Source organism: Zalophus californianus, chromosome 13, assembly GCF_009762305.2.
Source record: "Zalophus californianus isolate mZalCal1 chromosome 13, mZalCal1.pri.v2, whole genome shotgun sequence".
NCBI classification, from domain to species: Eukaryota; Metazoa; Chordata; class Mammalia; order Carnivora; family Otariidae; genus Zalophus; species Zalophus californianus.
In genome coordinates, this window is record NC_045607.1 from 66,580,883 (window position 1) to 67,157,598 (window position 576,716).

Genomic DNA, 576,716 nt, shown 5'->3' on the forward strand with positions numbered 1-576,716 from the left:
GGGCCTGTCAGGAATCAAACTCCTATTGTCAGTGTGCTTCCGCTGGAAATTCATTCTCAGCAAGACTGTTACCCACCTCAGATTGTTGAAGCTGCATTTCTGATAGGTTCCTTCCTGTCCTGACCTTACCTCAGCCTGTTTGTAGTATCTCCAATTCCTGTACAATGCCTCGAAATTCTCCCAAGCCTTGGGTGTTTGAGTCAGCACCTGACCAGACTCTGATCGGCAGAGCTTTAGTCTTCACCCCGGTGAACTCCTGGCAGCCAAGCAGTTCTTGTGTCTGGAGCAGGCACTGGTTTGTTTACTGATTTTACTTTCTCCCCTTGCCCTTCCCTCCTTGAGAAAGTCATTGACAAGGGGAGAAGTACTCCATAGGGGGAAACAAAGGGAAGCAGAACTGTTCCCCAGACTGGAGGGGCAGCCGGGAAGCCTCACTGGCAGGCCCTGGTCTTCAGTGGCGCATATGCCAGCCGCTTTAGAAGGGTTACTGCGTCATCCCGTTCGCTTCTCTGAGGAGGAGGGAGTCTCCCTAAGTGCAGATGGAGAGGGGGTGCGCTGTGGATGGGAGGAAGCGATGCTATCCCCTTGACGGCCCAGGAAGACAGGTACCTTGTGCTCCTTCTGCTCCTGAGCAAGCCCGCCCCCAGCCACCTCAGAAGAGACCCAGTCCAGGCAGAGGAACTCAGGAGCAGGCTGAGAAATATCTAGTAAATTCCACTTCCTCATCCCGTTGCCTTGGAGTGGGGAAAGTCTGAACATGTGGGTTCTTTCGGTTTTTTGAAGTTCAAAGAAGTAGGGTTCAAGCTAGGAATGGGCTCTGGTGAGGATGCATGTGTAGGCCCCACAGAGGGCCCCTGTTGGAGAGCTTGGAGTGCTGAGGCCTAAGGCAACATCAGCAGTGAGGCTGAGACCCAGAGGCTGTGTGGGGGGTTTACTGGACTGGGTTTCTTTCCACCATAGTGTCTATGCCAGGCAGATGCTTCCAGCTTCTACCAGCAGAAAAGCCAATGACGAGTGGCTTCAACAAGGACGACACCTGATGGTCTCAGACACAGAAAACCCAGAAAGGTGGTTAACAGTGGGGTTGGCTTCAGTGGAATTCTGGGTTTTCTCTCCAAGTTCAAGAAAGCTGCCAAGTTGAGACTTTCCTGACAGCCTCCAAGAAGGAAAAGGACGTCAGCTTCTCCTGTCTCTCCCACCAGCCCGCACCGGACCTGCCCTTAGGTCATTGGCAGGCCCAGCTACGGCGGACTGGGGTTCCTAAGACCATGGGCAGATTTATCAGGACACTAAGGAGCCTTGAGCTTCAGGGCCTTCCACTGCCTGGACCCTCAGAGGCCCTGGGAGAGAGAGTCCCCAGCACCGTGCTCCCATGATCATCTGTTTTTGTAAAATACGTAAAGAGAATTTAACTGCCACTGGCAAAGGTGTCTCTGTGCACTCCTGCTGTCCCCCTTCCCACTGGGCAGTGCAGGGTGGCCTTGTGCACTGGAATCCGGCTGAGAGGACTCGGAGTTGGTTCAGCATCACTTCAGGGTCTAGTGAAGTTACTTCAGAGGGCGAGCTTCCAAGAACGCTAGCGCTCCCCTCAGGGGCCAGGGCCCAGCAGCAGTGTGGCCTGCCCCTCTCCAGAGGAGCAACCCCGAGGGGAGTTGGGGGAGTCCTTCCAAGACCTTGAGCTTGGGTCTGGGATGAACCTGATAGAGGTTTTCAGAGATCTGACAATAATAGCTCTAAAATGATCTGTTACCAGTAGCAAGCTGTGAAGTGGAGAGAAACATTAAGTCCTAATAATGAAATTTTTGATAAAGCGTGCTGGAGAAGCTGTGGGAATAGGTAAAATCACTGTCCCGACAAGAGGTGATCAGAGGACAGAGCTGCCAAAAACGGGGAAGAAAAGGCATTTCACCTGTTAATGCAAAGCCTGTCACCTGCACTTTGTGTTGTGTGCAATCTGTTAGCGTTTTTAAATTTGTAATTTATTTTTTATTGTAAATAGGTACATTACACCTAATTTTGTATTCATAACTATGACAACCTTTCTCAGAAGAAGCGTGCCTTCGCTCCCCAATTAGGAAGCCGCGTGTCTGAAGGAGCCCCTGTGAGCTGTCCTATTCTGTTACACTTGCGTCATTAGCCCTTCCCCACTCGGCCCCGTTCTTCACAGGTGGGCATGGGGTCCTCCCTCTGCGTGACCCCACTGTTCACAGGGACCCCACAGACTCTCAAACACTGGTCCGGTACTACTTGTCACCAAGCCAGTTTACTCCTAAAGAACCAACATTAAGGCAAGATAAAGATGTGTGTATTGAAGGCTTCTTCTAAAATCCAGTTCCACAGTCTATCCCATGAGTCCACATCCTACGCCTCAGTGTAGGCCTTCCCTTTCCCCAGTCCTGACATAATCATGATCCCTTATTGTACTTGGGGTTTGGGGAGGAAACTTGGATACTTTGATATGGAAAGTTCCACACAACTTTTCTGTAGAAAAGCTGAGTTCAATCACTGTTGAACATCTCGTTGGACTCCACTGTTTCTCACGGTATGATGAATCCATGTGTACCAGCCCGGATTCTTGGTGGCAAGCAATAGAATCAGACGCGATGTTGAAAGTAAAAAGGAATTGATCGAAAGGGTATTTAAAAGCCCACAGAATTGTGGGGCAGACAAGGCTGCGTGTCAGGCAGTCAAAAGCAGTGCCCAAACATACTGCCACCACCGAATCCTGCCACTTGGAGCCTTTGTAGCTTGATCCTGCAAGGCCCACCACCTCCAGCAGGGAGACAGGCCCTATGCCCTGGTCCCTGCTGGGGCACCTGACAGGGGGTGCAGGTTCCCGACCTGTACTTCAGCTGGAAGCAAACTGGAAAAGCAGGTGTCTGGCTTGTTTCACCTCCATGACAGTATTACTGGAAACTTGGACCCCGCCAGTGGTGTCCTGCATGCAGGAAGGGGTCAGAGCCCGGGCCGCTGAAGAGAATAAAAAAATCTCCACAACACTATGTATCATCAATCCTTAAAGCTCTTCTAGAGCAGTTGAGAAGGTTGAGTCCCATGAAACCATCCAACCACTCAGCAGGAAAAGGTAGAGGAGGGCCCTTGGCAAGAAGCGTGTGGGCACGTGAGGCTGAGTTTCTCCACCACTAGAACAGCGTGGAGCAGGTGAGTCTCTGTGATGGGGTGTCGTGTGTGCTCTAGGGGGGTGAGCAGCATCCCTGGCCTCTCCCCACTACATACCGGCCCAGAAGTGACAAGACTTTCCAGAATGTCTCGGGGACTTCCCCCCCAACTCCCCAATTGAGAACCATTGCTCTAGTTGGTGGTCCGTTATTTCTGGAAAGATGTCCTGGATAGAAACATGGTTACAGAGATATAAATTAGCCTTAAGAGGATCTTAATAAGAAAACTAGATAATTGATTCCAAAATTCGTATGGAAAAATAACCATTGAGGAGCTGCCAGGAAAAGTCTGAAAGTGCAGGGATGAAGTATAACGAAGTGGGGCATGCACTGGCACGCGCTCTAAGGCTCGAGCATGACAGCAGGGTGATGGGACCGAGGGGGGCACACGGAGACTGCATCTGGGTTGCAACCCCTCCTTGTGGATCCAGCAGGCAGTTCTCAGGCCCCCTCACAGGTCTGGGCAGCCCCTAATCCCATCAGTCCCTTCCTCCCTGACGCTTTCCCTTGACTGGCAGAACATTCCAGGGCTTCCCCTCAGCTGGAGAGCTGGTCCCTTTTTGACCCCTGACCTTTTTCCTGGATGGAGCCCCTAGGCTCCATCCTTGGGCCTCTGCCCTGCAGACCCTCCCTGCACTGGGCTCTCACATGCCATATCTGTGCAGAGGGGCCACACCCCTTCCTGAACCACAGGCCTGAGTGTCCCACCGCCTAGTAAGCATCTCGCCGAGAGGTCAGATGACCATCTCGTGTGCAAAGCTGATTCCACCAGCTCTACCCCATCCCCCCAAACCCACTATCTTCCCACGTCAGTTGGTAATTCCATCTTCCCAGCAACTTGCACCCAATTCCGGACCCTTGATTCTTCTCTCTCTCACTGCCACATCCAGTCCATTAGAATACTCTGACCATTTCTTACCCTCCACTCTTAGACACCATCGTCCGTCTGGTCTCCCTGCTCCCGCTCCACCCCACTGCAAGCAGTGTGGGCGATCTCTCTCCACTGCAATCGTGGTGTGCCACTGTTGAAGGCACTCCAAATGCTCCGCGCCTCCCCTCAAGTAAAACCCAACATTCTAAAATGGCTTTCAAGGCCCTACGTGATCTAGGCCCTCCTTTTACTCTGACTTCATCTCCTAATTTTCTCTGCAACCCTTTCACCCACCCACCACCACCAGGTCCACCAGATGGTCCCCCCGCAGTGACTCCAACACATGGTACACTCCAACCCCAGGGCCTTTGAACGGGCTATCCTGACCTCCCAGACATGCAGGCCAGTTCCCCTGCCTGCTCACAGGTCACTGCCTCCATGAGACCTCCCTGACATTGACATTGGCACCCCACTCTCTTCCACCCCTCCTCCTGTACTACCTCAGCTTTTGTCCGCCCCCCACCCCACAACTCCTAGACACCAAGTAATCTACTTACGTATTCTGTTTACTCTTCATTGACTGTCTCCACCACAGGTGCCTGGAATAGTTGCAGGCATATAAAAGAATGCCAGTAAGTGTTTGTGGAATTGATTTGTAAAGGGATTTAGTATATGGTAAAAGCATTTTGATCAACAGGGAAAAGATGGTGTTGGGAAATCAAGTTGGATCTCCACTTCTTTGATGAAAAGAAACATTACAAAATAAAATGTCCAACCCTCTTTACCAAATGTCAGCATCTTGAGGTTGGGCTGGGGTTTTCTCCAGAGAAGGCTCTGGCAATTCTGTTTGGAAAGGCCCGGGGTGGGGGGGGGGGGGGACGGGGAGAGCCTATTACTCAGATACATAAAAAGCTAGTTTATAAAAAACAACTTCCCTGATGTAGAAAGAATGTTCTTCTATTTCATTTAGCCTTCCTTGCTCACACACACCCAAGTCCCTGCCTGGGGTCTGCGAGTCCAAGCCCCTGGCCACTGCTTCAGAGAAGGCGTCTCAGTCCTTTGTGGGGAGCATGGGAGGGGTCTTCCCTGCTCGAGGATCTGGGGAGGGCCTGAGGCTCTGCTCACATCACGTGGAAACGTCCATGAATTCTCCAATTCAGCCAAATGGGAGCACTTTCTTTGTAAGACAGAAAACCCAGAAGCCTCAGAAGACGAATAAAATTGCCCATACAGAAGCATTAAAATAACCAAAAATCGAAATACAAATAACACCCTGGGAAAAAATATTTACAACACATGACAACTGATTTTCCAAACTGTTAAAGCTCTTCTCCAGATCAATAGAAGGCCTTCAGCCCAGAGACTTACAGGCCGCGATACAAACATTGCACACAGTTAACAGAAGGAGAGATACAAAGGACTAATGAGACTTTTAAAAAATATTTAATACAGCTTATGAAAAACTCAAATTAATAAAAATATTTTCCCATATCAAGATGCCAAAGTGAAAGAGACTGATTTGGCCACGCGGGGCGGAGGCAAAGGCACCGTCCTTCACAGAAGGGAGAGATTGTAACGTTTAAAAGGCATACATCCCAGAAACAGTGGTGACAGAATCACCAGGTGACCCAGCAATCACACTGCTCTGTGTCCCCCGTGTCCCTGGGGCAACGGAAAGGGGAACCGGGAGAGGTGTCCGTCCACGGTGTTCCCAGCAGCAACCCCCAGCAGTCAGAGATGCAAACAGGCCCGGGGCCGTGACACATCAGGGGATCCACAAAATGGGGTCTGTCCATCCCACGGAATGTTATTCAGCCATAGAAGGAATAAAGATCTGACACCTGCTACAACATGGACAAAACTTGAGGTTATTCTGCTGAGGGAACTAAGCCAGAGCAAAAAAGCAAATATTGTGTGATTCCACTAGACAAATTTGTAGAGACAGAAAACAGAACGGTGGTAGCCAGGGGCTGGGGGACAGGGAATGGAAGGTTAGTGTTGAATAGGGACCGGTTCACTTTGGGAAGATGAGAAAGTTCTGGAGACAGATGGTGGCCACGATTGCACAACACTGTGAATGCACTTAATGCCACTGCCCTGTACCTGTGAAAATGGTGAAAATGGCCAATTTTGTTATGGAAGGTTTCCCAAAATAACATTAAATAAAACATGTAAAATTTACATATCCTATTCTCCATGAAGGAAAATCCAATTCTTCAGAGCCATCTCCTCCCATTTCGGGTTGCACGGCTCCCACCACCAGGAGCAAACCCGGGAGCCGTCCCACGGACACGCCCCCTCCCCCCCCCCCCCCCGCCCCGTGCACCTGCAGAATGCCCGCGGCGGCGGCGCTGCCTCCAACAGGTGCTCCCTGGAAACACCTCGAAGGCGCAATGGTCAAGGGCTGGTTTAATACATTGTCAACCCACACACCCTTAGAGCTGCTGCCAGGCCCCGGTCCCAGGGTTGTACAAACATTCATTCGGGGGTGCCTGGGTGGCTCAGTCTTTAAGCGTCTGCCTTCAGCTCAGGTCATGATCCCAGGGTCCTGGGATCGAGCCCCGCATCGGGCTCCCTGCTCAGCGGGAAGCCTGCTTCTCCCTCTCCCACTCCCCCTGTGTTCCCTCTCTCGCTGTGTCTCTCTCTGTCAAATAAATGAATAAAATCTTTAAAATCAACAACAACAACAAAAAACAGCATAGAAAGACAGCAGAAAAGACCAATAAAATGAAGAGTTTAAAAAAAAAAAAAATTCATTCGTCCTCAGTTTACAGACGAGGACTCCCTGCCAGGAAGGTTGCGCGGGGAACCCAGAGCGGAGCCCCTGCGCCACCGGGGCCTCCTGCCTCTTGAAGTCCGCAACGTTCGGACCCAGAGCCGTCCAAACAGAAGTCAGGTCCCTCCTGCGGGCCGCCGGAGACCCAGTCTGTCCCGTGGGAAGAGGAGTGTGTGCCGGGCTCCCGTCGGGGCGTCGAGCCGGGGGGCGTGCGCGCGCTGTACTCAGCGGCTGGGCGGGGCCGGGGGCCCCCGTCGAGCCCTCACACTGGAGGCTTGGGACAAGGGACCAGGTGAACAGGCGGAGGAAAACGTCCTTTTTGCCTCACGTATAGTTTGTATTTGCCTGCTTGATGTAGGCCCCCCAGATTGTACTCAGTGTTTGCCTGTTCCCGGAGAGGCTAAGCGGAGCCGGGGCAGCGCCGACACCATGCCCTGCATTTCCACCAGCACCGCGGCGCTTCACAGGACCGACGCTCTAGCCTCGAACAGAGCTTTCTAGAAAAAGACAACCTGGTTGCATCCAGGTCCCCTACATAGGGTAAGATGCCCTGGGCAGCCCCGTCAGAGCAGTTCGTGGTCTGTCCGGGCGCCCAGCTGCCGCGGTCACTAATACGCGCGTAGCCGCTCTACACGACAGCCTCCGCCTCCAGGGCACTGAAGCCAGAATTTCTGCCCTTCTCTCTTCTGCGGCAAATCTTTTAATTTATTAAATAAAATAAAACAATCCCGTTCCCTTAAGTGATCTGTCTTCTCTTTACAACCCAACATAAACGCACGCGGGGCCCATCTTTTGGGCAAACACTAAACCTGGCTCGCGCCTCTTCCTGATCCCCGCACTTGGGTTTATTTTGAGCGCCTCTCCTTACGCAGAACTGAGTCTCGGGAGACTGCAGTCATGCGGTGGGGACGCGCAAGCCCGAAGCGGCAGGGTGAGGAGGGCCGGGATCTGGCCCCGGGGGTGGGGGGTGGGGGGTGGGGGGGGGGCTTCCTCCACTCCTGCCTTTCTCATCCACAGTATACTTCTCCGGTGCCAGGACACTCACTTCTGCCGCCGCGGCCCATTCTGCCAGGCCTAGTGCAACAAGAGAAGACTATTAGAGCGGGAAAGAACTTTCTGGAACACCGGACTCTTGGCGGTTCAGTTAGAGCCCACCCTCAGGCGGTTTCGGCACCTCCCGCGCCACTGGGGCCGGGCCTCACAGTGGTGGAACCACGGCGAAGGGCCGCAGGAGGAGCGCCAAGAAGGCTTAAGGTAACCGCACGGCGTGCACCCGGCGTATCTGCTTCCCCGCCAAGCCCAAGGGAGCCGCCCGGTCAGGAGCCCCGCACCCCCCTCGGCTGTGCCAGCTTAAGTGGCAGCGCAGCCGCAAGAGGCGGGGGGCACCCCCGGCAGTCCTTGTCGCCGCGAAGCCAGGGGCCTGAACCATATTCTCTCCCACACTCCGCGGGGAGGTTAGTTTTCCGAGCGCTGCTGGAGTAGCTGGAAATACGTGGTGGGAGAGGCCTTGATCTGCATTTCTGCATTCTGCTTTGCATTCCATGCACGCGCACGCGCACGCACGCACGGCTGTTTGGTGCTGTCACCAGCCCTTCCGGGCCCAGCTGTCGAGAGTAGGCAGCTCTGGCCGGTCCTGTCCCGAGGGCCGTGTTTGCCTCTGCGGCCTGCTCTGGCCCCGGGGCCGTCCGACGCCCACCCACCATCCCGGCAGAAGGGTCTTCGCGGTAGGGGCTGGTCCTGGGAACTTCGGCTTTCCTTCTGCCCCCAGGCTGGGCCGATGGCCTCCTCCCTCTTTTTTCACACCCTCTGGACTGGAACAGAAATGCCTTATTGGCCGATCAATCTCCCAGACAGCCCCAAAGGGTGGGAAAAGATCTATAAAACCCCGCCTGTGAATAGCCCCGATCGGCTTCTCCTCCCTTCCACCTTGTAAACCCCCAAGGCCCAGCCAGGGAAGGCCGAGGTCATTGTCCTCAGGACTGTGGCCTGGGGCGGGGGGCGGGGGGGGGGGTGCTGAGAGTTCATGCCCGCCCCCTCCCCCTCCCCCCCCCCCCCCCGCACTGCCCTGGGAGGTCCAGACCGCCCTTGTAAGCCCCCACCTCCCTGAGGCTTCCGACGCCCGGGCCCTCTCTGCCCCCCCAGCCCCGATCCGGGGCTGAAGGAGTCTAGGCTCCCGTCTGTAGGCACGGAGGGTCCCCGCCCCACTCTCTGCAGTTGGAGGCCGTTCAGCCCCAGGCGCCCTGGGGAGAGGACCCTCCAAGGGACCATCCAACCCCAAAGCGGCTGCATGCTGTCACCTGCCGGTGGCACCCGTAGCAGCCCCTTCCTGACTTCTCAGGAATGGGAATGTTCCAGGCAGGCCGGCCGGCAGAGGCAACAGGCCCGGGATGCCCAGAGATCTGTCCAGCAGGGCGGACAGTGCGGGTCGGCCCTGCTGACCGGGGCGGGCAGAGCCCCCCTCACGCCCCTCATCCTGCCACCGCGCCGCTCAGCTGCAGAACCGGGAAGTGGGTGGCCCAGAACGGAAAGCTCTGAAAACATTGGCGCAGCCCGTGTTTGGGTTTAGCCAAGTGTCCACGCTGAATCAGCCGGGTCAGGGACGAAAGCCAGGTTGCTCTGGAAACATCTGTCTGAGGCCTTTCTTTTGGAGCTCTGTTCATTTTAAATGGATGGTTGAAGGTTAGGGACACAGTTTACTATTTCTAGTTCCTGTACTTGGGACATGGGTTCTGCCTGCTTTTGTGACATGTCTGTACCTCGTTTGGGAGGGAGACTTGTTATTTCTATGTTTTGATTTGAAATTCCAATAAAAATAAATGCTTTCAAACCCTGTCATCCTAAAATAGAGGCCAAGAGGGAGAACTGAAACATCTTCCCTTGTATTTCTTCCCCTGCCCCACCTGCATTTCCTGTCCTGGTACAGCCTGGGCGCCCAGCACTTCTGCCCCTGCCACTGCCCAAAGCCCAGGGCCAGGTGATGGGAGCCAGGCGGGCAGCAAGAGCTCCTCGGGATGTCCCTTCACCCCCTTCCTGAAGCTCAGCCCCTCAGCCCAACCGGGCAGGAGAGGAACGGGGGCTGCCTCAGGCTGGCCAGGGGCTGCCAGCCAGGCCCAGCACAGTGGGGAGCACCCCGGGGACATTGGAGGCCTGGCCCCTCAGTCCAACCATGGATTGACCCAGCCTGTTTCCAAACATGCTGGAAGCCAAGGTGACCTGGGGAGATGTGCTCCTGTCCCCACCCGACTTGCTCTTCAAAGACACATGGTCTGCTCCCTAAGGGACGGAGGAGCGCTTCCATTCCTAGAGCCCTTGGTTCTGGGGAGGACAGCTGACTGGCAGGTAACCGATGAACTCGCTCAGAGGACAAGGCTTTGCTTCTTGCTTTTTAAATAAACCTGTTAAAACACCGCCAGTTCTGTGCTTGACTGCCTGGCTGGGTGGGGGCGGGGCGGGCTTGCTCAGTGGCCCCCACGTCCCAGGCGTGGGCTCGGCGGGCCAAGGGTGCCTCACAAAGGAGCGAGCCTGCTAACGGACTACTGCTGGCGGGGAGCCCCCAAACCGCCCCTGGGAAATGCCGGGTTCCTGGCAGCCAGTAAAGGCCGAGTGTGATTCAGGGTCAAACTGACGCACCACGTAAGGAAGCCGCTCTCACTGGACCAGGGGACCGACGGTGACTGGTGGGCCCCTCCTGTCCCGGGCGCTCTGCTGGGGGTACACCGTCGTGTTGGGAAACGGGCTTGTTCTCTATTTCTTCCACTCCTCCTGGGGGGCAGCTCAGCCCCCCGTGTCTGCTTAACGAGAGAACTACAGCAGGGGTCGGGGGTACCGCCTAGGCCAGAAAGGAGTTCTGGGGGAGCAGAGACCAGGACCCGTGCCGCCCAGAAAGTGTACGAGACAGCCACGCGGACGGGTCTTTGTGCCGTCTCCATGGGGACTCAAGATGCCATTTTCCCAAAGCTTGTGTCACCTGACCCCGCCCTCACCCAGGCCCATCGCTACAGCAAATCAGATAAGGAGTGCAGGCCTCGGTGACAGGTGGGCTGTCCCTGGGGAGCGTGTGACAGTCCAGGCCATGAGGAGCTGTCACAGGGAGGGAAATCCTGAGCCACGTGGACCCACATTCATATCCTGTCACTTACTAGGTGGGGATCTGCCCAGTTAAACCTGTCTGGGGGGAGGGCGGGCCCCGCTGGGGGAAGCTGGGCCCGGCAGCCTCCCTCCTTCACCGGCACACCCACACCCTTGTCTCCACAACGGCCCATCTTCTGTCCCCAGGGCTCCTGGGCCCCCTGCAAATTCTCCCGCCTGCCCGGAGGCCGCCCTTGGAAAAGGTGCTATGTGCACCTGTGGAGAACAGCAACCCAGGGAGGGCAGTGGGCTTTCTAACCTCAAGCCCCTTGCACGCCCCGGGCGGTCCGCCATGGCTGCTTTTCTGCAATCAGGGGACATGTGCAGAAAACAGCACGCTAGTCCGAGCTGTCTGTCCCCTCACTGCAGGGCAGCCACGGGCATCCCGCCGTGTGGGCGGGAATTCGGGGCATCCACTCACCCCTCCTCCCTCACCGTCCCCATGGGGGACAACACCCGGCACAGGCAAGGCCCCCAGTGTCACAGGCCGAGAAGGCAGACACGGCACAGGCCTCAGCCAGGGCAGTGACGGGGCAGGGGACTGCGGGCGGGGGGTGCCGGTTCAGGTGACACCTCAGGGACGGGCCGAAACTGGTTGCAAGACTCAGGGGATCATGGGAGCAAGGGAATTAGCTGTCTTTGTGTAAAATCCCATGCGTGGGGTGGCTCAGCCCTGCCTCAGTGGCTTTTAGAGACAAAGGGGGGTTTTAACTTTCTGGAAGAACAAGAGTCAGCTAACCACTGGGCCGACCGGTTGCTCCCGGCCACAGGGAGGTACGGAGCAGCTGTGTGCACGTGGACAGGCGCAGTCTGCGCCCCCCGGTCCCTTCCTGCTCCACGTGGTAGGCCCAACACGCTCACGCAGACCATCTATTCCAAGTCGGCACAGGGAGCAGCGTTCTTACATTTATTAAAATTCAAAAATCAAAAGGATTCTTGTACCACCGTGGTATACAAGGCACATATCCTCATATGCAGAACATGTGTAACAGTGAAGAGCAAAGCCCCGGGAAACCTTCTAGAATAACAGGCCCCATTAAAGAATTCTGAAGACCAAGAGCTTCTGATGAAGGAAGGTGTTAACGCCACGCTTCCTCCCACAGGCCAGATGTAGAGCGGGGTGCACTTGGTTCTGGAGCCGGGCTCGGGCTCGCACAGAGCAGCGGCCTGGTGGCTGCACGCCGTCCCCCCTCCACACGGCGCCTGCAGCCTGGTCTCCAAGTGCAGGGAGAGCCATAAGGGGGGGGGGCCGGTGGGCGGGAGAGGGGCGGGGCCAGCTTGCAGAGAATACCCCTTGGGTAACACCATTTTTTTTTTTAATTATTAAATTCAGAAGCACACAGGAATGCAAAAATAGTAATCCACTGTTTTATTATGAATACGTCTTGGATTCTTACCCTGCCTTTTTACCAAGGGTATTAACGTTTGGACAAATTTGAACAACACACCCAACAATCAAAATAATCCTGCAGAATCTTTCTGAAATGATCTAGAGAAGAATTCCACTGGTCCCAGGATACAGAAGCTGACTTCCTGGAATTCTAGAAATCTCCAGTGCAGCCATATGCTGAGGGGATCAATGCAAAATGTTCAGCAGCTTTTCCAATGCATCTCAGGCAGCTTTCATCATTTGTGTGAAAGAAGCACCTTCGCCTCACAGAAGAGATCCAATGCAGACTGAATATCTCGAGGTGGCAAGTTCAGGGCAGGGGACAAAGGCACCACGCGGTCCATGAGCTCCAGGGAGAGCAGCCTCGGGAAAGAGAAGCACCAAGGCGTGGATGCTGCTGGCTGCTGGCTTTAGCAGCCCCGTTACCCTTCCTGCGATGTCCAGGGCTAGGCGTAGATGCATAAGAATCTCGCTGTGACCTTCCCTGAAAAGGAAAGAGCAGTAAAATTTACTGCCTGGTAACAACAGAGGAATGCTTATAACCTGTACCTCTGCTCGCCTCCGCTCCGGCTTCGGAGAGAGGACCTGAGCAGAGGATGGGAGGAGACCGGCTGCACCTCACGACCCCGCCAGTGGGGTTCACAGCTGCGTCGCTTGCACACGGCCGTGAGAGCCGGGGGCCGCAGCCCGGCCTTCCTTGCCCCACGCAGCTCCGGCCCCCTTCACTGCACCTGCTCCCACAGTCTCAAGGTGCCCCACGCAGCGCTACCTGCGGTCCGCCTCTAGGATGGAAGCTCACGCCCTCCAGGCGCCAGGGCGCAAGGGCTCTATGGACAGCCACACCCCAGGGCCACATACAGATGGGCACCGCCACCGACGCGTGGTTCTCACGTGGGCGCAGTCCCAGCTCCGGAGCCTCTGGGCACTTGCAAACAGGAAGGCTTTTTGCTCGAGGGCTCGACTCCTGTTCCTGCTGAACTGAGCCAGTGTGTAAAATGAGAACTGATATCAGCTCAGTAGGCACCGGAGGGCGGGTCCAATCGACAGCCCGGAAGCAGTGCCTCAGCTGGGAGCTCGGTGCCGTCCTGCGGGGGCTGCGAACACAAAACAGAGGTTACCGTGCTCGGCAAACTGCGAGCAGGGCTCGCCTGGAAAGCACCAGCCCTACTCACATGCAACCCACTGCTGACATAGTTTTCACTTGATTTTTCTGGTGATGCCTTTAGCTTTAGTTCTTAGAGAAGAAGTAGTTTTGTAGCTTTCAATACATTTGACCTTTCAGACAGATGTCTAATTAGTGAGTTTATATTTCCGCAGACTTTTGATACATTCATGTATTCACGACAGGAGGGAGGCGCATCCTCGGAGCCGAGCGGGTCTCGTAGCCTCCAGAAATCGCGCCCGGCACCGAGCGGACCGCTCAGCGGCGGCCTCTGCCCCAGCAGCTTAACTGTCCCCATCTCACCTTCTCTTCAGGTGCAGAACTTAGCCACTGTGAACAAAGCGGAAACCAGTCACTGTTCACCAATCAGCTAAGCTCTGCACCTCGGCAGAGAGGTCGTCGGCTGGGCGTAAGGAGCGGGCCGCCGAGCGTCTTCCACGGCTGTTGCTTCTTCTGTTTCCGGAGAAGAGCTACAAGATGCGTCTGTTCTCCGAACTGCAGAGAGAGAGAACTACGGCTTCTGAAGGAGCAGCCAAGGTCATGGCTGCGTGGTAATCCCTGGCAATGTGATTTTAATCTTAAGTCACAAATCAGCATGCCAGGAACCCAAGCAGCCAGAGCACCGGAGCAGCGCCAGGCGCCGCCGTCCACCCGCTGGCCACCGCGCAGCCTCGACTTCGGCTCGCTGGGCATTTTACCTGGCGTCCTGGAGGCCCAGCCCACAGCCAGAGGACTCAGCGGCGACCACGCGCGCCTGTGCAGCTTTGGCACACGGAATGAAAAATGCAACCAGCAGCTGCCCCTACGTGGTTCGCCGCTTCCACCTTGGGGGCCCGGGGTTCTCAGTGAACAGGGCCGGGGCGTCCCCCGCTGGAAGGTGCCACTGTCACTGAGCAGGAGCTACGGGGAAGGGGTGTGCATGTGGCCCTGCGTTGATCCCCAAGGGGCAGGGACAGGAGGGGAGCAGACTCGTGACCGGGGCTCCCCCGAAAACTCCAGATGGAGAAGCGAAAGCCGTGGAGCCCACTGTGGCTCCCCACAAGCTGCAAGGGGGCGGGGGGAATGCCCCACTGTATGCAGTCTTCAGGAAACCCCAACTCTCCACGAAATAAAACATGTCAGAGAAGTAGGGTTTATCCCGCAGCTACACAGGGTGGCAGCAGGAGAGGCTCGCGGTCTTTCCTGCCGGCCCGGCTCTGCCCAGGACGCGCCACCGCTGCCACGGGGACGGTGGGGGAAGGACCATGCACGGCTGTTGCACTACAAGACGTACAATCGTGGCAAATACCCCCACTATTTCCTTTTCCTGGCAAACACGTTTCCTGGACTTTTCTGGAAGAACGGGATCATACTTTAGAAAACCCTCTCCTTAGTATTAAGAGTTCTTTCAAATAAATAAGATATTTAAACACGTTAGAAATGGTTTTGTTAACAGCAAAACAGAAGCACACTGAAAGTCTGACAACAGATTAAGAATATCTACATAAAATATTAAATAACCATGAAGAATTCTACATGTAGAGAAGCTGTATAAACATCAAAAATGCTTCAGATTTGATGTGAAGTTAAAAAAAAAAAAATGATACAAAATTAGGCCCCATTATATCACATAAAGGCTCGAAGAACAACGAGAAGAGACAGAAGCCGTGGTGGCTGTCACGGGCCATGCTCACAGCCCCACAGTTCTACCTAAAGCTTCCCAGACCATTGGGATGTGACTTTTAAAATGCAGAAACCCAGTTAAAAACAAACTGCTAGGATGTAAATCTAACAGGTCAATTCCAAGCACAATTAACCGGAGCAGTTTAAATAATTTAGGGCTCGCACTCCTGCAGACCAGGGAGAAATTCTGCTCCAATGCAAGGTGAGAAATAAGCCGGGCACGGGGTTGTCGAGAAGTGCATGGTGCACTCTGGCAGGTGGCCCCGCAAGTTCTCCTGAAGATGGGGGTCCAGGGGACCAGGGATGCACACAGACATCTGCACGGAGCTCAGGGTTCAGGGCAACCTGGCCACGTGCTCCCATATGAGCCCTCACCTGGACGACTGGATCAGTGCTCCAGCGGCCTCCCCAGGCCACTGTCTAAATACTCCAAGTGCTCTCCCATGTTTCTGTCCCTACAAGTAACAGAACCTCAAGTGGACAGTGCCAGGAGAGCTACTCTGGCCAGAGCGGGCCACATGCTGCAAGCAGGTGCCTAACCTGCCTGCCCTCCCAGGCCACAGGCCACTGGCCACTGGCCACGGAGCAGGAGCAGAGAACCGTGGCTCAGCATCTCATTATCAGCTCACGTGGCTCCAACGAGGAATCTCTGGTTAGAGCTGAACAGCGGAGAAAGGGAAGGGAGAGAATCACCTCTTCAGAATAACATCTCGGCCACCACCTCGGCTGAGGATCTCTCCATCTGCTCCTTGGTCAGCTCAAAGCACCGGTGGGCGACCTGCTGCTGCCTGGAGTCTTCGCTCAGCATCAGCTCCCCGTACAGGTACACACCCATGGCCTGCAGGGCACAGGGGCAGAGCAAGGGAGGGACAGGAATGAGGCGTCCGCATGCACACAGTCCATGCTGCTTGCACACAAACTTGCCCATCTGGGAATGACAAGAGACCCGAGAAAGACAGATGGTTGACCAGCTGTACTTCTGCAACCTACAGTTTTCCATTCCTTCTCTCTCGTTCACACTGACCCCCCCCCCCCCCCCCCCCCCAGAATTCTTAGCTATCCATTCCATCAACAGAACCTTGACAACCTGTTTCTCCAGGGATGACTGTGTCAGGAATGCCAGGTACAGGCAGGTAGGTCCCCACAATGCCCGCCATGGAAACCCGCACGGCTGCAAGCAGGCCTTCCTCGCAGGACAGTGCCCCCAGCACATCCCATGGTGCCTCAAGAGGGAGAACCGTCCTGCTGCCCTGGAACAGCTGCCCACTGCTTCTGCCCGGCCCAGCCGAGCCCCCCAGCCTTGCCCACCCGGGCAGCAAACACCACCTCTGCAGTTTGCTACAGTTTGAAAAATAGCCGATTATATCCTGGAAGACCAAAAGACCCCTTTGGTTCTGCCTTTTCTCTTGCTCCAAGCACAGTTATGCATTACATTCTGCTGGAACAAATTAAAATAAGGATCTCAAAGACAGCACAAAGATAAAAACTTGGTAGTCTGGGGCTCAAAAACGTCTTCCCTGAGAAAGCTGACTTGTAATCCTTATTTGGCAAAGGTCTTGGCTCTAAAAAAGCAGTTACTTTTGGTTTTCAAAAGAAACCTTAAGTTGCTTCTTACATTCTGTCCCTGTTTCCAAACACCTCTGCTCCAACTGTGCAAATGTGACATTTCTTCTGCTACAAAGTCATGTATTTTTCTTTGTGGGAAGAACGAGCCCTTCCTTGCTGGCTGCCCCCCATACTTGGGCTCTCTCAAAAGTCCCTTTGTTCGCCCCACCCCCACGGAAGCATGGCTCCATTCTGCCAGCCCACGGTGCCCAGTGCAAAGCTCGCTCAGCGGCACACAACGGTCATGCTAACAGCAATGAGCTGCAGGCTGCCTTCCAGAAGCTGACAGAACCCGTGGCACACGCACCACCCCCCACAGCCATGCTGGGCAGACGTGGGTGTGCAGAGGCGGCAAGGAGGGCACCCCCGAACATGTTCACGCTCCTTCGTGCTTCCTGCGGGCTCTGGGGAAGGCAACCGCCTTCCCCCGTGAATAGTGAGGAAAGTTCTGGCAGGACGGGAACTGGAGGGGGGTGGGGGAGACGGGATGACACACAGGGGCGTGGCGGGGCGTGGCTGGTGTGGGCACAGACCAGGCTGTCCTAGGCAGTCGGGGCTCTCCATGACTACTCAGAGCCGCTGAAGACATGGGCGCACACTGGGACAGCTAAGCCAAGGCCTGGCCCAAGACCTGGTGACGCCGTGAGGTCTGCATGTGCATCATGTGGTAATGACAGTGGTCCACAGCCACGTCAAACCAACATTTTGGTTTGCTTTAGGGACACCGAGAGAGGGGAAAATCAGCTCCAGAATGTGTTAGGGAAGCTCCTTCCTACTTCTTAAAAATCTTTGCAAAGGGCGCCTGGGTGGCTCAGTTGGTTAAGCGACTGCCTTCGGCTCAGGTCATGATCCTGGAGTCCCGGGATCGAGTCCCACATCGGGCTCCCTGCTCAGCGGGGAGTCTGCTTCTCCCTCTGGCCCTCTTCCCTCTCTCGTGCTATCTCTCATTCTCTCTCTCAAATAAATAAAATCTTTAAAAAAAAGAAAAAAGAAAAAATCTTTGCAAAATGTTTAAATATTTGTTATGAAAGAGAAGTTCACAACCTGGGTCCCTGTGTTAGTAAGTGCACTGGAAGTCAGGGGACGGAATGAAAGAATTCCCATCTGCTGAAAAAGGAAACTTACCTGATCCTCCTGGAGGAATCTCTCCACGTCTTTGTAGGCTTTTGTGTATTTGTGCTTAACAATGAGTTCACACCATCGATGGCGAACCTTAAGGAAGGAGGGAAAATCCAGTAAGCAACAAACCGGGGGGGTTTCCTCAGCCTGTCTTAACGACAGAATTTGTATCAGCAAAAGTCACTCTCTCAACTGTTACTAATGTTGCTGACACCTTGTTGTAAATTTTGTTTTAGTTTAATTTCGTGTGCAAAGAAAGGAACCATGTTCCTCACTGGACTGCGGTGTGTCAACTTTAGAGGAAGACAGGACATGGTTCAGTTAGGTGTTCTGATGTTTTTAAATGCAATTCTGCAAGACACCAGATAAATGCAAAACATAACCGGGCAATGAAGCACACTGCCCAGCCAGCCCAGCTCTGCCCCGCAGCATGCGGTCAATGGACATGCCCTTCGAAACCACGGCTGCTTAATCTCCAGCGATGACCAATTCAGTTCAACGCTGTTGATCATAACAATAAAGACAGCGAGAGCAGGAAGACACGGTCCTCCACATTGCCGAGAAGATGCACAGCACGCCTCTGCAGCACGTGGGGAGGGCGCCTGAGGCCAGGAAGGAGGGCAGAGCCCTTGCCACAAGCAGCCTCCCGCCCCCATGTGCCCGTGGGGTGCCACACGTCTACACAGCCTGCCGCAAACAGCCCAGCTGACTGCGGGGGCCGTTCAGTCCAGATCCACTTGACTCAAGGTTTCCCAGAATGAATTTGCTAGAACCCCAGCCCCTCCAGACAATACGGGAGTCTGGGCCCAGGACTAGTGGTCTCTGCTGGTGGAGGCAGAGCCCCAGCATCTCCTGGCACATTCCTTAGGTGGAGAATCTACCTGAATTCGGTTTTCAGAATCCAGTCGCAGGCCCATGCCTACTGCCCCAAGTCCTCTCAATTATACGCAGCAAGCAGTCCACCACTTTCTGTTCCTTTACTGGCTCAACATCAGCCCTCCACGGAAGTGATTACAAGCACCTAAAAAGCTTCCTTCCTTCCCTCTTTTGTTTTTATTGCCTTTGAAAGAGGGAGACCCTGCACAGTAATCCATTTGTGGCAATGGGATAATATAAGCAATTTCAACATTTTGGCTGGGGCCCCTGTAAATTATATCATTACCCACTGCTGGCCGGATCTTTCCTTTAATCTACTATAAATAGATTTACACACAAACAAGCAGAAATGAAACAAATCCAGGAAGAATCCTTCCCCTGGGCTACAGTGCACTCCCAAGACTGGGTGTTAACTCAGGGGTTCTGCCCTTTGCTTGTGGGCAGCAAGCCCTTTGAACTTCTAAGGACAGGATGCCAACGAACTTTACATCCACGAAGGAATTTCAGAGGCGCATGGAAATGAGCTAATGGCCTCGGAGCATCACAACAAACGGGAAGAGACTGGACTGGATGGGTCTTGGCAATCTTTCCATCTTCCAAAGGATGTTCTTTCCTCATAGCGAACAGAAATGAACAGACCATAAAAGGGAAAGGGCAGCCCCTACAATATTCTCACAGAAAAGGACAAGCAGACTGAGCTCTGAGAAGCCAGCTTGTCATACTACACCAATCAGAAGCCACTGGAACCACCAGACACCCCGCTCCCGGGCCCTGGAAAGCACCCGACCAGGCCCCACTGGATGCCCTTTCACTGTTTTCTCCCAGTCATGCTCATCTCAACACCTCAGACAGCCCCAGCGGCACCTTGCGAGCTTGCAGAAAACAGGGGCCAGCTCGGCAAGGTCAGGAGAAGGCCCCTGGCGAGCAGGGGGTGCCCTGGTGGGAGGCCCACCCTGCGGGGCTGACGACTGCTCTGTGCCCCGCCCGGGGCCCTCATGAAAGAGCGCCCCTTTCCACCCTGCCCACGGGGTGCTCTCCTCTCCCTGATGCACAGAGACGGCAATAACAAGGCCCACCTGGGGGCCTACTTCGTGGCAGAAGAGGGCCTCCAGGCAGGCGGAGGCAGGGTGGTCCCACCACAAGGGGGCGAAAGTCCAGGAGGCCCAAGCGAAAGGCTCTTTGACACCAACATGAAGTCAGCACAGCCATCTCTCTTACTGTTAGAAAGAGATTACTGTCACAAGAAGAGATCTAGTCTTCTGACCCCTGAAGGCCAACATGGCATCCAGGAAGCACAGCCCAGCGTCCCTTCCCCTGGAAGAGCAGAACAAACAAGAAGCCTTTTCTTTACAAAAGAGCTCAGTGCATTACAGCACTTCAGGGGCAGGATGTTTACAAGACACCACAGAGATGCTTCGTGAGGCTGAGGGCCTGACAGATGTTTCTTGCTCCCGCACAGGGCTTTTACCTCTCTTCTTATTTCTTTCACAAAGAAAACGCTCATTTTTTATCCCCTAAACTCCAGGAGCTAACCCGCATGGCCACTTGTCACCACACATAATGGGGGGTCTTTCCGAAAAACTGGCAGCAAAATGATGTTTGTCTCAATTTTTCCCAGCAATATTTCCAAAGTAGGTACTGACAGAATATTCCCCTTCCAGATGACTGAGAAACTGGAGAATCCTTGACAGGGGCCATCACATACGTGCATCACGCTCCTTCCCCCACTGGAACTGGAGAAAGTGAGGTTCCTGTGCTGGGGGGCCAGAGCCAGAGAATTTGGAGCAGGCCTCTGAGCAGAGGACTATCCATCCCGTAGATCTGCCCTTCCTCATTTTCTATTTAACTAAACAATGGGGTAGTGGCCGCCTTGTCTGTCACTCCGTCAGTGAGCTCCCCGGCAAATACCGCGCATGCACAGGACTGCGCCCGCGCCTGGCGCGCCTCCCCCCACAGGCTCCCGGGCTCCTGGGTTCTGCTCATCGAGTTTCCCTGTTGCAGGCGCTCACACAGGCCCACACGGATCAAATCCCACTTTAAAGATCCGCGTTTTACTGTACTTCAGTTATGTCAATAGAGCTGAAGACATTTAATGACCTTCTAAACGAGGACTCAGATTCTCCTCACTCCAACCTCGTGCCGGGCAGCACCTGAAAGCGCCCCAGCAGCCAACATCCCAGTCCCCAAGGCCGTCAACGTGGTCGGCCGGCCAGAGAAAGGGTGAGGAGGCACGGGGGGGGGGGGGGGGGGGGGGGGGGGGGGGGGGGCAGAAGAACCAGAACCTGAGGAGGATGAGAAAAGGGGCATTTCAGAAGTGAAGAGAGGCAGAGCTGCCCCAGGTGACGAAGGGCAGGGTCCCAGGGACCCCGAGGGCCGGCGCCCTCTGTCCCGCTGCTCTGCGACAGTGTGCGTGGCAGGGTGCTGGAGGCCTTCCTCCCGCCGCGCCTTCCCTGCGGGTCCCGTCCCCCTGCCATGGCCACATGGGGGGCTCCTCGCACACACGAACCATTCAGCACAGCGGGTGGCCCACGACTGAGGAAGAATGATAAAGAAAAAGAGAACGTAGGTCCCTGGTTCTTCCCACAAGGTCACAAGGAAGGCTGATACACAGACATGCATATACAGGTGTGCGCCCATAAATCCTCCAGTCCAACGAAAGCTAGTCTGAAACTCTGCTCTTCAGAGTTCTGCTTAAGGGATATACTGAACAGAAAAATGATGTGGGTGCTGCCCTCGGTGCACAGGTGAGTTTTAATACAGCAGTGCTAATCTGCACCACTGGAAATGGATTCCAAAAGTTTCCAGGTTTCCAAAGCCTCCATGAACAAAGGGTGGTAAGTACACAGACATTAATGTTCTCCCTGGGGATGGCCAACAACGGGACTGGTTCTTTGGGGTTGGGTGCCAGAACTGAGGTGGGAACAACGAAGGGGAGGTGTGCAGAAGCAGATTCATGTCGGACCCACTTTTGGTGACAGAGAATAAAAACCCTCCAATAATCCACATAACTGCTCCAGACTGGTGGATCCCTGACCCGTAGCAGGCACTCCTCCAGGAGGAACTCCGCCAGGAAGATGCGCTGTGTGTGTGGCAACAGGCCTGAGCCCCTGGGAGGCCTGGCAGACGTGTGGCCTGGCTATCCAAAAGGTATCCTGCATTTGACACGTATAGCTGTGTATACATGTGCACACACACGGAATCCTTTCCCTCAACTCTGGTATTTTCTTTCTTTTTTTTTTTTAAAGATTTTATTTGCGAGAGAGTGCATGAGACGGGGTGGGGCAAAGAGAGAAGCAGACGCTCCACTGAGCAGGGAGCCCGACTCAGGACTCGATCCCGGGACTCCAAGATCATGACCTGAGCCGAAGGCAGTCACTCAACCAACTGAGCCACCCAGGTGCCCCTCACTCTGGTATTTTCTGTCCTTTTCTTTCTGCTGGTCAGTGAGCTACTCAATTGATTTCATGACCCACCGTGCCCTGAGCCACAGAGCCCGAGGCCCCAGGCTAGAGACCTGGGTCTGCCACTCAGCCCCGTCAGCGCAGCCCAGCTCCCCTGGGTGGGCTAAGACGAGGGTGGTCCCTGTCTGGCTGCTGTGGAAACTGACTTGAGGGTGCCCATGGCGAGTGTACCTAAGGGTCCCATATACTGAGTGCCTGTCACCTTAGCAGGAGTGGCATGTTTCTGGCTTTCTTTTCTATTTCAGAAGTTCTGTTATTTATTGAATTTATAAAAACTTGGGAGTATCATGTCAAGAAAGTGCTGTTAACTGGCGAAATGACAGAGCAAGGTGCCCGTCGGATGGCTGCTGGGCGAGGGGGTGGCCTGGAAGGTGTGTGAGGCAGAACAGCCCGAGATGGAAGGTGCAGATGGGGCTGGGCTCCCGGTTGGGGGTAGGGGGGTTGGGGCACGAGGTCCCCAGGCCTCTCTGGGCCCCTGCTTTGCCTGCAGTGACTGGATTCAGGAGTCTGAGATTCCCTGCGGGAGAAGAACAGGGGTGCCACCAGGGAGGGGCTGAGAGGCCTGGGGAAGCTGGCACGTCTCCTGTCATCCAGTACACCCAGGGGCCGGGCACTGGGAATTTCCCAAACCACCTGTGGAGACAGAACGCCCAGCTCAGCCCTGCCTCAGCCCCAGCCCCATGGCATTTCTGCCATTTCAAGGAAGTTCTTACTCAAAGGCTGAGCCGAACTACTTCCGGCCTGCTCCCCTGACTTTCGGCGTTGCTCAAAAAAATGGGACCTGCCTCGCAGGGGTCATTTGTATTCCCACTCCACATCTCAGACTCAAGGGGACAAGTCCCATGACCCAATGGGGCCTGTGATATAACTGTGACCTTCATTAGGACATGCTGGGGGTTCCCCTCATTTGGTCGTTCTCTCCCAGAAACAGGAGACAAAGACTGCTGAAGAACAAGCCCACTCCCCACCCCAATGTCTTTTCAACCTGAGAATTTTCATGTATCCAGAACCGGTTTCCTGCCAAACTGTGGAATAAGAGTTGGGAAATTTTCTCTATCAAGGGCCAGTGAGCGTTTTTGGCTTTTTGCAGCCCATTTGCCACTGTACTGCCAAAGCAACCTAGATGGTACGTAAATAAGTGAGCACAGCTGTCTTCAGATAAAACTTTATTTACAAAAACGGGGTGGGCGGGGCTGGCCTGGCTACACTTTGCTGACCTCTGCTTAGGATGGAAGCCCACACCCCAGGTCCTGGAGTGAGGTAAGGTGAAGTGGTGCTAGTAAACATTCAACCCCCAAAGCTACCTGCATGATGTCTTAGAACACAGAGCTGGGAGGTCCTCATGAGCTGGCTCAGGCCTACTTCAGCCTGGTCCTGCCAGAACATCTAGCATGTTCCTGGACGTGGGGCCTCTTGAGTCCTTTTCTCCCTAGGGGTTAAATTCCTTCTGAAACAGAGTGACTCTCGAGCTGGTGGGCCCAGCACAAATGCAGATGTAAGGCATCACGCATGGGTGGGTGACCTGACATCAAGGAAACACAATCTTTGGGAAGATTGCTCCTAGTCTCCCCACATTGTCGGAGCTTCCCTCTGTGAATCACTACACACCCCAGTCTCATGCTTAGTAACACTTCACAATTCTCAAAGTTCTTTTATAGCTTTTACCTCAAGTTTCCTTTTTTTCCTTCAATTTTTGTGTTTTCCATGAAGCTATTTCAAAGAAATAAAATATTCTTTGTGGGAATGCACCCCATAAGCCTGCTTATTAACTAATAGACTAATTTTCCAAAGTGGTTTTCAAACTTCTCTTGAACATAATTCTTCTAACTTCTGGTAAAAGTGTACTCTGGAACCTTCTAAAGATAAATTAAAGAATGTAAGTGGTTCTTCAAGCAGTTTAAACCTCCATGTCAGGTAGGAAACACCTTTAAGGTAAACAGTAAACTTGTGGGGCCCTGGGTTCCTCGGAGGCGGAGTTTGAAAACCAGTGTCTCAGAATTACTGTGCCTGAAGAATAAATGGAATCACAGAGGCTGTGCAGATACTGCTACAGATGTAAACCAAGAGCTTAGTTCTGCTAACTCGGCTAATACCCCTGGCCTTGGTTCTCCAAGCCACCAAGCCAACACAGGCACATGCACGTCAGAGAGAGGAAATCAGGCACATTGCTCCTGTTACTGTGGTCCTGGAGCCAGGGTTTGGCTTGGTGCACATCACTGTCCAAGCCTGAAAAAGCACCTATGGCTCCTGGAGGTGGCTGCTTCTCTGCTTTATCTTCAAATGTTTAAAAATTATAAACACATAACTTTATACAAACAAACAACCCAGTGAACATGAAATTCTAGCCATTCAGCCAAATTTGTTTCTGATCTTCACAGCAACATTCAACATGGATATATTATTTTGCGTTTTTCCTTTTCTCCACTTGCCGCTGTTGGGCTTACTAGTTTAGTGGAGCCCACATACCTTCGCTCAAAAGGACAGGGGACGCCCTTCTGTTAACGCACCACAGCTCCATTAAAGTCTCAGTGTGTCCCACAAAGTCCCAAAGTGTGTTAATAGCCTTTGGCTTTTTAACAAGGAGGTTGGGAGGGGCCAGCAGACAGGAGGGGACGAGGACGTCGCCTGTGACCCCAGCAACACCCGCACTGGCACGCACACATCCCCCCAGCCCATCAGCACTCCGCCGCCACCAGCCACACTCTTCGAGTTGTGTCTGCGATCTGCTCCGCCCCCAGTGCTCGTGGGGCAGCCTGTGTTTCCTTGTTTGCCCGCGTACGTACCTGCCCTGAAACACCAGCTCAAGGAGAGCAGGGGCTGGGCACCTGCAGGTCATCTCCAAGCTCCGTCTCGATGCCTGGCACACAGTACATGCTTGACAAATGTTTCTGAATGAATGAAGCCCTTTTAAAGACTCAGAATGCTTTCCAGCTACTTGGAAATTATAAGGCACAGTCGGAAGCTGTAAAACGCTTTGAAGAATGCCACCCATCCTATTTATGACAGGAAGTACTCCCCTTTCTTTTCAGTCCTTTTGATTTCAAAATTTACTGTTAAAGGGAAAAAAAAATCTGTCTAGGGAACATGATCTGGGAAGCCCATTAAGCCTCATTTAGAGTTCCATTTTATATCTGTAAACAGAAAGACCAAGGCTCATGGCTTTTGGGAGTTAATAAGTCTAACACTGCAATAAATGAACCCGCTTTTTCAATTTGTGTCTGAAATTAGATTTAACTTTGCTTTAAAGTGGCTTTCCTGCTGGTGAGGGCAGGAAGGCCTTTGCAGAGTGTGGCTCCAGGACAGACAGCATCTCCAGCCAGTGTTTTCTTCGGCAGCATGTGTAACGGTCTGGTGTGCCTCATGAGAAAAGATGAAAGACCCCTCAGCTGTGTGGCTGTCACGTCAAGACTCCCAACATCTGTACTGTGACTCTAGCACTTCTCCTTTGCGCTCCACATTCACTGCTCCTTTCTCTGAAGAGCTGCGATCTTCACGCTCTTTTCGAAACAAAAAAGACCTAGAAGTTACTGCATTTGCTGTCACAAAGTTGGGCGGGTGCGGTAGGGACAACAAATGAGGCATCAGAGGCTGGCTGCTCTTTCTCAGGGCTCTTACCACCCATGCCTGAGTCAGCCCCTAAAGTTCCGGTGATGGACAACTGGTTATAACTGGTTATAGCCAAATATATAGCCAGAGCTGTGGCAACATGCAGAACAGGGCTTCTTCGGGACTGCCTCACACTTGACACATCCACCCAGAGCGACCGGGAGGATAAATGGGATGACAAAGGTCAAGGATCAGAAGAGGCAGTCTTCCATAGTTCACAAGGGCAAGTTCTAACCTCTCTTCCTTCTCCTGTGGATATATTTTCATCTAATGACATTAATGCTGTTAAGGGCAACTGGCTTCAAAAAGTAGAACTTGGGAGCCCATGTTGGGTCCACCTTGAAATATGGCACAATTTGCCTTCCTTTCCCATCAAAACTCGATGGCAGTCTGTTCCTACGTGTAAGTCTGTAATTAGGAAGGAACACATTCCACCTTTTTTCTTCCTTGCATTACGTTTACGGAAAAGAGGACTTTTACTGTTGGCAGAAAACGGGACCATGGGTTACCTCCTCTGATAAGCTCAGAAGGGACACTGGTGCTTTCTCTCTCTCTCCTCAGAGGCAGACTCGAGGACGGAGGGCCTCCCTGTCTCTACCAAAAAGGACTGTTCCCCCAGGAAGGCGTTTCCCTACTCCAATCACCCTGTCACGTCAGATGCTAGTAGCTACTATTCCAGAACACCTGGAGACTCAGGAAAAGTCATTCTCCAAAAAATAAGTATTAGATGCTGAGGATAAAGTGGTGAATAAAACAGACAAGCCCCCGTCTTCTTGGAACTTGTAGTTCAATAGAAGGTCTAAGAAAAATCCAGGAAACCAGCAATACCTTTGTGACAAATGCCGTGACAGAACGTAACACGGTGCCACGGGGGAAGCTGGGGTGGTGCAGAAGATTCTGAGAAGGAGCTGCACAAACAGGAGTGCAGAAGGAAGACAAGACACCAGTTCCTGAACGAGGAGGCATCCCGAGCCCAATTTCTAGCCATACCACACATGCCGCGAAAATTTCAGCCTTCCCTTCCCCTCTGTTTTTAATGGCTATTTCTTTCAATACCCTCCCTACAAAACCACTATTCACAGCAGCCGAGATGTGGAAACAGCCCCAAGTCCATCAGCTGATGGATGGATCACGGTTGTAATCCATACGATCGAAAATATTTGGCAATACAAAAGGAATGAAGTGCTGATATACGCTGAAACACGGACAATTCCTGAAAACAGGAGGCGAAGTGAAAAGAAGCCAGTCACAAAAGGTCGCATACTGTGTACGGCTCTGTTTGTAAGAACGCCCAGAACGGGCAAATTTAGACAGAGAGAGAGATGATGGCGTTGCCAGGACTGGGAGTGGGGGCGACGGGAACGACAGCTACAGGCCATGGGGGCCTCTTTAAGGGAGGATGACATCTACAATCTGACAACTCTGGTGCACTCCTGGAATCATCCCCTTCTACAATCATCTGTGGTGCTGGTTGCACAACTCTGCGAATACACTAAACCACTGAAATGTGCACTTGAAATGGTGAATTGTGTGGCCTGTGAATTATTACTCAAAGCTGTTATTAAAAACAACCTAAGAGTCAAGCTGGGGAAGGCTGTTTCAGCAAAGGGCACTGTTCTACAGTCTACTCTTGAGGAAACTACCTGGTGTCCCAACAGCAGAGCCAGGGGACTTCCTGAGCTCAGCCCGGTTGGCTTCTTCTACCCACATATGGGCAAGACCGCTCAGTCTATGGAACATGGTTCCATGTGGTTCAAGGCTGCACTGCAACATGCAGACCAAGTAGCTTTAAAAAAAAAAAAAAAAATCAGTGTCAGTGCCACCCCATAAAGTTTAACTGATCCCTAAATTTCACACACTGACACACACACAAAATGCCACGATTTGCATATAAGTGGGTGCTCTTTAATTTTTTAAACAGTTTAAATCCAATTTTCCCTTTGCTCTCCGGGACCAGCACAGACATTCACACCTAAGAGCGTATGCTGCCACGACATGGAGTGGGGGCCACAGAGCCTGCCCACTGCCCTGGGGAAGGCTCCCTGCACGACTCAGGCAGAACCTGCATCCTACGTGTGGTACATGGCTTCCACAGCGCGAAGGCCAGACTCCCCCAATGCCCAAATCCTGGTGTGCCGGGGAACTAGAGAGCAGGGAATGTGTCCAGGTAAGGCACTGGAGGGGAGAAAAGCAATCTGGAAAGACGGAGCATTTTGGAAAAAGTGAGTCCTCTATTTTAGGGCACTTATGGGACACTTTACATGTGAATATGGCTCAGTTTACAGCTGTGGGAAAAAGATGGCAGTGTTCATGGACAACAGTGTGCTTTTTTGCTGTCGATTTCAGCACAGAAATAGAATATGAAGTATGTAAACTACTGATGGAGGAATAAAGAACCCAGAAGCACCCACAAAACCCCACAATGATTTCACTCGTGAGCCCTTTAAAGATAAAATGGACATGTGATGTAACTGGGTTTTGGGCTCTACCAAAAGAGCATTAAGGCAATGTTATCTGTAACCCCAGAAAATGTGTTGATCTCTGCATCTTTCTGAGAAAATCTGTATAGATGGGGGTGTGGGGGGCGTATAAAGCTTCTGTACCACAGGACCTGCTGCTGAGCGCCAAATGGCAAAGAACAAAGAACAGTAAGAGACTAGAAACTTTTCTAATCAAGTCTGGCTGAACCTGTGGCTAAATGCCCCTCTATTAAATGTTCTTTTCCTTTTTCTTCTATTTACAGATAAATTGTAAATATTATCAACGGATTTTAAGTGTTTATTTAAATGGTCCTAAGAAGAATTGAGATTATGCAATTAGTGGCTCATTTTTTCTTTATCTTCATCACTTAACACACATTTGAGCAGCCCCAACATACTGGAACAATTCAGGTAAATAAAGCACAATCCCTGGCTTCAGGAACAAGAAAGGAATATTAATCTAAAAAAGTTAGTTTTTTAACTGTCATTTTAGACCAATTTTTTAAAAAATTCCTTTATCATAGTATAGTAGGGGACACTTTGCTGCAAGATTTCCACAGGAAAAAACCTAGGGGCACTGAACTGAGTAACAAAGAAAGAAAACTCCAAGAAAGACCTAGAGATACCTTCCTGACTTGAAAGGAAATGTTCTAAAAACAGGTTCATAAACCAAATACAACAAAGGAAAAATACACAAATATAACTAAAGAATTATATAAGAGCTCTGTTCTTTCCCACATCATAAAAGGCACAAGGTTTAAAAAGACAGGTATGTCTAAAGCAACTACAGAAAATTAACCCGATCTCTTTTTTCAATCTGTACCCCACCCAAGCTTTCAAAACTCTAGAAAAGGAATTACAATACTGTGTCAAAGAGACAGCTGAGCGCCCCCCCTTCCACTCCAAAGCACTGTCTTGGCCTTTTTAAAAATGGGTATTAAAATTCACACTATAGCTCACATCCAGAAGTTGGGTTTCAACAGCATCTGACCTCTTGATTTGTAACCTGAGCTTAGACATGTCAGCAGGCCACCAAGCTGGACCCCTTGTTCCTGCAAAGAAACTGTGACAAACAGCCCAATGCTGGATATGGCAGGTGTTTGGGAAACTCCCAGCTCATAACTCACCCTGAAAAACCACCTCGCTAATTGCCACACACCATTCTGACTCTCCACAATGGTCTCTTTTTTATGCTTAATCCCAAAACTGCCTCGTGGGGCTCTAGGCCAGGCTGGTGCCTCCAGACAATGTTGGTTGAGGACATGGGGAGGTCCTGGGGTGTGTGTGCAGCCTCTGGGGGGAGGGAGGAAGAGGTGTCCCTGCACTAGGCCGCCCTCCCACAGCCCCGGGATCACGGGCCACAGCATCTGTCACTATACTGCGTAGATTGCAGGGAGGGGGACCAGAGTGGAAGGAGGCTCAGAGTTTGGGACCCCACATTTTAATAAATGTAACTAATTGAGCATCCTGAAGTGGCAACAGAGCCTAAAGAGATTACAACTAACCTCTCCTCTAAACTGCTCTGTGAGGAAAACAAAACAGAAGTGCTTTATTTAATTCTGTAGCTGGAATGCTGCAGAAAAGCAACCAGAGGAGTGAAGGGGGACAGGGAGCTCCGCGTGACCGGGACCAGACCTGAACACTCTGTGGAAGACTGTGACCTTGAACGGAAGGAGTGTTAGCATTAAAAGGAATGGGCAGAATCACAGCGATGGATCAATTTTAGAATTCAGAGACGTAGCAACTGACTAAGCTTTTATTCTCTGCCCTTTTAACATGCCAAGGTCTGTGAATCATGAAATTCTCTCAATTCACAGAAACTATGCTTTGGGCCCAAATGAAATCAGAAATGAGCGCCACAGTTGTCAGACCACTGCACTCCTGGAATCATCCCCCTCAGACTTCAAAGACATGCTGTGGTGTTTTTTGTTCCAGCAAACAATGAGTTCTCTTAGTAACAACGTACTCAAATACACGCCCTCCCCACGTATGTGAAGCCCACCATGGGAGGGGGCCATTTATTGGGTTTTCAAGGGCTCTTCAGCAGGAACCAGAGGAAAGGCAGTGATGTGGGAAAGGCCTGCAAGGTTGGATGTTTTTCCATTTGCAATCAACCTTGAATGTGTCCTTTTCAAAGCGAAGTAGAGCGGTCGGATGCTGGCATGGCTTCTTCTGTGTTCTAGTGGTAAAACAGGTTTGTCCCTCTTTGCTAATCTGCTTCCTCAGATGTGCTTGCTACTACTACTTTAGTTGTACGTTCCTTCTTTTTCTCCTTGTGAGAGATTTTGTTTTCACCTTTCCCAAGGTTACATTCTTTGGAACCTCAGAAGTACAGCACTTTATTAGATGAGAGGGAAAAATTGCCTTTTGTGAATCAGCTGGTGGTGTCGAGCTGGGGTTCTTAAATGGGGGTGACTCTAACCCCTTGGAGACATTTGGTTAGGTCTGGAGACACTTTTGATTGCCAAACCGGGGGTGGGTGGGTCGCGCTCCTGCTGGCATCTCATGGGTAAAGGCCGGCAATGCTAACCTTCCTACAAGGCCCAGGCCACCCCACAACAGAGGATTACACAGTCCAAAATGTCCGAAGTGCCAAAGCTAGGAAATCGTGATTGACAGCAAGTTCTCCCCTGCACCCTACCCCTCCGGCTCACCATGCCCCCAGATCAAGAACTCTGTGACCTGATGCTTACAGGCTCCTAACAGGTAGCTTATGCTTCTTTTCTCTCTCCCTGACAGATTAAAGGAAGGAGAGAATATAAAGGTTGTTTCAGATAAATAACAAAACCTGACCATTTCACAACAAATGAGAGACTGTGAATCTTACATGAACAGAAATTACATGAAAGCCATGGACGCTCGCAGACATTTTCTCACATCGTGTTATCACATGCACATTTTTAAAGAAAATGAACTAGGAAATGATAGTAAATGTAAGAGTAAAACTGGTTTTGTGAAACTCATTTTGCCACTTGGCTGTGGTCATTTAAAAAGCCGGAAATCTGCAGTCCCGTCCAGGCAACCGCTGTGCAGACAGGAAGATGGCACCCGGGAAGGGGATGACTTGGCTGTGGTCACCAGCCATTTGGGGGCCCGGGACTTGAGTGGAGCTCATTACCAAGGCAGTGCCTTGGCCAGGACCAGATGCTCGGCCGGGGTGTTAAGAAGAGATCAAGGCGTGGAAGAGACACTCCCACGGCCAGGAGCAGGCACCATCCCTTCCCTTCTCATGGCCGGCCACGAGGACGTGTCCCTTGACAGGAGACTAGAGGGCCGGCGCCCAGATGTCCCACTCCAACCCAACCCCCGAGACCTGTCTTTTCAGTCCTCAGTACTTCCCCAAACACAATGAGGGGAGGAGCTGACGCTGGTCATGGCCTCTCCCAGAGACTTAATTTTCTGGCTCAATCTACCAACTGAAGCACCAGAGCAGAGCATGACACCTTGGGGAACTTCCTGACCAATGTCTTCCGTTCCCATCTAGGCCAGATAAGATGCCGAGTTGCTGATTCTAAATTTCTGAAAACTCACTTGAGGTGTGCCCCTAATTTTGAAGTGCTCATTTGTAGTCTATAGAAAGAAATTAACTTCAAGGTCACTTGAGGAGCTCTTGGGAAAAAAGGTCCCAGAGCCAAGCTGCGTGGATCCTCACCTCCCCCCAACCACAGCAGCTACTGCTACAGTTCAAGAGACCTGCTGAAAGAGGGCAGGAAAGTCATCATTTAGAAAGGGATCTTAGAAAATACCCTTTGTTCCAAGAATCAGTTAAACTTCTGTTTTTTAACTTCCATGGCTCTTTAGTTGAGCCAATATGCTCAAAAACTGTAGACAATACATTTCTGTGAACTGAGGTTCCCCTCAGCTCATTTTCCATCCTGGTTAAAAGCAGCCCCATATACGGTTAGTAGTTTCATTAGCTCAGGAGTAAAAGATGGCTGACTCCTGTGCTTAGGGTTACTTTCCAGGCTAAGAAAGGCAAACATCCCCCCACCAGTACCCCATGTTTCATGTGGTGGCAATGAGAAGGGGCAGGCAAGGCACGAAGTGGCCTACGATGACACGTGTGACTGCCCAGCTTCTAATGCCATTTGTCCTCCAGTGCTCTTCCCGTAAGCCTGGGAGCACGTGGCAGCCCTCTCCTGAAGAGCAGGCCTGCGTATTCATGCCACGGGTGATACAGGCACCTGGAAGCCAGGGACTGGCATTCAGAAGGCTGACACCCACTGACCTGACATGCAACACCCTGGTGAGCAACATCAGCCTGGGCGCCATGCTCAGAAATCCTGACCCACGGATCAGATGTTCTAGGAACACAGCTAAAACCCAGAAGCAACACAGCTGATACTGGTACTGAGCTACCTAGAGAGAATAACTAAAACTAAAACTCCCAGTGGGACCACACAAGCCCGCCCACACACAGAGAAGGGAGGAGGAAAGGGCCCAGGGGGGTGACAGCAAAGAAGGTGAAGCAGCTACTGGATGGAGGGCCCCAATTCATGGCAGGACAGGCGTCTCACACAGCTGAGCATACACTCTGGTGGGATGCATCGAGAACATACTGCTCTGACAACAAAAGAGTGCTGCAGCGCACTGGATGAGCAGGGCGGAAGCAGCCGGAGCCTCCGCTTCAATGAGCTGTGGAAACGCTGTGGCAACAAGACAAGGTGCAGCAGGCCCCCGTCAAAAGGGACATTACGTATGGGCTTTCAGCGGACAGGTCCGTCCAAGGCAAGGGGAGCCTTTCCGTACACCTTGGAAACGTGGGGGAACTACACCCCCTGCTCTTGCTGGAGAGCCCCGTCGTCCCTGTGGCTGAAGTCTCGGTCCCAGGTCCCAGCACCCTGAACAAAGAGCAGCAGGGCCATAACTCACACTGCTCCTTGCCAGTAAAGTCACTCCAGAGCCCTTTCCCACCGGCATGCCACAGAAACGGCCTGCCACACTCCAGTAGATTCGGCCAACTTTCCAACGACTGCTATTTAGGACATATTTAAAAGCTCTGATAATGACTGAAAGGGACGGTCCTTACTTGTTTAGGTCAAGGAGAAGCACCGAGAATAAAGTCAGAATCCTCAAGACCTTACCATCAAATAATTCTTTCTCCCATGAAATGTTCTGTCACTTAAAATAAAGGCAGATGGTTATTCAACTAAGTCCCTGCTAATCAATGTCACAAGAAATCACACTGAACTAATAAAGTTTCTAGAAAACAGCCTAGTTGGTCAAAACGCTGTTGCTTTTCCGGTTCTGAGTCACATTTCAAGGAAACTTCACAGTGAGACAAGCTGTCAGGGTAACTAACTTCACACCAGGACCTCAGAAAACTTGGGGATGGGGCAGGAGGCACACTGTTAGGAAAAATCCCAACTGCACACCACAGCCTCAAGGCCCTCCTCCATCTGGCCCCCGCCCACCCCTGAGCTCAACCCGGCAGGCCCCAGGGCAGGGGTTGACAAACTCCAGAGAAAGCAGGCCAGATCAGCCTGCAGCAAGGAGTGCTGTGTAATTTTTTTTTTTTTTTTTGAGAGTTTGGCGGGGGGGGGGGGGGGGGACGGACAGGGTCCTGCGCCTCACAACTTCTGGGCACAGAGTGACAGGTGCCCGGCGCCTGCTCTGATCCGCAGCCTGTCACAGGGGCCTGGCATTCCAGAAGAATTCAGCTCTGATTAAAACATAACCTCATGCCTATAAATAAAAACGTCTTTTAAACACTAATTAAAAATAACAGGCTGGCATTTGGAAACTCCCATAAACAGAAATATAAGAGTTGAACTAAAGAGCAACAGTTGCCTGTTTGATCTATGCTCAGGTGGGTAAAAAGCCACATGTGTCTTCTCTGAAGTTTTTCCATTAACTCCTGAATTTATGGGGCTTTAAAATGCATAACAATGTCCATCTTACCTTTTAATCTAATAATGTCATAGTGAGCTTTTCCCAATTTACTCCATTTTAGTGACTGTGTAATTAGTTTTCATATTTTAGTTAACCCAACATATCCAAAATATCATTTTGACACTGTAATCCATAAGAAGAAATTATGAGATAATTATGAGATAATGATAACCATGTCATCAATGTCCACGGTGCTGTTCACACTCCCGGCGCATCTCAGCTCACCACAGCCACAGATCAAGCACTCAACGGCCCGTGTGCATACAGGCTGCCGCTGGGCGCTGGACAGGTCTCAAATGCTCAGTTATTTCAACTGAACACAAACCGAACTCACTTGCATTTTAGGAGTTTTATATAAAAGAGTTTTTCTCGTTTTGACTGTGTGCTTGTTTTTTTACTACAGATGACTTAATACAATAAATATTTACTATTTTAGGTATATAAAAACTCCTGGAATTCATCTTAGGATTCACACCACATTCTTCACAATAAGCTAAAAGATATTACGAACCACATCATATTGCTTTCCCACAAGCATCCAGTTTTGCTTTTCAAACCACGGCTGTTAGATTTAGTTTTCATTTCCTTTACACATGGCTCCTTTCCTGTCTTTAACTGAATGCAACCAAGAAGTTCTGGCACATCTGAGCCAAGTTTCCTTAATGTGCAGCAGGATGGCGCCACCATCGTGCACAAAATGACCCGCCTGAATTTCTAATTCAAAAACCATCCTGTCTGCTCACTCCTTTAGGAGACTTATGTCCGTCTTTATGACTTAAGAAGTAAAAGGGAAAAACTCGGGACCTCAAGATAGCGAGGTGATAACCAGAATCAGAGGCCACCTACTGGAGCAAGCACAACCAGGGGAGCAGTTTACACTCTGCTTAAAGTACCTGCTCTTCATTCAGAAGCACACTGCATGATTAAAGGAAATAGCAGTTTCAACAGCTTAGGATGCAATGGGACCCTCACTCTTCACCAACAGCAGGGCCCCACCGTCTAAACTCCCAAGAGCATTCCTGGTTACCTCTGCATCCTGTTGGGGGAGGTGGTATGTCCTCTCGAGGCTTTGCAGAGTTCGGGGGTTCAGAGTCTTCTGCTCCAAGAGATGCTCCAGAAGCAAGACAAGCTGGTCTGGAAGGAGCTAAAGGCAAAACCAAAAAGTCTATGAAAAGGCTAGAGACTTGATCTTGCTAAAACCTCAGAGCTTACACCATATCCCCAAAGACACTGCATTCTGGGGTGTGATTAAGCCATATTCTCCATGGCTTTTCATGTCAGTTCTATAGTTAGAGCAGATCAAAAGATCAGGTATTTAACTTTTTTTTTTTTAAGCTTTTATTTATTTATTTGACAGAGAGAGACACAGAGAGAGAGGGAACACAAGCAGGGGGAGCTGCAGGCAGAGGGAGAGGGAGAAACAGACTCCCCGCTGAGCAGGATTCCCAATGCAGGGCTCGATCCCAGGACCCTGGGACCATGACCCGAGCCCAAGGCAGATGCTTCAACGACTGAGCCACCCAGACGCCCCCAGGTATTTATCTTTTTATTTTTAGGTTGTACAGTGTGATTTTTTTAAGGTGTGCAACATGATGATTTAATATACATATGCACTGTGAAATGATAAAACCTGTCCTTATCTTTATAAAACATTATCATGGTTCATTAGATTTCTTTCTTTGCGACATGTAAATGTCAAAGAAAGTCATTTAACCCAGATAAAGATTCAAGAAACCATCTGATCTTAAGTGAACACATGGAAAAGAAATAAGAAGTTTTCAGATTTCCCGTAGCACCTAAACCTTGCAAATGTACAACCAAGAAATAAAAGGCTCATAATGAAACAAGAACCGTGTCTTACAATCCCTCCATTATAAAAATTGTAAGTTTACTATTCCATTAAAATGACTGTACATGTGATTTTATACGTGTATGTATAATCTCTCTCTCTCATACACACAACACAATGCACAAGGTCACTCTTATTCCTGAGTTTTCATACAGTCAAAAAATGGTGTTTATCATTTAAAGGCAAAGAGAGGAAGATGTTTTCATAGGACATAAAAACAATGAAAATTTATGAGCAAACAATATTTGTGAAATCCAAGAACTTAAAATGTCTTATTCACTACAGTACTGCACGCAATGCCTGGATCAGCCCCAACCACAGGGCAGTGCTCAAATAAACTATAAATGGAGGAAAAACTAAATATAAGATCCATCTTGTAGGAACTGTAGGAACTGAAAAATATTTATTCTGAAATCAAGGTTTTAACATTATGACTCTGAATTTCACTATTCTCTACATTTAGCTTCTCTCCATCCCTGCTTATGACCAGATAATCCCTGTCAGCTAACTCGATTTTACAAGTCTAGAAGTCAATGCTCAATCAAAAGAATATTCATACTACCCACCTGGATTTTAATCCCCACTCTGTTACTTTAAAAGAAAATTTAAAAATCATTGGCTTCTCTTGCTACCTCTCTACCTTTTTGCCCCTTAGTGCGCACTCTGCCCCCCCCCACTCCCCAAAACACACTTGGAGGAAAAAAACTGAGTGGACAGCATGCACAATATTCACCAGGCAATTTCATAGTAAAAGCATTTCTTGTATTTTCTCACATCGCCCTTCTAAGTGATAAAACCTCCACTTTCCTACAAACATGGATGTACATCACTTGATTCCTGGGCATTTTTATTTTATAACATCACTTCGTTCCACCTTAAGAATCAATGCTGTGGATCCTCTCTCAGGCTGACAGGATTGAAACAAGGTGCCTTCAGCAAAAATAGAGGGTTACAACCAGCACTGACCCGTGAGGTCCTATGGAAGGACTCAAAGGATAGCTAACACTTCATTCACTTTCATTATAAGTCATGTGCCTTTAAGATGTTTGAAGATATCAAATCACTACATAACAACCAATAACAAAAATGACAGTTTTTCATTTCTTAATAGTTTCAGACACATGAGGCTTTTATATTTTCAAAAATTTGCTGTTTATAAAACAGCCCAAATCCAGGGCCAGCAGCCTCTAGGGAGCCTCCTCACCAGTTCATACCACGAGCAATGTGCTCAGGCCCTGCCTGGCACCCAGGCTTCCTCAGCCCTCCTTCCTACCCACAGCATCCTGCAGCCTCCCTCTCTGGATCTTTCTTTCTTGCCTTCCAAGAGGGGACTTTCCCTGGTGGAGGCTAATCCTTCAGCTCTGGCTTTGAGTACACCCCTCAGGTCCCCTTAGGTCACTCCCCAATTGTCCTCCTGCACTTGAACCCTCTTCACAGGGCTGGCCTTCCTCCCCCATCGCAGTCTCTCACTCCCCCCACCCCCACTACTGCCCTTTACAAAGTGTGTCCCAACGGCCCTCACCAGATGGTGGCCTGGCTTGGCTTCTGCCTCTGCAGGGGCTGTGGAGGGGAGAGCCCCAGACTGAGTCAGGGGTCCATCCAGCCCTACACCCTGACGGGCACTCTCAAAACTGGTCTCCAGCATTTCTATAGCTAACCACCCCTAGGAGCAACAGCTTGATGTCGAGGCCACTCTGGATGCAGGAAGACAGCTTCTGGGGAAGGGCCCACCTGACAGAGCACAGAACACCTACCAGCTGGGGGTGTGGGCCCTGCTGGCTAAACACAGCAGGAACCAGCCCTGCCAATTTGCAGAGTTACAGGAAAGGAAGGAGCAGGAAGGAAAGCATCTCCCTATTATGCATATGCACTTACAAAGAGGCCTATTGTTACAACTCAAGTTTGGGATTTAGTTTAAACTAGAGAGACCCATGGAGGAAAGAAGACCTTGAGTAAAATGTTTCGCTTGGTCCTTAACTCACCCCAACTGGGTTTAACCAACAAACACAACTCCAGCTTGAAACTGAAGAATTACTAGCTTGTGAACCGATCAAGATATCTGGATTCATACTTTTATATCCTGAAGTTTTCTTGTGAACAGAAAGGTCACACATCCTCACAGAGAAACAAAACCAAAGGATCACTGAAGGCCTTTGTCCTCTTCAAATTTTCCACGATGCAAAAATACTTAAAGCCAAGCCCCCTGCCTGAAGATGGACAGGGGAGATGGATGGGAGGGGGTCAAACCTTAGGGCTCTCTAACATGTTTCAGGTCCTCTCAATGGAGACAGGCAGAGAGAGCAGGCCGCACGCCTCGCCAGGGAGCCCCCCCACCCAGACAGCGCTGCTGGAGAGTCGGCCTGTTGAGAGTGGGCAGAAGGCAACGAGGGCCCACACAGAGACCTGAGACCATTTCTCTGGAACGAACGCCAGGAGTTCTGCTAGTCCTGGCCTTCAGAGCGGACTGGTAGAAATGACTCTCCCTTAGTAAACAACCTGTAGCCATCTTGGCTTCCAACTGCGGCTCTTCTAATTCACCAGGAAAAATGCAGTTTCTAAACAATGAGGAAAGTAGAGAAAATCAGCGATCAAATGCTATTTTAGTATACAGACAAGAAAATTGATTATCTTTCATTCACAAATAAGTAAACATTACATAATTTTTTACATGATATTACAGACCCCCCGAAAGGAGGATATGAAAGCAAAAATGCGGTAAGTAGCTCACTTTAATACAGTACATTTCTCTTCATAAAATAAACATTTACTCCATGTAAAGCCACCCTACAATGAAAAAGAAGTACTATGTAATAAACCAAAATGTTTGCACAGCAGTGGAGCGAGATCATACACTGGCAAATGTGCTCAAAACGCGGTGCTAGGCACCACCCGCCCTGGCGGCTGGCGCGGCAGCAGTGGGAAACGCTTTGCGGGTCATTCTACTCCCACCCACGGAGAAATCACATTAAATTTCACATGACTTCTAGGCCAAGTGTGTTTTAATGCAGCAGTACTGAGAGCTTCCGTCACACTGTGGGGTGATTAAGAAAAATAAAGTGCGTGTTTCAGAGCGTTATCTCCTGAGAAAACAGCTCCTCTAAACATTACAAAAGAACCTGCCTTTATTTCTGAGGGTCTAATGGTGCTCACGCTCACAGTTTAACAGTGACAGGAATAGAAGGTCCCTTCCTTTGCACACACAAGGACTTCATGACGGGGTGACTATTTTTCCGCAGGGAAACCACCTCAGTATTTTAAATATTCATCTGCCTCAGAAACTTAGACAAAATAAGACAATGGGGGTGCCAAAGTCATGTGCTTTGTATATAAAAGAGAACTTCACGACACTGTAAAACTTATTTGAATATAAAACATAAAATGCTAAAGGGGGTCCAGTCAATACAAATGCTATTTGTTAAGGATTTCGAAGTCTGTATTCTTGCTTTAAAGAGGGAGGATTCCGTAGTTGCTAATTACCCAGAAGTGTACAAAGAAAAAAGAAGTCTACCTGGTATTTTTCCCAGTCTACTTAAAGAGCTGAGGGAAGCCACACAACTCTGAATGGTTTTGAAGAGTTTCCACACAGGCTCTTGGAAAGAAGATATGAATTTTCCAAACCCACCCTCTTCATCCACAAGCAGCATAAAGCAAACAAACCCTGACTCTTCCAGAAGCCCCTTACCGCCGTCAGAGGGGCACCACTCACTCCCCGCTCCCAGAGGACCACCCACGCAACTGAGCCCCTCCACCATTTCTGCCATTAGCAGGACGCAGAAAAGACCAGCTCACCGCCTAGATCAGAAAATGTCACCAACGCATCCCACCACTGACCTTGCAAAGGCAGGAACCGACACAAGGAACCCGGCGCCGCCACTGCCTGCACCCCTTCAAAAGGAAGGCACCTCCCCTCGTGGCCCAGCTGGCCCGCTGCAGCGGCACACACACGGAGGAAGTCTCCCCGAGAGGCTCCCAGACAGGGAGTGAGCCTGGGACTAAGGCAGCCACCGACTGACAGTGGCGTGAGTTCTATTATTACCCCATTATCACTCTGGATCTGTGCCTAAATGAAGCATGCTTCCTCCCTGCTGCCATTTCCTTTTATCCTGGCTGGAGACTAAAAGCGGATCAATGGGGGCAATACATATGATGTCACTTCAATTTACAGCAACAGCCTCCCTCCTTCAGTCTGTCTGAAATACACAGAAAGATCAATTCTTCCCAAAAATGGTTAAAAAATGCTTAGGGAGCATTCTTCTTCCAGAAAAGCATTCTCTGCTATATTTGTCTATGTTACTACGGCAGGAACTGTTTACACTGAACAAAAACAGAAGAAATGGGGGAGGGAGAAAAATCTCAAATTCTCCTGTATGCTGGAGACTTGCTGGCTGAAATTCAACAGAAGCAGGGTCCAAACCAGAATCGAAGCAGCTGACCTTTCAAAGTCACAGGCTTTCAGGCGCAGAGGCACAAGAGAGACAGCAGTTCTTTGCCCCTTGGATTAAAAAGGTAATCCCATAGATATAAAAAGTCTTTTTTATAAGATTTCCCCAAAGTCCAATAAATTCCTTTCTACCTTTCCCAGAAAACGTACCACACGATAGAGCCTCAGGTGCCCCCACAGTCCACAGCGTGAGGACAGTGCCCCCTCTTGTACTTTCCTCACTACAGGCAACAGGAACGGACTACAGGATACTAGGTGAAGCCTTAACAAATCATCTTTCAGACGGCGGTTGACCAAAAATAAAACAAAAGAAGTAAAAATCTCTAAGTTATATAAATTTTTGTATCATGACTTTTGAAAATGGGGTATAATTAAGATATAATTTTAAGAAATCCTCAAAACATAAGAATTCTCCTTCCTTACAACCCCAAAAGACACACAAAATCCTCAGAGTATCAGAATCCTGGTGAAGCTGACCTTCCAGACCCCAAACACCAGCCAAGACTATGGTCTTCACATAGATGTTAGAATATGATTTTCTGTCATCTGTCACTTTCCTAACGATAAATGTTTTTAAGCAACAAAAATGAATTATTTAATAATATGTACACAGACAATTATCTGCCTAAGAGCTGTTGTCAACTAAGGTATCATGACATAATTAAAATATTCCTAGTTTAAACTAGTAACTTGTATAGAGGAAAAACAATTGGTTTGAATTGCTACTGAAAACAAACTAAAAACAAAACCTACAAAAGAACCAAACTCTACATGCTAAAACAAAAACTTAATACATTTTAAAGAACTGCCAACCTTAAGAAAAGCAGTCACAGTTCCTATTATTTTGGGGATACAAACTTGATTTACCAACAAATGAAAGTCACCAAATAAAATAATTAAAAGTGAAAATAACTTCCTTCAAAATACCAAGAAAGCAATCAACAGACCTATTTACCCAGCACAGTCCCTTTTGAATATCAAGTATTTTTAGGGAGTATCTCTGTAGTCAAATTTTAGTAGGAAAATTCAAGCAGAAGCAAATATTCATATAATTCATTTCATAGGGAAAAAAACTGGGAAACAAAAATACAGTAAACTCCCCTCACACACTCTTCTTGCCATTTTACCATACTACACAAACAGTTTCACCTCATTCTTTTTTAATAGTTGAGTAGTATTCCATTAAGTGGTTTCATACCTTGGTTACAATCTGACATACAAAACTAGCTGACAGTTTTCACAACAAAGGTATTCACACGCTGGACTTTAGGGGGTCGTAAATTAGTATGCAACTAGAATTTTGGGTTAGAAAATATTACTACTTATAAGTTAGGAACTCCAGCTCATAAAACACACACTCTTATTCAAGATAAATGCATCAGCATTAATACAATATTATTAATTTAGGTAAGAGCATTAATTCTAAGGAAACAAAAAGAAGATTCCTGTTTAAAAAAAAAACCTGCAAATGCAAGTTAGAAGTATTCTCTGATACTTTCAAGTGTTCCAAATTCTTTAGAAAGCTTTAAACCAGGCCAACATTAAGCATGCCATTGTTCTCATGGCAGAGTGAACGGACTGATCACTTAGGAATTTATAGTTTTCATGAGTGATGATTTTCTTGAGAAGCACAAAATTCAGATCAGGAATTGTCTCCCTTTGGCCCTTTTGGTTATTGATCTGGCAGGTTGCTGGGTAGGGGAAGCAGACATGAAGATCCTAAGTACTCTGGTAAAATTCTGGGAATTTCCAATGTGAGTGTTTACAAAGATTTATTTTCCATAAACCATTAATGTACACATGGTCATAAAAGTTGACAAGAGGACTGCATTTTACATACTTTAAATAACATGCTTTGTATCAGACAGCATATAGTTTGGGTAATACTTTCACAAAAGTTGGGAAAATTAAGTTAGCACAGGAAAATGTCACCCTTCTATAACGTGAAAACATGAGAATTATAGATGCCAGTCAATTACATCAGATCCTACCTGCTAATGATGGTGTGTTTTAGTCTCTGTGGTGTCACTTTTGGAAGTACCACAACCAACCGATGGCTCAAAAGTATAGGACATGAGCTGCCTGGTTTTTTCCTTTTTTCCTGCCTCCAGCTGACGTAAACTATTTTTCTTAAATCATGTCAAAAACATTTCCCAATAATTTACTTAATGGAGAGAAGATCTACTTTATGAAGAAATTCAATACTGCAATCTAATTTAAGCACTGAAATGCGTAAATGATTAAAGCACACGCTCTAACGAAGTGCTGAGACAGCACCTAGAAACGGGGGGGGGGGGGGGGGGGGCTTCTATAAAGAGGTCCAGTTAGTACAGGCAGAGTCCCTAGGGTCAGAAGAAACCTGTCGACATCTCTCTAGTCTTAGAAAAACAATATTTGAAAATAACACAGATCTCAAAAGTTCAGATTTCCATGCTTCTCCATAAAGAGGAATGCTAACACCATCAGATAGAAGACATTAGTTCTGTGCACACAACACTCAAATATTGCTAGAATCTTACATTTTCTGAATGCTTCGCATATACAAAGCATTGCATCAAACAGCTGCATGCTCAGATTTTTATGTTGTCATTTACAACATAAATGAACTATCAAATATTTTCAGTTTTTTCCAAGAGATAAAAACCAGTAATTTCATTCAAATTCAGAATTTTTCTATCTTTCTCTAACTTCCTATATTACCTTCAAAATGTCAAAATCATAGTCTGTGTGGCATTATTTATTACAAATTAAATACCTGAGTAAATAACTACATCAACTTTAGATTTCCCCTTTGTAACATTTGGTTGAATATATTTCATGTAGCCCTACGCTCCTGGTAAAGAGTGGTCTACAGAACATACACAAAAGGTGTTCATAAGCACAAATATGTAACTCTTAGGAACATTCAGTCTAAAAACATACTTTTCCCTCTAAACAAGTAGTGAACAAATGGGGGGGGGGAGAACCAAAACCTAAGCTTTTATTGAAAATATACTCTTCAGTATCTTATGGACAAAAACAGGATCCTCTTAAGTGTAAACAAACAACAGTGAGTTCAAACAAAACTATATTTCAACTTCTGTAAAAAGTTTAAGGCAACTCCTTATAGACTATAACCCGACAGTGCTCATTTCTTGTGCCATCTACCCCGGCCTGACATTCACATGTTTATCAAATTTAAACAAAGGAATTAATGTCCACTATAGTAGGTGGAGTAATAAAGTAAGATGACTGCAAGAATAGTTGGAAATCAACGATTTGGCAACTTAAATCTATTACAAGAAAACTTTTAGCTACAAATGAAAATTCAAGCCAGAAGTGATTCTCACTTCTAAACTAAAACAAATCCAAAAAGTACACACATTCAAATACATCAATTTAAAAAGTTTTATAAGCATTCTAATAATAGATGCGGTAGAGGATTCTTATTTTAAAAGCTAATGAATGGTAAAATAACGGAAATGCCTCTGCAATTGTAATCAACTGTATTCAACAAAATGATGGCTCTGGAATGTTTTTAAAGAGCTAATAAATAAGTTAGGTTGTACAAGGAGTGGCAACAACCCATTCTGCTCTAAGTGCAAAAAATGGATAGTACCTGTAAGAGAGACCTGCCTTTTGTCTTCCAAAGTCTCCTTGTTAAAACTTGCTATTCAAGATGAAATTTTTCCAAATTATCAAAATCACCCGCTAAAAAGAAAGTAAGCCACAAAAGCATTTTAGAGACAATGGTACTAACAAGACTGTAAGGTGAGAAAAAGACCAGAAACAGGAGGAGGGGGAAACCAAGTCAATCACTGGCCTCAGCTTGGACACGGACGGACACACACACAGTCAACGTGTTTTTAAACGCAGAACATAATTTATAAACAAATTTCATTCCTGGGTGTTTATTCTGGTCTAGAATGCTAACATTCCATCACTCCTGGTTCCTGCCCTTTCTTCTTCACAGGGACATAGTCAAAATACAGAAACATCTTTTGGTTAGGCTTTATTTTCTAATATTCTTTCTGTGTTTTCTACCAAATCCAAAGCATGACTTTAGCCACATGTCTACAATGTGTTGTGGTTTCTGTCATAAAGCTGACAAGGAGACATATCCCTAAATACATGTATAGCCAGCCACAACTAAGGAGGCACTGTGGGGGTGGGGCAGACGAGGGTGAGGAGTCAAGCTACATGAGTGTGGGCAATAAAACAATAAAGTTGTATTTACTTAATAAAAATACGTTGAGAGTATGCTTCCACTGACTGTCCAACGGCTGAGGGTTATCTCACAGAATAACTCAACGTATATAAAGCACATGAGTCACATTTCACTCAAATTCTGTACACTTCTGGATTTGAGTCCAGACATTTTATATCCAGGATTAACTCTGGAAAGTTTCATGAGGAACAGAGCAAAGGATTAACTTGGGAAGGGTCACTCTGACACAGCAATTCGTATTATTGAAAAAGATACGGACTTAAGAACTTCAGGAGAAAGAAAAGTAGAGAACAAGTTACACGTACTTTCAAGAAATGTTTGCTCCATTTTCAACTTCTTGTCTCTCTCTTTCACCTCAACACCAGCTCACCTGAAGGGAATGAAAGCTCCTACTGGGTCAGCATTCTGTATGAAGAGAAGTGGCTGCCTTGTGGATGCACATCATGTGAGAAGGTTAACGGGAAACAGAACAATACCACACGGACATGTTCGAGGCCAGATCTGTTTACCCCCAAGTTGCATGCTATGTACAAATGGCTGAATAATTCACAAATTAATGTACTTCCCATCACAACAGACTCTATTCCCAACTAAACAAGTAAACTAAAAGAGTAAGTTTTATAAAATGTTCTTTGGGGGCGAAACGTCCACATTATTGCTAGGAGAGTCCATACATTATAATCTTATGTCTACTGTGAGCTCCAGCTGGGACTCACGGCCCGGAGCAGCCTGAAGCTGATACGGGAATAGGAATCTAAAATGCGGCCTTGTTTGCTGCCATGGAAATATTTTCTCACAGGAATTCAAGTACTTGAAAGTCAATCCAACAGAAGTCTTCAAAGATGCAAATAGATAATTACTAACCACAGATCTAAAAAAATTCATGCATCTAGAAATTTATGTATGCATCTAAAATCCTAAAATTGCTAACCACGGATCTAAAATCCTGGTAGGTCAGAGACCTACTAACACCCTTCTAATAGGTGTTGGCACAAACATGATTAAACCTACGATGTGCTTTCTAGTGGCAATCTAAAATCTCAAGGATGTGCATGTTATTCCTAACAGATTCCTAATGAAATTTCATAAAAATTGTAGTTAAGTTTTGGCAATTAAGTTTTATATCCTCCTTTATGTGTGTATAATGTGCTCATGTAAAAAAAAAAACAAAAACAGTATTATTTTACTGGAATAATACATTTTAACAGCACAGAACAACTTCTGAAAGTTATAGGAAACATTAAGACATTTCTATCTGTTTATTCAATTTTAATGGAAAATAGTCCATTAGAAAAGCAAACTTTCCCTTCCCTTAGCATCCCAAATTATCTGTATAAATTAACTTGGAATTTATCTTTACAAAAAAAGAGACAGCAATGAAACATAGTTTTCATCATATAGGTTTTTAAATTTTTTCTTAAATTAAAACTAAAAACCACTTTTAAAAATGGGATTTACTTTCCACATTCTAACAAAATTTTTGCTACTTCGCTTTTACTATATATCCGAAGTTACAGCAAACCAATTATAATCTACACATTCTATGCCAAGGTGAAGCTTGATTTATTTAAAATAAATTAACGTGAAAAACCAGTGATCATGGATTCCCCCCAAAATGAAAAATGGATACACAGACTTTAAAATGACTAAAGTCAACCTCACAGGTTGAGAACCACTTTTCCACTGATTTCACAATGCAGGGTCTCAACTCATCTCGGAACTTTGTAAGTAACAGCTGAGACAAATAAAAAATGAACAGGCTGCTCCACCCTGGGAAACCCAAACAAACTTCTTTTTAGAGTCAAAGTTTAAAATGCAGCTTTTTTTTCTTTTTTAAAAATTGTCTGGGTTAGCCGTCCGGCAGTAAGTCTACATTTCCATCCAAGAATGTTTTTGCTAGGAATTAAGACCAAAGACCAGAACCCCTCTAGATCAGCACACACCCTCTCCAGCAGTAATTTTTGTTATTCTTTTCCTGCTGGATTTGTACTTTAAACGAGCTTTCCTGTGCGAATCAGAATGCACTTGTTTACCTGGTCTTTTTTTCCCTGAAGCCTTGGTAAATACAACACACCAAAAATTACAGTAACATCGACGCCCAGGCCCTCAAACACACTCTGCAAGTTAAACTGTTTACAACTACAAAAACGTGAAAACAAAGCCAACAGCCCGTCAGAAGCACCCTATAGTATTTCTGAAGGCAACGAGAGCTCCCATTCACATCAACTGGTATCACCATGGTAGTGGGAATGCAAACTCCAGAGAATGGGCTGTTAGCTGCGAGCAAATGACAGGATTATGAAGCAAAACGAGTAATAGTGACCCAAACTTGGCTTTCTTTCCCGCTAAAGCTCATTTGGTGGAAAGACAGAGGTTAAAAGGAGGAAAACAAGAAGGGATTTGGTAGACGGAGAAGAAACCACTCTAATTCTCCTAACGAACACCAGCTGATGGCCCCGGGTCCCCGCAGCTGTCAGACGCGGCGGGCTGCGGCGGGCGGAGCCGCCAACCCGGATGGGGAGAACGTCTTACTTACTGAGGTTCCCGTCTGGGCGCGGCACGGAGCCTGGAGTCCGCTCGCACTCGCCGCGGCGCCGGCTGATATCTCCCGCTGCCGCCCCGCGCCCCGCCTCCTCCTCCCCGGCCAATCCCCGGAGAGGCCGCCCGCCGCGCCCCGCCCCGCCCCGCGCGGCCAGTCGGGGCCGGGTTCCCAGCGCGCGGCGCCCCGGCCCGGCCACACCCCTGGCCCCCACCCGCCCCGCTAGTCAGCTCCCACCCGGTAATTACTCTAATTAGAAGTCTTAGTCTCTGCAGTTAAACAATGTACGAACCAGTCCCAACACAGCCTGCAATTCAAGTGGCTTTGAGAACAAAGGCAATCATAGCTGTAGCAATTTTTCCTCTAATTTACAGAATGTGAAGACTTTCTCTCACTGCACGTTGTACTTTAAAAAAAAAAAAGGTTTAACCTCTGGTATACATGACCTTTCACAAGGATATCAGCATTTCTGTGGAAAAACACCAGCACACACCGGCTACATGTAACAAAGAAAAAACAGTTTCAAGAAAAAAAAAGCATATTAAACTTCTAAGTTTGGTCCCTCCTGCAGAACCAGTGTTCCTTGGATCCCTTGGCGGAAAGATGTAAGATGTACAGAGATGTGGGAGGACTGTTTTCCTACAGTTTATAGACCATGTGAATAAAAGGGAAACACACTACCCGGGGCATTTTTCTAGTAAGCAATCTGCACAATTCTTAACTAGTATGGGTGGAGGTTGCAAACTGTTCACACTAACATCAGCTGAATGGCTACCTGCCGGTCCGAGGAGGAAAACACCACATGCGAGCAGTTTCCTGGGTACAAGAACAGCTTTAATGCCTACTGACTTGCATCTTTCCCCCAAACTTCACCAGAATATTTCGAAAGCACACAAGAGGCCAGTCTTGTTTCCAAGACTCTTACAGCAACCCCAGTAGATAAAGGTCACAATAGATTCCAACAAGAAAAATCAAAAATTGCAACCACCATCACCCAGAATAGCTATTTCAAAGATTTGGGGAAACGTACTTATCAGGAATAAGGCATTTCTTGAAGACAGATGTACTTCACAATAAAACCAGAAAGATAAATATGGCCCCAAACCCAAGGAACCCTCAAGAAGGGATGTGATCAGGCCTGTTTTCCCTAGAAAATTATAATAGCCCATTCACAGCTCTTCTGGGTTTTAAACTCTTTGTTCTAATTTTAAATGTACAGTGGAATTTTCAGGATGAGTAAAATTATAACCGTAAAATATGTGTTAGAAAAATAAAACATCAAAAACAAAAAAGTCCTTTCTTACTTTGTTGTCCAGTGCTGGCTTGATCTTTAAAGCAATCTGCATCCATTTTTGAATAATTACTCAAAACTCAGAAGTTTATGTGAAAGATTGAAAAAAAAAAGGCAATGAACTACGAAGTAGAGAAATAATAAAAACAACCACTACAAAAATGTTGCACAAAATAGGTTACATGTCTTATACATCTCTTCCCCTTTCAATATATTTTTCCCCAAAGATCCTAAATTTTTCAAAATTTCAGGTGGTTTTCAGTCTCACTCCATGCATTTACTAGAATATGCTTGAAAATTTCTCTATTTTTAATTGAATGAAATCTTTATTATGAAAATTATTATGAAAAATTATGAAACATTATGAAAAACGAGTTTAGCAACTTTGTTACAAGATGCGATTTTTGCTTAGCAGCTGTTTCCCTTTCTAGATGTTAACAGGACAAATATCTGAACACAATTTAGTTTCACTGTAGTAACAACTTAAAAAGTTAATCTCTTAACAAAAAAAATCAACTAATTTCAAGTTAAAACAAGGAGAAAGAAACAACTAAAACCAAATGGAACACTTTCAAATGCTAATGTACCTAACTCTTTAAAAAGTTAAAGCCCTGAAAATAAGATGGTATTCTTAAATGCTTAAACCAAGAAGACCAGGTGCCTGGGACATAAAAATAGAGAGAGGACTTCCAAACACTTGTTCTGCAGATAAAATAAACATAGTAAGCAATTGAGAACACAGGGAAAAAACTCCTCCAGAGAAAATATATTTCCCCCAAACTTATCCTTCAAAAATTCCCCACTAAGTCAACATCTAAATCTTTAAATGGCTTTAAAGTCTTTCTTAGCTAAGTTAATCTCCTTGTGTACAAGACAGGACAGCTCCCTTTAAATATTAAGAACATTAATAAGCTTTATGCATGTTTTCAAATGTATAAGAACATAAAAATCATTCAATATAACTCTCAAAAAAGTTTCAGTATGAAAAATCCATGTTATGTTCCTTCAGATAATAAACATAAATATTCTGCAATGAGAAACAGACAAGAATAAAGAAATTTTACAAAATATACCAAAATGCCTTGTAAAAGTAAACATCTAACAGCCAAGCACCCATGCTGCTATCAGCCTCATCGCTGACACAAACTTATTTTAACATTTACTTTTAAAAGCAAAAAGCCATTGTCAATTTAGCTGTTGGTCAAACCTGCAATTTTGTTTTAAATTGAAAGGTAAAGACCAAGAGTTAAGATAAAATACCACATACTGTCCTGAAAGCATCTTCATGTAAGATCGAGTTCTCATCATCAGAGATTCCATTTCTCGTTGATTCCAATACTATTTGCTCAAGCTATTATTATAATTACCATTTCCCCTTTTGGAAGTCAAATTAATAGGCCTACCCCATGAAATCGTTATGATTATTATTTTTTGAAAGAAGCCGTATCTAGGGTGACCCCTCCCCCCACCCTTTTCCCAAGCAGAGCGCAGTCCCCCGCTGGCCAGCGCTACAGCGCCACTGGCGCAGCACGCTGCGTCCCCACCTCTCTTCAAAGCAGGGGCGGTGACACCTTTCCAAGGCTTTTCAAAAGCAAATCCCCAAACGCCACTATCAATTCCACAGGGCCCGCCGGGCGATGCTGCCCTAAATCTACACGTCTCGCTCCATGCTCTCATCCAACTTCACCTAAGTTTTAAAGGCGGGTAGAACTACACTGACATCTGTCCCAGGAGCACGTTTGTCTCTGAAAAGCAAAGAATGACCTAATTAGAAGCACAAGGACAACAGATTATGAAAGGCGCGGGGGTCGGGTGGGAGAACAAACTTAAAGTACCTAGCTCTTAGGAGACTACGGCTGTTGTGCAGCAATCAATGACGCGAATGACGCGAACGACGCGAACGACGCGAACGACGCTCTCCGGTTCCAAAGCTAAGACCCTGGGAGAGTGAGCGGGATCCCGCCACAAGACTCACAGAAGCCCTCCGCCGGGAGGGCCAAGCACCCAGCGTCCACCAGGAAGGCGCAGGCAGTCCCCAAAGGGGAGACTAAGAACAAGAGGGATTTAGGGAATTCCAGGTGTGCCCAAATGCTTGGATCTAAAGCCCGGAGCACACCTAATATAAGAAAGTTTCAACCAAAGCAAATCGTTTTGGCCCTGGGGCCCCACAGGCCGCGCGCTTCCTCCTCCCTGCCCCGGACCCTCACCCGACACCAGTCGCCACGCCCCAGATAAAGGTCGGCTCGCGCCAGTGTTCCGGCGGCCTCGCAGTCCGAGAGTGGGATACGGGGCGCAGGGGTCACCCTGCAGAGGGAGCGGGCGGTGGGCGGGACGCGGGGGCTCCCACGGAGGGGGCGGTGTCCTGGCCCCGCCCTGGCCCCGCCCCCCCAGCCCGATAGGTGTCAACAGAGCCGCGCCACGCCGCGCCGCAGCGCGTGGGACCAGGGTCTTGCCAGGTGCGGGGGATAAGACTGCCTCTCTTTAAAAAGAGCGTCCTTTCCTCTGAACACAAATGGGGGGCCTTCAGCTGGCAAGTCACCCAGAACCCGGGTCTACTCACCTAGTGACCTTGGGCAGAAACACCGCGACTTCCGTTCTCTCCATCTAAAAAAACTCGATCCAACTCTCAAGGGTGTCAGGAAACCGTCGGCGCCCTTTCGGGCTAGGGACCGACTTTGGTCCTGGGCATGAATTTACACGGCCCACCCTCCTCCTGCATGCTCCTCAAGACCAACAGTGCTGACAAGGAGTGGAGCGCGGACTGAAACCGGACTGAAACCGGTGAGCCTACTAAAGTAACGGCCAAATGTCAACCAGTTGTCAAAGCAGCTCTCCATTCTCCCACCCTCCCTGATCTGCAGTGCCTTCCTCCCTTTGTGAGGGCCCTAGGGCCTCGTCAGGCCTGCAGGGTGGCCCGGACCTGGATTATAAACCCACGTTTTCCACGCCCACCAGCACAGGTGAGTTTTGCTTACGCACGGCTCTGATTCTGGCCTTCTCTCCGCTCGTTCTCTGACACAGTGACCTGTAAACTCCAATGTGTGTCATTCAATACACTCAGTTCCAGTTCCAATCCTCTCAACCATTCAAACTTATTGTTGCAGTTAAACTGATAGGGATTGCTAATACCAGGCCCTCCACCTGGAATGCCTTCTGACTCTCCTAATCACTTTTCAGGGGCTACCTTTTCCAAGAATCCTTCCAGCAACATTTTGCGCCTTCTGGGTTTTGTCCTCTCATCCATCCCCATGCAGGTAGTCCCACGCCGCCATGCAAAAGAACTAGCGGAGTGATGCTGTGCACAACACACCGGTTGTCTGAGCTCCTGGAAGGCCACACTGTCTTTTCTTTCAATCTCCCCACCCAAGCCTGAGCACAGCCAATTTGGAATTAATGTCACCTGTCTTGTGGCAAGATCAAAGTTTCAATCTTGTGCCCATTAGCACTAATTTTAGCAACTAAAAGGATGAAAATTTGTTAAAATAGGATCAACTTTAAAAGAGAAAGTCAAAGATAATACACCTTTTTTTTTTTTTTAAGCCTTATACCATTAATTTCACAGGCAAAGAAAGCCATTACAGGTAAATGTCATATCTACTTCAGGGACATTTTCTACTCGGAAGCTGTTGACAGCTTAACCAGTGTAGCTCTGCTTTATGCAAATGCAGATGGTGCTTTTCTCCCAGAGCACTTCACACATTTGTGATCTCAGCTGACTTTGCCATGGCATTGCAGACATGGGCACACACCACCCAGAGCCTTAAAAGAGATGGCTGGGGAAAGGGGACAGAGAAAAGTCAAGCCACTTAAGACACAAGAAATGCACACAGTGCTTGAAACTATGTAAAAATTTTACAGATGTGAGTACCAAAAAGGATGTTCAGAGTGTTAAAACTAGAGTATCATGTTATTGGAGGTTTTTGTATGAAGTTAGATGTTAATAACAAATGAAAGTAAAAAAATTCAGAAGACAAAAAATGATTAATTCAATTATTAATAAAACTATAATTGGATCATTCTTTTGAACAGAGAAATGCCATTTTCCCCCAAACTAAAATTATAAATATTTGTATTTAAGACTTAAGACTTCTCTTTATATTCAGTAGTTGACATTAGACATTACAGTAAAATGGAAGCCCATTTAAGCTAGAAATACAAATGACCTTTTCTACTGTTATACCATGTATGTACATGTACATACATACGTATTTTTTCCAGGCAGTAGTTATAAGAAACCTTAGTGAGAAGCTATGAAAACCCACTTTTTTTTTTTTTAAGATTTATTTATTTAGGGCGCCTGGGTGGCTCTGTTGGTTAAGCAACTGCCTTCAGCTCAGGTCATGATCCTGGAGTCCTGGGATTGAGTCCCACATGGGGCTCCCTGCTCAGCTGGGAGTCTGCTTCTTCCTCTGACCCTCTTCCCTCTCATGCTCTCTTTCTCAAATAAATAAAATCTTTAAAAAAAAAAGATTTATTTATTTATTTGAGAGAAAAAGAAAAAGAGAGAGCATGTGTGCACGGGGGAAGGGGCAGAGGGAGAGAATCCTGAAGCAGACTCCCTGCTGAGCTCAGAGCCCCAGGACCCTGAGATCGCAACCTGAGGTGAAATCAAGAGTTAGATGCCTAACCGACTGAGCCACCCAGGCGCCCCGAAAACCCACTTCTAATACCACACAGCCTGTATCTGTCTATTGTCCAACCCTATGAACTTCCAAGTCACTAACCTTTACATTATCAACACTTTAGTGAGGGAAGCAGGATAATGTCCACGTTCTAATCCCTAGAACCTGTGAGTACGTTAGGTTACCTGGCAAAGGAGAATTAAGGTTGTTAATCAGCCGACTTAGAGATGGGATGATCCTGGATTAACCAAGTGAGCCCAAGGTAATCATAAGGTCCTTGTCAGTGAAGAAAGCAGGCAGGGAAGAGCCAGAGAGACAGCAGTATGAGAAGGACAGGACCCAGCCTTGCTCGTTTTGAAGGTGGAGGTAGGGGCCATGAGCCAAGGACAGCAGGGATCTGTGGAAGCTGGAGCAGGCAAGGAGGTGGATTCTCCCCACAGAGCCTCCAGAAAGGAACAAAGGCCTACTGACACCTTGAGGTTAGCCCGTGAGATGGATTTTGGACATCTTATCTCCAGATACTGTAGATAATAAATGTGTCATTTTAAGTCCCCGAATTTGTGGCAATTTGTTACAGCAGCAATAGGAAACTAATACTAATACATCTGCGTTCCAAGTTCCTCTTATAATCAACGTCACTGCTGCTCAACATGTGAGGAAAATAAAAACATCCGTTAAAAGCTCTCAGCTACACCTGCACTCTGATCCGTTTCCTCCTAAGAGGGGAGAATTTCTTCCAGGGCCCTCCCCTCATCCCCAAGCACACAGCTTCATAGGGAATTTCAGGCTCGATTCTAGGGTCCAAGAAGTTTGCTGGGGTCGGCAGGCTGAGCTGAGTAGAAAACTGGATAGGAGGTCTAAAAGCCCTTTCAGGTCTGGTTCCTAACTGCCTCGCTGCTTTTATAGTGCCACCGAGGCCAGGGCAGAGCATGTCAATGAAACAAAGGACAAACATGAAACAAAACGCCATGGGCAACCACGTCTTGATCAAATCTAAGAGCGATTCAAGTTAATAAGTAACATAACCCCACCACCTTTTTCATGGCTTTAATTATTACAGCCAGTAAAAAATATTCAGGCCATCCCTGTTCAGTGATGTTTTATTTACCCCTAAAGGCTAAAGTCTTCATTAAAAGCAGAAGAGCTGTGTTCAATTCAACACATATGGTGAGATCACAGCCCAGTTTATTGTAGTTTTTTGAAGTGCCACCCCCCCAACATACACACACAACCGAGGACTCTGGATACACAGCACTGCAATTACAATTGGGCCATATCAGGTTTTATATTACTACATAATTGACTTAAAACACAAAAACTTATTTTTGAATAGTTCCCCGCATTTTCTATTTTTCTAACACAAATCAATCTTTTCCTGGGGCCATTTCCTCCACTGTTCAAAGGGCACAATGCTGCTGTTGGAAGGGGTCTTCCTTTGCCCCCAGATGTTTCACTTGGTTGTGCTAAACCTGGCCAAGTTCCTGAAGAGCACAGGGCCTTGTGGATGGAGAAGCCAGACAAAATGTCTAAGTGGTAAAAGGAATGGGTAAGAGGTTGGAGCAATCCACATGTCCACAAGATCAGTGCCATTGCTTTCTTTTTTTCATGATGCACAGACTTTATCATGGAACCGCCCGATTTTGATGTTTTCCAAAGTCCACGCTATTGTATTTTCCAAAGAGAAACAATTAACCAGCCATATCTTTCCAGGCAAACTCTTCACTGAGGGAGGAAGGGCAATTCTCTGTCATGCCCTATATTAAAAAAAGCAATTTTTTCCAAGTGTACCTCACTCAGATCAGTGTTTTTTATACCTTTGGCTCTCCTTTGGCATTACTGTCTGTGGAGCTGAACCGGCATGAGAGGCACAAGGGTCATATCCAAATTAAGACCCTGCCCCCCACAAGAGAGGAAGGCTGAGGTGGAGGTGATTCTGTCACCAATGGCCTCACCTCCAGGATCACACAACTGGAAGGGAATGAGGGAACAGGAATGTGGCCTCACCAGAAGATGTCTCTTGGAGCACCTGGTCAGAAATAACTGAAGGAGAGTTCTATGCTCTTCTCTTTAATCCCAAGGATGGAGATAGATTCTGGAGAAGCCCTGGAAAATGTGGAGGAGCCTCAGGCAGTGGGAAGCAACCCAAGATGAAACACACAGCCCAGGGCTGTGACATTTTTCCTTTAGAAAAAAGTACTCATCATGTTGCTGTATAATGGTCTAAGTTTGGAAACTAGGCTTTGTATTTGACCATCTTTTTTTTTTTTAAGATTTTATTTTTATTTATTTTAGAGAAAGAGAGAGCACGTGTGTGCACACGCAAGCAGGGGGAGGGGCAGAGGCAGAGAGAGAGAGAGAGAGAATCTCAGGCAGACGCAATGCTGAGTGCGGAGCCTGACGCAGGGCTCAATCCCAGAACCCTGAGATCATGACCTGAGCCAAAATCAAGAGTCGGACGCTTAACCGACTGAGTCACCCAGGTGCCCTGACCATCCATTTTTATTAGCTGACTTGCACACCGTGAAATACAGCCCTCCTTCATCTCTAGTTCTCAGAAAACCACTCCTGATAGCAATGTAATTCTAAAGGGGGAAAAAAAAAACCAGAAAAAAGAGGCTGGGCATTAAATTTTACAAAGCACGGGAAAAAAATTCCCTATCACTGCAGGCACAAGCCTGTGGGAAGGGCTTGGGGAAGCAGAGCCCACTGGTGAAGCTGTGGCCTCCAAGTTGCCTGACCTTGTGCTCCTCTCCCCTCCTGCGGTCCTCTGGGACTCAGGAGAAACCATCCTCCACCTGCCGCTGCTTCTGTATGAGGAGGGCTAACAAGGCCTCTTCCAGTCCCTCCTACATGTCCCTAATGCTATTCTTATTGTATTCCCAGAATTAAATTAAAATAGCATCCTTCACATGCCTTAGTTCTGTGGGAAAAGGAAATACATCAATCATATAATAACTATAAAAATTTAACATCCTGAAAACTGTTTTCACAAACTCTGAGAAAAAAAATAACATCAGCAATCTTATTTAGTCTGCTGTTATAAATCATATAAATCATTCTTCTTGATGGTAATGTAACACCAGTGACTATTATAAAGATTTTTAAAAAGTAGTAACATAAAAAATGAATGAATAACAACAGACAAACACGATGTCCGTAGCAGGTAAATTAGTAAACTCCTAAGTTGTTTCTGTTGTATAGCCTGCCCTAAAAGCCTTTAGGAGAAGTATTCTTAAAGTAAAATGTGTGTTGATTGTAGGACAGGACTTACTTGAAATGTGACCCAGCTTTTAGCAAGGCCAAAAATAATTAGCACTGAAGACACAGCCATGTAAAAATATATGGATTTATTAACTGTTGCTATTAGTAGCACAAAATACTGATTTGTTATTTGCAAAAATACGATTCTTAACCCCACCAGTGTAATTTAAGTCACTTCATTGTGTGCTGTGAAAATAGAGTATCTTGTGAACAGCTCCTCTGAATTCAGGAAAAAACCTAAAGATGGCAGGATGTCTGGCTTCCTCATTAGAGGGGAATTTTAAGTTGAGAGGCACTCAGTGACTTGTCTGTCTAGGGGCACAAAGGTTAGAACCTTACTGTCAGCTCATCCCCAAAGTCCCGAACGAACGTCGTCGCTACTAGACAGAACAAATCCAATTTTTAAAAAATTTGCTCAGAGACTTTACTTTTTAACCTCTAACATTACCTTTACTTGGACCTTTCCCAACTGATTCACACTTCTCAAGATGCAGGACTCCCAAAGCGCATAAAGCAGCCTGGCTGACCCCCTGCCATTACACTAGGAAATACTGAAAGGCACGGCACAAATTCCCGCCGGTGTCCCATTCGACTTCTGTCTGTCCAGTGGATCCACAATAACCCTGCTTTCAAACCTAGAGCTGGTAGATCCCCCCATGAATCTAAACAGTGCCTGGTCTAACAAGATCACTTAGAATGCCAAATTTACTGGCAACCTTATTAAACCCGCCTCATCCATAACCTCCCCATGGTTATCTTCAAGTCCAAATCCCTAATAGCATCAGTAAGCCACACTGCCTCTGGGGCTGCTCTATCATCTCCCTCCTGGTGGCAGTGGAGGCACTGACCCATCCAAACAGGAGTCTATGAGTCCTGCAAGCCGCTACAGGAAAAGGGGAGATAAGCCAGTATTCAAGACACCATCCAGTACCCTTTCATGGATAGAAACCTGCTGCTGTCAGTAAGGAGATCCACGACTTCTAACAATCTGAATGCAGAACTAATTAAAAATACAGGAAAAGAAATCTCCCTTAACAAGAGAAACCATTTCCATGAGAAGATCCTTTCTCTTGCAGGTTACCGTGCAGGAAAAATACCTACAAGCTTGTTTGTACTGTAGAAATATTAATCATTTTGCAGGGCACCTGGGTGGCTCAGTTGGTTAAGCGTATGCCTTCAGCTCAGGTCATGATCCCGGAGTCCTGGGATTGAGTCCCACATCGGGCTCCCGGCTCGGTGGGGAGCCTGCTTCTTCCTCTGACCCTCCCCCTCTCATGCTGTTTCTTTCTCTCAAATAAATAAATAAGTAAAATCTTTAAAAAAAAAAGAAATATTAATCATTTTGCAACAAAAGAGGTCCTCGTTTCCTAGATTTAACCACCACAATCTCTAAATAGCCAGGTAGTGGCCTGGATTTATTTGCTGTAGTTACCAAGAGTTGTGGCAAGCAGGGGTTATGTCATTAGGCTTTCTATCATTTTATTTAGAGTTTTTTTTGATTGGGGAGGAGAGGGAGGAAGTGTGTGTATATGTTTATATTCAGATTTAAAATTTGTGCAAGTTGCCTAGAAACCAAAGCACAGAAGAATCCACAGCCTTAATGCATGCTAAATTGCAGCTGCTGGAAACAGCATGTTCTCCCAAGCACACTCCGGGCTGGGCTCATTCCTATCTATCCCTGTCATTCAAGGTTGATGGTATCTAGTTTTCTAGGGAGTTTGGTTTAGTTATACCATTACATTTGGTATAATGAGAGAAGTCAGCGTTTTCTTCACCCTGATTAAATGCACTTAATTCTTTAGGAAACTTAGAAGGAAGTCCCTTCTCCTGTGTCAGGACAGCACATGTGTGTAACGCTTTACATTTGAGAGAGATATAGGCCTAAGGTGGATGGATGGATGGGTGGATGGATGGATGGATGGATGGATGGATGGAAGGAAGGAAGGTAAGTAGGTTTCTCACACTGAAAGCATTCCCCACACTGAGCAACTTTCACCTAGAGAACTGTATGTAATTTCGTACACATCTTAGGTGCCAACACTCCCCACCATGTCACCACACTCTTGGGTCACATTTTGTAAGGGGGCTCAGTCAGAACACTGGTCAGGCTCACTATAAATCACCAAGGGAAGCTAGATAACCGTTAGGACATTTATGACTTTGTTCTGCCAGGTGATGGGCTACAGTATGCAGATAAATCAATTATAGTGTTGCCACAGTTTTCAGGACTAAGCACTTCCTTCTCCAAGTGTGTCTGAAGGCTTACAGAGAGCAGCTGAAGAGAAAAGAACAGCGCTTGCGGGCTTTCCTTTTCAGTTTAGCAAACTGGACCTTTTACCATCTTAAAATGCTCTGTCCCAGTCCTTCAGCAATCTCCTAGAGGCACTGTGCTCAGAACAAAGATGATACCTTACTTACCAGAAACTGAAGGGTAGAGAAGAAATGTGAATATCGCAGGGAAAAATGCAAGTTAAATTTCTGTGGAACACCTGAATTCATTGAGCTTTGGTGCCCAAGATGCTGTTTTTTATACCATAATCTCAAACAATGAAACCCTGCACACCCTTTACAACCGAATGTAGCAATGCTTCTGATGACTTTTAGGTGCCAAGGACAAAAATATCTTCGATAGTTATTTGTACAGCCTATCATTTCTATCAATGAACTCTAATCCGCTTTCTGGTAAAATAAACAAAGGATGACTTCAGAAAGAATTCCTAAAATAAAATGGTTAGAGACTGATAAAGGAAAATTCTTTTTTTTTTTTTTAGTCACAATAAAGGCTTAAAGGTGGATGAAAAAGTACATTATTTCTGAAACTTCGTAAAACAGTTCTTCATAATCAAACTACCAACACCATTCTGAGGTCATGTCGGTGAAACACTCTGAAAGCCTCTATGGGTGCTCTACGATTTTTATGCCCGCAATTAGACTGGAGATATCGCACACATCTGTGATGTTCAAACTGCACAGCAGCATACCGGCTTCGAATGCAAAGCTAAATAGATGCTACCACTTTCTGCAAGTGGCACATTCAGAATGCATGACCTGCCAAACTGCAGTGAGCATCTGATCCCCTCACAGTTGAACTGTGGCAAGAGATGACACTCAGGGCCCTGACTGCTAAGGCAAAATTGAGGCCAGGCTGGAAGAAGATCAAAGGGCTCTCAGAGCCACAACCCCCCACCCCCACCCACCAGCTGACTTCCAGCCCCGTGTCTCCAGGTCAGACACGGAGTTCACGGGACAGCTTTCCTCCCTATCTCAGTTATGTCATGCCTGGTGACATCTGAAACAAACTAACAAAAACAAAAAAATCCTCACCATTCTGATATCTGCTGAAAGGCATACAACGCCACACCTTTTTTTGGTGTGTGTGGCCAATAACGTATTTAAGATAATTAGGGAGCAAGGAAAGCTTTTTACAAAAAGATTAAATATATTTATGAGGACTGAAGGACATTCCCCCATCCTCCACTATGATTGCTGTCATTTCATGGGTTGCTACTCTTAGAAATTTATTTAAAACTTAGGATTTTTTTTGCCATAGGTGAGGACTGAAAGCAAGTAGGGCCTACCAGATAAATTCCATCTTCATGAATTGCAACTTCAAATAATAAAATCAAAAGACATATTTTCAGACTTTCAAATAACTAAATTAAAATGTCCTTCTGAGAAACCAGTGTTAAGATCTTGAAAAACCAAGCAAGCTCACTGGAAGACTCCCAACTGCCTTCAAGCTTAGAGAAGCTTAGGCTTAAAGGAAATGTGCTTGCACACAGAATCACAGGTACGTCCTCATAAAGGAACCCTTGAACACAGCAGGAATTCTTAAAGACATCTCAATTACTAGACAGCAAAAATCTGGGGAGATTTAAGACATGAATATTTGTACAATCCTTTGTATTCAAGAAAACTCAGTGACCAATGTCACAAGAGCTTCTCCCTCCCTGGAGTCTGCAATCTCTCATGTTCATTTTCTGGATGAAACATCTGAAAGCGTGTGGTAGGAGCTGAGTCTGGGCGAATGAACGATGAAGGGGCAGTGCCTGCTCTTACTGACAGACAAGCTATGCTACGTAGCAATTTCTTTAAAAAAATATTATATGAATCCGGTGTCAAAGGGATTAATTTTAAAAAACAGCAAAGCACCAGTACAAAGGAAATTCCTTAGAGAGTTACTACTGCTTAGATCTTCAAGATGTTCATACTGGTCCTCAACTTGAGTCAAACTGTTAGCTCTGGTTACTGACAGCTCCCACAGGATGCATAATTGGGGCAGATTTTTCAAATATGCCAACAATTAATGTCCAGTCTTGGGAAAAAATGATGTGTGATTTACTGTTAGAAATGTTTTTCTTCCAAATTATTAAATGAAATGCTAGGTGTATAGGATGTCTTCCCACTTCTCTCCCAGGTTCAGAACGAAACCAGAAACATATCAACCAGTCCAATCCAGCCATTAGCCAGAATCACAGCAAGGCCTGCTTGTCAAGCTTCTCTTTCTAGAGAGCCATATTACATCACCGAAACAGTATGTGCTTTCTCTCAGTGTAGCTCATGTCAAATCAAGGACTGTCAGTTGATCAGAATTGAAAGCATAATTGTTCCAACCTTTCTCCATTAAAAAAACATGAGGATATTTACATCTTCCAAACAAGTTCCTTTAGCTCACATAAGAACTGATGAGCCAAAGGAGGCCTCACAGGCCACAGTGTGTGGATTAAGCGGAAAATTATTAATTCCCACGCAGAGTTTCAATACCAGCTCATCTTTACTTTTAAATTGCTTCACCCTCAGCCTTCATGCCATTTCTGCCCCATTTATCATCTCAACTTATAAGGAGCATGGTCTCAAATTCTCTCATCTCTGTGATCTGTAAGAGAACTCAATTTGTATTTACCAGTTTTGTCCTTTCGTATCCTGATGCTATTCTATCAAATCGACCTTTATTGCAAGGAAGGAGAAAATGGGGCTGAAAAAGAATGATTTAGTGGGTGTCTAGACCTATTTTCCTTTATTAAGGATCCACTTTATGAAGATACCGGTCTAAACTGTTACTCAGAAGGACAGTAAGAATATAAAGTTGAAGTAATCGCTACTTACATCTTGGCTTTGAGCAAGAAATAAAAATATGATTAAGTTTCAAATATAACTGAAAACCCAAGTTTTCATGAACGATGCATATCTTAAGAACAAAACAACATGAATGTCAGGACTCAGAACAAAATCTCAGAAGACAAAGCAGGGACATGTCATCATCAGGTCATTTAGAAAGCAATTCTCTCATTTTCAGTAGAACTGCACTAACATAGGTGACAGCAAAACAGGGACAGAGAACATAGAACATCTTTTTTTTTTTTTTTAGATTTTATTTATTTACTTGACAGAGAGAGACAGCAAGAGAGGAACACAAACAGGGGAAGTGGGAGAGGGAGAGGCAGGCTTCCTGCTGAGCAGGGAGCCCGATGCGGGGCTCGATCCCAGGACCCTGGGACCATGACCTGAGCCGAAGGCAGACGCTTAACGACTGAGCCACCCGCAGCCACCACTGCACCCCGAGAGAACATACAACATCTTATAATCACAATTTGGTTAAGCAAATGAGGATTATAAATTTCTATGTAGAACATACCAAATTAATGGATGATGCATAGAATTTCGGGCATTTAACTTTTGGCCATACAATATGATTTTTACTATGTCCATGTGTAGAATCATTATGTAATTCATACTCAATTCCCATTTCTGAAATGGCACAAAGTAAACACAAAAAACATCTTTGTGATTTGCTGAATCACATAAAGCTCCTATTTCTAAATGTCAAATATTTCCAACGTGACTTTTTGGGGAGAGGCTTATTAAGTAGACTTACTGTATTATTAATTACAGTGTCATATAATTAACCTAGTATTTCATTTCCAAAGATGGGGAAACTTTGAGTTATGGACTCCGTACCTTCAGTAAGCCTCTCTTAACATGAAGAATCGCTGACCAAAGGAGAGACGACCACACACACGTAAGCCCATCAATTCTACTAGTTTAACACATCACCTACGATAGAAAGCTGGGTGGGGGAACATGACTGAGTGGAAGGAGAGGGAAACTGGACAAGTACATTCTGCAGGAGTGTAGGAGTCACCATGTGGGGTGAGGGGGGTGGATAAGAGATGAGAACGAAGAGACGTGCTGGGCACTTGGAGGCATGAGGCACTCGATTCAACAGGTTGGGGGAGAGACCAGCACCAGCAAGAGGAACAAAGGTACCAAAAGAAGAGGTGAAATGAGGACGCATGAGAGTGACACCTCGAATGTGCCAACCTCTACCCCTCCGTGACCCTGGGGTAGAGAACGGCCTCAGATTAACAGCACACGGCTGTGGGGCTATTCTTAGCTGTGTCTGCTGACTGAAGTTGCAGGCACCTTCCCTCCAACCATGTAAGGTGTGCTCCAACTCCACTATTTCTAACTGAAATCTCCTCAGAAGTTACACTGGTATTCTAAAAACAGCCATTCTAAAGATCTTATTTATTTATTTGGGAGAGACAAAGAGCATGTGCAAGAGTGGGGGAGGGGCAGAGGGGCCCAACACGGGGCTCAATCTCATGATCCCAAAATCATGACCTGACGCCTAACTGACTGAGCCACCTAGGCTTCCCTAAAAACAGTCATCCTAAAATGAACTCGGGTTGGGTGTTCTAGCACTTGGCATGGTATCAGGCAAATCCTTATCCCCATTACACACACATGTCCCCGGTTGGTAAAGAACTCTGGGCATGTTTCAGGGCAGCACAACCTATAAAATCAGTGATAAGGCTATTTTCTCATAGAATAAAGGCTATTTCACCATAGACCAGAAGTGGGGACAACTACAGATCACCCTGCCCTAACTTTATGCAGTCATGTATTTACCAGTTTGTTTCAGGGAACGTGTATGTATTCCTCGGTAATGCCTACCGTGTACTAGTTACAGATCCCAGTCCCCGGTGCTGCTGAAAGGTGCCGCCACGGGATCTTGTGCCTCTGAGAGACCCACAGAGCAGAGTGGATGCTGGCGGGACACCAGCTCTTCTGACTAGTTCCACTGGACACCCAAGTAAGGGTGAACATTGCTGTCTTTAGAAGGGCAGAGAAAAACATCTCCAGAGTTCGCCCTGTGGCTTCTGTGTCAACAGAAATACCTTTGAATGGCAGAACTTAACTGAAAACATACCCAAGAGGCATGTTTTAAAAACAGTGCTATAGAACTTGCTTGTTTCCCTGGAGGCAAAAGCCTGCTCTGGTCCAGAAGGGAAGGGCCTTCTGCTGAGCCACAAGGCCCCACAGATGGTAGGGTGTGGAAGGGCTCCCCCTGCACCTGGGGCATGCCTGGCCAACCCCAGGGCCCCAGGAGGGCCAGCACGTGCACCTAAAGCACCAAGAGGTGACCCAAAAAGGAAAGGCACACCACCAGAAGCAGCTGGCCCCGGCTGGTCAGGACCAACGGGGCTTTCTCAGACATACAAGATAAAGGGTGTTTTCAGGCCCACTCACCATCACACCGGAGGGTTTCTGGGCCACCACACATTAGTCTGATAACCTTGGACATGTACCTTCTGATCAGGCTCCTTTCCATGTTATGGTTAACACCACAGGATGAGAGAAACCACAAAGTACAAAAAACGACAGGGGACTGAGCAACTTATTCATGCCCCCTGTAAGCACTGGAAAAAGACATCTTTAGCAGAAACACATGTAACCAAAAGAAAGGGTGGGGGCTGCGGAACATCAAAGCCCCTCAGTGTGGCACAAGGTCCACAAACAGGATAGTCCTCCAAATACCTGGGACAAGTTGAAAGACAGAGGAGCACATAGTGTCCGTTTGTCAGAACTGAGATACGTCCAAAAATGACCCTAAATGACGTGATCCAGTAACAGTTTAGGATGCTCATGTTTTAATTCTCCCACCCTCTGGGAGCCAGGCTGGGAAGAGGATTCAAGATGCACAGGGAAGCTTCACTAATTCTTTGGTTCCTCATGGGAGTGAAATCCAATGGCCCCCTTTTGTCATGCCAAGCGTGCAGCTCTGACCTCATGCTCCACCAGCTGCCTGATGTCAGCGCACGGGCCACGAGCTGTGCTCCTGGCCTTTGATGGAGGGCAAGGTCTCAGTCAGGTATCAGCTGCTATAAAGAATTTCTGAGGGACTTACTTTCTTCTCACATGAAAACGAGGACCCACATGACATCATGTTCTGGCACTCTGGGGACGTGTACAGCATGCCTAACCAGAATGGGTCCTGCTATTGGATGTTTGTGACAAAAGAGAGCCTACCTACGATTCATGATGCTGTTTAAACTAAAAAGAGCAGATGCATGAAGAGCCAAAGGAGACAGATGCACTGACTCCATTTCATTTAAGTCAATACTGGTAAATGCAGAGAAATCTATTAATTGACAAAACAATTCACGCTATTCACCCGCATAAATCTGTATACGACATTCACTTTGTGTGGTAGTGTTACCAGGCTCATGACAGGTGCATGCGTGCATGGGTGTGTATGTGTGTGTATGCCTGCACACCCCAGGGATGAACTGAGCACTCCAAGTGCCAGACTTTCCACTAGCCTGGGACAAAGCCTCTCTGGGAGGGGTTTTCCCCCATGTAGACAGCAAGATAGCCAGAAAAGCTAGCCCGGCCGCACAAAAACGCAAAAATACCAAAGAGGCCAGGCATCAGTTATAACCCCTTTCAGGACTCAATTATACTACTCTGAAGACTATCTGCATTTTAATAAAAACCAGAAAAGACAGGCCGGCTGTGTAACTGCATATTCCTTAGAAACAAGTTGGGAATATCAATTTCAGCATAACTCTTGAAGGAGAACAGAAATAGCCCCACAGTTAATTGCTAAACAGAGGCTCATTTTCCGTAATTCGCATATTGTGACTGCAAGCTCAATCCACAAGTTACGAAGTGAGCTGGTAGCACACCCTCAAATGGATGTCCCTTTGATTCCCGCTGAGAGAGGAAGAGGAAACACAGCATGGCTGTTGCCACTTTTTACACCAATGGTCACACCCAGAAAGTCAAAGGTAAAAGGAGTCATCCCCCAGCCCTGAGCTCACTCCTGCCATCATCCATTTGTGAGATTGTGACATCAGATCACAGTCTGCATTTATAAAAGTTTACTCTGGTACACACAAGATCGTTGCCACGTGGATTAAGTTAAGGTACACAAGTCCCTGGGAAAGCCGGGATTCCAGTACTCACTGTCCATCAAGTACATTTTCATGAAAGGTATAAAACAGATCTTTCCAAAAGGCCAAATCTCAAAATCAGTGAATTCAGCTAATTAGAAAAAATAAAAAGTAGCTGAATGAACCACCTTTTATGAAGTCACAAATACAAAACATACTCCCATTCTTTTTCAAGAGTTTTTTTCACTAAGAGACTTAAAAGACAAACACTGGAATAGTAAGAGTCTACAGCTCTCCAGATGACTGGATTACAGGGAGTCTTCAATTCTCTTCTTTATACTTCCCTATATTTTCTAAATTTTCTCTACTAGACAATATATCGCTTTTAAAAAAAAAGACTGTATTTATTTTAGAGAGAGAGAGAAAAGAGAGAGCGTGCGCACACACGCTTAAGCGTGCGTGCAGGAGCAGAGGGAGATAATCTCCAGCAGACTTGGCACTGAGTGCAGAGCCTGACGCGGGGCTCAATCCCAGGGCCCTGAGATCATGACCTGAGCCAAAACCAAGAGTAGGTTGTGTGTGACTGAACCACCCAGGCGCCCCGACGGTATATCACTTTTACAACAACAAAAAAAATGTTAATTTTCTTGGCTCAAGTTGGTTTGAAACTAGAAAGGGAGCTAAATATGCTGAACTGAAGTAAATATACAGGAAAAGTGCCGCACAGGAAAACAAACTTATTCTATGCAGAAACTGGGAACATAGCACCCTGCACCAGTCAACTCAGCATTCACTGTAGTTTCAACAATCTGAGCAACATAAACCAGGATCCCCAGCGAGCCCACCCAATCAGCCCTATGGGGCGGGCATATTGCAGCCTATGTGTCACTCCGATCTGACCAAGAAACCCTCAAAGACCTATGCAAGGCTTAGTAGAAACTCGAGTTGTTACATTAACAGTGGACTTGGTTATTAAATGAAACTGAGTTAAAATTAATTCCAACTCCCTGCCCCTGAGTAAACCTTTCTTAGGAGCTTCCTTCCATGAGAAGGCTGAATTAACTTTTTTCCTCCTGGTGTCCCTGATTAGCTGCTGGAGAAGATGCTTATAAGCACCGAAATGTCCAAAATATCAGTAACAAATGGAAGAAGAATAATTACTGTTGGAAAATCTGCAAACTGGAATCAGTGCTAAAATCGTAAGGAGCTGGTAGAATGCCATGTCTGTCAAACCCAGGGATGAAGAGTGACTGGCATGGCACCAAAGTAGCCTGGAGTCATGACAAGATGGTGGGTGTCTGAGGGCCCAGGAGGGGGAAATGCTGCACGCAGGGAGGACACTTACACGTGCGAGCTCTGAGGAACTGCTATGCCGAGAAAGCACGGGCTAGAAGGGGCTGCTCCTGGGTGGATCAGGGGCACGGCTCCTCATGAGGAACACACCGCAGACAAAAGGGCAGAGGCCAGGAAAACTGAGACTGATAAGATCATTTAATGTGTGCATCTAGGCAACATCCCTAAGGAATTCAGTAATGTCAGCATGAGGCCCGATAGCTTGGTTCTTCACTCTCCACTCTGCCCTAGGCCTCCCTACCACATCTCTTCTCAGAAATATGTGACTAGCCCCGTGATGCCCCCCATGCCCCACTGATGGGGTGCACAGTGACGGGCAGGGTTCTGCACTGATGAAGGCAGCAAGCAGTCCTAGGGAGTACTGCAGAGCCCACAGGACAGTCAATTTACAGCAAAGGAACACAGCTCAGTGACCTGCAGCACCCCACCCTCCACAGGTCCCTGCAAGCTTTGCCTCCCCGCCACGCACCCTCTGAGAGCTGCTACTACCCCCATTAGCTCTGCCACTCCCTTCCACACATACCTGTAACATGGACCGAAAGCCTGTTGGAACGTGGAGCCAATGGCTCTCACAGTATCAGAAATAATGCCTCACTTGAACTACCTTGAAAAGAAATTCTTAGATATCCTAACACATGTAATACATATAATGAGAAGGAGACCTTAATAGAAAGCCCCATCTGTAATACAAAGGAGAATTAAAAGGAAAGTGGGTCCGGATGCATTAATGTGGATTTCGGTATTTACAAGCCTGTGAACCCTAGAAGACATAATGAAGCAATAAGAGGCCTAAAGAATCCCCATAAACACACAGCTATTAATGCAAACTGAATCAAACATGCTGTGTAAGTTACTCAGACACAAAAGCAGTCTCACTGAGGACAAGGTTTTCTGAAATGGCAAGCATTTGGGGGAAAACTCAGCAAAATACAATCCTCCCAGATTTACCTGGCAGTCACATTCCTAGAGAAGTCAGAAAATATTAAAACCGTGCCTGTAAGAGTCAGGTCTAAGCTCCGATATTGGTCCCAGGATTCTCAGCTGTCTAACTCTCCAGCGGGCACCTAAAGACTGCAGGAAGCAGCATATTCCTCACCACGCTGGGAAGTGCTACGCACTGCAGGCACACTATTCCCAGACTCAGCCCACTGAAGGCCAAGAGCACCCCCAATCACTGTGACACGACATCATCCCCATGGGAGTGGTTCTGCCCCATGAGAGCGGCTCCTTGATACTAAACTACTCCCACACATCAGAGTGCTAGAGCAGAAACAGGCCAGGCTAGGTGCCACAGCCCAGCGTCAGCTGCGGTCGTCTCCTTAGCTATCAGAACGTACAAGAACATCTCTGCCACGGTTTCTCTCCTGTGCATTTCTGTCACTTGGCACTTGGGTACCCCTCATCCTTTCCTCTTGGGAGGTGAGGTGCTCCTGCATTATTGTAAAAGAACATTATCTTTACCCACTCACTGCTAAAACCAACCCTCAACAAGCACAAATTGTTCAAAAAACCAGCAGGCCTGCAGCAGGTGTCCTGGGGCACCTATGGAGGGGCCACAGACCTCACCCAGGAGGCTCGGTCATGACTAACCAGGACTTGGTTAGAAAAATGTTTATTTGATAAGCTCACTCCCAGAATAAAACATATCTGCAAATCCAAGAATAAACAAAAATAATAAGCAACTTTTATCACTTGGTCTTAAAGGTGCACAGTAATCCAGGCCATGTCGAATGATGGGATAAATTCTTCTCGTACAACTTTTGTGAGGCCTTTGGAAATAGCCCAGGTTCATACAAATACCCCTACCTGCATTTTTAATAAAAAACCCTTAAAACCTACCTAATTCTATAAACTAGAAAACTTACCATTTGATTATTTAAAGCACCACAAAACAGGGTTCTACATACACATGTGTCTACTCTATATTAAGACAATGTGTATAATTAGAAATATAAACTTACAACCTTTGGCATGAGCAAAAGAGAAAGTAACAAAAGGAAAAGCACAAAAAATAAAATCCCCTCTCCAAGTAAAGTAATTTAATGTTGAAACAATTAACATCACAAACGCCCTCCATACTTCTTATCAAGTCTATAAAAAAACCCACATAATTAGAGATTAGAGAGGACAGAGTACCAAGGACTACAATTTTGGTTAACATGCATTAACAATGCTTGAAAAAATGCAAAAAAAACCTAAAACAGTTTCTACCTTTCTTTGGTGTGAAGAGTATCAAATAAAAGTCAAAGGTTAAGGTTATTCCTTAAATATAGCCTGTGGTTAGGGTGTAGAGAAACTAGAACCCTCATGCATCACTGGTGGGAATATAATAGGGTACGGTTTTTTGGAAAACAATCTGGTAGTTTCTTAGTAAGTTACACATAAGTTTACTGTTAAGACTCCTAGGTGCCTACCCCAAAGAACTGAAAACACACGTCCACACAAAAACTTGTCTTTATAGCAGCAGCATCCACAACAGCCCCAAACTGGAAACAACCCAAATGTTTATCCATTGGTGAACAGACAAAACGTGGTATATCCATACAATGGAATATTACTCAGGAAAAAAAAAAAGAACAAATTACTGATACATACTACAACATGGATGAAACCCCAAAACGGTATGCTAAGTGAAGGAAGGCAAACGCACAAAACCACATATTGTACAATTCCACTGATATGAAATGTCCAGAAAAGGCCTATCTATAGAAAGAGAAAAAAGGTTACGGGTTGCCCACAGCTGCAGGGCGGGGGAAAACAGGGAGTCACTGCTAATGGGTGCCAGGGATCTTTCAGGGATGATAGAAATGTTCCAAAACTGGATTCTGGTGATGACTGCACAACTTGGCAAATTTATTAGAAACCAATGAATTGTACACTAAATTTTATACTCTAGCTATTACACCTGACAAAAGCTGTTAAAAACATACATAACACACACATACATAGAGCCTCCAGCTGAAGTCCTGGGCAGCTACGAAATGTTAAATCTGTGTTTCGGTTGTCCCTCTTTCTTGACTCCAGACTGGAAAAGATGACATCAGGCCATTAACATTATGAGAATGCAGAATTTTGCTATTCAATTTCCTCTTAAAGATAATAAAGGAGCATGGGGGGGGGGAGGGAGGGAGGCACGCAGGGGGAGCAAATAAATCTGCTCTTTCCTCATTATGGAGTTCAAGCCGGGTCACGGCCCTATTAGCCGGTAACCACGAGTAGCTTACTTATTACTGCACACTGCCGGCGGGGGCAGTGCTGGGGCCTGGGAATGCTGAGTCCCCTGCCCTATGAACATAGGACCTTTGTCATGGGCAAACCTAGGCCAGGCACGAGGCTAAGCATGCTAATGGACATTCCGAACAATCAAGAAATGAGAAACCAGGGAAATGTTTATATTCAGTTCATGCGCTGAAAATCTAACACAAGCCACTTACCTCCCAAACCTCAAAGTTAGGCTTTATTTGTTACAATCGGTATCAACTGAATAATTTTACATAGTGAGAAACCTCAGTCTGGTAAGCAGGCACAGCGTGGACAATGCCGTAAGACGACCTATCCTGCCTTCCCCTCCCATCTCCTACTGAGTCAACTGCTGCCAAGCACCTACTAAACAGCTGGGCAGGGCCTTACGGCCAGCGTGCTAGCTCTGCCTTGCAGACTCAATGACGGACCCCTTCCCAGCAGGACAGCAGACTGGATGGCATCTGGCACTGTTCCTGGGTACAAAGACCAGGCTCCGGGGCCATGTCTGAGCGCTGGGGGCTGACGGTGCCCACTGATGGAACGGCCCTCTAGGACATGGGTCGTGGAAGAAATAAGAGCAAGGACAAGCTAGTCCATATCTGGAATTTCCTGACCACCATAGCCAAGACCGCCCCTGCCATGTACTCATAGGAGGTCCTGCTGAAAGCCGCGGCACACGTGCCATGTCGAGAAGACAAGCATCTTAGGACCACCTTATACGTCCCTGTACAAAAGTTTCTGAACAGGAAAAAAAAAAAGTAAGTGATAAGAGGGCCAATCTGACAGAAATGGTATGCAATTATTTTCTGTTGAAGTTGGCAGGATAAAAATCCATCTTATGAAAAATGAAATGCTGTGGAAAACAGTAAAATTGGGCAAGAAAACGGAAATGCTGTATCTATCCTCCTCTCTCCCAGCACTCTCGAGTATTTCCTCTATTTTCAGAAGCAATAAAACTGTTCTCCCTCCCAGCATTCTCCCTGCACTCCAAGACACACTGGCCGACAAACTGGCACGGCGGCCCCCGCCCAGCCCAGAGTGTAGAAACACACCATCTCTGGGGCAGCCGGCACTCACACGGGGTCACACAGATGCAGGTCTGCACACTGTTGCAGCTATCCGCTGAGGGGCGCCCCCCTGGGCCTATGAAATCCTTCCAATGGCCCTCACCACTTATGGAGAGGTATGGCACTGCCTGGGAGAAAATGGGGACTTCCTCCCCAGGGGGGCCCACAATGCCCCTTACCGTGAGCAAGCCTGACGCTGAACTCAACAGAGGTAAGAATATTCCAAGAATGTCAAGGACGAATGGAAAGGACCAGCAGTGTTTTCTCATGATTCATTCCCCTCATTCCAAACCTACTTTCTCTCTCATTCTCTTATCTCTATTTAAAATAAACTTCACAGAGAAAAAGTAGAGATCAGGTGAGTTAAAGTGGCAACCCGTATAATCTGATACAGCTAGCTGGCTAATAGAACGTTTGACATGAAAATTATCCTACATAAAAAAATAATTTCTTTCCCATAAAAAATTCAAGCCTGTTCATAATTTACAGGGCATGTGGAGTCTTAAGCCTTAGCAATTAGGGAGCAAAGTCAGTCCACTGGGTTTTGTCCAATGACCCTTTTAACTACTTGAAAATGATGTCTGATTATCAAATAATGTGATGGCTTATCTATAAAAACTTTCCTAAAAAATATTGATTCTTGATTTACATAAGCAAGGACATTCTGAGAAGCCTTTTTAAATCATGCATAATACATTACTCACAGTTGAGACAAACACTGGGCCCATTTCTTCAGGGTCTAAGTGGGTTTCTATTAGTAAGTCCATGCCTGGGGATACTCACTATTCGGAGCCAGCTCTACATAAGAATAATAGTTATTGTAAACTCAGACCTCTATAGCTGCTGGGGGGGGGTGGGCGGTGGCGGGCAGGGATATCTCAACACTTGTTTTTGACAACTTCCTGGAATTCTATAGTACTCAGATACCAGCAAGCGCTGTATTTCTGCCTGGCCAGAACTTTTGCCAATTGAAATGACTGATGACTTATAATTAAGACCTCAACCCAAATCAATAAAACTACTACTGAGGACTTCAACTAAAACTTTCTTGGAGGAGCCTAGTGGAAACTTCCAAAAGAACCCCAGGCAGTATTTGCCTGGGACAGAGTGGCCTCACGGAGCAGATTCCGGGGGTCAGCTTAGCAGAGAGGTGCACCTCTAGGTGTAGCTGAGACCTGCCAGAGAAGTAACTGGGCTGCCTCCCTGGTCTTCACGCTGGGGACACTCCAGCTGGCCAGGAGACGCAGGGGGCTGATGTTCCAAACATGGTCATCCTTCTCTGGCTACATTTCTGATCTATCCTATTGCTTGTCAGGGCTCCTTCCGTTCTCTTAATACACCGCAGATGATGAATGACTTTAACCCCTGACGACAGTACTGGAGAAGCCCATCACCAGTAACACTAATTACTGTCACTGAGCAACAATCCAGGGGCAGCTCTTTGTTAAATGCTTTACAGTAATTGTTTTACAGATGAGGAAACTGAGGCTTCCACAGACTAGTTTGTCCAAGGTAAAAAACTAGTAAGGGATAAAGATAGGATTTCCATCTACCTGTCTATAATTTCCAGGTTGTGAAGGACAACAGCGGAGGGGGGAAATGTACAGCATGATTTCAGTTCAATTCTAGGAGCACAGATGACCCACAGGCATCAGCTGTGGCCATCTCCACAGTTCGGTGGAGAAAGAAGTTAATGGAAACCACACACGTTCTGGGAAAAAGAAGAAAAAGTGTCCATCCACGACAGATTAACATTTTTCTTGCTAAGAAAACTAGAGTAAAAAAACTGCTTAGGAAATAAATGCTCTTGACACATGAACTCTTTCTACTGAGCTATTGTTACAATGGCTACTTTATGTTACTTTTCAATTCTTTTTAAGATTTATTTATTTATTGGGGGGGGAATGAGTGGGAGGGGCAGAGGGAGAGGAAGAATCCCAAACAGACTTCCCGCTGAATGTGGAGCCCAACGTGGGGCTCGATATCATGACCCTGAGATCATGACCGGAGCCAAAACCAAGAGTCAGACGTTTAACTGACTGAGCCACCCAGGTGCCCCAATTTTCAATTATTTCTGATAGTAAGATTTACTATATTGAACGGTCTTTAAAAAATGAGGAAGTGTTTCCAGATACACTGGTTAACAGTTTTTCACAGGAAAAAGTCCCACCAAGAATAGCATAGAGATAACTTCTTTATTCTTAACCCTCACGTAAATGATGTGCCTTGCCCTCCCGATTATTAAAAGTTCATTTTGAAGACAGGTAATTAGAATACCAAAGTTTATATGTATGTATAACACATCCCCATCTCTTCTCTGTAACACTGCAAGATCACAAAATAGGTTTGACACAAACAATTAAAAACTGAGAAATTGTACTTCTAAAACAAATAATGCAATATATGTTAAGGAAAAAAAAAAAAGAAGACAGCAGAAGGGGAAGAATGAAGGGGGGGAAATCGGAGGGGGAAAAGAACCATGAGAGACAATGGACTCTGAAAAACAAACTGAGGGTTCTAGAGGGGAGGGGGTGGGAGGATGGGTTAGCCTGGTGATGGGTATTAAAGAGGGCACGTTCTGCGTGGAGCACTGGGTGTTATGCACAAACAATGCATCATGGAACACTACATCAAAAACTAATGATATTATGTATGGTGATTAACAATAAAAAATTTTTAAAAAACTGAGAAATTATGAATGTGTTCAAAATCGACAACAATCACAGGATTATTCACTCTCCTCTCCTCCTGTTTTAAGAATCTGAACACAAGAGGAGTCCTGCAGCAAAAAGTCAGATTTCCTCTCTTCTGTTATCCCGAACTCCATCAGGATTACCGCAGTTTTCAAAAAAGTGACTGTGAAGTTCAGCAAAACCAAACAAAAACCGTATCTTTCGCCTCCTGTTCCAGAGCCTGGTTTGCTCCACCTTCACTTTTTCCACTGAACCTCTCCCTACAATGGCTCATGATGACGATGACTTTGCATTATGCACAGGGCAGTTCTCTGGGAGCGTGAGTCAGAGGCAAACAGCGCCAGCTCTGGAAATAGCGCCTGCAGCTTTCCTCTGAGCTGGGAGACAGTGGTCACGACAGCAGGTCTCGCCCCTCACCTCCCCTGCTTGCAGGTCAAAGGCTGATGGGACAGGTAAATGTGTGTGCGTACATTTGCACGCACACCACCCAAGTTATACGTGCATGCTGGTACGACAGGAATCCTTTGTTGGAAGGCCATTCAGCATCATTTAGATTTGTCTTAATGATAATCTGGTGCTCTAAGGTTGGGTAATGCTACTGGTGACCAAGTCAGTGACTTAATCTCTAATGAAGACTCAAAGTTTGCCACAGCAGCAAAACAGGAGTATCATCCTGTGCCTGCTCTTCAGCCCCTTTCATTCTGCCAGGGCAGGGGGGCGCCTTCTGCAAGTCTGAAGGAGCTCAGTACCTACGTTCCCTTTTCAACTGCTCATTTGGGGGCACTATCCTTTTGTATCTACCAGTCTGCTGCAGATAAAATACAAGCAGAAACCAGAATATTCCTACTCACTTTGCCCTGCCAACAGTTCAGCAAGTTCTGAGAACTAAACCTTTCATAATCCAAGTTCAGCATTAGATTTATCAATACTGCTTTTGAGGGTGGAGGTGGTTTGATTTGGCCTGTAAGCTATGAGCCAAGTGAGAGAGACTGAAGAAAAATGTAACTCTAAATTTGCAATACAGCAAGGTAGGAATATGTGTAAACATGGAAAGCAGCCTTACATTTTAGAATAAATAACATCACCATAAAAGAGACCTGCACAGACTAAAGAAAAGGCATTTGTGGGTGTACCCCTGCTGAAATACAAAGTAAAATGACTAGTTATCTGGTCACACTCATATTTGATTGAAAAACTACCACAACATTTTCATGTTGCAGTTGCTCGGACTATGGTAAGAATCACAAAAATTCAAATAATCTGTGCCTTGTAAAAGTCACTAATTTAACATGAAAAGCAAAATTTCAGACCAATCCCTGCAGACACCCAGCTGCCTCACCATGAAGTCTTTCTCCATGCTCGGAAATGACTGAGCCCTCAAAATCTGACGCAGTCCCTGCCTCACCAAGCCTCCGCCCACTAGGAAAAGGCCCTCACTCTGCACGTGTTTCTACATGACAAAGGATGACCTTGTAGGGACATCCCAAGCCTCTCAGACCTTCTTTCTGGGCCTCCCTCAGGTGTCCATGCCCTACAACATAACAAAGACCAGTGTGACCCATTTCTCCTCACCTGGAACCCACAGCTACTCTGCCTCCACACCCTGCTTTGGAAAACTGCCCAGCTGAAAAGAGCCAAAAAGGGGGGGGGGGAACCTGGGCTCTGGTCCCAGGGCAGCAATCCAGCCTGGGACCTGAAGCTTTTCGGGGCGTCCATGTTCTCACATGTAAGTAAAAGACTGGCCTTCAAGAAGCTATAAGGTCTTCCTTGAGTCTAACAGCTTGGTCCCATACAACCCCCCAAATAAAGTGCTAAAGTGAAACCTGAGTTGTCAACTTTCCATGTGACATTTCCCCCCTCATTTCCTCTCTTGCGGTCCAGCACACTCAAGTGTTTAGGACCTCAAGCGGCTTTAACATTACAGCCACTAGCACACTCCTTCCAGGTGCTTGACTTAGAACTTTAGCAGTTATTTTAGACAGCTCCTTGGTGGTGGTGGTTATATGTTCTGCAGTTCTCAGCCTTTTAGCTCCTCCCCACGTTCTGTGTGACAGCATAAGACCAAAAGGAGATTTTCAGAGATCTAAAAGCCATGTTCCCTTTATTATTTATTTATTTTTGAGAGGGAAGGAGAGAGCAAGCACGGGGAGGTAGGCGGGGGTGGGGGGTGGAATCCTAAGCAGGCTCCACGCTCAGTGCAGAGCCCGACACGGGGCTCAATCTCACAACCCTGAGATCACGACCTGAGCCTAAATCAAGAGTTGGGACACTTAACTGACTGAGCCACCCAGGCCCCTCTCCAGGTTCCCTTTAACATTTAGAAACTCAACATGACCAATTATCACTTCAGAGAAAATAGTTATTTCACAAACTACCTGTACTAGAATTCATTTTGTCCTGAAATAAATGAAACACTGCAACCCTGTCTAGTGAAAGCTAACAGAGGTAACTGGAAGCTTCCCTTCAACCAGGCATACCCTGCAAAGTGACCATGGAGGGCGAGATGTGCCCCATATTAAGTGCCTTTCATTAGCTGGGCATTTGTATAAGCTCAGCCAGCCTTCAAAGAAACTTCGCATCAAAATAGTTTGGCCTCAAGATGCAAAAGCAATGACATACTGAGAGCAAGAAATGATTATAAATTGATCTAAAACGGAGCTTTTGCTAGACTACAGATCTTACAGTCACAAGAGCACTCTGAGAGCTTCCGGTCTGGAAAAAATGGAGAGGGCCGATGAAATGCTACAGTAGCTCCGAGAAACAGGGTGAGTCTTCTAGAGTAAAGCCAGAAGACGGGGTGCAATAGAGAAACTTGTGAAAGTACTACTGCTACATTTGCTGCCCACCAAAGAACAGTAAGAAACCACGGCTGAATTTTTTTTTCTTACTTAGTAAATAAATTTAAGAACACTTTCCTGTCTCAGGATCGCTGAGAAGAAAAACCCAAATGACAGGTGTTACTATCCACGTCAGAAGGTAGTCAGACTTTCACAGGCATTGGACGAAGTGCTGTAAAACTATTAGCTATTTAGTCCGTGCCAGCTGTCTCAGTAAGTCACCTCACCTACTCCCCCAGTGCTCCGGTGAGGTGAGGGGCTACCCCCTTTGACAGGATGACACGTGCTGGCATAGCCCCCCAAGACCTGTGTACCTCTGCTGAGGAGCACCTCTCCAAGACACTAGCACATCTCCGCAGAAAACAACGGGATTTCATCAGACCAAATTCCAGAGAGGATAAGAATGGCTCATTTAACAAAGATCAAAAGAAAGCCACACCCGACAAGGCTATGAGGACAAAGAGGAGCCTTTGTCACAGGGAGCCAGGAGCTGGAACAAAAAACAGGCTGCTCCGTCTCCAACGGATGCAGGAGGACTCTAGGCTCAGTGACTCATTTGGGAATCTTGGGTGAGACATTTAGATTTTCCAGTGACTACTCCACCGCCTTCTGATCTATAAAATGGAGGACGAAAGCACATTCGGCTATACAGATACTTTCAGATCCTCACAAGAAATAAAAGCATTAAGTGAAGAAAGCACGGTTCAACTCCCATGAAAATGGCTAAAATAAAGAAGTCTGGCAATTCTAAGTGCCGATGAGGAGACACAGGAACTGGGAACCGTAAGCACCACTGGTAGAACATGCTGCAGCCACTCTGGAAAACAGCTGAGCAGTTTCTTGGAAAGTTAAACACACCTCTACCCTATGGCCAAGCCATGCCAGGCCTGGGTATCTACCCAAAATAGGTCCACATGTAGGCAGTTAAACACTATTCATAGTAAGCCAAACCTGCAAAAACTCCAAACATCTGTCAACCAGTAAACGAATAAACAAAACGTAGCACATCCACACAATGGAATACCACCTTGTTATAAAAAGGAGCAAACACCAAAATGTGCAATACTGCTCAACCTCAAAACGGGGTGATAAATGAAAAGAAGCCAAGTCTAAAAGACTGAAGTGTGTATGATTCCATTTACAGGAAATTTCCAGAGAAGGCAAAACGCTAAAGACAGAAAGCGCATCAGTAGTTGCCTGGGGCTAGGGGGTGAGGATGGGGACTGAGCGCAAATGGACACAAGGGAACTTCCTGGTGAGGGAAATGTTCCAAAACTGGACTGTGGCGACGGCTGCACAAACTGTGTGTCTTAAAACTCAAGAAACTGGCTATCGGTGCATTTTATGGCATATAAAAGATATGGGATATAAAACTCAGTAAAGCTGCTGCAAGACAGAATCAGAACCAACATCTTCCGCTGTCTGTGGGAGCGCTCAGCAACCTTTACCATCACTGTTAGCAATCACTGTTAAAGCTGTGCCTTCAACACTGAAAAGTAAAGCTCCTGTAGCTGATAGTTAGGGAGAAAAACTCAGAAACCAAACTGTGCATGAACACAACCCAGAGCTATTTCTCTTCCAGATTCTTCCCACTGTTCTCCTTGACTTCTCCTGCTCCTCACGGAGATCACGAATTTTTCTTGGACACCAAATGAAAACTGCCACAGAAAATTAACTCTATGGTTTTCAGTTATAAATGAGACCACATAAAATGACAACTGTTGCCTTTTCTATGAAAAGATCTTTCCCCACTTTACATAGTCTCCCCACTTTACATAGTTTCCTTGATATTAATTACTGCAAATCAGTTTGTTTTCTTGCTTCATATATATGAAGTCTGAACCTTCACATACCTATGATTTAGAATTTAACACCCTGAAAAACAAACATTTCTTGATTTATAGAGATGTAAAATGTTAAAGGATTTGGATACGCACTTAATGGCATTTTGTGGCCCACTTGATGAGTCTATTTGTGCTCATCATCAGAAAAAAGGGCATACAATTATTTAATAATTTTTTTTAAAGGAGGTCATGCTAAATCTGTGGTGCTGAAAACAAGTGGGATGCTTTTTGATGACAGAATACAACATTCAAAAATCACAAGAGGAAACTGAAGGGCTCCAGAACTTGCAGTCACCACCTTTAATTCTGAAACATTCTCATTTCTCATTTTGCCTCAACCAAATGTTTAGGGAAGGGAAAAACCCCAAAACTTAACAATGCAAACAAAAGGGAAAAAAAGAGTGAAAGAGATTGAAAACTTTATACATCCGCAAGTCCAGATGTAGCCTGAACTCAGTGCAGGCCTCCAACTGCACGTGAGCCAAAGGGAAATACTAATTTCCCAGTTTCAGTATGTTCTCATGAAGACAATCAGAATTTTGAGAACTGAACTGATGGTATCCTCAATTCTACAAAAGCACAAAAATTGAATAAACTGGAATATTTGCATCCTGGACTCATCCTGGAAAAGCCTTATGGAGAATGCAAAAAGCCCAGAGAGAGAGGACCCCCTTTCCTTAGATATCCAAACTGCTCTGTAGACATACTTGTACCACTGATAGAGGATGGATTCAATTCTGTTTCCTACTTTATACAATTTTTTACATTCAACTGTAAACTCGTTTGGGACTGTTTTCCATTCATTTCTGTACTCTGTACTCCTTATTCAGGGCTTTGTATGTTGTGGATATGTGGTGAAGTTAGTAAATAAAATGTTCAAATAAATATAGAATTTAATAAGGAATGTGTTAACACGGAATTACAGGCAGTATTATATTTCTAGCATTGGGTTTTCAAATCACCCTGATTTGTAAGTGTCAGCAGAATTTCTATGATAGGTTCCAGCCTTACTTGCAAAACATGGATGAATTTATTTTTAAAAATCACATATTCAAGTAAAGACACCAACATTATTTACATGTATGTCGATCAAAACCCTATCTGTGCTTACAAATCAGGTAAAAGCATTAAAATGGATTCAGTTAATTCAGTTACCCAATTTCCCACCATAACTTCCAGGCTGCATGTGTAAAGGGTTGCTTTATCCAAACAAGGCCCAGGCGTGGAAACTCGAGTCCAGGGTAGCCTCAGGTAAAATGCATCATATACTCATGTCCTTAGTTTATGCCACACTGGTTTGAATTTACTTATCCACATGCTGCTTTGTAAATGATCTTTGATGTGTGTGTTTTATCTCCTATGGCCAGAAATGACATCTCCTGTTTCTCTGGTATTTTCCAGCAGCTTCTTACACAGGTCTTATGTACAACAAATCCAAGAAAACATGCTGGCTGATTAGAACTGACTTGGGTTTTCGGCTTTCATTATCTGAAAAAGAGTCCTTTAATTTTTTTCCCCTATGTATTGTACTGTGCACAAACCACGATCATGTAAACCCAGTTCTGTGTGGGAAACTAACCTATTTCAGGCAAGAGTGTATGAAAAATAAAACAGAGGAGTTTTCTCCATGAGAGGCTTTCAGAAAGCACCATTGGTTTTAGGCCAGTAGTTCTCATGCATGGGCACAGAGAGCCTGTTGACCACATGCAATCGGCGAGCATTTATATACTGCTAAGATGGAGACAAAAGACTTCAGAGGATCCACTTTAGATTTCTCACAAATATAAAGCCAACTCCATTCCGACTGCCATAAAATGAAGTACTCTAAATTTTAAAGTTCCTAACAACACGGGACTTTGAAGAGTAACAAGAAAGTAAAATGAATTTAAAGTACTTTATATACAGTATCCTAGCTGGTCTTCAAATCCACTCTCTTGAGCAGCAAAAAAGGTTACCATTATTCTCATTTTACAAATGAGGAAAATAAAGGTCAAAAGCCATTTGACAACTGGGAAAAGTAACCCACAATGAGACATATTCAAGTAACATTTTTGGAATTTAAAGAAAAAAAAAAAATCTGGGAGAAAAGACCAGGTCACTCTGAGGGAAAGAAATGAGACCAGCGCCAAGACAATGGAGTAACATACTCAAGATACTCAAAGAAAACGTGAATCAAGAATTTTATATCTAGTTGGACTGACCTTCACGTGGAAAGAGCACAAACTTACAAACATGCAAGAACTCAAAAAATATAGTTGTCCCACGCTCTTCCAGAGAAAGCCACTCTAGAACTAGCTTCAAAAAACCAAAATCCCCGAAGATCAGTTGTATGAGGGCAGCTGATGAACAGTATAGATTTACTTGCAGAATTAAAGTTATGTGATTTTATAAAGCATATGGTATTAAGTATATAAGGTCTACATGCTCTGACATCATAAATCTAATACAACTATCAAAAAAAGGGAGGAAATGGGAAGACTATATAAACGATAGCATCAGCCTGTTGACCATGTTAAAAGTATTTATCTGGAAGCAAAAAGACAATACTTCATATCACATGATAGAAAATAAAGAGAGGAGGGACAAGAAAAGGTTAATATCTAATTTCACTACTGCTCACAGTAGGAAATCAATAGACAAGAGGGGGAAAAAAAGTGAAGAGAGATCAAAATGTATTATTATGTCAAAGTAACCATTAGAACAAAAATCCAAGCCTTCTAAATAACAAAAAAGGACAAAAGAAAAAAATATATCATAAAACTGTATGAAAGAATCAAGGCTAAACATACTCATTAATTTTATAATTAATATACACTGGCTTCACTGGCCTATTAAATGAAAGGATTTTCAGATGAAAGCAAAAGTCAAGTGACAAACCCAAGGAGCACACAATTTGGTGGCAGAGTTGGGACCAGGCCTGGCTCTGAGCTCTCTGTAGAGAATGGATGAACGAGATGACCCACAACAACCAGGAAAGCTCTACCAAATGTGCTCCAATGAAAACTGCTGTCATTAAAGAACAAAATAATTAAATAAAAACTGGGACGTTACAATTTCTTAAAAACCTAACAGCCAGGTATGACTTAATAAGGTCTCAGCGCCATGAGCCGGATTCATTCATCTAATTCATTCGACAGATATTTTTCGAGGCTGCGTGTGATCAGGCCCTCCTAAGTGCTGGAGATAGGAGGCGTGAGTGTCATCTTTGCTGTGTGCAGACACCCAGAAATACAAATGTAGTACAGGTTGGCTGTACTTAAAGGTATAGTGTCTGCCTCCTAAAAGAGAAAATGAATGGAAACCGTAACAGGCCCTAAACTACGCTGACACCGGTAGGTGCTACTACAATAACGCATCTTATCAGTGCCAGATGATACCAGGCACAAAGCAGCGGTCATTAAAATGCCTCAGACGCGAATAACTGCCAAGTAAAGCATTCTATCACAGGAACGTAACGAATGCTTCCTATAAAAGTAACTAAAAAGTCATGAAATTGTTCTCTGCCCGCCTCCCCTTTCCAGCCAAAACTCATGGTTTATATTAAAATGGCTTTCATCTTTCATGGCACAGAAAAGCTGATGCCTGCTGGCATCGAATCTGCTAAAATCAACAACAGTGTAATTATCTGCACACTTTCAAGTGTTTTCAAAATACTCGCTGGTTGGGATTTTCCTCATTTAGAAATGTATGCTTTATGCTGGTGGTCTAAGGCTGTCAATGGCTTGGGTTAAAAAAAATTTCTTTAAGTCTTGCCCGAAGCATTCTTTTCTGCAGCAATTATTTGATTTGTTTGGACCTCACCCACTTTCAGAGCGTCCGCCCCAGTCTACGACACCCTCCCAGCATACTGCTGGTCTGTGGTACTACTTTAACGGTGCATTTACATGAGCGGATACATGCAAAGCACTCAGAACACTGCTTGACACATGACAAGTGTCAGCTATTATTATATTAATAGTTCCATTCACAGATTCTTTTGAAAACACGTGAATAAGTGCGTGAGGGTAAGCGGATGACTATACTTTAATTTTCTCTGTTGTGCTAGTCGAAAATGGAAGGGGTATTCTCAGAATATTTTTTATCAACTGCGGATTCTTAAAAAAATAAATCTACAGAACAGATGAAAATTTAATGGTATAAAATCATACAGATCAGACTTCCTTCCTGAGGCTACCAAAAATACATTTTATCAGCAATTCTTCCTTGGTCCAGCTTTAAAAAAAAAAAGTGGGGGGGGGGCAGAAAAAGCCAAGATCTTGTGAAACCAGATCTAACTTGAGACCTGGGTACAGAGAATTTAATAAATTATGTATTTGTTAGAGATTTACAAGGAAAAAAGGGTGACCCACAAATAAGACCCAGTTCTAAATATTGCAGCAATAAAATAACGAATTGCATATTAACAGCGCTGTAATTACTTTTTGTTTGGTTTCTTTGTAATTACTTTTAATAAATTACGCTGCCTCTCCCCATCACTCAAGTAAGTTGTCATCCAAAGGCACAATCAGTACAACACAGGACACAAAGCCACTCACAGATAGGGAGGGCGGCTGGTGCCTCAAGAGCAGTGACTCATTAGAACCCATAAAGCTTTTCTATGGAGATCAAGTATCAATGAAGCTATTGTCAGAGATTACAGCTATATAAATGTAGACTAGTTATGAATTCTCACAGGGCAAGAGCATTTTCGAAAAGAAGCAAGGGCACCAATGCCTGGGAAACCACTCAACACCAATGCCGCTTCAGTTGCGTAAGAGTGGCTGCCTGAAGCCTACCACTTTGCTGAATGTGGCGTAGTTCCTATGAAGTGAAGGGACCCTTGGTTCAGCCCTCTCTAAATTCATCTTGTGCCATTTTGTCAAGCTTTGTATCCTGACGGCTCCAGACTCAAGCCTAACACCGTCACCGTCTGCTGTTACAGGTCCAACTGAGAGCCAGATAATTTTTATTAGTCTTAAATAGTTTTCCAGAAATCATAAACTTAATATAAAACAGACCTCTGTCACAGAAGACAAACAGCAGTAAAGCACTTTGTTAAATAGTTTAAAATTTGTACCTACCTTTAGCATGTTGAATATTTCAATATTAGAATTGTAATAAAAGCATTTTCTTAGAACATATAAAAATTTTAAAAGGAACAATAAATGGGGCAAAATTCATAAACCAAATTGGGTTTTATTCACAATTTTTTAAATGTGTAAATTATTACTCATACCAAGATTATCACTGCAGTTCAGAATCAAACGAATGGAAAGGGCAAATGAAATAAAAGTGAGAAAAAATGCTCCAGAATCTAAGAAGCATATTATCACAAAGAAAATAGTGCCCGTGTTTGTTTTCTCAAAGACTCAGAAAACAGAATTTATCATTTGGCTTCAACTAAAATGGCCATTAAATACAATATAAAGTTCACATTTCACAACCATCTTTCTAAATCTTTGTATGTTTCACTCCATAGTTCAAGGAAAACTTCATAAAATTTTTCACAATTTCATGCTATAGAATATTGTTTTTTAGGTTCCGGCAGAAAAGAACAATTAGGTTACCTTAAAGGGTGCTTTTGTTAGAAACCGTTTGTACCTACTGTTGCTTATGACTCATCGTAACACAGGCCGAGACACTCACTCTCGCCAAGACCACTAGCTTGGAAACTATCACACGTAAAGGATGGGTTATTAATAATAATAGCCAACCCTAGTATTCCTGATTTTTCAGTGTTTGAAAGTTTGCCAATGCATAGTTGTGACATCATCATATATACTTGTTGATGACCAGAAATGAGTATCTTAAAATTTATTCTCTGTACATTATCACATATGCATAAAATAGGACTTCAGGTATCTCTTTTGAATCTGAAAACTGGCATTTTCTTCTTCTAAAGGAATCCTACCTCATTCATATCCCCAATATACTATTTATTGTTCTATACTATAGTATTACTAACCCTTAAAAAAACTATTTAAGAACTCTGTATTTCATATATATTTATAAAAGTATATTATCCCTTCATCTTTGAAAGTGATGGGTAATTTGCATTTATCTTTGAATCGGTTAGAGATAAAAGCAGAAAAAAAATTATGTTCCTCTTCCAAAACCAACAGCCATTCAGCAACATCTATTAACATTATTTTTAAAAATAGACACCATACAGTTGGCTGCTGCCACCACCACTGTCTCACCACCCCTCAAAGAGCAGGCCGATCCATTCCCCCCGGCTGTTTGTGTGGTTGTTCATGTTCTCCTTGCCTTTCTGTTGCACAAGTTATTCAAACTAAAGGAAAGGAATGTGAAATAACTGAAGAAGAAAGACTATCAGAATGGAAGAAGAAAACACCTGAGGACCAGAGGCAAAAGAGAGGTGAGTTTTGTCATTTGAAATGAAGGAAACAGAAACCAGTAGGAAGGAATTGAGTTGCACCAGTGGAAGGGGGGTGAAGATGTGAAGAGAAAAATAAAATGAAAGTAAATGTCAGAGAAGACAAAAGATGTGTCAGGCAGACCGATGTAACTTCAGGAAGAGGAGAGCTAAAACCTGTAAGACCACACAGCTACCTGGTGGGGCGGGAGGACTTGAACAGTAAGCAGAAGAGCCAGGAAAAGGCCAGGAGAACATTTTAAATCACTTCTCCGGGTGGTACCTCTCACTCACCCCAGTTTACTTTATTTCATTATTCGTTATTTTAACCCACAGCTGAGAATGGGGTAAGTTTTGTTTTGCTTCCCCTTCTGAGTTCACTGAAAAACTCAACCCATAGATCAGGCTGTGCCGACCACTTAGCACCTTCGAGATTTTCTTTAAGGGGGAAAATAAATATCTCCTGTAAGATCACATTCACTACCTATAATTCCTCGCCCGTTGCCCACTTCCAGACTCTGGCCTTGCACTGCTGCTGTTTTCCTTCCTCAGGCAGGTCAGACGACTCTGCTTTCCACAAGTCAGTAAATACTGGAGAAAAAATGTCCCGACCCTCCCACAGTTAAACACAGACTAGTTAACCAAGTTCAGTCATCTGGGCTGAATCCTGCGTGAGCCTGAAAGATATAAACAGAGACTGGGGGGATGGAGGAAGGGCAGCGTGCGGGAGAAGTGGGGCAAATAAAACAAAGTAGGCAAATAAAGGCAATGGGCAGACTTAAAATTATGCCTACCAGAAATGACTAAAACTCATTTTCTTACGTTACAGTAACAGAAAATGAATAAAAGCTGAAAATACCATAGTTTTATTTCAATGTTGTAAAAAAAAAAGATAGTGGATGCGTTAAAAAGGAAAAATTAGGTTCATTTGCTTCTACTTATGGCATGGTAGACATTTAAGAACATTTATGAAACTCAACAGCGAGTTAACTACTGAGGTTCCTACTAATAACAGGTCAAATCATAGCAAAAGGTTAACACATGACCTGGGTTTAAATACTCATTACCACACAGAATTCACTCTGTATTTCGGACAGACACTCGGGCAATCGGGGTATGGCACCTTGGCTACCCGCTGCAGGGTGGCTTCTGAGCCTTTCAGAACTTGTTCTAATACCCTTGGTCACTGATTACACTCCCTCTCACCCTGCCCTTGAAAATACTGCATGCTTTGCCTCAGCGAGCTCCAAACCCTTTCCTGGGTGCAACAGAGGCAAAACAGTGGGCAAAGGGCTTGGCTGCCATGCAGAGCCAGGAAGAAAGATTAGACACACTGATAATTAATATTCTCTGATCCAATTCTGAAATGTCCCATCTTCTGGCCCTCTCCACCTCCCCCTCAAAGCTAGTCAGCTTTGAGCGTCAGTCCTTGAAAGGAAGTTCAGCTTGTTGGTCCCAACCTACTTTATTTGTGTCCTCTTTAAAACTGCTGCCCACATTTTCTAAGAAAAGTCAAACGTGCGCCCTGCTCATAAGCTCTAATACCTCTAAGCCTCTATCGAGGAGAAAGGCTCAGTGAAGAACCCCATTTTCTTGGGAGGTGAAATCCTCAGTTCCCTCCTTCTCATTCTCAGAAGGCAGTGGTCAGATCATGGGTGTCACACATGTGGTTACTTCAAGTTCAGATTTTGGGGGTGATGGTAGCTAGTAATCCACAAAGGTAAGGGCTTCTCTTCATTCATGCCTGACATACTGTGCATTTGGGTCATCATCTTTTGGCTTAAAAAATAATAGCCAGAAAATATTTTTTTGAAATGCTAAACAAGCCATAAAACTTCTTCCTTCTTTGGACATTTTATGATCTCATTCATCACCTCACAGACATTTTTTAAAACACCTGGAGCATGAAAGTTAAACAAACACAACCTACCATAGCATGCCGAGGTATGGTCAGAAAACTCAAGTCTATTCAAAATGAAACCTTTTTCTATTACTGTTTAACTCAAGTGACAGACATGACTTTAAAAAGGTAAGGGCTGGAGTACCACTCCTCACTGACTGACTGTCTCCCTACAAATGACCAGGATCGTAGGCCAGTTCTTTCCCCAATTCTCTTAGAAGCTGTCCTTGGTATCCTTACATGCACTCTGAAACTTTGGAATCACCTTCATTATGATGTGCTTTGTGCACATTCTCGGACGCTGCAATGCCCATACTAAGGCAACACATCAGAGAAGTTGGCAGCAATGCTATCAGCAAGAATTTGGCTTCAGAAACAGGAGTGATTCATCATACATTCTAGCAGCAGAAAAACAACACACATCTATTTTAATCCCTTGGTGCTATCAAGAATCAAGAAACAGTACAGTAATTAAGTAAACGCAACAAAAATCCTATCTGCTGTAACACTGGTAAAACATTACTCAGAAACAACATACTACTTACCTTATTTCATAATTATTTATTACAATGACAAATCAAGTTTTAATTTAACACAATTTCAGGAGAAAATAGGTAGTCCAAACTTCTGCAAAGTAACATACTGAAATTCTAAATTTAGAAAAACAAATTTCTCATTTGGCTTTACAGTAAATAAAATGCCTCCTAGTGTTTCAAAAGAAATCCACTTCTTTCAACTCCCACCATTTTTAAGATTACTCTAGTTTAAAGTCTAAAGGCTAAACGAGCGAGCGTGCTACTGTATCTATCACAACCAAACAGAGAAACCTGATATTGTGGGCAATTTCAGAACACCCCCCCTTTTTAGAGGTACCTTAACAACTGCATAACTACTACTAACGGGTCTAATACAATAATGGAACCCGCTTATGTCCTATTGCTCTATTTAATGAGCATGAAACATATCTCCATCGCGAGCCATTCTCTTACTTCCTGAGAATATATTATGTCCATGATTATCAGAGATTATCAACCAATATTTCTGTACAACCATCCACATCATTTTACGACTTACTGTACATTTAATTAAAACTTAAAAACTACTACTCTATTGTTATGACCAAGTCCTCAGGGGCGTAGGGGGAGATTTCTCAAGAACTCCACCCAGTGCTCTTTCGGGGACCCTACCTTTTCAAACACTTCTTCAGCCTCCCTTCGTTTCCGTTTTCGGGGTCTCCGGTTCACTCGAATCCATTTCTCGACCTGAAGTTCAAAAACCACAGAGCGATTTAAACACGACGACGGGTCGTGAGGGCCATCCCTCTGCGTGAGAAAGAAACGACCGACGGCCTGGCGACGCAGCCTTCCAGGGCTTCACCTGGGGAAGCCCCAGGCACCTCCGGGCCCGCCGGGCGGCCTCAGCGCCGGGGACCCAAGAGACGCGCGGGTGTGCGGCGTGCTGAAGCCCTGACCTTCGCCCGGGCCGCTCCCTCCGGTCACCGGCCCGGTCGGCCACCCGCGCGCCAGTGCGCGCCGGAGCCCCCGAACGGGGCCATCTTACCCACCGCTGTCGCGCGTCGGCGCGCGGGGAGCCCGCAGCACCCGACCCACCGCCCGGAGGGAAGGAGGAGGGGGAGGGAGGGGAGCGCGGGGAGCGCGCCTCCCGCACTCACCTCGGCGCTCACTTGCCGCGCGAGCCCGCACTCAGCCCCGGCCTGGCGCTCCCTCTGCAGCGGCTGCGGGGGAAGGGGAAAGAGTCAAGTTTACCCCGGGAGCCGCCCCAGCCTCCCTCCCCGGCGCCCCACCAACTCGGCGCGCTGACCCACTACCTCGCCCGCGGAAGGTGAGGGTGGGAGCGAGGGCCCCGCCGCCCACGCCCAGCGCCCGCCGCCCTCCGCCGGCCCGCCGGAGAGCGGCGGGCGCGCGGGGCCCGCAACACCTAAGGCGCAGCGCGGGCGGCGGGGCGGCGGCGCGGGCGGAGGGCGGGCACTGAGGCGGGGGCGGGGCCAGCCTTAAAGGTATAGGCGGCCGCGCCGTCCTCCCTGCAGGTCGCCCCCGCCACAGCCCCCGCCGGCGCGCCGGCTATTTTATTGTTCTTTTTCCGAACGTTTTTCTTCGTCTCCCCGCGCCCCGCCCGCGTTCCCGCGCCCTCCCACGCGCGGACCGACCTGAGCGCACATGCCTTACCTTTCCAGCCCCCATCCCCTGCGGACCCGTCGGGACCCGCGAAAGGGTTTCTCGGCCGCGGTGCGAGCAGGAGCGCTGCCCGGCCGCAAGCGAAAGGGCTTAGCTCGAGAAGCTCCCCCACCCCTACCCCCGCGGCCAGCCGAACTCGCTCCTCGGGTCAGAAACCTAAGTGTCCAGATGGCCTTCGCGGAGCGGAAAGGAACTTTCCTAGTGGGCTTTTTTCCGGGAATGGATTAGACGCCATTAAGGAGATGTTTTTCAGTGGCCCCTCCGGACTCTGGGGCGGTGGCAGGTGACCTCCCGGGGGAGAAGCCCGGAGCGCGCAAAAGGCGAGCCTCGCGCACCGCCCGCGCCTCGACGGAGCCCGTGCGCTCTCAGTAAGCGCGGTCGGCGCCGCACGCGCCCTGCCCGCGGACTCCCACAGCGACTGGGGAGAATTTAAAAGGAGACATTCTGTCTTCATAATTAGGGGGATAGTTTCCACTTAGTTTGTAAAAGTCTGCGATGCTCCAGATTTTTCCGCCGACACCCAAAAGCCTTTCTTCCCATCCGTATCAGAAGTTGGCTGAACCAGAAAGGGGGTGAACGCTTGGGGAGAACAGTTGGGTCGCACTCGTATTTGTTGATCTTGACCATCCCTTTAACTTTATCGCATTTCTTTAAAGAAAATCTGTCTTGCCCTCTCTTTATTGCTACTCCATCCTTCTTTCAAGATCAAAAGCTTTAGATCAAAGCCAAGATCAAACTCACTACTTTAAATAGGAGCAACTTTGCCACGGAGTATTTTACACAAAGAGGAGCTTCTTAATGGAGACATCAGAGTGGAAAACTTTATTTTATCCCTTCATCCCATATTCATAACTGGACTACTTAAAATAACATTGATGATGCACTTATATGTCCTAAAATAAACAACAGGTCTGCTCAAATGGGGGATTAAGTGTTTGTGTTTCCATGAATACCAAAAAAATAAATAACTGTAACTCTAGTTAGATAGGCATATTTGCCATTTTTTTATCATTATTAGATAAGTACTATGAAATGCATGCTCGTTTGCTAAAGATTTTTCGAAGTGGTATCGAATCTCCTTATATATAACGTACAACTATAATATACAATTTCTCCGCTGTAAAACAAATGTATAAAAATAGTTAATGCCTTGCACATCTCCAGTGCACATACAGAGGCAGGTAAAGGTTACAAATGATGAAATGGATTATGTAATTGCAGAGCTGCTTACTTTCAAATGGAAATAAGACCTCAAACTATTTGAGCTTCCACGCTACTAATAACAGTTCCAGTATCAATAGAAATCTATCACTGGTAGACACTTCCCTTTACCCACTAGAATTTTTTTCCTTCGGAATTCACCACCCCTAAGAACTCTGATAAAAAAAACCTTTCAATACTGATGTACTAAAACAGCACCCCAAATAGACCTTCCTTAAGTATCCTTTTTGTTGACTGATCAACAGTTTTTTTAACATGTAGCCTTAAAAGAAACAAAAAATAAAATTAATTCCAACAATCCAGTAGTGGGAATAGAAAACTATTGAAAATTAAATCATATATAGACTTCTTTGAAAATCTGTTATTACAGATGGATAGTTAGTACTTGAAGGCTTGTTTTCCATTGTAATTCTCATCTGACTGTAGTCTCAAATACACACACACACACACACACACACACAGACGATTGTTCCTCACGCTAAAAATCCCATTAAGTCACTAGAAAGATCTTAGGAATTGAGACCTGGGAACCCTGTCTTGCTGCCAGTGACAGTCTCCTTTCTTCCTAGTCTGCAGCTCATGGAGAACCTAATGGTTTCTGGCATAAGCTGAGCAAAGGAAAGAATCCTACTGTCACTGCTCCTCTGAGTAGGTAATTAAAGCTATGGTCCACTCTAAGTTCCTCCTAACTCCTTTCCTTTGTACTCTTAAACCCTCATGCGCACTACCACAATCCATCCTACACCAAGAAGCCAGAATAATATTTTGAAAGGTAGTTCAAATGATACCACTTTGCTTTACCAAGAATGCACTTCTTTCTCTTCTCTGCCTGGCTGGCTCCTACTTATTCTCTAGCTTTGGCCTTAACTCTAGAAAGGTCTTTCCTTACTCCCCACTCCAAATTATGTCACCCCCACTATTCCTTCTAATAGCATCCTGTTTATTTCTTTTAAATTGCTTATCTTTTAGAGCTATTAAAAATTATTTTTAATTAAGAGACTATTTTTTAGAGCAGATAACAAAAAATTATGCAAAATACACAGAGTTCCCATATGCCAACATAACACAGTTTCCTCCTCTATTACTAATATCTTCCATTAGGGTGGTGTGTTTGTTACAATTCAGGAACCAGTATTTGATACATCATTATTAAATAAAGCTCATGGTTTATGTAGGGTTCACTATGTGTTGTACAGTTCTATTATAGCTTTTTTTAATTATTATTAATTTGTTGAATGTCTATCTTCCCAGCTGGACTTTAAACTCCAGGAAGAAAGAGATCCTGTCTCTTTTGTTCTTGATTTTTGTCCAGTCAGTTAAAATACTGCTGGCACATAGTAGATGCTAAATAAATACGTTAAGTAAGCAAATGGAAGATATGGGAACAAATGACTGAATGAACAGCATATGAAATTTCAAGGGGGAGAGTCTCAAGATAAAGATCTTTCTAATTAACTCCTGTTTGTTTCTCCACTAAAATGCCTTATTTTGTAAAAAGCACAAAATTGTGCTTTTTTTTTTTTTAAAGAAAGAGACCATGGGACATCAGTTACATTGCGGGGTGCTTTTAAAGTGACCTTTTAAAAAAATAAAAAGAGAAATGAGAAATAAAGATTCTTAATTCCCTCTTCTATTAATCATGAAAACTGTATTCCAAAAATAGGGCAGTGCTAGGAGCTGAATTTGATATAGAATGAAATAGTAACACATTTCAAAATTATTGAAAAAAATATTTTTTAAAGATTTTATTTATTTGAGAGAGAGATTGAAAGAGCACACAAGCAGGGGGAGCAGCAGAGGGAGAGAGAGGAGCAGGCTCCCCGCTGAGCAGGGAGCCCCATGCAGGGCTGGATCCTAGGAGCCAGGCTTATGACCTGAGCCGAAGGCAGACACTTAACCGACTGAGCCACCCAGGCGCCCCATTTTATTGGAAAAATATTAATTCTTTTTTACTGTGTTCAATATAACCTCAACACATTTCTCCTTTTGCCTATCTAAATCTCCCTTTCTTCATGGGCTGACCCCAATAAAGGTAGGGTATGGAAAAACTGGAGGAAGGGTACTTTTTTAAAAATTGGAATTCTGGGGATGCCTGGACGGCTCAGTCGGTTAAACGTCTGACTCTTGATTTAGGCTCAGGCCATGACCTCAGGGTCGTGAGATCCAACCTCTGCCCCCACTCTGCTGGGCTCTGTGCTGGGTGTGGAGCCTGCTTGAGATTCTCAAACTCTTCTTCTCCCACTGCCCCTCCCACCCTTCCCTGCACACACGCTCACTTTCTCTGTCCCGCTGTCTCTTTAAAAATAAATAAATAAATAAAATTGGAATTCTGTAGACAGGGATGGATACTCTAATAACTATCTTTAAGAAAGTGGTGAAAGCACTTTAAAGCTATCTTTTAAAAACAGATGTTTTCTATTTGAAGTATGTTTTAAAAAATGTTTCGTCTAGTAGAGATGCAAGTTTTGAAAGGAAGTTGTTTTAAGAAACTTTGTCAATGCAGTTTGTAATAGCTGAAGACAATTTCAGAGGCTAAGGAAAATGCCATTGCTTTAGAATAAAAGCGTTCCTTAATCTAGTGGCTGCAGATTACTTTTAGAGAGAAAACCTTTTTCTGTCCCTCCTCCTCCCCCTCCTCCCCCTTCTCCTCCGGAAATGACTCCTTTCATTGGAATACAGTAGTGATATCAATTTCATATTGTTAATATGGATGTGTGCTTCTGCTTCATGATGAGCTACAATCCAGAGGAATGAGAAGCAGCAGCAGGCCTTCCTAGTCACCTAGAAGGCCAAAAGGGCGGACAAGGGGAGCCCTTTAATTAGTCCAAACAGCCTCAGATGGCAAAGTACACTCACTTGGGCTCAGGAGAGGAAAAAGTATCCGCTATAAGAAGTCGAAAGATCTTTTAATACCAAACAATGTAGAGAGGTTTCAGAAGAGCTCTATAGCCAACATATATTGAGTGTAAATGAAAAAGTTACGCACCTACACAAAACTGGAAATAAAATCAAGATTAGTTTAAGTTGCAAATAATAACAAGGAAGTAATCTTGATTAGGGTCAAAGTTGTCAAATGTCTAGGTCTTTAAATTTTGCTCTACCCTTTTAGAACGTAACATTCCTTTAATGATATCTTTGATTTTAGAAAAATTACCATTTCTATTATTGCCCATTTTGTGTCTGTGTTAGAATGAATGCCTAATTCTTCTTTCTCAAGAGGATTTTGGCCCTGCTAAATGGACCTCTTAGTGGAATCCTTATAAAGCATGGTTTTCAAAAAAGGAAATCCTTCCCACATTTGTGCTGCAGTGAGCTGGCTAAGAGAACCTCTTCCTGTCAGTCATCATAACCCTGGACTCACTGTTCTTCAGAAACTTGTACAGAGCTTGCCTGAGGGAACATGCTCAGCTCTGCCATTTCTAGATCCCCTCTGTGAATCTGATAAAGCATTAGCTATCAGCTTTTGGCTCCCTAGAAAAAAATACACCTACAATCATGCACAGTCCCCTACTCCCTTCCCACACACACATCAACTGTCAGGAGGTTTACAGATTTTTCTGATTGCCCGAACCTCTACCCTAGATGCACTAAGATCCTCTTGGATTAGAGCAGACCACCATACAGCTGGCCCAGGACGACGTCTTACTGGTGCTCTGTGAAAGTCCTTTTATCGCATTATGTTCTGGTAAGAAGCCATCAACCTTTATTGAGGTGCATTATAAGAAACAGCCCCATAAAACCCATCCCTGTGTTTACCGTAAGGATACTTTCAGAGGATTGTTTATTACATTAAATAGTAATTTTCTGAGAGGACCCACAGGGAGCCTGGTATCAACATCAGGAATAGCTGGACTCAGGCACCTGGTTTGTTTTACCTCATGAACACTGCAAATTGATTCCTTTTCCCTCTTCTAGAAAATTCTGTGCCCCTACATTAAACCAAGCATAAGAACTTCAAGGGGTGCATATTGTATGATAATTTAATTCCTGGCCCCATCTTATTTTGCTACTATTATTTTCACATTTCTTTGCTTTTTATATTTTAATTTATTTTTATCATGCTCTATTTTGCTTTAGAAGCTGTCTTAACTCCATTTTGGGCAAAGAAGAGTATGAATAAATAAAATATTCTGAGTTTATTTTTTCTTTCTTTAACTTTCTTTTTCTTTTTTGGGGAGAGGAAGAGGTTCTGGTAAAATGTGACGGTTCTAATATTTCTCTCCATTTAAAAACACTTAGAAGTGAAGCACGGAAGGTAAGGACGTACTATTACACTCTACTTATAAAATTCAAGGATAAGAACTGTTAAAAAACAAAATAAAAGTAAATATACTATTATACAAACATGGTGCTGAACTACTATAAAAATGTTAACCAACCGAGTATTTTACCTCTTTTGATATCGAAACCAGAGGAAATAGGTTTTGACCTCGGGAAGAAGAATGTAAACTGGATATAGAGACAGGTTAGTCACTTAACAAGCATATTGAGAGCCTACTGCAAAACAGAGCACTAGACTTTGTGAACACAGAGCTGAATAGACACCATCCCTGTCTTCAGGACACTCATGTGACCAGGCAGTAACCTGGTGTAGTATAAGGAGCACACAGATAGCCTGTTGGGTTGGAATCCAGGGTCTGCCATATATTATTAGTTGTGTGACCTCTCTAAGCCTCCTTTCTTAGAGCCTTGTGAAGATCAAGGGACACATGTGATGTGCTTATAAGGGGAGGCAGTTGTTACTTACCAAATTCTAGAAGCAATGCAACATCACTAGAAGCTGGAGGGAAGTGACCTTAAGACACAAAGCACCCAACTGCTACATGTACCAGAGACCATGGAACCTCAGAACTGGAAGAAAGAACCAGAGCAGCCAATTCTGTAAGGACTGAATGGTTTGCCAAGTGCTTCCACATACAGACTGCACTGTTTGTTTCTCACATAGTCCCATTTTCAGGATGAAGAAACTGAGTCTCAGGGAATTTTCGTATCTCTTTTATATATATATATTATTTTTAAGTAATCTCTACACCCACCATGGGGCTCGAACCCAAGATCAAAAGTCACACGCTCTACTGACTCAGTCAGCCAGGTGCCCCAAATTTTTATATCTTTAGGATTTAATATTGGGTAGCCCTTAGATCTCCAGGCTGGAAATGTAGTACTCTTTCTACTCCAGCATGAGAGCTTAGGGAACATCTAGCATGACTGTCTCACTTTAAAATAGTTGCTTATGATGTGGATCAGATCAACCTCAGATCAAAACACAGCCCATAAAATATTATCCCATACCATAAAAGTCTATTGCAACAGCCATTTCAGAAAACAGACATTGTACACCCCCTTCAACATCTGTATGACTGCAATTCTTTACAGGAGCTTAACATTCACGGATATTCTGACCTTAAAGAGTTTCACAGGTGAAATACAAAGTTATGTAGGGGTGGCGTTAAATCAGAGGGACCCCTGACTGCTTATTAGAATCACCAGGAGGGTTTATAGATCCCAATGCCCAAGTGGCATGTCACATCACTGAAATTCACAACTTGAGAGTGGGACCCTGCATCAGTCCTTTTTAAAGCCTTCCCCAACCCCACATCTCCCCCAGTGATTCCACTGTGCTGCCAGTGTTGAGAACCACTGGTTTAGATCATTTTAATGATGACCTATCTCTAACAAGTTACTATTAAGAAATTCCAGATGTTTAGGAGACATCTAAATTTCAAGGTCAATGCCACAGAGGACAGCCATCTATTAAGTTCTATTTCATTAAGTCTCTGGGTAAACAGCAGACAATGCTGGGCAGGATGGGCTGCTGGCCTGACCCAGGGTAGCAATTCCTACTGCTTATACTTAAGGATAAACTTCTGGGCAAGATTAGTTAAGTACACACACAAACACACACACACACACACACGAATTAAAAAGAAGTGGATCATCTCAACACTAACCAGAAGGTAGGCAAGAATGAATGGATATTTGACTTTTTAGAGTTTTTTTCCAGGTTCATGGGTAATACAATTCTGGATCCGGAATGAAAAGAGCATAGATTCTTGTCTTTCGGGGAACCCGGAACCCCACATATATATGAGGTGCTATTTCCCACTCATCCCCTGTACACAGTGTTCTAATCATGTCAATGGCTGCCATCTATTCCCTGGAAACAAATATTTTGCATTTGGAAGACTGCTGGCTACAATTAGGGGACAGTGTGTACCAATGGAAAAGACCTTTTGTTATATGCAAAAGCTACTATTCCACACAGGTTGATGTTCCTTAGTGTTGGGCACCATGCTCTAACCAAATGGGCTTCCTTATTTAGAAAAACACACTACAAGGATGCTATAGGAAAACTACTCTGGCAAAATGCCTTACAAAAGACATTAGTTACTAATTATTTAAAAGCGCAAACATATATGTTAACATTTCAGTAGCTTGAAAAGCAAACACTCATGTCTAGGTCCCTTTAGTTATTCCCTAAGGTGGATGGATATGCTATCTGTAAGTATATGCACAAGGAGTGCCTTGTGCTTCATGGTGCCTTCAAGGGAAGCTATGCATTGGGAGTCTGGGGCCCCAGCATGTCTCTTTTTCTTTTTCCAGCATGTCTATTTTTAAAAACATTGGCACTCAGACTGGCTTGCCTGTCATCTGGCCTTCCAAGAGAACCCAATGAAGTCACAATTTGCAAACAAGTACAATGGGCCTAAATCATCCCACCTCTACTCAGAAGTAAAATCCATCACAATTTCGGGGGGGGGGGGCAGAGGAGGGCTGTCCCAAATATAAATACTATATGGGAAAGAGCTATTTTCCAGAATGTTTGTTCACCAAACGTTTAGATCCACATAAGAGGTATTCCAGGACAACAACGAGAAGGGCCAGAATTAATTGGTTGCTAATCTCTTTACTTTTTGTAGGATGTTTCCTCCAGCAGTGGATTAAATCAATGTTTAATGCTACACAGTCCCAGCTGTGTCCATATTAGGAAAGCCCAAGCTCACATCTCTTTCTCGGTGAAAAAAGGATCCGTCCTCCCTCCTTTTGCTCTGCTTCCACCCCCTGCGTGTGTAGGTGGGAGAGTAGGAGCTGGGGAATGTGAACTTGATCCAGCATTGATCAGCCAAGCAGCAAACTCTCATTGTTCTTTAGATACCAAACATAACTTCTCTCTACTAGGGATAAACCCAGCCATTCTGCATACAACACGGCTTTTGTGCTCAGTAGTATGAGAGATGAAAAAGAACCACCAAGAAGAACATTAAAGCTTTATTAGACTCATCATAAACACCTAATATATAAACTTTGAGAATCTACCCAGTGAATTTATATTCTTATTAATATTAGGTATGTTAGACTCTCTTAAACCTACCAATCTTCTGGTCATTTCTGTTTTATGATTATGGATTTCAATTTATAGCATAAATACTGCCGTCTACTTTAGCTTTACTTTCTATTTGAGCCTTTCTTATCTCACTGCCTTGCTCTCTGAGGTTCAAGGGCATTGGAAATCATGCTAATGCACAACTAAATACGCTGCTGTTGTTGTTTTTAAGTGCTGTCCTATGAATGTGGTTTAACCATCTCTGTACAAAGCCGTATGTAATGAGAAATACACAGTTAAGAACCTAGACCTAGGCACCCTCCGTCCTTACCAGCTAGAAGCTGTGTAACCTTGGGCATGTCACACAACATTTCTGGGCCTATAAAAAGGAGATGATGCTATCTGTTTCGCAGAGCGGTGCTGAAGATGAAATGAGACAGCACATAAACCAAGAGGCACAAAGTAGACCAGTAGATGCTAATTCCCTGCCTCTTTGCCCCCAGAAACAAAAGCCTGTCTGGTATTTTGAACCTAAGTAAACTTCCAAAGGTCTCAAATAACTGAGTTGTGACATCATAATAAAAAGCCTCACCTGACCACCACACCGCCGTGTCGCCTCTGATAGAGCCCATAGTGACAGTGGCATGGCTGAGCTACTATAGGCAAATGCCTGTCTCTTTCCAAAGGACTGGTGGCCATAAGGAAAAAGTTCTCTTTCTCATATGCCTTATGATAAAGGAGATCATTCTGTTTCCAGTCCCATCGCACTCAAAACAATAAGCCCGCTGTTCTAAGAATATCAGAAATGAAATTTGGTATTTCTACATTGTTCTCTGAAGGTACCAACATGACAGGTGCTAGATACAAAAACATCTGAAATCCTAATAGTAGCTACATGCATTTAACAACAATGTAATAATTAAGAAGAGAGAAAGATTAAATTCACAAATACAATTCTATACAGAGCCACCCGATCTACATGTTCTTAGATTTACCCATTTACAGTTTAATTCACTAGAAGCATTTATGCAAAACCCAGGCAGACACCCCTCAGTTACAAAATCAATGACAGTGACAAAGAAACATAATTTGAGGAGAGACTCAGTGAGAGCTCCGGAGAAGCCAACCTTGTAATAAGTATAATCAAGAAGAGTCTCAAAGAGAATGTATCTTTGGTTGGCCACATGGAATATGAAAAGTGACAGCACACACAACTGAGGGAAAAGGAAGAGAATATAGAGAAGGGAAGATGGAGCCCCTGGAGGGAAGGCCAGAGGAGCCGCCGGACATGGAAGGAGACCTCTCTCCATGGAAATAGGCCATGGGGGTGAAGGCATTCTCTCCAGCCCATCCCTAGTATTACTTGTTGCCCCGGAGTTTCAGCCCCCAAGTCTGATGCATTGACTCTGGCCTCCCTTCCATGCATTTTCATGCCAATAAAATTGCTGAAATAAAGAAGTGAATTGTGGAGCTGTGGGGCATAAATAATGTCATATTGGAAGGTCAGGGCTAATAACAACCAGGATGCCCTTAATGCTCTTTAAGAAAAACCATCTGATCTATACAGCCCTCGATGTGGTTTGAAATTCCCTTAGCCTACAAAAGAAAATATTTTTAGCATGTAGCACACTTTGTAACAGACATATAAATGCACTGAAAATATAATTTTAGGAAAGCATCTGGGTTTGATCATTTCTTGTTATACCTCCATGCCAAATAGGTTCTACTTTCTCAATATAAGGAACATGGCAACATTCGGCCACAAGCTCTACAGCGATCACTGTAGCAAGTTCTCATAAACATTTCACTACTGGCTCTGCTTGGTTTTATTTTTTAAAGTGGCAAATAATCTACAGATTTAAATATAAAAGCAGCATAAAAAATATGAATTTTTTTGGCCCCAATGTCTTCCCCTCCTAGAACTCACTGGATCATCTGGACAAGAATTTGGCCCCAATGTCTTCCCCTCCTAGAACTCACTGGATCATCTGGACAAGAATTTGGCCCCAATGTCTTCCCCTCCTAGAACTCACTGGGTCATCTGGACAAGAGACATAAATGAGTATTTACTTTTATGTCCCAAAATGTAGCCTAGAAATAATAGTTGCCACTGTCAGAGGTAAAACTAGCCTGCAGCTTTTATTGATCTGCAGGCATTTCAAGACATTGGCAACCTGAGCAAAAAATTTTTTTCACCTCCTGCTAGTCAAACAGGTTACTATCTGTGAATAATTGATTTGCAATAGAAGCAAATGCCTATTCTTCAATGATCAACCAGCCTAAATGCTCTTGCAGATTGATTATTACCTGTGATTTCTCCCAAGAATCTTTCGTATAGCAATTTTCCAGCTGAAGAGAAAAGAAATGCACAGACAAGGTTTCTTGATAGCTACCTTTGTAAAACACCACTCAGGAGGAAACATATGAAAATTCTCCCAATACCAGGGCACCTGGGTGGCTCAGTCATTAAGCGTCTGCCTTAGGTTCAGGTCATGATCCCAGGGTCCTGGAATGGAGCCCTGCGTCGGGCTCCCTGCTCGGCCGGAAACCTGCTTCTCCCTCTCCCATTCCCCCTGCTTGTGTTCCCTCTCTCTTTCTGTGTCTCTCTCTGTCGAATAAATAAATAAAATCTTTAAAAGAAAAAAAAAGAAAAAAGAAAATTCTCCCAGTACCACTCCAAATTAAGGGCAAGTTTCCAGTCTGCGGGCAATTCAACAGATTCCCAGGTTGGAGAGGGAGACACTTGGAGGAAAAGTCAATCCAGACTTCTCTCCTCTCAGAGCGACCAGGCTCATCTCGAAGGAGCTCACACTTCAGCCAGCTACTGGCATAGCATACAGTAACATGAGGCAAAAAAGCAGCTCTGGCCTTCACCCAGGCCAGCCCTCTTCATTCCCCAAAGAATCAGTGAGGCTTCAGAGAAGGCAAGTGGCTCACCCAAGGCCACACAGCTTAGTGGCACAGGGCTGCTTCCAAAGCCGCATTTGATGTATCAGTTGCTTCCTTCGTCCAATATAGGATTAAGTTCGCAGAACAGAAGTTCATTACAGCATCCTCTGTGAAAACAGCAAATTGGATACAACACAACTGACTCTCCTTTCCCACCCAGCCTCTACTCCCGCTCTTTGACCTCAAAATAATGCGGCTGTGCATTTTATGCATCAAATTGTCTGGACCGTACTTAGATATGGTGGTGGCAGTTATAAGTAGACAGGATCAGAAGCAGAAACACTGAGCTTGCAAAGGCCCAAGCTGGAGGACTGGCCTGGAAGGAGAGGGTCTTCTGTTGAATGAGCTGAACACACCCACTACCAACCACCATCACAGACAACTGCCATACAAAGAAATGCGTGTGCCATGCACGCTACCCTTCTTAAAAACACATACGGATTTGGGCAGTTTGACAATCACTGACGGTTATCCTGACCCGTGTGATTACACTTGCTGCTGGACCACCTCTGGGCTGTGCCCTCAAAGCTCTCCTGCTCCGGGTCAGGGGAGAGGACAAAATGAGGGCAAAAGCCAGGGACTCCAGCTGGTATTGGCTTTTGAATGCAAATAAGAAAATAAAGGATGCATCCCTTAAATGCTTTAGATGGTACATAAAGACACTTCTTTGTTTGACCAATTGCTTTTTCTCACTTGTTGTTTTGGTGACCTGATATTTATTACCTAATTTAGTTTCCAACTCAAGGGAGGAATAGCTCTGTCTTTCTAAAAGCAAAGACCTCAACTAATCTCTACACACACTCATATTCATTCACACCAAAAAAGATACCGACTCTTCAATGCAGTAAAGCCCAGAATTTCCTATGTAAAATAGTCAGATACACAGGGCTACTACCATTTAGATAGCCACATGGAAAAAGGATGTACACACCACGACACATATTTATGGAAAAGCCCTGGAAGGTGGGTTTCATATTACTGCATGCACAAAGCACAGTTTTGCCCACTAAAGAATAGTAAAGAACAGATTCAGGAAGAAGAGCAGTCATTAATTACATTAAAAATCATCAGTGCTCAGAGCTCCCTGCTGTATTCATTTATTATGTCTTCATAGGTCTTGTAAAAATGAAGGCAAGGATGGGTTCCAGCTGATTTGGATTAAAAGCAACCTTGCTAAAAACACAAAATACCTTAGTTGAATGGACAGAGGGCTGAGGGTCCCAGATCTGAGCTGGGGCTCTGCCGCTAACTGGGGCTACCAGCTTGGGCAGATCAGGCCACCACTCCTGGGGAGAGAAAATGAGCTCCTCACCACGACTTGCTCCTGCCTATGATTCTAAAGCAGATTGAAAGTCATGCAACACCAAAAAACACTAATATTTAACCATGAAGCAATAGGGGCCACACCCAAGAATTCTATACCATGCACATAGTAAATATACACCTATTTTGTACGACATAATGGCTCTCCATAAAAGAGAAGGAAAAAAAGCCCCATGTTCTAAAATCAGCCAAGTGTTCCTAATAGCTTTCCTTGTCAGCAGGTGGCTCTGGCGGCAGGTGCTCTGGCGAAAGACCCCGCGAGCATGGTGGAGGGCCACCGTCAGAGCGGCTGCCCAGAGGCATGGGATGCAGCTGACAATGCTGTGCAATGTCAAAGCGCCAAGGGGCCCTATGTGTGTGTGCACCCATGTGCACAACTCGCTGCACTGCTGGGTCTCAGGGCTTGCCCCAGGCGTGGCAAGAGCATAATGCAAGCGTTAAATAATCTGCCTTTGATGAAGAGTCTACCAGAATGTCTTCAGGCTAATAAAACAGAGAATAGGGGCAGTTCTTAAAAAGTAGAATCAGATGTTTTTCTATTGATGTATACGTTTACCAGCTGATGCTGATATCTTTGTCCTGATTCTTTGAGTTTACGTTGCTCCTTCTTTCCAAAGATCTCTCTATGAAAAAGCTAAAGCACCACTACAATGAAGTCCTTTTAAATGGTATCACTCTTTATGATCGCTGCAATGTCCTTACTTAAGTGAATCCCTCTTGTGGGTGCACAACTGTATGAACCTGAAAACCAGGTAATGTCCACATGTCCAAACATGGCCCGCCAGACTTTGCACCTTGAGGACAATTAAACTGGCTCCCGTGCACATGAGCTGGCTGACTTGTGACCCAGTGGGGCACAGCCAAGTCTCCTGCCTCCAGGCATGCTGTCTTCCAATGGACTTGGTCTCCCAACTGAATGTGGCAAACAGAGAAGTCAACTTCTATGGCTCCTCTCAGGTCTCAAACTCAGGGCAGAGGCCCCTTGAGCACACCTTGAATAATGGCTGGTTGCAGATGCCCTCACGGCCATGGGCTCATGGGCGGGGCGGTGTCCTGTCAGCTTGTAAGCCCACTGCCAGCACAGTGCTTGGCATAAGGGTTGAACAAATAAACCAAACCATAAAGCCAAATATTTGGATTGCTTGGGAGGAATATAAAACTAAAAGATTCTAAGAGTTTAGATTATACTTAAGGAATAAGAAAACTTCTATTGATTCAATATATTGCAGAATATAACAAGATTATGGAGTCTTTCAGTTGGTCCCAGTCCTATTTACGGAGATCCTTGTTCACCGGGTATGGCCTGAGTCCAGGATCTGTAGAATTTTTGTCTTTTAAGTAGGCTCCACACTCAATGTGGAGCCCAACGTGGGGCTTGAACTCATGACCCTGAGATCAAGACCTAAGCTGAGATCAAGAGTCAGATGCTTAACTGACTGAGCCACCCAGGTGCCCCTGAACCTGTGGTTTCAAACAGCTTCCTGGATGATTCTGATAATCAGGTCTCCACATAACTGGGCTAGGTGGCCTCTAATCTGAGTCTGCAAAGCTATGCTTCCAGAAAATACCTACACCTATCTCTTTATTAAAAACCATGTGTGGGGCACCTGGGTGGCTCAGTCAGTTAAGCGTCTGACTCTTGGTTTTGGCTCAGGTCCTGGTCTCGGGCTCTGTGCTCAGTACTGAGCCTGCTTGTGATTCTCTTCCTCTCCCTCTGCCCCTCCTCCTTTCCCTCTCTCTCTCTCTCAAATAAATAAATAAAATCTTAAAAAAAGAATGAAAACTATGTGTGCACAGGCCACTACCAACTATCTCTTATCAATTGGATGGAACCAAGGAGACTTTTCAAAGCTAGTGGCTTATGCTTCCTTTTCCTTCTGGTTCAAAAGGCAAGCAAATATTGTTTTTCTCTCCACGGTGCCACACCCTGACCATGTCTGTGTCCATCTGGGCTGGTTCAGAATTTTTATTCTTTTTAAAGAAACAAGTTCTCAAATGCTCTTTATCCACCCGAGAGAGCCATTCCCATATGCCCTCCTCTGAGCTCACTTTAAAAACAGATGTCCAATCTGAGATCCTGAAGGGTCTCAGACCTCAGTCTAGGTCAATATCCTGAGTTCTCCCTCATCACTTAGGATTCAGGCATGTCACCTGTATTACATGAATCTGTGCTTGTTTCACATGGCTGCCTACGTATTTCTCTGAGGGCACCTGTAGATATTCCTTAGCCCATTACATGTGCTTTCTAGGGAGACACCACTGGCCATCTAGGTACTTAATGATGCTTTTTAAAAGCATCCATGTAAGTGAACAGCTCCGGGACCTGAAAGTTCAAAGTTGAAAACCAAGGGGCAAAGGTCTCTCTCACTCTTCTTCTCACTCCCCGAGAATCCCTAGTACCTGAATGGAGGGGAGAGGCTTGGCCTTTCATCCAGGAGTCTTCCTTCTAGCTAGGCTGCTGGCCCACCTGCCGAGGGATCTAATTGCCGTTCAAGTATTAGCACCCTTTTACATGCCTCTGGTGGTCCTCTGTGGCTCTTGAATCTTGTGGGAACCCTTCAGCATCACATCCAAGTTCCTGTGTAGTCTGGCAGTGTCCTACCTTACTAATCAATGCCCTTTGCAGATCCTGCTCTCTGTGCAAAGTAGGCAACAATAAGCCTGTTCCTAACAAGCCTGTCCCTAACAAGGGGAAAGATGACTACTCCAAGTTGTGGTCACAATGCATTCACCTGATGTATTTTATCGCTACAAAAAAAAAATGCACTGATCCTTCTACTATTCGGGGGGACAGATGACCTTGGTTAGAATGTGGCAGAGGCTGGGGACAGAGAGGGGGGTGACAGTGAGGCTGGCTGGGAGGGTGCTTTCCCCCAGCCCTCCCACCGGGAAGCTGTCTCCATTCCTCTCCTCCTGGGGCATTACCCACTGAGCCTTAATCATGCTTACGACAAACTGGTTCATCAGCCCCCTCCCATTATTGAGATCTGATTCTCCCCAGTGCTGCTCAAACATGTATACTCAGTTTTCCACCCCTAGATGCTGGTTCTGACTCTCCACCTGCCTGAAATGGCCTTCTCCCCTATGTATCCTTCAAGATTGGCTTCAAATGGTACTTCAACCCTCCCTGTTTCAACAAATGGGAAACGACCTCTTTCTTCCGAATGCTAAAAGTTAGCATTTTTCACAAGTTATTGCTTTCTGCCTTAGGTCGGTTACTTGTGTGTCTATTTTCCCTACTGAATTATTAAGCATCTTGAGGGCAAAGCCTGTGTTCTCTCATCTTTGAGTCATCCACAGTCCCTCAGAAAGGATAGATGTACCAGCTATATTCATGGGAAGAAGGGAAGGGATGGGGTAAGGGGTAGGCACTGGAGTAGGAGGTAAGATTTCAGACCCTGGAAGTTTCCTCTTGCAAATCTCATCCATCTGGTCTGGGATGCTTGGCAGTTCTGTAGAAACCTAAGCTCTGACACAGTTACAAAGGAAATCTTCAAGGGAGAGGAGACAGTTTTAATCCTTATTATTCACTTAGAGTCTCATCTTAGATTATTGTGAATGAGATTCAAATTCTTTCTGTAAATTGCGTTTTGAAAGAGAGAGAAAAGGAAGGAAGGACACAGAACTTTCATTTGGGGCACCAAAGGAAAATGTCTCCTGGTTCATCGTGGTGCCTTAGGCTTTGAAGAGGTCAGTGCATTTAGACAGTGTCAGATCAGATATCCCCAATAATACACAATGCCCAGCACAGACCTTCAGTTACCTCGTACTCTCCAGGAGAATTGACCCTTCCTTCCCACATTTCTTTCTCTCTCATTCCACAAGACAGGATGTCATTTGGGACCCCAAAAATCTATAGACCCCAAAAATATTCATCCATAGGGGAAAAAAATATATAGTGAAGTTGACTTGAGTGATTTTTATTGGCCATTTTGAAGGGATTCACAAGAAATGTAGAACTAATCAGGGAAGTATTGGGAATAAGCATTGTTATGCACCGCATTTCCCCCCCAAATTTACATGTTTAACTCCTAACCCCTTATACCTCAGAATGTGATTGCATTGGAGATAGGGCCTTTAAAAAGGTGATTAAGGTAAAATGAGATCACATAGTGGGCTCTAATCTAATTGACTGGTGTCCTTAGGAGAGAAGATGAGGACAGAGATCTCTACACACACAGGGGAGAGACCATGTGAGGACAGAGGGAGAAGGTGGCCGTATGTGAGCCAAGGAGAGAGGCCTCAGGAGAAACCGACCTTACCCATACCTTGATCTTGGACTTCCAGCCTCCAGAGCCGTGAGATCATAAATGTCTGTTGCAAGGGATTTTGCTATGGCAGCCTGAGCTAACTAATATGAGCACGAAGGCACAGATGCCAAGAATGAAAGAAATCAGTCTACAGATGAAAGGACTTTAATAAACTCTCTCCCTGTCTCTTGCGACTGCAGAGCAGTATATCACTTTGAGGGATTTGTGGGCTCTTCGATGAACTGTGGTGACTCATCGACATTATGGGCCCTGCCCCAACTGAGGCCAGAGAATCTAGTCAGTGTATCTCTAAGGCCCCCGGACAAGGTATTTAGTCACTTAGAAAATGTAAGCCGAACCACTGGACTAAAAAGACAGCAAAATTATTAGGAACCCAGAAAACACACCACATTATAGCAACTGCTACTACTGATTAAAAAAGCAAGGATCTCATAGCACATATAATTTGAAAAATATCATTTCTCTGGAGTTTGCAAAATAACCAGTCTCAGTTTTCTTGAATGACCATTAAATGTAGAATTCTTACAGACATCACTGAGACTGAGTATCCCAATAGGCCTTAAACTTATGTTGATGTGATTACATAAAGTGTGCAAAGAATAAGCTTACAAGTTATTCCCCTAATAAACCACAGGCTTTCTCTGTGCTAAAAGCACCACATCTTATCAAATTTCCTCAGTTCTGTGACCTCAGCATTTTCCCTATGAGACTTAAGTTGTCCATCATTTGCTTGTGTGGCCTTTGGCAACTTGTAGATGTTTGCTTAAAAAGGAGGGGCATTTTCCAAGATGACACAAGAACCTGCTGTTCTAAGAGGGGATGCAGGAGCGAGTCTGGGAGCTTGAGGTGCTTCCTGCCTATTTGAGACACCCGATGTGACCGGCTATTACCCATCTTCCCTATTCTCCTCAGTGCCCTTGGTGCCCATGGCTTTGCCATTTCACATCTGCTCAGCACTTCCCCCAAACAGCAGACAGAGCCACAGAAGGGCCGTGAGGTTCACTGGCATCAATGAGCTACTTGTTAGTACCTCGGGAAACAGGCTGCCTGGGAGTCGAAATTAAGAGCTGAAGTGAGGCTGGTAATTAGTTCATGCCCTTCTGGATGCCCACAGTGAACAAGCACTCCCATCCGTGGACTATAATCATCTGTGCTGTCACAGCACATTGAAGGGTGTCTATGGACTGGCCGAGCTCTATCTTTATCCATACATTTGACAAAAATACAGATGATTTCAGTTACATTTATTTGGTGGGGGATTTTAAGGCATCATGCACTCAGATTTTAATTCATCTAATAGTTTTAGAGCAGTACTGGTCACTAGGAATATATGCGAGCTGCATTTGTCATTTATGATTTCCTAGTTGCCTCATTTAAAAAGATGTAACAGCTAAAATTAATTTTAATAATATATTTTACTGGGTATATATACATTGGGTTATGACGTAGCCAAAACAGTATCATTTTGACATGTAACCAATATTTTAAAAACCATTAAAGAGACATTTTACCTTCCTTTTTTTGTAATAAATCTAAATCTGATGTGTTTTCACAGTCCACCTCACCTGCTAAATTTTAACCAGAAATGCTTGGTCTGTATTTAGATTTCATAAAATTTACGGTTAAAAAAAAGTAGATTCGTTCACATACCCAAACAAAAACTGAATTAATAGATCTTAAATTTAGATCTGGATTAGATGAAAAATTCAGCTCTTCAGGCACACCAGATATTTTTCAAGTGCGGAATAATTACATGTGGCTAGGGGCTGCCATATTGTACAGAGAGACCCCAAGCACCTACTGTGCGCATCACAGCAGGTCAGACAAGGATGAGTTGGACAGAGCCCTTGTTTCCTCTGGGTGGGGAAGCCTATGTATGAGACACATACAAATAGCAACAATGTAAGGCAGGTCATGACACTTGCTAAGTACACAGAAAGGAAAGCATTCCAAGGAGAAAAGGGAATGCACAAAGGAAGGCCTGTGGCAAAGAAACAAACATTTAGAGATTGGTAATTGTGGTTGGGCATATACCTGGGAGGGTAGAAATTAAAGTTTAAAAAGACAGCCTGGGGCAGTTCTGCTGATAGCCTCAAAGAGCAAGTCAAAGAGTCTGTTCTCAATCCACAGTTAATGGGGGATAAGTTTCTGGTGAAGAGGAATCTTTTAGAAAGATCCACTTAGTATTGATGCGGAACGGCTTGGTGGCTAAAAAACCAATTAGCTACCAAACCAGTCCAAGCAAAATATAATGAAAAAAATGGGGGAGGCGGTAGGAAAGGAAAGAAAATTCGAAATGTAATAAATATGTATATAAGGATACCAGGACTTGGCAATGTGGCCAGGAGCTCAAGGAAAAAGCGGAGTCAGAGAATTCTGTAGCAACTGAAATACGGAAGTACAGATAAAAGGCTGGATGGGAAAAGTTATTTCTAACGTATCTGCACATAAATGTTTTAAAAGGAGTTGGAATATATGTGCGTACAGGCTGGTGGGGGGGGTTTGGAAGAGACATTTGGGCAGACATTAAAAGAAGTCAATATCTATTTATAGAACAGTCAAATTAGCAGAATGGGCGACTTTCTTAGAAATAATGTATACTATTTGGGGCGAGGAGGGAATCTGAGTAAATTAAATTACAGTACTATTCGTTAGAAAGCTAGGCAGCTGTTGAAAATTACTGCTCTTAAATTATATCAAAGGATAAGGAAAGCTGCTTAAGATATACTTTTAAATGAGAACTTTCAGCTTGGATAATAAGATTCCAATTTTGTTTAAAAAGGATAGGCACTGGGGCGCCTGGGTGGCTCAGTCGTTAAGCGTCTGCCTTCGGCTCAGGTCATGATCCCGGGGTCCTGGGATCGAGCCCCCCATCGGGCTCCCTGCTCAGTGGGAAGCCTGCTTTTCCCTCTCCCACTCCCCCTGCTTGTGTTCCCTCTCTCACTCTGTCTCTGTTAAATAGATAAATAAAATCTTTAAAAAAAAAAAAAGGATATGCACCTACGTTCTGTATAGCACAGAAAATGTGTGGAAGGACCCACACCATGCTGTTAGCCAGCATGGATTATCTCTGCGGAGAAAGATCGAAGGGGGCAAGGGCTTTTCCTTTTTATATCTTGCTATTGCTTCAACTTGCTTACAGAGAACACATTATTTGAGTTTTAAAAAGGGAGACAAAGGAAAGGGTAAACCATGTATTCAAACCTCCAGAAAAATGACTGAAAGGACTTATATCAAAAAAATTATCTCTGGGCCATTTTAATTTTCTTATTTTGAACTTTTTATATTCTAAAATAAATACATAATACTTCTATAACCAGAAAAAAACAAGTCATAAAAGGAAATAATCTATAATACTGATGGTACAATCAATTTTAAATCTGTTTGCAAAGCCAAAGGTTACAGGGTTGGGTGTTCTTTAAAGAGGTTTGGATCCAATTTCTTTTACTTCTTTGGGGCTCATGCTTACTTTTATTGCTGCTGAAGTGATTTCCACATTTTTTTTAATGATTTCCATTCAGTGTGGCCAAAAAGGAAAATCGAGGCCAACCACAAGGCAAGCCTTCCTGAGAGGAGACAAAAAGCCTCTGTAACCTGTGGAATGAAAACTTTACCAGGAGAACGTGACTCTTTTGTCATGAATGACTTCAGTTGCTGGTGGACAGAAATTTTTAACGAGAACAAAGAGCATCGAAGCGATTTCAGTGCTCTGGTTGTCAATCCCGGCCAAGCACACTCGTAACTTTATATTATAATGATGGGGACAAAGAACAAGGTGTCCCATTCACTGCCAGCTGGCTGCACCCAGAGGGTCCAGGGCCTTTGCAGAGCCTTTCACTGAAGTGGAACTGAGAAGGAACTCTCAAGGAGTGCAAAAGGGACCGTGAGCGAGTAAATCATCATCAACCATGTAAATAATGGCAGAGAATGGGTACGGAGATGAAAAGGTGCCTTTCTGATCATTCACCAATGGAAAGATGTGCACTAAATCAGGGTCCTTTCTGTCTGACGCTGTTGTTTTTACTGAACAGTTAAGCACCCAAGGAAATACCAGTTGGGTCTTAAAGACAATTTATAGCTAGGCTGGCCTCATTGCACCTGGCTGTGTTTTGACAGCAGGTTTCGTCAGTTTATAGCAGAAATTCTTGTCTACACTATAAGCTGTCACAAATGCAACTAGACCTTGGAAAAAATGCACCGCTCAGAGGCAAATCTCTCCCTTCGCCACGCCCCTCCCCCTTTTAATGAAAAGCAAAAGCCTCCTGCTGGTGGCAAAGCCTCCTTCTCTTCAGGGGAAATTAGGGAGCCTCCTGGGACTGAGAGGGTCAGCCCCAGTGTTACAGCCCAAGTGGGGTGCGCCTGCTTCTGGGCACTCGATTAAGGACTCTTTCTTTTCTCTTCCCTCGGGGCTAACTGTTGAACACAGTGGCCTTGTTGTTTGGAGCCAGGAAATTTCGGGATCCTGCTCTCTGAGCTCCCCACTCTTCCCAGCTTCCAGGCCATGGAAAGAATGTCTGGGCGCCTTGCAACAGCCTGGCCTCGGAACACAAGGCCCACAGCTTTGGCGAATGCCCTCTGCCCCCATCTCAGACAAGAAGGCAATGCTTGGCTATTTGGGATCAGACAAACCTTAACTTTGTTTTTGAGATTTTTCTCCTCAGTAAACGGCTGGATTTGGAAGCCCCCGTCTTAGAAATCACAGGACCTCACTATAATACATACAAGTTGAAAGTGCTGCCTCCCAGGACCAGGTGCTGCCTTACCCACCCCTGTTTGGTTTTGCTTTTTTAGACCTCAGGTTTTTATTTATTTATTTATTTATTTTTATTTATTTATTTATGCATGCATGCATGCATGCATGCTCCCAGAAGGGGCCAAATAAATAACTTTTTAACAGGTGACACGCATCCCCAAACAGAAGGCACTGCATCCTTTTTAGGAACGAGTTCATGGCGGCTGGTGGCCGACATTTTCCCCTGTGTGATAGGACGGACAAAGATGTGAAGAGAGGGATGAAAAGGTAATGGAGAGCAGCCCCTCCTGTTCCTTAATTTCATGGTTCACAGACATTCATTGACATTCAGACACTCCCAAGGGGAAGCTCATATAACCAGCCATGAAACTAGAAACGAGCAGGCTAAGGAGGCTGCTTGCCTGGGCCCAGGGCAGAGTTTCTCACAGCCATGGGGGTCCACTCCCAGACACTAGGGCTCACTCTGATGGGTCTGCAGCTGCTCGGGGGGCGGGGGTGCAGCCCAGACTGGGAAACTCCGGGCCTGCAGCATCCCTTGATTAGCTCCACACGGGATGCCACCCTCAACTTCCCAGGGCCTATGCTCTGGCAAGGGTCGGCCCTCGGGGGCTGCCCGTCAGGCTCCAGGAAGCACAGGACCTGGGGAGAGTGGAGGGAGGGGAGGCTTCAAGCTAGGCAGTTCCCACGGAGCTGGGACTGGTCGGGAATGTCTCTCCCTCAGAGGTGCCCATGGGCTGAAAGGGAGGGAGACAACAGAACAACCATTCAGCTGGGATAGGTCCCAGTCCATAAGACGGAGAAATGAATCTACATGGCTCATTCGGATCACACCAGCTTGAGGCAGGGATGCAGAACCAGGCAAGGAAGTTGAGGGGCAGCTGCAGCGGGGAAATGATGGAGAACTAAGGGCATGATAGGTCAGAGGAAAGCTGTAGGCAAGCCAGCTCACTCACTCACCTGGCTGTACCCAAAAAGCAGAGCTGGAGACCACCTGCTCAACCGACCAGTGGTGTTGAAGTGTTGCCTGGTGACACCACCCAAAATATACACCACACTTTGCAAGATCTCATGTAACACACAGTTGAAGGTCAACCAGTACGCCCACCTACAGCACCACAGTCCCTTAAGTCAGAGGCCGGAGGCACACACCATGATCGCAGGCGGAAAAGAGTGGGAGACCATCATTTTCCTGACTTACAGATACTCCACCTCAGTAAGATGGTTACTTTTATAACTACACATACAAACAAATCATTGTCAAAATTGATAACGCTAAGCAGCAAGCTTCATTATCCTCTACAGACCCTCCTGAGCAGTCATGTTGAGCACACCTGTGGTATTCCAGAACTCTCAAGCCAGTCTCGGAAGATGTTTTCCACAGACAACTTGAGCCTTTAAAAATAAAACAAAAAGTCAAGGATTAAAACGTTACAGAGCACTTACTACATACATAGCACCTTTTTCTCTAACTATTCGGGTAGATCACAGCATCGATCTTCCAGAGAAGTACCTGTTCCCTGGAGAAAAGCAACGCTGTGCCAGGTTCAAGTGCAGAAGGCACTCAGTCACACTCAGCGCAGCTTCAGTCAACAGGAACGTGCACGATGGAATCTAAAAATCAGAGGCACATTATAATAGGTGCTCTTAAAGCCTCGAGAGGAACTATTGGGTTGGGAGCCCCAATTCAGGGAGGACAGGACACATCAGGCACGACTGCTTCCTCCACAGTTGGCAGCAAAGTGAAATCGGAACACTCCGGCACTTAGTACATCAAAATGAAATTTGAACTTTATCGTGACGGGGGGCTGCAACAGGCACAAATGGCCCAATCCACTGTCAGAGCGCAGAGGGGCCCGGCTGCGGGGAGCACGCGTGGATTCCACGCCTCTGAAGCAGGCCCACGGGCTGCTTTATTTGAAATAAAAGTTGCTCGTTAAGTCTGACCCAAAGTCAGCTCAAATTCTTTTGGTTTCATGTCCTGCTGATTTGAATACTCCTTCAATTCGTGAAGTATCCAGTATATTTAGGGTCAACAGACCTTAGGTTGTGTCTTCCTGTGTTCCTGGGCTAATGATGTTTAAAGCAACCGCAGTCCCTGTCTAGATACCCCCGGCCCCTGCTCCATCTCCCCGCTCGCAGAGGCCTTTCCCGAGCCCTCTCCCAGGCTGTGTGTATGGCATCCGTCACACTTCCTGCCCTCTGCGCCATGGCATTCCGCACTGCGTGCCTGCCGTCTATTTCATTACTTGCCCTTTAACTGTCCCCTCACTGGATCGAAGTTCTCTGAGATCAGGGTCTATGGCTGTTTGACTCACTTCTCGAAATCCAGAATGGAGACCAGTTCCTGGTATAAATGATGCTTCCCATAGATATTTTTTGTTTGAATGAATGAAAACACATTTCACTTTTGTTTCAATAAAAAGTATTCCCTTTTATTTATTTATTTGAAAGATTTTATTTATTTATTTGACAGAGAGAGAGAGAGCACAAGTAGGCAGAATGACAGGCAGAAGGAGAGGGAGAAGCAGGCTCTCCGCCAAGCAGGGAGCCCGATGCGGGGCTCAATCCGAGGACCTCAGGATCATGACCTGAGCCAAAGGCAGCCGCTTAACTGACTGAGCCACCCAGGCACCCCTCCCTTCTAATTTAAAAACCACCTTTCCCAGTAAGAGATTCCCAATGTGTTAAACTCCAAACCTATAAGAATTTTATATATTATATTCTACATCCTACATAAATATATATACATATAGATACATACCTATATATACACAGACATACACATAGATATATATAAATAATATTCCTTCCCTCCCTTTAGGGATTGCAGAGAAGTTGTGGGAAGATACAATGCCATCCGTGATGTTAAGGTGCTGAAGCCAGTGCTCCCTCACCTCCTGGGCTATGCTCCTGGCTGGGCAGTAGTGAGAAAGGGAGGAGGGAGAAGCGGGCCTGGATGGGATTGGGGAAGAAGGGGCTGACTGATATTTTTGCGACCTTCTCTTCCCTAGTGAGAAGCAAGTCACTGGTGTGCCCTGGTCTTCCCGGGCCAGGGCAAAAGCAAACGTTGCAGAAGGGCTGCAGAAGGGCGCAACTGTTAGTATTTCCAAAGAAAATGGGGGGGCAGAAGGGACTATGCAGAGTAAGTGGTTTGGATTCATTTCAAGATGATGCCCATCTGTGGGATGACCAGCAGGGGAAGGGGAGAGGCCAGAAGTGGAGAAGGGGAGAACAATGACCTCCCCAGGATGCTTGTGCTGGGCTCCTCCAGGTTCCCGGGCTCAGTGCAATTATTGGGCGTGCCTTGTATGCAGATGCCCACAGGGGCCACCGTCCCCGAGCCCTGCCCCACTACTTCTTCGTGGTCATTCAACAGCCTCAATCCAGGTGCGAGCGGCCAAGTTCCTGCTGTGACGCAGAGCGTGGAGGCGTGTGTGTGCATGCACGTGTGCACTCGTGTGCCTGTGTGAGTACATGTGCAGCACATGGGGCAGGGGTGGGTGGGCGACTGGAAGGGAGGAGGTGGCTCTCAGAGCACCTAAGATCCAGATCACTGTTCTTCTTTGGGCTCGGTCGGCCGCACTGAGAGGTGCTGGCAATGCCCTTCACAGGCCTGACTGATCTGCTGGGAGGAGGAGGAGAGCAGGGCTGAAGGGGTCCCTTAGAGAAGTGTCTGGGGAACTCAAAGCTGATTTACTTTCTAACAAAACGTGCAAGGCTGCAAGGACAGACAGACTGTATAATTTCCGCTGAAGGTAAGAGGCTCCGTGGAAGGCCTGCTCTTGTGGGGAAGGAACGCAGACCATCCCCACCTTGTCTGGCACCCAGGAGGGGGGTTCACTTGGTGGTGCTGGGTTCCTGCCCTGGGGCCTCGACAGCTGGGGATCTGCTGGTGTTCTAAGTTGTCTATCCTGATTGAGAGGCAGGCCTGCTTTCTTCCGGGTCCTTACTTCCCTGAAGCTTTTCCTAAGCCGCCCATTCATCTGCTTCCTTTCCAGCCAGAGAGGGGCACTGGGATGTCCGGAGCCCTCCGGAGCCCTGGGGCCAAGAGCTCCCGTCACCCTCCTTCCAGCGATCTCAGGAAAGCCAAAGGAAGAGGCTGACTCTGACCCAAGCTTTGTTGAGCTGTGGCATTCTAGGAAAATGGGCAATCTTAAACCTTGCCCAACTCGAGAGGAAGAAAGGGGATTTAGAAAGGATTTAGACAAGAAGGGTAGTGAGGATCAAAGGGGCGAGTACACTGGGTCCACAAGGGGGGTCGAGGGAACTGGGGTTCAATGTCCTGAAGAAAAGAAGTCTGGGAGTGACTTCATGGCCATTTTTGAGTGATTTTACAAAAGAGGGCGAACAGCTGTTGTGCATAGCCTTGGAGGAGTGAGTAAGAGGACATGGACATAAATTTCCTTCAGGGAATTTTAGCTGAAACACAGTTTTTTGTTTTGTTTTGTTTTTTAAAGATTTTATTTATTTACTTGACAGAGAGACAGCGAGAGAGGGAACACAAGCAGGGGGAGTGGGAGAGGGAGAAGCAGGCTTCCTGCTGAGCAGGGAGCCTGATGCGGGGCTCAATCCCAGGACCCCGGGATCATGACCTGAGCCAAACAGCCTAACAACTGAGCCACCCAGGTGCCCCAAACGCACAGTTTTAAGGGTGGCATGGGGAGGGGCCGGGGAGCTGAGCCCTGGAATGTCACTGAGCAAGGCCCAAGTCTTCACCAGAGAAAACTGAAGAATGGGCAAGGCTTCTCCCTGCAGCATTGGTTCGGTGGATGCCTACAGGGCACAAGGGTCTGTGGAGGGGCTGAGTTGGGAACGCCCAGGGCTGGACTGTCTGACAGGGACACGTAACAGGCACAACCACAGTGCCACCAGTGCTAATGCAGAGATGTGGGACTACGTGTGTAAGAGGCACCGGCTGCCTCAGATGGCTCAGCTAGGAGGACGGTGGGAGGCGTGTCAGGGGAGTCTTCTTCAAGGAAGCAAAGCTTGAACCATGTCATGGAGGAAGGCTGTGCTGTCCCCAACGATGGGGCAGGGCCAGCAAAATGGAAGGAAAGTGCATGCAGGGCAAAGGGGGCAGAAGCAGGAAAGTCCAAAGCCATGGTCAACTTGGCAGGCACACAGAATGAGGTGAGGGAAAAAAGGGGTGTTCTGTGAGAACCCTGACATCCTGCCATTGAGCCTTGGCCTCATCGAGGAGGCTTGCAGCATGTCCACAGAATGGCACAAACAAAAGGGAGTCGAGGAGGAGTAACAGAGGGGAAAGAGGCCAGAGGCAGGGAGACCAAAGTGGAGACTGTGAACGATTTGTACTACAGTCTATGACCTGAAGAGCTGGCCGGGCCAACTGTGTGGTTATTCCACTGGAAAGTAATAAGGTAAATTTTGCGTTGCCATATTTAGTATTTGCATACACAGGTACTATTATGGAGTGGCACCAAAAACAAAGCAAACAAAAACCCCTCTGCCCACTACCAAGTAAAGGCATAAAAGTAGTGGCTATTGCTTACTGAATACCTACTGTGTACCAGGCACTAGAGAGAAAATCTCATTTAAACTTGACGATATTTGCACAAGACCAGTATTAGTATCCCCATTTCAGAGATGAGCAAATGCAGGTTCTGGGAAGTTAAGGGACTTAACCAAGGCCACACAGATCCAAGTCTATGCTGCCTGGCTGTGAAGCCCTCACTTTTCTTTCTCTGCTGAACTTAGGTATCATGATACATCAGTTGTGATTTTTGGGGGCAGGCAAGCTTGTGGAAAAAGGCCTGTGCTTGCCCCAAACAGCCCTGCCTTCTCCTTCTTGCTCACATCTCTCCTGCCAAAGGCGGTCTGGCCCCTGCTGTGGTCACCCTGTTTGTCTGCCCTTCAATTACAGTTCTGAAGAGATGGGGAGACCCTTGGGAGGGGCAAAAGTGTAAGGGCAGGAGAGTTCATCGTTCAGCTGCATCCAGGAGCAAAAGACACTCTCCCGTGAATGAAAAGAACATGTGTTTTCAGATCACTTTCCTTTGGAAAGGTTCATAGCATCTTATAACCATTATCACTTCATTCCTCATAATATCCTTGTGAAGTGGGTGTCAATTATTGTGTGGCTTTGAGCAGATGGAGAAACTGCAGCATAAGAAGACTGGCCAAAGTCAGGCCAGACAAAGAGCTAAAGAAAAGACCCAGGTTTCTAGACTCCCAGTACCAGTGTAGACATTGAACTGCACTGACACCTATCTGGTGATTGCTAACAGGGAATGAGACTTTAAACTATGAGAGAATGATAAAAGCAATAACTTCAGCTGCTAAAAAAAAAAAAAAAAAAAAAAAAAAAGAAGGTACTATAAGTGGCCTTACTTCCCAAGGAAATTATGAGAGATGTGTGACAATGCTGAATTTTTTTTAAGTAGGCTCCATGCCCAACACGGGCCTCAAACCCACAACCTCAAGATCAAGAGTCATATGTTCTACCAACTGAGCCAGCCAGGCACCCCAATAATGCTTAATCTGCAAGGAAGAAACGAACTGCAGACTGTTTGGAGGGAAAAAGTAACAATTCCATAGTTTTTGCTGTTTTGATCGTAGTAATTGAGATGACGGTGCAGGTGAATTTTTAGGTCTGGACTGGGATAGATAACCATGGTAAAGCAAAAGTTGACTTTTTCAAATCAAGACACTCAGGGTCTAAGCTTAATGGTGAATGTTTCCCCTCTGAGATCATGTGGCTTAAATAATCACAACAACAAGCAGAAGCATTTCCACTTCGCTGGGACCCTGGACTTACAGGAAATTACTCTTCTGCATGTCTGATCACTATGGAAATTGATTTTATACAGATAGCTAAAAGTACACAGACCCACGACTGCATGCTCCCATATTTGTACTGGTGAGCGGTACTTGCGCCTCATTACCCAAGCCTCCTGGGTATCTGGAACAGCAGGTTGTTTTACCTCCTGGCTGGAGAGTACCCTCTCTGCACTCCTACATCCTGTAAGGCCACTCTTGAGTTCAGGTACCTGACTCCAGGCCCTCTGAGCTATAAATGTGGTCACACATAGTTAGCACAGCAGGGGAGAGAACATGTTGGACACCGTGGCATAATGCGGGTGAGAGAAATAGCTGTGTTTCAAGTGGAGAAAGTTGAAAGGCAGGGGCTCTTCCCTTTGTGATATTAACATGCCTAGAAATAGACCCAGGCTTGTGTGAAAATGGTATTGCACGTGCTGTATGCTTGTCCGGTTGATTTCTGAGGGCCGACGGATGCGGATGGCTGGTTTGGCCAGCAGCTCTATCTGCCACTTGTGCCTATCACCTGCAGCCGATCAGAAGAGAGGTCCTCACTGCTCTCGGCTCCCACCTGCAGCCCTTGAGAGTCTAATGATCGCGTTCTATCCGTGCCTCTGAAGGAAAGCACAACTTTCTAAAGCCCCCCACAACTGTCACGTGAACTAAACCACAGATGGAAGGAACTCTGGAAGTGCAGGTACTGGATGAACGCAAGTATTGGGGTCCTCGGTGCTCAGGGTCTGAAATGGAAAAGCCCTCGTTCTGCAGTGCCACCGACATTCTTCACGGATTTTTAAATTTTCATAGTTTAGGTTTTTAAGTTCCCTCTCTACATGTGGATACAAATAGTGTGCATCTCAGAACTCTGCACATGGTTATTTGTTTCTCGATCAAAAGGAGTCATTTGTGCTCAGGCAGATAATGAGGATGGCTGAGGTCACATCCACAAGCGAACACTCCCTAGCTCCACGGGGGAGGGAGGGCAGTGAATGAAACCAAACACAGGGACGTGCACACAGACACATAATAACTGATGAGCAAAGAAAAAGCCACTTTTGGGGCGCCTGGGTAGCACAGTTGGTTAAGCGTCCAACTCTTGGTTTTGGCTCAGGTCGTGATCTTAGGGTCATGAGACTGATCCCCACGTCGGGCTCCACGCTCAGTGCAGAGTTTGCTTAAGACTCTCTCTCCCTCTGCTCCTCCCCTTGCGCTCTCCCCCACTCTCAAATAAATAAATCTTAAAAAGAAAAAAAAAAAAAAGGAAGAGCAAGCCACTGTTGATAGGGTTGATGTATTAGTTGGGCAGGAAGCTCTTGCATCAGGGCTAGCTGGTGCCCAGGGTCTGTTTGGATTTCCTTCTAAGCACTTTCAGCTTTTTCTTCCCTTGGTCTCATAAAACATCAACATTTGAACAGAAACCTCACATTGAAGATGTCTAAAACACAACTCCTCACTCCCTCCCCTCCACCTCCAAATGCTCTCCCTCCCACTCCCTGCCCCACATGGATTCCCGAGACAAATTCCCAGCCCCCTCTGCTTCCAGCACTACTCCAGAGGATCACTGAGTAGCCCAGAAAGAAAGGTCAGGTCGCGCTGGACTCCTCCACGTAACTTTCAAAACCAACCAACCAAGTCTTAACCCGTGGCCCCTCTGGAATATCCCTCAGATCTGTTCATTATTCCCAAACCCTCCTGCCACCGCCACATCCGTGCCCGGGTTCCAGCTCTAGATCTCTTGAGTGAACAGCTGTCTAGGTTTCTCATTGGTCTCGTGACTTCTAGTCCTCCCTGCCCACATCGATCTTCCACATTGCCCCCCCCGGAGTATCCTTCTAATCTGCTGATGGCACTCTCCTACTTGGAAACTTCGGTGTACTTCTCTGCCTGAAGGCTCGAGGCTAGGTCTCATGGGCCTTTCCCTGTGCACCGAGGACTCTGAAACTCCCAAAAGCACTCCCTACACTGAATCATAACAATCTGTTTTCATGCATATCTTCATGTTGATTAGGAGCTCCCTGCAAGCTGGACCTGGAATCTATTCCTTTCTGTCCCCCAGTGTCCAGGCTAAAGCCTGCTAGTGGAGGCGCTCAATAGATAATGTTAAATTAATTGAAGCAAGAGAACAACGCAAAACAGTGTGACACAGAGGAGACTGGCCCCTGAACACTAAGTGGCTGGTCTAATCTGAAGAACCTTGCCCCGCTCACAATGGCTCACGTGCCTGACAGATGTGCCCAAGGATCAGTTTGCAGCCGGGCTACAGATTAGAGGCTCCAGGGGTAGGTGTGGGGCCTTTGGAGACCCAGATAAAATTGGTACAATATGCTCCATAGGTAAAAGGGCAAACGGTCTGTTTTAATAGCTGAATTAGATTCTGACATTGGTTAGCAGGAAAGATGTTCAAGGTTCAGAAAATATTCTGGTATACTTGCTGAAATAGATTCATTGCAGGAAGGAAATCGCCTTACCTTTTAAGGGGAATTTTAAAAGGAAGCTTAAACCTGCTAGCCAAAACATGACCCTAACTGGGAAAGGCGTCCTCTCGGGGGGTGAAAGTTGGTGGTCGGTGGCCACCCTTAAACAGAGACCATCCCAACAAAAGTCTCTTTGTGGACCCAACAGTGTGTCCCTCGACAAATATTCACAATGATAAGATCCCAGTCCCGTGGAGCCAGCGGGCTTGGGGCCATCTCCATGAACTTCACAACCTTATTAGGAAGAGGATGGAAAGAAAGAAGCCCTTCCCAACTAAAAACGCACTTTGTTGCTTCCATGAAATTTGCCATATTTGTGCCCTAAGTTCTTCCAAAAGAATGTATAGTACAGACTGGTAATAGGAATACACCATTTCTAGTAATTGTCTTGTCTTTCTTTTCTTGCATTGGTTTCTAAGGAAACTGCTCCCTCTTATCAGGGAATCTGAGAAGTTATTCCAGGGCAGGTACAGAAGAAAAGGGGGGAAAAAATGTCTTGCAGGTAAACTGTTGTTCCTGACCTTAGGAATAATGGCCACATCTGATGTGATTTTGCATGAAGAAAGTCCGTATGTCTGCTTAAAAAGGATGGTAAACCTGAAACACTTCAGATTTTCCAAAACAAGCCACACTTCCTTCAAGCAGCATCCTGAAGAGCTAATAATCTTGGCCGATTACTAAAGCCCCACGCAATCTCCCTGTGTAAGACTTCCTTCAGCATCAAAAAGCATGAACACAAAGAGGTAGAAATGAAGGAATTTATCAAATAATATGGGTATGTTCATTTTGTATGATGCTCTGGCTTGCTCTATGGGCGTGTGTTCACATCTAATTTAAAAAAACAAGCGGCTAACTATAACACTTCTAAGAGTTGAAGCCAGAATTGGAAGTAGAAGGTGGAAGATGGGGAGTTTAAACAAAAGGTCAGGCAAAAGTCTAACACTTAGAAAAAAAATCTTCATGTCTTCATGGCCCCTGGATACCCCCGTGAATTTGCATGTCATCTCCTGGCAGCTCAAACCCTGCCACCTTCCCTTTAAGACACTCCATTTGGACTGCCTATAAAGCTGGCCCACCTACATGGAGGATGGCCTTGCCTGGGTCCAAGTCAGTGTCTGCGTGAAAGAATTCATTTCCACATTTGGAAACCTATTATGAGCATAAAAACATAGTTAAATCTGTGGATCAGAAAGGAGAAGAACATTGGCTCTTCTTCAAAGGAATGTTTAATTTCTCAAGATGCCCCCCTTTAACGTTAAATACCAATTTTGCTACTGGGAATTATGTTTCAGGGTATTCACTTCTAGTGTCTAAATTAAGATAGGAAATTAGAAGGAGAGGGTTGGAATGAACCCACTGTAAACTTTGATGTAGGTCCTAAGCCTCCTCCTCCTGTACGTGGTCAGCCCCTCAGTACCTCAGTGCTCTTACCGGGAAAATAGGGATAGACATGTCATGCACTAAATAGTGTTGGTTGAAGGATTAACTGAGGGCCTGCATATAGGAAGTGCTGCCCTCCAATACCCACTATGATGATGGTGTTGCAGGGGGATGTACTGTAACAAGGATTAAATGATTTACTATAGGTAGATCCTGTATACAGGGCCTGAGGCACAGAAGATGACTATTGATATAACTGTTATCAATCATTGTTGAACACCTACTTTTCACAGATATTATCTTTTATTCCTCCCAAGGGTGAAAAACTGAAATTTGGAGGGATGAAGTAACTTGCTCCGAATCTCTGAGCTGGGAAGGAGCCATGCTGGGGTAAGAACCTAGGAGAGCCTGACTTCAAATCCCAGGCTCTTATTACTATGCTACACTTTTACCTTCAATTAAACAGCATTTCCTTATATTAAACCGTGTTAACTAGAGAACCCTAACTTAGAACTTTCCTCTCCTCCCTTCTTTTTCACAGCAGCTGAGGCCATGAAGTGTCCCTGGCTTGTCTCTCATACTACTTTCAGGGCTTTTGACTCTGGGCCCTCCCAACGCTGCACGCCCTTGCTCCCAATATCCACACAGACCTAGCTCTAGGGCTGGTTGATTGTCCTGGGCTAGGTCCCTACTTCTGTTAAGAGATGAAGATTGAACTTTCTAGATTGCAACAAGCCAAACAATGGCAGAGTCATTTTTAACATTAAAAGTAAAACCGGGCTCCTAATTCCTAAATCGGTCCTCACCTTTTTTCTTCTGGGATATTCTCCAACAGCATTTGAAGGAAATCCTGGAAGAAGAAAAAAGCAAACCATTAAAGATGTCCATCAATAAATAACACTGTCCAGAATCATGCCAGAGCCCGAGTGCTCCCAGCTGCTGACAGCTCACCTGCTAGGGAAGCTAGGCCTGTGTTGACTTATTAGACTATATACTCTATTTATTAATTTACCAGGGCTTCAAGCCAATCAGTTAAAGAGATTTATTTTGTAAAAACCACAAATTAAAAAATGTACTGTTTGTTATTTTGACCCAACCCAACAGTTTATTTCATGTTTAACTATTTTCAAAAGGCTGACCATAGCATAAAGCAGTATCCCCTCTCTACTTAACCACTTTCCCTAGAGATCCTGTGACACCTGAACACTCTCGACTCCAAGAGGCTAGGAACTAACTTGCAACATTCTTACACTGTTCACTGGAAAGATAAAGACGGGGCGCCTAGAGGCTCAGTCAGTAGAGCATGAGACCCTTGATCTCAGGGTTGTGAGTTTGAGGCCCACAGTGGGTATAGAGATTACTTAAAAAAAATCTAAAACAAAAACAACAACAAAAAGATGAAGACAAAAATCAAGACAATTAATATCCCAGTGGAGGAACAAAGATGTCACAATTACAAAATGGCTGGTGGGCCCCTGCCTCAGTCTGAAGCTACTTCTAGTGACACTGTGCAATCTCCTATTGCTTCACATTTAGGATCTTTCAACAATAGATTTTTTTCAACCTAAACACATAACTTAGACACATCTATTTTTTCCTACACTGTGGAAAATTTCAAACACATTCAAAAGTAGAGAAGAGTATAATTAACCTTTATGTACCCATCAACCCACAGCCAATCCATCCTAACCTCTTAGCTGCCTCCTATATCATTCAGAAGTGAATCCCAAATGTTATATAATACCATCAATCAATGTTTCAGTAAATATCTCTAAAAGATAAAGACTCTTTAAAAATATAACCACAATACCATAGGCCTAAAAAAAATTCACATATGAATGCTCAAGATTACATTTATATTTAATTTACACCTTGGGTATCATGACCAATCTTTTCAGCCCATAAATTCTAGAATCTTGATTTGGTCTCAACCAGATTTGTCAGATAAAATACAGGACGCCCAGTTAAATTGGGGGCATACTTACACTAAAAAATTATTTGTTGTTTATCTGAAATTTGAATTTAAGTGGGAGTTGTGCATTTTTATTTGCTAAGTGACCCAAGGCTAGTGGTAACCTAAGTTGTCTGAAGGGTTTAAGAAGATACATTTTGGATAAATACAGAACATGAGACAGAGAAGAACAATATTCAACTTTCTGGACTTGATATTGAACAATCAATAAGATCTACACTTGAAGTTTTTATTTTAATAAGTTGAAAATAATCTTTTAAAACGGGTCCTTTAAAGAGGGGCCTCTGTGTAAGCCCAGATGACCAAACAGGATGCTACCAAACCAGAATTCCTGCAGAAAGAAGCCACACACTCTGCCCCACCCCGCAAGAATCAAGTCTGCAGATCCAGGGTCAGCACAGGGCTCTGATGAGATCCATTTAAGACACAGTGCGAGATGGAAGCAGCACCGACCTCCATATTACAAACAGATGGAATTAGAGAGGAATGGAAATCTGCAAACAATTTGTATGATGAGGTGTTCTCTCTCCATCATGGCACTGAGCAAAGCCACCGTCCCTGTGTGCTTACAGGTGGCTAGGGCCATTTCTTCCAGAGGCAAAGTCTCCCTATTAGGAGTACTAATGAAAGATTTATTTCTCCTAACCTCTGTTCTTCTTCCAAGTCATTATTTGTCTACTGCTGCTTCACCTACAATAAATGATACAAAGAGTAACAAAACTAATATGAAAAACATGGATCATGTAGTCATAATGGAAAGGGACAACTCCAAATAGAATGTCTCACATCTGGACCTGCAGTGGGAATACGGAGAAAAAAAGGAAATGAGTAATATCTAGAATGTGAAGAATTATTTTTGTTTGAGGTTCTTAAAGTCATTATTTTTATAATTTTAACAATCATTTTGTAAAAAGGTTAAATTAGAAATTGATTTATCACAATCTGATATATTGATTACTTTGCAAATATTTCATTGGCTTACTGACAGTATTTTTGCTTCTTAAAAATCTGAGTGCTGTACTGATAATTTCTTACTAAATTTTTCATTATCTCCTTAGAGTCCATATCAACTTATTCCATATTTGGCCAGTAATTTATGCTCAATTATGGGGGGGGGATGACATTAACTCAATGACAAGGGGGAGAATTGAATTGCAGGAGAAGCAGGAAATTCAGAGTTAACCTTAATTCTGCCCTTTTGCATTTTCCAATTACAATTGGATCTTTCTTTACAGGAATGCAGAGCACAATGTTCCAGAATTTTGTGTCAATATAGGATAAGTACAGGAGGTCCCCAAGAAACCTTGCTTCATTTTTACGAAACCTTGTTCCGCCTCCTGGTAGGTGGCCATCTGCCTCTCCTGCCTTAGGGCTGAGACCTGGAGGCCACCCAGCAGCTCGCTGGAGCTCAACCAATGCTGGGGACAACAGGTCTAGAAGATCACAATGGATCACAAAACCCCACCACCTCAAGCATCTCTAAGGCATGGTGCCCATATTCCCATGGGCTATGTGAATGCCCATTCACAGTTCTAGATGTTCTGTCTAGACTCCATCCAATCCAAAGAGATTCTTGGCCCCAGTGCTATACCAGCTATTAGTGGATTCAACCCTACTGGCTGGCCCTTCTTATTCCTTTCATGATCTAATCATTAACCATGACATGCTAGTTTTCCTGGTTCTTTTTGTAAACTGGCATACACCCCTGGAGTGGACTCATGATAGACGCTTTTCCCCAATCTCCACAACAGGAGAACATAAAAAGAAAAATGCTTCCTAAGATTATTCCTTCCCTCACCACCTCTTTTCAATTCTTTCATCCATCTTTCCTCTTCGCTTCAGCATGTTGGCAATTTTGTAAAGGCAATTTACAAATCTTAACTGGACAAGGAGGGCTTTCCTTCAAGGCTGATTCTAGGATCATAGACAAAGTTGTCTAGCATCAGATGCCAGAGTCCCAGTTTGTCACCTCTACAGTATGTCTGAAAAAAGATTAAAACCAAAGGGAAACAAGACAATAAAACCCCCCCAAAACAAAACAAAAACAAAAACAAATACAAAAAAGGCCTCCTGCTGTTTTGACAGCAGGCTAGGATAAAATTTTATCTGGGTCCTTGGAAATTATTACAAGCCCTCACCCCAATCAAAAAATTTTTTCTTTTCCTTGAGAAAATTTTTTCATTTCCTCCTCTCTAACATTCTATATGCGAATCAGGTCAGTCCCAGAGAGCTTATTTTCATCAACACCTAAGAACATTAAATTAAGCATGATTAAAAAAAAAAAAAACTATGCTGATTTTTGGCACATGGCTAATTTGGTAATTATTTTTTTAGTCCTGGTAAAAATATTCAATAAAAAGCAGGTACACATAGATTCTATGGGATAAACTGGCAATGGCTTGATAATTGCACAGGTTTAGTGATTTCTTTCAGATGTTTTATGAATAATTACCATGGTCATGGGGGGTGGGTAGGAGAGGCAAAATAAATAACCAAATAATTTAAGCAAGGACCACGTCGGCAAGATAAGGACTGAGACATGAATTGTCTGGGCAGAAGTCATTGTTAACCTGCAGTGGGGCCTGGGATGGTGATAAACCAAAATGTTGCGTGGGTGGGGTGTTCACAAGGGAAAAGATTAAGAAGCAAACTGGAAAAAGAAGAAATTGAAGGACTTCTGAGCAAAGAAACTGGATCACAGCCTTTGTCATCACTAACAAGCAATATAAACAAAAACCCAATCCACTAAAAAAAAAGGGGGGGGAGGCAGAAATGTCACCAGAGGCATCCAAACAAGGAAAGAAGGACAGCCTCGTGGCATAAACTTCAAAAGGAGACAACTAAGGAAAGATACATAAGATTCCAACAGAGCCTCCAGCCCTCACTCTGCACCACCCCCAACCTCATGCTTAGCAGTAGTGGGACTGGTGAATTGCCCAAACCCTGCAAATTCTCACAAATACCCACACATTTGGAAAGAAACAGGAATATCTTTATCTTTCCTCCTTTCTTTCTTTTTCTTTTTTTTTACCGTTAAGGGACTAGAAATGTTTACTGGAGAGAGATGAGCAAAAGCTGGGAAATAAACAACTAAGATGCTCTTTAGGGCTGTAGAGCTTCTAGAGCTCCACGCTGAACTGCAGGAACAATGTGAATTGAGAGAGTACCTGCAGTGGGGAAAAAGCTGCATCCAAATCAGGTGAAAAGAATCTTGGCTGGAACATTTAACAGAATTTCAAGAGTTCATGGAGCCAAATTCTTGCAACAAAAGCTGTATGCAGCCCCAGTGGAGCTCTTCCCCTCCAGCTCCACCATGCAGAACATCCAAGCTTCAAACTGTAGCTCAGAGGGAAAGAAAACATGTCTCCGACGAGTTGGGAAAGAAATCAAGAATAATGTTCCCATACATATGAGAATAAATAAAAGGTCAGGACAGGGCTACACATGCTGAGAATGAGCAAGAAGAAAAGTATGGCGACTATGCAAATTAATGTAACAAAACCCACATAAAGAGAGAGCAGAACTAAGAAACATAGGATAAAAGACAGACTCCAGTCTTGAAGAAAACATAGTGCAAGGAACAGAAGAAAATTCTCTATGAATGTTTTACACTATAAAATAAATTAACAAAAGATCATAATAAGAACATAAAGTCAGTAAAATGAAAGCTCAGAGACAAGATGACAAAACAACAAAATGAGATGAAAAGAAGATTTCAAAGCAAAGGAAATAAATTAAGGACCAAAATAGGGGCACCTGGGTGGCTCAGCCGTTAAGCGTCTGAGAGAGACCTAAGCTGAAGGCTCAGGTCATGATCCCAGGGTCCTGGGATCGAGCCCCGCATCAGGCTCCCTGCTCAGTGGGAAGCCTGCTTCTCCCTCTCCCACTCCCCCTGCTTGTGTTCCCTCTCTCGCTGTGTCTCTCTCTCTCTGTCAAATAAATAAAATTTTAAAAAATAAATAAATAATTAAAAATTAAAAATAAATTAAGGACCAAAATAATACCAGCACAGGACAATAACACAAAAAAGTAAGAAAAATATAGACATTAAAGAAAAAGTTAATAATAATGTTATAATAACATTAATAATAAAAATAATGTCACTTGAGATAAACACATGCCATTTAAGAAGAAAAAGATGAAAGCAATTAGAAAATGAAAGGTATGGAAGACAAAGATGATATAACACAAGGATAACTGGCAACCTTGAAATCCAGAACCCTGCAAGGGAGAAAAACCTGAATGTGTTCAAACATACAATTAAGACAATTTTGCTGAAAGAAGGAAGAACAGAAGGTAAGACTGGAAGTGCACACTCCTTTCGCAGGAAAAATAAAACTGATGCAGACTCAGAACACCAAGCTATTTTCTGAGTCAATTACTAAATGTCAAAGATAAAGAAAGAATTCTTCTGTCATCTGAGTGGCATAAAGAGGAAAAAGTAGGCTGACTTCAAAAGTTTCCACAGCAGGGCACCTGGGTGGCTGAGTCGCTTAAGCAGCTGACTCTTGATTTCGGCTCAGGTCATGATCTCAGGGTCTTGAGATCGAGCCCCAAGTTGGGCTCCATGCTGGGCATGGAGTCTGCTTGCCCCTCTACCTCTGATCCTCCCTCCCCCACCCTCTCTCCCTCTTTTTCTCTCTCCCTCCCTCAAATAAATATATACAATCTTAAAAAAAAAAAAGTTTCTACATTATTAATCAGAAGGCAGTTAAGCAAATAGCCACAAAGTTCTGAGAAAATGAAAATGTGACCGGAGAATACTATACCCAGCCAGTTTGTGATTCAAATATAAAGGCAACAGACAAACATTCTCAAGCACACAAGAACTCAAAAATCACAGAAGCAGTGAGTCTGCAACTTAAACATCAATTTGATAACAAAATTCAGCCAACAAAAAATGGAATCAAAATAAGGCATTCATGAATACAGAAGCATGGCAAAGTGACTGGTGGTGAAACTGAAGTCCTTTAAATCTAGAGCCAAGACTATACAATTATGAAAAGTATGGTTACAGCACATATAACAAATGATATAAACCTTAACTCTATAAAGAGATTTAATTATGAAAAATTTTGAACTGGGGGAAAAGTAGTAGAAGTACATAACTGCTAATTTCCTCAGCTTTTACAGAAGTGAATAAACTGTTGCTTTCTAAAAATGTAATAAATAGCTAAAGAGGAAAAAATAACAATTTCAACCTCAAAGATTTTTTTTGTAATCATCCTTCTTGACTATGGAAGAATCTTTTAGGAAACGATTTCTCTTACATTTATAGGAAGTTCAGGAAAGTTCTTTGCATTCACTTTAGTTTCTTTTTCATTTGTTAAATTCAAGTAAAATAAAATTGAAAACACTTAATTAAAAAGCACATATAATATAATCCTACCTTTATAAAATTACTTCTACATATACCTTTGTATCTTTATATGTGTGTACACATATACATACAGATGAATGTATACATATCATGTAACATACAAAAAGAGAGAGAATAGTGTAATTTCTGGAATGAAGTTCACCTAATATTAATTATGGGTATTTATAGGTGGCGGGATTTTAAATAGTATTTCACATTCTTCTTTGTACTTTTACGTAGTGCTTGAATTTTTTTTTTTTTATAATGAGTATGTCTCAGTTGAAAAGCAATAATTTCTAAACTTACTGTGGTACTTGCAGAAATAGAGATTGATGGAATAGAATTAATAGTCCAGAAATAAACTCTTACATTTAAGGTCAACTGATTTTCAACAAGGATGCCAAGACAATTCAATGGAGGGAAAGAATAATCTTTCAACAAATGGTCATGAGACAACTAAATATTCACATGCAAAAGAATGGAGTTAGATCCCTACCTCACACCATATAAAAAATATTAACTCAAATGGATAAGAGACCTAAATGTAAGAGCTAAAGCTATAAAACACTTAGAAGAAAGGAGGAGTAAATCTTCATAACTTTCAATTAGGCAATGGTTTCTTACATATGATAGCTAATATATAAGTAACCAAAGATAAAAAAAGATAAATTGAACTTTATCAAAAACTTTTGTGCTACAAAGGACATTAGCAAGAAAGTGAAAAGATAACCCACAAAATGAGAAAAAATATTTGCAAATCATATATTTGATAAGGGACCTGAATCTGGAATATATAAAGTACTCTTACAACTCAAAAATAAAAGACAACCCAAATAAAAAATTGGCAAAGAATCTAAATGGACATTTTTCCAAAGAAGATATAAAAAAGCAAAAAGCCAATAAGCACATGAAGAGATGCTCAACATCCGGGCACCCGACTGGCTCGGTAGGTCGTTAGAACATGCATCTCTTTGATCTCAGGGTCATGAGTTCAAGAGTTGGGTGTGGAGCGTACTTAAAAAAAATGCTCCACATCATTAACTATCAGAGAAATGCAAATTAAAACCACACTGAGATACCACTTCACACCCACTAGGATGGTCATTATTTAAAAAACAGAACAACTGTTGGTAGGGATGTGAAAAATAGGAACACTTGTGCACTGCTGGTGAGAATGTGAAATGGTACAGCCACTGTGGAAAACAGTATGGCAGTTCCTCAAATATAATTAAAAGACAGGAAGGCAGGAACTCATTCATAGCAGCATTATTGACAAGAGCCAGAATGTGCAAATAACCCAAGCATCCATCAACGGATGAATGGATAGACAAAATATGGCATATACAGACAATGGAATATTCAGTCTTTCTTTTCTTATTAATACGGTATTTATTTATCTTCCCTCTGTCAAACCCTGAGCCAACCACTTTCCCCAGGCTGCCTGGGGAGGTACAGGAAAAGGAACATACAGGGCAGACAAGACATGGGAGAAAGACCTATGGGAGGTGGAGATGGCTACTTCACATGGCCAAGAGGATGAGAAAGGCCACCATCAGGCAAAAGAACCCCATGGCTTCCGAGAGGGCAAAGCCCAGAATGGTGTAGGAGAAGAACTGTTGCTTCAGAGAGGGATTCCTGGCATAACCAATGATGAGGCTCCCAAATGCAGTCCCAATTCCAGCCCCAGAGCCAGCCACCCCTACCGTGGCTGCCCCAGCCCCAATGAACTTGGCCCCTGTGCGGATGTCCCTTGAAATGGCGCTGGTTCGGAAGCTGTGGCTGGAAATAAGTGAGGTCAGGGGACGCGGGGCTGCCAGGCTGCTGAGGCTCTCATCTGTCCATGTCCCCAGTGGTTTTAGCACCATTGCAGACAGTGATCAGCTCAACAGCTGAGAGGTGCTCCTGAGCAAGAACTTTGCACAAGCGGACATTTTCAGGGGATGAGGGCCTGTGGCTGGACAGCTGTTCCCAGTGCAGAGAAGACCAGAATATTCAGTCTTAAAAATGAAGGCAATTCTGACATGTGCTGCCTCATGGATGAACCTTGAAGACATTACGTTCGGTGAAATAAGCCAGTCACAAAAGGACAAATATTGTACGATTCCACTTATATGAGGTATCTAGAGCAGTCAAACTCCTAGAGACAGAAACTGGAGTGACAGTTGCCAGGGGCCAGGGGAGAAGGAAATAAGGTGGAGTTATTGTTTAATGGATCCAAGTCTCAATTTGGGAAGATTAAAACATGCTAGAGATGCCTGGTGCTGACAGTTGCACAACAATGTGAATATACTTAATGTGCTGACCTATACATTTTACAGTGGTTAAAAAGGTAAATTTTGTTATGTTTTACCAAAGTTTAAAAAGTAAAACTTGACATAAAGAAAGGAATGAAGTGCTGCTCCGTGCTACCACATGAACCTAGAACACACTGTGCTACATGAGGGAGTCCGGCACGGAAGGCCACATATTCTATGACTCCGTTTATGTGGAACACCCAGAAGAGGCAAATCTACAGAGACAGACGGTAGGTTAGTGGTTGCCTGGCGCTGGAGTGGGGAGGGGGGGAGTGGGGCGGTGATGGCTAATGGGTATGAGGCTTCTTGTGAGGCTGATGAAAATATTCTGAAAACGGCAGAGTGGTGAGGGTTGCACAACCTCACGCATATACTGAAACCACTGATTTGTACCCTTTAAAAGGGTGAAATTTATGGTATATGAATATACATATGGTATATGGTATATGAATATATATGGTATATCTCAATAAAGCTGTCATGAAAAACCAATAAAGCTGTTGTTCAGAAAAGATAAAAGAAAACCTGAGTGACCTGGTAGAGGAGGCACTAAGCGTTCCACGGGAAGTTGACATCAGCACCTCAGAAGTCACGGGACGGGCAACACGCTCATTTAACGCTACGGTATCTCAGTGTGCAGTGGTTTTAGGCAGTGGGAGTTTGGGTTAATCGGTCCACCAAGCATATAAGATTTCTGAGCCTATTTTTAAGATGTCTTTCCAAATAGATGTTTAGGAAGACCCTCCTTTCCCCCCAACCAAGAGAAAAAAAGAATGTAGGAGCAAGGAACAGTCATCTCGTGTTGTTACGCTCACGCTACTCCCACTGTACGTGTTTTGGTTGTACACTCACACACATCACAGCTAACACTGTGGACAATGTGACTTCAAAACTGTGTATGAGCATCACTGTCAAATATCAAGAATACCCATCGGACCAACTGGTGTTAAGGCCGTATCCTCTATTCTCTGTCATTTACGAGCACTATTTTCAGAGCCGCTCCCTCTTTGCTATCTTTCTTGCTATGTGCATCTTGGCCCGACACCAGTATAAGCTGAGAGTGTCTCTCTCTGATAGTTTGGTGGCCAGGCTGTCTGAATATTTCAGTGTGTCTTGTTATTAATTGATTTGTTGATATATAGGCTGCCTGTACAGTGTGCAGATTGTGTATTAGGTACTGGTGAGATAAAGAACATGGTCTGGCCTTGTTGAGCTTATGCACAGAATGGAGGAGATAGAAAAAAAACAAATGGATCCACCAATGACAATATAATTATGAATAATGGCAATGACAATGAAGGCAATGACAAGGGCAAAGGGCAAAGAATAACACGGTGGGTACACAGATGTTCAGCGGGGGTGACTCTGAGATTGTGGTATTCAAGCCAAGACAAAAGGATAAGAAAGAGCCAACCCTGCAAAGATCATTCCAGGTAAAGGGAAGAGCAGGATTGTGTTGTTTTTGTTTTTAAGGTCATGTAAGGTGCAACTATCCACATCCCTGTGCATAGGACAGCTTTGGGTTACAGTCTGTCCCAAAGCTAGAGGGAGATCACCCTCCCCAAAACAACACCTCCCTGTGTTCACTTCATTAACTCCCTACTTTTCCTATTGCATTAAATCGTAAATCTTTTCCCTACTTTTTGATACTCACATAACCTAGTCCCCACATGCCACACTCCCTCCAATTATATATCATGGACTCATGACAACTCATAAATTACCTGGGAAAGAATCAACTGCCCATGAAATGTGTACACAAATTTTCTTAAAAATGCAAAATAGGTATCATCTCCAAGTCTTTGGGCAAGGAACCGGAGCAGGAAATAGCCCTAGAAGAAAGGAAGAAAAAAAAAGATGTCTATCATGGGTTCATGAGAAAGTTGCTTACGACGCAGCCAACTCTAACTTCCCACCAGTGCTTTCTGCACATAGAGAATGTTCTGTCTGACCTGTCCTGGGCTGCACGTTCAGATCCTTACCAGTAAGGCTGGACCTGGAATTAGGGAATTGCTACTTTGCTTTCAACCCTTCTGTTAATGGTATCACCATCTGGTTTTTCCTCGGTTTACATGAAGCCTAATGTCCATCGTGGACTGAAAGCGAGGAGGGGCCCAGCTCCTGTCTCCCTCAGCTAGCAGGAAAAGCCTTCACGACGTAAAATACTTCCTTATTCCTCCTGTCTTCTCCTTGGAACCTAACAGCAGTTTTAAGATTCAGCTCTTCAAAACCGACATGAAGCAGAGAGAAGGGAAGTACAGGGCAGGGAAACTGATTCATGTCTCATTTTTGGGATATGAAGCGTTTTAAATATCAGACCCTCAGGTACCTGCCCAGTCATATGACATTACAATGTGGATAGTCTCTTTCTTTTGCCCCAGCCATGTTTAAATGTTTACATGTATAACCTAAAGAGTGTTGCCCCGTAACAACTGACTTCTGTCGCTTACATGCACTTACCTTTAAATAATGAACCTGCATGAAGACCTTCTCGGGATTGAGCCCATGTTTGATGACAGATGATCCTGAGTCACTCACATGGCCAGTTTTCTCTTTATTGGGTCTAAAATGATGCAGTAAAATTTTGTTTAAGTATGCACATTTCTCAATAATTAGACCATAATATCATCTTATTCCTTATTTTCAAAGTTGCTCAACAGTGTCTGAGGTCTATTCAATTGTACCAGGTATAATTTAAAACAGTTTATATTATAAATTCATATATTAAACAAGGAGGGATTTATATTTGGGTTGGCAACCAGAGGTTGGCTATTGGCAATATTTTACATCATTTTATCCAAGATTAAAGCTTGCCAGACCCTCAAGGAATCTGAGCTGCAGTATGAATTATTTAAGAACCTACGGGCTTTTCTTTTGGTGGGAGTGATGGACTGGGAAATGCAATGGAAAATGCAGCTTTACTCGGAAGGGCAAAGAACTAATATCTTTTAAAAAAAAAATCCTGAAAGCCCCAATGTTATCCACTTCTCTTAAATTGCATTTAAGCAGTTAAGGTCTAAGAAATATTTGTACTCTGAAGCCACTTTAAAATATCAAAAGCAAAAACAGAAGTCATAGCAGCCCATGTTTTTAGAACAGGTAGAGGCATTAACAGTGTACACTTTAACCTGTTCATTTCACAAATGAGGGAAACTGAGGCACATAGAAATTAAGACTACATCCCAGTCTCATAGCTTGTTTTGAGTCGTGGTGACATCAGCATTGAAACCAATGTCTCCTTATTATCTATCAGGGTGCTTTCCATTTTGCTCTATAGCTTTAAGTATTTTTTTTTAAGATTTATCTATTTAATTGAGAGAGAGAGAGAGAGAGAGAGAGAAGAGCTGGGGGGGGCAAAGGGATAGGAAGAGAGTCTTAAGCATACTCCCCACTAAGCACAGAGCCCGATGCGGGGCTCCATCTCACGACCCTAAGATCATGACCTCAGCCGAAACCCAAGAGTCGAATGCTTAAGCAGCTGCACCACCCAGGTGCCCCTATAGCTTTAAGTATTTTTAAAAATTCCTTTAAAAAATATAATTGGGTAATAATGAAGCTTCAACAACTAGCTAAAATCAAAATGAGTGGCAACGTACTTACAACTTTCAGCTATTCTAAAACCAGTCACTTACTGGCTCAACAGTCTGAAGAGCATCACTTGGGGTGAGGGGAGGCAAGGGTTGACCATCGGGTTGGCACATCAGAAAGGGGGGGATCTTATTTTTCCAAAGTAGTGTGGTGTTACAAGGTACATGGCCTTTGGAATCCGAGAGACCTGGTGTTGAATCTCAACCCCACTTCTTACTACTTGCTACCTACTGGCAGATTACTTAAATTCTCTTACCCTCAATTTACTCACTTGCAAACTGGAAATAATCCCACCCAACTCCCCAGTTCCTGTGGGGAATAATTGAGATAATACATGCAAAGCCCCTAGCAAGAGCCAGAGCTACAAAAATTACTCAATAAACTTAATAAAATATTCTGAAGTTGTTAGCAATAAATAGGGCTAAATTCAAGGTTGGTCATCTGATGTTAGAGGCGATGAATCTCAGTGGTTCACCCATTTAATCCCATATGCTCACGGACACAAATGTGTCAGGATGCTGGACCCGAATGGAAGTGCCTGAGGATGGCCCACCTTGCCAGTCAGGACCTTTACAGTGTGTTCTAGCTGCCAAGCAAGAACCCCTGATTAAGTATCTGCAGAGTATTCCAGTACATTATCTCAGCAGACAGAAGGCACGGGACCAGCAGATTCCTAAAGTAGAGACAACAACCGGCCACCAGAGCTAACTGCATAGTTTCAATTTTTGTGCTTGATCCCTGACTTATCCATGACCATACTTGCAGCAATAACTAGTCTCTTTCATCTTCATTTAAGACTCCATTGAAAAGCACCGGCTTTATTCCTGCTCTCAAGTTTGTCCTGGGACTGAGCGTTTTTATAAAGGAAAGCACCCTGGCTTTGATAGGCAAAGCCCACCACCCTCAGCCTTGGCAGGAGGATGGCTTCTCAGAGTTGGCCTAAATTCAAACCAGCTTTCCCAGCCCCAAGAGGGACAGACTTGCTGTGAGCTTCTTACGCCTTAAGCTTTGTACTGAGACTATTAGAAGGGGAGGGACACAGAGGACCGACGTAAATCTTGGCTCCGAAAGCTGGCTTCTAGCTCAAGTTCCTAGTGACGCCTGTAGTTGGTACTTTTTCCCCCTTTGCCTAAATATGTCCTTCCAGAAAGCATCCCTCTCTTACTTTCTTCTTTCACCTTCTCCAAATGAAGAAGTGTTCGAGAAAATTCTTTTATGCTGACAGCATCCAAGGCAAATCTACAAGTCCCCAAGAGATTCCTTTTAAAGTAGACATCGTGCTGGAGAGAGCAGGGCGCAGGCAAGCTTTATGAGAAATCAGAGAAAGTGGTTTTTACGAGGAAAAGATACTCCATGAGTGCGGAAAAGGTGACTTCCATTTCTGTGCTACTCCAGCTCTCATGATGCAACTTATCCCAGGTCTAGGCAGAGAGACAAAGCACGGAGAGAAAGCAGGAAACAAATCAACTCCCCCATCATGCAAAAACAGATGAGTCTCACAGGTGAGTGACAGAAGACACACCCAAAAGTTGACTACATGCCAATGTATGATTCCATTTAAATAATTATGGCCAAGGAACAGGCAAAAGAGACCAATGGGGATACAGACCAGAGTAACCAGAATAATGGTTACCCTTGGGGGCGAGTATTGACAGAGCAAGGAAAAGGAGGAAGGTTTCTGAGATGCTGGGAATGTTCTATATATTGATCTGAGTGGTGCTTTCTTTTTTTTTTTTTTTTAAGATTTTATTTATTTATTTATTTGACAGAGAGAGACAGCGAGAGAGGGAACATAAGCAGGAGGAGTGGGAGAGGGAGAAGCAGGCTTCCCGCTGAGCAGGGAGCCCGATGTAGGGCTCGATCCCAGGACCCCGGGATCATGACCTGAGCTGAAGGCAGACACTTAACAACTGAGCCACCCAGGCGCCCCATGAGTGGTGCTTTCACAAGGATACATAGTAAAAATCTACTGAGCCATCCAGAAATACCTATGTATGTTACATTTCAATCAGAAAGTTAAGAAAAAATAGATGCACGCAAAGCAGTACACGTTTTGTGAGAATAAAAGGGAATCAGCCTAGGAAAGGAGCTTTGCTGTTCACGTGCCCTGAACACAAGATGAGGATTAATGAAGCCCTCTGCACAATGAAGTATGTTTTTTAAATGATGCTGGGAGAGGCAGAAAGAACTGTGGCAGATACCACTGGGTCAGTCGCATTCTCATCTACCTTCTTTCCTGCCTCATATACTATTAAATCTGAAAAGTGAAATGCTCACTTTCCAAGTGTCCTGGCAGCTATGAATAGTCAGAAGACATGGTCCAGGCCAATGAGACAAAAGCAGACGTCTACTGTGGTTGAGGCGGGGTTCTGGGAAAGCTTTTGCTTTCCTTACGATAGACGGAAGTATGATTGGTAGATGGAGGTACAGAGGCCACCTTGCAACCAGGAGACAGTAAGTCAATATGCTATGGGGACCAGAATCCATCAAATGGAAGAACGTAGTCTTTAATGGGATCATTTAGCTGCTGGCCAGCCCAAGACTGCCTGCCTTCAAACTTTTTATTGTCTGAGAAAAGGAACTCTCATCGTTTGTTTAAGTCAAGATTGCTTTACTAGTCTATTAATTATGGCCAGATTCATTCCTAACGGATGGAGAATTGAACTAATACTATCAGCTACCATTTCCTGTTATCCCCCCTGTGCCAGGTACTCTGCCAAGCTCTTCTTATGTACCTGGGGCAGGTACTATGAGTACGCCCATTTAAAGCACTGGAAAGTGAGGCCTGGAAAAGACCACAAAGCTAGTTAGTGGCAGAGTTGAGGCTGGAACCCGGGTCCATGGAACACTGGAGCCCTTGCTGAATGCTGAGGCCTCCCCAAGATCCGGAACCCCACAGTGGCTGTGCCGAATATAAGTGGAGAAACTGAGACAAGTTGCTTACCCTCCCCAAAGCTCAGTTTCCTCACGTACAGAGAGTGTGATGAGGCTCAGATAATTTGGAAGCACTTTGTAAATGTAAAAGTGTTAAGCATCTCTTGAACATTACACACCAGTGTTTATTTCCTTGGCTGGAATACATGGAATGTGAGAGATCAAGTTACCAAGGTCGTTTGAGCTTAAATGCCCTTGGTTTCTGTTGTACCTGGCACCGAATGTAACAACCAAGATTAGCATGACCTTTCCCTTCCTGCCTCCTGGCTTTCCGCCGCACTCAGAAGCAATATGGACATTTAAAGAGCTGTCAGATAGCAGTGGTATTTGATACACAGTGATTTGACTTAGAATCAACCCTCCTGAAGAAAGGACTGATCCTGCAGGAGTGTCACTAAAGGTGGGATTTGGGAAAATGCCTCTGAAATGTGCCCAGGTGTGTCCGCTTGGGTCCGAACACCCACTGCCCCGCCACAGCCCAGATGGGCCGTCTGCCAGCATTCTGCATCTCATACCCCTTGGCCATAGAAGTGAGAGCCACGAGATATCTTCATCTGTAAATTCACTACAACTGTGGTGCCTGAGCCAGAGACTAAGCACCCCAGAGATGAGACAGAAAGACGAGACAACATCCCTTCAGCATTTCAACCTGCTTGTCTATCAGTCACAGGCAAATCACAAGGTGTGAAGGGCAGGGAGCAGGACCTCACTCACCCACCATAACGGAGGAAGTGCAGAAACCGGTCTCATGGTACTTTGCTGAGCCCCAAGTACACATGTGAAACCTATGGGGGGAAGCAACCTAACACACTGGTTAAGAGTTTGGGGTGAATCTTGACTCTGCCACTTAAGTGCCACTTGAGACACCCAACCCCATGAAGCCCGATCCTTCATCTGTGGAAAGAGGACAGACAGTGATCGTGACCATGACACCTCATTAGGCTGCTGTAGTAGCATCTAACAGCACTTAGCCTGAGTTCCTGTTGGCATCTGGTAAGCACAGCATGAATGCTGCTTTCTGGTCATCATGCATTCCGACTGGACTTCAGGGAACACCGCCGGCCCTGCCTCTGACAGGCGAAGTCCTACATGTTCTCATCAGGCGAAGCTGGGCTAAGAGTACACAGGACCTCGTTTTAGTAACCGCTTATTAGTCTAAAATCATTCCAAAATAAAAAGTATTTTAAAGAAGACATGGCACATATATGAGCCCTTCCACCTTTTCCTTTGCGAAACAGAATTTTGAGTGTAAACCCTTCAGAGGTTGGTGTTTCAAGCTGCTCCTTGAAGAATCATCAGAAAACAAACAGAAAGAAACAACAGATTTCAGGTGTTGCCTAAAGTTGCAGCAAGCTAGGGCTGGGCAAATCCCTGACACACAAGCCCACAGTCTACACCACTTTTACATTTCTGGGTAAAAAAGGAAGGTGGAATGATTTGAAGTACAGGAATGTTAGATCCTCCATTTGTTTTTGCAACAATGTTCCCATCTATAAAACGTGCATCCTTGCCACCCACTCGACTAGCAGAGAAAAGCAGACAGAAAGTGGTGCACACCTTTAACTAATGATGTATCGTGTCAGAGCTACTGTTTAGCAAGTTTGATTATCTGTGTGCTTTTCACAATGGATTTAACAGTTATCCAGCCCGAAGGTTCTTCCCTGTCAGGGACCATTATCCTGGAGCCGACGTAGCAGGATATTGCTCTGGTGCTAAAAAAGGCAATTGCTAAGATGATTTGAGACAGAAGGAGGCTTCCCTCCAAGGAGCCAGAGAAAGGCGAGGACGGTATATCCTGTCCCCCTGATGGTGAAAGGGGCCAGCGGTCGGAGCCTATAGCAGGAGAGGTCAGCTGCTGAAAAAGGTGACAAGGAAAGATTCGGTAGTTAGCAGAACTGTAGAAAACACAAACAGAGTCCACAAATTTTGATAATCAGGGTAGGGACATGAAAGATGAAATTTAGAAAAGCAGGAGGTAATGAGAAGCAATACAAAACCAAAACAGTCCTCAGGTTTTGAGTGGCCATAAATCAGAAATACCTAAGAAACAAAATCCCAGAGAAAAAAACAAAGAACAGATGAATACAACGGTCTGAGCTGTATATTACCACATTCAACACAGCAAGAGAGAATCTGGACCTGTTTTCAAAGGAGACGAGGAGAAAATGGAGGGCACAGACGCCACTCTGACTGCACAGGACGTTTCCGGAAGGTGAATTCTCAGAGGACATGTTCAAAAGATGGAAGGGGGGGGAGGGGATGCTGGACAAAGAAAACAAAACAAAAACAAAAACAAAAAGCAAAGCTCAATACAAGAGCCCGAAGCTGGAAAATCCTTGCTGGGATGGCAAAAAGTCAGAATGAACCGATGCTAATGGAGAATGTCCAGGACAACGAGAGGGTCTTTAGAAGTCATGTTCAGAGCATAAGGAAGACCAGCTGGTAAGAGGTGACAGAACCAACAGAACTACTTGACTCCCACTTCGCTCCAACCTTCCCGCTCAGGAGAACGATGTACACGGCAGAAGGAGCATATTGTTCTGTGGGAACTGACGTCTGGGACAGGGGAAGGGGACTCCCTTCAAGAGTCCTGACCTGCCTCAGCTCTGAAAGCTTCCACCGGCAATCACAGACCTCTGGAGGGATCATCATGGAGACAACGGGGAAGGGACTGGTGGGGACAGACAAATGCTCTTCTGATTTGCTAAGGAAGAGGGGCTAAGAGGAGGGAAGGCAAAATTTGTGACTGGGTTATTGAACAGAGAGCTCGTGAGCGCTTAGAACAGAAAATGATGAACTACAGGAGTTAGAGTATCGAGAGGACCACTTCCAGAAATTCACTGTGGGCATCAGGCATCCTGACTTCTAGAGGGCAGCCGGCAGAATGGATGTAGAAGCGGTGAGTGTATGGTGGTTGTTTCATGGCTTGTCAGTTAAAAAACAGAACTCGAGGCTGTTGATTAATTACTTGCTAGAACCAGGAGGGAGCAGTACTTAGGGCTGAGCCCAAAGAATGATGATGTACCGGTGTAACAGATTTGCATTTCAGTCCAAGCTGGGAGTCTAGCTGGTTGACTGGCAGCACCCATGGTCAAGAACAGCAAGGACATGCTGAAATGAAGATCCAAAATTAATATGACAATAGTTAAGGACAGAGGTTTTAAAAATTAAACCTTGGCCTATGAAAGAGATTTAGTATATTAAATTGTCTGTAAACTCAACATGCAGCAAGAGGTGATTGATGTGGCTTCCAAAATAATAACCACAATGGGCCCAACAGGAGCAATGAGAATGTAGCAGGAAGGACTGCTGGGGAGGGGGTCAGACAGCATGGGGAGCAGGGGTCAAGACTGGGCTCTGGAGCCAGACTTTACTTCCATCCCGGCTTGCCACTTAGTAGCTGTGGAAACATGGCCCAATGCTTAACACCTCTATACATCGGTCTCCTCATCTATCACATGGGAAGGAAGATGGCCAGTACCAATCTCATAGGGCCATTTTGAGGACTAAATGAGATAACATATGTAGAGTGCTTAGAACAGTGTTTGGCACATTGGAAGCACTCAGTGAATGTTACTAAGGAGAGAAAAATGCGAGGGGATTAGAGTAGTAAGACTGCCATGAGAAGGTTTATCATAGTGGTTTAAAAATGAAATATGGTGTATGTGTGAGTGCATCTGACTTGACCCATGCCGGTCCGTTCTTCTCTGGCCCAGCCAGACAAGAGAAGCAGTAACAGTTCCACTGCATTCTTTACAAGCAGAACCTCAGAGTGCTGTGTTCAGTTCAGGTGTCACATTTGAAGAAGGCCACTGTCAACGAAGACAACAGCAATGGACCAAGCCCAAGGATGCAAGGGTTCTCCCAACCTTGTATTATGTATGACAAATTTCCAAAACATGTGACCTAGTGACCAGGAAAGACCGTGGTCTTCAAATATGTGGATGTGTTTGGGGCAGAACAAGGCAAATCCAGTGCAACTCTGGCAGTGAATGAGATGACCTGGCGGGCCTTACAGGGAGGCAGGTTCAGGGCCAGTCAGAGGAAGGCCACTGTAAGATGGGTGTACTTAACAGGGAAACTGCTGCTTTCCAGAACAGGGAGAACCAGGTCCTGGAAATCTTCCACAGAACCTGGGTGGTGTCTGTCAGGGATGTGGGAGGTTAGGGGAAATCACTTTTTTTTTTTTTAAGATTTTATTTTTATTTATTTATTTGAGAGAGAGAGAGAGAGAGAGAGAATGAGAGATAGAGAGCACGAGAGGGAAGAGGGTCAGAGGGAGAAGCAGACTCCCCACTGAGCGGGGAGCCCGATGCGGGACGCAATCCCGGGACTCCAGGATCATGACCTGAGCCGAAGGCAGTCGCTTAACCAACTGAGCCACCCAGGCGCCCTAGGGGAAATCACTTTTAAGGTCCTTTCTGATCCTAATATTCTATGATTTTCAGAGATAAAATGGCCCAGAATAATTTCAGCTGCAGCATTTAGATGTAAACCAGTATTCATCCCTGCAGTGTAGTCAGTAGGTTTGCTCTGCAGCCTTGGTCATGCCAAATCAGCATCAAGGGTGATTCTGATTAAAATCAACCAACCAACAAATACCTAAATGAATTAGAGGAACTTAACTGAACTTTACCCAACCGCATGTATCTGGGGATAGATTTAGCCCAAGAATATAGGATTCAAGCAGTAAGAGGCTTTCATTATCCTGTTTCCAGTGTTGTAGTCTGGGGGAGAGGGTAAAGGAGAGACAGGTGCATATGCGGTAAACCTGAGCTGGAATCCTCATAAGCCAGGTTAAAAGGAGCCCCACATCCTATGTAGGGCTAGGGTGATCATAATGAAACGTGAGCTGTCAGTTGGCCACACACATTCAGAACACAGGAATACAGAGAACCTGGAAATTACGGGAGGCAAAAGGAGAAAAGGTAGCAAGGGAAAACCTTTCTTGTACTTCATCAAACAAAACCTATGACTCTATCCTGAAAAGAGGCAAATGAGACAAGCACTGACTTCATTTTGTAAGGAGAGGCTAGAAGCACTTTTTGAACACCAACAGCACATTGTGGTGCTATGTGCCGAGATAGTGGAAGGGTTCGTCTCATGACTCAAGGAGGAGCAGATGGTCTGTGGGAGCTGAGGAAGGACTTTTCCCTGCTGGGCGGAGGATAGCACAGCGCTGGGGACTGGGAGCCACAGGGGTGGAGCCTTGCCTGGGTTTGCAGCCCAGTACCTACCAGGATATAAAACAGGGTAAGTAGTTGGGAGAACAGCTCTCTTCCCAGTCTCGCAGGCAACCGTGTACGATTTAGGTCTTACATTTAACAGGCTGTGCATTAACAGTAAGACCATTCACCACAGCATTGTTTGTAAAAGCAAAAACCTAGAAATCGCCAAAATGTCCAGTGATTAACAGGTAGTTACACAGTTGTGGAACATTCAAAAAAACCTACATGTGTTGCAAATAGAACAATTAGGATTATATTATCAAGAGAAAAATGGAAGGTAGAGCATATAGTGGAAACAAATTCACGCATACACACACACTCATGCATATGTACTTGTGCTTGAGGGATGCTTTCTAGGTGGGGTGGTGATACCACAGACACTATGGAGATGTCTTCTAGGCATCCAACGCTAGAAATGGCTCCTTGGGTCCCCTCCAGTGCCCCGAGGACACCAGCTGCCTCCTGCCATAATTTCATCTGCCATCTCTCCTTCAGACATTGCTAGTCAACCCTGCTAAGGCTGAGATGATGTTATGAGATGTTATAAAATATCCAGTGATTTCCATCAATCCCTCTTTCTTTAAAAAAAATTGAGATATAATTCACATATCATAAAATTCACCATTTTAAAAAAAGTACAATTCACTGTTTTCAGTATATTTATAAGGTTGTGTAACTATCACCAGTACCTAACTGCAGAACATTTTCATCACCCCAGAAAGATGCCACACCCACTGGCAGTCACTTTCCATTCTCCCTTCACCCCAGTCCCTGACAACCATTCATCTGCTTCTTGTCTCTATGGTTTTGCCTATTCTGAATATTTCAGATAAATGGAATCATACAGCATGTGGCCTTTTGTGACTGGCTTCTTTCACTTAGCCTAATGTTTTCAAGGTGCATCCATTTTTGTAGCACATAACAGTACTTCATTCCCTTTTATGGCTGCATGATACTCCATTGTATGAATAGAACACGTTTTATTGATCCATTCATCTGCTGATGGACATTAGGGTTGTTCCCACCATTGGCTGTTAAGAATAATGTTTCTAGGGCGCCTGGGTGGCTCAGATGGTTAAGCGTCTGCCTTCGGCTCAGGTCATGATCCCAGGGTCCTGGGATCGAGTCCCGCATCGGGCTCCCTGCTCAGAAGGGAGCCTGCTTCTCCCTCTGCTTCTCTCTCTTTCTCTCTCATGAATAAATAAATAAAATCTTAAAAAAAAAAAGAATAATGCTTCTATGAACATTTGTGTACATGTTTTTGGATGAACTTATGTTTTCATTTCTCTTGGGTAAATACCTAGGAGTAGAGTTGCGGGGTTGAATGATAACTACACATAGAACCTTCTGAGGATCTGTCAGACTGCTTTCCAAAGGAGCTGCACCAGTTCACTCCCACCAACAGTGTAGGAGGGTTCTAATTTCTCCAAAACCTTCCTAGCCCTTGTTCTTATCTTTTCAGGATACTGTCCTAGTAGGTATGAAGTGATACCTCACTGAAGTTTGGATTTGCATTTCCCTGATGGCAAGTAGTGTCACACATCTTTTTATGTGCTTATTGGCCATTTGTGTATCTTCTTTGGAGAAATGTCTATTTAGATCCTTTGCCCATTTTTTTTCCCCTTTGCCCATTTTTCAATTGAGTTATTTGTCTTTTTATTGTTGAACTGTAAGAGTTCTTTATATATCCTGGATACAAGTCCCCTCAGATATATGATTTGCAAATATTTTCTCTCATTCTGTGGGTTGTCTTTTCACTTTCTTGATGGACCCCTTTGAAACACAAAAGATTTTAATTTCGATGAAGTCCAATTTATTGATTGTTTTCCCCTTTTGGTTACTTGTACTTTAGTTTAAGAAACTGGTACCTAGGAGTGCCTGGGTGGCTCAGTCGTTGGGCGTCTGCCTTCGGCTCAGGTCATGATGCCAGAGTCCTGGGATCGAGCCCTGCGTCAGACTCTCTGCTCAGCGGAAAGCTTGCTTCTCCCTCTCCCACTCCCTCTGCTTGTGTTCCCTCTCTCGCTGTGTCTCTTTCTGTCAAATAAATAAATAAAATCTTAAAAAAAAAAAAGAAACTGGTGCCTAATCCAAAGGCCATGAAGACTTATACCTATGTTTTTTTTTTTCTCTAATAGTTTTATAGTTTCCGCTCTTACATTTAAGTCTTTGATCCATGTTAATTTTTGTTTGTGGTATGAAGCAGAAGGTCTAACTTCATTCTTCTGCATGTGGATATCCAGTTGTCCCATGGCCATCTGTTGAAAAGACTATTCTTTCTCTCATTGAATGGCCTTGGCACCCTCATCAAAAACCAACCAACCATAAAAGAAAGAAGAGTTTGTTTCTAGACTCCCAATTTTATTCCATTGGTCTATATGTCTGTATCACATTATGTTGATTATTGTAGCTCTGTGGTAAGTATTGGAATTGAAAAGTGTGAGTCCTCAACCTCTGCTATTCTTCAAGATCGTTTTGGCTATTCATTCTGGGTCCCTTGAATTTTCATATGAACTTTAGGATCAGCTTGTCCATGTCTGCAAAAAAAAATAGGCAGCTGAAATTTTGACACTGGTTCCATAGATCAGCATAGGGAGTATTGCCATTTTAACAATCTTAAGTCTTCCAACTCATGAACATAAGACTTTTTCCATTTATTTGGTTCTTCTTTAATTTCTTTCAACAATGTTTTGTAGTTTCCAGTATATGTGTTGTACTTCTGTTAAATTTATTACTAATATTTAATTATTTTGTATGTTATTGTAAATGAGTTTATTTTCTTAATTTCATTTTCAGATTACTTATAGCTAGGTATAGAAACACAATGGACTTTTACATATTGATCTTGCATCCTGTAACGTTGCTGAACTTGTTGATTAGTTCTAACAGTTTTTTGCAGGGAGGATTCTTAAGATTTCCTAAGATAACATAATGTTATCGGCAAAAAGAGATAGTTTTGCTTCTTCCTTTCCAACCTGGATGCCTTCTATTTCACTTTCTTGCCTAACTGCCTTGGCTAGAACCTCCAGCGCAATCTTGAGCAGAAACATAATCCCTCTTTTTAGTTTTTTCTCTCCTCAACCATTAACATGAAAGAGGAAGAAGCCCCTATAAAACTGCATTTTTTAAAAGATTTTATTTATTTATCAGAGAGAGAGAGAGCACAAGCAGGGAGAGCAGCAGAGGGAGAAGCAGGCTCCCTGCTGAGCAAGGAGCCCAATGCGGGACTCAATCCCAGGACCCTGGGATCATGACCTGAGCCGAAGGTAGACGCTTAATTGACTGAGCCACCCAGGTGTCCCTACAAAACTGCATTTTAACGTGTAGTAGAATATTCTTCTTTTGTGTCTTTGCAGCAGGTCCACGCGAATACCTGCATTGTTTTTTTTTGTCAGCCATTCTGGGTCAAAACTATTGGCCAAAACACAAACGAAATGGCAGTGTCAGGGGGAAGGGTACAGGGAGGACCAGAGTATTTTTGAATGGGAAACTAACACTCATTAGCCAAGAATGTAATGTATATCATGCTAGGACTGGCTGCGTGAATGAAATGTCCTCAGAGGATGGGCAAAATAAGAGTGAATTATTACAGATCGGCTTATGTATATGAATTATTTTTTAAGGAAACTATTTCACAGGCAAATAGGGTTATAATGAATCAGTGCCACACAGGGCAAGACAGAAGTATGCATATATACTTACAAAATTTATTTTCAGAAGAATTCACAAGGAAACGCTAGCAGTGATTATCTTAGGGTGAAGACTACAATGATGGGGATGAAATTTTGTACCTTTCTAAACTGTTTGGGTTTTCCTGTTATGTACTTTTAACTAAGCAGTGATTATGAACTGCTTTATTTCTTCTTTATGTTTTTCTAGATTTACAAAACCCTACCAAATGTAATTGCAAAAATGAAACACCGTGTACAGTAAATATGTAATTAGAGGCCTATCAAGGAGAATTCCATCCCTCCCTTAGAAATACCTGAGTGATGAGTAACCAGGCAATGGTCTAGAAAAATGAACAGGGAGTGTTATTTGAGTTCAAATATTCAGGACATGTCTGTCATCTTTGTCGGGTAGAAGAAGTGAGAACTGAGGGAGTCCCTCCAACAGGAAACAGGAACTGAGTGGGCAGTTCAGGGGGACAGAGCTGGCCTTCGGGACAGGAAAGTGCAGAGTCTGTTTCTGGCTAGCTGAGAGTCTTCAAGTTTTTCAGAAAATGCTGGCACAGGTAGAGCCCCGTCCTGTCACAGAAGGGTAGACGCTGTCTATACAGCTAGCTTGCTAGTGAGTGTGGCTCCAAAAAAGAGAATTAGACAGAAAAAATGGGGGCGAAGGGGTTCCCGAGCCTGAGAGATGGAGAATGAAGGGTAAGAATCGCTGGATACACATGAAGAGACCTCAGGAACTCCACAGGCCAGTGTCAGTGGTTGGAACCCAGGTAAGAACTCTCAAAGCCATAGAGGCAAGAACTGCTTTCTTCTCAGGGCTGAGGTCAGATTCTGCACAGAATGCTGGGGAAACTGTACCGAGTGGAGCCAGAGGGGACACAAGCCCGGCCCTAATGTAGAGATTAGACCAGAAGTAGGTTCCAGGAAGGTATGAAGATTCCATTTGTCTCAGAAGCATTGCCAAGTTAATTCTTACCTCAAGCTATTGGTTTGAGCATCTTTGTTTAATATTCAAACTTTTTTTTTTTTGGTTTGTTTTTGCTTTTAATCCCATCTTTTCATTTGTAACCAGGCATTCTTGTCTCCCCCATGCCCCTCCCTTTTTAAACATCCTCTTAACTTCTTAATAAAATTAACTTTTTGAGCATTCTAGCCAATTGCAAGTTTGTCAAGAGGAAAGGTAGGTGTTTCCAGGCTCTGGTGGGTAAAGAGACAGGAGCAGGGTGCCCGTATGGTCACCAGGGAAGGGTGGCAGCAGTGAAAGAAGAGACAGAAACCAGAATAAACCAGAAGAGAGAGTGGGGCTAGCTGCAGGGGCTGCATCCTTGTGCCCTCTGTCACTTGTTGGGCAAACATTGACCAGGTGTCAGAGGGTCGAGATGACAGCCCCTAATATGTGTTGAGTATTTACTATAGGATGAACCATTGGAAATTGACATCACTGAGCCTTTTAGATCCACCAAAATGGCAATTCTCTGTGATTCAACCCATTACATGTATTCTAACTGATTTATATATATTCATCACATTACCCCCCTCCACTCACCTATAAAGTAGAAACTATTGTGTGTATATTCCCATGTTATAGTGAGGAGACCAAAGCTCATTGTACTTGTGTAACTCTCTAAAGGTCACACAGCAAGTTGAGGAGTCAGGATGGGACTCAAATCCAGCCACTCTGGCTTCCAAGCTTACTCCCTAAACCCTACACTACTCTCCTGGCTTGAGACCTGAAGACCAACAAGCTCGGGAGAGAGCCCGGGCCTGCATTCTCAGATGGTTTTTCTCTAAAATGAGGCAGGACACACCAGGCTTTGGCCAAGCAGGAACTGGGACTGTTGCCTTTCACTCTGTTAAAGTCATAACAAACTTCACAAAGCCCACATATTCAACCACTTCCTTTACTGGGTCAATCCTTATCTGCGATTAGAGAAAGCTCTACATCATATTATTAGAAGCCTTCTTTGAAGCTGTATTGACACTTCAACCAGTTTTGAATAGCGCCAAATGAGCAACTTAGAGCCTCAGGCCAATCAGGAAGAGCATCCCAAACTCTTCTAAACCCAGGTGTGGGTTCCTGAAATGGCCACCCAATTCCATCTGGCTTCTAGATAGACTCTGTCTCTCTGGTCATGTGTGATCTCACAGGCTGGGTAATCTTCCCAGAACTCCCATTTTCATTACGTCATTCCTGGAACTGAAAACAGCTCCCCAGTGCCTGGATGGTCACGTGCAAACTCTTGAATCTGACCTCTAAGGAGCTCCATTACTTAGCCTCTCCTTCCCTGGCCCCCTTCGGTCTCACAGGTTCCTGATGTCTGTCCTCCCCAGGAAGCTCATTCTCACTTAATGCCCATTTCCACAATTAATCTTCTGTTTATGCCTGCCAGGCTTTGCTCCTTGAATTCCCTTCCTTCCAGCCCTTTTCCAGTCTCAATGCCAACCCTTCTTAACCATCCCAGCTCAAACCTCACACCTTCCCAGCAGCCCTTTCTAGCTAAGCCTACCAGTAGTAACCTCTCAGGATGCAGCCTAGGGTTTTTCTATCTACTGTGTTGAGACCAGTATTTCAACTCTATGTAAATAAGATAGAAAGAACCTCAGGGACAGAGATGTGTCATCTATGACATTCGTTTCTTCAACATTTATCAAGTACCCATTCAGTGCCCAATCCTATGGTATACAGAGGTAAAAAAAAAAAAAGACACAGTCGCTGGGTTCAAAAGGCTTATGACCCAGAAGAAAGATGCATTAGGTTAGACCATGTGAAACTGCTGTTAAAAATAGTCAAATATTGGCAATATAACGTGGCTCATTCTAAATATAATTATCAAATAACATAGTAAGATCAGGGATGGAGATACAACCGGAGCATTTAGGGGGTACAAAGGAGGGTCATGCACTTATCTTGTCAGGGGAGAGCCTGAGACTTCTGGAACACAGTGATATCTGTGCTGAATCGTGACGATTTGGAGTCTTGTGACAAAGGGAGGCTATTCTAATAGAGACAACATGAAGACAAGGCAAGGAGGTAAGAAAGAACAGCTAGATTGTAGATGTTATGGGCTGCATTCTATTTCTCCAAAATTTTTATGTTGAAGCCCTAACCCTCAGTACCTCAGAAGGTGACTCGATTTAGAGACAGGGCCTTTAAAGGGCTAGGTCAGTTAAAATGAGGCATTTGGTTGGTTCCCTTTACCAGACGAGGCGATTCGGGTGTACAAAGAGACACCAGGAGTGCAAACACGCAGAGGAGGGACTGTGCGAGGACTCAGCGAGAAGGGGTTACCTGCAAGCCAAGGAGAGATGCTGCAGAAGAAGCCAAACCTGTTGACACCTCGATCTTGGACTTTCACCCTCCAGGAGTGGAGGAAGTACATTTGCACATACTGGTCTGTGGTAGTCTGTTATGGCAGCCCCAGCAAACTGATGCCGTAGGGTTGGGTATGAACCAAGTGAGGCGGCTGGAGGGTGAAACAAAGGATGGAAAGAGAAGAGACTGTTCCAACAGGCAGGACAGCTGGTGTGTGGCACTGTGCCTGCTATGTTAAGGACCCTGAGCTTTTTCCCAGAGGTGAAGGGAAGCTTTGGGAGTTTTAAGCAAGGAGGTGGCAGAATCAGAAGGTGTTTCAAGGACAGCTCCCCAGCGGCGACGAGGAAGGTGGATTTGATGAGAGAGAAAGATCAAGTCGGAGGCTGTTGGATTGGTACCAGCGAGTTATTAATGGGACTCAAATCCAGGGAGACAGCAGTACCAGGAATGGAGAAGGACCCAGCTGAGAATACTTATGAGGAAAGTTCACAGTGCCGGCTGAAACCCTCCCAGGGCAAGGAGTGGAGAGGAGGAGGAATTGGAAGACCCCCACTTTTGGCCTGGGATGAGCATGGGAATGTGAGCCACCATGGAGGAGCTCACTGCCATAGGAGGCGAGCAGATGGGGCCCAGGGAGTGGGGTTACCAGTGTGAGAGGCCTGTAGGGCCACCAGGAAGACAGGATGTCAAATGGGTAGCTAAGCAGTCACATCTATCTTTGAAGGAGAGTGGAGCCAGCCTGTAGATGTGGGAGCCTCCAGCAAAGAGGGGAGGTATGGCCAACAACGCCCACGCCCCTCTCACAATCCATGGGGCCCTTTTATCACCTGTGTGCACATCAACTCCCAGCATGCTCTCTCTGACTCTTGGTCAGATGTGGCTCTCGGGTGGCCCGAGCCTGTTTTGCCTGCAAACACAAGAGTCGGAAGTACCTGGGAACAGACATCTGTCGAAGCAATGGGTACAGGTGCAGGGGTGTGTCCACAGTCTGGGCCGTACCCCTGTGGGGACAACTCTGACACTGACCCACACCACCTTCCAGGGCCATCCTATGGGACTTGACTTGATATCATAGCACCCTGCCTTGGCCTTCTCCCCTTCTCCTTGCTTCTACTTCCTGTCCTGGGCATACTTCCTAATAAATCTCTTCCACATGAATCTTGTCTCAGGGTCTGCTTTTGGAGAATCCTACCCGTGACAGGGGGTGTAGACGGGACCACTCCAGGAGGATGTGCCAAAGAGCAGAGCCCCCAAAGCAACACCAGCTCTGAAGAGGCAGGCGAAGAGAAGAGCCTGAAGAAGATGGAGGAGGGACAGCAAAGGGGCACCGGAGAGCCAGAAAAAAGAGAGCCAGAGGGGCTCCCAGGAAAGGCAGGTGACAGAGATTCCCAGAACGGAAGACTTGTCAATAGTACCAAACAAAGCAGAGGAGTTCCAATAATATAAAGACTGGAATATGTTTACAGAATCTGATGATCAGAAGGGCAAAATGACCTCAGGAAAAAAATAGTTTCCCTAGATTCATGACCCTGGCCCACAGTCCCAAGTGATGGGAACTTCATTCTCCCTTCATAAATGGATCCTCCCTTCCCTTCTTCCTCATGGGAAGAAAAGCTCACTTAGATATACGTAAGTTCTAGATTTACGTCAATGCACACGCATTTTCACTGCCACCTCTGGAACTAGAAATGTGTCTTTAGTTGTACTGAGACTGACAGGTTGGCTCTTGGGTCTCTGAGAGATCAGAGAGATGTGGATGTTGATGCGTTGATAGAAGTGAAGGAAGAACATGGCTGATGGTGCCGGTTTTCCCTGAGGGACAGGAGGCAAGAGAAGGAAGGGAGAGTGGGGAAGGGGGGAAGGTCTGGACTAGATACTGAAGGCCACGGGAAGGGAGCTGCCTAGGGGAGAGGGAAAGGATTTGTTCCCAGCCTGTGGGGCCGCTGGAACCCGAAGCGGGCACGCTGGGAGTCTCAGGCCCCAGCATGGAGGAGCAGCGGAGGCTGAGCCTCTGGGTGGAGGTGGGTGTGTGGCAGAGACAAGGGACTCTCAAAGGAGGGGCACTTTTCCATGAGGCAGGTTTGGGTGGCTGCGAGTGGATGAGTTCCCACATGTGGGTGGGAAAAGACCGCTGTGTTCTTCAAGGATCAGAAATAAAAATTTTGAGAAAAACTTCAGAGGTGAAAGCTTTATGCATACTAGAGGTGCACACGTAGACTCATTTCAAAAGTTCAATTTTTTAAAGATTTTATTTATTTATTTGAGAGAGCAGGGGGGTGGAAGGAGTATGGGGGGGCAGGGAGAGGGAGAAGCAGGTTCCCCACCGAGCAGGGAGCCTGACTTGGGGCTCGATCCCCAGACCCTGGGATCATGACCTGAGCTGAAGGCAGACACCTAACCATCTGAGCCACCCCTAAAAGGCTTATTGTTTTAAATGGAACACACAGTGTTAGACATCGTGCAGACTCATTGAGCCCGTGGCATGCACATCTCCTTGTGGCTATGGAGAGTTGCATACTTGGGACTTCTCCCTATTAGTATGGGCTGTCTTTGTGACCAGGGAATGAGGCACTTATGAGGAAGGTAGGAGAAGATATCTGCGTTTCTCTGGAATTCTACCGTCTGTGGAGGCAGCAGCTAGGAGAAAGAGCCACATCAGATTCTGCGCCTGTCAGCGCCTCCTCAACATGATATATTTTCACGTTTTTCTCAGCACGAGCTTGACTTTAACAATGAATCCAGAAAAGAGGGGAAGTGATAATAAATCACAAACAATAAAAACCAACAGAGATTTCTTCTGACCCCGCCATGGTAGTTCTTCCATCCCGTAGGCCTGTCAGAGGAAAGCTAACTAACACTGAGTAAAGCACTTTAGAGAGAGAACGCAGGAATCCAGCAGCGCCCTGGGGACCAGAGGCACCGGAGCCTTGCAGAAGGCCCTTCGAATCTTCCTTGGCAAGAGTCAGGACTGCTGCAAGGTCAAGGGTGGGGTGGGGGTGGAAACAACAGGAGAGCGGAGTGGTGGCAGCCAGGCAGAGTAGGACAGCAGTAAGATCAGCTTCGTCTGGTGCACAGTTGTGCCCAGAGTCGGTGGGCAGGTGAGGGAGAGTCTGAGGAGAGCCACTGGGGTCTGGTCTATGGGAAAAGCATCTTTAATAATTAACATGAGAAAAGGCGTGGAGTCAGTAATGTGACCCCTAATCTTCTGAGCAAATTGCCATGCCTCAAGAGCCTGCAGCCGCATTACAAGCTTCCTAGCCAAGGAAGACTGAGAAGGAAAACACAGGAACCGTTGTAACCAAATGAATCTCACAACCAAGTCAATCCAGGACACATCTGATGAGAGCCATGTTCAACACTGAATATATGGAAGACACGACTGAAAAACAGTTCTTGTAAATGACTAAAATTAGCAAGCCAGAGCCAAACACAATTTTAGTTTTTCTCTTCTCACTTTGTTAATACTCCAATACCTATAATCAACACAATGTTGAGTTTTCTTTTTTCCCCGATAGCCACCAAAATAATCAGACACATTCACCCATGTGTAAGAAGACAAAGATACTTGGTCCAAGGATACTTTTTTTTTTAACCCTGACCTTCATATTCTTCCACAGTTCAAGATACCTGCAGTGGTTTTTTCGTTTGGTTTAGTCTGGTTTGGTTTTAATGCAACTAAATGCCATATGGAGTTCCTTGAAGGCAGAGAGAAAGTGTATAGGGAAAAGAAGGTCGTTTCCATCCCTGGATTCCAATCTCTGTTCTGCTCTGTATCAGCTGTATGCTGCTGGACCCCTTAATCCCTCTTTCTGAGCTATGAGTCATCTAAGTGAAGATGCTGAATAGCCAGCAGGAGGGGTGGGGACTGGCAGCAGAGCACCAGGAAATCCAGGAGAGTGTGACACAGAAGCCAAGAGAAGAAAGTGTTTTTAGAAGGAGGGAGTGGTCAACCACGGTGAAAGCGGCTGCAAAGATGAGCGAGAGAAGTTTCCATTTCATCTGTCACCACCAAGGAACGTGGAACATATCAAGACACAAACCAAAACTTCTAAATTGTTCTTGGTCCATCATTTCAAGGCCATGGGCTATCTTGAAAGGGAGGGGCAAAAAAAGAGCATCTTTGATTACTGTCTTGTTTTAAGCGACTTCTTTCCCAAAGTCTTATTTAAATCCGAGAATAAATTTTTATAACTCTGATTTTTTTTTCTTTCACTTTCAGCAATTTCTAGGCTCTCTGTGCCCATCTGAGGGAGAATTCTAAAGGATGGGAGTAAACTAAACCTTCACTATATAATTCGGGGCAGGTTCAGAAACATTTCCTTTTCATTGTAAGCGCATCTGATAACAGATTCCATACTGATGTGCAACAAATCTTTCGAATGCAGTCATTTCATGGTTAGCCTAAATTTAGGCAAACACAATTTCTGAATACTAAGAAAAAGAAAAACAAATTTCCAGCACAAGGGTCTAAAAATAGTGTATTTCTTCTCCCAGCTCTACACACACAGGAAAAGCTCTTGGTCATCAGAGGCTGGGTTGATCACAGCTCCACCGAGTCCAGAGGGAAGGCTCTCCTTACATGCGTACTGACTTCCCTGTGTGAGGCTGGCCTGCTTATGAACTGGGAGCACATTTCATCAACTAATGTTCATTATGACGCCCCACACCCTCGCCACACTGACTTCCCAAGCTCCTCCGCTGGCCCCCCACCTTCCTCCAACCTCTTCCCTCACTTTCCTCTCTCCCTGGTGATTTCAGTGTGCTCAGACTTGTAAGTATTTATAGACTGAATGTTCCAATCTTTCCAGTGACCTGCTGACTTGTAGACCCCACTAAGTTCTCGATATCAAGTATCTGTTTGGCATCCCAAACTTAACATAAACAAGACTGGGATTTTTTACTTTTCCTTCCAATGTCTTGGCTGTCTCACCAAATGGCCTCACCATCTACCCAGCAGCTCAAGTCAAAAGCCTGGAATTATTCTGGACACTCACATCTCCCTCTTCTCCACACTCGATGACCAAAGATCCACCAGCCCCACCACCAGGACATGTCTCAGATGGGTCTGCCACAGCCGCCACCAGGACCTCTTGCATATGGACGACTGCAAGGTTCTAACCCTCCCCTTCCCATCCCTCAGCAGCCTGCAGTCCATCCCCCAGAGGCCCGAGCAGCCCTGAAAACACAAGACAGATCAGGAGCCTTCCCTGCTACAAGCCCTGGGGCGCCTTCAGTTGCACTTCGGCCTAAGGCTCACTGGCCAGACTCCTGCCTGCCTCCCTCTGCCCAGCTGGCCACACCGCCCTCCCTTCTGTTCCTCAAGTACCAGCCTGCCAAGCCCTTTCCTGCTTCAGGGCCTTTGTAGTCCTCAGAGACACCTTCCGTTCGCGCCACTGCTCACCATCTGGAACTCTGTGAAGGCAACAGGGTCCCGCTACGTGGAAGCTCCGCAAGAGCGGGGACCCTGTCCACTCCGTCGTGGGTACAGCCATCCCACTGGCTGAGGGCAGAGGGGTGCAGAGAGCGGGGCTGGGTGGGGAATGCGGGGCTCCTGGCTCTGGCTCTCCTACACAACCCATGAGTTAGCGGATGGAGAGGTTTTGTATGCAAAAGCGAGGAACTTCTTCGTGGGAAGAGTGCCACACCCCAGGCGGCCATGCTGCACAAAAGCACCAACCAGCCTCCCTGGGGGGTGGGTTATTTAAAAACAAATAACCAAACCGGGTCAGACTGGCTTCTGCCCAAAGGTTGACTGGCCCTGTCGTCAAACTGGGGGGCCACTGCTGGATGGCTGTCTTCCCACCTGCCTGACGGCGGATTCCACACCCTTGGCTGTAGCGGAGAGGGGGCAGCATTAAAGCTTCTGTGGTCATAGCAATCGCAGTATTCCTGGGGCCTAGGCTTGGGCTTGCCGATAAACAACTATTTAGAGAAATGAAGAAAACAAGCAAAGCAGAGAGGGGCAAAAACGGAAAAATGGCAAGAAGTAAATCTACAAGTAAGCGCTGCAAGACACACGTGGACACCACCCTGCAGGAGCCCGGAGTAGAATCTCCCCCAGGCAATGGCGTGGCCTCCTGCTGGGAGGACCCCAAACAAAAGGCCCCGCTGACACCAACATCTGTTCTTACTAAACACTTAGGAAGCAATATTTTCCTGAAGGTTTGTTGTTTTTTTAATTTTGGCTTTAAAGGGTTACGGTCTATCAAGCTACCAAACCCCCACCTTGTCCAAGTTCTCAGCCACCACACAAAGTGACTATTAGAACTTCAAAGAATTTGGTCCTGGAAATGGCCTTGTGTTCGTTTTTTCCTGAACAGAGACACCAGGAAAACGTCAGAAGGCAAATCTAAGCCCACGCCCTGAAAGACTTCAAACATAACAATCACATCCCTGGGAGGATGAGTGACCTAACCCAGTTTGATTTAAAAAGGAAACACAGCAGATTTAATAGTCGGCCAGGAGGCGTCTTGAAGGAAAGGAGGGGGAGGCAGAGGGTGAAGAGGGAAAGAGATCTCAGGGCGCTTTACCTCAACACCTGCATCTCCTCCGGGGAGTTCCGCACCTCGTCCTGGAGGCGACACCAGCGCAGACAAGCCTTCAGCTCCTGCTGCTCCTGGGCCTCGTGGGGGGCCAGCTGCTTGGGCCACAGACACACAAACACATGTGCACAAAACAGTTACTGTTGTCCTCACACGGGGTCACAGTGGCCCGATGGGGCAGCTTGCTCAGTTTCAGGGTGACTGCACAGATGGCCTCCCCACGGTGCCTGGCACCCCATCAGAAAAGCCAGAGGGCCAAAGGGGTCTGGTAGGTCCTCACACGAAGACCTAGCTGCTCACTCTCCTGCTGGTGATGGAGCTGGGCCTGGCTGTCTGGAACCCACCCCTCACACACCCCGGGGCCCAGAAAGAGCAGGCTTCCCTAGAGGGCTGTTTCCACTCGGATTCCATCCAGCCCTTTCCTGCTTTGTCTTTCGGCACCGGGTGGGGAAGATTCCCTCCATTTACCTCCTACTTTTCCCAGCCCTCAGTTTGGTTAAGGGCTGTTTACAGTGGAGCCTGCTAATGCAGCCCAGATGATTCTGTTTGCATATAAGCAGGAAGAGTGTACTGCCTGGATTCACTCTGGGGGAGGGGGACGCCATCACACCCTGCCCTGCTGGTGAGAATGGGCTACTGCCACTGGGCTCAGGAGGCCCCACGACTCAAGTCTCTGTAAGGGAGGGCAGCAGAACATCGGCCTGGGAGGGAAATGTCAGTATCAACAGGCACTTCTGGACATGAAAGATCCTTAAGAGTGGATTCAACAGGTATTTACTGAGTCTCCGCCAGACCCTGGGTACACTATGGACACAGCCTATAAGAACACTAGCCATCAGAGTGCAGTGATGGTAGAGGTTAAGGAAGAACCTAGATGCCCTCTGGCCATCCAGGCAAGTCAGAAGGCTTCCCTGAGGAGGTGGTGGGGCCTGCACTGGTCCCCAGGGAAAGGAGTCAGCCTGGGGAGGAGGAATTTCAGGAAGAGGGAAAGCATGTGTAAGGTTCAAGGGGCCTGGAAAGAGCATGGTGTGTTCATAGAATGGTGAGGGATGTAGTCGGGCGGGGAGCATGCTATTACCTGGGGAGAGACAGAGGCACCAAGTAGCCAGCAAAGGCCAGAGGAGCCACAGGTTCTGTGTGCCCTCTTGCTAAGGACTGAATCATGAGTGGAAAATTCATATGTTGAAGCCCTAACCCCCAATGTGACTGTATTTGGAGATGGGACCTTTAAGGTAGTAATTAAGATTGATGAGGTTATTAGGGTGGGCCCTGGTCCAATAGGCCGGGTGTCCTTAACAAGAAAAGGGAGAGACACCAGGGCTCTCTCTACATGTGCACAGAGGAAAGGCCACGGGAGAACACAGAGAGGAGGTGGCCGCCACCAAGCCAGGGAAGAAAGGTGTCACCGGACTCCAAGCCTGTCAGCACCTTGATCTTGGACTTCCAGCCTTCAGAACTATGAGAAAACAAGTGTTTAAGCCCCCCGGGCTGTGGTATTGTGTTATGGCAGCCTGAGCTAAGACACCTGTGAAGGAGGTTAGACTTTATCCAGATTGATGACAAGTTACATGATGCAATCTTGCAACTAACTGAATTCCCTTCTCCCTGCGGAACGCCACTCCAAGTGGAATGCCCCTCTCTGTCTCCTCGTTCAGTGGTCTCCCACTCCCTCACTTTGCCGTGCTCGCTAACGTTCAGTGCTGCAGAGCACAGTCTGTCTGGGCTGCCAAGTGGCCGATGTGCGTCACCCCCTCTTCCCTGGCAGCATCTGCCGCTGACCAGGAGAGTCCTGTGAGCCGGCCCACACCCTCCTGCCCTGAAAAACCCCCCACTCCTGCTCGGAAGGTCTGCCATCAGGGACCGACAGCAGCTCAGTCTCACCCTTTAAGGAAGGGGCTAGAGGGATCGACATGCTCTGGAAAGGTTTCCGAGCTTTGTGCTGGTATCCAGAATGGCCACTTTGCTTCAGACCAAAGGGCTTTCACCTACTGAAGAGATCCTGCCCCCTTTAGGGTCTAAAGGCCCTAAAGGATAGTGAGGTGGGTTGTCCCCTATGCCAGGTTAAGGGAAAAGCAAGGACAGAGAAACCTCAACTCCTACTTTACCTTTGAGGCCCATGTCAGAAGTCACCTTCTCCAAGAAGACTCTCTGGATCTGCTCAGGCCTGACCTCTCCCACCTCTGAACTCACACAATTTGGTATTTACCCCTCTCTTCTAACTTATTTTCTTCTTCCTTCTACTGTGTGCTTTTCTTATCTTCACAGTTAAACTATGACCTCTTGCAGAGCAGGGCTGGGTCTCACTCATCCTTCTCCCTACAGGTCTAGCACAGGACGGACACACCGAAGGTATGTCAGCTGTGGAATGAGGCCACATCGGCTTCATCCCTCTATTAGTGGAGATGGACATATGCAGGGCAGTAAGAGGCAGGACCTAAGCAATGAGACTCAGGACTGACACTCTGGAAATACGGGCAGGGGCCAAGGCGACGGAGGAGTGCTTTTTGGGGATATGGGAGGTAAAGGACAGAGAGATCATCGTTAGATGCCTGAAATGCACTCACGATTACCAAGAACAGCACAAATCTGTCTCAGACAGAAGCACCCCAGAGAAGGGATGATGACAGAGGCTCATTTATACTGGCCTATTTAACCCCTGCTGAATGCCTACTGTGCATCCGTCAGGTGGAGGAAAATACAAAGAGAAAAAGAGAACTGGCATTTCCTGCATAAGCTCCATGTGTCATTCATAATTATCCCATTCACCGTGCCGGTTTGCACATTCTTATATGTATTTTCAAATGAGGAAACTGAGGGTCAGGGAGGCTATGCAACTTACCTACACTTACAGAGCTGGTCAACAGCAGGGCTGGGATTCCCTGCCTGGTCCAACTCCAAAACCCGCCACCTTGCCCAAATCTGCCACATGGCCTCTCTTCACTGTGTGGCAGGGGACACAGATGTGCACGCTGCTGGCCAAGGTGCAGAGGGGGTGGGAGGGTGAATAGGCTGCAGCTCCTCTTTGAAAGAGACCACAGTCTAGTTGTGAGGATAGGAGGAAGAAGAAAGGAGTGAGGAAAAAGAGGCAAGTACCAAATACTGTGGGAGTTCAAAGCTTCTAGAAGAGTAAGTACTGTGAGTGGAACGATCAGCCTGGGCTCTCCAGAGAAGGTGACCTTGAGCTGGTTAGTGAAAAATAAACAGGATTTCAACAGGCAGAAGGAGCTCGAATAAAAGCATATAGGAATGCACAAACTTGGAAGATTTCAGAAAATGTTAACTAGTCCAGTGTGTAAGGGATGCGGAGGGCAGGGAAAAGAGTGACCGAATATCAGGGGATGAAAAATAAGCAGGAGGCAGTTTAGCTGCCATATCCTCATTAGAACCGGCAGTCAGTGCTTTAAAGTAGAGGTTGTAAGCTGGGAGCGTGCTGCCCATACCTCTGGGTATGTTTAGTTGGCATAGGATTTTTTTAAATTACTAAATTTCATATAAAAATCCAGATTTAGAACTTCCTTTTAAACTACCAGGAGTCCAGGCTCCACTGAGCCCTCCCGCCGACCCCACCATGCTTGGTCTGAGCTGAGGGGAGGTTGGCAGCTTGTCTTAGCCCTCAGCACACCCTAACCTATGACACCAACCACTTTATTCATTACTTGCCAGCAGACATCTGAGATTATGCCTCCTGATGTAAATTTTCATCTTATTAGAAAAAAAAAACCCAACCCAAACCAAACACAAGTCAGTGTCACCACAACCATAACCACAGGGGAATGCTTGAGCATGCCACGGCATGACCTTCTCTTCTAGTCTTTGCCCAAATGTCCACCATCAGAGAGGCCTTCTCATGGTGCCTTCTAAAACTGAGCTTCCCTGCCACTCTCTGGCCTCCCCTGCCTTCACAGTGCTCACCACCTGACATGGTAGGGATGTGTTTGTCTGCTTCACTGTCCTCTCTCCTATCCCCACAGGGAGAACCCCCCCGGGGCTCAGGGCCTCTCCCCTCTCCCCAGCATCCAGCACAGTCCTAGCATGCAAGAAGCCCTCTCCGGATCTGTGGAATGAACAGATGAATAGAATCTGACTGCGGGTCGGGAAATGCTTAGGGTCACTGTAAACCTACCTGCTGCGCTTCAGCCCAGAACACGTCTTCCAAGTGAGTGGCAAACCCTTCACTCAGCCACTCCTCCGTCCAGTCCCGGGCCCCGATGGCTAGGCCAAACCAGGCGTGAGCGATTTCATGGCAGAGCCGGGTCCCACAGAGATGGCTCGCTCCTGTCAAGACGCTCTGAGAGAGGAAGATGATGTGTGGGCTGTGGATAATGGGGGAGAAAACACACGGGAGTCTTGTTAGAGCCTGCCCTCGCGGCTGCCCCATGGGGCGGCTTTCTTAGCCTGGCGAGCCTGTTATTATCATGTGCATGCTAGATCATGACCGATAGGCTTGCAGCTTAGATGCTTTCAGAAATAAATAAAGTGGCAGTTTACGTTTCTGGCAGTGGTTCAGGTGGCCGTTTGTGCCAAGCAGTTGTCTCTGTCATCCAACGGCTATTACCTGTAATGAGTAACCTGCACCAAAGTTTTATACCGAAGAAACGACAAGGCAATGGAAGCATTTACTCTGAAATCTGGACTGTAAAAGAAGAGCAGGTGTGAGAATGTGAAGCCCATGCTGTCAAGAGAGTGATCAAAGAAGCCCCTTCAGCCAAAAATCCGAGCAGCTTACACACAAATTGAGAAGTCATGCAGAAGGACAGGAAAAGCCAAAAAGAATGGGACCAAAATTTTCCATTGCAGTCTGGGGCTGGCTACAGAGTGAACACACTAACAGGTGTCGTGGATGGGCGAGGTTTCCCAGAGACTCAGAGAAAGGCCGAGTCTCCGTTAAGACAAAGCTTTTCAAAGGTCTCATCTCCTCCCTGTAGATGCTTATACACTCACATGACATAACAAAATTGGGCAGGGGGCGGGGGAGGGGGTGGGGTGGAGGTAACCACCCAGGTGTGCAAACGGCCCCAGGGCTGGCACCAGCTGGGGAGATTTATCTAATCTCATTTTCCATACCTTGTTTTAAAGCCCCAAATACCGTGATTAGAATTGCTTAGAAGAAGTGGGAGAAAGGGAGGCTGAAAACAAGAGGCGGAGAGCAAACCTCCCATGCGTCCCCCTTCCACATCGCTCATTGATCCAGGACTTGTTTAGTTTTATTAAAGGAAGAATTTGCTCTTAAAAAACAAAAACAAAAAACCCCCAAACCCTCTCCTCCATCAACTGAACGCGAACAGTCGTGAAAGCTCCCAGATTAAGAAATCGTCCACACTGGTTCCTTCCTTCAGAAGCCATTTGTTCACTCTCGCGTGGGCTCAGCACAAGCCAGGGCCGCGCGCAGATCTGTCCTCCGCCCCCACGGCCACCAGGAGAGAAAGCCCCACCTGTACTTCCCTTGCACAACATCGCCCATTCAGCCCAGAGAGCTCAACTGAAATCGCGGGAGCCACGTGTGCCAAAATAAGACAGCTTTCATGTGAAATAATAACAGGGCAGGCACGCAAATGAAAAGCGTCTGCCAGGCCCTCGGCAGAGTCCACCAGAAACCCCAGGAATTAAAAGTGCACTTGGGGCATTTAGGACACGGGGGTGCTTGCGGGGGCGGGGGTGGTGTGGGCAGGCACCAACAGTAGCTCAGAGCGCTCAAAACAAAAAAAGGAGGCAGGAAAGAGGGGAGGACAGGAGGAAGGACGGATGGAAGGAAGGAAGAGAGGAAGGCGGGGAGGAAGGAACGGAGAAGCACAGGAGCTAACCTTCTTACTGAGAAAGTAAAGCCCCGTGGAGAAGACAAACTGCGAAACCTGGCATTTTCAAGTCAATGACCCCTGGCTCTGGCATGTGTAGCGCTACAAAGAAAAGCCACAGAAATGTACCAAGTAAATAACATTCCAGACATACTGCTGGCAGCACTTCACCCTTTTGGCTAAAACAAAACAGAAGTAACTGCAGGCCTTGTAAACAGGCTCCAAGACGCGCCTGCGTCGGAAGGGTCTGCGGGCCAGAGACACAGACGGTGTGCACACAGCGACAGGAACGGGACGGCTGACCCGTCCGCTCAACCCAGGGAGGTTACACAAGCTGATGACTGAAATCACAGCCAGACTGGTCACGAAGAAAAAGCCTGCCTTGTCCACGGTGACCGCTTGCTGTTCCGTCCCAGTGTGGAAGCCTAGCCAAGGCCCATTTATGCAAATATCAAAGTCTAGAGAGCCTGAAGGAATGCACGAAAGCAGCTGCGTGGGGGGCAGGGGGTGGCTGTGCGTTTTCCTGCCCTTTAATCTCTTCCCTCCAACGGCCTTTGTTGTCTCCACCAGAACTTCTTCCCCACCTGCCAGGACGCCACCAGGCCAGGCCCCAGTGAATCTTGGCTGGGCTCAGGAGGGACCGGCATTGTTGGAATCCTACACTCCCACTACCCATCCCCAGTCCCTTCTTCCTAGCCGGGAATAAATGTACTTCCTACTGTCCTCTGAGAAAGATCAAAGCTTAAATGTCCTCCTGGGTCGGAAGGAAGGGCGTTTCACTTGATATAAGGGACCCTATTATCAGTGGAAAACATGACCTTCTCCCTGAAAAGCAATTTTCCAGTTGAGAACCAGACCCTAAATCCTTCTCCAGTGGAGTCCGCCCTCTGAGGTTGGGTTTTACCTGTGGGCTACTCTGGGGTCGTATTTCCCTACGAAGGAAATGGCTTCCTTCTTAAAACTAAATGAAAAACATGGAGTCAGGTTTTGATAACCTTTCTTGAGAGTTGTTAAAATTCTGACATAAAAGAACCAATAGAATTTACTTTTAAGGAGAATTTCCTCCTCTCCTTTCGACCCTAAAAGTCAGGATTTCTCCTGTCAAGTAGGATTTTTTACACTGCTGTTTTTCAACAGTGAGTGGGGAAAAGTATAATGCTCTTAAGCTCACTTCAAGGAGTAATATTAAATACTCCTTTACCAACAGATAATCTACTTCCTGCCCACCTTCAAGATAGAATGGATGTTTAGAATTTTCTACTTCTACCTTAACCTTGATTTATAAGTTTCACCCCTGGGTTCCTCACACATTCCCGCGTTCTCAGAGCCTTATTCATGGTCCCAATCAGCCAGCAGGTCATCCGTCTTCACTCTGACAAGGCCCATTGGAAAACAGGTTTTCTTGTTTTCCCCTGAAAGGGCCTGTGTCAGCTGCCTCTACAAATGCCAAATTGTCGATTCATCATTGCAGAGGATGGAAGATAATCACTTCAATGATATCTTCATCCTAAAAACAGTTTTTTGTTTTTTGTTTTTAAATTCACAGAGTTTATCACTTTTCCCAAGTAAGAGATGGATGGGAAAGTAATACTTTCAACTCTCAGAAAGCACCAGTCCCCTGGTCCGTATTCTTCATCATAAATTCCCTTTCGCTATAAGTGGTTGAGGAGAACAGTGGGGCAGAGCAGGGGGGCGGCACAGAGCGACAGCGGGACACGTGTTCTCATTCTCTCCCAGGAGACCACCAGCGGGGCTGCTCCCTCCAGAGGAGGCCACGTCGTGTTGGATGTCTGCTGCCTTTGCCCCTCGAGATTAAAAATATCATTTCTGGCCTGAAAACAGCTTCTCAAGACTGTTCCTAAAAGCTACCTCCCCACCCAGATTAGAAGGCTGTGTCTGTTAATTTAAAACATGCTTCTCGCAGAGGAGGAAGGAGCGCCTTCATTACTCTCAAGAGCCGCTCCAAGCCTTCGGGAGGAATTCAATTTGGAGCGGAAATGGAGAATTTCATCAGATCTTAAGCAGGGGCTGTTCTGTGATTTATTTCAGCTTTGTCCAGGGAGACGTGACCAGCGCGGCCCATCCTGCTGCCCCGGGAGAGGTCCAGCACTTCCCGGTTCCTGCTCCGTGCTCCTGCCTCAGCAGACTGCGGGTGCAACCAGGAGGACAGGAAATGGTTTTTGGTTCAGGACAAGAAGAGCCCCAGGCCACCCCTCCCATGATACTGGAGCTGATCCCAATTCCCCTAGGGGGAGCAGATTCACTTTTTATACAGATCCTTGGGAAGTGCATCCGGGAAACCGACTTACACTCCTCAAGCTTGGACTTCTTAGTGATTCAAAGTTTTTCACAATCTCAACAACACATGGACCCCAATATCCCATTATGGAGAGGAAGGATGAACCAGGAAAAGAGGGAAACAGAAGCTCCCTTCCCTCCAAAGTCAAACTGGATAGCTTTAAGGGTCTTCTAATCACGTGAAAGCAACTTTTGCCTGCGTGATTTAATTACTTGCTAATTTAATTTGGGCAACTAAAAGTAGACTCATAGGAGCCTGGGGCAATTTGCAAGGGAGGACAAATCTTAGCTACCACTCCCTAAGATTCAGAATATGTTTTCTCTTTCATTCTTAAGGTGTGATGTGATACATGCCAAGCACTTCAACGAATGTGTTTACAAATCAAAATGCTCAACTTAAGGCCCCTCTTCTCTGCAATGAATTCCTGTACTCCCCCTCTCCTGCATGCAGTCTAATGTAGGGGATGCATCTGTGGTCCCAAAGGCAAAGAGATGGCCCAGATGACCTGGAGAGCCCCTGCTCCCATCTGGCTCTGAGATTGCTCAGTAGGGACTAGTTACGTTCCTTTTGCCCCATCTGGCATCCCACTGTGGCCACACAGGGTAGTCCTTAGGTAGGAGCTTGAGGTAGAAACCAGTTTCTAAAAACTTGAAGAAAACTTACTACATCTGATCAACACTGGGATCTAGGTTTGAGAGAAAGGGTAACGTTAAGTTTTCCTTTCAAAATTTTGAATAGCAAATAGGCAGTAAAACATCTACTCATTTACCTAAATGAATTTTGGCTGAAACTGCCAACATAACCAGAGGAGAGAGAGAGAATGTCCAGGGCCACACTCCAGAGATTTCTACCAAAAACGTATCTTCCTTCTAAAGACTCCTATTGCTTGAGCGCTTGCTGTGTGCTTGGCACTGTATGTTATATACATCATCTCATTTGACCTACCTCATGACCTCAGGAGATGGATTATATTATTATCTCCATTTTACAGATTATAAAAGTGAGGTAGAGAAAGGTAAAGTGACTAGCTCAAGGTCACATCGCTGGCAAGTAATGGAGTATTTCTACTCATGCAGTCTTGACCCTGAAGCCTTACTCTGATTCACTGGCCCAGGGTCATTGGGTTAGGCCTGTAACTTCTGGGCTCCCATCCCCCTGTGCCAGCTCAAGCCCAGTGGTGCAATGCTGCCCTTGTTGGAACTCCATCTTCAGAGCCCACCCAAGGGAAGCCACCAGCCATGCCCTCTGTTCCCGAAATCTATGTCACAGCCAGACCGGCCCAGGGTTACCAGACCTTTTGATCACAGAGCTTCGGCCTCTTCCTTGTGGGAAGGAGGGTGAGGATGGAAGGGACAGGGGACAAAGCAAGGACAACATCACTACTCCACTGCTGATGTCCCCAAAGGACCTAGATTCCTGAACGTAACACCTTATTCTTCCTAACCCTGTCTTAAGCCAGGAGTCCCTCGTGGACCACCTCAAGGGGATGCTTAGATAGACAAGCAGGTGCAAAGGTGCTCAGGCCAGTCCCTAGGAGCCCAGGAAGAGCAACAGGCCAGACTCTCCCTGACCTCTATCTCCCACCCATTTTTGCTAAAGCCTGACATTTCTTTTTCCTAAAAAGACATTATTTTTTAGAGCAGTGTTAGGTTTACAGCAAAACTAGCAAAGGATACAGAGAGTTCCTATACACCCCCTCTACCCACACATTTCTAATCTCCCCTACTATCAACATGCCCCACCAAAATGGTCCATTTGTTATTGCAATTGATGAACCTACACTGATGCACCATTATCAGTCTATAGTTTACACTGGGGTTCACTGTTGGTGTGGTACCTTCTATTGGTTTGGACAAATGTATGAATGTAACCACCATTACGGTATCACATAGTACATGGAGTAGTTTCACTGCCCTGAACAATCCTCTGATTTTTTTTTTTTTTCCAAGAAGAGATGGTTTAAAGCAGATCACAAACTCAAAGGGTTACAGGAGCCGAGAACATAATAAAATGAGGGATGTGGGAGATGGGGGAAGTGGATAAAAAGATGAGAGAAGTAGACACGGAGATGAGGAAATAGAGAAGGAGAGGGGGAAATAGAGAAGGAGAGGGAAAGAGACAAGGAGAGGGGGAAACAGACAAGGGGAGGGGGAAATAGACAAGGGGAGGGGGAAATAGACAAGGGGAGGGAAAAGAAGTCAAGGAGATGGGGGAAGGAGACAAGGAGATGGGGAAGGAGACAGGAGATGGTGGGGAAGTAGACAAGGAGAGGAGGGAAGGGGACAAGGAGATGGGGAAGGGGACATGGAGAGGTGGGAAACAGATAAAATGAGGAAAGCAGATAACAAAAGGAAGGAGGAAGTAGACAACAAGATGGGAAGTGAATAACAAGATGAAGGAAGTAGATTAGGGAGTGATAAGGATATAGGGCAACAGGTAACTACAACGGGAAAGTAGAAAACAATAGGGGGAAATAGGCAGCAATTTTTAAAAACACCGTGTCAAAACAAACTAACCTATGGACAGGGGCTACAGTTTTCTCATCTCTTGTTTAAAGCAGTTATCTTAGGGGAAGAAGCTTATACTTTCATTGCACAGGGAGGTTATAATGACTGATATCTGCATCCTACCAGGGTTCAGGATGGATGCTCATGGAATACGGGAAAGGCTCAAAAGTCGTGCACAGATGACAGCTGGGAGGACAGAGGGGGCTCCTAGTGAGGCACAAGGAGGGAAGAAGGGGTTGTGCTGGGGACACCAAAACATTTTTGCCTGCTTCATAATTTGGTTTAGTGTTGGCCTTAGGCCTATTGCTAATGGGCAAAATAACAGCATGGCGGTGACAAAACAGAGACCATCTCTGGCTCTAGCAAGCACAGAGACCACTTCCGACTCGAGAAAACAGAGACTGTCTTTGGAAGAGTGCTTAGCTATGGAAAAGCAGAGCAGTGGACACTGCCCTTCAGGCCCGCCGGGCAAATCATCCATTGGGAAGGCTGTCTAGACCTCAGCCCTGCATGCTAAGTGCAGGCAGTGCTAGTGCCCAACTCTTAGGAGTTGGCTACCTCTCACTTGGGCTACCCTGCCTGAGGAAGGTGGTAGTGGTTGGCATCTAGTGGTTAAGCTCACCTAAAAAGTGAAATAAAGCTACAAGTGGATGTCTCAGGTTTTAAAACTAAAGAATCAGAGGCTCGTATTTGAATGCTCCAACTAGATTTGGACTTCTTTCCTTCTGAATCGTAGCATGCACATTTAACCTAAGGAGTCTTTGTTTTCTCACAGATGAGAACAAAGAGACAACTTTTTTTGAAGTTACTGAACACCCCGGTGTTTTGGACACCAGGGACCCACCCATACCAAAACTAGACGAACCATATTTATCGCAGCCGAGCCTGTCTTTTGAATCATGAAATTACTTATGAACTGAGAGCTGTGCATTTTCCGCAGGATCTGGAGAACTCTTCTGGTAAGTAATTACCAATTAAAACATGTTGGCAGCCTCCACTGGAGCACAGGGATGACAAAATGTGATTCTCTCCACTCCCTCACCCCCGGCCTGCTCCCATCCTCCCCACCAGGGTGATGATGTTTGTTCCCATAAAAAGAGCTAATAAAATTAGCTTCCCCGGTGATACAGGGGAAATCTTTATTTAATAAAATAATGCATTTTGCTTCATTCCCAGAACAGCAACAAAATGGCGCAACTGAGAACCATAATAGCTCATCCGGTTGGTTTTCGCTGTGCATACAAGTCTGTCATTTGTGGCCATGTGGAAGCTTGGAAAGCTGCTTCATGAAGGAACACGTTCAGGTAGCTTGCACAACCCTCAGTAAGAAGTGTGTGGTTACGGGTTTCCTTTGAAATACGGCGTGAACAATCTTTGGGTCCACAAATCATGTCTTCCCATGTTCCTTGTCTAGAAAAAGAAATTGTGGGGATTTCCCAGAGAGTACTCAGAAATGTAACTGGTGGGTGGTGGTGGGGGGGAGGTCATCTGTTGCTTCCACAACTGAGAGGCACTCTGGGAATCTGAAATCTCAAGATGTAGTCGGGAAGATGTGTAAGTGCTGCGAAGGGGGCTGGTGAGAGCACACACGAGGAAGAAAGGCGGGCCCGGACAACGACAGGCCTGAGCACAGCAGGGCACTGTAGGTGGACAGAATGAGTCCTGGAAGCAGACATCCATGCAGAGGACAGCGTCCTCCTGCCAGACAGCCATGCTGTCAGCTGGCTTTCAAAGCACTAGGTTATTCTGCATTAGAACAAGCAGTGGGGACGCCCTGGGTGGCTCAGTCGGTTAAGCATCTGCCTTCGCCTCAGGGCATGATCCCAGGGTCCTGGGATCGAGACCTGCATCAGGCTCCGCTTCTCCCTCTCCTCCCCGCTCATGCTCTCTTCTATCCCTGTCTCTCTCTCAAATAAATAAATAAAATCTTAAAAAAAAAAAAAAAAAGAACAAGCTGCAGAGCTGCCTTAGGGCATGGCCTAACAGAATCAGATCTCTGAACCAAAGGTAGATCCAGGAAGACAGAATTAAAGGAAGCGGAGTTCAAGTATTCTCTAATGGTTTGTCTGATGGTGGAGGAGAAGGAGAGGAAAAACAAAATAATGATGATGGTAAACTCTTAAGACATGCTTACTCTCTCCCAGGCACTGTCTGCATACTTCACCTTCACTAACCGATTCAATTCTAACAACAATCCCGCGAGGGAGATATTATTATTATTATCACCCCCATTTTACACACAAGTAAACTAAGCCACGGAGAAGTCACATCGCTTGTCCAAAGATCCCATAGTTGGTATGTGTTGAAGCAGATTTAAACACAGGCAGCCTGGCTCATCTACGTTTTGCTTGATCAACGTCAGCATGCTTCAGAATCACCCAGAGGTAGGATTGCTAGATAAATACAAGACACCCAGTTAAATCCGGATTCAGCTAAACAATAATTTTTTAGTGTATGTCATGTCCCATGCAATATTCGCTAAACCTGGCAACCCTACCTGGAAGGCTCGTTAGAACAAATCACTGGGCCCCCACCACCAGAGTCTGATTCAGAGGCCTGGGCAGGGCCTGAGATTCTGCATTTCTATGGGTTCCCGGGTGATGCTGGTCCAGGGACCATGCTCTGAGAGCCAGTGATTTATACTGTGGGGGCTGCATGGCACTAACTTAAAAAAAAAAAAAAAAAATCCACTGCCGAAGTCTGTAAGTGGGACTATTTCACCCTGAGATCCAGATTTTCTAATTATATTGAAAATGTGAAAGACTGGGCTACACTAGGCCCACATTCCCAGGTAGCAGCTGTAGCAGAACAGCAGCTGACCCTTTTAGATGGGGCTCCATGCCCTCAGACCCCGGCTCCCCACCACTCCTTTCTGTCTCCCCACCACTGGCTGAGTCCACTTATTTATAACCGTGTGTGTTTTTTTCTCCTCCTTTCTTATAGCAGGACTAAGAGAAAAGCAAAATATTTCTTCTGCCCGTGTCTCCATTAAAAGTGGGCAGAGAAGACCAAGTGTTCTAGGGGATGCTCTGCCATGCACTCATTTATATTTGCTGCCTGAGTCCTTATAAGCATGTGGATTTAATCTCTTACTTAGTTTTTCTTATGAAAAATTCTATCAACCTTGTTCGTGTCTAGAAAACAGTTCAGCAAACTCTTGCTTCACGGAGAGGCCAAAGGCACAAACAAACTTCAGCCTCACTCAAGTCACTCACTACAAATTCCATATTACTAAGCGTGGAATTAATTAGGTTTATTGTATTTTTGAAATCCAAACACAGTTTCAATTATTACTAGTCACTAATGGCTTATAATGAAGGCAGAGCTTGTTAGCTAAGCAAACAACTGGCATGTTTGTTGAAAGTGTAAATAGAAGGGAAATTCATGAATTAAATGAATGAATTCGCTGATTGTTCTCGCTGGGCTGTAAAGGAGCATTCAGCTGCCACAATATATATCACCACCTTTGCTGAAAGGATTAGCCTGCTCGAGTTATCTTTATCCCCGTCAGAGATCTTTTTAGTGGTCGCTTACAAAATAAATGTCTCTCTGAATTTTTGAAAGTACTCATCTGCATCAGTAAATGCCATTAAGAATAAGGAATCACCTGGCTATGGGGGGGTTCATAAATAACTTTGCTTTTACGAACAATAGCCATATCCCCTAATCTTTATTTGACTCCACAAATAGACTAAAACAGCATGCCCGAGGACATAAAGGGACAATATACCTCGTATTTTCCAGGGTGGTCCTAAAAAGTATGGGGCAGATGGTCATTCTCAGAGGTATTGAACTTAACAGCATTTCCCTTTAAAAGGTAATAAATCGCACCAGAAACAAAAAACAAATAAAAGGTTTCGCTCTCCAGTCTCCTGGTTTTTAACTATGATTTTCGTTTAAAATTCCTAGTCTTTGCCTTTCTTCTCTCCAAATGGAAGTTCTGTGTTTATTGGATATCTATAGTTAATTCCCATTTCTCTTGGATGTGTTCACCATGCCGGAAGTGTCGGGGAGGGTCATAGGAGTTCCTCTCCTAAATAATTCTTAGTGCCCATGTGCCCATTCCTGGGCGGTTGCCTTCTGGTCTTGTGAAAGACACCTGGATCTGTTTGCAATATGTTTAGCTGCAAGTAACAGAAAAGGCAACTCAGGCTGGCATCCATGAGGAGAGGTTCTTGTCCTTCCTGTAACAAGACCCCCCGAAGAGGGTGGTTGTTGGGGTTGGTTCAGTGACTCAGCAATGGCAGCAGAGCTCTGGGTCTTTCTATCATCCCACTCTGCTAGCCATTCTTACTGTGTTCACTCTCATCCTCAGGCCTGCCACCTCATGGTCCCAAGTTGGCTACCACAGCTCCAGGCACCACATTCATGTTCAACATAGAACAAAAAGGTGGGAGAAAAGGGGTGCTGTGCCAGCAATATCTACCCCTTTCATCAAGAAAGCAAAACGTGCCCTAGAAATCCCATAGCAGATTCCCTCTCACTGGCTACCCCAAGGCTCTTTGGCTTTATCTGATTCCATGACAGATGTGGGCAGGTAGACGGGGTTTGCTTATGGGTGTAGGCCCGGCTACAGCACCCTAGTGCAACCCTCCTTCTCGTAGATGTTAGAGTGCCATTCCTTGGATCTCTTAGAATGCAAATACTTTCAGAAGAAATAATGCACTAAAAAGAATTCACACTGAAGGGTTAGGAATGTATCTCAGATTTTTCTAGCCAGGAGGCAATCCCCTACATGGGGACTGTAGGATGGGCAAGTAGATATCCTTCAAGGACATAGTCTACCTACTTCCCAACTTAACCTGATGCTGGCTGACATTTGGACTTTTATTTTACCTTCTTACCCTCCAGGGAAGACTGAAAACCCATTAAAGCTAAAGGCAATGCTATATATTATGGTGGTTTTTAAGAACTCAGGCTTTGGGGCCAGAGCCCTGGGGTTGACTCATGGTTCTCCCATTTACCAGCTTCATCACTGTATCAGTTTCCTAGTGCTACTGTAACAAATGACCACAAATCCAGTGCCTTAAAACAATACAAATCTATCATTTCACAGTTCTGCAGGTCAGAAGTCTGACATCGGTTTCACTGCTTTTAGAAGTCAGGACACTGGGCCTTGTGTGTGTTGGGTGGGAGGTGACTGGAAGGGGGCTGAGAGGGGTCTTCTGGGGCATGGGTCACATTCTGTTTCTTGATCAGGGTGCTAGTTACAAAGGTATATTCAGTGTGTGAACGTTCAACAAAGCTGTACACTTAAGTTGCACACTCTCTACAATGTAGTGTACTTCAGTGAAAAAAACAGACAGACAAACCAGTATGTTGGGAGGTGGCCATTTTCTTCTTGGAAAAATGAAGGCAAAGATTAAGCCAGAGTCCTGTTGGTAGGGACAGGAAGGAGACCAGAGATTGGGTAGCCTTCCTCTAGTCCTTCAAGCTGAGTGTACTCCAGGCCCATTCCCAACACTCATTATGTGTGTATTTTAAATCTCTTGAGGAAAAGGGTTTTTGGTTTTTTTTTTTAATTTCTTTTGCCTTAGAGTCACATTTCTAGTGCAAGTGAAAGGTACCTTGTATTCTTCAGACGCACCTGTAAAAACAGAACTGATACTGCCATATATCCATGCCTGCTTCATTTTCTTTCAGACACAGTGGAAAACATGCCACTATAATAAACCCCTTTTCCATCCCAGCCAGCTGGAAAATTACGTTATGACTGAAATGACATCATACAGCTATGACACCAAGCGAGTGGCTGCTCTGAGAAATCCGAGTGAGGCAGTGACAGCATGGATGCGAATGCCACTCGGCCATGAATCCCACCTTTTATTAGCAAATGGCTTTTTTATTGCCATGACATTTAGAAAATGAAACTGTGGCAGCCACACAGTCAGAGGCCATTGATCACCTAACGTCCCTTAGCGCTGAAACTAACCACATTGGTCAAACAAGATGAGACCGGGAGGAGGTGAAAGCTCGTTTTAAAGACCTAGTTCCAAAGGCGGAAGACCAGGGACTGGGGCCAGGGCGGCGGTGCCTCCCAGGGGGTGGGTTGGCCGTCCCTCTCCTGCTATCAACTGTTTCTAAAGTGGCCTCAATAGCAGTAGTCATAATAATAGCATAAGCAGTAGTAGTAATAATAGCACCTACAATAATATTCTTTGATGTAGAATACTGATGTGCTACGACATCACACTCTAAGCAAAACCCAGCATGCTGATTAGGCAAATATAACAGGACAGGCCCTGACTCTCCTCCATCGTTTCAACTTTTGGGATGAATATTATGAAACTGCTGATGTTTGAGCATGTTCAACACCCCAAAATGGGCAATCTCATATGGCTCGTCCTATAGACTGTCCCTCCCCGACCCAAGATCCTTTTCTGCAGAGATGTCAGGAGATGCCACAAGATCTGGGAAAATTCCCACACTTCTCAAGCAGCAGAGAATTAGAAACACTATTGCATTCCATGGTGGAAGTGCAGAAGACAGGTCCCGGGCAAATGACACTGTGCTGTCCTCAGAAAGCGGCAGACCCTACCTAGGTCAGTGCCCCAGATCAGTGCCCCACCCTGGCCTGGGCCAGCTCAGTGTGAAGGCAAGTGTCTCAGGTCAGGAACAGGTCCAGAGGTCAAAAGCAACAGCAGGAGTGGCCAGAGCAGGGAGACCGGAGGGAGGCCGAGGGGATCTGCAGCTGAAGTGCTGCATGGCTTGTGACCACCTAAGACCCATGTCCGCACGTGCAAGCCAGCGGGAATGAGCCTGGACATGACGGCAGAGAAGCTGGAATCCCACCCGGGTGGTATGATTTCAGCGACCCAGTCTCGCACAGATGCCTGACCGTTCCATAACGGAGTCAACCTCCATTAGATTCAGGTATTATATGGTCCCAGGGCCCAGAGGGAGACAGACAGCATACTATTTCATAGCCACTGCCCACAAGATGAACATGCAAGCCACATTCGTTTAGCCAGCTGCCAGGAAGGGCTCTGGGAAAGAGAACAGTTTCATTCTGATGGAGGACTAGAGGTGAGGAGGAAAGATGAGTGTGGGGAGCACTGTCAAGGAAAAGAACTTAGCCCATGAGGGTTGGGGGCAGGTGGGTAAGAAGAGCAGACCTTAGGCAGGAACACGGGATTCAAAGGCCTGTGTAGAATCTGGTTCACAGGTGGGAGATGGGCTGGGCCAGGGAGATAAGCTAACACTGAAGCTGGGTAAGGTAAGAGACTGGTTCTGGAATCCCTGGACAGTCCATCCAAAAGGGATCTTACCCAAAAGGGATGCACCCCTCCTCAGCCTACACATGAGAAAACAGACCCAGAGAGCTAGCTTGTTCATTCCACATGATGGGAGCTGCCTCTGTGCCACAGCTAATTCATGTCAGACCCAAGTCTGAAAGACATTTCACTCAGAACTGTTTCACAAAATCCCAGTCACAGCAGAACCAGCAGAGGCCCCTTGCCTAAAACTGGTGGCTCCCTCAAAGCTAGGAGCTCGTGGCAACTGAGGGCAGAAATCCTCTGTAGCCATGGCCACAAAATGCTTCTCAGATGAACATCATACCGCGTAACAGCAGCTGCTTACTGGGAGGCTCCCTCCGGTAAGATCTGGCCTTCTCTCCTGCTGACAGAGGGCTACCCTGAAGGAAAGCTTCAACCACACTGCCTTTTTTTTTTCTTTTGCTGTTTTTTGTTTTGTCACTCAGCAGTTTCACATGGGAGGAAAATAACAACAAAAGCAGAAAAACACTCCATACTATTTTCTAAGTATAAAAAGTGTCATATCTTCACTGTGTAACTCTAATGGTGTACCTGATTGTTTTTGAATTTTCCTCTCTTGTTCTTTCATTCATTTTTTTTTTTTTTTTAAGGCTCTGCAAATTGACCTTTGGGTTGAACACATCTCTGGAAAGAAAGCCTGGCATAAAGAAAAACTGGGTTATGCTGGAGCATCAATGCAGGTAACCTTAACTACAGTGTTTGCAAAAGCAAACCGTGTAATGTATGAAATAAAATATTAATAGCCATTACCTCAGTTCTTCTGAGAACAGACCTGACTCACAGTTCTCGGGTGGCGTGATCTCTACACATGCGCCTCACCGTGAACACTGCTCACGTTACCAGGTGATAGAAGCCTCAAAGCAGGCAAGACCAAGCCGAGTATGTGTTTTTATTCCATAATGTCATGGGCAACGTTGCTTATTTTGGCGACTAAGTTCAGCTCTCCTGAATTTACCACCTAGTCATTTAAGACTAATCACCTAAACACATACCAGGAGGGTTGGCAAAATTATTTTTAACTTAAAAAGGAAAATACTGGAATAAGATTAACATCTCTAGGTTATTTATCAGCGGTTAGAGATGCAATCACTCAGCTGAACTCTCTGACATTTGAAAGCACCAAAAGGGGCAAAATATTTGTGTTAACAGATGTACTTCCAAGGCCTCATAGTTGCGAGCTGCAAATGAACATAATTAGATTTTTAAATTCCACGTTGCACAGTGCTAAGTATGACAAAGACCTTTAGCTTCTCGTGGGCTTATGGTTAAGTCTGGTTTCTCCTTTTCTCCCTCTGTCCACTGTCTTCTTGATAAGCTTTAGGTTCTTAGTGGCCTAAAAAGCATCTAGTTGACAGTTTTGCACATGAGGATTACCTAGCGGAGTTAAATAAAGAATACAAGTCAAGTGCCTACCCTACTACCTGGCACACAGTAAAAATGCCACAAATGCGAGTCTCTCCTTTTAAGGAGCACTGCTAAGTGCTTTCAAGTCCGTGTTTAGAATTGATTCTTCAAGTCCCCCATGAGATAGTGTAAAGTGAACAGTCCGCTTTTATTGGCGGGGGGCCCAGAGGGAGAGGCTAATTTACTCCTCCAGACGGGATGCTGGCACAGTCTGTGGCTGGACCGAAACTAGCACTCTCGGCCACAGCTTAGCGGCAGGGCTCCTGAGCTAAACTGCTTCTTTAGGTGGCCTGCCACACCGAGGTGTGTTTTTTAAATCTGTGCAATAAAATTTGGTGTGGTTGGAGAGGTGGCGGCGGACGGGAACCCACCCACAGGCAAATGACGTCAAAAAGCTAGGGGGAAACATTGGGCTTCTCTGTTCTCCAGAAGCTTCTGCTATGTTAAGCAACCTGAGAAGGAAGCTGACTTTCCATTAAAAACCAGCCGCTTTGGCAGTCGTCAGAGACAGCCTGGGGTCTTATACTTCCCCTCTCAGGAAAAGTGGGGAAAATAATTTCCATAAGTTGGAAAGGAAGAGACCTGGAGTTCAAAGAGTTTCAGAGCTGGAAAGGCACTTAATGGTCATTTGGTGTAACCACCACTTCCAAACAGCAAGGAAGGAAACTGAGGCTCAGAGCAGGCTGTGGACTGCATCTTGGCCCCTGGCTGTCCAGGGTAGCTCACTCCCTAGACCTTTACAGATCCTGCACCTTTGTCAGTGGCTCAAAGGAGAAAATACCTTGCATTCCAGTTTGCAGAGGGGTTGTTTCAATGGAGGTTCATGGTTGGCCAAAAGGAGAAATGTCCTGTCCACTGATACTCTGAGGCCCAAGATCTTGCTTGGGAAGAAGCTCTAGAGAGGCTGAGATATGTGTGTATGTATGTGTGTGCATGTGGTGTGTGTGTGTGTGTGTGTGTGTGTGTGTGTGTGTGTGTAAGGGGCACACAACAGGCCCTTCCCCCATACACCTTTGCCCATAACAACCTGATGTGTGAGGTCGAGAGCACTTTGCAGCAGACCCTGCACCCTGGGACTCTGGGAAACCACACTGCACGGGGACTGGGGCCAACCACTAGATCTCTCAGATCGTCAGCTTTCTCTTTTGCAGAGAGGACCCTGAGGTGAGAGCTAAGAGATAATTGAGAAGCAGCATGCAGAAGTCACTAAGCAGGGTTGTCCACACGTGGCTGCAGGTGCAGCTCTTCCCCGTGTCTTTGGGAAACCAATAAGCCTGATTTGAAAATACCATTATGTCACTCACAAATGTGTTGGTATTTTCTTCAGTAAATTAACTCTCCCATCGGTGACCTCCCAAAAGAGAAATTCTTCAATTAATAAATAGTAATACCCTTATAACTTTAAAAGGCCCTTCACATTCATCTGTTCTTTCCCTTTTTAATTGAACCTCAACAGCTTTGTGAGGGTTGTGGATTTTTTCCTGTTCGGGTAAGAAAATGAAGGCTCAGAAAGAGGAAAAGACCAACCTGGAACAGCAAGCTCGTGTGTAGCCAGCTTGCGTTCCAGCTCCTCTTCAAACTGGACTCTGGACACGTGCACAGCGGGGCCAGCTTCCGTTCCATGGTTCACAAAGTGAATTCATTCAGGGAACATAAGTTCTTGGTCCAAGACTGCGTTGGACAAACAGGACACAGAGGGCGAACACCGGTGCTGAACCATCCATTCATTCAGCAGACGTTTACTGAGAGCCTGCTAAGTGCCAGGCTTCTGTGCTTGGTGCTTAGGATACATTCATGAACAAAAGGGGCAGCGACTGGGGTGGTCAAAGAGATCACAGTCTAGCAGGAGGTGACATGCAGGAAGTGCAGCTCTACTTCTGTACTGAGTCATTCACTTCTTTCCCTCTCTTGGTTCCTGTGTTTTTGTGGTACGAATTCAGATCTGCACCACCCCCCCACACACCTGCTTTATGTTCTGCTCACTCAAGAGCCTCTGCAGCCCTCCCCTCCCAGGCCCTGATCTCCACTCCCTGCTGAAATGAGAGGGGTGATGGATGGTTCTGCACAGTGTCTGACTGCTTTAGTCTGAGTGTTGGCACTTGTTAGTGATGGGCGTTATTATCTGATCATTGATAGATTTCATTGTGTGTAGTTTTCTATCATGGAGTTTACTGGAAGTGTGTGTGTGTGTGTGTGTGTGTGTGTGTGTGTTTCCCAGAATATATTTTATGATAGGTTTTAAGATGGTTGGGGCAAAAGTGTGAGGTGAGCAACTTTCCAATAAGTGCTCAATGACATGTAGAGGGAAGGTACATTTGAATGACGAGGCTATCCCCGTAAATATAATGATAGGAAAGAAATGACAGAAGAACATATATTTTTACTGTTTTGATTAAACTAGACCTTTAAATTAAATTTTTATCTTTTTTTCTTTTCTATATGTAACTCTTAGTTTCTTGACCCACAAAGGCTGGCTCCTTCATCTTACCTCTCTGCTATCTGAGGGCCTGGGACCATTATTTAATGCAATCCTTACACAATAATTGCTTTTATAACATTTTACAACCACTTTTCCTAAACAAAATGTAAGTGGAGCATAAAGAAACCAATATTTTAAATTTACCGAAAGATCACTGACTGCTCTTGAGCTTATTACTGAGATGAATGAAATGCCTTCTTTAATCAGGAAAAAAAAGGACGAAAGGGGGAAAAAAATCACATAAAAGCATAAGTAGCAACTCAAAAATTATTTTCTTGGTTTATTTTATGTTGCAGCTACACAAGCCATCCCTTTTTGTGTATCCATCAATAAGATATCTGTTGTGCTTTTGTACAAAGAACAAAGATGCTTTTATCAATTCTCAAAAGTCTGTAGGACAAACCATTCATGCTGTCAAACCCCCTGAAACCCTTTCAGCAAATAATGAAATCCATCAGTGACAAATGTCAACATACTAATTTGTTAAATGCAAAACAAAAGCAACATTCAGACAAGGCGCTTCATTTCATGTTATATCAGCACTCCAATTTGTACCAAGTTTATGGCAACCCACGGATCATGCAATATTAAACAGGACTGTATTATAATGACTAAAACTGGAACAATAAACTCTCCTTAGCGAGAATGCTAATGGTGCAGCTGAAATACGTGCTATGATTCTAGTACATTCAACTCTTTCCAAACTACCAGAATTTCTGTGAAGACACCTATTTCTAATAAAGAGTGGTGGCCTAAATGACCCAAATACATGGATTTCAGGTAGATAAAAAAAGAAAATTGGAAAATAAAATTGAAGTCCTTGGGAAGACTAAGAACTCAGTTTAAAAAGACCACTTAGAATGAAATGAAACTCTTCAAGGTATGAAATGCATAATGAAAGGATCTTCCTGATTTTCACTGTTGATCATGATAAAAAGGATATTTTAACTGAGGCTGTCATATTCCACATTATGGCAGACTTTAAAAAGAAAAGCCTAAAGGAAACAGGAGGATGGGTGATGCTGAGGGGCAGGGCTCTATCTGCAGTGTGAGAGGGAGAGCCATGGACGTTTCCCGTGATTTTTTTAAAAAAATATTTTATTTATTTATTTGACAGAGAGACAGAGAGGTAGAGAGAGAAAGAGAAGGCACAAGCAGGGGGAGCAGCAGAGGGAGAAGCAGGCTTCCAGCTGAGCAGGGAGCCCAATACGGGGCTTGATCCCAGGACCCTGGGATCATGACCTGAGCTGAAGGCAGACGCCTAACCGACTGAGCCACCCAGGTGTCCCTCCTGTGATTTTCTTAAACACAGCTTCTGATGACGCTCATTGGCCCTAGAGGATTTGCAGTACAACAGTCAGAGAGCTAACAGGTCTGCTAGGCTTCAAGGCCAGACATAACTTGAGTACAAACCCTGGCTCAAGTGCATGAAAACTGTGTGACTTCAAGCCAAGTTCTTTACCTCTCTGGGCTGCAGTTTCTTCTCTCTAAAATGGACATGACACCCACTCTGTCAGGGAAGCTGTTAAGGATTTCCAATGTCATGTACAATTTTGATAACATGAATGTCTGGGCCAGACTTCCCTCAAATCATTCGATTTCACCCTCTTTACTTTCAGAGAGATTAATTTAGTCAGGCTTGTGGGCACTCAACTGAAGATGTAGCAAAGAGCACCATTTCAGACAAGAAGAAGACCAAATTGTGTAGTTGTGGTGCACAAATAGCATCAAATGGCAATCAAATGGTAATCGCAAGTGTTTTAGTGATATTTTTTAAAGTGTATCTAGTTTGGATTTCCATGTATCTTCAATCAATTCAATTACCATAAAGAGAGGGTGAGGATGACACCTGCTGTGTCTGACCACAGATCCATTTGCTACCATTTTCCCCCAGCACAGGGGCCTGCTGCCCTGTTATAATCTTTACAACAGAAGCAAACAAGCAGAACTACTTCAAGGAACAGAAATGCAAAAAGTTATCACAGAAAGATAAAAATAAGCTTCCAGTTTTCTTCTTTAAATGGTGTGTGCGTGCACACACACACATTAAGAAATAGTAGGAGACTGAGGGCCAGAAAATGTACCTATATTGTGATGAAAGAGGTAGATAAACACATCTTTGTAGAAGATAAGTCACACAAATCACACCACTGATATCTTGGGTAAATTCCCAATCGGACAATTGCCACCTACCTGTCTAAAATGCGATTCCTCGTCATTTCTTTTGGACACAATACCTGCCTATGCTTCCAGTCCTAAAAGGGGGCATGAAGGTGGGTAAAACATTGAGCAGCTGCTGAGTTTCATCCACACAGTAACCTGTGTTTTAGCATTTGACCTGCTCACCCTACTCTGGATTCATTTGCTGAGTTGAAGCACAGCACACCAAGTAAGATCCAGCCAGCTTCATTATTTTCCCTTCTCACTTCTGAACATCATTCACAGTAAACCCTATTCACTCTTTTCCATATATATGTGTGTAAGAAACACTAAATGACATATTCACTGGAAACATGACTTTCTTCCCTACTTAAACAGTTAACAGCACACATAAGTCAACTGTAAGTTCTTGATACTCAAAATATGGTCTGGGACCAGGACCATCGACATCTCCTGGGAGCTTACTAGAAATGAAGACTCTTGGACTCATCTAGCACTGCCAAATCAGAATCTGAATTTGAAACAAGATCCCCAGGTGATTGATATGCACGTTAAAGTTTCAGAAGCACTTTCTTAAGTGAAAAGTATGTGTGTTTTAAGTGAAAGTGACTGAAGAAGTCAGAATTTTTTTTTTTATCCTCTTGTGGACAGCAAAATGTGTGTGGGACACTGAGAAGCAGGGGGTAGTCCCAAGAACTCAGGGTTCATCCCACATTCAAAAGATAAAACCCACAGTTAACAACTATCAGATGAACACTGGCCATATGTGGAATATCGGGCCCAGTGGAGGGGGTTCAAGGATAAGCACAGAGCCATTCTTCCATTTAAAACACTCACTATTCCCTCAACATAATAAAGGACATATATGACAAGCCCATAGCTAAATCATACTCGACAGTGAAAAGCTGAAGGCTTTACCTCTGAGGTCAGGAAAAAGACAAAGATGCCCACTCTCACAACTTTTAGTCAACATAATATTAGAAGTCCTAGCCAAAGCAATCAGGTAAGAAAAGGACATAAAAAGCATCCAAATTGGACAGGAAGAATCCCATCCACACACACATACACTTCCCCTCTGGTAACCATCAGTTTATTCTCTATAGTTAAGAGTCTGTTTCTTGGTTTATCTCTCTCTCTCTTTCTTTTTTTCCTTTGCTTGTTTGTTTTGGTTTTTAAATTTCATGTATGAGTGAGATCATATGGTATTTCTCTTTCTCTGCCTGAGTTATTTCGCTTAGCATTATACTGTCTAGTTCTATCCATGTTGTTGAAAATGGCAATTATCCATTCACTTACTAATGCACACTTGGGCTGCTTTCATAGTTTAACTATTGTAAGTAATGCTGCAATAAACATAGGGTGCATGGATCCTTTTGAATTAGTGTATTTGTATTTTTGGGATAAATACCCAGTAGTGTGATTACTGGATCATAGGGCAGTTCTGTTTTTAATTTTTTGAGGAAGCTCCACACTGTTTTCCACAATAGCTGCACCAATTTGCAGTCCCATCAACAGTGCATGATGGTTCTTTTTTCTCCACATCCTCGCCAACACTTGCTGTTTCTTCTGCTTTTGATTTTAGCTATTCTGACAGGTAGTATCTCACTGTAGTTTTGATTTGCACTTCCTTGATGATGAGCATCTTTTCATGCATCTGTTGCCTATCTGGATGTCTTCTTTGGAGAAATGTCTGTTCATGTCTTCTGCCCATTTTTAAATTGGATTATTTGGTTTTTGGGTGTTGAGTTGTAGAAGTTCTTTATATATTTTGGATACTAACCCTTACCTGGGTATGTCATTCACAAATATCTTCTCCCATTCCAGTGGTTGCCTTTAGTTTTATTGATTATTTTCTTTGCTGTGCAGAAATGTTTTATTTTGATGTAGTCCCAATAGTTTATTTTTGTTTTTATTTCCCTTGCCTCAGGAGAAATGTCTAGAAAAATGTTGCTATGGCCAATATCAGAGAAATTACTGCTTGTGCTCTCTTCAAGGATTTTTATGATTCCAGGTCTCACATTTAGGTCCTTAAGCCATTTTGAGTTTATTTTGTGTATGGTGAAAGAAAGTGGTCCAGTTACATTCTTTTGCATGTAGTTGTCCAGGTTTCATAACACCATTTGTTAAAGAGACTGTCTTTTCCCATTGTATATTCATTCTTCCTTTGAAGATTAATTGGCCATATAATCATGGGTGTATTTCAGGGTTTTCTGTTCTATTCCACTGATCTATGTATCTATTTTATGACAGTATCATACTTTTTAATTACTACTGCTTTGTAATATAACTTGAAGTCTGGAATTGTTATACCTCCAGTTTTGTTTTTCTTTTTCAAGATTCCTTTGGGCCTATGAATAAATTTAATCATGGAGGTGAAATATCTATATACTGAAAACTCCAAGACATTGATGAAAGAAACTGAAGACACAAATGGAAAGATAGTCCATGATCATGGATTGTAAGACCTAATATTGTTAAAATGTCTGAAGTACCAAAGTGATATCAGATACAATGCAATCCCTACTTAAAATTCTAATGGCATTTTTCACAGAAATAGAACAAATAATCCTAAAATTTGAATGAAACCATAAAACACCCCAAATAGCCAATCTTGAGAAAGTAGAGCTTTCTTCTTTCTTCTTTTAAGGCTGGAGGAATCACAAAGCTCTGGTAATCAAAACATGGTATCAATTTAAAAACAGACATTTAGACCAATGGAAGAGAACAGACAGCCCAGAAATAAACACATGCATATATGGTCAGTTAATTTATGATGAAGGAGGCAAGAATATAGAATGGGGAAAGGATAGTTTCTTCTATAAATGGTGCTGAAGAAACTGGACAGCCACATGCAAAAAAATGAAAGTGGACCATTATCTTATACCATACACAATAATTGTCTCAAAATGGGTTAAAGACTTGAATCTAAGACCTGAAACCATAAAGCTCCTAGAATAAAACATAGGTGGTAAGCTCCTCGACATTGGTCTTGGCAATTACTTTTTGAATTTGACACCAAAAGCAAAGGAAATAAAAGCAAAAATAAACAAGTAGGACCACATCAAACTAAAAAGCTACTGCACAGAAAAGGCATGATCAAAAAATGAAAAGGTAACCTAATGAATGAGAAAATATTTGCATATTATATATCTGATAAGTGGTTACTATCCAAAGTATATAAAGAACCCTTCCAACTCAAGAGCAAAAAAAACCCCAAGCCAAACCAAAACAAACAATGGGCAGAGTATTTGAATAGACATTTTTCCAAAGAAGACATACGGATGGCCAACAGGTATATGAAAATGTGCTTAAACATCATTAATCATCAGGAAAGTGCAAGTCAAAAATCACAATAAGATATCACATCACACCTGTTTAGAATGGCTAGTATAAAAAAAAAACCAAGAAATAACAAGTATTGGCAAGAATGTAGAGAAAAGAGAACCCTTGTCTACTTCTGAAAGAAATGTTAATTGGTTTGGCTACTATGGAAGTTCTTCAAAAAATTAAAAATAGATACCATATTAAAATTGATTAAAAAAAAGAAAGAGATATCATATGATCCAGTAATACCACTTGTGGGTATTTATCCAAAGGAAATGAAAACACTAACTTGAAATGATATATGAACCTCCACGTTCACTGCCGCGTTATTTACGATAGTCAAGACATGGAAATAACCTAAGATAACCTAACATTCATTGAAAGATGAATGGATAAAGAAAATGTGGCATATATACACAATGGAATATTATTCAGCCATTAAAAAAAGTTAATCCTGCCATTAGTGACAACGTGGATGGACCTTGACAGCATTATGCTAAGTGAAATAAATCAGACAGAGAAAGACAAATTCTTTATGATCTCACTTATATGTGGAATCAAAAAGAAAAAACTGAACTCAAGATACAGAGAACAGATTGGTGGTTGCCAGAAGCAGGGCCTGGGGGGTGGGTGAAATGGGTGAAGATGGTCAAAAGAAAAGTTCTGGGGATGTAATGTACAGCATGAGACTATAGTTAATAATACTGTATTATATATTTGAAAGCTGCTGTAAGAGTAGATCTTAAAAGTTCTCACCACAAGAAAAAAAATTCTAAAGTATGTATGGTGATGGTCATTAACTAGACTTACCGTGGTGATCATTTCACAATATATACAAATATGGAATCATTAGATTGCACACTCAAAACTAATAAAATGTTATATGTCAATTATATCTCAGTTAAAAATTTAATATAAAAATAAAAATAAACATTACACTTTACTATACTAGGTTAGTTTATTAAAATTGCTACAATGAAAGAATGTATTGGGAGGTATGGGGGCACAGAGAAGAAAGCAATCAATTATTTTTTGAGTAAATCCAAATACTCTATTCTTTGTCATTCCCCATTAAAAGGCAGAAGTTGCCATAAATGTAAGTCAACTCCACACGAGTCAGGGAAGATTATGAACATTTGATTTCCTGGTTATTGACAGTGGGTACCACATTCTACTTAATTGTTTTGGTAAATCTCCCATCTAACCACTTCCTGCCGTGAGGTTTCATACTATTTACTCAACTTTGCATGGATTAAAAATAGGAACCCAAATGGTAACCACCGCTTGACATTAGGGAATATGGAAAGGTCAGTTTTGCCAAGATCTGAGAGAAAGTGAGCTAATCCAAGCATGGAGTTATTGTAGGAAAGACTTAAGCAAGGTCTAAGAAATGGGGCACCTGGGAAGCATCCCACTTAACTTGTGAGTCAGATGTATCCTCACTGCAAAGCTTCGTGATTTTGTTTAAAGTCAGCTCTCAGAATCTCAGATATAACCAGAACTGAAAGCTAAGTAGAAAACACGCTGAAGCCAAATATAGATGACATTTGGATTATCAACACTCCCCATTCTCCTCTCTCAGGGAGAAACCTGAAAGTTGACGAAGATACAGATATGCAGAGAAAAATGTTTCAAAGAGAATTATTATATTGAATACTATTCCAGAAGGGATAGCTTGTGTCCCATGATATCTTCTATCCAAGTACCATAAAACATTTTCCTAGTGCAGTCTGGGGCAGGAGCAGTGAGAAATGGGGAAGAAGATGATGATAATGCAAGAGATTCTCTAGACAGAGAGGGAAACACAGGGAAGATCTGAGGCTCAGAAATGGTGAAAAAAAGCAGCTCTGCACTCACCTCCGTAAGGGGTGAAGAACCACCATCCTGCAATAAGATATCAGCAGGACCTAGGGATAATATGGTTTTGGTCATTAAAGGTGCATTTTGAAGAATAATGTTTACGTTAGCTAGCTACTGTGGTCATCGCAATTGCTTTGGTGACATTGGAAGTTTACAGAGTAGAATGTTCATAAATCACAGAATTTGATAACAAGAAGGGACTGTTGCCACCACCTTTTACCCAGTAGTTTCATTTAACAAAGGAGAAAAGAGGCTCAGAGAGGGTAAGGGAAAGTCCCACAGTGAACAAGTTAGTGGTGGCATTCATGCCCTGACTCCTTGTCTAGTGCTCTTCGTATTATAATAGCAATCCTGGGTACCCTGGACCCCTCTGAGTCCTGTAAGTCCACGGGAATGAACGATGTTCAGTATTTGCTTTCTTTTTTTAAGATTTTATTTCTTAAGACAGAGAGAGAGAGAGAGAGAGAGACAGAGAGCACGTGCACATGAACAGGGGGGAGGGGCAGAAGCCAGGGAGCCCTGTGTGGGGCTTGATCTCAGGACCCTGGGATCATGACCTGAGCCCAAGGCAGCTGCTCAGTATTTCAGAAAGTTAAAATGAATCTACATATTTGCTGGGGCAACACAGATTCAAGCACCAAGTCGCTGCTTTTGGTTAAATTTATTGTAATTCTGTGTTAATTCTAGTTGGATAGTAATTTGGGACTCAAGCAATGTAAGTTCTAAAATCTTGTGATGCTTATCGAAAAAGGTTGTCTGTACTTTGTTCCTGTTTTTTGTTTTTATAACTTTAATAATTAAAAACATGTGCATAGTAAAAAGATCTCAGGGTAAAAACGAGCAAATGACGAGGAAAATGCTCATCAGTCCTCCACTTTGAGTCTTTCTTCTCCAAGATGAAGCGTTACAAATCTTTCCAGAAAATATTTTCAAGTATAGAGTATAAAGGCCTGATGTCCACTGCATCTTGTTTCTTAAGATGATACTGTATCTCAGAACTTCTCCCACATGTAGTTCTTCTACCTTATTTCTTTTGAAGGCCAGAGAGAAATCCACTGACTGGTGCCGCAGACTGCACCCACCTGGCCCTAGATGGTTTCTAGAGTTTTGTTTTCACCGGCAATACTAAACTGAACATTCTTGCCCATTTATCCACCCATACTTTGGTGACATTCCTAGCAGTGGAAGTGCTGAGTCAAAGAGAATATGCTTTTGAAAGTTTGGTAAATATTGCCAAATTGCCTTAAAAGCAATTAACAGCAATTTCTCCTCCCAAAAAAAAAAGAAAAGAAAAAGTGAGAATGCCAGGTTCATTTGCCCAGTTTTCTTTTGGGTTATATTATATTTTCATTCTGAGGAGAGAGACTTTTTAAAAAATACTTGTTAGAACACTTTATAAAATAAGGAATCAAGCCCCTTATTTGTCATGTGTTACGAATATTCCCCTCCCCCATTTATTGCTTCTGGTCTTGTTTATGGCATTTCGTTCAATAAAGAAGTTTAAAATTTTAATGTAAACGTATTTATCACCATTTCTCTTTATGGTTTCTGGGTTTTATCGTCTATGAAAGAATCCCCACATCTTAAGAGTATAAATATTGATATTTGTTTACTGCTGTGGTTTGTTTGTTTACATTTAATGTTTGATCTGGACTTTTGTGAAAGAAATATGGTATGCAGCTAAATTTTCAAATTGCTTGTAAGTTCTGTGTGTGTGTGTGTGTGTGTGTGTGTGTGTGTGTGTGTGTGTTTTAAGATTTTATTTAGGGGCGCCTGGGTGGCTCAGTCAGTTAAGCATCTGCCTTTGGCTCAGGTTATGATCCCAGGGTCCTGGGATGGAGTCCCACATTGGGCTCCCTGCTGAGCAGGAAGCCTGCTTCTCCCTCTCCCTCTCCCCCCGCTCCTGCTTGCTCTAGCTCTCTCTAGTGCTACTTATTTATTTTAGAGAGACAGAGAGCGAACCTGGGAGGGGCAAGGGGAGAAGGAGAGAGAATCTCAAGCAGACTCCCCACTGAGTGTAGAGCCTGACACGGGGCTCAATCCCACAACCCTGAGATCATGACCCGAGCTGAAACCAGAGTCAGACACTTAACCGACTGAGCCACCGGGCGCCCCCCAAATTGCTTGTAAGTTATTTCAATAACAATTACTTATCAATCCATCTTTTCCTCGCTGATTTGACGCACTACCTTTCTCATATAAAAAATTTCTCATTGTATTTGAATCTAGTTCCTAGTGCTATTCTATCCCATTTCAAGGGCTTCATTCCTTCCCAGTAACAGACTGCTCTAATTAATGTATCTTTGTAACATGTTTTCATGTGTGATAGAACTAGAACCCATTACCCATTATTAATCTCTAAAAAATATTTTTCCGTTCATTCTCACGTCTATTTTTTTCAGATGATTTTTAGTCTTTTTTCTTTTACTTTTTAAAAATATATATTTATATGGGAAATTTATGGAGGCTGAGTTCTATACCTTACATAGTTTACATTCAATTTGTATTTTCTTACTTATGCTTTTTACTTTAGAATTGTTTAATTTATGGAAAAATTGTGAAGACAGTATAACCCACATCCAGGTTCCCATATTGTTAACATCTTACATCAGTATGATACATCTGTCAAAATGTCTATGAAGAGGTAAATGTATTTGTCCAAATGTATACCAGTATGATGAACCAATCTTAACACATCATTATTAAAGTCCACAGTTTATTCAGTCTGACCAAATGTCCCTTTTTTGTCCCAGGATCCTATTCAAGACCATATTACATTAAGACGTCGTGTCTCCTAGTCCTCCTTTGTCGTGACAGTTTTTCAGACTTTCCTTGGTTTTGATGAACTTGACAATTTTGAGGAGTACTGGTCAGGTTATGTTATAGAATGTCCTTCAATTTGGATTTGTGTAATATTTTCCTCATAGTTAGAAAGGTGTTACAGGTTTTGGGGAGGAAGACCACAGCTGTAAAGTGCTATGCTCATCACATCGAAGGAAATGCTATCAACATGACTTACACTGTTGACACTGACCTTGATCATGGGGTTAAAGTGGTAGGAGTATTTGTCAGGTTTCTCAACTGTAAAGTTACTTCTGCCCCTTTCCATACCGTATCCTTTGGAAGGAAGTCACTATGCACAACCCAAACCTAAAAGGTGGGGCGTTATGATCCAGCTACTTAAGCGGGGAGTTTCCACATACAGTATTTGGAATTCTGCACAGGAGATTTGTATCTTCTCCCTCATTTATTTCTTTATTCAATCACTTATTTAATGCAGACTCATATAGACATTTATTTTGTACTTTGGGTTACAATCTAATACTGCATTATTTGTTTATTGCTCAAATTGTTCCAGGTTTGGCCAGTGAGAATTCTTTTAATTGGCTCCTGTATCCCACTGACATAACCATATCATTGTCGAGGGTTTTGTTGTTTTCAGAACTTCCTTACTTTCTGGCATTAGAGGATTCTATAGGTTTATCTTGTATATTCCCTGCCCCAGTCCTAGAATCAGCCATGTCCTCCAAGAATCTGGTTCCTTTTACTGGAAAATATTATTACTAATACCAAACTCTGGGTGCTGGGTATGATCTTTGCGGCTGGGGTTTCTTGGCTTCTAGGTCCTGTGAGCTGACAGAACAATGAAATAGAAGTGTGTATACTAACCCATGTATATACACATATTTATACATATTGTTATATGCATCCATCTGTATTTATATTACTTAATACTATTTTTAAGTCTCTCTTCCCGCACCAGTTCAACCCATATCCTACTGATACTTTAACTGGTATCAAACTGAATTTACAGATTACTTGGGGCTGGTTAGTTTTTCTGCAAAAGCTCAATGTAAAATAAGTGATAATGAGAAATATTTTTGTAAGCCTTTCTATCATTTTTCTTCTGTTATGATCCTCAAGAAAGTTCAGGTTTTCCTTCAGATGTTTCCAAAATTCAAGAAAAATATTTTTTCTGTGATCTTTTTTTTTTTTTAAAGATTTTATTTATTTACTTGTCAGAGAGAGAGGGTGCACAAGCAGGGGCAGCGGCAGAGGGAGAGGGAGAAGCAGGCTCCCCGCTGAGCAGGGGGCCCAACGCGGGTCTCAATCCCAGGACTCTGGGATCACGACCCGAGCTGAAGGCAGCTGCTTAACCAACTGAGCCACCCAGGTGTCCCTCTTCTTCTTCTTCTTTTTTTTAATAAAGATTTTATCTATTTACCTGAGAGAGAGATTGAAAGCAGGAGCAGGAGGGAAGGACAGAGGGAGAAGCAGACTCCCTGCTGAGAAGGTAGCTCAATGCGGGACTCAATCCCAGGACCCTGGGATCATGACCTGAGCCGAAGGCAGACACAACCAGCTGAGCCACCCAGGCACCCCTTTTTCTAAATTTTCTAAAGCTCTTTTTCCACTATAACTTTTTATGGTTTCTAAAGTAGAAGATTAATGATTTTTAAGAAATTTATTTTGTAACCATCCATACTGTTCAATTTTCCTATTATTTTTATTTTTTATTTTCTGTTCAGTTCATTGTCTTGGGTTTCCTATGTATATTTTGCAAATAATGATAATTTTGCTCCCTCCTTTCAATAAATATAGATCTCATTTCTTTGTCTTGTCTATTTGTATTATTTAGAACAGAGATGAACAAATTTTTTCTATAAAGAGCCAAATATAGGAAATATTATGGGCTTTATCACATACAGCCTCTGTCACAACTACTCAATTCTACGATTATAGTGGGAAGGCAGCCAGAGACACAATGAAAATGAATGGGAGATACTGTTTACCAACAAAACTTTATTTACAAAAACAGGCAGTTGGCCCACAGGCAGTATAGTTTATTGACCACTGTTCTGGAATCGAAATTATGTTACATAATGATGGTGCTGGTGGGTACCTTGCCTTGTTTTAATCTTCATTTTAAACAGAATTCTGTTTCACTATTAAGCATAATGCCAGCATTTGATCACACACACACAAACACACACACACACACACAGTTTAAATAATGTTAAAAAAATCCACCTTGCCCTATTTTCTCTAGGAGTATTTATTAGGAATATTGTTGAATTTTGTTAACTGCCTTTTTTTGCAACTACTGAGCTTTGATGTCTTTGACCTATAAATATAGTAAGTTATGTTAATACATTTTTTAAAACGTAACCATTCTTTTGGTATAAAACTCACCTAGTTTTAGTTTATCATGCTTGTGATATGTTAAGTATTTCCATTATTTTTGTTAACAGTCTGTGTATGATTTTTATATTGATATTCACAAATAATAGTTTGTAATATGTTATTATTTTAAATTGTCAGATTATGGAATTAGTATTTTGTTGGCTTCATATATATAATTTGAAAGACTTCCTTTCTATGGAAATATTTTTATGGCTAGGACTTACCTGTTTATTGAAAATCTGAGCAAATTCATCTATAATACCCACGAGGACATGGTGTTTTTCCCAGGGGAATCTCAAATAACTTTTCTTCTGTGAGTATTGTTTATTTCAGTTGTCTAGCAATAGTTCTTCTGGTATCAATTTTTGTTGACTCATTTGTTCTTAGAAAATCATTTATTTCACCCAGATTGTCAAAATTATTTGCTGAAAAGTTCACAAAGTACTATTTATGATTTTTAAAAAAATTTTCCTTGCCATCTGTTGTTGTTTGCCACTTTTCATTTCTAATCTTCTGTATTAGTTCTTCCCTTTCTCCTCTTAATTAAGCTATCTCTGTTTTATTGGTGTTGGCAAAAAATCAACTTTTGGATGCATTTATCAATTCTGGTTTTCTTTTTCATGCTTTCTAATTAATTCATGTCTGCTTTGATCTCTACCTCTTCTGTGTTTTTTAGGTTGATTTTATCATTGTTTTCCAACCTCTCAAGAACTGATTTGGGCTATGACTTTTTCATCAAGAACAATTTTAGTGGCACCCCATAGACTGGGCTAGATGGTGTTTTATGTTTTTTCTAGATATTCTCCCAGTTTAGGTTTAATTTCTTCTTTGATGTAAAGGTGAAGAGAGAAGATTTTGGGGGAGAGGGGTATTGGTCCTCTTTTCTTATTTCCTAATTTATTATTTTACTGCATTGGAGTCAGAGATAATCTTATTTCTCTTGAGGAATTGAATAACATTTTTAGTAAGTCCCAATGTGATTAATTTGTATAAACGATCCATTCACTAGAAATATTTTTTAAAGCAATTATACACTTCACTTTGTTTCTACACAATTAGTTTCTTCAGAGCAAGAGAACTATGTGATTCCTGTTTGTATCTCTAACACCTTGTAGTACTACGCTTGGTACACAGTTGTTCAGTAAGTGGCTGCTGAATGAATGAATTGATGAATGAATGCCACCTGTATTCAGTGGGTTTATTTTTCTGGGTTTAACAGGCCCTAGGCAGTTTCTCCTCATACTGACACAAGACTGACTGATAGTAAGTCATTCACTTCATAATGATCCATGATAAAATGATTCAATAAAAAGGTTAAAACAGGATTTGTTATGTAGGTTGTTAAAAATCTAGTTGTATACTCTTTTTTCAAAAATTTTATTTATTTATTTATTTATTTTTATTTTAGAGAGAGAGAGCGTGTGAGCAGGGAAAGCAATGGAGGGGGAGAGAAAGTGGGAAAGAATCTCAAGCAGACTCCGTGCCAAGCATGGAGCCCAACTCGGGGCTAAATCCCACGACCTTGAGACCATGACCTGAGCTTAGACTAAGAGCCCGACACTCAACGGACTGAACCACCCAGGCACCCCCCCCCCCTTCTTTTTTCTTAAATATCTTCTCTTTTGCTCATTTTATACTCATCTTTTAAGGCTCAAGTCTTGACACATATAATATCAGGCTAAGTTCACTGAATGTCTCTACTCTTGTGACCTTCATTGACTAGATGCATTTTGGCATGTGATCTAAAGGTCCTTGTACTGTTATCCAGCTGTTTAATATATCTCTTGTCTTCCTGGTAAAACAATAAGCTCCTTGAGAATCTTACATTACTTTCTATCCTAAAGTGTACCAGGAAGAATGTTCAGTGAACACCTGCTGTATCAACAAGAGAAAAGTTAAGAAAAGCTAGTACTTTGGTTGACATTCTACCTCATCATGGTCTTGTGATCTTAGCTATATAATTTTACATCTCTGGAGCTCAGTTTTCTAAGAGGGCACACCAAAGAAAGCCCTTTCAAAGATTAAGAAATGCAATAGTTTTTATAATATATTTGATTCTATGAAGGAGAAAGGGAGGCAACCACATTAAGGAAACAGCATGAAATATACATCCAGTTGGTCAAGTGCCAATAGCACTGTCGTTATACACAGACGTCAACAACCATCCCGCTCCATAGTTTGTTTCTCCCCTGCTCTTCAACTGCTGCCATCCTCAGCTCTCACTCCTCCTTGCTCGGTTCACTCAGGGAATGTCAACTGTCACTAACATGTGTCTCTCGGATCTGCTCCCTCTGGGCACACTTCTCCAGAGCAGTTAGACATCCAACTCTCTATCAGACATCGTGCTGACAGACACACGATGTATCTTTTGGGTGTTGTGCTGGTCGCTCACATTCATTTCACTTAAGCTCATACCTTGACTCCCCTACCCCTGACCCCATAACCAATTCCTTCCCCTGATGTTCCTACTTGTTTTCATGGCCCTACCATTCTTCTCAGAGTCATCTTCAGTTCCATCTTATCACTCAATGCCCACATTCAGTCAGTTGTCATGTCATCAAGAATCCACCTATCCACCATCTACAATCCACTCTTTCATTTCTATTCCCATTGTTACTACCCTACTGAGGCTTGCATCACCCACTTCTCAGGACAACTCTAACTGCTTCGTAACTAACCAGTTTCTGTATGACCCAATCAATCCTATAAAACACTGACAGATTAATCTTCCTACACTACGGTTCAATACTACAAGATTGATTAGCTGCCTATCATGTTTCTGTGTTGGCTTAATTAACCAATCAACCAACCAAAGACTCAATCAATCACAAGTAATTCCCCATGTCCTTCTAAAACAATCTGATATACAAATTTCACTCTGGAGTGAGACTGTTTGGATTAATTTTCCGCCTCTATAATATACTACCAGGGTCCCTGGGCAAAGTAGTGAACCATTCTGTTTTTCCAATTGAAACAAACAAAAAGGACAATAAAAATAATGGTTAACACTTGATGAATATTTTTTATATGCCAGGCACAGTGCTAAGTGATTCATATGTATTAAACCACTTTAAACCTCAAACATCCCTATAGGGTAGATACTGCTTTGATGCTCACTTTTCAGATGAGGACACAAATCTCAAAAAGGTTAAACAGCTCGCTGAAGGTGCAACTACTAGTAAATGGTAGAGTAGAGGCCTAGAACTCAGGTCTCTCTAAGATATTTGGTGACCTTTTTTTTTTTAATTGAATCAAATTTTATATACAATAGAATGAATGGATCTTAAACAGTTTGATGGGTTTTGATAATTGAATACACAAAGTAACCACCACCCAAATCAAGATACAGAAATTTTCCCAAACAGTTCCTTCATGCCTTGTTCCAGTCAATCCCACCCAACCCCAAAGACAACCACTGAGTTCCAGTACATAGATTAATTTTCCATGTTCTTGAATTTCACACAAATGGAATCATATAATATGTATTCTTTAGTACCTGAATTTTGCTCAACATAGTGTTTTTGACATCCGTGTTGTCTTGAGGAGTACTTCATTGTACTAATATATCACAATTTCTTTATTCCTTCTCCTATTAGGAGGCATTCAGGTTGCTTCAGTTTGGGGCTATTAAGTATTACAGGTTGCTATAAATATTTTTGTACAAGTCTTTTTGTAAATATATTTTTATTTCTTTTAGATAAGTTCTTCAGAGCAGGATTGCTAGGTCATATGGTAGATGTATTTTTAACTTTATAAGAAAGTACCAAAAAGTTTTTCAAAGTGGCTGTCCCATTTTACAATTCCATAGACAATGCATGAGAATTACAGATGCTCCACATACTTGCTAACATAATCCTATCCACCCATTAACCATTCTTGTGGGTATAAATGCTACCTCAGAATGGTTTGTATTTGCATTTTCTTTTTTTTTTTCCTTTGTCACACAGGGATTTTTTTTAAATTTTTAATTGTTATGTTAATCACCATATATTACATCATTAGTTTTTGATGCAGTGTTCCATGATTCCTTGTTTGTTCATAACACCCAGTGCTCCATGCAGAACGTACCCTCCTCAATACCCATCACCAGGCTAATCCATCCCCCTACCCTCCTCCCCTCTAGAACCCTCAGTTTGTTTTTCAGAGTCCATCATCTCTCATGGTTCGTCTCCCCCTCTGACTTACTCCCCTTCATCCTTCCTTTCCTGTTATCTTCTTCTTTTTCTTTTTTCTTAAAATATGTTGCGTTATTTGTTTCAGAAGTACAGATCTGTGATTCAACAGTCTTGCACAATTCACAGCGCTCACCGTAGCACATACCCTTCCCAATGTCTATCACCCAGCCACCCCATCCCTCCCACCCCCAACCACTCCAGTAACACTCAGTTTGTTCCTGAGATTAAGAATTCCTCATATCAGTGAGGTAATATGATACATGTCTTTCTCTGATTGACTTATTTCACTAAGCATAACACCCTCCAGTTCCATCCACGTCGTTGCAAATGGCAAGATCTCATTCCTTTTGATGGCTGCATAATATTCCATTGTGTGTATATACCACAGCTTCTTTATCCATTCATCTGTCGATGGACATCTTGGCTCTTTCCACAGTTTGGCTATTGTGGACATTACTGCTATAAACATTGGGGTGCACGTACCCCTTCGGGTCCCTACATTTGTATCTTTGGGGTAAATACCCAGTAGTGCAATTGCTGGATCGAATGGAAGCTCTAATTTCAACTGTTTGAGGAACCTCCATACTGTTTTCCAGAGGGGTTGCACCAGCTTGCATTCCCACCAACAGTGTAGGAGGGTTCCCCTTTCTCCACATCCCCGCCAACATCTGTCGTTCCCTGACTTGTTAATTTTAGCCATTCTGACTGGTGTGAGGTGGTATCTCATTGAGGTTTTGATTTGGATTTCCCTGATGCCGAGCGATGTGGAGCACTTTTTCATGTGCCTGTTGGCCGTTTGGATGTCTTCCTTGGAAAAATGTCTGTTCATGTCTTCTGCCCATTTCTTGATTGGATTATTTGTTCTTTGGGTGTTGAGTTTGATAAGTTCTTTATAGATTTTGGATACTAGCCCTTTATCTGATATGTCATTTGCAAATATTTTCTCCCATTCTGTCGGTTGTCTTTTGGTTTTGTGGACTGTTTCTTTTGCTGTGCAAAAGCTTTTTATCTTGATGAAATCCCAATAGTTCATTTCTGCCCTGGCTTCCCGTGCCTTTGGCAATGTTTCTAGGAAGAAGTTGCTGCGGCTGAGGTCGAAGAGGTTGCTACCTGTGTTCTCCTTTAGGATTTTGATGGATTCCTGTCTCACGTTTAGGTCTTTCAACCATTTGGAGACTATTTTGTGTGTGGCGTAAGGAAATGGTCCAGTTTCATTCTTCTGCATGTGGCTGTCCAATTTTCCCAACACCATTTGTTGAAGAGACTGTCTTTTTTCCACTGGACATTCTTTCCTGCTTTGTCAAAGATAAGTTGACCATAGAGTTGAGGGTCCATTTCTGGGCTCTCGATTCTGTTCCATTGATCTAGGTGTCTGTTCTTGTGCCAGTACCATACTGTCTTGATGATGACAGCTTTGTAATAGAGCTGGAAGTCCGGAATTGTGATGCTGCCAGCTTTCCTTTCCTTTTTCAATATTCCTCTGGCTATTCGGGGTCTCTTCTGGTTCCATACAAATTTTAGGATTATTTGTTCTATTTCTTTGAAAAAAGTGGATGGTATTTTGATGGGGATTGCATTGAATGTGTAGATTGCTCTAGGTAGCATTGACATCTTCACAATGTTGGTTCTCCCAATCCATGAGCATGGAACGTTTTTCCATTTCTTTGTGTCTTCTTCAATTTCTTTCATGAGTATTTCATAGTTTTCTGAGTACAGATCCTTTGCCTCTTTGGTTAAATTTATTCCTAGGTATCTTATGGTTTTGGGTGCAATTGTAAATGGGATCGACTCCTTGATTTGTCTCTCTTCTGTCTTGTTGTTGGTGTATAGGAATGCCACTGATTTCTGTGCATTGATTTTATAGCCTGCTACTTGACTGAATTACTGTATGAGTTCTAGCAGTTTTGGGGTGGAGTCTTTTGGGTTTTCCACATACAATATCATATCATCTGCAAAGAGTGAGAGTTTGACTTCCTCTTTGTCGATTTGGATGCCTTTGATTTCTTTTTGTTGTCTGATTGCTGTGGCTAGGACTTCTAATACTATGTTGAATAGTAGTGGTGAGAGTGGACATCCCTGCCGCGTTCCTGACCTTAGGGGAAAAGCTCTCAGCCTTTCCCCATTGAGAATGATATTCGCTGTAGGTTTTTTGTAGATGGCTTTTATGATATTGAGGTATGTACCCTCTATCCCTATACTCTGAAGAGTTTTGACCAAGAAAGGATGTTGTACTTTCTCAAATGCTTTTTCTGCATCTATTGAGAGGATCATATGATTCTTGTTCTTTCTTTTGTTAATGTATTGTATCACGTTGATTGATTTGCGGATGTTGAACCAGCCTTGCAGCCCAGGGATAAATCCCACTTGGTCGTGGTGAAAAATCCTTTTAATGTACTGTTGGGTTCTATTGGCTAGTATTTTGGTGAGAATTTTTGCATCCATGTTCATCAAGGATATTGGTCTGTAATTCTCCTTTTTGATGGGGTCTTTGTCTGGTTTTGGGATCAAGGTAATGGTGGCCTCATAAAATGAATTTGGAAGTTTTCCTTCCATTTCTATTTCTTGGAACAGTTTCAGGAGAATAGGTATTAATTCTTCTTTAAATGTCTGATAGAATTCCCCTGGGAAGCCATCTGGCCCTGGGCTTTTGTTTCTTGGGAGATGTTTGATGACTGCTTCAATTTCCTTAGTGGTTATAGGTCTGTTTAGCTTTTCTATTTCTTCCTGGTTCAATTTTGGTAGTTGATACATCTCTAGGAATGCACCCATTTCTTCCAGGTTATCTAATTTGCTGGCATAGAGTTGCTCATAATATGTCCTTATAATTGTTTGTATTTCTTTGGTGTTGGTTGTGATCTCTCCTCTTTCATTCATGATTTTGTTGATTTGGGTCATTTCTCTTTTCTTTTTGATCAGTCTGGCCAGGGCTTTATCCATCTTGTTAATTCTTTCAAAGAACCAGCTCCTAGTTTCGTTGATCTGTTCTACTGTTCTTTTGGTTTCTAGTTCATTGATTTCTGCTCTGATCTTTATGATTTCTCTTCTCCTGCTGGGTTTAGGCTTTATTTGCTGTTCTTTCTCCAGCTCCTTTAGGTGTAGGGTTAGGTTGTGTATTTGAGACCTTTCTTGTTTCTTGAGAAAGGCTTGTATTGCTATATACTTTCCTCTCAGGACTGCCTTTGCTGTATCCCAAAGATTTTGGACAGTTGTGTTTTCATTTTCATTGGTTTCCATGAATTTTTTTAATTCTTCTTTAATTTCCTGGTTGACCCATTCATTCTTTAGTAGGATGCTCTTTAGCCTCCACGTATTTGAGTTCTTTCCGACTTTCCTCTTGTGATTGAGTTCTAGTTTCAAAGCATTGTGGTCTGAAAATATGCAGGGAATGATCCCAATCTTTTGGTACCGGTTGAGACCTGATTTGTGACCTAGGATGTGATCAATTCTGGAGAATGTTCCATGGGCACTAGAGAAGAATGTGTATTCCGTTGCTTTGGGATGGAATGTTCTGAATATGTCTGTGAAGTCCATTTGGTCCAGTGTGTCATTTAAAGTCTTTATTTCCTTGTTGATCTTTTGCTTAGATGATCTGTCCATTTCAGTCAGGGGGGTGTTAAAGTCCCCCACTATTATTGTATTGTTGTCAATGTGTTTCTTTGCTTTTGTTATTAATTGCCTTATATAATTGGCTGCTCCCACGTTAGGGGCATAGATATTTATAATTGTTAGATCTTCTTGTTGGATAGACCCTTTAAGTAGGATATGGTGTCCTTCCTCATCTCTTATTACAGTCTTTGTTTTAAAATCTAGTGTCTGATATAAGGATTGCCACCCCAGCTTTCTTTTGGTGTCCATTAGCATGGCAAATGGTTTTCCACCCCCTCACTTTCAATCTGGGAGTGTCTTTGGGTCTAAAATGAGTCTCTTGCAGACAACATATTGATGAGTCTTGTTTTTGAATCCAATCTGATAGCCTGTGTCTTTTGATTGGGGCATTTAGCCCATTTACATTCAGGGTAACTATTGAAAGGTATGAATTTAGTGCCATTGTATTGCCTGTAAGGTGACTGTTACTGTATGTTCTCTGTGTTCCTTTCTGATCTTTGCTGCTTTTAGGCTCTCTGTTTGCTTAGAGGACCCCTTTCAATATTTCTTGGAGGGCTGGTTTCGTATTTGCAAATTCCTTTAGTTTTTGTTTGTTCTGGAAGCTTTTTATCTCTCCTTCTATTTTCAATGACAGCCTAGCTGGATATAGTATTCTTGGCTGCATATTTTTCTCGTTTAGTGCTCTGAAGATATCTTGCCAGTCCTTTCTGGCCTGCCAGGTCTCTGTGGATAGGTCTGTTGCCAATCTAATGTTCCTACCATTGTAGGTTACGTATCTCTTCTCCCGAGCTGCTTTCAGGATTTTCTCTTTGTCTCTGAGACTCATAAGTTTTACTATTAGATGTCGGGGTGTTGATCTATTCTTATTGATTTTGAGAGGGGTTCTCTGTGCCTCCTGGATTTTGATGCCTGTTTCCTTCCTCACCTTAGGGAAGTTCTCTGCTAGTATTTGCTCCAATATACCTTCTGCCCCTCTCTCTCTCTCTCTCTTCTTCTTCTGGGATCCCAATTATTCTAATGTTGTTTCGTCTTATCGTATCGCTTATCTCTCAAATTCTGCCCTCGTGATCCTGTAGTTGTTTATCTCTCTTTTTCTCAGCCTCTTTATTTTCCATCATTTGGTCTTCTATATCGCTGATTCTCTCTTCTGCCTCATTTATCCTAGCATTTAGTGCCCCCATTTTTGATTGCACCTCATCAATAGCCTTTTTAATTTCGACTTGGTTAGATTTTAGTTCTTTTATTTCTCCAGAAAGGGTTTCTCTAATAACTTCCACGCTTTTTTCAATCCCAGCTAGTATCTTTAAAGTCATGATTCTGAACTCTAGGTCCGACATCGTACTAATGTCCGTATTGAGTAGGTCCCTGGCTGACGGTACTACCTCTTGTTCTTTTTGCTGAGGTGATTTTTTTCGTCTTGTCATTTTGTCCAGAGGAGAATAGATGAATGAGAGAACAAAATGCTAACAGGTTTACAACGTCCCCAGCAAATATACTGTATACAAATCAGAAAAGACCTGAAACCAGGGGAAAAGAAAGGGAAAGAAAGAAAAAAAAAAAGAGAGAAAAAAAAAGATAAAAACAAAAACAGAACAATACAGAAAAAGCAGAATATGATCAAATATGATCAGGCTAGTGCATAGATCAGTGCCACACACTAGATTTTGGGCGTATTTTGGTCTGTTAGAAAAAAGTGCCTCCTAAAATTTTAAAGGAAGAAAGACATATATGTACAAAATAAGGGTTGATACAATGAAGGGATGGAAGATGACTGTAAAGATGAAAATTATAAAAGATTTTATAAAAGGACTTGATAAGATAAGAAGTTGTTTGAAAAAAGAAAGAAGATTTAGGGAAAAAAAAGGAAAAAGGGAGAGAATGTGATCAGGCAGGATACTAGAACAAAGCCATACACTAGTGATTTAGGGTATATTTTGATCTGTTAGAAGAAACTGTATCTCAAAATTTTAAAGAGAGAACAACTTATATATATATGCTAAAAATAAGGGTAACTACTATGAAGGGATAAAATATATGACTCTAAAAATGAAAAATAAAAAATATTTTTTTTTTTTTTAAAAAGTGATTGATAAGATGTTGGTTGAAAAAGGGAAAAAGAAAAATAAAATAAGAAAAAAAAACAGTCAACAAAAATTAACTTTGATGAACTAATGAATCATGGTAAAAAAAAAAAGCCATGAATTCTATGTGCAGTATTCCCCTAGCGCTGGAGTTCTCCCGTTCTCCTTGATCGGTAGACTTGGTCTTGGCTTGCTCGGTGTTCGTGCTGATCTTCTGGGGGAGGGGCCTGTTGCTGTGGTTTCCAAATGTCTTTGCTGGAGGCGGAATTGCCCCGCCCTTGTCGGTCCGGGCTAAGGAAGCTGCTCCGGTTTGCTCTCAGGAGCTTTTGTTCCCTGCAAGCTCTCGGTACAGCTTTGGAGGACCAGGGTGAAAATGGTGGCCTCCCAATCTCCACCCGGAGGAGCCGAGAACTCGGGGCCCCGCTCCTCAGTGCGCCCCCAGAGAAAAGCAGTCACTCCCGTGTCCCCGGTCTCCGGCCGCACTCCGTGCTCACCCGGCCTGTGACCGAGCGTTTCTATCTCTGGCACCCGACCCCGTGTGGAGTCTCCAAACCCAGCAGATCCCTGCCGTGCGCTCCCGCGCCGCTCCTCCCCGGGGGAGGGAGGGGAGTCTCCCCGGCTCTGCCGCTTGTTGGGTCCCTGCTGGAGGAGCAGTGGCCCGACTGGGCCGCGTATCACAGTTTATGGCAACCCCGAGCTGAGAGCCCACGCCTCGGCTCCGTCTCTGCAGCCGGCTTCCCCGCTCCGATACCTGGGAGCTCTGCCGCACTCAGGCACCCCCGGTCTTTCTGTGACCCCAAGGGTCCTGAGACCACACTGTCCCGGGAGGATTCCACCCCCCGCTTAGCCACTACAGCGACGTCCCTCCGCGGAGCTGACTTCTAAAAGTTCTGATTTTGTGCTCCGCGGCTCTAGCACTTGCCAGAAGCGGCCGACGGAGGCCCCCTCCCCCGCCGTCTATCCTCCCGAATATCTCCTCGGATTCACTTCTCCACACGTCCTACCTTCCAGTAAGTGGTCACTTCTCTGTTCAGAGAGTTGTTGCTACTCTCCTCTTCGATCTCCTGTTGAGTTCGTAGGTGTTCAGAATGGTTTGATCCCTATTCAGCTGAATTCCCCCGACCAGACGAAATCTAGGTCTCCTACTCCTCCGCCATCTTGCTCCGCCCGTGTGTATTTGCATTTTCTTGATGACTGATGATTTTTTTATATCTTTACATGTTCTTATTGACCATTTCTAATTTGTGTGTGTGTGTGTGTGTGTGTGTGTGTGTGTGTGTGTGTGTGTGTGTGGTGACTACTCAAGCCTTTTATCATATTTTAAAGTGAACTATTTGTCTTCCTTATATATATGAATATAAGCCCCTTATAATGTGAATAATTTTTGTCTTAGTCTATGGCTAAACTGTTCATTTCCAAAAATTCATAATCAGAATTTTTAAGTTTATTAATTTTATCATTGATGATTAGTGCTTTATACGTCCTAAGAAATCTGTTTGCACTAAAAGGTCAAGAGAATAGTCTATATTTTCTTCTAGAAGAGTTAAGACTCTTGTTTTCATATCTAGTTCTATGATCCACCTCAAATTAATATTTGTTTATGGAGAGAGGTAGGGGGTTAGGTTCATTTATTTCTATAGTGTTATCTTGTTTTTTCAGTCCCATTTCCCCACTGATTTCCCTTGGCATCTTTGTGAAAAACAATTTGACTGTATGTGTATGGGTCAGTTTCTAGATTCTGTATTTTCTGCTCTGCTGATCTGTCATCCTTATGGCAAAACTACCCTGTGCTCAGCTTCCATTGTTTCTAAGACAAGGTCTGTCATTTTTTTTTTTTTTTTTTTACTTGAGACAGAGAGAGAGAGAGAAAGCACAAGTAGGGAGGAGGGTCAGAGGGAGAGGGAGAAGCAGACTCTGCTGAGCAGGGAGCCCAATGAGGGGCTCGATCCCAGGACGCTGAGATCATGACCTGAGCCAAAGGCAGATGCTTAACCAACTGAGCCACCCAGGTGCCCCTGTCATCATTTTTTTTTTTAAGATTTTTAATTTTTTATTTGACAGAGAGAGAGAGAGCATAAGCAGGGGGAGCGGCAGGCAGAGGGAAAGGGAGAAGCAGGTTCCCTGCTCAGCAGGGAGCCTGATGTGGGACTCGATCCCAGGACTCTGGGATCATAACCTGAGCCAAAGGCAGACGCTTAACCATCTGAGCCACCCAGGCGCCCCCCCCAACCCGTCATCATTTTTAATGTTGTTCTTCTGAATGTAATGATTCTTTTTAATCTGGCTGCATTTTAGATTTTCTATTGATCTTTGATATTTAGCATTTTGACATGATATGCTTAGATGTAGTTTTGTTTGTAGTTTGTTATCCTGCTTGGGATTTGCTGAGCATCTTTGATCTGTGGGTTGATTTCTTAGATAAGTTTTGTAAAATTTTTAGACCTTATCACTTCAAATATTTTGTTTCTGCATTCTCTCTTTTCTCATTCTGCGACTCCAACTATTTATGTGTCAGATCATTTGATAATGTTCTACAGTTCTAAGATGCCCTGTTCATAAAATGAAAAAAATGCTTCATTTTATTTCAGATAAAATCTATTGATTTGTTTCATGTTCACTGATCCTTTTTTCCCTGTGTCTATTCTATTCTTTATCCCATTATATAAATGTGTCATTTATGATCTTTTTCATTTTGGGAGTTTCCATTTAGTTATTTCTTAAAATGTCCTTTGTTGTTGTTGTCGTTACACATCATCTACCTTTTTTATGAGAACCTTTAACATATTTATCATAGTTATTTTAACATCCTTGTCTGCTAATCCAGCATCTGGCTGTTCTGTGGTCTGCTCCTAATGACTGATTTTTTTCTTGATTTTGGGTCACATATTCCACTTTCTTCAGGTGTCTTCCTTTCTTTTTCTTTCTTTCTTTCTCTTTTTTTCTCTCTTTCTTTCTTTCCTTCCTTCCTCCCCCACTTCCTTCTGTCCTTCCTTCAATTTTGTTTTTTACTGTATATTCAACTGAGAGTATAAGAAAAGTAAAGACTTAAGTAGATAATATTTATTCTAGGAAAAGATATGCCTTTTCCTTTGTCACGCCAAATCAATACAACCTGTAGTCTAACTGTGGCTTTCTTTTGTTGCTGTTTTAGTTTGATTCAGTTCACCACTGACTTTAAAATGTTTTGAGGTTGGGATCATTAATTTCCCTTCAGTAGGAGCCAATTCCAAGAAAAACCAGATGCTGGAATTATCTCACGAGGATTTTAAAGCAGCTGTCATAAAACAATGCTTCAACAATCAATTAGAAATTCTCTTGAAATAAGTGGAAAAAAATAGAAAATCTGAGCAAAGAAAGGGGAGTTATAAAAAAGAAACAAATGGAAATTATAGAGCTGAAAAACACAATAACTAAAATGCGAAACACAATAACACAATAACTTACTGGATGGACTTGACAGTAGTTGGAGATAATGGAGGACAGAATCAGTGAACTTGAAGGCAGATCAATAAAATTTACTCAATTTGAACAATAGTAAGAAAACAGATTTAAAAAATAAACAGAACTTTAGGGCTCTGTGGGAAAATAAAAGATCTAACATTCATATCATCAAAGTCTCAGAAGGAGAGAGTGTGGGACTGACAAAATATTTTTAAAAAAGTATTCAAAGAAATAATGATTGAAGTCTTCCCAAATTTGGCAAAAGACACAGCGTACAGTTTCAAGAAACTAAGTAAATTCCAAATAAGACAAAGCCAAAGAAATCCACACCCAGACACGTCATAATTAAACTTCTGAAGAGCAAAAAGAAAGAAAAAATCTTGACAACAGTTCAAGAGAAATGGCAGTTTATCTATAAAAAAACGCCAACAGAGCCTCGTGGTAATGGTATACTTAAGTATCTTGATTGTGGTGGTGGTTATACACGGTGGAAGCTACATACAGAATATAATTGCAGAGAGCTATACACACACACACATAAATGCTGAGAAAAATAAATGTTATGTACAGCTGACCCTCGAACAACAGGTTTGAACTGTGTGGGTCCACTTATATATGGAATTTTTTCAATAAATACAGTACAGTACTGTAAATGTATTTTTCTCTTCTTTATGATTTTCTTAATAACACTTTCTCTAGCTTCCTTTATTGTAAGAATATAGTATATAATACATATAACATACAACATATGTGTCAATCATCAATTTATGTTATTATTGGTAAGGCTGCCAGTCAACCCAAGACTATTACTAAAGTTTTTGGGGAGTCAAAAGTTATATGTGGATTTTTGACTGTGCAGGGTCGGTGCCCTCAACTCCCACATTGTTCAACGGTCAACTGTAAAACAGGTGAAATCTGAATAAACGCTGTATATTGTACCAATGTCAATGTCCTGGTTTTGATATCATACTACAGTTAGGCAAGATGTTAACATTGGGGAAGGCTGAGTGATAAGTACATGGGACCTCCCTGTACATTTCTTTGCAACTTTCTGTGACTCCATAATTATTACAAAATAAAAAATAAACACACACACACATGCACACATGCTCACACATGCATGGTCTCAATTTATTCCATGATGGATTAATGTTATATGAGCACTGTTGCTGAAAATGCTTAAAGTCTCATTTTTACGGAGAAGGGAATAAAATTCTAATTGGTTGACATGGTCACCTCAGCTGTTAAGAATGGATTTTTTGTTCACTTTCACTTTTACTCCTTTCCTTGTCACTAAATTAGTTATATGCTACTGTAATTAAAATAATCCTCTTTTTAAGTTGTAATATTGGAGAAAAGGTGAAAGTCTGGTGAACGGACATATTTTCGATAGTCAAAGCAAAAATTGGCCTTATAATTAGAAAACTTTCAGCATGACAAATCCGTTCCCAATAAAAGTCATTGCTCACTGCCTAATGAGGGAAACTTCTAGTGTTTATACTGGATTTCTCTATGGGCTTATTTCACTTAAACATGAATAGCACTAGCTTCTCTTTATACAGGCTGAAGTTTAAGAAAAGAGCCAATTTGCCTTCATTACTTCAGATATGTTAACACTGCTCTGTGCATAAGTCCATCTGAGTGTGTCTGCCTCTGGGCAGAAAAAAAAGGACTGAACTTCTTCCCTGGTTTGGTCATCCAACAGAACTTCCAACAGAGACTCATGAAAATTCACTAGCAATAACACTTATATGGTGCCTGCCCTCTTGATACTCTCAATCTAGTGGTAACCTCTTGGTATGTATAGCACGTTAGAGTTTACACATCATTTCATTTGATCTTGAATACGACTTATGAAATAAGTAGTAGCTTTATCTTATGGGCAACAGAGGTAAGGCTTGGAAAGATCAAATGACTTGCCCAAAGTCATAAAATGCCAGGACTTCCAACTCAAGTCCAATGTTTGTTCCTCTATATCAGGGAATTCCATCGTCTATGGATTTAACTTACATGGACTAAACCATAGCCACCCATAAGAAAAAACAGAGACTAATAATTTAAATAGTGCCATAAGACAATACTTGCATGTATATTTCGTCACTGACTGTACACTAATCTCTATTATACATTCATATTACATAATAGGTTATATGAACAAATCCACATATAGTATGTTTTGTGAATGCTTTAAGGCATTTTGAAGATAATTTCAACTATTGGGACTTACGAACTTCAAGGTTGTATTAACCCTGTATAAAACTGAATGCACTGTCCCACATTTCAACAATACTAAGAACAAAGAGCAATCCCACTGTAGGAAATCAGTCTAAACCCCTTTTCTAAAAAAACCTTGCATGATATCATTTTTTTTTTTACTTTTCTCTTAAAAGTAATTTATTTGAAAAGAAAAAAGCATAAAGGTAGCCCATTTCTATTCTGGATTTTTTTAAAAAGATTTTTTTGGTTATTTATTTTTTAGAGAGAGAGAGAGAGAGAGCACAAGCAGGGGGAGCAGCAGGCAGAGGGAGAAGCAGACTCCCCACTGAGCAGGGAGCCCGATGCGGGACTGGATCACAGGACCCTAAGATCATGACCCAAGCCAAAGGCAGACGCCTAACCAACTAAGCCACCCAGGCATCCCTCTATTCTGGATTTTTAAAATTATCACAAGTTTGCTACATATATAACGTGACCTGGTAGGATGATCTACTTCAAAAGAAAATGAGTAACTACTTAGGCTTACAGGCCACATAAACAAAAGGGGAGTTTAAGCCTTTTCTATAGGGCTGGATTACATAGGTATCTTTTTTAAAGCATTAAAATTGGATTTCTACAGGCTCAGTTTATGGACATCTTCTCAAGAGTGTTTATACATCCAGCAAAGCACATCTGACCCTTGGCTATATTTTATTTGTATACTTTAAAAAATGCCAAGGAAATTCCAGTGCCCACCACCTGTCAGATGCACATTACTTTTGCTTTTCCTTTGGGTTAGTTTTTTCATCAGACAATTTTCTATTGTTCTGACCCTTCTATTGCATCCAAACCTCTCATTTTTCCACAATGCTTTGTGGTTTTAATTTTCACCAATGCTTTTTGGTTTCATCTGTACTAACCTCGGATTATATTGGCACTGACCACTGAGCCAATGGAGTAAATGTAGATTTTATAATGATGGGTCAGTTGTTAGTCACTGAACAGGGACTATGTTTCAGACCTTCTGGCACTGCTTTGATTTCACACAGTGATATCCTTTTCAATTAAGATAACTCTTTAAATATACAACCAAACTAATTTAATTCTGATGATTTTGTAAGACTTCTCAAATAAAAAGCTTTCACAAGTCAGAAAAAAAATTTCAGGCCACATATTTTATTGTTCAGTTAGCAAAATATGTATTTTATTACATGTATCACATGTGTTTTACCCACTTGATCTCTTGAAAGAGCGAAAAAGCTAGGGGATTATTGATGGGTTCAGGGTTGTGGCAAAAGATTCTCTTCACCAAAATCCACATTCTCCTCTTGTTACTGGACTCCCAATGTTAGGCTGTATTTTCTATCTTCCAGGGCAGTTAGATGTGGCCATGTGACTGAGTTCTAGCCAATGGAATGTAGATAGGAGTGATATTAGCCATGACCAGGCCCAGCTCATAAAAAACTTCCTGTGTATACTCCTCCATGCTTTTTCCCCTTCAACCAACTGAATGTCAGATAGTATAAGCTATTTTTACATGTTTTAGTACAAAATGATGACAACAATAATAGCAGCAAATATTACTATAATGTCTACTTTGTGCCAGTCCCTGATTATAGAGATACTCACGCATTAATTTATTTCATCTTCACAACCCTGTGAGATACTATAATAATACTGTCCCCACTTTTCAGATGAGGAAACTGAGGTGCAGGGAGGTTAGGAAACTTGCCCAAGATCACGACTGGCAGGGCCAGGGTCAGTACCCTGCAGTCCCAGCTCCAGCGTGTGTGCTCTGTGTGATACTGTTGCCACCACAGCCTGATTCTTTTGGGATTGGTGACACGTGTTTCACATTTTGTGCTAATTCAAGGTTAGCCTAAATATGTGTCCAGTCAGAAAGTCCTAACTGCCTAACAGAATCTCATCTTCAGCTTTCTTAGCAGTCAGGTTGGGGTACCACAGCCAATTCCTTATGAATTCATTCTTTGGCTGGTAGAACAGCTATCATGGGTTTGGGTTTCAAAGCCTCACTGAGCCATCTTTAATTGTTCTTCATTAACAATTTACCTGCTAACATATGGTGGGAAATCTGAGACAAAGGAAGAAGTAAATAGCAGCAGTAAAAGGTATTTCATGGTTTCTTTGGTTTCTTCCTTTCTCCACCTCTCTCCAGACCAAGAGGGGCAGGGATTCTCCCTGGGCTTATGGCCTGCTTGCGGCTGCTGAAGACAGAGGTTCCCCAGGGAAGATCCAGACAGCAATTTGCATCCCAAAGCACATAAGCATGAGTTAGGGATGCTCCTCATGAAATTCTAAAATGGAGGCACTCAAGGAAGTGACTCCATCTTGGGGTGTAGTTATGAGAAATAAAGTGGTGGCCAGAGGTCTCCCCTAGGTCCCAGCTTTCAGAAACTCTGCCTGGGCTGGAGGTCCCAAATACCCATCATTCTGTGGGGTCTCCTCTCTCACTTTCTATATACAGTCTCTAGTATCTCTATCTCAACCCTCAATGTGAACCCAATTCACATTTAAAAGTTTTAACTAATATCTCTGCCATCAACCCAAATTGTTTCATAGGAGTATAGTTATGCTAGATACATACATGAGAGAGAGAAACGTATTTTTCCGATACATAGAACTACCTTCTTCCCATAACTTTATTATTCTCATACATAATGATCCATACTCATAAAGAGTATTTTCATAGCATTCTTGAACTGGAGGAGTTAAAAAGCATGTGGGTGAGAAAATACGGCCCTCGAGTTGAAAAAAAGTCCCCAACACAGTCATCTATTTTAACAACCCAAAGGTAGGTAGAAAGGCCATTGAACTCTACCTACCACAGGAAATCGGTAAGACAATTAAAGGTTAAATCTTGAGACCGTTAATCAACAAAATCTTAATGGATACTTCATAAAATTTTAATTACTGGCAGCCTACTTTCCTATCCTTGGCCTGAGAGATTTTTATACACGAATTCTTCGGGCAAGATCAATCCATCCTTGATCATCTTTCCCCACACAGGTGAAAGGCATAACTTCATGTTTGGCAAGGACATTAGAAATAACATAGTTACCTGTTAAAAAAAATAAATAAGAAAAATACAGATTAGGGGCACCTGGGTGGCTCAGATGGTTAAGTATCTGCCTTCGGCTCAGGTCATGATCCCAGGGTCCTGGGATTGAGCCCCACATCGGGCTCCTGGCTCAGCGAGGAGCCTGCTTCTCCCTCTCCCTCTGCCTCTCTCCCTGGTCATGCTCTCTCTGTCTCTCTCTCTGTATCTCTGTGTCTCAAATGAATAAATAAAATCTTAAAAAAAAAAAGAAAGAAAAATACGATTAAAACGTCAATTCAGCCAAGTAAGTCTGCCTTCTGTATCTTGGAATAATTTAGGGCTCGAAGTCTTCTGCATGCCTTTCTGGACCTTCAAAAATATGTAGAGATTTCCGTCTCTGGTTTTTAAGTTGTAGCATGTGTTACTGAGAATTTGAAGAGCTTTCCCATAACTCCTTCCTTCATCACACTGAGTTCCTAGTGGGTTGGGATAAAGCCACATTTCTTCTGGCCTTTAACAAAAAGAAGGAAGGAAGGAAGGAAAGAAGGGAGGAAGGGAGGGAGAGAGGGAGGGAGGGAAGGAAGGAAAAAAGGAAGGAAGGAAGGAAGGAAGGAAGGAAGGAAGAAAGAAAGAAAGAAAGAAAGAAAGAAAGAAAGAAAGAAAGAAAGAAAGAAGGAAGGAAAGGGAAAGAAAGAAAGAAAGAGAAAGAAGGAGAAAGAGAGAAGGAAGGAAGGAAAGAAGGAAAGGAAGGAAGGAAGGAAGGAAGATGGAAGGAGGGAGAAAAAAGTAAAAAGAGAGTCCACATGTCTTAGGACACAGTGAGTTCTCTGAAATAAAATGGAAGCGGAATTACTGCCCAATCTTCTAAGTGTGTCATGGATTGATGAGTCAACATTTGAAAAGTGCTTGAAAGTTCTGAGATGAAAGACCACAGATCTGTATAAAGTATTATCATTATAAAAATAACTCTATTTTCCTGTGGTTATTTTTTTTAAAAAGGGAATGTTCTTTTGGTTGCTGTTCGTAACCAATTACAAAAAATAATAAAAACCATCAAAAGGAGGATATTCTTGCAGAAGAACATTAAATCATCAGTACTTTTCTAGGATTAAAAAAAGGGAGTAGGTGGTTGAGTGGTACCTTTGAGAATGCTCAAGGTTCTGGCTGGATGGTAACACAGGGGAACTGCATAATACACTTACAATTTTTTAAATAATCATATTAATGACCTGTAACAAGCAATTTTCTAATCATAGTTTTCCACCTTTTTTCTATTTAGTTTTAAAGGGAACCCATATTTCTCCATGATCACAAAATCAAACATAATTCTCTCATATTCTTTACATGCTCTGGCTCATTCCCTCTTTAAGGAGAAGCTGTGTCCCACATCCAGGCTGCACACAAGATGGAATGTACGCAGTCTCCTACCAAGAGTTGATTCAGCCCCCACTGAGGGCAGGACATGTCAATCTTCGCACTTCACAGAGCACAGTGGCTGTAACTCTACTGAATTATGTCGGGAATTTATCATTTATTACCTACAAGTTTTTAAAGCCCTGCTGATGAAACCGAGAAGTTATTTACAGTTTCAAAGAAGCTGTTTGAAAGAAATTATATGAAGCATCTTCTCACCCTTTATTAAATCAGGGTGTATTAAACATGGAAGTAAAACAAGTAGAATGAAGAAAACAAAACAAATTTTATGGTCCCCATATAATGGCTTGGATTCTGCAAGTTGATGAATTCTGTGAACAAACCAAATATGGGAGAGAAAGGTGAAATGAAGAGCAGCAATTTCCCCTCCTCTTTGTTCCTTCTTCCAACTTGGCCAAAGTCCCTAGCTCCTTCTCAGAGTTACCTCCTAACCACCCAGGCAACTGTAATTTATTAAGTTATGCTTTGGCTCCAAAGATGTCAGGTGCTTCCCAAAGTGATGCGATGAAGACCACACCACACGTATGTTAATTGCAAAGAATTCTAGAATCAGGACTTTAAAATCATATTCTGGGGCAAATAGTATAACGCCTTCTTTCAAATAAGAGAAATAAAAGTCGAGGTTTGGGGAAGGCATTCAAGTATTTTAGCAGGGAGTTTTCGCCTCGGTTTCCTTTGGCCACAAAGCCAAAGCATTTTTGACAGATAATTGGCCTGGAAACAGTGCCCCTGGAAACCATCAGCCGGCATTCCCACCCATTAATTAGGTGATTCATTTTCATCTTTTTTTCCCTCCCCATTTTTTTCCTGTTTCTTTTTCCCACCCTTTCCTTGTTGGTTTTTCTTTGGATCATCCATACCTCTGCTATCCTTCTTGATCTATTTATTTGTGGTATAACTCACTGCCCCTGGATATATTTTCTGTTCTTGTTGCCTCTCCTGACCTCTGGGTTCCTCTTTGACAAATCCTCCTGTCTTGCTACTTAACTTCCCTATGGAAAGCTTAACTATGTTGCAAGTCAGAAACCTCTCCGGAAGCCACCTCTGACTGCTCCAACTTCCAGCGATTTTCATTTCCCTTAAAGTTCCATGGCACTAATGATCAGTACCACACAATTAGCACTTTATGACTGTGAGATAATCTTTTGTGTCTTTTTTTCCAGTTGAGCAGGCAGCTACTCAAGCACAGGGAATATTACAGCTAAGCCTCAGAAAACATACAGGATAACTTCAACAAATAGTTACTGATTGAGTTCAGGTGGTGGACATATCTCATGGAAATAAGGTATAGCCTCTTGGGGTAAAAGGATTTGAGGTTAAACGAATTTTAGATATTTAAGTTGTTTGACTCGCGAGTATAGCAAACACATGGCTTTAAGAGGCTAAGTAATAGAATATAGAACTTTGGCCTAAAAGAGGCCTTTCTATTGCTTCATCAGTTAGAGACCTAATATTATGTGGAAGTGAAGTTTCAAATCCCTGCTAGAGATTCTGACTATGTGAACTCCTGAGCCCTGGGCCTGAGCCCACTTCTGCCATGAGTTCTATGAAAAACCATGAGTAGGTCAACCTTTCTTGGCTCTGGTTTCCTCCTCTGTAAAATGAGGGAGTTGGATAGATGACTTTTGAAAACTAAACAAGCCAAACAAAAACAAGACTAAAGAATCAGTACCCACATAATGTAATCTATCTAAACACATGCCCCACTTGGAGGATCACTTTTTCAGATATGCCAAGAACTGCCATCCAATAAGACCTGGAGAAGAAAAGAAGAAAAATGATACGAAAATTCTAGGTCCTACTTTTCCTGTCGCAGAGCCATTCACTTCCTATAGATATCTTGTTGGACTATAAAAAACTAGTAAAAAAAAAAATCTTCAAATCATCGTATTTCTTATTATCCTATGAGATACAAGACAGGAAAACAAAACAAAACAAAACAAAACCTGATTGCTATCCACACCAGCAAATACCAGATAGGCAAAATACTTTTAAGTCTGGAAGGATAAGGTTGGTAAGGGGTTGCAGAAAGTCAAGGCCGACTTGACACTTCAATGTTAGTAAAAACAGTACATGCCAGAGCTACTTTCTTAAATCAAGCAATCACTGTGGTAAAGGAAAAAGGATCAAAATATCAAGACAAGCATGCCATTGGCTTGAGGTATGTGTCAGATTTATTGTGGCCGAGAAGATTAAAATCAGCCAACATTAAGGAGGGTGTGTATGTGTTGCATTCAGATGTCAGGAAGTCTGAAAATTATGCCATCAACCCAGAGAGGTTCCTGGGTGGATGATAAATAAAAGACACATTTAAAACAGAAAAGCTGAAAAGCAACCAAGGTGCAGAGAAAATGTGATCACTTGGGTCGGAGCATTACCTGTCCCTATGGTGAAGAGAGAAAAGCTAAAGATAGCAAGATGAATCAAGGTCATCTGAAAGGGCTATAATGAGAGTGAGTAGAAAAGTTGCTGACAAAGGCTCAAAAATATGGTGTCAGGGTGGGGCATCAGAATGCACTCCAGGGTACAGACCTTTTTAGAGAATGGAATTCGGAGTTACGCCCATGTTTCAGAAGAGCTGGGGCAGAAGGCCGAGAGAGTGATGGAGAGAAAGAGGAACAGGCAGCCACGTGCACTGAGGAAGGACATTACTTCTGCTGGAGCAGGGCTTCTGGCCTAACCCAATCTGTGCAGAGAGAGGGGGGTGATGGCCCGACCACCCCTCAGAAGGCAGCCAGCCACAGACAGACCTCAAGTAGGGCAGGGATCCTTCGAGGCCAAAGGCGGGTCTGTAAAAACCCAAATCATGGTGACTTTTTAGTTTTTCTGGCTCTTCCTTAGAAACCACATAACCACTAACATTCTATTTCTTTTCCCACTGTGCAGACCCACATCCAACTTATATATTCCCTATCCACAAGAGCCACAGCATCCATGCAGTCATCATGCTGGGCCAAGCACCAGGGCTGATTCTTGCCCATGGCATGGCTGGCTTGTTGCTCAACTGTGGCATCAGCAAGCTGGGTCTACCGGACTGTGTAAAGAGCCCTGCCTCCGTGGACACAGCCGGGTCCAAGCCCGGCCTTCCCCTTACCAATTCTGGGGCTTCGAGGGAACTGTCTTAATGGCTTTGAACTTTTTTCATTTATAAAACGAGAAAACAGACAACTGTTCCACAGGGTCCTCGTGAGGACTGAGCGGGATTTGAATGTATGTAAAGCACTTAGTGTGTGCTGGGCATGTAAATGGTTATTATTATTATTAATTCTTATTAATTCTCTGGTTATTATTAATTCTCTGTACTCTTCTCCTTTAAGAAAAAAATAATCATGTTTTGACCATTTCCTCTCCCTTTAAAAAAAAAAAAATCATGGCTTTCCCCTGCCCAAGTGCAAAGGTATTAACATACCCCAACTTTCTTGTCAAGAGAGAAATCAATTTGATAATGTCACTCGTATCAAAGGGCGATGCTTAATACTACAGACTCTAAAAAGCAATGAGTATAATGGTATTGGGCAATGATTACATAAAGGAGTAATCTGTGGAGAGATATTCACAGCAGATAGGCTGTCCCCAAATGGCATTCTATAGATGAGTAATCATTCATTCCTGCTTCTAGGTAAGATGAGTCTTATCTGGCTTGGATTCTGTATCTCTACATTCTTCCTTTTATACTAATTCAGTCTAATTTAAAGGTAAATGGTGTAATCAAAAAAACATTACCCAACTCATTCTGCATGGCTGTGCCCATCCCACAGCAAATGATTGCCAAGAAACACTAGTAAACTTTTCCAACACATATTTTGCCCAGACAATGGGCTGAATGGAAACTCAGTGAAACAGATAAGGGTTGATGACTCAAGTCTCCAAACAAAATTTTGGTTAAATAAAGCCTCAAAGGCTAATCACTAGATGCAACCCACCCAAGCTAGAAATGGGGCATTCACTAACAATCAACAAGATCAAAAACCTGGAACTTCGGAAACATAAAATTAAACTGGACACAAAGGCTCCTGCCTCAGCAACATGGACAAATTTCAGAAACATACTGTGGAGACTAAAAAAACAAGCTGACGGGTATGAACTGAATTCACATTCACATTCACGTTAAGCTTTAAAACACGACAAGAAATACTAAATAGGCGTTTTGAAAGTATATACATACAAAATAAAATTATAAAGAAATGCAGAAGAATGAAAAATAATAGTGGTTGCTGGAGGGAGGGGCAGGGAGAGAAATGAAATTGGAGAAGGTAACACAGGGAACTGCCATTGTATCTGTAATGTTTTAGGTCTCATTTGGGTGATGGGTACCTAGATACTTATGTACTTCTCTAAACCTTCTTATATTTCTGAAATATTTCACACTAAGAAAATATATAAGTTAAAAATAATTCCATGATGGGGGGCCTGGGTGGCTCAGTTGGTTAAGCATCTGACTTTTGATTTTGGCTAGATCATGTTTTCAGGGTTGTGAGATAGAGCCCTGTGTTGGCCTCTGCACAGGGCATGGAGCCTGCTTGGGATTCTCTCTCTCTCACTCTCCCTCTGCCCCTCCCCCTGACTCTCTCTCTCTCTCTAAAAAACAATAAAATAATAATAATAATAATAATAATAATAATAATTCCATGATGGAAAACTATTGATTTATGGGAGAAATAAAGTCTGATGATATTTGTGAGCTCTTAGTGATAATGAAATGGACCCCAGCAACTCTTATTTCCATTTCACTGGGTGGGTTGGGGGGGAAAGACCGGATGAGGGTTTGATAAGAGGGAGCCGAGCTAAATGGAGGAAGACCCACTCCTCCCCACCCCCCAACACGCCCTTTGGACCACTTGTTGATAGGGACAGAAGGACTTAGCAAAGGCAACCTGGGTCAGGGAGAAGCATCAGTCCATCTGGCTCATTCCTGCTCTCAAGACCTTCCCAGCAGGCAAAAGGAGATGTGACTGGTGAAGCATGAAGCCCTACACCTTTTAGGATCTTAGTCTACACTGCAAGTCAGCTAAAGCCCAGGAGTTTTCAGGGCCAACTTCATGGGCATGTGACCCATGCAGTTACACAGGGCCTGTGTTCCCTGTGCTTCGGTTTAACGTCTCAGTCTTGAAATTCTTAATGTTATCTTTGAACTTGTGTTTTGTAAGCAAAGATGGATGGGACAATGGAGCACACACATGAGCAGAGAAGCTATTATGTGCATCACATGTGTCTACCAATGGTCCTTGCCACCCTACCCACACATAGCAGTCACAATGCCCATGAACAAAGAATTCTGGTGGACCCACACTGCATGGGAGTTCAGGAAGACTCAAAGTGAGCACAAGATAGCTGTGTTATGTCTGAAACTGAGTAAGTGGGCTTGCTGACAGCCCAAGAGGCTCTGCTTTCCATTTGAACCAGAATTTTCTTCAAACGCAGAAAGAAGGCAAAAGAGTTCTAAGAAACACTAACAATTATTTCTTACTGCTGTTACTTCTCTGTATTAGCCATCCACATATACTGAAAGTGATGGGACAGAAGGAAAGGAAAGGATAGGCTGATCTATAGTTCATTTTCTTTTTAGTTCTCCCTCAGTCATCAGGAAGTCAAAAGTAGGGAATGTTGGTAGAATGTGCATGTATCAAGAAGTGAAATAAAAACAGTGAGCTAGTTTTCTGCAGCCTTCCTACTTCCAGCAAGAAAAAAAAAGCCAGGTATGTATGCGCTACAAAGAACGGTGTAATTTCAATGACTCTGGATGTGAGTTAAATGTTCTTATATTTGCATTTAAAATCACCTTTGCATAATATAAAGATGAGTTGTAAAATTCACACTAATAATTTAATTTTTAAAATTTTTCTTTACTTAAAAATAACATTAAATAGTAAATAAAACATATCATAACAAGTTGAGAGAGACTGAGGAATAAAAGGAAAAGCCCTCTATATTAATACATTTTTCCTTGCCTTTGAATAAGGGGCCCTGAATTTTGATTCTGTATTGAGCCCCGCCAGTTATGTAGCCAGTCCAGGGATTAGTTAGCTACCAAGTTCTCTCCCAAAGAAGTATGGTTTCTAATAGTCTGAAATGAGTGTTCAATTAATTAATAGTATGTGTATTTAGGTGCATCTCCTGAATAGCATCTTAGATTTTATAAGTTTTGAATACAAGCTTTGAAAGAAAGCAAGATTGAAAAGTCTGCCATTTTATTACTTTTGTTTCCATTTTTTCCATCTTATTACTTTTTTTAAGATTTTTTATTTTAATTTTTTAAGTAATCTCTACACCCAACGTGGGGCTTGAACCTACAACCCTGTGATCGTGAGTCACATGCTCCACCAACTGAACCAGGCAGGCCCATCGAGTCTGCCATTTTAAAGAGATGGTGAGAATCTAGTTGGAATATATACTTCCTTTCCTAATGTATTGGGTAATGTTAATCACATTCTCTTCTGGAACCACCTTTTCCCCAAATATCATTAGGTAGATATGGTCATACTTTTTGGTGAAGGTACCCTGAATACCTGTGTGTGTGTATGTGTGACAGAGAGAGAGAAGGAGGGAGAGAGAGAGAAGAGAAGAAAGCTCAGCAGTACACACTCAACAGACGGGAGCTTAGAGGCCTCGTTCTGGGCTACTGGTAACTTCTTAGGGCTCCCCCTGGGTTTCCCAGTTAGGAATCAGGGCCTCTAGTTTTACCTTTTTTTATCCTACTTAAAGCACGTCATGAGCATTCCTCAAATGGCTCAAAAGCCTAGGAGACATGTGATGTGTAACTGCAATGACTGGAAAAATCAATGTTTTTCAAACAGATTTTCTCCAAGGTCAGAAAGCACAGTCCTGAGACCAAGGGACTGGCAGGTATTCTCACTTGCAGCGGACTGGCCTCCCCACTTGGAGAAGGGGATCTGGGTCTGGGGTATCTGGGTCTGGAAAGAAGAGACCACCTGTGGCCTCCAAACTGCTTTCCTGGGGACTGACACAAAGGCCTGCCCAACCTAGTGGTGAGGGTCATTAATGCTAATGAATCTTGGGAATTGCTAATTTTGGTCAACAGTTTTACCCAGCACTGGGTTTGCTTATCTGAGCTTTGTAATTTTCCTTAATAAATAATCAACAAATCCTTAAATTGGTGGCCACTGTCTGTAGGCAAATCTCCAGAGTCTTCTGTCAGAATGGAAAACAGCCAGGGAAGCAAGGGTTGAGAAAACAGGAAGGATTTATACAAACATGTTACTTTATATTTATGTATTATATTATATTATATTATAAACATGTTACTCTCATTTTCCTAGCTATCCTGATGTTACACCTTTATCTGATACTTTGACATGGTTGAAATGAAAGGCAACTGGCTTAAGTTACTCAGCGCCAGGGAAGTCAATGTGCTAGTGCCTAAGAAGCTTCATTCACCAAGGGAATACTCCTTGATGTTCTGAGTCCGATGGCATCCTATCAGAGCCGGGAGGACTCTGGTGAGAGTATTAAGGGGTACTGACCCAGTGTCATTCCTAACTTCAGGCCAAGGTGTTTGGAAAGGGAGCAGTCAGCTGTCGCAGCCAATTAGGCCAGGTGCCTCTCAGGCAGGAAGAGAGTCAGACAGGATAGGAAGTCAGACAGAAAAATGAACCTATTCTTCAGAATAGGAGGTGAATTTTATCACTCTTTCAATGTATATTCAAATAATTTTGGCTAAGCAAACAAAGTGGGGGGGAATGCTTGGATAGAATATTTTCTTTTCCTTGGCCAACTGCATGGAACAGGCAGACTTATGTGTGTGCTGCTGAGGTTGACATTGACGTGACCTCTGAAAGCAAACACCCCAGTGAAACTGTTATGTAAACCAAAATGCCTAGACATTCCAGGCCACCACAGCATAGGGCAGGCTGCACTAATGACAGTCTGCCACCTGTAAATAGCAAGTATTTCTGAACAGAAATGGGACGGAGGGAAATAGCCTCTCTGATTTTACATTAGCGATAACATTTTACATTGGCTACAATTTTGTAAGTAATGGAGATCTGAAATAGTTCAGAATTTTAGAGAAAGGCTTTGTAAAGGGGATAGGTGGTAATAGGAAGACTTTGCGGTTTCAAATCTGAATGGCAGGAACCAAATTTAATCAAAACAGCAGGCCGCAGGCTGAAAAGGGTATAATATAATATGGACTAATGTGTTATTAGCTCATGTTCACTACAATGAGATTAACTCCCAACAACATCATAATCAGATCTTGGTATTTCGCTGGGTTAGCTCTATGTCCAAAGGACATACAGCCAGAAATAAGTGTGATGCATTTCACACCAAAATTTTGACCTACTTAAGTTGCTTTTTAAAAAAATCCTCGATTTTATAAACTGATGGTGAACCATCAAACCCTTCAAAACCCCTTAGGTAAACAGTCTAAAAAAAAATTCTTTTGAACAGCGGTTACATTGATGCTGCTTATATTTTTAATCAACCAATGAGCTTTGTTCGTAAAACCAGAGATTTGGTTTAAAAAAGCCACATATTCGATGTGCTTCATACCAAAAATCTGCATATCCAAGTGAGCCGCTTTAAAAAAAAAAAATCCTCAAAATCTATACACTGATTGAAGTCATCAATCCCTTGTAAGGGCTTTCCTTAAAGTAAATAATCTAAAATATTCTTTTTGAAAGGTGGCTTCACTGATGCTTGTTATATTTTTGGTCAACCAAGAAGCTTTATTTGTAAAATTCAAGACTTGGTTTACAAATGCCATGAGGCCTGGGCAGAGAGGAGCCCTGCATTTCCTTTGTGCATGAGAGTTAATCGGATTAAAGCTTGAAGAATTGAATCAAACCCTGAGCTGGTTAAGATGGATGTATCACATTTCAGGCTTCCCATTTCATAACCGGCCCGCCCCACGTTTTATAAAATAAAACATGCTGGTGAGCTTATTTAAATGGTTCTTCAGGAATACGTTGATTTCAGAACCTTGAAAAGGGAACACGTGGCCATTTCCTCTCGTGAGCCATATGGCTTTTTGTGGACTCAGCCTGCCCGGTTTTCGGCCGCTTCGCTGTCAGCAGTTCGCTGCTCTGGGCCCGTTACACGGAGAAGAGTCTACGCCTTTGTGCCCGGAGAATTTTTGTGTATGAATTAACAGTTTCTAACTTTCACAACGATGCAATTTGCACGGGCCTTAATCATCTGTAAATATAGCAAAGCTGAGCTGAAATGCCAAAGACCTGTTATCTTCCTCCAGATCATGTAATGGAACTGGGGGTCTGCTGCTTTCTGTTATCAAGGTGGTTATTATCAAGTATAATTTGTGGTTGGGAATGTTTGGCATTCCTGTCTAGCAGTAGTCCAGAATGTTTAGAATAGATTTTTACATAGGAGTTCAAACATCTGTCCGTTTTAGGTCAGATTTCTGTGAGAACTTATGCATTACAGTCTCTAAACATCTGCAGCTGTCCCAGATTAAATGGGAATGGTTTCTTGCATTACGATGACAACAAAGGGTCAAGTTTAAAATTAAGAGTATAAGAATAAGGCTAAGAATGGTAAGCAAAACATAAGCCCATTCTTCCAAATGCCAGATAATGTCACCATTTGTAAGTTGGGCTGGAAGGCTGTTTAAGCACCATCCTAGCAAAAGACCCCGTTAATCAGCAGTCTCTAACACCCATTTGCCTATGAACGAATACGCAGCATCACAATTTCATTATGGAGTCCTCTCGTTTGCAATTCCACTTATAGGAACGTGGCTGGTCTGAAGGGAAGAGTGCTTTATTAAATGAAAGTTGTATATAAAACTGCAAAGAAACACAATGTCAAATTTTGGAAAGGAAGTTAAAGAATAATTAAAACAAGCTGTGATGATCTTAACAAAGACACACAAAACCTGTTACTAGGAAGAGTTGTTTGGTCAAATTTCCTGTTTTTCCCTAAGCTCTGGTTTGTTTTCAACACGTCTTCAGCGCACAGTTCACTGCTGCTGAGTAACATTCCTGCATGGCCAGTCCAGAACTGCTCTCCAGGACTTCTTACTTAAACATACTCTAAACAACGCGGATGTTCTCTTTCTTCTCCAGATTGTGGTCTCCACCATAATTGAGAGACGATAAGCCATCGCCTGAAATAACTGAAAATTAATACTAGAAAGTAGAAAGTTATTCAGGTATGGGTAAATAAGAGTCACAAAATGAAAGTTTCATGAACTGTCTCTTTAACCCTCAGCATAAGTTTTACTCCAGGGGTCCAGAAATCAGCTTGAACTGCGACAAAGCACATCGTATCAAAGCCATACAAGTGTTGCTGATGACTCTTTGTTTGGTTTTATTCACTTAAAAAAAAAAATGTCCTTTGCAAAAACATATCTGACTCTAATGGCAACCTATTATAAAATTTAAATAACTGAATCATACCATTGTGTCTGGAACGTAGGGAAATAAAAATTCCTCCCTTGGGAAAAAAGTATAAAACATTAACATTTTTCTAAGTATTTTATAAATTACACAGCTTTATTAAACACATACCATTAGAAGTCTCTTCTGTAACTGACAACACTTTTCTTAATGGTCTTTACATGTTTAAATAAATGGCTCCTGAAAATGTGCATTTACATTATATAAATAAAACCTTAATTAATATAAACATACTCAGATATAAACTTTTTAGAAATGTCAGCTTAAAACTATCCAGTCTAAATGAATCCTCTTAGGACTGGTCTAGGAAAGCAATTTTTAACGCATTTCTTCACCTAAAAAGCTCACAGAGATTTAGAAGCGCAATCCAAGAGAGAAACTAAAATAGCCTTAGAGAAGACTGAATGTTTCATTCATGTAGTAAACAACTCTAAGCATACACAATAGATGGACAGTTTTTGAAACCAACTAAGGCTATGTGATTTTATTTTCTTTTTAGTACTTAACTATTATCTCATACTATCTTGCTCACTTACTTGTTCTCATGTTTATTATTGTCTTCCCAACCTGAATTGTAAACTTCCTGAAAGTAAAGACCACATCTGTCTTGTTCTCTGCTCCATTGTTAACATATAGCATAGTACCAGGTGCACAGTAGACGCAAAGAGTGGCTTACTGGAGAATTCATGAATGGTCTGATGAGACAAAGCTAAAAAGACTCAGTTACTCCAGTATACCTCACTTTATCCAATTGATCCCATGTGTCTGAATCTTTAGCTGTTTTCCCCCTTCATCCTCAATACCCCCAAGTTTCCACTGAATACATGGCCCCCTGGAATAAAGACTACATTTTGCAGCCTCCTCGCAGCACCTACATTGCAGGTAGGTGTCACGAGGTATGAACTAATAAGATGCAAACAAAAGCATTTTGCAGCAGTTTCTGAAAAAGCTCCTTGAGAGATAGCTGATGCAAGCCCTTTGCCCCTTCTTCCTCTCCCTCCCTCTCTCCTTCTTGCTGCCTAAACTGTGCATATAATGGCTGGAGCTCAAACAGCCACTGTAGAATATGTGTTGATCTTGAGAATGAACATCACCTGTTAGGATGGCAGAGCAGCAAGACAGAAAGAAGGCTAAAGCTAGGTGCTTGCCGTGTGGAGTCCCACCCACTCTGAACTCTTTCCGTCTGCCCTTCAGTCCCATGGAGAAAGAAAGAAAGTCCTATCTCCCCGCCCCCCTGCCACCCCGGTCCCCCGCCCTGGAGGGGGGCGGAGAGGGGGAGGAGGGGCAGAGAGAATCCCTAGCAGGTTCCACGCCTGGCACAGAGCTTGACGCAAGGCTTGAGCTCACTACCCTGAAATCATGACCTGAGCTGAAACCAAGAGTTGGACACTCAACCAACTGAGCCACCCAGGTGCCCCAAGAAAGCCCAATCATAATTAAGTCATTATACTTTGAGTTTTCTGTCTTGTGCAGCCACATTAAATCTTAGCAATACAATTTTGAAAATAATCTGAAAAACAGGCACAGGTAGACTTAATGTGTGTCTTTAAAAAATCCACTGTTTGACAAACACACTGAGAACTCTTTCCAACAAGCAGACAAGTATTCGTGAGCACATATTTTGTCCTCAGAATTAAGTCTGATACTATGAGAGAATATAGAGAAATTCAAGACTGAGTTCTTATCCTTAAGAAGTTAGTGATTTAGTCAGTGAAAAAGAACACGCACAAACTGCCCATCCTCCCTCCCCAACACACCCACCCAGAGGAAATAACACACAGCAGCAAAGAACAAAGAGTGAGACTGTGCAATGAGATTGCAATTGTGGAAGGAATGCAGAAACCAAAGGGCCAGTGAGGACTAGGGTTCTTGGGGAAGGTTCCAGGGAGAAGCTGGTCCTTGAGGTGAGCCTCACATGAGGGGCTGAACCCGCAGAGGCAGTAGAAACCAGCTGGGTGTCCCCAGGGTGGGGACGGACAGCAGGGAAACCTCTGTTTCAGTAATGAGCACAGCATGTTCAAGGAGACTGGAAGGAGGTCAACCAGATGTGTGGCCTCTGGAAACCAAGCCCTCCCTTTTCTCAGAATGCAGTCTCTCCACCTTGAAGAGAGTCTTATAAAGGATGGCTCACCTCACCATTCACCCCCTCATTCAGGAGAGGAATCTCTGCTCCAGATTGTCCCTGCCTTACACACAGCACATGCCTGATACTGGGCTTACTCTACGATACGCCTCAGGCCCAGGGTCCCACTTTTCTTTAGGGGTCCTGCTCCGAGCTCAGCCCGATAGTGACTTCTAGAGAACTGTGCTTCTTACTGGGCAATGGGCACATCTGAAATCTTGCTCAACTCCCCTGAAGAGGTGTTTGAAATTCAACTGTTAGGCAGAGGTAGGGTGCTCTGCGCCTTATGTTGTGAAACAACAGTAAAGCCACAGACTGACCAGTCATTGCTTCCAAAGAAGAGGCCAGGGAATTCGATTACTCACAAGCTAACCACAATCACAGGATGAAGCAGCAATTTTCCTAATAAGTTCCCTTTCAGCTGTTCCTCATAAACAAAGCCATTGTTCAGTTTTTAAAAATCGACCAACCAACACCTGAGGAAAACGACGGCACTGTCTAAGCTAATGAAAGACTTGGGCACAGGTAGGATGTGTTTTGGAAGAGCAAGTGCCGTTATGACCACTGAGGAGCCCAGATGAGGTCAGGTGAACAGAAGGATCCCGATGGAATCAGGGTCCAGACAGGTTTACTTCGATTAATAAAGCACTGACTGAGGAGAGGGCCCAAAGTGGAACAAATTACCTACGGTATTTTTTGTCTGGAGGTGAGGAGGAGTGAACAGTCTCTCTGGGGTCTGCCCTTAGGCAAATGAAACCAAACTTGACTCTTTTTCCAAAACGGGGCCTACAAGTGGCTCCCGGGAACCCTCCCTGGCGACCTGGTGGGGCAGGAAAGCACAGGCCATGTGTGAAAAGACTGGAGGGCTAGCATAGCTCTGCTGCTGTGGAACCTGTCGTTGACCTTGGTTTCTTCATCTGTCAGTGATGAGGAGTTGGACTGGAGATGATCTATCCCTGAAACCCACTCGGGCTCCAACTATGACTCTGCCAGTAACAGATGAGGGCCCAGAAAAGAAGGAAATAAGATTTTCTGACTTTGTCTTCTTTTCTGCCTGTCGCCATTTCTCCATATGCCCCAAATCACATTAATTGGTCAATTAATAAACAGCCATCCCCGGCTGCAATCTCCTCTGCAGCTCAGCGAACTTCATGCTTGTCTGGTGAGAGCAGCAGCTGCTGTCCTCAAACCACATCCTTCCCCTTCGTCATGAGGCCTCCTCACTAGCCGCAGTTTGCCTTGGCCAGAGCTCCCTCTGCGTCAGCTTCCACCAGAAACTGCCACCCATATGCAGAGTTCGAGTTCATCAGCTTCTCTGAAGCAGATCCAGCTGGCCAGAGGAGCATTCCAGGTGGTCAAGACCAAAGAATTTCATAGCATCATAGGCATATTAAACCTGAAAGGGACCACAAAACGCATCCAGTTCGACTGCCTCCAATTTATAGATGAGGACACTAATGCCCAGAGAGGTTTATTTATCTAAAGTGGCCTAGCCTAAATGTACGGACTCAAAGGCCAGTTGTGATTTGGGAATGACTAAAACAGAAGCTGCTGTTCACGGTGTGCTCTGTGCCAGGCACTGTGCCAACTGACTTCTTAAAGGTTAGCATGTACACACTTGGATTCAGCATCTTTTCTTCAAATCTGCTCCTCCCGTCCTCCTACTTTTATCAAATGGCACCCCCCATCCATCTAGCTGCTTATGCCAGGAACTTGGGACTCATCCTTGACACCTCCCTCTTCCTCATGACTCCCTCATATAAAATTCTTGATTTCTGAGACCTTCCTGTCATTTCTCCAGAGCATATCTTGCATCTGTCCAATTTTCTCCACCAGCGGTATCTCCAACCCTGGTCCAAACCAACTTTGCCTCTTGTCTGAACTATGGTCACACCTTGGACGCCACTGTTACCATTCTGTTCCTGTCAACCCATCCTCCAACCAGAAGCCAGAGTAATTCTGTATAGACATAAACCAGATGTCAAACTCACCTCTGTTCCCATCCTGCCACTGCTTAAACCCCCTGTCTTCCCAGTATACTTCGGATGAAGCTCACATTTCTAGAAGGCCCTGCCTTATTTGACCCCTAATGACATCTCCAGTCTCGTTTCATCCCAGTCTTCCCACAGCTCTGTAAGTTCTACCAACACTTCTTTCAGTTCCTCCAAAGCTCCACGTTCCTTCCAGCCATAGGCTGGCCCTCTGCATGACATGCTCTCCTTTTTGTTCCTAGCCTGGCTCACTTCTCCTTGTCTTTCAAATCTCGACTTAAACATTACTTCTCCAGATGGACCTTCCTCAAGACCCTGCTGGAAGCCACCTCTTCTGTGTAGCATTTACTAATCTGTGGTATATTTTTTCGAGTATTTGTTTAATGATCATCTCCCCAACCATGAGGACAAGGGACTACGTCTACTTGTTCATCACTGTAGCCACAGAATTTAATGACAGACACATAGTAAATCCTAAATAAATATGTGTTGAATTAACATATTAATATATGTATGTTCTTAACACTTACCAGATTATATCAGAAGAGAGAGAAGATATAGGAGGCTTGATGGTTAGTTGATTCATTTGGGACAAATGGAGTCTGGGATAGGTTAAAAACTGTCCTCTAGGACAGATATCCATGTCCTAATTCCTGAAGCCTGTGAATGTTACCCTATATGGCAAAAAAAGAAAGAAGGAAGGAAATGAAATGAAAGAAAAGAAAAAAGAAAGAAAAGGAAAGGATAGCAAAAAAAAAGAAAGGAAGGAAGGAAAGAAAGAAAGAAAGAAAGAAAGAAAGAAAGAAAGAAAGAAAGAAAGAAAGAAAGAAAGAAAGAAAGAAAGAAAAAGAAAGAAAGAAAGAAAGAAAGAAAGAAAGAAAGAAAGAAAGAAAGAAAGAAAGAAAGAAAGAAAGAAAGAAAGAAAGAAAGAAATGGGGAAGATCTTTTGGGAAGTGATTAAGCTAAGAACCTTGAGAGGGGGAAATGATCTTGGATTAACCAGACAGGTCCTAGATGCAGTGACAAGCGTCCTTAGAAGAGAGAGGCAGAAGGAGATTTGGCACACAGAAGAAATGGGGACATGAAAGGGTAGCAGAGAGGGAGGTGAAGATGTTGGAGTGATGCAGCCACAAGTCAAGGAATGTTGGCGGCCAACAGAATAGATTCAACCTACAACCTTGGGAGACGGTCTAACCCTGCCAGCACCTTGATTTCAGCCCAGTCATACCAATTTCAGACTTCTGGCTTCCAAAACCGTGAGAGAATCAATTTCCATTGTTTCAAGCCACCAAGTTTGGGATAATTTGTTACAGCAGACATAGGAAACTAATATAGAGTCCATAACATTATTTTGCTAAAACACAGTGGTTTACATCTGGAAAAGTTTTATTCCTGCCCAACATCCCCCCATCTGTACTCTGCCATACACTGTTCAGCCACAGGTAAACATCACATCTTCACTCTTGGCACCACCTCTGCCATGCATTCCCCAAGTCAAGAATTAGCAATGAGGAATGAGAAAATTATAAGGCAAGACAAAAGAAATGACTGACCACTAGGGGTAAAAATGCTTCAAAGCTCAGGACTTATATAAAAACCAAAGTAAACAGTGTCTTCACCTTGCTTCCAAAATGTTTTTGGATCCAGGAAGGTCTTCTGTTTTCACTTCTATAATAAAGGAAATAACTTATAATAGGTAAACAACTGCTTTAGAATAGCTAAGGAATCATATTCCATGAAATTAAAGGCATTGTACTTTCATCTTTCAGCCTACCTCTTGGTCATAGTTCTGCCTCATATATTAAGGTCTGGATTTGGCAGATTGATAATGCACTCTGCTTTAACACAATCTATAATTTTATAAGACAAGGTGCCTAGAAATATAAATTTCCAATGACTCATTTTAACATCATAAGAAGTCAAATAATATTTATGAGGTGAGACACACTGTGAAGAAATACATTTTAACATACTCTCAATATTCCCACCCAGAGGATAGGGATAATAGCCCTCTTGCTGGAGCAGCCATCTTGCTATTATTCCATTCAGAGCTTCCAGATGGGAAAAGGATATTAAGTTGCTGGAAATTAATCCTGCCAAAGGAAATCGGAAAATTTCAAAGCTGTTGTCAATATGGCTCTGCAGTTTAAGATGAACATACATGAGGTGGATTCACAGCAGTTAAAATCTGTTGAAGAAATGACGATCATAAGAACCGCTGTAAGAGAGCATAAAGAAAGCTCCAGATGAGAGGGAGCGAGAAAATATGGTTAAAGCAATTAGGTGCAGTGATTCAAGTTTGCTGAGTCTTGACAGAGGGCAAGGCAGGAAGGTGAGGACGTTTCAATGTAAGAAAATTTCCTGAGCAAAGATGCTTCTCACAGAGCCCAGAGCATATTTGGGGAGCAGTCAGAAATATTAAAAAAGCACTTCACTTGTCATGATATATTTTTTGTAAGATTTTATTTATCTATTTGACAGAGAGAGACACAGTGAGAGAGGGAACACAAGCAGGGGGACTGGGAGGGGAGAAGCAGGCTTTCCGCTATGCAGGGAGCCCGATGCAGGGCTCGATCCCAGGACCCTGGGACCATGACCTGAGCTGAAGGCAGACGCTTAACGACTGAGCCACCCAGGCACCCCTTGTCATAATATTTTGAAAATAGAAAAGAACTCTGGAGATCATTTAGCTCAACTGCCCCATTTTATACATGAGAAACTGAGGCCGGCAGGGGTGAGGTCATTTTCCCAAGGACAGTCAGCCATCAAGTGGCCAAGCTGGGACTCAAACTCAGGTCTGTTAGACCCTCCTCTGGCGCTGGGTGCTCTGCCTCTCCACACTGATTTCAGACGGGAGAGGTGTATCCGCTAGCTTAAATAATAACAAATTGCCTTGTATTTCTTAGAGGCAAATTAATTTTTAAGCACTGTAAACCTATTCCATGATGAGCTACTTCAAGCTGATTTTTTTTATCAGTTCTTTTCGATATGACATTCAAACAGATGTAGCACCCCATCATCTTCCTGCCTCTTCCTTTACCCTTGGACTCCCCTTAATGTCCTTGATGGTAAACAGCTATTTGGCCAAATAATTTGTTTTCACTGAGACTATCCCGTTTTTACACCTGAATCATTATCAGCCACGCTGAAGACAATAACCCGTGTTGACGCTGTACCTTTGCTGAGAGCAGGTGCTGGGTGGGTGTGCTTGTGCATGCTCATCTCTGAGCACATGGCCTGAGTCAAATGCACTAGATGTGGTGTGTGCCCAGCCATGGTGCTCAGGGGTACTCACCTCTCTGCTGCTCTGCCCCCCCACCCCAGCGCTGATGCCCAGAGTGTTGGCCTCCCCTGCAAGAGCTTGCTTCTTGGCCTTTGGTAGAGAGAACTCAGGATGTGAGTAAGCCTAAGGTATGAACCCCATGTACCTGTATGTCCCTTTGCCAGGTTTATATTCTAATGTTTCCTTAGTGGTGACTTGTAAACATCTGATGACAGGAGCATGCCTCTCCTTTGTCATATATTCTTTGAGTCTCACCCCAGAGTCCAAAAAAAGGACGCCTGTGACTGTGTATAATGTAATTTTTTAACGATAATTTGCAAATACATTTTGTCTATCTCTAGGCCATTATTTAGCAAACATAATGGGCATTTGACCCACATGTCAACCAACAGTTCTAGGCATATTAAAAATAAGATTCCTCACAATTTTTAAAGGATAAACTAAAACATATTACAAAACTACTATTTTAAATAAGTTTGTATCAGTGAGAAGGACGATATGGTATATAGTATTTAGCTAATTATATCTGTAACAACAAACTCATTTGTCATACATATAATGACAAATAGTTTGAGCTGTCTTCTAGGTAATTTCTTACTCTTCATTTCCACTACCTTACATGCAGAGATTGTCAGAAAGGGCTGTAAGCGTTCGGTAGCTCTGTTAGATACATTTGGATCTTCAGACAGCACAGTCCTAAAAATTATGGGGTGATTTCTCACCAAGGAGACATAAATTGGGCTTGGTAAACATAAATTCATGAGCACCTTAGATCCAAGAGCTGGAAGACTGGGCTGAATGTTCCATCAGGGAAGAAAGCAACCAATAGATACCAAATCTATTTTTTGGTTGCATTTGTCAAGCATGTAACAGCATTTGGATATGATTTTAAAACATAACTTATGGGGCGCCTGGTGGCTCAGTTGGTTAAGTGTCTGACTCTTGGTTTCAAAATCAGGTCATGATCTCAGGGTTGTGGGATCGAGCCCCACGTCGGGCTCCACACCTAGCAGAGTCTGCTTGAAATTCTCTTTCTCCCTCTCCCTCTGCTCCCCACTCCCGCTTATGCACGCTCTCTATCTTTAAAAAAATAATAAAACATAACTTATAATACATCATCAGTTCTTTCTCTAAGGAATGAAGATCCATTCATTCAGCAAATATTTACTGAGTAACTGTGGACACAGCTGGGTACTAGGGATATGGAAGGAAACACGACAGGGTCTCTGTCCTCACACACACACAAAGTAACAGGATTTCTTGTACTTAACCATACATATCTAAATATTTAGCCCCCAAATAGCATATCATTCGAGAAAGCCACCTAAACAATAGAAATGGACTTTAGAGTCACTAATCAGTGTCATGAAGATATGTGTATAACTCATACCATGTTCCAAAATCTTTTGTGAGACACCTTTGCCACCACTATGCTATGTGCTGCCCATTTTCTTCATTTATGAGAAACTGTCATACTTTTTACTCTTTCAACTACAATCAGGATCAAGAGGCACATGACAGACCACAAACCATTCTCTGAGAATAAAATAATGTTGTTACTCACATTCTAGTGTCACTTCTTTTATTCATATAGTGATGTTCTTTCTCCTTATCTGTCACTACTGGTCCCACCTTACCTTTTGCATTCTCCTTCATGGCTCACAACATAATCATTAACCAAACCAAACCAAACCAAACTTTTTCTGATGACACGGGTTTTCGTGAACAAAAACTCTTCAAGCAATTCCTTTTCATAGAAGTACTGCATATATGCCAAGAGTCGATTCTTTTTTTTTTTTTAAGATTTTATTTATTTATTTGACAGGGAGAGAGAGAGAGAGAGCGTAGAGAGAACACAAGCAGGGGGAGCAGCAGAGGGAGAGGAGAAGCAGGCTTCCTGTGGAGCAGGGAGCAGGGAGCAGGATGCGGGGCTCGATCCCAGGACCCTGGGGCCATGACCTGAGCTGAAGGCAGACGCTTAACGACTGAGCCACCCTGGCACCCCCAAGAGTTGATTCTTAATCCGCACATCACTGATTTTGCCCAAATGCAAAGTAAAAGATATGCTAGCATATACAACCAATAGTAAGTGCTTTTCCATACTTATACCATGGATACTATGCAATTTCCATTTCATGAGAGAATTTTGCCAAACCCCCTAGCCTGCCTTCTCTGAGAATTATGCTTGTCACTAACTGGAAACAGTCTTACGAACCCTTCAACAGTAGTGTGACTTGTGCCTGGTTATCTCTATGCGGAGTATACCACTTAATAGTGTCTCATTTTGACTTGTTCTCTGATTTCACTGTAGAATCCATCAATCTCATTTTGAAAAGCACAATTTTGGATTTGTTCTGGAGAAACGTAATAGGTTTACCTCTGTTGTGTTTGTAAAAGTGACAGAGGGGCACCTGGGTGGCTCAGTCGGTTAAGCATTTGCCTTCGGCTCAGGTCATGATCCCAGGGTCCTGGGATGGAGTCCTGCATTGGGCTCCCTGCTCAGCGGGGAGTCAGCTTCTCCCTCTCCCTCTGCTGTTCCCCCTGCTTGTGTTCTCTGTCAAATAAATAAATAAAATCTTTTCAAAAAAAGTGACAGGAAAAAAAAGTGACAGAAAAGCTTCAATGACTTCAATGCCACTATCTGATAAAAGGACAGTACCAAGTGAGGTGGGCTTGAGGATTGCTGATTCAATAAAATCTAATTTTAGATATTCATCACCATTCTTCCTTCCTTATTTGGCCACTTATGTTAAATCATCCTACCAAGGAATCATTTGTCCCATCAGCTACAGATACATATTCTATATTTTCACTGGTGTCCTGCTTACTGTTTATACTTCTAACATTACTCTGAGTGCTAATTTCTACCTGATTCATTCCATTCTACTTTTTCTCTTCACCATTGAGCTATTTTTTCAAACTGGCATATAGCTATGATACATGAAAATTTATGTGAACAATAATGGCAGATGATGTAAAAACATGTCAGCTGAGATGAACTTCATTCAGCTGACCAAGTATTATCCAAGACAAAGTGACTGACAGTCTTTCTAGCACATACACTATCTTTAAGAGGATAAAGATTATTAAGAACAGGATTCCTGTGAAAATATTATTTCTAATAAGTAAAATGTGTATGAAGAAAATGACTTCATTGATTTATCCCCCAAAACTGCCAAAGCACCTGCAGACCACCTGACAGAATGGAATGGGGGTGGGGAGATCCATATGAGCCACACTGAGAAACTGCTCCCAGCCTTCCAGCTTGACTTAGGTCTGTGTAACACTCAGCCAAAAACTGTCATTCATTTTGGGCCCCACTGTCCACTCAAGCTGGACCTCATGAAAAAGTTACCTTCTTATCTTTTGCCCTCATCTTCCCCTCAACTTCCAGCCAGCCTCTCAAACTCTCTGGTCTATGCAAACTTACCCTCAACGTCTCAAGTCAAGAGCCTTGGGATAACCTCTGCTCAATTTCTCATATCCAAGTAGGGTCAAGTTCTACTGCTATTCTTATAAGGCTATAGTTCTCAATCTTGGCAACTCATTAGAATCATCTGGAGAGCTTTGAAAAAATTAAAAAGTACGATTGCTCCATTCCACAACAGTTTAACCAAAATCTTTGGGATGGGGTCCAAGTACTTACGTTTTTACAAAGGTTCCCCAATGATTCTAACATGTAGGCAGGATGAGAATCACTGCCATAAGGTGGCACTGCTAGAAGGCATCTCCCATAGTAGTTCCTCCATTGTTATGTGCACGGATTCTCCCCCACCTGCTGGGATCACCCTCTCACGTCAGGGCTACTGTGACAAGCTCCCTGCTGGATTCTCTGGATCCTAGAGGATCTACTGATGCCAGTGCCTTTTCCATCTACTGTCGTCACAGCTCTCAAAATGATCTCCATCAACCTTCCCTCTGGCTCTGTTCTTCTCTCCCTCCAGGAAAGTGGTTCTCAACTTGACTGCACTTTGGGATCACAAGGGCCTTTAAAGTAACAGCATCCGGGCCGCAACCCACCCCCAATAAATCATCACCTCTGGAGATGGGAACGAGGCGGGAATGTTGCTAAAAAGCAGCCAAGATTGAGAATCAATACTCTGGGACCTATCTTTCTATGACCACCACATCTAGCTTCATTTAGCTACCACTATTGAGCTCGGTTCCGGCCATTCTCAATAGGGAACTTTTTTCACTCAAGAGCTTATATAGTCCACTGACAGAGACAGACTTGAAAAACCAAACTTTAAATCACAGTGATGTAAGTACTGTAATGGAAATATGAAAAATCTTGTATAGGACACAGGGGGTGGGAGCAATTAACGACCTGTGAAGTTGGGGAAGGCTTCTCAGAGGAAATTATACTTGAACAGGGTCATGAGGGTCATCAGACTGAAAGAGTAACGGGAAAAAGGATGCTTTCTTAGAAACATACACTTCCCTTTTAAAATATTATTATTGACACACACTGACACATAATGTCTCTATTATATACTTTTGATCACTTAGGAAAGTGTTTCCCAGCCTTTTTTCCCAGCCAATATAGCTAATTGTTACAGCCGTGGGTATGTTTTCATCTCACTCATAAGGCTTTTTGTGTATTTTGACTATTTAAAATAGACTTTTTTAGAGCAGTGTTAGGTCCACAGCAAAATTAAACAAAAGGCAGAGATTTCCCTATCCTTCTTGCCCCTACACATGCACAGCCTCCCCCTCTATCAGCATCCCCCACCAGAGTGGGACAGTTGTTGTAAGTGATGACTGTGAACATCGCATTATTGTGATGCCAGTGATACACTACTATAACCCAGAGTCTACAGTTTATATTAGGGATCACTCTAGGTGTTATACTCTATGCGTTTGGACAAATGTAAAATGATATGTACCCACCACCGTAGTACCATACAGGGCAGTTTCACTGCCCTAAAAAATCCTCTGTGCTTTTCCTGTTCATCCCTCCCCACCCTCAATCCCTGGTAACCACAGATCTTTCTACTATCTTCATAGTTCTTTTCAGAATGTCATGGAGTTGAAATCATACAGTATGTAGATTGGCTTCTTTCACTTAGTAATATGCATTTAAGGTTGCTCCGTGTCTTTTCAGGGCTTGATAGCTCATTGCTTTTTGGTGACGAATGGCATTCCGCTGTCTGGATAGACCACAGTTTATTTATCCATTCACCCACTGAAGGACATCTTGGTTGCTTCCAACTTTTGACAATTACGAATAAAGCCTTTATAAACATCAGTGTGCGGGTTTTTGTGTGGACCTAAGTTTTCAACTTTGGATAAATACCAAGGAGCATGATTGCCAGATCATATGGTAAGAGTGTGTTTAGTTTTGGAAGAAAACTGCCAAACTATCTTCCAAAATGGCTGCAACCCTTTTGCATTCCCACCAGCAGTGAATGAGAGTTCCTGTTGCTCCATATTCTCACCAGCATGTGGTGTTAGCATCCTGGATTCTGGCCATCGTAATTGGGATGCATAGTGGTAAATTTAATACGCATTTCCCTGGTAACATATGATGTGGATCATCTTTTCATCTTCCCAACCTTCTTAATGTCATGACACACATAGAAAATATCTGCAAATTCTCTGGACTAAACATGAAGGCTGCCTGTGACTAAAGGTAACAGGCCTGGGACTCTGGCTATCCCTGGTCCCTCCCAGCCACCTGAAGGCAGAGGGCATCTATATCTCAGCATACCTGTGACACATCTGCAGAACACCAGCATGCCAAGGCACCCCTGTGGGGATGCTCCAAATGAAGATACCATTAGATATCAGTAGCAGAAAGCCCAACTCAAGCTAGCTTAAATAATGAGGAGCCGTATTCTCTCATATAACAAGACATGCAGGAGCTAAGTGCCTCCAGGCATAGAATGTCAGGTCCTATTCTGCTTCTCTGCCACTGTCTCTGCAGTGTCTTATTCTGAATATTGGCTTCCTTTTTAGGTCAGTGTCAAAATGGTTGCCACATTGCTAGGCATCATATCCAAATGTGATCAGGGAAGATCAAGAGAATAGAGAGGTGTTCTTCCTTATGAGCCTATTTCTCTCGGTGAAGAAACCCACTTCTCTTTCTCAGAAGTCTGCAAAAAGTTACCCCTCATATTTCCTTGGCCAAAATCTTGTCAAATGCCCTTGCCTACCCAGATTCTTGGCAAGGGGAAATGGGACACCATGACTGGCTCAGACAAACCAGGATTTACTAAGGGAAATGTGGACAGGATTCACCTTCTCTGAGAAACATAGGGAGGGGTAAACAACCAAACAAAATCAAGGCTCTTCCAGCAAGCAAGAGAGTGGGACTGGATTTTAGGCAGACAATCAATGGGGTCTGCTGCAGTTTACTTCATATTAGAAACAGGCTGTAGAGCATAGTGGTTAAGGGAGCCAGAAGTGGGCTCGAATCACATTGTACCATCGACTAACTGGGTGTGCAGCCTTCAATTTTCTTCTCTCTGAAAAAGGAATGACCAGAGTCCCTAACTAAGGAGGACTGCTGGGAAGAATAAATGTATAGTGCTTAGAATAGACTCTGGCACACAGTAAGGCTTAATCAACATTAGTGATCATCTTCATCTCCATGGAGTCTGTTATAGGTCATAAACAGCTAATGGGCAGGGACCAGATCTGTGGGGGAGAAGGGTTCTCTCTGATTAGCACTGAGCACAGTGCCATGCTCAATTAGGCATTCACTAAGTTCATTTGTGGGGTTTTTGCATATTAATAACTTAATTAAAAGGTCCATTTCTTCTTATTGCTAGCAAAAAGATGGTGTTGACTAAAAGTAACATTTTACCATCAGAAATACTTCAAAAAATCTATTGCTCCCTGGAAAATGCACTCAGAGAAATACAATAACAATTATTACTACTTGAATTGAATATTTACTGAGCCTTTACTACGTGCTGGAGACCGCCATCAACGCCATACATGCACTGTCTCCTTTAATCCTAAAACCAGTTTATGGAGTCAGGCTTACCAGCGAAACACTCTTAAAGCTAATTTCAAACAAAATACAGGTCTGTCTTCAACGTGTAAATGTTTCCACAATACCATGTCAAATGAAAATTTGACCTACCTCATTTCTAGTTCTAACACACGTTTTCTCCTCTGCTATCTTCCCTACCCCTACCCCTGCTGAAATCAGGATGCATCTTACATTGGATGTTCATGTTTACTATAATAACGTGTGTGTGTGTCCCCAGTCACGAACTTGGAAATGCATTTGCAGAAGGGAGGAAGCACAGCAGTTATAGCCATCACGGAGTCAGGCTCCATGTTTTACTCATTAACCCTCATTAACCAAATGTATGCTGATGAGACGCTCTCTTCCACAGAGGGCCTTAAATTGGGAACTAAACAACTAATTGCAGTATTACGTTTCCCCTGAAGCCGGTAGCCAAATAATTCCCACTTTAATGGCAGAAATTACTAGAAGCAGCAAGGGCCTGAACATTAAAGACTAAAGATATGTCCCCAATCCTGCAGGTGGTTTACAGTCAAGATTTCACACTTTGCTTCAGTCCGAGGACCAAATGAAGAACTAAAAACTCAAGGAAACCATTTAAATCCTGGATCTACCATTAATTTGCTGGGTGCTATGAGCAGTTACTGAAATGCCCTGTGCTCTCATTCTTCATCTGCTAAAAGATATCAACTGTCCCTACAGAATGTTTAAGGATATTAAGAGTAACTAATGAGATTGTTTCGGTTTCAACATAACTCAAATTTTCTCCCACTCATATCTGTTTCCTCTTTTACCACACAGAAGGGCCCAATCTCCCACCCCATTAATGATTCAACCTATTAAGGAAATCAGCTACTCGCCTGGCACCTAATAACAGAGTTCTGCTTCATTACTTCTTGAATGAATTTCATTTTCTTCAATCCTAAAAAAGTAGGTGTTAGTAAGAAACCACCAGCATAAAGAACCAGAGGGATGTCACCTGTTCCAGGCAATAGCCCCTGAATGTCCTGCTACTCCCAGGCTTTCTCCACCTAGTCCAGTGTGGGGAAACAGAAGCAATCAACACGGAGGTACCTAGCTCTTCCACACCCAAACATACCACCCTACCTGCACCCACCTCCATGTGTGCCTCCCCTGCTCTGACAGCGGGGTGAACCTTTCCTGCTCCCATCAAAGACCCACTCTGCTCTTACTCTAGATCCCCAACCCTCTTGCCATGACGACACATGCGCCATCATCACCTGTCCTTTCTCATCACTTCTGCCTCTTTACTGAGATCATTCTCATCGGCATACACATGTGCTTTGATATAGTCTGGCCTTAAAACATGCTCACTTGACTTCACAGCTTGTCCAGCAACTTCCCTATTCCCCTCCTCTCCTTTACAATAGAACTCCTTGAAAGAGCTTCCTGTACTTGATGTCCCAACTGCCTGTCCCCATTTTTTCCTTAATTCCCTCCAAGTAAGCTTCCTTTTCAACCATTCCACCACCACTGCTCTTTTCAAGGTCACCAGTGACCTCCACTGGACCGACTCCCACAGTCCATTATCAGTCCTCAGACGATACACTTCTCAGTGGCTCACACTCTTGCCCACCATGTCTCAGTCCTCACACCTCTTATCTTCTCTTTCTATCTCCCTCCACAATGTGCTCTTTCAGTTCCATGACTTCAAATACCATCTGTATCCTAAAGACTCTCCAAATTTATATCTCCAGCCATGGGTTTCCCTTTGAATTCCAGCTACAGTTCCACTGAGATGTTTCAAAATCAACTAACTTAAAACCTATCTTGATTTTCCCCTATAATCTTTTCTTTCCCTACTGTTTCCACCTCAATAAAATGGCACCAACATTTTGTTCAGGCCACAAATCTTGAAGTGGTTCCTGACTCCTCTTTCCCATGTTATACACAGTCTGCTCTAAAATCTCGTCAGCTCTATTTTCAAAATATCCCAAATGTGAACAGTTCTTACCTCATTCACTACTACTACCCCACTACTACTAGTCCAAGCTACCATTTTTTCTCACATGGATTTCCCCATTTGCTTTCTAATTTGTATGCCTATTTCTGCTCTTACCTGTCCCTATCCCCCAAACCAAAATATCAGGCATCCTTCCAGAATGACCATTTGAAGATATAAATCAAGTCATGTTACTAACTACACAAAACCTTCAGGTGGCTTCCCATACCACTCAAAATAAAAAACCTAGAAGGCCTTACACAACTGGGTCCTTAGCAACTTCTCCATGTACACTTCCTACCACTCTTCCTCTTGTTCATTCAACGTAAGCAGCCTAGCCTTCTTGCAGTTCCTCCAACTTGCTAAATATATTCCTACTTCAGTGGCCCTGCCTCATCTGGCCCACTCCCCCGATTCATTCAGGTCTGTGCTCAAATATCACATTATTATAAAGTCCCACCTGAATTGCCCATACCAAATACCAAGTTTCCCCCACAGCTAACATCATACTCAATGGTGAAAAGCTAAAAGTTCTTCGAAGCTCAGAAACAAGACAAAAATAAGGATGCCCCCTCACAGCACCATATTCATCACAGTACTGGAAGTCCTATCCAGAGCAATTAGGGAAGAAAAAGAAATAAAAGGTATCAAAACAGTAAAGGAAGATGTCAAACCATCACTATCTGCATAATAGCAAGCTTCTATACTCTTAGTTCCCTTACCCTGCTCTATAATGGAATGGACCTTGTCTGTTTTGAATATCTAGAATAGTACTTGGTACATAGGAAGAGTTCAAGAAATATTTGTTAATTGACAGACTACATGAATGATTAAATTCTTGGGCTTCTTCACTTTTTCCTGAAATGGACACTTTTTTTTTTTTAAGATTCATTTATTTATTTCAGAGAGGGAGACAGAGAGAGAACAGGGGGTAGGGGCAGAGGGAGAGAGAGAGTCTCAATCAGACTCCCCCGCTGAGCGTGGAGCCCAAGGCAGGGCTCAATGCAGCTTGATCTCACGACCCTGAGATCATGACGTGAGCCAAAACCAAGAGTCAGACGTTTAACCGACTACACACCCAGGAGCCCCCTAAAATGGACATTTTTTTTTTATTTCCACATGGTATTCACTGACTAGCTCGGGTAACTTATGCCTTGGCCTAACTTCACATGAACTCCACTCCAGTAGGCAGCCCCCACCTGGGCTGCTCTGACCTCATGGCAGCCCTCAGAGCAGGCTCATCTGCTCTCTGAGATCATGAGTTCTTCCAGGACACATTTTCTGGATTAACTTGCATCCCCCGTGTTAAGGGCTTCTGGCACAAGGTGGCTTATGGATGTTAAAGAATATGCCAGGTATGACTGAGCAACTCTGGGGAGGAAGAATAAACAGCCCAGCTACAGTTAGATAAAGCAATAACTATACCTAGATTTATCAAACATTATTTTCCATAGCATAGACCTTACCAACACTGAGATAGCAATAATTGAAAAAAATAACACTGAGACATATATAAAAAAAGATGGGAAGGCATATTAGAGGGAAACTAAAAGCCAAGTGCAAAATCTACAGTTTGGCTTGTGTAAATATAATCTTTTCTGTTCTGAAAAGTCATACAGAGTATTCAAAAGCCAGAGTCATTACAGTAATACTAGACAAGACAAAAAGAGAGTCCTGGTTAAACCGAATGAATTTTACCTGTAATTTCCATTACAAAACGTGGTTTCAAAGGCTCGCAGGCATTCTATGTCTGGTATTCAACTTACCCAGGAGGCTGAAGGAGCAAGAATGGTAATAATAACAAACTAGCCACTCGTGTTTGAACCTCTTCTAGAGGCCAGACACTGTGCGCTGGGGACATAAGTATGAATAAGACACAGTAGACCATGAGCTCCTTGAGAACTGGGGCCAAGAGAAGGAAACGTGCACACAGACCATCACAAGGGAGAATGGAAAGTACAAGATAGAAACATATGGAATGTACCATGGGAAAAGAGGAGGCTGGGAAGAACTCACGCTAGGGGATCAAAGATGGACCACCCAGGAGGACACACCTGAAGTGAGTTTTCAGAGATGAGTACAAGCTGGCCAGGCAGCAGAGGAGGGGCGGCGCGGGGGAACAGGGAGGACAAGGGTGGCAAAAGGAACAAGATGTGAAAAGGTGCAGAGGCACAAAAAAACTCGGATGGTGGAAGAATCTGAACTGAGAAGAAATCTGTGTTGCTGTGGGGCGCCGTGTTGAGACACGGGCAGGCAGGAAAGGGCCCTGTATGCTGTGCTAAGGTGATAAGCAGCCAATTCCAGCCACTTTGCAGGCAGGTTGGATTATCAGGTTTGCATTTTAGGAGGCTGGTTCTGACAGTAGTGCAGAAAACAAATTTGAGGGGAGCAGGGCCAGAGGTAGGCGTACCCAGGAGGAGGCTTCCTCAAAAGCCCACTGAAATGACAGGGACTCTAAGCAGGACAAACCCTCGGAAGGGAGAAGAGAGGGCTCAGAGATACTTTGGCTAAAAAACAGGCAGTGCCTGGTGGCGGATGGAGTGAATGGGAAGTCAGCAAGAGTGCAGACTGCTGCGGAGCTTTGCGTCTTAAGTCACTCGATGGAGAGCAGTGCCACTAGCCCAGAGAAAAGAGGGAAGGTGGGGAGGGAGGAGGGTGACAACTAGTAAGGAACTGGCTGCATCCGTGCACTCTACCTGGGCCAGAATGTGACAGTGGGGCTTGCATTACATTAAGGTGGTTCTCCGGAGCTTCCAGAGCCAGCCTGAGGAGAAAGCAGGCCTGAGAGCCTCTCGTGCCTGCTTGCTGGCCCTTCTGGAGAGACCTGGTATCACAAGGGCAAGGGCATTGCTTCCCTGGCACTGTGGGCCTATACTTGTTGCACCACACAAAGGCCACAGTAAATAAAGCAGAGGTGACACAGCTGACCTCACCTGCCGACAGAAAGTGAAAAACCACAGGACTTGGCTCCCCACAGCCTTCAAACAATACAGTAAGTTTACTGGCACATGAATAAGTTTTGGGGAGGCAAGCATGAAAATTTTTGAAGACTTTAATATTTTCTTACTACTTCTGTTTATTTTTTCTTATTATTACTTCCATGCAAGATAAGCATTCCAGTTACCGTATGAAAATCTTTTTGAACTTTATCCAGTTTTGGTGAATAAAAAAGAATTGATGAATTTTTAATCTTTTAAACTACCACTATAAAAAATTTCAGTAAGCTCTTATTAGTGTCATTAGAATGCAGGCTACAAGCAAAAATTAAGAATACCATAAAGTCCTTTGAGGAAAACTCTTGGTCCATGCAAGGGCGCCAAATGTCAATAAAAGAATATAGGCCCAGGGAAGTTCTGGCTGCAAGTAAGACAAAATAAGCCCACTTCACCCTCTCTCTCCCAGTGAAGGCAAACCTGAAACATTGGCAGATATATGGAACAAGTATTTGAAGACTCTGGAAAATAAATAGTGGCAAAAAAGTTGTAGATAAAGACTAGAACTCAAAATACTATGGAATCAGTGAAATCCCCATTTTCCCTGCAATATTCCCCAGACTGGACTCAAAACAATGACAGGCACTAAGGCAAGGAAAGAGCAAACTCCAGAAGAAACCCTCTAATTCAAAAGGGTAATGGGATGCAGAAGGAGAATACCTAAAGCTCTGGGAAAGGGGGCAGGGGAGGAGAAAAAAGGGGAAGGGAGGGAGGGAGGGAGGGAGGGAGAGAGAGAGAGAGAAATCCCTACTTCCTCTTTTCTTTTCTGTTTGCTCACACCCCAGCCCCAGGCAATCCTGAGTGGCTGTGGTGACAGGCAGAGGAGACAGTGGGATGGAAAGCACCTAAAACTGAGGAAGGGAAACTTCCTTTACATTTGAAGCTGTGGTCCCAAGAGGATGGAGTAAATAACACATGCTTTTTTTTTCTCTGTCAGTACTTCTGCTGCTTGGCCCTGGACAAGGACATGGATGTGGGCAGTGTATGACAGAAGGGGGCAACTAAAGCCCCAGCTTTCTGGCCAGAAGACCAAAAAAAAGGAGGCCAAGGGAACCAGGCAGTAGCAGGGAGACTGCAGTGAGGGAGGGGCTCAGGACCCAATAACATTGTTTATAAATTCCTGAACTGACTCCCAAGCCATGCATGTGGGGATCTGACCATAAACAGCCTACTGAAGAGTTTGAGAACTGCACTAAGGGAAAGACCACAAGGCTTCCCATAGGGTGGTACACAGGAGGGACAAATCCACACAGCAGTACAAAGACTTTTAAAACAAAGCAGACACTGAAACGATAGTCTACAGAAGATTGGTCAGAATTTCTAGCCCAAACCCAACTGCACTGATTACCTGCTTTAAAAAAAAAAAAAAAAAATCAACAATTATTCATAGATTTAAATACGATGCAAATCTCATAAAATTTAAAATGTCCCAAATATAATCCAAATTAGTTGACACAAGAAGAATCAAGAAAATGTCAGTCACATGGGAAAAGACTGTCAATGGATGACAACGAAGAGATGACAGAGATGTTGAAATTATCCGAGAAAGACTTTAAAGTAGTTATAAAAATGCTCAAGGAAGTAAGGGTGCACACTCTTGAAATAAATAAAATAGAAAGTTTCAGCAAAGAAGTAGAAGATACAAAGCAGAACCAAAGGAAAATTTTAAAACTGAAAAATATAAGAACCAATATAAAAAGAAAACCCCTCACTGGATAGGCTCAATAGCAGATTAAAAGTGACAAAGACTCAATAAACTTGAAGATATAGTGGCAGAATCTAGGCTGAACAACAGAGAGAAAAAATTTTTTTTAAATGCTTAAAGCTTCAGGTTCTTATGTAATAACACTAAAAAAGGAAACATTGTGTCATTTAAAGTCCCAGAGAAATGTAAATTGGTGCAGCCACTCTGGAGAACAGTATGGAGGGTCCTCAAAAAGTAAAAAATAGAACTGCCCTATGATCCAGCAATTGCACAACTAGGTATTTACCCAAAGGATACAAAAATACAGATTTGAAAGGGTACACACACCCCGATGTTTATAGCAGCACTATCAACAATAGCCAAACTATGGAAAGAGACCAAATGTCCATGGACTAATGAAAGGATAAAGAATACGTGGTATAACAATGCTTTGAAACTAGAACTCAATCACAAGAGGAAAGTTGGAAAGAACTCAAATACATGGAGGCTAAAGAGCATCCTACTAAAGAATGAATGGGTCAACCAGGAAATTAAAGAAGAATTAACAAAATTCATGGAAACCAATGAAAATGAAAACACAACTGTTCAAAATCTTTGGGATGCAACAAAGGCAGTCCTGAGAGGAAAGTATATAGCAATACAAGCCTTTCTCAAGAAACAAGAAAGGTCTCAAATACACAACCTAACCCTACACCTAAAGGAGCTAGAGAAAAAACAGCAAATAAAGCCTAAACCCAGCAGGAGAAGAGAAATCATAAAGATTAGAGCAGAAATCAATGAAATAGAAACCAAAAGAACAGTAGAACAGATCAACGAAACTAGGAGCTGGTTCTTTGAAAGAATTAACAAGATGGATAAACCCCTGGCCAGACTGATCAAAAAGAAAAGAGAAATGACCCAAATAAATAAAATCATGAATGAAAGAGGAGAGATCACAACCAACACCAAAGAAATACAAACAATTATAAGAATATATTCTGAGCAACTATATGCCAGCAAATTAGATAATCTGGAAGAAATGGATGCATTCCTAGAGATGTATAAACTACCAAAACTGAACCAGGAAGAAAGAGAAAACCTGAACAGACCCATAAACACTAAGGAAATTTAAGCAGTAATAAAAAATTTCCCAACAAACAAAAGCCCAGGGCCAGATGGCTTCCCAGGGGAATTCTACCAAACATTTAAAGAAGAATTAATAGCTATTCTTCTGAAACTGTTCCAAAAAATAGAACTGGAAGGAAAACTTTCAAACTTATTTTATGAGGCCAGCATTACCTTGATCCCAAAATAAGACAAAGACCCCATCAAAAAGGAGAATTATAGACCAATATCCCTGATGAACATGGATGCAAAAATTCTCACCAAAATACTAGCCAATAGGATCCAACAGTACATTAAAAGGATTATTCACCACGACCAAGTGGGCTTTATTCCTGGGCTGCAAGGTTGGTTCAACATCTGCAAATCAATCAATGTGATACAATACATTAATAAAAGAAAGAACAAGAGGGTGCCTGGGTGGCTCGGATGGTTGGGCGTCTGCCTTTGGCTCGGGTCGTGATCCCGGGGTCCTGGGATCGAGTCCCGCATCGGGCTCCCTGCTCCTTGGGAGCCTGCTTCTCCCTCTGCCTCTCTCTCTCTCTGTGTCTCATGAATAGGTGAATAAAATCTTAAAAAAAAAAAAAAGAAAGAAAGAACAAGAACCATATAATCCTCTCAATAGATGCAGAAAAAGCATTTGACAAAGTACAGCATCGTTTCTTGATTAAAACTCTTCAGAGTGTAGGGATAGAGGGTACATACCTCAATACCATAAAAGCCATCTATGAAAAACCCACAGCGAATATCATTCTCAATGCCGAGAAACTAAGAGCTTTTCCCCTAAGGTCAGGAACATGGCAAGGAAGTCCACTATCACCACTGCTATTCAACATAGTATTAGAAGTCCTAGCCACAGCACTCACACAACAAAAAGAAATAAAAGGCATCCAAATTGGCAAAGAAGAAGTCAAACTCTCACTCTTTGTAGATGATGTGATACTTTATGTGGAAAACCCAAAAGATTCCACCCCAAAACTGCTAGAACTCATACAGGAATTCAGTAAAGTGGCAGTATATAAAACCAATGCACAGAAATCAGTTGCATTTCTATTAAGGAGTTGATCCCATTTACAATTGCACCCAAAACCATAAGATACCTAGGAATAAATCTAACCAAAGAGGCAAAGAATCTGTACTCAGAAAACTATGAAATACTCATGAAAGAAATTGAGGAAGACACAAAGAAATGGAAAAACGTTCCATGCTCATGGACTGGAAGAACAAATATGGTGAAAATGTCAATGCTACCTAGAGCAATCTACACATTTAATGCAATCCCTATCAAAATACCACCCACTTTTTTCACAGAAATGGAACAAATAATCCTAAAATTTGTATGGAACCAGAAAAGACCCCGAATAGCCAAAGGAATACTGAAAAAGAAAAGCAAAGCTGATGGCATCACAATTCCAGACTTCAAGCTCTATTACAAAGTTGTCATCATCAAGACAGTATGGTACTGGCACAAAAACAGACACCTAGATCAATGGAACAGAATAGAGAGCCCAGATATGGACCCTCAACTCTATGGTCAACTCATCTTCGACAAAGCAGGAAAGAATGTCCAATGGAAAAAAGACAGTCTCTTCAACAAATGGTGCGGGGTCAACTGGACAGCCACATGCAGAAGAATGAAACTGGACCATTTCCTTACACCACACACAAAAATAGACTCAAAATGGATGAAAGACCTAAATGTGAGACAGGAATCCATCAAAATCCTAAAGGAGAATACAGGCAGCAACCTCTTCGACCTCAGCTGCAGCAACTTCTTCCTAGAAACATCGCCAAAGGCAAGGGAAGCAAGGGCAAAAATGAACTATTGGGACTTCAACAAGATAAAAAGCTTTTGCACAGCAAAAGAAACAGTCAACAAAACCAAAAGACAACCGACAGAATGGGAGAAGATATTTGCAAATGACATATCAGATAAAGGGCAAGTATCCAAAACCTATAAAGAACTTATCAAACTCAACACCCAAAGAACAAATAATCCAGTCAAGAAATGGGCAGAAAACATGAATAGACATTTTTCCAAAGAAGACATCCAAATGGCCAACAGACATGAAAAAGTGCTCAACATCACTCGGCATCAGGGAAATCCAAATCAAAACCTCAATGAGATACCACCTCACACCAGTCAGAATAGCTAAAATTAACAAGTTAGGAAACGACAGATGTTGGCGAGGATGCAGAGAAAGGGGAACCCTCCTACACTGTTGGTAGGAATGCAAGCTGGTGCAGCCACTCTGGAAAACAGTATGGAGGTTCCTCAAAAAGTTGAAAATAGAGCTACCTTATGACCCAGCAATTGCACTACTGGATATTTACCCCAAAATACAAATGCAGTGATCTGTAGGGGTATGTGCACCCCAATGTTTATAGCAACAATGTCCACAATAGCCAAACTATGGAAAGAACCAAGATGTCCATCAACAGATGAATGGATAAAGAAGATGTGGTATATATATATATACAATGGAATATTATACAGCCATCACAAAAACGAAATCTTGCCATTTGCAACGACATGGATGGAACTAGAGGGTATTATGCTAAGCGAAATAAGTCAATCAGAGAAAGACAAGTATCATATGATCTCACTGATATGAGGAATTCTTAATCTCACAGAACAAACTAAGGGCTGCTGGAGTGGTGGGGGGTGAGAGGGATGGGGTGGCTGGGTGATGGACATTGGGGAGGGTGTGTGCTATGGTGAACGCTGTGAATTGTGTGGGACTGATGAATCACAGACCTATACCTCTGAAACAAATAATGCAGTATATGTTTAAAAAAAAAAAGAAGATAGTAGGAAGGGAAAAATGAAGGGGGGGAAATCAGAGGGGGAGACGAACCATGAGAGACTATGGACTCTGAGAAACAAACTGAGGGTTTTAGGGGGTAGGGGGGCAGAGGGATGGGTTAGCCCAGTGATTGGGTATTAAGAAGGACACGTAATGCATGGAGCACTGGGTGTTATAAGCAAACAATGAATCATGGAACACTACATTAAAAAAATTAATTAATTAATTAAAGAAAAAAATCACTGGAAAAAAATAAAAAAATAAAGAGTCCTAAACATTTGTCTAAAAAAATATATATATATATATTTTTTTAGAACTGTTTAGAACTATAGTAACATTTCATGTGTACAAAAAAAAACAAAACCTTTCTTATCTAAATAAATGGCAACAAGTTTCCAACTAAAAAAAAAGAAAAAAAGAATATGTGGTCTGTGTGTATATATATATACATGTATGATGTGTGTATATAAATGTGTGTGTGTACTATTCCATCATATATATATATGAAAGAATGAAAATCTTGCCATTTACAACAGTGTGGATGGAGCTAGAGAGTATTATGCTAAATGAAATAAGTCAGTCAGAGAAAGACAAATACCATATGACTTCACACATATGTGGAATTTAAGAAACAAAACAGATGAACATAGGGGAAGGGAAAAAAAAGAGAGAGGAAGGCAAACCATAATAGACTTAACAATAGAGAACAAACAGGGTTGATGGAGGGAGGTGGGTGGGGTTGGCTAAATGGATGATGGGTAATAAGAAAGGCACTTGTTATGACGAGCACTGTGTGTTATATGTAAGTGATGAATCACTAAATAAAAAAATAAAGTTATATATTTTATCTATTAAAAATAAAAAAAAGAAGTTTCAGAGAAAAAAAATAAAAATAAAACATTTCTCAGATAATCTAGCAAAAAAATAAAAAAATAAAAAGGAAAATTCTCCAGGCCCAGATGGTTTCACTGGTGGTTTCTACCAAATGCATAAAAAATAAATAACACCAATTCTACACAATTTCTTACAGAAAACAGAAGAGACAAAAACCAGAAAAACAAAAAAACACTTCCCAACTCAGTTTAATAAGGCCAGAATAACCCTGATATCAAAACCAGTCAAAGATAATACAAGAAAAGAAAACTATAGGCCAATATACCTCATAAACAGATACAAAAATCCTCAAAAAATATTAGTAAATTGAATCCAGAAATATAGAAAAAGAATCATACACCACAATCAAGTTTGGTTTATCCTGGAAATGCAAAGGTGGTTCAATATTTGAAAATCAATGTAATCCACTGTATTGACAATCTAAAGAACAAAGTCCACATAATCATATTGGCTAATACAGAAAAAGCCTCTGACAAAGTTCAACATCCACTCATGTTAAAATTTCTCATCAAACTAAGAAGAGGAGAGAGTATACTCAACCTGGGGAGGACATTTACAAAAACCTACAAATAACATTATACCTAATGGTGAAAGACAAAATGCATTTTCCTTAAGACTGGGAACACGGCAAGGATGTTTACTCATACCAGTCCTATTCAACAACATATTGGAAGTCCTAAACGTGCACATAAGGCAAGAAAAGGAAGTCAAACAAATTACAAAAGAAGAAATAAAACTGTCCTTTTTTTCTGACTCCTAGAACTAATAAGTGAGAAATAAGATCTCAAATAGAAGGTCAACCCACAAAAACAAATCATATGTATATATACTAGCTATGCAAACTGAAAACCAAAATTTAAAAAGAATACCAGTTACAGTAACTCTAAAAAAAATGAAATATGTAGCTTTTGATCTAATAAAACAAGTATAGGATCTGTATGCTGTAAACTACAAGACACTGATGAAAGAAATGAAAGACCTAAATAAATGGAGAGATAAGCCATGTTCATGAATTGAAAGACTCAGAGTAAGGACTCACAGTAAAGATGTCAACTTTCCAAGTTTATCTCTAGATTTAATGCAAATCTGATCTAAATCCCAGGGGGTTTTTTGTTTTGTTTTGTTTTGTTTTGTAGATAATTCTAAAATTTATATGGAAAGCTGAAAGAATTAGACTAGTCAAAACAATTTTTAAAAAGAGGAAAGTTGGAGGAATCATAGTACCCAAATTTAAGATTATAAAGTCTTCAGTAATCAAAACAGGTATGCTATTGGAGAAGGGAAAATCACACAGGTCAATGGAAGAGATGAGAAAGTCCAGAAATACACCCACAAAAATATGGTCACTGATTTTTTGACAAAGGCGCAAAGGCAATTCAATGGAAAAAGGGTAGGGTTTCAACAAATGATGTCAAAACATCATTGGGCATACATAGACAAAAAAATGAACCTTGACCTAAATCTTACATATTACCAAAATTTTTTCTCAAATTGATCATAGATCTAAATATAAAGCATAAAACAATTAACTTAAAAAAAAATAATAGAAAATCTCCATGACCTGGAGTTAGGCAAAGAATTCCTATACATAATACAAAAACACAATCTATAAAGAAAAGACTGACAAATTGGACTCCATCAAAATTAAAATCACTTGGTCTTTGAGACTTTAACAGTATCTTGAATAATATCAGGGAACAAAAAGACAAGCTACAGGCTGGAGAAAATATTAGCACATCACATAGCTGACAAAGGACTTACATCTAAAATAAATAATGAACTCTCAAAACTCAATAGTAGGAAAACAAACAACCCAATTTATAATAGGCAAAATATGTGAACACATACTACACCAAAGAAAATAAGCATATGAAAAAATGTTTAACGTCATTAACTATAGGGAAATGCAATGAGAATCCACAATAAGATACCACTACATACTTAATAGAATGACTAATCTTTTTTAAACTGATAATACCAAGTGTTGACCAGGATGTGGAGCAAGGGGAACTCCTTTCATTGCTGATGGGAATGTAATATTGTAAAGCCACTTTGCAAGAATAGTTAGGTTTCTTATAACGTTAAACATACTCTTAACATATGACACAGCAACCCTTTTAGATATTTACCCTAGAGAAATGAAAACTTAACGTTCACACCAAAACCTGTATATGAATGTTTGTAGGAGTTCTATACATGTCTAAAGTTATGTGGCAATTACATTTTCCCTGGAAAAGGTGCATGCACACACTTGCAAATATGGGTGTGCACACGCACACAAACTAGCAGGGAAAAAAAGAAAAAAAGTCATCCAAATGTATGCGATCTTATAAGGCGCTTTCTCCTGTGGATAAACACGCCCAGCTACACACCTCTATCTACTCTGCACCCTGCATCTCTGACCTCAAAATCTCCTCATCTGGGATTGACTGATTTTGGGGTGAAAAGAGAACAAAGACAAAACAAAGAACGACAAAAGAATCCAGAAAATCCCACTAAAACATCAAACAATCAAAGGAGCCTTTGAACTCATTGCTTGGAGGAGACACTAGGACTAGCCATAAATACAGAACTGCCTTGGTCCTCTACTCCCCCCCACTCACCTGCTCTTTGGATTTTTACACAGATACAGTTTCAACTGAAGCAGAAAGAAAAAAAATTCAAGCACTGTGTTAATGTCTTTGCTCGTGTCTGGTTAATAGAGCAAAATTTAAAAATAAACAGGAGTCTCAATGCAATTCTTAGGAGGCTTTACACCTCTAATTTAAGTCATTGGGGAATGCAGGAAAGCAAGTTAGAGACCACGAGAGTAGTAAGGCTTCCTTATTTTAAAGGAGAAAAAAAGAGGCTAATTGGATGGTTGAATATTTTCTGTGCCCTCTTCCATCAATCAGTAAATTCTCTCCAATGTCCTCGCCATTTCTAGTGATGTAGAGACTAAAGGAAAATACTGGCCAAAGTTAGGAAGGCACACACCAGGGATGACCCCAGAGCAGACAACAGTTGAGCCAAAGCAAAACCTGGATTACATCAGCCCTGTTGGAGGGAAAATCAGTCTTGTATGTCCTGTGGTGGCCTTCCCCTAGCTAGACTACTGTCCATCTATTCTATTCTGCTTATTCATTTACATATAATAAAATGCACTTGTTTAAAGGGTCTATTTTGATGAGTTTCAACAAATCTGCAAGCCCACTTAACCACCACGGATGGTCAAGATATAGAATATTTTCCATCTTGCCAAAAAGTTCACTTGTGCCCCAACTCAGTTAATCTCATCTGCTCTCTGTCACCAAAGATTTATCTTTTCTAGAGTTTCATATGAATGGAATTATATCATATATACTCTTTCATGTCTGGCTTCTTTCAGCACAATGCTTTTGAGATTCAACTATGCTGCTAGATGTATCATTTATTTTTATTGTTGAGTAGGATTCCATTATATGGATAGCACCGATATACCTCAATTTGTTTATCCATGTACATAATGGCGTACATTTGGCTGTTTCTAGTTTAAGCAGCAATGAATATTTGTGTATAAGTTATTGTGTGGACATACACACATTTTTAGTTTCTCTTGGGGGACTAACTAGGAGTGGAATGGTTGAGTCATTTGGGAAATGTATATTTAACTTATAAACTGCCAAACTGTTTTCCAGAATTATTGTACAATTTTGCATCCCTGCCAGCAATGTATGATGGTTCAGTTTTTCTATATACTTGCCAAACTTGATATTGCCAGCCAGTCTTTTTAACTGTATCCATTCTAATGTGTAGAGGTCAACTGAGATGTCACTGAGGGTCAGTTTGCATTTCCCTAATGACCAATGATGTTGATCACTTTTCAATTATTTGTTGGAAATCTGCATATTTATTTTTCTAAAGTATCTGTTAAAAAATCTTTGTTGCTTATTTATTGGATTGTCTTCTTACTGAGTTGTAAGAATTATTTATTTATTACAAATAAAAGTCCTTTGTCAGACATATATATTATGAATATTTTTTCCCAATCTGTTGGCTTGCCTTTTTAATTTTTTTCACTATGTCTTTCAAATAGGAAAGATTTTTATTTTTTTTAAAGATTTTATTTATTTATTTGAGAGAGAGCTTGAGCCAGGAGAGGGGCAGAGGGAGGGAGACAAGCAGACTCCCCAGGGGGCAGGGCGCCCGACAGAGGGCTCAATCCTAGGACCCTGAGATCATGACCTGAGCCGAAGGTAGACACTTAACTGAGCCACACAGGTGCCCAAAATATTAATTTTTTTTAAAAAAAGGCTATCTAGTTGTTCCAGAACTATTTGTTGAAAAGACTGTCCTTTCCCCCCATGAACTAACCTGGCATCTCTGTCAAAAATGAATTGACCATATATTTGTGGATCTTCTTATAGAATCCCTATCCTTTCTCATGCCTCTTCTTTTTTTTAAGAATCTATAATGGCTCCTCACTGTCCATCAAAACAAGTATAAAATTCCCATTCTAACATTCAAACTACTTCAACAACTTTCTGGTTTAGCTGGACCTGCCTCAACTTTCCCCCTCCCCATACTCACCCCATTGCCCGAATACACCATTATCAGTGCTGCCCTATCATCCTGGGGACTCCTGCCATTCTTCCTGTCATCCTAAGATGCTCTTCCTACCATCCTTAAAACATCGCCTATCCTTCTCTTCATCCATGAAGCATTCCTTGGTAATTGTATATGTCAAAGATCTCTTCTCTCACTCCCTGTAGTTCTCATTATACTTATAATACATGCCAATATCATACCCTTTAATCCTTAAATGTGATTCAATATTCATTCAGCAAAGAGCTACCGAGGCTCTACCACAGCAAGGCATGGCAGTAGGCACTGAGGATAGAGAAATGAAAATAAAGGGTCATTGCCCAGAGACTTACAGACTACTGAGGAAAGAATCAAGTAAATTGACAAAAATAATTCAGTATATGTTTTCTTATACCATTCCCTATACCATGTTATAACTGTTCCATGATGTACATCTTGTATCCCTCATATAAGTATTTCAGTATAGTTCCAAAAGGACTCTTTTTTAAACAAAACCACAATACTATTATTATACCTTAAATATTGTAATAATTCCTCAATATAATCAACTATCTAGTGTTAAAATTTCCTTGATTATCTCATAAATGCTTATTTATAGTTGGTTTGTCCACATTGCAATCCAAATAAGGCCCATAATTAGAATAGAATAGGATGGTATTCCTCTACATTTCTTTTAGATTCCAATGCCCTTCTTCCTTGCAATTTATTTGGAAAAAAAACAGATTTTTGGTCTATAAGATTGCCCGGATTTTGCTCATTATATGCCTGTAGAGTCATTTAATTTGTTTCTCTGTCCTCTATATTTCCTGTAAACTGATAATCAGATCTAGAGGCTTGATCAGATTCAGGTTGTTTGGTTTTAGTTGGGCAAGAAAATTTCAACAGAGATGAGCTGTGTAACCAACCCCCCCAACACACCCCTGGTAGGCACAAATGATCATTGCCTAGATCCATTAATTAACTAGGGGTTGCAAAATACTAACACTCCATTCTATCATCACTTCTTAATTTATTAGCCAGAATTCTTCTATAAAGAGAAACTCCCCTTCTTAACAATTTGATTATGCTGCAATACAGCGTATGCAGGAAAGACAAGATAAATGCTTGATTCTTTCTCTTCATCTGTTTTCAAAATAATGAATTCATTCTCTGGCACCATTAGAACGTGAGCAATTATGTGAGTTTATTTTTATTATTATTAACTCATGGATTTAAACATGTTTGATGTATTTTAAACCACTGCGGTTACTATTCTATTGATGCTCAAACTGCCCCGTTGGGAACCTCTTTAGTTTGGTTCCTGAGTCCCTTGGTTGTGGCTCCTGTAGTCTTTGACAGTTTCTTTGTTTTCTGGCATGACCAAAAAAAAAACCGCTCCAGGCACAAGTGGTACATTTCCTGCCCCAAATTTTGAAACAATCATTTCTCCAAGGAGTCCTACTTCCTTTTAGTCAGAAATGGTACTTAGAAACCACAAACTATGCTAGAGATGCTCATTGCTATACTATCCTCAGCCTTCCAGTTGACACAGATAGGAGATATTTCTTCTCAAGATGAACTACACGATGTCAAATTCATGACTGCAGAGTTTTTACTTAACTTCATCAGTTTTACATCCCGATCTTCTCTCTCCCATGGCTTAAATCTCAGTCCCCTAAAACACCAACATAATTACTCATTTGCTTTATCTTAAAATAGACAACAACCTCATATTAATAATATCATCACTACCACTCACGATAGACCAGAGTAATTCCACTAGAAGTATACAATCAAATTACTGTACTTTAAAGTCCTTGGAATAGTACTCTGCATAGTTATGCTGCCAATCTTAAACACAGTTAAGTTCATTTGCTTCATTTTGCTTTTAATTTTTAGGGATTGCTTAAAAAATACTTAGGTTTATAATTATGTACAATATTGTCTTGGTTCCAAACTCAAATCTATTAACACAAGGTGTAGTTAAAAGAAGGGTAGCTCCTATCTCTGTCTCTGTCATCCTATTCCCTTCCACTATAGGTAGTCATCTTAAGAAGTTTTATCATTTATATTTCCACTGTTTTTGTTAAATACCAAAGGAACTGATGTTTAGTACCAATTTAACAATTCATACTACACACACTTTCTCCACCTTGCTTTTTTCATGTAACAATACATCTTAAAGAACACACAGCCTTAGAGACAGTCTGCATTTCTTTTTACAGCTACCTAGTGCTCCATTATGTGAATGTACGATAATTTCTCTAAATCAGTCCAAACTGATGGGCATTTGGGCTATTTCCAGCCTCTTGCTGTACCAACAAATAACCTTATACATGAGTATTTTCCTGTTTTTGCCAATGTTTCTTTAGGATAATATCTTAGAAGCTGGACTGTTGAATAAAAGAACTACCTAATTTTGTTAGATATGTAAATTCCCCTCCATGGACGTTAAACTGTTTTGCATTTCTACCAGCAATGTAAAGTGCCTGTTTCCCTGCAGCTCCACCAACAAAGTATGTTGTCAGACTCTTGGATCTTTGCCATTCTGATAGGTAAGAAATGATAGTGGTTTTAATTTGCATTTCTCCTATGATGAGCAAAACTGAGCATCTTCTTATAGGTTTAAGAGATATTTGCATTTCTTTCTGTGAACTGTTTATATCTGTAGCTCATTTTTCTATATGGTTATTGGGGTTTTTTTTTCCTCTTTCATTTTTAGAAGCTCATTATTTATTTGTCTATGGCATAAAGTGCAGATATTTTTTCCCAGTGAGTCATTTGCTTTGCTTATTTTTCTTTTACATGCAAAAAGTATTTTGTTTTCATGTGCTCTAATTTATCAATCTTTCATTTTATTGGTCCTGGATTTTGAATCCAGAAGTTTTCTTCAGTTGGAGGCTAAAAAAGGAATTCACTCATGTTTTCTTCTAGAACTTAACACAATATGTTTAATGATCTTCACCTTTTCCCCTTCAGTCCCTTTGAGTACATAGAAAAAGTCCTTATGTCCAGGCAATTCACGTGTTGAAAGCAGCTCATTTCCCATTTTCAAAATCAAACATCAGATGGTGTTCATGTAGTCACTCTGCTAATGCTGTTCTTTCACACACTTGAACCCTTGGATTGTACAGGCAAAGCAAAGGGATGGGGCACAGTTTCTACCGTCCCATTCCAGTGCCCTGGCATCCGTCATGGGCGTGGCCCGTTTTGTCAAGTGCATCCAATTTCGGGATGGGGCACAGTTTCTACCGGCCCGTTCCAGACATATATCATGTTTCCCATCTAAAACACTTCTTCATCAATAGGCTTTTAGGAGAATGACTTCCACAACTGCAGTCCGGTATGTGGTTAGACAATGGCCTCACTTCTTTGGATTTCAAAATGAGGCCACAGAAAAGTTCTGATTTTTTTAATGTTAAAAAACATAAATCAGTGTTGTTCAGATATTTGATAATAATCTAAGAGGAAATAATAACCAGGCCTACCTGGCTTTCAATATAAAGCAGTGTATCTTATACTTAGTTATATAAGAATCACATACATAGAAAATCAACTCTGTTTGCTCTCCTCATGCAGGTTTCCTCATTTCCCAGGTTTCCCTGGGGAAAACAAAATAAAACAAAACAAAAACAAATGGTGCTCAAGAGTCTAAATCCTCTGAAAGTCTATCGTATCCCCAAATTTCTTAAATTGCTTTTTTTGTCCCCAGGTTCTGAAACACTCTGAAACCGATGACTATTTTGTTGACAGTTGTATCCCTGGGTATATCACACGTTTGTTGAATTAAGGAATAAAAATCTGGGGCAAATGGGTATCTATATGCAAAGGATGACGTTCTCATGCCACACACAAAACTCAACTCAAAATGGATTAAAGACCTAAACGTAAGAGCTAAAGCCATAAAACTATTAGAAAACATAGGTGCGTATCTTCATGACCTTGGATTAGGCAATAGTTTCTTAGATATGACACCAAAGGCGCAAGCAACAAAAGGAGAAACAGATAAACTGGGCTTCATCAAAACTAAATTTTTATGCTTCAAAGGACACTATCAAGAAAATTGAGAAAGCGACCCACACAATAAGAGGCATACATATCTATCATCTGCTTCCATGCTTCTTATAAAGAGATTCCCCAGCATCAACCCCAAAACCACAGTTCTCCATCCCCTTCTTTGCTTGTTTTCTGTCTCTGGTCGTCTCCATTTCTTCTCCTCTTCTTTTTCCTCTTTTAGTTCCCACTCTGTTTCTCCTTTTTCTTATTCTGTGTCTAGGGAATGCAATTTATATTTTTATTTTTATTCTGGATTCTGGGGGTTTTCTTTTGCTTTTTTTTTTTTTTTAAGAAACACCACGAGGGAATTTGTTTGAGCGTTAAAGAGCCTGGGTACCACAGAGTCTTTGCTATATACTACAGGTCGCCTGCTTCTTGTATACTTATCCAAGGCTTACGAACAGACACACACACAAAGTAGGCCTTTGATCCTGAAAACGTAGGGATCCCACTGGGATGAGGATAAATATTTATCTCTATTTGCTTTTTTCTGTTGGGGCCTGGTTTCTGGCTTGCTCAATGTCCTATTTGGCCAAAAACCAGCCAGGTCAGGAAAAGATCACTCCACAGTTCCAGCCTTGAAAACATGCGGGAAGAGCCTCCACACAGTTCCCATATGAATTTTAACAGGGTCATCCGAGTACACTATGAGTATAAGGAAGTATGTAGGGAGAAAAGACATTCTCTGCACTCACGCTAAGTTAGAGCAGAAAACCAAATATAGAATATTCTCTTATGAATTTCTTCCCATACCCTTACCTAAGTAAGGACAAGAAACATTCCAGGAATGTTCTAGGAGGACTGAAAAGCTATCTCGTGGCCACAGTAGAGGAAGAAGTAAAAAGCGTTTGAGGTCACAAAGACCATGATTTTCAAACCCTAGTTTTGCTACCTATGAAGCAAGTCTCACTTTCCTAAACTGCAAAACAAAGATAATAAAAACCTGCCTTACAGAGTTGTTGAAAGGATTTATAGACATCATGTATGTAAAGCACAGGGCACAGTTTCTGGGACATACCAGCAATTCAATTTTGGTAGAAATATTAGATACGTCCCACTGTGTCTCTAGAGCTTCAGGTCGTCACCACGTTCCTTGGTCCTAAACTGGAAGCCATAGAAAAGAAGACAGGTTGTTCTCTGGCTCTCAAATGGAGACCGGCTTCTTAAAAAGGGCATGTACCCACCTCTCCTGCAAACCATACTAGTTCAGTGGAAGGCAAGATCTATCAAAAGCCAATTGTTAGCTCCACTGGGCATACACCGTGTAGGGAAGGCACAACAAGCAGATTCCCTAAGCCACTGCTTCTGCAAAGATGAAGAATGGCTTTTGCACAGAGCTTGGGCAGGCAGACGTTTGTAACCCCCCAGTGCTGCCATCACCCGCCTCACCACCCAGCACCACTGTGACTTCCCCTGCTTGCACTGTTGGTGCTGCCAGGCCTACCACTGTGGCTACCGCCACCTCCACCAGTTACATCAACACCATCCCCAGGACCAATAATACTTTCTCTTCTTCCCCCATCACAACCACCACTACCATCAGTATCACCACATGGCATCAATCAAAACCCCAGCTGCTAAAGAAGGAATAGTTGAAGGTAAACCTGCTTTACCTGAAGCCTTAAAGAAGGTTCTATTTGGAGAACTTTTGAATCACGTGTGCAAACAGTGTCACACCCATCTCTCAGCAGGTACAAATATGGCCCCACCTAAAGCTACTTGCTGCAGTAACTGCCATGGAGCCGAAGAGAGACTCCCAGAGAGGCAAACTCCCTCCTCTCCTTTCCTACCCTTGTGAGACACAGAGCAAGGGCTAGGACAAGGTTGTCAGGATCCCAAGTGGGTTTCTAACATGGCTTTGTCCCTGGGCTGCTCACTGTGTCCCAACAGGCATGGCCCAGAAGGCTAGGGCTGGGTGGGATAAGTGAGTAGCCATGGCCTCATAACCGAAGGGCTGGCCATATTTCCATCTGCCGGGAAGAGGCTGTTGTGTACTCCTTGGCCAGGGGTTTTGTTACAATGACTTGAAGCCCACTGACAAAGGAGGCTCACGTCTTGGAAGAACAAGGTGGGCGTTTACTAGTGCCCTGCCTGTCGCCATGAGGAACACTGAAACAATATGCTTTTTAAAAATATCTCTCACAGAGATTTTGCTCTATTTTCCTTTGAAGGCATAACAAATATCTAAAAACCCTGCCCACATTTAAAAAAAATGGGTCACACATTTTTGCTTAAAAAAAAAAAAGCTATTTTTATTTCCTTGTATCCTTGTAACAGTTATAAGCAGCTAAACTGAATTTTTAATTATCCTTTTTAAAAAGATTTTTTAAGAAGTAAAAGTTATTCCTAGGCTGACACTGAATATGCCAGGTCTGTAGCTAGAAGCAAATTTTTATAGCTGGTTATAAACCCCTGAAATATGAGTTTATACTGGAAAAGCTGAAGCAACCTTAACTCTAAGTACGCCGATGGGCGCCACTTTAATTACAGTCCCAGAATCGAATAAAACACAGTCTCTCTTCTACAGTAGCATCACAAAGAACCCCATTAACTCTCCAATTACTAAATGAGGAAACAACATTCTCTAGAACCCAAGCCAAGGAAAAAAGAACAGTGCGTGTTCCAACGTAAAACCTTACAACTGGGCTTCAAAGTTAGTCTAAAATAAGGAGGCGCTCCCCTGCATGGGTAATGTTTACTTCGCTTATTTAAAATAAGTTAGTGTGTTTGCCAAGGCTCACATAAGACTATTTGTTTAACAAATAAAGATGTGTGTTTCCTGGAGTGTTTCTAATTGGGTTTGAGATCCCACCTCCTAAGAAATTCTGGGCTTGGATACCTCCCACAGGCCCGGTGCCTTTGACCATGTGGGTATCCCGTATCGAGGGGAGTGGAGGGTCTGGTGCTCATAAGGGAGCATGCACATGGCAAAATCTACAGAACAAATGGTTTGCGTCCCACCAACGCATCCATCACGCTTTCAACAGGAAAGAAAACTGGGGAAGGTCAAAACGATATCCAGTAGGATTTGTAAATTGAGCTATTCAGTAGGCAAGCAAACTTTAAAAATAGCAACGTGGGGGAGGCAAATTTCCCCTCTTCTCCTCCCTTCTTCCTCTCACTCCTGCCTCCCCAATCTGCCCTGCCGCCCCTGCTGTCTTTGCAACAGCAGTGAAGCAACCCTGTTTTCAAAGCCATGCTAACATCTTGGGAAATGCCAGGGCAAAATCAAAGATTCTTTGGCTGGGCGTGTAATATAAAACTTGAAGTTGTTCCTGTTAAATAAAAACAGCCATGTTAATTTTGGTGCCATTGAAAACACAGGAAAATGCTGTTGCCAAATGGAAAGGGGGAAAAAAAGAGCTTACCAAATGGGAAGCAGTTGTATTTTCAAGACTTGAGAAGGGTACATTACAAAAACTTGAGAGCAAAATCGAAAGAGGAAAAAGAAATGTAAAAGAACGGTTGTTTCTCTATTTAATTCTTTTCCTCCATCAAGGTAAAGGAATGCATCCCCAATTCCCTTTAGGAGACAGGGAACTCAAGTCTCCAGGGTTCACTGCCTTGCTCTGTAAATAACAAAACATTTTCTTGCTGGGGGCCCCCAAAGCTCCCCGTCCCACCCTTCCGCAAATGCTCTCAATAACACTCCCATGGTTTACAGATTCATTGAGCTATGTGGCAACCAGAAAAAATATTCTGTACTCAAGACCCTGTTTTGAGCTGAATTTGACAAACGCTTGGAGGAGCATCATTGTAGAGGCAGAAATTATTTATTTTCTGGTTCCACCTGAAAGTTAGCGACTATTCCCAGCAGTGTTTCCAAGTACTTCTGAGTTTTCAAATGCTGTAGATGCCAAACTGCACTTGTAATGATGGGTATAATTGCAAGCGATTCGCAGGAGATGATCCTTGGCTGGTTTTAACATCTTTGAGCAAGAACCAGAAAAGGAGAGAAGGAAAGGAAAGCTAAAGACCAAAGACTCTTGAAATCCTCATTTTAGGTGCATGAGATTCTGGAACGTTGATTTGCTGGGCTTTGGGGTTTTTTTTTTTTTTTTTTTTAATTCATTTGAGAGAGAGAGAGAGAGAGAGCAGGAGCTCGAGCAGGGGGGGAGGGCAGAGGGTGAGGGAGAGAAACAGACTCCCCGATGAGCCAGAGCCCCACCCAGGGCTCAGTCTCACGACCTTGAGATCATGACCTGAGCGGAAATCAAGAGTCGGATGCTCAACGGACTGAGCCACCCAGGCGCCCCTGCTGTTGTTGTTGCTGTTATTCCTAAAAAATGTGTTATGAGAACTTTTTTACTTTAACTGTAATTTGGAGGACAACTGGAATGGTGATTCCTTTCTTACCGTCTCTTGCTTAAACTGGTGTCCAGACACTGGGGAAATCAAACTAGCTATCTTTGCCAAAATTAAAATTACCTTTATCACTATAGCTGTTCCTACATGCATTCTTTCCCTCACTTTACAAATAATAAGGAAATAAGCTGAATGCCATCTATATGCCTGGTACTTTATAACATGCTGGCTGTGTTACAATCGCGCGTCAGGTGAATTCTTTTCATAGGCAGTATTTTTTTCATTCCAAAGGCATGGCTTCCACAAACTGACATCTTGGCAGTTTCCCAGATTCTCGGTGAGAGCCATGACTGCACAATAACCCTGGCCCTGAAACGAAATCCAAGTTAGATTTCCCCAGTTCTGAAGTTATTATGAAATTCTCCAAACTTGAATAAATAGATAGTACCTAAAAATTCACTGCCACTGGGCAGCCAACATTATGGCTCACTCTACACCTCCTTCCATTCTGTCTGCCATGGAAACCCAGGGAAGGACCAAGAGAAGTGTGGGGGATGACATCAGAATGGGCACTGAACACCCAAGATTCCCATGGCGGGGGGCTAGCCAGGTAAGAGACCTCATTAGGCCCTCCAGGGCATCAAGCTAAGAGGAGTTAACAGCTTCTTGAAGGGCTTGAATTCGAATTCAAGGAGAATCAAAGAACTTAGAAAAGTAATTAGATAAAATGAATTTCCAGGAACATATGCAGACCAGTCTGCAGTAAGGAATGACTAACCATGTGTTAATAAGTAGTAAAAGGGAGCCATAACAGTCCTTAAATGAAAAGCTGCCCAGCACAGTTATTAAATACAAGATCTTGGAATTGGTGAATGAAATCATGGCACCAGGGAGACATGGTTCAGACTGCAGGCTCCACAGTCAGACCCGGGTTGAGTTTCAGCTGTGTCACTTGGGAGGTTGAGCAAGATACTACTACTCTTTTCTGTTTCCTCATCTACAAAATACCAGTAATACTCGCCTCCACCCTATAGCAGCTGTAAGGCTTACATGGGACAACCCATGAAATGTCCCCAGCCCAGTGCTGGGCCTAGAATTAAGTGTTTCATAAACGGATCCTCTATTCACCAAGGAGATACACCTTCACAGCTTCCTGTGCCTGGTTTGGACTTTTCAATTTCTGGACAATGAAGAGAATTAGAAAGTGATCCAGAAGAACACAAGTGAGATGATTAAAGAAAAGGCAAACAAACCATAAAAACGAGCTCAAAACTGTCAGGACTATCTAGCCTGGAAAAGCCAAAGTTGGAAGGCTTAGCAACAAACCAAATAAGCAATAAAGCACCCCATTATTCAGCATGAGGTGACCAGCTATTCTGCTGCTGGAGTGGGGCCACGGGAGAAGGTATGTTGCTGCAGCAAGAGGAGCAAGGGTTAGCTATAAAAAAGGACTTTCTTATTGAAGAGTCATTTCCCTCAGCCTTAGAGTCAGACAAGCACAAGTCTATTTTCCATCACATCAGGCATCCATTTGAAAGCACAGGAAAAACCATCTTCCATCTGCCGTTTCAGTTTCTAACAAGATCACCACATCCTTAAAGGGGTTCAAGGGTCCTGCCAGGTAGGGGAAGTGACAAATGACCAGCAGCTCCCCTCACAGGACTCTCTGAGCCTCTGAGCCTTCTGCAATGGCTCTCTTTGTCTGTTCCCCCTAAGTGATGACTGTCCTGCCAAACCAGGATCACTGTATTTTGTGTGTGTATCTCTGGTGAGTATGTACCAGGGAGGTCAACAGGCTGAATGCTTGTGTGTGTGTGTGTGTGTGTGTGTGTGTGGTGTGCGTGTGTGTGTGTTTGCACACACACAGTGCAAAGGCCTACAGCTTATATTAATTTTGTATACACTAAAATGGTTACCCTTTAAAGATTAAAAAAAATTATTTGCTATGCTGATAAAGAACATTTTCCAAATTTGTTCTTTAGTGTCATGCCTTATTAAAACTGAGATAAATCATGTCCCTTGCTTACCTCCCATTGATGTCACCGAAAAAAATTAGATTATTGTAGCCAACATGAAACCATAATGGGATAGCAGCCTAGGCTCTGCTTACTGTTTAAAATTGAGTTTTGGGTGATATGCTCTACAATTAGGTGGGGGGTGGCATATGGACATTCATCTGAACTCAAAAAAAAAAATGTTTCAGCAACTCTGCCACAATCCAACCCATTCCTTGAGAAGCCTGGAAATTCGGTCACGTTTGGTTGTTTCCATATCCCACGACTTTCCACTTCCCTTTCTGGCATTTCATTCCACTTTTTCTGTTTTCAGATCATGCTTGGCCTTCTGCCCAAGTCTGAGGATTAAAACCATTAAAAATCTGTCTTCTCAACATCCTCCTATTTTTTTTAAAAAAGAGACAGCATTAGCTCTCCCCCCTTCATTTTTTTCTCTACAGAGGTTAAAGAATATTTTCCCTTTTCCTCTTTCAAGCTTTCTGATTTGAAACCTGCACAGCGGCATTATTTTGGAAGACCGGTTGCTGACCTTTTGGCCTGGGCTCAGCCCAGCCTCTTGCCTGCCCACCTCCAAGTCTCTGGAGTAAACACTCGGCTGCTGAAAGCCCAGCTGCGGGTCCCTCGACCAGCTACAACCACTCACTCAACGCCACGGCGCAACCCAAATAAATAAAACCAACAGCTTAAACTGTATCAGTAATATTTAGTTCTCTTAACCAGAAAAATAAATGGTATTTCTTAATGCTATTTAAAAACGTCAAATATGTACGTTCATTTTGAAAAAAAAGAGGCTCTCTCTAAATTTCCAAAGTTACTGAGAACAGGATGAATACAACTTCACAATTGCTGAAATTAAGAAATCTGAAGAACAACATCAGTACCAAACACTGAGAAGAAGATCACCCATCGTGTGACTTTGACAAGACTTGGATCTAAGTGAGCAAGAGCCTCACAGTGAAATGTTAGGTTTTGGGTGAAGACTGACTATTCTTATTTCCATCCCTGCTTTTGTGCACGTAGGTTCCTCCACGTGTTGGTGAGCCACACAAAAGTGCAGATATTCGACCGCTTTTGAAATTTCCCCCAACAGAAATGTCCTATGACTCCACCTGTAGTTACAGCACTAGTGGGGGATAAATAAGAGGCAGGCACCTCCCTAACTGCCATGACCTGGCAGGTATATTAACGGAAACTTTGTGCATTTACGAACTCCTCAAAATGCTCCAAGTCCTCCATGCAGCATTGTTGACAACAGTAAAATACTGGGGAAAAAACTCAAAGATTCATATTTTGGAAAAATAAACGGAGAACATCCTCAGAATAGAACACCATGCCACTAAATAAAAAAAAGAGAGAAAACTCACTAGGACTTAACAGTAAAAAGAAGCCCAGGATGTAATGTGAAGTGGTAAAAGGCACAGAGTAAACAGGGTGTGTGCTCTGCCTCATGTAAGAAAAGGGAGGAGGAGTAAAATCTGTATGGTTTTATTGGGTGTTTATTATTGCATTTGCACGAAGAGACACAGGAAGTTGTATAAAAAGCTAATAAAAGTACCTAAGGAATGAAGACTAAGGTAGCTGGGAACAGAGGTAAGGAATAAGAATGGAAAACAATTTCACTAAAGAAACTTACAATTCAAAGGCCCTTTAAGGTTGACTGCTCCGCAAAAGTGTCTTGAGCCATTCCCATCCTGGACTATGCTCCTGGTTGGAGCATCTCAACCAACCCAGGTGGGGACTATTTACCAAATGCTGTGTGTGCTTCTGTGAGAGGGGCCTTGGGAAGGCAGTCAGAGCAGAGCAGGACGTCACCCCGCCCCACTGCTCCTCGCCCCCCTGCATCCTGGCCTTCTTCCTGACTCAGGGCCTCTCTTGCTCCATTCAGAAGCGGCAGGTTTGGTGATGCAGGGTTTTTTTGGAAACTTCCATCACCCAGTCCTTTTAAGCACAGATCAGATAATGCCTCTGACACCACCAAGAACGGACCAGACACAGCTGCCTCAGGAGTGGACAGGGCTCCATCTCTGATCCATAAATGACAGGAAAAGAGGTCAAGATCACAGAGCTTTCTCCAAGTGGTGGACCCAGAGCCCCAGGGGGCTTGGACAGTCCAGTTGAGTTCAGGTGGTATCCCAAATCCCCAGATGACCAGGATTTCTTTTAGATGTGGAAAAGAACTAAGAAATGAATTTGACCTGAACCAAAGATGTCCAGTAGTTTTATTCTGCTGCCTTCTTCAACTTTTGGGGGGGGGGCGGGGGTAAGAAAAGTTAGTATGTAAACTACTAAAGTTCAGGCTACATCCTTGAAGGAAGACCTAATAAGAATGTAGGCGCTACTCTAAAATGCTCCTTCATTGAATTGAGAAATTCCATTTGTACAGTCTGAGTAATCTGGACTCAATGACTTTTCGTAACAAACCGTTCATGTTTTCATGCTACCATGGTAACTTGTCACACCTATTTTTATTTTCTCCCTGGAGCTATTATTTCAGAGAATCTTGGACATCCTGGGTTGGTAGGGACCTTAGAGTTTGTGATTCACGCTAATAAGCAGCCAATCTGAGGTGCTTTTTGATCCACAAAACTACCACATTTCTCCAAGCCTACTGAAGCAAGAGACCAATATTTGCCAAGAGCCTACTACTTGGCAGGTATGTTTCACATGATCGTATCTAATGCAAACAGGAGTCCCGGAGGTGAGCAGTCCTAGGGATTTTTACAAATGAGTAACTGGGCTGAGTTTCACAAGTCCATGGCACAGCTGCATAACATCCAGTCTTTCTCCCTCCGAAACCTGTGTCTCTTTCCATCATCTCGCACGGCGTCCCAAGGGGTGGAAGGACCCATAACAGGCTCGGAAAAAGCACGCAGTAACAGCACAATGGTTCAAAAGGCTAACGGAGAAATAAACCAAAGGAAAGGATATTAAGTGCACTCGGTTGCCTGGGGCTTGCCTTTGCTTCACTCACAACTCATGCATGCATGGGTCTACAGGTTTCTACTCCTCAGCTCCAGCAAACAACCCATTATTAGAATCCACTTGCCCTACGCCTCAGAGGCCAAGAGTCACAGAAGCCTAGGCCCTGATCCTGGCTGTCAGCACCTGCTGAGACTCATCACCCCACAAGATAAACTACTGGGCTAAACAGAAAGCAGAGCTTGCCCTGCCTGGGGGATGGAAAATTGCGGCAGGGGCTAGGCAGAGCACCTCTCTGAGTAGGAGGGATTCCATGGGAAGAGCCATGGCAGGGGTGGTCCTGAAGGAGGCTGGGCCATGGCAGGGCTGAGAGCTTGTCTGGGGGGTTCAAAAGAGGGAGAATATATATGAAGACCCTCTGCAAGCTGTAAAGAGTTGCTCAGGTGGTATCGCCACTAAAGAACCGGGAGGAAAAGGATCAAAGCCACTGACTCCTCTTTCCTTTTTTTTTTTTTTTAAGATTTTATTTATTTATTTGACAGAGAGAGGGAACACAAGCAGGGGGAGTGGGAGAGGGAGAAGCAGGCTTCCCGCTGGGCAGGGAGCCAGATGCGGGGCTCGATCCCAGGACCCTGGGATCATGACCCGAGCCAAAGGCAGATGCTTAACGACTAAGCCACCCAGGGGCCCCCTGACTCCTGTTTCCAATCCTAAGGTCTAATGCTGCTTTTGTTTGTACAGGTAAAAAAGAAGGAGCCCTTGTACATTAGTCAGGAACCCGGGTATTAACGACAGAAACCCAACTCAAACAGCTTGGACCAAACAGAGCCCTGTGTGAGGACTCACAGACCCATGGGAAGAGCAGGGGATGTGAAAGCCATTTCTCACCCATATTTCTGCTTCTCTTCCATTCTCAGAGACCCGGTCCAGTCACTCCCAAACCACACACTCCTCAACCTCCTCTACCCCTCATTCCCAACTGGGAAATCCCAGGGAGGAACTTGTACCAATCTTAAGTAACAAGGTTCTAGTACAGAAGTGCCCCAGCGGCAGTGTGCATGAAGTACGTGTGGTGTGCGTCCCCAGGAGGGAGACAGTGTGCTGCACTGCCACAGCCTGGGAAGCTTCCCTGGGTCTGAGGAGGACAGGCTGACAAGCACTGGTCTCCTCTTGGATCCTCAGTCAGATCTCTGTTGAGACCTCCCCCACCCCCTTCCTCCGGCCACCTCTGTGAACACAGTTGGTGGTGTCAATGTCAGTTAGGTGGCTAGATCTGGGCCTGTTTCTTTCAGACCTTGAAGGACATACTACAAGAGTGATAAGATATACATTTGGTCACAAGAACAGGCACCTTCTTTGTCATCTCTTCTTTTAGAAATATAGAACAGACTTCAACAACTTGGGGCCTTAGACATGGATGCCAAGGAAGAGGCATTTCCTGTAAATCCCTCATCTGTATCCTCAAATAACTTGAAACTATCCTGGCACTGGCAGGCACGAGGCTGAATCCAACGGGCTCCTTGCGTTTGTCCATTCACTCTGCTCACCCCAACTTCCAGCACCACCATGTATATGGCTCAGAAAGCAGAGGGGAGACTCAAAGTTGAAAAAGATAAATTTCAAACAGCTGCAACAGAGGTGACCCCGGACCACATAGGTAAGGTCAAAATCATTCCCAAACGTGTCTCCCCAGACAGCACTGAAGCTGAGGAGGTGTCCCCGCCCCCTACCCCAGGGAAGCTGGTTACCAGAATGGGCAAGGGGCTGGGCTGGAGGGTCCTGGAGGGTCCTGGAGGCTGGCAGGCTTTCTGGGCCCAATTTTCTGCAGTGGCCTGGGGCCTGAGCCCCCTACCAGGCAGTGTGCCCTGCTGAGCTCTGGGGCCCATAATTTCCTGATTGCTTGCAGCTCTGCAAGAAGATATCAAAGCCAGAAAGAAACGGTTTGAAGCCAAACAGAGGGGTGAGAGAGCAGGGAAGGCTGATTGGGGGTGGAGGGAGTCTGGAGGGGATGGGGGTGGGAAGGGCCTGAGGGCGGGGAGGGTTAAGCCAAGGGAGAAGAGAAATCAGAATTAAATGAAAACAGCGTTTGTAGCTGGGCCCCTCTCGGTAAAGTCCTGCCATGCAAGCATTAACCCTCCATCGATGAAAACAAAATCCAGGGACGTGGTGCCTGCCTGCTGGGGCACATAAAGCTTAGGGGATATAATATCTTCCAGGTGGATGTGCCCAGGAGCACACAAAGGTGCTTGACAGGTCGTTTAAAACTGACTGTCAAGGTCAAAACAACACCACCTGCAGGTACAACTAAAATGTCTTCATCCATTCCCCTCCTTTGGGTTCTGTGTTGTTGTTTGTTTTAAACCAAAGCACAGTTTGAGTGGCAGACAAGCCTGACAACTGTTCAAACATATGTACGTGCAACTTATTAGCTTGCAAATGGAGGTATCTGGAGGCTAAAAACGGAGTGGGGGGAAAAAGTTAGCTGCCATCTCAGAGGGGGTGAGGGGAGTGGGTGTCGGCTGTAAATGGCTGGGCTGGAGGATGAAGGCCTTCATCCATGGAGCATGCTCCTGATGTGGTATTTGGAAATGCTGTTTTGCACGGATGGGGCACTGAGCAGAGGCGGTTGTTATGAAAGGAAGGGGCCCTTGCCCTTGAGATCTGTTTATTTTGCAATTAACCAGGAGTAAGAGAGGCCCCTTCTGAAGCTTCTGCTTGCGGCCCTAAAATTTAAACGCCCACTGCTGCCTAGGTGCCCACACTGCCCAAGGAGTACAAGAAAATCCCAGGCTTATGATCTAGCTCCTACATCAAAAAGAAAATACATGTGGATGTAAATTGCCGAATGAAACTGAATCACCTCCACCCCTGTTCAACATAAAAACTCAAACCTAAATAAATCAAAGAATGTTAAGGCTCTAAGACACTCTGCAGGTGATTCCAAACCAACCCCTTACTTTTTCAAAGACGAAAACTGGGCCAGGGAGGCCCAGTGAATTGCCTGGGACCCCAGCCTGTCGCTGGGCCCAGCTCCTTGGGAACACACCTTCCTTAGGAGTAACAGACAAGCAGGGAGCATCACCACGGAGATTCTCCTAGATCCTCTTTCCTCTGTCTGACATTCTCACCTGAGAGAAGAGGGCAGTGTACGGAGTCTGAGAGTTCCCGGGAGATAACCTGTTCAGAGATGCACACCCCGCCCCCAAAGTCCCCACCAAACACACTGCTCTCTAACACCGGAGCAGAAGCACTTGCACGGATGTATTAACATTCCAGATGCCAAGCCCCTGCTGCTGACTCACTGAATCAGAGTCTCCGTGGTGGGACCCAGATTCAAGGGATCCCAGGGTTCTTAGCCTATCCACTGGGGTGCATGAAGAGGTAGAAATTCTTAAATTTTTTTTCCTCTGGGTACCTGAGTGGTGCAGTAGGTTAAGCATCTGACTCTTGGTTTTGGCTCAGGTTGTGATCTTGGGGTCATGGGATTGAGCCCGGGGTCGTGGGATCGAGGTCTGTGTCAGGCTTTGGGCTAGGTGAGGCGTCTGCTTGAGATTCTCTCTCTCCCTCTGCCCCTTCTGTTCGTGCTCTCTCTCTCTCTCTCTAAGAAATGACTACGTCTTTAAAAATATTTTTTTCTCATCCTTCTAAATTTCTATTTTTGTATTTTTTAGTATACCCAGTATATTAACACTGTACTAAATGTATATAACTTATAAATGCATATAAATATACAGAGGGGTGACTGTTCAAAAAGAGATGTATAATCAGAAAAGTGTGGGGCCTCCTGCACTGAGCTGTGGGCCCATCTTCCTCACCGTGATAAAGCAAGGCCCTTACCAGGGCCTGACACATGGCAGGCTTTCAAGTGACCCTGATACAATGAAAGGTGGACTCCACAGCTGGCTACATAATGGACTCCAGGATATTTTGGAATAGAATCACTTCTCAAAGGTTTTTTTTTTTTAATATTTTATTTATTTATTTTACAGAGAGAGAGAGAGAGAGAGAGAGAGTGAGAGCAGGAACACAAGCAAGGGGAGTGGGAAAGGGAGAAGCAGGCTTCCCGCGGAACAGGGAGCCCGATGTGGGACTCGATCCCAGGACCCTGGGATCACGACCCAAGCCAAAGGCAGATGCTCAACTACTGAGCCACCCAGGTGCCCCTCAAAGGTTTGTTTTGAGGAGGTGGTTTCTTCGAGACCATGATGGTCCCATGGAATGCACACTATCAAGGGGGATCTCTGGGCACGGCATACGGAGGAATACTGCACCTTTTGGCCCTGTCTTCAATAGGCACATACACACAAGGATAAATCAGGATAATAAGGATATTAAAGGCTTTCTTAGAAGTCTTCCAGCAAAGACTCCATTTTAACTCTGTTTAATCCATTCATTTCCTCAATTAATTAAGCCACAGTTCCTTTTCCCACATTATTAACATTATACAAAACTAGTCCCTGGAATCTGCTGTAGAAAACCCTAATTCAGACTATAGGTCTCCTCTCTCCTTGCAGCCACAGAATCATCAGCATTCATCACACCTGCCCACTGATACACGTCTACCGAACAAATTCTTGGCTTTGCCCATCCAGGCCTTTCCAAATGCCAGCTTTCCATAGGATGTTCACAAATGGCACATGTGTGGTAAAAGCCAGAACCTACAGCTGGCTCACTCTCAGAGTAGGTCCTCAGGGTCTCTTCTTGGAGGAGACCAACTCAGAAATGAGGATCTGCCAACCACAGTGCCCACAGCTCAGCAAACTGGCCTCCAGGGAGCAAAGGCCCCGGGTGGGTCCGCAGGATCACAGGGGCACCCTCTCCTCCTTGCCCATCCCAAGCCCTGGCCGGGGAGCCCAAGTATCATTCACACTCTCCTGAAATGGAATTCTAAGATTTCCATTTTATGGTGAGAAGGGGAGGTGGTTATTTTCAGCAAGCTAACTGGGAAAGTGAAGGGCAGATTTGGCATTCTGTCTTCCCGGAACAATGTCTAGACTTTCTGAGGAGTCACCTCTATAAATAGCATGGTTAGTTAACCAAGAAATATAACATGTTCTCCTCGGAGCTCCACTCAGGTTAAGTCAGGGTGAACTTTTGCATTATACCTGCAAATCCTACAAAGTAATCAATTTCTTAAAAAGTAATCCATTTTTTAAAGGAGCGCCTCCTTACATCTTTGGCCTTTTAACGTGAACACTACTTTTTAACAAAAGGTAGCTGCTACCCTCTTCCAGTTACATTTCAGGGGTGGGGTAAAGCGACAAGGCAATTTCTTACCCACTTTATGCACACAGACCTCTGTGGCTCAGATGTCGGTGGGTTCTAGGTGCATATTGGCTATAATACAACAGAGGCTATGTTCCCACTGAGCAGAGCTATTCATACATCGTACCTTGCTTGAGGACTGTTTCCAGGCTTGGTGTTTTCCCCCAAAGGAGTCTAGCCTTCAAAGAGATACGGACACAGCTCCGTGCCCACGTATATATGTAACACGGTCCAGAAGCTGGTAGCATTTTGCTCTCTCTGTGTAGTGGTCTGAGGAGTGAGAACCTGCAAGACTGGGAATATTCCAACTCAGGCAACTTTGCACATTGAATTCCATTGTTCTTTTTCACCCAGGGAGTGGATGTTCTACTCAGTAATGATGCTTCTGTGGGGAAATAAGTGCGAGGGGGGAAAAATAAAAGGCTTTTCTTTGCAATGGAAAAAAGGGAAGGTAGTGCCGACTGGCCATCTCAGGCTCAAGGGCTGGAAGAGATTAGGGGCCTATGGAGAGAAGATTACAAATGTAGGCAGAGGGATGATTGCTTCAGGAAGGCCTTTCAAAGGCCTGACAACTTCTCTTGAAGGATGGCCCAGCAGTGTTCTGTGAAGGTAGGACTGTCAGTCTATGTGTGTGGAGAACAGTTCAAAGAAAACAAAACACTTAGGCGTAATCTTTCAGAGGGTGAGGAATCGTGGCGTAATGATGATAAAATGCTACTTCTGGGTCTGACAAGCAGCACAGCTGTTTGATGGCAAGAAGAAGATTCTGGCTAAGCCAAAAGCTGTGAGTTCACTCTGCTATTGTTCCAAGAGAAGAGAGAAAGAGAGAGAGAGAGAGAGCCTAGCCCCAGCATACTCATGTGATCCAGGAATTTGCCTGGTACCCAGATTCTGTGGCTGCCTCAAAATGAGCCCACAGTGAATGCTGATCTTCAGGTAGACTCCATGACACTATGATTTCCATGGACAGACCCTGAAGCAAATACATATACCTCACAGAGGGTTATAGAAAACACTTGCTTAAGTCTGAACCCCAGAATCCAAGAGCCATCCCAGGATGAGGGCCTTCTACATCTCTCTCCGACTTGCTGGCTCTACATGATGTGGGGACATCATAGATCCTCCTGCACCTGTGCCATGAAGAATGGAGCATACGTACACCTTTGCGCCACCTGCCTCACTCAGTATAAACTGGTATTGTCAAAACTAAAGCCAAGGGCTTTCAGAGTCCCAGAAGAACGTGACCTTAGGAATACCAGTTTCTGTTTCAAGAAAGAAAAACACAAGAACTACAACACAGGAGAACCTTCTCTATAAGATAAGAGGGAAACAAAGTCATAATTTTCTCAAGAAGAAAAATAGAGATCGGAAATGAAATGGAGACATGAACATAAAGAAAGTGACAAAGCAGATGTTTGGGAGTTCAGCCTCCTGGCGTGGCCCTCACTACTCACCCACGTGTTCATCACTACAGCAGTGGCAGGGGGTGCCAGTAAACAAAGGATGAAAATCTTGCAGGAAAAAGACAAGGCTGGTATGAACTGCTTTCTATCATTCACACCTACCTACTTGAAAAAACAGAATTACGCTCAAAAACGGGAAAGAAATGCCCCTTCAAAATATTTTTAAAAACAATACATTCAGAAAGAAATTAGAGAATTTCAGAGTTTGGGAGACAAAGAACAATAACCAAGAAACAAAACCCACACATAGACACCCCCCTCCAAATCCTCAGCACATCAGAGAGAGGTGTACTCTTTTACAGCTCAAATCAGAATCCCAAAGGAAAGAATCACTATGGTTGCATCCCGCATTGAAACCATGGGGTCACAGCCCTCCAAATGTAAAGGACTGTTTAAAAATATGGCAGTTTCGGTTTGGGGCGGGGGGGGAGGGGAGGAGATCAAAAAATTCAAGTAGAAGCTAACAAAGAACAAGCACAGAAAAATTCCCAAAGCTGTGAAACCTTACTACTTAAGATAATGACAGAAATTTATGACTGCTTCCTTCCCCGGCAGAAAGGAGCACAATTAGAAGGCTGAAAACAACAGGCCCTTTGTACCAGCATGTTATGTTTTGCTTATTCTATTACACATTGGCTGGGAGATAAGAATAAACAGGACAACACCCTGTCTAACCCCAGGAGGAGGGAGCGGAGGGAAAGCTGGTGACGTTCATTCTTGGGCATGTATGTGCACACCGTTCATTCCCCCAAATTGAGGTACTTGAGAAAATTGTGCCTGCAATAGTCAGGAACTAGTGTAAGCACCCAGAAGCCCTTTATTGCACAATCACATCTTTTAGAACAAGCCATGTGTAATAGGGAGCTTTACAGTCTTTCTCCGGCTGCAAAGCACACTGAAGATATTTAAGTAATTGATGATTATTTCTCTCTGCTCTCTATCAATCCTATTTTTGTTCAGTCTTTGAGAAACTTAAAAATTGGGATGAGCAAACATAAAGACACTGCCTCCCTCCCTGTGACCTCACGTGTCAAAAAAGCTGGGAAGGAATCCACCAGCAGCCAGCGGGGAAGGGAAACGTGGTGCCCTGGGACTGCTTTCTCCCTGCTCCACAAAGGGAGAGTTGCCCGGTCTTGCGCCAGGAGCTCTGATGCCCCCACAGTGGCGAATTCTGCTCAAGGACAGCAGTTGCTAAGCCAAGTCAGATTCTAACTAGCCAATCCCAAGACGGTAGGGCACTGCTGGTTCTCATAAAACCAAGAAAAGATGACCTCTCTTGCAACTCTCTCCCTATAACTCCTGATGGCCCAGAACCACCAATCCCCACTCAACCTCTGCCATTTCTTGGTGGCTCTTCCTAGCTCTCCTCATACTGGTGCACAGGTGGCTCGGTGACCCAAGACCTGAGGGACCATGGGACCTCCTGGCACCCAAAATGAGTGTAAGGAGGGAACTAAGAAAAGCCACTCTAAAAGCTCACTGCCCTCCAACCACACGCCTTCTTTCTGCTCCTCCAGCCCATCTCAGTGGTTCCCACCTTGGGGCCTTTGGACCTGAACTCCCTCAGCCTGGGTTGCTTTTCTCCCAGACTGTTCACGAGGCTGGCTCCTTTCTGTTCTTCAGTCTCATGGCACCTGCCTCTCTTTAAAGAAGACTTTGCCAGGGCGCCTGGGTGGCTCAGTCATTAAGCATCTGCCTTCAGCTCAGGTCATGATCCCAGGGTCCTGGGATCGAGCCCCGCATCGGGCTCCCTGCTCTGCAGGAAGCCTGCTTCTCCTTTTACCACTCCCCCTGCTTGTGTTCCCTCTCTCACTGTCTCTCTCTCTCTGTCAAATAAATAAATAAAATCTTAAAAAAAAAAAAAAGAAGAAGAAAACTTTGCCACCCCCCCCCCCACCTCAGACCCTAACGATCATTCTGTCACTGAGTTGGTTTTTATTGTTCATAGCATACATCTTAGTCCTGGTTTTTAAGTACACAGTTCTCTCCCCTGACTAGAATGTAAGTTCCGTGATGACAGAGATCGCATCAATCTTGTTCACCCCTGTAGACTCAGCATCTTAAATCCTACCTGGCACACAGTATGTGCTTAATAGAAATTTACTGGAAAGATGAATAGATGAATAAATAAACAAACAATGTACAGACAAACAAAACAATCTGGGACAAAACCAGTGGAAAAACAAGTGAAAGCAGAATTGTCACCTAATGTCAACCACACTGCCACTTTTTTTTTTTTTTTCCAATTTTCCAAGTGGAACCAGGGGTGAAGCTACCTGTGAATGGTAGAGCTGGGCAGTAGAGTCACAGAAAACACAGCTTTTTTTATTCTGTGCTCTAGACTATAAAACCACTCTGAAATGATTTGCAGGAGATTCTTGAAATTCAAATAGAGGAGAAAAAAAAAAGAATGTATTTGGATGTCAGCAAGGTAGTTCTGCCAACCTAATTATGCCCCGTGACATGTAATTGTGAGCTGCTGAAAGACAAATGGTGAAGCAAAGCATTTATTATAAACACCGACAGAGGTAAGACTGAGGTGTTAATTTTTAAGCAACTGTCATAAATCTGGTTCCAGGATATTATTTCATTAACATTATTATTATTATAACAAAGAGTGTAAGCATGATGATGAGCTCCTTTCATGTATTTCTCAATACCTGGGAAATGAGGCTTACTAGTCCAACCCTAGCTGAGACACCTGAGAAAATATGAGAACACAATGAAAATGGCAGAATGCTAATTATGCCAACATGAAGAGAGTGTGTCTATACGTTGGAGATTCACTTAAAATGCATTCATATCTTTGGCTAGACACCATATTACTCAATCCAAGAAAGGTACACTTCACAGTTCCTTATATGGCAGACTCGGCCTCTATGGAAGGACAAGCAAAATGAAACAAAAACAGAAAGCCTACACGCACTGAATGAGAAAGTTATGGACTAGAACTAGTCAATAGTGTCTTAAAGGCAAACTAGGGATTTTTCTCAGAATCGGAACAGAATGAAAGCATCTCTCCCCTGGAACAGTGATTGAGAAAAGGACAGGGGGTTCCTCTTATACAAAAGGTGACCAAAAACCATGATGTGCAGTCTTGATAGATGGTCTAGTTATTGCTATGTTGGAAAAGCATTCCAAGTACTAAAACGTTGTCTTTGTGTCATTTACCTTCTGATAAGCTGATCTGTAATTATCATACATTCAAATTATACAAGTGTGTTTCTCCCCACTTCATTGAAATAGCAGAATCGGGCTCCAAAGAGAGAGGAGAGTTTTAAGATTATCCATACAAACTATGATATGTAGTATTTCAAATACAGTGAAATCTTTACGGATGTCAACCAAAAATTTTTTAAAACTCTTCAAAATGGTTACTAACAATTTACCCACTTTAGTTCATGTGGGAATGTTTAATGCCATTCACCAAAAAAAGAATACTACAATGGTATAAAATGGTATTCATTATGATTAGGACCTAATCACTAAAGAAGTCCAGAGGTATGGAATTTATGATCTCGCATACATGTTTATAAAATGTAGACTCAGCAAAGAACCATTTAATCTACCAAGAAATCCTTTGATCTTTAGTGCATTACAATGAACAAGACAATGACAAGTTTCAGTACAGAGGTCTTTTGGGATGGTTCCTACTAGACTTAGGATTTCTCTGTTCCCGTTTAGGGTACAGAGCTGACCTACAAGACTGTCATTTTTTGTTCCAGCTTTGCTTTTACAGAGCCCCAAGCAAAGCCCTGACCATAAATAAGGCAGCAGGGCCCCGGGAGCCAGCTGAGTCATAAACCCCACTCAGTCGCATGTGGCTCAAGGTGTTGGGATCCCACGAGAGTCAAGCCAAGCAAGTGGAATCAATTTAGGTCAGAGTTAGGAAAAACACAGTGCTCCCCCCAACCCCCAACTGGCAGTGGAAGATACCATAATCCCCCCTCTGCATCTCAAATACGGGGAACAGTTAACTAAGCTCAGGAAAACATCTAGACCAGGGCAGACTACTTCACCGTCTAAAAAGAAAGAAAAAAAATGGGGAAAAATGGTATTTGACAACCAACCACAAATTTTTAAATGTATGGTTCTTCTGTTTTTAAGCATAAAAGCAGTCTTGTTGCTGCTGAGTTATCATCACCACATTTTCTGACATTTGTGCCCAGTACCATTTGGTCTTAGGGTTCTTAGGCTTCTTACTTTCAAAATACAGAGTTAAGCATGTTTAAGTCACTTTAAATATCTCAAAAAGCAGCAAACCCACTGCCTACCTGCTTGGGCATGCAAACTTGCAAAGAGAGGCTTCACAGAATGGCCTGCAGGTCAACAAATTCTGGTTTTGGCAGACTGCTGTCAGGAAGGAGCTACAGAAAATGAGGTCCTCTGTATGAAAAATACTCAGCCTCTGGTTCCCTCAGGTCAGAACTTGGAACTGTTAGCAAACATGCCCTGAAAAACTGCAACTCTCATAAAGTGCTAAAGACTCCCAAATAAATACAGCCCCTCAAAACTGGGTACAAATGAGAAACATTTAATGAACAACCCTTTCTTCGCCAACAATTCTGCTTAAATTAAGTCCAGCAGACTCTTCAAAGGGACCGAAGAAACCCCCTTGTTAAGACTAATTCTATATATAGACATCCCAAACAATATTGATGCATATTACCAAATATAGACAATTACCCTAGTTTATACATTCCCATTATCTTCATAAATACAGGATAAAAAATCAGCCTAAATGACTTTCTCAGACCTCCTCAAGGATTAAGAATAGCCAGCCAGCTTTAAAAAGTGTACGTATGTAGTAAAGATCAAAAGCAAATGTTCTGGTCAGTTCTTTTCGACTCAGAATGTATGCAGTTTTCAGGGAAAACACCACAAACAACAGCTGCTCCAAAGCATGGAAATTAACTGGCAGCAGGAATTTCCTTGACTAATAGGGAAAAACTTAAAGTCACGTGTTTTGATGAGCTTATTCTTCCTATCCTTAGTCAAGCATATTCACTGTTAATGATTAAGATTTTCAAACAGAAATATAACCAAGTAAAATCCGGAGTGCATAACAAGTAAAATGCTGAGGGAAACTCAGGTACCTATTACTGAATGAACGATAGCATCAAGGAATGAGTTTTAGATGAAAATAACAGAAAGGGAAAGGTTCAACTTGTGTGTCTTGATTTTCCATAAGAACAAAACTGAGAAAACAGTAAGAATAATGCATTTATTATATTTAAAAATAGTAGCAAGACAAGTGACTCCCCCCCACCCCCGCCCCAGTAAGCCATCTGCTTTGAGCTGTTTTTCCAGCAGCGGTGATGGATTTACACTGATCCATCCACAGTCTCTCTGACACAGGGGCTCTCGAGTCGTTTGCCCTTGTGACCAATGTCGAGAATGGATGAGACAGCTGGTCAGGATTAGGTGAGCAGCCTGTGGCCCTGGAACTAAGTTGTGTTACTCTGCCCAGAGCTATGACCTTGGGCTCATTAGCATTGTGCTCTCACCACCTAAGCTAACCAGCCACTCATCAGCCACGATCCAACATACATCACTCTGGGGGCACAATGTGTTTTCAATCCGAGCAACAACGTGAGCTTTTTATTTTCAAGGCAGTTGATTGAGTCCACGACACCTAAAGGCTCCCTCCCGCGTGGTGGAATCTACATGCGAACTCTCCCTCAAGGCAGCAATGAGAGGTCCAAGCATGACCATCCTAATCAAATGGCAGCTCTGACAGTGCTCAGGAAAAGCAAGAAATCGTCAAAGTCATTCCAAAGCATGTAATCCAAGTGCCACCATGGCACAACATACCTGGCCATCCCCAGACTCGGGAAGTTGGCAGGAACGATGAGGATGTCCAGCCTGGCGAATGGGTGTGTTCCCAGGATGGAGTGTGCTGCTGAGAGGCACGGGGGGACCAGCTGCAGAAGGGTCTCTTGACAAGCACCCTGGAGGCACACTGGGGCAAAGACCCGATGAGGAATAATTTCCTGGGTGGTAGCAGAAGGATTCTGGAAGCGGCAGGGGTATTCCGTGTGACCACAAATGCCAACATACCTGGGAACAACATAAAATAAACAGATGCGCTTTATGGTAAATCAGGTTTATTCTTGTTGCCATGGAGGTGAGCAACTCTCGCAGACGTGCACAACTTCTAAGAGACAGTGGTTCACATGGGCTCACAATCAAGACAGTTCAACTGAATTCTTGGCCTGTATGTTTCTGTGCAGCAGTGAAAACTTACTGGTCAAAATACTTATTGACGCGCTGAATTGACTGAATAGCTTCAATCAAAGCTAAGTGAAAGTAGATTTTACTACTTATTTTAGAATAACAGGGGGAAACCCTCCAAGACACAAAACAACGAAACAACCCCCTTCTGAAAGTAAAAAGCAAAATTTCTGCCCTCAGAAATGTGCTTTTCAAATATCACCATGGAAAAAAATCTCCAAACCAGAAACAATTCATAACTCAGAACGTTAAGGATGGTGCAAAGCCAATTTTGGGATCCCATTCTGGAATTTCCTAGAATAAAAGATGTGAACTCAGAATAATGAACCCAACGATAGGACAGGTTTCAACTTTTCAAAAGAACACAATCCATTTTACTCAAAAGTTATCTAGGTGCTCTTATTAAAGGCCATCAGAAGTTGTGTTCTTATGAAATACAGAGGCATTTTGAAATGATACCTTCCCCAGTGCTCTTTCGATACAAACTGAACTGAATCAACCTTTTAAGGAAACAGATCAGAGCCCAGCCGGTACCATCTGATCACTGCCAGTTCTTCTGTCAAAGGTGGAGCCGAGCAAGAATTCCTAGAACCTGACTCATAGGCCTCAAGAGAACTTATCTACCCAAAGAAACCCACATCAAAGGGAACTCAATTTTTTTTGCCTTGTTCACACATCCTTTATTCAAACACAATGGAAAGCCCCTCTAATTTTAATTTACAAATTATAATTCTAACTATGGGTTTTTGTTGGAGTCACGGTGAATAATAAGAAATCTTAAAATGCTGGAACGTACCAAAAGGGGCACGCCACAACAATAATTCCTCTCCAGATTTCTAAAGTGCCTTTCCCTCATCCAAAGCCAGCTCCGCCCAAAGAGATCCACACAGCTCTGGAGATAAGCCTCGCCCTCCCCCAGCATGGTGTAGAGAACACAGCTTCCAGCACTGGGGACATTTCACCATTGGTGAGGGTAAGAAAAATGGTTGGAGACCCCTCAACACTTCTGCCAGGATAAGGTGACAGCAAGAATATAATGACTGACATCGAATGCTAGCCAACGCCCCTGGATTGATACCCTTGCTTTATGGAGAAAGTGAGGAAAGGAGCCTGGTGGTAAACATTTAACATGAAAATGTTGCAAATGTCTACCCAATGACAAGTACTCAAAAGGTCTCATGAAGCCATTTATTGAGTTAACCACCTAATATATTTACAGAGATGTATAATGGGCGATAATAATTTAAGCTTACACTCTACTAAAAAACTTTCAGAGCACATTAAATAATGGAGAGACTAGAGGTGTGGAGGCATCTTCAGTACAAAGTTAGAGCATAAGTTTAAATTCTACCTATCAAAGCATAATTTCACAGAGGTATTTCACCAGCCTATCTAGAAAACTATCATGGGGCCAGACTATTTCTTGCAGCCAAGAAAGGTGAGAGAATAGTTTGGAGGTATTAAAAAAAAAAAAAAAAAGAGCCAATTTGTAGGGGCACCTGGGTGGCTCAGTCTGTTGAGCATCTGGCTCTTGATTTCAGCTCAGGTCATGATCTCATGGTCACACTGGGCATGGAGCCTGTTTGGGATTTTCTCTCTCTCCCTCTGCCTCCCTCTCCCTCTGCCCCTCTCCCCTCCCCAGCTCGCATGCTCAAAAAAAACAAAACAAAACAAAAAAACACAATTTGTTGAAGAGAAGAGGTGAGTTAAATTCTCTCTGGACATGAATGGCTCTAGCCAGGGGGATGAAGGTTATTCCAGCTGTGTGTATTAGCACCGTTTTTCATAATCAAAGCCTGGAAGAAAATGCAGGACTTTAAGGCAATCAAGCGATGGGTAAGTGAGACCATTAAGGCTCCCAATAAAAATGGAAGTGGCTGGGGCACCTGGGTGGCTCAGTCAGTTAAGCGTCAGACTCCTGGTTTAGGCTCAGGTCATGATCTCAGGGTCATGAGATGGAGCCCAGCATCAGGCATCAGTGGGGAGTCCGCTTGAGATCTCTCTCTCCCTCTGCCCCTCCCCCTGCTCACGTGCATGTGATCTCCATCTCTCTCTCAAATAAACAAGTAAATAAAATTTTTTTAAAAATGGAAGTGGCATTAGGGAAGATGACACAAAGGTTCTGACATCGGGATCAGGAAAGCTGGGCTTCAGTGGCTGTTCTCAGACGGGCTGTGACGTGAGGCAAGCCCCTCAGTACCTGGGGGCTCCTTCCCGTTGTCTCTAACATGGTCTCACAAAAATGGCTGCAGGGGGAGGGGAGGAATTGATTAGAGGGAACTTACTGGGTGTGGGAATGTTCTCTATATCAGTTTAGGGTGTAAACAATGGTCAAAAACTCATCAAGCCAAACACTTAAGATCTGTGCATTTTATTGTATGTTAATTATACTTTAATTAAAAACAAACCAAAAAATGGTTTCTAAGGTTTCTTCTGGCACTGTGATTCTATGGCAACTCTCCACATGAGGCCCCCGCCTCTCTTCATGCCAACAGCCTTGTTCCTGAAATGGTGAGGGAATATTGTACGTTTATAATGTCATGAATAGTCCTCCATGAAGCCAAAATTAACTCAAACATGCTTCCTTTCCCACTAACCTTCAGCTGTTCATTTCTGTATCTGTGCCTGCTCCCACCTACTCTCAGTATCATCAGCGAATCAAGCATTTGCAAATCACTATTCCCTGTGCCCACACTTGTAATCAGGGTAAATATTTTAATAGTTAAGATTAATAATAATGCTTGATTGTTATTTATAAATAATCTGCACTGATGATATGAAGAATAATAAACAATAACTCCTCCCACAACTGCTACTGAATATTTACTATGTGCCAAGAACTGTTCTGAACACTTCATGTGCATTATCCTAATTAATCCACACAACATTCCTAATAAGAACTATTCTTTTCATCACATCGTGAGTCATCATAAGCTCCTCCCTCTCGACCTTCCTTCCCCATGTACTGCATTAATCTTCTTGAGTAAATTTGGGTCCTGGATTTTTCTAGAAGCTGAGCTCAGCTGCTCTGTGGTTCTCTGGTTTCCTGCTCCTCCTTGTCAATGTTGCCCATTAATATTGCCAAGAGTGGGAAGAACTGGTGAAATAAATATTAGGCTGGTAAATGATGGGAACCAGACCATTGGTTCCCTCTCCTACGATTGCTGGGCTGAAATTTTACAAGAGGTTTCTCCATGGAAGAAGGGTGACCACGTTTTACTCAGAATCACAAGATTGGAAATTGCCTAAAGAGGTTCTCTCCTTCAGCCCTCCTCTTGTTTCAAGAACGAGATGTATTGAAAGTAGCTGACACAGACATTTCCCTGTCATAGGCTCAAAAGGAATCACTGGAAGTTTCCCCTGGGAATGCATGTCCTTTTTTCACAGTTCAACCCGACAATTTAGTAATTATTTCCTGCATTCTTGCTCTACTCAAGGCACCCCAAAGGTATGCCGCATACAGACATATGAATAAATTTCCAACCCTACCTTTGAGGAGTTTACAGTTTTGCTGGAAGAAAAAATTTAAAATTCTGATGAGTACAGTGACACAGTAAGATGTTTAGACAATTTATTAACATATTTTAGCAAGCAGAGTAGATGCTTGGATACCGTAAAAATCACAAGTTTTCAAAATGCCAGCACCGGCCCCCAATGAGTTGTTGACAATGATGTCAATATATACGATGATGTGGTTGTGCCTGAAAGCTGGATGGGTTTCCTTAGGGCATTGTAGGATTTTACGAAGCAAAATGCAGTATGTGCTATAAAAACCAGAAGGCTGAACTACACCAGGGAGCCAGGGCTGGAGAAATCACACCAAGCCAGGAAGATTTGGAAAGGCTTCTCTTATAGCAAAGGGTGTACTGGAAATTGGTATTTTTTCCCCCATGACTATCACTCCTTTTTTCCTAGCCTTTCAAAGGTACAGAAATAGGGCCTCATCCTGCAAGGTCCACAGGCCACTTTCCATAGACTTCACAACTCTTAAAAAGACCGCTTCTCCCACCAAGCCATCCCTTCTTTAGGATGAACAACCTCAATGCCTTTTCTTCTTCGTGGTACGTATTTTCCATGCTTTTAATCATTTTTGCTGAGTTCCTCTGGACTTTATCCAAGTTTCCATGTCGTGCCTAAACTGTATGGGCCCAAAGTGAAGACAGTGCTTTAACAAAGGCCTCCAGAGGTTAAACATAATACAAAGATTCCTCTGTGGCTAGAGACAGTTATGCTGCAGCCGAGGAAAATTAATAAACTTACAATGGTTTACCTAAGTGCCTTCTAATTAATGTATTTACCAAAATGCTCACCCAGAGTGGGCCGGAGCACGTGTGGAATTGGAGCTGGAAGAGGGAATGTTCTTCCTATAATTTAGCCCACATGAATAGTGATCAAAAGTTCAGTGACCAATACTTTGGCCAAATTTCTGGGACCCAGATGAACACTTTAGGCAAATGAAAGCCTGTGGTATATAAGGCCCCCTATAAAAGTTACATTTACATGAATTGAACTGGTGGTCTCAGGAAGGTTTGAAGTAGAAAAGGGGGGCAGGGAAGGCAAGGGGACCAGATGTGAACATAACCAAAAACACGACTGCAGTTGGCACTTCAGAGTACCTTTGTTGGCAAACCGAGCACGGAGCCAGAGATTTAATGGATAAAAACACAAAGCTACCCTCTGATGACTAAAGACAGCACACATGAAGCACGCAGCCAGGGAAGGATTAAGCAAATGCAAGCTATTATTTTATCAGCAGTACATTTCTGATGGACAAGCATGGTGATAAATAAAGGGGAAACTTCGTCATAGCATGTCAGACATGGAAGGGAGTGTGGGAAGAACTCCGTTCCCCAGGCCTCACGTTCCCATGTGAGGATGTGCCTCCCTGGAGTGGCACTTTTGACCTGGCTCCAGCCGCTCCGATTGGCTTGGCCACTCTTGGCCTTCCTCTTTTCCAATCTGCTTGCCCACAGTCGGGGTACTTTCTGGCCATGAGGCGGGCTGCGTGGACCTGTGCTGTGGAGGCCAGCAGCAGTCCAGCTGCGCAGGTAACTGGATGGGTCAGTCTGTCTGGCTTGGAAACGGAGTATTAGAAAGCCCACTGAGGTCGTGCACCCGAGTAGTCCTGAGTTCAGGCCAATTATGAAAACCTTTCCTGTGCTCTCCTTCTGCTGTTTCACAGCTGGTTGTAAACTTGAAAAGACAAGAAAAGAGTCATACTGACCCCCTTCCCCTAAACCCCACTGGAATTTCAGATGCCGTCTCTTCCCAGAATGCCCACATGAAGTGGCCACGGCTGCCTCCTTCACAATTATGGATGCAAACAAAGTGAAAACCACCTCAGTGGCCACTGGGCAACACAGGGAACACATAAGAAATGGTTGCTGCCCGCTCCCCAACCTCATATCCCTGGGAATATGGCTAGAAGGACAAAATAACACATTTCTTTCTTTGCCTTCCCTTAAGGCACACGGATTTCAACTGCACATCTCCTCTGACAGTCAAGCAGCCCCGAGGCTGCTTCTTCACCATGAAGAATTGGAAAACCCCAAGCAAACTCTTTATTCCACAGAGCAGGAAAGAATGGCTTTGCCCCGAGAACCATACCCAAGCAGTACGGACAGCACCTTCACACTCAAAGGCAGAACTCTCAACTTCTGTCGTCTGTACCAGCATGACACATTCCAATCAGTAACAGTTACTCAATCATGGTACTGACTCTCCAGGTAGGAAGGTGGATCAGACTCCAGGTGAGGCATGGACATTATACACAGTTTTTAAAAGTCTCCATGTAGGGTGCCTGGGTGGCTCAGTTGGTTAAGCGATTGCCTTCAGCTCAGGTCATGATCCTGGAGTCCCGGGATCAAGTCCCGCATTGGGCTCCCTGCTCAGCAGGGAGTCTGCTTCTCCCTCTGACCCTCCCCCCTCTCATGTGCTCTCTCTCTCACACTCTCTCTCTCAAATAAATAAATGAAATCTAAAAATAAAATAAAATAAAATAAAAGTCCCCAGGTAGGGGCACCTGGGTGGCACAGTCAGTTAAGTGTCCGACTCTTGGTTTTGGCTCAGGCCATGATCTCGGGGTCCTGGGATTGAGCCCCACATCAGACTCCACGTGGAGTCTGCTTGAGATTCTCTCTCCTTCTCCCTCTGCCCCTCCCGCTTGTGCTCTCTCTCTCTCTCTCTCTCTCTCTAAAATAAATAAATAAATCTTAAAAAATAAAAAACAAAAAAACAAAAAGAACCCAATGTCCCCAGGTAAGATTCTGAATCACCTCCGTAAGGAGTCAAGCCCAGATAGGAATCCAGGTGTTGTAACTCAGTAGAGATATGAACACGGACACATTGCTGTCTAAAGCCTCAGTATCTTTATCTATAAAATTGTGATAATAAAGCCTATCTATCTTATAGGCTTACTCTCAGGACTAACCAAGATGACATTTAGATCAAGACTTTCCCTGACTTCAAACATCCAGTGACCTCTGTATCAATTCAGGATAGGCTAGGATATGTTGCAGTAACAAACATCCCCAGTGTTTCAGTGGCTTAACAACAACAACAACAAAAAGTTTATTTCTTGCTCATAACAAGTCCACTGAGGATCCAAGTAACTCTCCAGGGCACCTGTCCTCCCCACGCAGAAATCTGGGCTACCCGAAATGGCAAAATGAGGCCTGTTCTGAGCTCAGTGGCAGGGGAAGGGATCACTTGAGGGTCTCACATACAATTAAATATTCCCACATGAAAGTAACACGTGTCACTTCTGTCCACAACTCTCCTCTTCCCTCAAGTGTGCATAAATAAAATCCAAGAAGCAACCTCGGATACTCTGTATAGCTCAGGGGAGATAGTCCAAAATAGGCAAGTTACTAAGCAGGAAGTGGAAACTACCTCCCTTCCTCCAAAAAGCAAAACGCAAGCAATAAGACATGCCTGTCATAGGAGAGGGCTCGGTGGCTTTCTGTCCTCACAGAACCAACCGCCACTGCAGCAAGAGTGAAAGCAACATGGCAAAATATAATCGGCACAAAAGGAATTTGTGCTAAAAGCATATCTTAGTTGGTTTTCAAGGATGAACTAGCCATCTGTACCATTACTCTGGGCTTTTTCCACCAGAAGGTACTGGACCTAGTGACTCTGTGTAAACAGGAAAAGTGATTAAACTGAACTGGGTGTAAAAGTCCTAGGAATGAACATGATGCAACGATGCACAATTTGGACACTTCGTACCTCCTATGGAGGTTCCCCTCCTCCCTTTTGGCTCTCGAAGTTAGAAACAGTTGGACGTGTGGGGAGGCTGTGAGTGAATATCCAATGGTCTGTGCTGCTTTTTAAAAACTTTAAACAGATTTTTCTCTGATCACTCTGAAAAAAGAAGAAATCGCTACCAAAGTTTAATGGAGTCCTCACCCAGTAGGTTACTCGTAGCCCCATGACCTTGCAACAGCTACCTTGCGTCCTGCGCTCTGGAGCAGGCTGACTAGCCCCACTGAAGGAGGGCTGTCCCTACAAATGTACTGCTAACACCAGTCCCGGGGACCTAAACAGCAGAGTGGCCTACAAAGTAATCCAACAGACAAGCAACTCCTTTTAATTAAGTTGTGTTTTTGACCAAATAAGCACTGAAAACCAAAGTTAAAAAGTATAGGAGGGAAAGTGTTGAATCTGAGGATTCTGCTGACGTACCCAAACACATAAAAATATTTCACCTGACTTCACAGAGGACTTCATATATCCTTCTTTTCTCTTTCTTTCTGCATAAACAATATGCCCACATCTCTGCCTCTCAACTCTCTTTCCCTCCCAGTAGGGTTTTTCCTGCTTTGATTAATCATATTTTGGTTTAGCTTCTCAGCAGGGATGACTCACATTCCCAGTGCTAGGAATAAATGCATCATACTGCTCCCTTAAGTGTTTGTTTTTCAGCAAGCTCCCAAATACCAACCTGAAGTCAGCCTCGGAAGGTGAGAGGGCTCTCTCTGCTGCCAGATCCTTGAACAAGCAGGGCTCTGGCTTCATTTCTGTCCAGGAGCCCACTGCAATCGTGAAGGTGGAGGCTGGCATCGGCATGGTTACATAGTAATGCCAGCTTGCGCACCCTAGAAACAGAAGGAGAGAAACAACCATAATGAGACCAGTGCAGGGTTCTGGACCTCACTCTGTAGTTTTTCTCTTTAGGCGCTTGAAGAACTTGTGTGCTAAGATGGTATGAGCTATTCTTGGGGGTGGGACATATCTACCGCGGGGGCATCACTGTAGGTCTCGGGGAGAGCACAGAGCGCTGACGGTTTCAGGGCAGCCAAGGAGGTCTGTATCTCCTTGAAGACCTGGGATCAGTTTGAAGAGCTTCAAGTGAGGCTATAAGTAAAGGGTTGTACTTGAGGTGGTCACATAAGGGCTGCAAACACGTAAGGACACAGGCTGCATGCTGTTATAGAGACAAGAATGTGTTTTCTCTTTTTTAAGATTTTATTTATTTATTTATTTGAGAGAGAGAGAGAGAGCACAAGCAGGGGGAGCTGCAGGCAGAGGGAGAGGGAGAAGGAGGCTCCTCGCTGAGCCTGATGTGGGACTTGATCCCAGGATTCTGGGATCATGACCTGAGCCAAAGGCAGACGCTTAACCGACTGAGCCACCCAGGTGCCCCAAGAACATGTTTTCTTCATACTTATTGCCTAGCACAGTATTTGGCACAAAAAAATATGCTCTGTTGAATGAATAAATAAATGAATGAATGAACAAATGAATGATCGCTTCTGTGGTGCTGAACTGTTTTGTATGCATTCAATTTAAGAATCAGTCTGAACTGGATATGCTAGAGAACAATGAGACTAGGGAAGGAAGATACTTGGGTTTTAGTTCCAACTCTGAAACTAATTAGCTGTGGAAGCTTAGGTTTATCCCTCATCCTTTTTATCTGTTCATGTATTGGGCTGGTCCCCCATTCCTCACTGAGCAGATGAAAACCAGGCCTAGAGAGGTTCAGGGGAGTCAAGGACTCCCAGCTAGTTTGTAACAGGCCTGGAATTTCAGCAGGGGCTCCCTGCCCCAGCTGAGGGTGTGCACACCACTCAGGCCAAACGTAGTGAAGGTGTTTACCGAAAGAACAAATGATTGATAGCTTATAACACCATCCTTCCTGACTTCTAAGATGGCAAAATGCTTTTAATGTTTATGAAATCTGATGTGTCATACAACCTGATCTAATACAGTATTTTTTTTTCCTGAGCATCTGCTATAAATTGATGGTGTGCCTTCAGGGAAATTGATATCACCCCATGTATGGAACACACTTCTCCTCTCCTCATGTTCCATGGAGGGAACTTCCATTACACGAATACCTCTAGCCTCTCTTTCAGCCCCTTACTAACTCCTTTGCAGGAGCTAGTCCTATCAGTCTTGTTAAAGATTTTAGATGGTCAGATACTCATGGAGTGGCCTATGATTGTCCAATTTGGTCAGTGAGTGGATAAGATGTCAAACACAGGGTCGAAATAGTAACATGCCCATACTGGTCAGCAGACCTAACATGGCCTTTTTCAATTTGTTTTACTGGTAAAAATCAATAATAAAGGTTAGATTTTTATCGCCCTATGCTTGTCTTCTTTGTCTCTCAACTAATTTTGAACTCAGGAAGGTGGAGGGGTCATTATTTATTATCCCCTGAAATTCTACCAACTTAGATCCAAAGAAATACATTACAGAACTCCTCCAAGAAAAAACAAAATTTTAATGGCTACATTGACTCAGCAGGGAGACGTCAACCCTCTTCCCTGGAAAGGGCATGACTGAGATTCGGGCCACGGCCCCTCACATCCCCAGGCCTCTTTGCCCAAAACGAGGAAAGCATCTGTCGCCCTTTGCACCTCCCACTGCCCCATCCCACCAGCCCAAGGCTCTCCACTGGGCCTCTGCCAGGACCTAAGCCCATGAGGACAGGGACTGTGTTGATCCCAGGACGCGGCAGATATGGCTACTCAATAAATACTTGTTGAAAGATTAAAAAAAAAAGAGAGAGAAACAAAATTTTAAATAGGAAACAAAGATTTAAACATAAGGGGAAAACATATGATATCAAGTTTGAATACATATGACATGACATCAAGTTTTGAAGTCACTAGAGGAGATATTTAAAGAAGGAATATAGAAGGGCAGGCTCAAAACTACCGTAAACCATGCTCTCCAGCTTGCTTGTAAGGTCATCCTGTTTCTGGAGTCACAGCGGCCACGCTTCACATCACTCTCTCCACAGCTAAGAAGCTGAAGGCACGCTCCTCTTTAAAGAGATAACCAAATCCAGTGATGTTTGAGCCAGTCCAGTGATGTGTGTAGTTTTACTGAGCTTAAAAGAAGCATGGCTTTAAAGAGCACTGTGGCTCTGACCCCCAGCCAGTAAGAAGGGGGCAGAGACAGTCACAGCAGTCTGGATAAAAGCATGACATGGATCCCACACGACGTGCTGCCCTGAGCCCACCTCCCTCGTTTTTTTCACCTTCCCTTCACTACCTCATCCTCTGCAACCTGATGCTTCCCCAAGGTCACCCCACAGGAAGTTCAATTTGGACTGGGCAACACAATGAGAGGCTGGTGGGGAGGGTGCAGATGAAAGAAGAGGAAAGGAGTTGTGGGTGAGGAACTAAATCTTCTGAACAGCCTCGGTTTAAAAGAAAAATGTTGACTAACCGAATTCTCTTAATCAAAGGGCTGTGGTCTGGTCATTCTTTCTCTGAAGGATACTTTGTAGCATTTACCACGAGCCACTGAATATCACTTTTAAAAGCTTCAATCACTTGGGCATCAGTAAATAAACAGCAATGGTGAGGCTTTTAGGTACAAATGGAAGGCTGCACACAGGAGGCTACGTTTGTTTCCTCCCCAAACCCAAATGAAGGATAGTAAAGGGATTTTTTTTTAATGTATTTTTATTTTTAAGTAACTCTACCCCTAACGTGGGCTATTTCCCCATCCCCCAAAGCCCCAATAAATAACTGGAGATTCATTTTATACAGACAGTAAGAGAGAAGGCCTCTAGACTGGGGGCGGTGTGAGGGGGAGGAGGGGGAAAACAGCACAGTTGAGGGCAAATGAATGGGATTAAATGAACATATGCATATCAGATGCTGAGACCACCAGCCATCTTCTCTTAGTTGGTTCTCAGAATGCAGGCAATCAGGCTTTTACCCTCCAGGCAGACGAATGAAAAAAACGCTAAACAGCCCAAGAGCAGACAACTAACGAGACTCACGTGGGAGGTGTCCTGTGATTAGCCTATGGTGAAGCTCATGGTTGAGAGGCCCTACACAGGCACTCAGAGCTTCCAATCGGCATTTTAGTCCCCGTTCCTAAATGCCTGCAAACAAATCAAGTACCTCCAGGACCTCTAGAAAGCCCCTGCTGTGACACTGAGAGACCAAAACAAACAGAAACAAGCAAGTTGAAGGTCAATGGTCATACAAGGAGAAAAGAACTTCAAAGAACACCAAACATACCCACTAAGAACTGAGTATTGCCTACTGAAATAAGAATAGTATAATATAAAAAAGGAGCATTCCAAAGTAAAGAGAATGAAACACATGATAGAAGAAAAAGAAAAACTCAATAAAGGTGTGAGATGGAATATAAAGCTGGAGAAGTCTCTCAGGAAGTGGAGCAAAAGGGAAAAAAAGAGGGAAAAATAGAAACCCTCTCAGCAGGTCCAATATCCAAGTAATAGAAGTTTCAGAAAAAGACAACAGAGAAAACAGAAGGGGAAAAAGCATCAGTTAAAAAAATTGAGGAAATTTCCCCAAATTTAAGGGGCCATGAGCTTCCAACTTCAGAGGGCACATAACACCCAGGACACTGGATACAAACCAGTCCACATCAAGATATATCGTTATGAAATTTAGAACCCTAGGGACAAAGACAAGATTCCACAAGCTTCCAAAAAGAGGGGGGAAAAAATCACATATAATAAGGACATTTTCTGACATGCAGTTTCACAAAAAATTCACCTCCCACGTATTCTATTCTCTGGAAGCTACTTAAGTATGTAAAATATGCTTCAAAAAGATATAGTAAACCAAGAGGAAGGCAGACAAGCCAATACAAGAGAGAAGCAAAGGGAACCTGTAGAATAATGGAGAAGGGCGATCCCCAGAGCCAGCTATATGCCCGGAGAGAGAGCAACGTCGCTTTTCAGAGCACCTTCCAGAGCCGGGAGAGAGACTGCTTCAGGAGGAGAAAACTGATAGAAAACTTGATGTATTTGAGCATTTTAGCAGATTTAAACAACTTTCAAAGCCTCTGGGGTTGGTAAATACTTAGAAAAACCAAGCAAGTAGGAAAAACAAACAATAACACAATGATTAACCCCATGAAAAACAAACACGTTGTACAGAATAATGTAATCAAAGTTGTACAAGACTCAGCTTTTAATAGCATAGATATAATAATATAAATAAAGAATACTGTTCTAATCAAGGTTATGATATTAATTATATCAGGAAGATAGGATTTGGGGCAGGGGGTATGTGTGTGATGGTAGGGTGGAGAGAGCTAAATCCTTATCTGCCGTAGTGGGAAGATCAACCCTGAACAATCATGCATCTTACTGAACAACATGGACATATATATATCAGATAATTAGCTACATAAAACAGGTGAAAGTGGTTACTTCTGAAACAGAAGAAATATAGTAAGAGGTACTAAGGACTGTTATTTCGGGGAGGAGTATAATAAACCCAATAGAACTATTTCACTCTTTGAATATGTGCCTTTCTAGTATAAAAAAATAAAAATAATCAGTCAATTAATTAAAAGTTCATCTTAAGAAAAAAATAATAGTATTTTTGGTCCTGAGGTAATATTAAAATGATAAAATATACCTCAGAAGGAAGAGACAATTTAGAGATAAGGAAGAGGCATCAGCCTGTTAGAAAATCCTTTTAAGAATAAAACACTGGCAATGATTTTTTTGGATATGACATGAAAAGCACAAGGAACAAAAGCAAAAATAAACAAGCGGGACTCAATCAAACCAAACTAAAAAGCTTCTGCACGGCAAAACAAAAACCATCAACAAAATGAAAGGGCAACCTACGGAATGGGAGAAAATATTTGCAAACCACATATCTGATACGGAATTAATATCCAAAATATATAAAGAACTCATACAACTCAATAGCAAAAAATATTATTAAAAAGAGTAAAGAACCTGAATAGACATTTTACCAAAGGAGATATTCAAATTGCCAACAGGTACATGAAAGGTGCTCATTATCACTCATCATCAGGGAAATGCAAATCAAAACCACACTGAGCTATCACCTCCCACCTGTCGGAATGGCTGATATCAAAAACGCAAGAAACAAGAAGTGCTAGTGAGAATGTGGAGCAAAGGAACCCTTCTGCACCATTGTTGGCAATGTAACCTGGTGCACCAACTATGGAAAACGGTATAGAAGTTCCGCAAAAAATTAAAAATAAAAACTACCATAGGATCCAGCAATGCCTCTTCTGGGTATACACCTGAAAGATATGAAATCACTGTCTCAAAGCGATTTTGACATTCCTATGTTCACTGCAACATTATTCACATGGCCAAGACACGGAAACAAACCTAAGTGTCCATCAACAGAAGAATGGATAAAGTACAGTATATATGCACAATGGAATACTACTCAGCCATAAAGAAAGGAAATCCTGCCACTTGGACAACATGGATGGACACTGAAGGCATTATTCTAAGTGAAATATGTCAGACAGAGAGAGACAAATAGTGAATGATCCCACATATTTGTGGAATCTAAAAAACCCATCAATCTCATAGAAACCAGTAATCTTACTGGTGGCTGCCAGCGGTTGGGAGGCAGGGGAGGTGGCAGAGAAGTGGGTGAAGGGGGTCAAAGGGTACAAACTTCCAGTTATGTGATAAATAAGTTCTGGGGATGTAATGTACGGCAAGGTGACTCTAGTTAACAATACTGTACCGTATTGTAGATTTGCAAGTTGCTAAAAGGGTAGATCTTAAAAGTTTTCAAAACAAAAAAATTATAATTACATGAGGTGATGGATGTGTTGACTAATTTTATTGTGGTAATCATTTCGCAACATATACACATATCAAATCATGACACTGTATCCCCTAAACAACGTTATATGTCCATTAAAGCTGGGAGGGACAAGAATGAATAGGCTTTCTCTCTACAGTCTGCATCGAAGTGTTGACCCGATTTTTGCCGTCCCTCCGGTTCTTGCACCATACATCTGGCACATGGGCAAGACGAGACTTATGGAAACAGAAGGCACTAGAACTGCTTTCTAGAGAGAACAGTGCTAATGGAATAAGGGGTATCTGTTAGATGGCTGCACAAGGTCACAGAGAGTGCCCAAATCACATCCTGTCCCAGGGCCTTTACCAGAATGTCTGTATCCTAGAGGGTACGTGGGGAGGGCGTTAGAAGCCCTAGAGAGCTGTGACAGGGGAGAGGAATGACATTAATGGTTTTTTTCTTTTCTTTTCTTTTAAGGCAGAAACCTGAAATGACCTGAGGTTTGGGAGTAAGACAGCAAAAGTGGTAGCAGAATCTCAGTTAAGTCCAGCACAAATATTTCAGAACTGCTATTGCTCCCTTGTAGTCTTCTCTGAAGTTCAACAATGGAAAGAAAAGGATGGGGGTGTGCATGTATTGAAAACATCACCCAAACCCGTATTTTAAATGTTCAAGATGATTTTCTTCTATACTACCCTCAAGAGTTTTCATCTTTTAAGATTCTTAAAGTCCCTCTACTTACTAGAGCTCATTTGGAATAAACTATTTCATACTTCAAGATTTCACAGCAAAAAAAAAAAAAAAAAAGTTTTCTAGGTTACCAAGTGACAGTTAAACAGGGGCGGATCAATGGTGGAGGGGGGGGCGCCGAATAGGAACTGGCTAGGAACACACTTCCCAGAGACCCTGGTTGGACCCTTCACAGAAGCTCCCCAAAGCTGTCCAGCCCTGGGATTCTCGCCCAACCCTGGGTGAACACTAGAGCCGCTGCTGTGACAACTGAATGCTTCCATTTCTCTGGGGGAGGTTTTTACTAGTTTCTTACTATGAGGGCATGTCTGGTAGGAAAGCCTCATTTGGGTTGTCTGTTAATGGATTATTCCACTGAGCCCAGTCTTGTATGAAGACTGCCCACTGCCACAGGGACCTAGGTGCTCAAGGAATACCCGATCTCATCCTCAAACCCGACTGCGGAAAAATGCAAGTAACAAGGTGGAATTCCTGCCCCCAGAAAGCAGAGCATGCATTCCAAAGACAAAGAGAAATCATTTCTGGATTATCTATTGTTTGGGGTAAACCTACCTTGCAAAGAGAATTGATGAGAGCTTAGTTCTTCTGAATATATCCATTGACTGAGCTCCAGCTCTGGAATCTGACTGCTGGGGTTCAATTCCCGGAGCCACACTTACCAGCGTGGGCACATTGCTTAATCTCTCTATGCATCAATCTCCTCGTCTGTAACAAGGGAATAACCATACTATCTGCCCCCTCGGATTAAATTAGATAATATATAGAGAAATCACTAGACATAGTAATTGGCACATAATAAGTGTTGAAGAAATGTTAACTGCTGTTGTCTTTACAACTCCCTCCCCCTGTTGCTGGGGCTGACTGTCTGGAGGCAGAGACAAAGAATGTTGAAGGTATGGCTGCCACATGTGCACCGAAGCCTGTGGCCTGATGAGGCCCACATATGGGGTTTAAGGTTGAATGGCATTAAAACGCAATGCACACAAAGCGATCCATTTAAAGGAGAATGACAGCCCAAAGGGGGCATCCTGTATGACTTCATATAGAATGGGCCATTTGGAGACTATTTAAATGGTGTTTACTTTAAATGAGCCATCCTTGATGAAATAGACAGTGAATGCCTTCATTTTCCTTTTTGATTCAATCCACTTGCCCTAGACTCCCTTGCTACACCAGCTGCAAAACAAAGAGAACACGCTGTACTTGAATTAACCCAGAGTTTTTCCTCTGCAAAGGCCAGAAGCCCATCACACCACTGGATGATTTCACGGCCAGGCCGGATTCATTAGCAAGACTAACAGGGAGGGGGGAGATAGGAAGAGGCCCAGAGGAAGTGGCACTCCCTAACTGAGCAGGCTTGAGCAGCCACCCATCTCGCCTCCCTTCTGGGCCTCCTCAGAAAGTTCCTGAATACCCCTACACCACCTTCTCAAACTGGAACTTATTTAGGGTAGAAAATTCTTACACTCTGATTGTCTCACTAGTAAGACAGATACAACATATCAAGTATTGTTCTTATACTCACAATAGCAGCTGCTACAAGATCCAAATAGACATGTTCATGTCCAAAAATGGGTCTGAAATTTTCTTCAGAAAAAATATGAGATAATTGTATTTTTTGTAGGTAGGTAAAGGATTTGAAATGGGTCACTTTTCAAATCATAAGAGGCAATTTAAAATTTAGTTTTGAAAATTCTTCTAACCAGGCAATGTTAAAACAATTGCCTTAATTATTTTCTTATTTATCACATTAAAAAAAAAACGGTCCTATGAATAGTTTTGAAGATTCTATTTTCTAAGGGAGGACGACTGAAGAGGAAAAAGGAAGAACATTATGGAATCAGTCCACGGGGGGAGAGAGAACTTTTTCTGCCAAACCTGTGAAAAACTTTGCTAATTATTCGGGAATATCATTCTTATAAAAAGAAAAAAAATTAATGTTTTTTTAACTATTTCACGAATAGTAAATTAAGTATGTAAATGTATGGAAAGTCACTGTCCTGTTCCTAGAGGAGTCTCGGAAATACTCACAAAACACATTGCAAAAATACAGCCACACCATCCACAACCATCCTGCTTCTACAGGGGCAAAAGCAGATTATTTATCTTTGCAAAGTTAAACATCTCACAGAATTTTCTGTATGTAAAGAGTTATTGTTTTCACTGAAAATTAAAACAAGCACTTAAATTCTTCCTATTAAAAGCATTCACTCTATCTTTTAAACTCTTGCACTGTAGGTTAGACAAATAACATGAAGCATTTGGAAACATTGGACTGATACATGCTTTTACTTAACATATCAGATTTCTTTCCTCAATTCTTCTGTAGTCCTTGCTTATTTCCTACCTCACCACTGACTCGCCACTCTTCTTAATTTCAGAGTTTCCGGCCCAAACCATTCCATACATCAAACTATTTCATGATTTTGGAATATCCTTTTATCACAAATTCAAGATGCTTAATATGTACAGGGACATGTGTAAATAGGGAAATGTGCATTTCTAAGTGTATGTATATAGTCGCACCGTACACAATGTGCATGTTTTCTACATTTTGTGTATTTTTTTTAAAGATTTTATTTACTTATTTGACAGAGACAGTGAGAGCAGGAACACAAGCAGGGGGAGTGGGAGAGGGAGAAGCAGGCTTCCCGCTGAGCAGGGAGCCTGATGTGGGACTCGATCCCCGGACCCTGGGATCACGACCTGAGCCGAAGGGAGACGCTTAACAACTGAGCCACCCAGGCGCCCTACATTTTGTGTATTTCTTATAATAATGGATATACAAAAAGGAGGGAAAGGTCCCAGTTTGGGTTGCTCTTCCTTCCTTGCCCTCCTTGCCCAGTGCTTGGGTCTTTCAGCAAACCCCAGCCCTTTCTCTTTCACTGCTTTTTAGTTGCTGAGTCTACACGTTCTGGTTTTATGAGTTAGTGCCACCCTCTTGAATACCCATGGAGTGACTGTCTTTCGTTAGTTCTCTGCTGTTGCTCAAGGGCAGGAACTGGCACCAGAACAAAGGAGACACTAAGAATGCTCTGGGCTGGTATGCGCCGGCACTGCCTGACTGGGGCCATGTGCCAGGTCATGCCACCGTTTCTCAAGCACCGATGCCACCCAGCAGGGCTTCGGCTTTCCTTCCCTGCAACATGGTACTGCCTGCGGCACAGGAGACCCAGAAGAGGATGACCTTCAAGATCATTCTTGTGAACCAGGTAAAAGAGCGCCACCTACCGAACTGAGAACACAAGCGCCTCCATAGGTTTTGAGGTTTTCCCTCGCGGCTAAATGAATCCCTAAAGGAATACCCTGCGCCAGGCTTGTTCTTCCAAATCTCACGCACCGTTCTGACCTGTGACACAGATTACCTGCTTCCCCATAGACTTAAATACCAAGTGGGTCAGTAAACCAGACACCAAATCCTACTGCTCCAGATGGTCACAGATACACTTTCAAACTTTACTCACAGGAGAAAATCCATAAATATCAAGCCTAAGACAAAATTCCACAGCAAAAAGAATTGGAACACGCCTGCCGGAGTCATCATTATCCAAAAGAAATCATGATGACTCTCCCGGATGCCAAATATGGTTAAGTTCAGCATGAGGAGGGCAAGCAAGAACTAGTCAAAAGCAAATCACAAACTGACAAAGATTTGGAAAGTGCCAGGGCCTGATGTGAGACTTTATGAGGGGGGTAACAGAGCAGAACACTATCTCAATCACCAGTAGCTTTCTAACGAGAAAAGATGAATGCATTCACTCTGTACTCCTACCCCTTGAAACATAATGTATGTGCCCAGAATAACGTTTCCTCAGTTCTAGAAACAAGGAGCTTTCTCTACTTTGCATTCTCTCTTTGTGGTGAAAACTCTTAATCATAACCATTCCTAAGTGTCTTTTACGTTACCATTTCCTTATACGTAATTCCTGCTTGCATACTGTGGGAGCAGTCTAAATAGTATTGCTCATTTTGAGCCATCAAGAGGGAAGAAAGTTGGCTTTCAATTGCACACAGGAGGGTCTGGACCCTGAAATCTTGGCTTTTTCCTGGAATTTCCCACACAAAGTCAAGAGAGAGAATGTCAGAGAGTTGGTCTATTGGGCAGGCCAGAGTAGCGTTTTGCCCAGGATGAAGTAATGTCTACAGTCTCTTACTTTTGCACAGAAAAATGAAATCAGATACTATGTGAGGGCACATAGAGTTTTTAACACCTTTCACTTAGTTCATATGCTTCTTCTCTTACATTTGTAAGGAGCTTAAGTTAGTTTTGTTCATTTACTTGAGGCTTTCCATGAAAAATAAGTGAAATGTTTTATTTTTCTAGGAAGTAGGAATACACTAAATTAGACCCTGCAAAAATAAAATAACATTAACAAAAGAATTGCCAAACAGAAAAACAGACTGTAGTATGCCAGTTTTTTCTTTTAAAATCTATTGAGCCTAGAGAAAAGGCATAAACTTTAAGCAGAAGCGTAACTGCAGAAATGACCCGGAAATCATTTTTACTATTCAGTACTGCTTTTAAATGCTCCCTCCATGAACATATTACTTCTATCTGATTACACAGAACACATTTATTCAACCAAGTATCGAGCACCTATTACATACAAAGCACTTTTTTGGGTGTGGGGTCTCTGTGCTTAATAGTCGAGCTACATTTCAGTGGGGAATATAGGCCGACGATAGCCTGTGTGTACAGGCTAACATTTCTGCCCACCCGAATGAAATTATGCTAAGGAAGTTAAATAATAAAGGAGCCAAACAAGTCAATCTAAATCTATAGCTTTGACGTAGCCTTCTTGAAAAAAAGGTTGGTGACTTCTGAGCTAATAAAATTCTTATGATGGTCATCAAGCTACAATCTAAACCATTTAGCCTTCTTTTTATAAACAGCTAGGAGGAATGATTTCCCCCATGTAGCAAGAACTCAGAGGTCCGTCTTCTGATTTCCGTCCCCTGCCCAAGGGCTGCTGTCATTTCTGTCGCTGGTATCTGCCTCATTACATTATGCTGCTCCCAGGTGCTTTGCTTCTTTGGGGAAATCAGCTGGTGCCCGGCAAATGTGCTAATCACGTTGATGTGTTATTGGGATGGAAACTGACTTGTGGGTTGGGTTTTCTGCTAGTGTTTTCAGGGAGAGCTCATCGTTTTAAAACGGCACTGTGCACAACAGAGTGGAGGTCCTAGGAGACCAATCTACGATCTAGAAAACATAACTTGGAAAGGAAGTAGTATCATCTTGTAGCCACATACCCTTTTTCTCTAAGGAGTGCAGAGATATTTGGAGACATTATTCCATCCTCAGGGTCTGGCAAAGAGCTCTGTTAGTACTCGTTCCTGGTTGTCCTTTGAAAAAGCCCAGCTGTAGACTGCAGGGGAACTGCAGTATTAGGCATAGAGTTTTTTCCTAGTCTAGCTCAATCCTCCCTCCATTTAAATTGGTAAAGTCTGCTCCGTGATACCACATAAGTGTAAGTAGTATGAATGGAAGCCCATGCTATTGCGTAAGTATAAATGGTATGAACGTAAGCAAATCGCAATTAGCATCTGCTTCGTTACAACTCTGCCCTGAATTGGTAATTCTGAAAAAAAGATTCACAGATATATTCCTATAAGTATGAACATGTTCCATGGAAATTTTAATGTCAATTCTTGTGTTAATTTTTTTATAATCTTCAACTAGACAGAAAATGAGAGACAGATACCAAAGGGGTCAGAAGGCTTTTTTTCTGTAAAGGGCTAGTCAGTAAATATTTTAGGCTTTGCAGGCCATATAATCTTTATTGCAACAGTTCAGCTCTGCCACTGCAGCATGAAAGCAGCCATAGGCAATGGCCATGTTCCAATAAAACTTTATTTACAAAAACAGGCAGTGGGCCGGATTTCGCAAGCAGGCTGGATCATCCAGATATAACTGAGTACTACCAAACAACTTCAGAGTTCACATCTGAATTAGTGTATAGGACTGCACAGGGACATGCAGCGCTGCTTTAATTATTGAGAGATAATGAGAAAAGAACATAAGGTTGTTGTTTTTGGTGAGTAAAGGCTAGATGACATCACAGTATGCTGTGTAAACAAAAGCTTTATAACACATGAAAGAAAAGTGGTGGAGAACAAGATCATCACGTGGCTCAGTGTAGAAGAGATACAATAAGCTCAAAAGAACCTTCAGGAAGCTGTCAGCACTACATTCATATTGTGAGGGACAATTTCATTTCAGCAAAATATTAATCTTTACATTAAAATTGAGTTGCTTATTTGAATTTTATTGATTAATAGTTTGGTCTATGTTTAATTTATATTTTATCTTGGCTTTATAGATGTGTAAGAGTTATTATATTATAATATGTAATATTACACATATATGAGCTTATGCCTAGTTTACATTTATACTTTCTAAAATGTCATTCTAATACAAATAATTTAAGTGAACTCCAGTGAATCAGATTTTTTTTTCCCCTTTGAAAAGATAAATAATGCTCAACTTTGAGAAACACTGCTAAACACAAGCCTTTACATGGGAACTGCAGGGCCAAATCATAAATGAGGAAGAATATAGCCTCGGTGAAGCGGGGCTAGGGAGAGCCACACAGTATTGTGGGAGGTGCAGGCAACACAAGTAAACCACAATAGATAGCAATGGAGTCTGGAGGAGTCCAGTTATCAGTGCCTGCTTGAGATTGTCGTGTTCATGTACTCAGTCAATTCAGCATGTCACAGAACCAAGTAGGGAGGGTAGAAAAAGATCCTGTGTGAGTCCAGCAGAACTTCATTAGACAACAGGCAAGGAGACACCGGAGCCTGGATACAGGAGCTCTGTGCTTCAGTAACTTCTCATGTGATGAACAGAGGGTTTCAGGCAGCACACAAGCGGACAGTGAATGGAATGAAGGGAAATCCACAGACTTTCTCCTCTCTGTTGGTACATACCAGAGAGGGAAGCCATGAGCACTATAAGAAAAAATACTCAAAATAAAGGTCAAAGAAAACATTGTTCTAAGGACTCAGAGGAAGAACAAAGCCTCAGAAATCAATTTACTACAGAAAGGAAAACAAGCTTAGGAAATTGGCATTCCCATTATGATACACGACATAACTTCTATGAAAAAGTAGTAAAAAGCCATGAGGAGACAACAGGCTGAGACAGTGTAACAGAGTAAGACCAAAAGACAACAAAGTAACAAGATAAAAAATATGAGGAAGGATTGCAAGATACTGTTATAGTAACAACTTAAATCTGTAATGTAATTACTAAAGAACAAAATGTCTCTATAGAAAATCAGTGTTACAGAGTATAAGTAAAACATGAAAAGGCAAGGGGCGCCTGCGAGGCTCTGTTGATTGGGCATCTGCCTTCAGCTCAGGTCATGACCCCCGAGTCCTGGGAACAAGCCCCGCGAACCCCACATCAGGCTCCCTGCTCAGCAGGGAGTCTGCTTCTCCCTCTCCCTCTGCCTCTCCCCACTGCTCCTGCTCTCTCACTCACTCGCTCTCTCAAATAAATAAAAATCTTAAAAAAAAAAAAAAAGAAAATTAAAGAAAAGAAAAGGCAAGCCATACAGACTGGAATATATTTGCAATATACACATCTGACAAAGGGCTTTTATCTGGAGTATATAAAGTAGTCCTACAATCTAATAATAAAACAACCTAAAAACCCATATTAAGTAAATGAGTAAGTGGCTTGAAGAGATGTTTTTTAAAGGAAGATATAAGAATGTACAGTAAGTACATGAAAAGTTGCTCACCATCACTAGTCATCAGAGAAATGTAAACTAAAACCACAAGGAGATAGTATTTTACACCCAGCTGGAGGGCCAAAATTAAAAGGACTGACAACACCAAGTGTTTGCAAGGATGCACAGCAGGTAGACTCTCCTACATTGCTAGTGGAATATAAAATGATTCAGTCACTTTGGAACCAGTTTGGCAGATACTTACAAAGTTAAAATATACATATATGATCCAGCAATTGCACTCGTGGGTATTTACCCAAGAGAAATGAAAATCTATATCCACAAAAAGGCTTATACATGAATATCCACCGCATATTTTTTTTGTGATGGCCAAAAACAATTCAAATGTCTCTCAGGAGGTGAGCAAATTAAAAAAACAAAACAAAACAAAAAACCTGCAGTTTACTCATATAACTGGTGACTATTCATCAATTTCTTTATTAAAAAAAAAAATTTAAGTAAACTCTACCCCAACATGGGGCTCAAACTTAAAACCCTGAAATCAGAGCCACATGCTGATCCAGCTAGATGCCCCCATCAATTTCTTTAAAAGAGAATAAACTATTGCCACCTATAACAATATGGATGCATGTCACAAACATATAGAGCCAAAGAAGCCTGACACAAAAAAGTACACACAGAATAACTCCATTTATATGAATCCACAGGAGAGGTATAAGTAAACTACAGATACAGAATTCAGATCAGTGGTTGACTAGTATGGGGTTAGGAACAGATGGCAGAGGCACAGGGAATTTCCAGGGTACCAAACATAGTCTACATCTTCATAGGGATGCTGATTAATTACATATGTATATATATTTGTTAAACCTCATGAACAAGACTTAAACTGTGTGCATTTTATTATATGTAAGTTATACTTTAATAAAGTTGATTTTTAAAAAATGGTACCCACAACTAGCTACATTCTAGGAAGTTTTGAATTACATAAATAAAAAAAAATTCTATGAGTCTCTAGGCAGACTACTTTCAAAGAATAAAAAAAAAAAAAAATGATATCATGGGGTGCCTAGGTGGCTCAGTTGGTTAAGGGACTGCCTTTGGCTCAGGTCATGATCCTGGAGTCCCGGGACCAAGTCCTGCATCGGACTCCCTGCTCGGCAGGGTGTCTGCTTCTCCCTCTGACCCTCCCCCCTCTCATGTGCTCTCTCTCCATCTCTCATTGTTGCTCTCTCAAATAAATAAATAAAATCTTTAAAAAAAATGATATCAGATTTCTCCTCAGAAATTCTAAGGGATGATAATGAAAATGTTTAATTTAAGAGGGAAAAAAAAGTCTTAAGAATTTTATACCTAGCCAAGGATTGTTCATAACTGAATACAACAAAAAGCCAACCTAAATATGGGAGGGCTCAGAAAATATACCACATATCCACCCTTCCAGAAAAAAAATATTGGGGCACCTTGATGGCTCAGTCAGTTGAGCATCTAACTCTTGATATTGGCTCAGGTCATGATTTCAGAGTTGTGAGATCAAACCCCATGTTGGGCTCTGCCCCTTCCCCCCCCTAAAAATACATATATATAATAATATATATATATATATATATATATGCCATTTCCCAGCTGAGAGATGATTCAAACTTAAGGGCTCAAAAGTAAAGAAAGTCTAAATACTTACTACAAATATGTTTTGAAACTGAACAAAAATATAAAACAGGAATTGTAATTCCTAGAAGAGAAGATATAAGACAAAAACAAAGTATAAAGATAATATCAGTTATTACAAGCTACAAACTGTATTAATTAAAACCGGGGAATGTGAGTGAGGGAAGATGAGAGAAGTAAATGCCCATTAAGTTTATTATTTGATTTAGACCCAAGTCAAGAGCTATTGGTTAACTAAATTGTGAAACAGCCATTTATGGAATACTCTGTAGTCATAAAAATAATGAGGAAGCTCTTTATTATGTTCAGATATGAAATTAGCTATAAGATAAATTTATTCTAAAGGAAAAAGCAAAATACAAAAACAATGAGTATAGCATGTTATGATTTGTGCAACAAAAAAGGAAAAATTATACCATACACAAAAGAAATTGGTCACCTTGATTGCCTTAGGGGGCAGTTCCTGCGTAGCTGGAAATTAGGAGCAAAAAGAAGACTTTATTACAATTTTCTTGTCCTTTGCTCATTTGTAAAGAAGCCATGTATTTGTGACCCATTTTTTAAAAAATAACATTTTTAAATGTATTATTTGTTTTGTTTTGTCTTGACTTGGAGAATCAAGTTAACACTTACTGAAGACTCCAGTACATGCATAAATCTACTTTCTAATAAAGGAGATATCACAAATCAAAAGAGTATACTTATCATGATGAGCGCTGAATAATGTATAGAATTGCTGAATCACTAGATTGTACGCCTGAAACTAATGTAACAGTGTATGTTAACCATACTGGAATTAAAATAAAAAACTTAATTTAAAAAAAGGAGATTTTACAAGTTAGCAAAGATCTAATAAATGATCTTGGAGCAAATGGTTTCCTATTTGGGAAAAAAAAATTTAATTCTCATTTCACAACCCTGACCAAATAAACTGCCAAGAGATTAGAGAGTTATATTACAAGAATTAAACTAAAACTTAAAAATATTAGAACAAAACAGGTGAATCTCAGAACAGCAAAAGACTTTCTAAGAGAAACTTGACAGGTTTCACTACATAAAAATTAAAATCTCCTATAAATCAAAAACATTATATGAAATTAAAAGGCATACTATAAACTGGGAACAATACTTTCCACAAACATCATAAGAGATTAATATCTTTATTTTATTTTATTCTTTTATATAGGAGACTAGCTTACAGATTTACTTAATGTAAGTCTGTGACAAGAGGAGCCCCCGGAAGGAAATGAAGACCAAAAGAAACCATCTGCCAGTGCACTTTTCTGCTGACTTTGAGGAAGAGTGGACAGTCAACTCAGGAACAGCGAGAGGGAAGAGATGCAGAGGAGAAGGTATGTGGGGAGGTGCTTGGAGCTTCCATGCTTTCTCCCAGCATCTTCACATTTAGCAACCTGGAAGCTCCAATATCTTTATTTTTTTTAAGAGCCATTCAAATTAAAAGATGAAACAAACTTCTGAAAGCCTCACTAAGGCCTCAGAATAAAAACGGGCAAAATAAGTAAAGAGTTAATGACAATGGTTAAGAAACGTCAGAGGACAAGTGGAACCTCACTGATCATTGAAATAATCCAATTAAAGAGAGAACTTCTCTTGCTGAACAGACAGGTGATGCTCTCGGTAACTGGGACCCTTATAACTACTCATGGGAGTGTAAATTGGTACCTTTCTGGAAAAGAACTTGAAAAATGTACCAACAACCTTAAACATGTTCAAAACCTTTGATTCAATAATTCTCATTTTATACAAACTATCTCCTCAGGGGTTTAATGCAATATAATAAGAAAAAAAAACCTGGAAACAATAAGAATGTCTAATAATATGGAAACATTACATAAAATCTGATATGCTCATACAAGAAAATTAGAAAAATTTTACCTGGAGTTAACACGCTCTGGATCGCAACTGAAAAAGTTAATTACTGCAATAAGCAAGTGATTCGCAGACAAAACCTTGATGCATTAGCACTTGCCTTCCATCTTTCTTACACACCTTTGGTTCAGAGCCAAATGGGCAAACAGTGTGCAGAGCAGATGCCTTAGCAGGACAACTCCAGGGGGCCAGCCAACAGGAAGGAGCTCTTTCGCCTGGGATAATGAATAACCTTACTGAACTACAGGCAAGTTAACTGTAATGAATGGTGTTTCCATGACACACTTGCCTGCCCCAAAGTCTTCAACCAGGACCACCCACTTAAGGCCCACAAACCACCAGGTGAAAGCAACTACTAAAATAATCTAGGAATTGATAACTCTGGCATGAAGAGCCCCCAGTCCCATGTCCCAACTCCCAAGTGCCCCTCCCCATCCCCTGCTATTTTCTCTGGCAAAATGTTTTTAGTATGTTCATTCCAACCCAACTCATAAAGGAGCTCTTTAAAGTTGAGAAAAACATTGCATACTGGATCCCTGGGTCCAGCATGTGTGCACTACAGAAAGAAGCACAGAACACATGTACAGTACCTTCCCGAAGCTGTGTTGGCTTGGCAGCATTTTCCCCACTCATTAAAACAACAAAAGATGCAGCTGTTCGAACTGTAGCCTGCCATGTTGACATGGCAACGGGTGGCTCCTGGCATGGAAAAAGGGCCCTGTTGTTTATGGGAGATCCCATAGTATAAACACATGGCCTGCATAAGAAAGACAAAGAAACAAAAGGGGGGAATCTTTAAATGAGTTGTCACTTTTCTCACCACCATGGTAGTGAAGGTTAAGTTGAGCTTTCAAAGAGAAAACATTTGAGGCTTTGTAGTTGACTGGTTTCAAAGCATTTTGAACTGAAACTGCCAAGGGCTGGCTATGTGAATAGCCGAGTAGTAATTTCTCCCAAATGAATTACTTAAATATGTAAAGACGGGTTTTTTTTTTAAAGGGAAAATATTTTTTTGGATAAAGCTTTAAATTTAATACTTATACTACCCTTGCCCCTCCCCTTAGGCCCTTGTACCTTCAAAAGAAAAGACGTTTGAGAGACATTCTTACAAACCTTTTGGAAAGCATTCTGGAAAAGAAAATATGTTTGGAGATCACCGACATATTAATGCTTGGAAAAACAAGCTGGTGGTCTCAAATCCAGTTGCTGGCGGGCAGATACCCCCAATCTTGGAAACCACCATCTCAAATGGAACCCTTGTGGGAAACCTTGTGTGGAGGCCAAGAACAGGGGTCGGGCATATAAACAGGACTGTAGGTCACAACAACCGGGCTTGTGATGGGAAGGCCAAGTGTAGAGTCATTACAAACCGAGTGTAGGAAACCAAATGGTACGATGTTAGGGCTCATTCTGCTACAATTAAAAACTACAAACCCACCCATACCGAGAATGATCCTTTCCGTGATTAAGTCAGAGGACAGCAACGGCAAAGATCTATGAGATCAAAAGAACCCATTCTTTTGACACCATAGAGTTGAAAGCACAAGGGTGACCCTCAGGAAAATGTCTTAAGAAAACGTCTCCACTTTTTGCTTTTCAGGAATTATGACAAATATGATGTAGTTTTAATCAGCTTGATTTATAGAGTAAATGAATAGAGCACAGCACTACCTCTCCTGGGTAAAGTGGTTTTCCTTTTTCATTAGCATCGTTATGACTGAACATTTACTCTGTTCCTAAAACGTGCAGGAACACACAGAATGCTGGTCCTATTCCGTCAGGGCCCAGTAAGGAAAAGACACACCAGTCTGGATCTTAACAAACAGAGGTGATTTAGGGGGCTGGCGATCCAAGTGATAGAAGAGCTGAGAAGCCAAACGGGGGAAAGTGAGGCAACCCAGGGATCAGCCCAGTGGTAAGTAGCTGCTATGAGTCCTCTGGCAGAAGCCAGAGTCACGGTGGGAACTGTCCAATGGGTGCTGGGACCAGAGAAGACTAAGTCACTGCTGGAGATGCCAAAGGAAATAGGGAGGGGGAAAGAAATACCTTGTTTCTCACCAACTCTTGCTCTCAAATTTTCCCCCACTGCCCTACATGGGCCAAACTTAGTAGGAAGCAGAAGACAGGGGAGCTTGGGAAATGAGGTTCCTTGTCATCCAGAGATCACAACAAGAGCAGAAATTGGACCTCAGAGCAAACAGGCTGTTGCAGTCTACCTATCCTAGCACTGTACATGCTATGATAACTCGCAGGTCTAATACAGGGCAGGGAAAGATTAGAGATTCAGGAGACTGTAGTCCTGGCCAACTTTTTAAATGACTTGACCTCTATGAGTCACATGTCAAATGCGGATGGGAGGCAGAGAGCTGACCACTATTCTGGGCCATAAACCTATCATTCTGATCCCAAGACTATAAATCTAAGAACAAAAGTAAATTTTCATAGAAGACCCAGAATCTCCCACCAATGAGTTCTCAACTCCCACCTTAGTCCCCTTGGGCCCTTGGTCAATTGACTTAATCTTGGTTAAACGTGCAGCCTCAGGCTGTTGAAGAACCCAATGAGGAAGCCTACTAGGGTTGATTCCTCCCAGGTGGGGCTGCTAGTGGTGGGTGCATGATGGGAGGGGTGCTGTCGCAGCGCAAGTAATTAAGGTACGCCTACTTCTGAAAATTCTAACTATTAAGTGTTTTGCTTTATCCCCAAAAGCCCATCTTAGAGAAGGATCTCAAGGAGGAAAAGTATCATCAGTGGAAACAGGGTGTATTCCTACTGGCCAAATGGCAGGTGTAACTCCTGCTTCCTCTGACAATGGCAGATACTGAGAATCGAGGCTTTCTTTCTCACTGAAGCAGGATGGATCCCCCAACTTTTCTCAGTTAAAGGCTCTACTTCCAATCTAAGTAGCCACTTCCTATCTAAGTAGACTCGTGGAGTTAAACTATTTGTGAGACTTACAAGGAAGTTGCAGACGCTTGCCTAGATAGAGATTTCCTAAGACTTTCTCTACCTTAGGCAAAAAGGGGAGCTGACCTCATATCATGGTCTTAAGTCCCAGTGATGTGGGGAACAAAGACAGAAGGAAATGTAAATAAAATTAAATGTCCTTATAACCTGCAGCCCATTGACAAATACTTGAGACAGGCAGAGAATGACATTCCTCCAGAAACTCCCAAGGGTCTTAATGCTTTGCTAGAGGGAAAATCAACCTTAGCTTGACAACAGCTAGGCCTCCAGGATCCTGTGAGTCTTCTCTAGCATAAGAAAGTCCTTTTGGAAACTTCTCTTTGTCTTTAATTACCCCAACTCCAAGTATATAATCAGCCGTTCCTTACTACCCAAGTGCAGCGCTTTCTGCCCAGGGTCTTGTCTCTGTGCTTTATTTATTTTTTAAATTAATTTATTTATTTGAGGGTGGGGCGAGGGAGAGGGAGAGAAACTCAAACAGACTCCACACTGAGCTCTGACGCAGGGCTTGATCCCACGACCCTGAAATCAGACCTGGGCTAAACCAAGAGCCGGACACTTAACCAACTGCTCCACGCAGATGCTCCCTGTACCATTTTTATTAATTAGACCACCTTTTTGCACCAAAGACGTCTCCAGAATTCTTTCTTGGCCATTGGCTCTGAACCCCAACATTTCCACATTAGGTCAAGTCTGAAAGCACCTGTGCTCTCTTGCTGTTGTGCTCAGCACCTGGTTTCTGTAAGGTGACTGGTGTTACAGATATTCCCCTTCCCTGCAGAGGGAATGAATCCTCCCTGAAAGGATGGCTTGCCAACAGGTTTGCTCTCCTTCTCCCTGTATATAAAGTTTCATTCAGCCTGTGTCCTTAGGTATGTGGTCCCCAAGGCTTCCCCCATCAGCCTCCACACCTCCACAATCAGACTTAAGATAGAGGTCATATCTGAGAAACACAGCAGAGGAAGAATCAGATGGACTTAGTGCATTGCTGAAGGAGAGGGAGAAGGAAAGCCTCTCTGAGGCAGCTGGCCTCTAAGTTGGCCCCCAATGCCCCCTGCCTCCTGGTATCCATATCCTTATGGAGTATGCTCGCACACTGTACCAGGGATGGTCTGTGTGACCAATAGGATATGGCAGAAGAGAAGTCGCTTCTGAGAACAGAGAATTTAAAAATCTGTGCCTTTCACTTTAGGGGTTCTTCTATCACTTGCTCTGGGGTGAATCCAGCTGCCATGTCAAGACAGTACTCAAACAGGCTACGAAGGGGCCCATGTGCTAGAAAGAGAGGCCTCTGGCCCACAGTCAGTGAGGACCTGAGGCCTGTCGACAACCACGCAAATGGATTTGGAAGAGAATCTTCCAGCTGCAGTCAAGCCTTGAGATGCCTGTGGCCCTGAGAGATAGCTGACTGCAACCTTATAGGAGATCCTGAGCCAGAACCACCCAGTTAAACTGTTCCTGGATTCTTAACCCTCAGAAACCGTGTGAGATAATAAATGTTTGTTCTTTTAAGCTATTAAGTTTGGGGTGATTTGTATGCAGCAATAGATAACATAATTTTCTCAGGTTTCTGGCTCTGGTGATAAGATGGATTGGGAAGCAATTAAATAGGGAAGTCAAGAGGACAAGCAAGATCACAGGAAGGGACAAGGGAGGAGAGTCCCTATTTAATTTGCACATACAGGGTTTTGCACACCCTATGGCAGAGGACATTGTATGGACACAGAGATCCTGCTTTTCTAAAGCACAAGTAGTATAGTGTTCAGCAATGGGACTGAGTGTCAGAAATTGGACCGATCACAGAAAATTGAGGAATGATGGGTTTATGAACTAAGTATTGATGCTGCCCGCAGATTTGAGTCTGGGTACCACCCACAAATCAGGGAGTGTGTGTGGGAGGAAATCCTCCCATTGGCTGTATATTTAAAAAAGCATGTTATCACCATCCTTTCCTTTCCCATTCTGGATTTTTTCCCCTCTGAGTGGTCTAGTTCTAGATATTTCGTTCTAGAGCTCTGCCCTGACACCCTGGCATCTGCTCTTTCTACCAGACTGTCACCTGGACACCTGAATTCTCTCACTGTGGGGATTAGTTACCTGGCCAGGCCCCCAAAAAGCTGTTGCCTCTCACCCGCCTACTGTCCTCACAATTCTCTTCTGCTACCTCCTCTTTACGCCGCTGGGGCATCCTTACTGCTAAAATCTATGTGTGTTCTTTCTCGCTTTCTGTAGAGGCTGGAGCAATGGAATGTAGAACAAGGCAAAAGAGCCTACAGTGACCACCTGGCTGAATACAAACGGGCCCATCAGGCCACCCACCTCAAAATATCCATAAGCCCTAACAAACCAATGGGCTACTTACAAGCAGGCACAGGTGCCAAAAAATGGAAAACTCCATACTCCCCATACCTCCTCAGCTTCCCCCTTTAAGTCCAGCCCCACCCACCACCTCCTGGCAGTCTCTCCCTTGCGGTCCTGCCTGCCTCACCCTTGTAGTGTATTCAATAAACTTCTTGCTCCTTTGTTCTGCCTCCAGAGAATTCTGCACCCCCTGTCTGCACCCCCTGTGCCACCAGTCCCCACCTGATAGGGCCACCCCACATCTGGGGGCCCCCATCGGAATGGGAGAGACACCACACTTCCCTCTGGTCTCCAGAGCTGTAACTCTGAAAGTGTAACAGCCCCATCTATAAATATAGCCACATCTGATAAAAGACTCAATCGCTTTCTCATTGGAATGTTTTCACAAATAGGAAAATAATCACCTAGGCAAAATTTCTTGAAAACGCAGATTATCTTCGTGCTCCCAGCCTACTCCTTTCTTCGCCTTTTCCCCTTTCTCAGTTGCAGCCTAGCCTCCCTCCTTCCTTCCCAACAAGCCCACACCAAGCACCAATGACTTCATAAGCAATGGCCTTTGGAGCTTTTAAAACCTGATATCCTTATGCATGTCACACATCCTAGTATAAAGTTAAGTGACTATACATATTTCATTTATTTGTGAGAGAGAGCAAGCACAAGCGGGGGAACAGCAGGCAGAGGGAGAAGCAGACTCTTCGCTGAGCAAGGAGCCTGATACGGGACTCGATCCCAGGACCCCAGGATCATGACCTGAGCCGAAGGCAGACGCTCGACCAACTGAGCCACCCAGGCATCCCAAGTGACTATATTTTTAACAGAGATGAAAACTTAACCTCTGGATAAAACTCTAGTGGTGGAATTTGGGGTATCTGACAAAAAAGTGGGGAATGGGTGAACATAGGGATTTCACTGAGTCATAAAAATCATACTCCCCACATGGTGATTCAAGAATCGAGATGGCTCCCATCATACACACCTACAAATGAGAACTACAGAGAGCTGATTTCCTGTCCCCACACCCTGTGCCCCAAGAGGGGAGGAAAATCTACGCATATTTATAAGTACGCTCTGCAGCTATCTGGATGTGTAATCACTGAAGTAAATGCAGCTGTGTTTATTCAACATGCACAGCCTTGCACCTCGGCCACGTTGCTAAAACGCTCATGGGACAGATGTGCAGGCGCCAGCCTCCAATGCTCATAACTTCATTATTTCCAGACTCAATAATTCCTTCCAGCACACAGAGGAAAACTCTCTCACACCAGGGCTCATCCCACATGCCCTAGGATAGCCACCCAGTGAAAGGCTCCCTGGGGAGCTCAGTTAAACTACATAGGAGTTGTGGGGGGTGGGGAGGAGGACCCTGAAAAATCGGAAAGAAAATGGAAAGAGCGTAAAAGCAGACCCATGACTTGCTGCCATTAAAGAACTTCTAAATTGAGGAAGAACTTGTCAGAACAGCTACTACCTCAGCTTGATACATGTTTGTGTGTTCGTGCAGTGATTAAGCAAGGACGAGACACACTACGCTGCTATGGTCTGAATGTGTCCCCCTCAAATTCCTATGTTGAAATCCTAATGCCTATGTGACTGTTGGGGTTAGGAGGTAGGCCCTCTGGGAGGTGCTTAGGTCACATGAGGATGAGGATCTTATGAATGAAATTGATGCCCTTATAAAAGAAGCCCAACAGAGCTCCTTAGCCCCTTCCCCCATGTGAGGACACAGTCAAACGTCAGCAGCAGTCTGCAACCCAGAAGAGGGCTTTCATCAGAGCCGGCACCCTGATCTTGGACTTCCAGCCTCCAGGAACAGTAAGAAATAAATTTGTGGTATTTTGTCATCATAGCCCAAATGGACTAAGACATACACCTTCCAATGTAAGAGGTCGGTGAACACTCACATGCTTGCTCATTTTCTTGAGGAGCCATCCATAAAGGAAAACTTGTAGGGGATTGATTCAAAAATATATTTTATTTCTCTTCAATTGACAACTACATGCATTTGTCTTTTTGCAGTCAGTGTGAAAAGGGGGTTGTTCTTAATTTAAAAAATGTTTGATGTTCCACCACTTTCCATAAAATTGCCCATTTTCAGAGACTTGGTACCACCATTCAGTGACTGGGGAGAGGGCTGCCTTAGGAGAAGCAGGCAGGAGGTGATAAGATGAGCCCAGAGTTGCCATGGGTGTGGCTTGTTGGGATGTTTTCCCACAATGAAGTACTGATCTGGTCACTGGAGGCCAGGAGGCCACAGATGTGACATTACTGTGAGTCCGATTCTTTTAGAGAACTTGCCTGGGTTATAAAGTCTTCAGGCCTCCTCCAATTCCTTAACATCTCTTCTCCTTCCCGCACCTGATCTTTTGTAAGACTCCATGTTCTCATTCGACCCAACTGACAAGCAAACAACCCTCTTGCTTTCTTTGCCACAAAAACCAAGAGGCAGACTACTAAAGTAGGAAATGTCAACTATGACTCACTCTCTCCCCGCAACTCTACACATAGACCTTCCTTATTATATTCTCCTTCATGGCACAATTACCAAAACTGGGATCCCCCAATCATACTGGACATATGGCAGCTGCAAGGAGAATGCTGCTTGGACTCAGATGGTGTGTACAAAGTGAACTGGACTGAATGGAAGTGGTTTTGAGTCAGAAATTCACCACTTTTTTCAGCACAAGTGTTTTGGGTGCAAAACAGGCAAGCTGTTTATAAAGGCAAAGACAGTATTTCTCATTTGGAAGTCTCATCTGGAGATCCTAAGATGAAATCTCTTTTTAACACACGAGAAAATTAAGCCTCAGGTATGTAAAAGGCCTTATCTGAAGTCACACAGCTCAGCTAAGGGGCAGCACAGCTCAGCCCAGTCTTCTGGTCTCTGGCTCTCACTTTCCAGGTTCTTTCCAACACACTATCCTCTCTGGTTATGTCATTGTGATTTGTCATTTTCTACTGATGTTTGGTTATTCAGGGTTTTTCTATTTGGTTGGTTAGTCATTTGGGTTACTTGTGTAAATTAAGACAGTCCATCATTGCCTTTTCTCCTGTGACTTAGCGGGGATTCTGGTAAATAGAGGTAGATCTAGAATCAAGAGGAGAAAGAGGCTAAAACAGAACCCTTCTAAACATTTCCAAGTTTGGGATTATCAGTTCCTCCTGTAATCTTACAATGATATGATAGCATTAATATGTACTTCCACTTCAGTTCTCATGAATTTCATATTGGTTTCTTGAAGCAGGAAGGAAAAAAATGGATTAACTGTAGAAATGTTCCTTTTAGACCTGAAATCTTCCCAAAGATCTTCTGCTCATTCTTTTCAAACTTTCCTTTATAGTGAGATATTAAATAATGAAACTATTTTCATGGGGGAAGGAAAAAAACATGTTTTAACATCTGGTTTTGATGTCAAACTAAAAATACTCCAAAAGTCTACATCTTCCTTGGTCCAACAGCTAAGTAATAAACATAATAGAGAAAAATCATTCTCTTTAGTATTTTGCCAACCTCATCCTGGTCTTGTCTAAAACAACATCATACTGATTTAAGGAATTGAAAATTTTTAATATTACTTTAAATTATAATGCATTTTCCTAGTCAGTTTCCTTATCTTTAACGATGATCCAAGTAAGTGGAGTTTTAAAAATGAATTTCCCATATTTAACTGAATTTCCACTCCATTCAACTCATGTTCGGTGACGTCATTAGCTTAAGCCCAGGTTCCCTAGACCACTTGGCCAGTTCCACAACTATTATAATGATCCTAAGGGAAAAGGGAACGGGTTACCAGAGAGAATGCTTTTGGTTTTAAATAACATTTTATTCAGTGGAATAGAAAAGTACATAAATTTTGAATTAAAGATTTCCATTTCTAAAAGTCTTTTTAAGTATACTGAAGATCTAGAACCAAAAAGATACCAAGTCCCCTTTCTTCCTAGCTCAGCAACAACCCCTTAATACATTCTTGACTCTGTTCCTGTTCTCAAATAGTTCTTCAAAATATTTTTAGAGGGCAGAAAAAATCACACTACACGAAGTAAACAGGCTTTCCAAGGAGCATGTTGTATCAGACTATCATATATGTGTCTGTTTAGGTGGTCCTTTGTAAATGTCACCTGTAATCCAGTATCTACATGAGAGGCCAGAAAGAACATTTCAGTTCAAGAACTTCCATAATCCCACAATGACTAAGCGCCAGTAGGAAAATGTAGCTTTTGTAACGATCAGGCACTTCATTTTAGAACTAGAATTACAATGGAGGGAAAAGAAATTACTGACAATTATTGGAAGAAATACCCTTTTATAACTTCAAATACATTTTCAGTTCTCCAGAAAATACTGCCACGTGATAAAAATGGGAAGGCAGTCCTTACTTTTGTAAGAGATTTCAAGGTAGAAAGATGGTGACTGCTTTCCAGATTTGAAGTTTATTTTTTTAATAAACATTACTTTTGGTCAGGTTTAAATTTATTTTTTAATTAACATATAATGTATTATTTGTTTCAGTTAGATTTACTCTTAAGTGCAAAGATAATACACAGATTTCCCATTTACCCCATACGCACTGTTATTAACATCTTATATTAGTATATTTGTCACAACTGATAAACCAGTATTGATACATTATTAAAGTCTGTATTTTATTCAGATTTCCTTGGTTCTCCCTAATGTCCTTTTTCTGCTCCAGGATACTACATTCCTTTTAATCATCATGTCTCCTTAGGCTTCTCTTGACTGTGACCATTTCTTAATACTTTCTTTGTTTATGTCGACCTTGAGAGGTTTTTTTTTTAAGATTTTATTTATTTATGTGAGAGAGAGCACATGAGCGAGGGAAGGGGCAGAGAGAGAAGCAGACTCCCCAGTGAGCAGAGAGCCCGACGCCGTGCGGTGCTCAATCCGAGAACTCTGGGATCACTACCTGAGCCCAATGCAGAGGGTTTAACCCTCTGAGCCACCCGGGTGCCCCAACCTTGAGAGTTTTGAGGAGTACTGGTCAGGTATGTTGCTGAATGTCCCTCAACTGGGATTTATCTGATATTTTTCTCTTGGTTAGATTGGGGTTATGGGTTTGGGGGAGGACAATCACAAAGATGTCATTTCATCACATCATACCAAGGATACACACTATCAACATGACTCCTCACTTTGATGTTAACCTTGATCTCCTCACTGAGGTCATGTTTGTCAGGTTTCTACGATGTAAAGTTACTCTTATTTCTTAGCCCATACTTAATAAGGGGCAGAGTTATGTTCCACCTCCTTGAGGATGAAGTATCTACATAACTTGGACAACTTCTGTACCTTAGATATGTCTATTCTCTATTTGTTTATTTATTCAAATATTTATTTATATTAATGCAAACTCATGAATATTTCTTTTATACTTTAGGTCATCATCCAAAACAATTTTATACTGTTGCTCAGTTTTGGTCATTAGGAATTCTTTCCAATGGCTCCTTGGACCTTGGGCATATACCCTCAATTGTGGGCTACTACTGCTGCTGTTTGAGCACTTCCTTATTTTCTGGCACTACAAGATGCTCCAGGCTCATCTTGTATATTTCCTACAGTCTTAGCCATTCCTCCAAGAAGCCCTGGTTTCATTATTGGAGAGTGGTATTAGAAACCAAGACCCAGGCACTGTGCTTCTAGACCCTCCCAGATGGCAAGCGAGGAAATTTATGTGTGTGTGCTAATCCTTGGAAAACACCTATTTATAATTATTTCTATATGCAACCATCTGTATCCATCTTAAACTAAACATTAAACATGAGTTTATAGTGATATCTCCCATTCTAATCTATTACACCACAGGGATCATTCTAGCCTATTCCTCTTGCTCATCTGTAACCTCCCACTTCAACAGTGAGAAACCTGGCTCCCAGATTTACTTAATTTACTTAATTGCTCAATTCCAGTATACACGTATAGTGGTACTAGAATTGTTAACTGGTACGCCCATAGGAAATAACTTTATCAACTACAGCACAGTATTTAGGCACAGTTCCTTTTGCCTTTAGTCTTACAAACTCCACTCATTTCCAAAGAGACTTAGGTCAGCACCTTTGTCCCCAAGCCCCTTCAGTGAGGTTGCTTCATACATTTTTTAATATAATTTGATTGTTTTGTCATAATTTGCATTCCATCCTGGAATCCTTTGATCTCTTATTTATATATTATCAAACTAAATAATTTAAGTTTTATTTTCAACATGGGGTAGGTGAGGGTGACAAGGGGAGAAGACACTGACGGAACTCGAAAGGGAAGGTGCCAATTTAGAGATTTTCTTAAGTTTCTGTCTAATAACTGCTTAAAAATAGAAATTCACTGAAAGCTAATATATTTTTTAAATGTACTGAAATCTTTGCATACAATAAGGGACATGGTAAAGATCAAAAGTAAGAAATGTAGCTCCCTTTCACAACTGAAACATGGATTTTTTTCAAGGCGCTTTCAGTAACTTTATTCAATTCTCCTAGTTGTAAAATGAGAATAAAACATTTTGTATCCAGGACTAAGAAGGTAGGTATGCTGATAGTATTCTGCCACTCAAGGATAAAATGTTAGTTTCAGTAAATATAGACTCTATGCCTTGGAGAAAATAAGCTCTACCCAATTTTACTTTTCACACAATTGTAAAATTTTATGTATTTTCACACAATTGTATTCATAAGGCTTTGTAACCCTGATGATTATTATCTGCTCTTATCACTAAGGAATTTTTTCTGTCTAGCAACCTGGGATCCTTAGGCATTTTAAAGTCCTTAAAGTATCCAAACAGGGCGCCTGGGTGGCTCAGTTGGTTAAGCGACTGCCTTCGGCTCAGGTCATGATCCTGGAGTCCCTGGATCGAGTCCCGCATCGGGCTCCCTGCTCGGCAGGGAGTCTGCTTCTCCCTCTGACCCTCCCCCCATCTCATGTGCTCTCTCTCTCTCTCATTCTCTCTCTCTCAAATAAATAAATAAAAATATTTAAAGTATCCAAACAGTTACCAATATACACCTAGATTTATTTGTAAGCATGTGGAAGAGTTTAGAAAGATTTGGTGGCCATTCATGGACGATTATCTTGATTGTAATAAAATTACCCCCAAAAAAGACAAAAGGGAGAGAAAACATCATTTGAGGATTTCTTCTGTGAAACAAAATTTATTATTCTTGTAAGGCTGCATATGTGCCATTTATTTACTAACATATAATCACGAACTCCCAAGGATACAGTTTAAACTCCTGCTATGGTCATGCATTTTACTGAATTATCAGAAAAGGAGACATCACGAGTAAATCTGCCAAGTCAATCTTCGCAGGAAAAAGATATGCCCAAGCACCTCTTCGGTTTCTTTATGGAAATCAGCATTTATCTGTAACTCATTCCTACTCAACACCTGACATGTAATAATGTAATTCACAAGTCTAATCTCTTTCTGGGTAGTGAGCACTGAGAAGAAAGCCATGTTTGAAGCCATTAATGAGTATTTCTTCCAACTACTGTCAATAGATTCTTCTTCCCCATTATTCTAATTCAGAAATGAAGTATCTGGGAGTGTTAAAAACTATGATTTCCTAAATTAAGTATTCAGAAGCCATATTTTATTAAATCTTACTGAGAACCCTACCCTTAATAATTTCAAAAAACTCTAAAGATACAATAAGAACACCTGTTTCTTTCCCTCATGGTCTCACAAGAATATCCAATAAGTTATTCTATATATAAATCAGTATGCTTTTGTACTGGTGTAAGTTTGCACCAACCCTGCAATTTCTCAAAGGCTGCCTCAGACTCCAACAGAAATAAGACAAGAGGTGAACTCATTCTCAGTGGGGCGGGAGACCAGAGCAGAGAGGTAAGACTAGAGGTGAGGAGAAGGATAATTAGAGCTCAAAGTCAAAGTGATGCTTAAAAAAAAAAAAAAAAAAATCTAAAAGGTTTTTGGGGGTGGGTTGGGGAAGAGATCTAAGCAATTTCCCAAGACCACTGCTTCTGTCAAGGGAGTCATGCTCTAAAAGAAAGAGCTCAAAACAAGTTCATTGAGATCAGCATTCCTCCAGCCAAACTCTGCAATAATTACTGTATTGATCTGCAGTACATTAGCACAAACAGGTAAAATAATGAGGAATCAATGAAGTTTGATTTTAAAACTCTCAAATTCTAAGAACCCTGAACAACTGTTGGAGGAAGGGCAAGAAGAAAAGCACAAACGGCTGCCTGAACAGCTCAATACCTCACCAATCCCTTCTCTCCACACTAAAAACCCGGAGTCTCCTGGGGTCAAATGGGAAGAACCGCGGCCAAAGGAGCAAGTGTGCAGTCTTGGCAGGGCTGTGTCATGCGCCTCAGAAACAGACTTTTTCCAGTGTTTGGGGGTTCGCACTATATGACAAGTGACAGAGTCCAGAGAGGCACGGCTGCCAAAAGACAGGTTCAGTAAGAAAGTCACAAAGCAGAGCTGGCTTTATTTGGAAGCCCTTGGCCAGGCTTCAGACTGACCCAACTTGGTGGCAGTTTATTCCCTCGGGGGGAATATGATGGAACTTTGAGAAAGGATTTGCTCAGAGACATGTATCACTCCCATCTATAGCACTGAGGTCGCCAGCAGAGATCCCAACGGAGAGCTAGGCTCGGGATTTAATCATTAGGCTTGCCTTTCAATCTCCTAACTCTGAAACATAGGGGCTGAAAATAAAGTAATCTTTTCATCATGACTTAAGGAAATAATCCTATTGAGAGTTGAGCATGCCTGGGAATTCACCTGCTTCACTGTGGGCCTAGGGATTTGAGGATAGATGGGTAATGCCACAGAATAGAGAGAAGCATCCTTGCCGAGACCGTCCCCTGTCAAAGAGCATCCGTGCAAAGGCTCATCTCCCAGTGTGTGAGATTAACAGGCAGGGGGCTGTGGAGCACCCGGATAACCTACCTGCCGCTCTGGTCTGAGGTCCATGTAACGGATCGCCCCTGGGGTTTGGTGCTGTACCATATCCTTATGGCATGAGGAAAGTCAGTAGCTGTCTGAGCCCCTGTCTTCCTGATCTGTAAGCTCCAAGTGTCAGTGTCAAACAGGAGCTCCCCACAGCCAGGAGCCTGGCTGCAGCCAGCATAATAGTCTAACTGCTCCCGCCAACGCCCTGCAGGCAGAGTGACAAGTTCATGTACAATCTGATTCCTGAGCTCCTCGGAAACAACTGTGAGCTTGGGAGACCTTGTAAATTTGTCAATACCTGGCACAGCAGCAACATCCACCTCCTCTACCTTCAACACGGATAAATCACAGCAGTCCAACACTAGCAAAAAATCCTCACTCCCATGATTCCCTGTGTCACAGCGGTACTTTGAGCTAGAAATCCCAGAAGCCTGTTCCTGGTTGTCATGGTTACCATCTTTACCAGAAGTATCTTTTTCACCTTTACCACAGATTGCAAAATCATTATATCCTGTTTTAGATGAGAAGGTCCTTGTATCTGTCACAGGACTATGGCAGGGTGCAGGCATCCTAAAACTGCAGGCTTCGTTTGACTCTGATCGGCAGGTGTCCTTGGTGGAACCACTCTGTTTCTCGAATCTGTCCCCAGACTCAAAGAAAAGCACTATGGTGCCCTCAATGATTTGACTTTCGAAATCCACATCTAAATCCAGTACATAGTGCTTCACAAGTATGTGGCTGGTGTTGGCCATGAGAGGCAGGTCATCCCGGGAAGGGTCCAGCTTTATGTCCATGGTGTCGGTTGTTGTTCGAGAGCTTTGTTACAATCTCAGAAGGGGCTTCCTATCTGCCTTAATCTTCCGGAATCATAAATGGCTGCTTACCAAAAAAACACCTGGTGTCACAAATTGTGGTTCCACAACTTTCAGTCCCCTGGCAAAGAAGAAAAACACAATTAGACAAAATTCCAAACAAGACCCTAAGTGTTCCTACAACCACTGCTGCAGCAAACTGACTACCTCCTTAAATAATCCCCCAATGTGGTAGAAGCTCAGGGCTAGAAGGCAGACTAATCTTTCTGGCTGACATCAAAGAAAGCTGCATTATGGGTTTCTAAAAATATTTCAATTACCAATGGAACGAAAGGGGCCTCCACAAAGCCCGAAGAATGGTGCTCTTAACTAGAACAGTCCTTGTTTTGGGAAAGAGCAATTGTTATGCAAAAGCATAACAGAGCGTCACTGTGCCTCTTGTTTTAAAAGATATTAAATGCATCGTTTCTAATTTTGTGCATCAAAGATAAGTGATTGTTTCTCTACTGTGATTCTAAGTAACAAATGTGAATGAAGGCTAAATGGCCTCATACGTTTTATTCTTTGAGAATAATAATTTAATACATAAAATGTAACTCCAGGGATTAATGTACTTTTCACATTAGGACTGCTCTCATATCAGCACTTCCAGTAAATTACAGGAAAATGAGCCAATTTACCAGGAGTGCATTCTAAGTATTCCTTTGAGATTGTTCATGGAGATTTTTCAAATTTATAGTTAAATACTCAAGGTATATCATTACATCTTAATAGCTGAAAACCCATTAACATTCTGGATAATAGCCTTCTTGTGGCAAAAAAAAAAAGTCTTCTCATTTGGAAAAAAAAAAGTATGCATATATCTATAAAAGGAAAAAGAAATTAAAATGTAGAAACAGATGTTGTAATAAAATGCCCAAGTTCTTCATAAAAGTTCTGAATCAAAATGTATTCTTATTTCATAATAGCAATCCACCTAGAAGAAAAATTATTACAAATTATTTCAGTCCCTGTTGTGTACCTGATTTCTTTCAGCGTATGCTGTTCTTTATTTTTTATTCTTTTACCAAAAATGAAAAAGGGGGGGGGGGATAACAACTCTGATGGAGTAGATATATTTAAAATAGTTTTTGTATTTCTAAATATCAGGAGGTATTCTTGTATCAACTACAAAACAGTATCACCAGCTTTTCAAGTAAAACTGAGCCCTCCCTTTTCATTCTGTTTAACTGCTCCTCACCTCCCCTCAGATTTTATGTGCCTGTCTACTAGACTCTTTAATTCTCTTCCTTCTAGAATCTCATTCCAGAAATCAAACCTACTTAATTTTCACCTTCTACATCTCCACAGCCTATTTCCTCAGGAAAATCTTACCCACCCTAAGGGGTAAAAAAATCTGACTTCATGCTACTTTCCCAGTCGTAGAGACCATACACCCTTTGCATCCTTGTCCTCTAGCCAAAGGGCCTGCTCAACACTCTGCTCCCTAAAGATGACCGGACACCAGGCCTCCATGCTCTTTGGACTAAGCCATGTGCCATACCTGGAGTGCACCCACAGCCACCTGCCAAATTCTGTCCTTTCTCCACACCCAGTTTAAATACAATCACCTCCTGAAATCCTTCCTTACTCCCTATTCTCCCACCCTTCACCAAACTGCATGTGGGAATATACAATCTGATTTTTTTAAAGTAATGGGAATTGAGAGAAATCAGGGATGCAAAGAATACTTTGAGATTACTTTATAAAGAAGCTGGCACTCCCCTTGGTTCTAGAAGAATCAATGGGCAAAAGGAAGAAGGCAGAATATTTCCTTTTCTGCAGGAAAGCAATTGAACTTGTCGTGTAAGGAATAACAACCTTCAATAAAGCCCTTGGGTATATCTATGTAATGAAAAACAAGATGTTAAAACGTCATCCTGTTGGTGTTTGGGGCTGCTAATATGCAGTCTTTTGTTGATTGGGCTCTTTAAAAAACCTTACTTAATATTTTTTTAAAAACCTGAGTATATACACACACACAGACAAGAAGAAAATCTGAATCAGCTGAGACAAGGGTTAACTTAGTGGCTGTGTACACCATGTCTGAAGAACTGTCTAACTTGTGTAACAATATAAATATAACCATTCATTGTCTAACCCTAATAGATCCTTTCATTTATTTGTGAAATTTAATATAATTTAAGACTCAAACATATACTACAGAGCAGTTTTCACCACTGCTTTGTGACTGGTGGCAGATAACAAGGCAGCCTTCGAGCCCCAACCACAACCAAGCCTGTTAATATCACCTTGTCACCCTAACTGGCAACAGTTTGCTCTTGGGTGGATTCTTGAGTACACTCCCCATAGTTGCAGTTCTAACTCTTTTCTTCTTTTAACTTTCTAGTTCCATGCCTGCTGACTCATTCTCAGTTGATTATTTGGCCTCCTACTTTACTGAGATGATTTCAAATCTCTGAAACTCCATCATGGCTCAAGTATCTGTAGTTCTTCACAACTACTGCCTTCTCCTTTCTGATTCAGAGGAGACAATATCCCTTCTCACCAAAGCTAATTCCTTTCCCCTTGAATCCTAGCTTTTGGGGTCTGAAAGGGCCAAATGAATGGCACTCTTCTTGCCCATCCAAATTCTGAACATACCAAAAAGTAAGATGAGGATATGGCAGAGGGATACCAAAATATCACCATTATTACTGATGAAGGCTAAACTGAACAATATGATTTAGTGTGGGAGCCAAAGGTACTTGAAAATTGAATCCCCAAATTCAAAAGATTTACCCACAGGGTCACAGGAAACACTGGATCAGGTCAAAGCTCCCAGAGGAGAGGGTACCCTCCCCAGGAAAGAATTAGGGCCTGGGGAAGTAAGGAGAAAAGCTCTCCAAGTTCAGGATTGCTGCCCAAAAGCAAAAGGGAAGACCTGAAAAGAGCAGAACATGCTCAATTTCGTCTTCTCACTCCACCTCCCTTAAGGTAGAAGAACTAAAGTGATCAGCAACGTTACAGTAATTAAGCTCCCCTCACAAGACAGGAAACATCAGAAAGAAGAAAGAGCTCCCCCCGCCCCCCGCACCCCGGAACACTATCTCCTTCCATTAATTTGGAATCTTGTTCCATTTGACAAAAAAATGTTTCTCTTGCCAACATTTTCTTCCTCTCAATGTTTCCATCCTGTTCCTAATGTTTCCAACACCCCCCAGGGCTACCATCTTCAAAAACAAACACTGCAATACATCCATCAAAGCATCATGTTGTACACCTTAAAAACTAATACAATGTTATATGTCAATTATATCTCAATTAAACCAGGAAAAAAACAAACAAACCAAACATTTAACCCTGTTGCCTATGTTAGCTAAGTCTTTACTTCTTTGCGTTTTGGAGCTGACAAATTCCTTAGGGCTCACTTAGTCGAACTCTCCAGTTTTACAAATGATGACACTGAGGCCCAGAGAGATAAAGCAATTCGGTCACTCAATTCTGATGCTTTTCTCCTTGCTGATTCTTTCCCTTGGAATTCTCATCCTCCAGCTCTTGTGGCCATTTCCTTCATACTGTCCAAGTCATAAATCAAATGTCACCTCATAAGACTGTCTTCTATATTCTCATTCTATCTTGTCTACCATCTTCAAGTTGTGTGGACTAGACTCAATTCATATTCTAATAGCTTTGGGGGTAAAAGGAGAAGTTTCGGGCCAGCCCCAGAAGATTCAGATCACGGTCACCTCTGTCTGGTTTCCAACCTAAGTTATGTATAATGTGTGAATCTGTTAGAATTCACTGCTTATTACACCTATTTCCTCCTTGCCTCGGCTTCTTAGATGACCTGAATCTCCTTTCTCTGCAACTATACAACTCTCACTGATGTCAATCAGGGTCACAGTCCCATGTTTGGGGAAGAACTGAACTTACTGTGGTTGCAAATGCTTGTACATGGCCACCTTGTAAGGCCTCTCTCAGCAAATAATAACCATATTTCTAAGCAGTCTGTTGACTTCAGCACTTCTTGCCATTATTGTGCTCCAATTTAAAATGCCAGCCCGTCTCACTGAAGCATTTTTCCATTCTCTGTCATAAGCCATAACATATAAAATTCCCCCCTTTATCAAACCCAATGGTTAGTTTCCAGTGGCTAACCACTGCTGCCTCTAAAATAAGTGTACTACGTGCTATGTATTTTAAATGCTTAAATGATTGTCTCAGCAACACCATTAAAGGCTTTAAAAGAATTAATGTACAGCAATATTTTTCTTGAGAAAGGTGGGAGGAGGGGGGAGGAAGGGAGGATCAAATACTAAACAGAGTTATGGCACGGGGAAGAAACTGCCTTGCCACTTTCAATCACCCAAACAGAAATGCACACATCTACAAATGTGTAAAATAGCCTCTGTAGAGCCATTCCAGATCCCTCTAAAGAGAGTAATTTCATTCTCCTTTCAAGCTACAGGCCATGTGTATCATTCTCATGACCCTCAACTTACCCTGCTTCATTTTGCAGCTACCTCTACCTTCCAATGGTCTATAAGCAACTAGGGATTCCTGATTCATCTCTCTGTGCATGACCACGTTAAGTAGAATGCCCTACACATAGTAGGTTCTGAGTAAATATCTGTGGAAGTGACATCTGAGGGCATTTATAATTTCTCGTTATCCACAGAATAGGGGTTCTGGCTTGCATAGGTCTAGTAGAAAGTTATGCTTAACCACCATCTTCCTCCAAATAACTCTCAATTTTTCTTTTTTTTTTTTTTAATATTTTATTTTTTGACACACAGAGAGACACAGCGTAGAGAGAACACTGCAGGGGAAGTAGGAGAAGTAGAAGCAGGCTTCCCACTGAGCAGGGAGCCTGATGTGGGGCTCGATCTCAGGACTCTGGGATTATGACCTGAGCTGAAGGCAGATGCTTAATGACTGAGCCTTCACCGGTCCCTCTATGCCACATCTCTTTTCCTATAAGCAACTCAAGAGAAAGGGAGAAATTGCAAAAATGCTTACTATATAGTACTGAGCACACTATGAGTAGTTACAAAATATTTAATTCTACAGACTACTTGTTCAGAGGAAGACAGCTTTCTGCTATTCCAAGTGTGTTCATTCTGTAGGATACAATGATTGCTCTTAATGACAGCTAGTTTATATACCTTTATATACCGAAAAGTATACTGTTTCTGAGCATAGTTCCTCAGACATTCAAATGCATATAATCATAGGAACATACCTTATTACTGTGAAATTTAATAAAATAATTTCAGAATTAGAAGGACTCTTAGAAGTACAAATGTATTATTTTGTATTTAAAAGTGTCACACTGACATATTATTCTGTAACTTATTTCTTTCACACAATGGTTTTGAAATACAGCCACACAGATGCACATAAATCTAGCTCGTTTCCTTTAACTGCTGCTTAGTATCCCTATATGAATATTCTATAATTTGTCTTTACATTTCTCAGCTAATACTTAAATTCTTTTAAATTTTTCATTATTACAAACCATGCTGCAATGAACATCCTTATATATGTCTGCTGGTGCACATGTGCAAGTGTTTCCTGGATAAAACACCTAGAAATTCCATTTGGCCTGAGATTGGTATTGTCATACCTGCTTTCTTTTGGTTTGTTTTTTCCTGATGTATCTTTTCTATCCCTTTATTTTTATTGTTAACTGCTCTGGGTTGTTTTGCCTTTTCCCTTGGATATCTTTTTAAAGCAACACTTGGCTGCATTTAAAAAATATAATTATGGGGATGCCTGGGTGGCTCAGTCAGTTAAGCATCTGCCTTCAGCTCAGGTCATGATCCCAGGGTCCTGGGATCGAGTCCCACATCAGGCTCCTTGCTTGGCAGGGAGCCTGCTTCTCCCTCTACCTGCTCTGCCTGCTGCTCCCCCTGCTTGTGCTCTCTCTCTCTGACAAAAAAATAAAATCTTTAAAAATATATATATATCATTTTTAATAACTGAAGTAAATTTATTTACATTTATCATGATTACTGTTATAACAGCACTGATCTCTCAGCCAATTATTTTGTGTTTTCCATCTACTATGATTTTCTTTGCTACTCAGCTTTTACTTTTTCTACTTTTTGTTGCATTTTTTCCGAGTTTTTTTCCCTCTACTGCTTCATCAGTTATACAGTCTATTTATTTTCTTTAACATGCCTACTTCAGGTCAATCTCTAGTAGTCTTCTGAATAATACAAAGACCCTAGGAAGTTTTATCATCATTTTCTCCTTTTCCCCATTCTCTATCAGCTTCCAGATTATTGTTGCCAGTGTCTCAGTATCACATTGTTTTTAACAACCCTCACCCAACTTAGAAAAATTGAAGTCAATACTTATTTGTATTTGTTTACCAGCTTTCTTTCTCATGACTGATTCATACAGTCCATTCCTTCTCTCAGGGTTCAATTTTGTTCTAGTTAACTACTGCCTCCTGACAAATTAACCCAAAACTTTGTGGCTTCAAACAGCAACCCTTTGATTATATTCCGTGGGTCAGGAATTTGGGTAACACTCAGCTGGGCCATCTTATGAATATGACTATAGCACTCAGTGGTACTCAGTTAGATGATGGGCTTATCTGGGGGTTCTGATGACCAGAGTAGCTACACAAAGCCTCTTTAATATGGAGGTCTCAGAATAGTTGGGACATTTTATATGGCAACTGGTGGCCCCCAAAGCAAGTGTCCCAAAGGACTTCTGACCTAGCCTCAAAAGTCAACTACATTCTATGTGGTTATGTACAGCTAGCTAGTCCAGATTCAAGGACAGGGAACTCAACTTCACATCTTAATGGGGGGGTCCCTGGGTCGCACTGGAGAGTAGCCTGTGAGATGGTAGATACTGTTATAGTCATTTGGGGAAAATACAATTTCCTTTTTACTTAAGTAGATTTTTAGGCTGATAGTTATTTTCACTTAGCACCTTGAGTACATTACTATATTCTGACATCTCTTTTTTTGGATAGGAAGTTTGGTATCAATCTTCATTTCTTGATATTTATGGTTTTCCCCCCGGTAGCTTTTATATTTTTTTTTATTATCTTTGATGTTCTATTGTTTCACTCAATGTATCTAAATATGGATTTATTTTTATTTCGCTTGCTCAAGATCCAGTGTGCTCCTTCAGCCTGAGGAATTCTTTCCATGTATAACCCTGAGGAGACAGCAAATCTCCTTGGCTCCCTACTGAAACAGTGTGATGGAATTTTCCTTACTCCAGTCACCGCTTCACGGCTTCTAGCTTTACACAGATAACTCAGTTTCAGTTCTCCACATGTACTAGGTCTATAGTCAGGTACCTCTTCCTTGAGAGGTATCAGGGCCCCCACCCCTTCCCGCCCCCCTGCCCCCCTACAGCTATTAAGCCTATTCTCATTCCTCTGTCAGAACTTCTCAGGTTAGGCTCCTATTCATCATCCTGACTTTATAATCCCCCTCCATTTTGGTCAAGTAGGATAACTCCTTCTTGGTTGTGAATTTGCGTGTATGGGTGTGTGTGTGTGTGTGTGTGTGTGTGTGTGTTCATAGGTGTGTGTACGTTGTTGCACTTTACCCAGCATTTCTAAATACTTGAAGTGGGAAGGGGAATTTCCTTATAATTCAGTTAATCATACTGACCAGAAGCCCACAAAGCCTGCTTTACCAATTAAATGGTCCACACCCACAAGTCCCCCGGCTTAAAAAGTTTTCATGCAGGACATGCTTTGCTGTATAACTTTATAGGCACCATAGCTATAGATTCCCTTTCATCATCACAAAAGCCTCGAGAGATGCTTAAAGACTGAGAGCGGGCGCCTGGGTGGCTCAGTCAGTTAAGCGACTGCCTTCGGCTCAGGTCATGACCCTGGGGCCCCAGGATCAAGTCTGGCATCGGGCTCCCTGCTCAGTGGGGGGGTCTGCTTCTCCCTCTATCCCTGCCCCCTGCTCATGAGCTCTCTAATAAAATAAATAAAATCTTAAAAAAAAAGAGAGAGGATAAGAATACGTGCAAAGAAAGAAGCCAAGATGCAGAGAAAGCTGGACCATATTACTCATTCATTCAATATGTGGAATCTTCTTCTATTCTCTTTACTAACTCCCTCTCTCTCTCCCCCGACCATGTCCTTGAGGAAATCTTTCCTGACCTCACTGATTAAGTCAATTTCCCAATTATTAGATCTCATAGCACTGAGTACTTCTTCACAGTTCAATAGTTTTAGTCTTACATTTTTTGTTTGATCATTTAATATTCTTCTTCCTCTTAAATGAAGGAAAATACCACTTCTGGTAATAGCAGAGTAGCTTTTATCAGACCAATCCTCCTACTGGCAGCACTTATAAACTCTAGACAACAACAAAAATCTGAAGGCAGGTGAGAGTGAGCAAAAAGCTGACAAAAGCTATAGGGAGTTGACACTTAGGAGAAGGAATGGCACTGAGTTTCCTTGTCATAGTTTTTCACCTGAGGGCATGTCCTAGTTGGCCATATGCAGCTAAAATTCAGACTGAAACCTGCAATATTACCGGCTAAAAAATCAGAGAACAGAATTCAGGAGTGACTCAGCACCTGGATAGTAAAGAAGGAAAACTTCAGAAAAGGTATGAGTCCCATATTCTGCATATATACTGCCCAATTTTCTAACAAATCCCTGAACCATCCATGTTAGGGGCAGACCAAATAGTTCAAGTACGGCTAAACGTACTGAACTAAGATTTCTGTTTCTGCCTACTGCGGGGAAGGCAAATATGGAAGTTTGAGTTCACCTATGTAACTGTCTGCTAATACAAGACATTAATACTCTTCAGAGGAGCATAAATCCAGTTTCTATTAAAGTAGCAATCACAGGGCGCCTGGGTGGCTCAGTTGGTTAAGCGACTGCCTTCGGCTCAGGTCATGATCCTGGAGTCCTGGGATCAAGTCCCACATCGGGCTCCCTGCTCAGCGGGGAGTCTGCTTCTCCCTCTGACCCTCTTCCCTCTCGTGCTCTCTATCTCTCATTCTCTCTCTCTCAAATAAACAAATAAAATCTTAAAAAAAAAGTAGCAATCACAATATCCAAGATAAAATAAAAAATTATTAGATATAAAAAGAAACAAGAAAATATGACCCATACTTAAAGAAAAAGCAATCAATGGAAACTGACTTGAGTGGACCCAAATATCAGAATTAGTACAAGCAAAAAATTTAATATAGTATATTAGTATTATAATTAGGGACATAAATGCTATAATCAATGAACTAAAGAAAACTCAGCTGAGAAAAAGAAATTGCCAAAAAAAAGGAAATTCTAAGAACTGAAAACTACTATATCTGAAATTAAAAATTCACTGAAGTTTAAGAGCAAACTAGAGATTACAGAAGAAAGAATAAGTGATCTCGAAAATATTTATATAGCAATTATACAATCTGAAGAACAGAGAGAAAAAATGTGAATCAATGAACAGAACCACAGGTACCTATAGGACAAAGGTTCAACATATATAGAATTTAAGTCCAAGAAGGAGAGATGAATAAGAATGCTGCAGCAAAAAATATGTTAAAAAATAATGAGCAGTGAGAACAACCAGCACCCAGATTATGGTTCCTAAATACCTTTTCCAATGAAAGGAACCAGGCCTCCTTGGAGAAGGGGCCGATTCTAGGACTGGGGCAGGAAAAATGCAAGATCATATAGACGCTCTGGGCTCATCTTCTACTCAAAGGTTTGAGCGATTACTAATCTGTCTGCCCCAAAAGGAAGAAAGTTAAAAAAAAAAAGAAAAGGTGTGGTGCGGGGATTGGGCATCTCAAAAAACAAAAGAACTGCAGGAGCTTTCAATGGCCAAAGGTAGAACAATCTGAACAGGAAAATAATGATGGTATTGGATTAGAACCCAAAGAATAAAATAAATAACCTATAACTCTACTCTGATAAAAACAAATGATTGATAAATGGGAAGGGAGGGTACACCTCCCTTAAAGAAGAATTCCAAAGAATAGAAGTAGATCCGACCTCTTCCAGAAGGCAGGGGGAGGGCTTAATTTCCTTCCTTTTGAGTATGAGCTGCACTTAGTAACTTGCTTCCAAAGAATAGAGAATGGGAAAGAAAAAATACTAAGTTTAGAGTAGTGAAATCTGGCAGACAAAAACTTAACCACATTATCAAGGTTAGTAACACCATTGATAAATATGTTGGTATCATTATCCCCTGATAGGATTCAATTGATGAGAAGGGCACCTTACCTCTGTAGTATTCTTCCCCAAATCCATAACCTCAGTCTAAGCTTTAGAAAACATCTGACAAACACACATTGAAGGACATTCTAAAAAATATTTGGCCAGTACTCTTCAAAAATGTCAAGGCAATGAAAAGCAAGTAAAATCTGAAAAACTGTAATAGATTGAAGGAGACTTGGGGGTATGATAAAATGTATGTGGTATCCTAGACTGGATCCTAAAACAGGGAAAAAAAAAAAAAAAAAGGACCCTAGTGGAAAAACTGTTCTTAGCAGCACTGTGCCAATTTACTTCTATAATTTAACAAATATACCATAATTATGTAACATGTTAACATCAGGGGAAGCTGTGTCATACACATATGGGAGCTCTATACCATCTTTGCAAATCTTTTGGTAAATCTAAAAGTATTGCAAAAGAAACCATTTATTTTTAGAATAGTTAAGATTTTCCAAATTTGGTGAGAGATATAAATTTAAAGATTCAAGAATCTGAGAACAAACCCAAGCAAGATAAACACAAAGGAAACCACACGTAGGTACGACATAGTCAAACTGCTAAAAACCAAAAATAAGGAAAAAATCTTGAAAGTAGCCAGTACAAAATGATATTACATGCAGGAGGAAAAAGATACAAATGACAAGTGGTCTCTCATCAGAATAACACTTAATTTCTCATCAGAAATAATGGAGGCCCAGAAAATAATGGAATGGTATCTTTTAAGTGTTAAATGAATTTGGGGGAGCACACTTGCCTCACATATATTAGTCCTAAAATATTATTTATTTTATAATAATTTGCTATGAAGTCCTTATTTTTGTACTTACCAAAACAGCAGCCTATTTCTGCTTAAGTTACCCAAATTTCTGAATGAGCGGGGTCTGAACTAATTTCCACTTTATTCAAAATTGGTATTTCCTCTTATTTATTTTTAAATTTTTAATTCTATTTCAAAACAAATACATACTCTATATTAACACTCTCCAAAATAACTGGCTTTTTCCCTCCTCAATAGAAATTCTCATGAATCATGGACACATTGACATAGCATGGAGCAGGTTTTCTACTCAAAGGTTTGAGTGGTTACTAAACTGTCTGGCCCCTCAGAACTTTTCTTTCAGCTCTTCATTTTCATATCTCACCAATTTGATAGAAATGGTTCACCAGTGCCTGAAACAGGTAATAAACAAAGTCGAAGTTATTTTTAAATAGCAGAAATAAGCCAATCATATAAAATCACCTTTATCTCTGCTACAGTTTTGATCTTTGAGGTTAAGATATGCCAATATGCCTTCAGTCACTTTATTTGGTTTCTAGCATTTTAACTTTTGTTCATTTCTTTTTATTTTTGTTCTACTTTGAGTAAAAAAGCAGTGTTAAAACAACATTAAGCTATATGTTTTAAATGACCAAGTACCAGGATATTCAGAGTTTAAATTCCCTCTGGAACCCTAATTCTAACAGCCTATACCCCCCTGTATAAATATATGCTACAATAGGGTCTTTCATTGCAAAACTCATACCTGCGAGGCAATGTCATTTATCACTGAGTAAATAATGCAAGATAACATACTGAAAAGGGGATTTTGCTTTAGTCCCTTAACTATAAATAAAAATATGTAGCACTTTGCAGGATTACCACACGTAGTATGATATTAACTTAAATACTAATCTTTAAGCCAAACTGTAAATAAGATCAACTGTGGCCTCTGGTCTCAAGTTTTAAATAGCCTCTCTTTTCTTTAAATTTACTGCTTTATGAAGCATAGAAGGGTGACTGCATATAATTTGCGATCATGTAATGAAAGAACTATTGTGATATGTATATGTAGGGGGAAAAAAACACAACAACTGGAGTTAATGTTGTTGTGGGAATTACAGAACGTGCTTGTGATGAAGATCAGTGCAATGAAGCCAAGTCCGAACCAGAGTCAAAGGCCTTTTCCCGGATAAAGAAAGCAAATCACTGTCAGCTGTGGTTTGATTTATATATTATAACCAGTCAAGGGTGGGGGCAGAGGTCTAAAATGTGAAAACTGAAAACAAAACTGATTTTATTCACATCAGTATATGACTAGCCTGAATTATGCTTGAACATGATGTGATATGATGGAATTCAGCCTCCCTGATGGCAGCCTGTGTTGACTCTGGCTCTTCTGACCCTATCTCAGCATCCAGATGCCATTCCTCTGGTGCCTAATGTGTTTATGCTCACATTATCAGCAGGCATTGGGTTGCAGAGATCAGACTAGAAGTGATTTCACTATTTTTGAAGAGGAAAGAATTTATCCCTCTGATTGCTACTTGCTTGTAAAGTAGAGCTTGTTTCAGTTTTCTAAAGAGTGACACTTAAGGGAGCCTAGGTAGCTCAGTCAGTTAAGCGGCTGCCTTCAGCTCAGGTCATGATCCCAGGTTCCTGGGATCGAGCCCCACATCGGGCTCCTTGCTCGGCGGGGATCCTGCTTCTCCCCCTCCCTCTGCCTGCCGCTCCACCTGCTCGTGGAACTCGCTCTCTCAATCTCTCTCTCTCTGTGTCAAATAAATAAGTAAAATCTTTAAAAAAAAAAAAAAGAGTGTCACTTAAACTAAATTACAGCAGAGTTATGGCAAAAGGATTCCTGGGAGAACGCATTACATTATAGAAAACAGGAAATTTCACTTTTCTACCCCTTTCTCAAGAAGTCATACTTGCCCCATGGTGGCTGACCCCCGAAGGCACGGGAAAGGTTATTTACCTGCTGAACTACAGGTCTGATTCCTCCTTAGATGTGTCTTTATCAACACTGTTTTGCTGCCTGGCACTATCAACAATTAAAGGTTTCATAAACTAGAAAACAACTTATCTGTGTCAAAACCGTTAGATGTGTCAATCGAATACAACAAAGAACGCATCAACCCTAACACCGCCTGCTGTGGGCACACCTCTCCAGAAGTTGGCTTTGTCTTCACGGAATCCCTTTATCCTTCCCTCTTATCTCTTTGCCATCTTGTTTAAGGCACAAGACCTACCAACAACTCTCCATTATCCAGAGGCAAATAACTTGATTCGTTAGTTTTATGAAAAACCAAAAGCTAGTGAAAACATCTGTCAGAGATACTTTATCTAGAAGAAGAAATAACTGATCCTTACTGAGTGCTTACTTACATATCTGAAACTCTCCTAATCCCCAGCAATGTTTTTTATTCTTAGTATTCCCTTTTACAGATGAGGAAATGATGTTCACAGAAGCTAAGTGTACAAGATTACCAAGATTTTTTTTAAGATTTTATTTATTTGAGAGAGAGAGAATGTGTGTGTGAGCAGGGAACCCTATGCGGGGCTCGATCCCACGACCCTGAGATCAGGACCTGAGCCGAAGGCAGACACTTAAACGACTGAGCCACCCAGGTGCCCCCCCAAGACTACCAAGATTTGAACACAAGTAGTTGGACTTAAGAGTGTTCTTAACTGCTCTCTCATGGCCTCTACCACATGGCAATGCTACAGAGTAACAAGACATGCTACCTTGTATCAATATCATGTGGAACACCAGAGGCCCATCACAGACAACAGCAAAGGTGTGGGGGAAACTGAGGGCTGGGACAGGACTGTGGAGGACAAATAATCTGGTCAGGAAAGGGAGGAGTGGGCACAAACAATAGACCCTGTATCTCTGCCCAGCTCTTACCCCATTCTAATACCTAAAAGAAGAGAGAACTCCATGAAAATGAGAAATTAGTTAACAGATGATTTTGACAGGTAGGAGTTTTGCAATATATCTCAAATTTTGGTCTAGAGTAACTATAACATCACATTTGTATTCTTTTCATACTTTTAATAAATAATGATTGTGTTTCTAAATATTAGATATGTTTAATTAAATAATTTTATAAGTCCATTTTTTTATCACATTTTTATTCTTCTTTTGACCATGATTGGGGATTATATGACTCCCCCCATTACTCTGTCACTTAGTGTTGATTAGAATAAGAAGCTGAATTTTCTAGGCTGGACGCCATTTCACCGATGCCCTCACTAGGGCTGCTGAGTCCCTGCTCACTGAACTCGGACCACATCATTGCTCCACCCCAGTAATGCCCCACCGTTCATTGGCAAATTCCCGTCCATTTCCCCTTCTAACCACCCTCTGTCTGCTACCTTGCAGCAGTTAACCTGGGTCACGGCACCATTCCTCTTCGGCAGAGCCCATTCCCACCCCCAGGTTCACTCCACGCGTTTGCTCTCCACTCCTGCCCCTGCCATGGACCACTGCCACCTCTTCCTTCCTTCCCACATCTATGCCTCCACTTCTCAGCTGATGGGAGCCTTTAAAGCTACTCAGATTCTCCTGTAGCAAAAACAAACAAACAAAAAACCAAAACTCTAGTAACAGCAAAACATGCTTTCCCGTCCTTGGCCCAACAGCTACCATTCTAGCTTTTGCCTTTGTTTTGCTATCAAACTTTTCCAGCCAACAGTTCATACCCTCTTCTATTTTATGATCACACATTTCTTATAATTGAAATCTGGTATCTGCCCACACCACTGCACTAAAAGTTTATTTTTAAACATTCACAGTGACTTCCTTCTTGCCAAATCTAGCTTGACCTCAGTTCTTCTTTTCCTTGACTCTCTGTGGCATCTGTCACTACTAATCTCCCATCACCTCTGATGATTCCTGGTAGACTGTACAGTCTACACTGCCTCTTACATATCTGCCCCCAGACAATGGACGTCCCCCAAAGCCCAATCCAGGGCCCTCTTCTCATTCTGGAGTCTGTCTTGTGCTCACATGTCCGGTACTTGACTAATCTCCTTATGGAAAGGGCTCAGCTCCTGACCTCCAGCAGTCCCTGTCACCTGTATCCAAGGCAACGTGTCTCAAACTCTCTGTGGTGAAGGGCTAGTTATTTTTTCCTGTTACAGGTCAACACTTTTGTAAAACATAATCAAAACAAATCACAGGGCGCCTGGGTGGCTCAGATGGTTAAGCGTCTGCCTTCGGCTCAGGTCATGGTCCTGGAGTCCTGGGATCGAGTCCCGCATCGGGCTCCCTGCTCCTTGGGAGCCTGCTTCTCCCTCTGCCTCTCTCTCTCTCTCTCTCCCTCCCTCTCTCTGTCTCTCACGAATAAGTAATAAAATCTTTAAAAAAAAAAATCACAAAAAGAAGGAAAGTAAAAAAACATCCAAAATACAAGCCCAATTATTTTATTATCGGATTTAACATAAGCACAATAAGAATAAACCATAACAAGGGAAAGATAGTTACTATAATAGTTTATAAATGATTACTCTCTATTTTTGTACTTATCTCCTTGTGGACCAACCACAGTGTGTGGTAACACTGGCTGGCAGACTCATCCTCAGGGAGCACAGCTCTGGAGGCCTGCAAGGCATCCAACTGACCCCTATCACTCGCTAACACACACCGGCTTCCTGATTTCTGCCTGTTAAGACAGCATCACTTTCCACTGGGTCTAAAAGTTGTCTCATCTTGACTCCTCCCACCTTTGTAACTCTACCCAATCAATTATGAACCTTCAAATTCTATTCCTTCAAATTCTTTCTTTTATCCAGTTCTCCACATTGCCTCCAACAACCCGATCCAGAAACCAAAACCACGTAGTTGAACTACGATACAACAACCTTCTAAATGAGTCACCCTCGGTGATGAGCAGTCATTAGTGCTATTTACAAACATTTCCAGTTCTTCTTCCCAGGTCCCTAACCCTCAAACATGGAAGGATGGCAATTTCTGGAAGCCTGTGATTGCTTAATATTTCATTGCTAGTACCTGAGCTTCCAGAGTGCTCTCTCCTCTCTCTTAAGGCAAACAAATATGAGATGGTGGCTAGGTGGCTATTCTATCAGCCTGGGCACCTCTGAATGATTATAAGTAGAGCACCCAGTTGAGCTGTGACAGACATGCAGCATAAGCAAGAAACATACATTTACTTTTTTAAAGCCAGAAAGGTTTTAGAGTTGTTTGTTACTATACTAACTTAACCTATCCTGTCTGAAACACTCTGTACCAAGCCTCTCCTCTCTCCGAAACCATACTTATCAAGACTGATTCCTGGAAGCACAAATTTAATGTCATGTCTCTGCTCAAAACAAAACACTTCGAATGAATTTCTATTGTTTAAAGAAAAATGCAAACTCTTTAGCATTCAAAACTCTTACTATTTTTTCAGTCTCATCCTACCAGACCAACCTCCCATTTCCTGACTTTGTCAGGCTCACTTCCAGCCACTTACCAACTCAGGCCCCCAAAAAGGAACACTTCCCCTCTCTCTTCTAAGGTAAAAATCAATTCTATGCACTCCACCAAACTTTTCTCCAAAGTTCTAACAACAGCTAACACTGAATACTAAGTGCTGGGCTTTGTTCTAAGCACTTCTTATGTATTAACTCATTTACTCCTCAAGTAACTCTATAAGATGAGGACTATTATTATTAAACTCATTTTGCAGATGAGAAAACTAAAACATAGGGATTAAAGAACTTGTTCAAAACCACACAGCAAATAAATGATGAAACCAGATGAACCCAGTAGCCTGTCCTCTTACCACTGCTCTCTACTGCTTCTAGGACACTCTGTCTCCCCTTCCACTGAACTTCCATTGCACTCTGTAGATCTTTCTGGTACATAATCTTGTGCCCTGCATGACTAGTCACTATTTGATATATGCAGGCTTTAACTACTAAGCTAGACTATAAACTCCTGGACTGCAGGGAGCCACTTTACCATTCTTTGTATCATTCAACAAGAAAATGCTGCTGAAAGAACCCTTTTGTGGTAAGTACAGCTCCACTGGATAGAATGTCTGTTAATCATGTTTATTTTCTGTATATGATGATGCTTTGACATCTTGGAGCCTTGCTGATCCCAGACAGATAACCCCTACCAGGGCTAGCTAATACACAAACCAACCAATCCAGAGCTCACAGCCCCAACCACCTCCTTTAATCCTCAAACACCAAGCCAATATTCCAGCACCCCAATTCCTCCCAGGGCAAGATACCAAGGACTAGGGACCACCCCTACAGCCCAGAGCCCTCCAAAATCACTCAAACTAGCCAGTCCTAAGTCTGCTTAGTTTGCCCTGCCTTGTCATCCCCCAGAAACCACAATAAAGGCTCATGCCCATGCTTTCCCCTTGCTCCTTCTGCCTCCTGACCAACCCTGGTGCTTCCTTGATGGTGTGCCCCCTCCTCTTGGGAACTGTAAATAATAAACTCTTCTTTGAAGGCAGTTTGTCTCCATGTCTGTCACCTGATTAAAACAAATCCCGGGTACATATTAAAATAGACTATCATCCTAGCAGGAGCTCCTTGGAAATGCAAACTACCTTCTTGGTATCAGGGAGGATCATTATGGCTCTTTCTTGATTTCATCAATCTCTACTGGTATTGGAAAAGAAGGATTTTCAGGGGAATGGGGGAGATATACGATGAATCACAGATAGAATATGGTGAGCTTCGTGTTTAGCACAAGGAAGACAGAAGCCCCAGTTGTTAATTGTCTTTCAGTTACAATTTTAGCAGTTACTGTCTTAGCACTGAAATGGTAACTGTCATTGTAAAAACTCCAAGTCTTTAAATGAGCCTGCTTTTGTTAACCTTTTTCTATTTTTTCCATAAGGATTCACAGTAAAATCCTGAATCCCAAAAGGGTCTGAAGATAACTACAGGGACAAGGAAAGGTGAAAGCTAAGGCAAGTGTAGCCAATCTGCACAGTCTTGGGAAAAATAAAATCCCAGGAAAGGAGTGCATGGAGGCAGTTCTGAGAGAAGAGAAAACCAGGATGAGCCCCAGAAATCAGCCACCAGGAAAAAAAGCATGAAGATCCTACCTGGATTTGAGAAGCAGTGTTAGGAACAAAAACCAAGGGGTTTCCTAACACTCTCTCCTGGACAAAACTAGGCAGTATGAATAAATGCTTAATAGACAGTTGTTGAATGGATACCTCAATCATACAAAATTGAGTATAGTTTTACGACACTCATGAAGATTTAGATATAGTCCACTTTGTCATCCCAGTTAACTTAAACTCTTTTTGCATGTCCTTTACTATATCTCCCTGGAGACAAATATACTGCTTTTCTCCTATAGCATAAGGTGGTACAATTTTTCAAAGTGCTCTGATACTCCAGTGTTTCCATGGAGTATCTGCACATTCAGCCATGAGCTTCTGAAAAAAATGCCAGAGAAACTCCCATTCCACAAACACTCCACATTTCAGAGGTTCCGGGAACAAAGTGTGGAAGAGATCCAGACTATGGCTGGCCAGGAAAATGCCATTCACCCAAAACTTCCCTAGAATGTGCTGGTCCCAAGCAAGCATCATGAATCTAGGATGCCTTGGAGAGAGTAGGGAGACCAGAGTCTTTCCCTTTCTGAGATTCAGTCAATTCAGAACTCCTCTGGACTATTCAGAAATCTTTGAGAAAGTACTGGACCTTTATACACTAGTATGAACAATTAGCAACTGCATCTAACATCTATTGGGTGCTTGCTATGAGACAGGCAAGGCACATTAACTACATTTCATTTACTTCTCACTACCCAGTGAGGTAGGTCTATATCATCTCCATTTTACAGATGAGTAAGTTAAAGCCTAGAGAGGTTAAAATACTTCCCCAAGTTCACCATTATTAGATGGCAGAACTGAAATTTAGATTCATATGGTCTGGCTCGACCCTAGCTACTGCCTCAAGTACAGTCCAAGTTTAGATCAAAAATGCCCATTTAAAGCACAGCAAAGTGCATTATATTCTAAACCCATAAGTTGAATGAGACCGGCAACACTGAAAAAGCTCAAGAACTATCCCTGTATCCCCATACAAGCAGGGACACCCACTATCACCAGAGGCTTCCCCACCACTCTTAAACAATCCCATATTCCGCTGCTACTATTTTACAGGTCCTTTCATTTTAAGGAGTGACAAAATCTTCCACATACACCAAATGGAAGGTAAATTTAAATCCTGATCTAATAAAACTTAATAAAATTGCATTATACTAAACAACACTACATGTTTGTATTTAAGATAAAATCATGTATTCATATAATAATGTAACATTCCATATATCCTTGAATAGGCAAGATACTGTCCAGAAATCATTCTTACCCTCAGACACTGGACAAGATAATCCTGGAACTGGAAGATGGTGGAAAGGTATAAAAGGATGGAAAATTAGAACACAAACTCATGTTTTAGGCCTCCTCAGCTGGCAGGAGTACCAGCTTTCTTGACACATGCTTCTTTCACGCAAACTCCACCCCCCTCCCCAACCCCCAGAACAAGACAAGCTCTGAACGGCTGGGAGAGCCGTCATGACACACTGCCCGAGTCTTCTCTTCCAACCTCAGTTCTTTCACCTGATTCTCACATGACAAAGTTTCTAGAACCTTCATTATCTCAGTTCACACTCAAATTCACTCACTGTCCTCACTGCATAATTTCAGTAAAATGGTTGAAATCAGGTATGACTTCAGCAGATGCAAAAAGTAGGGCTATTACTCCATGAAGTGCTTTGCATACCACAGGCCCTAGATAAATAACTACTGAACACTTCTGTGGATATAATTCAGTCAGTACAGCCTTTAAAAATAAAAAGAACCAGCTTAATATTTAATATTTAAAGACGAGGGTTTAATCAGACCACCCAGGAATTTTTGTGCTGGGATAAAAGTTAACAAAACTTTTCGAACTCCATTAAGAGAATATAATTTATTATTTTCTATAAATATTCATATACTGGGAAACAGGATCTGGATTAATAGAGCTGGGTTACAGAGTTCAGTCGGGTAAAAATAAAGAAATCGGAAAAGAAAATATAGACAAAAATATCAGCTTTTTCAGTAAGATTTCCTCTTCTAGAATTGTTGAAAAACACTATTTTTAAATAGAAGTTATTTTGGAAACTCAGTCCTTAAAGAGGTATTATGAAAATAGTTTCTTTATTAATGAATGTTCTGCTATGGAAAAAGTCACTGCTCCAGCTCATAGGAAAATATATTTTACTACCGAAGAGATGACAGATACAGACTTCTTGAATCCATGATAACAAAGGACTCAAAATCCAGTTCCCACTCACTGCATGAGTCTCCTCTACAATACACCTAGAGAGTCATCCAATAACTGCTTTAAAGACCCCAGGTATTTTAAAGTATTGTTTAAGAAAAAAACAAACAGCAAAACAACCCATATGCCCATGAAATGTTCAATGGACAAATAAAATGTGATATATCCACACTGTGGAATATTACATGGTCATGAAAAGGAATGAAGTATGATATATACTATAATGTGGATGAACCTTGTAGACATCATGCTAAGTGAAAGGAAGACACAGAAGGCCACATATTATACTAGTCTATCTATACAAAATGTCCACATTAGGCAAACCCACAGGGACAGAAGTGGTTGCCAGGGGCTGAGAAAAGGGTAGAATGGGGAGTGACTGCCAATGGCTCCTCTTGGAATGATGATAGCACCCGAAAATTAGACAGAGGGAGTGGGTGCACAACTCTGTGAGTATACTAAAAACCACTGAGTTATACAGTTTTCAAGGGTGAGTTTTATGGTATGTAAATTATGTCTCAATAAAGCCATTTTTTTAAAGATTTATTTATTTATTTATTTGAGAGAGAGACAGAGAGAGAGAGAGAGAGACAGCAAGAGAGGGAACATAAGGAGGGGGAGTGGGAGAGGGAGAAGCAGGCTTCCTGCCGAGCAGGGAGCCCGATGCAGGGCTCGATCCCAGGACGCTGGGATCATGACCTGAGCCGAAGGCAGACGCTTAATGACTGAGCCATCCAGATGCCCCAATAAAGCTATTTTTTAAGTAGGCTCTATACCCAACGTGGGGGCTTAAACTCACAACGCTGAGATTAAGAGTCACATGCTCTACCCACTGAGCCAGCCCAGTGCCCCAAAGCTATTATTTGTCAAAGTGGCAAAAAAGAACAGCAAACCATTTACACAAAGTTTTACAGTGTTTTTCTTACCTGTGTCCTACTGAAGATAGAACAACTCATATAACTTAAAACAAAAGACTCAGTAAAAACACTAACGATATTAGCAAGGATTATTTTAAGCTTAGTATTTTAAAAGGTCTATTTAAAAGAGAAGCACATTGATTTGAATAGGAATTTTTAGTTAAAGAACTATGCTATGCCAAGTACACATCTCCCAACATGGCATGGCATTTCAACCTTAGAATTTATTTTGTATCTTATTTTTTTTAATTTCTAACAATTAGGCAACATATAGTACATCAGTAGTTTCAGATATAGTGTTCAATAATTTATCAGTTTCATATAACACCCAATGCTCATCACATCATGTGCCCTCCTTAATGCCTATCACCCAATTATGCCATCCCTCCACCCACCTCTTGTATATTATTTTTTTAAATTTTTTTATTGTTATGTTAATCACCATATATTACATCATTTGTTTTTGATGTACTGTTCCATGATTCATTGTTTGTTCATAACACCCAGTGCTCCATGCAGAATGTGCCCTCTTTAATACCCATCACCAGGCTAACCCATCCCCCTACGCTCCTCCCCTCTAGAACCCTCAGTTTGTTTTTCAGAGTCCATCATCTCTCATGGTTCGTCTCCCCCTCTGACTTACTCCCCTTCATTCTTCCTCTCCTGCTATCTTCTTCTTTTTCTTTTTTCTTAAAATATGTTGCGTTGTTTCAGAAGTACAGATCTGTGATTCAACAGTCTTGCACAATTCACAGCGCTCACCGTAGCACATACCCTCCCCAATGTCTATCACCCAGCCACCCCATCCCTCCCACCCCCAACCACTCTGATAACACTCAGTTTGTTCCTGAGATTAAGAATTCCTCATATCAGTGAGGTCATATGATACATGTCTTTCTCTGATAGACTTATTTCACTAAGCATAACACCCTCCATTTCCATCCACGTCGTTGCAAATGGCAAGATCTCATTCCTTGTGATGGCTGCATAATATTCCATTGTGTATATATACCACAGCTTCTTTATCCATTCATCTGTCGATGGACATCTTGGCTCTGTCCACAGTTTGGCTATTGTGGACATTGCTGCTATAAACATTGGGGTGCACGTACCCCTTCGGGGCCCTACATTTGTATCTTTGTGGTAAATACCCAGTAGTGCAATTGCTGGATCGAATGGTAGCTCTAATTTCAACTGTTTGAGGAACCTCCATACTGTTTTCCAGAGGGGTTGCACCAGCTTGCATTCCCACCAACAGTGTAGGAGGGTTCCCCTTTCTCCACATCCCCGCCAACATCTGTCGTTCCCTGACTTGTTAATTTTAGCCATTCTGACGGGTGTGAGGTGGTATCTCATTGAGGTTTTGATTTGGATTTCCCTGATGCCGAGCGATGTGGAGCACTTTTTCATGTGCCTGTTGGCCATTTGGATGTCTTCTTTGGAAAAATGTCTGTTCATGTCTTCTGCCCATTTCTTGATTGGATTATTTGTTCTTTGGGTGTTGAGTTTGATAAGTTCTTTATAGATTTTGGATACTAGCCCTTTATCTGATATGTCATTTGCAAATATTTTCTCCCATTCTGTCGGTTGTCTTTTGGTTTTGTGGACTGTTTCTTTTGCTGTGCAAAAGCTTTTTATCTTGATGAAATCCCAATAGTTCATTTTTGCCCTGGCTTCCCGTGCCTTTGGCGATGTTTCTAGGAAGAAGTTGCTGCAGCTGAGGTCGAAGAGGTTGCTACCTGTGTTCTCCTTTAGGATTTTGATGGACTCCTGTCTCACGTTTAGGTCTTTCAACCATTTGGAGACTATTTTTGTGTGTGGTGTAAGGAAATGGTCCAGTTTCATTCTTCTGCATGGGGCTGTCCAATTTTCCCAACACCATTTGTTGAAGAGACTGTCTTTTTTCCATTGGACATTCTTTCCTGCTTTGTCAAAGATAAGTTGACCATAGAGTTGAGGGTCCATTTCTGGGCTCTCGATTCTGTTCCCTTGATCTATGTGTCTGTTTTTGTGCCAGTACCATACTGTCTTGATGATGACAGCTTTGTAATAGAGCTGGAAGTCCGGAATTGTGATGCCGCCAGCTTTGCTTTTCTTTTTCAATATTCCTCTGGCTATTCGGGGTCTCTTCTGGTTCCATACAAATTTTAGGATTATTTGTTCCATTTCTTTGAAAAAAGTGGATGGTATTTTGATGGGGATTGCATTGAATGTGTAGATTGCTCTAGGTAGCATTGACATCTTCACAATGTTGGTTCTCCCAAACCATGAGCATGGAACGTTTTTCCACTTCTTTATGTCTTCTTCAATTTCTTTCCTGAGTCTTTTATAGTTTTCTGAGTACAGATCCTTTGCCTCTTTGGTTAAATTTATTCCTAGGTATCTTATGGTTTTGGGTGCAATTGTGAATGGGATCGACTCCTTGATTTGTCTCTCTTCTGTCTTGTTGTTGGTGTATAGGAATGCCACTGATTTCTGTGCACTGATTTTATAGCCTGCTACTTTACTGAATTCTTGTATGAGTTCTAGCAGTTTTGGGGTGGAGTCTTTTGGGTTTTCCACATACAGTATCATATCATCTGCAAAGAGTGAGAGTTTGACTTCCTCTTTGCCGATTTGGATGCCTTTGATTTCTTTTTGTTGTCTGATTGCTGTGGCTAGGACTTCTAATACTATGTTGAATAGCAGTGGTGAGAGTGGACATCCCTGCCACGTTCCTGACCTTAGGGGAAAAGCTCTCAGCTTTTCCCCATTGAGAATGATATTCGCTGTAGGTTTTTTGTAGATCGCTTTTATGATATTGAGGTATGTACCCTCTATCCCTATACTCTGAAGAGTTTTGATCAAGAAAGGATGCTGTACTTTCTCAAATGCTTTTTCTGCATCTATTAAGAGGATCATATGATTCTTGTTCTTTCTTTTGTTAATGTATTGTATCACGTTGATTGATTTGCGGATGTTGAACCAGCCTTGCAGCCCAGGGATAAATCCCACTTGGTCGTGGTGAAAAATCCTTTTAATGTACTGTTGGATCCTATTGGCTAGTATTTTGGTGAGAATTTTTGCATCCATGTTCATCAAGGATATTGGTCTGTAATTCCCCCTTTTTGATGGGGTCTTTGTCTGGTTTGGGGATCAAGGTAATGGTGGCCTCATAAAATGAATTTGGAAGTTTTCCTTCCATTTCTATTTCTTGGAACAGTTTCAGAAGAATAGCTATTAATTCTTCTTTAAATGTCTGATAGAATTCCCCTGGGAAGCCATCTGGTCCTGGGCTTTTGTTTCTTGGGAGATGTTTGATGACTGCTTCAATTTCCTTAGTGGTTATAGGTCTGTTTAGGTTTTCTATTTCTTCCTGGTTCAATTTTGGTAGTTGATACATCTCTAGGAATGCACCCATTTCTTCCAGGTAATCTAATTTGCTGGCATAGAGTTGCTCATAATATGTTCTTATAATTGTTTGTATTTCTTTGGTGTTGGTTGTGATCTCTCCTCTTTCATTCATGATTTTGTTGATTTGGGTCATTTCTCTTTTCTTTTTGATCAGTCTGGCCAGGGCTTTATCAATCTTGTTAATTCTTTCAAAGAACCAGCTCCTAGTTTCGTTGATCTGTTCTACTGTTCTTTTGCTATTTCATTGATTTCTGCTCTCATCTTTATTATTTCTCTTCTCCTGCTGGGTTTAGGCTTTATTTGCTATTCTTTCTCCAGCTCCTTTAGGTGTAGGGTTAGGTTGTGTATTTGAGACCTTTCTTGTTTCTTGAGAAAGGCTTGTATTGCTATATACTTTCCTCTCAGGACTGCCTTTGCTGTATCCCAAAGATTTTGAACAGTTGTGTTTTCATTTTCATTGGTTTCCATGAATTTTTTTAATTCTTCTTTAATTTCCTGGTTGACCCATTCATTCTTTAGTAGGATGCTCTTTAGCCTCCACGTATTTGAGTTCTTTCCGATTTTCCTCTTGTGATTGAGTTCTAGTTTCAAAGCATTGTGGTCTGAAAATATGCAGGGAATGATCCCAATCTTTTGGTACCGGTTGAGACCTGATTTGTGACCTAGGATGTGATCAATTCTGGAGAATGTTCCATGGGCACTAGAGAAGAATGTGTATTCCGTTGCTTTGGGATGGAATGTTCTGAGTATGTCTGTGAAGTCCATTTGGTCCAGTGTGTCATTTAAAGTCTTTATTTCCTTGTTGATCTTTTGCTTAGATGATCTGTCCATTTCAGTCAGGGGGGTGTTAAAGTCCCCCACTATTATTGTATTGTTGTCAATGTGTTTCTTTGCTTTTGTTATTAATTGCCTTATATAATTGGCTGCTCCCACGTTCGGGGCATAGATATTTACAATTGTTAGATCTTCTTGTTGGATAGACTCTTTAAGTAGGATATAGTGTCCTTCCTCATCTCTTATTACAGTCCTTGTTTTAAAATCTAGTTTATCTGATAGAAGGATTGCCACCCCAGCTTTCTTTTGTGTCCATTAGCATGGTAAATGGTTTTCCACCCCCTCACTTTCAATCTGGGGGTGTCTTTGAGTCTAAAATGAGTCTCTTGCAGACAGCATATGGATGGGTCTTGTTTTTTAATCCAATCTGATAGCCTGTGTCTTTTGATTGGGGCATTTAGCCCATTTACATTCAGGGTAACTATTGAAAGGTATGAATTTAGCGCCATTGTATTGCCTGTAAGGTGACTGTTACTGTATGTTGTCTGTTTTCCTTTCCGATCTTTGCTGCTTTTAGGCTCTCTCTTTGCTTAGAGGACCCCTTTCAATATTTCTTGGAGGGCTGGTTTCATGTTTGCAAATTCCTTTAGTTTTTGTTTGTTCTGGAAGCTTTTTATCTCTCCTTCTATTTTCAATGACAGCCTAGCTGGATATAGTATTCTTGGCTGCATATTTTTCTCGTTTAATGCTCTGAAGATATCTGGCCAGTCCTTTCTGGCCTGCCAGGTCTCTGTGGATAGGTCTGTTGCCAATCTAATATTTTTACCATTGTAGGTTACATATCTCTTCTCCCGAGCTGCTTTCAGGATTTTCTCTTTGTCTCTGAGACTCGTAAGTTTTACTATTAGATGTCGGGGTGTTGACCTATTATTATTGATTTTGAGAGGGGTTCTCTGTGCCTCCTGGATTTTGATGCCTGTTTCCTTCCTCACATTAGGGAAGTTCTCTGCTAGTATTTGCTCCAATATACCTTCTGCCCCTCTCTCTCTTTCTTCTTCTGGGATCCCAATTATTCTAATGTTGTTTCATCTTATCATATCACTTATCTCTCGAATTCTGCCCTCGTGATCCTGTAGGTGTTTCTCTCTCTTTTTCTCAGCCTCTTTATTTCCCATCATTTGGTCTTCTATATCGCTGATTCTCTCTTCTGCCTCATTTATCCTAGCATTTAGTGCCCCCATTTTTGATTGCACCTCATCAACAGCCTTTTTGAATTCAACTTGGTTAGATTTTAGTTCTTTTATTTCTCCAGAAAGGGTTTCTCTAATAACTTCCACGCTTTTCTCAAGCCCAGCTAGTATCTTTAAAGTCATGATTCTGAACTCTAGGTCCGACATCGTACTAATGTCCGTATTGAGTAGGTCCCTGGCTGACGGTACTACCTCTTGTCCTTTTTGCTGAGGTGATTTTTTTTGTCTTGTCATTTTGTCCAGAGGAGAACAGATGAATGAGAGAACAAAATGCTAAAAGGTTTACAATGTCCCCAGCAAATATACTGTATACAAATCAGAAAAGACCTGAAACCAGGGGAAAAGAAAGGGAAAGAAAGAAAAAAGAAAGAGAAAAAAAAAGAAAAAAAGATAAAAACAAAAACAGAACAATACAAAAAAAGCAGAATATGATCCAATATGATCAGGCTAGTGCATAGATCAGTGCCACACACTAGATTTTGGGCGTATTTTGGTCTGTTAGAAAAAAGTGCCTCCTAAAATTTTAAAGGAAGAAAGACATATATGTACAAAATAAGGGTTGATACAATGAAGGGATGGAAGATGACTGTAAAGATGAAAATTATAAAAGATTTTATAAAAGGACTTGATAAGAAGTTGTTTGAAAAAAGAAAGAAGAAGATTTAAGAAAAAAAAAAAGAAAAAAGGGAGAGAATGTGATCAGGCAGGAGACTAGAACAGAGCCATACACTAGTGATTTAGGGTATATTTTGATCTGTTAGAAGAAACTGTATCTCAAAATTTTAAAGAGAGAACAACTTATATATATATATGCCAAAAATAAGGTAACTACTATGAGGGGATAAAATATGACTCTAAAAATGAAAAAATAAAAAATGTTTTTTTTTTTAAAAGAGATTGATAAGATGTTGGTTGAAAAAGGGAAAAAGAAAAATAAAAAAAAACAGTTAATAAAAATTAACTTTGATGAACTAATGAATCATGGTAAAAAAAAGCCATGAATTCTATGTGCAGCATTCCCCTAGCGCTGGAGTTCTCCCGTTCTCCTTGATCGGTAAACTTGGTCTTGGCTTGCTGGCTGTTCGTGCTGATCTTCTAGGGGAGGGGCCTGTTGCTGTGGTTTCCAAATGTCTTTGCCGGAGGCTGAATTGCCCCACCCTTGTCGGTCCGGGCTAAGCAAGCTGCTCGGGTTTGATCTCAGGAGCTTTTTTTCCCTGCAAGCTCTCGGTACAGCTTTGGAGGACCAGGGCAAAAATGGTAGCCTCCCAATCTCCACCCGGAGGAGCTGAGAACTCAGGGCCCCGCTCCTCAGTGCGCCCCCAGAGAAAAGCAGTCACTCCCTTGTCCCCGGTCTCCGGCCGCTCTCCGCGCTCACCCGGCCTGTGACCGAGCATTGCTATCTCTGGCACCCGACCCCGTGTGGAGTCTCCAAACCCAGCAGATCCCTGCGGTGCGTTCCCGCGCCGCTCCTCCCGGGGGAGGAAGGGGAGTCTCCCCAGCTCTGCCGCTTGTTGGGTCCCTGCTGCAGGAGCAGTGGCCCGACTGGGCCGCGGAACACAGTTTATGGCAACCCCAAGCTGAGAGGCCGCGCCTCGGCTCCGTCTCTGCAGCCGGCTTCCCCGCTCCTATACCTGGGAGCTCTGGCACACTCAGGCACCCCCGGTCTTTCTGTGACCCCAAGGGTCCTGAGACCACACTGTCCCGCGGGGGTTCCACCCCCCGCTTAGCCACTGCAGCGACGTCCCTCAGCGGAGCCGACTTCTAACAGTTCCGATTTTGTGCTCCGCGGCTCTAGCACTTGCCAGAAGCGGCCGACGGAGGCCCCTCCCCCGCCGTCTATCCTCCCGAATATCGCCTCGGATTCACTTCTCCACACGTCCTACCTTCCAGTAAGTGGTCGCTTCTCTGTTCAGAGAGTTGTTGCTACTCTCCTCTTCGATCTCCTGTTGAGTTCGTAGGTGTTCAGAATGGTTTGACCCCTATTCAGCTGAATTCCTGAGACCAGACGAAATCTAGGTCTCCTACTCCTCCGCCATCTTGCTCCGCCTCTTGTATATTATTTTAAAGACTATTTCAAAAAGTGTAAGCCCTGAGTATTTCCCAAACTTCCGTCAAATACATGTAACACCTTCAGTATTTTTGCCATCTTCATACCATCATCTTATTAGTTTTTAAATACTTTTTCTCCAATCCACTTTACCATTGACTCACCTTTTATAAAATCCAATGAAATCATGGGTTTGAATGGCTATTTTGCATTTTCCCATATGTATTAAAAGAGATACGTAACTATTAAAATACAGAAGATGCTCATCCATGTACCACTTTAAATCATCTTGCATACAAATCAAGAAAACATTGGTTTAAAAAAATCAGCTGAGCCTGGTAACATATCTGTATCTACACTTTAAAAGGTGATAAATCAGAATGTTCAGGGAGCCACTTCACAGCAAAATTTAGGACTGTCCTACTCTATAAAGGCATATTATCAGTGGGAACCACAGGGCTGGCATTCAGCCAAGAAAAAATATTTGAGAATAACACTGGAATGGATGGTAGAGAAAAATGACAGGCAATAGGTCTCCATAAGGGAAGCAGCTGAAAGAACAAGGATGCTAGGTCTTCTCTTCAAGTTCTTGGGTATGGGGTGGTACAGTCCAGGTGCTACTGCCATGCTCTGCTTGCCAAACAGAGCTGAACTTGGCAGAAGGCCAACTGACTAATGGACGAGTGGGCAAGGCTTTTTATTGACTTTGCTTCCTTCCTGCCAACACTAGTACTAAAAGCCTGCAGAAGGGCCCATTTCAAAAGTAGTACTCTAGGGCAGAGAGGGGCTGGGATCTACCACACCTGTTCCTCCCATCTAAAAGAAATATGGGTTAGATTTCATTTTGAAATATTAGTACCGTGGGTGCTTCGAAACAGCTTCCTAAGAGCAGCTTACCCCCATTCCTGATGGAGGATGTCATGATTACAACGCACCCACACCCTTCCAAAAAAACCACACTGAAGACACTGAAATATTTAATCACTTTTTTTTTTTTACTTCCTTTTCTCACTGCAAAGGGGGACTACCTCTTTTTGTAGTTATCTATCCTAAATAGGTGAAACAATTATATGCCACTGCCTGTATTCTTATCTACTTCAAGAAGTCTTAACTGAATCTTGGGTAGTGAGGCATAGAGAAAGACAGTAACGGGAGGCTCTCTCCAAAGAGAACTGGGGGGGTGGAGGGGTGGAGGGGAGGGGGGAAAAGGGAGAGAGCCAGAGAGAGAGAAATGATTCTTGTCCCAATTCCTGGTCTTGAATCATTTTCCTGGGTGCTAGATAAAACAATTTTTTATATAATTCTATGCAGGAAAAAAAAATCGTAAGTCATTTTAGGTAAATCTCCTCCTTCCCCTCACAGTGAACTTAGGGTACTAACCTGTAGGCTCACTGACATAGTATTTTCTTAACACTCTTGATGCCTTTTAGGCTTCTAGCACATGGCTTGGAGACTGTGAAAAGATATACTTTTCCAATATTTTCTCAATTTAGTTCATTCCTTTTCTGTGTGAAGTTTTAATATGTAGCCTCATAAATGTAAACATAAGCTTCATTAGGACTATTCAGAAGACATGAATTATAGAACAACAAATTTTTAAATCTGACTTGTTTTGTGTTATAATGTCACACTGTCAAACTGGTCTTTTAGGGGCATTTTTAACCTAGGAAGAATACTCATGATTTCTAGAATTTTACCCCAAGCATCTCCAGTGGATATTAAACATTCAGGTAGCTTCATTACTAGCAATTAAGATTCATATCTGTGAGTATCTTCAGAAACTCAGGAAAACATCTGTATCTCAGGGTAAAATTGTAATCCGATAAAGTGTTTCTCAAAGTGTGGTCTGAAGTTCATGTGCCCAAGAATGAACCAGTGAGGGGCAGGTGAGGGGGGGGTGGTGCTTGTTAAAAATACAGATTCCCTGGGGCACCTGGGTGGTTCAGTCAGTTAAGCGTCAAATTCTTGATCTCAGGGTCATTGGATCAAGCCCTGCATTAGGCTCCTCACTGGGTGCAGAGCCTGCTTAAGATTCTCTCTCCCTCTCCCTCTGCTCCTTCCCCACTCAAAAAAAAAAAAAAAAAAAAAGGAAAGAAAAGTCTACTTAAAAAAAAAATACAGACTCTCAGACACTGTGTCAGATGTTTTAAATCAGAATCTCCAGGGATAGGGGCCAATAATCCACATTTTAAATAAGATGTCTAGGTAATTCTACTCTAATGCTTCTGAACCATTTAGCTACTTGAACTCTTGCTATCAAAAAGCCATGAAAACAGGATTCCCACAGGTCACTGCCTACACAAGTACAAAAAAAAAAAAAAATCAGGGGATAAATATTTAAAATGAAAAAGGAGACAAAGTGAACAGTTGTCTTCCATTATGGTCTGGGAAAATTTAGATTCCAATGTAAACTGCAGCCATGAACAGGGAGTATTCTCCACCAACAGGCCTGTTAGATCTATAGTGTAGATACCAGTATCTCTTCTGCCCTTCAACTTGAAACACAGCATACTCTGTAAAAAGACCTTCATCCCTAAATAAAGATTAAAGGATGTTCCAGCATGCAATGCACTTTTCACTCATTCTTTCTCAACACTGTGACTTTGACACCACAATTAAGTAAAGTGGTTATCAACCACTTTGAGTTGCTTGAGCCAGTGGTTTTCAAACTTGAAATGAATCATCTGAAAATCTTGTTAAAATACCAACTAATGGGCTCCAAGAATTTGCATTTCTAACAAGTTCCAGGTGAAACTGACGCTGCTGGTCTAGCGACCAGACTTTGAGAACCAGTGGTTTAAGCTAATTCTGGTCTCCTCCCAACCAGCACTATTTAGAATTCACTGTGAAGTTCAATGATGTTGGGATAAATAAATAAATAAATAAATAAATAAAAGACTCCATCTGGCAAATGCTCCAACCACTTTCTATAGGGCTTCTTGTGTAGGACTCGGCTCAGTATCTTCAAGAAATTCCCATCATTCAAAACTTGCAGTATGAGTGAAAAGTTTGTCCCTTCTTGGCAACTGCAGAGATGAACACCTTCCCATCCCTCTCCTGGCCTCTGTCTGACCCTACTGCCCCCACTTCCTACCCTGCATGAACAACCTTTCTGTCCTCTATAGGAAACCATACTTCCTACAGCAGGAAAGCTGTAGGAAGGGCAAGAGGTCCCTCTGTTCCTGTCTTAGGAAACAACATTTCCTTTAGCCAGAAATCAAGATGGGCTCCCTCCATTTAGTGATTTATTTGGTGACTGTCACAGGGCTATAGCTACAGACAATTCTGGTGAGGAGTACTGTGTCTAAAGGCAAAATCAGGCAAAATTAGATTCTCTAGAAATACTGGCAACATTCAGATCTCATTATTTACATTCTGGTTCTCCATGGGAATAAATATATAAGAGATTTCTCCATTGAGAGATAGGTCTAGAATTTACACACTACATTTGGGTGCCCCATTCTCTATAAATAGCTTTCAAATCCATCTCATTAAGGTTTAAAATATACTCCTGGCATCAGGTTCTAAGTGGTGAACTGAACATGTATGCAGTTCATCCTTCCCAAGAAAAGAGATTTCAACTAATTCCTAGAAATTGAATAGTATTTGGGAGAAAGATAAGAAAATGCATTTGATATAGCTTCAGTATCTTTAGAAGATCTTCAGGATCTCCATTACCTTTTCAACTTGAACACACAACTGAACATATGTAATTGGGGCCCATGTTAAAATTAATTAGGAAGATTTAAAAGTAAAGTTAAGCAGTTTATTTTTCTTTGAGACTCTGATATACACTGAAGGAAATAGAATAAACCTGGAGAACAATACAGAACAACACCAACAGGGAAATGTGTTCTTAAAGTGTTAGCCATAAGCTGGTTAAATGTTGCAAATACTGCATAACATTAACAATTTAACCAAGAAGTGTGAAAAATATGACTTTCTTAAATTATTGTAAGAACATGACTAAACACATCATAACCATTGTATTTCCAGAACCTAACACACTCTCTTTATTAGAAAAGTCTTTAAGCCATGTTCACAATCAAAATGATTTGTTATGAACATTAGTCAAAGTCCTTGGGCATACATGTGCTCCAATGTGACCCCTGAAGAATCCTGTATCTGTCCAAGTACTGAGTGTGGTTGCAGACTGAGCACAAAAATTGTTTAGTGTCATCTGCCACTAGAAAACAATGGATGGGATGTAATGCTGTTGCTTTTTAAAGCGCAACTTCTGTGATAAAATATTGTCTTCTGGCATGCTTTTGTATTTAGGACAAATGTCTGTTTTTGTGGTTTGGAGAGAACAATTCATTTCTCCTTTGAGGTGCTAGATCCTACACACCAAAACAGATCAAATCCTTATGAAAAATTGGTTGTCATTTTTTACTGAGGTAACAGATTAATCTTTTTCTTGGAAATCCTCATATTTAAGTATGGAAATAAGGTCATAAAATATCACTGTTAATCACCATTAGGGGATTTAGCCATCACAAGACATTCCTTAATAGAGCTACTTATTATTCTTCATCAAATATAGTAAAACATATTGATCAAATAGATCAGTATTCACAAAAAATAATTCATGTAAGAATCAAGTAAAAATGTCAAGGCTTTTAATGCCACCTACTTACTTCTTATTTTGCAATGACAGCACTTGTGATATAATAACAAAACCTACATCAGCTTATATCTGTAGATTAAGAGTTTTTTTTTAATGCCTTGTAAAAGAAGTGGGACTTAGTGCCCACTCTTTCTTGATGAATAATGCAAGGTAAGCTCATTAAATAAAGTAAAAAAAAGAAAAGTTCCAGTGAAGTAGGGATTTATTGAACACAGGAAAAAGCAAAGGCATATTCTACAAGTAGTTTATGGTCCAGCTTACTGAGTCCACTGTAATTACTTCTCATTCAACACTATACATACATATAGTTACAGTTTAAAAATAAATATGAAACAATAAGGAGCAAAAGAGAAGACAATGGAGGGGGGAAGGCAAGGGAAAAGAACATCTCTAACAGGTTGAAAGATTTAAGGATATGTTGACACTTTTGCCAAAGAGCAGACTTCATAATGAAATGCCCAAATGCAAAAGAAATACCCTGAAAATTGGTCACACAGCACAGAACCAGGGCCTTTTGAAAAGTAATATATTTAGAGGTAGAGGACCACAAAATCAGATCAAGAAAATATGGAAAAGGAAACAAAAAAAGAACTCCTCACCTAAAAAAAAAAAAAATACTACAAAAACCAAGCTGGATAAATTCCACAACTTTAAAGTATTACAGAAGGGAGGTACAAGATCTGGGAATTGATACTGTCAGAAAAAGAGATGAGAAACACTTAATGAATAGAGTAAGGAAAGAAACATCCAGAAAGTCTTCGTTCTGTTCTCATTGCAGAAACTCGGGCTGTTCCCTGGCTGCTGTCCCAGCTTGCTCCATCACTATACACTAGCTATTTTCCCCCTCCCAAAATTACCTACTCAGTGCCAACAACCTTTGCCTTCACTCCACTCAGCAAACCAATGGTCCGTTCTTGACATTTTCATTACTTGGAAAAGCTCCATCACTGAAATACTTCATTTCCATAATCTAGTATCAGAGCATGCCCTCCTGTTCTTCCTACTTTCTCTTGCTTACTCACCAACTCTTAGTACATTGAAACTCCAGTCCCTCGACTTTTCCATTACCTTCAATGCATCTGCTCCCTCTGGCTCTAGGGCAGAAGTTACAGTTGGGAGATGATTTTGCCCCTCAGAGGACATTTGGCAATGTCTGGAGACATTTTTGATTGTTGCAACTGGAGTGGTTGGCTCCTGGCATCTAGTAGGTAGAGGCCAAGGATGCTAAACATCCTACCATGCACAGGACAGCTCCTATGAGGGAGAATTATAAATGTTTCTTAAGTTGAGAATCTCTGTTCTGTGGCCTTCTTTGGATAACGTGATTCATTTCTTCAATCACTCTTAGAACATTTTAACCTCAATTCTCTTGCTCTTTCGTCCTTCTGACACCTGTTCTATAAAACCTAACTTTTAACCAATTGAATCACCCAAGTTTTCTACTTCTAAACTCAGTGTACTGAACTCAATCAAAGCTTAAAAAAAAAAAAAAAGATTACATAAATATCACATGACCATGCAAAAGGCAGATGCTACACATTCAAGCTTCCAACCTCAAAGGGACCCCCAGCATTACCAGGCAGGCAACCTTTCGTGTCTCTCTCTAGCTGCCCCCTCAACTCCTGTTCTTTCCCCTCAGTGACTATTCCAAACTTCTACCTCTCCCCTCAATCCTCACCTCACCAAATCAGCACTCAATATCAACAAATTTACCTGCTTCACTTAAGAAATTTTGCCACCATCAGACAAGAACTTGCACATATTCCCTCCCCATCCCATAAACTCATTCATATCTATCCCCACCCTTCCCCAAGCCATCCCTCCCAGGAAGGTGGCGTAAGTGTCCTTCCTGTCTCAGCACTCCCCGATCATGGCCTGTGCTCTATCAACTCTCACTGACCTCTGGGACCCTGCTTCATCAATCATCTATCCCCTAAATGCCTTCCCTCAACTTCTTCCTCTTTCTCAGCCCTTTTCACCTCAGAAATAAGTTATTGTTCCAAACTCTTTTTAGGGGGAAAAAAACACAACTGAACAAAAAGCCTACCTTACTTCCACATCCTTCTCCAACTCTTCTCTCGCCCCACACAGCCAAATTCCTTAAAAGAACTGTCTTCACTCCCCATCCCCGTCACTCCATCTCCCTTCCAGTCCACTGTGCACACCCCTCCCATGCCACTAAAACTCCACAGTGGAAGCAAATGACTCCCTATATGTCAGCTTCAGTAGGTTCTTCCAGTCCTGAATTTGGGAGCATTAACATACATGACCATACCCTCCTTAAAATTCTCTCTTCTTTCGGTATCTGTGATAGCACTCCATCTCTTCCTACTCATTTGGTGCTTCCTTCTCCCCCTTCCTAGATGCTGGTGTACCCTCCAGCTCTAGCTTCAATTCTTCTCACATGTCTATGCAATCCATGCTCTAGTCACTTTGAACGCATACACCCAGTCCCGACCTCTTCTAAGTTTTCCTAGTGAATGACACCACCATCTACTCAAGTTACCCAATACCCCAGATTTCTTACTCTCACCCACACATAAACAATTGTAAAGTCCTATTGATTTAACTTACATATCACTTGGATCCCTCATATCAGTTCATTCTCTTGGCAACCTATCCAATTCTGGGCATTCTCTCTCACCTAAAACATATATAAGAATATTAAGTACCTACGAGTAAAAAAAGGGAGTCTCCTCTTACAAGTAAGGATGCTACACAAACACAATGTGGTATGATTCAAAAGAATGTAGAACATGGGATTTCTTTTTTAAAAATGGATTCTGTTTGAATATATGCAAATCATTTCATCATCACACGCTTCAGACTCCCGACTGCTGAGTGAAGGATATAAGAGAAATACCTAAGGGCCCTTTGTATCCTTAACATTCATTCTATAGTTTGATTTCTGCCAGACATTACTCAGACAGTTCACACCTCCAAATATGCTCCACACTTGCTACACACGCAAAACATGATCAGGGCAAAAGAAATAGGCTGAGATGTCTCTCCTTTGCTGCCAAAATCTATCAAGCATATCCCAATTCCCAACAGTTTCAAAAAGTAAACCTTCAACTGCAAGTGTCAAAGAAATAAAATGTAAGCAAAGGAAAAGCCAAGAAAAATTATAGTGAAATTGATTATGTATCTAAAAATGCTATCTCAAGATAATTTCTTCAGGAATCAAGCAATACAGAGGAATGAGTTAGCAACAAAATAAATGTGCCATAAACCATTCTGACAGTCAGTAACAACATTATAAACAAAAAGCTCTTTTTACCCACAAAAAAAGAGTGTGGGAATTGTGCAGTATCAAACACCAACACGATATCTACACAATATGAGATCTTAAAACATTTCAGGATCTGCTTTTTCAAAGACAGACTCTCAGAGAAAGATAATATGAACTAAGCTGTGAAAATGCAGTTTGAATGCCATTCAAATGTTATCACCCCAGCCAAATGAGAAGCACTTGTCACCCTTTTGACAATTTGGGTTCAGATGCTCTTCCATTGCCTACTAAGCTCGGAAGTAACGTTCTATTTTAAAAATGATATAAAAAGAGAGGGTAGAGGAACAATGTGGCAGGCAAAACAATTTACATTGTAAAATTGATACTGAGCCAAGTGTCAGCACCAAATATAGGATAAATCAACTCTGGAGCCACCCAGCCTGGGTTCAAATTCCAATTTCATCACCTACCAGCCTTGTAAATTTTAACAATTCAATTAATTTAAGTTCTCTGTGCCTAGCTTCTTCATCTGTAAACCCACTTTACGTCACAGGTGAAGTGCTTGGAATAATGCCTGGCATACTGTAAACACTATGGAAATACTAGGTAATGTTATCATGATTATTATTTCCCTTACTATATTGAGACTAAATGTTAAGTGAGAAGAACAACCACACTGTAATACAGGCTCAAGCTCCAGTTTAAAATTGTTACCAGGTATTTTGTTCACTGTTCAATAACAACTGTTATTTCAATTGGTATTTTCATCCCCATCCTCTAGAAATTCACAAATCAAATCACCAAGTATTAAGTTCATACCATATGAAATGAGTATATAGAAGCATAATTCAATATGCATCAAAAGTATAGCATATGCTATATATATATATACAATAGAATGTCATTCAGCCATAAAAAGGAATGAAATTCTAGTCTATGCTATCACATGGATGAACTCTACTACAACAAAGATGAACCTTGAAAATATACTAAATGAAATAGATACAAAAGGATAGTGCACGACTCCACCTAAAATAGGCAAATTCAGAAAATCAGAAAGTAGAACAGAGGTTACCAGGGGCTGGGGCGGGGGAGGAGGGGAATGGGGAATTGCTTTTTATTGGGTGCAGAGTTTCTGTTTGGAATGATGAAAAAATTCTGGAAATGGATAATGGTGATTAATGATGTGCTTAATGCAATGAAGTATACACTTAAAAAGGGTTAAAATAGTAAATTTTACGAGTATTTTATCACAATCAAAAAATATCTTTTAAAAATACAACCTATATTTTCAACAGCAACTTTCAACAGGAGCATCAGCTTTAATAGTACTAAAATTTTAAAAAAAGATCACTTATTTTCAAGTTCCCGACGATGGACAACAAAGGAGTCAATATCAACCCTTAGCTGGACTTGGTTTAAAACACATGCTTGAAAATGGGTACATACTTCACAAATTCAAAAAGGAATATTATTTCATTTTGCTGATAGTCAATTTTTTTAGCTCGTTGAAGAGAAAAAAAAAAGAGGATTATACTGAGAAAATACCTTTATATGTGGCCAATGCATAATGGTAGTTTTATGAGGAGGTATTTATCCACACAGAATTATAACATGAGTACAACAGTATACCTGTGCAGGGCACCATAAATGGATGTGTAAATCTACCGGTGTTCAATTCAAAAGTAGACAAACCATGAGAGACGATGGACTCTGAAAAACAAACTGAGGGTTCTAGAGGGGAGGAGGGTGGGAGGATGGGTTAGCCTGGTGATGGGTATTAAAGAGGGCACGTTCTGCATGGAGCACTGGGTGTTATACGCAAACAATGAATCATGGAACACTACATCAAAAACTAATGATGTAATGTATGGTGATTAACATAATAAAAAAAAGTAGAGGGGGTTCCCATATATTGGTAAACCATAATTTGAACCACTGAAATATCCCCCAAATTCAAAACAGAAATTAAAAGCCTATTATTTTGAAACATATAATAACACAAAATATTTGAAGTCTCCATTCCAAACACCACAACCAAAAGGCATATTGCATTTCAAAGACACAACAAAAGTAAATTTAATAAATTAGCATTTTCCTAGAATGGCTAAGGTGAAGGTACTCTAGTTGGGATAATTTAATTCTCCAGTAAACTCATAAATACCATATATCAAATATCACTCAAGGAATAATACATAAGGCCAAAACCAGACTAACAATATTAGCAAACACTTACGTGGCTCTTCCAATACGCCTGATTTGTTCTAAGCTCTTCACAGACACTAACTCACTTTACCCTCACAACAATCTTCTGAGAAAAGTACTCTTATTACTTACATTTTACAAATGAGGAACTGAGGTGTAGAGGGGTCAACTACCTTGTCTGGGCTCACTGAGCTGCTAGTAAGTGGTAGAGCTAGGACCTGAATAATGGAAGTGTGGTTCCCCAAACCCTGCTTTTAATCACTATGGTTTACTATCTCCTGGTGACACTGAGGAATGGAATACATAAAAATACAGACAAACTCAAAAGGCAAAACAACTTGTGCAGTTAAATATAATAAAAGCTCTGAGGAAATCACTGTATCAGAACACAGGACAGTAAGTGATACTTAGAATGACTGCTCTGAGACATAAGAAAAGTTTAAAACATGTCAGTATACATAGTATTTAAGAAAGCAAGGAATTTTTTAGGGCATTTAAAATTTTTCTATCCAAAACAATCAGTATGATTTTCATTTCTAAAAGGGTAAAACTTTCAACAATCCAGAATTACACATTCCCTAAGGGGTCTAAAAAGGGTCGTACTGAGCAATCTTGCTTGCCTCTTATCTCATTCTTAAAGATAAGGATAGTGTGTGTGTGTGTGTGTGTGTGTGTGTGTGTGTGTGTGTGTGTGTCATAAATTAAGCTTTCCAGGTGTTTTAATTCCAGGTATATAACAACTAATACTAAAGATATTACAAATCATTTAGATTGATCAGAGAATAAACTCATCATTTAGATTGATCAGAGAATAAACTCATAGAATTATGTGTGACTATTGTGAAAAGCCTAGAATGTGATCGTTTATAGAGTTATTTAAAAAACAAGAAAGAAAAGGTATAGGCTCTGAAGTCATACATAGACCTGAACTTAAAGCCTAGCTCCACCATTTAGTAACCATAAGTTTTTGGCAAGTTATCTTCACATACCCGAACCTCAGTTTCCTTCTCTGTGTAAACTGACGATAATAATTCCTAACTCACAAGGTTGTGTGAGCTAAGAAGAAAATATATGCAAAGTATCAAACACGGTCCCTGAGATACAGCAGATGGCTAACAATGAGCGACTATTATTCCCTAGTCTTATTCTACTTTGTCCCCCTAATATTAGAAGAATCTAATCTTACCAATTAGCAAGTCATAGGCAGGCGTCTCAAAATTACATGAAGTTACGCTCCATTCAAAAATGGAACATAAAGTACAAAAAAATACAAAACCAAACCATCAACGGATCAAAGATTTCAGAATCCTGCCTTTCCTCCCATATCTATCCTGGTTGGTTTTGTAATAACCCATATTACTTTATCAACAAGATGAACTTTATTATTTTTTGTTGTTGTCTAAACATTTCTAGTGGGGTTCTGTTGTTTATTTATTTTGATGGCTAACTTTGCAAAGGTACTTGTTACCACTGCTTGAAAACCAAAAGAAAGCTAGGAACAAGGAACATTTTAATGAAATGCTGTAGCAGTTCCATCCATCTCAACAGTTGATTGGATCCTATGTATATCATTTATTATCACAATAGATTTTCACATTATTACGCCACTTCCTTACTCAACAAATACATGCATTAAGGAGCAAAACTCCTTAATGTCTTTAGGGACACCAAAACTCAAAGCTTGGTGCTCTCAGTAAGGATCCTAGGGGCAGGGGGTGGGAAGTAGACGGTTGGAGGAGCAGGGAAGGTGCCTGGGTTTCACTGCAAGTGGAAAATAAGAGAATCGTAAACGGTATCTCCTTAAACAAGCCTGGATATGAGTCTTGTGGGGCAAGGAGTGGAAAGGGGCGGGCGAAGTGGGCCTGGAGGCAAGAGAGGAAGAAGGAGGCAAATGCAGGCTTTAGAATGGTCTCTGCCACGGGGGGAGAGGAAAGTCAGTGCCCATCGGCACCGCGAGAACTGAGGCGGAGAGAAGTGGCCGCTCAGCCCAAGTCCCCAGGACAGGTTCAGCCTCAGGAGTCTGGGAGGACTGAGGAAATGGGGACCCCACCGAAGAAAGATGAGCACTGAGGAGGGTTCCCGGTCGCCTTCAAATGGGAAGCTGCTGTGCCGGCCGCCATCGCGGCGCCAAAGAAGAGGAAGGCATGGACCCAACAGGGAGCGCACAGTTACCTGTCTTAGCCGCCTGCCCACCGGTCTCCACTTCCGCAGACTCCTGGTTACCACGGGCTACCCGGGCCCTGCCTGGTGACGTCATCCAAGCGCGCCTGGACCGCAGTCGGTCCGGCCCGCCCCCTCCGGAAGAGCTGGGCGGAGTCGCGGGGGGGGGGGGCGGGGAGATCTGCGCAAGCGCGGAGCTGCGGTTGGCGAGCGTGAGCCGAAGGGGACGGCTTCGTTTGGGGATTGTAGGGTTACCCTGTTAACCCGGTTTTTTCTTAATTACAAAACCTTATAGGCATTTAAGAAAAAAAATTACTGAATTAACAACATGCACTTTTTATTCCTTATTTTACCCTGCTCCTGGTATATATGACTGTAGCGTACATGATTCTTTCCACCACAATTTATTAAAGTTCTGTTATGTGCCGGGCAAGAAGTGTTAAAGGAATCTGGGGGGTACAGCAGTGAACAAAACAGTAATCTTCTGGAGATTCCTTTCTAGTTCAGAAAGTAAACATTGAATAACAACAAATCTATATGCGTTCTTAGAGATCAGAAGTGTGTGGAAGGAAAAAAAAGGAAAGAGGGCGCCCCATTAGTTTGAGATGTTAAGGAAGTAACTGTGAAGAGGCCTGTTGAACTGAGAAGTCCGCTTTGTCAAGATCTGGAGTTAGAACAACCAAGAGAAGAATCTAGATGTTCGAAAACTATGGGGAGGGGATAAAATCTGGTGCCATTGAGAAAGTGAGAAAGGAGGCTGGGGAAAGAACAGAAGATGAGATCAAGGCAAGTAGAGTCCTGATCTTGTAGAGCCTTTCTGCGTCATCATAAACGCATGGGTTTCATTTGAACTGTAACGGGTAGCCAGTGAAGAGTTTCAGACATGCAGGTGACAGGATCTGTTTTTATAAAACCGCCCTAAATGTTGTGTATACAATGAACTATTGGGAGACAAAGGATGCAAAGAGAGCAAGTTGCTTTTGCAGTGATGCTGTAAGAAATGATGGAGAGAAATGAACAAATTTAAGTAATAATTTGGAACTAGAGATGACAGACTTGGAGATGGATTACATAAGGCGATAAAGGAAAAGAAAGGTGTCAAAAATTACTCCTAAATTTTGGGCCTCAGCAAAAAGCCAAATAATGCAGCTGAAACAACTTCTAAGGCTTTGCAAGATTTGCTTCTCCTTCCTTCAACCCGGATCCCTTTGTTTCTATTACCAAGCCCTCTTGGTTCTTATCTCTTTGACTATCTCTTCTCAGTTTCCGTCCAAGGGCTCCTCTTTCTTTCCCTTTTCCTTAACTCTTTCCTCCTTGATCTTCTTACGCTACATCAAGCTGGAAACCCAAAAGCCTACAAGTGCTCAGGCAGTGAACATGAAGGAGTGAAGCTCATGATTAGAGACTATGGAGAACTGGAGTTCATGGTCCCTACTCAGCTCTGGATGAGTTTTGCCAACCAAGAGTGCTGGCTTCATGATGTGATGATACAGATACATGAAATTCTTACATAAAATTTGTTAAATTTCAAATGTTGGTCACTAATTTGAACTTTGTTAAACTTTTATTTTGGACCAAACAAAATCACATGTGCAGGCCACAAGTTTGCCTCCCTGGTGGATATTTTCCCTGTGTGATGACATCATCTACTCTCTTGGGACTACCACCAGTAAGTTGATAACTCCCAAGTCTGTCTCTCCACCCAAACCTTTTTAAAATTTGCTATTGAAATACTCAGTTGGCATCTCAAACTTGACATTTAAAACTGAACTCATCAGAGACTCAACTATAGGGAACAAACTGAGGGTTGTTGGAGGGGAGGTGGGTGGGGGGGATGGGGTAACTGGGTAATGGGCATGAAGGAGGGCACGTGATGGAATGAGCACTTGGTGTTTTGTGAAACTGTTGAATTACTGAATTCTACCTCTGAAACTAATAATACAGTATATGTTAATTAAATTTAATTTAAATAAATAAAACTGAACTCATCATCTGCCCCCACCATCAAACCTAATCTACTCAGTTATTCTGTCTCAGTTAACAGTATCAACATCCACCCAGGCACCCAACCCTGAAATCCAGAATGATCCCAGGCTCATCTCCCTTATCCTACAGTCAAACCAAACATGTCCTGACTTTGATCTCCTCAATATTTATCACATTTGCCTACCACCTCCATTCTTAACTAACCACTGCCTTTGATGAAGCATTCATATCTCTCTTTAGGAAAGTCACATAACCTTTCTGCACCTCAGTTTTTTTACTTGTAAAATGTCACATGAGTTGGAGAGGGGCACAGGGAAAGGGAGAGGCAGAGAATCTCAAGCAGAATCCCTGCTGAGTGCAGAGCCTGACGAGGGGTTCGATCTCACAACCCTCAGATCATGACCTGAGCTGAAACCAAGAGTCAGATGTTTAACCAACTGAGCCACCCAGGTGCCCCAAACCCTCAAATTTTAGATATAGAATATCCTATCTTTGCTGGACATGTGGCCACGCTCCTGCCCCTCCCCCTGCATATGCTCGCTCACTCTCTCTTTCTCTCTCTCATAAATAAATAAAACCTTTAAAAAAGAGAATAAAAAAAGTCATAAAAGAAGACCTAGCTGGCATAAGGGAAAAGATGCTTGGGGTTTGGCAGCCACCTTGACCATGGATGGTAAGCATAAGGATGAAGAGCCAACATGCTGAGAAAGGAGGGGGAGAAGGAGCGTGGGATCCTGAGTCACTGCTGACATTTTTGAGATGCTGACCCTGATATCTCTCTCTGGACTTCTTAGTAAAACAATACTCCTTCTGGTTTTTGCCCATTAGTAAGGCTTATTGTTGTTATTGCTGCTGCTTGCAATTAATTTTTGGTGTGTACAATTAAAAAAGGAATAAAGGAATCCCAGCATTTGGGGCAGTGTGGATTTATCTCTTCACTCTTTTCTATACCAAGCCTTGTTTCCCATGTTTAAATATTACTCACAACTGAGGCTTCTGCTCTTAATCCTGTTCTTGCTTTTGTCACTGCTACTATCTTACTCTTTTGAATGTGCTAATAAACCCTTCTCCACGATTTACCCTACTGTATACTAGATTTAAATGATCTTTTGCCTACCTCTCACCAGTGCAGTTTCAGGTATGCCATTACCACTGTTTTAGGCTGAATTGTAAAGAGTTCACAGAAAGGAAATGAGTCTTTGTGTTCCCTAGAAAATAAAGTTGTGCTTTGCCTTGTTACCAGAGGCCCCAGGATTTCTGGGTATGAGTGGTCTACTAAATCCCCATCCACTACAGGAAAACTCAATTGTTCCTGATTTTGTCACAATCTACATGGCCCTAGCAACTCACTCAATTTCTCTGAACTTGCATTTTTCTCATTTGTATAATGAGAAAAATGTTACTAAATGAATTTATGGTGGTTTTTTTTTAATTTCAAATTTCTACTTTTCTAAGTTCCTCTAAGTACCAAACATAGTTATATAAGCCCCTCAGCTCTTAATAGAATTTATTAGCCTAAAGCCTGTCTGCTGTGTCTCTGGCCCACTTAATGTCACCATAGTCACACCAAAGCAAGTGAGTGTGTTAGAACCCAGCATGGGTTGTATGCCATCATTTCCTAAGACAGGAGTTGTAGCAAAAAAATTCTATCTAAAACTCCTTGTGGATTGATGAGAGACAGGTGGGATGAATGTGTCAAAATATAAATGCAGGATTTAAAATATTTGCAAGTTTCTAAAAGAAAAATCATATCAGAGTAGGGTGGTTGGTAAATGAAAGTTGACTGTAATGACTGGCCTGACACCCATGAGCCACAAGTCATCTCAGTGACTTAGTCAATATGGGTTGAAGAGATTACCATAGATTTTATATGCAGTCGACCCTTGAACAACATGGGGTTGAATTGTGTGGGTCCACTTACACAGGATTTTTTTTTTTTATAAATACAGTATAGTACTGTAAATGTCTTTTGTCTTCCTTGTGATTTTCTTGATAATGTTTTCTATTCTCTAGCTTACTTTATTGTAAGAATACAGTATATAATACATATAATATATAAAACATATGTTTCTATTATTGGTAAGGCTTCTGGTCAACAGTAGACAATTATTAGTAGCTAAGTTTTGGGGGAGTCAAAAGTTATATGTGTATTTTTTTAAGATTTATATATTTAATTTATTTTTAAAAACTATGTTATTTATTTATTTGAGAGAAAGAGAGAGAGCAGGGGGAGGGGCAGAGGGAGCAAGCGGACTCTGCACTGAGTGCAAAGCCCAATGCGGGCTCTATTTCATGACCCTGAGATCATGACCTGAGCTGAAATCAAAAGTCAGACGCTTAACAGACTGAGCCACCCAGGTGTCCCAAATTATATGTGTATTTTTGACTGCACAAGGTGGGGAGGGGATCAGTGCCCCTAACCCTCTTGCTGTTTAAGGGTTAACTGTCTAGTCATATAGCAGTTTGGGCCACAGATCTTATCACTATACTGGTGGTTCATGCCAGAAGTAAATGGAGAGGAGAGTCTGTGGCTTAAAGCAACAGGGTCATTTCCAAGGACACTGAAACTGAAAATGATGCTCCTTTTACTAAAAATAAGAAGTAAGAGACACAGGGAGCAATTGAAGTATTGTTGCCAAAGAGAATGGAATATGGGGATTCCTAGAAAGAAAGAGAGTGGCATTCATGATAACATATTCATTTTTACCAGAGGAGGAAACAACAGTTTTCAAAGGATTCCAATGAAAACAAACACTAAAGAGGTTCAGCCATGGATTACACAGAGCTTCTGACTTCTAGAAAAGAAAGTCCCTCTACACTCATGTCTGGTCTCTCTTTTCTTCCCTAACGCAGAAGCACGTTCAGTGGAAAAGGGGATATGTAAGACTTAGCATTAATACATTCCTGCTAATTGGGTATGTGTCATGTAGCCACATTCATTGTTTTTCTTTTAACAACATTTCCTAGTGCTGCCATGTATAGGTACATTTCTGGGCTCTGAGGATACAAAGATGAAAACATAGGTCCCTGACATCAAACAACTTCCAGGCTATTGTAGAGATTAAAGTGGCTTATTACATTAGAGGTCAGAGCTCTGGACCTGTGTCCTAGGTGGGCCCCAAATAACAAAGCCAGGATGAAAAGAAAAGACAAATGAGGATAAATTTGGGGAGGGGAGATGGATGCTGAGAAACCAAGAATGCTGAAGACAAGATAAAGTGCAACAGGTCAAAGGGAGATAGCGTGGGGTGTCCCTAGGATGGTCATTGTGGTTGACAGAACGGGAGATACTAAGTGGTTTGCCAGCCTCAGGCTAGTGTGGGCAGCTGGTCTCAACACCCAGCTCTGACTGGTCCAAAAGGTGCTCAGTATGTTTATTTATTAAAAGAATGGGTGAATGCAAGACAAGACTCTTATATGACTTTTGTGACATGTTTTTGGGAGGCAGGAGAGCAGCCACAAGAAAAGATAAACATTCTCTATGGAGGGACTGAGAAAAGGCATATTCTATCCATACACAGACATGAAGCTAGCACAGCACAATGTAATACTTTATCCAGGCACAAACACAATGATATAGCTCTGGGAAGACACCAACAAAGCTCTTTCTGGTGGGGGTCTACTCACAAGGGGCTGGGCCCTGGCAACCCAGGCAATCACCCGGTAGGTGGTCCTCTCATACCAGTCATGTTTATGCAGTTGGGAGCAGGTTGCACTGATCACCACTGATGGTTTTGGAAACAGGCAAAATTGGGGTCCACTTACCCACCAAAAAAACAATGATTTCACAAGCAGTAGCAAAAACTTGCTACTACAGAGCAACCTCCCAACCTACAGAGATATTTCTAAGAATCTGTGGGATTCAGCTTGATTGAAAGCCCTTCAAAAGTCACTGAATTTTTCTAGTTCCATTACTCTCAGTAATAACAATGTTTTAAGGAATCTGGTTTTTAAACCCACTTAAAACACAAACACTTCCATAAAAAGATTGATAAACACTAATCTCTTGTCTTATAACAAAAGGTTACCACTGGCTGGATGCTTGTATTAGTTGTGACTCTGGTTTCAAGTATCATGTTAGGGAATTTATTATAAAAACACAGTAGTGACTCACAGAACCCAAAGACAGGAATGCAGCTGGGTCAGAGGAACCATGGGAAGCCTGCAGAACACTCTCTTCTCCCTCCTCTTGTTTTCAAGTATTTCTGCTCTACTCTTTTTTCTTTTCCTAATTCTACTTTGTCTGAGTCTGTAGACATGGAATAAGCAAAGATGGTCATCTCAGAATACTCAAGATTATATCTCTTCCTTCTAAGAGATAGCAGATCTCTTAATTCCAATTCCAAATCACTGAAAGAAGGAACATGATTAAGATCGTTTTAGGTCAAGTGTCCACCCCGAATCCAGTCATCTCTGGCCAGGGAGCAAGTCATGTGACACAAACATGGCTGCCAGTAGACTTCTCTAGAAGAGGATGAGGGGAGGATGATCCCCAAGTCTCATGTTTTATTGCCAGAAGCGTAAAAATATCCCACCCAGCAGATGAAGCAAATTCCTATGCTAATCATGCAAAATTTTAGGTCAAATTTAGACACCTGGCTCTGGGTAATTGTTGGCCTATCATAGAGCAATATGAGAATTTTGGCTTACTGAGAGGACGAAGATAAGTCTTGGCAGCTGGACAGTATTGCTGCTTCCTACCCTCACTGCATCCCCAGAAAAGCTTGATTTAAATCTGCAGATCACCAGATAAGATCCCAAGTGGGATGTAGAGCCACGGTGTTCACTGTACATAAGAATGACAATAGCACAACAGTTTCAGTAAGGTTTCTTGCACTGAGTGCTATTTAACTTCTGCTGCCAGAAAACTAATGTGATTAATCACATCATGGAGATCCATCGAGATGATAGTGTCTGGCCTATTCTTATGTTCTTTCTCATGAGCTTCAGTCTCTTTTAAATTATTAAGACCTAATTTCAGAGAAAACTTTTTTTTTTTTATTCTCAAGAACAGAAAAGATAGAATCAGTTGAGGAGAATCACAACCATTCTCTCTTTCTGTATCTACCTTTAGCTTTTCAGAGGAAGGAACCCTATGATGAAGTTGCATGTGGGACAACCTGAACATTCCTCACTGTTTTGGTCGCCAGTGTTTATGTATTTAAAAAAAAAAAAAAAAAAGTAGCTCCCTATTGCCAACTAAGTTTTAGAGAGCAGGAGTCAGGGTGGAGTCGCACTGCAGAATCCCTTGGGAGATTCTTTTGAACACAGGAAAAAACATTAATATGTTCCACCATAATGTCCCCTGTTCTCCGTCAGTGTTTTTGGTTTTCATTCACAGAAACTGATATTTCAATATTTTCTTTTTGGTTGAATTAAAAAAAAAGCAGACATTAGTAAATAGTTTCATTGATTGAAATGTACTCAGAAAAGGCCGATGGTCAAAACAGTTGTTGATTGTGAAGTTTTTCATTAAGGGAAATGTAGTAATATCTTGAAAAGATAATACATGTATACGAGGAATGTCAAGCATTAAGCAATGCTTTCCTATATTAATAATGAATGGATAGGGGTGAAATATGAAACCAGCTTTTGATGAGATAATTATGGTAGGATATTAATTTGGGGTTTGTTCTTAGTGCTGTGGGAGTGAATGGGGAGTGACTGTCTTTCCCTGTCCCAAGAAGTCTTTGTGTTCTGCATTTTATCTCCCTAGCCTCGGAACTGCTTTTCTCTCAGGAAACTGAAATTTAAGGCACCTGGGAATCAACTCCCTGCCATCCAGTGAGGATAATGGGTGATGGGAGAGTAGGAGTAGTGTGGGGTGGAGGCAGAGCCAGCCCAAGCAGGAAGAAAAATGGGAGCCTCACCCTAAAAAGTTAAATGGTAGAAGGTCAGTTTAGCCTGTGCACATGAGGGCTGAGGAGCATCCCAGGAAGGACGGTACATGCAAAGATCCTGTGGCAGACATGTACATGGTACACCCAAGAAAATTCTAGAAGAGAGTAGAAAAGTTGGAAAGAAGATCTGAGTAATAGGGAGGGATCAGGGTTTACAGGGTCTTGTACCTTGTATTAAAAGAAGAAAAAGATAGCAGGAGGGGAAGAATGAAGGGGGGGGAGTCGGGGGGGAGACGAACCATGAGAGACTGTGGCCTCTGAAAAACAACCTGAGGGTTCTAGAGGGGAAGGGGGTGGGAGGATGGGTTAGCCTGGTGATGAGTATTAAAGAGGGCATGTTCTGCATGGAGCACTGGGTGTTATATGCAAACAACGAATCATGGAACACTACATCAAAAACTAATGATGTAATGTATGGTGATTAACGTAACATAATAAAAAAAAGAGGTAGTGCAAAGCCATTGAAGAGTTTAAGTAGGGGAGTGATGCAGTCACATTTGCCTTATAGGCATTTTATCTTTACAGTAGTTCTCTGAGGTAAATACAATGGCAACCTCATGGGACTAGCTTTAGGGAAGTTTAGCAACCTTGTAATATTTATCAGACACCTAAAAGAAACATGTATTCTTCTAATGAATGACAGTGTGCTTATTATGGAAATGCAGCTTCTAGACAAGTCCTTAAGCACTCCTTCCTAACATGCCTCTATCTGGAACTGCCACTAAGTGTGCACTATTATTATTTTTCTCCCAGATGAAGAAATCAAGGCTTAGAGAGATTACCAATGTGTCCGAAACCAAACAGCTAGTAAGTTTCAGAGTAAGGATTTGAATCAAGGTCTGCCCCACCAGAGTTCTTGTAGGAGACTCGTGATTAATGCTCCACAGATACCCCTTGGCCCATCCAGGAGGGCACCTGCAGATAATTCCTCTCATGTCCACCTCCGAGGTCACCTGCGGACAGCCCCCACATGCCCACCTGGGAGATCATTTGCAAATAGTCTCCCTCTATGCCCACAGGCTTCTTGGATATCTCTGTGTGAGGGTCTTCCCTGGCATCCATTTGACGTGGGCATGGAGATTTAACTCACAGAAGTGATACTCAGCCAGTGAGGACAATAGTTGGTAAATGAAGAGGCCAGCTTCCTCATCCCTCACTCAGATGATGCTGAGGTATGCTGTACAAAGTCTCTCAAAGGGTCCCTGGCAGAGATTAACCTCACTTGCCCACAGAGGTAACTCGATCATTAATTTACCCTTTATTGGCCTTCCTCCCTCAGTGCTTCTTGGGATCAACTTTGGTATAAATTACTTGCACCTAAATCCTTGTCTCAGGGTCTGCGGTTGGGGGAACCCAAAGTAGGACAACTCTTAACCAGTACAGTCTATTGCTTCTCTGAATAGCAGTTGGAGAATTTCCAAAAATGTCCCTTATTCTGAGATCAATTTAATGAGCATTTAATGAGTACATGGCCCTGTGCCAATGGGTACAAAGGAGCCATTTATGACTCCTATTTGGTCCATTACTTTGGATAGAGGTGGCAACTTCAAAGAGGGAAATAGGAACAAATGATGGAAAAAGAAAGATGACAATTTTGGATGTAGGTGGCCCAATGTGGGGTTGTGATAGGGCAACAGCACTTATTTCCTAATATATTACTCTTCACTCTGATTCCAGGACATTAAATGTCTCCATCAGGGAAAATAATTTCATGCCATTAAGAATTAATAATATACACTCTTGGATGACATTACCCTATTAATTCTAGTTCTATCTCAGTTGAACACAAATGCTGTTCAGTGTTTGGATGATTTATCAAGATATGAAGTAAAGCTTGCCAAATCTCTAGCTACAGTCATAAATAATTTCACCATCTTTTATTTCACACTTTCTGTTTAAAAGACCATATATTGGCAAACTTGTCATGGATGGGCTTTATGCGTCAAACTATATTTTGAGCATGAACTCCAGTCCTTAAAAGTGGCACACATTTCATGGCTTTTCTAAAAGTACCTTTCCAATGACACAATATAGTATCCTACTTGAATCATTTGTAAGGTTTGCACATCTACTTTAACTTTTGCAGACACAGTGAGGGTGGCTTTAGCCATTCTTGGAGGGAACACCAGATGGCTTGGCTTGAGCCCTGCCAGCTTCCAGAAAGGAGTAGAGTTTACTTACTTAGTTGATCGAAGACATGTTGACTATTCCAGTCCTGGATTTTTACTGATTTCTGAACTTTGTTCAAATAAACTCCATGGCTTTAATTAAAGCAGCATTTGCATAATTCTGTCTGTGTGTGAACACACAGAAATCTAGAATCTCCCAGCATATTGTCACCATTCCTAGCATGGGGTGGTCCTAGGGAGTTCTCTTATGTAGGGCAGGGTTTTTGAGGTCCCCAGAAGCAGAGGAAAACTGTTGTCACCTCAAACTACTCCAAAACTGTTGTCACCTCAAAATAGCTCAAAATACCAAGTATAAGAGAGTCCTCCAAATGTTTAATGTCCCATGAAGATCAAGATCACTTGTGATCACCCTGGGGAGACTTTTCCTGGAATCTGTTTATATTGCAGCAAACCTATGGTAAAACTAGGCATTCTGGAGTCACATGAAAAGCATAGCCTGAAAGGCAGGGTGAGACAAGGGCACAAAGTCACAGGTTCAGTGTCCTGAACCAACCAATGCAACCTCTAGATATCCTAGATCATTTGAGGGAGGAGGTAATGGTAGAAAAGAGGAGAGACAGAGATAATGGAGATACTTGAGAGGCAGAGGCATTGAGAGATTGCAAAGAATAATTCTCTGTTGATATCCTACTCAACTGATTGACATTTCCAAGGAAGACGCTACAATTGATCATGGTTCAACCAAAGAAGGATGAAAAACCGTGAACTGGGGGTGAAAAACTGTAAGTGACAACATGCTCCAACAGGTCAATATGAAAGGAAGAACGGATCGGGCCACATAGACAGCAAGACTGTCACCACCAACTGAACACATGAACAGCTCACAGCATTATTTTTCTATCTTGATGAAAAATTTGCAATTTTTGCATTGTTGCAGACCAACTAAATCAGCAGTTCTCAATGTAGATTGCCCTTTCTATGAACTTATTTTGATATTTTAGTTTTGTGACAGTACCATCATGCTTCTAATAGTTATAAAAACAATCTCCCTTGCTTGGAAACTGATGAAGAGAAGCACACCCCAACTCTCCCTGCAACCCACATAACAACATAACACCATGATTATGTCAGTATTTTTAACAGCTTGAGAAAGGGGTAATTGACATATGTAGATGCACATAATTTAAAGTGTAAAATCTGGTAATTTTTGATAATCTGTACACCTGTGAAATCATAACATCATCCCAGAAAGTTCTTCTTGTCCCTTTGTAACCCTTTTTTCTCTCACATTCCTCCCCCTCCCCAGGCAACCCCTGATCTTTCTTTGTCGGTATAGCTTGTGCTCATTTTCTAGAATTTCACATAAATGGAATCCTACAGTATGTACTCTTTCTTGGTCTGGTTTCTTTGACAGCATAATTACTCAGCCATGTTGTAGCATGCGTCAGTAGAGTTGACCCTTGAACGGTTCTGGGGTTATGGGCTCTAACTTCCCCAAACCTGAACTACTAATAGCCTACTGTTGACTGGAAGCATTACTGACAACAGAAACAGTTGAGTCACACATATTTTGTACACTTTATGTATTATATACTGTGTTCTTTCAATAAAGTAAGGTAGAGAAAAGACAATGTTATTAGGAAAATCATAAGGAGGAGAAAATACAGTTATGGTATGGTACTGTATTTATTGAAAAAAAAATCCACATGTAAATGGACTGGCATAGTTCAAACCCATGTCATTCAAGGGTCAACTGTTCAGTGTTTGATTTATCAAGATATGAAGTATCTTTTTATTGCCATGTAGAATTCCATTGTAAGAATATACCACAATCTGTTTATTAATTGACCTGTTAATGGACATTGGGTTTTTTCCAGTTTTTAGTTATTATAAATAAGGCTGTTACAAGGATTCATGTACAAATCCTTGCGTGGATACACACTTTCATTTCTCTTGGGTAAATACCAAAAATGGAATTCCTGGATCATATACTTAATTTTTTAAGAAATTGAGTCAAAAACATGATCCATAAAATGAACAAATCGGATTTTATCAAAATTAAGAACTTATGCAGTTTGAAAAACACTTTACAATAACGAAAAGACAAGCCACGCCACACACTAGAGAAATATTTTCAAAGAATATATGCGTAAAGACTTATGAAAGAATAGATAAAGAATTCTCAGTAAAAAGGAAACAACCCAGTAGAAAATGGGCAAAAGATTTCAACAGACACTTCACTAAAGAAGATATATGGATGGCAAATGCACGCATTGAAAATATGTTTGATATTATTAGTTGTTAGGGACATGCAAATTAAAATAACAACATTATACCACTACAAATTTACTGGAATGGCTAAATTAAAAAAAAAAAAACTGACCATAGCAAATGTTGGCAAGTATGTAGAGGAACTATAATTCTTACACAGTATTGGTGGCATTTAAAATGGTAAAACTACTTTGAAAAAAGTTTAGCAATTTCTTTAAATCTTTTTTGCATATGGATATCCAGTTTTTTCAGTGTTTTAGGTAAGTTTCCACATGATGTTGATATTGGTCTTTGGGACCATAATTTGAATTGCCCTATCACAGAACATATGCAAATAATTAAGGATATACAACTAAAAAAAAGAAATTCTTAATTTAAAAAAATTAATAAAAGAAAGAAAATGTAATCATAATGTGTTACTTGGCTCTGCAGTGAGTATATATATGGTTGTATCAGTCTGTGATTTTCTACTTTGTCCAAAAAGTACAACATTGTGGGCATTCTGAGCAGAAGCAATTTCGGTTTGTGGTTTTACATTTTATTATCCACTTGTGACCCTCACATCAGATTATTCTCTTCTGTAAATGAAACAAAAATTTTTAGTTACATATGGAAAATTTTAAACAAAAGTAAAGTGAATATACAAAAGTAAAGGGAATGGGCGCCTGGGTGGCTCAGTTGGTTAAGCGACTGCCTTCGGCTCAGGTCATGATCCTGGAGTCCCGGAATCGAGTCCCGCATTGGGCTCCCTGCTCGGCGGGGAGTCTGCTTCTCCCTCTGACCCTCTTCCCTCTCGTGCTCTCTCTCTCTCATTCTCTCTCTCTCAAATAAATAAATAAATAAAATCTTAAAAAAAAAAGTAAAGGGAATAGTTTAATGAACTTCCATGTATCCATCATCCCAACAAGGATCACCTTGTGGCTGGTCTTTCTTCATTTTAATTCCTACTCCTTAACCCTCCCCAGTTATTGTGAAGCACATTCCAGACATCACCTAATTTCATCCTTAAATATTTCAGTATGTATTTCTGACATACAAGGACTCTCCCCTTTAAACATAACCACAATGTCCTCATCACACACGCTCCAAAATCAACAATAATTCCAAAAAAGGCACTTTAAATAAAATTTGCTAGATGAAACAGAAATGTTCTCCCAGGATGTTAGCCAACAGAAACCTTTTCTGGTATTAATTAAACAATGTGGACAAATTCAAATACTGTTCTGTTACCACTTCAGAGGAAGTAAATTCAAATACTCCAATCAAGTATTCAAAAAGCTTGCCATTGTTCAAAGAGAAATTACTATCATTCACTCACTCATTAATTCCACAGGTATTTTATTGAATGCATGTCTTGCTAGGCACAGGGTACAAAGACCAACAAGATGAGGCCCTGTGGAGTGTGCGGGTTTCTGTTAAGTACATGGGATTCAAAGCAGGAGGAATCAGGCATGAATAAGGAAGGGTACAGGTGGTATGATTCCTCAAAGAGTTCTTTATTTTTTAAATTTTATTATTTATTTGACAGAGAGAGAGACAGTGAGGGAGGGAACACAAGCAGGGGGAGTGGGAGAAGGAGAAGCAGGCTTCCCGATGCGGGGCGGGGAGCCCGATGCGGGGCTCGATGCTGGGCTCGATCCCAGGACACTGGGATCATGACCCGAGCCGAAAGCAGATGCTTAACCGGCTGAGCCACCCAGGCGCCCCTCCTCAAAGAGTTCTGAAGGATATGTGCTTCTTCTCAGTTTCAGAAGAGGGCTTTTTACTGGAGGAATGAGCTTGAACAAAGGCATAAAGAAGACAGACTCTCCTACATTTGTTATTCTTCAGGAGCAAAGACTAGGTCTTCCACCTCTGCAGCCCACTCCCTTGCCTGTGACACCTAGCACAGTGCCTGTTCAACTAACACTTACTGAGGAAATGAATGTCAAATTTACTTTTTCTCCAAGTGACTATTCATATTAGCTCTCAGCCTGTCCTAAAACTCGGACATTATGCTGTATTGTTTCCACACACAAACACTGTGCCACCGAACCCTGACAGCCACTCTCAGGAAGAAGTGAGTGTTGAGCTATTTTACAATAAAGGATGGATTGTGCTGGACGTTTTCAGAAAGAGATCGCTTTCCTTGTGCTCTGGTTTCTTTTGTAAGCCTAAGCAGTTAGTGGGTGAATTTTTGCTGATCTCCTTTATTAGTTTAGATGATCAAACCATCTGTTCTCCCCTAGCTATCGAGACCTGCCCATCGACCTTCTAATTGTCAGATATGAAATTGACTTCACTGACCATTTTCTCTGAAAATAAAAGTCAGAGTGAAATTTTGCTAACCACATGACTGAAATTTATCGCCACTGAAAGGATTGTGTGTGTATGTATGTATGTGTGTATGTGTGTATGTGTGTACGTGTGTGTGTGTGTATGTGTGTGTACGTGTATGTATGTGTGTACGTGTGTGTGTACGTGTGTGTGTTGGGGGGTGTGGATGGAGTTCTCAGCTAAAACTTAAACAGCTCTCTGTAATTAATCGTTATAGGGGCTGTAGTGTCCTGAGGAAGATTTAGACCTATCTGTTCCCTAGGAGAAAAGGTCTGCGTATTTACCAGCTGGCCGGCCGTGTAGTAAATTTGTACGGAGTTATTTTCCATATCATTTTGTTTATTTACATAGGCCTGAGTAGACCCTTTTAAAGGCTTAGCTTAGTGTGGTAGCTGCAGACAGCTAGTTTACACCAAGTCCTTCTTGGCAAGACTTGAAAGCAAACGGTAAATGGTGTAAACAATTGTATGTGATTATACACTGCCAAATAATGTGCATCTGGGAAGACAAACAAAACATATTAAACAGACAACAAATAGCTGAGGTAAATATCAAATATGTTAACTCTACAAAATACAGGGCTGGATTTCGTCAAAGTCTTATTAACTCAGCACAGCTGGATTAAAATAAAAAAACATTTAGACTTAAAAGCAGGGGATCCCCAAGTTAGAAAGTCTGGATTCTGTTCCTGTCTCCATCACTAATTCACTAAGTGACATTGATTATTACTTTGATTTTTGTTTGAATTTTCCCATCAATGGCAAGGGAATTGCAGGGCTGCTCCTGGGAACATAGGAGAATGTTCGCCATATGCCTTCCCTGGAAAGGAACAAAAGAGAACTGCTCTCTGGTCACCTCCCAATTTATCTTGCCATCTCGAAGACCTTGAAGTCCCCTGGAAATTGAGTTGGCCTAGGCAAAAATGGATGAAGGAGATGACACTTGCCGCTTAGGTCTCCACCATGGCCCTGGCAAGCTCAGAGGGTCAGGCAACAGTATTACCGACGGGCAGCTCTGCTTCTGAGTACATATGGGAAAAGGAAGCAGGAAGCCCAACGTCCATGCTTGTACTGCTAGAATCTCCGAGGGTGGGACCAAAGCATTAGTACTGTTTAACTCCCCTGGGTGGTAACTAAGTGCAGCCACATTGAAAAGCACGGAACTAATGGTCCAAATGGCTGATCATAATGTAAAGTAGGGGTGATCCTTAGTCTTGGAGATTCACTTGAGACAACACCGGCAGAGATTTTTAATGTCACATTTGCCTGGGCCACACTCTCTGAATATATGCCAAATGCAACACTTCCCTTCTTTCCTGCTTCCATCTTACTGCAGGCCACCAGCATCTCTCTCCTCTACTTCTGTAGCAGTATCTCCATTTGCACAGTACTCACAGTGAGCCTGTGAAGTATAAACCTGAGCATTTATCATCCTGCTCATAAACCTTCACACTTAGAATAAAATCCAAGGTTATGACCACAGCCAGTCGGCCCTAAGCGACTAACGCCTGCCTCTTTCTCTCTAGCTTCATTGCCTCCTACTCTGCAATTTACTTAATTGTCTGCAGCCTATGTGCTATGCCTTTGACATGCCCCGCACATTCTCTCCTCTGGGCCTTAGCTCTTGCTGTTTCTTCTACTTGGCATCTTTCTTCCCACATATACATATGTCTTTGCTCTCTTCATTTAGGATTTTATTCCTCCCTAGGTACCTTCTCTTGACTCTATCGATCGCAACACCTCCCTTCATTTCGTCCCCTTACCCTGCTATATTCTTTTTCATGGCTTATACCACTCCCAGAAACCATGTTACTTGCTAGTGTATCTATTTAGTGCCCATTTCCTCCCTGGAAAATGTAAGCTCTAGGAGAACTAGGAGTTTTGTTTGGCTGTAACCTCATATCTGGAATAGTGCCAGGAACACAGTAGGCACTCAATACATAATGAATGAATGAATATGTAAATGTCTCCTACTTTCATTCTATTCTCATAGTCAAATATATCACAATTACTACTCTACCTCAGAAAGAGGCTATTTAGATCAACCAGATTTCTCAAATAAAACAATACATGGATGTATTTTCGCTCTAATTTATTTGGCTTCCTTTAATTTGAAATCTGTTTCCCTAGATCTCACCAGCCGGTAAATATATTGGGCCACATAAAACACCAATAAAAATTTATTTATTTATTTGAGAGAGAGAGAGAGGAGAGAGAGAGAGGGCAGGGGTCAGGCTGAGAGGGAGCGAGAAACTCAAGTAGACTCTGTGCTGAGCAAAGAGCCAAACATGGGGCTCAGTCTCACAATCCTGAGCCAAAACCACTTAACCGACCGTACCACCCAGGCGCCCTAATAAAAATTTATTTTTATTTTATTTTATTTTTTAAAAGATTTTATTTATTCATTTGAGAGAGAGAGAGAATGAGCAGGGAGAGGGGCAGTGGGAGAGGGAGAAGCAGACTCCCTGCTGAGTGGGGAGCCCGACGTCCAGCTCCATCACAGGACCCTGAGATCATGACCTGAGCTGAAGTCAGATGCTTAACCAACTGAGCCACCCAGGCACCCCTAAAAATTTATTTTTATTGGAAAAGGTGATTGCCCCAAATTAAAGCTGTCAGATTTAGCAAATAAATTATATACTGTTAAATTTGAATTAAGTTAAATTTGAATTTCTGATAAGCAATGAATAATTTCTTAGTATCAGTATGTCCCATGCAATTGGGAGCATGCTAAAAAATTATTTGTTGCTTTTCTGAAATTTGAATTTGATTTGGTGCCTTGAATTTTACCTGACAACCTTAATCCAAAATGCGATGGACTTTGTTTTAATGCAGGAACAAATATGGAGTCAGATAACCTGGGTTTGAATCTTAGTTCAGCCACTTATTAGTTAAATGAACTTAGGGAAGTAATTTGACTTTGCCAAGCTGTAGTTTTCCCATCTCTATAATGGGGATACTAATAATATCTACTCTGTATGGTTATTGTGAAGGTTAAAATTTAAAACCATCTAAATCACTCAGTGTAGTACTTGGCCCATAATAAGCACAAATAATATTACTGTCATCATTGTCACCATATGTAGGGTCATCAATCACTCATATTTTTCTAGGATTTCCTGGGATGTGGGACTTTCAGTGCTCAAACTGAAGAAGTTCCAAGCAAACTAGGACAGTTGGACATCTTAGCAGCTGCTCAGAAAAAGTTAAGTATGACTATATTACTGCACTTACTTTAAGCTTTAAGTAAAATATATGGGGATTGTTTTCTATCAATTATGAAGAAATATCTGGTTGCAATGGAAATTTTTCCAGCTTATATTTCAAGAAGCAAAGTTATTCCCATTAACCTTAGTCACATTTAGATCTCCATTACTGGGAAGAGGTGTGTTTGCGTTCTATATATTTAGGAGACCGTTAAAGGGGCACCATTAAGTGTTGATGAATACACTTTGAAACCATTAACAATCAAAATGGGGCATTTGGCTGCCAAAAGTTCTGTGCATTTGTAGTTGGGTCCTTTGTTCTCTGCATCAAAAAAGGCTGTTAAGAAACCACTTGTTTTACGGGTTGAAATGTTAATTTACGCAAATACAATGATTAAAGCAGCAAGCTTCGAGAAGGTCCTATCTTAAATTTCTTAGGCCAGGAAAATGAGTAGGATGCTAAAACCCTCTGTTATGATTATGTCTCCCAATCAAATAAATGCCTCTTTGAGCTGGTGGTGCTTGGTAATGTAGCTGACTTTGGAAAAGAATACATCCCTTTGTCAGGGACTTAGGGTAACAGAGTGGTTATCTCTGTGCATTGGATTTCCACTTCAAGAGCTAGTCTCAGTCAAAAGCTTGGAAGACTTGGTAGAGGTTTAGGCCGCATTCTGGAGATATAATGGAAAGGGTGTAGCCAACAGAAGGTGGGGAGCAGGAAGTTGGGAGAAAAGAAGACAAGCCCCAATTAGGCAACATCTTCATTTTATAAAAGGGGGAGTTGCTGGAAGAAAAACTAGAGATTCAAGAATACTATTTATTATATTATAATATTTAGATATAGTATATTATTTGAAATTAAACAATCACCCATAGAAAATCTAATAATTATCATCTAACTCTCAAGCACTAAAGTAGAAGGAAGAGATAAGAGAGATGAAAGCTAACTAAAACATCATCTTTCCTACCAGAGTTAGTAAGTCAAGAAATTGAGAAATAAGCATAAAATACAGAGTTGTGATGGAAACCTCCAGAAGAACGAAACACAGAAATCTCGTTTTATTTTTTCAATGACTGGAACAGAATGAGGGGGGCTGTGGGGAAGACTACTGATTTCATCAGGAGCTGGTCTGTGTCACTCCCTGTCATGAGCACAGACTGATAAAAGGCCGAGAAAAAGACAGTGTTACTGTGGCACCAAGATGTGGTCCTCCTGTTCTTTTTAGGCACAAGTGAGCAATATCCTCAGTATAACTTTCTGGTGAGCTTTCAGAAAATTGAATTAGAGTTGTTTACATTTGTTTCGTGCTTCAAGGGCCTTAGAAACTACTTGGCAAAGTCCAAACTACTTAGCAGAGAGATATTTTAGAACAGGGAATGAGGGGGAAGAAAGAGAAGGAAAGAAACAGGTCCAAGGTCATTTCCTTGGTACCATCAGTAGCAGAAATAGCTCCCACCAGCTTTAAATGTCAAGAACCTTAGTACTGACCCAAATGCTTGGGACACACCGGGAAAAATGTCCTACGGTGTCTCCCCATCCCAGCCCCGTGCCTTCCTGTCGTTCTCATTCTCTGCCTCTCTATACCGAGGCCCTGTTGATTCAGCAGGAAGCAATTTGCAGTTTTTCATTTCTCTTCACTTTTCATCTGTATCAAATTTTTCCAGTCATGCAGTATTATCTTCAATGGGTCATTTATCAGCTCCTGCTTTTAAGAAGGGTGTGCCATCTGCATGGGGGAGACGATTTTTTTTTTTTTTTAAACCTGAAGCCTTTGGTCTCAGCATCAAATCAATGTTCTCATTCTGAGTAAGTTCACTGCCAGAGAGGATAAGAATAAATCCCTCTCTGTCCAGCTGTTGCGTGAGTACAAATAAGCATGGGCTGGGAGTGGAAGACTTCTGCTTTGCTATTCATTTTTCTTTCTGACTACAACTTGCATTTTCCTTCCCAATCAAGAGCTGTGATGGTTCTGCCAGCTCATGTGAATTAAAAGTCTTCCATGCCTAAAAGAGTCCCTCTTAGGGTTAGAGAATCATGCCAAGCTCAGATGCACTTGATAAGGGACATGTCTCCAATCACTGTCAAAGTGCCTTCTTTTGAATTCGAGGTCTTTCCTTCTCAGCACTGCCTAGCTTCACACCATCCTGGGACTGCATTCATTTGCAAAGGGCAGAGAAGTAAGGGTTTGGGGGGTGGGGGAGTGTGAGTCTCTGATGTAGGAAGCCAGGTGGGGGACACCTGTCTCTCTCTCCCAGCCCTGGAAACTCGGAGCAATACAGACACTAAGCCCTCACAATTGTTTCTGTGGCATTGAACTGTGGTGGCAACGACAGTTGTGACTTCACTAAAGAAGGCAGAACAGCTGACAAGGCCTGGTGGGTGTGCTCCTAATTTGTGCACAGATAGCTCTATAGTTCACAATGGGTTCCCGCTACAGACCAAAAAAAAATGCCTTTCTATTGAAAATGTGGCTTCCTTCTCGCCATTGAAGTCAGTGTCAAAATTTGCTTTTGTCGGGGCCAAAGGGCTGAGCCCCGTGGTTTAAAAAAAGGAACACACACACAAAAAGGCAACGTTCAAGGCTGACCGCACTTTTCTCATGGATTCTGATTGCCTACTGCCTTCTCTTGGCTGGCGAGTATACAGAAGAACCTTGACAACCACGGGTGCGATTTCTGAAAAATGCTGGCATCTCTAGAAAGATAATTCCTTTATTTCCAAATAAAAAATTTAAGAATTTGGGCGCCTGGGTGGCTCAGATGGTTGAGCGTCTGCCTTCGACTCAGGTCACGATCCCAGGGTCCTGGGATCGAGTCCCGCATCGGGCTCCCTGCTCAGTGGGGAGCCTGCTTCTCCCTCTGCCTCTCTCTCTCTCTCTCTATCTGTCTCTCATGAATAAATAAATACAATCTTTAAAAAAAATTTAAGAATTCTTTCTATTTGAGAGGCCACCCTTGAGTCTATATGGAACAAGATGATGCCTTTCTAAGACTTTCTGAAATGAAAAGGGCGAGGCGTGTGCACACGGGGCCAGGTGGAAGTGGGGGAGATGGCTAACTAGGTAGTTAGCTTATACCTCTTCAATTTTATAACGTGATAGACTGAGCTTGCCTATCATACAATCCTACTTTTATCATGTTATTCCCTCTAGTGGACATCTGTCACTTTCTGGCCACCCAGTGGCTCTGTTCCTAACAGTACTTGTATATTCCTTCAAGAAATCTCTTCTTCCTCATTCTGAGCTCTATGGCTTAAAAGCGATTGACACCCTCCCCCCCGCCTTTCTCCTGGCATGGACTCTGGTTTACTTAAACTCATTAGCTTTTTTCATTTACCTACTCACTTCCTCCACTGGTTCCCAGATAAGCCAGTAACCCAGTCAGATCCATCAAACACAAGGAGACACTGAGACCGCTGAGAAAGAAAAGCTTCCTCTTCCTTCCACGGATGCTACCAGGGAAGATGTTCATTCTTCCTCTGGAAGGTGTGGGAGGAGATCTGGGGTCTGGGATTGCTACGGCCATTTTGCAACTGTAAGTGGAGAGCCTGGAGCTGCCAATGGGGAGGATGGGCTGGGAAGGAGGGACAATATGGCATCTGAGGATGGAGCTGACCTAGAGAAGAACCAGTCTACTCATGTCCTTGTTGGGACTGCTAGCTCATGCCTCACTGGAGGCCAGTATCTCCTGTAGGTAGTTCCATTATGTAAGCCAAAAAACCCGCTATGTTGCTTGGGCCAGGTCAAGTTGGCTTCTCTGTTGCTTATAATAAAATAGTCCCAAGTAATGTAAGTCCCTTACTAAGAAACGTCTATATTTCCCCCATTGTCTATAAAACCAAGTTTAAGTTCCTTAGCTTTGCATTCGAGATAGACTATAAGTGGAACATGGCCAACATTTTATTCTAGTCAGATGACTCATAACAGTTCCCACTTGTTTATCCCCTTTCTCTGCTTACCCATCCTTAAAGGTCACTGCCCTTAAATTTTACATCTTCCCTGATCTTCCTAAGCTATACTTATCTCTTTTGACTTCATTTTCCCTTCATATTCTTTTAGTTATTAATTTAAACTGCTGTATTTCTCTGCCCTTTTCATAGGCTGTCTTATGTTGTTAATCATTTTAATGTGTGTTTAGCTTATCTTTTTGAGAGCAGGTATAATACCTTTCTGATCAATGGCTATCTCCCAGCACCTAGGACCATGCCTTACATATAGTAGGCATTAGTAATATGTTCTGGATAGTTGGTAATAGTCACATGTTTTAATCAACATCAGCACAAATGGTTATGTCTGGGTAAGGTTAAGGACTCAAATACTACTTAGACACATGAAAAGAATAAAACCAGAGGAGTCTGACTAAATAATTTTCACTTCAGAATGAAATAGGGCTACTCCAATTTAAGAAAACCATTTATATGAAACATCCTTGGTTAGTGGACTATAACGTAACTCTTAACTCTTCAAATCACAGGGTTCGTGAAAACAAATGAGGTAAACTGATTTGGCTAATATATCTCTATTATGAAAGCCCACTGGAGCTTGCTCAATTATAAACAGGTATCAAGTGGCCATGTAATATAGGCCTATAACTCAAGAGCTGCCTGTGGTCAAGTATATCTGCCAAGAAGGTGTGTGATTTGGCAGTCCCAATCTTCTGTTCTGTGTAAAGTCTTTGAGTGATGACTGGTCATTCGGGAGGCTTCCAGACCAAAAAGCCCACAGAGTGGCTCTGTGATGCTGTTCACTTCATCATTTCTTGCATTGCTTCCCACCTATGTTTCTTGTAGCTTCATGGAGTCTGTTTACAAAGAGAAGTAAATGCCCGTATTCTGCTTGGCCTCCATGTAGATTTTATTGTAGTTCTGTAAAGCTTTATGACATCCTGTGGCATATTTCCTTGGCATTTCAGCATGATCCATAGTACAGTGGAAACAGGCTGTCCCTAGCATTTCATAGTCTGAACATTTAATGACATCATTCTGTAAGATGAAGGGAAAGCTATAAGAAAAATCCAATTTGGCTTGCTCTAGCCACAGTTGCCTTAATTAGCTTCCATTTCTAATGTAGTGAAAGGAATAAACCTAAAGAAGGCTGGCCAGGAAAATTATGAGATTTCAGGTATGCTTAGTTACTATAATTTTTCTGCTGGTAGAAAATGTCGTTAAGCCACAGACTGGCTCTCTATCTTGAGAACACAGACTGGAAGGAGAAAGAAAGGCACATGCATAAATTTTTAAAAAGGCATTAAGGTATGCTATGTGGTACCATCCCCATTTGGCATCTCCTTTTTTCTAGAAAGCATGAGCACTTTCTCTCTGAGTTGGTTCCTCCTTCTCCTTGCTGTGAGCCTTATAATTTTGTGAAACATAAATAGGTAATATTGAGCTGGATGGGATCCACCTTTCACTATAAAGCTGTATTGTCTGTGTTGACATCCCTGTGGAGTAATCCTTAGGCAAAGAAGCATTTGGAACATTAAATAAAATAAGGCACATTTTCTCCTAAGTGTGGGTTTTATTCTTCTAAGTAAATAGATGCTTCAAAAGCAGCCAAGTCTCCATTTGGTGTATCTGAGTAGGAGTCTGATATTTGCACTGAGAAATACTGAATTCCTAGAACACCAGGAGGTGATTCAAGAATTTTCTTACGAATCAGTTAGACTTTATATCAATTATTTGCATATTCATGAGCAGATATATTTCTCTATAGTACACCCTAAGCATGAAGGAAAAGAGCATCAGCTATCAACTCTCCCTTTTCTATGGGCATGTCTTGTGATACACAAGGATCTTAGGCGACACGGTTTCAAAAAAAAAAAAGGCAGATTGGATAGAAGGCCCATGGGGCAACTCCCTGCCCAGACCTTTAATATGTGTGGAATTAGAATAGCCACAGCCTTGCTGAGGTCTCGGATATGTTGTGATCTGTGGATTTGAATCATATGCTGTAAGTCAGCAAGTTACTGGCTGGTTGGTGGGCCTACCCAGTCACCAGCATCCACGCCCAAAGCATCTCTGTTACTCTTTCTCATGTAGGATATGCAGTAACTCTGATGACTTGTTATAAGTGTTTGTCTAGAAAAATGGCAATCTCTCACCCCTTACGTTCCTTTGCCCCCGTAAAGACCATAGATATGAAGAAAGAGTGAAAAGATATAACAAAGGGGTGATATTTATGATCAATCTCTTGAATATCCAGGTTACTGTGGTTGTGGGGCCTTGGGCAAGCCACTTCACTTATCTGAGTTTTAGTCTTTCCTTCCTTCCCTCATTCCTTTTTACATCCTGTCATTTATTCAACAAGTATTTGTAGACAATCTTCTATGTGTCAGGTGCTGGTCTAGGCACCAGGGATATAATGGTGAACTAAAAAAAGTCACTGCCCTCGCAGAGCTTATATTTTGATGGGGGGAGAGCAGAAGACAGACAGACAATAAGTCATAATATCTGACTACTTTTAGTCAGTTCAGTGGGACAAATGAAGCAATTTTATTCTGATTCTACAGACAAGATTTATATTTAATTGCATGAAAATAGTGAGTCTACCATTTAATTAGCCTTTATGAAATATTCTGAAGGGCTTATTCTGATGCTTTTCCTAAGGCAATGTTCAAAAGGACCTGGAGGGAGAAGAGGAAAAGGGGCAGAGTCTCCACTTACTAACTGCATTACTTACAGAATTCATTTAGCCTCATAAACTCCTCAGGGTGGCAATAACACTTTCCTAATTACCTCTTTGGTTAATCTAAGAGCCAAACTAGGGTGAGCTCTGGGACAGAGCACTGAAATACAAAGGCTCATATTGAGAATGTTGATTGGTGCAGTGATGTCAGTGACAAGAAGTGGGGGTAGGGGGTACCCCACCCCTCTCCCCGAGTTTCTTTTCAGCTTCTCAGGGAGTCCAGAGTCAACTTAATATGGCACCATTGACAATTTCAGAAAATGTGTTGGACACCATACACTTAAACCCACAGATTGTTGACAGACACTGTTCCCTATGGGCTCATTCATTTCCTTGAGGGGAACATCATCTCCAGCAATGGGCATTACCAGACCGACTGACCAATTTGATAAAATCCCACCTCACCTGCATCTCTGCAGGAATTCTTACTCAATGTGGGCTCTGAGCGTTGCATTTGCCTTGTGTTCTTTAGCACCAATATTAATATTTAAAGATAAATGAATGATTGTCATTAGTGGAAATTGAACAGACTATTGGTGAAATAAAAGTGTGAATAGAATATATCTTCCTAGATTTTCAATCTGTTTTGGATCGAAGACAAGAAAAGACCATATTAGCAAGAGAAAAATTGGCTTAAATGTGAGAACAGTTGGCTTTAAAAAATATATATATCATTAAGTATTCACAGAATGGCCAGAAGCCAAGGAAGCACTCAGTGGAGTTTTCTATTCCGCTCTGCACGTCTTGTTTGCAGAATGTGTACTTTTTGTCTTAAAGCTCCATGTTCCCAAGTTGAGAGAGTAGTCTTTCTTATTTCTATGTAAATAAAATTGTTAATTATGAAACAACCAAATTTTGATTGAAAGGACAGATAAGTAGATGAATGAATGTTAAGCTAACATATCTTTTCCCCTCTAAGAACTTGTCCTTGTTAGGGATGACAGTCTGGTCTGAACCCAACACAGCTGAAAGCTAATTGACTTTGTAATTCCCCAAGCATGGGAGTGAGGCTGGTAAAGAGACCAGGATCAGAAGTCATGCCGGGAATGAAATGATTTTTTGTTGCTTCTGCTATAAGTGTGAGGGGGAAAAATTCCTTTTGACCCCAAAAAGATGTATGTTGTGACACAGCAATAAAAAGGGATACACTGGGGCACATGGGCGGCTCAATCAGTTGGGTGTCTGCCTTCGGCTCGGGTCATGATCCCAGGGTCCTGGGATTGGGCCCCGCATTGGGCTCCCTGCTCAGCGGGGAGTCTGCTTCTCCCTCTCATCCTCCCTCTGTGCTTTCTCTCTCAAATAAATAAATAAAATCTTAAAAAAAATAAAAAGGGATAAACTGCTGATAGAGGCAATAATATGACTGAATCTCAAAAGAAGACACAAAAGAGCATATATGGTATGATTCCATTTATATGAAGTTCAAGAATATGCAGAACAAATCTATGGGGAGTTCAGAACAGTGGTTGCCTCTGGGAGGGGGTATTGACTAGAAAAGGGCATGAGGGAACTTTCTGGGGTGATGGGAACATCTTACATTTTGATCTGGGTGGTAGAGAAATGTATACATACATGTGAAGTCATTGAGCTGTACCTTAAGATTTGTCCCCTTTACTGCATGCAAGTTATATCTCATTTACTTTTTCAAAAAGGGCATCACATTTAGGAGCCACCTGAGGACACTGTTATTTGTAACAATAACAATGATTGATAGATTTTTAACATTTGACAATATACAAAAGACTTTCATATGCATTATTTCTTGATTCTTAATAATTTTTTAAAGATTTTATTTATCTGTTTGAGAGAGAGAGAATGAGTGGGGCGAGGGGCAGAGGGAAAGGGACAGCAGACTCCCCACTGAGCGGGGAGCCTGACGTGGGGCCCAATCCCAGGACCCCGAGACCACGACCTGAGCCAAAGACAGATGCCCAACCAACTGAGCCATCTAGGCACCCCATTATCCCTTGATTCTTGCAAGCACCTTTGAGGTTAGTTGAGGAAGGTGAAGAGAAGGATGTCCTCCTGTCCCCATTCCAATAGCCCTGGGACACCAGAGTGCCTCAGTAGCAATGTTTCTCAATGGAGACTCTGATGGCATTTGGTCAGGACATGTCTTCATTGGGTGGGTCTGTTCCAGGAATTGCAGAACCTGTGCCCTCTCTGGCAAATGCCCTGCCCTAAAGGCCAATGGGCTGACCAGAAACAACTTGGTGTATTTTCAGATGCCCTAGGAACACACTATAGCCCTTGGCTGAGAACCCTTGGGCTTATTGCATTCCTGGATAATGGGACTTGAGTATGAGGAACTGGAGCCCTGATGGTGAGAGGCATGTTTGTTTGGGCACTCATGAAAATGGATGGGATGTTGGGCAGGGGTCTCTGTTTAGAGCCACTGTCTCTGCATTGGCTTGAGGTCCACCACCCAGGTCCCTTCACGTTATTCATGGTCCAGCATCACTAGGCCATCAATGTGGTGTTGGGGTGGGGCTTGAGCTCACAGTTTGTTCCCTGGGAGTCCAATGCTCTAAGCAGGTTCCTTTCTTATTGCTCCAGTACAATCAAGTATTTGGAGCTCCCTTTGACTCTGGAACACAGGAGGTTAACCAGGATCCCTAACTCCGCTCCATCCTCTCAGAAGCAGAGCCTCCACATTGTAGAATCTCTGTGGGGCCTTCTGCATTAGAGGAGGCTGCCGAAGGTCACATGAGACAAGGTAAGGCTTGAGACCAGCTCTCCTTGCCTCAGCTCTTGCTCTCCATCTGCTACACCCCGGGTTGGCAAACCATGGCCCGTGGTCCAAATCTGGCCCACTGTCTGCCAGCTCAAGGATGTTTATAAAAATATGTCAAAGGTTACCTTTAAATTGGTTATATAAGCATTTATGTGAAATATCCTCAATTTTGCCTCTTGGCCCACAAAGTCTAAAATATTTACTGATGGTCCCTTTGTAGAAAGATTTTACCAACCCCTACACTGCCTTTATGCTTTATTCCAGCTTATATTCAGTAGAACTCTGACAGAGTCTTTGAACAAAAGCTCCCCTGTTGGGAGCACTTGTAACTTCTTTTAAAAGCTGCAAGAACAGGACATGGGACAAGAAAGAGATCAACTCTATTAAGATATCAATCAAGCCTATTAGGGAACAAAGAGAGTTAAATGGTGGTGCAGAGACAATCAAGCACATATACTGTCCCATCATTTTATTTTTATTTTTTAAAATTTTAATTCCAGTATGGTTAACATACAGTGTGATACTAGTTTCAGGTGTACAATATAGTGATTCAACACTTCCATACATCACCCGGTGCTCATCGTGACAAGTGCCCTACTTAATTCCCAACACTGCTTTAACCCCTTCCCCAACCCATCTCCACTCTGGTAACTGGCCCCATCATTTTAAATCTAATAACTGCATTTGATTGTCTTCTCACCCAAGTCCCTCTTCCCCATAACAGCTTGAGGACCAGCTCCTACACTGAGTTGGTTGACATTAAGACGATCACTCAAGAAATGGCAGAACACTGATGTAAGATTTCAACAATCTGCTTAATTGATTGGATTTTTACCTTGGGGTTCTTAGGGCCACAGACCATTCATCCATCAACAGAACGTGAGCATACAGAGATAAAGAACAGAATAGTCCACTCTCCTGAGGAACTTAGTGACAAGCAAACAGACGTTTAGCCAGCAGTTGAGACAGAAGCGAGAGGAGAGGCATGTGACCTTGTTGGGATAGAGAAGGTAGAGCCTTCCAGTAGTCTAGGTCTTGAAGGATGAGTCCACCCGCCCAGTGAGCAAAGATCAGGAGAAGGATGTTCTAGGTAGAGAAGAGCATGAACATCAATTGTGTATATATATATTTTTTTTCCTTTGTGTCTAAAAAAATAAAGTATATGAAGGCATGGAAGCAAGATGGAACTTGGGGTGTTAGAAAATGGTGAGGAATCTGGCATATCAGGTATCAAAGGTGAATGTCAGGGTAAAAGATGCCCCTGGAGACAATCAGGGGCAAGACCTTTGTAGGCTGCTGTCTTAGGTTGGGTTCCCCCAGTAGCCGACCCTGAGACAAGGTGAGGTAGATTAGAGATAATGTAACTCTTTGCTACTTCTTCCCCTAAAACAAGTGGAGTCTTATTCCCAATGCTTTAAATCTGGGCTGAATTAATGACCCGCTTGACCAACAGAATGTGGTAGAAGTTTATTTGAGTATAGTTAGTTTCAAGCATACAACATAGTGATTCCACAAGTTGATTTGTTGTGCTAGGCTCACCACAAGTGTAGCCCCCATCTGTCACCATACAACACTATTACAGTACCATTGATTGTATTCCCTATGCTGTGCCTTTTATCCCTGTGACTTATTCATTTTACAACTTAAAGCCTGTATCTCCTATTACCCTTCACCCATTTTCCCCATCGCCCCAACTCCCTCCCCTCTGGCAACCATCAGTTTTTTCTCTGTATTCATCGGTTTGATTCTGCTTTTTGTTTGTTTGTTTATTCACCTGTGACCTTCTGGGACTTCTGAGACTGTCACAAGAAGCCTCGCAGCTTCTGCCTGAGTCTCATGGGACATCCTCTCTCGGGGAGTCCTGAGTTGCCGAGCCCACACCTACCATGTTAGAGAGACCACATGGAGGCCCTCTGGACAACAGTCCCAGCTGAGGCCAGCCTTCTAGCCACCCCTGAACCCCCGCCAGAGTCCCAGACACAGGAACGGAGCTGTCTCAGCTACTCTGGCCTTGCTCAGTTATTAGTTGAATCCCAATGAGTCATCCCCAGTGGCACATGGGACAGAAGACTTTACTGAACTCTTCCCAAATCCCTGACCCAGAAAGTTGGGAGATAAAAGAAAATGGCCATTGTTTTTGTCACTAAGTTTAGAGGCAGTAGTTATGCATAACAATAGATAGCTGCATCAATTTCCTAGGGCTGCCCTAACCAAGTACTACAGACTAGGGGACTTAAAACAACAGAAATTTACTGACTCACCAGTTCTGGAGGCCAGAAATCTGAAACCAACATGTTGGCATGCTCTCTTTGACAGCTCTATGGGAGAATCTGTTCCATGCTTTGCTCTTAGCTTGTGGCCTTGCTGGCAATCCTTGGAGCTCCTTGCCTTGTAGAAGTATCACTCTGATCTCTGCCCTTGTCATCACATGGCCTTCTCCTCTCTTCTTAAAAGAACACATGTCATATTGGATGGATTAGGGCCCACCCTAGTCAAGTGGGACCTCATCTTAACTTAATTACATTCATCAAGAAATAAGGTCACATACACAGGTACCTGGGGGTTAGGAATTCACCATATCATTTGGGAAACACAACTCAATTTACAACAGTAACAAGAGGACAAAGATTTGAGTACATATAGTTTATTGGGGGGGGGAGGGTGATTCTAGGAAACCTTGGTAGAGGAGTGGGGAAGCAAGACAGGGAAAGGAAGGAAGCAAAAATAACGTGCATTGTGGAACAGATTGCTACTATGAGCAATTGGGGTTGATTCCACTGGGAAAATCTGGGAGATACTATGGAAAATACCTCAAAGTTATTCTCTTCCTCTTACCCCGCTTCTCTGCCCCAGGGGCCAGGAAGATGGAGAATTTATCCTTCAATTCCCATTTATCAGTGACTGAGGGTTCCTCCCCAGGAGCATTAATTTCCTGGCACTTATGGCCCATTGCTCACAACGAAAAAAATCCCTCAAGTGAAGAGTGGCTGGTGCTCGCAGTAGCTTGCTTTGGGCATATCCTGGAACAGCCAGTGCTAGGGGATGTGAGTGGGTGCACTGATAATCTTTGCTGCAGCCGTGCTGAGGAGGTAGAATTTTGTTCTAAAGTGTGTGGGGGCTGGAAGGGGTTGATTGAGCTGTTTAATGCCACAGAGCAGTGTGTTTGTTTTGGAATTATAAATCACTCTGATGGAACTGAAGGGGGCTGGACTCTCCAGTTAGGAAGTTGTGTCTGTAATCCAGGGGAGAACTCATGAATGCACAAACAAGTGCAATGGTAGGTCAGATGGAGAGGAAGTTATGGATTCAAGATATATTTAGGAGGTAGAATCAACAGGAAATAAAAAAGGAAGGTAAGGATAAATTTGAGGAATTTCTGAGACCCTAAAGGAACTCTTAACATTGAGCTAAACTAAAAGTGAGATCTTCTCTTTCCTGCAGATAGAACAAAGATGTGATCGCAAGCTGCCTGAGGGCCTTTGCACGGGCTCTTTCTCTGCCTGCAACATCTGCCCTCCCGCCAGTCTCATGACCCACTCCCCAGCATGTTGCAGGTCTTTCCTAAATGGCCTCTTCACAAAGAGGCCTTCCCTGACTGCTTAGTGTAAAATTGCAAGTTACCTCACCCCATCCTTTCTCCCTATTGCCCTATCCTGCTGTATCTTTCTCTACTTCTCATACTTGGATATACATGCATTTTAATTGTGCATTTGTTTATTGTCTCCCCCACCCCTGTCTCTAGAATATAACGGCAGGATTTTTGTCTGTGATAGCTTTATCTCAGCATCTAGAACAGGACCTGCCTGGCACCTTGAAGGGCATCAATACTTGTTGAATGAATGAACAATTGAAAAAAATTGTTAAACGCAAATAGACTATAGCTGCTTCTGTCTCTTAAGGGGGTGGTGGTGATGGTAACACAATTTTTCCTCCAAGAGAAGATAAAATTTCTTTATCACTCCCTTTCCCCTGCAGAGACTGGGGGCGGGGGGTGGAGAAGAAGAAAGGGAGACACCTGGTGACGGCAGCTTGCTTGGACCAAGTGCAGGGAGCACTGTTAAATATGCAGGTGACCTGTTGGAGAGTGTAGCAAGAGACAAGGGGGAGTGCAGGCAATGTTGGTTTCCAGAGGGAAACAGATCAAAGAGCAGGGAGGGAAACTGCACTCAGTGACTCAGTTTTATGGTGTTTGGAGTTTCTGAAAACCCACTCTGTTTCCTTACAAACTTGAGCAAAGTCTGCTATAAACACAGGCCTTGTGTGAAGTTTTGGCGGGGGGGAATTGAGCTAAGGACCTGAATTCTACATATTGGTTGCCACATTAGGCACAGGGACAGCAAGTAGGGAACCCGAGGTGATCCATAAATGGGACTCAGAGAAAACAGAAAGATGAAGCTGGGGATGACCTTGGGAATACAGAGTCCCGAGAATTTGTGGAAAATTCAGGAAATGCTTTGGAGTGAACACTCTCACCCCAGTCTCTTGGATTACCATGATACACTGTATGCATATGGCACTCTACAATACCCAAAACATTTTAAGACACTATGTCATTTTGATCTTCACCTTGTACAACAGAGAGGTTGGGTAATTTAGCCAAGATCACATGTGTGTCCGGGCTGGAGCTCAACTATGGATCTTCAGACTGAAAAGTCAAATGCATTACTGCATTAGTCCTGGCGGTGGCAGATTCAATATTTGAGCTTTGAGCTATTTCAAATGGTGCAGTAACTTGACCCTTATGCCTGGGCACAGCCTCCAATCCTCTGTTCTGTGAGGCTGGTCTGCAGGAGGGAGCCCCCAAGCTAGTGAGTGAGCCTGGCCGCTCATTTCCATTGTTCCATCCTATGGTACATGTTGGAGGGTTTGCAGAGTTGGAAGATCTTGAGATCTATCTATGGCAAAGGGCAAAGGGCCAAACTCTTCTCTTGCAACATGTTTTCAGGAGGGGAAATTAAGGGATGCTTTTTAAAAAAAGAAATGATTTCAATTTCTCATGCTGTATTTGGGTCTTTCATGGTTAAAAGCATGAATGGAGCATAAGTCTGGGTTTGGAAAGTGTGGGAAGATATATTTCCACAATCTTTTCTCCATTTAAGCTGTTGCTATGACATCTTACCCAAAGTACCCTGACTCTTTTCCCAAGAGATTGCTCTTCTGGGAAAAAATGCAATGATACTCAAGTTAGAAATGGAGTGTGCCACAAATTACACTCAACTCTGCTTCTTTGGGTTGAGGAAGGGCAGTTATAGTTACATTTGGAACAAAAAAATTTATATGGACCCTAATTAAAATGAGGGAGAAAAGCCACTTAAAATTTTCTTTAACATATATGCTTATGAATCAGGCTTGTGGAATGGGAAATAAACACATCTAATTTTTAATTCAAGAAATAACCCACAAATAGAACTCAGGGTGGTCATGGCATGAAACTTATTTATTTACCCAGATCCATTACGACTATTTTCTCTGTCTTTCTGTGGGTGGGTAGAACCCCAAAGGTAAATTTGTGGAAAATTAACACTGAATCTATTTCTGGTTAGTGAGACTAAGTAAATGGGATTTGGGGTTATTTCTTGGCTTTCTTCCTTATACTTTCCTGTATTGCCCTGTTTTTAAAATTATGAGTATGTATACAGTTTCAAACAACAAAGCTATTACAAATTAAATTGTTACTGTTTCTTTCAGGGTCCAATTGGGAAAACAGAACCACCTTGAATTATGAAAGACAGTAGACCTTACAAAATGGTGGGAGGTGTTAAGAAGTGAAGACTTAAAAGGAGGATTAAGGGCTCAAGGAGTCAGCATCATCAATCCCAGAAGCCAAGCATATCCAGTCCCTCAGGTGGGACCACCAAGAAGCAGCTGGGGGAGAAAATGTTGTCTTTGGGGCTCCACAGCTGGGCATCTGGTCATGGGCCTGAGGGTTGCCATTGGTCAGCAGGGCCAGAAATCAGGAAGAAGAGTGATATGTGGCATACGGGAGATGGAACAACCTGTAATCTTCTAGCACTGTAAGAATGTCACTGTAAGAATGTCACTCCGTCCAACTGCCATGACCTTCCAAAAGATATGGCTGTTGCTTCACTTCCTCATGCAAATTCCTCTTTTGGACAACTCTAACCTGGAACCACATAGGGAGGAGATTCTAGGAAGTAAGTTTCCTCTTAAACAAGGTGACGCCGGACATCACAGATACCATGGAGCATTGTATATATTTGATTCTCATCAAGATCCTTAATTAAGTGAAGTTGGTCATAAGAATCCCATATACTCAGTTTACCCCATTCTTCTTCTTCTTCTTTTTTTTTGAGAGGGAGAGAGAGAGAGAGAGAGAGAATGCATGCAAGAAGGGGGAAGAGAAGAGGGAGAGGGAAAATCTTAAGCAGACTCCACATCCAGCGCCAAGCCTGATGCAGGGCTCTGTCTCAAGACCCTGAGATCATGACTTGAGCAGAAATGAAGAGTCGGACGCTTAACCAACTGAGCCACCCAGGCACCCCCAGTTTACCCCATTCTTTATAAATTTAAACCTCTGGCACAGCCACTTGTGTGCCTATACCCTGTCTTGTTACCACTTGTTACAATTGAAAAAAGCCAGTTATTGGAGAGTGGCTGTTTCTACTGTGGAAATAGTATTTCCTACCCACTGTGTGTAAATGAGGAAATCTAAACTGACATACTCCCGTTTTTACCCCTCTTAACGCTGTAGCGTCAAAATCTCATGAACTCCAAAACTGTTCCTGGTCCGTTTATACATCATCTACCAATGAGTATAAGATCACAGAAATTTCATCTTGAGACATCCAATGTGAGCAACCCCAGAAACGTGTCTAACACTGCTTTAATTTTTTTTAAAGATTTTATTTATTTGAGAGAGAGAGAGAGAGAGAGAGAGCGCACAGGAGCAGGGGGGAGGGGCAGAGGCAGAGGGAGAAGCAGATTCCTGCTGAGCAGGGAGCCCGATGTGGGGCTCAATCCCAGGACCTGAGACCATGACCCAAGCCAAAGGCAGATGCCCAACAGACTGAGCCATCCAGGCGCCCCCACTGCTTTATTTTCATCTCAGTGTTTAGCACAGTGTTTACCCACCTGTCTGATAAAATGATACAAAGATGTTCATCTTTCAATATCATTTATTTGTTCCACATTTATTAAGCTTCTATGTGGTGCCATGCAAGTGTGTGCATTTAGGATTAAATAACCCACAATAAGGGAAAACTTTCAACAATGATGCCAGAACACTAAAGAAGAGAAAACCCCAAAGATTCAACTTGGTCATGTGTAAAAGTCATTCCCATCACAGTTACTTGAGAAATCATCAACCGCTGGACTGTTATCATTTGGAGATATGATTAAGAGTGTCATTATTATGTACCAGATTAATTTTGATCACGTTCTGTTTAGTTCCCCCCTTATACTTACTTTGTACTTTATCTACTCTTGCTTGAGGATTACGTGCTTAGGATTTAAAAAAATTTCAGCGCATTCTGAGTGTTGCCACAAGGAGGGACTGGCTTTTTGTTGATTACTCTGTGAAAAGAGTCTTATTATTTTATAATCACATAATGAGTTCTTGGAACATTCTCTTTAAAAGGCTAGATGCAGCATTGCAACAAAATAATGTTATTAAAATTTGATAACCTGAAAACAGCCATTTGTGGTTCGCTCAGTACTCAGGGCTCCTTCAACATAGTACTTACAGTTCTCCTAAAGTGCATTATTTATGACAATGAAGGAAGAGCAAAGAACTGTAAGTTATTAAAAGAAATGTTGACCAGTACAACACAAACTGGCTTTTTAGGGCTTTTCCTAAGCTTCACCTTCTTTCAAGAGCCTCATAATATCGTGGAAAGAGAATGGTCTTTGGGGTCTACCAGATTTGGGTTCAAAATCTTTTACTCCAACATTTTCTACCCAAATGACTGATGACAGGTTATTTGTTCCCTCTGAGGCTCATTTTCCTTATCTATAAAATGGGATTGATAACTTTTAGTTTGAGTCAAATGACATTGCTGCACTCAGCCTTTTTTGACATACGGGGATGACAATTCCATGTGGTAAAGCCTCGTATATACTTTTTAGGTTGCTAGGGAATGAAATGTTCCTGAAGATAAGCACTAGGCTTACCACCTGCAATGTTGTCAGTGTTCAGTGGATGTCAGTTCTACTAAGGCTGCTTTTTAGCTGGTTGGACTCTGGGAGCATTGATTCAGGTGTGCCTCTCTGTTTTCTTCAGGTTACACCTTTTCTGAGTTTCCGGCTCCCCTGAGCCTTCTCTTTATACTTTTCTAGTCTATTAAGGCTCTCAAGGCACAACCTTAATCATCATCCTGAACCAACCTTTCTGAACTTATCATTGGTCTCATTCCAAAACCCAAGTCACAAGTTATAGGATCCAAAACAAACCAGAACATCGAACTGGTGAGAATAGCTACTCAGTCTCGACCTCAGCATCTGTAAAGTATAGAAAATGCAGAAGCACTGTCATAAAATCCAAATACAGTAAACCCTACCTTATGCTCTAAGGGTGAACTGAGTGCCTGGGTTTTATAGTTCATTATGGTTAGTGTGTGGTTCCCTAAAACAGTGCTGCAGGCCTTCCATCATTCTGGAAGGTGGTAAGTAGACTCCTGTGCACTTGGAGGAATCATGGGTAGCTGGGAAAGGCAGGAAATGGCCAGCATTTATCTTTCCCTCATTCAGTGCAATGTTTGTATGCGTGTTCTTCATCAGCTGCTGCTCTTGGGACATCCTGAAGTAAAAAAAACAGCAGCTCCTTATATTTGGGGGGGGGCAGAGAGAAGGACAGTAAACAAGAATTAAATAAGAGAAAAATATCATTAGAAGGCACTGTGGCAAAAATAGAGCAGGGTAAGGGGCTGTAAAGCCATCAGTGAGCCAAACACCGCCAACCACTTCTTGAAGCATTCCCAAGACATGTCCTGGTCCTCACTGAGTTTCTCTTCTGGCCTTTGAGGGAATTCCCTGGGCCATGTTGATCCTACTCTGCATGTGGCAGCCACCAGCTCCTGGTGACAGCCATGTGAGTGGGCTCTTGCAGTCACCGTAAGGCAGAAAACACCTGCTCCTGCAAACTCTAGACCAGCAGAAGTGACAAAATCTAAAAGACAGTTACACCTTCGGCTACATTTAGGTACTGACCACAGATATGCACAGGATAAAGACTGGGACAGCATTTCCTGATGTTTTGAAAAGAACTTCTTTAATTTTGCATTAGGCAGTAGCCGAGAAAGTTCCAAGAAATGTACAAGGCCTCCAGAGTACCAAATGCTCTTACCTTCACTCTAGCCAGTGGCTCTTGAGATGTCCTCTTTGCGAGCAGCATCAGCATCACCCCGGGATTTGTCCGGGCTGCAAATTCGCTGGCTCACCCCAGACTTACTGAATCAGAAACTCCGGGGCAGGGCCCAGCATTCCACGGTTTTATAAGCTCTGCAGGTGATTCTGATCCAAGATAATGTTTGAGAATTACTGCTAGACCATACTTATGAAAGTAATTGCTAATAGAAATATTTTATAGCTTTAATAATCATTTCTCATTTGATCTGAGCTATGACAGTGCAGGATCAACAGGGCAGACACTATGTCCATGAAACACAAAACGAAACAAAGCAGAACAAATAAAACAAGAGGATACTTAGGCTCAGAGAGTTTAAGTGAGTACTCCAGAACCACACAGCTTGTAAGCATCAATAAAATAGTGTTCTGCTGTTCAGTCTCCTTGCTCCTCCCAAGCTCTCTCTACTTCATTCTTTCTCAGCCCTCCCTTTTATGCACAGTCTCTATATAAGGGAACTGAGATGCCTACCTTAAACCCTCAGATCAGTAAGGGACAGAAATTAGAGATCATAGTTGAGACATCACAATATCGGCGACAACAAACTCCAATGTCTGACCTGGAAGTTTCTTCGGGTGAAAGGCTTAGAGAGGCAGTTCAGTTTCTCTCTTTAACAAGAAGAAAGGACCTCGCAAAGTTGGAAAACATTCATTCCAAGGGGCCTCAGGCTAGTTAGTGATGTGACCGCTATTTCCAGGATCCTTCACAAAGGCCCTTCCCAGAGACCAAGGCCTGTCGCCTGCCACCTACCAGGATTCACAGGCTGGTGGCTAAGTGGCTATGTGGATGGTGTGGTTTGATGATGCACACTGCCATCTTCTGGGAATCTCATGCATAGCCAGCTCTTAGATTTTTAGTGCCCGTGTTCCAAGTCAAAGATGGGTCTGACCATCAGCTCAAGGAGACGTATCCCAGTGAGCTGAAATGATGAGGGCGAGGTTGTTGGGGTTGATGATAAAACACAGAGAATGCTGGGGCTTACAGCTGTTCTCACTATTTTAAAAACACATCCCATAGAGAGTACAGGTGATCAAACAACAAAAGAGAAGAAAATACACAAGAATGCAGGTACCATTTTTTAAAAGGTAGAGATGGATGGAACGGTCTTGGGGAGGAAGCGAAGGGGACCTGGAAATGTAACAATCCACAGTGGTCGGCTCTGGAACTTGAGATCATGAGCACTTTGTAATATTTCTTCTTTCTTTTCCAAAATTTCTCAGTAAACAGGTTGTAGGGTATATCACGGGCTGTATTAGTCTCCTAGGGCCACTGTAACAAGGTACCACACAATGGGTGGCCTGAAACAACAAAAATTTTAAACAACAACGTTGGAGGCCGGGAGTCTGAAAGCAAGTTGCCAGGAGGGCCATGCCCTCTCTGAAGGCTCTCGGAGAGAAGCTGGTCTGTGGCTCTGTCTGAGCTTCAGGCGTTACCGGCCATCCTCATTGCCCCAGTCTCTGCCTCTTCTGTCATCATGTGGCATTCCCCCTGAGCTCTGCGCTTCTTCTCCTCTTACAGACACCAGTCATGTTGGAGTAGGGGCCCCTCCTACCCAGCATGCCCTTAACTAATTATGTTTGTGATGACCCTATTTCCCAGTAAGGTAACATTCTGAGGTTCTGGGAAATACATGAATTTGGGGGGGGACCCTATTCAACTCAGCACATGGGCATTAGCTTCACATCACAGCTACTAATTAGCTGTTTAATCTTGAGCAAGCTATTGGCTCTTTCTGAGCATCCATTTTTTCATCCATAAAATGAGGACAAGAATACCAACCCCAGGGGCGCCTGGGTGGCTCGGTCAGTTGAGCATCTGCCTTTGGCTCAGGTCATGATCCCAGGGTCCTGGGATCAAGTCCCGCGTCGGGCTCCTTGCTCAGCGGGGAGTCTGCTTCTCCCTCTCCCTGCCGCTCCCCCTGCTTGTGCTCTCTCTCTCTCTCTCTCTCTCTCTGACAAATAAATAAATAAATAAATCTTAAAAAAAAAAAAAGAATACCAACCCCATTGGCCTTTTGTAAAGATGAATGTAAAAGAGTTTAGGATGTTCCTGGTGCAACTTAAGTCCTCAGCAGGAGAGAGCTATTATTTCTGCTTTCATTATCAGAAAAAAAACAAAAACAAAAACAAAACCTTAACAAATTTAAAGAGAGTGGGGAAAAAGGATCACACCGTCTCTGGACCAAAACATATCATTTAAATCAAGAGAATATTGGGGAGCACAATCTCTACCTAACATTCTTTTCCTGCTCACGTTGTATTTAGTACCTAGTAAAGAATCAAATTTAGCTCAAGAGACACTGGGTTGTAGTTAATTGATTGCTTCTAATGCAGGCGATAGCATTTGGGTCTGTTTCAGCCTTTCTTTTTAAAGTTTTAATTCATTTATTCATTTTAAGTAATCTCTACACCTGTCATGGGGCTCAAACTTACAACCCTAAAATCAAGAGTCACATGTTCTTCCGAATGAGCCAGCCAGGCACCCCGAAAGAAAATATTTTGAAATCTCAGAGTACTTTTGTTACCTTTGCCATCCCACCGGCTCCTCCACCCAGCTGTGTGCAGGCCTGACTTTCCAGGACGAGGCTCACTTTAACCTGACTCCAAGTATGTCCAAGGCCTTTGGTGTTTATAGAAGGGAGCTATGAGATCTACTTAGCAAAAAGTAGCCACCTTGTCGATCTGATTAAACTCTTCTTTAAGGGTGGGTGCATTTGGAGATGTTATGTGGGAACACCATGATATTGACTTACTAGAAATCATTACCATTTCAGGATGCATCGGTTTCCCAATAAATTAGAAACTCTAGAGACCAGGACATTCTGAAGGGAGGAAGGAGGTTGAGAAAACCCAGAGGCTGACCCACTGCAGGGTACATTCTTACTTGGGAAAAGGTAGTAACTGAGAGCTTCTAAGTGGTAACTGATTTGCCACCTGAGAAAAAAAGCCCCCAAGGCATCAACTGTGGTATTTACATGTGCAAAATGTTCCATGTGCTTCCCTAAAATGTCCATGTGGCTCTGTGTATACATGTGTTTACAGAATGTGTAAATAAATACAAGAAGAATATGAAACACATGGGCCTGTGTTTATAAAATATGCATCCACTTATGCTAATGAAATTACTTCCATCTGAGAACAAACGGTCATTATCTATGGAAGTGCTATGAATTAGGGCAATTACTGGAATTTTTGTCCCTACATTTGGAGAAACTGAGTCACTAAAGTAATGTTTTTGTCAAAAAAAGGCAGGAAACACGGTTTATGTCAACATTGGAAACTTTATTGCTCAAGGATCATATAAGTTGGAAAGAAAGCTACCCTCAGAAATCCTATCTTCACAACAGAGGAACTTTTTAATTCAAATTCACTTCCAGTGTTGTAATTGATGTCCTACATATTCGCATATTGGGTTTTAGCAAACTTCTCAAGCCTCCCAATAATTTGGCGCACATGAAAACCTCTGGCAAGCTTGTTTAAACTGTGTGTTTGTGGACCCCACCTCCCAAAAGTCTAATGAAGTAAGTTTCAGTGAGTACCAGGAATCTGAATTCGTGGCCTTCTGTGAGGCAGGGGCCAAGGACCACACTTTCAGAAACACTGCTCTAATATCCCAAGCGGTGGAATGAGGAGCAAGTATCTTTTTTTAAAAAAAGGGGGATGGGATAGGGTGGGGACATTTAGAGGGTGAGAATGACACACAAAGAAAATGGAACAAAAGTCTGTCTATTCAGTGCAACCCCTGGTCTCCAAGTCCATGGGGTGGGGGCGGGGGGGCGAGGGGTTGGGGGGAAGGGGGGGAAGGGCAGGGGCTCATGAGAGTTGAGGTTGTAGAATTCCAGCCAGTTCAAACATATAGGTCTGCTGAGGCTGTTGCCCCGCTTCGGACAGACAAGTTCATGTGGCCACAGCCGCTTGCTGATCCAACATCCACTCTTGGTGAACTAGGGCTTCATTTTTAAGCTATGGATTGTGACCTCATGATATCACTTTAATGGGTCTTGAGTAACATTGAAAACATTTTTGTTTTGGGGGTCCCTGGGGGGCTCAGTCAGTTGGGTGTCCAAATCTTGGTTTCGGCTCAGGTCATGATCTCAGGGTCGTGAGATCGAGCCCCAAGTCCAGCTGAGCTTGGAGTCTGCTTGAGAGTCTTTCCCCTTCCTTCTCCCTCTCCCTCTGCTCTTCCCCCTGCTTGCCCTCTCTCTCTCTCTAAAATAAATATATAAAATCTTTAAAAAAAATCAATAATAAAAATAAAACATTTTTGCTCTGAAATAATTAGACATGCCCAAGAAATTGCAAAGCTGCTTCAGAGAGGTACCCATCGCCCAGCTTCAGCCAGTGGAAGCATCTTCCCTGACGATAGCACTTTATCAAAACCAGGCAACTGACACTGACACAATGCATTTAACTACTACAGACTAGTGACCTGACTCAGACTTCAAATTATTACGTGCATGCCTTTCTGTGTGTGTGTATAATTGAGTCATATGGATATATTTGTATGACCACTACCACCATAATCAAGATACAGAACTCTCCCTCACCATGCAAGTCAGTGTTACCTTTTTATAATCATCTGTCTTCCTCCCAGTCATCCTGTTCATAACCCCTGGAAACCACAGACCTATTTTCCATTTGAGCAACATTTTGAAATGAAATAGAATAGAGCAGAATGGAAAATGAGAGAAGAGAAAATATCGGAGTGTATTTTTTAAAAAAGATTTTATTTATTTATTTGAGAGAGAGAGTGTGCGCACGAGCAGTGGGGAGAGGGAAAAGCAGGCTCCCTGCTGAGGAGGGAACCAGACGTGGGGCTCAATCCCAGGACCCCGGGATCATGACCTGAGCCAAAGACAAATGCTTACCGCTTACCTGACTGAGCCACCCAGATGTCCCTATCAGAGTGTATTTCAAAGGGGAAGGGAAAACACTGATCTGGGAAACTTTTGTTTCCATTATATATATATCTAATATATTTATATATAAAATATATATTAATATATTATGTATTATGTGCATACCTTTATAAATATATATTTCTTACCGAGCTATATAGGCAAAAAAATTGAGAAACGCCATGATATTAGACAGTCTGCAACATCAGCAAAACCTTCCTGCCTTCCAGGAGCTGGAAGTCACTGTGTAGAGACATTTTCCATCAGCCAATAGTTGCTATTGTTCTCCAGGCCTTTAATTAATGACTGTCTCTTCATATCTGGAAGGAAATTCACCATCTGGACGCTAAGTGTTTGGATATCCCTGCTCAGACCTGCAGACCAGGAGACAAAGGGAACAGAAGCAGGTAAAGTGATCACAAGTGGCTCAGGGACTATGGCTTCACATCCCCCCTGCCTGGCATCCCGTGGGGCTTAGAAGCTAACAGAAGCCAGGAAACAAGCCCTCAATCCCACTGACTCTCCAGAGGCTGTTCACAAGGGCAGCTAAGGATGTTCTTGGAACATTTTTTCATTTATGAGCTGTTTAAAGATGTGCTGTGCATACTCAGGCAATTTCAGGAAAACTTAAAAGATTCATCACAATTTTAAATAAAAACATTTGTTTAATATTTTAAATAACATATTTCATGTTAGTGACAAGGATATTTTTATATTTCACCAAAATATGTATCTGGCTAGAAAGTAAATGGATTGATGCATAGATGGGACTCCCCATTTGTTACTTTCTTATTCCTTATTTTGAGAATATCCTACCTTGAAGGCAGAGGTCATTGTGAATGGCGAGCATGAGGTGACCTTGCCAAATAGTTTCTCTAAGGAGAGTTTTCTCCTTAGGACACCTCTTAGCACCCTACAGTTGCAGTATTGATGGGCTTGTCCTGCTTGAAAGCTGAAAGGTGGAATTTTCTTCTTGGAGGTAGTCCTGAATACATGGGTGTCTAATCCATTCTTGGGTTGCATATATTCCTGGAAATAATTTCTTCATGTTCTGTTGCAAATTTTGGGCTTGAATTTTTAAGTATGCCTAACAGCATGCCATCAGTCTATTCCACCAATGAGCGAAGGAAATCACCTACAGTTGAGAAGAGTCCCACTCTCAGGGACTAAGCTGTTTGCAACAGAGCTTGGTCATCTTCACCAAGTTTGGATAGCCTATTCTCAATGCTAAGGATTTTTTATAGTTTGGGCCTGAAGTTATTGTTGCAGGTCTTTCAAGAGACTGAAAATTTTGCTACCAGATGTCTCTTTAACAATCTTCCTGAAATCACAGAAACGATCTTTACTGAAATTATCATTCTTCACTTCAAAACCCCACGTGAGCATTCTTTACTTCGACAGCTGTCATAATTCATTTTGGAAGAGCAATGTCTTGTATTTGTTGCTCGTTTCTCACCACCATGAAAATTGCACCTGTAATCCAAATGCAGGTACGGAAAAAAAAAGTACATGCATTTGGGTTACAGGTGCAATTTTCTCCATTTACATACTGATTCAAGATCAGGAATATGCTATCGACCACCGGCTATTCTCTGGGGATAACCCTGAGTGTGGGTTGACATTCAGATGTGGCCTCTTTATTTTATTTTATTATTTTTTTCATCATGGTAAGTGTGCTCTTTTCCCCCAACACCTATTTCACCCATTCCCCCACCCACCGCCCCTCTGGTAACCAGCAGTTTTTTCTCTATAATTAAGAGTCTGTTTCTTGGTTTCCCTCTCTCTTTTTTCCTTTGCTCATTTGTTTTGTTTCTAAAATTCTACATGTGATCATATGGTATTTGTCTTTCTCCGACTGACTTACTTCACTAAGCATTATACTCTCTACCTCCATCCATGTTGTTGCAAAGGGCAAGATTTCGTTCTTTTTCCTGGCCGAGTAATATTCCATTATGTATATATACCACCTCTTCTTTACCCATTCATCTACCGATGGACACTTAGGCTGCTTCCATATTTTGGCCATTGTGAATAATGCTGCAATTAACACACAGGTACATGTCCCTTTGAATTGGTGTTTTTGTATTTTGGGGGTAAATACCCAGTAGTGTAATTCTTGGATTGTAAGGTAGTTCTATTTTTAATTTTTTGAGGGACCTCCATACTGTGTTTCACAGTGGCTACACCAGTTTGCATTCCCACCAACACTGCATGAAGTTTCCTTTTTCTCCGCATCCTTGCCAGCACTTGTTTCTTGTGTTTTTCATTTTAGCCATTCTGATAGGTGTGAGGTGATATCCCATTGTGGATTTGATTTTCATTTCCCTAATGACTAGTGACACTGAGCATCTTTTCATGGGTCTCTTGGCCATCTGGATGTCTTCTCTGGAAAAAGGTTCATGTCTTCTGCCCATTTTTAATTTGGTTATTTGGGTTTTTTGGTGTTGAGTTTCATAAATTCTCATATATTTTGGATACTAACCCTTTATCAGATATGTCATTTGCAAATATCATCTCCCATTCCATAAGTCTCCTTTCAGTTTTGTTGATTGTTTCCTTCGCTGTGCAGAAGCTTTTTATTTTGATGTAGTGCTATAGTTTATTTTTGCTTTTATTTTCCTTGCCTCAGGAGACAGATGTAGAAAAATGTTATGGCCAATGTCAGAGAAATTACTGGTTGTACTCTCTTCAAGGATTTTTATGATTTCAGGTCTCATTTTAGGTCCTTAATCCATTTTGAGTTTATTTTTGTGTATGTTGAAAGAAAATAGTCCAGTTTCATTCTTTGGCATGTGGCTGTCCAGTTTTCCCAACACCATTTGTTGAACAGACTGTCTTTTCCCCATTGGATGTTCATTCCTCCTTTCTTGAAGATTAATTGACCATAGAATTGTGGGTTTGTTTCTGGGTTTTCTATTCTGTTCCATTGACCTGTCTATTTTTATGCCAGAACCATACTCTTTTAATTACTAGTGCTTTGTAATTTAACTTGAAGTCTAGATTTGTAATGCCTCCAGTTTTGTTTTTCTTTTTCGAGACTACTTTTGCTATTCAGGGTCTTTTGTGGCTCCATACAAATTTTAGAATTGTTTGTTCTAGGTCTGTGAAAAATGCGGTTGGGTTCTTTATCACGAATGGGTGTTGTACTTTGTCAAATGCTTTTTCTGCATCTACTGATATGATCATATGGTTTTTATCCTTTCTCTCTTTGATATGATGTATCACATTGATTGTTTTGTGAATATTAAACCACCCTTGTGTCCTGGGAATAAATCCCACTTGATCATGGTGTATGATTTTTAAAATGTATTGTTGGATTTGGTTTGCTAATATTTTGTTGAGGATTTTTGCATCTGTGTTCATCAGAGATATTGGCCTGTGGTTCACTTTGTTTATGGTGTCTTTATCTGGCTTTAGAATCAGGGTGATACTGGCCTCATAGAATGAATTTGGAAATTCTCCATCCTCTTTTGTGTTTTTGGAATAGTTTGAGAAGAATAGGTATTAACTCTTCTTTAAATGTTTGGTAGAATTCACCTGTGAAGCCATCTGATCCTGGGTTTAATGTTTGTTGGGAGTTTGTTGATTACTGATTCAATTTCATTGCCGATAATCGGTCTGTTCAAATAATGTATTTCTTCTCGTTTCAGTTTTGGGACATTGTATGTTTCTAGGAATTTATCCATTTCTCTTTTCTTTACCTAGCAATGCCCCCTCTTGTGGACAAAAGTTCCATCAGTATTGATCACATGACTGCTCTTCCAGGTCACATGATGTTGCTCAGGTTATTTAATCAAACACACACACAGACACACACACACACACACACATTTTCCCGTAGCATGGGTTCTCCTTGGTAATTAGCAGTGACAAAGTCATTAATTCTTCTCCCTCCCACAAGTACAATGGCAGGGACAGTGTTATGATGTCCCCACATTGTTTCCTCCCGGCATTTCCCATGGTGTCACTTACAGGCCAACGTATTTAAGAGCTGATGTGCCTTTGCCAACTCTTTCCATGCTGCAAAGATCTTGGAAGACCCTTGTTCTACATGGCCCAGGTACAATAGGGGAGGGGCTCACCCAGCTGCATCAGACTTTATAAAGGCGTGGTTTCAGGGTTTATTTGTTGCGCTATGTAGGCCAGCCTAACTTGTCTTGTATATAGGCCAAAAGTTGATTCATACTTTGGACATGAGCATTTTTCTCCAGCTATCAAGACAATATCTGCTCATACACATATGATAGTAATGGCTTTTCCACATTTTATGCCATTGAATTTTATGTGATGTCCAACAGAGATGTTTTATACAGGAATTTTGTGAATAAATTTTTCTGCTTTTTTCTCCTGGCATAACATTTGTAAATTTGGGACTGGTTTTATAAGAATCTTGGCAGCAAAGTAAACTACTTGTTTTTTACTAAAAGGAGTGGGAGTTCCAATGATGTCTCTATGGTTTTTGTCTCCTCTTAGGCCTTAGCAACAAAATTGCATACTGGAAAGCATTGTCTTATAGTCCTCCTAGAAAAACTCGGTTGTTCTGCTAGAGAGCTCAGAGTGTTTTATGTGAGAATAAAGCAAAAGTTTGACAAAACCTCAAGGAAGACAATCCGTGTTCAACTTGACTTTTATTTTTCTATTATGTGAAGTAATCACTTGTTTGAGCCACAGAGACTTAGATTCCATATTCACAAGAGAATCCTACCCACTACTTGCATTTGGAATGCTTTTTCTGTATTGTAGTTTATGTTACTGTGTTCATTTTTCTTTCCATGCCTCAGTGAACCATTTTAAAACAATAACCTAATTTTGTAAATTGGGAATAGAACATAATTGCCTTAGCCCAGGTCCTCAAGAAAGTGGAAGCTGAGGCAAGGATTGAGGTGCTGAGATCTTATTTGTGAGGTGAAAACCTAGGGCAGTGGAGGTAAGGAAGAGGGGGCTGTGAGGCAAGAGAAGACGTGATGGCGTCCCAGTGACCCACGAAGAGAACCAGCAGACTGTACAGCAGGCATGTGTAGTGGAAGGTGGAATCTATCCACTGCCCACCTCCTTCTTGCCTCCCAAATCTCGGTGGTCAGTGTGCACCCCCAGATGGCCAAATGCCTGTTACTTCTGGGCTGTGGCTTCTAGCTCTTTGGTGGTTTCCAGGTCTCATTTCTGTCCTCTGGTCAGATGAAGATTATATAATCTCTTTATGAGGTTTTGTGAGGCTTAAACAGGATAATGCATTTAAAACCTTAGCAATTGCAGGTATTCAAATAAATGATTGCTAAAGGAGAATGTGATGGGGACTCTTAAGTGCTCAGCCATTGACCAGAAACTCCTACTCATCTATGAAATGATGAGGAACTTGCGATTAGCTGGTCACAAGGAGACGGGAGACAGCTGGGTGTGGTGACAGACTTGGAACCTGGTCCAACAGAGATATGCAGCTATTTTCACTATATCATGAGAGTGGAGGGAAAGGATGGGATCCAAAAATATTTCTGCAGAATAATAATAAGCAAAAATTGAATAATTTTGGATGGAAAAGACCCTCTCTGTAGTGGCCAAACACAATTATTTCAGGAATCCAGAGAATGCTGAAAATCTTTATTCCACCTTGTTTCTACCTTTTCTTTTTTTTTAATATTATGTAGACCGAGAGCAAGAGTTTGCATCTCCATCTGTTGTCTGACTGGGCAGAGATGTTCCTTTAAAACTGGGAGGTAAGAAAATCAAAGTTCCCAGAGCTGGCTCTTGACTTCCCCCACATGGTATTCGCTTATTTTGAATGGTTACAAGTTTCACTACAGAGTGGCAACCCACTGTATTTTAGCCAGGAAACTCACATTTAAGAAACAATATTCCAAGCCCTGATGAAAACAGATCCAGTGTTAACATAGCCAAATTAAACCCCGAAGCCAAGACGTTTAAAAATCGGTATTCTCATGTTCCTTGTTACTCCTTTACATGGCATATGACTCAATACCTTAATTCTCTGTTGAGTCCGTTAGGAAGAGAACTTCTCATTCGGCAAATACTCCTTGAGATTTGGGTTGGGGCTATGGACATTAATATGCAAGCACTGCATGAGCTTCTTACAATTTAGTTGCAGATGTGTGACAATTAACTAATACAATTGTGAAAAGGATGTTATAAGGCAGTTTAAGAGTCAGAACTAATGAGTGATAAAGATAGCTAAGCACTCCAAATTTAAGAGAGAGAGCCCCCACAGGCTGGACAAATTAATGGAGGTACAGAGTAGAGAGATTTGGAAGGATGGAAGGGGCTTAGGTGGAGAGAAGGGACTGAAGGGAGCTAATATTCTAGGCTAGAGGGCAGTGAGGAGTAAAGGTGAGGAGGGGTAATGTGCATGCCATGGTCAAGGGGCAGAGTGGGAAATAATAATAGTGTTTTTTGGGTACCTACTGTCCACTTGATTGTGTTAAGCCCTTCAACATTATTTTCATTTAATGCTCTCAATAACCCCACATATGAGCATTCTCATCAGACCATTTAGAGAGGTAGAAACTGCCTTTGAAAAGGCTGAGTGACTGCCCAAGGTCAGGGTATTAGCCACAGGCAGGGATTTGAATTCAGGATGAGGGCTCAGGTGAGACTGGAAGAAGCATGCTAGGCCTGTGTGGGGTGATGGGTGAGGCAGGAAGAATACAAGGAGGGGTGAGCATCGTTCCTCAGACTCACAATCTAATTGGAAGACAAGATGGCCAATCAATAGAATGGTGGTGTGCAGGATGGACTGGAGCAGGCAATGCAGGCCAGCCATGGGATTAGAAATGCCAGTTTTCAGGCTGTACCCCAGACCTGCTGAATCAGAAACTCCGGGGATGGGGCCCAGCAATCTGTGTTTTAACAGGCCCTCCAGATAATGATGGAATCTGAGGACCATCTAGCAGTGGAGGTGGGCATGGAGAGGGCCACCTCGTAATATGTTATGAAGGAAGAATTAGCAGAAGAGCCTTATCAGTGCTAAACTTTCCAGTAGCTCAGTCCTTGGCTTACATAGCCTGCACCTTGGTGACGACTAGCTGTGGAGGAATAGAAGAAATGGAAGACACAATGTTTCCTCAGAGGCTTGGACGTTTTAGACTTGGGTTTGAGTCCTGGCTCTGCCACATCCTTCACCTCTTTGAGTCTCAAGACTCAAATGTGTGTGTAAAATGGAAAATAGCAGTAAGAGCAACCTCACAAAGGTCTTGTGGGAGTGAAATGAGATTGTGTGAGAGTACCTACTAAACTTCCATCAAAGTGGAAACATAAGCTGTTGGTAGTGACAGAGGGAGGGAAGAGAAGCTCTGTTCACCACGTGGTTTTATGAAGAATGAAGTATCTGTGTGGATAGAGGAAATGACAGAAGAACAGCTAACTGTGAATGCTCCTGTGGGGAGTTGAAGACCCCAAGGTCAGGGATAGAAACACAGATTTAGGAATCCTGGCAGAGAGATGAGCAAGTGCAGGGTTGCTCTTTGTCAGAAGGAGGGTTACAAATAGAGAGTTTATATTTATCTAAAATACTACAATCCACAAATCTCATGGCACATGGCATCAACAAAGGTGTTTTGGCATGGTCTAGGGGACCCCAGAGATGGAGATGGATGGGGAGACCCTGGTCAACACACAAACCTTGGGGATGCACAGTGCTGCTAAGACCACTGAGAGAGCAAATTTAAAAATTAAAATAGGGGATGTCTCAAATAGTTGTAGCAAGTATGGTATTCAGGCTACAAACTCAGGTCTGCAAGAAACAGAACATAATTAATTAATTAATTAATTAATTTTTGGCTGTTGTGGTTTATTTACTATTAGTGCTTAATGTGAGAAACATTTTTGGAAGAATAATTGAAATACGATTCACATAAAATAAAATTCACTCTCTTAAAGTGTACAATTCAGAAGTTTTTAATATATTCACAAAGTTGTACAACTATTACCACTATTTAATTCCTGAACATTTTTATCACCCCAAAGAAAAATCTTATACTCATTAGGAGTCACTCCATTTTGTCTAGCACCTGGCAGCTATTAATCATTTTCTGTCTCTATGGATTTGCCTATTCTGGGCATTTCATTTAAATAGAATCATACAATATGTGACCTTTAGTGACTGGCTTCTTTCACTTAGCAGAGTTTCCAAGCATTCTCCATATTGTTGCATAAACAGTACTTCATTCCTTTTTATTGCTAAATAGTATTTCATTACATAGATACATCACATTTGTTTAACCATTCATCAATTCACAGACATTTGGATTGTTTGTACTCTTAACTAGTTAAAATAATGCTGCAATGAGCATTTGTGTACAAGTTTTTAAGTGGGTATATGTTTTCAATTCTTTTGGATATATAGAGAGGAATTACTGGGTCATATGGTAACTCTTTAACTTTTTGAGTAGCTGTCATACTGTTTTCCAACGTGGCTATACCATTTTACATACCCCCAGTAGTGTATGAAGGTTTGTCATACACTACTTGTCAAGACAACCTTGTCAAGACTTATTATTGTCAGTCTGTTTTTTATTATTATAATTATTGTGATTTGTGTAAAGTGGTATCTCATTGTGGTTTTAAGTTGCCCTTTCCCTGGTGACTAATGATGCTGAGCATCTTTTCTTGTACTTATTGGCCACTTGTATGTCTTTGGTGAAATGTTTTTCAAATCCTTTGCCTATTTGTGTGTGAGGGGTATTTACCTTGTTACTTTTGAGTTGTAGGAATTTTTTATATACTCTTGATACAAGGCCCTTATCAAATATATGATTTGCAAATATTTTCTCCTATTCTATGCATTATATTTTTACTTTTTAATTAGTGTCCTTTATAGCAAAAAAGCATTAAAATTTTGATGAAGTCGAATTTGTCATTTTTAAAAAACTTGCTTATGTTTTGGTGTAATAGCTCAGAAACTATTGCCTAATTTAAAATCATGAAGATTTACACTTACATTTTCTAAGAGTTTTATAGTTTTAGCTCTTATATTTAGGTCTTCCATTTTGAATTAGTTTTCATATGTGGTGTGAGGTAGTGGTCCAACTTCATTCTTTTGCATGTGGATATCAGGTTGTCCCAGCATCATTTGTTGAAAAAATTATCCTTCCCTTATTGAATTTGATTGTCATTTGTTGGAAACCAGTTGGACATAAATGCATGGTTTATTTCTGGACTCTCAGTTCTATTATATTGATCTGTGTATCTGTCCTTATGCCAGTATTATATTGCATTGATTGTTGTAGCTTCATAGTGGAACTGTGAGTTCCTCTACTTTGTTCTTTTTCAGGCTTGTTTTGGCTATCTTGGATCTTTTGCATTTCTACATAAATTTTAAGATCAACTTTTCACTTTCTGCAAAAAGGGAAGCTGAGGTTTGAATAGGAATTGTGTTGAATCTGTAGAACACTTTGAAAAAAATGGCCATTTTAACAATATCAAGTCTTCTGATCTATGAAAATAGGATGTCTTTCTATTTATTTAGGTCTGCTTTAATTTCTTTAACAATATTTTATAGTTTTCAGAATACAAGTCTTACACTTCTTTTGTTAAATTTATTCCTAAATGTCTTACTCTTTGTGGTACTGCTATAAATGGACTTATTTTATTAATTTAATTTTTGCATAGTTCATTACTAGTGTTTAGAAATACAATTGATTTTTGTATATTGATCCTGTACCATGCAAACTTGATGTTCTTGTTTATTAGTTCTACTAGGTTGTGTGTGTGTGTTCCTTAGGATTTTCTATGTATAAAATCATGTAATCTGTGAATACAGATGGTTTTGTTTCTTCTTTACCAATGGAGATGTCTTTTATTTATTTTTCTTGTTTAATTGGCTTGGATTTTCTCTCCCTTTCTCTCTTTCTTTCTTAATTAGAGAGTGAGAGCACACATGGGGCAGAAGGGGCAGAAAGAGAGAGAGAGAGAGAGTCTTAAGCAGGCTCCATGCTCAGCATGGAGCCCAATGCAGGGTTCAATCTCACGACACTGAGATCATGACCTGAGCTGAAATCAAGAGTCATGCGTCTAACAGACTGAGCCACCCAGGAGCCCCTGGATTTACTTTATTTTTAAACAATAATTTCCTCTTAAGTTTCTATTTTGCCAAGCCATGGAATCATAATTATCAATTTGGATCTGCCCTACATTTTCTGGACTTGTGTCTAATTTCTTAGGCGGCTCATACAGAATCAAGTTATCAATAAGGGAGAGCAGTGGCTGGTCTCAGTGCCATCTTCATTCTTGTTTTCATCGAATGTTTAGCCCTTGATTCATGCAGATCACTGCTATGTTCTTCCTGGCCCAAGCTGTTGGACTTCTCAGATCTCTAGCTCTCTGCACTGCCTTGTTATAGCCCTTGGGTACTCACAAAGCATTCAGTAGCTCCCAAGTTTCTCTGGGTTGCAGGAAACTCTGTTGAGTCTGTCTTAGATCTGTCTGCCTAAACATAACATTGATTCCCTGCCCTGATAGGCAACAGGAGAACATGTACCCTGGGCTCTTCTGGGCACCGGGAGTGTGAATCGCTTCTATTTGGAATCCCCAATCAACATAGAGCTTTGGTAATTTGACCCTGCACCCCAGGATTCGGTGACAGGTTAGGACAATCTATGGAACCCATCTCATAATACACTGTCACTAACTGAGGGCTTGGGAAGTATGAAAAGTACAAAGAAACAAACAAAACCACCGTCGCTCAGGTTTACACAGTAGCATGTTTCCTTCCTGCCTTTTTTCTCTGTAGGTTTTAATTTACCAGTTTGTAGCCTGATTTTCTTTTTACTCAAACATCATGGCTTAAGCCTTTTTTATGCCACTAAAATCTAAACAAAACAGTAAAGGCTACACAATATTCTCTATATAGACGTGCCATATTTTACACACCTGTACCTAGAATGCTGGGCATTTAGGTTGTTTCTAATTTCTTTGTCATTAGATACAAAGCTGCCATAAACATTCTTTTTTTTTAAGATTTTTTAATTTATTTTTTGACAGAGACAGAGAGACAGCAAGAGAGGGAACACAAGCAGGGAGAGGGGGAAAGGGAGAAACAGGCTTCCTGCTGAGCAGGAAGCCCGATGCCAGGCTCCATCCCAGGACCCTGGGATCATGACCCAAGCTGAAGACAGATGCTTAATGAATGAGCCACCCAGGCGCCCATGCCCTAAACAGTCTTTTTTTTTTTTTTTAATTAACATATAATGTATTATTTGTTTCAGGGGTACAGGTCCGCACTTCATCAGTGTCACACAACTCACAGTGCTCACCATAGCACATACCCTCCCCAATGTCCATCACCCAGCCACCCCATACCTCCCACCCCCCACCACTCCAGCAACTCTCAGTTTGTTTCCTGAGATTAAGAGTCTCTTATGGTTTGTCTCCCTCTCTGGTTTCATCTTGTTTCATTTTTTCCCTCCCTTCCCCTATGATCCTCTGTCTTGTTTCTCAAATTCCTCATATCAGTGAGATCATATGATACTTGTCTTTCTCTGATTGACTTATTTCACTTAGCATAATACCCTCTAGTTCCAACCACATCATTGCCGCCACTCTAGAAAACAGTAGGGAGGTTCCTCAAAAAGTTGAAAATAGAGCTACCCTACGACCCAGCAATTGCACTACTGGGTATTTACCCCAAAGATACAAATGTAGTGATCCAAAGGGGCACATGCACCCTAATAACAGCAATGTCCACAATAGCCAAACTATGGAAAGAGCCTAGATGTCCATCAACAGATGAATGGATAAAGAAGATGTGGTATACACACACACACACACACACACACACACACACACACACAATGGAATATTATGCAGCCATAAACTTTTTTTTTTAAAGATTTTATTTATTTATTTGACAGAGAGAGAGACAGCGAGAGAGGGAACACAAGCAGGGAGAGTGGGAGAGGGAGAAGCAGGCTTCCTACGGAGCAGGGAGCCCGATGCGGGGCTCGATTCCAGGACTCTGGGATCATGACCTGAGCTGAAGGCAGATGCTTAACCGACTGAGCCACCCAGGCGCCCCAGCCATAAATATTCTTAATGTATGCCTCCTTTTTGATTATTTGCTCAATTTCTTCTTTTTTGTCCCTTACTTTTTTCTGTTTTTCTTGCCATAATTTACTATGCCAAGCAGTTCTATAAATTCACAGGGTACCACTTTAGTATAAAAATTGTCAAGCTTTTGTAATTCTCTATCTCATACTATTCAATATTCCTCCTTATCCTTCAAGAGTGACTGGCAGACTTTCCATGCTACGAAAATGAGAGAAGCAATTCTGAGTAGTGTCTTCCTTCCTTCCTTTTTAAGATTTTATTTGTTTATTTATTAGAGAGAGAGCGAAAGTGCACGAGTGGGGGCGGGGACGGGCACAAGGAGAGGAAAAGAATCTCAAGCAGACTCTGTGCTGAGTGCGGAGCTTGACACGGCGCTCGTTCTCAAGACCCTGAGATCATGACTTGAGCTGAAATCAAGAGTCAGAAGCTCAACCAACTGAGCCACCCAGACACCCCTAGTATCTTTCTTTATACCTGAGAGAAGACAGGGACCAAGGTGGAACAGGATTGAGGCAATGATGCCAATAATGATGAGGAAACAACATTCAAAGCTCCTAGTAATATACCAAGTGCTCTTGGCAAGCAGTATCTCTCTTATTCCTCTGACCAGTCTTATAGATAGATATTTCTATCCCCATTTTATATATGAGGAAACTGAGGCCCAAACTCAGAAAGCTAGCTTCAGAAGAAAGGGTGGGCAAGGAAATAGGGATGATAAAGGAAGGGGAGAAACTGTGTTGACCAGACCCCTCGGGATATATGTCTCTGAGCCACACGTTGTATGGTGTTTATGCCAGGATCGGTATTTAATATTTAGTGGGAAAAAAAAAATCCCCCAAACACTTATCTTCAGGGTTTTTCACATAATTCTCAATTTATGATTTTTTTGTCACAGATATTTGCATTTAATTCAACCCATTTGGGGTGAAGCTGGGTGGGAGTGTGGTGTGTACAAATACAGACCTTGCTACTCCAAGCGCAGTCTACCAAGCAGCGACAGCAGGACCTGAGTTTGTGATACACACAGAATCCCAGACCCCTCCTCAGACCCACCGACTCAGGATCTGCATTTTCACACAGATCCTGGGGCTCTGCATACATGTCAAAGTCTGAGAAGCACTGCTCTGGGAGTCTCTTAAGAAGGGATTCTCTCAGGCTGTGTATAAACCCAGTGCAGCTCCCCTGGGCATGAAACGGGTCTTCCAGCTCAGTTCTGTTCACAAGAGTGACTCGAGGAATATTGGCTGATGGTAGAGGCTCTCTAGGGACTCTCGGAAATTCAGATGTGGGATCAGAGAACTTCAGCTCTGTCAACTTTTTTTTCCTGCTCTATTCCTACTTCTAACTACACCCAACTCCACTGTATTGTTAAGGTCCAAGGTGGGCTGTGTTGGAGGGCTTCTAGAGGAAACAGAAAACAGCTCAGCTCCAGCTGCCACTATAAAGCTTCCAAGAAAGGACAAGAACCGCAAAGACAAACCAATACTACATTTGGGAAGTAAGGGCAGGAGGATGGTGACAGGAGATGGTCTCTCCTCATCCTTTTGATCAAAGTGCATTTTTATTTCAAGAACTGAGAGGTTTCTTAGAAAGGGTGTAGTCCAACCTCCTTGTTTTGCACGTGAGGGAACCAAGAGCTTTCACAGCAGTTAGAGTCGGGGATCCTGTTCGGCTCTTCAGCTTCCAGGCTCAGTCCTGCTCCACACCAGGGTGTGAAGCCAGGGTGGTTTTCCTCCCATCACTTCCATCTCCTCCTATGGTGCCTTCCTGCACCTCCTTCAGAAGTAAGAAAGCTCCTTTCCAGACTCTCACAGTTGGGTTCTGGGTATGCTTTGGGTTACTTTGATTTAGATGTGCTCCCAAGATGTTGGAAGGCGGGAGTTAGCACAAAGCATGTTTCTGCTGGCAAACTGGGGGACGGAGGCGAGACTGTCTGCAACACCGCCACCCGGAGTCAGGAGGCATGAAAGGACACTCATTTTTGCCAGTGAGGATGTAAGAGGAGGGATGTGGTTCTGCGGGAACAGTTGAGACCGAGAGGTTTTCTGATCCCTGACCGGTATGGAAGGTACCCCAGAAGGCAAGTGCTCCTGGGCAGCTTCTCGATTCCCCAGCTTTCTTTTTTTTTCTTTATCTTTTATTATGTTATGTTAATCACCATACATTACATCATTAGTTTTTGATGTAGTGTTCCATGATTCATTGTTTGCGTGCTCCATGCAGAACGTGCCCACTTTAATACCCGTCACCAGGCTAACCCATCCCCCCACCCCCCGCCCCTCTAGAACCCTCATCGATTCCCCAGCTTTCTGATGGCAGGGCCGGAGGGCGATCCCTCCAAACTTTCTGATGACTTTGTAAGCACATAACACACACTATTAAATCCTTTTGTGCATTAAGTGTCTAGGCACTTCTATTTTATGCTGCTGACTGACACATTTCATTCTCCTAAGTGCGAGGCATAAATTTACAATTAATCATGTTCAGGAGGAGCTCTGCAAAGAGCCATTTTTTCCTTTTCTTTCCGAATACTAATGCATATTATTTGAAACACAAATATTTTTCACAATGTACTCTTATTTTGGAATATTCTTATTTATATTATGTCATCACCTGAACTTCCTGGAACTGTGGGATACTGGAATATAACCGCTATCATGCCTCAAAACTCTAGGCATCAGGACAAATGCCAGAGGTTTCATTTGATTTGAAAATCGGGTGCTTGCTGCAAGAATGAACACAGCGGACTCAACAAGAGTTACTGGAGAAAGGAACATTTTATTTTTTCTTCTTAACATTTGTATGAGACATTTCTGATGCTGAGTACTTCCTTGCTTTGTCACCAGATAGCATGCATTTACTCATATGGAACATTTGGCCCAGAAGGTGGTATGTACTAAAGCCCATATAAAGGTTTGCAGTTAATCATTTAGAGAAAAAATTTATTTCAAACTTTTTTTTTTCTTTTTAATTTCATTCCTGGTGAAAATTCCCGTCCTCCTCTGGTCTAATTTATTTTCTTGTGGGTATGCATGACTGACTCCCTTCCCTAGAACCCTATGGATCAAGACAGATAGAAAAATTTTACGTGACCAAAATTTTCACCAGATTCCACCAAAATTTTCAAATCTGTCTTAATTCATGGTGTTCTAGGGAAGGGAGCCAGTCATGCGTACCCGCAAGAAAATAAGTTAGACCAGAGGAGGACAGGAAATTTTCCTTTTTGCTTCTCTCTCCTGGCTACCTCAGGGTTCTGTGCCATTCATATTTTCATGAAGGTTCGTGAGGATCTGACACCAGCTGGATCTCACTCTTGGTGTGAAAAGGACTCACACACAGAGGGGTGTCTGGTACAAACTCATTAGTCATCAAGAAAAACCGTCTTCCTCACCTCCACCCCCAGAGTCGCTCTGTGCCTATTCCTGCAACAGCCCTCATTTCCAGCGCTTTGCCAAGAAACACATCATCCTCTCCCTTGTCTGTTCCAATGATCTTTTCCCATTTGCTTGACGTTTCTGACAAAAAGGGTGGGAGAGGCAAAGCTCTGCCACCCACAGCCAAGTGCTTTATTCACCTGGGCATTGGAGTCTACACCTTGGCCACTGGGTGCCGAGAGTGGCTGGGTTCAGTTTTGAATGTTGTCCAAAATTCCAGCCAAGCAGTTGCCTGGACACAAACAAATGCTGGTTTCCCTTCCCTGGGAACGAACGTCACAGAGGGGTCAGTGTTCCTTGTTGTTCAACAGTTGCATCGTCCGCTTTTTGCAAGAACAGCCAGCTATTTCCCTACGTGCCGACTTGAGGCCCCCAAAGACGATGGGGCCTCTGGAAGCTCCACTTAATCTGGACCTCGTGCTCCAAATCAAACACAGCCCCCTTGGTGGGGGTGGTGCAGAAATAAGCTGATGCAGCTTTCTTTGACCCTTCAGACCCGACCTTTCGCCTGTAATCTCTAATCTTGTTTTTAGTCAATGTTTAACTTCTTGATTAATTTCCATGATTTCTGAGGGTAATTTTTCACAACTCAGATAATGCCTTCTAAGTGCTTGCTGAGCTGTTGGCGCATGCCACACTGTAAACACTTCAGACTGCTATTGTCTCCTGAATACGCTCCCTTATTATGTGGGCTTGCATCAGCAGTGAGATTTCATCTTGATTCTTTCCACCATCTGCATAATTGCTGGCGTTTAAGATGCTTGCTTCTCCCTTTCTTTGCCACTGGGAAAAGAATTGTTTGTTCAACCTTCCCTAAATTAGTGTTTTTCTGGCTTCTTATCTCTCATTTCTTGAGCAGTGGTATATAATTAATTCTGAAATTTTGATGTTTTTCACTTTCCTGCCTTTTCTTTGGCAATTCACCTGCTTTCTACTTTCTTCCTCCCCAACTGTTTATCCCAGGGAGGGGTACTTTTCGCCCACATCTTTATTCCATTTGTTTTTTAAAAAGGCTCTGTGGTGCCCTGGAAGAAGAAAATGTTATTTGCTGCCATACAGCCGGAATGGTCTCCTTTGTCATTTTGTTCTGGTTCCCTGGGTCACGTCTCCTATCTTCTGTACGTGGCTATTGGACTTGGAGGCGCCGCATAATCCCATAATGGAACCACATTTAAAAGCCGGACGGATTCCTCAGAGTACGATTGCTCTAATATGCTCCCATTACCGGCATGTGTTGATTTGTGCCCAGACAGCGAAACTACTGGGAGGATATTTGAAAATGGCCGAGAAGACCAGGATGATGTGGATCTTGGCAGATTTTTTCCAATGTTTCTTTTCTCTTCCACAAACAGGCTTCCTTATTTTATTCTATTCTATTTTATTTCATTTATTTTTTTGTTTTATTTTGTTCTCTCCTTACTATGTTGCCTTTTCTTGTAAAAGCAAGTGATTTAGGGGCACTTGGGTGGCTCAGTCGTTAAGCATCTGCCTTCAGCTCAGGTCCTGATCCCAGGGTCCTGGGATCGAGCCCCGCATCGGGCTCCCTGCTCGGCGGGAAGCCTGCTTCTCCCTCTCCCACTCCCCCTGCTTGTGTTCCCTCTCTTGCTGTCTCTCTCTGTCTAATAAATAAATAAAATCTTTTTAAAAAAGCAAGTGATTTAAACTAGAAGTCCTGTGATACGATTTTTCCAATCACTATATATACACTATTCTTTAAACACAAATTGAAGAATGCTATGCATACTATTGTATGTTTTATTATTTGTTTTTCATTTAAACTTGTAACTTGAGGGGTGCCTGGGTGGCTCAGTCGGTTAAGTGGCTGCCTTTGGCTCAGGTCATGGTCCTGGGGTCCTGGGATGGGGCCCCACATCGGGATCCCTGCTGAGTGGGGAGGCTGCTTCTCCTTCTCCCTCTGCCCCTCTCCCCTGCTCATGCTCTCTCTCTCTCTCAAGTAAATAAATAAAATCTTTAAAAAAAAGCTTGTAACTTGAAAATTATTCCAGTCCTGTTCTTTCTGTTTTTTTGTTTTACAAAAATAGTATCAGATAGTGTATTACTATTTTCACTTAGCAATATACTGCGATCATGCTTCCATGCTTGTAAGTATCACCTTTAATGGGATTTTTAAGAGATCTAAGTTTCCTTTTTAGGGCACTGTCGTGGGTGTCAGTGACTCCCCTGTGTTCTGCAGAGTGCCTTGCAGTTATGAGGTGCTCTATCAACATTTGAGGACTGGACACGAATGGAATTGATGCATTCAGTGGAAAAAGTCAAATGGTAGATTGTAATAGTCGGCGGGGGGGTTGGCGCGGATATAAAGAAACTAGATTCTGAGCATCCAAAGGTACCCCACACCTTTTCAGTTTCCTGTTTTTTGTGTTGTCTAACTTCTTTAGAACAACCAGAATATTTTCAAACCTCTCATCCGTGGTGGTGAGCGTTCTTGTCACAACAGAGAAGATGGGAAATGGGTTCTCAGGGTCAGCACTGGCACGTGATTTGGATTTGTATCTCTCTGAGATGATTTATGTATGGACCTGCCTAGAAGTCTGCAGGTTGGACTGGATGTTCTTTTGAGGGCTTTGCCAAGCCAGTGGTTTTCTAATTCCACGGGAAAATGTTAGAGTGACTAACTCACACTTGCTTTAAGATAAAACTCAAAAGACAGTAGAGTTAAGAAGGGAAGTGACCCTGCATGACCCTAAAAGCTTACAATTGGATTTTCTTCTACAAGTGTACAAGAAGACCCCTTTAGTATTATGGTGTTTGAATTACTCTGAGATAATAATTTTTGAAGTGCGAGTCAGACCCTATCACTTCCCAATTATCACGCTCCAATGCCTTCTTTTGCAAATAGGATAAAATCCAAACCCTTTATTGTGGCTCTGCATTGGTGCCCCCAGGACTCTGTTCATGCTGGTCTATATCCTGCTCATCTTTAATGGCACCAGAGGATTCCCTACTGCGGTTGCTCTCATCTGGTTAGCCTTAAAATCCCCTGGATTGATGTTTGAAAATATGATTCCCACCTGCCTTTCCTTTCCTCTACCTTCTGAAATGGAACTTTTCTGGGGGTGAAGCTCCGGGGCAGGTGTAATATTTTAAAGTTTCCAGGAGATTTGGACCCACACCCACATTCGGGACCTCACAGTAGCCTCACAGGGAAGCCTCTGGGCCTAGATGCTGGCTTGCCACTACGTGGCTGGGACCCTTTCCCTTGTCATCCAGGGATGTCATTAAGTAGGCTAACTCTTCAAAATCCAGGCCAAGGAAAAGAAGACACAGAGAGAGAATTTCCCTCTTCCATCTACCTGGGGTTCGCCGTCTGACTTCCTGCTTCCAGTCCGAGAGGCAATCCCTACTGCCCTCCCAGAGCCGAGCTCTGTGACTTTCTCTCTACCATTGGCCCTGCCTGCAGAGGTGACCACATAGAACTTCGAGTGATGTCGGTGTCCCCTTACCAGCCCATTCCTGACACAGAAGTTGTGTCCCCTACGATCTCCCAAGGAACATGATGTTCTGGGGGCTCTGAGGGCCTCACGTCACCACAGCGCTCTCTTCTCAGACTTTTGTTCTTTAGTGGAAATTCACTATGTGAAAGTGAACAATTAGGCCACATTTAGTACAATTATACTGTTGTGCATCCACCACCCCCATCTAGTTTCAAAACATTTCATCGCCCCAAAAGAAACCCCATAATGCTAAGCAGCCACACCCCATCCCCTCTCCCACCACCCCTGGCAACCACCATCTGATTGCTGTCTCTATGGATTTGCCCATTCTTGACATTTGGGCAGAGAATGCAAGAATTGCACTGGCCCGCGTATACACTGCTCTTACCACTCCAGTGGACTTGACCCCGAACCAGTAAGCTGTGGCTGCCGGGGGATGGGGCTGAGGCAGGATCACAGGTCCTCCCAGGCAGGACGGGCTGTTGACTGTGTACTTTCTCTTGGAAAGAAGTGTGAGAAGGCATGTCAATATGATATCCCTGGAACAACACTTGACAATAATGTGCCGAAGTCTGCTTTGCTCGGGAAAGATCTGCAGAACCTAAGAGCCTGAGTAGAGAAAAAAGTGAAGACTAGGAACACTGGGGAGACAAGTCTTACAGCTTAGGGATTTTCCCAGTGGCTGAACTGGGTGGTTCACAAGGCTTGGATATACCAGAGGTGTCTACACTTGGTATATAACAGAATCTCCTGTGTAGTGGCTTAAAGATACACTACAGATTTCCTGGATTCAGCTTCCTTGTGCTGAGTAGAGGGAATGCTGGGAATCTGTCTTTTAAAAATAGGCTCCTCTGATGATTCTGATGCACACCAGAATTTGAGAAAAACTATCCTATAGGAATTTTCAGTAAGAGGAGAATTAAAACAATAGAAAATCAAGCCTCTTTCCTGGCCAAAAAATTCCTTCTCAAGTGCCTGCCAATTGCCCTGACTCTGGGGCGTGATTATAGCAAACGAGAAATTTCAATGCAGCTTGAAGCTTAATAATGATAACGGTAATGATAATAATTATGATATAATAAAAAGGCAGTCAGGTGTTAGGAATGGAAAGGGACACAGCCATGTAAGAGAAAAAAGGAATCTAAATTCTAATCAGGAATTTTCAAAGAGAGCCTTAGGACTTCTAAGCCAACAGAGAGTAACAGGGACTAAGTTTACCCTCCCATCTGAAATACCTGGAAAAAGCTGGACAAAATAACAAAGTGTCAGATATAAGATCATAACAGATCATAACAGTTTTTCTCTCTACATATACTAGCAATGAACTGTCAGATGTTGAACTTAAAAAAATGCTATTTATTATAACATCATAATAAAATACTGAGGACTAAATCTGACAAAAGATGAGCAAGACAGGTACACCTGAAAAATACAAAACATTGCTGGCAGAAATTAAGGAATACCTAAATAAATTGAGAAATATGCTGTATTCATGGGTTAAAATGCCAAGTAAAATTCTTACAGGATTATGTAGAAATTGATAAAATTCATATGGAAATGCAAGAACCTAAAATAGCCCAAACTTTTAAAAAGAAGAACAAAGTCAGAAGAATAACGTTACCTGATTTCAAGACTTATTTTAAAGCTACAATATTCAGGGACACCTGGGTGGCTCAGTCAGTTAAGCGTCTGCCTTTGGCCAGGTCATGAACCTGGAGTCCTGGGATCAAGCCCCGGGGTCAGGCTCCCTGCTTAGTGGGGAGTCTGCTTCTCCCTCTCCCTTTGCCCCTCCCTCCCCCTCCCGCTCTGCCCTTCTCCCCTCTGCCCCTTCCCCTCCCCCTGCTCCTGCTCTCGATGGCTCTCAAATAAAAAAATAAATAAAATCTTTAAAGCTACAATATTCAAAACATATGGTATTGATGTAACAGCAAATAGATCAATGGAACAGAATAGGGAGTCCAGAAATGAGATGCACATATATACGGACAATTGATTTTTGACAAAGTTGCAAAGGCAATTCAGTAGAGGAAGGAAGGTGCTGAACTGCTGGATTTCCACATGCCAAAAATTCAACTTGGATCTATACCTTGCACCACATAGAAAAATTCACTCACACTATAATAGGCCTAAAGGCAAACCTAAAACTGTAAAACATGTAGAAGAAAACATAGGAGAAAATTTTATGAGTTTAGGCTAGGCAAAGATTTTCTTAGATATGACACCAAGACGTAATGCATAAAAAAAACTGGTCAACAGAGGTTCATCAAAATTAGAAATTTCAACTCTTCAAAAGAGACTAAGAGCAAGGACAAACCACAGTCTGGGAGAAAATATTTGCAGATAATGTATTTGGTAAAAAACTTATATGCATAATATATAAAGAACTTTCAAAATTCAGTAAGAACACAACCAACTAAATTTTAAAAATGGGCAGAAGAAAAAAACGGACAAAAGATTTGAACAGACACTTCACAGAGGAAGACTTACTTTGACAAATAAGCATATGAAAAGATGCTCAATATCATTGTCATAATGGAAATGCCAGTTAAAATTACAATAAGATACCACTACCCACTTATTAGAACGATTAAAATTAAAATAATTAACCATATCAAGTGCTGGTAAGAATGTAGATCAGCTGGAACTTTCATACACTGCTGATGGGAATGTAAAATGGTACAATAGCTTTGGAAAACAGTTTGGTGGTTTCTGAAAAAGCAAACCATACAGTTACCATATGAGCTAGCCATTCTATTCCTAGGTATTTTCCCAAGAGAAATGAAAACACACACACACACACACACACACACACACATAAAGTTTGTAGCAGCTTTATTTGTTATAACCCCAAACTGGGAACAGCCCACAATTCACAACATCTGAATAGATGGACAAATTGTGGTACATCCATTCAATGGAATGCTACTGAACAATAAAAAGGGATTACTTATTGATACTAGAAACAACATAGACAAATGTCAAAATCATTATGCTGTGTGAGAGAGTAAGAGTACATATTGTATGATTCTGTTTATATGAAATCCTAGAAAATACAAATTATGGTGACTAAAGCAGACGAGTGATTGCCTGAGTTTGTGTAGGGTCTAGGTGGAAGAGATTATAAAGGGACACGGGGAAATTTAGGAGAGCAATGGATATGTTGATTATTTGATTGTGAGGGTAGTTAAATAGGTATATACATATGTCAAAACTTATCAAATTGTGTATTTTAAGTGTTGGCAGTTTAATTATATTTTAATAAAGCTACTTTTTAAAAAGGAAGATCTTGTTGAAGTCACTTCCTGTGACTCTTCAGTAGCAGCTGGGAGAGTAAGTCTAGAGCAGAATCTGGTGATGAAGCAGCCTTGGGTCACTTGGCTGGCCACCCACCACCCGGAGCATCTCTTCCAGGGATCCAATTACCTCCAGCACCCGCAGAGGCAAGAAAATGTTCCAAAGTGTGGCTCTGGCTGTATCTGGATTATAATTGAAGCTGCACATAACCCAAAATGAATTAAGTCTCCCCAGCTAATGTGTCACTCCTAATTTAATCTAATTGGCCTCTGAATGAGAGCCTCAGTCTGCCTCAGAGGCAAAATTTTCTAAATGAAGTGAATTTACACTGCTAAGTAATTGCAAACTGGGGGGCTTTATGGTAAGAACAATTGTTACTGTTCTTTGATTACTTGCTCAACTGGATTATTCACTCATTACCATTGGAACCACTGGGACTTTGAAGTGGTACCCTTGCAGCATGTAAATAAAGCATTTTACAAAACAGTCCAGAAGGGAGGGTTCCCCAAACCAGGTTGGCGTTGGGGAGCTGTTGATTATGTTGATTTTCTGAGTGTTTGGAGAATCTTGAAGCATATTTCATGAACCAATGAACACCTGTACCATCCATTCAAATAACCTGCAGCTTACTACCCCTGTGTTTAGAGACATCAATGTTTATTTAGCCCCAGGATCTAGGTGATGAGCTTTGAGGTCATCCTGTTTCATCAATTTAACTTACTGTTCAACAGTTTTGACCTTACGATACAGCCTGCTATACCCAGTAGATTCCTATAGCAGACATGGGGAGAAAAAGAAAAAACAACGATCTGTATTCTAGACTGTTTCTCATCCCCCGTGTGATGTGGACAAGTTGCTGGTCCTCTCTAAGTCACAGACAGGCAGGTTCTATGGGAGAAGACCAGTTTTTCAAGAAGAATCCACCTGCTGCTACCATTGCTCAGCTACTTCTTCTCGCACGAATCACTGAACTTCCTTGGGCGTCGGTTCCCTTCTCTTGAGCAGTAACAGCCACCTCACAGAGCTGCTATAAAGATTGAACACGATCAGCTATGTGAAGCATTTCGTACTTGAGAATGCTATTATTTCCCTCATCTGTAATGAAGGAATTCAATCAGGGGATTTTAATGGTCCCTGTGTTAGTTTCCTGTGGCTGCCATCACAAGGTACCATGACCTGAATGACTTAAACCAACAGAAATGCATTCCCTGACATTTCTGGAGACCAAACCTGAAATCAAGGTGTCAGTAGGGCTGTGCTTGCTTTGATGGCTCTAGGGAAGAATTCTTCCTTGAAGGATTCAGCTCCTGGTGGCTCTGGGTGGTCCTTGGTTTGGTGGCTGCATCATTCCAGCTTTTGCCTCTTTCTTCACATCACCTTCCCCTCTGTATGTCTCACATCTCTCTCCGCCTTTCTCTTATAAGGGCACTTGTCCTTGGATTTAGGGCCCACCTGGGTAATCTTGAGTGATCTCATCTCAACATCCTTAATTACATCTGCAGAGAACCTTTTTCCAAATAAGGCCACATTCAGAGGTTCTGATTGGACATATGTTTTGGAAGGGGTCACCATTCAACTCACTACAGTCCTCTTTAGTGCTCTTGTCCTTCTATTTTGTTTTCATGTCAACATTTGGCCAAACTTAAACAAGTTTGAGGGCTGCCTGGGTGGCTTAGTCAGTTAAGTGTCTGACTCTTGATTTTGGCTCAGGGTTGTGAGATTGAGCCCCGTGTTGGGCTCTGCACAGGACATGGAGACTGCTTAAGATTCTCTCACTCCCTCTCCCCCTACTTTCTCCCTCTCTAAAAAAACAAAAACAAAAACAAAGTTTGAGTTGTCTATTGAGTAGTTATAAAAGCGATGACCAATTTTGACATTTTCATATTGTCCTAAAATGTTTCTTCAGTATTTCTGTGTAAAAAATGCCTCCAATAATTTGCTATGTATGGTGGGAATAGGGGCTTTATAGAGAACAAAAATTTATTGATGACAAATATATGCGAACTGGACAAAGAAATAAAAAAATCAAGCAGACTGTGGCACCATAACAAAAAAAAAATGTTTGGCCAGCAGGAGTTGGATTTAATTATTAAGGAAGTAGGGAGAGCAACTGTCACAGCTGAGTCAAGTTTGCTAGAATTGGTGCTTCTTGGTTAATGACTTTTGGATTTTTCCTTCAGCTTGTAGATGTCTACTGGTCTAAAAAGCTTCAGTTGAAGATAGAAAGAGGAAGATGTTGGAAAGAATGTTCATAATAGATAATAGCAGCTCACTGTACTTCCTTTGCAGATGGTCATTAAAATTATGCAAGTGTGGGATGTCTCCAAGTTCTCTGATCCTCATTTTAGAGATTGAGCCAACTGAGGAAGTCTAAGGACATGGGATGTGTCATTAGAGCCATAACCACCAGATTTAAATCAGGGTGAAACGAACATTAGTTGGGTTAGCCTGTTCTCAGATGATCTGTTTTAAAGTATGGGATTGGATCCATAGCTTGAGTCATAAAGGTGGCTGGATTTTATATTCTCTCCACCCTGTGGTTGAATAAGGTCAGGGCAGACTCTCCCTTCCTCTGGATCCTCCTGGGCATGGATAATGGGAAGTTGCTGGGTTGGTGACCACCCTCATATGTCCTCTCTGTACTTCCAATATCCCCTGGGCCACCGCCCATGCTGTCCCAGCCAATGACTCAGTCTCATCAGTACTTGGCTGGGAGAAGAACCTTAACTTCTCGGAGTCTATGTTTTCTGAGGGTTTTAGAGGTGGGCAGCCTGGACCTTGGGGAAGACAGCTCTGCCTCTGAGAGCTGTGCTCTTGGGACTCGAGCTGGGTGTTTCTAGTTTGTATCTCCAGCTCTATTCTCTATCCCTCTCCAGCTGCTGTGGGTCTTGGGAAGCTAGGCATCAAGGATTCCCTTGCTCTCTGGCTCCCGGTTGGGTTCGGCCAGGACAGTGTTGCAGAGAGAGGGAGAAAAGTGAGATCGGGGCATTTTATTCATGTTCCTTCAGGGCTGGCCACTTCCCTCCACCCATGGTTTCAGCTCCTGACTGGCAGCCCCTTCCACTCTGCCCTCTATGTGTATGGGTTCTGGTAACATTCAGGCCTAGGAGTAATGAAGTCCTCCCAGCCTTTACTTGCTCTGGAGTATTGCATACTCTCCGGACTTTCCCCCTGCACAAAGCCTTGTAAAGAGTCCCTTCATGCAATTCTTCTGAAATCATCCTGAGTTGAGTGTGTCATCTGTTTCCCATAGAGATCTTAACCAACGTGGCTCCTTCATTTATAAAAATTAAAAAAATAATATCCATCTCATGACGTCTTCAGGATTAAATGGGATAACACATGAAAAGCACTCAGGATAATAATGAGCACATAGTTTTCTGCTCAGTAAATGATAGCTCAAGACATATGTCAGAGTGGAGCTGGTATGTCACCCTGACTGATGGTATGGAGCATCAATTCAATTCAATTCAGTTCAGTTCTACCAATATCTATTATGCTCCCACAAGGTACAAGGCACAGAGCCAGCCATTTACCAGGTTACAAAGGTGCATTAGTGAATTCATCGCAGTCCACTCCTTCAGACAACTCACAATCAGCAGCTTTTCCCCCCACATTCAATCATAATTTGACAAATATTTATTAAGGGTCTGTAGTCTTTCTGACCCTATATTAATAATACTTGGAGATCAACAGTGAGTAAAATAGACACACCCCTGTTCTCAGCAAGAAGACAAGCTACTGGGAGGAGAGAGGCATCAATCATATATCTACATCAGTGGGTATGTTTTACAAACTGATATGAAGTCTCCGAAGGAAGAACACTTGTTTCTGTAATGTCTAAAACCTGGTCTGAATCGGGTAAGAGAACGCTTTGCTGAGGACGTGATATTGATTCATGTAAAAGGGTGAATAGGATTGAGCCAGGCAAAGAGCAGGTGAAGAAGAGCATCCCACTCAGAAGAAACCCCATGTGTGAGGGTCCTGTGGAGGGAGGGGCACAATTTGTCTGAACTGGGAAGAGGAAGGAGGGGCTAGTGATGGAATATGGTAAACAATACTTGAGAGGTGGGTGGGGGTGCCAGATGGCCTGGGCTCTGTAGGCCAGCTCTTTATTTAAAACAGACAAAGAAGCAAAGCCACTGGAATATTTTCAGCATAGGGGCTCCATGATCATTTCAAGATTTTGGAAACATTACTTTGGCTACAACATAGGGAATAGGGTAGGTAGGAGAGTTAAGAGGCTTTTGCCATAGTCTGGGTGAAAGATGATAGATTGAGCTGGACTGGCACCAGAGGAGCTGAAGAGACCTGGACCAATCCAGAAGGCATTACAAAGATAAAATGAACAAGAAAGTTGAGTGCGGGGTGAATATAGAGAATGAGGGAGGAAGGTATCAAAGAAGAATCTTAGGTTTCCATCTGGTTGGTGAAGTTGGTGATGTCATCACCCAAAAGATAAAATATTGGTGTGAAGGGGGTGGGGAGACCATTAGTCTTGAGTTTGGTATGCCTTTCGAGGCATCTAGTAGGGAAGTCAAGAAGCAATTGTAGCTGACAACAGCAAATGCTGGCAAGATGTGAGACCATAGGAACTCTCATATATAGCTAGTGGTAATGCAAAATGTCACAGCCACTCTGGAGGGCAGTTTAGTGGTTTCTCACAAAACGGTCCATACTCTTACCATATAATTTAGCAGTTAGGCTCCTTGGTAGTTACTCAAAGGAGTTGAAAATTTACATCTACCCAAAAATCTGCACAAGAACTTTATAGCAGCTTTATTCACAATTGTCAAAACTCGGAAGCAATCAAGATGTCCTTCTGTAGGTAAATGGATAAATAAACTGTGCTACTTCCAGACAATGCAATATTATTCAGCACTAAAAAGAAAAGAGCTACCAAGTCATGAAAAGACATGGAGGAAACTTAGATGAATATTACTAAGTAAAGAAGCCAATCTGAAATGGCTACATACTGTAGACTCCAATTATATGACATTCTGGAAAAGGCGAAACTATGGAGACACTAAAAAAATCAGCTGTTGTCAGGGATGGGGTTGGGGGGAGGGATGAATAGGCAGAGCACAGAGGATATGTGATATTGTAGTGATGGATATATGTCATTAAACATTTGTCCAAACCCATGAAATGTACAACACCAAAAGTGAACCCTAATGTAAACTAAGGACTTTGAGTGATTATGTAGGTTCAGCTTTTGTAACAAATGGTGAGTGATGTTGATAATGGGGTAGGATATGCATGTGTGGGGCATGGGGTATATGGGAAATTTCTATACCTTCCTGTCAATTTTGTTATGATCCTAAAACTGCTCTAAGAAATAGTTTTAACAAAAAAGGAAGAATTGGATATGTGGGTCTGGAACCCTAAGGGGAGATTTAAGATGGAGATTGAATTTATAAGCCATTAGAAAACAGATGGTAATTAAAATCATGAGCTGGTTTTGGGAGACTACCCACTGAGAGGGTCCATGAAGAACGTAAGAGGTAACAGGCATAGCAGGAGAGAGTGTGACAAAGAAACCGAGTGTTGCAAGAAAAAGGGAGCAGTCAAATATGTGTTCCTAAGAAGTCAAGAGGAGAACTGAAAATTATCTGTTAAGTTTAGCAACATGGAAGTCATCAGTGACCCTGGCAAGGGTTCTTTTAAAAGACAAATGGAAGTGAAAGCTAACCTCCAGTAGCGTGAGGAAATGGAGGGAGTTTTTATACTCAATGACCCTTTTTCCATCTTCTCAAGAGGTTTGACTGTGAGGCTGTAGCTGGAGAGGAGTAAGAGGGTTAAAAGAAGGATTTTGGGGGACGCCTGACCAGCTCAGTCAGTAGAACATGTGACTCTTGATATTGGGGTTTTGAGTTTGAACTCCACGTTGAGTGTAGAGATTGCTAAAGCAGAGAGAGAGAGAGAGAGAGAGAGAGAGAAAGGATTTTGGTTTCCTTTTAAGATGGTGAAGGATTTGAACATATTTCACTGATAATGGGATTGATCCATTTGAGAGGAGGTAGCAGAATGAGCAAGAAGGACACAGGGGAGGTAGGGCAGTTTGCTGAGAAGGCGAGTGGATGGGTTCCAAAGCTCAGATGCAGGATTGGCTTTAGGAGAAGGGAGGGAGAATTGGCTGGAGCCGATGTAGTTAGATTTCTAGCTGAGGCAGAAGTTGCAGAGCTCCCACCTGTTAATCAGTGAAGGAGGAGGTGAGCGGCTGGAAGTTTTAGAATAGGTGAGTGAACTGAGGGGAGAAGCGTCGGACAGTGTTGAGAACAAAGCATGGCTTTATGAATTTGTGGTGAGCCCCATGTATCCAGTTGGTGTGACTTTCTCCATTGGTGTCCAGGGGTGAGAGCAGATGGTTGAACACATGCAGGGGGAGGTGATGGAAGACAGGAGGGCAAGGTGTTGAGAGAATTGCCAAGAATGACATTGAAGGGGTGCCTGGGTGGTTCAGTTGTTAAGTGTCTGCCTTCGGCTCAGGTCATGACCCCGGGGTCCTGGGATCGAGCCCCGCATCGGGCTCCCTGCTCGGCGGGAAGCCTGCTTCTCCCTCTCCCACTCCCCCGCTTGTGTTCCCTCTCTCGCTGTGTCTCTCTCTGTCAAATAAATAAATAAAATCTTAAAAAAAAAAGAGTGACATTGAATTGATGCCTCGTGGGATCTATGCTGGAAAAGGAAGGCTGGAACAAAGAAGGCACTGGATTAGGAAAAAGTAAAAGATGACTACCAAAACCGAGCTCACTTGCTCTGTGAATGTTCTGCTTATTATCTTGGGGAGAAGTGATTCTGCCTTCCTCCTGATTCTCAGGCAGCCATAGACATATCATCCCTCACCCGATGCAACAGTTGTTTGTATTTATGATGCTCAACAAAACTTTGTTGAACCTACTATGTGCTGTCAAAGACTAAAGCAGAATATCAGAGCCATTCATAAAAATTAAAATAAAATAAAATAAAATAATAATAATAATGCTGAGTTTTTTATTTGCCCGGCAATGGAACACACCAGGGAAGAAATTCACTGACATGTTTTCTGGGAGGAGGAACCTCCGGGTTTGTGTTTTAAGAATAAGGAAAGGAAAAACAGGTTTCATGGTGGCTATGCTAATTAAGGACTGACCACATACAGCCTGGAGAGGGTGGTTTAAAGAAACAGTCCCATTGTTCTTTGGTCACAAGAGTCTTCTGTGACTTCCCGGATGGGCCTAGCAACCTGCGTCGCTTCAGTCGGTTGGAATCAGTTGAGATGAGGCAGCATTCACATTTGATATCCCCTCTGCGATCACTGCTCTAAGTGAACACATTTTCCTTTCATGTTGCAATGTGTTGTTCTGTGCCCTGGGGAAGCAAGGGCGGTTCCCGGCCTCCTTGGAGCTTAGAGCCCAGTGTGAAGGGCAGAAAAGTAATTAGGACACAGGCTCTGTGGCGCAATGGATCGCGCATTGGACTTCTAGTGCCGGCAGAAAAGTAATTAGGAAAGTAAAGAGCAGGGTAATAAGGAGATGATGGAGGAGCTGCAGTCAGCAGGAAGGCCTGGGGGAGGCTAGTTGACCCAGCATAGGGGGCTGGGCCTCCAGACACCTGTCTGGTGGCCAGAAATTACCAAGGACAAGTGAGCTTGGGGAGGTGGGTGGACTGTTTCGGTGAGGAAGCAGCTGGTGACCCAGCCTTGAGGCTGGACAGAGCCAGGCCTCACACAAGACCTGGATTTGGAGATTCTGGAAGCCAGACAGGCTGAGCGTGGACTCTGGAGTCAGCTCGTCTGAGTTAGAAACTTGTTCCCCTGCTTATTAACTGTGACGTTGGGAGAGCTACATAACTTCTCCAAACCACAATCTCCTCCTTTGTTATTAGTCAGGGTCAAATAATGTAAGAGAAGGAAGGAATCTTGCAAAAACATCCAGTTCTACCTCATTTTTCAAAGAGATTAAGTGACCTTCCTAAGGTGAGCTGGTTTCTAGAAGGGCCGGTCCTGGATCTGGGTGTTCACTTTCTCGGTCTTATCTAACGATAAAGAAACAATATGTTTAGTGCCTGGGTTCAAATCCCCACTCTGCTAAAAGAGATTAAGTGACATTCCTCAGGTGGGCTGGTTTCCAGCAGAGCTGGTCCTGGCTTCTAGGTGTTTCCTTTCTCGGTCTCATCTGACGATTAAGAAGCAACATGTCTAGTGCTTGGGTACAAATTCCCAGTCTGCTACTGACTACCCTTTGGCATTAGATACCCGAATGAAGCTGTCTAAACTTCTGCTATAAATGGGGTTAAACACCTCAGTAGGTTGTGGGCGCCTACTGAGTGGATCAGAACCTATGTACCCACATCATTATAATACCCCTTACACATCTAGGCTCTTGGGTAGTCAAACCCCGGGTGGAAAAGGAGCCTCTCCCCTGAGCCTTTCCTTTTCAAGAAAGGATTAAACTAGATGACAGGATACCAGCAAGAAACCCAGCCAAGGTAACTTCCTTATGGCTGCCTTCTGAGAAGGCATCACAGGGCAGCCAGGTCTCAGGTGAGCAACCAGGTGACCGTGAGAGGGTCACATTTCCCTATGCATCCTTTGGGTCAGGGAGTGGCCTTGGAGAGTTTGTTCAATGTAGTAGGTGCTAATTCATCACCGCAGAGTGAGATGCGGGAGGAAAGGCACAAGTGCAAGGGGCTGTTTGGGGGCAACTGGAACACTGGGAGAGGGAGAAGAGGGAGTTTTGGTGGAAATGTGGGGTTTGGTGACATGCGGTGGTGGTCTTAAATACCGGCTCAAGAGTTGGGTGTGTTTTTCCCAGATAGTGGGGAGCCATGAGAGGTTCCGGAGTGAGGGAGTGACAAAATCTGAGTGCCTTCAGGGGAGATGAAGCGTTCAGGGCAGAGATGGAAGATGAGAGGAAGGGGACTGGCAAGAAGTGGGGCGATGGGAGAGCTGTTTCAGAAGCAGAACCAATGTGACCTGATTGGGTGTGGGGCCCAGGAATGCAGCAGGGCCAAGACTACCCTGAGATGGTGGGTCTGTGTGATGAGATGGGTGGCAATGTCGTGTTGCCCAAATATCGCTCTTAGAGTCCCAGATTGATTCCATGTGGTGTCTGAAGTGTGGGGGCCTCTCGGTAGATCGGTACCTACCTGAACCGTAGTATAGTGGATCATAGTACTTGCACATGGACGCCCTGTGCAGTCCAGCACCTGGTGGAAAAGGAGCCCCTGCCCTGATTCCTTCCTTGCCGAGGTCTCTGCGGCCACTGACCTGTAGAGACACTCACCCAGACGGTCACGGGAGCCTCCTACTTGGTATTTCTTGCTCCATTTTCTCTCCACTTCAATCTAGGAAAAGTAGCATCCCGAACATATCATCGTCATAAAACTTTGATGGCCCTCTGTGGGCCTCAGGGGTGCCTCTCAAACTCTCTGGGGGTGAAGGACTAGTTTTTTAAAAAAATTTCCAGTCCATCATGGGCCATTATTTTTATAAAATCCCATAAAAATTAATTTCTAGAAAAATGAAATAGAAAAGATGAAAAACACAGGTCCCAAATATCTATTATTAGATTCAACAGGCATAAATTTGTTCTGTCCAATTGCTATAGGTTTTTTTCCCTCTCACTTTCTGTATTTTTCGTGGTCAGGTGTTTTGTGGGCCAAAGAGCGGCAATGGCCTACAGGACAATATGCAGACTCCTTATTCTCCTGTTCAAACCCTCTTTAGTCTCTGCCAACCTACTTTCCAGGCTTGCTGGCTATTGGTCTGTCATTGAAACTCTCCAGGTTGTCAACCTGGTTTGCTCACTGTCCTTCAAACTCATCTTTGGCTTTCTTGTGCTATTCATGTTCCCCTGGCCCCAGAATGTTCCATCCTGGCTACCAACCCTCGATACCTATCTAAATCCTAACAGCAGCCGCAGCACCAGCTGTAGATTGAGCATCTACTAATTTCCAGGCACTGTGCTTTTACTCATGATTTCGTTGGATCAGAGTAACAGGTGAGTACTAACATCTGTAACGTCTTCTATACATTAGAGCCGATCCAGTGTTATTGCTCTAACGACAATCACTGGCAGGGGAAAAGTTATTTGTCTGGGCCAGTAAGAGTTCAACACTGGGTTTTTGCTGGGACCAGGGGGGAGAGCTGAGCTGGTGGAACATAGGTTTGGAAATGCCCACGGTCATACATGCTCCTCAGAGGGGAGGGATGTCTGAAAGTGATGATGCCCAGAGGAGAGAGAGGCGGGGTCTACCTCTCTCCCCAGTTCCAGTCCTCTTTGCCTATTTTAGAGGATGCTGGGATATGCCACTTAGTTCTTCACTGAGGACAAAAACCTTGTTCTCCAGCTCCTGGGACGATTGCCTGGCAGAAGAGAGCCACCTATCCTGTGTCATGCCCCTTTCCAGGGCAGCCTAAGGCTAATGACAGGTTGACGTGGGGATATAATTGCTGACCCTCTTGCCCCAACTCAGGACAACTCTGAAGGGTCATCCCAGCTTAGAGCTCCCAGCAGGGCTGGGTGAGCTCTTTATTGCAACTGCACTATAGCTCAGCTTCCCCTCTCTGCCCCATCCTGCTGCTGCGATAACTAGCCTGTTGCTAATATTATCAGCAGGGGTAAGAAAATAGGGTTAATTTCTTATACAAGCGGGCAGACCATTGGGGCATGGGGTGGAGCAGATGGAGTAGAGGAGGAATCATAGAAATAGAACATGGTGTGGGAAGGAGTTCCAAGAAGTCAATGGGTCCAAAGCAGGATATGCCATATGAGGAACTGTTGAAGGAAGTGAAAATATTTAGTGGAGAAGGAAAGATTTACGAGGATTATGATAGCATTCTTCATCTTTGACAGGCAATCGAGTAGAGCCTGGATCAAACTCCAGCTGAGTTTCCTCCTACATCCCCTGCAGTTCATTCCCACGCATTTAGATCAGGTCATATCACGCCAGCTTAAAACCCTCCAGTCGCTTCTCGCCACACTACTTATGGAACACAGGTGTCTTGTTAATGATCTGGAGGTCTTTCATTATCTGGTCCTTGTTTCCCTTTCTCACCTTATCTCTTATGTATCTTCCCCTCACCCACCGTTCTAGCTGCACTGGCCTTCTTGCTATTCCTTGAATACACCAGCCCATTGCCACCTCAGGGCCTTTGCACCTGCTGCTATCGCTGCCTGTTCTTCTATGAGTTCTTCACTCACCCCATTCCTTTTTTTGTTCAGTCTTGAACAAAAGGTCATTTCCTAAGAAATATTCCCTTGACTAGTTCCTACCTCATTGCCCCGTTTTATGCCCTTCATAGCACTTTCTGCTCCTCAAAATGGTTTTGTATCTTTGCTTATTATGTGATTCTGTCTCCCGACTATCTCTCACAAAGAATGTAAGGCCCACATGGGAAGAGATGTGTCTGTCCTGTTCACCACTGTAACCCTGGCATGTGGTATGGTTTTGGCACACAGCAGGTGCTTGGTAACTATTCTTTGAGTAAAAGAATGCAGGAGCACAGCCCTAAGAAGTAGCTCCAGAGCTAATAGGTGGACAATTTGTAGAGCAGATTGTTGAAACTGTGGTTGGCAGGCTCAAAGCCTCACTAACAGAGGTGAATGTCACTTAGCAAGGAACCAGCAGGCCATTGGGAATGTGGGGTTTACAGTCAGATAGATCAGGATGTGAGTCTTGGCTCTGCCACCTCCCAGCTGGCCACAGGCCTTCAACAGATCCCTTGACCTTGAAAAGCCTCAGCTCCCTCATCTGCAAGAATAGGAGTACGAGCTGAAGCCACCCTTCAGGGGCTCTGGGGTGATTAAACTCGGAAAGCCCTGAGGGAGTGCCCGGCACCTAACAAGTGTAACTAGGTGTTAGCTCTGCAGTTTGGCTGTTCAGTTTCTATTGCTCCAGAGATGACAGGTCCCACCTCCACTACTTGCACGAGGCCACGAGTGCTGGGGATTCACCTAAGGAAGGACCATGCTGCGACAATCTCTTTCTCAGCAACCAGTTGGTGTTTTATTCCCTGTCACCCTAACTGTCCTGAGGGCCAGGGGGAGCAAGAAGAAGTGCCCCGGGTTCAGGGCGGGGGGCAGGGGGTGGTGGAGGCAGTGAGTTACCTTCTAGACTGTTACTTCTCCACCTCCTGCCGCTGACACAGAGCTGGACCTCCTGGGGTTGGAGCCTGGTGAGGCAACGGTGGTCACCGTTTCTTCACGGGACTTCTAGCTGTTCCAGAAAGTCCTAATATGGCACACATGACTCCCATCTGCACCAGTGCATGAATCGGGCGTGTTTTGTGATGAGGGAGGGGGAGAAAGCTTGCCTCTGGCTGGCAACAGCTCTGCAATGGGGGCGGGTGAAGATGGGAGGGAGAAATCCCGTGCGCGGAGGTGCGCACCTTCCTTTGGCCCTCTTCCTCCCTCAACCTCTGGCTACCATGCAGGCAGACTCAGGGTTTATGCATCTTGGCCCAGAAAAGAGCTAGTCACAGGCAACCAACGTGGTGCAGTGGAACATTATTGCACAATAGATAAATTTAGGCTGAGGCTGTCCCTTCAGCCCCTTTGTGATGGCAAAGGGAAGTGTCTTTCTTCTGTTCACTGTCCATCTAATGAAGGGCATGCCGACATATGGCGTGGACTTACTGCGGGCTGGGCACAGTTCTGAAGCCCTTCACCCGCGTCGTGTATCATCCTGTGAGGGGGCTATGGTCATTAGCCCCTGGTTAGAGACAATGTTCCTCTGTGAGTTAGCAACTTGCACCCGTGAGCGGCAAGGTGGGGACTGGGACCCAGGCTACCTGGCTCCGGAGTGCGTACTCCACCACCAGGTGAAGTGGCCTTGTAGGTGGTGGGCTTCCCATCCCTGGGGGTGACAGGGATCACTGAGGGAGCCAGACAGAGGTCTCTGGCATCTATTCAGTGTGTCGCCTGTGTCTGGCTTGGAACTGAGCACTCTGCCCACCTCATCTGCTGGCATGCTCATGACACCCAGCTGCAACAGTCACCTCACTTTACAGACAAACTAGAATTAGAGAGACTGGGTAACTGGCTTAGGGCTCCGGGCCCGTTGAGGCTGGAGCTGGGAATCCAGCAGGCCTGCCTAACCCCACCCCCTAACCTCTTCCGAGACCGGGGCTGCTTTCCAAGGGATTCCGCTTCAGGGGGACTGGATGAGATGAGCTGGATTTCAGGGTCCTAGCTCATCTGAGCTCCCTACGCACGAATTGTCTGACACATAAAGCGGCAAACTCTTGAATGGAGCTGTTATGACTGGTTTCTAGGTCACAGTAGCCGTCATTATATTTCGGATGTTACAGTTAAGGAAATATTTCACTTCGGAGCCTTTTTTTCTCAGTGAGGGTTTCCTTCACTAGTTTTAACCCTTGACCCCAACAATCCCTGTCCCCGTTTCCTATTTCATTTTCCTCTACAGCTCTTCCGGCTTATCTAACATACCAATCTCTGGTTGGTTTATTTTTTATTTTCTCTGTTAAAATGTAAGGTCAAAGAAGGCAGGAGTTTTGTCTGTTCAGGCTCCGTCCCCAGCGCAGCACAGGGGTGGTGCATACAGTAGGTGCTCAATAAATGTTCCACGAATAAGTGCATGAACCGGCTTAAGACAACCGTGTTGTGGCTACAAAGAGATCAGGATGTGGTCTGCGGAGTCTCTGGCCTCAGTGCGGCATTCAGCGGACACTTCCCTGTGTCTGCGACTGTTTTTTTTTTTCTGCCAAACGCAGATACTGAAAACTCTGGTCTCCAATAGTTCTGGAATTCTAGGAATCCTTTAGAGAAGAGGCCAGAATGAACGCTCCAGCCAAGGGCCATCAGACCAGTGAGGGACAGGGAATCCACTTCTCCCGGGTTGGTGAGAAGAGCCGGAGGGCAGGGAGCAGGGGGCAGGTGGTGACGGGGTTTGGGGGCCGCGGGGACGGCGGGCGGCGGCTAGAAGCGCGGGCGGGGAGGCCCCGGAGCGGGCTGGAGCGCCGGCCTCTACACCGCCCGCGCCGCCGGGAGCCCTGCCTTAACCTGACCAACTTCCGTCTGACAACTGGAGGGAGGGGTCAGGGCCGGGGACTGGAGGGGGTCGTGCAGGTGCCCCTGAGTGCCGCTCCGCCAAGCCGGGGGCTGTCGGCAGCCGGCGCCGAGGCGTGGCGGGGCGACAGCGGAGGGACCGGGGGCGGCGAGTCGGGGGCAGAGCCTGCGGCGGGGCTCGGGGACGTCACCAGGGGATCGGCGTGGGCGGAGCCGCACTCGGAGCGGGGAGGAGGCCTGGGCGCGGAGGTGTTCCCGGGGGCGGGGGGCGGCGACCCGCGCCTATAGGCTCTCCCGGGACGGGGGGGACCGGGCCTTGGCCGGTTAGGCTCTGAACGGTGCGGACGCTCGGTGTCGTCGCTCCGTCCTCCCGCCGCGTCCTGCCGCCCGCACCTGTCTCGTGCACCTGCCGCCCGGCTCACCGCAGCCCGGCCTCAGCATGACGGACCAGGGGGCCTTCGACACGGATATCGTCACCCTGACCCGCTTCGTCATGGAGGAGGGCAGGAAGGCCCGCGGCACGGGCGAGATGACCCAGCTGCTCAACTCGCTCTGCACGGCGGTCAAAGCCATTTCCACGGCCGTGCGCAAGGCGGGCATTGCGCACCTGTGAGTCAGGCCTCCAGGCCATCGGGCCACGCTCTGTCTGTCTGTCCTGTTGGGGATCTGCCTGGGAGTCTGATGTGTGGTCCCCTGGCCCAGCTGCTGTCAGCCTGCCTGCCTCTCTGGCAGATGGGAGTCTGTCTGTCTCTCTGTCTCTTTCCCTGGTAGCCCCTCTCTCACAAGGCTTGTCCAACTGCGCCCAATCCCTGGTTCCCCCTCCCTTGAGCTTGGGAGTGCCCCCACCGGGGGTGGGGGGGAACCTGGCTCACAGTTCACACCTGCCTCCATCCAGCAGCCCTCTCCCTTGGGCTGAGCAGCCTGCCTTTGCACCAGCTGTCAGCCTCCTCCTGATGAAACAGGCTGGCCAGGCTGAGCCCCTGGCCAACCCACCATACCCAACTTAGCCTCACACAGGAAAGTACCTGCGCCGGTACTTCCTTTCCCTTTCACTCCTTTTCCCTCCTTTCTCCCTCTGGAATTGGGGTCCCAAGTCAGGTTTCTGATTTAGTATCTTCTTGACCCTAAACAAGTCCCGTTAGGAGCAAAGGAAGCCCAGGGCAGGCTGGGAGGAAGCCTGCATGCCCAGAGCTCTCAGGAGCAGCAATGCTTGTGTGCAAAGGGCTGCGGTAGGTCTGGGGTGGGGCCTGAGATTCTGCATTTCTACAAAGTTCTGTGGTAGGTGGAACAGTTGCTGAGGTTTGAAGCTCACATTGTGTGTAGCAGAGGAATCACGGGACATGGGGATTCAACGGGCACCTTCTTATGAGACTTTTTGTAAGTAACACAAATTTCCCTTTGGTTTATTCTGGTGTGCACACGTATTTTATATTTAGACTGATCCTCACTTTAGCTGAAGCGTCCCTGGGTTTTCAGACTGCCCACACTGCTTCCTAACGTTTCCTGCACTTCGGAACACTATAAAGATGTGCACGATGCTCATAGCTGATCTGAAAGAGTATAACCCGCACAACCTGAATTCCTTTTCTGGGAAGCTGTTTGGCTTCAGCCCCGTGCTGTGGGTTGGTGGAGCTAACTCTTAAGAAAGGAGTGTTGGGGGAAAAAAAAAAGGAGTGTTGATGACATTTATTTTCAGATGTCAAACGGAGACAGGGCTTGCTGGGATAGGGACGAGTACATTAGGAAGGTGGTGGCTCCTTTACTATTTCTTCTAGAACCCCCCTTAATAATACATTTCTATGGAGCCTTTGCCCTAGGAAATACACTCAGTTAAAATCTTAGTTCATATTTAATTTACGAGTATAGGTGTTCTCATCACCTTCCTTGCCTTTGAGGACCAGTGAGCTTTGTTAAAAAGAGCACTTGGCATTCCTTGTATTATTTAAAAAATGTGTCAGTACCTTTCACCACCCCTCAAAAGACTCAGAAACACAACATCTGCTCTGAGGTATATCTTTCCCACCTTTTAAGTAACCTTAGATATTGGGATCTTGCATAGAGGGACCTGGACAAAGGGTGCTAATTTTGGCTAAATAAAATATGTATATTTTTAGGCTAGATAGTTGTATACCAGGTTTTTAAAAGATACTGCTGTTGTTGTTACCATAAGCTACCTAAAAAGTTGCACTCCTCGGCAAAAGTTCAAACCACTCAAAGAAACACAAAGGAAAAAGTAAAACCCACCTCATATCTGTTCCCAGGGGTACCGACTGTTAATAATTTACTGGTCATTTTCCCAGCTACTCCTTTATACTCATACGAGTTTATGAATTGATATGTATTTACATAGACCTCTATGTAAATAGCAAACAAATGGCAGCATACTTTATATAATTCTTCTGCACTTTGCTTTCATCATTCAATAATATAAAATAAACATCCTTCAATGGAGGATATAAATATAAATCCACCTCCCCCTTTGTAACTGTTGTGTAGTGTTGTGTAGTGTTCCATGAGCTATTTAACTCTTCCTCTAGGTTTGGCCATTTTGCAGAACTTCGTTTCAAATAGTGTTGTACCTGTGGAGCAGGGGTTGATGCCTGCTTGTGTGGGTGGTTGACAGGGCATGAGCCAGAATCTGGACACTTCTTTACTCCTGTGGGAAAATAAGAATTTGGCTATCTCAGTATGACGTGTAGTCAGTTGGGCAGACAGCAATAAGACAATATATCAAGCCAGTCCTCCAAATCACATTCATTATTGGCTTTGCTATCCTGGATGAAAAGGCCCGTGTGCCTGCAAGTGACTTGCTATGGCCGAAGGCTTGACCTCGAAGGGCATGTACCCAGACGAACAAGATGATTGCAGATTTGCAAGAACCTCACAGGAACCGGCTTATGGAGCTCAGCCATGATGTCTCGCCAGGGAGGGACACATTAGGAGTTTAAGCGTAGAGCCTGGAGCCTCCCCCCCCTCTGTCAACAAACAGTTGCTGTTGTAGCTGGTGTCCTTGTGGTTAATAAGACATCCATAGAGTCATAGAGTTTTAAGAGTAGAGCCTGGAGCCGCCTCTCTCTCTTTCTCTCCGTCAACCAACAGTTGCTGTTGCAGCCGGTGTCCTTGTGGTTAATAAGACATTCATAGAATCATAGAGTTTCAAGCTGAAAGACTCAGAAGTCACCCAGTCCAGCCCTTCTTTGTACAGCTGAGGGCCCTGAGGGCAGGGGAGATGAGGTGAGTGGGCCTGTTGTCCAGGCTGCGATTTTTATGCCACATGTGTTGGACTTTATTTTTCAGAAGTCAGTTAAAACTCGTCCAACTCTAAATCTCACCAATTAATTTTATTTTTGATGTGAATTAAGAATTGTATCTCAAGAAGCCATTGCCTTCTGGAAAACCTGTTCTTGAAGCCTTATTTCTGTGCTTCTGGCTCCCCTCTACCCAGTCCCCAGAGAGAAGGGATGCCGATCCATACAAGAAGCAACCAGCGTTTTGTTCTCCCAGGAGAACAGTCACCAGCCTATAAGTGGATCTGATGAATTCATGGTTCAAATTGAAGTGTTTGCTCACGTCTTTGTTTTCACTCCTTTGGCAGAAAGTGGTTCTCCAGTGGCTTAGGCTTTTGCTTTAGGCATGTGGAGTTGACTTTCTTTTGTACGTGTTTCTAAATCACTGCTTGAAGAATTCACTGGCTCTGTTTAGTTCAACAAAATGTGTTGAACACCCACAATGTACAAAATTCTAGATGAGATTGAGAGATGAGAACAACAGAGCCTATGCTGTTAGACAAGTATGGAATTAGTTATAAAACACAATAGAGATCCTGAAAGGTGCTTTCATAGAGGTACCAGAAATACAATGTGGATGGACACGAAGGATTGTGGGGCGTCGAGATGAGCATGGCAATGGGCAACGGTCCTAAGGCCTGGTGGCTGGAGAGCATTCAGTTTTGCAAAGAAAAGTAAGGGGTGGGAAAATATTTCTGGAAAATGTGCTCATTCAGTTTGACTCAAGCATGGAGCACATGTGGAGGGGTGTTTGTGGATGTGAAATTACAAGTGCATTGGGGAGCATCTGACAGCAGGGGTGAATACTTGATATTTTGGGGGGAGTATGCAAAGGGGAGAGTACAAGTTTTTGAGTAGGTCAGTGGTATGATTAGCGACTAATCTGGGGAGGCTATGGCTGGAAGTACAGAATTGGAAGAAAGAAAGCTGAAACATGGGGAGAACCCACTAAGGCTGGGGGGTGAAGAAAGCATTGGAGGGGAGAGCCTGGGGGAAGTCTTGAGTGTGGACTGAGTGAGAAGGGCAGCCAAGTTCTCAAAGAACAGGTTCTAGCAATTGAGAGCAGGTCCACACCGTTAAAACACGAAGCAAAACAAATACCAAATATAGAATTCCAAAGCAGAAGCTGGTTTTAGAGGCTGGGGATGGATGACAAGATGATCCCGACATTTTGGAAACGTTGAACTTGAGGTGTTGGAGCGCTATCCAGTTGGAGGTGTCGTCCAGCCTGCAGTTGGATGGGCTTTGTGAAATTAGAGCAGGAAGCCCTTCCTCAAGATTTGGCCCCTGGCTTTTGGCACCTTTGCCCTGAGGCAGAGAGGAAGAAGAGAAGAAAATCAGGACCGAATTTCATAGAACAGGAACACGCACATTTTGGGGAGCAATGGAGCTGGGCTCAGAGTCCTGGCTCTGCCGTTCAGCTTCTGTGAGGATGTTGGCAATTGATGTAATAACTCTGAGCCTTGGTTTCCCCAGTGGTAAGACGGAGACCACTGTTTTTTCCAACCTCAGAGAGTTGTGTGAGGATGAGCTGAGTTCATTAAACAGGTGCCAATATTGTCATAATTTTCCTAGGCTGAAGATTATGATTATATATATTTTTAAAAATTGAGATATCTTTCTATTTTGGGCTGGCATGAACACAAGCCAAGGTTGGGGTTTGTGACCTTTGAAAGCTGCTCTGGTTGGCATCTCTTCTTCAAGGAATTTCTGCTCTGACCCTTTTGGATTTTCTGTCTGGGTGAACGTTTGGTCATTTACCTTGGAATCAGTCAATAACAGGTCATGTTACCTTCAACTTTCGTGATAAGAATTAAATAATAATCTGCTTTCCTTTCTCTTCAGTTGGGTGTTCTGAAAATGAGCTCGTTCACTTCGTTCTTTTGTGTGGTGTCCAGCCTGCGGCCTGCTTCCCGCTGCCCCGTTGACACCGGGAGGAAATGCTACGGAAGCTTTCTTCCTGGGAGTAGCCCTGCCTCCAGCCCTGTGTCTTCAGAAATGTCGCTAAAGGCGGCTTTCTCCTGATCATCATAAATGACAAACTTTACGGCTCATCCATTCTAGAAATCATGTGCAAATTTGAAACACAATGCTACTATTTAATCCAAATTTCTAGGGCTTTTAAAAGGCTGACCAAGTTTAACCTGTCCTTTTATATGAATTAAAAAATTATTCATTTAGGAGTTCCCTATTATATGAATTAAAGCGACATAGCTTTTTTTCAAATTTTTGGTGAGGTTTACGGTAAAAGGAAAGAAGAGATATTGTAGGTAGCAGCTCTTCAAACTGATTTTTGCTCCCAACCTCCAGAAAGAGAACTCTTGTGTCTCTAGGGGTTTAAAAAGGAACAATCAAAAGGGCTCAGACTCTCACAGGACGCTCCCACCCTTGAACTGCTTGGACTGCCAGGCCAACTAATTTGAATAAAAATGAAGTGAAATGTCTAGGCATTTCAAATGAAATACTCTGCCCAGTAGGACTCTGGTCAAATGCAAACCTCAAGCGCTTTCCTTTGTTGCCAGTTACCTGTGACACTGTTCTGCACTGGGTGACTTCCAGAAGTTGCCTGCCAAACTGGTCTAGAGGTCCTGGTTTCCCCCTCCCCCTGCATCAGCCAAAGTTTACTTAGCGGATGTCTGTGGGGCTCCGTTGAGAACAACATGGCTGCCATTTGGTCGCTGGGAACCAGGTGCATCAGTGGATTAACCCTCATCCTTCATCCTTACAAAATCTGGAAAGAGAATCTATCAGGGAGTTGAGACACTTTGATATATAATCAGTAAGAGGGAAAGGCAGACTTTGGACCCAGGTGTCTCTCGTGTGGTGTTCTCGCTAGGACCCACCTTGCTTCTCAGCATGGTTGTATTATTGCCAAGAAAAATTGGGATGGGAATGGGACAGATAACACTTCTTGCTCACTTGCCTATATATGCCAGACTCTGTTCTAAGCCTGCCTCCCCCATATACTATGAAGTAGATATACTTATTCCCATTTTACAGACGAACCAAAGGTCAGAGATGCTAAGGGACTTTCCCAGGCTTGCTTAGCAGGTGACAGAGCTAGGATTTGAACTCCAGTGAGCTAGAGTCCCAGCCCATGGAGTAAAGCCAGTAATATTCCCTTTCCCTCTGGTGTAACTTGAATTTAGGAAAAGCTTCCTTGGTAGATCAAGTCACCTGCTCAGTCAAAATGAATGTCTCTGTCCCTGCATGATCAGTGCCCAACAGCTACGGAGTCCTTCTCTGGGTGGGGTGGAGGAAGGAGTTTAGCTTAGAGGTTTACAACTTGCTTGAGTCCACCCATTTTCTTCACCCTTCGGCTCATTTCTCTTTCTCAACTGATTGTAAGGAGTAGTTGGCTTCTGGAAGGCTTTTTTGACAGTTGGGTGATGGTTTCCCCACATCCCTGCAGCCTCAGTTGCTTTCTGATTTGGGCCCCAGGGAACAGTACACTGGGAACCAATCTAAAAAAGAGTCTGGTGGTGTGTGAGAGGGTGGTTGGTGCCATGCCCTCCTGTTCACAACGGCTGGTACAAAAGTTGCTTCTAAACCAGGCCAGGCTTCCAGCCTCTGCTGGGCAATCCTGGAGTCTGCCTAGAATTCCAGTTTAGGGAACACAGTTGATTGGTTTTGCAAGCCCTAGTTCAAGTGGCCAGGCAAAGGCATGGGCACCTCCCTAGAAGCCAAGGCCCGTATCTGCTACCAGTTCTGTAGGCCGGCAGGTGACACTGCTCTCTCCGTGTGGCCATCAGAATACACAGAGAAGCCTCTTTGTCATTTATCCTTTGGGGCCTTTGAGTAATGATGACTGATGAGAATGCAGAAATTTCTTGTTTCAAGCGGGTTTCTGAAAACTTGGGGAGAAAATAAACTCCATGCGCTCTTCAGCTAATTAGTTCCTGGAGGGTATTTCTGAAGGCTTTTCTCCTCTGTCAGCATTGCAGGAGTCTTGCCTGCTTCTGGCTTTTCACTGAACTGTAGAAACCTGTTCCCTCAGGGACACGTTGCAGCTCTTCTGCAGGCCCCTCCTGTGGTGTGTTGGAGAAGCCTGACTGAGCATTCGCCTAGCCTGGCTCCTCATCCCTGAGCAAGTAACGCAGGGCGGTGTGACAAACATGAGTCACGGCTAACTTGATGTGACAAGACAAAATGCAAGGAATACCCAGTGATGGGATATAAACTTGGTTGTAATTACTATGGACATGGTGATCTGGGAACCCATTCTCCTGAACCCTGATTCTACTTTAGGATCCCTTTCCTTTGCCTTTAAGACCGTCTTACCACATCTCACCAGGGGATTCCCTCCCACCAGATGTCCTGGGAAAGTTATAAAGTACCTGAATTTTGAGTTTGAGGGGCCCAGAATATTCTATCTCCATAGTGTTTTTTTAAATTAAAAATTTATTTTATTTATTTTTTTTTATTTTTATGCTTCACAAGCACCTGGGGGATCGCTGGAAAAGGGTCCTGGTTAGAACAGAGGAGGGACCTTCCCTGGGGTCAAGAGGAGGGGAGGAAAGGTAACTACCCGACCTTGAGGGAGCTGGAAAGGGAGAAGTGGCCGGTGATCTGCAATAGTTTGGCAGGGAAGATGGCTATTCCGGTGCCAGGTGTAGCGAGTGTCCCCAGAGTGTTCATCCCGCAGTGTGTTACATGGTGCACTCGACTGCCATTACAGACCGGTGGTGCCACCCTCTGTGACCCAGAGCAGGAGCTCAGAACCCTGGAGCAGCAGTGAGGAACCTGGCTGGTGGTCTCGACCATTCCAAAGCACTTACTTGTTTACTAGAATATAAATATAAATATAAATATAAATATAAATATAAATATAAATAAATATAAGTAAATATAAATATAAATATATAAATATAAATAAATATAAATATAAATAAATATAAATATATAAATATAAATATAAATATATAAATATAAATAAATATAAATATAAATAAATAAAAATAAAAATAAAAATAAAAATAAATATAAATATAAATAAATATAAATATAAAGCACTTAACTTGTTACTAGAATATAAGCTCCGTGAGGGCAAGGGCCTCATCCGTGCTGCTCCGCACTGTAGCCCTAGCCCTGAGAACAGCTCCTCCAGGACGATAAATACTGGGACCTGAAGGAAAACTCCCACAGGCCTCTAGGAGGCCTTTGAGGAAAAAGGACCGTGGCCGGACTTCACCTGTCTTGCTGGATGAGATACCTGAGCAGGTGGGACATGGGCCCAAGTGTGAAATAGGCCTTTCCCACGCCTGTCTCTGGGACCCTGTCCCTCTGCCTCAGCTACCCCGGCTTCTGTGGAGCTGTCTCCATAGGCCTACCCCTTTGGGGACTGTGCCGATGGCTTCCCCCGGCACTCCCAACGTGTGGAATGACTTTGAAAGTCGGTTGCTCCTATGTTCCCTCAGACTCAGGTTTTTGCTTTCCTCAGTGAATGCCATTCATTCGTGCAGCAAGTATTTATTGAGGGCCTACTGTGTGCTGGAAGCTGGGGCACAATGGAGGAAAACATACCCTCTGTCTTCCCCATCTGAGTGAAAGATAAACCGACCATGCTAACATGATGTGGGGTGAAGCCTGGGAGTCTCCGAGACTCCCCCCCCCCGCCCCCCACAGCAGGTGCAGATCCCTAATGAGGGCTCCCTTGAGAGAGCAAACCAAGGTAATGCACGTTTTTTCTCACCTATTAGATGCCAAGGGCTGTGCTAAGCCCTTTGCATGTCTCACCTCATGGAATCCTCTAGCACCGCCCAAAGTATCCTTGCCTTCAGGGGGCACGCGCACCCAAGGAGACAGGACAAGTGACTTGCAGAGGTGAGGTCTGAGCCAGGTTCCTGTCAGGAAGCTCAGGCTCCTTTCCATCAGCCTGTTCACCTTCCTGAATTATCAGTGCCTTTCAGTGAGGACATCTCAGGCGAGGAAGGAGTGACAGTTAGGGCCCATGGGGCCAGCTAGGGAGATGTATTTGGGTTGGTGGCCCTGCCAAGCCCCTCTCGTTCCACCCAGAATTTGGCTGCCTTCTTTCTCTACCGGCATCGGCCTCAACTGCAAGTGTGGCAGACTCTTGGTCTTCTACTCATGAACGAGGAGCGACATGGCGGGAGGGGGAGCAGCGGGCCCCGGGCTGGGAGGACGAGATGCTCTTTCCAGGGGGGCAAGGGAATGACACGGAAGCGACCCTGGAGGTGGGCTTGCTGTGAAGCCAGAGTTACCTCCTGGAGCCAATCAGGCCAGGCCAGGCGTCTGGGTTGGGACGGTCCCTGGTGTCGGCTGCGTTTTGTTCAGCCAGAGACAAGCGAGTTCTGTCTGTCGAGAGAAGATGCATCTGCAGGAGTTGAAGCAAGGGCCGCTGTGACCACTGGCTCCCAGGCGAGTGCTCCTGACCTTGTCAGCCAAGGCCCGCGTCCGGGCCCCTCAGCGGTTGGGCGGCGTCTTCCATCTCCTGCTGTCTCTGCTCTCGGCTGTGCCTCCTTTCTCGCAAACGGTTCCCCTCCTTTCAGTATTCCTGTGCGAGCCCCGCTAGGACAGCCTGCCTCTTCCTCCGTTCCCACAAACTAGGCTGCATTTTGCACGAGCCACTCCAATTCTGGGAATTCTGCAGCTACTGACTTCCAGGTACCTTGAAAGTAGAGTAGAGACTCCGGACTTTTCACGCCGGCAGCCGGAGGACTCCTGCCCGCGAGGGATTCGGAGCGAGCTTCTCACCTCTGCTCTGCTTCTCGGGTTTGGACAAGCCCGTCGGTGTCTGCGAATGAGCTTCCTTCTCTATCAAATGAGGTGGTGGGGCCAGTCCATATTGTCTCTTAGGAACTTTTCAGCTCTGAAATCATAGCATCCCTTGGCTTAGCTCACATCTCAGGCTCCCTCCTAACCCAGAAGTTGTCCTTTCTTGCTGTACCTCTCCGCTGATTGATTATGTGCTAACCTGTGCATTCAAGGGTAAAAACTGGTTTTGGGGGGAGGTGAAGAAAAATCAATCTTTTTAATATATGAGGTACAGATACACACTATATTTGTGGTGGTAAAGTTTCATGGAGGAGTGTGATTAGGGAAAAAAAGCTAAAAAGTCTTCTTAGAGGCCATTAAAGAAAGGTTGAGAAACACGGATTTACCCACAAAGGTGTGCTGGGTACGTGACACACTGGAAAGGTGACTCCTTGTTAGGAGTCAATCTGGGAGGGGATGACCATTCTTCTTGTTTTGTTTCTCCCAAACCACGTGTCGTCTTTTCTGTCTTCTAAATCCTACTAAACACCTGCTTTCAGTGGGTTTATGGGTGCATGGCACATCCTGGTGGTCATGGCTTATATTTTTGTGACTTTTCTTCCTTCTAGCTATGGAATCGCTGGCTCTACCAACGTGACCGGTGATCAAGTGAAGAAGCTGGATGTCCTCTCCAATGACCTGGTTATTAACATGTTAAAGTCATCCTTTGCCACCTGCGTTCTTGTGTCAGAAGAAGATAAGCACGCCATTATAGTAGAGCCCGAGAAAAGGGTGGGTCTGCATTTCTACTGTGGGGGGTGGTGTTCAGTGTAACCATCATCCTGGCTTTATAAATGGCCCCACTTGCTCAGCCAGGCTGGAGTCCTAGAATCATCCCGTATTCCTCCCCATCAGTTACCATTTCACAGATTCTACCTTACTACCATACCTTCCATCTATCCTCCACTGCCCATGCTACCACCATCGTTCGTGCCATTATTACCCGCCCCCCCACGTACTCACGCATTAGAGAGACTCATATGTCCTCATACTCATCCCCACCCCTACATTTTTGTTTTCATGTTCAAGGTTCTTCAAAGTCTGGCTTCTGTTAACTACCTCTTTGTTCTTCATCTCTACCCACCAAATCGCCAACCTTCCCATTCACCTTTCTTGCCAATCTAAACTGCTCTCAGTTCCTATCATTGATTTATGCATTATAACCCATGGGGATCCCATTAATTTGATTGCTCTTTGAAGGCAGAGATGGATTATATTCTTTTCTGTATCCCAGCATCTAGCACAGTACCTTGCTCAACAAGAAATTGTTGTTGAAAAAGTGAATGAAAGCGTATAGCCAGCTTTTGAAGAAGAACAACAATCATAGGATTAAAAAAAAAAAAGTTTGAGATGTGATGTGAAGTTCGATGCGCTTACCATCTTTCCCTGTTTGAGATGAATTGGGGACCGGAATGAGTAGCATTAGAAAAAAGCAATTGGAAGATGAATTTAAAGAGGTTGCCTGACACCCAGTTTTGACCTTTATAAGAAGGGTGGGGAGCCACATCTGATTAGCTTGTTTTATATTATTCCTAAAATACCACTTAATGATTCAAAGTTCATGTTTTTCTCTGCTGGGCTTCTCAAGGTAGTTGGCAGTTTTAGGCATGTGGATTGAATTTTGTGTTTAATATCCTCTATCAGTTACCCCAAACTTCCCTGACTATAATGTGCCTTGATAATAGGCATGCTTCTGTTTTCCAGATGACAGATTCCTCTGCGTGGGCCAGGGTGATTTGTTAAGAGCAATAGGTCAGGGAATCAGAGAAACCTCTTAATTTGATGCAGATCATTTAAAAACCACATCTTAAAGTGGCCAATCTGGAGATGGAAAATCCCCAGTGGTATTCAGGTTAACTCTCTCTTAAAAAAAAAATCTCTGGGACACCAGGGTGGCTCAGTCAGTTAAGCATCGGACTCCTGATTTCTGCTCAGGTCATGATCTCAGGGTTGTGAGATGGAGCCCCGCATTTGGCTGCGCTGAGTGTGGAGCCTGCTTAAGATCCTCTCCTTCTCCTTTTGCCCCTCCTGCCCGATCCCACGCATGCACTCTTTCTAAAAAAAAAAAACAAAAAAATCTCTGATTTGTAGCACATACCAATTGCAACTGTGTAAATATGCCCCATAGTTTATTTCAAGCTACCAGCATGACATCACTGAAAGCAGAGTTTGGGAAGAGATGTGCACAATTAGGTCTTGGGCACATATAGCGACCAGCCCCAGCACACCACTGAAAATCTGGTTCACAGAATGAAATTTTGGTAGTCCCACTACGACAGAGGATTATGCCGTTTGGGAATCACAGTAGGGTTGTTGTTGGGAACTCTGTGCACTGCAACCACATGTCATCTATAGGACGTGCATGAGAAGTTTTTTCAAATAGATCTTAATGTTATCTTTGCTTCAGCTAACGAATTGTTACTTTTTTTTTTCTTTCGGTTGTGAATAAAGAGAAATTAGTGACTAGCCTCATTTCTTTTTTTCCTTTGGCTGCCAGGAAACTCAAATCAAAATTATGATTCATCTATATCAGCAGTGTAGGAAACTATGACTTATTTTTCTGTATCATCATCTTCATCTAGACCTGCTATTCTAAGTTATGTTTTCTCTGCCTAGTGATCCTTTGGGACAGATGTTTTGTTGTTTTTGTTCTGTATGCCACCTCATACCTTCTATGACAGACAAATCAGATTCACATTTCTTGAACTTTCTCCTAGATTCCCTTGTTTTATCCCCTTTGTGTATGCTCTTTGTTTTGTTATAATTTTAAAAGTAAAGTTGTATTTCTTTTTTTTTTTTTTTTTTTGCTCAGGGTAAGTATGTGGTCTGTTTTGATCCCCTGGATGGATCTTCCAATATTGACTGCCTTGCGTCCATTGGAACAATTTTTGGCATCTACAAAAAGGTAAAATGTAATATATCGAGCCCCTGGTTTGAGATAAAAAGTTAAGGTTGACATCCAATACTATTTCACTTTTGGTGGAGCGGGCAGAATGTAGGTCATGAAACTCTCTGAGGTTTGAAATAGGTTTATATCTCAGGTTCTGACTTTTCCAGCCTTAACTGCTTGCTGATGATCCATTAAGTGGTTTAAAAGAAAATATAGTAAAACACGGGGGGGAGAGAAAGATATTTCACTTTTGTAACTATATCTTTCTTATGATGGAAAATGAGAGTAAAAATAAGAGAAAATATAGATTAGTTACGGTGATCATACTGTGTGAACTGAGAATTATGAGTATAACAAGAGATTATTTATGTCAAAACTGTCCTTTAAATTGTCTGAATCGGGGTCTGCAAACCAAGACTCCTGGGGCTAAATCCAGCTCGTTGTCTGATTTGTATGGCATGGGAGCAGAAAATACCCCCTTTTCATTTTTAAATGGCTGAAAAAGAGTCTAAAGACTAATATTTTATGACCCGTGTCATTCATATAAAATTTAATTTTCACTGTCCATAAATAAAGTTTTAATGGCATATGGTCAACTCATTTGTTCACATATTGCCCTTGGCTGATTTTAAGCCGCACCGGCAGGGTAAAGCAGTTGTGATAGAGACGGTGATGGTAAAGCCTCGAATGTTTACTGTCTGTCCCTTTGTGGAAAGTTTGCTGCGCACTGGTGCAGCATGGGACCCGGACTCCTGCCCTGGGTCTTTCTCACCTGTGTGAGCCTCTCCTTCTTTTCCTTTGCGTGTGTGCGTGTGTGCATGTGTGGGTGTGCACACGCGCGTGTGGGTGTTGGAACAACTCAAGTACACAGACAAGTGAAAAACAGAATGAATACCCATGGGCCCATCGTAAACATTATGAAATCTAAAATACGTCATCTTGGCTTCAGCCCTTCTTGTGTTATTTTAGAAATAAAACCTCACAGACGTGGTTGAGCCTGAGCCCGTTTCTTCATCTCAGTGGATGAGGCAGCTTAAGTTCAGCTGGTCTCTGAGCTTCCTCCCAGCTCTCTTGTTCCAGCAGACAGAGGCCACAGCTTGAGATGCAAGACCACAATTCGTACCTTATTTCTCAGAGTGACTTGTCTAGTATTATACGTAATCTCCTTCCAAACACATGGCCACCACCGGATGGTTTTCTTTCATCACTGGAATGGATTTTGCTCTTTTGTCTTGGCCTAGAGGCAGATCCACATGGAGATCAGTTTGAGTAATAGAAGGTTTTAATGCTCGTAACAAAAAGGCAAAGGCAACAGCTCAGCTATTTTCCAGGTCAAACCGTGAAACATACCATTCCTGTTATAAACATGGAGGGAGGTAATTTTCCCTACAAAGTATCAAATCTATAGTAGTGCCAGAGAGGTTCCTAGCAAAATTCTTCCTGTAAGGGAAGCCTCCTGCTTAATGACTTAACCAAAACTACAGGGGTGCTGATGTTTGCCTCCCCCAGTCTCCACCTCAGTCCCCTCAGGAAAGACTTTTAAGGAAAGAAAAATCCCTAGAAAACTGAGAGCCAGAAAACTAGCTATCACCTAAAAAAAAATCAAACTAGCTTGCAATAGCAGCTTGAGTCATGAATGCTAAAACTCAAGTCTCCATGCTCTTCTTAAGAAACCTGAAGTGGCTCTCTGAAAAGACTGGGGAAAAAAAAATGAGTGTGACACCCACCTTTATGCCATTGCAGTTTTTTTATTATTTTATTTTATTTTAGATTTTATTTATTCATTTGAGACACAGAGATACAGAGAGAGCGAGCATGAGCAGGTGGGGGAGACAGAGGGAGAGGGAGAAGCAGGCTCCCTGCTGAGCCAGGAGCCCGACGTGGGGCTCGATTCCAGGACCCTGGAATCATGACCTGAGCTGAAGGCAGACACTTAACTATCTGAGCCACCCAGGCGCCCCGCCATTGCAGTTTTTAAACATCTTATTGATTGTTTGAAACCATTTGAAGGCTTATGGGGCGTAAACATTGATGTGACTGATGCTTCAAATGACACATTTCTTGCTTTCTGCATTGATGGTTCTGGGCTCGAAGTCATCTCCTTAGGCCACAGCATTGGTAACTGAATCTGGCAACAGTGATCAGGCCTTGCCCACATGATGCCTGGAAACAGGTTCCAGAGGTATCTCAAAGGGCACATGGTCCAGTCCCAGAGAGTTCCTGCCGAGGAGACACTCAGAAGGGGTAGAATTCTCCTGAGGTTGAGTGACTATCATCGTTAGAACGTTTGCCCACATATTGAATCAACATATTTCCCTATTGCTCATTTGGCCTTTTAGAGCATCCGAAAATAAGGTTTTTTGTTTGTTTGTTTTGTTTTTGTTTTAGCGTGTTTGGAAATGGCTTTCCTGCCCTGTCCTCCCTTCTTTTTAAAAAATATTTTTTTTAAGCTAAACATCTTTCGTATGAGAAGATTTTAGACCTCTCTCTAGTGTGGTCACCCTATACTGGACATAATCTAATTTGCAACATCCTTTAAAAAAATATCCAGTCCCCACAACTAAACACAGAGTTTCAAAAGTGCTCTAGCAGTTTCAGAATCCAGTTCAAGTCCTCTAACTGAGCACAGCGAGACTTAAAGACTTATTAATTAATAACCATATGGAATGTAGCTTCCGGACATTGACACTTGCAGTTCTATGGAATCTCGGGCAAGGTAGCTGTGAGCCTCTTGTTTCCTTATCTGTAAAGGGGAGGTACTGAAAATTAGGAATAATGCCCTGAAAATAGTACCTGGCACATAAAAAGTGCTTGATAAGTATTAGCTATTAATATTACTTGTTTTGTGTATTAATATTCAGTGGACAGTATCAGAACTCTAACTTAAGGAAGGAATGAAAAAAAGGAGGGAGGGAGGAAGGAAAAGAAGGAAGGGAGAAGAAAATTACTGGTTTTCATAACTAGAAAGCCCAATGGATAGATTTGCTTCAGGTGCTGCTGCATTGAGGGCCTCAGACCTTGCCATCAGGAGACACTTCCTCTCTCTCTCTCTCTCTCTCTCTACTACGTTCCTCCACTCTGGTGGGCGAACGGTGGCCAGCAAGTCCAGGCTCACACCCAGCCCTCTCAATAAGTCAAGCGAAAGACGCAAGCCTCTCTTCCAACAATTCCAACAGGAATGTCATCTCATTGGATCTGATTGGCTTGGCTTAGGTCACGTGGCCTGCCGTAGCCAATCACTATGGCCTGAGGCATGCGATGATTTAGTTGGCCCGGTCGGGTCATGTGCCCCTCCCGAGAGCTGAGGGCAAGGGAGGCGGTATCTTAAGGAGATGAACGTGCAGTTACCAGCGGAAGGGTGGTGGATGCGGCCAGGCAAAACCAGCCCATCTTCACGGCCGATTATAAACTCCTTGAGGGCAGGACATCGTCTTAACGTATGTTTTGCAGGCTAGTAGCCTAGCGTGATAGTAGGTGAATAATATTGGCTGAGTTATGGGGGACTCTCAGAATGCTCTGTGAGCCCCTGTGACAAGACAAGGGGGATACCCACATCGACCAGTTTTTCTCCTCTACCACCCCAAGTCTCCAGAATCCATGGTGTCCTCCCACAAACCAATACCTCCAAGAGGTTGTGGCCCGGGATAGGCAGAGAAAGGTAGGGTCTAGGAGCTTTCTCATTTTGCCAAGGGCTTTATGTGACTTGGTGGGTCCATGAGCACCTGCGTGAGAATGTGATGGATCCCTGGACCAAAGGCCTTCCCTGCTGGGGTTTGAAGGAAGGAATTCACGCATTAGAAAGATCAGGATAGGAAAGGATTTCTCCTCATGCATGATTCCATGGCATTATTTTTTCTTTGAGTGTGTGGATCATAGACGGTGTTACCATTTCTTATTCTGTGGCAGTCAGAGAGTAAGATTATTAGGTGACAACATTTCAGGAAAGGCTGTTTGCTCTTGCACCTTTGGCACGGGCAGGTGTGGATGGTTCTGGGTGAGGTGGATCTCTGAGGGATTTTTCTTAGGGGAGAAGTGATGATTCCCAACCTTTAGGGGCTCCCAGCCAACTCTTTTGTCTACGTATTGCCGGTCTGACTTCTCACGGCCCTAGCAGGGTTAAGTAGTTGTGACAGAGGGTAGTTGGAGGCCCGGATCCTCCCCTGTGTCACTGGCTTTGAAGGAAGCTGGTTCTTTTTTTATTTGGAGTTTGGGTAAACAACTCAAATTTTTGATAGTATTTTTAGTGTTGTGTTTAGATGCAATGCACTTATTCTGTGAACACAAAGCAAACTAAATCAAATAACTTGACCTAACCCAACCAACTGACCAACCAACGAGCCACCTATGTGAAAACCGTTTATTAAACACAAGGAGTGGGGATGAGGGGGAAAAGGAGAGAAATGTCCTTATGACTCTGCCTTTTACATAAACTTCGGTGTCAGAGTCACGTATGGTGCACAATAAAATGCAGATTCTCAGGAACACCCCCCCCTTAGAAAGTCTGGCTTAGTAAGCCTAGGCTGCACCCCCAGGATATGCATTTTTAATAAGTGTCCCAGGTGATTATGATGCACGTGGTCTCTGGACCACACTTTCAAAAATTACCAGGAATGTTTTTGCTGGGATGACCTCCATTTCCAGCATTGTGATATGGATGCTCATACTTGTTTTTAGCTACAGGAATCTCTGGTTGGGGAAGGAATAAATGAAATTGGCAGAAATTGCCCATTTTCATTTCTGTTTAAATTCAAGTAGAGAGGATTCAAGCTGAAAGATTTGTTTGGGGTTGTTTTGAGGACCAAAGAAGCCAATCAAGTGTTAATAAAGAAGATCATTATCTTCTTATCATTATCAACCTTTGACTAGGAGATATGCCCTTAAGGTGTCCCCTTCCTTAGTATCAAACTGTGGTCACATGACCCACTGGACTGTGTTTTTAATGAAACAAAATAGGAAAGATTAGAGTGCATGTTCTAAGTGTAAGCGTTGCTTTGTTTGTGTAGTTGTGTGTGTGTGTGTGTTGGTACTGGTTTGTGGCGTAAATGTATTTTTTACTGTGGGTGTGGTCAAAAAAATGGAAAGCAACTGCCCTACTCTGTACTGATACTGGAGAGATATTCCAAGTCCCTGCATTTCTGAGAATTGCTTGGATGCGAGAGTGTCCACTGAGGCACGTGCCGCAACTGGCAAGAACTCATAAAATTGATTTCCTCGCCAGACTAGCAGTCCTGCAGCCCAGTCTTAATATGTTTAAACAAAGATGGAGTAGGCAGGTGGAAGACATTGATGCCTGTAATACGATTAAATTAGTGGGAGCTGGCAAGAAGGCATGCTCTTTTTTGAAAGTGATAATGGAGAAATGAGGGAATATCAAATTAGTAAAATTGGGGGAGGACCCTGATTGGAAAGAAGGATCCAGATGCAGGAAATCTGTGGTGTGGGGGCGGGGAGGCTGCCGTGGTAATATAATCAGGATATTACTGATGTGTGGAGGAAGGCCCCGCTGGGAAGATAGCCAGTTGCATTAGGAGAGCGCACCTTGATAACGCATCTTGCTAATGACTGAACTGGAAAAAAGAAACACAACAGAAAACAAAACAAAAAAACATGTTGTTTTCTTTTCTCTCTTGTCCTAGAGTTCAACTGATGAGCCTTCTGAGAAGGATGCTTTGCAGCCAGGCAGGAACCTGGTAGCTGCTGGCTATGCCCTGTACGGCAGTGCCACCATGTTGGTCCTGGCCATGGTGAATGGCGTCAACTGCTTCATGCTGGACCCGGTGAGAGACCCTGTGGGAGGTTGGGTGCTTGGCTGGTGACTGTTTGCAAAGATCTATTATTTGTGTGGGGGGTGAGAGGGGGTATGTAGAGGTGGGAAATGAGGCCCACAGAGAGCCAGAGATGAGGGAGTGGGCGAAGGGGTGGGGGAGATGGAGGAACCATGTGTACATCACAAGAAGATTACTGAGGTGAGAAATAATATAATAATATGGAATAATAATATTCCAGAGCATAAGGGGGGGGTCTTTGTTCCAAGATTAATTCTGTAGAACAGACATTATTCAACTGACTCATGCCCACTGAGTCCAGGCAGGCCATATAAATGAGTGAGGTGTGCTGGGGAAGGAAGGCCAAGGGCAATGGTGGGGGCAGGGGTAAGCTGGAGAGGTCTAGCAGTTGTTACTATTTGGGAATAGGGGAGCAGTCTTGCCAAGGCTTCCAGTGTCTCAAGAAACGGTGGATTAAAAAAAATGTAATATTTCTAGATTTGTAAAACATATGTGCTAGCCAACTAAAACACATTTATGGACCAGATGGGGCCTGTAGATGGTCTCTTTGCCACCCACTATGTCCATGACTAGCTTGTTTTGCAGAGGTGAACGGGTGTCCCAGCTGATGTAGTGGATTCCCTTGTTTCTTCAGACATAGCTACCAAATCCATTTGACATTGTGCATACGCAGATGAATGCTCTGTGAATGCTTGCAGTTTTGATAAGGCTTTGATAAACTCAAGGAAGAGAATATAAAGAATAAAATGAAGATAAGTCCTCATTCCACCTTAGAGAGAAAAGCTACTTAGTGGAGAGGAGCCCAAGGTGCCATGAAAAATAGTCATTAACAGCTTGAATTTGTGAATGCTTTCTTCCACATGTCTATTACTTGGAGTTATTTATTCAGGTAGATGACAGTTTCAGTGGAGGCTATGAATTGTGGAAAGAAGTCTCTTTCGCTCTTTGGCCCAACTCAACCTACCGTTGAATATGGAATTCAGTAGGTGGGCACGTTCATCATACACTCGATCCAGTGCCCCAAAGGGAAAAGAATTGGGTTTATAAATACCTTTTAGTTTTAGACATGTCCTCCTATGACGGTAATGAAACTTTATTAATTCGGTGCTTTTTGTGGACACACGGAACACAGGGGACACACGGCTGGCTGGAATCGGGTGGGAGACAGGTATAGCTCCTGGTGAGGCCCTGGGCTTTGTGTGTGTGGCAGGTCGTGGCAATGAGAACATAGGCCTTGGCCCCCTGTACTCTTGCACAACTAGACTTTGGCTCCTTGGAAGTACCAGCACTTAATGAATAAACAAAAATAGGAGAACAACACTAGATTAAGCCTCCAAATGGGGTGACCTCAGGGGAACATAGTGGCAGAACCGGAGCAAAGTTCACCCAAGCCCAGTGCACAGTTTCTGGAATCACTGAAGTCTGCAGATGTATGGCTTTGCCAGAGATTTACTGCTTCCCCAGACATTCTTCTAGTGACTTCTCTGTTACCTTTGAGCTGATGGATGTGTAGAAAAAAACGGAATCTTTTCTTGTCTCCAGGTCATAGACTGGTGTCTCTGGGAGTCAGTTTCTGTGTATGTGTGTGTGGCTTTTGCCACCCCGAGTCCTAATGGCCCCTCAGTGTTTGGAACAACAGCGCAGGTCCGCTGTCATAGTCCCCTGCTGGGGCCACTGCTCCTCCCTCCCACGTCCCCCCCCCCCCCGCACCTGCAGGGCGAACCTCAGGACCCCCTCAGCACTTTCTATTCATTTTGGCTGGCAGTTTCTGCTCAAAAGACGGAGACAGCTATATGTGCGTTTCCAGCAGGCTTGAACCCTCAGAAGGCTTTCAGGCTCTTGTGTGCGCGTGCAGGAGACTTTCCTCCTTCACATCTTGGATGCTCTGGCCAGGTGCCAGGGCAGGGTGTCGGCGAAGCATGGCTGCAGGAGCTCTGCAGCACCCACTGTGCTATGGCTTGCTTTCAGGTCTTCTTTTGTAAAGATACCTAGCTAGTGAGTTACTTTCTGATTTTAAAAGAACGTTTCTACAGAATTGTGGCCAGAATTTTTGGAAATACAAAAAAACAAAAAACAAAAAACAAACAAAACCATAAAAGAAAAAAAGAATCACTCAGGTTAAACCTTGCAGTGACCACTGTTAATTCTAGTCTTTCTCCTTCCCCTCCTCCATCCTCCTTCCTGCTCTCCTAGGTCCATCCCTCCCTTCCTTCCTTCCTTCCTTTCTAGGTCACACTCCCTACCTGCAGGAAGGAATCTCTGCAATGGGGGTGAATGGCTGGGGCACCTCCTTTCTTCTTAGCTCTTGCCTCCAGGGAGCAGCCGCCTCCCGACCAGGGCAGAGCTTCAGTCAGCCTCTTCTCAGGACACGTGGGAGCTCCAAACAGTCCTCATTCCCGAGCAACAGGAGCTAGGTGACATTTTCCAGATAGCAGTCTCCTCTAAAGCACCTCAGGCCCAGAGGCATCAACTCAGCACCGGAACTTGGTGGCAGGACCGAGTTCTGAGAAATGTTTTGCAGATCAGTGAGCAAAAGCACCCAGAGTTACAGAGGCTGGGAGTCCAGACTCAGGATTCTCTTCTTTTCTGCGGCAGCACAGAGAAGAGACACGTCATCACGGCAGAAATGGAAAGCCGAGAGTGCTCCTGAGCACACTGGTGTGACTCAGTGCCCACCTCTCCTCATACCCCACCTCCTGGCTGCACCAGCAGAATTTTTTTTTTTTTTTTTTTTTTTGCAAAATTGTATATTGCTTTGGACGTACATTTCCCCTGCCCCCCCGGGGGGACAGCTGTTTATTTTTTGTTATCTTATTTTATTATTATTTTCTCTTCCTGATAAATGTACTCTTTAATCCTCATCCCCCGCTTTCCCACCCCCCTGCGCCCCTTCCTGTCTGGTAACCAGCAGTTCGTTCTCTATAAAGAGTCTGTTTCTTGGTTTGTCTCTCTCTTTTTTTTTCCTTGCTCATTTGTTTCTTAAATCCCACATGAGTGGATACACAGTTCTTATTCTCCCTCAGGTTTTGCTGCTGTGTTAGGCATTTCTGCCCTCCCTACTTTTGTCTGTTTTCCTTCTTGTTTTACTGAAACCATTTGAAAGTCCAGTGAAGAGTTTCGATCCACTGACAACATCTGCAGCAGCCTCTTCTCTCCTCCTGTTTGCTTTTCACCCACTGACTCTTCCCCGGCCCTGTTCACAATTCCTGGAGTGGCAGGTCGGGGACAGGGTGTCCCAGGGCTGGGAGAGGCACCTTGTGCCCCCAGCCTCAGGACCCCCGGTGCAGCACAGCCCGGCCCGGGAGGAAGCAGCTCATCACCTGTCCGTCTCCTTCTCCTTTTCCAGGCCATTGGAGAGTTCATTTTGGTGGATAAAGATGTGAAAATCAAAAAGAAAGGAAAAATCTATAGCCTCAACGAGGGCTATGCCAGGGAGTTCGACCCTGCTGTCACTGAGTATGTCCAGAGGAAGAAGTTCCCCCCGGTAAGTGAGGGCTCTGTGGGAGGTCCCTGAGTTACGCACAGATCTGTTGGTTCATGATTTACCCTGGAGGCTAAAGGTGGCAGGGATGGCAGGGGCTTGGACTCCCGTGTGCACCGACCCCATGGCGAGGTTCCCACCTCGTATTGGGGACTGGAACTGCTGCCCTCGGATGTCAAAGTCCGAGGGTCAATTTCAGCCTCTGCCACTTTCTGCTGGGAGGAGAAAATCAGGACAATAAAGTCGGCCAGATGAGTGAGTCCATGGCAGTAAAACATTTCGCTTTTGTGGTCCCCGATCTCGGATGGTACAGAACACAGTTCTCGTACCCAGGTGCCTGCCCTGGGGTGGCCAGTGGATTTTTGTTCGCCATCTCAAGATTACGAGTGTCCATCTTGGTACCTTTCTGAAGAGGTATCAAGTCACTGAATACAAAGAGAAGAAATGGCTGTTTACAGAGCTAGTTTTATGTAGGAATATCCAATTTTGTCATCCTCTTCAATGCCTTTGAAAGCTGCTATGTGATTAGGAGGAAGCCCAGACCTTCTTAGGATGACGTTCAGGGCCTCCAGGCCGCGCCCAGGCTCTCTTTCCAGCTTATCTCTCCTTCCACCTTACCCTGCATTGCCTTCCCACCCACTGTTCCCTGCACACACAAGTGCACTGACTTCCTCCCCAGGCCCCAGGTAGATGGCATCTGCCTCTGGGTTGCTGTGCTTTGCTCGGGCAGGTGCCACCCCCCTTGCCTGGCTCCTTGGCTTGGCAAAGTCCTTCTCAGCCTGCAAGGTCCTGCTGAAAGGTACGATTTTGTGATGTCTGTTCCAACCCTGTAGTCAGAATCAACGACACCCTCCTGGGGGCTTCTGCAGGTAATTTGACCCTATTATGAGAGGTGTAAGAGGCAGTCTGTTTCTGTTCCTGGGGCTCAGGATTTTCATCACGTTTCCTAGCGCAGCTCCAAACATGCACCTTGTAGGTGCTCATTACATAAATGATCATTGAACCAGATGGGCAGAAAGGACACAGAACTCTCTTTTCCATGACCTTAACTATTGTTGGTCTTAACCTTGCAGGATAACACAGCCCCTTATGGTGCCAGGTACGTGGGCTCCATGGTGGCTGATGTGCACCGCACCCTGGTCTATGGCGGGATCTTTCTGTACCCTGCGAACAAGAAGAGCCCCAATGGAAAGGTAATCAAATCCCCTGAAAAGTTGTTGAGGGGCGCCTGGGTGGCTCAGTCTTTAAGCGTCTGCCTTCGGCTCAGGTCATGGTCCCAGGGTCCTGGCATTGAGCCCCGCGTCGGGCTCCCTGCTCCACGGGAAGCCTGCTTCTCCCTCTCCCACTCCCCCTGCTTGTGTTCCCTCTCTCACTGTCTCTCTCTCTCTGTCAAATAAATAAAATCTTTAAAAAACAAAACGAAACAAAACAAAAAAACGTGGTTGAGAAGCAGTGGATTCCATTTGCAGCCCAGGGGATTTGATTTAGGAAGAAAGAGATTACAGTAGTTGTTATATTGCTGTTATGCTCTGTAGTACGATGCTGAGGATATCTGTGGGATATTCTTTTCTAGATTGGAGGCTGTCTTAGTTAAAGCCGGGTGATAGTGGCTCGAAATGGTCTCGTGAGAGCCTTTCCATTGCTAAAGATAAGTAACAGTGTTACGGTCAGGATGGGCGCTTCCAGTGGGTGGCCTGGGCAAAATGAATGCCATTCACAATGTGAAATGAAACAGTTCAGCTTCATTACCAAGGCAGAAAATCAAATATGTATCCAAATAGAGGTTTCCTTTGATTGCTTTCAAAAGGCATAAAGTAGAAATAACTAATGAGCTGACTCTGGCTGCTTGGAAAATGATACCTTCCTAGGGAAGGAAAGAATCTCTGGGGAAACCTAGAGCTTTCAGGTGAGCTGTCACCACCGAATGCACTGGTCTGATGCCCACAGTGTCCCGAGCCCGTGGGGTTTGGGGGTGGGGGTGCTGTGATTTCTTACGCCGGCTAAGGGACTGCCCACTTCTCTTCTACACCGTGACAATGTCTTTCCTTCCCAAATATTGTCCCTTTGCTTTCCCCAATAGACAGATTCTTTTTTTTTTTCAAATGTGAGAGAAGGAATGGCAACAAGAATCCCCTTAAGATAGTTAAAAATGTGTATGTTCCAGATATATTCAGATGTCTGTTTATAGCCAGTGGTGTCCTGTTCATTGAAGGCATTCTTAATTTACTTAAAACACCACTCTTGCCATCGCCACATCAGGCATCCCAACCTATGTGATTAGCCTACTCTGTAGCACTTTTCTTTAATGCCTCAAAAAATTGTTTCGTAACACGAATATTGAGGTTCCTCCTTGTTTATTTTCTGTTTTGCAAATCTGGCCATGACACCTGTATGCAAATACAGCCAGGAAACACCTGCAAGAAGCTGTCTGCTCAATAGGCAGACTGCATGAAAATGCAGACAACAAAAAAGTTAATATTTAAAAGTAAATGCCAAGATGTATAACACACTCAATCCCAACCCCCGCAGCCTTCGGAGAATTATAAAAGGAATGTGTACAGGGTTGCAAACAATATTATACTGTTTGGAGGAGCCGGTCTGCTTTCCAGATGTCTGCAGCCAGACACTACCATGGATGTTTAATGCTTTTAGAATAGGCAAAGCTCCATCCAAAACACACAGAGTCACTCATTAGGTCCAGTTTCCGTGCTATAAAGAGAAGGGAACCATCGGTTCTGCCAAAATGTCATTCAGTCCTGAGTCCAGGTGGTCTGTCTCACATTCGCATCAGGCACTCTATTGCTGACTGTGGCTTGATGAATGGCTTAATTTAACCAAATGGTTAAATTAACCGGTAGGTCTTAAGAGGCAGCCTTGGGGGTGAGGACTATTACAACCTTACAGAAGGAAAGGGAGAGTATCGGTTACCTTGGAAAGTCCCACCAGCTCTGTACTAGTTTGCTATAGAACGCATCCCTTTTCTTTGTAATATTTGCTGGTGTGAGCATGCTGCTTGTGGCTCTTTTTTCCAGTTGAGACTGTTATACGAATGTAACCCAATGGCCTACATCATGGAGAAGGCCGGAGGATTGGCTACCACTGGGAAGGAAGCTGTACTGGACGTTGTTCCCACTGACATCCACCAGAGGGCGCCAGTCATCTTGGGGTCGCCTGATGACGTGAAGGAGTTCTTGGAGATCTACAAGAAGCACGCTGCCAAATGAAGAACTGGCCTTGCCCACACCAAAAAGAATTGTCATTTATCTGGACCTTTTGTCTCCCACGGTGCTGCCCCTTTCTGGCTCCACACATTTCTAGACAGCAGAAATAAAAAGCATGACTATTTTCACCATCAGATGCTGCCGTATAGTACCTGGTGCTGACGTTCTATCTCAGTGATGCCACTGAGGGCATATTTTGAGTGGGTGGGGGAGAAATAAACATATCCCTTCTAAAAAAGAGTCTTCCTTGGTTTGTGTCAAATAATAGTAGTAGTAGTAATAATAGCAGTGAATGCATATCTCAGTAGATAACTCATTCAGTTTTCACAACCTCATGAATTAGGTAGTCTCTACAAATACCCCCTTTCACAGATGACAGACTGGAGAACGGAGAGGGGATGTCATTTTCCCAAGTTTCCAGCCAGTGAGCGGCTGCGCAGGGGTATGAACCCAGGTAGTCTGGCCAGGAAACAGTTAATGTATCGCTTCTCCTGCGTGTTGTCCGTTCAGGTCTGAGCACACAGAACTAACCTGGGCAGAGCTCTTTACACCTTCCTGGGTACTGGACGACCCATCTATGACCTGTTGGCCTCACATGTGGGTGTAACCCTCTGAGTCACGAATGAAGGCTTACTACTCAGTGATGACTTTTCTATAAAAACCGTAACACTCTATTGAACAACAAAGCCTAGTCATTCCTAAGGTCTAATTACCATAAGGAAAAAGATTCATCATAAACACAAGATTTAAGGAAATACAATTTGTTGCCAGCAAGTATATTTCTCACTAGGCTCTCTGTAGAAGCAGTTTCTCCCTTAGCTGACCGTGGACTAGTATTCCAAGATCATAGCAAGTTATCTGTTAAACATCTGTGGACTTTCTTGAGCTCTAGATTTAGGCAAATATGATCATATATAATAAATACATTATTTGCTATATAGATATATAATATAAATTAATATATTAAATAATCAGATGTTTAACAATATTTAATATTTTAAATAGTCAAGTATTTTAATGTATTAATATGTTAAAATACAGATTATATATTTACTTGTGAGCTTAAATATGTGTTTGTGTAAATCCTGCTCTTTCCCTCCAAACAATCTCTGCTAATTTTGTGTTTTCTAATAGGAAACTTAGTTTAATCTTAAGCATTGGATCTGCTATTGTCCACTGACTGGACCCAAAGCCAATATTTTTCCCACTCCAGCTGTGGCTAGACCTCTCAGGAAAGTCTCCCGAACTCACAAAGCACCTCTTGATTTTTAACCTTTTTGTAGCTTAGTTTTCGTAACGCCTGGCTCTCAAAGCACTGAAGGAGACGGGGTGGTCTGGGAGCCATTTCTTACTCTTAAGAGAGCTGGATGGGAAATGATATTCCCTTACCCAGTGCCATGATGAAACCAAACAAAATCACAAAAAGATAACTTTGCTCTGCTTTTGTTTGTATGTTCTGTGTGGTGTCTTTTGATGAGGCCATTGGTTTATTTAACTAAGAGTTTTCAACTGGTACTTGTGCTCTGCTGTGGAAGCATCCAGTCTTTCTATTTTATGCTGAGAAAGGAAGACAGTCATAGACTTAGAGAATCAGCAGCACGAACAGTGATTCTCTTCTGATGATTTGTGGAATCTCAAAGTTGGATTTGACCTTGGAAATCCTGAGCTGCCCTTCACTGGTGAGGACGAAGGGACGGTGCTTGCTGAGCATTGTGTGGAGGCCTGGCAGGAACTCAGGTCTGTTGGTTCCAGGCTCCACGTGTCATGCTGTCCCTAAAATGGAAGCTCCCTCCTACTCCTAGTCAAAACACATAATGTTCTCTTTGCAAAGGAAAACACCCCCTTTAGACACTCAAATATTTGGCTGCTAGGGATTTTCTAATAGGTTCCTCAGTAATAGCATTCGCAGGATTTGTAGAGGTCCCCATGCCTCCCTGCTGCCACCTACAGGTCTGATTTTGGTTCCTAGAGTTTCCATAGCCATATTCCTCATGTTCCAAGTTAAAATCATGCCTGGATGTAAGCCTAGATTCTAAATATTTTAAAGTATATCAGTAGAGGGGTTTCTCCACAATGGCATGCTTGCTGTTTTGTGTCTTTCACCAAAAGCTAAGTCCAGTTTGACTTGAAGCACCTGTCTGTCCTGGCTTTGCCACCAAACTATGTCATTGGGCCTTTGATGGGACACCCTGTGACCAGGAAGGGGGTAGAAACTCCAGATGAGCATCATTGTTCTCAAAGTTCTCAGAGTGACTGTGGTCCCTGGTCTCCAGCTTTAGAACTGGAAATAATTTCAGGATGACTCTAGTGCCCCCCCCTTTCCCCCTGCCCCAGCCAATGATATGTCCACATCCAAATCCCTGGAGCCTGTGAACATGACCTTATGTAGAAAGAGGATCTTTGCAGATTTAATTAAATTAAGGAATTTGAGATGAGATTATCCTGAATTAACTGGGTGGGTCCAAAATCTAATGATATGCATTTTTATAAGAGACACACAGAGAATGCAATATGAAGATGGAAGCCGAGACTAGACTGATGTGTCCACAAGTCAAAGAAACCAAGGAAGGCCAACAGCCACCAGAAGCTGGAGGAGCCAAGGAAGGATTCATCCCTACAGCTCCTGAGGGAGCATCCAACAAAATGAAATACTTACATATAAATCTAACAGGGACGCCTGGGTGGCTCATTTGGTTAAGCAGCTGCCTTCGGCTCAGGTCATGATCCCAGGGTCCTGGGATCGAGTCCTGCATCAGGCTCCCAGCTCAGCAGGGAGCCTGCTTCTCCCTTTGCCTGCCACTCTTCCTACTTGTGCTCTCTCTTTCTCTCTGACAAATAAATAAAATCTTTAAAAAAAAATCTAACAAAATATGTGTAAGATCTACAAAACTCTGATGCATGAAATCAAAGAAGAACTAAATCAATAGAGAGTTATTCCATGTTCATGGATAGGAAGACTCAATATTGTCAAGATGTCAGTTCTTCCCAACTTGATTTATAGATTCAGTGTGATCCCAACCAAAATTCCAGTAAGTTATTTTATGGATATTGACAAACTAATTCTAAAGTTTATATGGACAGGCAAAAGACCCAGAATAGCCAGTATTGAAGGAGAAGAACATAACTGGAAGACTGATGCTACCCAATGATAAGACTCACTATAAATCTACAGTAATTAAGGGTGCCTGGGTGCCTCAGTCAATTGGGTGGCCAACTTGATTTCAGCTCAGGTCATGGTCTTGGGGTTGTAGGATCGAACCCTGCATTGGGCTCCACGCTCAGTGTGGAGTCTGCTTCTCCCTCTCCCTTTGCTCCTCTCCCTGCTCATGTTTGCTCTCTCTCTCAAATAAATAAATAAATAAGATATTTTTAAAAATCTAGAGTAATTAAGACAGTGTGGTATTGGGGAAAGAACAGACAAATAGATCAATGGAACAGGATAGAAAGCCCAGAAACAGACCCCCATAAATGTAGTCAATTGGTCTTTGACAAAGGAGCAAAGGGAATACAATGCAGCAAAGATAGTCTCTTGAACAAATGGTGCTGGACCAACCAGACCTCCACGAGCACAAAATGGATCTAGACATAGACCTTATACCTCGCACAAAAATTAACTCAAAATGAATCATAAGCCTAAATATAAACCATAAAACTCCTAGAAGATAATATAGGAGAAAACCTAGATAAGCTTGAGTATGGTACTGACTTTTTAGATACAACACCAAAGACACGATCCATGAAAGAAATAATTGATAAGCTGGGGCTTCATGAAGATGAAAAACTGCTCTGGGAAGACAGCATCAAGAGGATGAGAAGACAGGCCACAGTCTGGGAGAAAATATTTGCAAAAGACACATCTGATAAAGGACTGTTATCCAAAATATACAAAGAACTCTTGAAAATTCGACAATAAGAAAACAACTTCTTGGGCGCCTGGGTGGCTCAGTTGGTTAAGCGACTGCCTTCGGCTCAGGTCATGATCCTGGAGTCCCGGGATCGGGTCCCGCATCGGGCTCCCTGCTCGGCAGGGAGTCTGCTTCTCCCTCTGACCCTTCCCCCTCTCATATGCTCTCTCTCTCTCTCTCATTCTCACTCTCTCAAATAAGTAAATAAATAAAATCTTTAAAAAAAAAAAAAACAACTGCTTAAGAAAGGGGCCAAAGACCTTAACAGACACCTCACCAAAGAAGATACTCAGATAGAAAATAAGCATATGAAAAGATGCTCCACATCATATGTCATCAGGGAAATGCAAATTAAAGCAACACCCCTACACACTTTTTAGAATAGCCAAAATCCGGAACACGGACAACACCAAATGCTGATGAGGATGTGAAGAAACAGAAACTCTCATTCATTGCTGGTGGGAATGCCAAGTGGTGCAGCCACTCTGAAAGACAACTTGGCGGTTTTCTTATAAAACTAACCACACTCACTATATGATCCAGCCATCATAGGACTTGATACTTACCCAAAGGAGCTGAAAACTTACATCATACAAAAATCTGCAGAAAGTCATTAATAGCAGTTCATCACTGCCAAAACTTGGAAGCAACCAAGATACCCTTCAGTGGGTGAATGGAGAAATACACTGTGGTCCATCCAGACAATGGAATATTATTCAGTGCTTAAAAGGAATGAACTATTAAGCCATGAAAGGACATGGAAGAAACTTAGATGTATATTTCTAAGAGAAAGAAGCAGAAATGAAAAGATTACGTGGTGTGTGATTCTAACTACATGACATTCTGAAAAAAGCAAAACAATGGAGACAGTAAAAAGATCAGTGGTTGGCAGAGGTCAGCGGGGGAAGAGAGATGAACGGGCAGAGCAAAGAGGATTTCTGGGGCAGTGAGCACACTCTGTATGATATTATGATGATAGATGTATGTCATTATACGTTTGTCTAAACCCATAAAATATACAACACCAAGAGTGAGCCCTAAGGCAAACTACGGACTTTGGGTGATTATGATGTGCCAATGTAGGTCCATTCTTTGTAAAAAATATATCACTCTGGTGAGTGATGTTGGTAACGGGGGTGGGGGACGGGCGCTGTGCATGTGTGGGTGCAGGGAGAAATGGGAAATCTCTGTACCTCCTCTTGATTTTATTGTAAACCTAAACTGCTCTAAAAAAAAATCTTAATTTTTTTATTTTTTTTTTAAGATTTTATTTATTTATTTGAGAGAGAGAGAATGAGAGAGAGAGCACATGAGAGGGGAGAGGGTCAGAGAGAGAAGCAGACTCCCTGCCGAGCAGGGAACCCGACGCGGGACTCGATCCCGGGACTCCAGGATCATGACCTGAGCTGAAGGCAGTCGCCTAACCAACTGAGCCACCCAGGCACCCAATTTTTTTTAAATCATACAGCATGATGAGAGTAAAAGTAAAAAGCACAGCAGTTACCACAGAATTAAAACATAGATCTAACATGGGCTGGTTCCACTTTAATTTTGTTTTCCACTTGAAGTACTTTCCTACATATATATTTTTATGCACTGAAAACCAGACTTGGTATATTATAGGAAAGTAGAAATTGGATTCTTGGTTTCCCATCTTTGTTTTCTGTTATCCTACAAAGTTGAAGCTTAAGCTGATTTCATTGGTGTGTGAGGAAAAGTAAGGTGATCCCCAAGGAATCAGATTCCCCACGTGGAGTAGCTTACAATGGCCTCCGTGTCCCATGCTCAGGTACATAGTAAACCCTGCAGTCCTATGGGGGCAAATGTGTGGATATTTTTAAACATTTTGCCACAATTGCATTTTTTTTTTTTGCTTTTTTGCCTGATGGAATTGTTTCTTATAATAAAATCTTTTCTGATTGACAACTTAAAAAACAACCCCATACGTTGGGATTACATGGGAGAGTATATGTAAATCCTCTTAGTGGGGTTTTGCTAACAAAGAAGTGTCCTTCAGTTGATACTCTAGAGTCACCTTCTAGATCCTTGTCTTTGTCTTCAGATCCTGATGCAAGAGCAAGTTTGCCTCAACTGTCAAGAGGGTCTGCTTGTCCCTACTCACTTAGGCTCAGGTCTGTGAGCATCCTCCACCAAGCAGAGTGAGGACACAGGGGGCTTTGGGGTCTCCAGTGTATCAGTGGCATTGAAGTGAATGTAAGCCGGGTACTGCTCTCCCTTTCGCCCGGCTTCCACCATGGCCATTCTGTTTCTACCCTGTTGTGTGCCCTGAAAGAACTTTGGCATTTGCTGAAAGGTCGTCCGTTGCAATTTTAGACCATTGGGTAACTTGAACTTCTAACATTTAAGTGTAGCTGCAAAGTGGTATGATTGCTGCACCCAGCTGTCAGCCCCGGGCCAGATGGTGGCAGAAATACCGGACCCTCCCCTGTTCCCTTTATGGATGAGTCATTGACCTCTTATAAATGGCACTAGCCAATACTGCTCCGTCCTTGTCTCCAAGTTCTCCAGGCTTCTGCCTATTCCACCATCCCGCGTGCCAGGTGCAGAGCTTCTCCGGGTAGTTTGCCCTGAAGCACTGGTTGGTTGGTTTCACTTCCAATCTCTTGTTAACAGATACTTTATAAAACATAATATGAAGAATTACAGGAAAGACCAGTGAAGAGAGTTATCATTTAGGCAGAGTTGGGGGGAGATGAAACAGTTCTGGAGACAGATGGTGGTGAGGGATGCACCACACTGTGAATGTATTTGCTGCCACTGCACAGTGTGCTTAAAAATGGTTAAAATGGTAAAAACAAAAACAAAAACAAAAACAAAACCCTGGAAAAATGAAATAAAAAACAATTACATACAAAATGCAGTCCCTGATTATTATTAGATTTCAATTTCACTTAACTTTAAATTACATTTTATTGCTAGATTTATTGATTTTTTTTAAAAAAGATTTTATATTTTATTTGAGAGAGAGATGGAGAGAGAGAGCAGGGGAGAGGAACAGAGGGGGAGGGAGAAGCAGGCTTCCCACGGAGCAGGGAGCCCTATGTGGAGCTCGATCCCAGGACCCTGAGATCATGACCTGAGCCGAAGGCAGGTGATTAATTGATGGAGTCACCCAGGCGCCCCTTATTGCTAGATTTAAATCACATTTTAATATAGACAGAGCAAACATAACATAGGACAACTGCAACAGAAATTTCTAAATACTTTCAATTTTTCTGCTAACTTTGTCATGGACTGGTACAGTTTGCAGACTGTCCATGATCCATTCTGTCTTTTGTTGTACAGTAAAATGAATTTTTAAAAAAATGTAGTTATTTGAGTTTAACACACATATAGATTCAAATTGCCGTCACCATAATTAGGATACAGAACAGTCCCATCAGGCAAAAAACCCCTCCCTTGTCCTGACCCTCCCCACCCCCCTAGGCCCTGGCAACCAACCATGGAATTGTTCTCTTTATATTTTTTAATTTTGTTTTTTCAAAATATAAATGGGATCATACCATATATAATCTTTGAGACTGGCTTCTTTCACTTAGTACAGTGTCTTTGAGATTCGTCCCAGGGCTGCATGCAACAAGTTTGTTCCTTTTTATTGCTGAATACTAGTCCGTTTTATGGATCTACCCCAGTTTGTTTAAACATTCACTGGAGAGCATTTGGGTTTGCAGTCTCTGACATGATAAATAGAGCTGCTATAAATATTCATGAAAGGGTGTTTGTGAATGGACATACTCATTTCTCTAGGGGAGACGTGAAGGCCCACTGAACTGGCATTGTTTTGCACCATCATGTGGGAAATCCTTTGATGACAATGTGGTACTTCACAGCAAACCTGGAAACCAAGAACCAGAACACTCTTTTCTCTTGTATTCCCTTACGCCCAGAACTCCCAACATCCAGCCACGGCTCTTCCGATAATTATGTCAGAAGAATCATGGTTGATGTCCCACTGGAAAGACAAAACTTAGTTATTTGTTAATAGCAACATGACACGACAAGGTCACGTAGAAGCCTCCCTCTACAGTTCTTACCAAAGCTCTCGGAAGAGAAAGAGGGCTTCTGGTCTAGATCCTGGTGGTGTCAAAATTAAGTGTTCTGACAGAGCAGGTGCCCTTCCACAGATGTATCTTACTGAAGGCTCACACAAACACGTGCACAAAGATATGGAAGCTTGTTGAAGCACGGTTTCAAGAGCAAACATTTCCAAAATCATTGAACAGTCCGCACATGCAGTGTATCTCTGTGTACTGACATGGATGTATATTTCCAAGATGTTTTGCTATGGCAGCCACATGAGATTGGTTGACCCATGGATACCAGTGCCCAACCTTTGTAGCAAGGGGTCCCCATATCACACAAATCTGGCCAAAGCTATGTAGGAAGTCCACTGGTGTGTGTGTGTGTGTGTGTGTGTGTGTGTGTGTGTGTGTGTGTGTGTGTGTGTTCTGGGGAAATATTTCTTTTCTAATAAAAGGGAACTAATGTGATTGGAGCTCCCTTCTCCCTCTTTGGGTCTTCAATGCGGGCTAGACATTCAGAATGGTGGTTGCCTTTTTTGTGCTCTTGAGAGGTCTTAGCTGGGAGGCAGAAGCCAGCTGACCAAGGATAACAGAAGAGACAGAGGGGCCCCTAATGGAACCTTTGAATAGCTAAATAAATGCCAGCAGCCACCTCCTAGTGAACTCATGAGAAAATACGAGAAAAACAAACCCTCGCATATCTAAATCATCTGAGTTTTCTCTTACTTGCAGCTAAACACATTTTGATTGAAGTAACTGTCAGAAGAAAAAATCCTATTGCAGATTCATGTGTATATTCCTCTATTTTGCAAAATGGAATTATATATGTACACATAATATATATACATCTGGGGTGGCTGGGTGGCTCAGTCATTAAGCATCTGCCTTCAGCTCAGGTCATGATTCCAGGGTCCTGGGATTGAGCCGCATATCGGGCTCCCTATTCAGCAGGAAGCCTGCTTCTCCCTCTCCCTCTGCCACTCAACCTGTTATGCTCTCTCTCTCTGTGAAAATAAATAAAATCTTTAAAAAATAGTTATATATACATCTAAAATAGTTACATATACATCTAAAAACTATAACAATAGTTATACATCTAAACTATAAGTACACATAATAATTATACATCTAAAATATATACATCAAAAATAGTTATATATGTCTATAATAGTTGAGATACTGAACACCTACTATGTGACCGGCTCATCTTATCACTTTTAATCCTGACAACCACTCTATAAGGTAGATGTTTTACTGCTCTTCCCATTTATAAGAGAGGAAACTGAGGCTTCTGAAACTTTCCCAGGATAACTAGCAGATAATTAGCTTGGGACTCAGTGCCGGGTCTGTGTGCTCCTGCAGAAGGTTCTTGGTCCACCCTATGCAGGCCCCCACCAGCTCAGTTAGTCCTAGAGAGTGGGTTGGGGACTGGGCTGGTGGTGAGGACTCTCACTTTTCTTTCTAATTTTTTTTAAAGATTTTATTTAATTGAGAGAGAGAGAGAGAGAGAGAGAGAGAGAGAGAGCACAAGCAGGGGGAGGGGCAGAGGGAGAGGGAGAAGCAGACTTCCCGCTGAGCAGGGGGTCCCATGGGGGACTTGATCCCAGGACTCCATCCCAAGCACCCTAGGATCATGACCTGAGCCGAAGGCAGATGCTTAACCAACTGAGCCACCCAGGCGCCCCTCACTTTTCTTTATATATTTCCTTAGTGTTTCCTGTCAGTAAGCAAGTAGTATTTTTGAATTAGGAACTGATAAAACAACCTTGATGTGAGGCACTGCGCTAGGAATATAATTTTCTTCTTCTAGATTTGGTTATCTATTATGAATACAGTCATACATGCTTTTTGGAAATAAGAAGCACCCTTTCAAACGTTTATGAAAGACCCCCTGGCTAAGTGGTCCCAGGATTGACATTATCTTACTACGTGACCTACACCCCAGATAAGCTACCTGCCAGTCTGCCTCCCATAGGCACTGGTGAATTGGGTTCTGCAGTAGATCTATTCGAAGAATCCTGAGTCCTTGAATGAGAGGGTTTTATGGATCATTCTTTAGTGGCTGGATTTCTCATCTCCCACTAGTTACTAAAGGATACCTTTTAGTATCTTTAGGATCTTTAAAAGATCCTAGGAAGGATCTTTTGTGTTTCTGGGCTGCCTGATTTCTATTTACAGCTTGTTTATGGTGCTTTGGCAGCCTACCAGTCAGCCTGCCAGAGAGATTTCCTTGAGGGCAACTTGCCCAGTTATCTTAACCACGTGGGTTGGGGCACTTTTTCCTTAAAGGTTCTAGCAGGGCCCGCAGGAACCAGCTCTGATACTGAGGAGCTACAGCCTTTAGAGATAAACAGGGCTTCCTGGGAGAAAAGAAGGATTTGAAAAGTTACCTGCCACGATGTCAGACAGAAGCCCCTTCGAAACGGACATGCTCACCCTCACTCGCTTCGTTATGGAAAAGGGGCGTCAGGCCAAAGGAACCGGGGAGCTCACACAGCTACTGAACTCCATGCTGACGGCCATCAAAGCCATATCCTCGGCTGTGCGCAAGGCTGGCCTGGCCCACCTGTGAGTCCGGGGGGAGCAGGTGCGGGTGCTCAGACACGCAGGGATTCAGGCCCAGGTGGGGCATGGGCAAAGCTGCAGGTGCTTGGGCCAGCTGCCTGCCGTGTCAAGAGCTATTTGCCTCTGTGCCCTGGAGGGAAGGCGCTTTTTAAAAAGTTTCTGTCTTTGGTAAAGGGCTTTTGACTTGTTTCAAGAAAGGAACAAAATACGTGGAGACATGGTATGGAGAAAAAAAGATAAAATTTTTCTTTTTCCTTTTCTTAATATATAATTTTTCCAGTGGCCATGTAATATAAGCTCAGGGGCTTGTTGCATTAAAAATATAGGTTGAATTATGGTGACTTGTTTCTTGTGGCACAAAGAAAGAGCGAGGAAGACTTATTTTGCTTTATGCTCTTTAGCAGATAGGAGCATTTTCTTGCCATGAACTTTGTCAACCTGCTAGGAGCTAGGAATCATTTACAAAATAACTTTCTGCCCTGAAACTCCAGTCTTACTTTGGAAAGGAGTTTTTGCTTTAAAAACAATTTTTTGTTTCTTCTCTGTGACTCTTTATCTTCTTCTCTACTTGGTGTGCAGGAAGCTGGGAGGTTCTGGATTTAGGAGGAGGGAATGCAGAGCGTTCTTCCACTTTGTTTTCTTCTGTACTCTGTCCAAGCACAGAATGAAGCCAAGTTCATGCTACAGCTGCTGTCACAGCTGCTGACCTTAAAAAATAAGTCACTTATCTTACCAGCAAAAATGAGTTTATTGGGGAATAGCAGAGAATTGCAATCTAGGACAAGCAAGCTATGTCAAAAACCATAGGCTGGTCTAACAAAGGAGAAGGTTATTTTATGGAGGAGGAAATTGGAAATTGTTGTTTTGAACAAAAGCAAGAGTTCAGGGCCATAATGATTTCTGACTGGCTGAGTTGCCGGGGTAGTCCATTTCTTGTAGGAGATGCGATGTGCATCTTTCCCTGTGGGGGCCTGTAATTGATGATTTCCCGGAGGATTCTTCGGTTGGGGTTTGGAATTGACAACACTTCCGGAATGACCTCCAGCAGCACTGTGTGAGGGCTCCCCCTTCTGGCCTCCTGACTCAATTTTAGTGAGGTTTCCCTTTATTAATTTTCACACAGCCAAGTGTCCAGTTTAAGTCTGCGGTAAAAAGAAGCTGGCTTTCTCTGGGATTCCATTTTCTTAGTAGCAATTCCAGTGGCAGTCTTCTCAAAAGTTGAAGGGACCCATTATTATTATTCCTCCAAAAATGAAATAACAAAAAGAAATAACAAAATCTAATAACTTAAAATATTAATTCTTAACAATTTAGTACTTTTAATACAAAAAATTTGATAGTGTTATGGAGTACCTGGGTGGCTCAGTTAGTTAAGCATCTGACTCTTGATCTCAGCTCAGGTCTCAATCTCAAGGTCATGAGTTCAAGCCCTGCGTCGGGCTCCACATTGGGAGTGGAGCCTACTTTAAAAAAAAAAAGATGCATTGTGATCTCCGTTCCCTGCTTATTATTACCTCATTCAGCAACAATGACCAAGCTCTATGATTAAGAACTTTCACGAATACGAGGTGCAGCCATTTGCGTCTGTCCTGCTCCTATGAGGTAATGGGCCATGCTGAGTGACACTAAATAGTGACTTTACCTGTCCCTGTATATGGGTCCTGCTATGCTTGAGTCATTTTCTGGGCATCTCCGCCACTTGCTGCCATTTCAGTATGATCTGCCCACTTTAATGGGTTCCTCCCCTGTGCAGGCTGCTTAGGTAGGCAGCGGCTGCCGTGGTAGGGTTGTACTAATCAGCTTCAGAACTCTAACTTTGTGGCTGTTGAGTGTCTAGATGAAGCAGACTCAGGAATTGGATAATAGGGTGTTTATTGAACTTGGCTCTTCCTTCCATGTGATTGTCTACTCTTGTCAGGACCTCAGTTTCCCATTTGTAAACTGGAGGGGATGCTAACAGCCCCTAACTTATAGGGTTGTTGTAAGGCTTAGTGAATCCATAGGATGAAGATTTCAACAGTGCCGGATCCATAAGAAATGCTCAGTAAATGCTCATTATTACAGTGATTCCAAGCCCAGATCTGGGGAAATTTGCTGGCAGGCTGGTCCATGCTGCCGATTGTCCACTAGGTGGCAGGTGCAGCCCACCGAATCAAGATGTCCGAATCCACCTTCTCCTCAGAGGCTGAGGTCCTCAGGCTGGCAGGAGCCCACATCCTGCCAATTCAGATGACATCCTTCCCCTGGCTCCTCAGTAAGAAACACCAAAATGGCCCATTGTCTGGAAATTCCTTCTTTCTAACAAAATGCTGAGATTTAATAAACAGGACCCTGGAATTGCTTCTCATATTACTAGAAGGTCGCTCTCGGTCCTGGAGCAATTCTACTTATGAAAATGGGACTTCCACATACTCCTATCCCTTCCCATCCAGGGGACCTCAAGCCCCTCATTCTTTTGCTTCCTTTTTCTGGGAAGACATTTTTAGGCACAAACTTAATGAATGCAAAAGGGATCGGAAATTTTCATGTTTTTTATTCTTTTTTGTCTGCTCATTGTTGTAGGAAGAAGGGAAAGCTAGAGTGCTTCTTCTGGAAACATCTTCATGGCTTTCTACTGTCAGTGGTAGAATATCCCATTTAAAAATTGTCAGTAAAGCTTTCAGATTAGTTAAAATGGTTAAAGATGTTTTCCTGCGGGTTATAAAGCTCTCTTGCATCCATGACCTAACTTGAAGCAGTTGTCAGACAATTAGATCTCATTATGAATGAGCTTCCATTCTTTCTGGAAGGAGGGGTGTTGGTGGGGGTTAAGGGTAGAGGGCCCCTGGAGGAAGGCTGTCAGTCAAGGAAGAGGGTGGGAAATGAGTTGTCCCCTGCTTAGGGTAGGTCAGTGGTTCTCAGCCCTGGCTACCTGTTAGAACCACCGGAGGATTCCTTCAACAAATAAATGGCATTAAATAAGGGAGAAGTAAGGAAATTACTTTCCTGCCTTGCCTTTTTCATAATTCAGTGAACATGTATTGAGCATCTACTACTTCCTTGAGCACTATGGAAACCAGTACAGTAGTAGGCCAGCATTCTAGCCTTCCCTGAGCAGACAATCCAGCAGGAACGGTATTTGCATGAACAGATTGTGAAATGCTGTGGGAGGGACGACAGGGGATGTGCCTGGTCTGTCGTGGGACCACGGAAGCTTCCGGAAGGGATCAGAAGGGAGAGTAGGGAGAAGCTGATGGTTGGCAGACAGCATTCCTGTGGGGGAAACACAGTGAGTGAAGGTGAAAAGGAGAGGAGCGGCTTGCTGGGTACCGGTGGCCACAGGACCTTTGTAGCTGTTGAGATGAAAAAGGCTTGAGTGGGGTAATAGCCATGCCACTCTTGGGGGAAAGTGTGGGGGTAAGGTGGCAAACTCGGGGGTACCTGTAAGGCAAGGGTGTGCCTGGTGGATTCCAGGCACACTGGCTGAGCGAGGTGAGTGGGACCGGGTTTCCTTGGTTAGGCCTTAAGCCCACTGTGGGGAACCTGGGAACTCTGGGTGAGACCAGAGTGATCTGGTTGGCATTTTAGAAGAATCCTGCCCATGAGGGTGGAAGCTGGGAGACCTTTGCATTCCAAAACATAAAGCTAGATAGAATTTTTCTTACATTGCTTGAAATGGTACTGAAGAACAAAATTAAATCAGTTAATTATGACCCCGAGTTTCCTTCTTAAGGAATGCAAAGCTACCACAGAGCGATTTTTCATTCGGCCCACCGGGCCACTATTTGAGGGTAATCAAGAGATACCTGAGACTTCAGTGCTGGAAAGCCATGGGCCTTTACTTGCTGGAGTCAGTAATGATGGCGATGTGTCTTTCCCTTTGCCTCCCACTGCCGAATGCAGGTTTGTGTTTTATTAAGATTGAATTCTGCGTGAATAAGGGGATACGAAAATATCCCCGAGGTGTAAAGGAAGCAAGGTTGAGAATCCCCGCTGTGAGACATGTTGTACGTGGTCTGTATAATTTGGAGACTCTGCAGCCATGAGAGGATTGGCGGGATACAACGGTGGTGTCTTAGCGTCTCGGCTTCTTTGCTGGAGATTGGATTCCCTTAGCGATTTCATTGACTTTCCTCTTCTTAGGTACGGAATTGCGGGAAGCGTGAACGTGACCGGGGATGAGGTGAAGAAACTGGACGTGTTATCCAATTCCCTGGTGATCAACATGCTCCAGTCCTCCTACAGCACCTGCGTCCTGGTTTCGGAGGAGAATAAAGACGCGATTATCACTACCAAGGAGAAGAGGGTGAGGGCAGGGCCGGAATGCAATTCCCCTCTTCACCAGTAGATGGTACTACTGAGTTGGGAAGAATCTTTGCCTTGTTTTTTCTTTAGTTTCCGGGATTTTCTTCGATTCCTTAAGTTCTGTTTTCTGAAAAAAAACGGATTGCATACTTTTTTAGCGAGAAGTCTTTTGTGTCTCGTGAAAAAAATTCCGTAACAGGGAGGTGATTCATTCAGGAAATAAATCAGTAACTTACTGAAAATGCCTCAGTGGGTGGGGTTCATGGGTTTTCACTTCAGGTGCCCGGAACAAGGGCTGCATTTTTTTTGTGGCTTCAAAATCAAGTCCAATAAAAGGTAGAGTTCCTGGGAAGAGCAGGACAATACTCTTCCCATCCCCACTTCTATGCCCCATCTCCCCAACACACACTTCTCCAAGGGGGCTCTGGTTTCAGCAGAGATTTCTTCGCGCCTGACAAACTGTTAGACTCATACAGGAATTTCGAAACCATAATAACCGTGTGCTCTTGCCTTAATACAATGGCAAACATGGTCAGGGCATGACCGGGGAGGGTCTGTAGTCATTCTGGTTTCACAAACAGTTCTTTTTATTTTTTATTTATTTATTTTTTAAAGATTTTATTTATTCATTTGCGAGAGAGACAGAGAGAGCACAAGCAGGGGGAGAGGCAGAGGGAGAGGGAGAAGCAGACTCCCTGCTGAGCAAGGAGCCCGATGCGGGACTCGATCCCAGGACCCTGGGATCGTGACCTGAGCCGAAGGCAGACGCGTCACCATCTGAGCCACCCAGGCGCCCTCACAAAGAGTTCTTTAAAGACAGGGGTTTGCTGGTGGCCAAAAATTCAACCCATGTTCAGCTATGATGCAAAATAAACCCTGGGACTGGCCCTTGTTTTATACACGGTGTTGGAGACAATTTCTTCATAATTAGCTGAGAGGATGGAAGAGGTAAAGCTAAATTTATTAAGTACCTGCTATATACCAGGGACTGTGCAAAGCACTTTACTCTCATTGTCTCACACAATTTAAACTACATTACACTGATTATTTTCAACATTTAGTTCCCACTGATATGCCCCCAATCATCTCTCCAATCTAATCCATCATTTTCTTTCCCAGTTGGCCTGAGTTATACACGTCTTGGTGCTAGTTCTTGAATATTCCATGCCTACTTCCATGCCAGCTTCTTGAACATTTTCCAGCATATGCTAGATGCTCAACAGATATCTGTTGAATGCATGCATGCATGAATAGATGGGCTCAGTTGAATTACCTATAGGGAGAATGGGGAATTTCCAAATTTATGGATTATCCCACTTTTTAGCCCATCCTCACCCCCATTGAGCAAGGAATACAAAAGAAATAAAGGTCAGCTTAAGCTAGGGCATTACTCACCAGAAAGTCAGGGAAAAGTAATTTTAGTGATGGGAGAAATGACTCCCATCTTACTTGATGTTATGTTATCTGTGTTTAATTAGCCCGGAGACTCCTTTCCCTAACACTAAAGCTCTGCCGGAACCTTGCACATAGGAGGCCTGTAAAAAGTATCTGGTGATTTCTTTCTATGCAATGGCAGCTGGAGCAGCCTGTGACAGCAGTGTGGGTGGGCTAGAAATATCCGCCCCCCCCACTCTGTCTTCTGGTCTTCACATAGGACAGGTGGGTTGGATGCAGCAAAACCTAGGACAGTATTTTTATTCCCCAGACTACTTATGCATACTAGCTCTCTTAATAAGATAGATCCAGAGGCTCTGGGACATTGTTCTGAGATTTTCCAAAGTCTTTTTGGCAAAAATGCTCTTGGAGGAAAGCCTGTCTGCAGAGAGGTTCAGAAAGAATCATGAATAAATCTATAACTGACCTTACCATGGATATGGATAGAGCTAGCCTGGGTTCATCTTCAGCTTCTCCACCCCTTCTGGGCCGGGTCCCAATTTCGGACCTGGTTTCCTCTCACACCCTTGGCAGCTCTGAGTCCCCAGTGGGCCCATACAGGAGGGGAGGGCAGAGCCAGAGGAGGTGCGGAGGTGGATGGGACCTGGATCGCCCCATGTGGGCATCAACTCATCAGTCTATGGGCAGGTTGGCTCTGAGCTCAGGATTCAGAGATGCTGATATACTTTGCTCTCCTTGGTAATTGCATTTTTTGATAAGGATAGCCCTTTGCTCTAAATCACTTTTTGATGTAGTGTTACCTGCCATGTACAGCCATTTATACAGAGTGTGTTGTTTGAAAGGGGGCCAATCAGGTGGTTCTTCTCTCTGTGCATTTAGGGGAAGTATATAGTCTGCTTTGACCCACTGGATGGATCTTCCAACATCGACTGCCTGGCCTCCATTGGAACCATCTTTGCTATCTATAGAAAGGTGAGTAGACAGTCTGGATCTTTAATGCCTCTTCCCTCTGGTAGTTTCTGGAAGGTTCAGGTTTGGAGTTCTAGTCTCTGTCCTCCTACTAACCAGACACAGCACTGTAGGCAAACCATAACTTGCTCGGTCTCTGGATCCTCACTGGAAGAACTGATGTGGTACTTTTCCAATTGCCTTCTTCATCACCTGGGTGGGAAGGTAATGTCAGAGGACTGATGGAGCCTGGTTTTGAAAATCTGGATGTGACACAAATATCAGACGTGGTATTAGGTTCCTGGTGGCATTTGAGGACTCCGCTGTTTCTCAGATCTTACTGTATTAATTTTCTATTGCTGCTGTAACAATTGGCCACATGTTTTAGAGGCTTAAAGCAATGCCCACTTATGTTCTACCATTGTGTAGGTTGGAAGTCTGACAGGCATGGCTGGGTTCTCTGCTTGGGTCTCACAAAGCCAAAATCTGGGTGTCAGCCAGGCTGGCCTCCTCCTGAGAGGCTGGGGGTGGGGAAATTAGCTCCCAGGCTCATTTAGGTGGTTGGCAGAGTTCAGTTCCATTCTCTTGTGGGTTGGAGACCCTTGTTTTTTTTTTTTTTTTTTTTGGCTGGCTGATGCTGGGGCCATTTTCAGCTTCTAGAAGCTTCCTACATTCTGTGGCTTGTGCCTCTTATGTCCTTAAAGACAGCAAAGGCAGGCCAAGTGTTGCTCAGACTTCTAATCTCTCTGATATCCCCACTTTGCTTCATCTCTCCTGCCCTCAGCCTCAGAAAGTTCTCTGATTTTAAGGGCTCATTTGATTAGATTGGGCCCATCTGGATAATCCGTGATGATCTCTCTATTTTAAATTGGTAACCCTAATTACATCTGCAAAGTCCCTTGTGACACATAATGCAGCACAGTCACAGCATTCTGGGGATTAGTGTCTCTTCGGGGCATTTCACCTACCCCACATACCCAACAACAGAGGGTTTTGTGGGTTGGTTTGTGACCATCCAGTATCACCAGAGACTTCATGTCAAGCCACATAATCCACATTAGATCTCATTTGAGGATCAGTCCTCACTCCAGTCAGGATGGCTGGGCCTCTGCCCTGGGGGCTTTCAGGCAGAAGGGAGACCAAGGGTGCTGGATGGGTTTAAGGATTGTTCAGTTGGGTAATCTGCCCTCTAGGCTGGTTGCAGAGGCCCATACCCATGCCTCTGGCTTCACAGCACACATTCTGTCCACTAAACTAGTGATCAAACAAGTTGCAGGCATCACTGACTTTCTACACTATGATTTGGCACTAATTCTGTAATGTGCATGTAATTGACTTTCTCTGAGTGTTTTCCTTAGTGCTCTTAGATGATAAACGTGGGGGGAGGATTGGCTGTGTCCCATTCACCTAATGTGCTGTCCATAGATGTTGATATTGCAAGATATTTCTGCCTCGCTGACGGTTGTCCAAAGAAAGAGGCCAGAATTTGATTTTCAGGGGCAACAGCTTAGCAGAAAACTAACCTTAGCAGGATATGTGAATTAGTCTAAGCTTCTTTCTGAGGAGAACATCAAGGAGCAGGAGCGGGCTCTGTTACTCCTGTTTTGGAGAACCAACTGGAAGCCAAGCCACCCTGGACAGGAGGGAACCTCTGAGAATTTTGCTTTACCAGTTGGTGCTTCTCTTTTTTTCCTTGCAAAGAGAGAAAAGGAGACTTTTGCAGAGGGAGCAGGTGAGAATGACCAGACACTTTCTCTGGTATTTGAGAGAGTGAAAGATTGAGATGATGTTTTGAGGTCAAGCAAAAATGAGCTAGGTGAATAAAGGAGCTTTGCTTCTCCCTTTGAGGTATAGCATAGAGATAAAAATAAAGGGACAGATGGTGTGATCTTTATGAGATTCTGGAAAAAGACACCCGTTGTACCTTTGAGGTGGTTTTAAACATTGGCTTTTACATTATGGGTAATACTACGGACTGCTGAGCGTGAGTCGGGCACGTTCTGCCCACCTGCAAGCACCGTGCTCCTGGGTCAGTCCTCGCCTCAGCCCGGGAGCCAGGTGCACATTCTGCTGTCGCTTTCTTACTGGTGAACACATTGAAGCACAGAGAAGTGACTCGACTAAAATCACCAGTTAGGACATGGCAGGTCGGAGGCTCAAACGGACTCTCCAGCTCCACCAATTACAGCTCTTAATAGCTTCTCACCTGCCTCTAGTTTTATTGAGATATAGTTGACATATGGCATTGGATGAGAATAGGTGAACAACATAATGATTTAAGATATGTATGTACATATGTACATGTGTATGTATATATATATACACTGTGAGACGACCACCATAGTAAGTTAACATCTATCACCTCACATAGTTAAACAAATATATATTTTTTTCTGGTCATGAGAACTTTTACAATCTATTCTCATAGCCACTTTCAAATGTATGATCCGTACTCTTAACTTATAGTCACCATGCTGTACATTACATCCTTACAACTTAGTCATCTAATAACTGGAAGTTTGTACCTTTTGGCCACCTTCACCCATTTGCCCCTCACCCTTCCACCCCTGCCCCTGGCAACTACCAATATGTTCCTAGAAAAAAAACCACAGGAGAATATCATCATGCCTTTGGGGAAGGTAAGTATTTCTTAAACAAGAGATTGAAAGCAATAACCATAAAAGAAAGGGCTAATGAACTGTCGTTCATTAAAATTAAGAACTTTTGCTTATCAGAAGACAAATTAAGAGAGTGAAAAGGTAACTACATACTGGAAGAAAAGATTTTCAATACGTATTTTCAACGAGGGACTCCTATGCAGAATAAGAACTTCTACAAATAAATAAAAAAAATACCATCAATCTAATCAAAGGGATGGGCAAAGACTCAAACAGGCACTTCACTAAAGAGATTTTTTTTTTCCACAACTGGTTAATAATAAGCACAAGAGAGATGCTCAACATCATTGGTCATCAGGGAAATGAACATTAAAACAACGAGACATCATTCACCCCAAGAGAATGGCTAAAATGAAAAGTGCATACCCAGTGTTGATGAAGAAACTGGGAATTGTACGTTGTTAGTGGGAGTAAAAAATAACACAAACACTTTGGAAAGTTGGGATCGCACCTGCTGATGATAAACATAGAGTCATACATTATGGTCCAACAAATCCACTCCTGGTACACACCCAAGATAAGTGAGTGCTCGTGTCTGTCCAAAGACATGTGACAAATGATTCATAATAGCTCCTGAGTGGAAAACAAAGCCCAAGTGTGTATCAACATTAGAATAGATAAATAAATTGTGGTGTATTCATACAACAGAAAACTACATAGCAATGAAAAAGAACAGAAAACTTCTATGTGCAATAACAGATAAAATTGCAAAGACATAATGTTGGGAAACAAGTTAGATACAAAAGAACACATGCTTTGTGATTTCATTTATATGAAGTTCCAAAACAGACAAAGGTAATTATCCTTTTGATGTCCACATGATAAAAGGCAGGGTAGAGGTTACCTTTGGAGGAGGTGATAGTGATTGAGGAGGGGCACAAGAGTCTGCTAGGTTGTTAGAAATGTTCTGTAATGGGGTGCCTGGGTGGCTCAGTCGGTTGAGTGTCATGATTCCAGGACCCTGGAATTGGGCCTGCGTCAGGCTCCCTGCTCTGTGGGGAGCCTGCTTCTCCCTCTCCCTCTGCCTGCCGCTCCCCCTGCTTGTGTGCTCTCTCGCTTTCTCTCTTGCTCTCTGTCAAATGGATAAATAAAATCTTTTTTTTTTTTAAAGAAATGTTCTGTAAATTGATCTTGGTAGTTACATAAGCATATATTACATGTATGTAAAAACTCATTGAACTGTACAATTCGGATTTGTGTGCTTTGCTATGTGTGAGTTATACCTCAATACAAAGAAAAATGATCTACTTTTCCATACCCTCTACCGCCAAACACAGTGAGCCTTTGCAATTGCCATTAACTTTATTGGTAAGTGGCTATAGGATGCATCCCTTCCTTTACCTATGACAGATTTAGATGTTTTATTGGGGTAGGAAGAAATAAAAAGACCGGAGAAAGATAACACTAAATCATTTGCAAACTACTCTGAGATTTTCTGAGAAGATTGTCATAGCAATAGAGATGACTAATGTGAAGTAGATCTTTAAAATCTCAAAACCAGAAAAAAAAATGAGCCTTTCTTTTTTCCATGCACTGAAATAAATTATAGATGGGTTAATGAATTTCATGGAGAAATAAAACAGAAGAAATAAAACATAGAAGACTATTTGTCTGGCCTTGTCTTGATATAGGAGAAATTCTATCTAACCATAAAGACAGAGAAGAAAATAATATGGGCTGTAATGAATAATTTTATTTATTTATTTATTTTTAAAGATTTTATTTGAATGAGAGAGAGAGAGAGAGTGCACGAGCAGGACGGAGGGACAGATGGAGATGGAGAAGCAGGCTCCCTGCTGAGCAGGGAGCCCGATGTGGGACTCAATCCCAGGACTCTGGGATCGTGACCTGAGCCAAAGGCAGACGCTTAACCTACTGAGCCACCCAGGTGCCCGAATAATTTTAATTACCAAAAAATTGCACTGCAAAAGAAAAGGACACTGTAAATAAAATTAAAAGGCAGATGGCACTCGAGGAAAATAGATGTAATACATATAAGGTATTACTATCTCTCATATGGAAAAAGGTATTAAAATAAACAACAAGAAGATAAATACCCTGAGAGAGAAATACACAAAGACATGAAACGGTCAACTTACAAAATAAGAAATAAAATTGGCCAAGAAGGCGATGAAGTTTACATTGTTAACTATAAAAAAATGGAAATTAAAACAAAAGAAATGTAATTTTTTTTTTAGCCATCAAATTGGCCAAGTTGAAAAGATAGTGCTCTCTTATATTCATCAGGTTGAATTAAAGCAAATGCTTTGGGGCACCTCATTTCTGACACTATCTACCCAGAGATAGCATCAGAATCCAGGGGTGAAGGGCTCAGTCCTACAAGGCAACCCCAGGCTATTATCTGTATTTCTGACCAACCTGCTATAGATTGGAAGTTCCAATGACCCCCCCGCCCCCCGCCTCCTTGGCAACTCAATTCAGATGCCAGTCCCAAGCCCAGGTTGTTACCTGTACTTCTGACTGACTGACTAGAAATCAGAGGTTCCCAAGATCCCCTCCTCAAATTTGATTAATTTGCTAGAGCAGCTCACAGAACTCAGAGAAACATGTTGCTAGATCACCAGTTTATTATTAAAGGATATAACTCAGGAAGAGCCAGATGGAAAAGATGCCTAGGGCAGGGTATGGGGAAAGGGTGCAGAGCGTCCCTGCCCTCTCTAGGCATACCACTTTCCCTGAACTTCTGGGTGTTTACCAGTCCAGAACCTCTTCAAGCTCTGTCCTTTTCAGGTTTAAAGGAGGCTTCATTACATAGGCTTACTTGATGAAATCATTGGCCATTGGCGAGAGAGTCCATCTCCACCCCTTCTATGCCCGCAGGAGGTCAGGGGGTGGGGCTGAAAGTTCTAACCTTCTAATCACAGGGGTTGGTTCTCCTGGCAACAAGCCACCCTCCTTTTCTGCTGTCCAAAAGTCACCATCAGCATGACAAAGACACTTTATTACTCTCAACACTAAGGGAAGTCTGAGGGTTTTGGAAGCTGTGAGCCAGGAACTGTGGGCAAAAACTAAGTATATATGAGAAGTGCATTTTAGTCAGCTGAATGTGCAAATAGGTATTACTTATAAATCACAATATCGGAGGTCAGAAAAGAGGGAGGTGGACAGATGCTCAGGAGAGACCCATATCAAGATGGAGACAGCAGCCAAGTGACCCAACATTGCCCAAAGGTAGGGTAAGGAGGACGGGACAGTGTGCTCCTGAGATGGTAGATGGGGGTCATACCTGGCAGCCTGCAGTGGGGGCAGAAGAAGAAAGATAGCTAGTATAGACAGGCATTCTAGACTCCAGGACCTAGATGAAGATGGAGATAGGCAGTGGCTAGAGGGAAGTCTTATGATCTAGAAAGTATTTTTTCTTATTTCTTTAGGCCAGAGACTTCCACCTGTTATTAGAAGCCAGTGAAGCCAGTAAGGAAGGAGTGGTTCACTTTCAAGTCCCAGCGTAGAGCCCAGAGGGCCCCAGAGAGGGTGCTAGCTGTGTGGGGGCTGCAGGACCACAGCTCAGAGGAAGGGCAGCCTCTGGTCAGGGAGAAATCAGCAGGACAGACCTCTGGTTTAAAACACAGAAAATGTGGTCCTTCTGGTGGCCAAATGAAGGTGTTTCAGAAGCTTCGATGGTGAAGACTAAAGATTTTAGTAAAAAACCTTCCACTTTTCTGAAGATTCTTAAGAACTCATGCTTTAGAGCTGTGTTTCCCAAACTAGCATGCCTCAGAATGACCTGGAAGCTTTCTTGAGGCCCAGAGTTTCTGATTCTGTAGGCCTGATTGGGGGAGCGGTGGCGGAGACAAGTATTTGTACTTCTAACAACTTCCCGGGGGATGCTGATACTGTGGTCCACTTTGAGAGTCTGCTACAGGGCCTGGTTCTCAAAATCCTTATGTGGCTGGGAATTAGAAATAAGAACAATTTATTGAACATGTCCAAGTCAAATAAAAATGCAATTAGTTGCAAAAAAATGCAAAATTGTGAAAATAAGGAAAAATTATTAGAGGGAACGTGACACTCTTAAAGAAGATTGGTTTTACAGCGAAGTTGTTAGGATATTACACACAAAGGCCCGACTGGCCCCATATTCCATGACAGTGTTGAGAAGGATGCTGGCTTAGCATTGGGAGATGTGGGCCCATCCCAGCTTTATCGCTCATTCGTTTCAAAATGTGTGGGTACCTCTCCTGACCTCCATCCCTTCACTTTTAAATGAGGGTTAGGGAGACTCTCCATTCTTTCACAAAAGCATGATGATATGAAAGTACTTTGAAAAAGATGAAGCCCTATATAAATAAAAATTACTATTTTACCCCGAAGAAGTTATTCTATAGGGGAATTAATTAGCATAATTGACATATTTTTAAAGTGTGTATAATATTCTGGCTCAATATTGTTGTTCTGATTCCTATTTACATAATCACCAGTGTGTCTTCATAATTTTAAAGATATTTCCTTCACCTCCACCATTTTGCAATTCTCTGGAATTTTCTGCTCAGCAGGAATCTCTATGCGATATTTCTGGACTGGACTTTTAGCCAAAATCCACTGGCATCTACAGAGAACAAAGCATCTAATTAAACAGCCAAGGTAGCTGTGCTAGAAAACAGAGTGGGGAATCGAATGGCTCAGAAGCAGTGAGGCCAATAGTTCTCATTTAACCCTTGCACACCGAGCACCACACTCCTTGGGTATAACGGCTATGGGAAAGTGAGTTTGGAGCCTCAGCCTGTCACATTCATCATAGCTATTTGCCATGGTCTGTGGAGCTGCATCCATCTGGCTCTTCTGATTTGAAAAGAGTTGATTGAAGTCTGCCCACTCGCCTCTCCTTCCAAGCTCCTGTCACATCTGCCGTCCATAGTGATGTTAGGGTCCAGAGCCAGCCCCAGTGCTTGTCCAGAATTCTCCCCCATCCCTGAAGGCTTTGCTGTGAAGTCAGAACCCCAGATGAGGGTGGGGAAAGAACGGAGTGTGCCTCCTGTCCTCCCCCCTCCCCAACTCAGCTCCTCACAGCCGAGCCCAGAAGTTTGCTACTCGTTTTTCCAAACTAATCAGATTTGATTCACTTGCCTTTTAGAGCACAAGGAGGTGGGGAAGGAAGGAACCTTCGAGAGGTATTGGGGAAAGTGGGTTTAAAGTGGAATCTCAGCTGCAGCTCTGCCTCTCCATTGAGAACATTCCTCAGCATCCCCACCTGTCCTGTCTCTGAAGTCCCACTCACACCGGCATTTCTGCCATGGCAAAGGGAAAAGCTTCCTCAAGGAAACGTTCAGAACTCTAGACGTGGGCTCAGGGTGGAGGTGTGGGGGTGGAGGTGGGGGGCAGGCAAGGGCAAGGCCTTCCAGGTGCATCGCGTGCAATGGGGAAGAGCCCCGGGCCAGGCTGCCTGGGCTTGACTCCAGCTCTGAGGCTTCTTGGTGTCAGGTGAGTTATCCAAACGTTCAGGCTCTGAGTGTTGCATCCACACAATGGAGATGATAAACATATTTCCCTCAGAGGGCCATTGAGTACGTACAACGAGATATGGCACAAGATCAAGCTTAATGACCTTGGTTGTTGTAACAGTTAAGGAGCATGGCTTATAATTTTTAAGAGGGGCTGTGGTTTTAGCATCTTGGGGTGGTTTTTGGTAGGATGCAGACAAATGTGTTCGGAAACCAGGGAGAAGTCCAAAGATGGCCTCTGCAATGGCTCAGCTAGAACCATTTGTTACATTGGCAATGCATTCCCTCCAGCTGCATGTGCTTCAGCTCAAAATTCTGAGGACGGCACTTCCTTCAGCGGTTCAAGGAGATCTGAAGCCCAGGCCTCTGGCAAAGGGTTCGGTCCAGAGACAGTAACACCCCCTGTTTCTCTTTTCTCTTCCGCAGACCTCAGAGGACGAGCCTTCTGAAAAGGATGCTCTGCAGCCAGGCCGAAATATCGTGGCTGCAGGCTATGCCCTCTATGGTAGTGCAACCCTGGTGGCTCTTTCCACTGGGCAAGGAGTGGACCTTTTCATGCTCGACCCGGTAGGTACCTAATGTAGCAGTAGCAGTACGTAGGACTCCGTGTGTCTCTGTGCATTAATCCCAGTCGGCTGGGGTAATTTTCTGGTCATTCTTAATTCTTGCTTTTGGGACAAGAGAGGCTAGTTGGGGAATCAACACCAACATCAAAAAACATTAATGACCTGTGTCCAATGGAGGGTGTTTGAAGTGTTCTATGGGGTCTGTCGTATCAACCAGGCTCTGCCCTTAAGGAGTTTCTAATACAGAAGTGCATCCAATCTCTTTGGCTTATAGAAATACAATAATTTAAAAAACCCCAATGTTGCCAATGTCTAGACAGAAACATGGATTTTTTAGAGCAGCACCATCCAATAGAGCTTTCTGTGACCATGCATATGTTCTGTAATCTGTGCTGTCCTCATGTGGCTATTGAACACTTGCAATGTGGTTAGTGTGACTAAGAAACTCAGTTTTGAAACTTTATGTCTTTTTAATTAACTTAAATTGCCACACGTGACTAGTGGTTACCCTATTGGACAGCATGGGTTTGTGGGACCGCCGGTAAAGTAGATGTTCTTCCCAGTTAAGTAAAGGATGTTACCATATTCGTGGTAAAGCTCAGGACCCAGGGTGGAGATGGGCAGGTCTTGAGGACTGGGATGCAGGAGTCCCAGGAACAGGCTTGCAGCATGGCCAGTCTGGTCTGGACACTACCCCTGATTCTGTGTCTCTCACTCAGGTTTCAAGTGCCAGGGAGGAATATCTAATTTGCCAAGCTAAGTCAAATGCCTGACCTTGGGCTGGAGGAGGCTCAGTCTTCCTAGACTGGCATCCAATGAGAAGAGTTAATTCTTCAAAGGGAGTGAGGCTGCTTTTAGAAAGTGTTACTCCACACTGGGCTTCTCCAAAGCAACAAATGTCCACAGCAAGTTATTAAAGCTCATGAACAAGAGACTATCAGGAACTTTCCTATAATAAAAAGAAGTTGAGTTTACTGAACAAGGATGGATGTGCTCTAGAAGAACAGTAGAGTGTCATGCTAGGAGGGAGTTGGGATGGACTTACACTATAGCAAGTGGGCTTTTGCTTGATGATCTCAGGAGGATTCAAGAAAGAGAGGGTCAATTCTGGCTTGGGAGTGGATTCAATTAATGATTGTGTATCAGTAATTTTTATCTGGGAGGTGGGAAGATTAAAGTGAAGGTAGAGATTCATTGGTAAAGAAGAAGTCATCACTCACAGCAGAGGGGAAGGATGCTTAGTTACTTCTGTGGTTGCTGAGTATTCTCACCACTGTCTTATTTCAGACATGGTCAGCATGGTCTTGCCTGTTTATATTCTGGGAATATAAATTCCTATAAATTATTAGGAACCTTCTAGTCTAGCTGCCAGCTGTGAGCTATCATCCTGGGGGATTTCACTTTCTTAGTCTTCAAAGTTCATTGAAACTGATTACATTTCCAAGCCTGGTTTTCCTCCTTGTGACTTAAAGAGACATCCAGCCTTTCAAGGTGATACCTGCAGCCCCCTAATCACATCCATAAGCACTCAGATAAATGGGTACCTGAGGGATGTCCTGCAGAGTAACCATGGTGGGGGCAGTGGGCACAATTTTACTAGTAATTCTGATGATTTCTTTCATTTTTCTCCTTTTTATTTCCTATGCCAAGTGAATACAGTTTCTGATTGAAGGGATTTCCTCATTACCCTGTCTAAGAGTCACTGGGATACTGGGAATCGTTCATGGTTTCTAGGACTGAGTCATTAGAATAAACAGACCACACATTTGTAGGGCAACTGCATCCCCCACCTTTATGATGAATCCTGTCCATGAAACTTCTTCCTCTCATTGTCGATGGCCCAAATCTTCCGGGAAACATTAGGAATTAACCAGGAATGAGAACTTGGAGCACTAATACTTTGAGCTTCCCTATAAATGAGTAATCTGTCAGGCAGTGAAAATTAGCAAGGAAACCTTCCCTCTGTCCTTTGAATTATTTCATCTCTTGCTAGAGCACCGCTGGAGCTGCCGAAGGACATGGCACAGCCGGGCTCCTCGAACAGGCCCATACCTTCCGATGCTCTCTGATTGTTGGGGACTGTGCGGTTGGCTTCTGTTTCCTGGTATCTCTCTTCTTCCAGGTGTTTCTTTTCATCTTTCTAGGCTCTCGGTGAATTTGTCCTCGTGGAAAAAGATGTCAAGATAAAACAGAAAGGAAAGATCTACAGTCTCAATGAGGGCTATGCCAAGTATTTTGATGCTGCCACCTCAAAATATGTGCAGAGAAAGAAATTTCCTGAGGTGAGTGAAGAAAGCCTAAGGCAGTAGCAGGGAGAATGCTGCCTCAGTGGGTCCTATTTGGGTGGCGGCTTTGGGAGCCTGGCTGAAAGAGGTGATGCCACTGTTTATGACTCTGGTCAGTATGAGAATGGCAGACTCTGCCTTTCTTCATAAACGAGCAACGTCTTTTACAGCTAAAAGTTACCTACTCAAGATAATACTCCCTACTTTAGTTTTTCCAGGAGACATTGTTTATGAAGAAGACAGACCACATTTTCAAAATTCAGGGTTCAGGCCAGAACCTGCCAGGTCATTTGCTTGCTGAGCAATATATATATAGATTCTGAGCACCTATATAGATTCTGGTCATTCACTTATATTTGCTTTTAGGTGTAGTAATTATATTTGAAAGTCCCATTCGTATGTTCTGTGTTTACCCCAAGCTTTAGGATGGTCTTTGTCTCTCAACGGGATTACCAAGTTCTGGACTTCATGTGTCTGTTAATGCAGCCCAAAGAATCCATTCAGTATGTTCACCATACTAAGAGAGCTTTTAAGACAGGTGTGGAAGCAGAGTCAAAGAATTTCCAGATCAAGAGTGTAAAGTCTGTTCTAAATTGGAAGAGGAATGCAAGCTTGTTTACAAGTGGGACCAACTCTCAACAAATTCTGGGGGATGTCACAAGAGAGGCCCTTTATCCTGTGGTGGGAAGGCAGTGGTATGGTGTACCTGCCTGGCTGTCCCTGGAAGTCCTCATAAACTCCAAGGAAAAAGAGCTCATGATTCCATGGGACCAAGAGGCAGTCAGTCAACAGGATCCCAGGACCTGCTTTGTGGCCCCAAGCTGAAGCTATCGAGAACTTTCTACTTTCTTTCATTTGTTTTTTAAGTGAAGTTCTCAAAAATGCAGTTTCCTGTAACTCTCCTTCATAGGGTTGTATTTTGCCATCACGCACAAACCCATCCAATGTCTTGAGGGCAAAAGTAACAGGATGTGAATTGTAAGGTTGATAAAGTCAATATTATTTACATGCTTCTGATCTTGGAGATGTTTCATAGTGGCTCCCATTCTAAGCTAAAAGATACCTCTCCTTGAGCCCATAAAAGAAGATATTTATGTTACCACTAAAAAATCAAAGGCCTGCACAAAAAAATACCATAAATCTCTCTGAAGGGGAGATTTCAAATGAGAAAAAAGGCATCAGCTCATGAGTGACTGACAACTGGTGAACAGGCTGACCCCATGAGGACCCCTTGTAAATCTTACCACAGGCTGGGCTCCCAAATGGAAAACCATGCAAAGAGCATGATTATGCTAGTCAAGGAAGAAACATAAATCCCTTGCCCTAGCAGTAAAACTGGAACTCTTAGAAGATATTTAAGATCTTTCTCAATTCTATTTTAACTATTTTTCCTCCCAAATAATGCTCTCTGCTCTTTAAAAAAGATGTTTCTTTTGTATCCTTTCTCACAGGCCAGCTTAGATAGTTTGACTACAGCTAGAAGAAAGATGCTAGGTTCTAAGGTAAAGCTACATTTTGCAATTTTACAAAATGGAGTAAATTCCTTAAGAGGATCTACACAGTTTCACAAGAGATGTCCCAGGAATAAGAAGGGTCCATTAGGCCAGTGGTTCTGAAGAATTTTTGACTGTGACCATTAATAACAATGCATTTTATGTTTAATTCAGAGCACATGTGTGCAAGCATGCTCACACACACTCACACATGCCCCACTGAAACAAAAGTAAACTGCCTTACTGTCTACTGTGCTCTAAGATATTTTCTCATTCTTTTCTATTCAATTCTATTCTGTTCTGATCTGATCTCTTCTGTTCTGTTCCATTGCATTTGTTTAGATTGCATTTCATTTGAAAAAAACATGTTTAGTAATGACCCATTAAATGGATTTTATAACCCATTGATGGATTTCCATCCACACTTGAGAAAGCGCTGCACTGGGCAGCTTCTTAGACATTTTACTACATTATAAAATTAATCTACAGATTCAGAATGGAGACAGTGAGACAAAAATAAAATAAACGGGAATGTATGCATTACATACAGAACAGGTTAACGTCACTCAAATAGCCCGTAGTTGGCTGTCCATTATTGCACCCAGTATGCTGAACAGGTGGGACTCATGCAGTAGGATCTAAACAGCAGGTTATTCTGATCTCCTCCTCACTCTGCAATAGCTGTTCAGGGGAGTAGTATCTCTTAGAAAATAGAAAGTCAGTGTTCACTTATCATGGAAATGGTAGACTTTTGAGCCCAACATATTAATCAGTATTTCATTACTGATTCAAAGATGAGACCCTTCTCAACAGCAAAGGCATATATTCCCCAACACAAGGCAAGTCTCCAGAATCCTCCAGTTGTTTTTTAATGTAAAATTCTAGATTTAATATGCATCTGTCCCTAGCATAAAAGGAGTTGTTTTGTCTCTAGGAAGTTTTGGTTTTTCTTGCTTGCTTTTTACATAAAATCCCTTACAATTCCATAAATTGAAGACCAAATATTAGTTGGTTCTGGCCCAGAAAGTTTAGTCTACATGTAACAGCAGGAAACCAGTGTGAGTGCTTGATAATTTCCTCAGGCAAGGCTTGAGAGTCCAGGGAGGGACTTACTTCTTGATATGAAAACAATGATCATTTTGACGGAAGTGCTGGATGGTCTTGAGAGTGTCCAATTCTAACTGATAAGACAACAGAGATACAATGAAACCCAATGCTACTTTCTAGGATTTCCACCTATAGATACAAAAAGGAATTTTGACTTTGGACAAATGGGGATACCCTCAACAGAGGGGTGGGCATCCTCCTGGCTATGGTGGAGGTTTGTAGTGATCCCTTAGAAAGATTAAAAGGAAAGTAGGGAAAATAACCTGTGCCCCCTTCCCTCAGCAATTCTCTGAGAAGAGAGAAGGGCAGAGATGAACGCAGGAGAGGATGGCCTGGCGGGTGTTGGCATGAAGCTGCTGCTTTCTCTTTTAAATACTTTCAATTACTATTTTTTAATACAGAAAGGCCCAAGGGAGAAAACACTAAATAGTCCATAATGCTTCCAACTGATTGAAACTGCAATTTCTATTCTTGTTAACAAAATTTTAAGAGAAATATATCTCAAAAAATTAAGCATAGAATTGCCATATGACCCAGCAATTCCAGTCCTCTGTATACACCTGAAATAATTGAAAACAATATATTCAGAAAAAACTTGCACACAAATGTTCATAGCAGCATTATTTACAATAACCAAAGGCAGGAACAACTCAAATGTCCATCAGCTGATGAGCAGATGAAAAAAGGTGGTACATCCATACAATGGAATATTATTCAGCTGTGAAAAGGAATGAAGTACTGATGAAATACCACAGCATGATGAATCTCAAAGACATTTATGCTGAGTGAAAGGAGCCAGATGCAAGGACAAGGTCAATGCATAGAGACAGAAGGCAGATTAATGGTTGCCAAGCACTGAGGGAGGGGAGGACAGAGCCTATTTAATGGGTATAGTGTTTTCTCTTAGGTAATGGAAATGTTCTGTAACTAGATAGAGGTCATGGTTGTACAACATGACAAATGTATTAAATGCCACTGAATTATATACTTTAAAATGGTTAATTTTATCTGATGTGAATTTTACTTCAATTTTAAAAAGTAATCTAAGATTAGGAAATGTAAAACATACAGAAATATACAAAATTAAAGGTGAAAGTCTCCTCTCTCCTTTACCCCCAGCCAGGTTGCTCTTTCCAGGGATGACCACTGCCAAGTGTTGATTTTATTCTTTGAGTTGGGACGGTGGGAGGGATAATGCACATTCATCTCCATATCTACCCCACCACCCTTTAAGAACATCAGGTAGAGCATATTAGCTTCATCTGATTTTCTCTTTCATGACTTGGAGATTGTTCTATACAAGTACATACAGATTTGTGGCATTGACTGAAAGGGCTGCCCAGCCTTGTGTTGACGGGACACATCGAGCTAATTGCTTATGGAAAGCAGCTTTGCTTGTCTCTGATTTTCCATCAGGAGACACAGAGCTGCAATGGAGATCCCAAAAGTGTATGCTCATTACCTTTGCAAGTATATCTGTAGGGCACATATCTTGCTGAAGTTGCTGGGTCAGAGGGTATGAGCATTTCACGTGCTCATGTTGCCAAATATTCTTCCAGAAAAGTTGCATCAGTTTATACCCTCTGGCATCATATGGAAGAGTACCCATTTCCTTGTGTCCCTGCCAGTGCAGATATGGTGAATCTTTTTAAATTTTTGTCCATCTGATGGTAAAAAGGTGAACCTTGTGGCTTGATTTGCACGTGTTTAATTATGGTTTTTGTTGTTTCCTTGTATTTATTGAGCACCTGCTTTTGTCTTAGTAAATTGCCTATTTCTGTTCTTAGCAAATATTTAATTAGTATTATTTATCTTTTTCTTGTTGCCTTGTATAAGCACTTAGTAAATGAAGGAAACTAGCCTTTTATCTGTAATTCATGTTAGAAATATGTGTAGCCTTTCAGCTTTTGATTCCGTAGAGGTGTTTACAATTTTATGTTATCAAATTTATCTTTCTTTCTATCTAATGGGTGTTGTGTACCAAATTATAAATTAATGTACTCATATTTTCTTCTTCTGTGCTGTCCAATACAATAGTTATTAGCCATATGTGGCTATTTAAATTTAAAATACTTGCCAGTAAAAAACATGTAAAATTCTGTTTTCATCTACACCTGTCTCGTTACCAGAGCTCAACAGTCACACGTGGTCAGGAGCTGTTATATGGGACAATGGTGCTAAAAACTGTTTTCATCACCACAGAGAACTTCACTGGACAGCCTTATTCTAAATTATTTTTGATTTTCTCCTTTTAACTCTCTCCATCTTGAAATAATTTGGCTGTAAAGAATGAGGTTGGGATCCTCTTCTCCAAGCAGCTAGCCCAGCGCTGTTCGCTAATCGTCCTCTCCCACACTGATTGCAAGGTCCTGTTCAGCATAAACGAAATTGTCATCTATCTTTAGGCTCAGGACTGGTCTCTATTCTGATCTACTGGTCAGTGTTTGCATTTCTTCTTTGCATATGCAAATATTGTTAGTTCAGTGTATGCTCTTAGATTTGGTAGAGATACTCTTTTCCTTGTTCTTCATTTTCACAAATATTCCTGTTTTCTTTGCTAGAAAATTTTGATACCAGTTCTTTCAAGTTTCTTCCCCAAAAAGTCTGTTGATATTTTCTAAGACTTTTATAGTCTTAGCTCTTAATATGTAGGTCTTCCATCCACTTTGAATTAATTTGTCATGTGGTGTAAGGTAGGTTTTTGTCTATTTTTAAAATTGGGTTATTCATCTTTTTATCATAAAATTGTAAATTCATTTTTTTATTATGTTATGTTAATCACCATACATTGCATCATTAGTTTCTGATGTAGTGTTCCATGATTCACTGTTTGTGTATAACACCCAGTGCTCCATGCAGAGCGTGCCCTCTTTAATACCCATCACCAGGCTAACCCATCCCCCCACCCTCCCTCCCCTCTAGAACCCTCAGTTTGTTTCTCAGAGTCCATAGTCTATCATGGTTTGTCTCCCCCTCCGATTTCCACCCCCTTCATTTTCCCCTTCTTGCTATCTTCTTCTTCTTCTTTTTTTAACATATAATATATTATTTGTTTCAGAGGTACAGGTCTGTGATTCAACAGTCTTACACAATTCACAGTGCTCACCATAGCACACACCCTCCCCGATGTCTATCACCCAGCCACCCCATCCCTCCCACCCCCTGAGTGGTGGGGAGTAAATTCATTTATTTTTATTCATTTATGTATCCTAGTCTCCCCCTTCAGTTGGTGAGTTCCTTGGGGGCAGAGACTGTCTTCCTGTTTTTGGCATCCTCAGGGCCCAACCTGGTGCCAGGCATAAATAAAATGCTAAAAAAAATTATTTATTGACCTGAGTTTACACATGATTTGTGAACAGTACTACTTTGGCATTCCACCTAATATTCAGGGTTTGGAATCACCTACACTGCCTGCTTTTATTGCAATTCAATCCTTTTTTTGGGGTGTGTGTGTGAATATCTCTTGCTTGTTTAATCCAAAACTACATGCTGCTGATGTCTCCTTCTTTCCTTAAAAGCCTTTAATAGTTACTTTTCTTTGCTTTGCAAACCTCCTAAGGCAGGATATGTGGGGTAAGGGAGTATGTAATCCAGGTGAACATCTTGTCTCTTCTCTCTCTGCCTTCTAGGATGGCAGTGCTCCCTATGGGGCCAGGTATGTGGGCTCTATGGTAGCCGATGTGCACCGCACCCTGGTCTATGGAGGGATCTTCCTGTACCCGGCGAATCAGAAAAGTCCTAAGGGCAAGGTAATTCTCATTTGTCCCCTGGCTGTATCACTCAGTAAGCTGGTTGGAGTTCCCTTTCCCTTCATGCCTGCTTTTTGGCTACTGCTCTGTCCTTTTCACATCTGTTTGTGAGTGGGCAGGTGGAAGAGAAAAGAGGTGTATTTCCTATTAATGAATTTTGAGGCTGTGGTAGAAGCTGAAGTTGTTATTGGCAATTTACACTGGCCTTGGAATTCCCAGGCCTCATGCCCATCATTCACCATAAGTCAGCTGTGTTCATCTACTGTTTTCTATATCCTGTGCTTGACTTATAGCTTCAGCATCACCTGATTCTGGATGATAGACCCTTTGAGAATCTAATGAAAGGTATGGATCTACTTCCCAGGAAAAAAAATGCACATAAACATATATTTTACACACGTTTTTAGGGGGTTCACAGATGATCTGAAGTCTACCCATGAATCCTCTAGAGAGTTCCCAAACTCCAGAATAAGAGCTTCTGGTCAGAACTTATTTCGTACTTCTGGAAAGGTAGCTCCTGGGTGATCGTACTGCAACTTTATGACACAAACCCCAAAATACTTATATGATCAGATGGGAATCTTATGATCCAAATGCATCTATCTTGAATAGACCCTCCCATGGAAACCTGTCTGATTTTTAGCCAATCACAGAAGTCATAGGTAAGTAGACAAATCAAAACAAAAATCTACTGTATTCTCAGACACACCAACAACTGGCCACATGTATATTTGTCTCCCAGCGTGTGCAGTTTGAATTATTGGAATGCCAGATTCAAAGCCATGATAAGAAATCTAAGAGCACATGAGACCAGAGGGAAGATTTTTGTGTCAGGAATTTCTCTTCATGTGAGTGTTGAGCTTAGGTATATTATAACTTTTGGAAGTAAGAATCACAGCCAAGTCTTCATGATGGGTGTTGGCACGGGGTAGTAAATGAGATCTAGAAAATGAGAGAATGCCTACATAGAACCACTCTTGCTGCCTACTCAGTTCCAACACAGAAAATGTTAGGTTATTTCTTAATAATTGTTAAAATGATTTACAATGAGCCAGAAAATATGCCCATGTAACTATAGAGACATTTCCATAAGTACATGTAATTCCATGTATAGATCTATATATTCATAGCACCATCACCACCAGCCCTATTGAAAGTATCATTGGCTCCTGAACTCTGTGTTTTAGCTTTTGTGGTCTCTGTGAGCGCATTGGTGTGTGTTTTGGGGGTGCGGTAGGTGTGTATGCCTTTTCACCTATGTGTGCTTGTCTCTGTATATCTGTTTAGATTTTAACTGCAGAAAAAAAGTAGATCACATGGACTGCAGGTCAAAGCAACATGAAGACCTGTACATTGTGTTTTGAGATGAATTTACTACAAGGGCAACTTTAGGTGAAAGGCAGCCTTGGCTCAAAGGCAAATTTTATGTGAGGATGTTGTGCTTTTTTCTTTTTCTTTTAAGTATCTGAATCAACATAGTACAAACAAAGGCTACTTAATTACAGTCTGAGACTTTGTCTGACATCCCAAACCCCTCATCTTCAAGCACCCAGAGCAAGAAAAAGGGGAAGAAAGAGCTGAGTTCTAGAAGCTGACAGGTAGCTGTCCAGGACTGATTGGCCTCCAGTGTCCCTCCTGTGGATGATCAGGGACAAAACTAGCAGATCCAAGTGTGTCCATACCCACTGGGGCTTCTTTGCACCCTGCCAGGGTACCCACTGCTCCAAGAGCTGGAGGTCTAGGGTGAGGGCAGTGTATACTGTTTTACCAAAATGGCAGTATGCCCCCTGGAGTCTTAACTTACTCTCTCCTGAATGCCTGGCTCTCTAACCTAGACCAGAGATATTTTGTTTCTCACCATGAAATAACAATGATTCAAAAATTAGCACAAGATATGACTGCTTCTCGAAGAGTTTCAAATGATCTTCAGAATGGATTTGAAGAAAAGAATGGGAAAGAAAAGGCTACAGAAAGCTGGCTCAACCACTTTGTAAGCTGATTAGAGAGGAACTTGTTTTCTCTTAAATACAGATTTTACTCCTATTGGGAAGGAAGGGGAAGATAGTATGATACTGAGTTAGAACATGCAGCTGACTGTCACCCTGAATCTAATGTGATGTGTGTGTGTGTCTGGTGGGGGTTGGGGTGGTCAGGAGGGAATCACAGCATAATCACTGAAATAGGCCTTAAAAAGGCATTGGGTTCAGCCCATTTCAATTTAATTCCCCAGCCACTCCCCAGATGCAGGGCAGACGCCTGCTAGTTCCCATAGTGCTTGGTAGAAAAAGAAGGCCTTCCTCAGGAGAGGCTCAGCCCTGGGTCCACAGGCACAACCTGAAAAGCAGGGCACAGGCTGACCTTACCCTCCCCACAATGCCCATTTCTGCCTTCCACTGGGAGCCCTGGGGCAAGGGACACAGTAGCCTTGTTGGGACACTTTCCTTGTGTCAGACATTACTGGGAAGGGAGATGCCACAGTGGCCAACCCAGACAGACTCTGTCCCTGCCCTCAAGGGTGAGCGTGTAAGGATATGAAGCAAACCTCAGTGTGACAAACTGAAGAGGGCCATGCAGGATGCTACAGCAGTGCAAGCAGTGGACATTAACTCAGTCTTGGGGACCAAGAGAAAAGGCCGTCTAAACCCCAGCAAACTACCTGGTCACGTTGACACTTGAGATGTGGGGTTCTGCCACATGATCTCGAACACTGAGGTTATCCTGAGAGGCCACCTAGTACTCTCCAGGTGACCTTCCGTCTCATCTAAGCTGGACTCCTCACTAGCCATAAGGCCTCACATACAGAGGCTCCTGACCAGGCCTCAGCGTCAGTTTGCCTCACTGCTGAACCAACAGCAAACAAGTGTCTCGATCTCATACTCCTAAGGGAGGAGGCAGGCCTCTCATAAACACAAAGGTCACAAGACAGGTAGAGACTGACCAGCAGTGTCCCAAAGACAAGGTGATGAACCCAGTGTATTCATGCTAAGAAGACACAGAAGTTCACCTCCTGGAATTCCCCAGCAAGGTTTAGGGGTGTGGCTTCAGGATTTTTGGCCCCTTGCCAAGCTTGTCCACCTGACTCTCTTTCTCCCACAGCTCCGGCTCTTGTACGAGTGCAATCCTGTGGCCTATATCATAGAGCAGGCTGGAGGCCTGGCGACCACAGGCACCCAGCCTGTGCTGGATGTGAAGCCGGAGTCCATTCACCAACGAGTCCCCCTCATTCTGGGGTCCCCGGATGATGTGAAGGAATACCTCACCTGTGTACAGAAAAGCTAGGCAGGCAGGTAGTGGGTTTCACCCTGAATGCTGCCTTTTCTTTGTCTTGTCCCTTCTATTAAGGGCCCTAAGGGAACGATCATTGTAAACAGTGGTGGTGAGTAACAAAAGGCAAAGCCCCCCTGAGTCCCCCCCAGAAGAGCAGCAGTGACGTGCTCCGCACAGCTCTAGAAGCCAGAGGCGATTCTGTGCTCCGTGCGAAGGGCTCAAAATTAAAAACTCACGTGGGAAAAGAACAACTTTGATCTGTCTTCTCTCATGAGCAGCAGCTAACAGGGTTAGAGTTCCAAGTCTCTCAGCCAGGGAATCCGCAGCTACGGACTAAACAAAAAGTTTAGAGAACAGTTAAAAATTTGTCTTGGTTGGCTTAAAATTTGAACTTAGTGGAGACTGTTCCCAAGAGAGCAGAGTACTAGGGGGACCCTGAACTTGCTTTGTTTTGAATATAATTAGACTAACTTTGAACTATTTTGAAAAACTAGGAACAGGGTCGGAGGAGTATGGAAACAATCTCCACATTTTGAATGAGTGAATTTGGCGGAAGCATGGTTCACAGCCCTGAATTGGGGGATTGGGAAGCCATGGGGTGGGGAAGAGGAGTAAGCCCGGTTTGCAGGGCAAAGTCAGGAAGAGGGAGGAAGTCAGAAAGGTTGCAGCGGTTTGTGACCCCATAATTAGCTGTGGCAAGTGAATTCCTGGGTCACTCAGGGAAAGATTGCTCTTCTTTCCAGAGGGCATTTGAGGAGCATTATTTGTCCTCGCCAGAGACAAAGGGACAGCCAGGGATAACATCTTGGATAACATTGCTGCTGCTTTTTGCTGTCAGCCACAATCATCACAGAAACAAGTCTCTGTGATGGCTTTTCTAGGGCAAAGGGAGTAGGGGACTGAGTTAAGTGCGGATGACTGATAGCCTGGCTCCACCTTTTCGCTCAGTGTTACAATAAACTCTAGCTTCTGCACACGCACTGTGCAAAGGCTTTTCATGGACTCATCGGTGCTGGGCACACCCTGATCCTCCCTGCCTGGGGACAGCAGTGGGTATGCACACTTTACCAGGCCCTTTAAAACTTGGAGTTTTGAATCCCAGCCACTGGCCGGAGATAAAATACAGGAGATCTGTGGCTCTGGGCATGCCAATGACCTGGAGGCAGACAAGTTAGGGCAAGAGATTGATGAGGGCCTGGGCCACAGGAGATTGCTCAATTTTCTGGGAGGGCCTCCTGAGCAGTGGCTGCTGGGAGTTCTGCCCTCCCAGGGACAAAGGGATGAGGTGACACCATATTCTACCTTCTCCACCATGACGCCCTCTTCCTGCCCACCAGCACAGACTCCAGAGAGAAACACAGAGCCTCGGGTTGAGGCTTGAATCCCCTACAGTAAACCCTACTCCCTGACCTGGCAGGAGCATCTTTCTGAGGGCAAGTCAGCTTGTGAGCCAGCACAGCAGGCCTTTCCCTCAGAAGACAAACACAAACCCCAGCATATACTGAGTCCACTGATTAAAGAAAACTCCATCAGCTTCCAGCTTAACTTCACAAAAAAATCAAAGCATACCTACTTAAAGGAACAAACACCCCCCACTACAAACAAGGAGGAACTCTGTAGAGGAAGTACCAGTGGGAAAGAGCAGCCAAAACACAACAGCAGAGCGTACAGAGCATACACCAGAATCACTTCCTGAAGATGTTGTTGTTGTTGTTGATTATTATTGCTGTTTTTGCTGGTTTTTTTTCCTTTTTTCCTTTCTTTTTCTTTCTCTTTCTTTCCTCCTTTCCTTTCTGAACAAAATTACTAGAAGGAGAAGTTCACAACAAAAGAAAGAAGCAGAGGTAATACTCTCTGCCATAGATTTAATCGATATGGATATAAGTAAGATGTTGGAGCTAGAACTCAGAATAACGATTATAAAGATACTAGCTGGGGTTGAAAAAAGCATAAAAGACACTAAAGAATCCCTTAGTGTAGAAATAACAGAACTAAAATCTAATCAGGTCAAAATAAAAAGTGTTATTACTGAGATCAGTAAAAAATGGAGGCTCTAACTGCTAGGGTAAATGAGGCAGAAGAGAGAGTCAGTGATATAGAAGACAAAATGATGGAAAGTAAGGAAGCTGAGAAAAAGAGGGGAAAAAAACTACAGAATCATGAGGGGAGGCTTCTAGAAATCAGTGATACCTTAAAGTTCAATAATATTCGAATAATAGGGGTCCCAGAAGATGAAGAAAGAGAGAGAGAGAGAGAGGGACAGAAGGTTTATTTGAACAGATTATAGCTGAGAACTTCCCTAATCTGGGGAAGGAAACAAGCATTCAAGTCCAGGAGGCCCAGAGAACCGTCCTCAGAATCAATAAAAAGAGATCAATGCCCTGACATATAATGTGAAGCTTGCAAATTTCAGAGATAAAGATAAAATCCTGAAAGAAGCTTGAGACGAGAGGTCCTTAACCTACAAGGGTAGAAACATTAGATTGGCAGAAGACCTATCCACAGAGACATGGCAGGCCAGAAAGGACTGACATGGTATATTCAGGGTGCTAAATGAGAAAAACATGCAGCCAAGAACACTTTGTCCAGCAAGGCTGTCATTCAGAATGGAAGGAGAGATAAAGAGCTTCCAGGACAAACAGAAACTAAAGCAATTTGTGATCACTAAACCAGCCCTGCAAGGAATATTAAAGGGAATCTTGTAAGCAAAGAGAGAGCCCCAAAATAACATAGACCAGAAAGGTATAGAGACAATATACAGAAACAGTGACTTTACAGGTAATACAGTGGCACTCAATTCATATCTTTCAACAGTTACTCTGAATGTAAATGAGCTAAATGCCCCAATCAAAAGACACAGGCTATCAGATTGGATAAAAAAGCAAGACCATCAATATGCTGTCTGCAAGAGACTCATTTTAGATCCAAAGACACCTCCAGATTGAAACTGAGGGGGTGGAAAACTATTTATCATGCTAATGGACACCAAAAGAAAGCTGGGGTGGCAATCCTTATAGCAGACAAATTAGATTTTAAACCAAAGACTGTAATAAGACACGAGGAAGAACACTATATCATACTTAAAGAGGCTATCAAGAAGATCTAACAGTTATAAATATTTATGCCCCTGACATGGGAGCAGCCAATTATATAAACCAATTAATAACAAAATTAAAGAAGCACATCGATATTAATACAATGATAGTAGGGGACTGTAACACCCCCCTCACTGCAATGGACAGACCATCTAAGCCAAAGATCAACAAGGAAACAAGGGCTTTGAATGACACACTGGATCAGATGGACTTCACAGATACATTCAGAGTATTCCATCCTAAAGGAACAGAATACACATTCTTCTCGAGTGCACATGGAACATTCTCCAGAATAGATCACATCCTGGGTCACAAATTAGTTCTCAACAGGTACCAAAAGACTGGGATCATTCCCTGCATATTTTCAGACCACAATGCTGTGAAACTGGAACTCAATTACAAGAGGAAATTTGGAAAGAAAAATACATGGAGGCTAAAAAACATCCTACTAAAGAAAGAATGGGTCAACCAGGAAACTAAAGAAGTATTTAAAAAATTCATGGAAACCAATGAAAATGAAAACATAACTGTTCAAAATCTTTGGGATGCAGCAAAGACAGTCCTAAGAAGTAAGTACATAGCAATACAAGTCTTTCTCAAGAAAAAAGAAAAGTCTCAAATACACAACCTAACCTTACGCCTGAAGGAGCTGGAGAAGCAAATAAAGCCTAAGCCAAGCAAGAGAAGAGAAATAATAAAGATTAGAGCAGAAATCAATGAAATCGAAACCAAAAGAACAGTAGAACAGATCAATGAAACTAGGAGCTGGTTCTTTGAAAGACTGAATAAGATTGGTAAACTCCTGGCCAGACTTATCAAAAAGAAAAGAGAAAGGACCTAAATAAATAAAAACATGAATGAAAGAGGAGAGATCACAACCAACACCAAAGAAATACAAACAATTATAAGAACATATTATGAACAACTATATGCCAACAAATTAGGCAATCTGGAAGAAATGGATGCATTACTAGAAACATACAAAATACAAAAACTGAAACAGGAAGAAATAGAAAACCTGAACAGACCCATAACCACTAAGGAAATTGAAGCAGTCATCAAAAATCTCCCAACAAACAAGAACCCAGGGCCAGATGGCTTCCCAGGGGAACTCTACCAAACATTTAAAGAAGAATTAATACCTATTCTTCTGAAGCTGTTTCAAAAACTAGAAATGGAAAGAAAACTTCCAAACTTGTTCTATGAGGCCAGCATTACCTTGATCCGAAAACCAGACAAAGACCCCACCAAAAAGGAGAATTACAGACCAATATTCCTGATGAACATGGGTGCCAAAATTCTCACCAAGACACTAGCCAATAGGATCCAACAGTACATTAAAAGGATTATTCACCACGACCAAGTGGGATTTATTCCTGGGCTGCAAGGTTGGTTCAACATCTGCAAATCAATGAATGTGATACACTACATTAATAAAAGAAAGGACAAGAACCATATGATCCTCTCAGTTGATGGTAGAAAAAGCATTTGAGGAGGAGAGTCCAAGATGGTGGAGGAGTAGGAGATCTTAATTTCGTCTAGTCCCAGGAATTCAGCTAGATAGCTATCAAATCATTCTGACCACCTGCGAACTCAACCAGAGATCTAAGAAAAGAATAGCTGTAGCTCTACAAATAGAAAAGTGACCACTTTCTGCAAGGTAGGAGGTGCGGAGAAGAGAATCAGAAGTGATATATGGGAAGATAGACCGCGGGTGGAGGGAGCCTCCGTTAGCAGCTACTGGCAAGTGATAGAGCAGCAGAGCACAAAATCAGAACTTAGAAGTCTGCTCTGGTGAGGGACATGGCTCAGGCTGCTAAGCAGGGGTGGAACCCTAGCTGGGACAGTGTGGTCTCAGGACTCTTGGGGTCACAGGAAGACCAGGGGTGCTTGAGTGCAGCAGAGTTCCCAGGCATCAGAGTGGGGAAGCTGGCTTTAAAGAGAGTCCAGGAGTAGACTCTCAGCTCGGGGCTGCCATAAACTGTGAACCGGGGCATAGCTGGGCCACTGCTCTACGAGCTGGGGCCCAACAAGTGGCAGAACCGGTGAGACCCCCCTCCTCCCCTAGGAGGAGCGACACGGGAGTGCACTGCAGGGATCTGCAGTGTTTGGAGACTCAAAATGGGGTTGTGTGCTTGAGATAGAAGTGCTTGGTCACAAGCTGGGTGAACAAGGAGTGTGGCTGGAGACCAGGGAGACAGGAGTGATTGACTGCTTTTCTCTGAGGGCTCACTGAGGAGTGGGGCCCCTAGCTTTTGGCTCAGGGGCTGGAGATTGTGAGGCTGCCATTTTCATTCTCATCCTCTAAAGCTGCTAGGTATTAGCCAATAGGATCCAACAGTACATTAAAAGGATTATTCACCATGACCAAGTGGGATTTATTCCTGGGATGCATGGTTGGTTCAACATCTGCAAATCAATCAATGTGATACATTGTAATGTATTACATTAATAAGGGAAAGGACAGGAACCATATGGTACTCTCAATAGATGCAGAAAAAGCATTTGACAAAATACCAGCATTCTTTCTTGATTAAAACTCTTCACAGTGTAGGGATAGAAGGAACATACCTCAATATCATAAAAGCCGTATATGAAAAGCCCACAGGGAATATCATTCTCAATGGGGAAAAACTGAGAGCTTTCCCCCTAAGGTCAGGAACACGGCAGGGATGTCCACTATCACCACTGTTGTTCAACATAGTACTAGAAGTCCTGGCTTCAGCAATCAGACAACAAAAAGAAATAAAATCCAAATCAACATCCGAATCAGCAAAGGTAAGTTGAACTCTCACTCTTTGCAGATAACATGATACTCTATGTGGAAAACCCAAAAAAACTCTACCCCCAAATTTCTAAAACTCATACAGGAATTCAGCAAAGTGGGAGGATATAAAATCAATGCACAGAAATCAGTTGCATTCCTATACACTAAAAATGAGACAGAAGAAAGAGAAATTAAGGAGTTGATCCCATTTACAATTGCACCCAAAACCATAAGATACCTAGGAATAAACCTGACCAAAGGGGCAAAGGATCTGTACTCAGAAAACTGTAGAACACTCATGAAAGAAATTGAGGAAGACAAAAGGAAATGGAAAAATGCTCAATGTTCATGGATTGGAAGAACAAATATTGTGAAAACATCTATGCTATCTAGAGCAATCTACACATTCAATGCAATCCCTATCAAAACACCATCAACTTTTTTCACAGAGCTGGAACAAATAATCCTAAAATTTGTATGGAATCAGAAAAGATCCTGAATAGCCAAAGGAATGTTGAAAAAGAAAACCAAAACTGGTGGCATCACAATTGCAGACTTCAAGCTCTATTACAAAGCTGTAATCATCAAGACAGTATGGTACTGGCACAAAAACAAACACATAGATCAGTGGAACAGTTGGAGAACCCAGAAATGGAATGGTCAACTAATCTTCGACAAAAGCAAGAATGAATATCCAATAAAAAAAAAAAAAACAGTCTCTTCAACAAATGGTGTTGGGAAAATTGGACAGCCAAATGCAGATGTATGAAACCGGACCATTTTCTCACACCATACACAAAAATAGATTCAAAAGGGATGAAAGACCTAAATGTGAGACAAATCCATTAAAATCCTAGAGGAGAACACAGGCAGCAACCTCTTTGACCTTGGCAGCAACTTCTTGCTAGACGTATCTCCAAAGGCAAGGAAACAAAGGCAAAAATGAACTATTGGGACGTCATCAAGATAAAAAGCTTTTGCACAGCAAAGGGAACAGTTGACAAAACCAAAAGGAAACCAACAGAATGGGAGAAGATATTTGCAAATGACATATCAGATAAAGGGCACGTATCCAAAATCTATAAAGAACTTATCAAACTCAACGCCCAAAGAACAAATGATCCAATCAAGAAATGGGCAGAAGACATGAACAGACATTTCTCCAAAGAAGACATCCAAATGGCCAACAGACACCACTTGGCATCAGGGAAATACAAATCAAAACCCCCATATGATATACTACCTCATACCAGTCAGAATGGCTAAAATTAACAAGTCAGGAAACATCAGATATTGGTGAGGATGCAGGGAAAGGGGAACCCTCCTACACTGTTGGTGGGAATGCAAGCTGGTGCAGCCACTCTGGAAAACAGTATGGAGTTTCCTCAAAAAGTTGAAAATAGAGCTACGCTACAACCCAGCAATTGCACTACTGGGTATTTACCCGAAAGATACAAATGTAGTGAACTGAAGGGGCACCTGTACCCCAATGTTTATAGCAGCAATGTCCACAATAACCAAACTATGGAAAGACCCCAGATGTCCATCCACAGATGAATGGATAAAGAAGTTGTGGTATAGGGATGCCTGGGTGTCTCAGTTGGTTAAGCATCTGCCTTTGGCTCAGGTCATGATCCCAGAGTCCTGGGATCGAGTTCTGCATTGGGTTCCCTGCTGGATGGGGAGGCTGCTTCTCCCTCTCCCTTTGCCCCCCCCACCCCCGCTTGTGCCTTCTCTCTCAGGCAAATAAATAAATAAATAAATAAATAAATAAATAAAATCTTTATTTAAAAAAAGATGTGATACACACACACACACACACACACACACACACAATGGAATTTTACTCAGCCATCAAAAAAATGAAATCTTGCCATTTGCCAGGATGTGGATGGAACTAGAGGGTATTATGCCAAGTGAAATAAGTCAATCAGAGAAAGACAATTATCATATGATCTCACTGATATGAGGAATTCAAGAAACGAAACAGAGGACCATAGGGGAAGGAAGGAAAAAAAATGAAACATGATGAAATCAGGGAAGGAGACAAACCACAAGAGACTCTTAATCATAGGAAACAAACTATGGGCTGCTGGAGGGGAGAGAGGTGGAGGGATGGGGTAACTGGGTGATGGGCATTAAGGAGGGCACGTGATGTGATGAGCACTGGGTGTTACATACAATGGATGAGCTAATGAACTGTACCTCTGAAACTACTAATACACTATGTGTTAATTATGTTACTTGTATTTATTTATTATTATTTTTTTAAATTTATTTATTTGAGAGAGAGAGTTAGCGTGAGGCCACCCCCCTGCTCTGCATATACAGACTTCTCACCAGGGATGTGTTTAGGATCCACATGAGAGGGTCTTACAGAGGGTGGCTCCCCACAGGACATGTCAAGAAATGGGTAGAGGTGATTTTTTTTATTTCACAATGAATGGGGGAGGGGAGGCAATGACATGAGCTGCTTGGGGTCCTCATGTCTCCAAGGACAGGAAGTCCTACCCACCCCATAACATGAATTTTACTCTTGGTGGTTTCCTCCAGATGACATGAGTTATAATTACCCATAAATCCATTGTCTTGGCCTTCTCTGCAGGTCCTGCCTGCTCCTTGTGACAAGCTACCAGGGCATTAGCACCTGGCTCAGGGGCACAGCGTAGGGCAAGGCCAGAATGCAAACATCCAGCTCCCACCCTGTTCCCTCCTAGAAAGGCAGGGAGTTTGGGGAAATTCTTAGCTCTTTTATTAGTAATTATTGCTGCTACCTTTTTCCATGACCAGTACACTGTTGGTTCTTTTCATTTGGTGTTCCCTAATCTGCTTCAAGTTCCTGTGTGGTGAGGGTCCCGGTTTCCACCTTTACAGATGAAGCCCAGGTTCCAGGAGGCCCAGTGACTGACCACACAGCTGGTGAGGGGCAGATTCAGCACATAAACCTCGTCCTTCTGATTCCAAAGGTCAAACTTTCCATGACACTGGCAGGCCTTTCTTTTGGGAGCCTGAGTAGTGTCTCTTAGGGCCAAGTGTTTTGCAAACTGTAAAGCGCTGCATAACTGTAGGACATTTGGTTGATGGTGGTTTTCCTGTCATTTGAAAGGCTCTATGATGGACAGTAACCTTTGTCACTGAGGGTCCTCTGCCCGTGTAACGTGCCGATCCCGGGTCTCCGAGAGAAATGCTGTGGCCAGAAGACCCCAAAAGACAGACACTTTAGTCAAGGCTCAGATTTCTTCCAACCAGGACAGTGGTCCCCAAACTTGGCTGCATGCCGGAATCACCGGGAGCGCTTACAACCGCAGTGTCCAGGCCACGCCCAGACTCAGCAGAGCATCCGGAAGGGAGTGGGCGCGTGCAGCCTGCGGGAGATCTTAGAGACCCCGGGGTTCCAGTGTGCGGGGAGGTTTGGGAACGGCTAACCTGAGGCCTTTTCTTACCATGTCAGTAAGGATCCAGGCAGTTTGGCATGAATCCCTGGTTGGGTGTGGTGTCTGACAAGATCCCTGATTCTCCCCAGAGCAAACTAGAAGCCCTCCCCTGCCCCCTTGGAGACATCTGGGGACCCCAAGGGAGAGCGAGATGGGCAGGGTAGGAGGGCCACCCCGGGGGAGACCGGGGTGGAGGAGGGGACGGACAGGCTCCTTGGATTGACTATAGGCTCCGGGGAAGGAGGTGTTATGAACACAGCTGCACTGTCAGCGCCCAGAGGCTCTGCTGTGCCTGGGGGGTCATGTGCTATCTCTTAATCCACAGCTCTGGTCCCCCTGAGCCCCGCGAGAATGGCCGGGCCTGCCTCCTTTCTCCGGGACAGATGCCCCCGGGGGCACGTTTCTATCACTCTGACAGCAGGTCCTGGGTGTGCCTCAGACACCAGGCCCATGGCACTGTCCTCTCCTGAAAATGCAGGACGGGAAGGGCCGAGCCACCGGGCAGGACACAGGAGCGGGGGACCCGTGTGGACGCTGGCTGCCTCCCTGTGCAGCCGCTCCGGGCCCGGGGGAGGGGGTCCCCCCACACTGCTTGTCCTGCGGCCACACACATCTGCGCTCTGTGGCCAGTGGAGGGTCGTGGCTGGCGCACTGTGGGGCTGCAGCAGGAAGGACATGCCCGGAGCAGAGGGGGAGCGGGTGTCCAGGGGGAGCGCTGCAGGGGAGGCGGCCTGCTGTCCCCAGAGAGGAAGCGGGGACGGGGGGTGGGGGCGGGTTGGGGGGGCGCTGTCTTCTGCTCAGGGGTAAGGGTGGTCCCTCCACCGGGCCTGCCGCTTGTCACCACTAGGGGTCGGCAGTCAGCAAAATCCACGATTTCCTGCTATGATTTCACGGTCTCCCCGGGAAATTATTATTTTCATGATGCTGTACACAAAGTCTATTCTAATCCTTAGTCTCCCAATGAGAACTCGGTGCGGCACAGGAGTACCTGTCACGTACCAATCTGGTCTGCTCTCGGCAAGCACGAGCCCGCCGTGCACTAGGTAAGTCTCCTGACCATGGCCCTTGTGACACAGGGTTCAGGCTCAGGGACTGGACAAACTCGTTTTTCTGAAACCCCGTAGCCTGTCAAGCCTGGACTAACAGTCTGCATAGAAACTGAAAAGTGGACTACATTGGCACTGAGAGTTGAGTCACTTTGTTTTCTTCCTTACATTTGTTTGCCAAGTGTCCCACTTTTATAATCAGAGAAACAAGTATATTCAAGAGTAAGTGTTCCCGCTTTCTTCCCTCCCCTTGGATATTCCCATTGTCCATGTCCTCAGTGTGTGAGTGTGACCAGCCAGCCAGGACCTCTGTCTGCCTCCCCCGTCTTCCCTCCTGCGCTCCGAGCAAGCAGGGGAGGAGCGGGCTGTGTACCTTACCTGCAGCAGCTCAGGTGCTGTGTAGACTGCCCTCAGGTGCCTGGAGGAGGGGGCCGTGGGGTCACATCTCACCTGCATTTAACCCAAACCCCGAGCTCCTGGGGCCGGGCTCTCCTCCTGCACAAGAGATTGTTGGCACCATGCCTGACCATTCTAGTAACACCGTTTGGCACGGCCTGGGTAGGATTCGTGCCCAGAGGACTTGGGTTTTGAGTTCAGCGAGCTCTGTACTGAGCAAATCGTGGGGCCTCAGCCTAGAACAGTTGTCCTTTGCTGCGGGAATGCACACACCTCAGGTGGAGGAGAGTGGGGCATGGGGAAGGACTTCCCCAGCCAGGACTGAGAAACTACAATCTGAGCGCACTTGGCTGATGCAACCAAAATGTCCTAACCTATTAGAGAGACTCTGGCATTTTCTTTTAATGTTTGTTAACCTTAATCCTTGTTAGTATCTGAGTAGAAGTGGAGGTTAAGGTGATTCCATTGGAATCACAGGACAAGCCTAAGCAGAACGTATAAACCTCAGTTCCCCAGATGCATCAACCCTCTGCCACTTCTTTCTATTTTCTATAAGTTAATCAGCCTTTTTCATAGTCACCCATGACTGTAACCCAGACTTTGGGCATAATTACTCTTCACACTATCAAGAACTATCATATTCCTTTATTCTTCTTAAAAAAATGTGATTTAGAGCCCCTCAATGCAAAATCTAGTTCTTTCATTCTTGGAGCCTCTCTTTCTCCCCGTGGCTGAGCGAGGGTCCTGGGGTTTTATAACAATTTGCGTTTTTGCAGCCCTTAGTCATCCCAGGATGTGTGATCTGGCCCCTCCTTGCCCATGGCTGTGCTTGGAGCCCACCCTCTCTAGACCAGGCTCGCACAGCATGAGTGAGAGCAGGCTAGGTCCCTGACCCTTTGAGAAACCCCTGACCCTCTCCCAGGGTCGGGGAGATGCTTCTCCCCCCTTCCTCCCACTCCACGAGGCAATGGACACTTCATCGTTGATGACAGCAACTTTATAGGAGGAATTCTCTCTCCCTGGGATTAGGAAATCTTTTTTTTTTCTTTTTTCCTCAAAGTTTGGCTTTCAGGGTCCTTGTGGACTCAGGAATTCTAATTGGGATGTCAAGTCCCGAACAGTTTCTCTTTTTCCTCTTTGCATTCCTGCTGTTGAAATCCTGATTGTCCATGAAACAAGGATGTCCCTGGCGGAGGAGGGGACATGTCCCTGGAAATGGAGCACAAACAGGAAAAGAACACTGACATATTCAGAAAGTATCACTCCCTTTGCCTCACACAGGTCCGCAGGTGGCTACAGGGCCCCCTCAGACTCTAAATACAGTCTGCCCACAGCCCTGCCAACTGCACCCCAACCTGCTCTAGAGGAAATAACTCAGGAGTGGGGGATCTTCTGCTGGGGGTAGAGGGTGATGGTTCCTGCAGGGAGAGGAGAGGATCTCCCCAGGAGTCAGTGCACAACCACAGAGCACAGGAGACACTTTCCAGAAATGTTTCAGTGGACCCAATGGCGGAGGGTTGGGGACTGTGCCTGGGGTAATGACGTGGGGCCCAGGGAGGAGTGTGGTCCTTTGGTTGCTATTGCCCAGGACGGTAGCATGAAGCATTAACTGTTGTCCTCTGCAATTCTCTTTAATGATCTTTACCGACGGCCAACCTTCAATCTCGGGTCTGGTCTGGCCCAGCCCTGCGTGCTGCCTTGTCTGGAGTAAACAGCTCCTGAGATCCAACGCTGGCTCCCTGCTTACCAGCCAGGGAAGCTGCCAGACTTCTCCAAGCTTCAGTTCCTTCATCTGGAACATGGGATAAGGGGTGTTATGGTGCACAAAGGCCATCATCCAAAGCAGAGTGTCTGTGAGTGTATCCCAGTTGTCCACGGGCATCAAGAGCCCACAAGGAGGTTGACTGGGATTTTGGTTACATGTTTTTTCCATTTTGCTTTCATTTCATTTCATTTCATTTCATTTCATTTCATTTTTTAGAAAGTACACTCCCTAGAGTTTTCACAATGATTACTTGTTTTGTTTTTTAACTAAAAAAATAAGAAAAAGCAACAGAAGAAGCTGCTGGAAGGATAATGCCCAACATCCCCCTGAGAATCCTTGAACACAGCCACTACTAAGTGGTTCATTAACGCTCTAACGGGAGACAAGCCAGGGCAATGATGCATTATTGTCCCATGCCCGGGAGCACGGCATGGGACTGTGTGACACTGTTGTTCATGTGCCAGGTAACTGGTTTGGTTAATTGTTCCCCTTGGTAGTGAAACATTCACACTTTTTACTTTAACAACAAATCCCTGCATTTCCATTAGATTATGGATAGGTCCAGGACATAGAGACTGAAATTTTAAGGTAATCATTTAGTCATGTCTTCTGACAATTCCAATTTGCCAGGAGCATTTGGAGAGTGAACCCACTGGAAATCTCTAAAGTTGTTTTTGTCTTGGTTTTCTGAGAGCATGCAAGAGAAGAGGGGGAAGAACTCCAGCTTCCCGGATGGATCATGGATTAGCAAAGTTCACCAAAGCCAGGCCTGAACACAGCATTGCATTTTGCCAACATTCTGCCCACAGATGCCCTATTTCAGTGTACCGTGTGCATTCGGGAGCTCAACAAGCAGGGGGAGCCAGGGGCGAATGCCATGAGGATGGAAGCTGGTTTGGTTGAGAGACTCCAAGATCACCTTAGTCCTTGACTCTCCATCCAACCTGGAGCACAGAGCACCCCTGAGGCAACGTGTTGGAATGGCTCCAGCTGAGAGTTGTGGTCTCATTTTCCTAATCCTCTGTCCATCTCTGCTATGACCTCAGGTGCTCAGCCCTCCCTAGACCTCAGGGCCTTGTCACATGTTCTATTATTTTTCTGTGTTGTCTGAGAATTCTATAATCTTCAGCGATATATCTAAAAGTATGACCCCAACAAGGGTGTTTTGATGGTTTAAAGGCCCTCCAGATCCAGATTCCAGAGCATCATTAAGAATAACAGTAGTAGCTACATGCTAGGGACTGTGCGCTAACCACTATGTAACGTATCCTCTATAATCCTCACAATACCCTCAGAAGTAGGCATTTTTTTCATCAGTCTTAAATATTACCCGGTGTCATTACAATACATACCCTCCCCAATGTCCGTCACTCAGTCATCCCACCTGCCCACCCCCCTCCCCTCCAGCAACCCTCAGTTTGTTTCCTTTGATTAAGCGTTTCTTATGGTTTGTCTCCCTCTCTGGTTTTGTCTTGTTTCCCTTTTTCCTCTCTTCCCCTATGATCCTCTGCCTTGTTTCTTAAATTCTACATATCGGTAAGATCATATGATAATTGTCTTTTTCTGATTGAGTTATTTCGCTTAGCATAATACCCTCTAGACCCATCCATGTTGTTGCAAATGCAAAATTTCATCTTTTTGATGACTGCACAATATTCACACACACACACACACACACACACACACACACACACACACACACACACACTATATCTTCTTATCCATTCATCTATCAATGGACATCTGGGCTCTTTCCATAGTTTGGTTATTGTGGACATTGCTGCTATAAACATTGGGGGCAGGTGCCCCTTCAGATCACTACATTTGTATCTTTGGGGTAAATACCAGTAGTGGAATTGCTGGGTCATGGGGTAGCTCTATTTTCAACTTTTTAAGGAACCTCCCTACTGTTTTCCAGAGTGGCTACACCGGCTTGCATTCCCAGAAGTAGACATTTTTAATCTCCTGTGACAGCGGAAAAAATGGAGTCTCTGGGAGGTAAAGGGTCTTGCCTAAGGTTATATGGCTGTTAAGAAGCAGATGAAGATTTGAACCCAGAATTATTTAATTCCACAATCAGTGGCCTGAATTACTACATATTTGTTCATTTGACTATTGTCTGCTTTTGCCTGGCAATCATTGTGTCCACCACTCACCTGGCTTATGATAGGTCCTAAATAAGTGTTTGTTGAATGAATGAATGCTATCTCCCGTTCACACCCAAGGAACAGGGGCCTAATGGTGGAATGGCAGGTCATTGTTTTGTTTTGTAGTTTATTGAACTATCACAGTTGCCTGTGGCCCCAGCCAACTCTGTGGCTCCCTGGTGCAGAAGTGTGAATGTCTCATTGCATTCCAGAAATACTTCATGTGGAGCCTTTTATAGGATTCCATTATTCTTTTAAAAATATTTTACATGTGAAATCAATCAGCTTTAGTTGTTCTAAAGCTGGGAAGACTAAATTAAGAAGAAAAGATGAATAAACCATATTTCTGTAGGGAAAAATAACTCTCGCCTCAAAGGGAAATTTCTTGGGCAAAATATAAGTCTGAAAAATATGGCTAGCACTATCTCCCCTACAGAAAATTAATGTCAGTTCTCATTTTCAGCGACATAGAGCAACTTTTCTGACACATCTCAAAAACCTCTCGTACATCAGCATGTGTCCTCTTTGATCCTTTCTCCTAAGTTGGGGCAGGTGTCCTGGAGAATGCCCCTTGCACCTGCATTCCTTCCTCCCTCCACCCAACTCTTGTCTTTTCCGCTTGTGTCCATCAGGCACATTTTCCAGGCTGACACTCTGGCCACACTGACCAGATACACACGTCTTCTATTATGCATGTGTATTAATTCTACTTTACAGAGAGAAAAAAATTCGGCATGAGAAATGTTCTCCTATGTTTACCATATGGGAGAATCCAGGTCTCATTTTGTTTTAATTCTGGTATATGTTTAATTGAGGTAAAGTGCTTCTATGTTACACGTGGATGAGTCTTGGTAAACATATTCACTTGCGTGAACAAAATCAACCTCAGAAGGTAGAACATCCAATCCAACCAGGACCATCCACTGTGCTAGTCTTGCGGGCAATGTCCACCCACTGCACCTTCTGAGGCGAGCAGTGTTCTGATCTCTCTCACCACAGGTCACTGGTGCATGTTTGTTCATTCATATCAGTGGGGTCACATTGTAGGCACTCTTGTGTGTGTCTTGCTCTTTCACTGAACAGTGAAACTGTCAGTGAGATTCATCCACGGTGTTGCTCCCGTCAGTAGGTCTCTCTTCCCATGGCTGGATAGTACTCCAAGGCACGGATATCCGCACTCATCCGGGCATTCTCCTGTCGATGGCCGTTGGGATTCTTTCCTCCTTTTGGCTATCACAAATAAAGCTGCTAATTAACAATCTAGTGCAAGCAGTTCCGTGCACACCTGCTTTCATTTCTCTTGGGGAAATACCTAGGAGTGAATCGCTCAACTATGATGGAGACCTGTAGTTTAATTTTCTAAGACACAGCCAGTTTTCCAAAGTGGACGTATCATTTTTAACTCCCACTAGCAATGTAAGATTTCCAGTTTCTCTGTATCTTCACCATCTGGTCTTGTCAGTAATTTTAATGTTAGCTATCTTAGTAGGTAGAATGAGGGATCTCAGTGTGGTTTTAGTCTGTATTTCTTTAATGACTAATGATGTTGGGCACCTTTTCATGTGTTTAGTGGCCACTTTTGAGAAGTATCTGTTCAGAAGAGGAAACTTTGTAACCTTTGATTCACAGTCCAGAAAATAACCACTTGTTTATTTTAGACAAATTTCCATTAATGTGAGATCAGTGTAAAACAATGCCACAAAGCAGAGTTCTATTAGGAAAGGTGGTTGCTAATAATTCTAGCTAAAGATTGGTCAATCTTACCCTTATTTTCAAGGCTTCAATAATCCTCAACGTAGTTGCAGAGTTCTTGGCCATGATTGTGCTGTACTGGCCACCACGCACAGTGCCCTACAAGTCTGTATTTAGAAGCCTGGTCGCTAAACTCCTTTCTTGTCAAAAGGACCTCCTGGTTTAAATGTCAGCTCAATGTTCCACTCCTCACTTCTGAGACAAACCTGGGTGATCCTGAATAACTAGGAACCAGTGGATCACAAACCCACGTCAAAAAACCTAAATATACAGGTTTCCCTGTATAGGAGACGTTCAGCCCTAGCTCCTCTGGCAATCTGAAGATGCCCACAGATCCTGTCTCATGATAATGCTTTTAAATCTTTGTAATAAAGTACGTGAATTTACAAGGTGATCAGACATTGAGATACATTTACCAAAATACAAATACGTTGGTAACATGATAATATGTGTGCCTGCAGTGGAAGATCCTCTAAGTGCTGTAATTTTGAAATAATGACAAGCATAAGCAATTTCCTAAGATATATGGACCAACTGTAATGTGATACGAAACATCTCATTTCTCATGATGACAAAGTCATGAGTACTGCTAGTATCCCGGTCTGTTGGTGACATACATGCTTGAAGGGAATGCAAAGTTTTGGTTAAAGTTTAGGAAAAAAATAAAGATGTTCTTTTCCCTTTTATAGATTCATAGCCTCTGCCATGAATGGTGTACCACCCCCAATTCAGTGTTCAAGGTCTAACCCTCAGTGTGAATGTGTTTGGATATAGAGCATTTAAGAGGTAATTAGTGTTAAATGAGATCATCAGGTGGGGATCTAATCTAATAAGATTGGTGGCATTATAAGAAGATACAGAGAACCTGATCTCTCTCTCCATATGCACACAAGGAAAGTCCATTCTGAGGACACGACAGGAAGGTGGCCATGTGCAAGACAGGAAGGGATCTCTCACCAGAAACCTAATCAACCATCACGTTGATTTTGAACTTCCAACCTCCAGAACTGCAAGAAATGAATTTCTGTTCCTTAAGCCACCCAGTCTATGGTATTTTGTTATGGCAGCCCAGGCAGACAAAAACAGGATATAACTCTACCTCCCCTCTTTACTATAGCTAAACTCAGCTCTCAGCAGAGGCCCCTAGAGGCGAGGTTCAAAGTGGGACCCATGCAGAGGTGCACTACACTCCTAAAGGAACTACTTGAGTTTTCTATCTTATACAAACAGTTCTGGGAAACATGTATGAGGATGGATATCAACGGTGTGAGACAGTGGGGAGAAGAACATGAACTTGGATTAGGATGGATTGGTTGATATGGGCTCCCTAAGAAGAGGTTCTGCATTTAATGTTGCAACCTGGGGACTCAGAAAGGGTCTCACAGTGTGTTTGGTTGGTTGCAAAACATGGACCAAAAGGTGGCCCATAAAGAGTGAGCTGGAAATGCCAGTCCTGCCCTCGTTTAATGTAGAGGAAGGGATTTATAGGTGAGGCTGATGGGAATGTTAGATTGGACTTGTCACTGAAGACATTCTCACCCACACTGGGAGGATGCAGAAGACATACTTTGTACCACTCTGTGAGAAATGAATTTGTGAGGGGCCAAGTGGCAGCACTCAACAGCCCGAAGCAGGGTGGGCGTGGTCACTGTAATGGACAACATTCAAAGCAGCAGTCAGAATAGTCTGACTCATGCAGACCTGTGGCGTGGGCTAGCTGATCACCTAGATGTGTTCCTAGATGTGAAATAAATTTTAACTAAGCATAGAAGTTCCAGGTAGAGTGAACAAAAGTCTAACCTGAATCATAAAAGAGAACTGCATCCCTTAATCAATTCCCAGACCTGAGCTAGTTTATAGACCCAGGACCCTTGAATGAAGTCCAGTTCCCTTTGAGGAAGGATCCTGATACACTAGCAAAGATTTTTCCTGTTAATCTTTCTCCAGCCTTTCCTAAAGGTACCTTTGGCTTTGACCAGGGTAACTACATTGGAAATAATCAGACATTTCAGGGACTACTGGACCCTCACTCCTAATCAACACTAATTCCAAGGGACCCAATATGTCACTGTAGTCCACCAGAGTGTAGGCTTATGGAAATCAAGTGATCAATGGAGTTTGAGCACAAATCCGTCTCCTTAGTGGGTCCCCAAACCCATCCTGTGGTTATTTCCCCAGTTCTGGAATGCATAATTGGAATAGATAAACTGAGCCCTGTGTTTGGCAGAATCCTCATATTGGTTCCCTGACCTATGAAGTGAGGGATATTATGGTGGGAAAGCCAAGCAGAAGCCGCTAGCACTGCCTCTACCCAGGAAAGTAGTAATCCAGAAGCAATGCCGCATTCCCGGAGAGGTTGCAGAGGTCAGTGCCACCATCAAGGCCCTGAAAGACACAGGAGTGGTGATTGTCACCACATCCCCATTCACCTCTCCCATTTGGCCTGTGGACAGATCGATCCTGGAGAATGATAGTGGATCATCATAAGCTTAAGCAGGTGGTCCCTTCAATCACAGTGTTGAAGCAGATGTGGTTGCATTGCTTAAGCAAATTAACATACCCCCTGGTACAGGTGTATAGCTTTGGTATCTCCAAATGTCTCTTTCTCCATCTCTGCCATAAGACCAACCAGAAGCAGCTTGCTTTCAGCGGGCAAGGCCAGCAGCACACCTTCCCTGGTCTATGTCAGGGATATATCAACTCTCCAGCCCTATGTCATAATTTAGTTCACAAGGATCATGATTGTTCTCCCTTCCAGAAGATATCACTGTGGTTTATTACACTGAGGGTATTCTACTGATTGGATCTAGTGAGGAAGAAATAGCAACAACTCTACACTTGTTGGTAAGACATTTTTGTGCTAGAAGGTGAGAAATAAGTCCGACAAAAATTCAAGGACCTTCAATTTCTGCGAAATTTCTAGGGACCCAATGGTGTGGGGCTGGAGGAGAGATCTCTCCTAAGGAGAGGGATGTGGTATTGCATCTGGTCTCCCCACAAACCAAAAGAGAGGTGCAAGGTTTCCTTTGGGTTTTGGCATCTTTGGATTTTGGAAACAACCTATTCCTCCTGTGGATGTCATGTCCTGCCTGTTTACTGAGTAACCCAAAATAGCCTGGTTTTGAGTGAGGTTCAGAAACAAGAGGAGCTCTGCAACAGGTGCAATAACTGTGTGGTTGCCCTGACACTTGGGTCTCATTCAGTGATGCTTGACGTGGCCGTGGCAGAGTGGAGCCCTTGGCAGGCCCCCATAGATGAGTCACAGCACAGACACTGAGGATGTCGGAGGAAAGCTCTATACGCTTTTGAGAAAGAGGTCTTGGCCTGCTCTGAGCCTTAGTAGAGACTGAACATTTAACCCCAGGTCAACATGTTACAGTGAGACCTGGGCTGCCCATCATGCATGGATGTTATCTGATACAGCAAGCCATAAAGTTGTGGACATGCACAGCAACACTCCTTCAACAAATGGAAGTGGTATGTGCATAATTAGGTCCATGCAGGCCCTGAAGGCATGAGTAATTTACCTTAGGGAGCAGCCCAAATGCCCAAGGCCCCCACTCTTCCCTTCTCTCGCCCAGCCTGCTCCTATGGCCTCACTGGGAGTTCTCTACAGTCCTATTGACAGAGAAAGATAAGACTCAGGCCTGGTTTACAGGTGGTTCTGCACAGTGGACAGGGTTCACCTGAAAGTGGATAGCTGCAGCCCTACAGTCCTATCTGGGGCATCTCTAAAAGACAGTGGAAAAGGGAGCTTCTCCCCAGGGGCAGAACCTCTAGTTATACACCTGGTGGTTCACTTTGCTTGGAAGGAGTTATGGCCAAACGTGTTATTATATTTTGATTTATGAGTTGTGTCCCATGGTTTAGTAGTATGACTAGAGACTTGGAAGGATCATCACTGGATGAGTGACTCCAAGGAAATTTGGTGGGAAAGTATGTGGAAAAAACCTTTTGGAATGGGTAGAAAGTGTGAAGATATTTGTGTATTGTGTGAATGCTCAACAAAGGGTGAGCTCAGAAGAGAAAGATTTTAGTAATCAAGTGGGTAGGATGACCCATTTTGTGCATAAACAGTCAGCCTCTTTCCACAGCCACCCCTCCCATTTCCTGATGGGTTCATGGATAAAGTGGCCATGGTGGTAGGGATGGAGGTTATGCATGGACTCAGCAACATGGACTTCTATTACAAGGGTAACTGGCAATGGCCACTCTCGAGAGCCCCATCTGAGAGCAGCAAAGATGGACACTGAGTCTCTGACGCCATTCTCCAGAGTGATCAGCAAGCTACGTGGTGGCAGGTTGATTATATTGGACCACTTCCATCTTGGAAGGGGAAGCTTTTTGTTCTTCCTGAAATAGACAGTCTGGGTATAGATTAGCCTTCCCTGCATACAATGCTTTTGCCAAAACTACCATCCGTTTACTACAGAATGCTTTGTCCACCATTATGCTATCCTATACAGCATTGCTATGTTCAAGGACTTTCACTTCACAGCCAATGAAGTGCAACCATTGTCCCATGCTCATGGAATTCACTGGTCTTATCATGTTCCCTAACATGCAAAACACCTGGCTTGACAGAATGGTGGAATGGACTTTTGAAGACTCAGGTACAGCACCAGTTTGGTGGCAATATCTCGCAGGACTGAGGCAAGTTTCTCTAGGAGGCTGTATGTGAACTGAATCAGCATCTAGTATGGTGGTATTTCTCCAATAACCAGAATTCAAAGGTCCAAGAATTAAGGGATGGGAGTGGCACTGCTCACTACTGCCCCTAGTAATCCACTGATAAAATTTATGCTTCCTGTTCTTACCACCTTATTTTCTTCTGCCCTCGATGTCCTAGTTCCAGAGGGAGAAAGGCTTCCACCGGAATATACACAATGGTTCCATTGAACTGGAAGTTAAGACTCCTGCCCAGCCACTTAGGTTCTTCACACCTTGAGTCAACAGGCAAAGAAGGGAGTTCCGGTGCTGGTGCTGGCTGTGGTGAATGATCCCCACTACCTAGGAGAAATGGACGGCTACTCCACAATGAAAGTCAGGGAGAGTATGTCTGGAATACAAGAGATACCTTAGGCTGCCCTATGATTAAAGCCAACAGAAAATTACAGCAACCCACTCCAGCAGCAGGCTGGTTATGGCCCAAGACCCTTCAGGGATGAAGTTTTGGGTCACCACACCAGGTAAAGAATCACGACCAGCTGAGGTGTTTGCTGAGGGCCAAGGGAATATAGAAAGATCCATCTCCAGTACTGGGGAAGGGGATGGAGCTTGTGGAGGAAAATAGTTATAAATGTAGGACCACATAACCAGTTCCAGAAATGAGGATTGTCATTATCATGAGCGTTTCCTTCCTATTTTCTCATGAATACGTATGTGTATGTGTGCATAAAATATCTTTGTCTTTTCCCCTCTCTTATTCTTTTACTGCCTAACATAAGATGTATTGACTTTGTGTCATAGTATTTAGGTATTGTTGATTTTATGTCATAATATTTTAGTTATGGGGTATCAAGGAGAAGAATAAATATCACTCAAGAACCTTATTTCCTCTTCGGGGAAAGGCCTTAGGGCATTTTTGGTTGTGTCAGCTTAGTTGGATCATGTTAGGCAGAATTCTGACCTTGTTATTGTCTTTAATTAGAAATTATGGTTTGAGAGGATGTGTATATATGCCAAGTGGACAAGGAGTTGAATTGTGATGGTTAAATTTGTCAATTTGACCAGGTCAGAAAATACTCGAACATACATTCAGACATTCTCAGTGGATCTGTGAGAGGGATTTGGAGTGAGATTAACATTTGAACAGGTATACTAAGTAAGGCAGCTTGTCCTCCCTAATGTGGGCAACTCTCATCCAGCCAGTTGAAGGCCTGAATAGATAAAAACAAAACAAAAGAATACAAAGCAATACAAAACCACTGACTCTCTCCTGAGTAATGGGAACTCCTGCTGCCAGCCTGACTTCTAGTTGGGATATTGGTCTTTTCCTGACCTTCGACTGGAACTGAAACTTGGACTCATCTTGGGCCTGGAGCTTGCCTGAAACTTGGACCATTGGCTCTCCAGGTCCAACACCTGGTATTTAGGTCTTCCCAGCTGGACTGACCTACACCTTGGGTTCTTTTGTGTCTCCGGCTTGTTGACTTGTTGACTGCAGATCTTGGGACTTCTCAGCCTTCAGATCATGTGAACCAATTCCTTATCATAAATCTCATTCTCTCTACATACATCCTGTTGGTTCTGCTTCTCGGGAGAACCTTGACTAATAAAGGCTGCCTGAAGTCTATCCATGAACCCAAGCGGTCAGTGCACATCAGATTAAGAAGCCCTGCCCTAGAGGCTTTCAGTGTTCAGGATTCATTTATAAGGCATAAGATACCCAGGACAAATCTGGTCTTGAATCTTCAGGATCCAGTGTTATTTGGCTCTGACCTTGTTCACCTGTACAGCCTTCACCATCTTTCCATTTTTACTCCCTTGCCTCATATTCCAGGAAGCTTTCCTGCCCCAGGGCACACATTTAGGGTCAGGGCCACATGACCTCACAAATGTTTTGCTCAACAGGAACAGACAGATGCTTATGATGTTACAAACCTGCAGGACAAAACTGTGCTGCCACCATTCCAGCTCCCTGATGTCTTGATGACCCAGGTGACTGCCCCCCAGGTACCCTCCTTCACTTCAGGCTCCATTTCCAGTATCGGGGAAGGGGATGGAGCCTGTGTGACAGACACCTGGTGATGACACAGTCTTCACGTGACTCTCATTGCTGCCTACAGATGTGGAGTTCTTGCTGACAGTCTGATTCCTGGATACATCACTAGGGGTTTAATAATAAATAAGCAATTAGAGGTTTGTGTTCAGAAAAAGAAATCATGTGGTTGGGATATCGGGAGGAACGACGCCAGTTAATATTTTCTTGGGAGTGTTTAAGAATTGGTCCTCTTTAAAATTGTATATATAATAAAATAGAGATAGGAGAGAAAAAGGGGAGGGCTTGCCTTCTATTTACTTAAACTGGTTTGCACATGGTTTCCCATAGGAAAAATTGAAATGTCACATGATTCCATTTTTATGATTACTCACTACAGATTATTATAGCTAATACTAAACTATTTCTTAATATTAAAGACAAAACAAATACTGTCATAATAAATTGACTTCTACCAAAGAGAACTCCCCATAACAGTTTGAATCTGTAAGTTCTCAACTAATACATCCAGTGGGGCTAAGATGGGTGTATGGGAAGGGGAAACTCTCATACACTGAGTGGGTATAAATTGACTTAGCTTTTTTGTAGGGTATTTGAAAATATCTACAGGGGTACCTGGGTGGCTCAGTCTGGTTAAACTTTCGACTCTTGATTTTGGTTTGGGTCGTGATATCATGGGTTGTGGGATCGAGCCCTGTGTAGGGCTCTGTGCTCGGTGGGGAGTCTGCTTGAGCTTCTCTCTCTCTCACCCCTCTTCCCCCGCCCCCACTCGTGCTAACTCTCTCTCAACACAAGTAATTTTTTAAAAGGAAATATCTACAAAATTTTAATGGCCATACTAATGGATGTAATAAGTTTCCCAAGAATCTAAAGAAATATCCACACAAATGTACAAGAATATTTGTATAATACTTTAAATAGGGGAAAAAAATCAACAATCTGAAGACAACCAACTATCCTCCAGTAGATATGTCCCTGTGGTAGAATTCTATACAGCCATTAAAAAGAACCACATAGATCTACATGTATTGACATAAAAGGATGAACAAGCTATATTATTGAGTGAAAACAAGTGGCATATAAAATTTTATCTGATATACATTAAAAAAGGAAATCACAGAGTTTAATTTCTTCTTTACTAGGCAATGAATTACATAGGAAGTACCTCAAGAGATTGTGGAGAGTATTTTTGTTTTCCAGTAATTTCTTTGTTACTCCAAATGAAGTCTTGGTATCTACCTTCTACTTCTACCCTGTCAAGTGGAGAAGAGCAGTCATCCTCAGTTCTCAGGCTAAACAATTCTTCTTCTCGGACTTTAAAAGAAACCCCAGAAGAGAAATGTTGTCTGTCCACCCAGCCCTACAGAGACTTGCATCCATGTGAGGAAATCAGGTTCCACTCTCAGCCATGCATAAATGCCATCTTAGGCTGTTCCCGCTGCTATGACAGAATAACATAGATGGGCTCTTCTACACAACAGAAATTTATCCTCACGGTTCTGGAGGCTGGATTTCCAAGATCAAGGCACCAGCAAATTTCAGCGTCTGACGAGGGCCCATTTCCTGCCTCATAGATGGTCATCTTTTTTTTTTAAAGATTTTATTTATTTATTTGAGAGAGAGAGAATGAGAGATAGAGAGCATGAGAGTGAAGAGGGTCAGAGGGAGAAGCAGGCTCCCTGCTGAGCAGGGAGCCCGATGTGGGACTCGATCCCGGGACTCCAGGATCATGACCTGAGCCGAAGGCAGTCACTTAACCAACTGAGCCACCCAGGTGCCCCACATAGATGGTCATCTTTTGGCTGTGCCTTCATACGGCAAAAAAGGATAAGGAGCTCCCTGGGTTCTCTTTTGTAAGGGCACTAATCCCATCCCCGTGGATACCAACCACCTCCCAAACACCCCACCTCCTAATCCCACCACCTTGGGGGTTAGGATTTCAATACATGAATTGGTGGGGGACACGAACCTTCAGTCTACAGCAAATACCCCGTGGTTCTCTGCTCTGTGTCCATCCCAATGTCTATCAGCCACCAGCATCTTTCTTTCTTTTTTTTTTTTTTTAAAGATTTTGTTTATTTATTTGACAGAGAGAGACACAGCGAGAGAGGGAACACAAGCAGGGAGAGTGGGAGAGGGAGAAGCAGGCTTCCCGTGGAGCCAGGAGCCCGATGTGGGGCTCGATCCCAGGACCCTGGGATCATGACCTGAGCTGAAGGCAGACGCTTAACGACTGAGCCACCCAGGCGCCCCCACCAGCATCTTTCTATCAGTGTGTATTTGTGGAGAACTTTCCCAGAGCCAATGCAATGCTTTGTGTGCATTAGCACGGCTTACCTCTCCGAACAAGTTTCTCCTTCCTGTTTCACCGAATAAGAAAACTGGAACCGAGAAAAGCAAGGGAGCCCAAGGTTCTTATGCGGGAAGCTGGCAGTCTGCGCTAGAATCTGCACATTCCTCTCGCTTGGCATCTCTCACCTGCCTGGGAAAACAGCCATGGGCTTCAGGTGATCTTGCGGTGATCTCTGAGAGGTCCTGGGTTCTACCAGCCTGCCCGCTGCACCGGCTAGCCAGGGAGTCAAGGTCCCCGAGAGAAAGTTATCACTTACAGCCAGGACGGATCCCAGTGTCCAGGGAGAAACTTCTACTCTAGAAACCTGGTGCTCATTTTCTTTGGAGGAAGTCATTTCTTCTGCCTAGTACATGGTACCCACTGGCACTCAGGGCCCTGAGGGTGCACTGCAGCTCCCAAAGGACCCTGTGCCAAGGGGGGCTTGTTTCTTGGAAATACTATTGTGGTTTTTTTTTTTTTAAGATTGCATTTTCCAGAGATATCCATATCAATATCTCCAATTACATCTTTTTTTGTTTTTTGTCTTTACCAAATGACACTGTCACAGCTTGCATTGAATAATGGGATCTATGTCCTCTCTTCTTGAACCTGGTGGCATCTGGTGACTGCCACAGATATAGTACAGGGGAAGTCATGCGATGTGACTTACAAGACTGGAGCATAAATATGCCACACTCTTGCACCTTGCCGTGGGGACACCTGCTCTCGGAACCCAGCTGCCAGGTGGATTCTTATTCAGAAATATTCATTCCCTCGACATCCCCTGCAAGAGCAGAGTATACCTCCCTGCTCAGTTGGGGTGGGGTTGGTCTTGTGACTTGCTTTGTCGAGTGGAATAATATGGAAGGGACAGGGTGCCAGTTCCGAGCAGAGGCCTTAAGAGGCCATGGGTGTTTCCTCCCACTCTTGTATTTCTGCCATTGCCACGTGAGGAGCATGACGTGGCTAGCCCAGCGAGGATGAGAGATGCACGGTGCAGAGCCGACTGACCCAGCCCAGATCAGAAAACCTTCTGCTGAATCACAGACCTGTGAGAAACAGTGAGTGCTGGTTGTTTTCAGGCCGAGTTTTGGTGTGTTGTAGTAGAGTGCACAACATAATGATTTGATATATGTATAAACTGTAAAATGATCACCACAGTAACTGTAATCAACATCCATCCCCTCATGTAGTTACAATTACTTTTCCTTGTGAATGGGACTTTTAAGAGTTACTCTCTCAGCAACTTTCACGTGTACACAATGGCATTGTTTGCCCTGGTCACCATGCTGGACGTTACATCCCCAGAGTTTATTTACCAATAACTGGAAGTCTGTCCCCTTGTACCCCTGCCCCTACATTCCCCCATTTTATAAGTAGCTTCTCATAAAAGGAAACATTCAATTACCTTAGGACCCAGCAATTGCACTCTTTTTCCCCTTTTCAATCACCCCCTCCTCCTTGAGAGTCCAGGACCGAGCCGAGACCTGCTCCTTCATCTACAATCCATAGAGATTATTTAAAACGAGCACCTGCCACAGCCCATTAGAGCCAATGGAACCATTCCAAGACTGTCTATGTTATTCCACAGGATCCCTTCCCTTTTCTGAGGATACCATCCTGAGAAAAGGTAAGTCCGTAATAGCCAGGAGTGAGTCTAAGAAGTCCGAGAGTGAAGTCAACAGCCAGGAACTAGAGCAGATGGGGGAAGGAACGCGCACAGGGTGGGGTGACATAGCTCATGGAGGTTTGTCCCACACCTACTAAGCTTTCAATAAGCCTGTAAAATGGGGCATGGGCTGAGCTGTGAGAAGGTAGATGCTGTGAGGGTGTCTCTCTCCTTACTAAGTAAACTAAGAAGCTGGAAATGTCCGCTACGAGGAGGTTGACCTGGCACCTCTTATCCCTAGACACACACCTACACACAACGCCTACCAAGGCTGGAATATCAGGAAACATGGCAGAAGAACTTTAGAATGGAGGATTTGGTGATTACTCCGCGCAGCCTGCACTAAGCTCCTGTAAGAAACGCACTTCCTTTGCAGAGAACTTCTTTTCTTTGCGTGCCAGCCCGTCTGGAAATAGAGGGAAGAAAATAAAACCTTGTTAAGAGAGACCCTTTCTGTGCACAATAATTGAAGATGTTAAACTCTGCTCATCCTTTTACCTGCAAGGGTGATAGGCACTAAATTCTCTGCCCCAGGCTAATGTTGGAATTGAAGCTAAAGATGGAAGAGAAGTTAAGATAGCAGGAGGAATCAACAGCTTTTTTCTCTCAGGCTTTCTTTTTTCTTTTTGTGATATTCTTTACCTTTTGAGCCCCTACCCATTTCTCCCACCCCCCAGCCCCTGTGTCTGGCAACCACCCATCTGCTTTCTGTATCTATGAGCTTAGTTTTGTTTTTTGTTTGTATGCTCAATTTTTGTTTTGTTTTGATTCCACATAGAAGAGAGATCATACGGTAGTTATCTTTGTCTGACTTATTTCACTTGGGATGATGCCCTCAAGGTCCATCCGTGTTGTCGCAAATGGCCAAAATTGCATTCTTATTTATAGCTGAATAATATTCCATTGTATATATATATATATATGCTACATCTTTATGCATTCACTCACTGATGGACAATTAGGTTGTTTCTATATCTTGGCTCGTTTAAGTAATGCTGCGGTAGATCTGTGCTACATATGTCTTTTTGAGTTTTGTTTCCATTTTCTATGGATAAATACCCAGAAGTGGGATTTCTGGATATTATGGTAGTTCTATTTTTAATTTGGGGGAACCTCTGTACTATTTTCCATAGTGGCTGCTCCAGTTTGCATTCCCACCAACAGTGCACAAGGGCATCCTTCCATTCACATCCTCACCGAGCTGTTTATTTCTTGTCTTTTGATAGTAGCCATCCTAACAAGTGTGAGGTCACATCTCACTGTGATTTTTATTTGCCTTTCCTGATGGTTAATGATGATGAGCCTCTTTTCTTGTACTTGTCGGCCATCTGTGTGTCTCCTTTGGAAAAAATGTCTATTCAGATCTTCTGACCATTTTTTAATCCTTTTTTTTTTTTTTTTTTGCTATTGCATTCTATGAGTTCTTTAATATTTTGGATTTTAAGCCCTTATCAGATGCATGATTTGCAAATATTTTCTCCCATTCGGTAGGTTGCCTTTTCATTTTGTTAATGGGTTTCTTTGCTGTGCTGAAGTTTTTAGTTTGGTGGAGCCCTACTTGTTTGTTTTTGCTTTTCTTGCTTTTCCTTTTGGTGTCAGATTCAAAGAACCACTGCCAAGACCTATGTCTAAGGAACTTACTGCTTCTATTTTTTTCTGGGAGTTTTATGCTTTCAGAACTTACATTTGAATCTTTCACTCATTTTGAGTTAATTTCTGTGTATGGTGTGAGATAGTGGTCCAGTTTCATTCTTTTGCGTGGGGTGGTCCAGTTTTCCCAGCACCATTTATTGGAGAGACGGTTCTTCCCCTTTTGTATATTTTCACCCCTTTTGATGTAAATGAAGTAACCATATACGCTTGAATTTAGTTCTGGGCTTTCTATTCTGTTCTATTGATCTATGTTTCTGTTTTTTGCCAGTAAAAAAAGAGACATGGGATTTCTCTGTATAATTTCTTACAATTGCATGTGACTCTATAATTAGCTCAAAAGAAAAAGTTTAATGAAAATAAAAAGTTGATTTGTGCGTTGAGAAGCTAAATGGGGTTGCTGTGTGGAACCAAGGCTATTTCTCAGCCACCAACATCCACTTCCTCTGGTCTTGGTAGGAGCACTGTGGGTTTTTTTTTTTTTTTTTTTGGAAACTTGTCTTTTCCCCATTGCATGCAATCTTGGTGGGGCTATAATTAAGATGCCTTTCCCTCTCTTAGACATGGGATAAAATATCAATAGACACTGTCTTCCAGGTTTTTAAATCTGGAAGCAGAATGATGCAAGGATGAAGGAAAAGTGTGAATTCTTCATTCCAGCAACTGAGCCCTGACAATATTGCCTAATAGTTCCTGCTACTTAGATCCCAGATTTGCCCTGGATTCCAGTTGCTTCGGTCCTGACGTCTGTTTCTTCAACACTGCTATCAACTCTGTCAACATCCCAAACGTCTTTGACAGAATATCCAGAAAATGAGTTTTATTTTAAAGCTGACCACACCTTATGGTGTGGGATAAAACATTGAATCATTGGAGTCCCAAGTTGCGATTTGATTGTGTGGCATTTACACTGGGGATGTTACCACTTTGCTCATTACTGCTGTAAACACCTCTGTATGACTGACTTGTCTTATAACTTTTGAATTTTCATTTTTTTAAAAAAATATAATGTTTTACTTTTTAAAAATAAAACAACTTCAAAGAAGAAGTGAGGTAAAATGTTACTACATTAACTTTTTATAGAGTCAAAATGTGATTGGGCTCTAAGGACATCCCTGGATGTGCCAGTGGTCCACTGGGAGAATACTGGGTGGCCTGGGCTCTTGTAGTTGTGAATATGCACATCTCATGTCAGCTGCACCTTGCCCATATCTGACCCAACCCTGGAATGCAGCAAAATGTGACTGATGATCTCTAAAGAAAAAGGTAAATTATTTTAATAAGGAAAAAACCTTCACATTTTAGACATGTAAACATGTATACATAGGATTTCCAAAGTAGAAAAGTGCCTTCGAGATCATGGTCATTTGACCCCAGATGGTTAGAACCCAGCCAAGGTACAGGATGGATGTCACAGCCAGTTTCAAGTTCATTGTCCCCCCCGAATAGTAAATACCACGTGGCTACTTTGCAGGTGAGGAAGGACCAGACACGGTGGATTACCAGGAACGTGTGTCTTGGGTCCACAAGGGACGAGAGTGCACCCCCAGACATGAGTCCAGTCCTCGAAACTAGAGCTGGGGCCTCAGAGGTGGGAGACAGGTGAGGACATCAAAGGGGTCATCTGAGGCCTAATTCACAACTAGGTACCTAACCTCAGAACTTATTAAAAGAAGACAGATTGCCTACATCTGCAGGCTGAAGCACATGGTTCCATTTGCTTTCTCTGTGTTTAAATACCTCATGTTTCCACTCAGGAAGCATCAGGAGAAGGCAGAAGTATGTTGTTAATAGTAGAGGTCCAGGACAGCGGATCTAAGCCTATAGGGACCCCCTGCACCTCAGGTCATGTCCCTCTGGACTGGGCCATGTGTCATGCTGGACCCTTCAATGTGACCTTCCCTCCTAGGTGCTTCCATTTCCAACTGTTTGACCTAAAGTGGCCAATGTGGTGTTTGTAGTGAAATCGTGTGGGTTTTCTGACAGTCTTGTCAGGTGGAGTCACGGGAGATGCGGGGGCTCCTGAGCGGGATCCCTTCTGCAAGCTGGGACCAGGGTTGAAACAACCAGAACTGAGGCGGCACCCACTTTGCCCCGGCCGTCACCTCCTGGAGGACACATCCCCAACCACCAGAAGGAGCTGGTGCTGGGAGGGGAGGAGACAGCCGAGAACAGCAGGGAAGCAGGGTCTGACGTGAACCCAGAGGAGCCGGTCAGTGAGACAGGAGAACAGAGGGGTGTCTGAGCAGAGACTCGGGGCCAACTCCCCGGAGAAAAGAGAAAGTACATCTAGAGAAGGTGCGAGTGAGGAAGGAGAGGTGGGGGAGATGAGGCTGGGTGCCCATGTAGGGTCTGAGGACACAGGGGTGCCACTGGGGAAGCAGTGGACAGACTGTTCTGGTTATCTCTTATTGTACAACACACTCCCAGAGTCCTAGCAGCTTGACAAAACCACCTCTCCCGCTTCCTGCCTGGGCTCAGGGGGATGGTTATCCCTGGGAGTCTCTCCCGGGAGCTGGAGTCATCTGTTGGTTCAGCTGGCCTGAGGTGCTCCTGGGTTCACTGGTCCTAGATGCTGGTGTGGGCTGGGCGTTCAGCCCTTGGTTGCTGACTGGAGGGCCCACCTGGGCCTCTCCATGGCTTGGGCTCCCTGTGCCGTGTTGACCAGGCCCTGGCCAGGGTTCCACACCTGAGACAGGTGACCCCTGACTGAGAGGCATTCTCACACATGAACGTGCACTCCAAACACGCTTTGCTTCCTTCTCTTTTTATTTCACTTGTGATGATTCACACGTTCTTGACTCTTTGGTGGTACCTTTCCTCGATGACATCAAATGTTCCCTGTTTTTCTCTGTGAGTGAGGAAAGGGCAGAAGGAAGATATGGAGGAGACTCGGGAGACCACGCAAGTCTTCATTGTGGCACCAGACCCCTCCTCTTAGTGGGGATGCTGTTGGCCTTTTGTCACGGAAGTCCCAACCTGTGGGAACAAGTCGCCTGCCCCAGGGCTTCCCCCTGGCTTCTGGGCTTCCTCCGACTCCTGGGGCAGATTTTGTTCTTCTTTGGTGGCTCAAGTGCAGGCAGGTGATCCTGGTCTGCCCTTCCTGGGCCCCCATCTGCCTTGTCCCTGGGAGTCTGGGAGCCCTGGTCACATCATGGTCATACTGTCCTGGGTGTCAGCCTCACTTGCGGGACGAATAAAGCTTCCGGGGACAGGAGCTGCATTTCCAGCCAAAGAGCCCTCTTGTGCCTGAGAAGCTCTTTGGTTAGGGAAGCCTCCAGTAAACAGTCTCAGGTGGAGTCAACCATTAGCTGGTGGGGCCTGTCCTTGTCTCTTCCCACTCAGCTTCCCACCTCTCCAGGGTGGGTCTGACCGTTCCTAGAGGGGGCGAGAGTTGAGATCCTAAAAGAAGTTCACTTGAACTCTTGTATATAGTATTTTGAAATGTTTAGAATTATTCTTTTAGTTTCAATGTCCTTTTATGTATTTTCCGTTGCTTCCCTGTGAGGCTTTCCGCCACGTGTGTATGAGGCTCCTCCCTCCGTCTGACCTTGGCTGCAACGTCTCCCTCTCCGAGAGGCGCCTAGAATTAGAATAAACACAACCCCTCCTGGTCCTCCTCTCCCCTTCCTTGCTTTGTTTTCCCATAGCGTTGCCTCCCGCGGACATACTCCTCCATGGTGTGTGTTGCTGCGGCTGAGGTTTGTTCCACACATCACCACTGAATCCATCCTGAGATCAGGGACTTTTTTTGTTCACCTCTCTCCTCAGCACCCAGACAGGACCTGGCCCAGAGGAGACAACAAAATCTGCTGCCCGCCTGAATTAATAAATGACGTACACAACTTACAAGTGAGTACCTTCTTGTAGTGTTAAGAGTCAAGCAGTGGAGATAAAGTAGAGTCCCCTTTTGGTTCTTGATTCCTCCAACCGACATTTCCCTGCCTGAGGGGAGAAACCACGGCTATGAACGCAGGCCAATTGGTAGTCTTGTTCCTTTGCCTTTACCTAAGAACACATGTTGTTTGTTTTGTGCTTTTTTTCCCCCTTCAATTCACAAGAGTTGCACCACATCATCCGTTTGTAAAATGCCTTTTTCACCCAACAGTATAGCTTGATCAGCTTTCCCTGTGTGTACTTCAGACTGTGATGGTTGACTTCATGTGTCAGCTTGGGGCGGCTACAGTGCCCAGCTCTTTGGTCAAACATCATTCTGGAGCTTGCTGTGAAGTCCCTGTGTAGAAGTGATTAAAACTGATAACGAGTTGACTTCAGATAAAGAAGATTTCTCTCGATAAAAGGGTGGGCATGTGGGAGGTGGGGTGGGAAATTTTCCTCCACCCTCTTAGGATCTCTGGCCTGGCCCAAGAATTAGACTGACATAAGGTAGATTCACAGGAAAAAAGCATGCAAGTTTTATTGAGTTTTTATATGTGCCCGGGAGCCTCCATGAGAGAAGGAAGACCCAAAGAAGTGACCAGAGCTGGAAGCTCCTATACATTCTAGACAGAGAAATGATAAGTTTGTAGAGAAATGACAGGACAAAGGGCAGTAAGTTGTGGGGAAGGACGAGGAGATACCTGTGGGGGCAGGAGGCGGAAGGAAGGGAAGATCAGGGTTATTTGGGAAGTGTGTTTGCACAGATGCGGTTGGGTGTGCACTCCCGGCCTCTGGTGATCAGGATGTTCTCTTGCTGGTTCCTTTCTCAGGGGAGAACCCCTTTCTCGGGGGAAATGTCATGACCTGCTTTCGGAAAGGGGATGTCAGAGAGCCGTTTGTACCTCTGCTGCTTCTCATGTGCCCTCAGCTGAAAATAACCGGTATGCCAACGCGGCATATTCTGGGGGAGCGTGTCCGGAACCCCTCCAGCCTCACCGATCAGTTAAAGGTCTTAGGAGCAAACCTGGGATTTCTAAGGAAGAAGGCATTCAGCTTCAAAATCATGACATAGTTGTGTGTGTCTGTGTCTCAGTTTGTATGTCTGTGTTGTGTGGATCCTAGTGGCCTGTTTCTCTGGAGAACTCAGACTGATACACAGACTCACTTAATAGACCCATCCACCATCTCCCACTTTCCTCCACATTGTTGTCTTGTTTTTTCTTTTCCTTCTGGAGAAAAAAGGAGGTGATTAGATTACATGACATGAAAGTGAATCCAGAGAGTAAAGAATGTGTTGTCACCAGGTTAGGAGGAAGCAAAAGGCCTTAACATGGAGCCAGTATATTTATTTCCTTCCACATTTTTCTACTATGATGTGAAGAATGCCTTTGCATAAAACTAGAGAAGGTATTTATTTCCTTATTCAAAGAAGACCAGAGTAGGTTTGCCAGAAGTAGGAGGAGACTTTTTTTTCTTTTTCCAGATATTCACTTTGAGAACCCAGTAGAGTTCCTGATGGCAAAACTCACAAAACTGTGGAGACCCCTCTATGACTAGGACCCCATCAAGTTTTAAATTAGGACCCTTCCCCCTTCCACCACCATGCAAGATGTCTCTTGCATCCATGGTAAATATTTATTCTAAGCCTGGGAAGTTGCCTCGGAGTCCTTTCATAAAGAGGCTTAGTGGATTGAGTCACTATTAGAATAAATATACTAATGATGATCCCAGTCATTAGTAGCAGACAGCAGATCTTTCAAATTCGAGGAACATCTATATTTAGAACATTTCTCAGAGAGCTCTCCTTCCTAAGCAGCTGTCTTATCGCTATTTATGGGAGGATCAAGATGAAAGGAAAACATGAACAAGTATAAGGACTAGCCTCAGGGACTCTCTTAACAGAAGAAAAATAATCAGACTTAGAATGAGAATTAAAAACCACATCTGACATACTCCCCCTTTCCTGTATTCCCCTTTGTCCCTGACTCTCTGTCCCTGACCCTCCAGAAGTTTGTTTGGATCTCTGGGTCCCTGGTCTGAAACCTTTCCCGTCAAAACCCAGCCCCAGCTCCTCGGCCAGTCTTCTTCAATCCTAAAACTCCAACTTTCCCAGAAAAACCCTGAAGCGGCCAGCTGCTTATTTTAATTATTCTTTCTTTACAAGATTGATAGAGAGTACCTCAGCCTGATCTCCTGGCTGGGGAGATACAGGTTACTCACGTAAATGCTGAATGTCAAGAAGTAAATCTAGCAAGAGCCCCCAAGAAGGGGAATGAAGCTCATTTTGTGGGGCCTGATAATCTTCTCCAGGGCTTTGTCATCAAGCTCCACCAGTCTCAGGCATTCCTATGCACTGTCCTTGATGAGTGTTGCCTGGACCCCCATTGCAAGGAATTCATGTCTCCTGGATAGCAATAGACCTCTTAAATTATAAAGTCCCTTTATTTCTGTTCTCAGAGGATCCTAACCAATTTAGAGAAGAATTTTAAAATTTAGTAGCTTTTTACAACCCAACTCACAGAGACCTTCACTGAGGGGAATCCTTCCAGCCCATGAGTATATGGTGGTTACTGGGCAAGCCCAACGGCCCCCCTCATGGGGGAAACAGAGGGCTGGAGCCTCTGTCTGGCCCTCGGGGAAATCACCAGGACATGGCTCAAGTGTTCAAGGGTTAATAGGAACAATGGAGGAGACCTGTTCTTCCCAAGTGAGTTGGTCTAAGTTTGAAATATACACTCAGAAAGAAGAGGAACGCATTTGTGAAGCATTTTATACAAACTTTTAAAGGTACACTGTTTTCAAGCTAGGAGCCCCAGAACATAGAAATCTTCTAATTTCTGCTTCAGGGGGAAAGTTTCTCCTCGATATTAAAAAACAAGTCCACAGTAGTGTGGTCGGTTGGACAGAATAACTGCTGAGTAGTAATGAGGGAGGCAGCCACCCGGTTCTTTGAAAATAGCTTGCAAGAGAGCCAATGAAAAAAAAAGGAACTAAAAGCAACAACTCTCGCTTTACAACCTGAATCTTTGGAAAGGCAAAAGCATGCCTGAGGATGGCTCAAAGCTCCCTCAGAGCTCTCCCTGTTATTGCTAAAAAAACCAGGTCATGGGAAGAGAAATGATCCTGCAGTTAAGGAAAAGGAAAGTCTAAGAAACAATGCCCCTCAGTCCCATAACTCTGAAAAAATTCATCCTTCTCCTGAGGAACAATTCCCCCTTCATTGACAGGATCAGCCAGGACTCTGTCACACCCAGGAGCCTATCATAAAACTTCAAACAGAGGCTCAGGTACTGGGTTTCTTGATGGACGTTGGTGCAACTTCCTCTCCTGTCCGCTCAGAGAAGTTACCTCTCCCTGTCCCCCCTGATGCTATGCAGCCTGTGGAGTCTCAGGGACCCATCTTACTGCCTGAGTCCCCGCCCAGCCCAGTATCTTCAGGCCCTCTTCACACTCACCAGGCCTGGCTACTGTCCAGTTGTTGGCCGGCTAACCCTGTTGGTAAAGATTTGTTATCTACAGTTAATACCACTATAAATTGCAATAAAAAGGCATTTTTGTTTCCTTACCTTCAGGCCAAGTCCCAAGTTTCCTGCTTTCTTTACTGGAAGCTCATCCTGATATAAATTCCTCTGAAGAGGATGGATCTTTGAGAGATGCCCCCATCAGTCTTTGGGCTACACACGCGAATGAAGTTGGGTTGTTAGGAAGTGGGGGCCTGTGTGTATTTCTTGGGAGAGGAGCCCACCCTCTCCCTCAGTGGCTCAACACCCTCCCTCCAGAGACTCAGAGCAAGGGATTAACCCTATAATAGAGTCTCTCTTGAAACACGACATCCTTGTCTTTACCACCCCACCTTGTGACACCCCAATCTTGCCCACAAAGAAGACAAATTTGACTCAGAGGGAAACCAAATCCATCAATGTACAGGACCTAAGGGCCATAATCTCTTTCATAATTCCTTGGTGCCCTGTGGTTCCCAATCCAGCTGATAGTCTTCATTATTCCTGCTGATGCAACCTGGTTTACAGAAATGACCTCTGTGCAGCTTTCTTTTCAATCCCACTGCACCCCGACCCCTGGTTTCTTGTGCATTCACATTTAAAAAGAAACAATTAATGAAATCTATAAAGAATTTATCAAACTCAACATCCAAAAACAATAATCCAGTTAAGAAATGGGCAGAAGACATGAATAGACATTTTTTCAAAGACATCCAGATGGCTAACAGACATATGAAAAGATGCTCAGCATCAGTCATCATCAGGGAAACACAAATTGAAACGATGTTGAGATACAACCTCATACCTGTCAGAATGGCTGAAATTAACAACACGGGAAATGACAGATGTTGGCGAGGATGCAGAGAAAGGGGAACCCTCATGCACAGTTGGTGGGAATGCAAACTGGTGCAGCCACTCTGGAAAACAGTATGGAGGTTCCTCAAAAAGTTAAAAATAGAACTACCCTATGACTCAGCAATTGCTCTACTAGGTATTTATCCAAAGGATATTAAAGTACAGATTCAAAGAGTACATGCACCCTGCTGTTTATAGCAGCAATGTCCACAATAGCCAAACTATGGAGAGAGCCCAAATGTCCATTGACTGATGAATGGATAAAGAAGAGGTGGTATATTTACACAATGGAATATTACTCAGCCATCAAAAAGAATGAAATCTTGCCATTTGCAATGATGTGGTTGGAACTAGAGGGTACTATGCTAAATGAAATAGGTCAGTCAGAGGAAGACAAGTACCATATGATTTCACGCATGTGTGGAATTTAAGAAAGAAAACAGACGAACATACAGGAAGGGTGGGGAGGAGAGAGGGAAACAAGCCATAAGAGATTCTTAATGATAGAGAACAAATTGAGGGTTGATGGAGGGAGGTGGGTGAGGGATGGGCTAGATGGGTGATGGAGATTAAGGAGGACACTTGTGATCATGAGCACTAGGTGTTGTATGTTAAGTGATGAATCATTGACTTCTGCTTCAGAAACTAATATTGCACTGTATGTTAACTTACTAAAATTTAAATAAAAAAATAAAATAAAATAAAGGGAGACAATTAACCCGGATTTGCATACCCCAAGGGATATTGTGAGTCTTCCTCAATATTTGACCAAGTCCTTAAAGCCCACCTAGATGCTATAACCTTTACCCAAGGCTCCCTCTGGTACAATGTATAATGAACTTATAGTCTGTAATTAAACCAAGCAGGGAGCTGTGGTGCACGCCTTCATTCTCTAAAGGCACTAGCTGAATGAGGCCATAAAGCCAATACATCCAAACTTCAAAGAGTGCAAACAACTGTTATCTGTTTAGAATGATGTTACCCATTTAGGAGATGTCTCACAGCTTTCAAAATCTTACTCCAAATCTTGTGTCAATTTTGTCCATCCCTCTCCCCAAAATGAAAACACAGTTACGTAAATTTTTAGGGGAAGCTGGCTCCTGCCTCTAAAGAGTTCTAATTTCGCAATTTTTGATCAACCTTTGTATGCTCTTCAATCAGGTTATCAATTCAGAGCCTATTTCCTGGACTCCAGAGGCATTCACCTCCTTTGAAGCTTTAAAACTGGCTCTGTCCACACCCCCAGCTCTTAGCTTACCTAATTTTGACAAGCCGTTTTGTTTATACTGTCATGAAAGTACTGGTATTGCAGCCTGCATTCTGGGACAACCCTGTGCCTCTTGGATACAGCAGTAGCATATTTCTTGTGCCCATCAGACCCTCCGACATCTGGTATGCCCCCATGCTTATTTGTGGTGGCCGCAGCTGCCGCCTTGATTGACAAAGCCAGGACTCTGACATCAAGCTCCCCTAGTCCCCTGTGTGTCCCCACGTGGTGCCTGCTCTCTTACATGTTCATAAAACACAGCACCTCTCTACATGGCGACAGACCCCTTACAAACAAGCTCTTTTTTTTTTTAAGATTTTATTTATTTATTTGACAGAGAGAGACACAGCGAGAGAGGGAACACAAGCAGGGGGAGAGGGAGAGGGAGAAGCAGGTTTCCTGTGGAGCAGGGAGACTGATGCGGGGCTCGAACCCAGGATCCCAGGATCATGACCTGAGCTGAAGGCAGACACTTAATGACTGAGCCACCCAGGTGCCCCACAAACAAGCGCTTTTAACTAACCCTCCGTCATCTTACTTCCATTGCTAATGGAATTATAATTGCTGACCTATTACAGCTATTCACCCCCCTTCTAAAATCGTCATTCTTCACTGCTCAACCCATACTAAGAAATCTGATGTTATATCTTTGGAAAATGATATGGCTGACAGACCTGCTAAGAATGCACCTCAAATAGACCTCCTGATCCTTTCTCCACCCAGTTGCTAACCCTACCTTTATCCCCGACTGACAGTATTAATTACCTGGCAAATGTCCCATAGTCTACCAGGGACAGTTGGATACAAAAGGGTGTTAAACAACTAACAGATGGATTATATAGTGGGTCAGATGGACTTCCTAGAGCACCCTTTTTTTTTTTTAACCATTTGGCCTGTACTTATCTCCCTACAAATTGGACACATCTGTAAAGATAATTAAGGAACTAAAAGACAATTGATTTTGCCTTAGCATCTACAACATTCCTGACCAAATTATTTCCCAGTGCACTACTTGTAAATGTCAGAAAATTCCTAGAAGTAATTAGCATACCCCAGGAAGTCCTCCTAGGCCCACACTACCTTCAGGAACTTCAGATGGATTTTATAGATTTGCCCCTAGCCTTGGGCTACTCTCACTGTTTGGTCATTGTCTGTATGCTCAGTGGATGGGCTGATGCTCTCTGACTAGATGCCACAACAGTAGTAAAGAAATTAATACCTCAGACCATTCCTCTTTTTGCCATTCCTTTATGGATTAAGTCAGAAAAAAGGAACTCATTTGATAGCAGAGATAAACCACTTGCTTGCAAAAACTCTCGGGTACCTGTTAAAACCTCATACCCTATATCATCCTCAATCATCCGGGCAAATGGAATGTAAAAATCTAGACATAAGAAGGACTGTAGGGAAATACCAAGAAATTAAGCATGAATGGCCAACGACATTGCCCCTGACCCTTATTAAGATCCAGAATGCTCCAAGTAGGAGACATGGATCGACCCCTTTTGAAATAGTGTTTGATCGTCAAAGCCTACTGACATCTCTAAACCTTCCATGCATGGAGTAAGTGAAAAATGTGATGCTATGACTAACTCTAAACAAGGACTACCTTGTCTACCTGAGGCACATCACCAATAGGTAAAAGAGGCATGGCCTCTACCAACTGATGAGGCTTGCCACACCTTTCAACCGGAAGACCAAGTAGACATCAAGGTCTTTGGAAAAAAGCATATGCTGTCACCTCCCTGGGAAGGACCTTATGAGGTGTTGCCATCAAAACAAAAGAGAAACCTGCCTGGATTCTTACAAGCCATGCCAAAATAGATTTTATTTAAGATTTTATTAAAGAATGAGTTTTAATACCAAAAGTATACTGATGCAAAATTAGAACTTAGGTTTTTTCTCTTTTTACAGACAAAAAATTTTCTTAGACTGTTGGTTTGCTTATTACAAAAAATTATAAACAAAGTTTTTCCTTACATTTAATGTAAAGGCCAATGGCCTAGATATACAAATTTTTAATGCTTTGTCTTCATCAGATTATTCAAGAAAACTGAGTCTTAATATTAAAAGAGCTGAATTTTGTTCACAACTGTGTAACCTTCTGCATTTACCTTTAAAATATTTTATTGTTGGCCCTCCTCTCTCCAGGCATCCCTGTGAGAGGAACATCATCTTTCAACCCTGCAAGCCCGTCCCTGATGCTCCGCCATGATGCCCAGCGAAGACAGCACGACCTGGAAGTTCAACTACTTCCTTAAGATCATCCAACTTTTGGATGATCATCTAAATGCTCTACTGTGGAGCTGACAACGTGGGTTCCAAGAAGACACAGCAGATCTGCATGTCCCGCCACGGGAAGGTTGTGGTGCCGAGGGCAGGAACACCATGACGTTCAAGGCCATCTGAGGGCATCCAGCGAGAACAACCCAGCTCTCGAGAAACTAGTGCCTCATATCTGGGTGAATGTGGGCTTCGTGTTCACCAGGGAGGACCTCACTGAGATCAGGGACATGCTCCTGACCAATAAGGTGCCAGCTGCCGCCAGTACTGGTGTCATAGTCCCAGTAAAGTCACGGTGCCAGCCCACCACATTTGTCTGGGGGCCTGAGAAGGCCTCCTACTTCCAGACTTTAGACATCACCACTAGAATCTCCAGGGGTACCAGTGAAATCCTGAGTGAGGTGCAGCTGATTAAGACCAGAGAAAGAGTGGGAGCCAGGGAAGCCACACAGCTGAATAAGCTAAACATCTCCCCCTTGTCCTTCAGGCTGGTTGTCCAGCAGGTGTTGCACTACAGCAGCTTCTACAACCCTGAAGGGCTTGACATCACAGAGGCAAATGCATTCTTGCTTCCCGGAGGGCATCTGCAGTGTTGCCCGAGGACGTCTTGCAGCTAGGTTACCCGACTGTTGCATCAGTGCCCCATTCTACCATCAACAGATACAAGGAGGTCCTGGCGTTGTCTGTGGAGACTGATCACACTTCCACTTGCTAAAAAAGGTCAAGGCCTTCTTGGCTGATCCACCTGCATTCATGGCTACCGCTCCCGTGGCTGCCACGGCCACAGCCAAGGTGGAAGCAAAGGAAGATTCACAAGAGTGGGACGAGGATATGGGATTTGGTCTCTTTGACTAATCACCAAAAAAAGCAACCAACCCAGCCCACTTTATTTGTGAAACAGGGGAATAAAAGCTTACTTTTCTTAAAACAAAACAAAACAACCTTTTATTTTCACTTCAGTTGAATAAATATCGTTGCTTAATGATCTATGATCCTATTTAATCAAACGTTCAAATATTTTGATTTTTTTAACACAAACTTTCCAAAATCTAATTCTAAAATGAAGTATTCAATCACAGTGTAACTAAAATATTCCAGTCATAGAACACTACATCAAAAACTAATGGGGGGGGCGGAGCAAGATGGCGGAGGAGTAGGAGACCTGGAATTCATCTGGTCTCAGGAATTCAGCTCAATAGGGATCAAACCATTCTGAACACCTACGAACTCAACAGGAGATCGAAGAAAAGAATAGCAACAACTCTCTGAACAGAAAAGCAACCACTTACTGGAAGGTAGGACGTGCGGAGAAGTGAATTCGAGGCGATATTCGGGAGGATAGACGGCGGGGGAGGGGGCTTCCGTAGGCCGCTTCTGGCAAGTGCTAGAGCCGCGGAGCACAAAATTGGAACTTTTAGAAGTCGGCTCTGCTGAGGGACGTCGCTCCAGTGGCTAAGCGGGGGGTGGAATCCTCCCGGGACAGTGTGGTCTCAGGACCCTTGGGGTCACAGAAAGACCGGGGGTGCCTGAGTGCAGCAGAGCTCCCGGGTATCGGAGCGGGGAAGCCGGCTGCAGAGACGGAGCCGAGGCGCGGGCTCTCAGCTCGGGGTGGCCATAAACTGTGATCCACGGCCCAGTCGGGCCACTGCTCCTCCAGCAGGGACCCAACAAGCGGCAGAGCAGGGAGACTCCCCTTCCTCCCCTGGGGAGGAGTGGCACGGAAGCACACCGCAGGGATCTGCTGGGTTTGGAGACTCCACCCGGGGTCAGGTGCCAGAGATAGCAACGCTCGGTCACAGGCCGGGTGAGCACTGAGTGCGGCCGGAGACCGGGGAGATGGGAGTGACTGCTTTTCTCTGGGGGCACACTGAGGAGCGGGGCCCCGAGTTCTCAGCTCCTCCGGGCGGAGATTGGGAGGCCGCCGTTTTCACCCTGGTCCTCCAAAGCTGTACCGAGAGCTTGCAGGGAACAAAAGCTCCTGAGAGCAAACTGGAGCAGCTTGCTTAGCCCAGACTCACAAGGGCGGGGCAATTCCGCCTCCGGCAAAGACATTTGGGAACCACGGCAACAGGCCCCTCCCCCAGAAGATCAGCACGAACAGCCAGCAAGCCAAGACCAAGTTTACCAATCAAGGAGAACAGGAGAACTCCAGCGCTAGGGGAATACTGCACATAGAATTCATGGCTTTTTTACCATAATTCATTAGTTTTTCAAAGTTAATTTTTTTAACTGTTTTTTTTTTAATTTTTCTTTTTCCCTTTTTCAAACATCTTCTCAATCCCTTTTTTAAAAAAATTTTTTTATTTTTCATTTTTAGAGTCATATTTTTATCCCTTCATAGTAGTTACCCTTATTTTTGGCATATATATATATAAGTTGTTCTCTCTTTAAAATTTTGAGATACAATTTCTTCTAACAGATCAAAATATACCCTAAATCACTAGTGTATGGCTTTGTTCTAGTCTCCTGCCTGATCACATTCTCTCCCTTTTTTTTTTTCTTTTTTCTTTTTCTTTCTAAATCTTCTTTCTTTTTAAAAACAACTTCTTATCTTATCAAGTCCTTTTATAAAATCTTTTATAATTTTCATCTTTACAGTCATCTGCCATCCCTTCATTGTATCAACCCTTATTTTGTACATATATAAGTCTTTCTTCCTTTAAAATTTTAGCAGGCACTTTCTTCTAACAGACCAAAATATGCCCAAAAGCTAGTGTGTGGCACTGATCTATGCACTAGCCTGATCATATTTGATCATACTGTTTTTTTCTGTTTTGTTCTGTTTTTGTTTGTTTTTATCTTTTTCTTTTTCCTTTTCTTTTCCCTCTTCTTTCTTTTCCTTTCTTGTCCCCTGGTTTCAGGTCTTTTCTGATTTGTATAGAGTATATTTGCTGGAGACGTTGTTAACCTGTTAGCATTCTGTTCTCTCATTCATCTGTTCTCCTCTGGACAAAATGACAAGACGAAAAAAATCACCTCAGCAAAAAGAACAAGAGGTAGTACCGTCTGCCAGGGACCTACTCAATATAGATATTAGTACGATGTCAGACCTAGAGTTCAGAATCATGACTTTAAAGATACTAGCTGGGCTTGAAAAAAGTGTGGAAGTTATTAGAGAAACCTTTCTGGAGAAATAAAAGAACTAAAATCTAACCAAGTCGAAATCAAAAAGGCTATTGATGAGGTGCAATCAAAAATGGGGGCACTAACTGCTAGGATAAATGAGGCAGAAGACAGAATCAGCGATATGGAAGACCAAGTGATGGAAAATAAAGAGGCTGAGAAAAAGAGAGATAAACAACTACAGGATCACGAGGGCAGAATTCGAGAGATAAGCGATACGATAAGATGAAACAACATTAGAATAATTGGGATCCCAGAAGAAGAAGAAAGAGAGAGAGGGGCAGAAGGTATATTGGAGCAAATTATAGCAGAGAACGTCCCTAATGTGGGGAAGGAAACAGGCATCAAATTCCAGAAGGCACAGAGAACCCCTCTCAAAATCAATAAAAATAGGTCAACACCCCAACATCTAATAGTAAAACTTATGAGTCTCAGAGACAAAGAGAAAATCCTGAAAGCAGCTCGGGAGAAGAGATATGTAACCTACAATGGTAGAAACATTAGACTGGCAACAGACCTATCCACAGAGACCTGGCAGGGCAGAAAGGACTGGCATGATATCTTCGGAGCACTAAACGAGAAAAATATGCAGCCAAGAATACTATATCCAGCTAGGCTATCATTGAAAATAGGAGAGATAAAAACCTTCCAGGACAAACAAAAACTAAAGGAATTGGCAAACACAAAACCAGCCCTACAAGAAATATTGAAAGAGGTCCTCTAAGCAAAAAGAGAGCCTAAAAGCAGCATAGATCAGAAAGGAACACAGACAATATACAATAACAGTCACCTTACAGGCAATACAATGGCACTAAATTCATACCTTTCAATAGTTACCCTGAATGTAAATGGGCTCAATGCCCCAATCAGAAGACACGGGCTATCAGATTGGATAAAAAACAAGACCCATCCATATGCTGTCTGCAAGAGACTCATTTTAGACCCAAAGACACCCCCAGATTGAAAGTGAGGGGGTGGAAAACCATTTACCATGCCAATGGACACCAAAAGAAAGCTGGGGTGGCAATCCTTCTATCAGACAAATCAGATTTTAAAACAAAGACTGTAAAAAGAGATGAAGAAGGACACTATATCCTACCTAAAGGATCTATCCAAAAAGAAGATCTAACAATTGTAAATATCTATGCCCCTAACGTGGGAGCAGCCAATTATATAAGGCAATTAATAACAAAAGCAAAGAAACACATTGACAACAATACAATAATAGTGGGGGACTTTAACACCCCCCTAACTGAAATGGACAGATCATCTAAGCAAAAGATCAACAAGGAAATAAAGACTTTAAATGACACACTGGACCAAATGGACTTTACAGACATATTCAGAACATTCCATCCCAAAGCAACAGAATACACATTCTTCTCTAGTGCATGGAACATTCTCCAGAATTGATCACATCCTAGGTCACAAATCAGGTCTCAACTGGTACCAAAAGATTGGGATCATTCCCTGCATATTTTCAGACCACAATGCTTTGAAACTAGAACTCAATCACAAGAGCTCAAATACATGGAGGCTAAAGAGCATCCTACTAAAGAATGAATGGGTCAACCAGGAAATTAAAGAAGAATTAAAAAAATTCATGGAAACCAATGAAAATGAAAACACAACTGTTCAAAATCTTTGGGATACAGCAAAGGCAGTCCTGAGAGGAAAGTATATAGCAATACAAGCCTTTCTCAAGAAACAAGAAAGGTCTCAAATACACAACCTAACCCTACACCTAAAGGAGCTAGAGAAAAAACAGCAAATAAAGCCTAAACCCAGCAGGAGAAGAGAAATAATAAAGATCAGAGCAGAAAGCAATGAAATAGAAACCAAAAGAACAGTAGAACAGATTAATGAAACTAGGAGCTGTTTCTTTGAAAGAATTAACAAGATTGATAAACCCCTGGCCAGACTTATCAAAAAGAAAAGAGAAATGACCCAAAACAACAAAATCATGAATGAAAGAGGAGAGATCACAACCAACACCAAAGAAATACAAACAATTATAAGAACATATTATGAGCAACTCTATGCCAGCAAATTAGATAACCTGGAAGAAATGGGTGCATTCCTAGAGATGTATCAACTACCAAAATTGAACCAGGAAGAAATAGAAAACCTGAACAGACCTATAACCACTAAGGAAATTGAAGCAGTCATCAAAAATCTCCCAACAAACAAAAGCCCAGGGCCAGATGGCTTCCCAGGGGAATTCTATCAGACATTTAAAGAAGAATTAATACCTACTCTCCTGAAACTCTTCCAAAAAATAGAAATGGAAGGAAAACTTCCAAACTCATTTTATGAGGCCACCATTACCTTGATCCCAAAACCAGACAAAGACCCCAACAAAAAGGAGAATTACAGACCAATATCCTTGATGAACATGGATGCAAAAATTCTCACCAAAGTACTAGCCAATAGGATCCAACAGTACATTAAAAGGATTATTCACCATGACCAAGTGGGATTTATCCCTGGGCTGCAAGTCTGGTTCAACATCCGCAAATCAATCAATGTGATACAATACATTAACAAAAGAAAGAACAAGAATCATATGATCCTCTCAATAGATGCAGAAAAAGCATTTGACGAAGTACAGCATCCTTTCTTCATCAAAACTCTCCAGAGTAGAGGGATAGAGGGTACATACCTCAATATCATAAAAGCCATCTATGAAAAACCTACAGCGAATATCATTCTCAATGGGGAAAAGCTGAGAGCTTTTCCCCTAAGGTCAGGAATGCGGCAGGGATGTCCACTCTCACCACTGCTATTCAACATAGTATTAGAAGTCCTAGCCACAGCAATCAGACAACAAAAAGAAATCAAAGGCATCCAAATCAGCCAAGAGGAAGTCAAACTCTCACTCTTTGCAGATGATATGATACTGTATGTGGAAAACCCGAAAGACTCCACCCCAAAACTGCTAGAACTCATACAGGAATTCAGTCAAGTAGCAGGCTATAAAATCAATGCACAGAAATCAGTGGCATTCCTATACACCAACAACAAGACAGAAGAGAGACAAATCAAGGAGTCGATCCCATTTACAATTGCACCCAAAACCATAAGATACCTAGGAATAAATTTAACCAAAGAGGCAAAGGATCTGTACTCAGAAAACTATGAAATACTCATGAAAGAAATTGAAGAAGACACAAAGAAATGGAAAAACGTTCCATGCTCATGGATTGGGAGAACAAACATTGTGAAGATGTCAATGCTACCTAGAGCAATCTACACATTCAATGCAATCCCCATCAAAATACCATCCACTTTTTTCAAAGAAATGGAACAAATAATCCTAAAATTTGTATGGAACCAGAAGAGACCCCGAATAGCCAGAGGAATATTGAAAAAGAAAAGCAAAGCTGGCGGCATCACAATTCTGGACTTCCAGCTCTATTACAAAGCTGTCATCATCAAGACAGTATGGTACTGGCACAAAAACAGACACCTAGATCAATGGAACAGAATCGAGAGCCCAGAAATGGACCCTCAACTCTATGGTCAACTCATCTTTGACAAAGCAGGAAAGAATGTCCAATGGAAAAAAGACAGTCTCTTCAACAAATGGTGTTGGGAAAATTGGACGGCCACATGCAGAAGAATGAAACTGGACCATTTCCTTACACCACACGCAAAAATAGACTCCAAATGGTTGAAAGACCTAAACGTGAGACAGGAGTCCATCAAAATCCTACAGGAGAACACAGGCAGCAACCTCTTCGACCTCAGCTGCAGCAACTTCTTCCTAGAAACATCGCCAAAGGCACGGGAAGCCAGGGCAAAAATGAACTATTGGGATTTTATCAAGATAAAAAGCTTTTGCACAGCAAAAGAAACAGTCCACAAAACCAAAAGACAACCAACAGAATGGGAGAAAATATTTGCAAATGACATATCAGATAAAGGGCTAGTATCCAAAATCTATAACGAACTTATCAAACTCAACACCCAAAGAACAAATCATCCAATCAAGAAATGGGCAGAAGACATGAACAGACATTTTTCCAAAGAAGACATCCAAATGGCCAACAGACACATGAAAAAGTGCTCAACGTCGCTCGGCATCAGGGAAATCCAAATCAAAACCTCAATGAGATACCACCTCACACCTGTGTCTAAAATTAACAAGTCAGGAAACGACAGATGTTGGCGGGGATGTGGAGAAAGGGGAACCCTCCTACACTGTTGGTGGGAATGCAAGCTGGTGCGGCCACTCTGGAAAACAGTATGGAGGTTCCTCAAACAGTTGAAATTAGAGCTACCATACGATCCAGCAATTGCACTACTGGGTATTTACCCCAAAGATACAAATGTAGGGATCCGAAGAGGTACGTGCACCCCAATGTTTATAGCAGCAATGTCCACAATAGCCAAACTGTGGAAAGAGCCAAGATGTCCATCGACAGATGAATGGATAAAGAAGATGTGGTGTATATATACACAATGGAATATTATGCAGCCATCAAAAGGAATGAGATCTTGCCATTTGCAACGACGTGGATGGAACTGGAGGGTGTTATGCTGAGTGAAATAAGTCAATCAGAGAAAGACATGTATCATATGACCTCACTGATATGAGGAATTCTTAATCTCAGGAAACAAACTGAGGGTTGCTGGAGTGGTGGGGGGTGGGAGGGATGGGGTGGCTGGGTGATAGACATTGGGTAGGGTATGTGCTATGGTGAGCACTGTGAATTGTACAAGACTGATGAATCACGGATCTGTACTTCTGAAACAAATAATGCAACATATGTTAAGAAAAAAGAAAAAGAAGAAGATAGCAGGAGGGGAAGAATGAAGGGGAGTAAGTCGGAGGGGGAGACGAACCATTAGAGACGATGGATTCTGAAAAACAAACTGAGGGTTCTAGAGGGGAGGGGGGCTGGGGGGATGGGTTAGCCTGGTGATGGGTATTAAAGAGGGCACATTCTGCGTGGAGCACTGGGTGTTATGCACAAACAATGAATCATGGAACAGGACATCAAAAACTAATGATGTAATGTATGGTGATTAACATAACAATAAAAAATTATTTAAAAAAACCCTAATGACGTAATGTATGGTGATTAACATAACATAATAATAAAAAAAATAAAACGTTCCAGAGGATCCGTGCAACATTTCCAAGAGATTTGGTCACTTTATAAAAAAAAGAAGATATTACACTACTAAGGCTTATTTGTTATGTTAGGTTACATAGGAAGCAGTGTCAAATAAATGGTACTAAGCACTCTTAGATTATATTTATATAGAAATATGTTATTAAAATGAGTGTTCTAGAAATTGTATGAAACTCCTAGAAATCTGTTATGTCCTGATATATTACTACCTTGAACTGTTGTGTGTCATAGAAATAACCAATTTCCTTGTAAATTACATTGTAATGATCTCTCATCAGGTCTTTAAGCATGGCCGTTTTTAAGTCTTTTATAATTTACAGGAAGTTATAGGTTTACTCAGATGCTTTTACAAAGCTTTCTGCAAATGTGCTTCATCTACAGTAAGACTGATGGAAAGAACTCTTGAATATAGGTTTCTGATAACCTTAAGAGCATAAAACTGAACTGGGTTAGAATTTCTGGAGCTAATTTGGATTCAAGCAAAACAAGAATTAATCATTTGGAACTCAATGAATAGAGGATGATTATAATTTTTATAAAATTTTTGAGACACTGATTTATTAAATGCTTTTTTCCAGTATAAAGAAGCTATTTTCTTTTCAGCTATAACTTAAAGCAGTTGGACAAAATATACCTTTATATACCTTTGTGAACAAACTGAAACATTTATCTTTTCCTCCCTACCTGGTCTGTCCAGAATTTTAAAACTTTCAGGGAGTATTCTTATATTTTCATGACGATATGTTTATTTGCATAAATTTAATAAGAATCTGCTCTCCTTGTAACAGGACACAATTGGAAACACTGGTTATATTACCAAGGCTTTGACTGAAATGTCATATTCGAGAGGAGACATGCACAGACTCAGATAGGACTAGATGCTTTAAGGAACTCAGGTAGACTTTATGGAGCCAATAAAGCCCCTTGGAAAAACAGCCCAAAACTTGTATCTGAGTCTATAAGCAAGGCAGGTGGCTTTTATACACTGTAGACAAAGAGACAGAAATTCATGATGAATTAACAGGATAAAGAAAACAGATGTTTGGGAGCTTTAATTAGTAAGGAATCCTAGGAAACTTTTCTCTTAAGCTATGACTTACAGCAATTTGATAATCAGGCCAAGTTAAAAAAAACAAAAACAACAACAACAACTCTATTTCACAAATAAATTAGTCTTAATTTGGCTGTCCTTGGTAAAAATGGGGGTGATTATAGAAAGAAAAATTATGTTTCAATAACACAACCTTGTGGATATTAGATTCTAACAGAGTTCACTATAAACGGGACGAAATCCTAATTTCTTCTAGTTTCCCCCAAAGCCTGGCTACAATTCTCCAAACTAATGTTTTCCACTTTTTCCCACCCTTTTGGCTTGGAATCACTGGATCACTAAAAGTACCCTTTTTCCTGAAGCCCTGCAAATTGCATATGCACAACTTGATGGACACTTCAGAGAAATCACCACAACAGCTCATGTATAGACAATCTTCGTCCCTGTTTCTCTCTGGGCCACTCAAAATATCACCAGGGAGGGGTGCCTGGGTCGTTCAGATGGTTAAGCATCTTCCTTTGGCTCAGGTCATGATCTCCAGGTCCTGGAATCGAGTCCCATGTCCAGCTCCCAGCTCAGCAGGGAGTCAGCTTCTCCGTCTCCCTCTGTTTCTGCCTCTCCCCCTGCTTGTGGTTTCTCTGTCTCTCAAATCAATCAATCAATCAATCAATCAATCAATCAATCAATCTTACAAAGAAAATCACCAGGGACACTTAAATTACAAGCCAAGAAAATCTGTCAGACTGCCATTACCTACTCTTCCTCTGTCTAAAGACGCTTTAAGAGCAACATCTAAAAATTCTCTCGACTGGCTACCCTCAGAACTCAGAAACTGGTTTCTAATTTGAGCCAATCATTAACCATTATTTTGCTTTTATTGCCATAGGATTGACTCTTTTTTTTTTAAAGATTTATTCATTTATTTTAGAGAGAGAGACAGAGACAGCAAGCGGGGGGAGGGGCAGAGGGAGAGGGAGCATCTCAAGCAGACTCCCTGCTGAGCATAGAGGCTGACATGGGGCTCCATTCTAGGACCCTGAGATCATGACCTGAGCCAAAACTGAGCAGGATGCTCAACTGAGTAGGATGCCACCCAGGTGCCCCTGATTTGCCTCTTATTACCTATCATTTGAAGCAGAGGCCTGACTTTGAGAACACAGCTGCATCACCTCCTCCTGAAGTGAATTTGATTGAACTGACCCACTGTCAGAACTAAGAGACTGGTTCAAGGAGATGAAACAATCTATCAGCTCAACTTTGAATGTGTGAAACCCCCAGGAAAGTTTCAGAGGAAGAAACTGTATTGACCAAAGGCAGGCCACCCACAAATGTGGACCAAAAATCTGGGCTTAACGTGGCTGGGTGACTAAACTAAACTTTCTAGCCGCCAGAGCAAAACCACAAGCCTCTTACATCAGCTATTTTGCAACTTGTTCTGCTTTCACGGACTGACAGGACCGCAAGAAAAATGGAGATGTAAGGACATTAACACTAGCAATGGCAAAGGTCATGGAACACTCCAGACTTTGAAAATCACAGGTTCCAACCTAACCTTGTCTATAAACCACACTGGTCTTTTTATTTCATATGGCAGCAAAAGCATAGAAAGGGGTCCCACCTGAAGTGGTCCCGCCCAAGTCCATCACGACTGTATGGACTTGGATACCTGACTCCTCTGGGACCGAGCACTCCACTCTCAATGCCCACCATATTACACCTGTTCATAAAATGGTGCCACACAAACATGCATGTTGAAAAATCATAGAAAATCTGCTGATACATCAGAATTCCAAGTTCTTTTCAGCATTAAGGATCTTATTCCCAAGTTTCAGAGATTGTGAATTAGAAAAGGCAATCCTAAAACTCTCCCTGGTAATGGAACAAAGTTCAGGGCCACTATGCTAGCTTTGAGAATACTCCAGTCAGAAGGTAACAGCTCAGCCTCCACGGGAATCCCAATCCCCAAATCATCACGTCCTAGGGACAGGGTCTTCCCAGCAGGGGCGCTTGCCCAATCATCAGTGAAAAATGTTGCTTTTGGGTAAACCCGTGAGACACATAATATCTAACTTAAATCTGTTTTTTAAAAAAAGGACTAATATTTTCCAACAGATGACTGAAACACAGACATTTGATTGGGTTGGTCAATTTCGAGGGTTGTGGGACTGGTTTCACGAGGTGTGGGGAAATGTGTTCTTTTCTGTTTATTCATCCTCATGCTTCCCCCCACAAATGTTTTGAGTATAGATGACACCCAATGTTACATTAGTTTCAGGTGCACAACACAGTAATTTGCCAACCCCATACAGTAAGCCATGCTCACCACAGGGGTAGCTCTTGTCTGTCAGTCTCTCACGGTACAAGCGCAACACGCTGACACCATCGGTGATATTCCTTATGCTGTGCCTTTTATTCCTGTGACTTATTCTCCATAACTGGAAGCCTGTACCCCTTTTACTCACCCTTATTCTAATCTGTGCTCTCTTCACTGTTTGCAGATTTCCGACCACTCATTTACTAACGGGATTTCTCTCTCTACAGCCGCCAGCTCAGCTAGTAGTCTATAAAACTTCCAGAAGAGTTTTAGAGAAAGAAACTGTGGGGTCCAGGGAGGACACCCCAAAATGTGCCACAGTGGTACATTGATTATCTGGAATCGAAGCTACTTGGGAAACAGCTGGTGCGAGGACACCCAGACTGTCCTCTGTCCCCCGAAAGCAGGAAACGAGTCTCCCGTATGAGAGGTACCCTCCCTGTACTACGAAGTAAAAAGACATCCTTAGCTACACAGATGGGACTTCAAAGCTCAGAAAGCTGTGGAAACAAACCTTGTGGCTTTTTTACTAATCTACAACCTCAGCCCAAATTCCACTTAGAATTCCTGTGATTTAAAGCTCTCACACGTCTGTTTTCTCTATCCTGTCAATTTCTCACAGATTATTGTCTTTGTTTAAAATTTATAACATCTGCCACAACAAACAAAACAACTCTGCCTGCCTTGGTAATTTCTTTGGGCCTCTGTGCCTGTGTAATGAAACTTTGTGGGGTTTTTTTCCTCCCGTTAATCTGTCTCATGTCAATTAAATTCTTAAACCAGTTGGAAGAATTTTGGAGGAAATAAGATGATTTCTTCCTCCCTACAAACCATTACGTTTTTAACTATAAAGAAGTTTGTGTATTAAAAACAGAAAGAGGGACACCTGCGTAGCTCAGTGGGTTAAGCATCTGACTTCAGCTCAGGTCATGATCTCAGGGCCCTGGGATGGAGCCCTGCATCAGGCTCCCTGCTCAGTGGGGAGTCTGCTTCTCCCTCTGCCCCTCCCCCATTCATACTCTCTCCCTCTCTCTCTCTCTCACAAATAGATAAAATCTTAAGAAAACAGAAAGAATCACACCTCAGCATATGCAAGTAAATTTTATTTATTATTTATTTATTTTTAAAAATATTTTATTTATTTATTTGAGAGAGAAAGAAAGATTGGTGGGGAGGGGCAGAGGAAGAGAGAGAGAGAAGCAGACTCCCTGCAGAGCAGGGAGCCTGACACGGACTCAATCCCAAGACCCAGAGATCGTGACCTGAGCCAAAGGCAGATGCTTAACTGACTGAGCCACACAGGCGCCCCATATTTTAAAAGGTGAAACTTTCTGCAACCTTTGAAAGCATGAAAATTCAGAAGTCATGAAGCAGGTGACTCACACAACGCTGATTAGAGCAGGGAGTAAGGAGGTAGCGATGTCTCCAGTGTGAAAGTCACGGAATCAAATCATAAGTGCGATCTTCAGTGATTCAAGTGTTTCAGCCACACAGTAAGGTGTGGTCAGCTTTAAAATAAAATTCGTTTTCCAGACATTCTGTCCCCAATCAAGGCCTTCTTTGCATCCTCAGCTCACACGACAGGAAAGCGGGCCATGGTGGCGATTCCACACTGGTTGTCCCGGTCCTTGGCCAACAGCATGTAGCCCTGCGTGCCCCGGTCCGTGCCCCAGCTGGAAGAAGACGGCGTTTGCCAATTATTACAAACAATCCAACACATTTCTCTTCATGAACAATCACACCTGGTACTGAGCAGAGCACCAGAGGCCAGCACAGATTCCGGAAGAATCCGGAGAGGCCGTTCCTGTCCATGTTTGAGTTCTAACCCAGCACACAATACTTCTATCCCAGACCTTTCACAAAACTGCAGCGTAAGCAGGAAAAGGAAACTCTTGGGGCCAGATGTGTTTCGGAAATTTAAAAAAAAAATGCAATTTAGAAATGCAACGGTACCAAAACTATCGCAGGACCTTAGCAAGCTTGAGATAGTACCTTACTGTGGTCACCACGTGAACGTGTCTGTGCTCCAACCAAGTGGGGTAAACACTTCTGGGATTTCAGAAGTGTGCTCAAGGGTTGGGCGACTTGTCTCCAAACACTGATTCCAAATCCTTTGCGATTTCCAAGATAAGTATTCTTGGCTTTTATACCTGTTCTTGACATTCCAGTATTTTTGGTTCTCGGGTTCTTCTCCTTGAGAGTCATAGCCAACCACCAGAGTACCGTGATCCAGGTCTTCACTGCTGCAGTTTGGATCATAATAAATGCCTGGAAAGTAAAATCCAATATTGGGGTGAGGGCTCCCACGTGACATGTGATAGTAACCCAGCCTATCAACCACGGTAAGGGAGACGTATCAAAATTCAGTTGTGATATAAATCCAGATAAGATTTAAAAGTCAGGTGGTTTTGTTTAGCTAGACTAGAGGTTTAGGCCCTCATCTAATGCTAGCAGAAATACCAATTGTCATAATCTCATTTGTAAACAATAGTCAAGTGGCATAAAAAAACACCTGCCACAACCTTATGATTCTCCTTAAGGGATGTGAGCCTAGGGAAACAGCAGAGAACATAAAATTACTTGGGCCAAGGGCTTCTTTCCAGTGTTAAGTTCAGTAGTAACATTCTTTAAAATTTTTCAAGGTCTAACAATTGGAAAAAAGTAAAGCGAGCTATACCAATCAAATTATGTAGCCATTTAAATATATTTATAATGTGTTTAAAATCATGGGAATTTGGGTCAAGTCATGGCAAGCGGAAAGAGCGGGCAGAAATATTACGCGTACAGGATGAACAACTATGTTAAATCCACACCACCCCCCCAAATTCTACATTGAATTCTGCATACCAAAGTGTCACACTTGCTGTATGTTAGCGTGGTTTCCAATTTTCCTACCTGTATCTCTACATAGACAAATGCTTACCTTCTTTATAGAACCGGAAGGGATCCAGGCTTGCGCGGACAGCAGCAGAGACGGGCCCCACAGCTGCCACGGCCACCAGAAGGGACGCCACCTGCTGAGGGATGTTCACGAGGCCAGTGACGTTGGCAGCAGAAGAGTCGGGCATGTATTCGCAGGATCCGTCCTTTCAAAGGGAAAGGGGAAGAGACTTGATTGCTACCATCCACCTCCTGGGGAACATGAGTTCAAGACAGCTTACAGGTAAGGGATTTCCAAGCCAAATTTGTCGTAACGCATCCCAGGAGCTGAAATGCTGGTGGTTGTTTTGAAACTGAAAAACTACCTTGTGTGCATTCAATGAATTATTCTGGGTCTACGTGTCCTTAAGAATGTTTTCCCTCGGGAGAAATCTGTATGCTCTATAGAACGCTGTGCATGTCTCCCTGTAGCATAGAAATAAAAACAGCCCCGTGGTAACCATCTAGGCAGAGAACCGTGCCCGGCTAATATAGTTTAACGAGAGTTCTGACAGCTTCCTGCTGTAGAGTCCACCATTTAAAATGCAAATATTAAATATGGTATCTGTTTTCTTCAAAAGCATGCAACTCTGAGAGCAGAGCTAGAATGATAACAGGTGAGGAGCTCCACTTACCTGTGCACAATATGGATCAGATTCCTCTGAGTCCAGGCCTCCGTTGTTCCGAACATGCTGGAAGGCATAATCCATCAGGCCACCATGGCAGCCCTCGTTGCCTTGAGACAAAAAGCAGTCCAGCAGGTTCTGCTCAGTGACACGAGTTTGCCAGTTTTCCGGAACATCCGTCCTTCGAAGGCACCAGCTGCACTAAAAGCCCAACCAGAAGCACACTGACCATTATAAAGCTCTGAGTCTAAACTGGAATGAAACTAAAAATGTAGTGAAATCTAATCACCTGCCTTTTTCTGCAAAGAAGGGAAACAGGACTGAGAAAGATATGCAGGAAAGTGGGAGATGGTGGGCAGGTCTCCAAGATGGGTCTGTGCATCAGTCTGAATTCTCCAGAGACACAGAGCCAATAGGATTCAAGCCCCCTAACCCACACAGACACACAGACACACAGACACACACAGACACACACACACACACACACCCTTTGCCACAGCCTTGAGGCAGAATTCCTTCTTCCCCGGAAATCCCAGGTTTGCTCCTAAGACCTTTAACTGATCGGTGAGGCTGGAGGGGTTCCGGACACGCTCCCCCAGAATATGCCGCGTTGGCATACCGGTTATTTTCAGCTGAGGGCACATGAGAAGCAGCAGAGGTAGAAACGGCTCTCTGACATCCCCTTTCCGAAAGCAGGTCATAACATTTCCCCCGAGAAAGGGGTTCTCCCCTGAGAAAGGAACCAGCAAGAGAACATCCTGATCACCAGAGGCCGGGAGTGCACACCCAGCCGCATCTGTGCAAACACACTTCCCAAATAACCCTGATCTTCCCTTCCTTCCGCCTCCTGCCCCCACAGGTATCACCTCGTCCTTCCCCACAACTTACTGCCCTTTGTCCTGTCATTTCTCTACAAACTTATCCTTTCTCTGTCTAGAATGTATAGGAGCTTCCAGCTCTGGTCACTTCTTTGGGTCTTCCTTCTCTCGTGAAGGCTCCCAGATGCATATAAAAACTGAATTAAACTTGTGTGCTTTTTTCCTGTGAATTTACCTTATGTCAGTCTAATTCCTGGGTCAGGCCAGAGATCCTAAGAGGGTGGAGGAGAATTTCCCACCCCTCTCCCACATGCCCACCTACATTATTGAGAGAAATCTTTATTTAAACCAAGTCCGCTGATTGTAATTATTAATCACTTCTACACAGGGACTTCACAGCAAGTTCCAGAAACTTTGGTGTTTGACCAAAGAGCTGGGCACTCTCGATGCCCTCACCTGTCTGCTACCTCTCAGGCCCCAGTTCTGTTTTTGAAGCCTGGACTCATGTCTGGGGGCTTACCCTTCATCCTTTTTTGGGCCCAAGACACACCAATCCACTGTGTCTGGTCCTTTCTCATCTACAAAGTAGCCATGTGGCCCTCACTAGCAGGTGAGGAAGATGCACCCAAAACTGGCTCTGGGACATCCGTCCTATAGCTCCACTGGGTTGTAGCCATCTGGGGTCAAACGACCATCATCTCTAATGCATTTCTCTATTATTGAAATCCTATGTATGCATGTTCACTTTTCGAAAATGTGAAGTCTTTTCCTTGTTAAGATAATGTACCTTTGTCCCTATAGATCGTTGGTCCCATTTTGCTTCATTCCAGGGTTGGGTCAGACACAGCCAAAGGGCAGCTGATATAAGATGTGCATGTTCATAACTACAAGAACCAGAGGACATCCAGTATTCTCCTAATGGACCACTGGCACATTGTTATGTCTTTGGAGCCCTGTCAAAAATAAAACCACAGGCCCAAGATGGCATCACTTAGGTAAAGGTCCCAAGTCAGTAAACCAAGACCTAATACCTAAGCTAACCGCAGTTTCAACCGCCTCCCAGCTGAAATCTGACATTTACCCAGTGATAATGGGAATGTCCTGGTCAGCACTAGGCCATGTACTGACAGGCCCTTTCTGTCCTCCTAAGGAAAGCGACCTTACCTAAAACAACAGATTCTTTGCTAATAATTTCCCTTTCTCCGCTCCCTCTCCCTACCATTACAAACCTTTCTTTTTCCGTAGGTCTTGGAGTTCTCCTCTACTTGCTAGATAAATGGGAAGTTGCCTGATTCATGAATCCTTTGTTAAACCAATTAGATCTTTGTAATTTACTTGGTCCCTTATTATTTAACAGCCTGATTCTATAAGAAGTTAATATATTAAAAACTTCCCCCACTTCTACTTTGAAACGGTTTTATTTTAAAAGGTGAAACTTTATACATCAGTATAAGATATAAAAATTCAAAAGTTCTTGGACAAGTCAATCACACAAAGCTGTTCAATGCAGCAATTAAAGAAGTCACAGAATCCGATCACAAGTTGGATCTCCAGTGGTTCGAGTGTTTTATCTCACACAATGAAGTATGATCAGTTGTAAGATAAAATTCCTCTTCTGCATATTCTGTCCCCAGTCAAGGTCTTCTTTATACCTTCAGCTCACACAGTGGGAAAACTGGCTGAGGTGGCGATTCCACAGTGGTTGTCCCGGTCTTTGGCCATCAGTATGTAGCCCTGCATGCCCCAGTCCGTGCCCCAGCTGGAAGAAGACAGCGTTTGACATTTATTAGAGGAATAAACACATTTATCCCTATGAACAATCACACCTGATACTGAGCACTGCACCAGAGGCCAGGACAGATTCTGGAAGAATCCGTAGAGGCCGTTCCTGTTCATGTTTGAGTTGTAACCCAGCACAGAATTCTACCCACAGACCCTTCACAGACTACAAAATGAGAGACCATAAAATGCTTAGGGTCAGATGTGTTTCTGAAATAGGAAAACATTTCCAATTTAGAAATGCAATGGTACCAAAACTATCTCAGGACCCTAGCAAGCTTGAGACGGTATCTTACTGTGGTCATCAGGTAAATATGTCTGTGTTCCCCCTAAGTGGGGTAAACACTGCTGGGATTTCAGAAGTGTGCTCAAGAGTTGGGGGGCCTGCCTCCAAACACTGATTCCAAAAAGGATTCCCTTTTCAACTTTAAAGATAAGTATTCTTGGCTTTTTATACCTGTTCTTGACAATCCAGTATTTTTGGTTCTCGGGTTCTTCTCCTTGAGAGTCATAGCCAACCACCAGAATACCGTGATCCAGGTCTTCACTGCTGCAGTTTGGATCATAATAAATGCCTGGAGAAGAGAAATTCAGTGCTGGGGTGAAGATCTCTGGGAACACGTGATAGTAACCCAGCCTATCAACCACAGTCAGGGAGGCATTTCAAAATTCAGTTAAATGACATAACCCCAGATAAGATTTAAAAATTAGTTTTTTTATTTTTATTTATTTTTATTTTTTAGCTAGGCTACGGATTTAGGCCCTCATCTAATACCAGCTGAAAGACAAATTGGTACAATCTCTTTTGTAAACAACTTGTCAAGAAACATAAAAGAGCACTCACTGACACCTTGTGATTCGACTTTGATCATGTCAACTTACAGAAACAGCACAGAACGCAAAATTACTTGAGCCAAGAGGTTCTTTCCAGTTTCAAAAACAGTAGTAAAATTCTTTGGAACGTTTCAAGGTCTAACAGTTAGAAAAAAGTAAAGTAAATTAAGGTATACCAGTTGAATTATGTAGCCATTTAAATATATTTATGACGTACTTAAAATCACAGGGATACTGGTCAAGTCATGGCTGATGGAAACAACAGGCACAAAAATTACATGTGCAGAAAAGACAACTATGTTAAATCTACACCCTCCAAAATTCTACATTGACTTCTACACACCAGAGTCAATCTTACTGTATGTAATGGTAGTTTTCCCATTTTTCTGCCTAAATTTGTATGTAGACAGATGCTTACCCTTATGATAGAACTGGAAGGAATCCAGGCTTGCATCGATCGCAGCAGAGATGGGCCCCACAGTTGCCACCGCCACCATAAGGGACTCCTCATCCTGATGGATGTCCGTGAAGCCAGTGTCATTGGCGACAGATTGTTCAGGCTTGTATTTGCAGGATCCGTCCTTTCAAAGGAAAAGGGGAAGAGACTTGAGCACTACCATCCACCTCCTGGGGAATATGAGTTCAAGACAGTTTGCAGCTAAATGATTCCCAAGTCAAGTTCGTTAAGAAGCATCCCAGGAGCTGAAATGCTAGTGGTTGTTTTGAAATCGAAACATTAGCTGGTATTTCATGAGACACTCTCAGTCTACCTGTCCATAAGAAGTTTTTCATTCTGGAGAAATTTGTACTGTATATAGAATGGTATATACATATATGGCCACATAACATAGAAATAGGAACAGTTATATGGTAACCATCGAGGCAGAGAACTGTGCCCGGCTAATATAGTTTAATGACAGTCCTGACAGTTTGCAAGTGTAGAATCGACAGTTGTGAATATTAACTGTGAATATTAAATATGGTATCTGTTTTCTTTGAATGTGTTCAACTCCAAAAAGCAGAGCTGGAAGGACAGGTAAGGAGCACTAACCTGTGCACAGTATGGATAGGATTCCTCCGAGTCCAGGCCTCCGTTGTCCTTCACATACTGGAAGGCATAATCCATCAGGCCACCACGGCAGCCCTCGTTGCCTTGAGACCAGGAGCAGTCCACCAGGTTCTGCTCACTCAGTGACACAAGTTTGCTAGTTTTCCGGAACATCTGTCCTTCGAGGGCACCCGCTGCACTAAAGGCCCAACAAGAACCACACAGACCCTGAAACCAAATTAAAAAACCCAAGTCTACAAAACAAATATCAAGATTTGACAGCACCCACAGATCTGAAAACTCTTTTAAAACCTCGTGAGCTGCACACGTTTCTCAGCCGACCACAGCAAGGACGTGGATTCCCTTCACCTTTACTCCCGAGGGTGACCTGCTGAATACTGTCTCACCTGATCCTTCACAGGGGTTACGTAGCCTTTCTCTCTCCAGTCCACAGAGGAGGGGGTCTCAGCAAAGGGAGGTGCTTGGAACACATTCCCCTCCTTGCGCGTCTGGATTTTAAGGCCATTCATCACCTGCCTGAATTCTTCACTGGTCTTCAAGGGAAAGGAAATAGAATGTTGACAAGCATGAGATTTTTTGGTAAAGTACTGAGGAAGGACGCATGAAACATTCAGCAATCCTGCCACACTCACCAGGTCACCAAAGGCGTTCATCGCCATCGTGAAGCTGTGTTTCCCTTGACTGTATTCCTGATTGTGCCGTTCAATCATTTTCATATTCTTCGCCCACACTGCTCTCCTCCATCCTTCTTCATTCTGCAGAAAAACAAACTATCATCTTTATTTCTATTTTAAAGCCAACTCACCTGCACCAAATGGATGTGCTGACAGAGAGGAGGGGAAACCTTGACCAGGGCTGGGCTGACGCTCCGGGAGCTGCTCTCCAGCAACCGCGCAGCAGGACATAGGCCCCCACCGTCGTGCAGTCACGGTGCCTTGCTTACTGCCTTGGTTAGAGCGGCCTGGAGCAGCTACTCTCTGCTGTGAACTCCCACCAGCATAGAACATTCCCTGGGGGCCTCACTGGACAGCTCAGCTGTTACCAACCTCGTCATATAGCTTCCCGTGCGCCGCCTTCCACCGGGACCAGTGCGCATCTAAGCTCTGGTCGGGTTGTGGAGCAGCTGTGGTTATTCCCAAGCAAAGGGCAGCCAGGAAGAGAGAAGGATGCATGTTCCAAAACCTAGGAAGGGAAAACACATGAGTTTCTGATTAGGCCAAACCACCTGAAAAGCCATGCTTCTTTCTTCCGCGATGTTAGAGCCACTAAGGTGGAGTACAGACATGGACTTTATCCTCCCCAGGGTTTCCACCGGGCGGTGGAGGAAGGCTGAGGGTGTGGCATGTGCAGGGGGCCCGCTGCCCTGCTCCCCGCCCTGCGACCCTCTTCCGGGGGACTTGCATCTTGGCACAGGGAGGGGCGGGCCCTGGCAGCGAGGCGTCAGGGGAATCAGGCTGCCCTGTCTGGAGGGGTCAAGCGCAGGGACAGCGCCTCCTGGGAGCCCCGAACCCCTGACCCCCAAGGCAGGCGGCCGCGCTGCTTCCGCGGCGGCCCCCGGCTCAGGCTCGGCACAAGAAGACCACCTGTGGCCGGTGCAGCTGCGCAGGGTGTCCTGCGGTCCAGAAGGCCTGGCAGTGGATCGAAGCCGCCTTTTTAGGGTCCGGATCCGGTCCGGTCAGCCCCGCCCCCAACGCCTGTTCAGGCTGCGAGTGGCTGAGCCAGCCTGTGGGCGGGGTCTCTGTGCCCTGGAGCTCCGCGAAGCTGGGGACAGCTGAACAAGCCTGCCTCAGTGGACCCGCAAGAGGCGAGCTGGGGGACCACGGACAGGACTGAGGAGGGAATCCAGTCCCTCCCTAGGGACCCGGATCAACTAATTAGCAGGAGTTTATGTGTTGGCAGGCGGTTCACGAAAGGAAGCTCACAGGGAGCCCCAAGTGGGTTTCCAGGGTCACCCTGTGTATCCTTTAGTCCCAAAGTCTTTGGTGAAAATCTCCCCGAGGGCTGAGAACAGGATTATCTAGCCTAGTGGTGGCTCCTGTTTATTCTGAGCGAAGGTGGGGCAGGTGGAGGAAGCAGAGCCCGCGGGGGAATGGGTTATCGCTGTTTCAGGATGGGATGTCTCTGGAAAGGACTGGCAAGTCCCCAAACAGGGGATGCGCTGGGCAAGGCTCAAGTGCTTTCAAGGAAAGGGACTAGGGGGAGGGGTGTCCAGGGAAGGTTTGGCATTTTGTAATGCTCCTGCCCTGACTTCCTCATTCTTCTTCCCTCTCAAGCCTTTCTCAAAAATGACAGAAACGTGTTATTTACAGAGAAATCTGGCTTAATAAAAGGAAAAAAGGCAGAATGTAGAAACTGCTTTTTCCTCCCGACTCTCTGCGTTATGGATTATTATGTTCCTCGGTATCCAATGTGCTTTTCTTCAGATTTAATTTAAGAAATTTGTCTTACTTGCCTTTACTTCAATGATTATTACTTTAATTTACATTTAATGTCAGGATTTAAATGACAGTTTGTGAAAATATCTTAAATGGAGGAAAACATACAAAATAGACAAATATCAATTTATATAATTAAAAATTTAAGGAACACAAACCGGAGGCATTGTCACTAGTCGGGGAATGTGCTAACATTTTTCAGCAGAATTGAAGCTGAGAACACATTTGACTGAACTGACTCCTAGTATCAGGGCGAGCCAACATTACTTGGGGCTTCTGTTTTTGGGGGCAGTTGGGTGGATAAGGGACAGAAATGCATCTGTACTTTCAACATGATTAATACTGAATCTCAACTGTGGGAGGAAGGTCAAATCTTTTCTCCCAGTGACATGAGGTCTGAGGGACAGGCCCTGCTTCCCCCTCCGGCCTGGGGCATGTGGGTGGGGCCTTCTCCTCACACTGACACAGACCTGCTGAGCCTTCCCCCTGCCATCACCCTCCTCCCTCTGACCACCTCATTTACGCTCCCTAGTGCTTCAGCAGTTCTGTCCTGAGTGGGTAATAGAAACATTCAAAAACCTTTCTAGAAAGTCACCAATAATCCATGGATGACATTAGAACAAAGCTAGTCATATTTTTTAAAGAAAGTAATATTTGGGGCAAGAAATTTCCATTTGAGGCTAGAGTTAGTTTTTCCCTCTTGAAAAACATTTTCCCGCTTGAGAAACATGTTTTCTACTTAATTCAGAATTTTCCAGATTTATAACAACTTGAGCTGATGAATCTAGGCTCAAGAGTATTAAAGAAAGAAAAAAGAAATCTTACAGAAGTTTTGACACAAAGTACTTCTGCAATGCAACAAGGCATCCCCACTTTTGTAGGAGCTACAGAGTTGGCTGGACTCCTTGGGCCCAGAGGCAACTGGACCTAATATTTCAACGAAATACAAAACAATGAAATACAATGTAAATGATCTGTCATTCCAAAATTATGCCTCCATTCCCTAGGTCTGCAGGGGAGATAGTGTTTATTCATTGAACAAATATTTATTTAGGCCAATCATATGTCGGGTAAGTGGTGAACATGATGCTTGGCAGGCAAGACACAGGGTACACAGAGAAATATTTACTAAGTCAGGCCACTGATTTTAAGACAACATAGTTTTTCGTTCAAATTTTGATTCTGCCTCTCAACAGTCATGTAACTTTGGCAAGACACTTCACCTTGTAGGGTCTATATTCTCACCTGTCAAAGGGAATTAAAAATGCCCATTTCTAAGGGGTACTGTAAGGATTATAGAGGATAAATTATATAGTGGTTAGTATACAGTCCCTAACATGAAGCTACTATTATTATTCTTAATGATGTTCTGGAATTTAAGAGAGCTCTTATCAAAACACCCTTGTTGGATCATATCTTAAAATGTATCACTTGTGGTTTTAGAATATCAGACAATCCAAACGTAATAGGACAGATAACAAGCCCTTTGGGTCTGGGGAGGGCCGAGCACCTGAGGTCACAGGACCCAGCAGAGATGGACAGAGGATTTCGAACACGAGACCACAGATACTCAGTGGGAGCCGTTCCAACATGCTGCCTCAGGTGTGCTCTGTGCTCAAGGTTGGATGGAGAGTCAAGGACTAAGGTGATCTTGGAGTCTCTCAACCAAACCAGCTTCCATCATCATGGCTTTATGCTCTGTGTTTCCCTGCTTGTTGAGTCCCCAAGTGTGCATGATGCACTGAAATTGGTCATCTGTGGGCAGATTTTTGGGCAAAATGCACCACTGAGTCCCGGCCTTGCCTTGGTGAAACTTGCTCATGGGTGATCCATCTGGGAAACTGGTGTTCTTCCCCATTTTCTCTAGTATCTCAGAAACATAATAGGCAAGTCAAAAATGACTTTGTAGATGTCTAGTGGATTCATTCTCCAGTCGGTCCTGGCAAACTGGACTTGCCAGCAAACATGAGTGAACAGTTGCCTTAAACTTTCAGTTTCTAGATCCTGACCTATTCACACTCTAGTGGAGAAGGCAGTGGTTTGTTGTAAAAATACAGAGTGTGTGAATGTTTAATTAACAAATGGAACAATTAACCAAACCAGTTACCTGGCTCATGAGCAACAATGTCACATAGTCCCATGTCATGTTCTTGGGGATGGGACAATAATGCATCGTTGCCCTAGGTTGTCTCCTCCCGTTAGAGCTTTCATGCACAACATGGTAGCAACTGTTTTCGTGGATTCTCAGAGGGTCCTTGGCCATTGTCCTTCCAGCAATTTTTTTCCGTTTCTTTGTCTTCAGTTCCTTCTGTTTTTTTTCCTTCTCTTTTCTTTTTTTGTTAAAAAACAAAACAATTAATCATTATGAAAAACTTAGAAAGTACAGATGAGCAAAAAAGGGGAAAAAATGTGTCCAAAATTCTGCTCTACTTCTTTGTGGCTTCTTGAAATCAGTAGACAACTGGGATGTATGGCTCACTCACCAACACTCTGCTTTGGGTGGTGACCTTTGATCACCATAATATCCTTTATCCCATGTTCCAGATGAATGAACTGATGTTGGGAGAAGTCTGGCAGCTTCCCCGGCTGGTCAGCAGGGAGACAGGGTTTGCTCTCAGGAGCTGTTACTCCAAACAAGGCAGCACGCAGGGCTGGGCCAGACCAGACCCGGGATTGAAGGCTGGCCATCAGTAAAGATCATTAAAGAGAATTGGTGAGGACAATAGTTAATGCTTCATGCCACAGTCCTAGGGACAAGAACCAAGGGACCACCCTCCCCCCCCGGCCCCCCACAGTCATTACCCTAGGTACATTCTCTAACCTTTTGCCACTATGTCCATTTAAACATTTCTGGAAAGTTCTTCCTGTGTTCTGTGACTGTGCACTGACTTCTGGGTAGATCTTCTCTTCTCCCTGCAGGAACCACCACCCTCTGCCCCAGCAGAAGACCCCCATGCTTGAGTTATTTCTTCTAGAGCAGGTCCTGGGGCGGGGTTGCAGGACTGTGGGGAGACTGTATCCGATGCCAAAGGGGCCCCGTAGCCACCTGCAGACCTGTGTCATATGTGAGGCAAGGGGAGTGAGATTTTCTGAAATGTCAGTGTTCATTTCTTATTTGTATTTCTTTTCTAGGGACAGGTACCCTCTACAGCCAGGGACGTGCTTGTCTCATAGACCATCAGAATTTTAACAATAGGAATGCAAGAAGAGAGAGTCACTGTTCGGCACTTGACATCCCAATTAGAATTCCTGAATCCAGGAGGGTCCTGGAAACCAAGCTTTGAAGAGAGAGAAAAAGATTTCCTAATCCTAGGGCCCAATCTGAAAACCTCACATAAGGTCATTGCATGCAGGAATAAGTTTCCTTTGTCTAGTGGAATGAGGGGAAGAGGGGAAAAGTGTCTCCCTAACACAGGGAGAGGGGCAGGAGGTCCCTCTGAGGGGAACATCCTGCTTACACTGATGCCTATACTCATGCGTGGCTGGTGGGCTCTGGAAGATTCCCAGCCCAGCCTTTGGCAAGGAGACGTGAAGGTCACGTATTTGAAATGACCAAGACTAGCAAACACAGACTGCTCATAAGACCCCAGGGCCCTTGCACAGCCATGGGAGGGAGAAGAGTCTTCTTAAAGAATGAAAGAGGCTGAATTTGGCACAAGTGGCTCCAAGTCAGATTTATTTTAAGAATAATACAGGTATATGACAGTTCTCGATAGTATGGATAGTAATTACACCCAAGGCCAGGGTTAGTCATAGTCGAAGATGAAAGGGACTCATTATTTCCCAGAAAGTGAAAGGAAATGTATAGGGTTGCTGGAATGTGGGAAATTAAGGTTATAGCTTCTCTTTAGTCCATTCCTGTAATTCCAGCGGAATCACCTTAAGTTCAAGTCTTACTCAGCTGCTAACCTGATGAAGGTTGACAAACATAAAAAGAAAATGCTACAGTTTCTCTAACAGTTTAAGACATTTTTGTCTCATCAGCCATGTGTGCTTAGCTTTGGGTTCCTGTGTCCTGGCTGAGGAACTCCATTCCCACACCCTACTCTCTTCCATCTGAGTTGTGTGCACTCCTGTTGCAAAGGGAACCATTCTCAGTTGATGGCCCATGATTTGCATAGTGGAGTGCTCAGTGAGCTCAGAGGAATCCAAGCAGTCTGGGCACAAATGCGATCCTGGTTGTGCCAAATGGTGTTATTAGAATGCTCAAGGGTAGGTGTCAGGGCATGGAATCCCCATGACCACGAAATACTTCATGGAAAGGGGCCTGTGGGCTTGCCCTGCATTTCTTTTTTCTTTTTTTTTTTTTTTTTTGCCACTGACCTGTGCACTTTATTTTTTTTTAAATTTTTTTTATTGTTATGTTAATCACCATACATTACATCATTAGTTCTTGATGTAGTGTTCCATGATTCATTGTTTGTGCATAACACCCAGTGCTCCACGCAGACTGTGCCCTCTTTAATACCCATCACCAGGCTAACCCATCCCCCCACCCCCCTCCCCTCTAGAACCCTCAGTTTGTTTTTCAGAGTCCATTGTCTCTCATGGTTCCTCTCCCCCTCCGACTTACTCCCCTTCATTCTTCCCCTCCTGCTATCTTCTTCTTTTTCTTTTCTCTTAACATATGTTGCATTATTTGTTTCAGAAGTACAGATCTGTGATTCAACAGTCTTGCACAATTCACAGCGCTCACCATAGCACATACCCTCCCCAATGTCTATCACCCAGCCACCCCATCCCTCCCACCCCCCACCACTCAGCAACCCTCAGTTTGTTTCCTGAGATTAAGAATTCCTCATATCAGTGAGGTCATATGATACATGTCTTTCTCTGATTGACTTATTTCACTCAGCATAACACCCTCCAGTTCCATCCACGTCGTAGCAAATGGCAAGATCTCATTCCTTTTGATGCATAATATTCCATTGTGTATATATACCACATCTTCTTTATCCATTCATCTGTCGATGGACATCTTTTGCCCTGCATTTCTATACACAGTGTCTGGACAAACAAACAATAATAAACAATAATAATAATAAACAAACAAAACAATAATAAACTTGACAGCCACACTGCCCACAACAGTCTGGTCACTAGTCTAGTGAATTGGAGAAAAAAAGGATCACTGGATGATTTTTTTTTAGGATAAATTATTCAATAGAAAGATATATCCATTATTCTAAGACTCTAACCCTCCTCATTTTCAAAATCTACTCTTTCTCTTCTTCATGGCATTACAATGTTTCAAAAACGTGTTTTGTGTTGTTGGTGACAACAGCAAGCAGCCCTTGCTGTATTCTGAGTGGTCTTACTTGGGAAAACAAAGTGTCAGTCCCCTGTGCTCTTTATGAAATATTACTACTCCCTGAAAATCCCAAAGTGTGGGAGCTTCAGGCTCCAGAGTTTGGAGGCAAAGAGTAGTAAAATTTATTTTTATTTCTTAGTTTCAGGACAGCACTCCTACCAAAATGATGAATGAAACTCATCAAGCCTAAAGTCCACTTTTGTCCAGTTTATGTCCAGATAAGTTAGATGTCATGAGGAGAAAGCAATCAGATAAAGTCACAAACCAGAACATTCCACCAGATAACCGGTTCTGCATGTGGGCCCTGCAGCTGGGTGTTCTCTACATGGAAGGGTCTTCAGTGGGGTCCTCACTATCTACAGCCTGTGTTGACTGATAAGGTCCCCCAGTAGTTTCCCAGTGCCAAGGTGGGCAGGGTCCCGGCTGGACGGCTGGCTCCCAGGTGTTGGGATGTGAAGACGTTGGAGAAGGGGGAACCTGAGCCGGGAGGCAGGGGAGCCTCCCACAGAGAACAGCCCAGAGCCCTAGTGAGGTTGCGTCCTCAGTGAAGGGATCCTGCAGTGGAACTCAGCCTCTCAAACTAGACAGAGAAGGACTCGGACCACCATAGACTGGTTAATAGTGTTGTCAATTCAACGAGTATTCTGATGAGTTACTAAATGAGTCACTAATTTCCACATGTCAGGAAACCCTACAGCTTACATATGAAAAAATATACAACGTGATGAGGGTTCCCCAGATTTGAAACCAATCCTAAAAATGCACATGGCATTTCCAAGAATGAGTTTTGAAGCTGAAAGTTTTCTAAACTATCAATAATTATAATTATTAACTAATCATTTTCATCTCTCATGATGTTGGGATGATAGAATAATCTTTCTGTTTTGCTTAGAGTGGTATTATAAAATCTGTTATAGGTAGCAAAAACTGTATTAAAAGTATTAGAAGGTGTGTCAACAGTTTATTCATATAATAATTCTTTCTGGGAAAAATGAAAACCAGAGAGAGAGAGAGCAATACAAATGGAATTTTTCCCTCAGCAAGAAGTGCTTCTCTCGTTGGATTTTAATTGTCATTTGACGAACCAAAACCCAAAAAACAACAAAAAAAGAAGTTTCACCTCCAATCCAAAATACAGGAAGAAAAGTTCATGAAAGCATTTATCCCAGCTGTATTTCTAATAGACAAGAATGCCTGAGTGTCTCGGGGTTGGGAATCGGGACATGGCCACACCATCATAATATGCAGCTGTTAGCACTGTACTCTGAAGAGCTTTGAGTAACATTGAATTATTGCTGTTATAACACATTAAGTAAAAAAAAAGCAAGATATAAAGTACACTTTATATGATTTAAGTTACATTCAAAAACATCTAGGAAAAAAACGGAAGAGAATAAAAACTTTCATTACATCAAACTGCCCCCAAATCCAAGAGGGTCATTTCCTGAGCTCCAGGGAGGGTTGACTCTGAAGGATTTCGGATGCTGACTTTTAGCACACTAGACTGTCAGCAATAAATTCCAGGCTTCTCATGGGAGGACTGGTCACAGAATCACATGATTCATAGGAATCAGCATCAGCCTTGCTCGAGGGTGACTGGTCTTCCCTTCTTGGAAGACAGAAAGATGCTCATCAGCACCGGCTCCATGCAACCTGTGATTCAGCAGTCTTGCACAATTCACAGCGCTCACCATAGCACGTACCCTCCCCAGTGTCTATCACCCAGCCACCCCATCCCTCCCACCCCCCACCACTCCAGCAACACTCAGTTTGTTTCCTGAGATTAAGAATTCCTCATATCAGTGAGGTCATATGATACATGTCTTTCTCTGATTGACTTATTTCACTCAGCATAACACCCTCCAGTTCCATCCACGTCGTAGCAAATGGCAAGATCTCATTCCTTTTGATGGCTGCATAATATTCCATTGTGTATATATACACCACATCTTCTTTATCCATTCATCTGTCGATGGACATCTTGGCTCTTTCCACAGTTTGGCTATTGTGGACTTTGCTGCTATAAACTTTGGGGTGCACGTACCCCTTCGGATCCCTACATTTGTATCTTTGTGGTAAATACCCAGTGCAATTACTGGATCGTAGGGTAGCTCTATTTTCAACTGTTTGAGGAGCCTCCATACTGTTTTCTAGAGAGGCTGCACCAGCTTGCATTCCCACCAACAGTGTAGGAGGGTTCCCCTTTCGCCGCATCTCCGCCAACATCTGTCGTTTCCTGACTTGTTAATTTTAGCCATTCTGACTGGAACACACACACAAACATTTATAGACAAATGCACACATATGCATACACAGTTACACAATATACACATAAATGTGTACAACTTGATACACACACACTACATTACTATATAAATACTTAGCACAGGAGAATAACGGGCCCCCAAGTATGGTCAGATGCCGTGACACTTAGTGTGAATTGTTAATAATTGATGGTATAGTTTTGTCTAAATCTCTTAAACCCTTTGTTTCCAGATCTCAAAGACTGAAGTTGAAGCAAACCATTTGTAAGACTCTTTTAGTTGTAAAATTCTGTGATTTCAGGGGACAACGCACATTATCCACCAAGAGCTGACCTCAGACCCTGCTCTGTGCCCCCAGCAGGAGCCCCACAGGCTGGAGTCACAGCCTTGGGCCCCAGGCCAGGCCCCCCTCGCCAAACATCAGCCCCAACGGTGAGGGCACATCACAGCCCCTTCCCGGAGGACCTCTGCTGTAGATTCTTGTGGAACTTCTTTCCTGCCCCTCCTCCCCACGCCCACACTCTTCCTCATCCTTTCGGAGCAGAGACTTGGCCCTATAGTCACCACCAGCCAGCCTCTGAGGCTGGGGGTTCTGGAAGATTAGCGGCTGTCCCCTGGGGAATGTCTGGCTCCGCCACAGGCACATTTCCAGGGATGCCATGGGAGGGGGCTGACTACTCCTTAAAATCCCCTTTCAGGGGCTCCTCCCTGGCCCTCCATCCTCCTGGGTGTTCTGCCGGGACCTGGCCGTGTCCTGGCCCAGCTCTGGAAGCTTCTGAGTCCTGGGCCTGAGGGATTTGAGGCTCCAGCCTCTTAGCAGCGTGTGACCTTTGGTTGCAAAGATAAAGTCTGACCTCACCCAAAGCACAGCTACACTCTGAAAATAGCCCCCAGGAGCCAATTTTTCAGGTGGCAGTTGGCTTGAGCCCCGTGACCGGCCTGAGTGAGCAGGCACATGGTCACCTGTCTCTGTGTCCCTGTTGTGAGCTGGGGGCAAGCACTCATAATAGGTGTTCAGCAAACATCTGGGGGATAATCAATCAGACAGCATTACTCCTCACAAAGTTTGGCCTGATTAAGTCCTCAGGAATCCAAAGTCCTGAAAAGACTACGGCATATGAAAGACTAGCCCACGAATGAATTGAAACTGAGGGGGAAAGACTGTATAGGAAAGAAAAAGAGAAAAGAAGCCAAACACAATTCTTACTTGTTCTTCCTATGATACCACTTTAAAGAAAATATTTTTTGAAATAATAAACATGAAATTCTTCCAAAACAAAATCTTTTTTTCTGTCCCCCCTTTTGTGGAGCCTGCTTTGCTGGTTGCTCTAAACACAATGGATAATCTGGCACATTCCTCCGCAAGCTTTATTGTTACCTGGATATTTTTACATTCCAGCTTTATATATTTTCTCTTCTTAAAAAAGTTGTAGCAAAATAGAATATAAAATTGTTAATTTGAGCCACATTGCCCTGCACGGTGCAGGGACAGCGAGCACACGCACAGCGCTGGGCACTGTCACCACTATCCGTCCCCAGACCGTTTTCATCTTCCTAACTGAAACTAGCGTTTTCCTTTTCACTAAGGCTTTCCACTTTAAGCTCAGATCTCCTGACCACCTTCTCAGATTTCCCGCCTGACAGGCACATCGCTGCTGTGCATATAGGAAGAGCTAGGTCAGCCATTCACTTTGGAGTGGCTTTTCTAGGGTCATACCGTCAAGGTTTTGTAAGACCCATGTGGACTCTGGACATCGATGGGGCCAAATGTGGTTTTGTCATTTCAGGGAATCCTATAGTTATAATTAAACCCCTTTCTGCAAACTGTCCACCAGAATCTCCACCAACAGTTTTGATTCATTTTCGAAATGTGCCATCCAGATTTGGAGCTGAGCAGAACCCCCACATGGCCTCCAGCACACTCCACACAGGCTTCGGTCCCTGGGAAGCTCCTGTGCATATGGAGACCTCGGGCACCACAGGGCAGCCCAGGAGTGGGCTTTGTACCACGGGCAGCACCGCCCAGAGGGGATGAGGAGCCTGTTCCCGAGTGCACCTTACGGCAACACTAAGAAAAAGATCCCATGAGGCTTGTCTTTGTGGCTCCCAGGACCTTGCGCCACCTGAGTCTCTCTGTGGCAACAGGAGGGGAGCCGTGTTCTGGTTTCTTCCCTCCTGCAGGAGGCGGAGCTGGCTGCCCAGGATGGGACTTTGCCAGACACTTCCAGCCTCACCTGAGTTCATGCTCTCAAGACCCCAAAAGCCCCGCAGGATGCTCCCCATGGTCTTTCCCAGGATGGGGCAGGGAGCTCCATGGTCCTTAAGCAATTCAGATTTGGGTTGTAATGATTCCCATTATGGCTTCAACATTTTGGGAGCCCAGGTGGCCACGTCCTTCGGAACATGTGCCAATCCCGGCACCCGCATCAAAGACAGGACAGACTCTCGCAGTCCTTTGCTTTTCTTTGCCCAGCATCCTCCCTCTGCCCCTTTCCCCTGTTAACACTGAGCTGTTAACACAGCTCCCTTCTTAGGGAGAATGGCTCCTTTCCCTACCAGAACCCAGGGTCCCTGGGGCCAGACCGTCGCGGACTCCACCACCCCGCCCTCCATGTTCTGAGCAGGGCTGCTCCGGGACCCATGCGGGACCAGATCCTCTCTGGGATTTACATACAGACCCTGCCAGAGACCAGCGCTCTGGGCCCCAGCGTCCTGGTGCCGCTTCCCTCCCCTGTGACGCTCCCTTTGAAGCAGGAGAGAGTGAAGTGACACAAGACAGCGGTGAGGCGACCACAGCTTCAGTCTCAGTGCTGCCCTTTCCAGGCATGTCTCTGTGAGGCTTTTAGTTTTGTTTCATTTATGTTTCTTTTTCTCATTATAACATAGACTGTGTTTATTGTGGGCAGTTTGGGCAAAACAGAAGTGGACTGTATTCCCAGCCCCACGGAGAAAATCATTACCGTTTTAGTCTTTTCCTTCAAATCCTTTTTCTTTTGTTTAAAACCTTGAGATTTTACTAAATGCAGGTTTTTTTTTTTTAAGATGTTATTTGTCAGAGGGAGAGAGAGAGCACAATCAGGGGGAGTGGCAGACGGAGGGAGAAGCAGACTCCCCACTGAGCAAGGAGCCCTACACCGGGCTGGATCCCAGGACCCTGGGATCATGACCTGAGCCAAGGGCAGATGCTTAACCATCTGAACCACCCAGGTGCCCCCTAAATGCAGGTTTTGTCACTAAGAGCTACCATGCAGGTCAAAGCTGATTTTCAGCAGACAGCGTGGGGCTGGGGCTCTGGGTGGAAGGAAGGGCGGGAGCTGGGCATCTTGTGGAGGTTTGCTCTCGCTCCTGCGGGCCGTTCCCCGCACGTCTGTACAGACAGAGAAGGCTCCCCGGGTGCCTGCGCGGGGCCCTCCAGGATTCCGTGTGTGTTTGGGTCACGCAAGGACAACGGAAGGGGCTCCCTTCTTTGAGTGAGAACAAATGTGAAAATCCTCTGGGCTCTTCCCATTTCCTGGTACCGTTCCCAATTTTAGTAATAACATCCCCCAGATAAGCTGGTGTTTCCATACGGGGGTTCAGGTTCACGGACTTTCTGGACTTCTGTTTGGTTTGCCTGCTCTGTGGGGTACTGCTGGGTGAAAACAAAACAGAGATAAAGGATTCCTTTTGAATGAAAGTTCAACAAACTAATGAAACAAGGAACATTTTATTTATAAAAAAAAAAAAGGAAAAAGAAATAACAAAAAAGAAAAGCCAAACCAGCAACTTCTTGACTATACCTTATAGATTAAGTAAAAATAACTCTATTGATATACGTGTATATACACACTGCATGTAGGTAGATAAATGACAGATGTCGTAAAATTAAAGTTACATGCCTCTCAGGACAGAAGAATTAGAGGACACGTTCCCTCATATCTATTTAAAACTCTTATCACAGTTTCAAATCACTGCAGGAAATCTTGCTTCCTTCACCTTCTTTGTTAGACTTTACAGACAGGAAGTTATCAAACCGGGACCTGATGTGAAAATCATCTACTGTGTACCAATGACAACGGAGTGCCACACATCACAGGTCAGGGGTCTTCTGAGTTCTCCCACAGGCCTTCCTTACCTACAGCTGTGTCACCTTCTACCTGAGATACACGGGAACGAGGCAGGGTGACAGTCTGCAGGTGCCATGTGGATGCACATGTTGATATTTAGTATATGTGCTGCCGAAGCGAGCACGAGCGCATGTTGATGTTTAAACAAGAGCGACAAAGACATGTCTTTCCATGAAAACGACACTGGCCATGAAATGTCTAGAGAGGAACTCCTTCTCTCTCTCTCTCTCTCTCTCTCTCTAAAAATGTGTGCTAAGGACCCGGGGGGGGGGGGCCTCTCACTCTGCTCTGGCCAGTCCTCTGCTGCCCCCTGCAGGTCAACAAGATGACTGTCCCACCGGAGACATCTGGGGACCCCAAGGGAGAGCGAGATGGGCAGCATGACTGTAAAGCCTCCTCCCCGGAGCGCTCACGTGAGCTTCCAGCTTCAGCCTAAGGCAGCGGTTCCCCACTGGGGTGATTTCGCACCACCCAGGGAACACTTGGCAGTGTCTGAAGACACTTTGAGTTGTCACGAGTTGGGGAAGGCGATCCTTGCAGAGACCAGAGAGAGATGCGCTCATCATCCTGCAGTGCACAGGACAGCCCCACACAGTAGAGAATTATCTGGTCCAAAATGTCAACAGTGCCGATGTTGAGAAACACTGGTCTCAGGAAACCCCACGCATGGCTCGGATGATGACTTGAGTGGAGAGGTTGGAAGCTGTGCTGTTAATCAGATTCGGGCAGCTCTGAGCTTCCACGGGAATGGAGCTTTAACTGGTACTGATAAACCCTGAGTGAGAGATGGATCCAAAATGCTTCTTAATCTTCTTGAAAAGAGATTGCTTTTATTTGCACGGAAATTGCTTCTCGCCTTTTCTACTTCGAATTTGTAATGATTTTAAAACTGTAGCAGAACAGTCCCTAAGCCTCTGTTTCCTCCTTGGTGGCACATGAACAGCCATAGTTCCCCCCCCCCCGCCCCCGGCCGCCGAGGGATTCCAAGGGTTTATGTGCACAAAGCACAGACAACTGGACCAGGTGCATGAGATTAGGAGGTACTCAATACGTGTTAGCCAGGGTCCTGCTTATTGCTGGCACAGAAATGGAAATGAATTTGCTCACTGTGAAACTGCAGCCTTATGAAAATTCTCCAATTAAAAGGTGCTGTGAACTCTGATTTCCTCCTCTTTGTTCACTGAAAATCTTTAGATCAAAATTGTCGGTAAAACTAAGGCTTTTCTTTGAAATGCACAGTAATTACCAGTAACTAGCCTCCTATATGAGTGCTCAGGTTTGTCCATGGAAGGATTTGAAGACATTAGCTAGCACTAACTAGAATTTGGCATCTATGAAAGTCTTCGTTGTCTGGTTTATTGGAGAGAGGTTCAGCATTTGGGGTAATCCTCCCACCAACGAGGTGCCAGGTGTGATGAAAGTCTGTGGGTCTGAGATGTCTCACCGATGGAGTTCAACACACCAGTGCACAATTGTTTTCTAATTCTCACCTTCCTTCCCTGGGCAACCAATAAGGAAATGAAATAAGGACTGTGCAGAAAGAAAAAGAATCCAGGACCCTCTGTCCACCTTTTTTGTTTCTAAGGCCTGTTAACTCTTGTTTCTGCCTCTGACAGCAGAACCAGTGCATGGAACAAACAGCTCTCCTGTGAAGGAAAGACACTAACCATTGTTCTCCAACAGGATGGGAAGACAGCAGAAGAGCTTGCTAAATCAGAACAGCAC

General features: G+C 43.3%; 5 protein-coding genes, 1 long non-coding RNA gene and 2 pseudogenes across 16 annotated transcripts; 4 read left to right on the top strand and 4 right to left on the bottom strand.

The window, feature by feature from the left end:
* Positions 1–12,300: 12,300 nt before the first annotated feature.
* On the bottom strand, positions 12,301–359,825 carry AOPEP (aminopeptidase O (putative)). Of its 7 annotated transcripts, XR_003523595.2 has the most exons (20): positions 359,745–359,825; positions 318,037–318,972; positions 304,378–304,544; positions 301,911–301,961; positions 285,692–285,845; positions 277,327–277,572; positions 160,580–160,769; positions 156,445–156,551; positions 133,641–133,743; positions 132,905–133,012; positions 122,362–122,405; positions 112,256–112,316; positions 88,561–88,623; positions 88,076–88,150; positions 35,235–35,351; positions 17,899–17,985; positions 15,862–16,006; positions 13,810–14,001; positions 13,236–13,438; positions 12,301–12,828 (listed from the first exon to the last, which is right to left on the bottom strand). XR_003523595.2 is itself a non-coding variant. In XM_027614765.2 (18 exons), exons 2-17 carry the CDS (start codon positions 318,831–318,833, stop codon positions 15,866–15,868), a joined length of 2,511 nt encoding a protein of 836 aa, XP_027470566.1. In that variant the 5' UTR covers positions 318,834–318,972; positions 359,745–359,825; the 3' UTR covers positions 12,301–12,828; positions 15,862–15,865. The 7 variants fall into 7 exon arrangements, 5 of the variants coding, with proteins under 5 accessions (XP_027470566.1, XP_027470567.1, XP_027470570.1 ...); XR_004819509.1 differs by lacking the exon at positions 13,810–14,001; XM_027614765.2 differs by lacking the exons at positions 13,236–13,438; positions 13,810–14,001.
* LOC113934222 lies at positions 130,407–130,862 on the bottom strand (annotated as a pseudogene).
* LOC113934223 lies at positions 260,415–292,505 on the top strand. The gene is made up of 3 exons (XR_003523596.1): positions 260,415–260,460; positions 266,160–266,441; positions 292,257–292,505. It is a non-coding gene; the product is annotated as an uncharacterized LOC113934223 (long non-coding RNA).
* A 77,694-nt stretch (positions 359,826–437,519) lies between the features above and the next one.
* On the top strand, positions 437,520–463,137 carry FBP1 (fructose-bisphosphatase 1). Its single transcript, XM_027616712.1, has 7 exons — positions 437,520–438,069; positions 448,091–448,253; positions 450,334–450,426; positions 456,048–456,188; positions 459,544–459,681; positions 460,752–460,871; positions 462,711–463,137. The coding sequence occupies exons 1-7, from the start codon at positions 437,900–437,902 to the stop codon at positions 462,900–462,902; spliced, it is 1,017 nt and encodes a 338-aa protein (XP_027472513.1). The 5' UTR covers positions 437,520–437,899; the 3' UTR covers positions 462,903–463,137.
* A 9,989-nt stretch (positions 463,138–473,126) lies between these two features.
* On the top strand, positions 473,127–500,891 carry FBP2 (fructose-bisphosphatase 2). 3 transcript variants are annotated; one of them, XM_027616969.2, is made up of 8 exons: positions 473,127–473,415; positions 477,535–477,697; positions 479,971–480,063; positions 488,603–488,743; positions 490,887–491,024; positions 497,257–497,376; positions 497,670–497,721; positions 500,473–500,891. In XM_027616969.2, exons 1-8 carry the CDS (start codon positions 473,246–473,248, stop codon positions 500,616–500,618), a joined length of 1,023 nt encoding a protein of 340 aa, XP_027472770.1. In that variant the 5' UTR covers positions 473,127–473,245; the 3' UTR covers positions 500,619–500,891. The 3 variants fall into 3 exon arrangements, with proteins under 3 accessions (XP_027472770.1, XP_027472772.1, XP_027472771.1); XM_027616971.2 differs by lacking the exon at positions 500,473–500,891 and adding an exon at positions 499,263–500,219; XM_027616970.2 differs by lacking the exon at positions 497,670–497,721.
* Positions 500,892–541,132: 40,241 nt separating this feature from the next.
* Positions 541,133–542,056, top strand: LOC113934968 (annotated as a pseudogene).
* Positions 542,057–554,064: 12,008 nt separating this feature from the next.
* LOC113934731 (cathepsin L1-like) lies at positions 554,065–556,966 on the bottom strand. Of its 2 annotated transcripts, none has more exons than XM_027616246.2 (5): positions 556,665–556,966; positions 556,385–556,576; positions 555,754–555,916; positions 554,981–555,098; positions 554,065–554,503 (listed from the first exon to the last, which is right to left on the bottom strand). In XM_027616246.2, the coding sequence occupies exons 1-5, from the start codon at positions 556,755–556,757 to the stop codon at positions 554,404–554,406; spliced, it is 666 nt and encodes a 221-aa protein (XP_027472047.1). In that variant the 5' UTR covers positions 556,758–556,966; the 3' UTR covers positions 554,065–554,403. The 2 variants fall into 2 exon arrangements, with proteins under 2 accessions (XP_027472047.1, XP_027472046.1); XM_027616245.2 differs by having other exon boundaries at positions 554,823–555,098.
* A 1,886-nt stretch (positions 556,967–558,852) lies between these two features.
* Positions 558,853–562,525, bottom strand: LOC113934507 (cathepsin L1-like). Of its 2 annotated transcripts, none has more exons than XM_027615669.2 (8): positions 562,459–562,525; positions 561,922–562,057; positions 561,508–561,630; positions 561,262–561,408; positions 560,858–561,082; positions 560,225–560,387; positions 559,430–559,547; positions 558,853–558,952 (listed from the first exon to the last, which is right to left on the bottom strand). In XM_027615669.2, the coding sequence occupies exons 2-8, from the start codon at positions 562,045–562,047 to the stop codon at positions 558,853–558,855; spliced, it is 1,002 nt and encodes a 333-aa protein (XP_027471470.2). In that variant the 5' UTR covers positions 562,048–562,057; positions 562,459–562,525. The 2 variants fall into 2 exon arrangements, 1 of the variants encoding a protein (XP_027471470.2); XR_004819534.1 differs by lacking the exon at positions 562,459–562,525 and adding an exon at positions 559,855–559,944 and having other exon boundaries at positions 558,932–558,952; positions 561,922–562,047.
* Between the last annotated feature and the right edge of the window lie 14,191 nt (positions 562,526–576,716).

Bases quoted from the DNA above. Each gene is read 5' to 3' on its own strand.
- AOPEP (XM_027614765.2), bottom strand. From the start codon at position 318,833: ATGGACATAAAGCTGGACCCTTCCCGGGATGACCTGCCTCTCATGGCC. The intron at 304,545-318,036 runs GTAGGTTATCCG...TTTCTTATGCAG, and splicing joins ACCTCAGACCAGAGCGGCAG to GCCATGTGTTTATACTATGG. The intron at 122,406-132,904 runs GTAATTTATGAG...TTCTTCTTCCAG, and splicing joins GGCAGTTGATTCTTTCCCAG to GATTTCCTTCAAATGCTGTT.
- FBP1 (XM_027616712.1), top strand. From the start codon at position 437,900: ATGACGGACCAGGGGGCCTTCGACACGGATATCGTCACCCTGACCCGC. The intron at 438,070-448,090 runs GTGAGTCAGGCC...TCTTCCTTCTAG, and splicing joins AAGGCGGGCATTGCGCACCT to CTATGGAATCGCTGGCTCTA. The intron at 456,189-459,543 runs GTGAGAGACCCT...CTCCTTTTCCAG, and splicing joins ACTGCTTCATGCTGGACCCG to GCCATTGGAGAGTTCATTTT.
- FBP2 (XM_027616969.2), top strand. From the start codon at position 473,246: ATGTCAGACAGAAGCCCCTTCGAAACGGACATGCTCACCCTCACTCGC. The intron at 491,025-497,256 runs GTGAGTGAAGAA...TCTGCCTTCTAG, and splicing joins AGAGAAAGAAATTTCCTGAG to GATGGCAGTGCTCCCTATGG. The intron at 497,377-497,669 runs GTAATTCTCATT...CTTGACTTATAG, and splicing joins AGAAAAGTCCTAAGGGCAAG to CTTCAGCATCACCTGATTCT.
- LOC113934731 (XM_027616245.2), bottom strand. From the start codon at position 556,757: ATGCACAGACCCATCTTGGAGACCTGCCCACCATCTCCCACTTTCCTG. The intron at 555,917-556,384 runs GTAAGTGGAGCT...TCCCTTTGAAAG, and splicing joins CTGATCCATATTGTGCACAG to GACGGATCCTGCGAATACAT. The intron at 555,099-555,753 runs GTAAGCATTTGT...TTTACTTTCCAG, and splicing joins CTTCCGGTTCTATAAAGAAG to GCATTTATTATGATCCAAAC.
- LOC113934507 (XM_027615669.2), bottom strand. From the start codon at position 562,047: ATGCATCCTTCTCTCTTCCTGGCTGCCCTTTGCTTGGGAATAACCACA. The intron at 561,631-561,921 runs GTTGGTAACAGC...GTTTTTCTGCAG, and splicing joins ACGGGAAGCTATATGACGAG to AATGAAGAAGGATGGAGGAG. The intron at 560,388-560,857 runs GTTAGTGCTCCT...TTCCTTTGAAAG, and splicing joins CCTATCCATACTGTGCACAG to GACGGATCCTGCAAATACAA.